The sequence below is a fragment of the Zonotrichia leucophrys genome, chromosome 14 (genome assembly GCF_028769735.1).
Source record: "Zonotrichia leucophrys gambelii isolate GWCS_2022_RI chromosome 14, RI_Zleu_2.0, whole genome shotgun sequence".
NCBI lineage: Eukaryota > Metazoa > Chordata > Aves > Passeriformes > Passerellidae > Zonotrichia > Zonotrichia leucophrys.
This window is the reverse complement of record NC_088184.1, coordinates 7,335,771-7,910,815: the sequence shown is the minus strand read 5'-3', so window position 1 is coordinate 7,910,815 and position 575,045 is coordinate 7,335,771. Positions and strand designations below refer to the sequence as shown.

At 41.3% G+C, this 575,045-nt stretch overlaps 16 protein-coding genes and 2 long non-coding RNA genes across 40 annotated transcripts; 7 read left to right on the top strand and 11 right to left on the bottom strand.

The window, feature by feature from the left end:
• Positions 1–53,266: 53,266 nt before the first annotated feature.
• Positions 53,267–86,086, bottom strand: LOC135454236 (uncharacterized). Of its 3 annotated transcripts, none has more exons than XR_010442046.1 (3): positions 85,954–86,057; positions 85,381–85,548; positions 53,267–53,345 (listed from the first exon to the last, which is right to left on the bottom strand). It is a non-coding gene; the product is annotated as an uncharacterized LOC135454236 (long non-coding RNA). The 3 variants fall into 3 exon arrangements; XR_010442045.1 differs by lacking the exon at positions 53,267–53,345 and adding an exon at positions 82,841–83,605 and having other exon boundaries at positions 85,954–86,086; XR_010442047.1 differs by lacking the exon at positions 53,267–53,345 and adding an exon at positions 82,917–83,412.
• Positions 86,087–91,281: 5,195 nt separating this feature from the next.
• Positions 91,282–115,334, bottom strand: NOMO2 (NODAL modulator 2). The gene is made up of 31 exons (XM_064725835.1): positions 115,166–115,334; positions 114,813–114,902; positions 113,502–113,547; positions 112,966–113,066; positions 112,736–112,842; positions 112,470–112,542; positions 111,813–111,965; positions 111,006–111,143; positions 110,387–110,476; positions 109,704–109,809; positions 109,147–109,297; positions 107,854–108,031; positions 107,491–107,632; positions 106,516–106,647; positions 105,631–105,767; positions 105,271–105,358; positions 104,786–104,849; positions 103,909–104,004; positions 101,659–101,868; positions 101,297–101,379; positions 100,549–100,708; positions 100,315–100,441; positions 99,632–99,745; positions 98,864–98,991; positions 98,119–98,260; positions 97,224–97,307; positions 96,213–96,323; positions 94,811–94,912; positions 94,479–94,598; positions 93,825–93,917; positions 91,282–93,084 (listed from the first exon to the last, which is right to left on the bottom strand). Exons 1-31 carry the CDS (start codon positions 115,295–115,297, stop codon positions 92,953–92,955), a joined length of 3,630 nt encoding a protein of 1,209 aa, XP_064581905.1. The 5' UTR covers positions 115,298–115,334; the 3' UTR covers positions 91,282–92,952.
• Positions 115,335–115,816: 482 nt separating this feature from the next.
• ABCC6 (ATP binding cassette subfamily C member 6) lies at positions 115,817–137,697 on the top strand. The gene is made up of 31 exons (XM_064725645.1): positions 115,817–116,023; positions 116,469–116,645; positions 116,984–117,109; positions 117,698–117,835; positions 118,078–118,203; positions 118,768–118,829; positions 119,498–119,629; positions 119,948–120,160; positions 120,993–121,170; positions 121,611–121,772; positions 123,255–123,347; positions 123,743–123,946; positions 124,276–124,422; positions 125,118–125,205; positions 125,503–125,572; positions 126,214–126,340; positions 126,781–126,957; positions 127,416–127,583; positions 128,546–128,729; positions 129,090–129,153; positions 129,631–129,748; positions 130,284–130,491; positions 131,189–131,499; positions 132,196–132,395; positions 132,493–132,619; positions 133,179–133,280; positions 134,077–134,223; positions 134,675–134,833; positions 135,069–135,235; positions 135,703–135,897; positions 136,435–137,697. Exons 1-31 carry the CDS (start codon positions 115,970–115,972, stop codon positions 136,541–136,543), a joined length of 4,533 nt encoding a protein of 1,510 aa, XP_064581715.1. The 5' UTR covers positions 115,817–115,969; the 3' UTR covers positions 136,544–137,697.
• A 1,842-nt stretch (positions 137,698–139,539) lies between these two features.
• ABCC1 (ATP binding cassette subfamily C member 1 (ABCC1 blood group)) lies at positions 139,540–186,044 on the bottom strand. The gene is made up of 31 exons (XM_064725800.1): positions 185,900–186,044; positions 174,928–175,104; positions 174,069–174,194; positions 172,696–172,833; positions 171,476–171,592; positions 170,053–170,114; positions 169,112–169,243; positions 167,871–168,098; positions 167,036–167,213; positions 166,144–166,305; positions 165,391–165,483; positions 164,379–164,582; positions 161,862–162,008; positions 161,404–161,491; positions 160,861–160,930; positions 159,883–160,009; positions 158,633–158,809; positions 157,472–157,639; positions 156,935–157,112; positions 153,362–153,446; positions 151,770–151,902; positions 150,640–150,847; positions 149,445–149,755; positions 147,967–148,166; positions 146,846–146,972; positions 146,387–146,488; positions 145,278–145,424; positions 144,236–144,394; positions 142,892–143,058; positions 142,138–142,332; positions 139,540–141,031 (listed from the first exon to the last, which is right to left on the bottom strand). The coding sequence occupies exons 1-31, from the start codon at positions 185,945–185,947 to the stop codon at positions 140,923–140,925; spliced, it is 4,563 nt and encodes a 1,520-aa protein (XP_064581870.1). The 5' UTR covers positions 185,948–186,044; the 3' UTR covers positions 139,540–140,922.
• A 3,096-nt stretch (positions 186,045–189,140) lies between these two features.
• On the top strand, positions 189,141–193,546 carry CEP20 (centrosomal protein 20). 3 transcript variants are annotated; one of them, XM_064725824.1, is made up of 5 exons: positions 189,141–189,283; positions 189,728–189,925; positions 190,530–190,614; positions 191,436–191,575; positions 193,112–193,546. In XM_064725824.1, exons 1-5 carry the CDS (start codon positions 189,256–189,258, stop codon positions 193,186–193,188), a joined length of 528 nt encoding a protein of 175 aa, XP_064581894.1. In that variant the 5' UTR covers positions 189,141–189,255; the 3' UTR covers positions 193,189–193,546. The 3 variants fall into 3 exon arrangements, with proteins under 3 accessions (XP_064581894.1, XP_064581893.1, XP_064581895.1); XM_064725823.1 differs by having other exon boundaries at positions 191,433–191,575; XM_064725825.1 differs by lacking the exons at positions 191,436–191,575; positions 193,112–193,546 and having other exon boundaries at positions 190,530–190,618.
• A 5,363-nt stretch (positions 193,547–198,909) lies between these two features.
• On the top strand, positions 198,910–253,175 carry MYH11 (myosin heavy chain 11). 3 transcript variants are annotated; one of them, XM_064725654.1, is made up of 43 exons: positions 198,910–198,961; positions 204,773–205,131; positions 210,067–210,223; positions 216,819–216,846; positions 223,518–223,620; positions 225,254–225,274; positions 227,181–227,273; positions 227,674–227,737; positions 228,961–229,059; positions 230,039–230,182; positions 231,586–231,681; positions 232,044–232,162; positions 232,334–232,486; positions 232,648–232,821; positions 232,993–233,166; positions 233,594–233,708; positions 234,324–234,520; positions 234,703–234,824; positions 234,938–235,007; positions 235,150–235,310; positions 236,117–236,225; positions 237,090–237,221; positions 237,493–237,699; positions 238,084–238,221; positions 238,920–239,043; positions 239,446–239,617; positions 240,210–240,422; positions 240,542–240,686; positions 240,783–240,989; positions 241,797–241,901; positions 242,004–242,156; positions 242,585–242,833; positions 243,074–243,286; positions 243,952–244,164; positions 244,840–245,001; positions 245,705–245,833; positions 246,371–246,459; positions 246,687–246,810; positions 246,962–247,170; positions 247,737–247,845; positions 248,415–248,587; positions 249,695–249,726; positions 252,557–252,691. In XM_064725654.1, exons 2-42 carry the CDS (start codon positions 204,790–204,792, stop codon positions 249,720–249,722), a joined length of 5,835 nt encoding a protein of 1,944 aa, XP_064581724.1. In that variant the 5' UTR covers positions 198,910–198,961; positions 204,773–204,789; the 3' UTR covers positions 249,723–249,726; positions 252,557–252,691. The 3 variants fall into 3 exon arrangements, with proteins under 3 accessions (XP_064581724.1, XP_064581721.1, XP_064581722.1); XM_064725651.1 differs by lacking the exon at positions 249,695–249,726 and having other exon boundaries at positions 252,557–253,175; XM_064725652.1 differs by lacking the exons at positions 225,254–225,274; positions 249,695–249,726 and having other exon boundaries at positions 252,557–253,175.
• A 1,386-nt stretch (positions 253,176–254,561) lies between these two features.
• Positions 254,562–268,345, bottom strand: NDE1 (nudE neurodevelopment protein 1). Of its 2 annotated transcripts, none has more exons than XM_064725833.1 (9): positions 268,312–268,345; positions 263,861–263,988; positions 263,176–263,329; positions 259,945–260,093; positions 259,470–259,606; positions 258,467–258,643; positions 257,958–258,049; positions 256,820–256,956; positions 254,562–255,716 (listed from the first exon to the last, which is right to left on the bottom strand). In XM_064725833.1, the coding sequence occupies exons 2-9, from the start codon at positions 263,944–263,946 to the stop codon at positions 255,623–255,625; spliced, it is 1,026 nt and encodes a 341-aa protein (XP_064581903.1). In that variant the 5' UTR covers positions 263,947–263,988; positions 268,312–268,345; the 3' UTR covers positions 254,562–255,622. The 2 variants fall into 2 exon arrangements, with proteins under 2 accessions (XP_064581903.1, XP_064581902.1); XM_064725832.1 differs by lacking the exon at positions 268,312–268,345 and adding an exon at positions 268,048–268,263.
• A 3,429-nt stretch (positions 268,346–271,774) lies between these two features.
• Positions 271,775–296,537, top strand: MARF1 (meiosis regulator and mRNA stability factor 1). Of its 3 annotated transcripts, none has more exons than XM_064725692.1 (27): positions 271,775–271,883; positions 273,032–273,236; positions 274,709–275,380; positions 276,313–276,487; positions 277,826–278,052; positions 278,843–278,960; positions 279,629–279,801; positions 280,596–281,030; positions 281,548–281,717; positions 281,822–281,983; positions 282,219–282,408; positions 283,110–283,288; positions 284,188–284,268; positions 284,926–285,162; positions 285,885–286,004; positions 286,270–286,445; positions 286,678–286,898; positions 287,554–287,696; positions 288,933–289,066; positions 289,577–289,779; positions 290,255–290,482; positions 291,689–291,919; positions 292,029–292,241; positions 292,959–293,019; positions 293,117–293,257; positions 293,783–293,953; positions 294,085–296,537. In XM_064725692.1, the coding sequence occupies exons 2-27, from the start codon at positions 273,090–273,092 to the stop codon at positions 294,315–294,317; spliced, it is 5,241 nt and encodes a 1,746-aa protein (XP_064581762.1). In that variant the 5' UTR covers positions 271,775–271,883; positions 273,032–273,089; the 3' UTR covers positions 294,318–296,537. The 3 variants fall into 3 exon arrangements, with proteins under 3 accessions (XP_064581762.1, XP_064581763.1, XP_064581760.1); XM_064725693.1 differs by having other exon boundaries at positions 271,812–271,883; positions 273,029–273,236; positions 274,709–274,855; XM_064725690.1 differs by having other exon boundaries at positions 271,812–271,883; positions 273,029–273,236.
• Positions 296,538–297,995: 1,458 nt separating this feature from the next.
• BMERB1 (bMERB domain containing 1) lies at positions 297,996–357,566 on the bottom strand. Of its 4 annotated transcripts, none has more exons than XM_064725736.1 (6): positions 343,873–344,123; positions 321,471–321,594; positions 306,715–306,788; positions 303,804–303,918; positions 302,708–302,790; positions 297,996–301,372 (listed from the first exon to the last, which is right to left on the bottom strand). In XM_064725736.1, exons 1-6 carry the CDS (start codon positions 343,976–343,978, stop codon positions 301,260–301,262), a joined length of 615 nt encoding a protein of 204 aa, XP_064581806.1. In that variant the 5' UTR covers positions 343,979–344,123; the 3' UTR covers positions 297,996–301,259. The 4 variants fall into 4 exon arrangements, with proteins under 4 accessions (XP_064581806.1, XP_064581805.1, XP_064581808.1 ...); XM_064725735.1 differs by lacking the exon at positions 343,873–344,123 and adding an exon at positions 344,358–344,648 and having other exon boundaries at positions 300,003–301,372; XM_064725738.1 differs by lacking the exon at positions 343,873–344,123 and adding an exon at positions 357,218–357,554 and having other exon boundaries at positions 301,117–301,372.
• A 1,535-nt stretch (positions 357,567–359,101) lies between these two features.
• PDXDC1 (pyridoxal dependent decarboxylase domain containing 1) lies at positions 359,102–382,387 on the top strand. Of its 4 annotated transcripts, none has more exons than XM_064725730.1 (23): positions 359,102–359,229; positions 364,867–364,940; positions 365,454–365,519; positions 366,777–366,860; positions 367,814–367,960; positions 368,487–368,676; positions 369,235–369,303; positions 369,792–369,870; positions 370,404–370,488; positions 371,330–371,378; positions 371,466–371,567; positions 371,729–371,854; positions 372,539–372,589; positions 373,483–373,546; positions 374,382–374,470; positions 375,120–375,225; positions 376,214–376,385; positions 377,036–377,154; positions 377,983–378,104; positions 379,970–380,062; positions 380,144–380,240; positions 380,413–380,517; positions 381,274–382,387. In XM_064725730.1, exons 1-23 carry the CDS (start codon positions 359,209–359,211, stop codon positions 381,531–381,533), a joined length of 2,370 nt encoding a protein of 789 aa, XP_064581800.1. In that variant the 5' UTR covers positions 359,102–359,208; the 3' UTR covers positions 381,534–382,387. The 4 variants fall into 4 exon arrangements, with proteins under 4 accessions (XP_064581800.1, XP_064581801.1, XP_064581799.1 ...); XM_064725731.1 differs by having other exon boundaries at positions 359,104–359,120; XM_064725729.1 differs by lacking the exon at positions 359,102–359,229 and adding an exon at positions 359,604–359,620.
• Positions 382,388–383,413: 1,026 nt separating this feature from the next.
• Positions 383,414–389,647, bottom strand: NTAN1 (N-terminal asparagine amidase). Of its 2 annotated transcripts, XM_064725732.1 has the most exons (10): positions 389,464–389,647; positions 388,404–388,506; positions 388,251–388,316; positions 387,630–387,738; positions 386,616–386,689; positions 385,353–385,406; positions 384,841–384,894; positions 384,224–384,321; positions 383,917–384,030; positions 383,414–383,724 (listed from the first exon to the last, which is right to left on the bottom strand). In XM_064725732.1, the coding sequence occupies exons 1-10, from the start codon at positions 389,542–389,544 to the stop codon at positions 383,545–383,547; spliced, it is 933 nt and encodes a 310-aa protein (XP_064581802.1). In that variant the 5' UTR covers positions 389,545–389,647; the 3' UTR covers positions 383,414–383,544. The 2 variants fall into 2 exon arrangements, with proteins under 2 accessions (XP_064581802.1, XP_064581803.1); XM_064725733.1 differs by lacking the exons at positions 386,616–386,689; positions 387,630–387,738.
• Positions 389,648–391,172: 1,525 nt separating this feature from the next.
• Positions 391,173–402,473, bottom strand: RRN3 (RRN3 homolog, RNA polymerase I transcription factor). The gene is made up of 18 exons (XM_064726167.1): positions 402,351–402,473; positions 402,119–402,222; positions 401,588–401,644; positions 400,674–400,763; positions 400,453–400,582; positions 399,950–400,009; positions 399,427–399,490; positions 398,886–398,955; positions 398,302–398,400; positions 397,615–397,710; positions 397,044–397,179; positions 396,144–396,274; positions 395,398–395,528; positions 394,436–394,620; positions 394,041–394,149; positions 393,474–393,626; positions 393,173–393,260; positions 391,173–392,775 (listed from the first exon to the last, which is right to left on the bottom strand). Exons 2-18 carry the CDS (start codon positions 402,209–402,211, stop codon positions 392,617–392,619), a joined length of 1,851 nt encoding a protein of 616 aa, XP_064582237.1. The 5' UTR covers positions 402,212–402,222; positions 402,351–402,473; the 3' UTR covers positions 391,173–392,616.
• A 2,831-nt stretch (positions 402,474–405,304) lies between these two features.
• Positions 405,305–409,283, bottom strand: LOC135454235 (transmembrane protein 238-like). Its single transcript, XM_064726172.1, has 2 exons — positions 408,790–409,283; positions 405,305–406,245 (listed from the first exon to the last, which is right to left on the bottom strand). Exons 1-2 carry the CDS (start codon positions 409,173–409,175, stop codon positions 406,236–406,238), a joined length of 396 nt encoding a protein of 131 aa, XP_064582242.1. The 5' UTR covers positions 409,176–409,283; the 3' UTR covers positions 405,305–406,235.
• A 1,624-nt stretch (positions 409,284–410,907) lies between these two features.
• Positions 410,908–415,685, bottom strand: RSL1D1 (ribosomal L1 domain containing 1). The gene is made up of 9 exons (XM_064725799.1): positions 415,528–415,685; positions 415,284–415,423; positions 414,400–414,538; positions 413,672–413,820; positions 413,433–413,534; positions 412,738–412,831; positions 412,524–412,652; positions 411,569–411,775; positions 410,908–411,332 (listed from the first exon to the last, which is right to left on the bottom strand). The coding sequence occupies exons 1-9, from the start codon at positions 415,561–415,563 to the stop codon at positions 410,988–410,990; spliced, it is 1,341 nt and encodes a 446-aa protein (XP_064581869.1). The 5' UTR covers positions 415,564–415,685; the 3' UTR covers positions 410,908–410,987.
• A 6,726-nt stretch (positions 415,686–422,411) lies between these two features.
• GSPT1 (G1 to S phase transition 1) lies at positions 422,412–442,976 on the bottom strand. Its single transcript, XM_064726334.1, has 15 exons — positions 442,526–442,976; positions 432,577–432,624; positions 432,163–432,204; positions 431,188–431,415; positions 430,159–430,192; positions 429,609–429,686; positions 428,212–428,392; positions 427,690–427,844; positions 426,605–426,745; positions 425,785–425,878; positions 425,371–425,451; positions 424,622–424,795; positions 424,099–424,188; positions 423,599–423,767; positions 422,412–422,904 (listed from the first exon to the last, which is right to left on the bottom strand). The coding sequence occupies exons 1-15, from the start codon at positions 442,824–442,826 to the stop codon at positions 422,852–422,854; spliced, it is 1,869 nt and encodes a 622-aa protein (XP_064582404.1). The 5' UTR covers positions 442,827–442,976; the 3' UTR covers positions 422,412–422,851.
• A 2,965-nt stretch (positions 442,977–445,941) lies between these two features.
• Positions 445,942–559,350, top strand: SNX29 (sorting nexin 29). Of its 6 annotated transcripts, XM_064726331.1 has the most exons (23): positions 445,947–446,167; positions 447,578–447,668; positions 452,828–452,894; positions 463,337–463,401; positions 464,289–464,341; positions 464,775–464,899; positions 465,967–466,147; positions 467,478–467,548; positions 468,418–468,666; positions 470,625–470,994; positions 471,708–471,826; positions 474,952–475,033; positions 475,527–475,609; positions 482,543–482,606; positions 483,801–483,929; positions 490,846–490,928; positions 493,803–493,909; positions 499,455–499,571; positions 500,382–500,437; positions 501,379–501,460; positions 512,828–512,968; positions 527,614–527,753; positions 553,994–559,350. In XM_064726331.1, the coding sequence occupies exons 3-23, from the start codon at positions 452,885–452,887 to the stop codon at positions 554,121–554,123; spliced, it is 2,457 nt and encodes an 818-aa protein (XP_064582401.1). In that variant the 5' UTR covers positions 445,947–446,167; positions 447,578–447,668; positions 452,828–452,884; the 3' UTR covers positions 554,124–559,350. The 6 variants fall into 6 exon arrangements, 5 of the variants coding, with proteins under 5 accessions (XP_064582398.1, XP_064582403.1, XP_064582402.1 ...); XM_064726328.1 differs by lacking the exons at positions 527,614–527,753; positions 553,994–559,350 and adding an exon at positions 516,065–518,098 and having other exon boundaries at positions 445,942–446,167; XM_064726332.1 differs by lacking the exons at positions 527,614–527,753; positions 553,994–559,350 and adding an exon at positions 516,078–516,197 and having other exon boundaries at positions 445,945–446,167.
• TNFRSF17 (TNF receptor superfamily member 17) lies at positions 454,967–456,378 on the top strand (the record flags this gene model as incomplete). The annotated part of the gene is made up of 3 exons (XM_064725724.1): positions 454,967–455,087; positions 455,231–455,356; positions 456,122–456,378. Coding segments are annotated over 3 exons (504 nt in total), but the record flags the coding sequence as incomplete, so codon positions are not given.
• A 9,163-nt stretch (positions 559,351–568,513) lies between the features above and the next one.
• Positions 568,514–574,775, bottom strand: LOC135454337 (uncharacterized). Of its 2 annotated transcripts, none has more exons than XR_010442086.1 (3): positions 574,430–574,775; positions 573,735–573,930; positions 568,514–570,001 (listed from the first exon to the last, which is right to left on the bottom strand). It is a non-coding gene; the product is annotated as an uncharacterized LOC135454337 (long non-coding RNA). The 2 variants fall into 2 exon arrangements; XR_010442087.1 differs by lacking the exon at positions 574,430–574,775 and having other exon boundaries at positions 568,514–569,635; positions 569,864–570,001; positions 573,735–574,144.
• Between the last annotated feature and the right edge of the window lie 270 nt (positions 574,776–575,045).

Sequence of the window (575,045 nt, the reverse complement as noted above, 5' to 3'; positions counted from 1 at the left end):
GAGCTGCTGCCACCACTGCCGTGGGGCTGGGGCCCTCTGCAGGCCCCTCACATGCTGAGGGCTGACAGGAAACTAATTTCTAAACCTTAGCTCAGTATCTATTACACAAATGCCTGGGGAAAAGGCCTGAATTTTGGGTTTTTGGGGTTCAGTGACTCAGGTATGCAAAGCTGGGTGTTGATTGCAGATGTGGGTGAGTGACCCCATCTGCCTCCTGCAGTAAATGTCACTCCTTGCAGGGTGATATTTAGCTTTAGCACAGGAGGCTGTGCCTGGAGCAGTGTCTGCAGATGGGCAGCAGGAGCCCAGCCCCTCTCTCCCCTCCTGGCAATCCATTGCTGAATTTGCTGCTGCTGAGGGCAGGGGAGCACCAATGCCAAGGTGTTCCCATCCTGCTGTGCCACGAGGGTGGGAGCAGTTCCCTGGCACAATAGTCCCAATAAATCCCTTATGTGGAGAAGGGGAAAGCATCTCCAAAGATTTGCTTAATGCTTCTCCAAATTCCTGAGCTGGCTCTAGTAAATTGGATATATGGAAGTCATTGCTCTGTCTCAAAAATGAGGTTGCAATCACTTTTTACAAAAGATCACTTTCAATTTCAATGGCCTTAAGCTCCTCATGCCTCTGGGCATGTGCTAACTAATGCCACTGTTTAGCAGTCCTGTTTGCAATATATATTTTGTGAATTATTTCTGCCTAAATTTCCCCAAACAAATTTAGCTTGCTGTTTAAATGAGTCTCAGATACAGTCCCAGGCTTTGCTTTCAACAAGCAGTTGTCTGAACAAAACATAGTGCTCATAAATATTTGCTGAAAGCAAACAGCTGGGGCAAAATTCTGGGCTTTAAGTGGCTGAAATGGCTCTGAATATATTTGTTCTCTGCTTATTGTGATTATTCATCACTCTTCATCTTGAAAGGAGAATGAAGCTGAAATTATACACAGTGCTGCTAAGAAAAACAGAGGCTTTGTTAGAGAAACTGGGTGTTACATGTCTTTAGGTCAGACCCCTTCACTGCTTGTATTTATTTTTTCACTGAAACAGTAATTTCAGGAAGTACTCTTGCTCAATCTGTGTGCAAGCTCATGGGTTTGTTGGGTTTTTTTCTAGTGTCACTGTCATAACAATTTACTGATGAGCTAATATCAGAATCCACGGGCTTTTGACCTTTTATGTCAATCTAAGATAAATTGGTGCATTATCAGAGCCCCCTGTCACTGATGTCAGAATCCAGCAGTTGCCAATCACTAAAGGTTGGCTGACATTTGCTCTGGAGTTTCCACAGCTGTTCAAGTGCTGTGTCATCAGAAAGGGGACTTTGCTGAGGTGACAGCTGCTCTCTGCTACCTGCAGCTGATCCCATCCTGATTTCCAGCTTATTCTGACCCCGCCTACAAGACAAGAATTGCCTGGATAATGCAATGGGTAAATGTACAGTGAGAGAACATATTTAGCATTTGATTTTAGGATAGTAAGGATTTGATTTTAGCCAGCTGCTTTATTCCCCATATGCCAAAGAATAAGGTTTGCCTTAATTAATGAATTTATAAATTGCTCTAACAATTTATTTTTAAAACATTGTCTGGTTTCTAGAAGGGAATAGACTATTAACAAGGAGAAATCTAGAGTTTCATCAAAACCTCTGTGAAAGCAATCATCTGATGATAAAGTCTGGCCACTAAATTGCAGAGGGTAGGTTTTTAAAAAATAGTCGTACCCTCGTCAAGAGGAATTTCTCAAATATCAAACCCTTCCAGTGTGTAGCAGGTACAGGTATGGATGTGTGTGGATGAGTTTCCCAGTGTGCTGGAGGAGGTGTGAAGATCCCTGGTGTTGGAGAGCCTTGGGTTTCAAAGCCTTTACACCACAAATTGCCAGTGAGCAGCTGGCATGGATGGGGGCAGCATGCTCAGCATGAAATGTCCTGAATTGTGATGTTCTCTTGTGCTTTTCAAGAGGAAGAGATGGTCCCAGCCTTAACGTTTAGGTGTCCTGCATTCCTTGGGAGATTTAAGTAATTACAGTATCCAGTTTTAAATTACTTTTGTATCTGTAAATGCTTCCTGAGATGCTCAAATGCAAGCAAAGAGTCTACAATTAAATTAGGTAGTCAGAGTCCTTAAACTAGAATTCTTCTTTCCAATACGAAATGGCCTGGTAAGATATCTATATAGATAATATATAGATAATATATCCTAGTTATAGAACTTAAGCTCAATAGGCTTTATTAAAATACAGTAAATGATGAAGTATAAACTAAAAGAAAACGATTTTGCTGGAGTGATTGGAGCCTATATAAAAGAAGGAAGCAGGAAAGCTTAATTTCATAAGACTGGTTTGAAACAACATAAAGCAAGCTAAAATTTCTGGGTTACAAGCACATGGGGAGATCATGGGACCATGGAAAGCTGAAGATGCAACCTGGTGTGTGTAATGCAGTATTTATAATTAATGTGAAAATGGTTGGCATCCCCTTTACCTGCCCTTGTTATACAAGTAAGATAAAAATAAATTGTGCATAGCTTAAACTCTTCATTGTCAGGATAAACATTTCTTGGAGCTGTTTAAAGCTCCAATCTAAAAGCATATTGTCATGGGGCTTGAGCATAAATTGGCAAAATCTGTTCATATGATTAAATTATAAGTCTAAAACCACCTCATGAATAGAATACCTTGTGGAGGAAGCCAGTAAGAATGAACATAGTTTGTTTGATATTAAAGATAGAATAGATAAGAAGACAGATCTCTAGGCAAAGAGCTAAATCACAGTGATTGTTTTTGTATTGGAATACACACCACATGGTATTATGCTGTCCTTGTTTAAGAGCACCCTCCCTCTACAAAAAGGTGAGAATTTTAATATAGTTATGTGTAACTGGTGCTCCAAATAGAGTTCATTGTTAGCAGCTGCAAATTGGCAAAATGTGACAGTGTGCAGTGACCCTGGGATTGAACTGTGCAAGGACTTGTCCTGTGCATCTCTGGGACCTGCAGTATCCCAGGGCTGGTCCTTCATCAGCCCACAAACTGAAGTTCTGAAGAGTTCAAATCACTCTTTTGCATCAGAAAAGCTCTGACATAAAGATGTTATGGTTATTTGTAATTCTCAAGGATAAACTGTGTATCTGATCTTTTGAAGTGCTGATGTGCCTAGTCAGTGATTCCTTGAGCTAATTCTGTTGTAATTAATGAAGACTCTATCTAATCTCTTTACCAGTCTTCAGGCTGGCTCATCTCTTCTCTGCCACCCAGCCAAATCATCAGAGAGCTGGAGCCATTCCCATTGTAACCTTTTAGAGAGATAAACCTAGCCTGAGCTCAGTTCCACAATTTTAATGTAAAAATGCCCTTCTGTTGGGCACCCAGGTGCAGCAGGAGAGGCACAGGAGTTCCACAGGTGGGGTGCTGAGGGTGTTCTGAGCCCTTGCTGGGCTCCTCTGTAACCAAGAACAAAAAGGGAGGAAATTACTGATCTGCTGCTGTGATTTAATCCTGGAATAGAAGCTATACAAGAGCTTCTGTTTCAAAGATTCCTTTAGTTAATTTTGGGTGCATGCTGGGGTCAGGATTTGGGCTCTTGTCACTTATTTTTTTGAAGCATCTGCAGAGAAAAGCAACACGTGCTCACTGTGCTATTCTGAACTTGCTGCCTTTGCTGTCAGCCTAATGAGCCTGTCACATGAGGGTGCATTCCAAATGCTAAGAATTATTTGGATGAAATAATACCAGAATGTGTAAGAGAGAAAAAAATCACATTTTATTTTTAATGTAAAAGGGAAAAAATTACCCAGCAAATCCAGCAGCATCTGCTGCTCTCAGGTCATGGCACAGTCACAGGCTCTGGGATTTGTGGCACAGAAATGGAACTCAGTGCAATTAGAAGACACTTTTGGGATCTGAAAACCTGGCACTGTCTAGACCCTTTACCTGATGGACTTTGAAGCCTACACTTCCTAGGGCATTTTTTCAAGCCCATGCCAGCTGACTGGGCATGCAGCATATTCCTGGAATAACATCCATTCTGTACTGGGTGCTGCCTGGATGCTGCCAACCCTTGCTACATTTGGCTCATATTTGGGATTTATGGTACAGTTACTTTGATTTTTCATGGGCCAGACAAGGAGCCCATGTGTATTTCCTAAGTGACCACATAAATATCTCTGGAGTAGCCCAGAGTCCACAGGGGCAGGGATGATTATGCGGAGATGGTGATGCTTCCCCAGTGTCATTCCAATTGTGCACTGCAGACCCAACACTGCAAAGCCCAAGGCTGAATCATTAGCCCAGTTTCCCCCCAATTCTACTCTATAAACATGTATATAAATATATCACTTTGGGCACTATTAGAAGACCTGGACTTGACTCCCTCTTGTGCAATAAATGTACTGTGTGACCTTGGATGAGAGGCGGGCCAGGCTTTTTCCACAGCAAACTCTTATTTTTGCATGTCCAAATTATCACAGCAAATTCATTTTGTTCTCCTTAATTAATTTTTTAGGAATGCTGATAACCTTCAGCTCCTAATGGTTCAGTGGGACTTGTGTGTAATTGGTGCTTCTGGTGGATGAGCTCTGTTAGCTCCAGCTGGGCTCTCAAACATGGAAACACAGGAGCACTGCAAAAATTGGTGTTGGAAATGTTGGTCCTCAGCACTCAGTGCACTTTTTCCCAAAAAATCAGAGCTGGGATAATAATTCCTTTGGCAATGCTTTCAGAGCTGTGAGAGGAAAGTGCTGCCATGAGTGAGTGTTGTTTGTTACTGAAGCATTGTGATGGTGTCTGTGCTCACAATGCTGCTGTCACTGGTACCCCATTCCCAGGTTTGTTACCAAATCTCACCTGTGCTCCTTCTCCAAATCCCTCCTGTTCTCTCTTTGGAATCAGATCTCAGTGGACTGAAGTGGGTCATGACAAACATCTTTAGTTTGATGGAAGAAACAAAAGTTTCACTATTGTTGCAGTATTTAACAAATATTGGTGAGAGGAAAATGGGTTCAAACGCAAGAATTTCAGCACTTCATGCTGGGGCTCCTTTCTGAAAGGGTGCGCAGCACTTTGGAGTGCAGGCTCTGATACTCCCTGAAGATTCAACAGTGCTGCCCTGTGTGTGCCCTTAACTGGGTGCATAAAATGCTGAACAGTTTTCCTGCTGGCACCCAGGATCCACTAGCTGGGCATTATTTCCAGAGATCACATTTCAGAAAAGGAAAAGCATGTTTTTCACAGCACAGAGAGGTTTGGCTTCTTGCTCCCACTGTGATGGGGGGAAAAAAATCACTTTTTAATTCCCACCTGTGTCTCATCAAACTCAGGCATTTACTGGGGTAATGCAGTTGTTCAGAAATTATGCTAAAAGTATCATGAAGAAGGGCTAAGCTGTAATTGAAGTTTTGCTGTTATCTACAACAAGGGAATAGTGGTATAATTAGCTGGTTTGACACCAGATATTCTGTATATGCACCTGAAGGGGGCACAGGGCACAGGCACACTGTCATCTAATATTCCCATCAGAAATTTGCCCTGTCTTCTAATGATGTAAAAATTTTTGTTCTGTATGGCTCTGTCTCTCTTGTTTGAAACACACACAGAAATGTAGAAAGTCCTGCAAATGTAGATAATTAAAATATCTGTTGAAAGTGCCAGGGATGCAATGGAAAGCAATAGCACAACTGGGGAATGCCTATGTGAATTATAATTTTGAGTTTGGTGTTCAATATAATGTCTGGCTATGGAAGTGATCTATAGGAAAGTATCTTAGACTGACAAGCTGATTTCATTTTGTGGATTGCTGCTCTCTCCCCTCAGCTGACATTGTTTTCCTTGAGTGTTTCTGGGACACAAGGAAAAATAAAAAATACATTCACTCCTGTGTTGTTTCCAATTGATATAATTGATTTTTGAGCAGGACCTTACTGTTTAAAATGTGAAGTAATGCCAGGCTGGTGTGTTTTAGTCTCTGGTCAAGGTGGTGAGATGGAATAAAGAAGGATCTGTATTCAAAAAATCACAATAAATTAATTATTTTGGGGAACCTCTGAACAAGGCTGCCTGTCTCAGCAGCACCTGTGAATGCATATGAGCTAATGGGTGGATCCCCTAAATCAGTATTTCCTGTGGAGAACTCTTTTGTTGCTGATGACATTGAGATAGAATCATGCTGAGTTATGGTAACAATTAAGAGGTTGTAGTACTGAAGCCTGTTTACATCAGAGTCCCCTTGGATCAAAGCACTTTTATATCTTTCAGCTTCTGTATCCTAGAAGACTTTGATCATAGGGAAGGGATTACTGTGATAAATTTAGCAAAGAATGAAAAATGCTGTAAGACTTCTGAACAGCAAGTAATGACTTTAGCCAGCATCTTGTGTAATTGGAAGGATTTATCCTGCCTACAGGGTACAAAGGCCACAAAATCTTTTATTTTCCTGTTTATAGCCCCTGTCACTTACTGTCTTAAGTCCTGATGTGATGATCTGCCCCTTAAAATAGGAATATTTATGGAAGTGAAGCTTTTTCTTTCCTTTACCAGGAGTCATCTCCTGCAAGTGTGTCACCAAAGGGGTGGCTGGTCTGATGAAGAAGCTGTAGCAGGGACACAAAGGGTTGTTGTGATAATATGGAACAGGGTTTTGGTGTTTTGGGTCGGAGTTTTTTTCCCCCAGTGGAGGCAATGGAAGAGAGGAAATAAAGCCAATGCAGAATGAAGGATGCCTCATCCTTTGAAGATCTGAAGAAAAAACTGCCATTCCATGTAGTCTAACAGCAAAAACATTGATCTTCAGAAGCAGCTTGAGGTAGGAATAAAAGTCATACCAGAAGGGCTCAGCACTGTGCAGAGAATGCAGCAAACTTTCCTGGGGTGGGAAATCTGCATTATTTCAACTGCCTCAGAAATGCTTTAGAAAGATACCAACTCAGTTTGGTCCTTTGGGGTTGTCTGGAGCCTCTTGGCTGTTATCAGCCAGTTCCTATCCTATCACCAGAAATGCAGCTTTACTCTGAACACTTGTGCAAACAGAAATATCTTTACCCTGAAGTGTGGCTGCACCACTGCTGCATCTGTGGTGCATCCATGGTGTGGAGATGCCTGCTCAGTCTTTTGGTTGGTTACTGTCAGAAAACATCTTAGTTGGACAATTTTCTGTCCCATTTGGAGGAGGACACTACAGCACTACTTATGGTCTTGTCCAGCACTTGCATGCTTGGTTGTATATAATTGATGGATTAAGTACAGTAAGTGCTACTGCCTGTTCAGCTCAATCAGCCACAGTTTTAAACTGTCATTCTGCGCTCAAAGCTTGAGTTTTTCCATTTCAAAAAACACATGAATTATAAAATTAGTATTTATTATTTAAATTGATTTCTATTTTTCAGCTTAAATATTTAAAATAGATCTGAAATTTGGAGGGGTTATTTTAAACTTAAGATATAATAGAACTTTATGCCTGTAGCAATGTTGTATAGTACCAAAAGAAATACTCCAACATAGATTCTGTGCTTGTGAAGTATGTATTTTATTCTTGCAAACATGTTCCCCTCTTGTAAACACACACAATCAAAAGATACAAGACTTTTACAAGGAATACAGCAGGTCCTTTGTATTAATGCTGTGTCCTGAATTAGGACACAGCATTTTTCCATTGTTGAAACTTTACAGTCAAATAAAACAGATTTCCACCTTTCCAGCCTCCTGAAGGAGCAGTTCTGAAGAGCACAGACTGGGGTAGGTTACTGGAGAGTTCTCTGCAGCAGACTTTGTGTTTCCATTTTGTGCTCTGCTTTTTCTCAGGGTCTATCCCCCACAGAAACTCCTCACATCTATAACCAGGGTTGTCAAAATCTGACGGAGCTTTCTGGTGATTCTGGGCAACCCCCAATGTCAATGGATGGATGGATGGATGGATGGATGGATGGATGGATGGATGGATGGATGGATGGAGAGGAACTCCCTGCTAAAAATAACATGGAGGTGGATGAGCTGGTAATGTGGGCTTGCAGCCCAGAAAACCACTCATATCTTGGGCTGCATGGAAAGAAGCATGGCCAGCAGGGTGAGGGAGATGCCCCTGGATCCCTGGAAGTGTCCAAGGCCTGGCTGGACAGAGCTTTGAGCAGACTGGTCCAGTGGAAGGTGTCCCTGCCCATGGCAGAGGGCTGGCAATGGGATGATCTATGAGGTCTCTTCCACTCCATGACTTGATGAAAGCTAAATAAGATCACCTTTGTTTAAGTTTTTGACCAGACTGTCCTCAAAACATGCAATGGACACAACTGTCTGTTTCTTATTCCTGGTGAAGCTGCAGAAAGTGCCATAGGTGAACCTGACAAGTCTTGTTGAACATGAGTGCTGTGCTATCGTGTGATTTGTGTAAATCTGTGAATTTTTACCTCCAGAAATTTTCTGTGCTCTGCCTTAGACCCATTTTCTTTAAAAGTCCAAGGCTGACGTGCTGCCAGGTGCTGCTATTTCAGTTATCAGTCTCACTTCCCATCCCTCATCCAAGATATTTCCCAGAGTTGTGCCATTCACCCTGAAGAAAGAATCAAAAGACAAGGCAGTTTCCTTCCTCATTTATCATCCAGGGGACTGAGTGTCTGTTAAGTGTTAAATGAAAGTCAGTGACATCTGTGTCTTAATTATAGCAGACTTTTGGAGCTGGATATGCCCACAAGACTTTATTATAATAGAGGCAGCCTGAAGAAGGGGTATCAACAGACTCATTAGTAACCATGGAAAGAAAGTGTTAAATAGGGAATGTGTGATCCTACCTAAGAGCAATTTGGGGCAAAAAAAAACTGGGTGAATGATATGGAGATGAGCTGCCAGTGATATATTATATCAAAATTATTGTGCACATTGGACTGGCATAAATGGTAGTGGCATAGCAGAGTGGGATGCTGGTTGATTCACATTAGTGTCAAGTCAGGCAGTTAAAACTCTAAAAATGAAATGAGGAAGTCTAATTGCCTGTTCAGAATCAAATAACATGCACTTTATTACCAAATTCCACCATTAACAGCCCAGAAAACCAATTGTGGCTGTCAGGAAAAGGGACAGCTGAATGACAAATGTAAGGGGGGAGCCATCTGGCTGGGGGCTGGGTTCCAGTGCTGGTCCTGCAGCAGCAGCTCAGCCACAGGGCTCAGGAGAGCAGCTGCTCATGTTAAACACACCTGATCACATGCTGGAGACTCCAGAAACAGAAGTCATGTGCAGGTTAAGGATAAACTGCAGCTTCATGCAGTCAGTACTTGAGAGAGATTTCCAGGGAGATTTGGAACAGAAAGGGAGCAGTGAAGCTTGGCCTGAGGAGGGTGGAGATTCTGTGACTAAAATACTGACCGGCAGAGGCTGAATAATTTTGCCCAAGGAGAGATTTTTCTGCTAACCCTCAAATATTTAGAGCCTGACTTAAAAAGTGGCTTCACAGCATATGTCCAGCTGTGCTGATGGAACAAATTTTAGTTTCTACTCCTGAGAGCTGGGCCCTGCTCTGAGCCCGGCTGATTCACCCCAGGGAACTGTGCCCAGCTCAGCTCAAACTCAGCCAGCTGGGCCAAACTGTCTGTAGGTTCTTCAAAAGGAAATGGGTGTATGATCCTTTTACCCTTCACTAATCTTCTTTGCACCAGCACATTCTGTGGTGGCTTCCCTTTAATGCTGTTCAGTTCCAGGGCTCATACACTGATAGCCTCTGTGCCCAATGAAGTGCCTCAATCAAGGCAGTGCTTTTTCTAATCAGCACAGGCCTCCCAGGGTAATTCAGTGATTTCCTCCTGGGCAATGGGAAGCCATTAGCAGGTTCATACCATTTTACTCTTATTTAATTACATCCCAAGGAGAGGACTGAGCTGGCAGGGCAGCTGAAGGCTGAGGTGACCCAGTAAGGACTCCAGGCATGAAGGTTTATTTTTTAATAATTCATGCAACATACTTGCAGCAGCCTATGGCAGAAGGGCCCTTGGTTTCACTCAGTGCACACATGCAATGTTTCTGTCCATGGCCACAGAAATACCCATTGCTGAGGCTATCACACAGAACCATGCAATGGGAATTGGCTTTTTGGGGTACAGCAGCACTTCCCACGTGAGCTGATTAAATCAGAGAGGGAGAGGATGCTGAGACTTCTTTTTATTCTCTTGGGCTGACAGTGTTTGTGCCTGTCAGAGGAGCCCACAGCAGGAATGAAGTGCACTGTGCTCTGGAGAGATGTTCTGGCTCAGCCCTTGTGCACCTGGCCAGCCTCTCCTCTGAAGGAGCCTGCAGTGATGTCCTGGGGAAGGAGTGGGATTCACTGCTGATGTCCTGTAGCTGGGACTTTGATGGGAGCTCTTTTGATCAGTGCTGAGCAGCCATCAGTGGCTGTTCCACATTTCACAGGGCTGCACTCACCTCTGGAAGTGTGCTCATTAGAACACACACACAAGGAATTAGGTAAAAAGTGACAAAACAACATCCAGAAATTAGAGGTGCTTGAGATTTGTCTGGTAAAAGATAATGAAAGGTAACAAATAGAATCATACTCACAGAGTTTTAAAAAAATGCAGAGATAATTTGGACTGTTCTATTTCTATTGTACACAGAAGCTTAGGTGACTAAGGGCTTTATAAGGTAATTAACATTTTCCACTGATAAGATTCATACTGTTTTTCCCATCTTATTTTCTTGTGTCTTTTATTTTCTCAGCTTGCTTTTGATCTACCTTTCCAGCAGAGAAAAATAACTGCTTGCTGCTAAATTAACACTCATAGATGGGCAATTTTTTATAGGAATTCATTCTCCTGGTCTAATTAATGATGCCTAAATTTCCACTGGTGCCTCCAGTAATCCTTTGACAAAGGATGTCTTCAAAACCTCTGGAAGTTTTAACTTTTCAAGGAGAGAATGAAGTGAAGCAGGAACTATTTAGGATGGGATTAAGGAGGAAGCAGAATTAATAACAAATGTGCTTTGGAGTGCCTTTTTGATAAGGGAGTGAATCCTATGCTAGATTCTATGGAAAATATTTTTTACTGGATTGATTCAGAACTCACTAGGACTGATCAGAATATTTCTTTTGATTTCAGTGGCCTTTGGGTCTGGTTCAGGGATTAAGTTCTACCTTGAGTTTGCTTTAAATGGGAGGAATTTAGCATCACTTTAGCATCACTGTTAGCCACAAGGAGATGGAGAATGTACAGATCAGAACCGCGTATCTGCATTATAAAAGGGAACAAAAGGTGAGTCTGGCCAATAACCTCATAAAGAAAAAGCATAAAATGTTGCAATACCTGTAAACAGAAATGTGAACCAAATAGGAATGGAAAACTATTACAAAGTATATAGCCCATACTTTGTATTGTTCTGTTTCTGTGGTCAAGCCCCCCCACCCCTCCTGATGGTTAAACTGTGCAAACTGGAACCATCCAGGCTGGTTTATTTCATTTTGTTTTATTGTTGTTAAGGCCCAAGAATTGAATGGGAGAGAAAATTGTATTGTTTGGCATTCCTGAAAGGATCTGTTGGCACATCTTGGAGCTCTCTGGCTGCTCTGCTCTCTGGGACAGGGCCTTGAATGGCTGAGGGCTATTAGGGATGTTCCTTTTGCTGAGTGCCTGAATGGGTTCAGTCTAAACTTGTGATGAAAAAGCTGGTGCAGTGCAGTGTGAGGAGTTCAGGTGCACCAGCTCTGCAAAATGCTGCCCAGGATTAGGGAACCCCAGCTCTCTTCCCTGTAATACTGTTTTTGAGGTGCTCTGGGCTGACCTATGGGTGGACACAGCACTATTTCAGAGCCTGTCTCCTTTGCTGTCAGGGATTCACTTCCTGACTCAAAGTAGGCAATTTCACATCCCAAGAGCTGAACAGGCTGGCATTCAGAATGATAGAGAGAAACTTTATCTTGCTTTTAGCAGGGCAATAGCTCTTGGATCCATGGAGGAAAGAGTAGCAAAGAGCTCCACAGAGAGGTTAAAGTGGGAGGGGGACCGGGGGAAATTGTTGACTGAGAAAGGAAACTTGAGTAGGAAAATGAAGGGAACAAGAGAGAGTAAAGTTACTAGCAGAGGTGAAGCAGCTTGCCTGCTTCTCCCCTGACATTGCACACTGACAAGTGTTTAGTGTTATAAAGACAATTCAAAAGCACACAGAGAGACTCAGGTGCACAACTCCCACTCATTTTCATTTACTGGAAATTTGGGAGCTGCTGCTGTGGATTTTACAGGGTCTCCCACCATCTGATCAGAAATAACACCTATGACTTCATCCCCAGCCTGCTGAAAGCAAGAGTCTCCCCCACAAATTTCAGTGTGTTTTCTATGGAGCTTTAATAGGATGTCAAATGTGCTGTGGCAAATTACTCAAATGAAGCTGTCAGTCAGAGCATCAGTCTGTATTTCATGAGCTGGGAGATACACATCACCTAGAAAGTCTGAAAGCGCAGTTGGCTGAATTAGCTTCTGCTATATAATTATGTTAAACCTGTTGATCAATATTGTGTGCATTTTTAATACCTTCATATTGAGGCTTCTGATCTCTGTATGTTAATGCTGATAATAGTTCTGCTTCTCTCTGCAATCAAAGAGCTTAAGCTTGAGGTTTCTTTCTTCTTGCCTCTTGCTCCCACAGTTAATTACTCCTTTAGCTCAGTAAAGCAAATGGGGATTCTATTATTTTATTATTTTACTAACTTTGAAAGAAAAGGAAGTAAAAATGTGCCCACCAGGAGATGGGCTGCAGGAGAGTGAGCCCATGAGGACCCTATTAGCGCAGTCCATAATAAAAAGCCTTCATAAGTCCTTGAAATATTGAAGGCTAAAAGAGCAGCATTTCACCAATAACAGCTTATTATTTACCTGTCTTTAAAAAAGGAATTAAGCAGGATAATCCTGTGTTCATCCTTCCCCAGAACTTGGTTCCTGTTTTCTGTATTGTGCTGCTTGATCTCAGCTGTTTCAGCACCATCACACTGGCCCCAGCTCCAGAGCTGGACACACAGCACAGCTGCTCCTCAGGAAATTCTTCAAGTTTCTTTGGGAATCTCTGAGTCTACCTGCCTGCCATGACACCCCTTTAGAGGTCAGGGGATTTTCAAGGCTATAAATCAGAATTCAATTTGAGACTAATGTATTTGAGATCCCAAGATGATGTTGAATTCTGTTCTGTGCAAGTCAAACTTGAAGATGCCAACAGCCAAGGACCTCAGGAGCCATTTAAGTAGCTTTCATGGTCTATCCAAATATATAAAAAGCAAATTAATGGATAAAGAGAGAGGTGGGACTCTTCTCCTATAGATTCTGATTTATTGAGTCACTGATTTCCCTGCCTGTAACAGAGTGCAGATCACATCTCCACCTCACAACCTTGGTGTCATTACTGTGGTGCAACCCATGCACCTCAGTGTGAACTGTATTTCACAGAGGATTTTAGCTGAAGCTCTGATTTGGCCCTCAATGCATTTTATGAAAACCTTTGGTTACCACAGGGGTTATTTTTTACCAAGTTCTGTGCAAGGGCGCCCTGCATCACCTAAACCCCATCAGTGTCAAATGGAGCAGAGGGTGGCTGGAGTATCAGAGCTGTGCTTGGCATAGCAAACCACCAGCAATGTCAAATTCTGCAAAATGTGCAAAGCCTACAGCTGCTCCCCAGAAAAGGCAGCTCATAATTCCCCCTCTCCTATAGGACTCCCATGAACTGCACAATTTATCACATTCATGCAAATGTCAGTCTAACTTTCCTAATGAATGCAAATCCTAATAATCCAATATATGTCAGAATATAGCCACAGACTCATAATCCTCTCTGTCTGCTGTTTGATTCATTCCATTCAGACCCTAATTTGTAGTAAATCTTGTCTTTGGAAGCTGCTGTGGCTCATACCATTTGTGTCAAGGCCAAATTGGTAACAGGGCTTCTATCTGCTGATGAAATGTTGCAGTCAAACCCCTGTATGTAATGGATTCTTCAGTAAAAAGTGTCACAGGGTGATGATCTCAGCTGCTTTCAGTAGGATTGGAGTCCTAAATTCCTTTTCAAAACATTCACCAGGATGTACAATTTCTTTGCTGTGAAAAATTTCAGCCCAAATAGTTTGAAAAGGTTGAAAATTAATGGGGTTTTTTTTCCCTAATAGAACAAAAATGTTTAAAAATAAATTAGCAAATGGCACTTTTTATTTACCATTCAAGGAAAATTTTATTTTCTATTAAATGCAATTTAAATTATTCTTAAGTTAATTTAGTACAGAAATCCTGTTGCCTGGAGCACCGCATTCCCTTGTGCTCACGCAGGGCCACACTTGTTGCACTCAGTGACCTTGAATTAAGCAAATCAGTTCAGTTCAACAACAGGTCACCACCACATTAGCTTCAGGTGAAATAACTCAATTTGATTTTCCAAAGCAAGATTTTTTTCTGTTGAAAATGTTTATTTTCTGAAAAGCTGTTGATTCAATGGAAATGAAGTGTTTAGTCAAAAACCATTCAAATGAACTGGAGTGGTTTTACTGGTCCATTGTGGCAGGACCAGAGCAAAGGCAATGCTGTGATCCCAGGGTGGGCACTGCCAAGCTGCCTTTAAATAAAGCTCTTTGGATGCTGGGCACAGTGAGATTGCAGCAGCACAGGTTTGGAGTCCTGCTGAGGAGCAAAGCAAACTGCTCCATGCTGGGAAGTGACTTAGCAGTGTGGGCATAACCCATCTTGTGAGGCTGAAAATGGGAAATGACCCTGGGCTGGAGCAGGCTCTGTGCTCTGGTGGTGTTTCCTTCACTGCAGGCACATTTCTATTTCTGTAGGTGGAATGCTTGCACCTACCCTAAATACCTCCTGGAGGGAGGTCTCTGACACAGCTCCCACCAGGAAAAAGGGCAAAAGTAAAACTGGAATGATCTCTTTCTTCACAGAGGGTTTAATCACTTTATCCCTTAAGTGATGCTGCATTATTGAAGCAAACAGCCAAGTACCTAATGCATAATATAGCAACTTGCTGAAATCTTATACATTTCAGGGTGAATCATGACTGATGAGAAATGAATCAGGATTTGCATTTCACACAGTGACTCATCCTCTGCTAAAATAGTGACAGCACCTGAAACAAACCAGTAAGGATCATGTCAAGGCACAGAATACTGGTTCATTTGGGCAAGTACTTACAACATGTTTAGGTTTTAAACATCAGGAATATAAAAGTTTATTTTTGGAAATTATTCTCTGAAGGTGACTGAGAAGCAAAATATTATTTTGGAAATGTGCAGAAAAGGAAATCGCTTTCAAGCTGAAAACAGAATTTATTTTCTTGAACAATGGTTATTGATTTTCTTTTTTTAAACATAGTTCTCCTGTGGGATGAAAAAAATCCACTATTGGTAACACACTTGTGGCATAAAAATACTTCACCTAAAATATATTGACATAAAAATACCTTACTTAAGATGTATTGATATAAAAATTGTATTAAATTTTTTCCACGTTTCAGTTCTTGCCATTTTCTAAATCTGCTGCCATGTTTTTGGAGCTCAGATATGTTTGGCTCTGACACCAGAGCTTCACAAAACAGAACACTAATTTCCTTGCCCTCTGAGATAATTCACTTTTTTAATTCTAGAAAACAAATTGTGCAGCAGTTTCATGTACATTCAAGCTGTCAGGAATTCCAAATTTATTTTTTTTTCCCCAAACTCTTTGTTATGGTACTAGTGCAGTAGCTGTTGCTCCTGTCCCAGTGCTGCTGCTCCTCAGGATCCCAGCTCAAGGCAGGGCAGGGTTCCATCCTGGCCCCTCAGCAGAACTGGCATCCAGGGCAGGCAGGAGCCAGGTGTGCCTGTGCAGGAGGGAAATGTCAGGAAAATTAACCCACAAACACCAGAGGTTTGTGTCCAAAAAGGAGACAGAGGAGTCCTTTTACTTTATTGGAATAAAGGGAGAGGCCATGGGGCATTCCCCTGGAATCTGTCACATTTTTGGAGGATGCAGCCTCCCTTTTTATCCCAATTTCCCAGCCACATTTCCCTTCTCTCTTTCTCTCTTGGCTGAGGTACTTGAAAGGTTCAGACTTCCCAAATCGCCTGGTATCAGAGATTCCCCTCTAATGTATAACCCTCCCTTTTAATTTTTAATTCTTATGGAACTTAGGAGTTTTTCTCCTCCATTATTTCTTTCATCTCTCAATGTCTAATTTCATTTACCAGCAAACCTAAAGCTTATTTGTAAAAGCAAATATCTTTTTCCATTCATCGATCAGCGGAATCCTTCCCATTGTTTCTTTTATCTCCCAGTGCTCGTTTTATCTACCAGCAGACCCACAGCTTGTTTGTAAAGACAAATCCACAACTCCTCTCAGAAGCAATGCTCCAAAAACCCAAAATCCAGGGCTCTGGGTTTGCTCATTTGTCCCCAGGGGCCAAATGGGCCCTCCAAAGATGCCTCTCCTACAGGAGACATGATCAATTATTGTCACTCTGATACATCAGTGCTCCATAGCTGGCACCTCGTTTAGCTGTTGGTGGTTGCACATTGCTGCCTCATGAGTTCTGATATGTTCTTTAATGGTAAGTAGGTTAATCCCTCTTCCTGGCTGAAAAACATGAAGTTAGATGCAAAAGCCCCCAAAGCAAGAAGACTTACTTGGAAAAAATTACAGAAGTGTAAATCAAGAAAGCAATATTGAACTTTAGAAGACAGCATACAATAATATGACACTTTATTCTGCTGCTGCCTGAGGTTTATATATACTACTGTCACTTTCTTGCTGTTCTCCACCAGTAGTAATTTTCTTTCAATCTAAATTTCATTTCCCAAGGGTTTGCTAAGGTTAAAAGTGCTAGAAAACCAATGACTATTCACTTGCCAAAGGACAATAAATTAAATTAACCACTGTTGGTAGCCAAGTCAGGTCTGAACTATTTATATGTAAATAGGTGCAAAACCCTGATGGCATAGTGCATGATTATTAGCAGCTCATTGCAGACTCCATATTGAAAATTAAATACACTGGGAGAAGCAATGTGTTTCCTTTAAATTCTGCCTGCAAGAAAAACTTCTGAATTTCTGTTTTCATGGTAGCCTGTTATTACTGGCCTTACTATGCATTAGAAACCTAATTATTCAAGGTCAAACTTAATGGGATCTTTTACTAACTTGTTTTATTTTAATTATCTTAATAATCATAACCACATAACCATAGTAGTGATTTCCAATTGATAGGGTAATTTTAATAAGGGTCACATTGCTCTGCTGTTGTCCAGGAAATGACTGCTACTGTAAATGGTATTTAGTGACCACATTGGTGTGCTGAGATCAAACCTCTCAGTGACCCTTTCCCACATCCAATTTGGTGGCCAGGTAATAACAATTCATCTGTCAGTATCGCGTTTCTGTGACACTTCTTTTTCTCACAAGATCCCTGGGATTTTAGGTATGGTATAACCTGAAATATACCATTATTAGGGTGTATACTTATATAAAGATATATAAATATATATTTTATATAATTATATATTTTACATATTAAATATAAATGTATGTTTATTTATATTTATATATTTTATAAATGTATATTTATAGAAATATAAATATAGAAATATATTTATATAAAATACAAATATAAATTTGTTCTCTCTGGGATCTCTAGGATGGCAGCTGGAGCTGTACCACCCCAAGCTCAGCAGCATCATCACTGAGAACATTTGATTAATAACAAAGATCCAGCCAAAGTTGTGTTTGATAGCCCATTCATATTTAGTTATATTTACTGGTCCTTCATCAGTTTCACTTCCTTCTTCAGAAGGTCTAAGAAAAGACTTGAAAAGAATGAATCAGCCCTTGTGGGTATCAGGAATAAAAGCTGTAAAGGATGTGAAGTGCCAGTCCCACTGTCATTCAGGCAGTCTGGTGCAACAGCAGGCACAAGATTGTGAGCCCCCAGTTCTGCATTTCCAGTGCTGGCTGCACAGGAAGAGCCACAGCACCAATGCATGGTCAGAGGGGAGCTGTGACACTCAGGGACATGTCTTGGTGCTGAGCTACAGAGTTAAATAAATCCATTAATGGATAATGAACTTGTTTCTGTAATCATCCACACCCCAAGGCAGATGGGAAAAGTTAACTTCCATAAATAATTGAGACATTGGATTTTAAATTCAAGGAACTAGTCCTGGAAGAGCAAACCAGAAACATCTGATCAGAAGCTAATAAGGATTAAACAACCACTTGCTATCAGTAAACGTTCCTAACTGAGCAATTCCTGCATTCTGGAGATGAAGCCCTGATCCTGCAAAGATGCCTGCAGTTATCCATGTGTGTGTTGGCTCTGCTCACACTCCTGTGAGCTGACACAGATTCCCCCTTCTCTGTGCTGGGGCTCACCAAGAGGCAATGACTTCAGCATCAAATATCAAACTACACTGGAAGAGGTTTAGAGACAAAATCACAAGTTTGACTGCAGGAAGGCTGGTGGAACACAGATCTGACCACAGACCTTCCACCCCTGGAAATGAGTGTAAAGGAGGCCTGGTCAGTAGCTACAGTGTTAACCTGCTATCAAGCCCTCCATTTCTCCTAATAAACACAAGATCCTGTCATCATTTTCTTTTCACTTGTTGGCATTTCAAATGTGTTGCTTACAAAGGTCGTCTATGTTTGGGAAAAAACAGTTTAATTGATTTTATTATTGCAGGAAAATAGAATAACCACTTGCACCTTTGTTTGCAGATAAAAAACAAAATTAATGGTTGCATACAGCTGAATTAAGCACTTAAAGTTCAGTCTCTACAAAATGCTGACAGTGTAAGCTTAGATCAATACCAAAACAATTTACACTTTAGGAGCTCTGGCTCTGGCTATTAACTAGTAATTATGCCAAGTTTACTGTTAAACTGCTTTAACTGTTTCCAAGGTGTAACTGAATTATGGCAAAACTTGTTAACACTGTCAGAGGGGGAGCTCTCAGCACAGTCCCAAGCAGATAAACCTTGCACACCTTGACTGTCCCCAGCTGTTCACTCCATCAAATCCTCCACTCCCCTGACCCCTGCTCTGCTGCAAACTCTTACATTTCAGATTCTGATCTCTGCTCACTGCAAGTTACTCAGCAGCATGAAGAAACTTTTCCTGGGTGAGAAACTGCAGCCAGCACCAGCCCTGATAGGCCCATACTGGCCCTGAGGCAGTACAGGAGCTGCCAAAATTTTTCAGAAGTTGTAGGGAATTGCAACTAAACTTTGGACTTCATCTCCAGACTAGAATCATGATCCTTCCCAGAAAACAAAGTCTACAGCTTGGCTTTGGCCTCCTGCAGGAAAAAAAAAATGTTTTCCTCAGTTAGTAGAGGAAGTTCCCAAACAATAACATAAAGATACAAACTCTGCAAATTACTTATAAGCAAGTTACTTTAGTCTAAGTTTACTTATAAGCAAAAGCAAGGTTTAAAACCCCTTCACATTAAGTTCCTTTTGTGTCCTGCATTTATCCCACAACAGCTGCTGAAATTAATCTTCTTTGTCATGGAAGGACCAGTTTCTCCTTCACATATTACCCATGTGATGATGAAAAATGCAAAAAGAAGTTATGCCAAAGACAGCAAGCAGAGCAGTGTGTAAGGAAATCTGTTGTTAATCGAGTTGGACCAGCAAGACCAGGAAAAGGAGAACTAAATGCCCACCCCAGGGTCTGCCCTCTGTCCCCTGTGCCTGGCTTTAACAAAAATACATTGTCACACTAATTCTGAGAGTAACTGAGGAGTTTGTTTTAATAATGTTTAAATCAATGTGTACCAAAGGCTCACCTGAGTGTGCTACAGCATGTTCACACCATCACCTCCTCTAATTAATAACTCCTGCTGTGGGTTTTGCCTCCCTCTGCCTTCCATAACACTCCAACCCAAAAAACAGCCAACAATTTATCAGTAGAGCATGCACATTCAAAGCCAAAGGACATATTAGTCTCATACTTGCTGATTATCTCTATAGCTATATATTTGGATTTATTGTATGAAAAAAACCTGCCATAGCTCCCACACACGGCACTTTCCTGGCTACACAGATTGGCTTCATCCCTGCCTTTATGCATCGATGTTATTCTATCAAAACACTCATGCAGATGGGGAAATGGGAGTTATGAAGGTGTGACCTTGTCCTGCTGAAGGCCTGAGCCCTCCAGACTCCAGCAAGTTCTCAGTGATGGGAGTGGGACCTTTTCCCCTCATTTTCAGAATCTTGACACAAACATCAGAAATAATTATGAGTAAAAATGTGCTGGCATGTCTTGAAGTGAAACCATCAATTCTGATTAAATCTTTTTTTGCCACTGATTTATACCTCCCCTGAAACATATGGCATCTCCTGGCTCTTGTGAAATATTTTGACTGACAATACAGAAGCCAGAGAAATAAGAAAATTGTGTCTCACCCAGGAATTCTGAAGTCATTTACTCTGAGGAAAATTTTAGTTATAACCTTCTGATAATTGCAATACAGACTTGCCAAGAAGAAATGGCTCAGACATTCAAAAAAAAACCCCAAAAATAAGAAAAGCAAATACACTGTCAAATATGTCAATTTCTTGAGCTGGTTTTTTTTTTCCAGAAACGTGATCAGAAAGTGCAAAACCAAGATTGCAAAATTGATAAAAATCCCAAATCCTATCCACTAAATACTATAAATTGGACACTCACTTGGGCTTCAAAGATAAAAAAAAAAATGGGGTTTAGACAAGACAGATTAGCTTTGCAAACTAGAATTCTTCCTTTACATAAAATAAATTATTTGATAAAAGATCAGGTTGTTTATGAAGCAGTAAGCACTTGCCTTCAGCATTTTGTCATCTGCTGAGTGCTGTGACAGAGGAGCAGGGCAGGATGGGAAGGATGGCGAAGGATGGCGAAGATGCCATCCATGCACACAGCCCAGCCACCCCCTGAGCTGAGATTTTGTCACCCCAGGCTGCTCTGCTGGGGCTGCAAGGTCCCCACTGTGACCCTGCTCTGGTGGCACCAGGAGGGACCCAGGGACTGGGACTCCATTCAGCAGGGGCTCAGTCTGCCTCTCTTACCCAGTGCTTTATCCCTTAAGTATTTGGCTAGTAAAAATCAGCATTATTCAAAAATATCTTCCAGGGAGAGGAGGAAGGGGCAATGTGCAGAACAACTAGCTCTCACCATTCTGTCTCAGCTTCCCAAAGGCTGGGCAGGCTCTGTGATGTCCCAGACCCAAGAACCACATGACTAAATCACTTTTTTAAAAACAAAAAAAATTACAATTATATCAAGACACTTGCAAACATAAATACTATTGGGAAAATAAATGCTTTTCAGGAGTGAGGAGGGCCTTCATTGCTGACCTTTTCTTTTTGGAACTGGCAGTGACAAAATCACTTTTTGGGGGGTGTGCAAGCCTCACTGCAAAGAGCAGACAATATATGCATTTTGCTTGTTTTGCTCAACAAATGTTTCTCCTTGCTGGAGAAAGCATATTTGCCCAGGTCAGTGCCGTTCTCCTGCTTTTTATTATGCTTTTTCCTACATTTTCTTCACATTATTTTCCATCCACCTTACCAGAACGAGGCAGAGGCAGTCCCATCTCTGCATATAACGGCCATGTAACTCTGCACATCAAGGGAAAATCATCCCTAGGCAGAGATGCTCCATAAGAGCCCAGCATGAATAAGCCTCCATGATGGGCAGATATTTTTAGGTGACATTTAGGACCTTTCCTGCATGCTGCAGATTTATAAAATCAGCAAGGCAAGCTCAGGAGGAGGAAGATTGTGCCTGGATCCCCTAGAGGGAAAAATCTTGTGGAGACAGAATAATTCATTCCCACCTCTTTCTCACTCCCTACCACTGACAAGTTGCCAAAGCCACAAATCCCAGGGAGCTGCTGCCAAGTTGCTCTTTCTTGGGAACAATTTTCATGGTGGCTGTGGGACAAGCTGCCCCCCTTTCCCTGTGGCAATCCACCCAGCTGCTTGGAGAGAGTGCAGGATGTGCCAAGCAGGGTGCCACAGCCAGGGACAGCCTGGGCTTCCTCCGAGCACCTCCTGGCTCTGTCCCACCAGGTTGTCACGTGTCAGCTGTGACACTGGCACAGAGATTGGCCTGATGGCAGCGTGCAGGGTGCCATGCTGTCCCTGTGCTGTCCCTGTGCTCCAGTGTGGCAGCAGCCTCTCCTGCAGCAGCCACACCAGCCTGCAGCTCCTCTACAGGCTGTGCTCCAGCTCACTGCAACATACAGGAGCCACAAGAGGCACCAAACCACTCCTGCCCACTCAGGTATCAGCCTTTACCTGCCCCAGCCCCCAGCTGTCCCTCCCAAAATCCTTCCCAAAATCCATCTCACTCAGGTGAGCCACTCAGCAGCATCAAATGCCTCAGAAACACACCAGGGTCCTGTCGCAGACATCTTTTATGAAAATCCTTTCCTTAGGATTTTTCCTTCTGAGAAGCTGAGAGGCCTCAGGAACAAAATGTAAACAATGGTTATCTGCTGCTGTGGAATGCAACAGGTGGATGTGTGATTGGTCCATGTTGGATGTTTGTAATTAATGGCTAATCACAGTCAGCTGGCTCGGACAGAGAGCCCAAGCCACAAGCCTTTGTTATCATTCTTTCCTATTCTATACTTAGCTAGCCTTCTGATGAAATCCTTTCTTCTATTCTTTTAGTATAGTTTTAATGTAATATATATCATAAAATAATAAATCAAGCCTTCTGAAACATGGAGTCAGATCCTCATCCCTTCCCTCATCCAAGAACCCCTGTGCACACCATCACAGGGTCCATCTGCAACCCCGCTTCTGTGGGGAGCCAGGACTGCAGAGGGGTCTGCAAAGAAAGGCACTGGGAATGCTTGAGCTGCACTGGACACCACCTCTCCCTCCTGGGCAGGAGTCAGCACGACCAGCAGGAACAAACCGGAGCACCTGGAGGGCTGGCAGGGCTTAGCTGGGCTGAATTTAGGGGGCGTCTCACAAAAGGCATATAGTAAATGAGCTTCATGAGTGATGTACTGCTCCCAAAGTAATTACAAGTTACCCTCTGGGGTCAGGGTGGCTGTGCTGAGCTGATCATCTACATCTGTGCACAGTAACTGCATAACTTAGGAAGTCAAACCTATGATCAACTCGGTTCAGAGATCAGGTAAGTCAGTTCTTCCACAGAACATGTCAAATAACCAAAACCTAATTTTATTTTTTGTTGTTGTTTAGCATAAAAGGAGGTTTGACTCCAAAGAAGTATGTACATTATTCATCAAATACACTTTCTCAAAATAATAAAAGTCCTGTGCCACATGTGCATTTCTCTGCTGCTTTTCCTATGTGCTAATAGATAAGGATTGACTTTGTGAAATTGCTGCAGCAAGCTGAGAATGTTGCATGAGGAGAGGAATTCTGCCCAATGCACAGGGAATATGGATGTGTTATGTTACTTGCTGTGCATTACACAGATACACAATATTCATCTCAGTCACAGCAGCAGCCAGTAAATCCTTCAAACCCCAGACTGTTGTGCATACCTGATACAAAACCCAGCAAAGCTGATGGCTCACTCCTCATGGAGCCCTGACAGCAAAAAGGGGAGGTGGACAAATGTGTGTAAATAAACGGGAGGTGAGGGAAAGCAGAGGGTACCAGAGGGCAGCAGGGGGGAAACAAAAACCAGCATCAAGAGTATAAAAAGCTCTGCAAGGATCAAGTCTCAATCATGAGCACAATACATGTGTGGAGATGCACAGAAGGGATTAAAGTCCGAAAGGGCACAAGAGCAGCACAGCTGTGTCTGAAGATACCCCAAAGGGCATGTAGGAACACTTGTAGTGACTTTAAAACACACCTAACTCTGGGATTTCCCTCCTAAGCCAATAAATTGCTACTTATTGCTCTTAGTGCCCACCGCATATTTGGCAGTACACTAGAGAGAGCAGTAAAGGCATGAGGAGGGTAACAGCTGCATCCCATGCTTCATCAAACACTCAATCCATTTTCCCTGTGCTCCTGACTGTGAAGGCATCTGAAAAAATACCACAAGCACCTTTTTGGAACAACCTCCTCTTCCAAACACATGCTGCTACAGGGAGCCCCCTTGGCTACACTCCACATTTCTCTTTGCCACCAGAGCACAGAGCACTGAGCTACCAAGCCAGCAAATCTCCCCTTTTCCCACCAGCTCCATCTGCCCAGGAGCAGCACCTGAGGCATCCCCAGCTGGCTCCTCACTTGACCTGCACCTCCTCTTTACTGGAGAGAGAGGGGATTCTGTCTCCATCTGCACTGGGATTTCTAAAGTGCATCTACACAAGAGCTCAAAGTCAGCATTACCTTGTTTTAGGAATGATGCAGCTGCCCCTCTCTTTGGCCCTGCAGCATCCCAGGTCTCCTTTGATCACTCTTTGCCCCTCAGCCTGCTGAGGTTCTCAGTCTCCAAGGACCAGACCAGTTTACTTTGCTTTAAGAGCATATTCTGTGAATGCAAAGATCTGCTGCATGCAAAAATCAGCTTTGTATGGGAATGGAGGTATGGAAGAGCAGCCCTGAATAACAACAGCCTGGAACAAAGTCCATGCTGACCTACAGCTGACCTTCCTGCTCTCAGTCACACAAGGGAGGAGTCCCTCTGCAAACCCATGCTGAAATACCTCCTTTTCCAGGACCCCAAGAAAATATCAAATGTATAAAAAGCAAAATCACCTCCTTCCTTTTTTGTTCCTGCATATGCAGGACACATCCCTTGTGTCTTTGTGAGAGTATAACCGAGTCTCTATGTGACCCTGGGAGCTTGCTGGCCACTCAGTGATTCTGTGCTCAGTGCCATGGGCTACCTGACCTGCATTTCAAAGGAACAACACAGTTTTGTTATTCCAGAAACTCAGCTCATTTCAGAGCCCTGCACTGGCAGCAATCTGTGAGCAGCTCAGCTCCCAGGGCAGATGGGAAGTCAGTGGTGCTGTACAAGGGATATGCTGCTTGCTGGTGATGCTAAGATTCTGGTGGAAAACTAAATAGCAAGATATGCTCAGCAGAAAAAGAACAAAAAAATCCAACCTGAAAATTCAGGTGTCTGCTCTAAATAGAGCTAAAAAGAATTAAAAGCTAACAGGATGGTCTTTTTCCTTCTTTTATTGTCATTTTGCTAACAAATTGCACTGGGAATTCTCCCATACAAATTCCACCCTTCATCTCTGATAAGGATTCCCAGTCCTACAGATTTCTCATCAATATCTGGTGAGGCCTTTGCAGAAGCATTAGTGTGCAATATGGACCATTCCCTGCAGCAGCTCCTTCCCTCCCTGTCCCTGCTGCTGTCAGGACAGGATCTGCTCCAGACCCCTTGCCCTGCTGGGCACTCCCACCACAGCCTCCATCACCTGCCCAGCCTCTCCTGGCTAAAGGGGAATGGCTGCTTAACACTGCCAAAAACCACCCAAGCTGACACTGCAAGCTTCGTATCAGTGCTCCTCTGAAGGCATTTAAATACACATTTATTTATCTTTGTAAGAAAGGAAACACATCCAAACTTTTCTACACACTCTGTGCACCATCCCCTTTCCCCTGTAGCCCCACCAGATGCAATTAAGGCATTGATTAAAATTAATCCCACATTGTTTGGCTTTCAGGAAACAATTGTTGGGGATTTTTTAAACCTTAAGGTATTATTCAAAGGAATCCTTTAATATTTGCAGGATAAAAGGAATGTAGTAAGTTCAAATCCATTTCCCTTCCATTTCAACATCCTGCACATTCCCATGGTCTTTGTCACTTTTGTACAGAAGTTGCCACAAACTTCTCTGGAGGAAGAGCCCAGATAAGGGAGTTCCTTGGTAGGAGATTTAGCCTTAATTTTGCAGGCATGTTCATTCTAGGATTTGAAGACAGACTTAAAAATCTCTGGTCCAAAAGCAAAACTGAAGCTAGGCATTTAAAATATGAATGTGGGTATTAGGCAATTACTTTTCCTTCAGCTTTCAAAATGTTGCATAAATTGTTAATAACCCCACACTGAGGAAATAATTTTATCATATATGATTAGCTATTTTCTGAAGGAAATAGCAGAGTGAAAAGTACAAATTGACAGAATTCCACTATTTTTCCTCTTTAGAGTTGCAGATCAACATATTCATCTCATCTTCTTCCCTCTCTAATTATCATGCAATGGCATGTCTTGAAGAAAATAAATGGTATGTGCATTTCTGTGACAAGTGAAGCAATTCTCTGACATGTAACTACAAAATACTTGGGAATCCATAGAGGACAAAAAAAACACCCAATAAAAAATTTAGATAGCACCAGTTCTTCATGCTGACAGAGTCTAAAATTAAAAACTGAAAGTCTAGAATAACTGCACAGAATCTACACATAGAAATGAAAAGCTGAAGAGAGCAGAGCCTCATCTCATTTCATGTAATGGTTACTGCCATCCATCCACCAGCACCTGTGATAGCCACAAGTTCTTAACAGAAGTTACCCATTTTGGAATTCTCATTTTCCTTAAAGAGCTCAGAGGAAGAAGAGTAATTCAACAGTTTACAGCAAACTGGCCACATCTTGAACAAAAGCATGCAAACATCATCTTAAATAACACCACACAGTTACCTCTGCACATCTCACTTCCCAGAGCCTGATATAGCCTTGGCAGGTTTTCCTAACAATAAAATGCAATAAATGAATTTATGTCCTGAAGGACTCTAAGCTGCAGTGTCACAAAGCCATGAAAGATAAATTATGTCCTAACTAATTTTCTGATTTATTATTCCTCCAACTTTGCTCATTTTGGGATGATGAGAACTCATTTTTCTGTTTGGCAGATAGCTGTGTCAATCTTGTTAATAGCTGCTATTACCATCACATGAGCATGTTTGTGAAAACAAGTGTAGTTTCATTCTGACACTGACCTCACAGCACTTCAGTTTTATTACAAACACAAGATCTGTCAGTAACAAAAATTGATGCACTTATCCACAGATTCTGCTTGTCTCCCACTAGCACTTTATTCATTTGTCTTTTGCAGAAGTTCATCTTTAAGCAAGGGCAGATTCATAGTTTAAATTACTGTCTTGACACATCATCTGTTGCTTTGTAAATTCTCACAAAGAACATAATTCCCACAGTCTTTGGGAGATAAAGGATTACTGTTAGCCATCACTGCAGGCACTGTACTGATCTGAATCTAACTTGAACTGTGTAAACCTAAATGGGCTTAAAAGTGGCTACTGGAAACATTTCCTCATCAAACATTCAGACTGAGAAGAATCTGAACTGAGTAACCCCATTTAATGCTAATAAGATGCTTTTAGGTGTCAGGACTCAGCAGATGGATTTTAGGGTGACATTTTTCAAACCTCAACTGTCTGAAATTGAGGATTTTTTAGCATTTAATGGGAGTAGGTTTATGCCAGTGATTAGGAAAATACTGAAATTCTGTCCACTCTGCCACTTGAAGTGCCTATATTTAACTGTATTGTTTCTGAACATGATTCTCAGTCTAGGTGTCCTTGATTTGGTGCTCCTAACACATTTAAATACATATATAAACAAACAAACACATCCCTTCAAGGATTTTGTACCTGCTTGATGTCTCTCTGTTGGCTTCTCACATCCCCAAATACAATTATTTGTGGGTGATCTTGGTGATCATTCTTCAAGAATGATCTTGGTGATCATCTTCTTGCCAAGATGGTTGATTCTGGAAGAAGCCAACAGAGCTGAAGTCAAGATCTTCTGAACTTCTGAACTGAAGTCAAGACACTTCTGAGCTTCTCCCCTGGTGGAATCAATTCAGCAACCAGATTGACTCGACTACACTAGAGTAGGTCTAATTTAGCATTCTAATTTAGGACTAACATATCAATGCCTAGAAATGCCGGCAACTGCTGCAATGCCACCTTTTCATGTACTAAGAAAAAAATAAGAAGGAAATGAGCTTTTTGTGCATTTGCATTTCCTTTACATGAGGGCCATCATATCCCAAGGATATTCCCACAGCAAAGCTTTGTTGTTTTCCCTTGGCAAGAAAGAGCTACTGATTTTTCAGGACCACCAGCAGGTTGTGTGGTATAGTCAGAAGGTCTTTGGAGTAGTCAGGTGAGATTCTTAGAGTATCAGGTGTTAGAACAGACTGCATGGCAAGAGCAGGAATAATCCTGCATAATCTCTTTATGCAGGGAAACCAAATCAAATCAAAATCACCTCCCCCTGCCATCCCACCTTGTGCAACTCTGCTCAGAGCTTTGGGCTTCATTATGCATGGGAGAAAATAAAACTTTTTTACTATTATACCCTCCAGGTACAAAAAAAAAAAATAAAATAAAAAACAACAACCTGCAGTTGCTTTCTCAGGAGGCAATATGTGTTTTAAAAAGTTAGTACATTTTATCCCTCAGATAGAAGGTTTAGTACATTTTTTCCATTTAAATGAGCATAACTAAAACAGAAATTGCTACTTTTTTTTTTTCCTTAAACAATTTGCTGTTTTACAAGGTGCACTTTGCTTGGGCTGTATTTTTGAGATATAGCTATGTGGACAACTTGCTTGTTTTTTCAAAATCATTTTAAAACCTTTCTAATCTTCCACTTTGCTCAGAAGTTGGTATTAGCTGCCTACCAACAGGAGAGAGACAAGAGAAAAGAATGAAACAACAGCCAAAAGTCTCATATTCACTATCAAGAGAAAAGAATGAAACAACAGCCAAAAGTCTCATATTCACTATCATCCCTGTATGACATTCTCTAAAGCCAAGGAAAGCAGCTAATCATTGGAAGCCCTTCTTTTTCCACAAAGGTGTATTAAAATCAACATATGCACATGCAGGCCTCTGTGCTAAGTGGGTGATTAACTGCTTTGTGCTAGATTCTGAAGTTTGTACAAAGCATTTTGCCTTGCCCATCTTTGCAATCCATCCTGTTTTACTCTGTCATAAACACCTGCTGTTCAGACAACTGCATTTAAGATGAGCTTTAACACCCTAAGATGGGCTAAAACAGCGCAATATCAGTTGTAAATTAGAGCCTGAGCTGGGCCCAGGGAAAATGCCATCCCATTGGGAGGCACATCAGAGGGCTGGGGGAGCTGCAGTGAGGGCAGAGCCAGTCTGGAGTTTGGAGAAGGGAGGGAGCCTCAGGAGGTGACAGCTGAGTGCCAGCAGGGGTCAACAGAACAGTGCCTGAAGAGATGTGGGTGCATTCACGCCGGGGGAAAGCCAGGAGGAAATGGGGTGAAAAGCATGAGCTGCCTGCAGAGCAGTGAATTGCAGAGCCCTTTGATCCTGCAGGGTTTGGGGGCTCTGGAGGCAATGGGCACTGAGGCTCTGGCTCTGCACTGGGACTGCCCAGACCACTGAGGGCTGGGACAGCACAAGTGCCCAGTGCAACAATTCCTCTGAAGAAAAAGGCATTTCTCTCCTGCCAGGCTCCACAGGGGTTAGCCCCAACAGGTTTGACATCTCAGGATCACCACTTAGCTCGGACTGAGCAGCACATCTGTTCTGCCCTTCTCTTGTAGAAGATCTCGCTCAGCAGAGATCATGTTAAGCCCAGAATGACTTTTACTGCATCATCCTCTGGATGAAAACCTTTCCATCATGTACTGTATTAAAGACATTATTAACATCCATGGCAGAAACACGGGCTGGGTGACACCTCCTATGTGAGGTTGATTCATGCTTGTGCTAAACCTGGGTCTGGTCCAGCTGACACAGGCAGCTAAGTTACTGCACTGCCAGTTTAATATTTTGCCATCTGCTAACTGAGAGCTCTGCTGCCTGCTGGGTCCCATAAAGACTTTTATTTATTGCATTATACATGGCAACATCTGCCACAGGATTCAGCTCAGCTCAGCTTCCTAATTAAACAAACAAACACTACATCTCCTGTACATGATTGGGTCTAACTATTATTTATAAAATCTGAGATAGGTATTTAGAAGATATACATTATCTGTTCCAGATGAATAACTACCCCTCCCACCATTTGGAGAGGGATTGTTAGAATAAGCTCAAGGGTCTCAAACACTCCATTTTATTACAACAAAGCAACCAGAAGTTATTGCATTTGTTGTTGTTTTGCTCTTATTTTATTCCTTAAATTATTCAATTTTACACTAATTAGAAAAATCAGATTATTTCAAATTCTTGTTATCTCCTCTCCTGAGTACTGCCTGTAAAAGCAGAGGAGAAAACAAGAGACTTTCTCTGTTTGATTTCAGAGAAGAGACCCAACCTGAGCAACATCACACCATCAGCCACCACCAAAGGCTCAGTGAATGCACCGCCCAAGTCCATTTCAAACTTAATTGCAAAGGGAGGAATCCCTGAACAATATCACTGGCTACACACCTACATCGAGGCTCTCCCATCTGTTTCAGTCACCTGCAGTTAAATCAAACTGGGAGAAAACCTGGATGAAATCCAGTCCTAATGAATTCAGCAGGAATGTCCCAAGTTCTTCATGGTTTTTTTTAAATCAGTCCTAAACAAAAAGTTAAATTTTATTTAAACTTTAATCTTTCTTTAATCCATCTCTATTCTTTTAACAAATCTCTTATTTTAAAGATTAAAGGGTATCTACAGTTCCAAATACACCAGCTTCAAAAAAAAAAAAAATCCCAGGTTTAACTTTCAAAAATCAAATGGACAGTATAGCAGAACTAGAGTTACATTTTCCAGTCTTCCACTCTTTCATCTGAGTTCTTGTTTACTGCATTCAGTTGCAAAAAAAAAAAACAAAAACCACACCCAACTGATCTTGGTTTCATTTTAAAACAAGTCCAGTTGCCCCCAGTACCTCTGTCACACCAAAGCAGTACTTTCCTTGTCTTTAAAAATTTGGCCTTATTCTTCCTTCAATGAATAAATAGAAGCCATTTAATTTGCACCCCAAAAATAAGAGTGAGCTGGCTGCCAACACCCCCAGTCCCTTGGGGTCATCCCAAAGAAAATAATTGTTTTATTTATGAAAGCAACATTGATTTTTTTCAGTTAAAATCATTGCCTTTGCAGTATTTTTACAAAGTCACTGATACCCTGGGAATTTTTTATGCCTATACTTGGTCTTGAGGATTGTGGCCGCCCTCCCACCTGCTGCCAGCCAGGATGGGGATCCAGCAGTGCAGCTCCTTAGGGGGCTGATTCAAGGCCACAGCTCCTCTCTGAGGTGCCAAAATAGGCCCCTCTACAGCCACAGAAATTATCAGTAATATAACACAGTAAAATAACACTGCCAAACCTGCTGTTAAATAGCTCCACACCCTGAGCTGTTCAGGAGAGACTTCACAGACTGCACACCCACCTCCACCTCCCAGCACTACACAGTCCTTACCTAACAATATAAGGCTCCACTGTACAATTCCTTTGCCACAACACAAATAAGACAAGATCATAATAAACAACTTATCAGCTCCATAATCCATAGCATCTTTATATGTAACATTTATAAAATCCTTTTTATTTCCAAGGCTGGAAAAACTGCCAACTCTACATATTCAGATTAAACAAGATGTGCTACATGATATGTTTGATATAACTGCTTTTATTTAATTTTTGAGTGTAACATTTGGATATTTACAGGCTCAAGGAAATTATTAATCTTTTTTCTGTAGCACTGGAACTCGCACAATGAATTATTTATGATTCAATCATCACAAACAGATGACCCCCCAACAACATGTGATCTTTATTATCTCTCTTCTCCACTTCAAATATTAAGTCTGACATTGCTTTTCTTAAGACCCTGTGTTCCTTTGGCACAAAAAGGGGTGGTGATAAAGAGGCAGAAGCTTAATCACTTGCACATGAAAAGATGAGCACATCTGCCAGGTGCTGTCTGCAGCAACCAACAAAGGTCAGGCTCAAAGAGCTGGAAATTGGCCCTTGAGATGACAACTCCCATGTGCCCAAGGAGCCTATGGGCACTCTGCACACATCCCCAGGTAATTTTTAATTTAAAATGGCACTTTCCCATTTCCCCTGTCCTGTTCTGGCCTCAGCCCTGGTTGCAAGGGAACTCCAGCAGCTCATGGCCTTCAGGTGAGAATGACACCCTCCTGCCCCACTCCCCACACCAGGAGCTTTCTGGGCAGCAAATGATGCTCTGGAAAGGGGGAGAGGACAGAAGGGTCTCATCTCCTGATGAGACATCCTCTGTCCCAGGCAGGTGCATGAATCAATTCTGGAGGCTCTGTGCACTGAGCCAGCTGAGCTGATGCTTCAGGAACAAGTGCCTGCAAGTTTGCTGTGTTACACTGCCTCCACACCTCACACACTGTGGGTGAGCAGGACATTTTAAATACTTAAGGAGATGTTAACAGAATTTGACACTTTGCATCATCAAAACCGTGTCCAGCCCTCAGGAGAATCCTGAGAGGAATCTGTGACCGCTCACACAGAGTGCCTCAGCCAGTTGGGGAATTTATCTCAAGGCCTTGCCAATCAGCCATGCCCTTCAGCAGGGGAATTGCTGCTCCTGGGTGACATGAGGTGTGCAGAATGTTTGTCACTCTGATAGGGCTCCCCTCTGAGGAGCTGTGTGTGCTGTGCACATCCCAGCTGTGGCTCCCTGCAGCCTGGGCCCAGCTGAACCAAATCCCAGCCTTCCCACACAAAGCAGGAGATTTTCCCTCTGACACAGCAAATCTTTCTTTATGCCACATAATTCCTTGGGCTCCTGGGTCAGTTCCCAGTTCAGTCAGGAGCATATCCCTGAGGTTTGCTTTCCTTATTAAAGGGAACAGCTCATTTCTGTTCAGAACTGTTGTGGTTTAACCTCAGCTGGCAGCTAGGCCCCTTACAGCTGCTGGCTCATTTTACCCACATGGATTGGGATGAGAGCTAAGAACTAAAGTGAGAAAGCTCATGGGTTGTTAAAGGACAGTTTAAATGGTAAAGCAAGAGCTGCACACACAAGCAAAGCAAGAGGAAGATTTCATTCAGCACTGGCCATGGGCAGGTGTTGAGGGGAGCAGGCCTCCATCACTGCTAAGGGTGTTCTGGAAGGAGAAATGCCACCATTCCAAATGTGTGTGTGCTGCCTGTACCCCTCCTTCCCCAGCTTTATACACTGAGCAGGACATCCTGAGCTCTGGAACATCCCTTGGGTCACCTGGGCTCAGCTCTGTCCCCTCCCTGCTCCTGGTGCATCCCCAGGCTCCTCACTGTAGGGTGAGAGCAGAAAAGGCCTTGGCTCTGTGCTGAACAGAAATAAACAAAACATCTCTGAACTATCAACACCATTTCCAGCACAAATCCAGAATGCAGCCCCTTATCAGCTGCTGTGAGGAAAACCAACCCTGTGCCAGCCAAAACCAGCACAGGGATCATTGCTGGGAGATGTCCTGTTGACAGGATTATCTTCTCCTCACAGGAGGACAATTCCAAGAAGGTACATGCACAATTTATTCTAATTATCTCCTACAGAAAGCATGAGAGTTTTCTGTGTAATTGTACAAAATTCTAGTCATTGCACAAAGAATTTTCTCCATGTAATACATTCCTACTTTTTGCAGAGGGCAGGGAGGGGGTGAAGTTACATTCAGTAGGGAATTTTTCACAGAAATTCCCTCAACTGTAGCTCTACTAAATTCCTTTTGGTTCAAATAATAGAATTTAATTCCCGGACCCCTGTCTGACCCAAAGAGCCTTAAATCTGTATCATTCTGCACTTTTCATCCACAGATTTCCTTGAAAGCACTGACCTACTTCTTTCTTGCCAAAATACTAAATAAGAGTGAAAATAAAAGAAACAATCCTATCAAAAAACATATTGAAAGTAACTGGTGGGGCTTTCACTTCTGAAGTCATGCAGAATACAGCTCCAAAAAATGACTAGTGAAACTTCCGTATATTGAAGAGAAAATTGGCAAGAGTAACAAAGTTCTCCCTGAAATGGCTGATTCAGTATGCATGGAAAAGCTAGATAAACATCACATGATCTCCCTGGACCCTCTAGACATAAACAACGCAATTAAAAGGAAACATTTACTTCCACTCTTGATGGAATTACCTGAGGGATAGCAGATGCCAGATAGTTCAGTGTTTATTAGAGGCAAGTAGCAAGTTTGGCAATTGGAACTGGCTCAACCCTCTCTCACATTTTTGTAATTTTATAACACCATATGGTCACTACAGATCTCTCTGACAATCTCCTGGTTTAAGTTCAGCTGTTTCACAGAACATTGAAGCTGAAGTTAAGCATATTGAAGATATAACAGTAAGCAACAAAGATATTTCTGAGAGCGCTGCAAAATCCCTGAGAAATGCAGATTGCCATTTTAATGAGTCAATATTTATTAATAAAACACTTGGTAGCTTTGGGCTTTGGGTGTATGCTGAACCCCAGCCTCACAAGGCCACAACAAGGCTGGGCTGAAGCACAGCAGGACACTGAGGTGCTGCTGAGCTCCCTGAAGCCTGGTGGCACAGTAGGGCTGCTGAGAGCTTGGGAGATGAGCACAGGGACAGAAACCTGCTCAACATCCACTGCCTGCACTTACATTCAGTATTCCAGTATTCCAGTTTCAGTATTCCAATTTCACTGCTGCCAGGGAAATTACCCATGGGCTGATGCTTAAAGAGATTGGCCTGCTCATAGTGGAGCCCTGCTCCTAAAACCAAACATGAGCACTGATGCTGACTAGAGGACAGGCAACTCCAGTCATGGTCAATTGGCTTACTGGGTGCCAAAAAAATGCCACTGACTTCCCAGGGAATTGAGGGCAACCAGAGCTCCAGCTAATAAAGTCCTACATTTACTGCATTATCAACAAAATGTATTTTCTAAAAATGCAATGACACAAGTATGACACAGCAATTGGTTTTGCTAGCAACTTATTTAACTGTATAATTTATTGATGATATCTACAGCAAGAAGAAGTATCCACAAGTCCTTGCTCCTCCAAGGCTGAGAGCATAAATATATAAATCATATGAAACAGAAAAACTCAAGAGAGTATTTAAAGCCTGCTCTTATTTTAGCTCCACAGACTTAAACAACTTGACACTATGGTAATGCAATGGGTCTGGGCCTCATTAATTTTTAATCAACCTTTATCCACCATAGCTTTTGAAACGAACTGTTACTAATGACGAGTCATATGTCAGTCTAATGAATGGGATGCAAACTTCCATTAAAATAATGAAATTAGCATGCTTGACTTTTGTTCCAATTCCATGGCACACAGCCCCAGGTAATTACAGTTTGCACTACTTGCCCATATTAATGTCTGTTTATTTACTTAAGGTCTTTAGTCAGGACATCCCAATTTAGCTCATGTCAGCTGTTTTTTATGAGTCTGAGAGTATTTGTCTTATTAACAAAGAGATAAATACATGCAGGCAGTGCAAAGTGCTAAAACATCAATTATGCACACGTGGTGAAAACATTGTGAAAAAACAGAATACAATAAGCACACAATCCCTATTGATATAACACATCCCAGTGTTTCCCTGTGGCAGCAGCAATTACTTTTGGAAAATGGAACAAGGTCTGAAAGGCATCTTTGCTGGGTATAATTTGGCCTCTTGCAGCAACCTTTGCCCTTTAGGATCCCAAGTATAGGCTAAAAAAAGCCCAAAACTAAATTTCCAAATATTATTGTGCTCTGGAGTACAGGAGTCATGACACACTGCAGTGACCTTGTTTTTAAAAGTGTATCACTCTGCCTCTGCAATGTGCCCCCAAGGAATGAAGGCCTTTCTCACTAAATTGCAGTGAAAAGCTGTTATCAATATGTTATTACATAAGGATAGGTTACAGCATCAATAACCTGAGTAGGTCATATTCCAGCTTCACAACAGCTTCTTCCAAAGTTCCTTTGGCAAGCCCCTACATCTCATAATCACAGATAACATCTGAAAGTGATGTAGATCAGCCCTCCAGAGATGATTTTGGAGCAGCTGAGGTTTTGGTGTGAGCATGCTCCTGCGCACGGCAGATTTTACTGCTAACAGAGGAACTTCCTAAAGAGCAGCCTCTCTTTTATAAAACTAAAGTAATCTGCAATAAATAACCTCAAGTGCCAAAGCCAGACCTGTTAAAGGAAGAACCATCACTAAAGCTACCTGAGAAATGAATACAAGTCTCTGTTGTCTCAGAGAATGCATTGGAATCATTTTTATACTTTGTATGTCTCTTAGGTTTGCAGTGAACGATTCTGATCAGTCCTGTGGTTTACAAGCAATGCTGTGCGTGACTCTGCAGAGAGCCAGCAGCCACTCCTGCTCAGCCCTCCAGGCTGTGCCCCAGAAACTGAACCCTCTGCAGATACAGGGCCTGCCCTGCAATCAGGTTAAAACATTTCCCACTCACACAGAGGCACTGCCAGGGAGAGCCATGGATTCATGCTCCTGGCATGGCAGGAAGAGCCATAACTCTGTCTGCCAGACACAGAATATCTCACCTGAAGAGCAGACAATGAGGAATTTAACAGAAGAAATCTTCCTCAAAACACCAATATTACCTAAACCCAAGTTTTCCCCACACTTCCCTTTTTTCCCCAAAAGCACACAGAATATTGATCTAGAACCTCTCCCCAGTACCCAACTGAACTCTGGTCTGTGAAAGCCCAGAGAAGACAATTTCTCTCTTCTTGCTCTGATGGATCCTCACCTCTCCCTTCCCAGATCCCCCCAGAAGTCTCCAAAAGATCTTTGGTCCCATTGCTGATGGAAAAGTTCACAGCTTTCTAACAATGGGCACAAGACAAGGAGAAAAACATCTTTGCCTTTCACATGTTTATGAATTATGTGCTTGCAATGAATTGTATTCAAAAACAGAAGAATCCATCATTTTTTATACAGAAACTCCCACTTTCTAAATTCATTCTCAAATTCAGCACAATGGGAATATCTGTGAAACAAACTTTTTTTGTTGTTTTTTCTTTCCTCAGACACATCCAGCCACCTATAAACAGAGATCTGGGACAAATACAAGCCAGGAGAGAGCTTGTGATTTAACAGGAAGGACTCTGAATTACCCCAGCTGACTGCTGTAAAAATAAAGTAACCAAAGAAATGCAGGGTGAGAGCTCTGTCCAGTGCCAGTCACCAGTCAGAGCTGACATCAAAGGCTGGATCCTCCCAGCTCAGAGCTGACCCCTGTGACTGACAGTGCAAGCACCAGCTTGAAAACCCATCAAAGCCTCACTGGAGGGACATGCTGTGCTCACAGAGGACTGCCTGTCCTGCAGGAGAGATCAAGGAGCTCCTGTCCTGCTCAAAGCACATGAGATTTGATGACCCTCTGACTAATCAAAGTCACCCTTGAACACCTTGTGGGGTTTTTTTCCTGAATATATAGAGCAGACAATGTTAAAATAACATTTGTAAAAAGAAAAAAACAAAGGAAAAAATTATCAGGTCTGCTTTCCTCTCTGTTGTTATCTTCCTCCTGAAAAATAAAAACATTTGCTTTACCAGATACTGTTCCTGGGAGAGCCAGGCAGAATAAGCAAGCTCATGTTACTGCCTTGTCCCTCTCCCACAAGCCAGAGGACACATTGATCTCAGCTAACTTGATTTAGCTCAATCTGCAGTCTCTCTTGTTTTCTATTGCATTAGGCCCCAATCTGTCTTTCAAATTACCTTTGGCAATTAACTGAGGTGGCTAATTCAGGAGCTCAATTGCTCTCTGTTAGTCGTGTAATCAATACAAGCAAACCTGTGCATTAGCATACCTGGTAACTCTGGTACCATAGTTAAAGTTTCCAGGTTTGATTCAAGCCTTAGAGCCCAACAGTCCCTACTAGAGACAAGCCCAGGTGACTTTCTCACATTAATGCAAAAGCTCAGCACAGCAGAGCCAAGCTCAGACACCCAGGGACCTACACCATCACTTCTACCAAAAATTACTTCCCCTTTAATCAGGACCCTTACAGAAGGTCACACAAGTGATTCCTGACCAATTCCTGAGAGATTTGCTGTACCTCAGTCTGTCAGACAGGGTGTTCCTGTGGCTGGACTCTTACCTGATGCTTCAGGGAGGATTTAGAAACAGATAATCAGGTGTACAAGAGGTCAGTTCCCAGCTCTCATTAGGTCAAAGTCAGCTTGAACTCTGAAGCAAAAGCATTTTTTTTACTTTTTCCAAGGACTGGTAGATTAAATAACCCTGTTACTCTTGTGGATTCCCAGTTCTACCCTGAATTTTTAGACCCCAGTTAACCCTCATGGCACTGAGTCCTATGCAGTGGGTGAGAATTAATCTCTTTTGCCCTGTCAGAATTTCCTGAACACCTGGTAAAAGGTATTCAATAATACTTGAAGGTAAAAAGGAGAAACAAATATTGTAATTTAAAAAACACCCTGAAACAATTATCAATTACCTTTTCAATTACCATAAAGGAATCAGCTTTTAAAATGTCTCTTTATGTAACTATTCCCTCCTCCCCAAACCTGCCCCAGTTCTGCAACAACTTTGGAGACAGACAACTGCAGCTCACTGTGCTCTGACCTCTTCCCAGCTGGATCACCACTTGTCACACTTCTCATGCATGGAAAAATTATGCTTTCTTTATTTCAGCTGCACATGAAATACCCCACAGTGACACCTCAGTGTCAGACCTGGACAGATATTTAAATCTCTATATAGTGATTTATGTAATTTAAGTTTTTCCTCTGGTATGTACTAGCAACAGCTGCATTTAGCAAAATCCATCACTTTTCACTTGTTTCAAAAGTCCCCCTGAGTGAAACCCTCAATTCAAATTAGGTCTCAAAAAATTAATCAGTTGCATTTGCAAGAATTGCTGTATTTTTAAAATAACATAAAACTTGTAAAGAATAATGACTGCAGAAACAAATAGCTAAAATAAGGTATTTAGGAAATGTATTTGCAAAGTTCTATGAGCTTTTCTGTGGCATATGCTTGCAGTTAGAATTATAAAAGCTAAGATGAAATAGGAAAAATATTTCCTTTCTTCTGGCAATGCATAAATTGCCTTTATTTAGAATTACTGCCATAAATTTTCAGCACTGTCAAACAAGCCTGTACTGTTAACAGCATTCAGTGATTACTGTGAAGAGTAAGACTGAGTTATAACATACCATAAATACATAAGGAAGATGAATTTTTAAATGTCATTAAGCATTATTCCACAGCTTTCTGAAAAAAAAACAAAAAAAAACAAAAAACAAACAAACAAAAAAAAAAACACCCAAAAACCAAATATTCATTTCGTTGAAAAGTATTTGTAACATTAGATCTGAGCTAGCAAAATACAAAAGATCCAGATCTGAAGTCAGCAAGATGACTGAAAAGGGCTTCACACCAGGCTCCAGCATTCCAAATCCTGGATTCAGATATCTCTGAACTAGCAATGCCTCAGTTCAAGGGACACACAATCACAAATGTACATTTTTCACAGAAACACAGAACCAGCCAGGCTGGAAAAGACCTCTGAGATCAAATCCAACCTGTAACCAAACATGACTTTGTCAACTAAACCTCCTTCTGCCTTTGTTGTACAGGTAATTTCTCTTTTATAAATGAGCAGTGACATGACAAAGTTAACTGCAAATTCAACACAATATATTGCCAGGTATTTTATGGTTTGCAACTGTTCCTGTACCTTCCTGCTTCAGAGGGAGCTCATTTCTCTATAAAACTTTGATTTACCTTTCTGTCAAAGAGGCAAAATTCAGGAACACCCTTCTATAATCCAAGCAGTAGGGGGTTACAGACATTATGTACACAGATATAAGTAATTAACATACACAGGTATAAGTAATTAACCTTCAGCATTTAATTCAGCCAGTGTGCTGGACTGGGCAGACAGCTACAACTGCAGATTCCTTCAACAATTATACAGAAAAATAATTTTATGTGAAAAGTTGCTTAATTTATTCTTTTAAGTAGAACACAGTAATAATTTTTGCATGTCCCTGTTCCATATTTACATGGGTTCCCATGTCAGTTTTAGGAGCCCCATCAGAGCAGTAAGGCCAGAGTAGGTTCACAGACACCCATGGGGCAAAGCCCAGCCTATCCCTTGGGTACAGGGAAACTGGGAAATGGGGAAATTCCCCCTGAAACAGGGAAATGGGGAAAATCCACAAGCCTGAGTTTGCAGGGCTGGCATAGACCTGCCTTGGGATTTCTGCCTCACCTTTCCTGCTAGCACTAACTCCCTAAATGCCAACCATAAATTTACTTAACAGGTTGCAAATGCCATGTTCATATTTGCTCAGTCTTCCAGCAGTTCCTGGGGATGCAGACAGCATCATTTTTATCGCTGCAACAAATAACAGTGAATTTTCGTAGTGCCAAGGTTCTGCCTACAAGTGCTGCAGGCAGGCAGGCAGGTGTGTGTTCCACAGGCTGCCATCCTAAAGCTCCCAGCTCTTCCCAGCTGCTGTCAGCCCAGCCAGTGATTTCCAAAAGGTATTAGAATATTCATAGCCACTTCCAAGCAGATTAGGCATAGGCAGTAAATCATATGAGATTAATTTGGCAAAACATTTTTATCCTTTCATGTGCAGCTGTTCAAATGTCTGTAGCAAAAGAGATTGTTTCATTCAGCTCTAATATTTGGATTTACCTTTGCAACACAGAGGTGTAGAAGGAGTGAAGAGAGATCAAGAAACTCAAGTTTTACCCAGTATGCAAAACAATGGGTTTGTTCTAAATCTCTAAAGCACACAGACATACCCATATTACAGACATCCTCCCTGAAAAAGGAGTGGGGAACTCCAGGATAAAAACAGATCAATAAACACAAATTAACAGCAAGAAGCAATTAAAAATAAACCCAAAAGTGTTTGTTGTTTTTTTTTTTTAATTTTAAAGCCTAAAAAAAATGAAAAAAATGAAAAGACATATGTAAAGCAGAGATGGATTCCACCTGCCACATAAACACCAAACAGCAAATAGCAAGCACACTTAAAACTTGGATTCTTCAGTTATTTGCTCACCTGAGTTGAATTGAAGTAAATTCAATTCAGATTCAAATTCCAATTTTTGTGAGACTGTTTTTTCGTAATTGAATTATGTTTTCACTCTTCAAGCTTTTAAAATTTAAATCTAATATTCTTTGGACATGGGATTCCAGCTCTGCAGCTGGACTGACTTGCACTTGTGTACTCTCATACAATACAAGCCAATAAATATCTTCTCAGACATCAACAGAAAAAGAGAATTCTTGCTCATTGATCATCCTATGCTTCCTATTGCACCCCACATAAAATGGATATGAATCTCTAATAACACATCTCATGACAGGTTAAGCAAATTAAATTAACTCTGCTCTGACAATGAGCTTGGATCAGGCTCCCTGCTGGTCCCCAGCATTTACAGGTGCTGGCAAAAGGTGCCTCCTGCCAAGCTTCTGAATTTTGAAAATACCTGCACAGCCCAACCTTCATGAGAGTTTGCAAGGGTAATTCCTGCCCTTCTCACCTTTATGTGAAAGGAGTAATGAGGGACATTAAGACAACACAAGAGCAGGTATTTTAATTGGAAAGAACAAAATATACTTTCAGGTTGGACAATGCCAGGCAATACTTTCAGCTCAGCCACCTCAGTTCTCCCCAGACTTCCTGTCTCCATGCATTAGGCAGTCTCTGTTTGAAGAGTGTCACATACCCCATGGTTTATTTCAGGGCACTCAGATACATTACATTAGAGCAGACTGACAACACTCCTGAAGAACGCAGCTGTTTCATGGTAACATATGAAATTATCATCCTAAAGGCCATTAACACTTCAGCAAGAGCTTTTCCATTGGCATCAAACATACTCTGGGTCAGGTTCAACAAGGGGATAGTAATTACCAAGATTTCACTAAAATAAAATCATTTCTTACCCTATCATCTCCCTCCAAATTCTCTTCCTTCTACTCCCTGCTGTCCTGCAGCTATCAGGATTGAAATGTGGCAGCAAACTCTTCCTCCTTGACAGAGCCAAACCCATAAAACAAGTACTTAAATGGAGAACAAAGCTGCATTATGATAATTTTCAGCAGCAAGATACCATATTTCAAATGCAAAAGTGTGCACAAAGGTTAGAAAGCTGCTGGCTTTTCTCTAGAGAAAAAACAAGACCATTTGCTCAGGCAATTTTTAAGGCAGAGAAACCAATACTCTTGAGCTCCTGGTTCACGTCCTCAAATATAATTACCCAGCTTTGTGAGCACAAACAAGGTTTGTGCCTGTGAGCAGAAGAGCTCTTGAAGCCTCTCTGATTCAGGAGCCAAAGACTAACAGGGTTAATGAACTTGAACTTTGAGTCCAGCCAACATAAAATGCAGCAGAAAAGCAACCTGTCTTGTAATGTTCCTGTCCAAACAAATCAATACTGTCCCTGTCACACTCTACATCAGCCCAAGGCCTCTTGTTTGGCTCCCCTGGGAAAGGCTGAGCAGGTTTGGGCTCACCCAGCTGCCTGGACAGGGAGAGCCTGCACACAAGTTCTGTGCTCAGTCTTTGTGAGCCTGGCTATTGAATTTATCCAAGGAAAAGGAGCTGCTTCCACTTTGTTTCCATGACAACAACCCTGAGAATTTTGTCTTCATATAAGTGAGTTATTGCTTTTTGTGCTTCCATAGTCTAGGCAGAAAAATTAACATAATATGGTCTCAAGGAACACAATCAAATCTTCCTATCCTCCCAACACTCCTACAGGCAGCAAATTCTTAGATTTCATTACTAGAGGTATAAATGGGTTGAAGAACAATCCTCATATTTATTATGGAGAGATTTAATTTCAACTAAAACCTTCAATTAAAGAGGATTATTTTGCTGACCATGTTTGTGTACACATTAACAGAAGAGAACAGCCTAGTATATTATTGCCTATCTACAGCCTTTTGAAAGCAGCTTTGGGATGTTTATCCATAAATTGTGGTCTCTATTCCTCTCCATAAATGATTTTAACTTTTATTTATTGGTGATGCAGTCAAAATATTTTCAGTGCTACAAAATAAGTAAATTTTTCCAGAACACAAAGATCAAAATCTATACAAGACAGACATTTAAACATAAAACCACTTGTATATATCTTTGAATTATTCAGGCTAAAACTGTAGTGTATGCACCAAAACCCCACAGAATAAGTACAAGGCTACAGGTTTCATTTCCATTGAACCAGCAGTGAAACTGCTCTCCTGTGAAAACTGAGGATTTGAGAGATCCTCATCACAAAAGGAGGACACTTCAGAAGAGTCTTGAACTGAACAGCTTGGTGACTGACTTGGTTGAGAAAATATTTCAGGATATCTGTGAGAAATTCTAAGCAGTCCCACCAGAGAGAGGTCAAATGTTTTAGATTTGTTTCACATCATTCAGTCCACAATTAAATACTTAAGAGATGTGAAATGAACATAGAAAACAGCTTTTCAGCGGGGAAAAATAAAAAGGGCATTCTCTTTCCATCTCATTCAGTATTGTCTCCCAAGTTACAAGAACCACCAGATCAGAACCCCACATCAGACTGCCCCTAGCAAAGGACACAGATCATGATTAAAAGTAGCACTACAGGAATTTCACAGCACAGCCTAGCTGGGACACTTTTCTCAAAAACAAGTGACAAGGCGAGACAGATCTCATTGTGTGCTACAAATTGTTGCAATTCCACTGCCTTCACTGAAAGGCTTATTACACCAGCTGAAAATTTGGACCCAGCACCAGACATTTTTATGATTGTGGCTATCCTGGAGTTGACTCACAAGGAGCAGCTCTGATGGATCCTGGGTTCAGCACTTGAAGGGTTCACAAGCATGGCATTTGTGCTGGTGTCAAACATGTAAGTGAGCATGCTAAATCACCAAAGAACGAGGAATGTTTTAAGGTCAGCTGAGCAGGGGAATCCAACTCTGGAAACAGCAAGGACACAGAGGTTTTTCTTCAATGAGAAAAGAGGGGAAGGTAGGAGAAAAAAACAAAGCACCTATTGACTAAAATATAATGAAAATATTGAAGAACCAGGAGAAGACACAAAGGGAGGGAAGCTCCACAGGTGCAGTGCTGGCAGTCAGTGCCTGTAAAGCACACAGCTGCTTGCACATCTGGGCTGGCAGCCAGGAGCTGCTCTGGGACTAACCCCAAACCGGGCTGAACCACCAGGGTATCAGGATTATCAGCCCTGAGGAACCACCAAATCTGACCCCGATTCCTACAAGGGAGGGGCATAAGGGTCACTGAGGCAGTTGAGCCAGTCAGACCCAATTTATAAAGCTACACTTTCAAACCCAATGGCTGAATATTCCTGGTTAGCATGGGGAGAAAAAAGATTGCTTCCATTTAACCCTCAACGTGTAGTTCAGCCCAATCTGAAACCTTAAAACACTGACAAATTCTGAATTATAGCAATAAATTTAAAATGCAGTGTGTTCTTAAAAGAAATAGGGGAATAGCAGGAATTGGTTGGTAATTTACACAGGAATAATAAATGCAAAAGTCAAGCGGATTTTTATTAGGAATCATTCTAGTCAGAAATGCAAGTGAACAAAGCTGTGCAAACCATCACTCTGAAGAGCAAGAGCTGATGATGTCTGTGGGGATTTAAAAGATTAGGAAACCATGAAGTGGCAGGAACAGATGGGGTTTTTTGAACTGAACTTCACTTAGTTCTAATCTCTCTAATTCCCATTATTATTTTTAGGCAGAAAAAGGTTTCATTTTCCAAACATAATTGCCTTGCTATTTTCTGTGGTATTGCAAGTCTCACATTGTATCCTCCATATATTATTTTTGCTCCTACATTATTTTCTTTTTTATATAATTCACCAAGGCTGATTCTTCTTTCTAATCTCTCTGCAATCTCCTCTTTCATTGCTAAAATGTTGCCTTGAGATGACTGATGACATGTTTGACATTTACATTCTATTGGAAAGAATATAGATTGCATCTTTCTTATCTGTTCCTAAAATATTTCCTCCATTCTCTCACAACACATTTTTGGGGACAATAGTTGCATCCCCATCAATTTTCTCCAATTCATTACAAACTTCTTCGAACACTGACTTTTCAAAGTTTAATATTTGTGTGCCATTACTCTTTGTACATATTGTATGCTCATGAATATTTCAAATCCAATAGCAGTATGATCACTCAACCTTATAAAAGCTCACCAGCATCTTATTTATCATACAGGTCCTGCTTCAGTTCCTGGGATTATGTCCAAAATATCCTCTGAGATTGTTTTCTCTTATAATTTGGATAAGCAAGTGAAAAGCCCTTACACTAACACATGTATCATTTCCCAAGCATTAAGCAATTATTATTCCAGTCAAACTTGAAGTAATTGAAATCCTCTGTGATCAGTGCACCATCCCTTTAATGAGTCTCCACAAGTGTTTCTTGATCTTCCTGCTTAGGATCATACCTTTAACCACTTGTGGAATTAATTTTAACTCTAGCATCTCAAGTTTTTTCTTACCAACTGAAGACCAAACATGATACAGCCCCCCTACTTGTTCTACTATTTTTTCTGTGCACCTCGCTGCTGAGCTCCAGCTGTAAAATTCTACAACATTTCACTGACTAGTTTTCCTTAAAAACTTCTCAGACCCCTAATTTACACAAGATTTAACTCCACCCTGCAGACTGAGAACCCCACCACAGCCATGGATCTTCTGCAGGAATGAACTTGCTGCAGCAAGATCAAGCAGTACATGAGTCATTTCCAAATGATGATATTGTTGTATCCATCTGCCAAAATTATGTCTGCTCACCAGAGAGTGCTGGCAAGAACAGATGAAGAACTGGCCAATTAATGAACTCTGCACACATCTGTTGGAAAAATACTGAATATTTTACCACCTGCATAGCAGAGAAGCAGCTCCACTGAGGAGCCAACTCCAGCCATGTGAGCAGCAGCTCCCAAAAGACAAATCAATGGATGGGTGCAAAGCCCCTCTTGGTTTGAAAATATTTTTCACAAATTCATTTCTTAAAAAACTCAGCCTTTTTGTAAGATCCACAAGCTGCCATAGGTTTAAATGTAATTGTACCATAATAGATTCAAAAAACAATTTCCCAGACAAGTAACAGGTGCCCAGGTCTATACTTGCTACAAAAAGCTGCTCTCAAGCCAAGAGAGACAAAAAGAAATACAGAATTTCAGACTACATTGCTTTTCTATGCCTGCCTGAAAAAACAGCTCAATGGACTATGACAGAACAGAGTTCTCACCTTCCAGATGAACAAGGCCATGAAAAGCCTGAAACTTCCCATTGCAGGGAGCTAATGAAACAAGGCAAGAAACCTTTTCTCCCTACACACTTTCTTTCAGATGAAGAAGATCCTTTACCCTGAACAGACACACAGTAAAACTCAAAACAACTGTGATCCTAGCAAAAAAAGTCAGCTGCCAAATAGTACAAACTGAGGACAAATAAAAACTCTTTGGTTAGAGAATTCCACAGCTTCCAATAGCTTTCTTTAGAATTTTAATCCCTCTAGGCTTCTCTAATTAAAATCAGATGAATTTCCAAGTGATGCCAACATCCCCACCAGCTCATATTCCCTGGGATCTCCATCATTTCCCTGAACTGCCAGTCACCTCTTGGTACCAATCACAAAAACTCTTCATCAAGATCCATCTCTCCAGGTTCACCTACAAAAATTAAGGTCATTTACTCTCAAAGCTCTTGGCTGCTATCCTATATTATCCAAAGTTCCTCTTCCACAATATTTCTCTGCTCTGGGATTGAAGAAAATAGGAACAGGGAGTAATAGGGGATTACATGCAAGGTTTTCATTTTTACACCACAGCCTTTTCAAAGCCAGGGTGAATCCTTTCCTGCAGCACCTGGAAATGCTCAAATACACAGAATGCACAAGGAAACAGTCACCCAGATGTCCACTTCCATGACCCCCACAGTTCAAAACTTCTCTTTAAGATGCTCAGCAGATTAAACTGTCTTTCATTTGGTTTCTTCTCTTAAACACAAGGGAGCCCCAGACTGCCTGATGCACTTTTTTTTCTCCTTAAGGAGGCAGCTCCATTTCAGCAGCATGAAAATCTTCACTGCACATTGTTTGTGAGCTGTTTTCTGATCCTCCAGCATGAAAGTCACTACATGGTAAACTATTAATAATAACAATGGGGTGGCTATTTTGTGTTTAAGTATCCCTCCCTTACACTGTTCTTCTTTAAAAAACTATGACTCAATCATTTCAGTTGTTAAGGTAAGATAAAAAAATCAAAATAATATTTGGGTAAAGCCAAACTTAGCTACAACAGTCTCACAGACAAAGGTGGGTATTATCTGGGCTTTAAAGAAAAAGTAAAGCCCATCCCAGCTCTGGGAATTCACATTTAACCCAATCTCAGGGTGGAGCAGCCACAAAGCTTTGAGCACCCTTTGGCCTGCAGCCTCTGAAGAGCAGCACAAGAGCACAGAGCCTGCAGTCCCTGTACCACCTGTGCCCTACCAGGTAAAACTGATGGTGGTGCAGCAGAGGCAGTACCTCAATGAAGCTCTCTAATGTAATTTTTATTAATAGGATTTCAATGACTGGGGTCTTGAGCTTGCTCCATGGACAGAAGTCGATTTCTCCATAAGAAAACAAGCAGCATTAAAAAAAAAAAGGCAGCAAGACTGCAAAAAGGTGACTTGCACCCAGCTGAAACCAACAACATTCACCTTTTGCAAGCTACTCAGATAAACAATTACCTTACTCATCCATTCCAGTTCAGGTGTCTTTTCTGTGAATGTTTGGTTTCGAGGCTCCATGAAGAATGTTATTGATCCTTTTAATGGGTAAGGACCTCACTAAGTGATGAACTGTCCACCCACTTTCCCTAATTAAGAAAAATCCAATTACCACACAGAAGTGCAGATTGTGAGACTGTAAATGCCACCCATCAGTCTTCAGGATCTGGTACCACTGGCAATGTGTTCCCAAACCATCTGCACAGCAAAGGACTCATTACAAATTAAAAATGACAACTTCTGCACTTGCAGAAGTTGAAGGACACCAACTTGACTGAAAACATCAGCCCTTGGAAATGGTTACAAAGCACCTCCAAATTACCACAATCTCATCAGGAGAGTGATGAGCTCAGAGAGGGTTTCCAGAGCCTGAAGCAGAGAGTTCTGCTCTAAGTTCTGTGGAACAGCCATACAGATTGATCTGAAATGCAGAAAAGCTCTGCAGAACACACTGAACCCATGGAGCTGCCAGAGGGCAACAGAGCAAACAAGGGCTCATCCGGGAGGTGATGAGATGCCACACCTTGGAAACCAGGCTTCCAAAATGACACTTAGAGGGGCAGAAGCCATGGGGAGGAACAGATCTGCAACATAAAATTTGGATGAAAAGGCAGGGATTGCCATTGCAATGAGTAACATACAAAGAGTCTTGAAAAGAAAAAAATACCAATGAAAAAAAAAGATCCTCTTGAATAATTAAAGCAACCCTCAACTCCTTGCTACAATGCAAATCAAATTCAGGGCTTAGAGCAGAACAGGGCTTTATTTCCTCCCTTACTTCCATTCCTGAAGTTTAAGAACATTGCAATATGATAGTAAAATTATTCTGCATTGATGAAAAGACTCTTTGGAAGGAGAACTACAGAAATTTAGATCATCCTCCCCTAGGATACAGTGAATATGTGCTGCCATGTCTGTCATTGATTAATCTAGGAAAAATAAGAAAATAATTCAAGTCTGCTTCATTAAATAGCCAGACTTAAAATTTCTTTTTAATTTTTTCTTTAACCATTAAAAACAGCATAAAGGAGGAAAATTACACCAAAAGGTAAAACATCTAGTAAGGCAGACAGAGACAGTAATAGCAAGACTGAAAGCAAATTTATAAATGTGAAAGATGATACCAAAGAGACCATAGGAGTCTTAAGTAGTCAAAAAGATTCAGAAGAGTGGATAGTAATAGAAAAAAAGGGGTGAGCATATGAAAAAAAAAAAAGAAGAAAATGGGAAAATAACTGCAAATGCCAGGCCTAAAAGCAAAGGGTAGGGAAAAGGATACATCACAAGGGAATTACAGGTAGAGCTGGGATGTGGCCTAGAGAACTGCATTGTACTTGTACCAAAGTCGGAAACCAGGGTGCCAGGAGGGAGATCAGCCCTTAGGGAGGAGGAGCTCCACCAGACAGGGGCAGTGTAAGGCTGGTACTCAAATCAAGGCTACCACAAGTGCTGTTACAGTCACACTGTGTGCATTCATACAGAGCAGGGAAGGTCTGGGCAAAGGAATGCAAAATAGAAATAAAACTCATCTCCTTGTTCTGGCCATCTGAAGTAATCAATTAAAGTCAGAGAAGAAACCTATCAACTTCCATGCAAATTTCACATTATAACCCTTTTTTGAACATGAATAAGTGTTATCTATAATAACAATCTGTTATTATAGAGAGATATATAACCCAAACTGTTTTCCAGTGGTGTGTGAACACACCATGGGGGCGGGTCAGACCTTGTGGAAACTTGTGGCACACAGAGAGAGGACCCTGTTGACACATACCACTTTGTGATCCTCCTAGAAACATTCACATCATGCCAATTACAATTGTGTTCTGCCTGGTGTTCATCAACTAGACCAGGAATTAGGTGTGCTCTACACACCATGTATACCTAGCAGGGGAAAACACAAAGTTAAGAAGAGGCAAGAGAAATATGCTTCAAACTCCAAATATTCACGTCTTTATTTATTGATTTATGTAGTGAACAAAAAGTCATTCATCAGTACTCTCTATTCCTTTCTCTACATAATTCAGTTCTAGTAAAAAATACCAATCAAGGTGATTTAAGTTAATCTATATCTTGCAATGTTGATGGTGAATGCCATGCTTGTCTTACAAGGGTTTGCTTCACTTTTTTTAGAACACAATTCACTTCCTTTGAATTTCCTTGGAGGGCTGAATTCTAACCAACTGAAAAAATACCTATTTAAAAATTACTTGTCCTGTGATGCCTTGGGTTTTCGTTTTCATATTTTTTGCATTTTGCACTGCTTTGGTGTGTAGCTCTGAGCTTCTTGCTAGGTGTAAGTTCTCTTCCCAGGGCAGGTAGACAAAACAATCCTTTTCCAGTTTAAGACTGAGGACAAACATTACAAGTTTCAGGCCCAAAAGGTAAAAAACACAGAGAAATGAAGTGAGCAACAAGGAGGATGGAACTGCATAACCTGAAGCTGGAATTGGACAATTAACTCCAATATGCAAATGGACCAGAACTCATAAAAGTGAGAGACCCTGTGACTGGCCATCCATTTTGTGACCATTTTGGGTTTACCTTGGGTGTAGCCCTGGCTGGGCTCTTGTGCTGCCCAAGGTGTATCATTGAGGCCTCCTAATTAATCCCTACTTTATTATTTAGCTCTGCCCAGCCTCTGTCTCAGGTAAGCCTCTCAAGGCATCACCTGCACTCAGCACCCAAAACCTCCCCAGGACAGGGGTGAGTGAGGACCTCAGACACAGAGAGGGTCTGGCAGGGTGCAAGCAGTGGATCCCTGTGTGTTCCATCCCCAAGCTCCTGCACTCCTCAGGGCACTCAGGATAACATATAAAACTGATAATTAATAATCAGCTTGCCCTGCCCGTGTGTGCCTGCCAGGGATGAGCTCGGGAGCGTGGCTGGAGGTCAGGGAGACAGGACTGGGAATTGATGGCTGCACCAGGCAGCCTGGAGAGAATTTATTTCCTCTGCTGGCAAGCAATGACTGTTCCTTCTGCTGGAGAAAAGAGTCACTAATGGAAATCCTGCCACCACCTTAATTATAACATCTCCAGCTCGGTGCCAGATTAATGAGTAGCTGTGGAATAACATTTTTAAAGTTTGACTAATGGTGATGTAGGTAATGCTGAAGCATGAAGGCATCTGCACCCAGAAATGCTCTAGGTTTGGACAAAATTGTCCTATTACACCTGAAAATATGACAAAAAACAAAACAAAATTGGGAATTGGGAAAAGGATTTAAGGCATTTCCTTATGAGGATCAGATATGGGAAACCACCAACACTTAGAAGAGAAGATTTTTAACTTGAAAATGCTAAATATCACATCTTTCTAAGAAAATGCAAAATACCAATATGCATGCATAAATGTTCTCCATTTCTGTGCAGACAGTGAAACAAGGAGGAAGCTTTTGACACAACATTATAATTCCATTTCACTTTTTTTTCAGCAGCACCAGCTTCCACCAAAAAATGAAAACTGAACAGGAAAAAAGACTTCTGCATAAAGTCTTGAAGCATGAAGATACACACACGTCTCTGAAGTAAAAACCAGAGAAAAATGACATTAAAAGCTTTCCTGTGTTCAAGGGACAAGTCCAGCAAAACTAAGGAAGATTAACTGCTCCAAATACATCTGTGGTCAAGAACCAGGAAAGGAAATAAACAAATACTTCCAGCTCATCTCTATGCATCATAAAACAAATTAAATTAGGTTTTTGTTCACTGTGTTGTGCAAAAAAGTAATTTCATCAAGAGTCAGTGTGATAAAGTCAGGGTGCTTCTCAATCACTGCACAAACAACTTTTTCCTCAAAGGTTATCTTCCAAGGACATTTTAAATACAAATACATGTACATGAAGTTTGTGCCTTTCATACCTGGAATGTTTACTTCAAATGTGTCCTGGGATACTAAACCTACCAATATTGTTGATATTGTTCTAGTTTATACATTTTATTAAAACTAAAGCTGCAAGAATTCTCACTGGCATAAGGGAAAATACACCTTTTATGACCACCTACTGGCAGGATTAAAAGACATCTTGGAAAACAAGCAATAAAGCTACAAATAGGAACTTTGTGTATGAGCCCACAGTTTCATAAATATGATAGAAGAGTGGATATTAAACTGATATTTACAGCTCTTCAATAAAGCCAGAATGGCAGAAGTAGAGGTACTCTGACAGTGCCTAAAAAACTTAATTACAAGTTTTGCCACTGACTGACAGACTCAAATTCAAATAATGAAGATGTAAAGTTTTGCCTTTTCTCCAGAGAATACAATTTTCAAATGTTTGCTTTATTCTCTATGTAGATATATTTCATATTTATAAAGTCCACACCTTACCTGACAAGCTTTAAGTGCTTTTTTAGGTGTAGTAAACAGGTTAAATAGTTGCCACATTTTCAAAAGAAATTCAACAGTAGATGCAGAAATACAGGAGCAATTTCCAAGATGAAAGTTGTGCTGCTAGAAATGAGTTGGCATACATAGATATAGAGATATATAGAGATATATATATTTATGACTGTAGACAAGTAAGATTGATAGATCTGTACTAAGTTTTTGCTTTTGACAGTAGGATAGAAACATGCCAAATGATTTAGAGATCATAGCAAAAATGTATTTCCAATAGAAGCTTGCAATGAAAACTTCCCTCCAAAAGAAAATCCTACCAAGCAAGGATGTCTGGGAAAATTTTCAATTACAAAGTTGAGGAGGGGGGGGAAAGAAATTTAAAAGCATGGAAGTGATTACTGACTTCAGCACAGGCAATTAATTAACAGAAAGCAAGCTTTCCACCTCCTTCAAGCTTCACTTTCAAAAGGATACAAAGTCCTATGGCAAATATTTCTTCTGATCCTGTCACCTTGCAAAGCTGGGCCCAGGTGCACACACTCCCACTGCAGAACTCCTTCGGAACCATTAAATTGTTCTTATAGTTTGTTTCAATTATTAAATTGTTCTTATCTCCACCCATGAGTTTTACTTCTTCCACACCCAGTGCTCCTCCCTAGTGGGTGACAGGAAGCAAAAGAGGAGTGAGTGGCTGCATGGTGTTTGCCATCTGAGGTTAATCTACAACAAGATGGATGCTTAAAAATTTTTTAAGTAAGAGGTGCACTTTTTGTATTTTTTTCTGGGCGGATGGATGGCACAGACTTAGCCAAACAGAACAAAGAGTGAATAAATAGATAAGATTATAAATATAATAATAAATATTGTTTTTAAATTATTATTTTATATATATTACATATTAATTATGTAGTTGTCTATTATTGTTTAATATATTATTATGTAATATATAAATATAATAATAAATATTATAACTCTAATAAATATTACATTATATTATATTGTATTGTATTGTATCAAACACTCCTAACTAGAATATTGAAATTGTCAATGGGATACTATGGAGATGTTTGAGGACACAACATGTTTACCCTAATGAGACAAAAATGGACTGACACACATCTATGCCAGCGAGAGACAGAGCTGCCTTTGGTTCAGTTTGTGTAACTCAGCCCAGCTCAAGCTCTCATCCATCCTGGGCAAACCCTGGCTGCAGCTCCCTCCTGTTAGATGGGCACTGGGAGTGAAGACAAAGCTGCTCCCAAGTCCATAGAAGTTCCAACATATTACAGGTTCCCATTTCCAAGGTCTGCACACACCTTACACTTCTGCTTTCACCTTCTACGTCCTATTATGGTGCAAACATATCTTCTCCTTGTTTGCAAACAAACCTTCTCCTAAAAATATTAAATTAAATAAATAAATGAATGAAAAATGTCAAAGGGCAGCCTTGTATGTTTTCCTTCAATCAGCTTCTTCACAGACTGGGGTGAGGTCAGTGGGGGATCACACTGATTATCCTGCAGGGCACCTGTCACACAAACAGAGTTCCTGAAGCCACAGCCCTTCCCCTGGCAGGCATTCCTTGAGGACAATCCTCCAGCACAGCTGCACAGCTCAGGGTGAGCTCCTGGCAGCAGCACCTGAAATATTCACCAGCAAACAAGTGGGCTTGGTGAGGAGCAACATCCTTCCTTCACTGCCTCCTCTCCTCCAGTTAGAGATGACAATGAGAGGATTGGCTCTCACAATCATTTAAGTTATCAGTTATCAATCACATCAGTTAAGAGATAGCTGTTGTGTGAATATTAATAAGAGGTTTAGTGATGTACAGTTAGGTTATTGTAGTTTAGATGCCCTCTGTTCTCCCCAAGTTCCCTTTCCCCCTGTATTGTTGCCATCACACAGCCTGGGCTGTGCAGGACAGGTACAAAGAAGCTGCACAGGCGTCCCTTGCATGGGGCAGCTGGGAATGGAAAAGCTTGGGGGTGCTCAGGGGGTGGGCATGGCAACACCTGAACTCCAATCCAGTTACAAGAAAGCAATTTCCACTGAGAAATGGCAAGGAAGAGCTGCCTGACAGACTCTGGAGGGGCCAGGGCTGGCTGATGCACGCCCCAGAGGTATAAAATACTGAGCATCCATCTTGAAGATGGACCAGGCCTGTGGTATCCAAGAGGAGCAGTTCCCAGCACTGCAAATTTTCCCTTATGTAGTCCTTTTGTTGTATTTTTGTCAAGGTTTAATAAACCTTTTTAAATTTTCCAAGTGAGCAGTTGTTTCTCACACCTCCCCAGCCTTATCAGTGGATCCAGCCCCAGCTCAGGGTGTGAGCCACAATAATTAATGGATCTGGTGTGAGTGACAATAATTAATGGATATGACAGAGATTCCTTCTGTGACCTCTCCAAGACCCCTTGGGCACATTGGGAGGGGCTGTGGCTGCCTGGCACCACCACCCTGGGGCAAAGGATGTTTAAAACGCCCACCAAGCTAGAAACAAGCATTGCCATCCTGCTTTTGCCAGGCTCAGGCACTCAGGAGAAGGACAAGCAGGGTGGGAGGTGTTCAGGGCAGGAGCCAAGAGCTCTCATCAGCAGTCAAAGCAAACACATAAATACATGAGAACCAGGACTGCAGGATTTTCTTCTCTGGAGTTTTACAAGAATAATTCAGTTGTAATTGGAGAAGCTGGGATTCATGGAACATTTTCCTTTCCACCAGGCAGATGAATCTATGATTTGTATTCTGATTTTAAATGAGATTCTCACCCATCTTCAGTGGATTTGATTGATACAGCACATGAGGCCACTCAGTGAAATGATACAGTGTAGATCAAAGCATGAAAGATAATTTTCCCTGAAATGTATGTAGCTAAGGGTAAGTTATGACTCTTTGTTTCACAGTTTATGGAACACAATTTCATTTAAAGCCTAAATCTGTCATTTCAGCATTGTTTATCAAAATGCATCCAATACCCTCTCCCCCAGAAGAATGGGACCAAGTCAAAGGCAGAAAATCAAAGCCATACAAAGACGTTATTTCAAATATTTAACCAGCTTGTGATTTGCATAAATATTATCCACATATGATGCATTTGATGCAAGCAAAAGTAATTCATCTGCAAGTTAAATATCCAGAGTGGCAAAAGGTGTTGTGAAATTTATGACAGAAAGACTGCCTGATGTATACCTAAAGATGCTGTGAACTGCCTTCAGCTGCTTGGATATCTATATTTCATCACTTTGGTTTTTGTCATGCAGGAGCTGAAGAATATTCCCAACAATGTTCATTTTTAATCTTCTTTCCTCATTACCTGATTTTTTGGCTCACTGGCACTCTGGGAGTAGATTTTTCCTCAAAATTACTTTCCTGCCAAATTACTATGTGCAACATAATTAAAACCACTCCATTTTGGATTTTATTTTTGTTTGGTTGGGGTTTATTTATTACAGAAACACGAGGCTGGTTGGTTCAAAAACAACCTTGCAAACAACACTGGCACTTCCCTTCCTCCCAGTAAAGCTGCATCATCCCTTTGAGTAAATGTTTACAAACTTAATAGGCTAAAGTGAATTTGGGAGAAAGAAAAGAATAGTCATAAGAAAACACATGGAAAGAGGAAGAAGAAGAGAGATGACAAAGATAAAATTCAAACTATTCTATGCTTATACTTTTTTTTTTTCTTTTGTAAAATTTTCAGTGTAAATTCAATTAAGACACCTTTCTGGAGAGCAATAGGTTTATGTCAGTCACTGCAGCCCTGGTATCACTGAAAGGGAAATCATATGCCAAGTCTGTCTCCTGTTATCCCTGTGGATCCTTGAATCCCTCAGACCTGTGGATCCCTTGCTTCCACTAAACCATACACAGGTTAGGGATGATTAAATCACTCCTGTTTGATCCTTCCTAAAGAGCAGCCCAGGGGATGCCTTGGCTGTGGTCAGGATGTTTCCAGGGCTGCTGGATTTGTTGTGCTCTCACACCTGCAGGGCTGGGAGAATATCTGATGTTGTTACAGGTGCACACAACACCACAATGACAAGGTATTGTCAGAGATGTGCTGGTGTTATTAGATTATTATCAGATCTGATCCTGTCCTGCCAACAATTAAAAAAGAAATCTCTCACTGGATCAATCAGTTCCAGTGGACAACAGCTAAGGGAGCAGCATCCAGCAGCCTTTCCCTCCATGGGAAATCTGTGCTTGCACAACCCAGCTACACTCACAAATGTAACATATTCAATTAAAGCATATTCAAACACACTCATCTTAAAACATACTCACTTAAAACACTCACTCCTTGAGAGGCAGACCTTGGAGATGACATTAAGCCATTAAGTTGTCCTGCAGGAGCAGCATTCAGGATCTAATGGGCTAAGGACAGATGCTGTGAGAAGTGCAGGGCACAGTTCAGTGCACTCACATTGTTACAGCTCTCAGACATTCAAGGAGTGTACAGAACATTCTTGAAGCACAATGTTTGGCTGCCAGCCTCAGGGGAGATGGAAGGCAGAGGCTCTCAGGGCTCTGAACCAGGGCATTCCCTCTCCTCAGGCAGAGGTGCCCAGCCCTGGAGCTGCAGGAGGGAGAGCCAGGGGTGGAGACGTGTCCAGGTGAGAGCATCTCCCACAGCTTCAGCTCCACCACTGCCTCCATCCCCCTGAGGGCTTCCACTGGGGCCTCCATGAGGGGGAGGAGGCATTTCAGAAAGTTTAGGCTGAGGTCCCAGAGGAGATGCAGTGCAGAGAGAAGCTCAGCCTGCTCTTTACCCATTGCTGCTCCTTACCCGTTCCCAGCAGTGGGCAGTGCTCTGGAAGAGCAAAGCAGGGTGAGGGATGCACTGAGGCTCTTTGTGCAGCAGCTGCCCAGGAGCTCTGACCCTGCACAGTGAAATTCTCACATCCAACAGCAGGGTCTGGGCAGGAGCAGAGTGTGCTGCTCTCAGAAGGAAGCACAGACACACAGACACCTGGGTGTGTGTGCCAGTCAGACAGGTAACACTGCCTTAGCTGGGACGCGTGCTGTTCTATTTAATTAAGCTTCAGGAAGGATAGAGATAAATAAAGGAACTCAGGCACCAGCCTCTGTCCTTTCCCTCTGCTTCAGCACCAGGGCTCTTTCTCCTTTCTATAAAGAACATGCAATTCCCTGGCTGAAGCATGAAAAGGCTGAACAAACCCTGCAGAGAGCCACAAGAAATACACTGACTGCCTTTGCAAGAAACTTTTGAGAGGGGAAAAGAAAGGAAAATAAATAATTTTAAATTCACTCAAATACTGCGATTTGTCTATTTACAGACTCTCTTGCCCTACGAGGCAGCCTGCAGGGCAGTCAGCCAGCCAAGGTATTTAGGCAAGATATACCAGAAAACAGGATTTTTCTTCTGACATAATTCATCAATGGAAACAAATTCCTGTTATTACCAGGCATAAAACCCTGCACAAAGCTATAAAAACAGAGCTTTTGTTCTGCTGCACAGGAGGAGAATCAGGGTTGCTTATTACCCTGTGAGAAATGCCTACAAGAATCCTGCAGGAGATTTTGTTAACAATATTTCAACTATCATCAGAGGGATTTCATTTTAAATTTCCTCTTAATAGGTTTGTCAGATTTTATAATCAGCTAAAAAAAAAAAAAAAGTCATAAATGGCCATAGCTCATTCAGCTACTTAAACTAGACTGAAAATTTTCCCTTCTCATAGTTTAATAGCAATGCATAAGTAATTGAATCCAAGTCAAACCAAAATTAAAGCAAGGTAAGAGATGCACAGGTTTTCACCCTTCTGCCCTATGTCTGTTGATGGAAACATCACAAGGATGATTCTGTGGACAGAAAAGGCAGCCATACTTCCAGACATCACTTATTTTTGGTGTGGAGCCACATCAGCTGGGAGGCTGAAGTGTTGGATAACATTTGAGTCCCTCCCCCATCATTTCAGCTAAATTTCAGTTCTCACCTGCAGCCCTGAACCCCCACATGGTGCTGGGATCAGGGAGCTGCCCAGGAACACAAAACCTCTGCAAAGCCCTGGAGGAAATGCCTGGTGGGATGAGCTCCTCAAGGCAGCCCAGTCCTGCAATGGAACCACAACCCCTCACAGCTCTATTAATGCATCTCCAGTTCTCTCTATTATCTACATCCTAATTCAATTTTGTTATTTGAACCTCAAAACATTTCTCCTTTCCTCGTTCCTTTAAATATGTAAAAAAAAAAAAAAAGTTGAAGCTTTTTAGGGTCTATATAAAGACTTTGAGAAAGTCCTTTCTTTTACAGCTGGAAAAGTGTTATGAATGCTTTTGGTTCCTGACAATTTTAAATATAGGATTATTCCTATCCACTGAAATTATTGTTGTAGTGCTAAAAACTAAAAAACAAAAACAAAAAATCCCCAACAAACAAACAAAAAACCAACCAAAAACAAAACAAAACAAAAAAAAACCTCTGAGTTTATTCATCTTCAACACTACCAGAGGCTCAGGTCCAAGCTGCCTTGTACAAAGGGTAACACTGTTCAGCTGGAGATTCCACCCATACTTGGTCCAAAATCCCTGCTCTATTTCACGTCCTACACCACACAACGTACATGTAATGGCCAGCATCAACCCATAAAACCTTCATTCCCTGTCCCACAGTGTCCCTTGATGCTCAGGCAAAGCCATTCACCTTTTCCTCTCCCTGCCAGCGCGAGCACCCACATCGCACCTGGCAATGAATGCGAGCCACTGTGGGACATGCAATGAGCTAATTGAAACAAGCAGGCTGTCCTGAAATGCATTTATTATTCATCGTGGTGCATTAATAGTGCATGGCACAGGAGTGATCACACTGGAAAGGCGACTGCCAGAGGAGGAGGGAATCTCTGTGTCACTACAGGAAGGTCGACATCTCAGGCTAGGGCTGAGCAAGCATTTACACACAGCACGGTGAAAAATGACAGAGCTGGGGACAGACCCACCACCAGAGCTCCACTCTGAATTATTCAGCAATCCTTCTGTTCTTCTCCACGGAACCTGACAATAGTTTGCATATTTTTAAATTGCCCTGATAAGGCCATGAGAAATGTTCTACTGATAAAAGTGCAGAATACAAATTGGTGCTGGATTTCCTTAACTGCCCACAATAGATCATCTTGGCATGCTTTTCCCCTTAAGCAACCAAATGGGGGAAAAAAGCAAGCAATGTTTCACTTCCAAGTGTGTATCAGACGAATGTTGTGTTTCAAGATAAAACATGAGACATAAGAGAATAAGGACAGCCCTAACTGGAAACCTTTTTCATATGTGCAAATGCATGAATTTAAAAAAAAAAATTAAAATCAAAGTAATTTAATTTCTTACAGTAATTCTTACAATACTTAAGAGATTACATCACACCCTAACAAATAGTGGATGGAACAGTTTAAGAGGGGGAGATAAGAACATGGAAGGAGGATAACTATACCTTCCTTCCCCAAATTCCACCTGGATCCAAATAAATTTTGAGGTCTCTACACAAAATATTTCCTTCCAGACAGGGTATGGCACAGGATGAGAAGGATCCATTCCAGCTCCCACTCCTTTCCAGCAGCCAGGATTGCTGCAGGAGGGAGCCCACATGAAGGGGTGGGTTTTAGCATGGTGATGTTCCCTCTCCCTCACATTCCAGTTCCCCAAAGCTGCCCTCAGGTGAGCAGGCACCACCCGCACAAACTGCACAAGGCAGATCCAAGCTGGGGATTCACTGCTTTCACCCTTACCAAATGTGTGAAAATGTTGTAATGCCCAGGAAAGATCAATTTCCCCAGATTAACCTGTGAAAGTAGGGAGCAGAGGGATGGGAACCTAACATCCTTGGAAGGGATAACACCTAATCAAATGACTTTCTGATAATTAATTAAAGCATTACCAGTTCTCTAATTGAAAAATGCTGAACATATTCCCTAGAACCTTCCATTATTTTTTTTCCATTACATCAATCATTAATGAAACCTGCTCCAGATCACCCCTCTCAAACACAATCTTCCTGACAGAGAAAGCCAGGAATGCTGGCAAGGTCAAATGCCCAGCTAAACCCCAGTGAGAGCAGGCAACCAGTGATTAGAGTGCTTGGTAAGAGTCAGAAAATGTCAAACTGATAAATGATGGCTTTCCAGATTTAAGGCAGAGCACAGGCAGTGGAGTGCACAAGTCAATACCGAACAATGAATAATGGATTTGTCTGGTGAGGTGGTCCACATGCAGCCTGTTCTCCCCCACCTCACAGGAATTAACTTGAGCAAACAAGCTTTAGGTAGGCTCAATTTATACAAAAAAAGGGGGGGGGTTATCTTCTTTAGGTGACAGATGTTCCACAATACCTCGATCCCCTCCTTTCTTTTTTCCTGGTGAGTTACAAAGATTTTATTGCTTGTTATTAATAGTGGCTTTAAATATACACTTAATATCAGTGTACTTCAACTCCTTCTCAGATGCATAGAATCCATCACAACACAAATTCATAATCACCAGAACAGTGAGTAAATATTTCTCACAATATATGTGAAAGTTATATATGCATAAGTTATTTCTGTAGATGGTGCAGTGCAGGAGCTGCCTGTGATTTGTCTCTTAATTGATGCCTTTGGAGACCAGGGAGAGGGAAGAGCTCTGAAGTGTGTTCCATCACACCCAGGAGACAGCTGGCATCTCTGAGATCTCTTTCTCTCCTTCTTCCTCCCTGCTCCATCATTTTGTCCAATCAGTCTGAGTGCTCACACACTGGCAGCACAGTGGGCACGGGGTATTTCAGTGACACAGAGACAGAACAGCTCTGCAGCCACAGCCCAGGGCATGCAGCACATGGCAGGGGTGCTCATGGTGGAGGATCCTCGTGTAGAGATGCAGCCTGGAAAACAGATCTAAGGGAGGAGGGCTGGGGCCCTGGAGGAGACAGAGACTGATGTCACTCTCACCTCCTTATAAAGGAAATTAGGCAGGCTGGCAATGAGAAGGTGCCTGCTGCAAAATAACATTTAACACTAATACTTTCCCAAGGCAGAGCTTGGTGGGGAAAGCAATAATTAATATCACCCTATGCACAAAGGCAAAGGAATAGCACAGGGCTGAGAGGCTGATGGCAAACAGAGCTTGTCCAGGGCAGAGCTGGGCTGGGAGCTCACCTGAGAGCTCTTGTGGCCAAGCTAATCATGAACTTCAGCCTCTTGCTACAGCAGAGCCTTATTATTCTTTATCTGGTATTCCCTGCTTGGGTGAGCATAACTAGGCTGTGTCTTCCAAGCACATTATTGCCCATCTTCATTGTTTTAAAATAATCCTTACCCACAGAGAGATTATTCCAGTGAGTCAGAAATTAATAAACAGAAAGAAGTGACAAGCAGTGTTTGCTAATGGCACATCTCCAGTCACAATAGGGTTCAACCCTTGCTGGCACCTGCAGCTGTTAAACCACATCCATCAAAGAAAAACAACTAAAAATCAGGAAACCAGAGGAAGATTCATACTGAATAAACAAGTTACACTACCTATAAATTTTCTCCAAAATGGGTAAAAACTTCTGCTACAAGGTGCACAGGAATGGGAAATATTTCCTCAACCGACATTCCATTTTGAAGTTACAACAAAACAGAATGTAGATACACATCTTTACATCACCAGGTTTATCCACTGCCTGGGTGCTGGGGATCTGCTCTGGTTTAGCAGTTTGACCCCCCTAAACCCAATGAACATTCCCCCTGAACGGGAGACAGCAGCTCATGGGCCCAGCCTGAGTGGTGCTCAAGGAGGGAAAAGCACCTGCAACTTGATTGCCATGGGCAGTTCCAAAGGAGTTCAGGTCTTCAGCTCACTGCCATTCCAAATTAAAACATTAAACTTGCTATTTCAAGGAACTGTGCATGCAGCTTCACTGAACCAATATTAATTCAATGAACTAAAAAGAAAAACAAACAAACAAATATTCCACAGTTGTTTCCTTTCCCAGACTTTAGGGAAATAAGTTTCCCAGCTGTGTGTGTACTGAATATGCTTGCTCAGCAATGGTTTAATGGGCAAACCTGTACAGACTCCTGAACTGTGATTATGGTGGCACATTAAGGTTTTCAGTCACTGGTGGAGTTTATGGTCCCTGCACATGTCCCATAATATATGGCTTGTCTTACACACACAAAGCACACACCAGAACTGCAAACACTTGCCCGTGGGACAGGCTGCTTTATGGCTTAATATGCTTATGGTTGTAATAAAATTTATTTTAGGAGAAAGCAGTAAAACAAAATTTAGAGAGTAGAATAATGAGATAATTATGCTCTAAAACCAAATGGGCTTTCTTTATGTCACCATTTCATAAAGTCAAAACAATTTATTATAGCAGTACCTCAATAACCTCACTACCTATTGGTCAGTTGCCACTTCCATTATAAATTCTGCTTTTCAAGACCTTCATAGAGCACAGCAATTCCACCTTGTATTAAACTAAAACTTGCCATATCGACAAGTCATCAGCACAAATGCAGTTCTCCACACCTCAGATGCCTAAAATCCATTTTTAGGATCAGGAAATATTTGGGGAGAGGGAGTCTGGGGTAGAAGGTTTGCTTCCAGGAACACAAGTGAACAATTAGATAATATTGGCTATAGAAATATAACAGCCTTTCCGGGTTCTCAGTGTTTCTGGCATTGCAGGGATAAGGAATGGAACACATCCTTAGGCTGGTTAAACTAAAGCCCATGGAGTGAAGAGTAGGGGCAGTGGGGAAGAAAGAGGAAGCCCAGATATTTATGTGCTAGGAAAAATTCTGTACCATCCATTTTACAGCTTAGACAGGGAGGCCATGCCCTGAATTTCCCATATGTGCAAAATTTTAATTCACTAGAAGTTGAGGAATTGAGAACAGTTTCTTAAGCAAAAGAGGAAACAAATGAAGCAGAAAAAAGAATACTTAAAAGCACCAATAGGCTCTCAGCTCTATATCAGAATCCTCATATAAACAGTAATCTCATAAAAATTAATAACAGGCATTTTTTCAAGGGAAAGTTAGGAGCATTCTGTAACACTTAGCATGCAAATGAGACGGTAGTAACACATGCATTCAGGCTGAACACTTGATAAGTTCCAAGTTTTTGAAACAGATGCTGTCATTTCTCATTCCTCCAATTGTTCCTTGCTCCTGCTTCCTTCAGGAGCAGCTGGAGGTTCAGAGTCAGCTCTGGGATGCCTCCCTCAGCACAACCTTTCCCTTTGCTCCTCTCCTTGGGGCAGCAGCAGCCCAGCCCCAGACCATCAGCCTTGGCATGGCAAAACCCAAAGTTTTTCCCCAGCTGCAGGGAAGGGGCCCTGGGGACCTCAGCAGGGCCAGCCAGGGCCCAGCCACCACCTGAGCTGCACATCTGAGAGCCAGGAGCATCCTACAGCCGATGCTTGGGAAGGCTGACCTAGAACAGGGACTAGACAGAGCTAAAGAATAAAGTTGGATTTGGTAAGATGCCTCAAATAGATCTGCCTTGGGCAGCACACCCCAAAATGCACAACCAGTCATGGGGTCTCTCACTTTTGTAAGTTCTCGTCCATTTGCATATTGGAGTTAATTGTCCAATTCCAGCTTTAGCCCATGAAATCCCATCCTTCTTGTTTTCTCTCTTCAGCCCACGTTGTTTGTGCTCTTGGCCTGAGATTTGGATCATTTGTCCTTGTTCCCCAGCTACAGAAGGAAATGTTTTGTCTCCCTGCTCTGTGAAGAGAGCTCACCATCCCCTCGTATGAAACCTAGACTTACACACTAAAGCAGAACAGAATCTGAAAAATATAAAAGCTAAAACCTAAGGCAGCACAGTCAGGGGAAGAACTCCTTCCCAGGATCCAGCAACAAAGCAAATCTTTCAGCCAAGAGTCTTCATTATTCCATTTCAGCAAAACAATTTGCAAGTCTATTCCCCACATTATCTGTAACCCTGTGCAAGCTTCTTTTGTGTCTGGCTATTAAAGCTGAGTTGGCACTCAGCATCTCCAGTATTAATCAGAAATCAGTAACATTGCCCTGCTGGAGACATTCTACAGAGAATAATGGCACTACAGGGTCATCTAGAAAATCACTGCTTCCTTCCCCATACTGGGGCAAGGCTGCAGGGGAGTCCACACAGTCTAAACTTCCATATTAATTCTGAAGCTTTCCAATTTACCACTTCTTCACATCAAATATAGATTAGTTTCTTTAATTGCCCTGTATAAATTCATAGCTGAAATGTTTGACTTGCCCAGAACAAATTGTCTGTCAGGATGATGTTTTGCAGCCAAGCAGATAGCTTAATTGGATATTTAACTTAACTGCAGGCTTTGTTTCTTCATATTTCAAGTCTTATTCCTTAGTGTTTGCTGAATTATGCATTCTGAACACATCTCTAGATTGTCTGACTTTGAGTGTTCTGTTATTCTTTGAAAATAAACGTTTCACTATTAGCTTCCAGCTCCCTGCCATTCCTACATGATTTTCCCATTTTCCCAAAGACCCATGGCAGGCAGGTCCCTCCAGGACATGAAACAAAAAGCAACTCTGCTGTCCCCAGTTAGCATTTGGAGAATTACAATCTGGAAATATTTATTTGCAGATAGAAACCTCCCTGGCAGTGCAGCAGGGCACATCTGGATGGAGCACAGATTGCAGAGGTCTGGGGAGTGCAGCTGGCAGAACAGGATACAAAACTCCTGCTACTTCCATGACTCCAGACTTCTTATGTCAAGAATGTTCATTTATGGCCACAAACTTCCCCCCAGAGCTCAGTGGGTGCACCAGCTCTGCCACCTCCCCAGCCCAGCCCCACAGAGCCAGAACCACACACACAGGCAAGCCCAGGGCAAAACACTGCAGCCAAGATTTCTGTGACCTCCCCATAGAGCTTTCACCAGAAAAACCAAATTCTCACTTCAGATCCCAGCCTCCTTTCCCTTTGCTGCTCTCAGGGTCACAAGAGTGCAGCTTTCTGGCAGATCACTGAGCACTCCCAGTCCAGAGAGGAGCACACCACCCACCCCAGCTGCCCAACCCACACTCAGTGGGAGTGTTACAGCCATGCTACAACCAAAGGAGGAGCCCCTGCAATGTCCTTGCCCCCACCAGATCCTCAACATTCTCCTGGTGATTTTTTTTCATAATTTTCTGTAATGATAAGCACATAAGAGAAAACAGAACATATACTCAAAATTTATATCCCATAGCATATGGCAAATTGGATCAAGAGCTTACCAAAGTGAATAAATTATATAGATTGGGATGCTTCTGATTTTATTATCAACTTTGTCTTTGGGCATCTGTTCTCTTTGAAGGCTGCACAACTTTTGCTGATAATGGCCTCCCCTCCTCCTGCTTAGCACAGTGCATGATTCCATTGTCTCACTGATTGGATTTTTGATAGTTTTTCAACATCACTCATTCAGATATTTTTGATTTTCAATTGAATCTAATTGCATGACACTCAGAACCCACAGGTAAGAAGCTTTATATTCTGTGAGATGAGGTCAAAACAATAATGCTGTAAGTCCAGCAAGAGTCAGAAAACTCACTTCCATAAGTCCCATATGCACTTGTAAGTACATAATACTTTTAGTGCCCCAAGGAATGCCAACCAGCTGACAAAGATTCCCACAATGACATCCCAGCATTAGATCTCACACATGGATTTACAGTCAAAGCAACACTGGTTCTGCCTAGGACAGTCTACTGAAACCCATCCAGGAGTTGAAAGCCATTTGCTGTGCTGATTTTTTCATTTTTATACCTTATTATCAGTAATGACAGGATAACCTTCACGACTCTTTCATAATTTGCTTTTAAACAAGTTCTACTTCATAGTTTTCTTTCACTTCATTACATGAGAGAACTTGGCCTTTTTGAAGAAGTTCATTGCAATGCAATTTTTAATCTCTTCTTCAGGGTTGGAATACAGATTTCTGAGAATATAAATCAATGTGGAATGAAACAAATCTGCTCTACAGAACAGGGTGCACAAGATGAGCTGAATGTTCAGTTTAAGTATGAAGGAAACTTAAATTTAGCTGTAAAGCTGTGTCGCATCCTGCTTTGATGAAAGGCTTGCACTGCACACAATACATCACTCAAAATGCCCATGTGGTTGGAACAGGAGCAGCAATGATTTTATCAGCTCAAAAGCATCTGATGAAGGGAACCAGAGTATTTTGGCTATGTTATGATAAAAATTAATAATGAACACCTACTGAAACCAAGACAGAGAACATTATACAGAGTAGATGGTGAATGACACTATATATATATATATATATATATACAAACAGAGCTGAGATGCTGCTTTTCAAACAGTTAATGAATAATTAATGGTTCACTTGATGAAATGAATTTGCTTATTTTCATAATTTCCATACTGTCAAACCCTTTGCACCTACATCAAAAAAAGGGACAGGAGAAGGAGAAGAAAATGGCAATTTGTTTGAAAGCCTGCTTCATTAATATTCAAGATCATCCATTTTAAAGCAGCCATTTACAAATCAAACATTCAGTGTGTGCCATTTTGCATACCAACGACATTATAATATGAACAACATCAAATTTCAATTACAAGCACATGAAACCAAAATCAGCTCTCAAGCAAAAGTAGGATAGATGAACAAGAATGCTCTAAATTCTTAGTGCAGGACTTGCTAGAACTTTAGAGCTTTCTCTCTGCATAAAGAAAATAATTCCTTTGTCCCACAGACCAACATGAAGAATATATTTGCTTTCGATAAATGGATGTGATTCTTTTCCACTGGGCACCACTTTCATATCAAATTAAAGGAAGCAAACTAACAGAAAATTACATTTAACTTAACCTGGCAAATGCTTTTGCTCATGTTCTCCCACATACCCTTCACAGATTTAACCCTATCTACTTTAGCAATAAAATGAGACAACTTGAATATATTTATAATACCAATTTCTATAAAATCCTAACATTCAATGTGGGACACAAAGGCCAACCTGTAGAGAAGCTGGTAGATGCTATTATTACATAATTTCAGCAGACAGGCTTGTGAGCATATCCTGTCTCTCAATCTGGCCACAGAAATACCCATCACAAGTGTTTTGTAGAAATATTGGCAATTAGTAAACAAAGAATCACCATAATAAGCTAAGCCTAAGTACTGGTAGCTCTTCATTTAGTTTAACCTGTTTTCCAGCATTGACAGTATTTGTTAGTGAACCAGTAAAGACAGAGAAGCATTCTTACATAGGAGAGTAAGACCAAAGATCTCTCTTTAAATTCAGGTAAAAAACCACACACTGTAAATAGAAGTGAGCTTTCCCTCCCAGCAAGGTTCTGCCAGAGTTTGGTAGGAGTTCCAAGTCAGTTATAGCCTTCTCTAAAACTAGAAAAAACTTACTTGAAACAATTGCAAACTATCAGAAAATAATCTAGATTTCAATTGCATAACAAAAAAATCCCTAGGGCTCAAGCATGTTTACTGAAGACATTAAGTCAAAGTTTCTTCATTCAGAACTCCTGGATTCAGCCTGACTGCCATTGTTGAAAGTGTTGCCAAAGCACCACAGACAGAATCAAAAAAAAACCAAAAACCAAAACCAACAACAAAACCAAGTCATCCAATCTACCTGGTGACATAAGAAACCTTCTTTCCATGGGGTTTTGCCCAAAATGCACATGGCCAGCAGCAATATTACAATTACAAATAACAAATAATTAATGTGTTGCAGTGATCAGTAAACTTGCAAATTATCCAATAATTTTCCATCCAGTCTCTGCCATTAGTGAAGTAAATTGAAACCAGAATGAGCAAAGGAACTTATTAATTCCAGCAGCAAACCAGTCAGAGCTGGGAAGAAGTTTGGTGCCTCAGTTTGCAGCTTTGCCCATGTGTCCCTCCTCAGGACTGCTTTAATACATGCAGTCCTTTAATACAAAATTACACAGAGCAATCCATCACTACAGGGTAAAATACACCAATTTCTGAGCTGGGGCTTCAGGACCTGACTCAGTTCATGCACTTAGGATCCCCATTCACACCCATAATTAGGAATTACAAGGCTGCAGCCAAATGAACCTGAAGAATGAGGAGCTCTGGATACAGCAGAAAGTTTCGTGCCTAAAATGTTTAGAGAAGAGGATGGATTAAAACATGCACCCTGTTGGTAAAGGGCAAAAGGAATCTCAGTGCCTTTGTGGTGCAGCTGGGATTTGTGTTTATGTAGGTTCAAGCAGCTCCTGAGAGGTTTGGTGTGGACAAGAGGCTCTGTAATACTGATGATGCACAAAATAATTGACTCACACAGCAGTTACAGACCAGGAGCAGCAGGACAGAAATGCTAGCAGGTAAATCAGAGGGTTATTAGGAGGGGAAAAAAAAAAACCACCCTAAATACCTTCTAACCCAAACACTTGATTGCTGGCAGGAGGGAGATGCCTGGATATCACAACAAAGGATTTTGCTGTAGCTGCTCAGCAAAGGCACCCACAGAGGCCACTGAGCAGGAGCAAACTGATGAGCTGGAAGAGCAAAAGGGCAAAACAGAGCAGATCTGAGGCACAGAGAGCAGGCACCCAGCTGGGAAGGCTGAGGGATCACAGGTGCAATTAAAAGTCTGCAGACAGGAATAGAAATATTGACCAGCAAGGTTACACAGCTCCAAATGTAGAACAGCAGGTAACTCCACAGAGAGTGGGAGATGCATTAAGGTCAGGATTTCAATCAAGAGGAGCAAGGTAACACCTGGTCAGAGGCTGAGAGGGCATGGAAATGAATCTCTGGATGCTGCAGAGGATCTAAGCTGCTGGAAGAGGAAAATTCTGGTCCAAACTGGACAAATATAACAGAGCAGACTAGCAGGTACTGCAGACACTCTGCATCAATAGACTTGGCCAACCCTGGGTGAATGTTTTTATTAGCTCAACACCTGATTGCTATTTACTACTTCAGCTAAACACCAGAACATTATGAGAAGGGTAAAACAGCTTTATTCACTCAACAAGCCCTGCTGACCTGGAGAGCACATGGCCATCATTTGTGTACCTGAACCTGGTGTGGGTTTTGCTTACAACTCCTCCTTTCCTAGAAACAAAAATTGTTGCTTGTACCACCCACCACTGAAGGACTCTCCCCTTTTGCTTCTATTTTCCCTTCCACATTCTCCCTTAAATATTTTAACAGCTTTTTCACCCTTTAATTCACATTTATCAGCTTGAATCTGGTGTACCTAAGAACATTCAGGTCTTATCCGTAGTTTCAATAACAAAATCTGAGAGTGGACCTACAAAGGCAGCTTTTTCTGGAAGAACAGGAATTTCCTTTTTCAACCAAGTTCACTTACGACAGTTTCTTCTTTGGTCATGCAAGCCCTTCCTAGGGTACCATTCTGCACAGGCTGAAACATGAGGAGCTTTCCTTGCTGCATGAGTCACTTCCCTGCACCAGCATAGAAACCTCTGATGTTACTCAGGATGTTCCTTGTAATTATCTGGAGATGCAGATCTGCATGAATAATGTATGTATTGGGCTGGTAACAGAACCAAAATGTGTATTAGAAGTTCATTTGACTCATGCAAAAAGTAAAATGTTAAGGCTTTTTAAAGGACTACAAATGTAAATTCCTTTTGCAGATCAACTTCTGAAGGATTTTTGAGGACCAGAAGTTTAAGAACAGCCTAATTGCAAATACCCACTTCAAAAGTTTAACAACCAACGTTCCTGAAAAGTTTTCTGCCACTTATGGAATACTGGATTAGGTCTGAAAAAGATGCAACTCAAGTTTAAGTAATCTGTCTTCTCAAAATTTCAGCAAATTCCTTCTCTTGAAAAAAATCCCCCAGTCCTAATTGCACATAGATCTGCTTGAGTCCCTGCTTTTAAATGTCAGGGCAGAGCTAAAAGGTGAAATAGGTTCATCAGTAATGAAAGGTGTGGGCAGGAGCTGTGGGTCTGCCCTTGGGCAGTGCCCTGTGGGGATGGATGGGAAGCAGAGATCCAGCCTGGAGCATCCCTGCAGCCAGCCAGGCAACAGCCCTGCAGCTTCTCATGGGCTTTGATAAATCAAGATAAAGCTGAATCAATGCCAGACTGTTTACACAGAGCATTAAAACCATTTCCAGCACAGGGACACCCAAACTCTGCCTGTGCACCCACGTTACAAAGCTCCCCCTTATTGTCAGCACCATCCAGTCCTACACAAATCTGGTTCTCAGCAGATCCTTCACTGCCACCCTGCTTCAGTCCATGCAATTTTACTTTTGGATATTTGGATTTTCTAAGGTGTGTGTTAAGAAAAATGCTTAGGACAAGTGTTAGCTTTCAAAGGTATTTAACCAGACAAGGCAGCTGCATTTGCATCATGTAAAGAATTAGGTACCCAGTGGGAAAACCCAGTTCAGATTTCATAAACAGAAATAAATTTTTTACAAATGGCAGGGAACTATGAAAATGCACTGCTTTATGTCACCAGGTGTATTTCAGGGATGAGACCTGAAACTCTGCCTCCTTCTGCAGCTTCAGCATTAATGCACCAAACTGCCAATGAACATTCTCGATACACTCTTTAGATCTTAAGTGTATTTTTATTTATAAATAAAATAAATTATAACACATAAAACTTAAGAGATGTGGTTCGTTACACAGGAGAATAGTTAAATCTGACTGGGCTCCTATGAGCTTCATAAAAGCCAGGATAAAATCTCCTTGGAATAAAAACAAATAACTGAGCAAATTAGATTTCCTGGTGTTTTATCCAATTAATCCACCTCTCAACTCAAATTTGTTAGCTTTTTAATTACCAGTTAATCTCATCCATACAATTAGGAGCTTTCCTGCTCATACTTTTTCTTTAAAGTTTACCATGAATTCAGTGGGGTCTTTGAGTGTGTGGTGTTCTGGGTTATTGTTTGGCTTCTATTTAAAAAATGGTCTGGCTTATTTACCTTCATGGGCATAATATTGGAACCAATAACAATACACCCTCCCTGCTTAAAGGTATTACTGTCTAAAACAGCTAGATCAGACTGCATTTCTATTGCTTTGTCCCTGGTATAAAAGAACAGCACAGAAATCTTCCAGGTGATCTATTGACCAACCCTGCTGTAATGCAGAGGAGTCTTCATAAAGCTTTCCTTGGGATGAATTACAGAACATCATTGTTGGATACTATGTAAGGAATTGTAAAAGCAAACACAACATTTTTCAATCACTTCCAATATTTAAGCCAGAGATTTTAAATAGTATATTTAAATTGACCAAAATTTAATTTTAAAAAGAAAAAAAAAGCCACAAAGCTGTTTGAATATGATGTATACCATCTACCTCTAAACACTCAGATTCCAAAACACTGCTCTCTTGATGTCTTGCCAATACAAATCACAATACTATTTTTTGTTATTTATGAACAAAGGAAGACTGCAAAGCTAGTACTTTTAGCAGCCTTCATTCATTTTTAAGCATCTCACTCTTGCAAGGAAATTGCATTTTGCCAACAGAAACATAACTCACAATGCTGTCCTCCAAATCAACTGCCACCTCGTTTGGTTTACAATGCTTCAGCCAAAAGCTAAAAAAATACAGCTTCAAAATTGAAATTTAAATAGTATAGGGAGTTTTCTTGGTCAGCCAAGAAGGTTTCCCAACATGAATTGCCCAGTATTTACACATCCATATTTCTGCAAGTACAGCTTACACCTCCCTTTCACTGTACAGCTATATCTGTCAAAGTCAGTCAAACACAGAATAATCATACTTCCTGAGCTTTCCTAGCAACACAAATCACAAATTCTGCAGACAAATTGAATCTATTAAGGAGTTTATGCTGCTCTCAAGGAGCTCCCTGTACAACCTCCTCTGTCCTACTTGGCTGCAGGTAGGGAAGCAAAGCAAATTAACTGCTGTGGGTAGAGTACATTTATTGGGTAACCCAAACAACACAAAGATCTCACATGGGTTTTCATTTAGAGAAAAGAAGAGTATTAAACTGGTTTTCCACAAAAGGAAAAAATATCATAAATAAATGGGACAACAAGGTAATTGCTTGAGGCATTTAAGTGCCATTGAATTATGTCATTGATGGCTGAACACCCTCTGAGGTGCCACTGCAGACAGCACAGCTCCCTCCTGGCCACACTGCACACCCTGCTCCTCCAAGGCAGCCACAGGAATCCTGAGCATCTGACATCTCTTAATTTATCTCAGTCCAGACTGCATCCAGAGCAAGCCTGGGTTTACACTCAGGGAGGGGCAGCAGGGGATGGTGCAAGGGGAGTATTCAGACTTCAGGCTCTTTAATCTCCATCCAGGACAATCATGAGGCAGGGCTAGGAGGCTAAGCATTATTTATTCTAAACATCTCCTGGCAGGAGACACGGCCTTTGAAGTGTAATTAATTTTTTTTTTTTTAAGGCACAATTTAATATAACCTCAAGATTTCTTCTAGCATCAAAAATTTAGAAGGAGGCATCATTTATCACAGTCTGGAGGCTGGGAAACTTCACTGCAGGTGCATTTATCCTGGCAGTATCTCTGATATCTTACAGTTCACCTCTTGAAGGGCTAGAGTTATTCCATACACATAAGCACTTGCCAGTAAGATCTGACATCAAAATTAAAATGCAGTTGTGTAAGTGTAAACAACATCTCTGAGTCAAAAAACAGATGGGGTAGATGTTAGCTCAAGAGCTGTACAAAAAGGGAAGGAGAGCTTAAAGAGGGAGAAACTGACATCAAAAAAATCACTTTTACTACATTCCTACTTTACCTTAGGAGGCATTTTGACAGGATTATGTAAAATAATCAAGTTTTCCTGGGAAACCATCCCAGCAGATTACAGCAATATGCTCCATCTGATCTCCCCATCTTTTCTGGGCATTTATGTCAATCTCCAGAGAGCCATGAGGTGGCAGCAAGATAGATGCAGACATTTCATATATTTTCATGAATTTATTGTAGGCAAAGATTAATCCAATCATGTACAGTCACCAAAGTCTGACACTGCACAGTCTGCATCAGAGGCTGCAATTTTATGCACAGTATTTCCATTTAAGTAAAACCTTCACAAAACCTGAGGTGTCCCTGCCCAAAACAGGGCTTTGGAACAAGGTGTTCTCTGAGCATCACCTTCCAACCCAGATCTTTCCAGAACTCTTCAGCTGTCTCACATTTCAAGCCAAATCACTCAGATGGGTTTTACATATTCCCTCCCAATTCCCTTCCTCATCGCAAACCTCTGAGCCTCTGACATCTGCATTCAGTATGATGTCTGCATTCAGCAGATTCACCCAGGCTCAAATTGCTCAAACAGAAAGATCTTCACTCTGAAACTCCCATGTATGAGATTTGCCATCAGGCCCCTCCACACTTAAAATACTCCACCAGTCCCTGTGTAGCAGTGGTCTCACTAGAATGACACAGAATTTTGTAATCTCTGCTGAACAGGAATAACATTTGTGTTCACACTCTGCAATATTTCATTTGTCATAAAAATCAATAGAAATTTTCAGAAAGGGCATTTTGTGCTCTGAATGTGCTAATATGACATTCACCAGGCCAAATTAATTCTGCAAGCAACAACTGGAGTTCTGATTCAAACCAAGAGCCCAGTCTAGTCCTCTCCTCCCCCACCATCTGCATTAGGGAGACCCCACCCTTGGTGAGGGGCAGCAGACGGCAAAGGAGCTGTGAGAGCTCCACTGATGGCAGGGATTTGCCATCTCTGTCCCAGTTGATCACTCTCTCACCCCTGAGTAACACACAAGTTTTGTCTCCTGTGATTCACTCCCACCCTCCTCTCCTTGCACTGCCCCTCCCAGCTCCTGGTGGAGTTTCACACCCTTGGGCTGTTGTGGCCACAATCCCATTCAATTCCATGCTGGAAACTCCATCCTGGACAGAACCTCAGCCACCCAGCAGGGTTCCAGGAGTCCCAACCATTGATGGGATCAAGAGCAGAAAAAGACTTTGATTTGGTGAATGCAAACAATTAAGAGAAAGGGTTTATCACAAACCAAATGGCCTCAGATCTTCAGGAGAAATGTCTTGGCTTCAGAGCCCTGGCCTTCTGCCAGTGGGCAGTGGTAAGTGAAAACCTGAACTCAGAAGATCTTTAGGTTTCCACTGTGTCAGATCTGAAAACAAATACCTTTCAAAAGGCTCAAAGGATGCATTGGCAAGTTAGTGATCACTTGCAGGGCTCTGCTAAGGATTTTTCAATAAAAACACAATAAAGAGCACAAGTGACCCCTGGACTAACACCTATAAAAGCCTTTTAGATCTCCTTTGCAAACCATTCTGCCCCTTTGGTGGGGCCGTGTGCTGTCCCCATTCTGAGCCCTCAGAGGGGCTCTGGCTGGTCTCCAAGCTGTGCCAGGCTCCAGGCAGGACCAGCTGGCAGCTCCTGCTGCCCAGCTCAGCCCAGCAGTTGGGTGTTCTGCAAAAGCACAAGGAGAGGGGCAGCTCTCCCCCAGTCAGCCCTGGGCTGGTCTCTGCAGCCACCATCAGGTCCAGAACCAGGGGCTGGCAGGGACCCCAGCAATCCCCTTCACTGCAGTGCCCCACAGAGCAGCTCCAGGGAAAATACATCCCAAAAAGCAAATATCCCCTGGCAGCAACATTTGCTGCAAATCATCCCTGCTCTGCTTCCCATCTCCAAATGGACCTGGCCTTCTCTGGGTATGCTCCTTCCTACACACCAAAATCACGAGCACTGCCTGGGAGGATCAGTTACCTGAGGGACAGACAGACTGAAGTGAGGATCAGAGATCACCCTCTGCCAGGGGACAGGGCAAAGCCTCAGCTAGGTGTCCCCAGAGCAGGGTCCTGGGGTGGCCAGAGAGGATAAACATCCTCCATGCAGCCTGTCCTCAGCCACCAGTATGGGAAAGCAAGGCCACCCCTGTGGCAGGGAGAAATGATGAGGAGCACTCCATCAGAAGGCTAATTAATTACTTTATTATACCATATTATTCTATACTATATTACATTAAATCTAAACTGAATCTGCACAAGCACTCAACTGAACAAAATCTCATGACTGCTGACCAACACTCTGCACACACACTTGGCCCTGATGGGCCAAGGACACAAAACACCATCATTGTGGGTAAACAATCTCCATATTGCATTCTGCTTTTGTACAAACACAGGCACAGCAAATGAGATAAGAATTGTTTTTTTTCTTTCTCTGAGGTTCCTCACTGCGATTCCCAGAAAATATCCTTGGGAAGTTGTGCCTTGCTTTTCTCTGTAAATGTTGCCACACACCAGAGCAGGGCTGGGACACCAGGGACACCAGCCAGGCAGCAAGGGAGAGGGAACAGCCCTAAACCAGAGTTCAAGGAACAAGAACAGCTCATTCCATCCCTCCAAAAGGCACAAAACCCTGTGTAATCCTGGTGCCTTCCTGTTGACCATGGTTTACTGAAAAAGCACAAGGATTTTGATCTCGAGCTACATCGTTGTTAGAAAAAGTGAAAGGCTTTGGTTTAGTGTTGAAAAGCTTTTAGAGACTAAATACACAATTCATCTAAACAGTATCTGCTCCATCAGGCACAGTTCTGGACAGGTTAATGCCAGCCTGTCACACTTTTCAATGAGCAGCATCCTTATCTTGCCCATATAATTCAACTATTGTACATAAAAAGCAGTGAGGAAAAACCCTGGAAGACAGAAGAATGTTAAAATAAAAGAATTAAAATGCATTCCCACCAAGAATGCAAGTGCTCAAAAAAGGGCACACCACTCCACAGCAAAGCTGTAAAAGCAAATTGATTATTTTGGTTCACTGTCAGAACAAAAAACCCAGCTTTTACTAACAGCAGAGGGTTACTTTACTCTTCTTTAAATAAAGGTAGACCCAAACAGATATTATTTAATTTCAGCATCAGCTTAGAGGTTTTCTCTTCCATAATTTGGAAGTGTATGGCAGAGCAGGTATTTCACATAGACCCCACCCTGCATCTTTCCTAAGATACTATAAATAAAACACTCCAAAACATCTCTACTCCAGTGATTTCCTGTTTTCCATCACAATTTGCCTGCAGTGTTATTAAAAAAAGTAATCTATCACACAACAAAACCTAAGTGGAGCTCATGTGTTCTATCAGCTCTCCCACCTCACAGGAACAAATTCTATTTTCAATAATGTTAATTACTTTTCTTAACAGTCCTCCTCTTCTGCATTCACAGCTCCCATTTTAAGCCATTGTATAAACTTCTGCCAGGGTAACCCCTGTTTGAGACAGATTAACACAATCAAAGTATTTTAAATTGATTGGTTTATGATTTATGGAGGATCAGAGCATTGCTGGCAGTCAATAAGTGGAAGAAATCTAATTATTTGGTATGCTTCCAGTTAAAACTGTGAATAGTCTGTGTTCATGCAGTGGTTTGGGACTCCTTTTCCTCAGTAAAATGCTCAGATTTTTGGAGGGGGTGTTGTTGCCCTGCAGCAGCAGCTCCTCTCACCCTGGCACTGGGATGGCACCTGGCCCCTGCCCCACTGCTGCTGATGCCAAGGCAGCCTGGGGTTTGTGCATCCTCCGCTATCAGGGGAAACTTCCACGTGGATTTCTGGAATACTGAAGCTGTTTTCAGAGCTCCAGCCCTGCTCCTCAGCACACAGGCTCAACACTGAGCCCCCTCCCAAAATGGGAAAGCTGAGACCGCTGTGACAGGGACCCAGGATCTGGGGAGCAGCCAGGCTTCATCAGGTCTGTCCCCACTGCCACAGTGCTCTGGGCTGCAAACAGAGGAAAAACTACATGGGTAGACTAAAAAAATTAATATGAAAAGCCACGATCTAAGAATCTTATGTAATTTTTCCCACTGAAATATCCAAATTGTTCTTTCCTTCACTCCAGTTTCTCACAAATCCAGTGCAATCAGGAATTTCAGGGTATAGAACAAGTGAATCTTCCTCCCACAATGGTGAGTGGGTAGCCAGAATGGGGTAAGATGACCCTGCTTACATTATCCAGTAAACACCAAGAGCTTTTTGAGGACCAGAGGGTTTTTTATTCTCAACTCTGCCAATGAGTACCCTAAAAAGAAATCATGGCCCCCTTTTTACTGTCACTGTGTTGAGAGTGACACTACAATGATCAATTAATTAGGGAGATCTTATCTCTCCCTGCCTTTACACACTGAATAGTTACTAATGACTCCTTTTAATTCCCATAACAGATTTAACTGGGAACAGTGAATAGTTAATCCATACCTTTTAAAGTCCCCCATAAAAACTGCAATGCAATCCATAGGGACTATTTATATGCTAAGAGAAGAGTTTGACATCTAAATGCATTAAAGATGAGAAAAGAGGATATTAATGCTTATTTTATAAGTGTCAAGTTACTTTTCTAGCTTTTAGAACAAAGGAAAAATTGGTAGATGTGAAGACTGAGCCAACCTGGTCTATTTATTTAGTAGGAAGAATATCTATTCTTTATCAAACTTGTGCACAGAAAACAATGTTGCTTTTTTTTTTGCACAATTAGCCTCCTAGCTCCAGAAAACTGCCCAGGTGAAACATCCTCCCCATCATGGCAAGCAGCTAAAAGGGTAACTAAGCAGAATTCCAAGCCATCAGCAAAGCTCTCCTTTCACACCATCCCATGTCCAGAGACACTGCGCACATTTTGTTGAGTTCCCTTTACACCATCCCATAGGCAGCAGCAGGAGTGGATTTAAGGCTGCGCAGCCAGGAAAGGCTCTGTTATACTCCTCTTCATTATATCTCATTATATCCTGTCTTTTGCTTTTATTGACAGACTTAGATGCCTTACTCCATTTTGTGGTCAATATCATTTCCAGCTGAAGACAGCAAAATGCTGCAGTTTTTAATAAAAAAACCCAGATATGAGGTATTGATGTACACTTCTAACTCTAATTCAGCAGATTAGCAAGGGTGTAATTCTCATTTCCATATGCATTCTTTGTAATGTGCTCCAAGTACAGTTACACAAACTGCTTAATATTTCTGAATTAGTACTATGAGACTCTTGTGGCTGGAGATATTTGTTATTCTAACTATTTTAGGTTGTTAAGCTAATTTCATTTAGATTACTATCCACTGCTTTACACCCTTCATATTCTCCATTGAGAAGCCACCTTGGTGCATCAGCCAAGGAGTTCCTCCCATCAGGGCTCTGCCAGGAGCCCCTGCACTACAGAAATAACTCCTTTAACTCTTGTGCTGCATGCTCTCACAACTTGTGCTAATAAACATCTGTCACTAAAAAGGTGGCTGGGGAAATCACACCTTATTAGCAAAGCAAGCTCCTTGCTCTGCACTCAGAAAAGCATCATGTCTAATTATGAATTTTACAGGAACTGTGTGATGCAGTAATTGGGATGAATTAGAAGTGCCTTCAGCAAGCTGCATTTAAAGAAAATTAAGACAGTCAAAAGTAATATTCATTATATTTAGCCATTAGTAAATATTTTCAACTAACACAGCAATGGGAAAAAAAACAATTCCTAGAAGAAACATTTCTGTGTTTTCTGTAATTATTGAAAATCAAAATATATTTGGTAGAAAGCAAAGTAATAATTTGCTTGCACTGGCAAACTTTGCAGCTATGCAGGGTTAGGTTTTCCCCCAGTTAATGAAATATTGCTTCAGGAACCAAACTCATTGCTCATTTCTTTTCTCCACTCCTATTCACTCCACAGATTAACAAGCCATTATTCTAGAACCAAAACATTATTCTATCAGTGTGCAGCTCTTACCCTTACTGAAATGATAAACAGGCATTTGTAGAGCTGCACACTTTCAAAGGCATTTATTGCTAATAACTGCTTGAAATTCTCTGCTCCTGCATCAACAACCAAGAAGGACAAAAAAAAACCACCAGGAAGGCACCAGCTGCCACCAGGCTACAGTGTTCACTACTCTGATTTGGCCCTTACTGTTTTCATTCAAGAAAAGAAGAAAGCCCACAGCAAAATTAATTCCCACAAGCTCCCTTGATTTGATTTGGAATTTTTTTTAATTGTCACATCTAGTCTGAGTATTAGATGCAAGATAAAGTAGCTACAGCACCTTGTGATAACATCACATGCAGCAAACAGCATCATCAGAAACCTGAGCATTTCTTTATCTCTGGTGTGATTTGTACATTTTGTCCTTGCAAGTGTAAATTACCTTCTTTGCCCCTTGGTTTTTTCCTTTGCAACTCTTATCACTGGAAGGTCATCACATCGTTATCATCCACCATTCAGAGCATGCCCGGCTGCTGATAACAGCCTCAGTGAAGCTTCCATCTCAGGGCTGGGGGGCAGAGAGGGGCTGGAAAAGGAATTGTGCCATTTGAAAACATAATTCAATGGCAGCCTGGCCTGTATGCCACAGATCTGAGCCCTTTAGCTCAGGTATTTACTGTACCACCACTGCAGCCCTGAGACAATCACAGCTTTCATCAGGTGCTGAGAATCCTTTCATTCCATCACACGAATTTAATCAAGTGTGTTGTTGGGAACACCAAATCTGGCTACAAACAACCAGAGGCAGATTTCCCAGTGGGATTTTCAAGAGCTCCAAGGAGTCAGGCACACACCTTCACACAGGATTTGGTTTCATTAGGAAGCACTGGGCTCCCTCCCCAGCTCCAAATCCATACCTGCACTCTGAAGCTCCCCAGGGATGGATTCTGTGCTGCCATCCCTTCACAGCAGCTCCTTCTGAGAGGAGTGCTTGCAGGCTGAGCTGCAGGCTGGAAATCTGGAGCTCAGCTTTGTTCCTGAGCTTTAGCTTATCTCTGTTGGGAAGGAAATGATAGAGCCTGAGAGTGCTAAATGTGCTAGGAAAACATGTACCCAAATAATTATAATAAGTCATTAATAAGGATTAAACATTAATAAAATTACTTGCAGAGGGTTCAGTCAATTGCTGGTATCTTTCATGTTAATTAATACTTGGCACTGTATAAATACTCAGAACATACTTTATTACATTTGCACAAGACAGCTTCCAGAGCAATTTTAGGTACCTGCTAATGAGAAATAATGGTTGCCTGAGCAAAGCATTGGGCTGAGCTGAAATCCAAAGCTTTGTTCCAGAATTCAAGAGCTGCCTATGATTCCCAGGGGTGTTTTTCACTCCAACCCATGCCTGGTGCAGATTGTCAAGGTTCTCGAGATACAAGAGCTCTGCCATACACACATGCTGGTGGTTTTTTAGGACAATATCCTGTCTTGGGACTAGCCCCACAAACACATCAGTGCCCTGTGTATGGATAGATCCATCTCTCTGGTCCACCTTTTCCACTCACCAGGAACAGACAGGCTTAATTCATTTTTCCATACAAATTTGTGCCTTCTCTCCAGACTAAATGCTAGAATGGTTTTGTCTGGCATCCTCATCTCTCCATGACCACCACAGCAGCCCTCATTTCAGCACAAATCCTTTCCAGAAGGGACAACTGGGGCCTATTTAGCTTCAGTCTGGCTGTGTGGAATAATTCATTTGGACAGTTGGTAATGCTACTCTCTAAATGCCAGCCAAACACTCTCAGAGACAGAGGAAAGGCCTTCAGCCCAGACCAAAACACCGATTTCTTCACTGCTGGGCACTTCAGGTGCTCCTTTAGACAGCAACTGGGCACCTGCAGTGGGCTCATGGGGAAATGCTGTCCCTGCTGTGTCTCCAGAGCTCCAGATCTCCCTGTCACTGGGGAGCACTGCCTGCCTCTGGAAATCATGGAAAATCATGGAAAATTATTCCCTGACATTTAGTATTTCATCTATTCTTCTCCCAGTTCCACTGCAGGTCACCTACCCACTTTACCAAGCTGAAAAAGCTGCTGAAATCACTCAATAAATGGGAGGGGGACAACACCCACTCCATCCCCTTCAAGGGAAAAGGTGTTTGCTGCAGCAATAAGGAAAGAAACTTGATGCTCAAACTCATTTTTATTTTCCCACTAAAAATGGAACTGTAAAACTTAGGTCAGGTGGGCCTTAGAGGCCAGTTAAGATGCTCCAGCTTTATTTCTGCAAATGCTAAAACAATCCTTCATGCTGTAAAAAAACAACCACTCCTTGATAAAACAGAAAAAACTCACAGCTTTTCCATATCCCCCCTAGAGCATCAGGATTTTTTCTGGTCCTGCTGAGCTCAGATGATGACAGTACTAGACAGGTTATCATCACACTGTCAGGGATTCTTCAAGCTGCCAGCTGCTGCCACTTCAGCCTGTTTTTCACTAACCACAGCTCGCCCTGCTGCCTGCCAAAGCCTCCCATTGCTGAGCAGCCCCTGCCAGCTGGCAGGGCTCCTTCAGGGACGAGAAAGGCTTTGTTAATCTCTGCCTTTCCCCTCCCCAGAGGAAGTGTCACTCAGTGACAGGGCGCTGTCAGCCTGGCAGGTGACTTGCATTCCTCTTGAGAGCACATTTTGTTAAAATGTGCTTAAAACTTCTAAAAGCCCAAGGGTCAGAAAAGCTTAACAGCAGCTCTCTCCAAATAGGAGGACAACTTAAGGTTAACTGCTTCCTTAATGTGCAATAGTAAAATAGATTTACATAGGTGCAGTCCTTGGGTTTTGAGCAGCATTTCTTTCTAGGAGAGCTCCACCACGAAGGAGGATGACCTTGTTCAAGCACCCTTTGAACTACCAGCACAGGAAACCTTTCAGGAACAAGATTCCCAGGTTCAGCTCACTGAAGGAGCTTTCTCCCTGCAGCAGGGAGGAAAATCAAACATTTTGTTACAGGGTTTTGCTCAATAATGAATAGGTTTGGTGGGCAAGCACAGAAAACCTGGCTGGGACCAGATTGCACTGGGAAGGAATGGAAGGAAAAACACCACAAACTTGCAGCAAGCAGGACAGCCCATCCTAAGCAAAAATCCATGTGATAGAAACACTTGGAGGGATGTGGGTTACCCAGGAGCACCGACACTCACCAGGCAAAGCAATACCTGAGGTAAATGTTTACAGAATGGCAGGAGCCACTGGATGCTGAAGAATAAATGTCAGGATAAAACAGGAATTCCCCAACCAATTTAAATATTCTTAGCAATAAAAGCATAGTTTTGGGAATGGGTTAAGGAAAATATCACACAAATATATAACTAGCTGTATTTGCAAAGCCTGAAGGGTCACCAAATGCCTCAACAGGGGTGTACACTGTGCAGGGGGGTGGCAGCCACACCTCCCCAAGGACAGCAGGAGACACATCCCAGCATCTCATGGGAAGCAGCAGCCCCCACACTGGGGAAGGTGCAAACCTGAGGAAAATGTGCTTGGGGATGTTCTCTGGAGGGCTGAGAGCTCTGTGCTCCCTGTGGGTCCCCTCCAGCTCAGAATATTCTGTGTTTTCATGAGGGAAAAGCTCACACACCCTGCAGCTTGCTGCCTCTCCCAGCTTCACCTGTTGGTCCAGTGAGAGGTTTCACCTCTCCCTGCAAACCTCACATGGAGCCAGACCAGGCTGTCCTTCTGCTCATCCTGCTCTGTGGGTCCCCACAGTCCCCACCCTGCTGCCACCCCCAGTGTGTGACATTCCACTGGGACATTCACACCCTCCAAGGGCTTTAGATTGAACCATTCATTATTACAGTCATTAAGATCCCACTTCAAGATTTATCCTCTTCCCATGTTCCCATTAAACAAATTGGATGTTAGTTTCCAGTTATTCATTCTGCAGAAGCAAATCCATCAGTGAACTAATACAGTAATTTTGCACATTAGCTCCACTCCTGCAAGAAAGATTTATATTTTTTTCCCCCCAGTTTTCACAGAGAGGGGCTGCTCAGCCATGCAGAGGCACTGCAGCCCAGGCCCTGCCATGGAAACCAGATCCTCACCAGCAGCTGAACATAAAAGTGACCTAGAGCCAAAAGATCAAAAGCAGGGACTTCTGAAGGAGTTCTCACACTCTGAGCCAGAATATGTCTTAGCAAAACCTGATCCACACAGCATTCCTCATCCTCAAAATGGTTCAAACTTTATTTCCAGCTGATTATGAAGGTCATGATGAGTGGGGGAATAGAATGGACATCCACATTTCCAGGTTTCTCATAAATTTTCCATACAATTAATAACTTGTTTTTAATAAACTGAAGACATTTTTGTTTATGCTTTTGATGAAAGACTGCAATATTCAAGTGCCTCAGAGCAGTAAAAAAAATAAATAAGGCAAAGGAACATTATCCAGTATACTGACACAAAACTCATAGAAGGTAAAGCACAAGGGAAAACAGCAGACAGAAGTGAAGATGCCAATTCAGGCTATATGGAAGAGCAGAAGTATAAGCAAAGATCTTTTCAAAAATCTGTGTCCCTATTCTGAACTCTTAATGAACTGCCTCCCTTTTTTCAAGCCAACTCCTTCCTCTGCTTCTAGGAGAGGAGGAAAACACCACCAGCTGGCAGTTCTGAACTCTTCCTGCTTGTTTCCATTATTTAAAAGGAGGCATTCCAGTAATTCTTCATTATTTCTGGATGCACTATTTGCCTCTGTTGAAAAGTGCATGAGTAAGAAATTCTAACAGCTCTGAAAAAAAAAAAAAAAGAAGCCACATTTATCATCCTGTAAAGGTTCAGAGCTTTCAGTCAACATCCAGAGTAATGAGGTCTTGGTGTTTCACTCCTTTAAAAGTTCTGCAGCAGAATCAGGGAGGGGAGAGCCAGGGCCTCCCGTGTCAATGCTCCTCCTGAGCTGATGCTGTACCCAAGGGACTCCACTCCTCAAGAGAAAGAGAATTGTATCTCCATTAGGATGAATGTCCAGACTAAAGGATGTGTCTAATTTTAATTTGCTATGCATAGATAATTGAATTTATACTGAAATTGCTGTCATTTTATGTTTATCATATTCAGATCTGATGAGCCACTTGAGGAGTAGGAATTACTCCTCTCAGGTTTGATTTATTTATGATATCTTTTCTCCTTACTACAAAGGAAAGAGAAAAATCTTTGGCCCGTGCCCAGGACACACACTGAATCTGCTTTGTGTGTGACATACCAGGGAGTCACATTTGTACATCTCACTTCCAGAGCTATCTCCAGAGATGTTACTGCTGCAGTGGATGCCTCAAACAGGAATTTGGTGATGCACCTTTGGTTTTGCCTCCAAATTAATCCATTCTCTGCTTTTTCACTGTAGCTCATTACATGATCTACAGCTCTGCACACATAACACCCTCCAAAGTCTGCACAGCAGCAATGTGTGCTCCAGCACAGTCCCACTCCAATATCCCACAGCTCCTCCTCCTGCTTCAGGAAGGTTCAGATGTGTTCTAATACTTCAGTTCCCATTCTATCAGCAAGGCTTTACTCTCCCTCCTTGCAAGCATGCAACCCCAAATATCGTGCTTGGCTCACACCTTCTCAGACTGCAGTCCTGAGAGGGAGCATGGACACACTGAGGATCATCCAAGGCAACAGCAGAGGCAAAAGATGCTCTGGATCACACATGACACACAGGAGATGATCTTCCTTAGATCACAGCAGGTCAAGTTGAAATATTAACTTTCATTTCAAAGTTACATTTCAATTCTTGAGTGCTGCCTGGGATCCATAATTATCTCCTGCTAAGAGTCCTCTAAACTACCAAGTAGACCTAATTTTGTTTTCTGCTTGGGGTGCCTATTAAAACATCTCTTCTGTTTCGAGACCAAGAGAAGAGGGAGGAGGTAGAAGGCAGAAAACCTGAGAGATGTCACTAAAAATCTTCAAGTTACTCCATAGTAATTTTGAACAGCAATATTTACAAAGGTCTAGGGAGCACCAGGTTATACATACTGCAGAAAACACACTGATTTTTGGGAATGGCAGTATGGCTCAATGCAAATTAAGAACCACTTGTTAGTACTTCCTGCTGGAGGGCATATGTCATCACCACATGGCAACTTATGGAAGTGTGAAACAGGATCATTATCCACTCCTGCCCCCCATTCTGAAATAACGATAATAAAAACAATCTATTCCTCAGTCATCCCAAGAGCAGAAAAACTTGGAGAGGAACAAGAATATTAAAATTAAAAAAATATCAGGGGAGAAAAGTGATTTTTCAAACTCCAAAGCAGTCTTCAAGCTCAAACACTTCCCTTGCAAGTGCATTTTCAGTTTAGCAATAATTAGATCCCCAGTCAGAAGCAGCAGTGGTCAGAGCAGCACTCATTTACAGCACCTGTAACGCAGTGCCAAACAGCACCAGAAGAGCCCAGGCTGAGCAGAGGAGCCCTCAGAACACATCTGAGCAAGCACTGAGCAAGCTTCCCCAGGCTCACAAAGCCCAGGAGGTTGCTGCAGGCTCTTCCCTGCTTTCCAACAAACCTCCAGGCAGACCCAGCACACTCCTGGAACAGGGCAAGACATGCAAGGCTGCAAGTCTGTAACTCCCTGTCCACAGCAAGCAGAACCAACACCAGTGAACACTTCCAGCAGCTGGAAGCCACACAGGAGCACTGAGGCTCAGGGCTACCCCAAAAATGAGCAAGCTCCTCATGGGAGAACTTACCTGGTAGTGCTGGAGAAAGGTTTGTAGGTTGTGTCCTCACTGCAAACTCAGGGTGCACTGCAGCCCTCCAGGGTGAAGACACACATGGAAAACATCTCATCTCATCTCACAAGATTTAGCAGCTGGGCTGTCATAGCTTTATATTCCTGGGAGTTTAAATGCAATCTCCTGCCATAACAGGGGAATTTCTCAGCACCTCTTTCTGCAGGGATTTTGGTCATAGCCTGGTCCCTCCACTCCTGCAAGCCTCAGACACCTCTCATCAGCCCTTGCCCTGCAGGCTCCTCTCAGCAGCTGACCCTTTTATCCCAACACTCCATCCCACTGATGAGCCAGGCCTGGGAGCTCCTGCTCAAACCTCAGCAGTCCAGCAAAGCTGCTGCCAGCATCAGTTTAAGCTGTGAAGCCATGTAAACCAGCTTATTTTAAGAGTGAGGAAGAGGAGAGTACAGGTGATGGCTCTCTGGGATATTAATCAATAATCAGGGAAACTTTCCTGCAGCAGGGAAGGTGCATTGTCCTTGCAATGCCTGTCACAGTTTCTCAGGAGCAGCCTGGCAGGTACTTACTTACATGTTCTGAAATGCAATAAATCTGTCTGGCCACTGATTTCCTTCCCCGGTTAAGACATCCTTGTGGCCCCAGCTAGCTGAGCTGTTCAGAGATTTGGGTTTTGCTGGTCCCACCCCCAGGGGCAAGTAGTGCTGGGATTGTTGTTACCCGCAGGAGATGTTATTGCTGTCAGCTGGGGAGGATCACAGCCACCTGAGCTCCCTAAAACCGCTTCCCTTCAGTGCTGGCAGCTTTTTAGCAGGGTGTTTGGAAGTTTTGCCCCCCTCAGTTTATTTATTCAGGTTTCTCTGTGCTGAGTTAAACTCTGCAGCAGCTGATTCACAGCCCAGATCTCCTATCTCTATGTTTAAAACACCTTCTTGAGATGCTGAGATCCCTTCACCCAGTCTAGCAAGGAGGAGTGACTGGAATCTGAATGATGTCCTACTCTCCAAATGAGGGCTTCAAGTGACAAAGGTGACATTGAGTGTAAAGAAGTGAAAAAGATTTCAGGAAAAACTGAGAAAGGTCTCATTTATTTCCTAACCTAAAAAAGGAGGAAAAAATTCTAAGCTTCAAACCGCTCTAGAGATTTAGAAAATTCCAGGGATGGGGCAGCCACAGCTTCTCTGAGCAACCTGTGCCAGGGCCTCTCCAAGGTCACAGGGAAGAAATATTTTTCCTAATATTTAATCTAAATCTACCCTTTGTGTGTTTAAAGTCATTCCCTGGCCTGTCACTACATGCCCCTGCCAGAAGTCCCTCTCCAGGATTCCTGTAGCCCCTTTAGGCCGTGGAAGATGCCACAAGCTCAGCCCAGAGCCTTCTCTTCTCCAGGCTGAGCCCCCAGCTCTCAGGCTGTCCTCAAAAGGGAGGTGCTCCAGCCCTGGCATCAGCTCAGTGATTTCCTCTGACTCATTTCAACAGATCCCTGTCTTTCCTGCTTATTTTTTATTTTTTTAATGTCACCAAATTAAATGAAATAACTATAAAAATCAATTAAAATAGTTTAGATCAGCAATTTACAGACTTTTTTTATTAAATTGGAACTTCTTATTCCTTTTAAAACATTATAGTATTAAATTTACTTATTTAATATTATTTATATCAGTGTATATTAATTTATAAATATAATTATCTATAAATATATAAATACAAATAATATATATACAGTAATATAAATTATATATAGATAAATATAATATAATTGGCTTATAAATATAAATTAATTTCTATTAATATATAAATTAAATTATTACATTAATAAATATATAATCAAAACAAAATTATATATAAGAAAAATTCTATCAATATGTCTATTTCTAATATTTTAAAATGTGCTTTTATTGAAGTCAACACTTCTTTATTAATTTAATTCATCACCATTTTTGGGGTTATTATTCCCAGGGCTAACCAGACTACTCAGCTTCTGTAGGAAAAAATGTGATTACATGCAATAAAGTCACCAAGTATTTTCATCTGGAATATAAATGGAAGTAACCTTTCCAACAGAATATATTAACATATGCCTGAGAATCCATTGGTTATTCTGAGACTTCTTTCTCTCAGTCTTTAATCACTAATGCTATCATTTTAAAGTCACTTTTACAAATGACAAAAGGGCCAATAGCTCTCCTGAGAATGTGGGATTTTTCTCAGTCCCGACAAGGACTCACAACTGAGTTATGTCCTAGTAATTAATTTTTAAGCAGAACTGTTGTCCCATTCCCTAAAATGATAAACAAAGCTGACTCTTCAGAATTCTCTTAAGCTCCTTGCAAATGAAATAATCCTCATCTGAGAAGTACAAATATGCAGATGGCCTATTACGTCTTATTCTTTCAAGCAGAAGGAAATGAGAAGGAACCAGAAACTAACAAATATCCCCAGGCAAGGTTTGCAAGACCCTGAAGAAAATGGAGAAGCACATCTGTTGCTCTTCTTCTGGAAGATGTACTGGAATGGTGTGCCCAGGGAGGTGGTGGAGTCACCATCCCTGGACGTGTTTAAATAAAGAGTGGACGTGGCACAAAACTGGATGTGGCACTGGGTGCCAGGGTTTAGTTGTGGTGTCAGGGAACAGGTTGGACTCAATGATCTTGAAGGTCTCTTCCAACCTTGTGATTCTGTGATCTCTTGTGGTGTGAACAAAACTGATCCAATACACCTAAAAAGGGTCATGAGAGGGGAGAGGAAACTGAGAAAGTTGTCAGGTGCTCAGGAGCTGCATTGCCACAGTGTCTCAAAGACCAAACCTCTCTGATCCATCTTCAGTCAATAAAGCTCGTGCTCCTGGCTTTAGGAGAAGATCCAGAACTGAGGATTTCAGTGCTGGAAATGCTTTCTGTCAGTCCCTTTTTCCAAGGAGCACCAGGCTGTATCCTTGAAGGAGCATGCAGAGCCTTTGTCCAGCAATATCTCTGGCCAGGGTCTCTGTACAAATCCCAGACGGGATGGGACTGCTGGGAATGTGCCTTGAGCTGGTTTATTCTCCACCATCACTCTCATTCCATGGTTATGACAATGGGAAGGCTTGAGGTGGGGATTGCTGTGTTTTACCACAACCCTATCCTCAAAAAAAGTAGTTGGGCTCGTTGTGGTGAGAGAGCTGTGAGTAAACTGGTCTTACTGATGGGGGTTTAATTATTCTGGTATTGACAAAGATGAGAATTAAAGGAGGAATCAACCTGGCGACTTCCACAGGCAGTAAAAAACAAGTTTATCTTTCACTGTGTATTGAGCTGGTAGCTATGATAAATTCAATAATGGTCTGTGGGTGTTTAGTGCTTTATGATAACATATCATTTGGCTTCAAGCCACCACAGTCTTAGGCTATGAAGCTAACAAATTAGACTTCAGACAGCATTATGTTGCTAAGCTCAAATATTCCCAGAAAGATGGTGGGAGAGGAGGGGGGAGAACAAGGAAGAAGTGATATTTAAAGCAAACAGAGTAAATAATGCAATCAGGTTGATCCCAGCAACAGCAAAGCTGAAAGTGATAATGGAAGTTACTGGAGTAAAGCAACAACATATCAAATATAGACAGAAAGCAATTACAAAAGGTATAATAGAAAATTGAAAGGACAAGCTAACTGATGTAAAAAGCTCACAAAAGCTCTGTAAACATTCAAGGGGGAAAAGTTGTTAATAATAATCCATGAAAGCTCAGGGAATACTAATCATCCTTGAGCTGTTCTTCATTTGTACAAGGACATATGGGCCAATTCCAGGTTTAAATAAATGACTGAATGACAGAGATTAAACTCATTGAGGTTCTTTTCAAAGAAAAAAACAAAAAAGAATTCTGGCATCAGTCAATAATGCACCAGAAATAGATTTACTGGAGTTTCAGAGATTTTCTAAAGCCACTAATCTATCTGCAAGGAAAACATGACTTACCACACATAAAGTGAACCCACCACTGGGTGTGATGTGGGCCAGTGCTGTTGTGCTCAGCTCAGAAAATTTGCTGCCTTTCAGGCCTTTTCTACATCACTCATTTTACTGCATTTACCTTTGCAAGAAGCCAAATTTAAATTACTTTCAGAGTGGACAAAAATAGAACTACAGATGCTGTACAAAGCAAGGAATACTGAATAGCAGGAAAATCAGACACCAGTAATCTCAGGGTTCAATTCCACACTCAGCTTTTCTGGACAAGTCAGTTACTCAGATTTCTGGCAGAGTTTCTAAAGCCATCTCACCTTCAAAGCCTCACTGCTTAGTGCACGTTTCCTCAGCACAGGGATACTCATTATTTAATAGAATTGCTAATTCTACAATTGCACTTCAAGTGTCTTTGTCTGAGGAACAAAATTCACAGGAAGATGAACAGCAGCAGGAACCAAAGTGCTGTCTCAGATGGGCAATGCTGAAGGCTCACAGATTATTTTCCCAGTATGGACATTTTCTGATAACAAAGGAAAATACAAAAGGGTAACACCACAATGCTGAAGATGGCCTATTTGCTGAAATTTCATCTCTTTCCTTCCTGAGTAAAAAGTAACCTGGGAGGGGTGGGGGGGGAGCCTTGGTCATTTTATCAGCACATAAAGAAGCAACATACATTTGAGATATTTCCTCCTGAAATTCTGCCCTCAGTGGGAAGAGAAGCACTGAGCTCTATTTTAAGTATTTGTTTTCTTGCTTTTAAAGCACATTGTTGTTTTTTTTTAATTGCTGTATCTTTAACACTGGCAATGCTCATGCTAATCAAAAACACTTGTTCTTGGAGTGTGACAGACATCTAATAAAGAAATATAGAAATTAGGCTGAACCATCTATAAAGAAATTCTATAAAAATTCAATATTAATGATGCATTTCAATCTTAAACAATAGATTTTTATGCATCACTGATGAATCAGTCAAATACATGTAATATTCATTGTTACTTCTGACAGAAATAAACAAGTAATATGCAATCTCTATCCAGAGGGCCTTTCTCTCATTTCCCACAGAATTCAGCCATTTGACCATATTTAGCTCACCAAGCAAATAAATTAATCATTTTTTCACTACTGTTCCTGCAAAAAAGAATAATAAACACCAAGTCTTGAAAGATTTCCAGTAAGTCAACATACTGTGTTAGTCCCAGCCTGCATTTATTCTTTGCATTCACATAAATTAATGAAAGATGCAACAAGCAGCTTTAACTGATGTTTTCAATAATTTGAAAAGGGCCAGTCCAGCCAAGTAGTGGAGTCTTAAGAGCACAAACTGGAACCTTGATGTGCAGAGTGAGTCAAACCTGGGCATTGCAGGCAGCAGAGGACAGCAGGCAGTGCTGACCCCAATCCCCCTTTGCTGCTCTCAGTGATCTGCCCACAGCAGATCCCGTCTGTGCTCCAGAGCTCTCCCCAGGGCTTGCTGAGGGGCTGGGGCACTGCAGAGGGGCCAGGTACAGCCCCTGCACCCCCAGTGTCTGCACAAACCTCTGGCCCTGCCCACGGACACAGACCTGTCTGTCTGTCTGTCTGTCCTGCTTCACGCTCCTGCCTCTGGGCATCGCAGAGACCACACTCATTCTTCTGTTTGGGCCTATGTATCTGGTTATTGGTTTCTATAAATAATTGAAGATACTGATTCCTTGGCATTTAGTTTTGTTTTAGAAAATTATCTCATATTTTAGTTTTCCCTGTTTTCGCAGAGCACAACTTCTCTGCCAAATGAGGAAATTCAAGATACAGTTTTTGTAGGAATTAACATTTCAACAGCAGATTAAACCCCAAAACACAGGACTCATAGTCAGCCACAAGTGTGATGCAGAAGGCAAAGAACAGACAATTTTGAGAAGAGACACTGGGCAAATTGTACATTTAGAATCAAACATTAAATTAGCAAGAACTGTCACTTTTCTTATTTTCTTTTTATTAACAGCAGTTCCAATGTTTAAGTTCAATCATCAGTCAGTCTCACAGTTCAGAGATCAGAATACTTGGAACTCCTTTGAGGCACATGGATATGTGCATTTCTTCCTCATACATTCCCCAAAGTAGCAATAACTTTCTTAACATTCACCAGCTCAAAATAGAAATATACTGAAAATGTACAATTTATCATAAGTCTTAGAACACCTTGTCTTTTCCCCATATATTTCATCACAGCAATATGAAATTCAAAGTCTTTAAGTAGAGCATGATAATTTATTAGAGCTTCATCTCAAGCTCTATACATAATGCTTTTTCAACCTTCTACATTCTTGTTATGGTCCTGACAAATTTCCCTCTGAGAGACAGAATCATCACCAAATGAAGTTTTAATTGTTTAGGCCCAAACTCTCACAAAGTGCAAAAAAAATCAGGGTAAAACCTTCAGCATCCAAATTTCTAAGAAAGGTAGGGTTTGTAAGCTTAAACATTTAAATGTAAGGGGACTTTTATTTCAAGTAAAAAGAGAAACATTGCCACTTACTGGCAGTACCAATGCCTTTGCACTATTTGTAGGCATTTATGTGCATCTTCAAATGCTCTGTTAACCTTTATAGTATTTGTCAATAAAAAGCCCCATTAACATTTAAACTGTGTATGTCTTCAAGCAGGAATCAAAAGAGAACCTGTAAGAAACAGGTTATTACAGACTACATTACTGGGACTGTACACATTGGAGATTTCAAAGAAAGTCACATTCCTTACAGTTAAAAAACCCAAAAGGTAAAAAAAGGTTAAAAAAAATATCAATCATTAATTGGGAAAAGGCTGAGCATGGCCTGAGCAGGAGATGTGACCACCAAGGGTGAATGGCAACACAGAGAACACAGTACAGCTTCGGGAAGGGTAGTGCAGCTTTGGCACCTGCTGGAGCCACCTCAGGAACACCGGAGGAGTAAAGAGATCACACTGAACAGGAAACTAAAACTGAAACACTGCTTTTGCAGTAGGAACATCAGAACTTACCTGATATTAACAACTAACCATACCTGACATGGAGAATTTGTCTTCATTGGGCAAAAACTTAATCAAAGATAACATAATCACTGGACAAGAACTGAAATCAGACAGACTCTTCAATCAAGCTGCTGAACTGGAAGTGACAATGACATAAGTCACCAGCCCACCTATGTCCCCTAAAATTCTGTTTCAAGCAACACTGATTTAGCAGAATCCCTGTGTGCTGCTTCTGTAAAGTGAGTATTTCAAAAGGTAAGGAAAAATCATTCCAAAACCTAGAGACTGAAATTGAAATCAAGTATTATCTATTACCACTGTTTTTATAAATCATTAATAAGGACAGCATGACCTGTTCCAATGAAAAGAAAAAAAACAACATTAATTGTCTTCAAGTATGAGAGATGCACTCACAGTGACAGCAGAGGCATTCATTTAATCACTTTACAACACAGAAATCTATAGACTCCATAGAAAATTTACAGCCAAAATGGAGCTAATGTGACAAATGGTGCTCATGTAGCAAAACCAGAAAATGTCAAGTCTGCAAATTCAACAAAGATGTGTTTTAGTGGCTTTGCCTCCTCAGGCTGCAGTCTGACAGAGCACCATTCAGCCAGTCCCTCCTTTCAGCTCACGTCCGTCTCATTTTCTGTTTCTTGGTTTGTCTCTTTGCGTCCTCGGAGCCGCCGGTGTCAGAGCCTGCCTGGCCCAGGGCACGCACCCCCTGCAGCCTGGCTGTCAGCTGCAGCAGCAAGGGAATCAGCTGGGGGGGAAAAAAGGCAAGCAAGTTGTGGTTACAATGGTATGTAAGGGCTGAATGGTACGGTTCTCTAGACTTGTAGCCCCAACCAGACTCTATTGCATCAATGGCACATCTATGGCAGCAAATCTTGGGGAGGAATCAAACCAAACTTCTGGGAATTTCTGATAAACAATCACTTTAGGTTCTGAGTGAGAGGAAATCAAACTGCACAGACAAATTTAATTTCTCTTTTTGGTAAAACAGAAATCCAATCATATTAGAAAAAACTAGACAACCATAGCTTGATAACAAAGACAGAGGAAGTGGTGTAGCAGATATTTGTATTCCTCTTGAGAGCTTTTGAACCAGGGAGGGTATAAAGCTAAAGAGACCAGACCTGAAGACTTGCAAGACTTTTTCCAGTCCAATTGTGCCTGAAGTTAATAAAACAATTATTTAAATTCCTATTATCACTGAGTCTGGTTATCTGAATTTTAATGATGCTGTATTGTTTTTTTCTCAAAGCAAACAAGTGAGAAACCAAAATTCAGCCACAGCACAGGAAGTCACCTCCACACTAACCTTTTTTAAAGGAAGGTAATTGTCCAAAAATATGGACAAAATCTACATTGCGGCATTTCTTATATCACATAAGGGGGATGTGACTGCACTTCTGTCTGGATAACAAACCCTCACTGAGCACATGTATCCATGGACAGGACAGTAACATTTGGGCAGGAGCAGGAGCAGCCCTGACCCACCTTATCGTGGTTGTACCCAGCCAGCAGCAGCAGCAGCGTCAGCGGTAACGCGATGTAAGACCCTTGGGCGATGTCTTGTTCAGGCAGCTTTCTCTGCAAACAGTGCAGATCATGGATTTTATTTTTTTTTTCAAGTTGACTGTGAAATCCCTCAGCTCTAAGAAACATCAGCAATAGGATCATGAAGCACATCCAGCCCTTATCTCACCTCCTTCCAAGTGCTGTTCCAAGATTTGCTTTACTTCCCACTTCAAAGCCACCTCTGGATCAGTCACTCATGTATTACCCCTTCTGAGGTGTCTGCTTTGTGAAGCCAATTCACTGATGGCCAGTCTCCACTGGCAGTCAGCCTGGTGTGTGCTTTGGTTTACCTGTCCCATGCTGCCCACACCTCTGTGACCCCACTACAGCAGCCATGCCAGCACAGAACCTTTCAGGCACATCTGCACCCTTCATTTCCTGCTGCTGTTTCACATCCCTCTCCCATTCCACTGGCAACTGAACACACAGCAAATCTAAATTACTGCCACTCATAAACCTCTTTATAGTTACACTAACACTAAGCTTGGCCAAGAGCACCAAATACATGCAGGTTATAACACCAAATACTGCTCCCAAGGTGAACATTGGAACATGAAAATATTGAGTACTTACAGTGGGACTGAAGACCAGTGTAATGTGTTTATGATATCCAATGGCAGTGAAAGAAACCTGAGGCAGGGTGTAGTCATACTGTGATTTAGACAATGTAGAATCCAGGAGCACCACATAATTCTGTGGGTAAAAAATACACTCAGGCTACAGCATCAGGAGCAGTCCAAGATAAAAACCACATTTAAAGGCAAAGAACAGTTAAACAGGCTTCAAATCTTCCAAGACACTGGTTAGTGCAGCATGAATACAGCTCTGCAGGCACAAATTACACTTCAGTGTCCTTAGGGAAAAGAATGAATTGATCTAAGCTAATTTTCCAGCAACATTCTTACCTCTCCATCTCGGAGTAGTGGTGGGAAATGAAAAAACAGGGATAGGCCTAAGTTGACTGTATGAATTGGGTTGTCAAGATTTTCACTTTTGTAGAGCTTCACCTGTAAGTGAAGGAAGAAGCACAAACAAAGCATTTCCAAATTTATCATGTGTTTTTATTAACAGAAAGTTGTCAAGTAAGAACACCTGGAAATGTTCTAATCTGGGATGTGAAAAGTCACAAAAGAGTCTTTTTATAGAACTTGAAATAATTTCGGAACAGCTGCTGTCTGACATTTTCACACAGCCAGTGTATGAGAAGCAGTCTGTGCTGTGGAGCACAAAACTGCTCTCACTTGTGTCTGGATCCAGGCTTAGCACAACTTTCAGAGACAAGAATGGCTGCACTGGAGGCCAGGGTGATGACATGGACCCCTCAACAGCTCACATGCAGTACATGCAACACAAGACCCCACCTAATATGAAGAAGGCACAGGCTTGGACAGCTTCCATATAATCAAATTTTAACATCAATTCCTATTGGCTTAGGCTGAACTGCAAGGGTTTAAATTTCCCCAGGAAGATGGGACACAAGCTCAGGGGGCTTTCAGTAAGGTGACACATTTTCCCTTCACACCTGCTCTGAGTGTTGGATCCTTTGGATGTCTCCCAAAAAACCCAACAGCTTAGCAATGAGATCTTGGCAGGTGAGATGCCAAGATCTCAAGAGATAACAAACTAGTGTGAAAGAAATCCAAGCACTGAATTTATATTGGTAGGTAACATTTTATGGAGCTTTTAAACCTGAGAAATGATACTGTAACTCCTACCCCACTAACACCTCTTGCAGACACTTCCAGCATTTGTGCCCTAAGCCAAAAGGATCAGAGGTGTTAGCAAGCTTTTTCAGACCACAGTACAGTGTCCTGAATTTTGAAAATTTCAGTTTTCATCTCTGTCTCATACTGTCCATTATAATGTACTTTTAAATTCACATGTCTTGTGGTATCACTGAATTCACATGGTATCTTCAGGTTTTGACATACAGGTCAAAAATACCAGGTGTTTCAGGAATTAATGCAGTTCTCTGATACAAAGGACTCATTTAACCCTTGTTGTTTTGATGCCCCTACAGACAGAGCATCCCTAATCAGGGAAATATATCCCAAAATGTACAAGCCAACCAGAGAAGGTATTTCTTAAATATATTCCCATGAAAAATGGAAACATTAAAGCAAAACATCAGAAACACTGCAATCTTCATTCAATCTGGAATTCAAATTCACCTTCATTAAACTATTAGTTCTAATTTGAATTAAATGTGTGCTCTGGCTACTGAACCATTTCCAGTGACCCTGCAAAAAAAATCATTGTGAAAGCAGTAACAAATACACTTGACAAAGATGAAAGGCCTGAACTTACACATAAAGTGGAGAGATATTCAGAGGCTGTAATTACATTTCCACTTAAATCAAACTGATTAATTTGCCGGAACGCGATAATATTAACGTCATCGATGTCACTGTTCCCAACCTGCAACAGAAAACACACTCAGGTTTTCACCAACAGAGGGACAGTTAGCAAAGGACAGCAACACAACTGTTAACACAGCACAAACACTGCTGATCATTTTAAATAAAAAGTGGATTTTGTTCTATACTAACCACAGGGAAGCTCAAAGCTTTCCCACTGCAAGTCCCTGCTCTCCAGAGTGCACAGCTTGCAACTGCAGACTTGGGTATTAGCAGCATGAGGCTCATGACATTAAGCTAAACTAAAAATGGAAGTCTCAAAAGCACAAACTATTCTGGAAAAGGCTGAGGTACATCCACAGGACTGCCTGATCTCAGAACATTGGTCTCAGGATTTGCACGTGTGCTGAGAAATGCACAGAGATGTTTATATAGTTGATTCATGTGGAGTATTTAACAAGATTCCAACAGTTTTCAATGCAAAGTTATTACTACATTTTATAAAGATAAAAGTGATAGTCCAAATTACAATTTCACCTACATCAAGACTGCATGATTTGGACCCAATAAAACATAACAAAATCTCTCTGTCCACAACTAAATACAACTGTAGGACAATATGACAATTTATGACATCCTCAAGCTACCACTGCTTTGTTCCACATTAAAAAGAAATGTTGAAAGGTATTCCATACATTTATTCTCTGTTTCTGGATGCACAGCTTTCATGACTGTGAAAGAATCCTTTCCACTTGTTTACTGTTTGGGCTTTATCTCACTTCAGTTTTGAGCTATGGTGCTGACACACAATATGGGGTCTGTTTTTAGGCAGCTAACTTGCTGAAAAGCACTTGTCTAAACAGAATGCTTTCACTACACTGCTGCTGACAGAACAGACAGAATGCCTTAGACAGACCCATTTCATATTTAAGTGATGCTACAAAAAAAGAGAAAAAATTACCTCAATTGCTCGATGCTGTGGTAAAGCTCTTTCAATGTGATCATTGCCTTCAGCTTTGAGTTGGACATGATACACACAGCCAGGCTGAAAGCAACATTCAGATGATAAATCCCCACACTGAATAATACATACTTTAATTTTAGAGAGCAGTAAAGAGGATTTTCTGACACTCCATTTAAGATACACCACCCAAACAGATTTAACTCTATGCAGTTAAAGTTTTCCTTATCTTAAATAGAAAATTCAGCTCAGTAACACTATTAGGAGTGTTTACTGTCAGAAAATAAGAAAAGGCTATATAGAACTTTCATTACTTTGTTGCATCAGTGTTAAATCATCTGCTGTGATGAAGGAAAACACAGGATTAAAATCTGATCAAACATTGCCTTTTACTTTCGGAAATTGTTGGTTCTTTCCATAATAGTGCCATAAATTCAGCTTCCCCATTCCCTGAAGAACAGCTTACTTCACATACATGCTGTGCAACCACATCACACACACACAAAGTCCTGCTAAAAACAGGCTGTTGGTATCTTCACAGGAGAAACTAAACACTTCCCCACATTCTTTTGCCTATGAAAATTCCCTGCAGGTCACCCAAGCATTGACCAGGGGATTGTGTCCTGTCACACCAACAGCTCAGTGTTTGTGGAGGCCAGCACAGTATGCTGCCAGTAAATTCACAGACTTACACCACAAGCTTTTCTCTTCCCCTTTTCTCAGGCTCAATGTTCACTACTTGACAGTGTTTCTTCACACAGAGAGACTCAGGGCAGTCTGAGTTAGCAAACATGATGGGAAAACAGAACCCAGTGGGTACTGAACAGAACCCATTTCACTGGTCCATTGTCACAGTGACAAAGAAATGACAGAGCCTCCTCCTCCTCCTCCTTACCCGAAGGCCACGGAGCCTGAATTTGCCCTCCTCATCAGTTATTGTGTCCTCTCCATAGATGCTGCAATCCTTCTGTCCCACAGCTTCCACTGACACTCCCTGCTCAGGCTCTCCATTTAAAGAGGAAACTGTGCCATAACAGCTGGAGGTATAAAGAGAACAGTTGCTACAGATATGCAGATGTTGTTTAAATGAATATTTTAAAGGCTTTTTAGTGTTATAATTGATGGTAAAAGTACTTAATGTATTTACCATAGCATGAAGAAGAAAAGGGGTATTTACAATGTATGTGTAAAACAGTTTAAAACATCAGAATCCGCTGCAGTTCAGAACACAACTTTAAGAATCCAAGTTTCCTAGACTCCATCAACAGCAGTTGTTTCTTACCCCTGAGGGTAAGGAAAGCAAGGATCCTGATTCAGATCTCTGAATTGGTCTACCATACCCAGAATAGTCCTCTCCTTTCCCTCTGGAGGCAGCACAAACCACTCCCAGTGCCACTGAGACAATGCTTTCATAGCCATGGTTCCTCCTATAGCTCTTGCTATCTGGGCTGAGCAATATATCCAGAACCACGAAAAATGGCCAAAAAAAGTACTTATACAAAGCATAATTAAGATAAATTGAGACTTGGAAAGTCTCCTCCAAACCTGCAAGAACAGAGGTGTGCTGGGAGGAAACACATTTGGCATAACACATCCTGATACAGCCCATAGGATTTTCCATGGATTCCAGCTCCACTGACCTGTAAGCTGTTCTGTAACCAGTTATCTGGATTTTGAGATTTTGTCCTTCCTGCACTTCAATCATTTGTGATGATGGTTCAAACCGAAATTCTTTCATCATGGGTTTAAAGTAATATTGCCCTGGGCTCTGCAAAGAGGCACAAAACAATCTGTTTACTCACAGTGATGCAAAAACTCACCAACTCCAAACAAATATGCTTTGCAAGAGCTCTCTGGAGAGCTGAGGTGCTCTGTTCCAACCACAGGTGAAACCTGTCACAAACTGTGAGCAGTGAAAAACAGGGAGCACATTGGACAATAAACTGATGGAATTCCACCTGGTGACAAAGTGTAAAGAGAGAAACTACAGCCCTAAAACGTTACCACAAGACCTCAAGGACAGGAAAGTGACCACAAAAGAAGGATGCCTGCAAAGAAACCATTCAAGCATGTCTATGCACATATAGATCAATAATGTAATTAGATTTCCTTCCCCCTAAAGACTATCCAATGAGTATCAGCAAATTGGCTTGTTTCATGTTTACAGACTGCAAATTAGTAACTGAGATCAATCAACATCATCTATGACCTGTTGGGGAGAAACCTCCCGCCATGTTAGATTTCACATCTTTCACTTGCTAAGATTTTAAGTGCTGTTTATTCTCAGGGATCTGCACCTCTCATGGTGGGTTAGGGTTTCAAAGGACACCTGGCACTCAGGAGAGTCCTGTTTGAGAGGGCAGAGTGACACAGCCCCACACACAGCCATGGTCATCATTTCAACTCACCAGATTGGAAAATGTCAGCATGCCATCGTCCTGTGTGAGGAGGTTGGAGCGGAACACCCCTCCACTGAGGGACAGGAGAACTCCAGCAAGAGCCTGGTCATCCTCTGATTTGATCTGTTTTTGAAAAACCAGTAATTTTAAGTGAAAAGCCCCTTGCAGGGTGCACAGGTGGGCTGGCTCTGAGCACTCAGCTGTGAGCAGAACTCACCACATGTGTGCTGCCCCTCCTGCCAGACCACAGGGCTGCAGAGCCCCCTGCTCCCAAGCCCTGGGCACTCACAGCCCATGGCACACCATGTGCCACCACAGCAGCCATTCTCTACCACAGAACACACAGGGAGGCCAGAACAAAGCACCCCAAAGACTGGAGCCAAGCCCTAGCTGGACCAGACTACACCTACACCTTGGATAAAACTCATTAAAACAAGGTGATCCAACTCTATAAAAGCAATTTGGAATCTATAAACCTTGTAAAGTATCTTCTGCATGGCAACTCATGGTCTACAACTGAGCTCATCCACTGAGATTTGTCTCCTCATGACAAAAATCATTATCCAAATAATAATAAATTATCCCAAAATCCCATACCCATTTGTCTTTGGAAGACATGGATTGACTTTTTGCCTGTCCAGCTCCAACTGCACATACTATTCATTTAGAACCCAAAATGTTCATAACATTACCTCAAATGTCACCCCAGCAAGAGCAAAAGCTTTGAAGTCTCCAACTGTTCCCTCTACTGCAGTCAAAACAAAACCTTCCTTCTGAGCAGTGATTGTGTATTCCAGGTCACTGTGGAGTGGCCCAACACTTCAAATAAAAGAACAGAACTTGTTTCAGAAAGAACACTTGGATATCAAACACACATTGTCAAGTAACACTGCATTTTAACTAATCAAAACCAATCTGTTCATTACCTGTAAGTGCCTTTGTCATCAGTGAAAACTGTGATAAGTGCAGAAGTTGCTCCCTTCTCACTAATGACAATCTCAACACCTTCCAATTCAGGATGAATTTGCCCTTCCAGAAATAGGCCTGCTTTTCCATGAATCTCTATCAGCTTCCCAGGACAACTCTCTTGGTCATTGTGAAGGGGATTTCAGACAAAAAAAAAAGGTCAAGTCACATGAAAAGAGGCACTTAACATTTCCTTGTGATTTCAAACAAAATATGTTCACTTAAGAACCTGAGGACATGATGGACACTGACCTAAGAAGCAGCATTAACAACTGATGATAACCCTGACGATTTTGAAGTTTATCTTTTTTTGTGAATATTTTTATTACTGTAATTTAGTGAGGGAAAAAAAAAAAAACTTTAAGAGAAACTTGAATTTGCCAACAAATTCAAAATAGGAAGCTTGTTTTTGCACAACTCTTAGTGGCAGTATTATGAACAATTCTGAGAATCTGGTGTAATACCCAGAATCCTGGCCTTCCTCTTGTGCTAGGTGGTTTTTCAGCACTTGGAAGAATATTCTGCTGATAAAAACTGTACTTGCATCCTCTATTAAATAACTTCCAAATTCCAGAATTAAACTGGCCCAAAGAAACAGCTACAACTGAAACTTCCCTAACATTACTTTTCGAGTTATTCATATGTTTATCTACATACATTTCAATAATAAAAATCCAATCCTTTCAAACATAAATTATTCATATTTACCTCCACTAACAACTGCTTCCACATAAGGTGGGTAGAAGAGCAGCTCTTTTGATGATGGTGTTACAGTAATTTTCTCTCCAGACCTGTAAAACACAAATAAGATATAATTAGGAAATTGAATTAGCAGCACTCATGTAGAGCAGAGTGCAAGAATGCATCTAAATACTCCAAAAAAAAAGTATTAACAACAATCTAAGCAAAATTCTTACAGTGGTGCTAAGATTCCTTGTAGCTCAGAGTGACCAAAGGCACCCAGCCAGTAGCTCTGTCCTACCTGGAATTGTGTCACTGTCCTGTTTGACAGAAACACCACACAACAGTACGAAGAACACACCTTGTCCATTATTGGAGCTTGGTATTACCTTGCCCAATATGAAAATTCATATAAGAAAGGTCCTTGGAGCTCCTCCACCATCTCTTGCACTGGTGGCTTTGTTCCTTCCTCCTCCTGCCCCTTCTTTTCCCTCTCCTGCCGGCGGCTCTCGATTTCCGCCAGCTGCTGCTCCCGGCGCAGCTCCTGGACAGACCTCAGGGGCCCCAGCACCAAGGCAGGCTCACTGTCAATGGAGGACCTGAAAATATGGAGAAAACAAAATCATCTCCTGCCCTACATGAGAAAAGAGCTTGTTGTATCTATTAATTACTGCCTTTATACCACCACAGACAAGTCCCAGGATATTTTTTTAACCCATCCCTCTTTAACTGCCCTGTTTATTCTGAGCACAGGAGTGGTAAATTTTTAGGCAAAAGGATCAGTTTGCAAGAGTGTCTTTAACCAAGACTTACACTAAAAGAAAGGCTGGAATATCAAACCTAAGAACAAGCTTAATACAGAAAGTACAAAATAAATAAAAATACTACTAAGCCTGCTTTTTTTCCAGAACTAGGAACTTCTGTCTCAGAACCTACCTCTCAGGAGCAGAGAATACAAGGAGACAATAACTTCTATCACACATAAATACTTCCAAGAGCCAGAAATTCCCAGGAAAATCACCTATCTGCCCTATTCATTTGAACTACCCAGCTATTTTGTCACTGTCCACTGAACAGATTACTAGATAAATTCAACTAAGCTTTCAGAATCAGCTCAGAATAATGCATTTTATTTCACTCTCTCTGATCTTGCATCCTCTCTTTTCTGGCACTTTCTTCTAGACTCCAATCATCCTTTGTATCTTATCAACACTCTTCAACAGTCTGAATTCTCAGTGAGGACTGAACCTAAATGACCACAATCACTTTTCCTACAGCCACTTTAGATTACCAGGATAGTTCTGTCTCCTGCTTCAGCCTCCACCCATATTCCAGTGTTTCTTTTTAAGAGACATAGTTATTATTGCTCTATCACACTAAGTTTCATCAAGGCTTTATATTCTTTCTCTGCAGTCCAGACACAATACAGAAAGATGTAATTTTTTTTGTCTGAAAGCCTATTAAAAATTTGTACAGGCACACACAATCTCAAGATACACATAATACATTACTATAGTCTTATTTTTAAAACATACCAAGCCATTATCAAGAACTGATGAGAATCAGCTTTGCTTTTGGTTGAGGTTGTTTGGAGTTTTTTGTTAACTCAAAGTTAAAGGGTCACAGCCATGGATCTGGTACACAGACTTGTAAAAACACATGGCTTGCTTTTAAACCCAGAGCTGTTCCCTTTATGTTGATGGCACTTCACAAACTGGAATTCAGCTGAAAAGCTTGAGGCAGGATTGATCAGAGATACCTGTGGCAACTAAGCTGCCTTCAAAGCACTGGCCAATAGTCTCCAAAAAGCCAACAAGCTGAGAAGGTTGGTACTATATTCACCTCCTCACTGAGTTGTTTTTACAATCCTAATGGCTCTCTGCTGTCTCACTGTCTCCTTTGCAGCTGCTGGAGTTGCCCAGCAGTTGCAGTGATGGGGTCATTAATGTTGGAGAACTCGAGGCTCTGCAGGTAATGTTCTCTGAAAAGATGTTTTCTGCACTCAAAAAGTTTGAGAATCCATAGCCTAGAACAAGTAGACACCAGCAGAGTATCAATAAAAACACTCATCATTACCAGACACTTTCAGGCAGATTTGGCACCTCATACAATTAAAGCTGTTCACAAATCAGTGCTCCCTAGTGAGTTGTCTGTTCAGCTAAACATAAATTGGTGCATTAGTGTGCAATCACTCTGCATGTTTTTCCTTTTATAACCCTCCTCACACCAGTTACAATGCTCTAAAGCAGCAGACTCTCATTCTGAGGAAAGAAAAAAGGGAACAAATATATGCCAGTGTCTTAAAGAGCTCAGACCTAAGTAAAAACAATACCCTCTGAATTCTGAAACATCAGTTCATTAAAGTACATAAACACTCAAAAAATCATTCCTTTTAACCAAGACACAGAAGTAGGGAGGGGCAATGTTCAAATGATGAGAAAATGCTCAAAATGAGGCTGGACTTATCTCTCTCCAAAGAACTCAAAGCACATCTTAGCATTAAAAACCTCTTGCAGCCTAAGCTAGGATGACATCCCCTTAGAAAGCAGCCACTGCAGCACTAAAACTGGAGTAAAGCTTTATGAGAGAAATGTCTTTTTCTTCCACTTTTTATAGCCCCATGATTTCTTTGTCCTTACTTAATGGTGACAGTCACATCCATCAGTTTATCAGTTACAATCGTGCCAAGGACATGGTGGCGAACTGCAGTGAGCGTCAGGATACTGGGAGAGGACCTGCACATGGAAGGAACAAAGACATGAATTCAAAATCCCCTTCCCAAATAAACAAATCTTATTTAGCAGAGTCTGTGCTCTCACCCCCGAGATTGAAATGCTTTATAAAAGATGATACAGAAATTACACAGCAAAGCTGTAGTGCTGGGATGGTCATGTCTTGGAAAGGGAGCATTTCCTAATTTGAGCCCCAAAGCAATTCTTCCCTTTGAGCCTTCTGCTTCCTCTCAAGCTGAAGCTGATTAGATTGATTTAATATGTCAAAGTGTCATTAAACACATCACCAGACCATAATCTATAAATAACTAATAAATTTGCCTGACCATGGAAGATCAGCACTGCTTACTTGTGATAAGGGTGAACATTTGTTTAGCTTGCAAAATATGGGGTGAGCAGAATTCCACCAACAGAAGGTCATGGTACCAGTGACATGCAAGAGTGCAAGGGCCTCTCAGCAATCTTACTGTGCTATCTCTTGCCTTTCAGTTCTCAGAAGTGAGCATCAGTTTTCACTGAAATAACTCTTCTCTGCTACAAAGCAAACCCAACACTAAACAGACAGAAAGCTGACAAAAACACCCATCTAAAATAACTAAAGCATCTTTAAACCCTCTCATTAGTTGATTTTTATTACTTTTAAGATAGGAAGGGTAAGAAAACACGTGTGCTACACCTTGCCAGAGCTTCCCTCTACACATCCTGTCCTGCTGAAAGCAAGCAGGAGAAGGGAGCTTTATGGAGAATCATGCTGTAGGTGAAGGGGAGGAACAGTCACACTCACGTGTCATAGGTGTAATACTCGTGCTCAAACTGGTGGCAGGAGCGTGGGGTCACCTCATACACACCTACAAACAGCAAGGCAAAGAATCACCCACTGAAAAAGTCAATTTTTAGAGCAGTGGTATAGAAACAACTGCAAAATTTGACTGTGTATCTGCTGCCTTTCACACAGACACCTTCTAATGTGTCTGACAAACAGAACCTATATGAATGAGATTATTTTAACATGATCCTCATTCATCAAAGATGAAATACTTCCATCACCATGGAAAAAATAGTAATATTTTATTTCTGGAATCTAGATTTGGTGAAGGATTAAACAGCAGAAGAAATGGAGAATTCTAAAAACTTAGAACAGATTATTTATATACAGATGTAATTAAAACAATGCCTTTCAGAAACCACAACAAATTTTTTGTTTAGTTCCCAGCAGTATTAGCTAACTGGTTATTTTTCATTTTAAAACTAATATTTTTAAGCTTTTACCTGGCTTTGAAAGACAGAATCTATTAACTCCTTTTGACAGGTTATAAACACCAACATTCTCTGGTCCATTTCCATCCTGATAAAATTCCTGTGAAGCCACAGCACAATACACTATTAACAACTACCAAACAACAAAATGAAAACAGTATTTGCCTAAAGATACATCAATGCCATCTCTTTTGTAACATCTAACATCACAAGATTGTTTTACTTAAAAGACAAATCTTGAAGCACCCTAAACATCAATGTTCCATGCTCTGTGACCCTCCAGAGACAGGAGAAAGCCTTGATTCCAAACATAACCCAACCTGCCTTCAGGAGGTCATTAAAGACATACAAGAACATTTGTTTCCTACGTACCAGTGTGATTGCATGAGAAAGAGAACACCTCAGCATATATCCAGTCTGCCTGAATTCTACTCCTGACACATCTTCCTCCAACACTTCCAGTTCCAAAGATTTATTCTTCCAGCACCAGTCTTCATGTGCAATGCTTACTGGAATATACACCACACAAAGCATTTCAGAAATGTAAAACCGAGTAAATACGGGCAGGTTTTGGGATATGAGAAATTTGTGTCTCTCTAGCTTCCCTGGCAATAATCTGCAAAGGTAAATACACAACAATGCCTGTAGTAACAGACCTGGCTCTCAGCACTGCAGCATCACCAGGAACCCAACACATTTATCAGGAAAGCTGTGCTATGAAAAGGAATAATGAAGCCTGGCCACCCTGGAAAGTCCCCAATGGGCACCACCATTGTGACAGGCAAAGCAGCCTAGAGGACATCACAACCTATCCCAAATTTAATCTTGTGTTCCCACTGCAGTACAAAGAGTGAGGTCTATATACTCCTTTCCCTGGAACACAATTTATTTTCACAGGCCAAGGCAGCCTGGCCCAAAATACAGATTGTTCTTAGGAGCAGCACTCTGGAAGCAGAACTAGAGTCTGTCCCTGTTCTTAGGCTTGGGACAAGCTAGTTCATGATAAAGCCCACTTCCCCCTCACCAGCCATGCAGACCCTAAAACTCAGGGGAGCAGTAACCTTTGGGCTGACACAGGGTTAAACATCTAACATTTAGAAAACCTGATGCACTGTTGTAAGGTATTTTTCCAGATTCTCTCAAGTTTCACAGCTGTGTTGGGCATGCTGCAAAAGGTATCCATGATAACAGAAGAGCTCACATTAGGTCACAAATTGAGCTGCCAAGGTGCCCCCCAAGCCGTTCCCCTGCTCCTACCTTTGTACTTGCCCGGGAGCACCCCCTCGAAGGTGAAGGGCACCGAGTCCTTGCTCCCCTGCAGCTGCAGGCTGCGCTTCTCCCCCGGGCGGCTCACGGCCTGCAGTGTCACCGTCAGGTCCCCACACGCGTCTGCCAGGGAACACAGCCCGTCAGGCGCACCCCAAACACTGCCAGCCACACCTAAATTAAATGTTAGCCCCCTCCCAGCACAGGATGCTTCCTGTTAAAACTTGTTTCTTAGGCATATATCATGGGTTTTTGCATTCTGTAGATTTTGAGAGTGTTAATCATATTCTTTTATCTAATGACAAGAAAAAACTTGAGATCAACATGGAATCCCTGGATTCACCTCACTCTGCAGAGACTTAAGAGATGAGTAAACACCTGAGAGGCAGAACACAAAGTGCAGGAGGATTCAGAGAGGAAAAAGGAAGGGTAAAAATAACAAAAATCAGGCTCAAATCATCATCTGCTAAAATCAGTGGGTAATCAAGGAAAATAGCAGGAGAGAGGAACCTTAGACTAAAATAAGACAAAAAGCTTATGAAAGAAACAGAGGTTGAAAGCTTCTACCAACAGCTTCAGCATCTATCCTACAGTTTTTACGTGCACTGCTTTTTTCTTTTTCTTGTAAACTTCTTTTTCCCCTCCAGTATTTCCCTGATTGATGCATCCCAAGCAGCAGTCAGGACCATTTCCTTCCAGAAAGGTCCTTCCATTTCCTTCCATCCATCCTTCTGAGGAAGGAAGACTTGTTTATCCCTAGCAAGTATCAAAAGGAAGTACATAACTTTACTCCAAACTTACTTGGCCACAACATCTCCCAAGGAGAGCTGCTTTTTCCATGTGCTGCAAGTTACATTTACTTATCTGCTGATGGGACCAACCACAGTAAGGGTCTTGATGTCAACAACACTCACACATGCAGTGCTGAAGTTCTCCATTCCATTGCCATTTCCCTTTCACACTTACCTAAACAAGAGATCTTCCCTGAGACAGATGCCAAAAACTGAGAGAAGGTCACATCCATCACTGGTCTGTCAGTAACAGTGACAGGGAACATTTTGGGTTTCAAAGCCAAACCTGCTCTGGTCTCAGCCTCTGGAATAATTACCTGCGGAGTACATGACATCAAGGCATCACCACCTTGCAGACACCAGTCCAAAAACACCCACTCTGCTGTCTTCAATGCATTTATCAGAAATTAAAAAATGGAAATCTACTGTAAATCCCAGGCAAAGCAAAACCAGCCTCTACAACATGCTTTCCAAAATTTAAAAATCTTCTAAAACACCATGACAGTCCTACAATGAAGAAATGAAAGCTCATTCTCACCTGAACATTGTATGCACCCGATTTTGCCTTGAAACAAAATGCTCCATGAGAGTCAGTTTCTGTTGTAGCCAGTGATGCTTTGTCTTTGTCTTCAGGTATCATGGTCACCTTGTATTTACTGATCTGTTTGACTGTGTCAGGGAATCGAGTAACTGAGATGTGGCCACACACACTGAACCTGTTACATAAAAGCCACTCATCAGAACAAGTACCTTGATTTGACAAAGATGATAAAAACCCCCTTGTTTTAGAACTTCCTTAAAAGTAAACCTCACTATGTTGAGGTAATAACACCTGAATTGGAAAGGATTTATCCTAAAAGAGAGATTTGCAAGCAACTTGCTTCAATCTTCCCTGCCCCCAACCCAAGCCCTTTTTCCTTTCTTTTTTGTTTTGTGCTAAGCAGGCAACAGATTTAGGATTTTGTGTTAGGCAGGCAACAGATTTCTCCCCTCAGGTTTTAAATAGTTTCAAATGTTCTGTGACAAAAACTTAAAATATGATAGGTAATCCACTGGAACACAACCTTGGTACACCTACACTTGTGAAAGCACAAGACAAGAAGACAAATTAGAAGCTGGTAAGTTTTGTTCATTGCCTTCAACAGCACAATATACTTAGTTACTGAATAAATCGTACCCCATCATTGGGCAGCACACAGAGTTCTTCCTAACTGGCTGGCTATGTCTGTATGAGCTGACAGCTATTTGACTCAGTCAATTCCAAGTTTTCCCTTCTCCAGAACACTGCCACTATTTCCTCCTCTGTGTCCTGGACACAGAACCACAGCCCTTTAATCTTCCTCAGCTCAGGCTGTATCTCTCACCACTGCACAGCCTTAGACACACAGTCAAGGCATCAAACAAGAAAAAAAAACAATTCAGATAAGGCAACAATGACCTTGAGAGTGAGCAGTAAAACGCAGAGGTTTGGTACAGCACTGCACCAGACAGCTGTGTGACTCCAGATACCCTCCTTCTGTGCAAGAGTCAAGTGGCAGAAATCTTCTCTGTTGCTTTCTTGGTTCACATAACATTCTAAAATTCCTAATTTACCCATGCCTTAGTGTCTTCACTTGCAAGGAAGAGCTTATTAAGAGGATGCTCTAAACCTGACCTATTATTGAGCAAAATACTATGCACAAAGCATGCACTCATGCTGCCCTATTTACCTTTAATTTCTTCAGCAACATTTGGCTCCTGACAACACAATTCTGGGCATGGCATGGAAATGATCACCCATTTTCCTCATCCACACATCAAACTGCATTTTCATCCTGACACCAGTCCTTACCCTGTTGCAATGATGTTTGCCAGCTGAGGTGTATTTGGTGCAATCTTCACAGTAATGGTATCAAAAAACAGGTGTTCTTTCCTGGCATGAATTGTGTATGTACCTGTTGTGATGTTCTCAAGGCGGAAAGAGCCATCAGCTTTTGTCTTCACTGTAACAAATAACAAGAGTTAAAAACCAGAGCATATGTTAACCTTATGTATCAACAGATCCAGAGGACATGCACTGCTTTAGGCTATTTTTAATTCACATTACACATAAAATAGTTTTATGCTTTTTTACTAGATGAACCTTCATTTCTGTATTTCAAAGTACAATCTGGCATATGGTTGAAAGCAATTAAGAAATTTTCAACTGCCAAACAAATGAATATTTAATGCTCTCATCTAAACCAGAAAATGCAAAATTTATCAACTGCATGAAATGCACTTCAATATTTCAAATAAATTGCAAGAAAAAGCAGTGTATTGTCTTGAAGGGTTAATTCCACATCATACACTAGTCCTGTACTTGAGTCTTATAAAGGCTTCCCTGTAGCAACAAAGAGCATTGCATACCTTTAATCTGATTGTTCAGAGTGACAGTGGCATCAGCAACTCCTTCTCCTTCAGGACCATTCAACACCCTGCCTGTGACAGAGAAACCCATCACATGGAAAACAGGCTGAAATGGGAAAAAATCAACATCATTCTTTACTCAGGAAATGCAAACACACACCTACAGCAATCAACACCGTTTTCTCCCCACGCACATATAAAGCAAATTTATTTACAGCTCTAGGAAAAAAATGTACCAGGATAATCACAGTGAAAGTACAAAGTGATCTCCAGGCAAACTGTTCCCCTAAGTACAAAACACACATTCTCAATTTATCTGCACTGGCACAGCCCAGAGGGCCACAGTCACAGACCATAATGCCATTACACAAGGCACTCTGGAAACCAGGAAAACCTACAGGCCCCTCTCCAGAGATGTGACAATCTCAATAAGGAAATACAGGCAGCCTGGAAGATTACTGCCTGTTTGCAACACTGACATGAAAGTGAACACAGCAGACAGCTCTGCCCTATTTTGTTTCTTCCTATAAAAGGGACCAAAGTACAGAAACACAGCTGTGCATAAACAAGTGCCTTCAACTTCTTACAAAGTTTTTCCACAATTCAGCTGCTTTCTGCTAAAATCAGTTAGGCTTTTACAGGAATGAGTGGCACAAAAGGATTATTCCCTCTGCAGGCCTTACCTCAATCTGTAAACTGTCATGCTCTACAAGGAAGTCCAATCTAGATGGAGCAACATCAAAGGTGATTCTCTCTCCTCTGTAGAATGGGATCTGAAAGAAGACACATGGCTTTGACTCCCAAGCTGTGATGACAGAATGGTTTTCCTCTATAATTTTTCCTGTTCTTACTGACATCAGGCACCTCTACCAAGGGTCAAATGAGCTGCAAACCTCTTGGAAAAAAACTACTCAGAGGCATGGAGACACAACTATGGGCAATATTTCAAGACTGATGGAAACCATGAAATTATCAGAAAAGAAGAAAAAGTAACTCTCTAGTCAGAATGCAGCATACTTGGATGTGCAAGAGCTAATGGATAGGAGACTGTATGATTGCTAGAAGGATTAAAGGAATGAGAGAAGCCTGAATCCCATTGGCAGAGCACAGACTGAGAATACAGGACCATCACTCCAGGCAGTGCACAGAGAACATGCTCCCACAACATCCAGATGTAAGAAAGAGAATGGGAACAAAAGGAAACAGCTTAAAGGAGAGGAGGTGGCAATAGCTCACTCCGGTTTAGAAAATGAAAGTTAACAACCCACTCAATAGAAAAGCAGTGAATTTCTAGTCACTTACCACAGTGTATTTCCCACTCGGCAGAGAAAGGAAGCTGAAAGATCCATCTTCTTTTGATACAACATTGCACAAATAGGATAAAGACTCATCTCTTGATTGGAACCCATCCACAGGAGAAATACTGCAGCCCACAATATCCTGTAGTAATAAATGCAATACAACTTTCTGTCTCAAAGAAGAATACAGAAAGTAATTGGGGAGGAAGAGGGATACAGGAGGGTTCAAAACACTCAACTCTGAAAGACTGATGGGAAGTATAAAACCATTTCAGAGGCAAAGTTTGATGAGATGGCTTAAAATTCATGTATAGGTAAAACAGGAAAAACAGCAAATAATCAACTTTATGGTAACAAGGACAGACCACTGGAAAACTCAACATCCCCAAAACTGTACTATGTGTCTTAAGTGACTTCAGTTCTGTGGACAGGGTTAACATTGCAGAACAGAGCTCAGCTCTACATGACCAGATGTTTTGCACTCATTTCTTAATGCATTTGTAAGGTGGCAGTAGAAGCTGTGGAACTTTGTCTTCCCATCAAAAGGGCAAAGAGTAATAAAGATGTCATTGTACAGCTACTGTACAATGAATTATGAAATAATTCCATGGAGGTCATGTTGGATTACAAGGGCCTTGCTAGGGGAAAAAAAAGAAATCACACAAAAGAACCAAACACAAAAATACAGTTTAAGGAACTGTACAAGCCAGTGAAGGACAGATGAGTATCAGGGCAATATGAATCTAAAAGCTATTTGATTCTTCTTATTTATAGCCATACTCATATTGAAAAGGTACTGATCAAGCATTACCTCTTTGGAGACTGAAGAGGAGAAAAGGAGAAACATGACCCCTTTCATGGGTTCTCCATCACTCCTCACAGACCCAGAGACGTTGTAGCCTGCAACAATCAGGGGGCTGGCAGCGTAGGCATTGGAACTTGTCACCCGCACCACTGTCTTAGCCTGAAATACAGAAACAAACATTTCAAAAGCAGCACCTAAAACCAGTCAGAGACTGCACATTCAACAACAGGAACAGAAGCCAGAGCAGCAGAACTCAAAGAGGGTCTCCAGGCTACTCAAGACACTAAGACACTAAAGCAAAGATACTTTCTAAAACATAATTTTTCCTGCTTCATTGATTTAGGAAATGGTCAGGATATCAGAGCTCCTCAAAAAGCAAGCTGTGTGGGAGGGAAGGATTTGAGCTACAATATTCTGGCAAAATGTATGGGATAGAAGATGGAAAGCAAAAGCAAAAGCTCATTTTGTCCTTCCCTGGCTGGCTTCACTGTCTCCAAACTGGGTCTGTACGAGGCAGTTTCTTGACTACCTGAATTAGATGTAGAGAAACTTCAGTAACCCTGTCCACCCACAAAGCCCCTTCCTCACTCTAACTGATCCAGACAAGGTCTAGCAGATCCATCCTCTCTATCCAGGCAAACCAGAACTTGTGTAGGTTCTCACCTCTTTCAACATCCAGGTAGGATGTGATGCAAAGATTTCATATTCACCAGGAAGCACTTTAAAGAAAGCAAACCTGCAAGGAAAGAAAGGGATTATGTCTCTTCAGAAACAGCCACAAACATCTGTTCACAGAAAAACAATTCAGACTCTATTCACATGCTAGAAAAAATACTTCAGAACTCTTACAGTCCCAGCCAGTATGGCAGAATTGAAAGGATCTTGTGCAAAATGAACAGATGAATTAAGTATGCACCACCCACACTCACTTTCCTCCAGGTTGTGTAATAGTTGTTTGTATGTTTATGTCACTGCCAGCATTTCTCAGTACAACCTGAACTCCAGCAGGACCTAATGTCTGACCTTTGCTGAGAACCTGTCAAAATAAAAAGAAACAGAAGTATAAATGAATGAAAATAACATGTAGAACTGAATTTGAATGTGTTTATGAAGGTTGAATTAGCATAAAGTGGAATAAATGAAGATAAAGGAGTCTAACCTTTCCATTCACAGAAAATCCTGTGAACACAAAGTTAATATCACCTCCCTTTGTGCAAATGTCATTAATGCCATCCACATGGATGTCTACACTGGTTGGTTCTGGAAGAGAAGAACAATGAAACAGCATGAGAGTTAGTGAGAGAGCAACCACAAAGAAACTCTGCTTCAGCTTTCCACAACTGCCACAGAAATGTGTTCATTCCAGCATGGCAAGTGTTCCTCTGGAAGCCTTTCTTCAGCAAAGGTAAAGCAACCCCAAATCCTGACTCTGAAAATCTTCCTTCCCTCCTCCCACTGCAGCCATTTCTGTCAAAAGCCCACATTCCTTCAAATCAGTTCAAGGGTTATTCTGTCAGTGTCTACCACCCAGCTTTACCTTCCCCAGGTACAGTAAGCACATGTCAGTTATTAAACCATGCAATATGGTTTATAGGTTTGGAAAAGTGCTCCATTTTTCCCGCCAGCTGCACGTTAGAGATAAGTCCCACACTGCAGATACAGTGTCCTATTGTAAGAAGACATACAGCCACTCACCAAAACTCCACCCTAGGGGAGGCTCAATTTTAAGAATGAAATCCCCCTGAAAAAATAAAAAGCAATAACTGTCTTTATTGATCTAAATTTAATTTAGCTTACAAATGAGAAAGAAAGTCAGAACACAAGCATCATGCTGCAGAGAGGAACACAAGACTCAGGTGCACCAATATCCACCATTCTCCTTTCCTCCTGCTTATGTTCAAAGCAGCTGCCATATCTACCCAGACAGGCTGGGATGCTGGGCTCACATCCAGCCAAGAGCAGAAATTAAGTATCACCGTGTTTATCCTGCTTCCAGCACAAACCTGGCTTACAGTCAAGCAGCTCAGGGCTAGAAAGTGTTCAAATCTACCTCCACCTGCCCCAACAGATGGGCTCTAAATCAGCCTTTGATATTTCCACTGGGTCATCCTCGACCATTCTGCCCAAACACGGGATATCAACATTCCAATCCTCTTAAAAGCTCTGATCCAAAAGGGTATTAATCAATACAGGGATCCTATTCATATCACAGAGCACCACATGTGTTCTGCCACACGTATTCTGAAGTTCATCCTTGGAAAGGCTCAAAGACCCAAGAATGAAATCACCAGGATCAGAAAGCGTGTTACATTCTTAGACTGGGAAGGGATTATTTGTTGGCTGGACTACATAACCTTCAAAGGTGCCTTCCAACCCAAACTGTTTTGTGTTTCTATCTCTGAAGCCTAAGTTAACTATCTCCTTAAAAGAGCAAAAACACCTTGGCTTGTATTTTATTTAATTTGAATGTAAATACCTTTCCAATCTAAGCAGACATCAAATTACTGACACATTCTGAGTCTCCTGGATCACTATTTCCATTAAACATTTTTAATATTTGCAATTAACCATTCAGGTTATTTTCAATTCAGTCATACCAAAACACCTTCTCATATACATTTATTTCCATTTCTATAGGTATAAAATCTGAAAGCTTTATCTGTACTGTATAGGAGCCTGTACTTTTTGTACAGCATTTGTACAGCTGCTGTCAGGAACTCAGGCCCCCAGTGCTGCAGTCATACCAATAAACAGCAAAAACCCAATACCACAGCCACAGTTAGCTGGCTTTTCTCTTCTTAATTAGCACTGGGAAATGAAGTTGGTGCTTTACAAAAAGAAACAGCTGAAACTTTGATCCAAACCAAACTAAGTGATGTCCTGATTCAAATGTTTCATGGTGGGTGTTGCTCTGAGATTGAATCTGCCGGCAGATCGAGGTGGAGGCAGCTGCTGCCTCCAGCACACAGGGGACAGCGCAATATTTGTGGGGTATTTCTGTCTTACCTTGTCATAGAGGGGAATCATGAAATACCCATTGTTCGGAGCACAGTCTGTCTGGTATTTCAGAGTACCATGTTTTGTATATAACTTAATCTAAAAGAAACAAACAAAACAGACACAAAGATATTTTTTTTAAAGGCGAGGAGCGCTGGAACCAGGCACCTTCTAACCCAGTGCTGTAACACAGCAGCAGCAGCCGTGCCAGGGGGCAGCAGGACACGGTTTATGACACGCAGGCTGCAGAGTGCCAGGGTGAGGAAGAGCCGCAGCTCCACCGCCACCGGTGACCGCGGCCCGGGCGGCAGCGCCCAGCACGCCCGGCAGGCAGCCGGGACAAGCGGGGCGGCGGCGCCCACCTCGATCAGCGAGTAGTTGATCTCCACGTCGGACTTGACGAAGCCGCCGCAGCCCACGACGATGTCCTCGGAGCCCCGCGCCAGGGCGCAGCACAGCGCGCAAAGCAGCGCGGCCGCCACCCGCGGCCGCATCCCCTCAGCGCCGCCACAGCCCGCAGCCAGCGCTGCCGGAAAGGCCGGGCCGGGCCGGGCTGGGCCGCCACAGCGCCTCCTGCCGGCCCGGAGGGCTCCGGGCGCTGCCCGGGGCCGCCCCGCTGGACCCGCCCCGGCCCGGCCTCGATCCCGGCCCCATCCCGGTCGCGGCCCGGTGATGCCTCCAACCGGGATTATCCGTCCCCAGCTGCCCCTTCGCACCCTTTGTAGGCGTAGCTGGTGCCAGGTCACTTCGACAAAATAAATTCTTTTCAATAAAGAAAATAATTTGTGTTTCAAGCACTGCGTAAAGTTGTATCTCATTAATATATAAATATGCATCAGGTAGGAGGAGAATATGTCTTAGGTGGGCGTGTTCATGTAAATTTTACTGTGTTAAAAAATGTTTGTGCTACCCCCTAGGCGTGTTGAATTTGTGGAAAGAATAAACAAAATCCTTTCTAAAATTCACGTTGTGTCTGTGCTTAGAAAATTCCTATAAGCGGCGATCCCGGGGGCTCCGGGAGCGCGCCGCTGCTACTGCTGCCGCGGCCGGACTTTGGCCGCAGCGGGACGGGGCAAACGCGGCCGGACGGGGCTCTGAGCAGCCGCTCCCACGCCCGCCGGGACCGGAGCTCTGCCCAGCGAGGGAACGCCGCCGGGCACCGGCCCATGGGTGCGGACACTGCGCTGTGCGGGCCCCGAGACGGCCCCGCCGCGCCTCGGGTGAGTGAGCGGTAGGGGATAAGGGGATGAAGGAGTGAAGGGATGAGGCCGCGGCACCGGGCAGCCCCGCGGGGCCGGAGCGGGTGCGGCGCTGGGGGAACGCGGCCCGCACTCCGCCATGAGGGCAGCGCTGTCTCCGCCAGGGGCGGCCGCGGAGCGAACTTTGCCTCCCCAGGACGGTGTTCACCCGGACAGACCGCACAGACCGCTCGGCTGCAGTAAATGTGCGGAGCTGCGAGTGAGGACCAGCCCGGACCCACTACAGACATACCTTTAAAACGGCTCTAGTGAGTCCATCAGTCCGGACTCGCGTAGATTTCCATCCCCAAAGTTGATAAACTCCCCTAATAGTTTGCGAGTCATTATCTGCTTCCTCTTTCCGTCATGGGATTCCTGTCCCCAGCCTTCCATCACGTCCTTCACTTCTGCACTGTTTCTGTTTCAGGACTGGAACCAGACATGGCATACAAACATCCCAGGACTGCCCTGGTGCTTCCAGAGCTCCATCATTGCCTGGATCCCTTGTGCCTATCTTTGGATCTGTTTTCCTTTCTACTACTGGTACCTTCGACACAGAAACAAAGGCTATATCAGGATGTCCCACATCTTCAAAGCCAAAATGGTGAGGGGTAAACCACGGGGTTTGGTCCTAAAATTATTTCAACTTTGTTGCAGAGCTTAACTTTCCTAAATTAATTATTTGGTCCTGATGATACATCTCTGCTGGGGTTTTTGACATTTACCAGCTCAGGTCAGTATAAATCAAGTTAAGTTTTAGGAAGATATGTCATAAGATCTTCTCCCCTGTATTTACATGTGATTCCCTGACACTTCCATAACATTCTCCATTCCAAACTTGATTTTCCACCCCTCCAGTCTTACTTCCTTGGATCAGTCAGTTTGGTAGATTGTCCCAGCATTTCAGTTCATTCCAGTGTATGTTTTCTGTCTCTGCCCCAGGTCCTTGGATTCATCCTGGTAATACTGTGTTTTTCTAATGTCTTCTTCATGGTGTGGGAGAAAAGCCAAGGAATCCCACAGACGCCAGCACTCTTCATTAGCCCTGCTGTGGTGGGAATCACAACGGTAATTCCTCCCTTGTTTGTCTGCAGATGGCCAAGCTTAGCCCTCCTGGGACAGAGCTTGTGTTTCCCATGGTTGTTGCTGTCTCTGAGCACAAATTTGGCTGGTGGGATGCACTTGGTTCCCCTCTGCTGTGTGACACATCAGGGTGTTGGAGTTGGGGCAGGGCACACCTGGCAGGAGCTGAGGTTTCAGTAGGGTTTACAAAGAGGTCTCACAACAATCAGGCAAGATTTCATTTCTCATAACCACAGTATGTGATTTACTATGGTTTAGAATGAAATGTGATTTCTGTTCAATAAATCAGTGCCTATTCTCCCCTTCTGTTATTGCATCCTTATAGCCTCAGTCCTTCCAGTGTGTTGGCCCAATTGTAATTTTATTACTTGCCTTCTCTGTAGACATTCTTGAGTACAAAATTGCACACAAAGCTTTTCAGTGTTAGCCTCTTAGGAACAATACTGCAGCGGTGAACATCTTGAAATGTTTGGGCAAGATGTGATTTTTCACTATTGTATTCATTAATTTGATAACAATGTTTGGCATTCCATTACCAGGTATTTATTTGGACAAATTTGTACTTCCTCACAGGTCCTTGCCTTGTTCCTTACCCAAGCAGAAAGAATGATGGGCATCCAGTCTTCAGGGGTCCTATTGATTTACTGGCTGCTCTCATTTGTGGCTGCACTTGTGATGTTTAGCTCCAAAATTCAACATGCCCTTGAAAGAGTAAGTGAGATCACACACCTTTAATGTGCAGACTGCAAAGTCACTTAACAACAGGGCTGGGTTTGTCTCATTGACTGCAAGGGGGAGAATAGAATAAAATTCTTCTTTTAAAATATGTGCTGAGAAAAATGTTCATATTTGTGGTGGATGTTTATTTGCATGAGTAGAACATGAGAAGCTCTTTCTCTGCTGGTTAGACATGAAGGTTCTTACCTCATTTTCACCAGTGCTCTGTTCCTTAGGGCTTCCTGGAAGACCATTTCCACCATGTTACCACTTACCTTTATGCTGGCCTGGTGCTAGGAGAACTTGTGTTATTCTGCTTAATTGATCACCCTCCCTTCTTCTCTAAAGCTGACAACAATCCTGTAAGTACAAGGAGGCTTTTCCTAATGCTTTGCTTCATTGCTGGAACAGGATCTTAAATATATGGGGATACACAGGCACATGAGTATCTGGGTGATGTAAGATGCATCATTCTGTAAAAAAGCTGACAGTTTTAAAAAGTAACTGGCAGAATTTGGGATAACATTGCTCTGTCTCTCTATGTAAGCTTTTCAAAACTAAAAGCCCATCCATACTCATGTTTCTTGTCACTGAAACCAGTGGATAGGGCTTCTATTGCTTCCCCTGGTGCTGCAGTACTCTGCTGGTGATATTGAGTATGGAAAAGGTCTGTGCTTAAGAAAATAAATGTCTTTGTGTATGAGGAATTATATTCTTTGTTCTTCCATCTGAGACATTATGCAAACTCAAATTCTCAAAAATCTTCCAATCCCATTGAGCCTCCACAATAACTTACTCTGGTTCAATGGACAGGGAGGGGGATAACTCTGCTTGCTTTTCCTGGGGAAGCACAGAAGGGAACTGCATTCATCTGACACATGCCCTTTTCTACATATAAACATCACACGTGTTTTCTCTCCCATCAGAATCAGTGCCCAGAAGCCAGCAGCTCTTTTCTTTCCAAAATCACATACTGGTGGTTCTCTGGGTAAGAAAACAAAAGATGTGCTTTTGCTACAATAGCAGAAAAAAGCAGCAGCATCAGAGATCAGAGAGGGTGTAGATGGCAGCCAGTAAGAAATATCTCAGCCCCTGAGTTAGCTCATGGAGTGAGGATTTAAATTATTTCTTTAAATTATTTCTCTTGTGAGGTATTCCCACAAGATCAAATTATAAAAATTTAATTTACTTTTCTCCAAATAGTTTAAAACACAAATTTGTGATTCTAGATAATTCTCTTCTGCCTCCCAACTACCCCTCCAGTGCCCTCCCAATCTTGAAATAGATCTCATCAATCTCAAAAGATCACTGTACACCAACCACAGCCCTCTCTGCCTGCCAGACCTTGGTCTCATTTGCCTTTCATGGAGCCCAGAGAAAGTTAAATGAACTTTCTACTCCACTACCCAAGACTCTGAGTATGGATTAGAAATTAGGGCTGACTTGCAAATGCCCATTGTGCTGACAGAAGATAGCCTAGGGATTAAAGCAAAGCTGCTGCTCCTGGGCATTCATTGTGGGACAGGACAGTCCTGAGTGGTGGTGTGATGTCCAGTGCTCTCTGTGGTGCCCTGCCTTGCTGCCCCTGTGTTCTGAAGGAGTCACACACAGCACAGATGCTGCTGTGCTCCCCTGACTGCACTCTGTGTCCTCCAGGCTCCTCTGGAAGGGCTCTCAGCAGGCCCTGGGGGTGGATGACTTGTGGCCAGTGAGGAAACAGGACTGCTCTGAAGAAATTGTTGCCTGGGCAGAAAGAGAGTGGAAGAAGTGTCACAGCAGAAGCCAGCAGTGAGTATCTGATCTGGAGAGCACATCATGGGCTCAGCTGGGCAGTTCAGGATGATCTAAGCAAATACACTCACAGGTACTGCTGTGTGAGTCCCTTTGTGCAAAATCTGATTTTAAATGTTAAAATCTGCTGGAGAACATCCTTGCCCTCCTGGAAGCACAAAACTAACTTTCTGTGAGAGGGGTCAGTTTTTGATGAGCTTTTAAACTGGACATGGTGTGAGACCCAGTGTGAGATATTTAGTGATTTTTTTGAAGATAGAAAATTCCCAAGCTTTCTCCACTTGTAAGTAACTTTCTTATGGTTTCTTCCTTCAGGAAAATGGAGTCTGCCACATTTAAAAAGGGTCAGAAAACTAAAACTGGTATAGCAGAAGCTGAAGAGACAGAGGCTCTACTACAATCCAAGCAAAGTCAGAGTGGGCCCTTACTGAGAATGTTTTGGAACATGTTTGGAACTTATTTCCTTCTCAGCACTGTCTGCTTAGTTATCTGTGATGTCTTCTTGTTCTCCACCCCAAAGGTACTGAGGTATGTGCACATTTAAGATGTATTTCTGTCACATGAACAAGATTGCTGTGTGCATGACTCAGAGATGTGTACGTCAGCACCCACAAACATACAAACAATGACGGTTTGAAATTCTCTCTTGCTGATGAAGGGAGCTCAGGTGTCATTTCTGCCAAACCCACTGTCAAGTCAGGAGGAAAAGACACAAAGCCACTGTGTGAAGCTGTGCTGTCTGCACACTGTCTGCACTGCTGTGCTCCAGCAGTGGGAAGGACAGGATGCACCAAACCATTTGACAACATCATTAGAACAAGAGATATTTGATGGTTCTATATTTCACATCACTTGCCACTTGCTGTAGTCTTAAGGCTCCGTGTTCCCTGGCTAACAAAGAGCACACCTGTGCATCCTACACATCTTAAATAACTTTGTTACTTGATGAAATGCTTTGTGGGTTCTGTTGGTACAACACCAGCCTGCATTATGTTATATTTTCATGGGCACAATCCTTTCTTAGTCCAGATTAGAAGTTCTGGAAATGTCAATGACTCCCTTAGGTTACTGCTATCACTTGGCATATTTCTGACAAATTCATGAAAATCAGGAGCCATCCTTAACACTGAAAATGAGGTCTACCCAGAGAGGATGCTGAGATCAGAGATTGCTTCAAAACCATGAGTGGCTAGATTTCAAAAATCAGAATGTTATATGTTCCAATTCTTCTGCTATTCACTGATAAACCTCAGCCAGAGAGAATACAGAAAAATCACCAGCATTTCTGCCAGTTTATTTTTGTGTCTGATATTTCATCAGTACTGTGTGGATTCAGCAACATTTGGCTCCTGTCTTGCAGCCTTTTCCTGAAGTTCATTGAAGATGAGGCAGCCCCAGGCTGGCTTGGCTACCTCTATGCCTTCAGCATGTTCCTGCTGGGCTGTCTGCAGACTCTGTTTGAGCAGCGCTACATGTACATGTGCCTTGTGCTGGGGCTGAGGCTCAGAACTGCCCTGACAGGCCTTGTGTACAGGAAGGTGAGCCTGCAGCTCCTTCTGTAGCTTTGCTTTTTTCTAGCCCTACCTTAGCAGTAATGATGTGCATTGTCCATAGCAGTATCAGGGAGTTGTCATTAGAAACTCATTTTAGGATGTAGATTCATCTCTGAGCAGTACATGGCAGGTGCATTGTTCAGAGCTTCCCTATGAAGGAAAAGCCAAGAAAAGGAAAGAGCAAAAATCAACATGGATTTTCTTATGCTGTATGTACATGTATAAACAACATGTATTTCTTGTGATGCCTGGGGAAGAGGAGTAAATGCTTCATCTTGAAGTGAAATCACATGGCCCAGGCAGCAGCATGGTTTCGATACCTGGGATTTGACACTTTGTTCTCTGTGAGGAAAAGAATGTTGTTTGACTTTTGGACCAAAGCTGTTGTTTGATAATGCCTTTTCTTTCTTCTCTGCCCTGTCTAGATCCTGGTTATGTCAAATGCCTCAAGGAAAGCAGCAACCACAGGTGAAATTGTTAATCTGGTATCTGTTGATGTGCAAAAACTAATGGATCTGATTATCTATTTTAATGGGACCTGGCTGGCTCCTATTCGGATTATCATCTGCTTTGTCTTCTTGTGGCAGGTAAAATATGACAGTATTTATTAATCCCTTTCTATTCTAAATATCAAAGGAAAATGAGGTTTCAAAATTATACTTACTAGTTTGAATTACATGAAATTGCCATATTTTTCTTAGCTCTGTAGCACGTTGCATTCACTTTTCTTTCTGAAAGATATTTCCATTGATACAGAATCCTTGTCTGATCCTTCAGTTCATCTTCTCCCCTGTGTATTCAGCATTCAGTCCCTTTTAGGAGTCTGTGAGTATGGTTACTGTGAGCTGACAAACTTCTGCTTCAGATTTTCCTGTCACTTCTCTTTACAACCACTGGGTGGTGGCCCAGTGTAGGCTGAAAGTCCAGTTCCAGCCCCTTGGCACAGTCCCAGAACATAATGAGAAATGGTCTGAAATAGCAACTTGTCATACTTCATCCTGAAGCCTGGTTACCGCAGGATGAGTAAAACAGCTTGAAGCAAAGTTACATGACATTCAGAGAGACTACTGGATATTTTGAATTTCATAGGTATCAAGTTCAGCAAGGACAGAGCAAAACCTGAATTAGAAATATTGGATGGTAATCTAAAAGATCCATTTTTAATCAATGTACAGTGTTTTCTCAGCAGTACAGAGCCCTGTTGTTTAGTCCCTGTTCTTGGCCGATAGAAGCATGAGCAGTACAGAGACAGGTGATTCACAGGAGATTTCCAGAGGCCTTTGAGGCCTTCCTTTACTACCCAGGCTGGATTGTGCCTCGTGCCTGGCAGGATGCTGTGACTGTGAAAATCAGTAGCCCTGGTACAGACTGTGGTGAAGTCATCATCTCTTTTCTAATGCCAAGCTGAATGTGGTTGGAGCATAATTACACTTTCTTTGCTGGTGTTCACAGATCATTGGTGCAGACAATACCTGTAACTCTGTGTGTTACTCCCCTCTCTAGCCATCCCTAGGGAGATGTAACTAACCCATAAAAAACAAGTGCTGATACACAATTGTTATGAACCCTGGGATCCAAGAGCTGTCCCAAGATAATGGCACAAAATGCCACCATTTCATCTCATGCAGACAAGCTGGGCTATTTATGCTGCAGGAATACTTGGCTGAGGGTTTGTTTTTAAGGAGAACCGGGTGTTGTCCGGGGTCACTTACTCAGGGCAGCCACAAGATGTCCTTCTGAGCGCATCCAGGGATGGACGAGAAGAGCCGGGCATGGCTGGAATTGCCAGCGTGCCTCTGGATCGCCTTCAGCAGCGATCCAGCTCCTAACAAGGGAGCGAATAAATTCAGCACAGCCTGATGACAGGAGTTATCCGCCTTGGAGAGTTAACAATCCACAGTGCTTAGGAGCACAACTCCCTGGAAAGGCAAAGGCAAGGTTACAGTCAAGGCTTAGCCAGAGGGATGTTATGCACAAGTTCAAATAAGAGGGAAGGTAAGCAAGGGAACAAAAAGCAATCTTGCCTAGTCATCACCAGAAGTTCCTTCTCTTTTTTTCTCTCCTGGCAGCTTCTAGGGCCATCTGCTTTGACTGCAATTGCTGTATTTCTTTTTCTTTTGCCTCTGAATTTTGTGATCACCAAGAAGAGGAGTCAGTTTCAGGTACATTTTGCTTCATAAGAATGAAGTGGTTTACTGAGTTATGTGATTACTTATATTTATTCACACTTACCACAACTGTCTGAAGTAACATAGGAGGATTTGAAGCCTGCAAAATTTCTTGAGATTTAGAATAATCTCTTCCATGTTCAGCCCTTTTACTATGTTTGGCCTACTTTTCTGTTGTTTTTATGTACTGCCAGTAAAAACAAAGCTCTGAAGATGATAAGTAAAATATTTCCCAGCCTAGAAGAGTCATAAGCAAAACAGCATACACAACTCAACTGCAGGGAAATTTATTCAGGACTTGGAGGCAGGAATAAGGTATTTTTCTTCAGAATAATTGCACCATTAAACATTCAACCTATTAAATGATAAAACTCAAACATTTATTACAGGAAATCCAGATGAAACATAAGGATGAGAGGGCCAAACTCACCACTGAAATTCTCAGCAACATTAAAGTAATCAAACTGTATGGCTGGGAGAAAACCTTCATGGAGAAATTATTTGGAATCCGAAAGCAAGAACTTCAGGCCTTAAAAAGATCTCAGATTCTCTTCTCAGCATCCCTGGTTTCTTTCCATTCATCAACTTTCCTGGTGAGTGGATCACCTTCCTACATAAAACATGTGCTGTTACTTCCCTTTTCCTTTGTACTCCTGTCTGGAGAGATTTTTCTTATGGATGGCTAAAGATTATATCTGCCTGGGGGTCACAGGAGTTGCTGTGGCTGCTGCACCAAAACCTCCTTGAAGCAGAACAAACATCCAGTGATCCAACTTGGCTCTGTCACCAACACACCAGACCACACCTTATCCCTCGAGGGGATAACCTGGATTTAACCAGATGGGTCCCAGAGTCTTGAAGGGCCTGTCACCCCTGAACCATTCTGAAGCAAGTGCTTTGCTTGTCCTTTGCTCCCTTTCAGATCACCTTTGTCATGTTTGCTGTCTACACCCTGGTGGACAACACACACGTGCTGGATGCTGAGAAGGCCTTTGTGTCCTTGACACTGATCAACATCCTCAACACTGCCCACTCCTTCCTGCCCTTCTCCATCAACGCTGCTGTCCAGGTTAACTGCAGGCCCTGTTCCTCTTCCTTTGGCCATAAGGGGTTTTTACATATCCCCATTATCAGGTAAAGGTAGGGATTTCTTAGGGCTCTGCACATCAGCTGTGTAATTGCCACTGTGAAACAGTGATGTGCAAGGGCTTGCAGCTAAAGGTACTTTGTAGCATTGCTTTTCAGAAAGGCTCCTTTATATTGACAAAATAGTCAACAAAAATTGCTCCTAAGTCTTTTATAGTTCAGCACAAGCACCATTAGATCTCAGAGGGGCTTCCAGTTCTGTTTTTAATCACAGAAATCAGAACAGGTGGAACAAAATCTCCATAGGGGAGACCCTGCTAGTCCAGGCCAGAGAGAAAAGCAATTCACTGTTCAGTAAGAAATTAGGAAATTAATTTCCCTCTTACACTCTAAGACTGTCACAGATTTTCATGTACAAAAGCAATCACTGGAAAGATTGCAGGAAGAATTGGATGAAAAAGTGCCAATTTCACTGAACCAGAAGCACAGGGAAGGATATGGAGGTTTTGCTAAGCTAAGTGGAAATAAAGGCGGGTAACAGGAAGAGCTGCCTTTGGCCATCTGCAGCATAGCACTAGTCAATATTCTAAGTGGGTCTTCAAACTGAGTCTTTACTTTGGGGTTTTGCTCCCTTTCTACTCTAAATCTTATTTTCTTCTGTGTGCTGCTTCATTTCAGGCCAAAGTTTCCTTAAACCGTTTAGCAGCTTTTCTGAATCTGGAAGAACTGAATCCTGAGAGCTCAAGCAGAAACACTTCTGGCTGTGGTGAGCTTTTATGTTAGCACTTTTGTCTTATAAGAGGAGTAATTTCCGTTATTCAGCTTCTACTCAGGGTGTCTACCATAGTCAAGAGAAAAATGTTTGCCCTTTACTGTCACTTTATCTCTCTGGCCTCATTATTTCTAACAATGAAATCGAATCTGGTGATTTACCCCTTCTTTTCATAATAAAAGTTGATTTTATGTAACATAAATACGTACTGAAACATAAAATCACATAAATTGGGACATTTCTGTAGCTATCTCTGCATTTACAAGTGGTCTATCTCTCTTCATGTTTTAGTACAGGCAAGTATCACCATAAGAAATGGGACTTTTTCCTGGAGCAAAGAAACTTCTCCTTGTCTTAGAAGGTACAGACTTACCCTTAGTCATCCCTCAATACTGTAAGTCAGGGTGGATCCTGGATGAACTAATTCCTCAGGGCCTAAGTGAAACCAGGGTGGAATATCCAGAGGCTTCTGAGTTTGCTTCACACTCAGTGTTGAATTCTGAAAATTATAAAATCAGATAAAACATAATTTTGCTTTTATGTTGAGGAGCACATAAATGGGAGGGTGCCTGTATCTGGATTTTGCGTTATTATATGGGGATTGTTTTCTTTATGCAGTTTTCTTGCCTAAATATGAAATTACAGTGATTTAAGGTAAAAAAATTAGAACAGATGGAATGCAGATATTATATATGACATCACTACATGCTTATTTCAAAAGGCATTGACATTTTGGAAAAGAAAAGCTTTGAAAAGTTCTGGTGTTCAGGAGTGTTCTACATCCAGGGCTTTGGGCTAGCCTGTCTCCAGAGTGAGGATCTGGGTATGAAACTCAGATGGGGATGTGGGTGAAGACTTTGTGGTTGGAGGTGTCTGAAGGGATGAAATCAGGGAATTTACTCGGTACATACCTGACAATAGCACGAATTTTGATAATAAGCACAATTATTTGCTTTCAGAAAGTGTATCTAAAATGTGGTAAGAGATGATCCTTTTCCCCAGCATAGAGCTGAGTGTGCCCCAGGGCTCTCTGCTGGCTGTGGTTGGCCAGGTGGGTGCAGGCAAATCCTCCCTGCTGGCAGCGCTGCTGGGCGAGCTGGAGGCCACCGAGGGCTGTGTGACCATCAAGGTGAGTTTTCCCCTCAGCATTTGCTTCTAATCAGGCTGTTTTCAGGAACTGGAAGCATCACTTACCTCAGGAAAACCCATTTACTGCTGAATTTTAACACAGGCTCTATGTATCAGTCCACATATAGTCTGAAGGCACTTCAGACTTCTCAGATGAGCCTGAACTTTGTGAATAGGAACTGGAACAACACTTCAAAGATCCAGTTCTATTTCTCCCTCTGACAGTGAGTTGAAGTGTCACCCTGGTAAATTGCATCCTGTACTTGCACCTCTGTTCACTCCCCTGTAATGCAGACTCATATTTTGCAAAGCCTTCTCAGAATTGTCAGTGCTGATGATCATTCCAGATTTCCACTGAGAGAGCTTTTCTTCAAAGATGGGTTCTCACAGTGTCAAGTTGAGCTTATGGAAAAGTTTGCTAACATTCTTCCACTTTTATAGGACACTGCAGCTTATGTGCCCCAGCAAGCTTGGGTTCTAAATGCTTCAGTGGAAGATAACATTCTGTTTGGGAAAGAGATGGATGAAACCTGGTTCAACAGAGTGACAGAGGCTTGTGCACTGCACCCTGATTTGGAGACCTTCCCTGCAGGGCAGAAGAGTGAAATAGGAGAAAAGGTACTGCCTTGGCTTTATGTTTTGGCCAACTTTTCCCTGAGTAGCTACAACTTCAGGTGTCCTGCTTAAAACATCTACCCCTGAGTAACCACAACTTTGGGAGCTGTGATGAAAACACAGAAAAAGCTAAACTCACAAGAAGCAGGTGCCCAGGAATTTCTGGAAAATTAGGCCATGATTTAATTTAATTTAAGCCCACTATCTGACGTCCTAGGAGGAGACATAAGAGATGTTTAAGAGAAAAATCAACACATCCAGGTCATTCTTGGGTGCTCTTTTGCAGGAAAGAGTTGTTCAAGAGACTCTGCCTCTGCAAGAGCCCTGTTGGGAGGGAAGGAGGGAGAGAGGGAGGGAGGTGCACTGATTTAAAAATGTCATAAAACATCAGTGTAAAAGGAAGTCAGCAGCTGGGAAATATGCTGTAGCTTTGAAATGAGCAGAGTCAATGTATTTTCCAGGGAATCAATCTGTCTGGGGGGCAGAAGCAGAGAGTGAGCCTTGCTCGGGCCGTGTACCAGCGGGCTGCCATTTACCTGCTCGATGACCCCCTGGCAGCTGTGGATGCCCACGTTGGGCAGCACATTTTTGAACATGTTCTTGGACCCAGTGGTTTACTGAAGGACAAGGTGTGTATGAACCTGAACTGTAAACACTTGCACAATGTCTCTCATGAAACGTTTCCAGTAGGGTGGGTTGCTCAGGTTATCAAGGCTCACCAACACTGTTTTGTGAGGGGATTGGGGAACCTCTCTGCAGGCAATCTCATTTAGGAGGAGGAAGGCTGTCTTTATCCTCATGCAAACCACATGCCTAGTGCCAGCCTTACTTTCACTGCAGGTTTACAGTTCTTTGGTCTTCTGTCCACATCCTTCCCTCCTTTTGAGATTTACCTCTAGCACAGTTCAGAGGAGCTGCCTGATCTCTTCCAAGTTCTATCACCATCATGTCTAATCCCATTACTTTTGAATAGTTCAGTGGCACCTTTACAGTTCTCATCACTTAAACACTCCTCCTCCATTCTTTTTGCACTGGTTGTGTTTTGTTTTTCCTTGGTATTCCTCTGCTGTCAAGCTATCTGGAAAACAAAACATGGTTACATGAGAAAGAATGCTAGGGCAGCTCTTTTGGATTCACACTATAAATTGCCTAGAAACACTCTATTTAGTTTCCCATTATGGAAGGGAAACAGGAAGAAGGCAGTTTCTTGTATTACAAAGTCCAATTAAAACAAACATATATAACTATAAATACCTTTCTCTCCATGAGATTAGTTGCAAGTATCAGAAAATAATTATTGTATTGAAACAGAATGACTTTCTAAGAACAATGTACCAGACATAAGGTGTACTCAAAGGGCTTGACTGTATATTAGAAATGCAGAATATGCCAATTTATCTAGGAAAAATTACTTTTCTTATATCCTTTCCTCCAATTACGTGTGCAAATATGCTCAGAAATGTAAAGAAAAGGAAATACCCTTTAAATCCATTCAGGCTGATGAATTTTTGAGGCCTAAATTTGATCCTGAAATACTGATACCAGTACTGACAGCAGAACAATTGTGACTGCTTCCTCTTTATCCAAGCAGACTCGTGTGCTGGTGACTCACACAATTAACATTTTGCCTCAAGTGGACAATATTGTTTTTCTGGTGGATGGAATGATCTCAGAATCTGGTTCCTACCAGGAACTTCTACAGAGAAATGGAGCCTTTGCAGATTTTCTTCGTTCACACATTACTGCAGAAGAGAAGGCACCTGCTGGTTTTCCAGGTAACCCAGATGGGTTGCAATCATTCTTCCTAGGTCTATCAATCAATTGTTCCCTTCATATCACATCTGTTTTATTATGGACATTTAAAACAGAGATCCAATCACAGTAAGGTGTTGCTTTGTGTGGGGAAAAACATGCCTGTCAAATCAGCTGACTCATCACCTCAAAATTGATTCTTGAATTCATATTAGTAGAAAATAATCAAGCAGTAAACTATTACTCTTTGAGCCTCACCTTGATATTTCTACCTTTAGAAACAATTTTTAAATGAATCTTTCCTCCATATATTACGAGTCTTTCAAAGGCTGTATAGGACAAAACAGGATTATAAAGCCTTTAGAAATACGTTTATTTCACAGCTATGGGAGACATCAAAGGCACTGTCACCACTGGGAATGGTCCATCTCAGCAGAAACCCCTCAGGTAAGCTTAAAGCAATGTCAGATACTGAAGAGTTTACTCCAAAAGCCCATATAAGCCTAGATAGAGGCTCTTACTGAGTATGATAGAGGTTTGGGGTTGATCTATAAATAAATAACAAGAGCAAACAAGCAAAACTCAAGAATAGCTAAAAACCTGCTCTTGAGTGTAAAAGTTGACTGACATTTCTTCTGTATTTCACAAGGAGGCACAGCAGAGCTCAGGTACAGGCTCCTTAATACATTTGGTTGCTGGTCACTTCCCTGTGGGGCTGTAAGGCCAGACTGATCCCAAACCAGCCTCAGTGAATGCTTTTTTCTGCTCCTCAGTGACTTGACAGAGCCCAGTCCTTGTGACAAACATGGACAGTGGCTGGGGACACTCTGGAGGAGCCTGAAAACTGCAGCCCTCAAAATAGGCATGGATTTAAAGGTAGATGGGTGGCTAAAATTTGAAAGGATTTTTGTTTTCTTCATCAAGTGGTGACTCAGTAAAATCTGCTGTGGGAAGGGAGAGCACTCCTGTGAGCCCAGCCTGCACCAGTGCTGCAGCCAGCAGTGGAGGATTAACCAAGGCAGAGAGAACTCAGCGCGGCAGGGTAAGCACAGCAGCACCTTCCTGCAGAGGCAAGGACACATTCCATGGGGAAAACACACCCATGGCAGGCAGGCCAGCTCCCTGCCTCAGCTAAACACAGCCAGGGCAGGCAGCTGGGCTGTTCCAGTGTGCCCTGTAACTGAGAAGAAATGAGAGCAAGAAGTCAGCAACCCCAAAAGACGCAGCTTTTTCTTTAGGGAACCAGCACTAGCCAGACTGGGATCTCCTCTCCCCAGTTCTGTCTCACACCAGCACACAGGAAAACCACTGCCTGACATAAAGAAAGCCTTACATGTATTCCAGAAGTAACATGAGCCTATTGCATAACATTGATCAGTTGATAATAATCATTCATCAGTGATTTCTTTATGCCTTCATACTCATCCATGAGGAAAACAAAACAAGAATCAACACGGTTGCTGTGACTGTGACATATCACTGAGAAATCCCATTATAAATCACTCCTTGCTTCAGAGCTGCTTTTTTTAGCTAACAGCCTCCTCTCCTCTCCTCTTTCTGCCCACGTGTCTCTGCAGGTCAGGGCTGGGGTGTATGGAGCCTACCTGCAGGCAGCAGGCCGCGTGCTGTGTGTGTATGTGCTGCTGTCCTTCACCTGCCAGCAGGCTGTGGCCTTCTCCAGGGGCTACTGGCTCAGCCTCTGGGCAGATGACCCCGTGCACAATGGGACACAGCAGCTCACAGAGCTCAGACTTGGAGTCTTTGGTGCTTTAGGAGTGGTTCAAGGTGTGTTGAAGTTGCTTGGCTAATTCTGTGTATTCCCAGCTCTCTGTCCCATATCCAGGATGTGTTCTCAGAATATAAACAAGTGCATACCCTTGGGCTTTCATCTTCCTGGGCTTTTAGTCCCAACCCTAAAGGTTTTTCCTTTTTATCTCTTTTCATCCTTCCAGCATAAATTAATAATATCAAAGTTCAAGTCAGGCTCTTCTTCATGCTGAATTGTTGCCCCCCACACTGCTAAGCTGAATAAAATCTTGGCTTAGGTCACATAAAAGAGAGAGAAGAGAAACTTCTGGACTTCTACATTTATCTTTTTCTTTTTAAATAGCCACCATTCTTTTGGTCACTCTATTTAAAAAGAAAAAAATATCACTGAGTAATTTAAAGTAATCCCAGTCAAGCTTATTTTGTGATGAATGAATAATTTGTCCTGCATGTTTTAAGTTCCTGAATCCATGCCCCCCATCAAGCTGGCTTAGAAGATCTGAAGGTCTTAGAAGGCCACTCTGTAACTACCCTACAGAAAGGGCAGCTTACCCTGCAACTCTGAGGCTTGGTTTAATTCCTGCTAAAGAGAGGTTTCATTCCTGAAACCTTCCTGAATGCACACTCACAGGAGTAATGGGAAATCACCATCCTTCTAAGAACTCCAAGGTGGGTTTGTTCAGACCTAGTAATAATAATTTCTTTTCTCTTACAGCCCTTGGCAGGTTTGCCTGCACAGCAGCAGTGCTGCTGGGGGGTGTGTTGGCCTCACACCAGCTCTTCCTGCAGCTGCTGAGCAATGTCATGAGATCCCCAATGCTCTTCTTTGAGCAAACACCCACTGGACACCTGCTGAACCGCTTCTCCAGAGACATGGATGCTGTTGATTCTGTCATCCCTGACAAGCTCAAGTCTGTGCTGGGATTCTTGTTCAACTTACTGGAGATCTACCTGGTGATTGTGGTGGCTACACCATGGGCAGCAATGGCCATAGTAGCCTTGACTGTTCTTTATGCAGCATTCCAGGTAGGAGCTCACAGGTGCACACACAGGAGAGGCTGAAGCAGCACAGCCCTGCAGAAAGCCTCCTTCCAGTTCTTAGGAGGGAAGGCATGCAGAAATCAGTTTCATCATCTCAGGTCACATCTGAACAAGACTAATGTCAGTCCCTTTCCCACATCACCTCAGCCTTCCAAAGCACCCCAGGGTCCTCACAAAGAGGCTTATGCTTTTCTGATATCTAAAACAAATCTTATCTAGGCTATATCCCTCATATCCATTAGTGGGAACCACATGAAGACCAAAAGCATTTTTCCTTTCCTGCAGAATTCCTACATTACTTTTTAATATATCCAGGTTTGCCAGCCAAGACTGAGCATTAGGGGAGGGCAAGTACATCTCTGTTCTCCATGGGGCAAAGGGCTCAGCAGGAGAAACTGAGTGTAGAGGTTTTGTGGGTTCACAGCAGCCTGGGACTCCTTTACCCCAACCAGATTAGAAATATCAGGAATTAGAAATAGGATTATTCCTAATAAAGACAGGACATAACAGAGATAGGAACACTGGCTCATCTTTTAGGGCCACATCCTGCATACACATAAGGTTTTGTAACACAAGGACAGTACTATTGCACTTGTTGAGGCCTTCCCAAATTTCCTCTGGAGTACCTCCACAGAGGTACAAGCCATCTAATAACTGTCCCTTCCTTTCCCCTTGTCCCAGCACTTCTATGTCAGCACCTCCTGCCAGCTGAGGCGCTTGGAGGCTGCCAGCAGGTCACCCATCTACTCCCACATCTCAGAAACCTTCCAAGGCAGCAGTGTGATCCGTGCTCACAGAGACCAGCAGAGGTTTATTTCAAAGAGCAATTTCCTAGTGGATGAGAACCAGCGAATTTGCTTCCCTGGAGCTGTTGCTGACAGGTACAAATCTGCTCCATGAGTGTTCTGTAAAGAAATCCTGGTTTGGGAGAAAGGGAGAGGGCACTCAGCAACAGCTCTGTGCTCCCTCCTCCTGCAGGTGGCTTGCTACAAACCTGGAGTTCCTGGGCAATGGCATCGTGCTGTTTGCAGCCCTGTTTGCAGCCATGGGCAGGACACAGCTCAGCCCTGGAACTGCTGGCTTCTCCCTTTCCTCTGCTCTCCAGGTAACCCAGTGGGGAAATAATACCCTGCTTGCCTTTATCAAAAGCAACTGCATTTTAATTTCTGTTTTGAACTACTTCTGTGCCTTTTTAGATGCCTTTTCCTACCAAATCCTGCTGTCATAGCTGAAATCCAGAGCATCTGGAGCACATGGCCCCTTAGGGAAAGAACCTCATACACACATATATGGGCCATCTTCCTCCTCCTACACCTGAACTCACAATATAAGTCAAAGCAAACCCTGGGCAGCTGAAGCAAGGTCTTCAGAACCTGTCTTACCTGCTTGTAGACTAGTTGCACAAGAACCTAAGAAATAGCTACACCATCTCTGAGCATCCAACTCAGTAGCATTTCATTCTCTATAAACATGCCAAAAGGGCTATGGCAGGACCTGGCTTTCACTTTAAGCATCTTAAGGTTTTCTTATGTAATCTAATTTCTGATATAATTATCTGATGAGGAGATCTTTAGAAATAAACACTAAGACAAAGTGCCAGGTATCTCCTGGGCACAGGTCAGGGCTCATTTTGTCTTCCTAATGCTTGTGTTCCACTGTGGCAGATAACTGGTGTTCTGAACTGGATGGTTCGCTCCTGGACAGAAGTAGAGAACAACTCTGTTGCTGTGGAGAGAGTGAGGGAATACCTAAAGACTCCTAAGGAGGTAGCTAATCCACTGCTGACCTTACCAGAAGGGGCTGAACATCTCTGCAAACTCAATGAGTAACTTTCCTGTTCCACCTGAAAAACCTCCAGTTTTCCCCTTCTAAAAGGCCAGTCATGTTTCCTTTAGAGAACTGCAGCATTTGGGGTTTATCCAACTGACTGGACTTGTTTTATAACCTCAGATCATTATTTCCTTAAGACAGTTACGCACTGGATTGCCATTAAAATAGCTTCACTTGTTAACACTCATGGAATGAGACATTTCCTGCCCATATTTGGAGTATTTATTGACTTCAGATGCAACTCACTGATAAGTAATGGCTCCTAGATAGCCTTTTAACTGCTAAAAGTCTCCAGTACAGTAATTTTTTTCTGTAATCATTAAAATTATATCTCCATATGCTGCCCTGAGATAGGAGGCTTTCACAGCCCTGTTTATAGGGGCATATAAATTTTTTTTATTGAACCACTCAGTTTCAGAACTCTGACATGCAAGCAAACGTTCATCCCCATTTTCAGTAAAGAAAATCCAACCAGCAACTTGGGATAAAGTAAAAACAACATCTCCACTATGAAAGATAGAGGCCTTTTTTGGTTTGGAAACTGCAAAGAGATTGGGGGGCAGTTGGCATAGGTGTTTTCATGAACTTCCCATTCCAATATTGACACTTGATTGGCAATGCTGGAATGGGAAGCTCATGAAGACACCTGTGGGTGAATTAAGTTCATGAAGACACCTTGATTGGGTAATTTAAATCAGCCTTCAACACTGCTGTTTTCTTCAATCTCTTCAGGCACCCTGGACTCTGAATGGCAAACTTCAAGGGCAAGTTTGGCCCACTGAGGGGAGGATTGAATTTAGGAACTACAGCCTGTGCTACAGGCCAGGTTTGGATTTAGCACTGAGGCGTGTCAGTGTGACCATCAACGGGCACGAGAAGGTAAAAACCACTCCTGGAGCAGTGTGAGCAGAGCTGGGCTCTGACCAGACCCGGGCATCCAGCCCCTGCCTGCACCCAGCTACAGCAGCCTGGCAGCTGCAGGGAAGTAGGAGCCCATCTCCCACACTGCACACCTGGTCCAGCTTACTATAGCAAAGGAATCCTACTTTTTCAGTCTAGTTCCACATCAAGGCCCTGTTCAAACTGCTAAATCTTGTAATTATTCTTCCCTTCAAAGGCTTTTGTGATTCCTTTTCTTACAAAACAATTGTGAGCTATAAATGCTTCCATGTAAAGAAAGTATTGCCAGACAGTGTGAATCACAAACAACCCTAAAGATCTGATCTGTGCAAAGCTGTCTCCCATCAGAAGGCCAAGAGGAACTACACGTTTGTCCATCTGTGAGACAGCAATCAACATCCAAACCAAAGTCCTCCCACTGCATTTTCAGATTGGTATCACTGGCAGAACAGGAGCAGGGAAATCCAGCCTTGCTGTGGGCTTGCTGAGATTGGTGGAAGCTGCAGAAGGAGCCATCCTCATTGATGGACAGGACATTGCCCAGCTAGGTCTGCATGACCTCAGAACCAACATCACTGTCATTCCCCAGGTATGAAACTCATTTCCAAAATATTTGAGCAGTGTCTTGAACACCTGGGGAGGGTTTATAAAGATTCTGTGAGAGGAGGGACACTGAGCAATTTCCAAGCTGGAAATAACCTCTATGGCATGTTCATCTGCCATTCAATATAACATCAGCCACAGATTCCTACCCAGCAGGCAGGACCCGAGAGCTCATTTTTATAATTCATTTCAGGAGTTTTTTGTACTGTCTCTGTGCTCAGGATCCAGTTTTGTTTTCTGGCTCCCTAAGAATGAATCTCGACCCATTAAACCAATACACTGATGCAGACATCTGGACAGCTTTGGAACTGACCCAGCTCAAGAACTTTGTTGCAGATTTGCCAGAGCAGCTGGAATATAAGTGCACGGACCAAGGGGAAAACCTAAGGTACCTTTCTCTGCAGAAGGACAGTGGCAGGGCAGTGCCAGCCCTTGGGCTAGAACAGAGCTGGTTGGATAAGGAGGCTAATTCCTAAAAAAAAAAAATAATCATTAATGATGTCCAGACTGAAAATTGCTGCTTTACTGTCCTGTTTAGCAGCATGAAATCAAATCCTAAGACACTCAGGAAGACCTTTCAGACTCAATAATTGTGCTGGTTTCTATTTGTGCAGTACCTAAAACCTTACAATCTGTTCCAAGTGCAGCTCTTCTGGGTGCCATAGCAATACCTTCCCCTCCCTCCCTTAGGCTGTTTCATGCTGTTGCCTACCTGCAGTGCCACCAGCCTCAATCACCCTTTCAGAGAAAGGGAACAATCACCTTTTCATTACTGATTTCAAATGAATCATCTGTTCTGACCCCAAGGAAAAGTGATTACTGGCCTTAGTTTACCATCTCTCTTCCTACTTGCAGCACTGGTCAGAAACAGCTGCTTTGCCTGGCCAGAGCACTCCTGCAGAAAGCCAAAATCCTGGTTCTGGATGAGGCCACAGCAGCAGTGGATGTAGAGACTGATGCCCAGATTCAGTCCATGCTGAGGGCTCAGCTCAGGGACAGCACCGTGCTGACAGTGGCTCACAGGGTGAACACGGTCCTGGACTGTGACAGGTAAGGACACCTCTGAGCAGGGGAGCACTCGGGCAGCTGCTGTGACTGACACCCCACTGTGCTGCTGAACAGCAACTCCATTTCTGTCCTCTTCATGTTTAAACCTCCAAGCTTTGCTTTGGCATTTGGAGAATCTCTGTTAAACCAGCAGGGCAGCAGCAGGTCAATCAGAGATCCTTTACTCCCACACAGAGCCCTTCCTGCTGTGTCACAGCCCTCACCCCCCCACTGACAGCAAAACCATGACTACAGCTCCTTGATCACCTGAAAGATGTGACACTAAAACACCCAATACCCCTTCACAAATCTCACTCCAGTCTCAGCTGCAAAAACCCCTCCTCCCAAACTCCGCACTTGAACAGTCACTCATCAGAAATCCTTTCCATCCCAGCACTGCTTCCCAGCTGAAAAGCTGTTGGAAGGCTTAGCTGAATAACCAGCAAGTACTGGAATTTATTTTAAAACTAACTAGAAATTAGTAAATTTATTATAGGTGCTGGTGTAATCCCAAATTTACACTTCTTTTAATGTTCACAGGATTTTAGTCTTGGAAAATGGCCGGATAGCAGAATTTGATACTCCAGAACACTTAATGGCTCAGAAGGGACTGTTCTACAGACTGATGGAAGAATCAGGCCTTGCATGACTCACCCATAGCACCACCACCAGCAGGAATAATTGACCTCATAATTGAGTTATTTTGGTTTCTCTCAAAAATGCCTGACACTCAACCAGAGCTTGTTTGAGCCAGAACTGCAGTGAGTAGATGGAAAGGGGTAACTTGGGATACATATTATTTCCATAGGAAACTCAGCAATTCCACTTCCATTATGTTTCCAGATACCAAAACCTCACTTGATTGCTGAAAACAAGCCAGTCAGGACTTAAATACTTTTCTGGTATAAAAGCAAACAAGTCAAAAGAGAAAGACCACAGCATTCCTAATTTATACTGTAAATGGAGCCCAAATATCTATCATACTTCAAGATTACACAGATTATTTTTAAAAGCCAAAAAGATTTTACGGACAGCAAGGAAGAATTTAACTGGTAGCAAGGAAACTTAACTGTTTGCAGTTGATGCTAAGCTCCAGGCAGAACTAATGTTGTGTTTTGTCAATGTCTTAAGGACTGCTCAGCCAGGCACTGTTCCTACACAGCTGTGGACTCCAAAGAGCAGCTGGAGCTCATCATCCAAAGTGCACAAACACTGGGGCAGGAGAGCACAGGCTGCCTTTGTCACCCTGGGGATCAGATCCACCCCTCCCTCTGCAGAGCAGAGCCAGCTCCAGCAGGGGCTCAGCAGGGCAGGACAGCAGGACAGCACGGGGAGTGCCAGCAGAGCATCCATCACTCCTGCCCAGGGCTTGGAGCATCCCCACTGCCAGGTGCTCACAGCAGGGCATGTCCAAACATTGACACCAACATTTCCAAACTGAATTTGGCCATGAGGAATTTGCAAGGTTGGAAGTGCTCACCTCTCTGATCCCTGCAGCACGCGAGGAAAGCAGCAGGATCTCACCTGTTGACCTGATGGTTCGTTCCTGGTTTTCCTCTTGAGTGCAAGTTGACTCCTGCATGTTCCACCCTGGTGCTGCAGAGGCTCTGGCATGGTCACCTGTCAGGTGTTGCTTTAACAAACCAAAACAGAAGCAAAAGCTTCCTGGGCTTCCCACAGTGTCTGTGGCAGAGCTGTGCCCAGGTCTCTCCTCAGGAATCACAGCATGACAATGTGACAGTCCAATAAACACTGGTCTTTACTGTGACTTTTGTTAAAGCACCCATTTTCTAGAGAGCTGAAATAAAAACAGAATCAAGTATTTAAATGGGTCTCTTCAGTAAACTACAGCAAATATAACACAGAAAGGGGCAGTGGGGAGGGGATGGGAGAGTTCCAGCTGCAAGAATCAACCCAGACTGGCAAAACCCAGCAGTTCCTTCTCCAGCAGCTGCTCAGTGGCTTCTGCACCCAAGTCAAGAACAGTTTAGAGTTTCTGCTGGACAAGTGCCTGAGATCTGGAGGTCCAGTGCCTGCTGCTGCTCAGGTACCAGGAGAAAATTATTTTCCTCTACTGTCTCCAGCTCTCATACTTGAGGACACAAACAAAACAATTCCAAACCCAGATACAAGAGCACTCCAAAGGGTTATCAATGGATCTCAAAATCAGGAGCATTTAGAAATACTGAGATAAAAGTCAGGTATTTTTCCTTTTTAACTAAGGCAAAGAGGAACAGAATTGCCCATGTTGCTGGGTAATTCTGAATCAGACACCTTTTAACGTTCCATAATCTCCAATATAAACATCTTTAAATGCTCATTTTCTGTTCCTAAGGTAAAGAGGGAAGGCAACAGGAGACAATAATCAAAACATCCTTTCACACTGGTAACCTTTGAAAGGGCACAGTTTTGCTGTCAGCTAACCCAAAGTAAGAGCAAGCAAAAATATCATCAGCTTTCACACATCAAGTTGTGCTGCAAAGACAGAAGAAAAGCAACTCCCCAAATTACATATGAAAAATCCATCATGTTTCAGGTGTGCTGGAGTCCCCAGGGCTCTGTCCAAGTACTGTGATGAATCTGGAGCTCAAGTCTCACAGAAGTTATCTGGAAGTTGGTTAAAGCAAAATATATAAAGGAGTTAACACTTGGAGATGCCATGTAGGAGAGAAATGCTACCTTAGAAAATCCTTGTCCCACGATTCCAAGTTTAAGCAATACTGAAACTGCTAAAGCCAGAAAACAAATCAAAATGTCATGCATTGATTTACACCAAGTTCAGGCCGTACATGTACTGTGCAAGTCACACTCCCAGTGCCCCAGATGGTCACAAGACACACAAGGAATGCCAAAATGTTAAAGGTGTCAGTGACCCCAAGCACAGTTGTTGCTGTGCCACATCACTGTCACACTGCAAAAGGATCTGTGTGTGGGTCAGCACTGGGAGCACTTACAGAAGGAGCTCTGCTCACACACACCAATTAGGGTGGTTTCTGCAGGTCTTCTGAAAATTCTGAGCTGTTTCTTTGGCAGAATCAGCTTTTCCAGATGTGAGAAATCTTCCATGTTGCAGTAAATGTCAGCCCAGAGACATCAAAATCAGATACAGTAAATTCAACTGTACAGCAGCTCCTCTCCCTCTCCCCTGCCAGGACTGGGGTGGAAGGGGAGGATGACCAAGTGTTCCTGGAGGATGACTGTTCCCAAGCAGGGAAGGTGTCTCAGTGGCATTGGCAGTTCCTCCCTGGGTCTCTGCAGGGAGCTCCATCTCCACCTGAATGTGCCACACCAGCCCAGCCCTCAGCACAGAGCCCCTGTGCTCTGCTCCTATAATCCCACCCTTCTGCCCACCACAGTGCCCAAGTGTCTGGGGATTTAAAAACTGTAACTCACAGCTCATCCCCACACTCCCCAGTCAGCCCCTGCTCCTTCCATTTCCACAGAGAAAACTCACACCAAGCTCAGGAGCTGTGGCAGCCACAGCCCACGGACACCATGGGGGTGACAAAGGTCCTCAGCACTGGGGCTCCTGCTCTGCTCAGCCTTCATTATCACCTGATCAGTACCACTAATTTCTACTTGCAAGGCAAAAAGCTGAACTGACAAAGCAAACCCTTTGTCAAACACAAGGCAAGAAATAACACATTTTCTTTCAAACAATTTTTTACTGCAAGTTCTTTGCAAATATTTGCATTGTCATTACAAAAAATACCAAACAAATTTTCAGTCTATTCAATTTCAGAGTGTCATAATTTACAAAAAAATAAATAGCTTTACTCTAAGGACAATTGTCTAGTATTAAGGTCAGCAATATCAATCACAGAAGTCCACATTCTCAGTGCTGAGTATCTGGATCCATCTGACTTAGTTTGCTTTCTTCCAGCATTTTCCTTTAAAATAAGACTAATCAGAACATTAGAAAAGTAACTTTTTTCTTACCACAAAAAGCTGAAAATTCAACATAGATCTTGAAAACCAGACTCCGTTGCCATTTTAATTGTTAGACCCTTCCGACACAAAACTTTAAAAATGCTTTTTTTTTTTTTAAACAACTGCAACAGAACATTTTCCCACAAAAATTTAAGAGTCAACAGCAGCAGCATGAAGGGCATGTTTCTTTGATATAAGGCTAATGGTCCTTGATGTGGCAGAGCTGCTGTGAAAGCACACAACTACCAAAGGCAAGGGTGTTACAATCAAGGTCAGGCAAATCCTCCCTGCTCAGCCCTGTCCCCACAGGTGTCACCAGCACTGGGCACCCCAGTGGGAGTTCTGAGGGAGCTGGGGGTGACATCAGCACACAGCAACACACCAGCTGCTGCACAGTTTGGTTTGGAGTGATTGTCATCCCAGACATGCTGGAACACTGCTCTGAAGTTGACTGTGCTTTTCCACATCAGCACTGCTGACATGACAGTGAACTTGCTGCTCTATGCTGTAAACACATGAAACCTTTAGGACAATGCATAAAGCATTAACCATGTACAGTAAATGCCATCAGGAGAAAGTCTGGCACATGTTTTATTTCACAAGAAGAAAAATCTTTGGACTATAGTACTTTATGTCACAAAATGTTCCAAGTGCATCCCACAATAGATGGCTCATGAAATGAGAAATCCACAAACAAGCAAATAACTAGCATTTGCAAAAATGTTTTCAACAAAAAAAAAAAAAGGAGGGAGCTTCAGAACATAAAAGATATGAGAAGAAAAAGCTTTTCTGAATTTCTCTGATGAATCACTCGGCTGTACATCTGAGTGTATAATGACAGATTTCAGGCAAAAAATAGGAGTCTCTGAAGTGTTTTCCACAGTGTAAGAGCTTCTCCTAAAGGTGGCTAAAATCAATACTAAGGAGAAGTAAAAAATAAGGAAAAATTGCATCTTTATGTTGCTTCCACTGCCACGCTCTGGCTAACTTCACTGTGCCTGAAACTCAGCTCTGTGGTTCAGTCCAGCTCAGGGGAAGTTACAGTTCTCCAAATGTATCACCTCCCTCTTCCCCACAGTAAATAGCCAAGTCCAAGTGCTACACCAAGCCTGAATCTTTGGCCATGCTATAGAAAATGCCTTTTTCCTGAAGTAGTTGGTCTGGGGTACCACACTCCACCACTTCTCCTCTCTCCAGGACTAAAACTCTGTAAAACAAGAAGAGGGGGAAAAAGAAAAAGGGAAAGATAGTCACAAGAAGATCCAGAAAGCCAGTGAACATGGATATATGTGTACAGAGACTGCAGCATAGCCATTATCTGCAAGTGCTGACAGTGTGAACAGGCTGAGGTGCTCACTGTCCCTCCCCAGCTCTCTGCAGATGGTCTGTGTGGTGCCTTGTTTATAGAGCACATGGTTACCCAGCCATCTGCAGACACAGCACATGGTCACTTATCTCCTCCTGCTCAGGAGGCTCTGGACTGTGCTCTGAGCCAACCAGAAGCGAGCTGGCAGCACCTCTTGTCCAGGTGTGTGAGGGCCTGCAAGACCTGGGGTAACCTTCCCTTAACACCCCTCCACACCAACTGCAGCTGCACAGCTTCTGTGACAAGCAAAACCACCCAACTGGCACAAGGAAGTGCACCAGGTCAGCTGGAGTGTTCCAGCTCCCCCATGGATGGAAGCACTGCAGAGATGGTCACCAAGCCCTGGCAGGGGCTGTGGCCTGGTGCCACCACTGTCACTGCTGAGCTGGGTGTTCCCTGCTGGCAGTGCTCCTCTCTCTGATCTGTCACTACTGACAGCACAGAGGGCTACAAAGGCACACTGAAATCCTAGCAGTGCTCACTTTGCCATTCTGTGATAAAAGGGACAAGAGCTGAAAACTGAAATGTGAGACAACTTGGCCCTCAAGCCCACCTCAGCAAGGCAGCCAGCACGAGGGAGGCTCTATGAACTGTAACCAGAAGTGAGGGAAAGTGGAACACCAAATGAACTTCAGAGGGCAGGATCTGCCCCTTGGACTCCCTATGCTCTCTGTGCCTAAATTAGGGCAAGACCCAGGAACAAACTCCTGTCCTTGCCTTCTCCCCAGTTTGCCCAGGCAGGAACAGCACATAGCAGTGTGACAGAGGGACCAGAGGAGCTCCCCAGGGCAAGCACAGCCACCACGAGGCAGAACACACACACATCCTAGCCCTCAAAACAGGGAGCTAAAAAGGAACCAGTAACCACCCAACAAACACAGATTGCCATTTAAGTGGAGCACAGGGCAGGGCACACAGTCTGCAAGGTAAGAGCAGCACCAGCTCACCTGGTGTAGTCCATGATTGTGTTCAGACGATGTGCTATAGTCAACACAGTACATTCTTCAAACTGAGACTTTATAGTGGACTGTATGAGCTTATCTGTCTCAAGATCAACAGCAGCTGTGGCTTCATCCAGAACCAGGATTTTGGACTTCCTGAGCAGAGCTCGTGCCAGGCACACCAGCTGGCGCTGCCCCACGCTGCACAGAGGGGATGGAGCAGGGGAGAAAAGTCAGGACAAGTTCAGAGCATTCACTGGTGCTCATTTTGAAACCTGGCAATTCCTTGTTCTGAAGATAAGTTGAGTCTTAGTATTTCCCTGCAGAATATCTAACAGCATCTGAAACTACACCCCCTCAAAGGAGGTCCTGGCAATGCAGAAGGAGCACACAAGTGGTTTCAGCACAACTGCATCAGGGCAGTGCTGAGGACTGCACTTTAAATGGTTTCTACAAACTGAACATATAAAACCCTGATAAGGTGCAAATAGCAAGTGAACAGCTTACTTTGAATAATGCTGCTGCTTAAATGTTTTCCAAGGCTGCCCAAGCTGCCTTGCACTCAAAGTATTTCTTAAAATTATTTGAAATTCTCAAACTCAAGAGCAGAAAACATGCTGAATAAAACCTAGTTGTCTGATTGCCTGGTCACATTAAGAATTCTCCAGCTGCCTCCCCAGATTGTGACACAGGGCTGGGGCATTACAGCTTGCCCAAGCACACCCATGATTCAGTTCAGCACACATTTCCTTTGACCCACCTGAGGTTCTCACCACCCTCAGCACACTCATGATTCAGTTTATCAGGAAGGGATGATACAAAGTTCTTCAGGTGAGCCAATTCCAAAGACCTCCAAATGTCCTCATCAGAGTGTCGGTCAAAAGGATCGAGATTCATGCGCAGAGAGCCAGAAAACAATACTGGATCCTGCCCATGGAGAGAGGAGACTGACAATGGACACAGAACATGGCAAGGGCTCCACAAATATTTCTTAGATAACAAAAGGAAACAACATGTACAGATGCAGTTGCAAGCAAGCTAATATACTGAATTGAGGAGTGAGGACTCATTTTTTTCCAATAAAAAGTTACTCTCCCTCACTCTTATTCTTCTTGGGGGCTTGACCTCTTCCCTTTGCAGATTCTTGCAGTCCAGACCTTTCCATTAGTCAATAACTCATGAATTCAGAAAAAAACCCCAACAAAACAAACAAACCAAAACACCCAAACCCCAGACAACTTTGTTTTTACTGGACCTCTAGGCTAAAATAGAGGCCCTCCCTGCTCAGCCTTCTGTCAGCAGGGACTGCCAGGTCAACTTTTCACTTCTTAGGGAATTAACCATCTGTAAATATTTCAAAACTCTTCAGCTGCAGCATGAATGAAATTACTCCTTTTTTTTCCTCAGACAGGAAAAAATACTACTCTGGAAATATTGATGCAAAACAATCAAAAGAAGAGAGCAAAGTCCACCCCCAGATTTCCAAAAGAGGTGGTACAGAAAACCTTTCACAGTGAGCTCACTTGTTTTTGCCAGTGTGCTGCAATGGTAATTGAAAACATCACATTTTATGGTCTTTTAATCAGAACAGGCAATAAAGGCTACAGAGTAAGAACAAAACCACTTGAGACTAAATCCAATGCTCATAAAGCTGTATTTCCAAATGTTTAGGACTATCCAACCCACAGCTGGCCGGGCCAGACTGGGATGGTTTCTGTGCAAGAACAGCACTGATAGCACACACTCTGCCCAGTGCACAAGGGGATCCCAAGCAGGTGCTGAGCTGGGATCAGCCCTTCCCACTCAGGCTGAGCTGTCTGTAGTCTCTAAGTGATCAGCTCCTGAATCCACAGGCCAAGGTTTTGCTTCACAACAAGGCTCAGCCAAGTTCCTACTTGTTACCTGGCACAGGCAAACTGAAACCAGCCTAGGGAAAGAAGCCTGGTTTCAAGTCCATGAAAGGGCAAGCTGAAGTGACTGAATTTCATAGCACACATCAGAGGAGGAATAACAATTTGGAATAACAGTTTTCTCCTCAGTGCTTTATGAAAGGAGCACTGCAAAGAGCAAAGAAGTTTAGGTAGTGACAGGATTTTGCACCTACCTGAGGGATAATGGTGATCTTGAACCTCAAGTCATGGAGCCCTATCTTGGCAATATTAACCCCATCAATGATAATTTCACCTTCAGCTGCTTCATTAATCCGAAACAAACCCAAAGTAAGTGAGGATTTTCCAGCTCCTGTTCTTCCAACTATTCCAATCTGTTGGGAAGAAATACAAGGACAACTTACTCTGGGAAAGAGTTAAAGCATTTCCAAGCATTTCCACCTGAGACCAACACATTGTCATACTTCTGGGGTTATCCACACACCAAAGGCATTCAGTTTCACACTGTATGTTTTACTTCCCAGTCAGACTGAAGTCTTGATCGATTCTTTTCAAATATAAAAGAGTGCTACTTTAGCTGGCTGATGCACCTCTGGCCATCTGTCCATTCTAACCACTTGAGGTAGCATTCTGCCCATATTTGTAGGTACAAAGTGTGCACTCAGGAGAAAACAAATGCCCAGTTGGCTACCACAAATAAGGAAGCTGGGTAGTAGATCTCTCATAGCTACCTTTTATGCTGCTGTGCAAGGCCACACTATTAATAGACATCAGAGAATCCACACAGGACTGGGCAAGGAAGCAGGAGGAGAAACACACAGATTCAGAGAATCTGCTCTCAAGTCCCATTTTTTCCTGCAGTCTCACCTTGCAACTGCTGCCTTACTGGATCAGGCTTCCCTCCTTGACTGTAGGCTATTTTCCTGAGATTATAATTAACTTAATCTCTCTGCAACCTACTCCTCTTTGCTTATGGCAAACAAATTAGCAAAATTCCCTGGGAAGGGGAGACAAGACAGGATAAATTCCACCTCCCAATGAAACCAGGCCAAATGATACTTGGCAGCCCCACATAACAGTGTCTCCTTATCTCTGATGCAGAACACACCCTGCAAAGGCTGAGAGCCCACAACATCTGCAGGGCTGATTCCAGAGAAGCTTTTCTAGTACTTAAGAGCCCCAGACACAGAACAGAACAAGGGTAAGCCTCTCATGCAGACCTGTGAGCTCAGCAGCCTGCCATGGATCAGGCATTACCTTTTCCCCCCCGTTGATGGTAACGTTGATGTTTTTCAGGACCAGGTCCAAGTCCTCGCGGTAGCGCAATCCGTAGCCCCGGAACTCCACCTTCCCCTCGTGGGGCCAGCTGCTGCCTGGGGCTGTCTGCTCAATGCTCCACTCAGCCTGCAAGAGCCACACAGACACCCCTGATCAGCTGCTGCAACCAGCACAGGCTCAGAGGACTCACATTGCAATTAACAAAAATCCTTCTTAGGGGATAATTTGCAAAAGAAACTGTGATAAGGAGAAGAGAGAAGTCTCAGGACAGATGAAATGGTGTGAGTAGCCAAGGGCTTGGCTATCTCAAGTCCCACTTGCTGGATAAACTTCCCTCTTGCCAATGGCAGAATCATGCAGGCAGCACACCTCCAGACTACCTGTCTGCACACCACACCATGGCAAGGACGCCTCTGGGGCAGCCACAGGTGCAACTAGAAGCAGTTAGGCTGAGACTGCACTAAAACATCCATGAGCTGGTAAAAAGCAGCTGCCTCAGCCTCCCACAGAGGTGAGAAAGCAAAGAATACACTGCATTCACTGCCACTACCAAATAAAAAGGCTTTTACATGTATAAACACTGGTCTGCCACCAGAACTTAAGGAAAATAATCTAGGAAGGGTCTTCATACTCAGGTCAGGTTCAAATGCAGGCAAGGCAAAGAGAAGATCCAGCGAACTCCATAACCATAAAGGGAACAACTGCACATTAAATGAACAATGTGATTTGAATATTAAAAAAAAAAACAAAAACAAACAAAAAAAAAGTAAAACTTGTTTATTCCCCACACTGAGTGCAAAAAGAGAAACACATAAAAACATGATGTTTGAAGTTTTAGGAAACCAAAACATTTATGCTACCCTACTGCTTAGCCTTGAACATAAGAGCACATTTCCTAAACAGCACTGTGTAAATACCGGTGCGAACACCATAAAAGCACCAACAGGAACTTCCCAGTGGGACCCAGCCCGTCCCTGGCAGGCACCCACAGCCCTGAGCTCTGTCCCACCCTCCAACCACTCAGGGGGCAGCTGAGACCTCAGAACAGGGCACTGGCTCCCACAAGGGTGGTGGAGAGCTCACTGTACCTCCTTCTCCATTTCAGAGTATTCTTTGACTCTTTCCACAGCAACAATGTTGGTTTCCAGCTCGGAGGACATGCGAACCAGCCAGTTCAGGTACGCTGTGATCTGCAAGGGGGAAAGCAGGCAGAGAGCAGGTTACACTGAACAGGTTACCTGCAATAAATGAAAAATGTGGAACAACTAAAGCACTGCAATTTCAGGCGAGATCTTAGCTAATCAGTGCTGGACAGGAGGAAAGCCTAAATGCCTTTAAGATGCACAGGATGAGACACCCTGGCCACATCCCCTCACACAGGGAAAGCAAAGAAGAAACTTCCCAGCATCTCCTCAGATATTATTTGTAATTATTATTTTCTATGTTCTTTATATTAGTTTTCCATCCAAAGCCCTCTCAAGGCTCTGACTTCCTGATGCAGTCTAAGGATTCAGAGGTTTTGCTGTTTTCAGGAGAGGCAAAATTACCTGCAGTGAGTAGGACACCGAGAGGCCAACCAGGCCTGCACTGAGTTTGTTGCGTGCAATCACTGCAAACAGCGCTGCAAACAGGACAATGCAGTTCCCCACGTACTCCAGACGGACTGCCAGCCACCTGCAAGGCACAAACACATCCCTCCAGTGCTTCACCCACAGAGATCAGACATGTGGACAACAAATTACACAGCTTTTTTTTGTCAGATTAATGACATGGCATGTGTGTCCTGCTAGTGACACAAGCACTGCAAGATGTCTGAGGTTCTGCTTCAGCAGTGTGTGAATCTAGAGGCATCCAAAATTAATTAGTCTTTCAGGTGCATAAATTCCTTTCTATTGATCCCTATGTTCACAAAGCAGTAGTAGTAGTTAAAATTACTACTGCTTTATGAACATTGGGATCAATGGAACAAAACTTTTAAAATAATATAAACCAAAAGCAAGGCAGGAACTCTGTGAAAGGTGAGAGATTCAGAAGTCATTTTAATTGTTACACAACTTTTTCTGTAAGATTAATAATACAGCATGTGTGTCTGGCTAGTGACACTGCAAGATGTTTGACGTTCTCCTTCAGCAGTGTCAATCTAGAAGCATCCAAAATTAATGAGTCTTTCAAGTGCATCAACTCCTGTCTTAACGACAACTACTTTCTGAACATAGGGATCAATAAAACAAAACTTAAACCCAGAAGCAAGGTGGGAACTGTCAGAAAGGTGAGAGATTCAAAAGTAGTTTTAATTGTTACACATCTTTATTTTGTAAGATTAATCATAAGGCACGTGTGTCCTGCTAGTGACATTGCAAGATATTTGAGGTTCTGCTTCAGCAGTGTGTGAATCTAGAGGCATCCAAATTAATGAGTCTTTCAGATGCATAAATTCCTCTCTTAACTACAACTATTTCTGAACATAGGGATCGATAAAACAAAACTTTTAAAATAATATAACCCAGAAGCAAGGCAGGAACTCTCAGAAAGGTGAGAGATTCAGAAGTAATTTTAATTTCATCACAGAAGTTCGAACAAAACATCTCTGAAACAGAGCCAAGCATGCCAAGAGCCATGACAGATAAGGAGCATGTCCTCCCCAGTAACTGTGCAGCCCCAGTGGTACCTGTTGGCCACAATGCTGGGGTAATAAGCCTTCTGGTTCTCGTCCACCTTGATGTCGTTCTGGCGGATGAAGCGCTTCTGCTCCTGGAAGGCGCGGATGACGCTGACGCCCAGCAGGGTCTCGTTGAAGTGCGAGTACACGGGCGAGCGGCTCACCGACTCCAGGCGCTTCAGCTGCCGCGACGTGGCCACGTAAAACCTCTGCCAGCGAGAGCACCAGAGCCACGGTCACTGCGGGAATGTGCCCCCTCCTGAGGGAGTGACAAAACTGTCCTCTGTCCCTCAGAAAGGAAAGAAGCCCAGAAGTTTCTCTCCTGGATTAGGTGAAAAAGCCACCTCATAGGACCAGGGGGATTTCACCTCAAACTTAAGGATAGCTAATTGGACAGGAGCCAGAAAGTCCCACCTGGGCAATTTACTAGAAAAAGAAGAGAGCAAAGAAACTAACGCCTTTACCAGGGGCAGGAGAGCCTCTTGCACCTGGATCGGTTTTTCTCTGTAAAGAGTTTGTTATTGCGCCTTTTATTAAATCTTTTTGCATCCAACACTGCCACAGAAGCCATCCTGCTGATTTTACTCCTTCTAAGGTAGCTGAGCTATCTTGGGTGTGAAATACATCTCCAAGAGCTTATGAGACCTGCCTCAAGGAGACTCCTATTTCAGGTTACATCCAGATTGTGTCTGGAAAGACAAGGGGAATCATAAACAGTTCCCTGCCATCTGGGCTGTTAGTGACAGAGATTCAACTTACACGTGGGAATACAGACCTTCTCCAGCACTTTCAGGGCTGAAGGACCATGACATACTGTGCTGCCTTTAACCAACTGCCAACCAACCCATCTCATGCCACAGCCATTTTCTCCTCTTTCTTTTATCAGCAAATTTAATTCAACAACATAAAACACACATATCACCACTAATGGAGCCAAAAGGATTTACAAATTCAAGAGCCAAAGTCAAACCCCAGCTGCTTCTCTTTGAACTGTGCTGGCTCTTCCAGTTTCTAGGAGTGAAGGCAGAGTGAAGCAAGCACCCCCTGCCCACACAGGGTGAGAATGAATAAAAGGCTGACACCCACTCTATTGCTCTGCAAACAATATTCTGATGAAACAGGCACATGAGCAATACACACACACACCCCTCTAAAGGCTACTCTCAGGTTTGGAAAGAAGTCTTGGAAAAGACTTTCCATATTTGGGCTCTGAGCAACAAGCTGTGCAAAATTTGCCACAAAATCTAATGGCATTTTTATCAAGTAGGTATTAAAGGATTACCCTCTGCACAGAAGTCATTTTACACTTGACAAAGGAAGGAAATGCTGTGCTAACATCAGATTATCAGTAAACCATGCAAAGTACAGTCAGTCAAGCATGACTCAAAGCCAGCACATTAAAATCCTTCCTCATGCAGGGTAAGAACAGCCTCAAATAGTAGAGCATGTGCCTGCTGGTCCTGGCTCCCCCAGGGAACACCCTTTACCTGCACGAAAAAGTAGACAAGTCCCAGGGGTGGAATGGTGACAGCAGCTATAGGCGTGGCCAGCAGGATGATGATACAAGCCCCAATGACATTGAAAGTGGAGCCCATGAACATCTTGATGATGGGTGGGATGGTGGAGTCGATGGTGTCGATCTCCTTGGAGAAACGGTTCACCAGGTTCCCGCTGGGCGTGCGCTCAAAGAAGCTCATGGGGGACCGGAGCACGTTGTGCAGCAGGTTGAGGTGCAGGTGCCGTGATGCAAAGATTCCTCCTATTGACACAACCATGGAGTAGCCAAACACAGCAATACCTGGCAAAGGAGACTCATTATTAACTGCTGCCGTCTCTCAGATAAATAATTTTCCTCATTCTGCCATCATTTAGCATTAGCATGTTGTCACTATAGGACATGGAACAACACACTGCTGTTCTCAAGGTGAAAAAAGGGAAGTTTGTTTTCTGACTCTTAACGTTTATAGATTTCTAAAAGTGACACTGGATTGGAGGGTGAAAGTGCCACCTCTCCAATCACACTGGACAAACCAACAGTCTATCAGATTTCTCTTCTCCTATAAATAATGCAAAACAATAAGTTATTTACAGAAAGTGTGTGAGAAAGTTCATTACAAGAATGTAAACATCAGAAGGCTTAGAAAATCTTTAAAAAATCAGGGTGACAGTATGTCTGTAGTGCAAGAATCCTGAGAACCTGCGTACACTTCAGGTAGACTCAGCAAATACGTCACGTACTTAGCCACAAAGAGGACACAAAACAAAACATCACTGCAGCAGCCTCCCCAGAGTGCCCTAGGTGGAGGCACAGGCAGCTGAGCCAGGCTGGGCTGCAGGGAGGCAGCACAGCCACAGCCTCCTGAGACAAACTGCCCTGCGGGGGCAGCCAGGCTGCTGACAGGCCAGGGAGGCTCTCCTCAGATCAGACATTCTGTCAACAGTTCTGACTCATCAGCCAGCAAACACTTCTCACTTTGAGAAATTTCAGTTACAAATGAAAGGAAAAACACATTTTGTAACTGAATATCTGTACAGGTTGGTTTGCTTGCTTTTTTTAAATTCAAGTTTTTCATTTTTCTATGAAAACACACACTCAAATCCTTAGCAAAATGCTGCTGCAGAGACCAAGAGCATTAGAAACACTGAACCAGCAAATCTTAAAATACACAAAACCAGGCAAACCTTGAGAAATTCCCAATGCTCCATAGACTCCCAGTCTGAGAGTTGTGTTCTGCTGTGTGCCATTGATAACAGGATCATCTGTCCATAAACTCAGCCAGTAGTTGGAAGACAAGGAGGCTATGTGATTGCACATAAAGAGGAAAATGGCCAAGAAAGACATACAGAGTCCAATTGCTTTCATGTACTCCCAGTACACTGATGCCTTTACCTGAAGAAAGAAGACAAAAAGAAATACTCATTTTGCAGCTAGGTTTCAAAAGCAGCAACTCCCCCTTGTCCAACACCTATTTAAAGCCAGTATCCCTCCATGAGGCCATGAAAACACAGCAGCTGCACTCCAGAGAGGCACAGCCTGGGAACACAGGCTGCAAAGCATTCAGTGGAGACATGCCAAACCCAACACTGCCCCAGGGCAGGCACACATCATCCCTGCCCTGTCATCCAAGGGAAGGGAGGAGTAGGGAGGGACCTGCCTGAAGTACCACAGAGCATCAGCAGCAGAGCCAAAAACTTCACTGAGCAGTTCCAGCTTCTGGCTCTCTGTACCACAAGATTATAAAGCCTTCAAACCAACCCTTGCTCCACATGGCTTCTAGCCTGTGATCTATCTTTAACCAACAGCAAGCAACCCAAGCTTGGATTCAAGCAACATTGCTAGGAGCTGTAGCTGCCACTTTCCCAGGAACCTCAGTCTCAGGTTTCTCAAAAAGCCCTGGGTATCCTGGGATTAGACACTTATGTCTACAGTGGAAACTTGGCTTAAATTCATCTGAGTCAATGCAGCTCCTCACTGAAGGGCAGTTTTCATTAGGTCACCTAATTTGTCACAACCTCTCTCCAAGAAATAGCTGCAAGGTTTTCATTCCTCCTCCTACACTTTGATGTGGTCAGGCCCATCATCTCACACAAGTTGTGTGTTGGCATTCTTCCTGCAGGCAAACGTGGGGCTCTGGTTTGGGAGCAGAGGGCACAGCAACACTTCCCTCAAGCATTACACAACAAGCAGCAAGCTCAAGAACTCACTCCACCCGTTCTCACAACAGTTATGTGGTCTTCAGAAGTTACTTTCTTCTGAAATAGATTTTTCCAAAACTGAAGAAGGGCACAGGAAGTGGGAACTGGAGCCTTACCCTCCCAGTCTTTGCTGTGTCAGCCTCTGTCAGTTTCCAGGAATTCTTCTCAGCAAGTGGCTTCTGCAGATCTGCTGTGCTGCTCTGTGGCTTCCCAGTGTCTCTGCTGTATGTTGAAGAGTTACTGAGCTGCCTGTTTGAAGACATTTAATTTTTAATCTTAGCTTGGCACAGGACAGGTGTTACCTCACATCTAGGCTTTGACATTCCACAGCTCCAAGCCAGTGGTTTACATTCCTATGGAGATGTCCTAACCCCACCACAGGGCCAGAGGTTCCTTGAGACCCCCTTGTCCCTCAGGGCCCTCTCCCACCCCTCCCTGACAGCACTCAGGTCCCAAATACCCATGTCCAGATGCAAGTAACAGTCACCAGATAAACAAGTCTTGGTTGCACAATCACTCCAGAATGAAAAACGCTTTGTGACCATCAAGACCAGCCTTTCCAAACCCCATCATCAGCTCAGCAGCTGCTGGAGAGTGAAAAGGGTATCCACAGTCCCCTCAAAACAGGCCATTTAACCAGGCACTCATCAGCTTCCAGAAATAGAGTCTCTAGGGCACCATAAGAACAGAGGCACTATTAGAGCACAGTGAGAATGAGGCATAGGCCAGGAGATGGTTTTGGAAAGGTGTAATCAGAGTGATTGCAAGCAGAATAGCAGCTGCATTAGGTCAGACTAAAGGTCCCCTTGGCACTTCATCCCATCTGACAGCAGTAAAATGCAGAAGCCTTAGGAGCACACACCAAAGCTGCACCAGCCAATAAAACACTCCCCCTTTTAGGCAAGCCAAACCCACAATATCTTGCTACAACACAGGAGTTTCTTCCCATGGAAAGAACATCACAAGAGCTGTGTGTGTGTGTGTGTGTGTGCACATGAGTGTGCATCAGTGTGTGCAGCTGCAGGGGGGCTGCAGCCCCAGGGTGTGTGTGCACATGAGTGTGCATCGGTGTGTGCAGCTGCAGCCCCAGGGGGTGTGTGTGCACATGAGTGTGCATCGGTGTGTGCAGCTGCAGGGGGGCTGCAGCCCCAGGGTGTGTGTGCACATGAGTGTGCATCGGTGTGTGCAGCTGCAGGGGGGCTGCAGCCCCAGGGTGTGTGTGTGCACACATGAGTGTGCATCGGTGTGTGCAGCTGCAGGGGGCTGCAGCCCCAGGGTGTGTGTGCACACATGAGTGTGCATCGGTGTGTGCAGCTGCAGGGGGGCTGCAGCCCCAGGGTGTGTGTGTGCACACATGAGTGTGCATCAGTGTGTGCAGCTGCAGGGGGCTGCAATGCCACAGGAGCCAGGGGCAGCTCCCAGGCACAGCAGGGACTGAGCCCAGCCCCTGCAGAGCCGCACCTTGCATGGACACACTGAATGGATCCCAGAGCAGACCTGGTCCTGCCCAGGCAGAGAGGTGGTGCTGGGTTTGTGGGGTGTCAGGTGCCTGCTGGACCTGGAACCACAGAGCAGCACAGCTTTGCCTTCCTCAGGCTTCCTTTCCCTCTAACAGACACCATCACCATCAAATTATTGTTCATCCACATCTGAGTGACTGGATTGAATGGATGGGGGGCAAGAGGAAAAGCAAAAATAAACCACACACCTATGTATCAGCTTTCCAGGGGCTTCATTCACAAGGCCTCCATTTTCTATAGGTTTGCCTTCCTTTGCAGATGGACTGTCTGTATCTGAGAGGGTGAAAAAGTAAACATGGAAATGGGTTAGGCAAAGAGACACAAGCATTTCATTTCAATCCTGATGGCCAGTTACAGTCTTAACGTGCAAACAAAGCAGGGAGCACAAGTTATTTACAGATAATAACAGAAAATTGACCAGGTGAACAAATCAGTTTAGTTAAACTCCCAACAGGGTTAATTGCCAAGACAGGGAACATTTATTTTTCTAGCAAATGTAGGTCAGTAATAATGTAACATAATTATGAGGACATATTTTATGTTCAAACATGCAATACCAAGTCACATGTGACCCACTCCATGGAAACAAACCCAACACTCCAGCCACTCCTTTTCAAACCACAGCTTCTACACAGTTATAAATTATTTTTATTTTAAAAAGCAATGAGAAGACATTCTATAAATGATGGAGTGAAGCTGTACGAACAGCAGCCATGTGCTAGTAACTTTGAGTCTTCCTGCAAAGTTGAACAAGAAGAAATGTGCAAAATCCTGGCGTTTTAGGCAAAATCCTGGTGTTTCAGGCAACTGCAGGAATCAGATGACTTTGAGCAAGAAATCTTTCCATGAGTTGCTATCCCACAACATCTTGCTTGTACCAAGATGCAGCACACACGAGACCAGAGCCTAAAACACTCCAGAAAATGTCAGCTTGAAACAGGAACCTTTTCTGAGCAATTTAATTCAGTGTAGTAGAGTGCCATGTGTAAAACTAGGTTCAGCTTATGTCAATTTTCCCTGTAAAAACCAAATGCCTGCCTCCTATAAAGTTATCTGTCAGTAAATGGAACTCTATTTTCATGTATGGAAGTTAATTTGGAATTTGCAACAAAGAGTTCTGTGTTTTTGAAGGATCTGTGTATTGTTCATGCAAAGGTATTGACCTGAATATACTCAAAAGATATTCAGGAAAATTTGTGCAAATCTAGAGTCTGACATTTGCATGTCTTTATACAAAAGCAAAATATATGCCTAAAACAGAATCATCCACACATTAAGTGTGGACCGCTTTCCTTTCTGTGTCTGGAAACTGAATATTAGTTCATTACTTTAACAACCCAAAAATAAATTGTTCAGCGTGGTCTTAAAAAGACAAAAAGCAGAACACATGAAAAAGTTCAATTATTTAGTTCTTATTTATGTGAATAAGATCAAACCTAGATGGGACTGCTGGTTATTTTAAGCCCTTGACAGCACTTGTTTTGAAAGGTTCCCATATGAAAACCAGCAAGCATTCCAGCAACATACTGCTTTAGAACATTGCTGAAGAAAACAAAACCACAAATAAACCATCCTCCCCCTAAAAGCTCAAATCTGATTTCATGTTGTAGGCTATGAAGATTTCTTGCTTATACTGAATTTAGCTCTGAGAACAAAAAAATGCTCAAGACTGCCACAGTAAATCTGACATACACACTCAGGTACAAGCCCAGTAGTGAGGGTTCTCCCAGATAGCCAGAAATGATGAAAGGGAACAGCAGTGAGCAGTGAATACACATTTGAGAACAAAAGGACCCTCAGGGCTCAATCCTGACTGATGCTTCCCTTGGTACACTCACTACATTTCTAAGTCCAGGGTGTACCTATAAAACTAATTTAAAGTTTCCTCATGGAAGCCTGAGACACAGAATTGCTGCTGCTGAGTTACCGACAAGCTGCCACACAACCAAGGGCAGGCAAACCATGCAGATACCTCCTATGCACTGATAAAATTCCTCTAAGAATGACTCAGGCTCTTGTAAATAAACTGCAGTACTCATGTTACTCCAAGGCAAGCACTAATGCAAAGGCCACATGGCAAACAGTTACCTGTTTCCAGAGGTTGAATCGTTCCTTCTAATGAAGGATCTGACTCTAAAAGCACATATAATTAACTTTTTAACACACTCTACCATTTTCAATCTTTACAACCTCACATCCAAGCAGAATAACCTAAACCACAGAACCCAAGGCTGAAGCAAATTTGCTGAAATGGATCTATTTTTAATCCCAAGCCACAAGCACAGTTTTCCCACACAGAGGAGCCCCATGAAGGTGAGGATGGCAAGGCAGCACACAGACAGGGGGAACCCTCAGGAAGCCCAAAGGGAGAGGGAGGCTGGGAGGGACCAGAGCTGCAGCCAGACCCAGGGGCTGGCTGGGACAAGAGGCTTTCCCAGGCCTGGAGCAGCCAGAAAGCACCAACCCACGGTGTTCCCAGGCTGCCAACAGAGCTGCAGACACCAGGGAGCCTCTCTCGGACAGTGGGAGTGCAGATACCCTCCAGCCAGCTCAGCCTGGCTCCATCTCACACTGCTGGGCTCCTCCAAGAGCCTGGGACTCCCAGCAGCAGTGACCTTTCACACATTCAGTAAACATGGATGTTATCCCTATGAATCACACAAACAATGCCTCTCCTTTTCACTTTCTACCACTGGCAGAAGATCACTTGACTAGAACTGATGAACAAATTCACTGCAAAGAGGCCAGCCCTGTGATAATCCCCTCCAGATCACCACAGTGGCAATGAAGTTAGAAGTGCCTCTTATGAGAAAACTGCAGAGAACCCGGGCAAAAGTTAAAGCACTGGCTCACTTTCCAAAAGAAGGTTCAGTAATTAAATGGAAAAATAAAGTAATTTAGTTTAATGAAAAGGATTTCAAAACCTACTTTTCCACATTTGAAAATGGGAGGAGACAAAGACTAAGAGAACAAGGCTATTACATGAGGCAAATCTTCACATTAAAGTGAAGTTGTTAACTGCCTAGGGAAGCACAGAGAAAGTTAATTTGCCTATGAATTTCACACAGGCTGAAGACTGCAACAAGTCTGACTGTGCCCCAGGCAGCTACAGAGGCACCTACAGAAAACACCCAGAAGTTAAGCTGCCCCCAAACTCGTGTCACACTTCACCCCAGCCAGCAGAGTGCAGGCACCCCTGGCACATCTCAGTGTCAGGAAATCACCACAGGCCATGAAGAAAACAGGCTGGAGGCAAAGACTCAGTTCCCCTATTAAAATCCAATACTGTAACTGTCTGTAGATAAAAGAAAAATAAATCTGAAGTGTATTCCTGTACCAGTGCAGCTCTACAGCTGTTCTGTAAAGCAGAAGCAGGAGTCAAGGACAGCAGCTAGAACACTGAGCTGCTTCCTCCTCCTCCCCATCCCCAAAGGAATCAGTTGCATAGAGAAGACACATGTTATCAGAGACAGGAAGGGTGTATAATAAACCCCAGCTGGCCTTTTGCAGTCTCACTACCATCTGAATTTTGCACTGAGAGGAAATTTTACTACAGGTCTGTTACACATTTTCCTGATTTTAAGAAAGAAGGTGTGTTTAACCTCACAACCTTCAACATCCTCAAGAAATAAGCACCTCTACCTACATAAGCAATGACAAGAAACAGGAATTCAACTTTCCTATCAGTACTGCTCTTTTTCCTGTAACAGGACTCCCTTACTAACATGACAGACAGCAAGAGAGTTTATTTGTGAGCTTACCACTGTTCTCCATGGTTTGTTCAGCATTAGCATATGTACGGAGAAACTCAGCAAAGGCCCCATCCTGCTCCAGCAGCTCCTGGTAAGAGCCCATCTCAGAGATTTCTCCATCAGTCATTACCAGAATTGTGTCCATCTGAGGCAGGTAGTTGATTGCATGGGTTACCAAAACCCGGGTCTGAAAGGCAAAGGAAAAATAAAGGGTTTCTGTAATCTCAGATTAGTGAATACCATGGTTGGACTACTGCTGTTTACTGCTTGAATTCTGTGTATAACAGAACAGCAATGAGGGATGGGCATGCAGAATTTTAAGAGAAAATTGTCTTGATTTTTCCATCAAATATTTTTGAATTACAGAAACCAAAGCACCTTTCACTACAAAAATGTCAGTGCTTTATAAAAGTCCTCTAAAAATTGCAGAAGAATCCTTTCATTTTTCAGCTGTTAGAAACAGAAATCTAAATATGCAACTTGACAAACTTGGAATCATTTGAACTCAGCCAAGAAAAAGCATTCTCTAGAGACATTATAACATACTTTATTTTTCAGGAGTCCTTTTGGTCCAATAACTTTTTCAAAAATATGTTTCCCAACATGAGCATCAACAGCTGATAAAGGATCATCCAGTAAATAGACATCTGCATTGCAGTAAACTGCCCGAGCCAGACTGACTCGCTGCTTCTGTCCTCCAGACAAATTCACTCCCTGAGGAAACAAGAAAACAGGAGCCTTTATTTACAGCTGAAAGCAGATGTCTTGCTACAGTTCATAAAAGACACAAGTCACAGGTGGTTTATTTAAATCAGAGGAAATTCAACATTGCATGAAACAGATCTTCATAAATAATTTCAATACCACAATAGCATAAGCAACCAGTCACAATCCTCTTGCAGAGAAGCACATCTCTTCTGCTCTCACTGTCAGTGAAGGGCTGGCCAAACCAAAAAATAGTGTTTGCTAGTCCTGAAAAGCAATTAACCCTGACTGGCCTGCCTAGCTCTGTACATTCAGAGCTGCTTTTCTTCTCAGCTGTATTTCTGCAGTGCTGCCTCTGATTTAAGAAACAAACTCTGCTCCCACTGCACACTGTGACTGGCCTGCTGACCACCAAGGTAAAGCTGCACCTTTGCTGCAGGTGGGGCTGTCAGCTCTGTGCCCAGCTGGGAGAACTGAGCAGGAGAGCAGCAGCTCAGAGCCCCCAGCAGCCACAGCCCCTGGCACAGGGACAGCAGCTCCTGCTCCACAGCTCTGCACCATCCATGGATGCTCCCAAAGCCCACACCAGGCTTGCTTTGGTAACCAAGGGCCAGATTTGGGGTAACGGTGTTCTTGTGGACTGGGATTTGGATTTTTTGGAAGGGCTGGGGTTGGAGAACTGTTTGCTTCTTTTGAACAAAACTGAAATGTTCAGAAGACTTTTGTCTTTTTGTTTCTGTATATTTTTTCTGCTCTATAACCGTGGCAACTTAGAAACTGTCACTACAAGATGGTTTTATATTTGTAACTGAGCACAGGATTCCGCCCCTTTCAGGCTTAAGGAGAAGGAAAACACCGTGTTCAAATCTGCCTCTTATTCTAGAGGATTCCTGCTCTGAAAATTTTAAAATTCAATACAACTTTGAGATAAAGTAAAATAAGAGTCACACAGCCTTAACTACAAGCAACAGTACTGTTATGGTGGAGTGGGCACTGAAATACCTTTTCTCCAATTTCTGTTTTGTCTCCTGAAGGAAGAATCTCTATATCAGGCAGCAGGGCACAAGCCTCAATCACACGCTTGTAGCGGCTCTCACTCAGCTCCCTCCCAAAGATAATGTTATCTTCCAGAGTTGCATTTTGGACCCAGGCTTGCTGGGGAACGTAGGCTACAGAGCCCTGCAAGAAAAATAAAAGTTCAGTATACTTTAGACTAAGAGTCTGCACAGAGAGTCAAGGCACAGCAGGGCTTTGTGAGGCAGGCAGCGCTAATCACCCCACAAATTAACTACGGTCATTTCCAAACAAAGCCTTTCTTGGGCTCCAGCCTCCTCCAAAATGTTATTTTTATAATCCTCTCTACAAGTGAATGTAACAAAGTGCACTGGTGGAAAATAAAGGGCTTCAAACAAAATACGATTAACATAAACCTGGAGGAAACATTTGTTTAGAGGACGTTTGCACAATCACTGCATGTCAAAAGTCATTACTTCTTTCATATAATTATAAATTATGTTGTGCACAAAAGAGTTTAATCTGGAATGCAAGTGTTTAACAAATGTACCCCGGCCAAGAGATTTCTGTAGAAAGCAGAGGAAGTGGTTTCCATATAAAAGTCACTTCAAAGGAGGAGACTGAGATAAAGCAGAGTATTTTGCTTTGTGTATCAGCTGTCTTCTCTTTCTGCACTCATAATTAGTGACTCAGATCGCAACTAGTTTATTTTTCCACAATAATTCTGAAGGTGGCCAAACCTACAGACTTTTAAATGCAGCAGATTTGTTTTGTTCTTAAAAGTAATTTTATTTCCAGGTCATTTTTTCTCTGTTAGCTCTGTGCAGCACTGATGTCTAGGAAAGAACAAACTGCAGCAGCAGCTTTTCCACGTTCAGGTGTCTGGGTGCACCCTCTCCTTGCAATTCTCTGATGTCTGAGAAGGCAGAACCCAACACTGCTCTTCCTCAGAGAATATTTAACAGGGTCTCCCCATCTCATACCCAGACTCACCAGAGCACTCACCTTTGAGTGCTCCAGTGTTTTATTTGGCTAAATCTGACACCAACAGATTTGGAAGCTATTGGATAAATGACACAGAGTGCAGGCTAATGGATATACATGGTTTGCCAGGAAAGCAGGCTAAGAAGTGCGTTTATTTGCAAGTCTGTCTCTTCCCTCCTCACACTTTCTTGGAAATCTAGAATCCCTCTGGCAATACCCACAAACAGCTGAACAACTCTGCAGACGTGTCACACCTTGACCACCACGTAGCCTTCCTTCTTGTCCATCTCCCCCAGCAATGCAGACAGCAGTGAGGACTTTCCACAGCCAACTTGACCAACAACAGCCACCAAGGAGCCTTCAGGAACAGTGAAATTAATGCTGAAATAAAGTGCACACAGTTCAGCCTTGCTTGCTGGCACTCCCCAGTAGTTAAACAGTCAGTTGAACAGCCCATCTACAGCACGAACCATCCGGTGCAATGTGAACACCCTCTGCAAACACTGACTCAGCACTGAAACCGTAACTGCCTCAAAACCCAAACCCCTCACTCAGAAAGCACCAAGCTCTCCTCAAACTTAGAATACAGAACATAATATGCAATTAGTCTGAAGGGGAAGAAAACAGAAAGAAATAAAGCACTGTGACCCAATCTCACCAGGATTTCTCTCAAGTGTTCTATGAACACAAATGTAAATACAGCAAATTTTTGTCCCAAAGAATTTGCCATTTAAGGCCCAAGTGAAAGCAACCAAAGTTAAGGAAGGGAGCAGGGCCAGGGCAGACACAGCCTGTGGCTGCATCACTGTTTGCTTTCTGCAGCCCGGGATCAGGGACAGCAGAGTGCACTGAGAATCAGCTGTGGAATGGAGCCTGAGGACACAAACAGGAGGGAGCAGAGCTGGCTGAGAGGGGCTGAGCTGGCTGCACCCTCTAGATGGAGCTCAGCCCATCTGCAGCAACAGCCACTGCTGAAATCCCCTGCAGCTCTCTCTGCCCTCATCCCTACCTCTCCTGCGACCTCCCCTCGTGCATTCCATAAACGCAATAAACTGTAAATCCCTCCAGTTCATAAAGCTCTAATTTTAAAAATATTTATATATAGAACTGATGTTATTTGTTCTCTTTCTTCATGGCAACAAATTCTTCTCCATATGTACTTTATAATTCAAGTATAGATCATCTATGGTGCAGCAGGATTATGGAATGGAATAAAGAGCACCAATCTTTACCTGTTCAGCAAAGGGGGATCAGTTTTGGCCCAGCTAAATGTTGCATTCTTCACAACAATGCATCCTTCAGCTGCAAAGATAAAACTCATATTTATAAAAGTACCAATGCAAACAGCTAAACTGAGTGCTCACAATTCAAAGTCAATCCAAACACACATGGGCAGAGGTATAAAGTTACTTTTTCAAAAGAACAACAACCCGCTGCTTGCCAAAAACTAGTGTTCTGCTTTTACTGAATTTGGCAAGACAGCAGAGGTCCCAAGATTACCCTTTGAGCAATCAGGAGGTACATGAACATCAGCTACACACACAGATATCAACTAATTCAGCTGCATCTCCAGCCCTGCCAAATCAGTTGTGGAGGGGAAAGAAACTATCTGAGAAGGAAGAAGAACCTGTACATAATTTTCACTTTACAAACTCTCTTCTCTGTTTTCTGTCTCAAATTTATCAGCAAAACCCACCAAAAATGCAGTAAATTTGTTTTAGCAAGCAAAAGAAACCACCCAGAACCTGCACACACTGATTTGCATAGAAACTCACCCTGTTTGATGGGACCCCTGACTATGCTGTCTGGATCCAACTCCTCATGGGACAGGAACACCCTGAGGCGCTTCAGGGAGACACTGGCCTGCGTGGAAAAGGGTGCAAAACACTTTATACTCTGCTCATTACCTTTATGTGCTCACTGTTTTGTGCCACATACACATTATACCATTATTATGCACTCCCAATCCCTCCTTAAATCCACTGCATAGTTGGTTGGATAGCCAAACTTTCACTGCCCAACCCCCAAGAAATTTGTGGGTGATGGAAGGAACACCTTTCCACCACAACTGGGATTATTTCACCAGCACAGCACTTAACACACAGGAACTGCAAGGTCCCTTCCAGAGGTGCCCACATTTCCCCTGTGCTCATTCTCCAAGCAGGGGGATGTTATCTTTCCACCCAGGGCCTCCTCCTGCACACAGAACACCTGTTAACGACTGAAATCTTACTTCTACAATGTTGCTGATGACCATAGGGAGCATGTTCAGTGGGAACCTGAGGATGTTGAATAACGCCAGGGAAACAAAGGCCTTCTGAGCATCCAAGATGTTGTTCTCGTCTATGGTGACATACACAGCAAACGTGGACAGGGCCACCTGAAACCAAGGGCAAAGGCTGCAGTGAGGGTCATGTCTTAAAGCCACCAGGTCAGGAGCACAGTGTGACAACTGCAATCATACTATAAATCAAAGAAAGAGCAATGTTCTGATAACTTTCTGGTCCTGACAACACTTTTTGCAAAACAAACATATGATTAAAGTCTGCTGTCGTAAGAAGTTGATGGCTCCTCTTTAAAAAGAGCCAAGTGCTCACCTTCCTCACACAGCAGAAGTGAAACCACAAACATTCCAGGCTATTTGAGGTCACACAGCAGCAGAAGGGAAGTAGAGAAATTATCTTTTTTCCTGATCTCTTTCAGTTTTAAGACACTCCTCAAAGTATCAGATATTGGATCAGTAACATATATTGGCAGAAAAGTTAGAAGCACCCCAATACTAACCTGTTTATAGTTTGTATAGACTACTACAACCCTAGATTTCCAAATACAGCCCACTTTATCATGGACAAGAAACTTGCAATGTTATTGCACTACAAAGATGAAGCCTTTTCTGTTTTGAACTGTTTCAGTTTCATACTGAACAAGGAAATTACACTGAACCACTGTTATCATGAATCATAAGCTATAAAAATAACACAAAAAATCCATACACTTTTTTTTTAAAATGTATTGAATATATTACAGTAAAATAAAGCAAACTAAGTAAAACCAGATGTTTGTTTTCACAACTATTCCCTTCATAGTTTTATCTTTCATGATAATACCCTCACACCTCAGGATATCACAAGATCCAGCTGTTTTTTCCCACAGACTGCCAATTAAAATAAGAAATCAAAGTAGATAAACTTCTGGCATCCTCCCTCCTGAAAGACTTGAAATAATGAGCTCCCCAGGTAAGTCTCATCTAAGCACAGCATCCACTGAAGACATCAGAGTTTCTGTTAACAAATCTGGCTGCTGTGAAGACATGGATTGCTCTGGGTGCAGCAGCTGACTCAGCTGTGCCTTGTACAGTAGCTTGTTTGTACAGCCCTTAGTTTGGACAGCCCTGTCCCAGGGAGAAAGCCCTCCCATGGAGATCAAAAACAAGACAGGGCCAAAGAATAACCTCCCAAGCAGCATGTCTGCACTCTTGTGTTAGCAGCAATGAGTCTGAAATTCACCCTCAGCAGCACACAGGGCAGCAGGGGAGGCACTGCAAACCCAGCGGGTCCTGTTGACTAAAACAATGACTAAAAACTCTGGCCTTGGAAATGGGAAGAAGTAGAGGAAATAAAAGTTTTCAAGGTCAAAAGTGCTTCCAAACAGACAATAATTTTTTTTTTTAGCAAAATATTAAAAAAAAAAACCCAAAAATCCAAGCAACAAGATGCTGAAGAGCAGCCTTGCCCTCCGGGTTGTGCCCCAGCAGACCCAGTGCCACACACCCACCCCTGTGTGTATTGGGACATCCCACCAGTCTGCCCCCCCAGGCTCCACCATCAGCACTGGGGAGTCCACCTGCAGGGTTTTATTTAGAAATTTCATTTAATAATGTATTTATATTCAGATAATCCCAGACTTCTTTTAGAAAAGCATTCACTCAAGAATGCGGCTGATGCTTCTCTGCCTTTCATCACGCCCCGAGCATAATGTAAACACTAAAAATGTTTGCAGGGAAGGAATCTGAGACTGGAAAGTACACTTAAACACCTCCAACTGGAACAGCACATATTTTATCCTAATGTAGTCATGGCTTTTAATTGTTCCTGCAGACAAGAGCAATGGCCCCTCATTCTAATAGGGCCTGAAGCAAATTTGATGTGATCTCACTCTTCTCTCCCTTGCATTAGGTGAAATGTAAGCTAACCACAAACACAGGAGGGATGTTTGGCATATCATGGATTTTTATTTTTTTTTAAGTAAGAATTTGAAGCCATCTCAGGCCACACAATGGTTTTTCCTTTTGCACATGGTTCTTACACAGATGCTGGGAGAATCCCAGCCAGAGGCACTCCTGGAGCCCAACACCCCATTCAGTCAGGAGCTCTTGTAGAAGGACCTGCTGCTGCTCAGAAACACACTGAAATAAGGGATTTTTTTTATTCTCCTATATCTGACCATACATTTCATCTGAGATTCCTCAAGTACACTACTAAAAATAGGAGGGGATGCAGAGGAGGTTTTTATTTCCAATACTTGGACATTAACTTCTAGAACACATCCAACCTGGCTGTTAGTGAATTTCAAAGAAAACAGTCATGCCTTTCCACAGAGAAATGGACCCCTAAGTGTCCAAGGACCCCCCCTTCTGGAGGGCATTTTGGCTTAACTCAATAAAAAACAAAATCAAAAGAAGTTCTCAAGTGCTGCCTTGGAAAGCACAATCCCAAAAAGGAGAGAAGACTTCTAGATTTGTTTCACTTACCAAAAACGGAGCACAAACCCAAGTGAAGGTTGCCATTGCAGCAAGGTAAGCAGATTTTTTTAGGACTTTGAGTTCTTTCTGTCTGATCTCTAATACCTTCTCTTTAAAGGCTAATTCCCAAGCATAAAGTTTCAGAACTTTAATCCCATTGAGAATTTCATTCATCAGCTTAATTCTGTTGTCTTTGCTCTTCATTTGAGCCACCTAAAAACAACATTGCAAAAAATAATTAACAGAGCACAATACTTGGCAGAACCTCAAAGTTCTGAGCTTTCTATTTTGCAATGGCAAATTTACCTCATTATCATCAAAAGCTTACTTGCTTCCCAAGCAGGAAATCTGAGATACTATCTGAACAAACAAATATGCAGAATTAACAAGATGTTTTAAACCAATTAAAAGAATGCTTCATGTAACTACAAATCCAAAGCAAGATCAAAACAAGTGTGGCACTGGTTTAAATGTGATTAACCGTGCAACAGGGAGCCCTGGGACTCAGGTACAATATGCAGTTAAAAAATAAACCAGTGTAAGATGTGCAGCTTGCTTCTAACCTTAGACCAAACTTTATTTTGCTTTATTTTCAGCACTATCAATGGCTTTTTTCTTCTTCATCTCTCCAGGAAACAAACACATCCTGGAAACATGAATATTTCATTCATGGCCATTAGGTTCATTAGGCAGACAGCAGTTTACTTTTGCACTTTAGTTTTAAGGCAAGTTAAAAACTGAACTAATTCCTAATAATTCAATCACTGGACATCTCATGAAGCTGTCTGAAGTGCTACCTTGGCCTTCACTACTGCAGGTTTTTAGACCATTACATACAGATAAGCTGTAAGGCTGAAAAATACACAAGTTTGTTTATTCTGAATACACAACCCCTCTGACCTTTCTTTCCCTTCCATTTTTTAAGGGCTAGTTAGAGGGATGGGAAAAAAAATAAGAAAAACCCTCCAGGAACAAGTCAAAGAATAGATGTATCTTAAAAGCACTCTATAGAGATGCTAACCTGATAGGTTTTTGTCTTCATTGCCATCACAGCATTTATTGGAACCAGAAGGATCATGACAGCCACACCTGCCAGCACTGAAGGACCTAAATTCTGAAAAGCACATCATTGTAAGCATTTATTCAAACTAATTTTTTAAAATATTAGCTCAAATCACTGCATACATTACAGAAAATCATTCTGAATTAGGCTTTCAGCTTGGGAGAAGAAGAGAAGGATCACGTGGAGGCTTAGGTTAATATCTATATATTTTGACTCTTGAAAGAAACATATATTTTTATATATATATATAGCCCTCATGTAGGAGTACATATAGATCAATCTCTCAAATGTATCTCTACACACACACAAATATGTTTTAACAGTTTGCACTTTTTGCTGATTTGTCTTCTCTTCTGAAGAAGAGTCAGCCCAGTGCTTTGTGAACCAGAAACAGCAACATCTCAAATGTTACTCTGAGCACAGAGCCAAGACCACTTTTATTTAAATCAAGGGACAAGTGAGATCCTCCAGGTGCTGCAGTCCCCCCAAAGATAATAGTTCCTCTCTGCATTCTCCCCATATGAACTCAGAAGTGCAAATTCAGAACCTCCTGACAGCAGCGACAACAGCAGCTCTGAATGGCTTCTTAATAAACAGCATTTTCTCCTCACTGCTGCACACAAAGGTCTGAACAACAGGTGTGTGTGGGCACAGAATCAGGGAAGCAGCACAGTGCCAAAGCCAACACAAGGAACAACACACAGTGCTCACCCTCCACAGCAGGTACAGCGCCAGTATCACCTGCAGAGGGGCAGACCAGATCATGTTGATGTAGGTAGCCAAGTCCATGAATCTCTGAGCATCCACAGACATCAGATTCACAATCTCACCCACAGTAGAAGTCTTCCTAGCAGAATTTGTGATAACAAGAGCCTACATGAAGGTAAAAAAGCAAAAAACAATTAAAACAACATGAGGACAGACTTAGTCATTTGTATTTTATCCACAGAAGTCAAATGCTTTACACAACTGCATCTTTTAAATCACAAGTAATAATTTTCCTCCTTCATATTCTGTTCACCCTGTACATCCTGCAAAATGCAAGTTGAACAGTTTGAATCAATCAGCTGGGTTTAAGTTAATATAGAATTAAAGTCAACAAGCAAACTTGGGGGTATGGGCTGGTGGGTTTATTGCTTGGGGGTATTGTTTACCTGGTTTGTTACTTATTTTTGTTTTAGTCTAAGTGGAATCTCCACTTCTTGTGACACATTTTCCTCACACACAGCTATCAGTTCACAGTTTTCTAAAATGTTCCAGCTTATTCTAAGATGGCACTGCTGGTAAATCCCAAAGGAAGCTGTATATGTAGATGCATCTTTAATTTTTGCACCAACTGAAGCAATGCACACCCCAAGTCTAAATGAGGAAAGTTTTCTTACTTGGCAGTGAGAAGAAGAATGTTAAGCAGTGAATTAGAAAACTGCCCTGGCTTAAAGGCTTTTATTTATAAATTAGACATGCTCTTATTTCTATTAAGAGTTAGGAATCAGCATACCAGAGTCTCCTATCTTATTACTCAGACTTAAGTGATGCATTCTCACAGTCACAGATATTGCATACTTGTAGTCACAGTATTGTTACATATTTAAAGAACACCTACCTTTCTATAAATTACACCAACAATGGCTGTTTTGAGCCTCATTCCAGTTACAAAGCAAATATGAAAATACTGGTGAAGGATCAGAGTCTGAAGACAGGCACAGACAAACAGCAGTACTGTATAAAAGTAGCCCTGCCAGTTTGGGGCAGCCTTGTTGTTTACAAAGTTGAGCAGCAATCTGTGGAGAGAGAAATGAGGTCTCTTGATAGATGGAAAACAAAACCAAATGTCATGGTTGCAGCCTTGGGTTATCCCAAACATTGCACAGGTCATGCAAGCACCTGAAGTACCAAACTTCAACAAAACACTTCAGCAAACTTCTTAGAAACTGGAGATCACTTGGTATGAGCATAGATCACTCCCTCCTCAAGGTACCAGTGTGAAACCTCAATATCACATAGCTCACATGTACAGCATTCTCTTGGGTACACTGAGAAGCCTCATAGCCCCTGCAGCAGAAACACAACCACCTGCAGCTCCTTTACTTCTCAGCTCAAAGCAACACAACCCTCCCAGCTCCTCAGCTCTCTGTGGAACCACACACTCTGATGTGTAGGCACAGAATAATTACAGGTTAGCACTGAGCAAACTCTCCTGCTACAGCTGATTGTGTTCCTGCTCTGCCTTCCCGGTGCTGAAAAGGAAAAGAAGTTAAACATTTATTGCATGATGTTGTAATTTGAAAACCAATGGACTGAAATCATGTTTGCTCCCTTTTATGACATCTCTTCCTCATTGTATCAGCTGAAGGCAAAGCAGTTTGGGGAGTGAAATACCAGCATGTCTTAAAACCTGTTCCCAGACATTTAATACAATAAAAAATATAAGGTCTTACTTCAGAATTTCCGGGCCTGCAAACATCAAGAGATCATGTGCAGCTTTAAAAAGGAAGCTCATGAGAAAATATGGTCCAAAGGTTTTATATAACACCTTGAATAAAGATGCTTCAGGGCTCTTCTGAGATGGTTTTATAATCAAAGCTTCAACCTCTTCTGTCACATCACCATTTGAGTCCCCTGATTTTTGCTGCTTTTTGGGAGCATATAACATGTTTGGTGGTTGCCTGAAAAAAGATCAGGTAGAGAATGTAGCCTTTATTCAAGCATAAAGCCAACTGGAAAAAGGTTCCCTGTACAAATGACATGTAAATGAGCTGCTTATTTTGATTCTTAACAGCTGAACTGAGTTTTACTGTCAAATGTATTTAATCATACAACAACTAAATGAACTGGCTGCTCAGAAATGGTTCTTTGCTTGGATAGGTAACATTCCTGGAAATCTCTCCCTTAAGCCTGCCCTGGGGAATGAGGAATAGAGCTGTAACTCATAAGCTTGAAGAGCAGAGGACATTATTATCCTAGAACCCAGTGTACTGAACTTTCATCAAAACCAACACTTCACTGTCCCACCAGAGTTAACAGACTGAAGCCAGGTTAATGCCAAGACATCCCCAATGGACTGAACACATTCTTTTATTACATCTGGCTTATACTAAACTGCATGCTCTGAACTTCTGAGGACAAGCTGGATGTAAAATACACTGTGTGAGCAAGCACACCATTTCCCTTCAATGAAAAGGTGCTCCTATTTGCTGCAGCCAAGGATGATGAAAGTAGGATGGGGACCACAGGCATGCAGGCTTTCTAATTTTAGTCATCTGGCTGAGATGCTCAGACTCCCTATATAGTCAAAAGAAGGGAATAAGCTGCTCACTTTGACACCCTGAACTACCCTCCCGAGGCTTTGCCAACTACAGAGGGAGCCCAAGCTCCCAAATCACACCGCAGAAGTTTGTGTGCAAACACTCCCTGCCCAGGGGAAAACCACACATCAAAAGTCACAGTAACGAGTTTTGGATCATGAAAGATGAAGAGAAAGTCGATGCAGCTCTTCATAAAGAAGAAATAAATGCCCCACTTGGTTCCAGCTCTCTGAGCACCCAAGGACAAACAGGGGCAGCCTTACAAAAGCAGGTTTGGTAACAAACAACTAACACCTCTAAGCAGAGGCTGAGTCACTTGAGCTCTTAAACCTCTGTGTCTTGGCAGAACTGAAAGCCAGGATAACTGAACTTACCTCTTGGTCTTTGACCACTCTTTTGCCCAGTTTCTAGCCAAACCTGGCACTATTTCCTCTGATTTGTCCTCTTTATTTAATGACCACAAATCCTTGGCTTCCAAAGGGCTCCGATAACCCTGAATCATCAGCCTGCATGAGAAGGAATCAGCAATATAAATTTAACAGTACCATCAATGTTTGTGCATATATAGAGATAGATCTATAGATACAGCCCCAGAACAGAGCCAGCTCTCCACAAAGATGCAAGCAAGCATTAGTGCCTGCAGCAACACAGGTCCAGATGCTAAAACATACATCCTCCTTTCTTTACTGGGAGAACTAGACACCAAAACAGCTAAGGAGCCAGGATATGCCACTGAATTCAAATTCCAGGGAAAATAAAAGAAAGGATGAAGTGATCTCATTTGAAAATCAGCCAGGCAATAAATATTCCCATGCCTAGCAAGTTTCAAAATCTTTATTAGCCTTTAATTTCATAAAGCAACTTCTTTCATCTAGCTTTCTGTTGGAACTCTGGCCAAGTACCAGCCACAACTACACACCAATATTATTTTACATGCTTCTGTGATTTAACTCACAAATCATACAGCATAAGTAGAATTAAGTTAATGGGAAAAAAAGAGCCTATTGGACAAAAAGATGTAATAGTTTCCAATGCCTTAGTTTCTAAATACAGCCGACAATTTCTCCTTTCTTATATTTCCCAAGGATTTTTTTTCATTATATTCCTTCAAACATATTAAATACAGACTAGCAAGATTTAAATTACAAAGACCTTACAAAGGAAGTTTAAAAATATTAATCAAGCTTTCTAAAAATTTAAGCTATCTACAAAACAACCAAGCAAAATTATTGTTGCATGATTATTGCTAATTTAGCTCTGAAAGCAAAGTGTCATCTGTCTTTAACTGGTGATTTATGCAACAGCTTGATCTTACCCAGTGATCCACCAGAATGTGATTCTGGAGAGGAAAGAAGCACTGAACTCTGGACATGGATTCTAAAGGAGAGAAAAAGAAATCAATCCACATACAAAATGACTGCAGGGCCAAAAGAAACAAGCAAAGCAGAAAAGATGTTTTTGAAATTCCTTTTGTTTACAGTATTTTTTTCACATGACTAAAACTTGCCATTCATGCTGTTGAGAGCAAACACAAGCCCAACCTCAGCAGGCTCCACCAGGGACACAGAACAGCAGTGCTCAACCAAGAGTGCTCCACATCAACAACACAACAAACAGCTGGAGGAATTTCTGGTTTGGAAATATTTGGTAAAAGGGCATAAAGCAGAATTTAAAGCTAACTAACATGACTTCTTTGCTCTTTTTCCCAACAAAATGAAAGGTTAAAATTTGAAGTCTGCCCTATTTCCTGAAGACATTCTAAATTCCTAGAAATACTCAGGACAGAAAAACAAATCACTGAGGTCTCAAAGCACCTTGTAATTATTCCAACCATGATCAAACAAAAGGTTTCCTCACACCCACAGTAACCTGTCACATGTATTTAACCCCTGAATGAGAGGAAAGGAACCAAAAGATGAAGAAGATCCAAAGACTCAGCAATCTGCTCCCCCTCCCAGGCACACAGACTGCCATGGCCAGGCAGAGCACCCTGGCACCAGGACACTGCTGGGGAAGGTACCTGTGGCACTCAGGATGTGCCCAAGGACCCTTTCCCCAGTTACAAAGGCAGTATTTATTCCCCCCTCAGACATTTCACACCTTCCTTCATCAGTCAGTGTTGCTGAACTGCCATCAAACCAGAATCAGACCTTGTATAAAACTGGAATTTCATGCCATAAAGCTCATACATACAGTTAAGAACACAAGCCAAACAGATCATGTCTAGGTAAAATTAAATATCTACATCCAATGCACCCTCTAGCATTAGCTGCTCTTGTGTCTGAGCTGGTTAAATCTTTACTTGACACAAGAGTGATAAACACAGAAATCAAACACATCTGCCCAAGTTGAAAAATCTTTCCAGGTCTAAATTCTTCCCTGTGTTCAAATGAAAGTGAATCCACATGCTACTGCCTGCTGAACATATCAGATAACCAGGAGCACAGCATTTCAAATCACCATTTCCCACTGACTGCCAGCAGCACTACTGAATATAAATACGTAGAACTTATCCTTCAGGAATTCTATTCAGCAACAAGGGTAACTGTATTTTTGTGCTTTTTCTCACATACAGCCCCTCCCTTCCTCCAGTTTTGCATGTTATGGGCTTGTTTTGCATCACCAAATAAAAAGCAGAATTTTAATTATTTATCATGTTGGAGACTATGGCCCTGTAGCTCAAGAATACACAGAATATTGCACATATGATACTTGGCACTCTGTACAGACTCACTCACAGGATCATTTACTGTTTCAGAAAACAAAGGTGGTTGCTCTGGAAAACAACACAGGATGAGCTCTACTAATACCAGGAGAAAGTAGATACAGAAGGTGGCATAACGAAATGGATCCTCCTGCAAAGGAAGGACATATTCCAGTTAGAAGGCTTGAGGAATTTATTTTAATTACCATGTTATGATTAAACAGAAAACAGCTCCTTACTGTAAGTTCAGCAAACTAAGTGCTACACTACTCATCCCCATGCAAATTAAAGTCAATGTCTATTTTGGTAAAGGGAAGGTAATGAAAGAGGAGAGGATGTCAAAGACACATTTATTTTTATTCAGTCATTACCATTAAAATACAAGCATTATTTCTTATGTAAAAAGTTCTCTTTAACACATGGTTTGTGCCAACACAGCCCCAATTTGAAGTCAGTGTATTCCTTAAAGGAGCAAAACATTTATGCACTGGGTAGCAAGGAGTACTGAAAGCCAATTTTTTAATTCTCAGAATTGAAAAAATTACAGAGAGCAGAATTTACATTACACTTTGTTCCACTGAGTGCAAACTTTAGAGGTTCTTTCAGTTTCTAAGACTGGGACTGATGCATACACATAAACCACAGAAATCAAAGCACAGGTATAGATGGGGACACACCCCAGTAAAATCCCATTCCCAGCAGCTAAAGACAACAGCTGCGTGAAAGTTCTCAAAATTGCCAATGCAGCTTAAAGGTTTCAAGAAATAAAAATGTCATTTTCAGGCAGCTCCACAATTAGTCTGATACTTGAGGTGGTCTTACTACAGGGGCAAACTGTCATAAAAATATTTCACTTTGATTTTGTCCAAGCAGGTGAGACCACAGCAGCACTGAACAAAGTGTTTCAGGAAATCCACTGCTCAGTCAACAGGAAGGTGACAAACACCCAGCCCGAGCAGCTTGATAGCAAAGATTACAGAGAATTTGAGAGCCCTCGAGCAGACACATCCGCTTTCCCCAACAGCCAGCCCAGTTCTCTTGGCAACTGCTGCTACAGTTAAAATCACTCTGAATTTCGTGAGCATTTCAAAACAGAAGACATTAATTCCTGCTTCTCTTGCAGTTGCAACCCAAGGAAGGCAGGTACACTAAATGAATCATTAACTGATTTGACTGGTGTAATTGCCAAGCAACTATTCCATCGTTGCAGCATTGGGGATCATTTTCAACTGAATGAGGCTAAAAGTCACTTACCAAACTTAAGGCATGTTTTATTTTGGATATAAAAATCACTGTGGCACATAACAATGAGATGAACCAGAAAATTGTCATTACACCAGAAGACTGGACTCCTTTTATTCTTTCATATTGTATTAAAAATGTGGCCAGCAACTGCAGACAAATAAAATGAAAATATATTCACAAATTAGGTTTTACAGTGTTATGCACATGTAAAAGGTACTGTGCTAAAATCTGCTTATTTAACATTTCTAACCCAGTATCTCCCAGACCTTCTAAACTCCTGAAATTTAAAGTGTAATTCAAAAATACATTTAAATAGGAAATTCTCTGTATCAGTAAACATAAGGAGTAGACAAAAAAGGAAAAAGGAATATGCATTAAATAGAAATAAACAATCACATATACATAAGTACTGCCAACCTTTACTTCTTTACTTTTCTGGTTCTATATCTCAAATCAACATGGAATTAAGGCATTTCCTGACTAGCTCTTCTTAAAATAAATGGATTTTTTCCAAACAAGTTATAACACCACACAACACCAACCAAGTATTAGTCTACTTCTGTATTTTGTGTGTTTTCAGAGTCCTTTAGGAAGCTCTACATCTCACTTATCTACTGCAACATGCATTTTCAATCAGCCTGACAAAAGCTTGGCAGCTGCATTATTAAATGATCACAAACTACTTAACAGCTCTTGCATTTGTCAGTATGTTTGAGGTCTGTTTGGGGATTTTGTTGTTGTTGGGGTTGTGGTGTCCCCGTGAGCATCATGTTTAATCATTCCAACTCTGTAATAAACCTAAGGCAACTGACAGCAAATGAAGAGCAAGGCATCTGCCTTGAAATGCAGAGATGTTGGTGTGAAAGCAGAAAACCCCAGCACACCCAGGTCAAAGGAGGCAGCTGGGGACACCTGTCAGACTTGTGGCTTTCAACGCTTCCCACTGTGCCCTCAAGAGTAACAAAGACAACACACTCATGAATGTTATGTGACAGTTTGTATGGAGATACTTCCACAATGTCCCCCAAGTTCAGGGGTGTGTATTATCCAGGTTGAATCAGCTCTCTTGAGCTGATTCCTCTACCCAATGCCTGAGCCAAACTATTCAATGGATGCTAGCTCAGACCTACCAAAATAAGACAACTGAAACTGCCTTGTGTGCTGATGTGCAACACACTGAGCACAGATAGACTGTTCAGTGAGAGTCTGATTTTTCTCTTTTTTTATTAAGAGTATTTCAGAGTCAATATTTCACAGTTCAGCTACAGAGTAAGTCTGTAAATAAAGGCTGCAGCTCAAAGGGTTACAGCACTGTGAATAGCACAGAGATTGTGTTATTGCTTACAGCTTTGCATGGACAGGGGCTGTGCAGGAGAACTTACCATTGTTATACCCAATACTGTAGGGCTAATGAGAAAAAATGGAGCTCGAAAAATATTTTGACTTCTTTCCCAGAAAGAGTAGAAAAGGTCTGCCCAGCAGACTATCCACAGTATTAAGCCCAAAGCCTGCAATAAAAAAGTGCCTTTAATACATCAGTTCACAAAGATAATGCAGCACAATATATACATGAACACTAGATCTTATGTATTAGCAGGAGTCATAATCAGATCATATCATTTGGGCAACTCTACCACATGCACCAAAAAAAAGCAATTTGGCTTTAATTATTGAACTCCTACTAGAAGAAAAAAGTTTACTGGTTTTTAATTCCATGTAATTCAGTCTATTATGAAGAAGAAAGCTGGTCTCCTGAATAACAGATTGCAGAGAAAAAAAAACCTCTCCAATATACCATGTTATTACAGCCCTTCTTAAAACTTTGCACTTACTCTACAGGGAAGAAAAAACCAAAACCATTAAGTACCTATTTCACAATAGAAGTGGAATGGAACACCTGCAGCAGCTCTAGAAATGTATGGTGTGTAACTTCAGAAGCTGACAGGATAATAAATTCTTTCTATGATAGAAATAAGGGCTTTGAGATTGAGTTGCCTTAAAACAGTCTTCTCCAACTGCTCTTTAAAAGGATTTGCATGTTATTTGCTATGCCAGGGTAACTTTCAGAAAGTCTGATAAAAGGGCAAAGGAAACAGGAAAGGCTGGGAAATCAAACACAAGCAGAACAAATAAGTTACCCCTGAAGCGTGCACACAGGTCAAGACTGATGCTAGAACAGGGCTGAAAAGAGGCTGCACTTTGCAGAGCAGGCTGCTGAGCTAAGGTTTCAGGGGCACTCACCGTTTTGGCTTTGTTCAGGTTGGACACCTGGATGTAGCCCCTGTCATGCCAGCGAAGGTACAGCGAGTACACTGGGAAGCAGAGCCACAGGTAAATGCAAGGGATCCACACCAGGACTGTGTTCTGAAAGCACAGGGTGAAGTCTGGATCTTCTGTGTGCCATGTCAGATTCCAATCCTGGGGAAAGAAAACAGGCTAAGTTGCAGAGAAAGCCAACACTGAACTTCAGTATTTGACAATCAGAAACAGGAACTCAGCATAAAAAATCCACAACAACAAGGCACAGACTCAAGTAAAAGGCTCACCCTTGTAGCTTGCTTCCTCCTCAATAAGAAGAGGAGGGAAATTGACATAATACAATGTTTTCTTACTTCTCTCAACATAATTTTCAAGCCCAAGGTAAATCACCATACAATCAAACCAAAACTGATGCTCACAGTAATAAAACCATGACATTTTAATTACTGGCACAAGGACTATTCACAATGACAGACTATTTAGTAGTAACATGAGCTTTCATACCATATTTAAGATTGTTCTAAGTTAGGAAAATCTCTTGCAGCAAATTTTACCTTTAAGTCATTGACCTTGCTGAGAACTTACCACATGCAACACCTTCTCTCAAGCGCTGTAGATTTTTGACTCTCCAACAGAATAATGCAATGCACAACATTGCAGCTGTAGATGGACTGCAACAGTCAACAGCCAAAGCATTGCTCCCAGACTTCTGTTTAAAAGTCACTGAGCCAAGAGCAGCAGTCCCATGCCCAAAGGCTTGTTGACTGTAGTGTTAACTTTTCAGTGGCAAAGCACTTTTTCAGGCAGTTGCACAGCTTACACTACACAAAACACCAGTACCACTACTGGGACATAATGTCAGTAATCCTACTCCTTTATAAAAGCCTGAGCTGGCCACTGAAACAGGTGCCATCATCCATATTTTATAGATGAGGAAACAGACCCAAAAGGAGCTGTAGTGCCTGTTCCCTCTATTCCAACATCAAAGCTGAAAGCAGATCCCACTGCCCAGAATCACCACACTTTGATCCTTGTTTGTCCCCATGTTCCACTGAATAAACAGCTTCAAACACAATTACAAAGAGAACATAGATCTAAAGAGAGAGGGAAGATACATTTTCCTTCCCCATTTCCCTCAATTTCTATCAGAATCTAGGACCTGATACAACAGACAGCATACACAGGACACTCAGTGTTATTTTTCTCCACAGCACTCTAAAAATCCTTCGCACTATGTATCATTTTTAGTTTTTAATTTTTAGAAAATCTCTGAGGCAATTCCAGGGCATTAACACTGGCAGAACACAAGAATGCCCAGTTATGTTTGACTGTGCCTGTGGAGGGGTCACAAGCTGTTCGTGACAAGGCGGTGGCTGTGAGATCTGTGGCCAGCCACAGCTTACTGAGTTTCCTGACTGCTTAACTCATCAGGAATTTCAGCTGAGTCATCCTTACATTTAGCCACCACACAAATGCTTTTGGCTTTCTAAGTCTCAGCGGCACTACTCCAGCACAACAGCCAAGAAAGGCTCATGACTCTGCAGAACAGTTTACAATCCACAAATTAAGATAGCTATAAGATTATACAAGTAAACCAACCAGATGCAATCAGCTTTACAAGGAACAAACAAAAGCACTGACATCTTTTTATTGAATAAACTTCAGGAGATCTACACACCCTTTAGAAAGCTGTTAACTTCTTTTTCCCTGTTTGTAAATGCTTTCTATAAAATTAATCTGGCAAATACCAGCAAGGTCAGGGCAGGTAACACATGTCACTGCCACGTGGCAAAATAAGAGCAAGAAGTGCTGTATGCATGACTGCTATGCACACTGGCTGGAGGATATTCTAAAAACATGCAACCTTCCATTTGACTTTCATTTTACAAGTTATCTGGAGGTGTTTGTTTCTGCATAAAAGGCAAGAGTGCACAATGCAATGGTACTTCAGTGTTCAGAACAGAAAGATGGGACAAGTGGGCAATTTTGGGCAAGACTACTGCTATAATTTACAGCAACATCAGCTCTCTCTTTCATATGTTTCCAGGATTTCATCCAGAAGCTGTTGCTATCAAGTAGAAACACGCTCAGCTTTAAAAACACTTCTCTGTACAAAAGAAACGGCAACACACAGGCGAGATGCAGAAGCCACTTCCATTTTACATTCATTTCAGGTGGCAAAAGGAAAGGAACACGTGAAGAGAGACACAGCAGCATTTTCCTGCTGATCCCCTCAGCTGTGTAGCACAGACAGGAGCAGAGGGGCAGACCCACCCTTGCTCTGGGCACCCCATGTGCTCACAGAGCCACATGTGAGGGGTCACAGCTCCCACAGTGACAGCAGCCACGGGAGGGTCCCCGTTGACCCCAGCCCAGAGGCGCTGGGGCACTGCAGGGACACAGCGAGCAGGGACACACACGCCGAGCAGGGACACGCACGCCGAGCAGGGACACACACACCGAGCAGGGACACACACAGCGAGCAGGGACACACACGCCGAGCAGGGACACGCACACCGAGCAGGGAGATGTCTCAGGACACAGCAGCAGCAGCTCTCAGCCTGAGCCCAGCTGGGATCACCATCAAGAGGAACCCAATCCATTACAAAAGGATGGGTTCTGCATGGAGGACACCACAGCCTCAGGAGGTTCCACTGCAGCTGGAAAACATGTCACTCTCATCATGAAACCAGCATGAATTCACATTTAAATGATAGGTTCAGTTACACAAGTCTAGACTAGTTGTGCCAGTGGAAAGTACATGCTTCTCTCCTTTGCTTTATATAAATCCAGATTCAGTTTTGGCTTTTTTCATCACAAACAAAATGCAGAAACACTCACTGAAGCAGACCTTTGTATTTAACAGACATTAAATAGCAAATTAATGACATTTTTTCTGACTCAAGTTTTAGAAACATTGTTTTAGCAAGTCGTACTAAAACATGAAATTACTCCATTTTTCTCAGCTCAAAGATTAACCATTTTCATTCTGACCCATTGCAAAGTCACATCAAATGGCAGAGATACAACCACTGAAAGCCTACACAAACTAGCAGCCTCCTGCCATAAAGGAAGAGGAGGAAAAAACAGGGTAAAGTCTACAGCTATTAAACTGTATAATCTGGAAGCAGCCTTCATTTTAAGCTGTGACTGCAGGAACCCACTGGAGAAGAATCATTCTGATCCTTGTTCCTTTCTTGCTAGATGTTGGGAGAGATACACTGTTGGCTTAGTGTAAATATAGTCCAGAAGAACCATAACTCAGATGTTAAATAGTTTCAGGTTGGTTTTTCTTTTCTTTTCAAAAATTCCTCAACAATTTTAAAGTTTCCCAGAACAGCAGATGGGTATTTTTAATTTTACCTGACCTATTTCTCAGTTTTCATTTCTATCATAAGCACTATGGTTCAAAAACACCAGTCCACAGTTCCAGTTCCCTGTAGCATTTTTTCTCTCATGGCACAAAAAAGCTTCCTATCACATCTGAAATGAAACCCTCTGCCTACAAGAGGGGCACAAAAATGCTTGGCATTCCCCAGAATCAAACTGATCCATTCACAGGTAAACTGCTTACTTAACAGTGCATAAAACCTAGGAAAATGAAGAACTATACTAACTCCTGTCTAAAATTTCAGGAACAGGCAAGATAAAAGCATTGGCAGTAGAACTGTAAGACAAAGTTGCAACACAAAAGCCAGTTATTGTGACTTTGCTGGGGGAAGACAGGCCAAGGACAGTTGTATGCCTCCTGGAAGGCTAATCTGAGGAATAACAGCATTTGGTGCTGGCTGCCTCTCCTGGCAGCAGGAAAGGCTGGAAAATGAACAGCCAGGGGTTGCTTGTTCTCACACCAATAATCCCACTTGACCCACAGCACATTTCAGAATTCTCACTGGCAGAAATGGAGAGACCCAAATTGGTTGGTTTCATCCTGCTGTGTGCAAGTGTGCTAGAGATGCAGGCTGTCAGCCACAGTGTTAAATCCACCTGCATGGACCAAACTGTGACTGAAAAGTGACTTAAAACTTTAGCACACAGCTATATAAAAAATGAAATTACAAAACCACATTGGAATCTTAACATCATGGTAAACACTTACTCCCTCAAACGGAGCTTGACACTGACACTGTGTACCCACTTCTTCAATATCACCCACAGAAGAACCACTTCCCCTGTAATACCAAGATAAAGTTTCTCAATCTTATCTCCCCAACAATAAAAAAGACTCTGTTTAATGCAATGTTTACATTTAGCTGACTGAAAGTAATTAGCTCTCTCACGCACTATCACTGTAATTGCAGCTGACAACTTTCATTATAATAGGATCATCACTTTCCCACTGAAATTGGAAGTCTTACAATCTGCCAGCTCTAGATACAGGATTGAAAAATGTCCCAGTGTAGCACCTATAAAACCATGAGCTGACTGAACCACTCTCTCTCTCAGCATAGGCTAAAAGGCAGTGGCCTCATGGCACCTATCTAGGACAGCAAATTTCCTGCCTCTCCCCAGAGAGGAGATTTGGCAGATCTGGCTCAGCCTTCATCTTCAGAGAGGCTGCATCAGTGCACAAGGGGGAGGGGGTAAGGGAAGTGCAGAACAGGACCTCTCTCTTTAAGGCTGCTTTAAAGGAGCTCTGACCTTGCTTTAAAAAAGTCCCTGATACCTGATATGCCATCTTTGTTCTGCCATTCATGTTTTGGAGTCGGGTCTGAAACCTGCGCTGAGGCTCGGGTTTAGAATGGAGCCTGAACAAGCACAATGATCATGGCACAATCCTCACGAGCACCAGATCTGCTCTGCTGTGCTCAGCCCACATCACAGGGAGTGACAAGCTGGTAAGACAAGCAACAGATATCTGTACAAGAAAAGTACTCCAGAATCCCTGCAAAAGTTTTCTAGCCCAGCTTCCCAAAATACCATGTGCAGACTGAGACCTCAGAAAAGGGAAGACACCATGCCTCTCCTTCACTTCCAATTCTGAAACCTAAACTTTACTCTTGAAGCATCTTAATGTTGTCAAAGACAAGATTGTTAGAGCAAGAGGTGAAAAAGTTACAAAATATAATAATTACATAAAAAACAAGGGTCCTAAATTTTTTATCATGTATATAAAGAATATTGGGGGGGGGGGGAACCAGTGTTTCTAGTGATGAAAAAATGCCCTTCATTTCTCATATGTTTTCTATTAGAAATGGTTTTAGCAAGTTATAAATGGTTTTAATGGTTTAAGTTCTCAACAGTAATTACTTACATAATGCAGATTTGACTTGTTAACACAGACAAAGAAAAGCCTCTATCTTCCAATAACTGGTCCTGAAGTTAAATCAGGTGTCTGTACCTCTTTGTCCCAAACCCACACATGAGTCTTTCCTAATATTTACAAAAAGTTGAGATCCTTTATTATAGAAACCACTGCATCAGCTAGAACTGTGTTAAATTCCGAGGAAAAAAAAGCACATTTTGCCTTTTTATACCCTTTAGCCTAAAATAAAAAAGCACATTTTGCCTTTTTATACCCTTTAGCCTAAAATAAGAAGCAGATGCTAACAAATTGCCAAAGAAAGGAGCACCTGCAGCTGTGGCATTTACAGGAGCTGAGCTTTGAAAACAAAGAAGCTAAAAGCCACTAAACTATGGCTATTTTTTGTGTTAGAGAAACATATAACAGATTATATTAGAACTTGCAAAATTAAAATTTAGCCTCTCTCTACAGACACTGCATTTCCATACCCTGCCATATCTGCAAGTACCAAAACAAAACATTTGGCCACTTGACAACAAAATATTTACCACTTCTAGTTTCAGAACCTATGGATTTTTACTTTTCTGCAAAGTTTTTCACTGAAATCACTGTTACCTAAAAGGATACAAGATTCCTGCTCTCATCTCCTTCTTGCACCAAACACAGCAGCTTCTGCTCAATAATGCAACAGCTTGTACCTTGAGTTCAGACCACTGAGAAGTCTGAACACACCTGGGAAATAATCCTACCAAGGGACTAAGGTAACAGCTTAAGTTGGGATAAACTGTATGTGAAGGTAGCACAGGTGCAAAGAGTGAGAAAACAGTAATGCAAGGAATTCTGACTCTATTAAAAGTAAAGGTCAGTACCCGGCAGGAGGCTTTTTAGAGATGTGACCCAGAGCGACTCCAGCCAACCCCAGCTGACCTTCACTCGCTCCCAGTATAGCTCAGTGTTCAATGTAAACTGCATTGTGATTGCATGAAATGGCACAAGTCACTCAGGCATTTTGCCACCTTTTTTCCCTCATTTAACATTTCTGAGCAATTCTGAATTGCCAGCTGTAGAAAGGCAGGTGATCTGTTCAGAAAATCCCCATCAACAACAGATTATCAGGCTTAATTTCCCTGGTTTTCCTTTAAATTGATCTATTCTGGATCAAGGGATATCAGTTTCATTTCTAATCTAAGTTTAATTTTTCTATGCACATTTCTATGCACCCTTGTTTATAAATGGAAGAAAGCTGACAAATAAGCCTCTGGCTTTCATTGCTAAAAAACACAACAGCCAAGGCATGAGAATCATGCAATGTGCTGTTAATCACATAAAGCACCATTTTGTGTAAAGGCTTCCTTGTTTATCACTCTGCTCCTCCTCTGTTCCAAATGCTGTGCACATATGACCTTCCTGTGTCAGTGAATACAAGCATTTCGTGACCTGCACACTCTTCAGCAGAGACCAAACTCATGGCTTTTATCAGGCTCACCCAGGACCCTCCCACAGCACCTCCAAGTCCCTCCCAGCTTGCCACAAACACTGAAAAGCACTAAAGACATATCTTGCAGAGCAAAGAGCTGCGGGGCTCTGAGAGCTGTGCCAATTTACTGCCTATCTGATGTGTGACAGCCACGGATCTTCAGAACTTCATGAAATTGCTCCTTACATAAGAAGGCTGGTTTTTATTCAGATGTCTATTTTGGTAAAACTGCCAGTGTCTTCATAAATAACATAAGCACAGCAGGTGTTTGTGTCACACAGTATCACTTCACAAATGTCAGTTAATAATTGCAATGCATTAAAGAATATTAATACTTTTCTTTTCTTATTAAAAGTCTATCGAGCTGCATTACGGATCTCTCCCACTACAACAATGTCAACCAAATACAAAACCTCTTTGACAAACACTAAGAAAATACATTGATTTAGGCAGACAAACATGCCCAAAAGCCTCAGCCAGAACTCTGCACAATGGCAAAGGAAGCAAAGCCCATTCCAGGCTGGTCCCTGGATTTTGTGTATGAGGCTCTGCCTCACCTTCACTCACCCAGTCTGTTCTTCTGTAGTTTGTTTTCACACAAAAAGAGCTAAACCTGGCACAGTGTGTGGATACCACTTCTTTACTAACAGTGAAGAAGCTTCACAAAAGCTTCTGAACAAACAGGGAAGAAATAGGCCAGGGTTTACAGCTCGAATCATTACAGGATTTTCAAAACAAAACAGAGAATCTCAAAACTTGCTTTTCTCCTAGGAGTGAATGCAATGACTCACTTTCAATCATTTCTCAACAACAAAAAGCCCAACTAAAAAACTGGAAAAAAACTGAAATTAAGAACTTCTATTGAAATTAACTTTAAAAAACAAAATGTCTGCCTGTGAACAACACGATAGGAACTTATATGTATATAAACCATTTATGTCACAATCCCTTAAGCATTAGCAAGAAACTCTAAAGTTTCAGATGCATATTTCACACTTCTTTTTCATAAAACCCTACTGTGAGCTTTGAAATCCCAAAGTATCACAAAAAACTGTTAACCTCTTCCTTTAGCAATTTCAAACATGAAAAGACTTCTCTAAGCATGATACCACAGAGTTTAAAAGCTCTGAAAAAAACTGAAACCAAGATTTTATTCAAAGAAAAACCAGCAGATTATTTCAAAATGCACATGCACTGAGACGATGCATGTGCTGCTATCTCCAGACAGGCAGGTCAGGAGGCCAGAGTGTACAGTGAGTTCTACATTTATCCTGCTTACCTGGAACCAGTGCTCCTCACCTGGCTTCACCTCTGCCTCTCTGTGTGCTGCTATTGAAACAAGGTAGGCTGTGCTCAGACAGCACTGATACTCCAGCCAAAGCTATCTCAGTGTGTCAGGTCACAAAGTTTTACAGCTTGAACGGGCCCTTAAATTCACTGAACTGGAATGCTAGTAGTGCACTACTTTTTTCAAGCTTTTATTGCCATCAACAACTATCAGTAAAGAGTAACTTCATCTTGCACAGCTGTACCTTTCTTTATATGATGGATGGAATACTCATTCCAAGACACTCAGTGATGGTAGAGCGAGCAAGGATTAACTGTACTTGTCCAAAAAGGGAGTCTAAAGGAAGCAAGATGCAGTAAAGTTCTATAAAAGAACTATATACAGTAAAATCTGATTGCAAGTTAACACACTGAGTAGTGTGGGAATCCTTAAATTCAGAAGGCTTTGGGAAAGTTGTAAAAGGTAGGTCTTAGAAACAGCAGAACTGCAATTAGAGTTAAGCAGTAGCTTCAAGATTTGTTAGTACCCATCCTTCCCAACAGGAATCCCAGGACAACTTGTTGCTGTGTTGCAACAAGTAGGGCCACAGAGGTGAGACAGTGAGAAAGGAAAAAACATCATGAAGATGGCAGTCTTCCTTGGGTTCCTGACCTTGCAGAGTAAGTATTAAATAAAACCAATCTGTTTAATTCTCAGACAAGAACTTTCAACAATAACATTCCTTGGGCGTGCAAACAAGAAAAATCCTGGCCAGCAAAGCCTAAGAAGATTAGCACACAGTTTTAAGGGTCCATTAGGTCCTTTCAGCCACAGTCTCCCCCACAATTTAAAACTGACCTGCCCTCAACTCAGGATCACCTTTGACAGAAAACACATCATCTCCTTGAAGCAGAGTTTGCCACAAATCCCTCAGCTCCACCAGAAGGCTCCAGGACCAAAACAGCTGATGCAGCCACCACAAGAATGCACTAACATGAGCCACTGTGTATCCAGCTATCACCCAGCTCTGAGAAGCACAAGAGTGCTGTTCAGAAGCCAGGAAGAACAGCAGCTCAACCACAGGACATACCTAAAAGCCCAGTAAACTCTGCATATACATAGACAATTTCTGAAAATCCACTACAGCTTCAGCTTTAAAGAGCAGCAATAATGGAAATGTCAGAAAAAGCAGCAGCCAGAGTACCCAAAGGCACCCAAACTGACATTTCTACTCTCCCCTACTGGGAATGATGCAACAAAGAGGAAACAGAGTGTTACTTGTGAAGACAAGGTCAGCATGAAGAAGTTTTTTCCAGGCACATCTAACCCTCACTCAAATGCACAATTATTCTTCTGCAGAATCAGAAGAGCCCAGAAATCAAACAACCACACCCACAGGATCTTTAGCTGCAAGAAATGAAAGGCAGACTCCATGTGATTTGGAGAAGGATGTCAAATCCCAAACACCGTGAATCAATGCAATTAGTGGAAAAAAATGTACGGAGTAGTTTTTTACAAAAATACCAGAAATGGCTATAATACACATGAGAACAGTTTTAATAATAAAAGAATCTGCTGTGAAAAATCCTATATAAACTGGTTGCTTCCAACTTCCTATGTGTGGCACAACTTCTCTTGTGCCTACCTGATGTTACAATTTCACAGCTCAAAGAATGAGCTGGCAGCTCTTTGTCACAATCCTACTACTCTCTCCAGTCAATTTCTCCATAAACTCATTCTGAAACATGCATTCTCCTAAGCCCTTCAAATGAAAAGTCTCATTCTAGGGAAGAGAAAAAAAATATGTATAATGACAACTCATAATTAAGGCAGTTCTGAGAAACCTGAGAAATAGCAGAAAAGAGATATTAGTATAAGCAATATAAAAGCAAGTTAGCAGAGTCACTTTTGATCAGCTGGAAAAAACTAATTATCTTAGTCATGATGATTTTAATATGATGATATGTACTCAGTAATATCCTAATTGTTCTTGAGATAAATAGTACAATGGTATTTATTGAGACATCTGATTCTGTTTATTTTTTCACTACTAAGGCAACTCAATAGCTCAAAACTCTCTGGCAAACATCTGATGACTACACAAGTAGTTCTTATGTTGACTTCAGTAGCTCTCACTCCGGATTTATTTTCCTAACTTCCAGCTCTTTCCTTCCTCCACGCAACCTCCTTCTACACACAACCAGTTTGCTCCTGCGATGAATTTTCCCTCCGGTGCTGCTCCAGGACCGGCGTGTCCCCGCACAGGAACCCGAGTCTCAGCTGAGCGAGAGCCACCGCAACGTGCCCGCACCGCTCACCTGTGCCCAGGTCACGCACAGCACAGCACCTGCGCTCACCACTCTTCGCTAAAGAAGAGCCAAAATACTGCTGTAAAAGGTGCGATAGAACTGCTGGAAGCGCTGCTCCGTGGCCTCCTCCAGCCGCTCTCAAGTGCGGCCGGCCGTCAGACACCGTTACTGTTGTTACCCGCACGCCCCGAGGAACGCAGCGAGCGGCCAAACGCGTGGGCAGAGCCCTGTCCCGGCACTCGGAGCTCGTTCCCAGCGCCGGGCAGGCACCCCCTGGCCAGTTCCCCTCCAAGCATCTCCCCGCCGGAAGCCCCGCACACGAGGCGCGCCCGCTCCGCGACCCGGCCGTGGGGACACCGCGCCCAGGCGGAGACCACGAGCGGCCGGCACAGCACGGCCCGGCCCAGCCCGGCCCCGCCGGCCCGCGGCCGCTCCGCGCCGGAGCAACACACCCCGCACAGCCGGGGCGCACCGCAGCACCCGCGCTCTGCCGGAGAGCGCCTGCACCGCCGGCTCCCGCTCCCCCGCTGCCGGGCGCAGCCCCTCGGGCTCCGTCACCACCCAAGCCCCACCCGGCTCCCCGCCATCCCTCCGTGCCGACACCGGCAGCCGCCACCGCCGAGCCAAGCCGCACCCGGCCCCATGGCACCGCTCACCCAAAAGGGCTCGGAAGCGTCCGCGCTGCAGAAGCTCTCGATCCCCATGGAGCGCGGCGAGGCAACCGCGGGTTCCCGCGGCAGAGCTTTCCCGTCCTCAGCTCTCCGGCCGAGCGGCGGCGGGCGGGGCCGGGCCGGCACCGGCAGCTCGGGGCCCTGATTGGCTCCGCGTCACGGGGATGCCGAGCCCCGGCCGCCGCCGCCGCCCGCGCTGCGCGGCCCCGCCTGGGCGGGCAGGGCCGGCCGGTCAGCGCCGCGTGCGGCACCGCGGGTGCGCCCGCTACGCCGGCCTGGGCGCGGCCCGCGGGGTCACCAACGCCTCCGCATCAGGGTGGGCGTCGGGCCCGGGAGCCTCGGCCGGAGCCCGACGCGTGCCTTTGTCCAACGCAGAAATGCCCCGCGGCAGCGGGGCGGAATCGCTGCCCCTGGGGAGCACCGTGGGTTCGCCCGCCTGCCCGGGTCTGCTGCCCCAGCAGCCTCCAGGGCCCTGTGCCTCGCATCCGCACCTGCCCGCCGGGCTGGGCCGGAGCCAGCGGTGGGCATGACGGTATCGCCCTCTCCGAGGCGCTGCTCCGGCCCCTGGGAACAGGGTCCCCACGTGTCCCCCGGGGAGAGGCACCGCAATGCCCCGCTGGCACCCGGGCCCCGCAGGGCCCATGGGGAACGCCCCAGGGAAAGCCTAAGCTCACCTTCAAATAGCTCACTTCTCAGCGTGAACCAGCTGTACTGGTTTCAATGCCCTTGACTAGTTCAAGTTGACTAGCACGAACAGAACCAAAACAACTTCATCCACAACCAGGTTTGCATCAAAATACGCAGTAGTTGAGCTGACTGCACAGCCCTGTGGTTGCATTGGGTTGTGTCTCACGGTGTCTTCACATCCTATTTAAAATGCACCAGTTACATCCGCAGTCAGCTCGCCTGACTACTGTACCAGAATAGCCCAGCTAGAGTATGGAGGTACATATGTAGGAATGGCATTACATGCTGCAGGAAATAGCAGGGTGGTTACATAGTACTCTTCAGTAATATCTGAAATCTTCAATCACACAAACCTCAATTTAAAATGCTCTTGTCCATCCACAGCAATCACGATAACAGACAAAATTGTTAAAAAGAGACAGGTCTTGTTTGTTTAATGTGTAACTTGAAAGCAGAATCGCACACACAAAACTATATCACAGGCTGCTTCTTTATTCACCTGCCCTTGCAGAGCTGCAGTTTCAGAGCTGCGCTAGTGGTGGCCAGATTGTCCATCTGGCTGCAATATTTCTGCTCTGTCCCCCTGGATCCGGCATTCTCAGGGTGTCAGGTCGAAGAGCAGCAGCAGCTGAGTCCAGCCCGCCCAGCTCCCGTCTGCCCTGATGAACGGAGCAGAATCTTCACAGAAAGATCAAACCACACACTGGGTGCCAGAACTCCTACGAGTTTGTCAGTTTAACCCATACCTTAATTCATAATGTTAAAATCTTTTGTATTGCAAGAGAACAGCTAAATGTTCAAGTATGATTCCCTTTATTTTTATATCCAAAAGTAAATAAGCATGAAGTGAGGAGTGTCTAGAAAGATACATTTTTTACCCACATGTTTACTGTAAGTTAAAAAACTAACAAAATTTAAGTTTCACATTCCAAATACTTTTCTTTCAGCCCCAGACTGTCCCAATGTCACAACTGCCATGCTTCACGTCAATGATGTTTCTCCTCAAAAAATTATTCTTGGATTTCCACATCAAACTAGTTCTCTTCTAATTAATTCTATTTCCTTGTATACCAAAACACAGTGAAAATACAGAGTAAATAATTAATGTGAGAGGAAGCCAAAGAGTTCAGAAGAAAAATGTAACAGATCCAAAATATTTTTTGTGGAGGAGAAAAACTAGAGCTGACATGAGGCCAAACTTGCAGAAATACGGAATCAAATCTCAGAGTACCAGAAAGTCACTGAACGTGGATTTCACAAACCATTGTTGTAAACAGCATCTTTTAACACACAGATTAATACAACAAATAGAAACTGAAATCTTGTCTAAAAGGGAGATTCCCTTGTAAGCAGAAAAAAGAACTACACAAAATTCTGTATTATTTTTTTGGTAGAATACAAATTGAAGCAGCACACAAAACTGAAGCAGTGTGGAAAATTGCAACTCTTTATTAACGGGAAATCAGGTGTGATCAAGAGTGACTCATAAGGTCATGGAGAAGTTTGGAAGGATGCAGAGAAACATGTTTAGACTGAAAATGCCGTAACATTAAACATGTTGTAACATTAAAGCTGTTTGTCCCTGGAGTCACCCTGGGGATCCGGGCAGCAGGCTCAGGGTGGCCATGGGGCAAGCACTGCTCTGACTCACTGCCAGCGACTGGTGGGCTAAGGAAACACAATGACTTCACCACCACTTCTGATTTTCCTAAATTTTATTTATTGACGTCTACCAGAGAGGCTTTGGAAGACTGTCATATAAATATTTGCTTTGAGAGGAAATGTAAAAACAAACAAAACAAAACAATCCTAACAAACTCCCCAACTCCCAGACATAAGCCTTGTCTTAGCCTTTACTGCCTAAGACAACTCACATTTTCCTTCAAGCCCCAGCAGACAATAGCAAATCCAGTTTGTTCACCCACCCCGGCTGCATTTCCTTTGGGAAATACTTCATGCATTGACAGAATAAACACTCTTGACTCATCCCAGCAACACGGAGCACACACACAAGCCTCCAGTCACGCCAGGGATCCTCAGGCTTGCAAAACACCCCGTATACAGTTACATTTTGGCAAGTCCTTCTCATTAGAAGCTCAGCTTTGGCGAGTCCTTTTAATCAACAGTACATCTGTCTAGGCCTCCGTGCAGAACTCCCCCGCTGCACACATGGAAGAAATTCTCGCTCATTTTCCATGCTTCCTTCCCCGATTTTTGCCAACCTCTGAAATTACAGAAGGAGAAAGCGTGGCACCCCTGACACTCCGCCCAGCTGACGGGGCTGGACAGCAGGAGACACCGAGCGGTAGCTCCACGGGTAGCACGGAGGCGCTGCTGATGCTGGTTATTCTATCCCGGCACGACCCGGCCCGGGGGCCGCTGGCAGCAGAGGGATCCCCCGGGGCTCCGCTCCCTGAGGGGCCGGACGGGAGCTGCGCTGTCCCGTCAGGGAGCTCCCGGTCCCGTGCTGTCCCCTCAGGGCGCTACCGGCACTCGGCCCCGCTCTGTTCCCTCAGGGAACCCCTGCCGCCTGCGCCCGGCCCCGCTGTGTCCCCTCAGTGATCTCTCGGCCCCGCGCTGCTCCCTCAGGGAGCTCCCGCCGCCCGGCTCCGCGCCTGCGCAGTGCGCACGGCGCCATTCGGGTGCCGGCGGCCATGGCGACGGTGGCGGAGCTCAAAGCAGGTCGGGGCCGGGGTCGGGGATGTCTCGGGCCGCCGGGAGGGCAGGAGCGTGGATCGGCCTTTCGCGGCCACCCGGATGGGTCTCAGAGCTGCCGCGGGCGCTCATGGGGGCCCCCGTCCCTTGGCGCCGCCTCCCCGTCATGTACTGCGGGCTGTATATTTCCGTATATTTCAGTATTGGTGCAGTAACATCCTGTTTCTTAAGTTGCCAGAATGTATGCTTGCGACTAAAAAAATAAAAAACTGTATTTGTGACTTTTCTGAAGGCTGAATTTTATCTGGGACGTGCCTGGCTGGTGGGTCCTGGCACGTGCGCAGGTGCCGATACCTTATCGCTGTGGCGCTGGCACACGCCAGAGCTCTGTTTGTATCGGGGCTAATTAATGCTGCTGCTGCTCCTTGAATGCGTTTGGCTTTAAATTAACACGCCTTTTTATGGTGGTAGTTCTAAAGGACACACTGGAAAAAAGAGGAGCTCTTGCCCAAATCAAAGCGAGGATCAGAGCTGAGGTGTTCAATGCCCTGGATGACCAGAGCGAGCCGCGGCCCACGCTGTCCCGGGAGAACCTGCTGATCAATGAGCTCATTCGGGAATACCTGGAGTACAACAAGTATAAATACTCAGCATCTGTTCTGACGGCAGGTATTGGCCATGAATTTGTCTTATCGCTGTAATAATAATCAGTGATTGTTTGGTTAAATAATTCCATTGATATTATGGAATCAGTAAGTGTGACAAGCTGCATAATCTTGTCTTCCCTTGGGAATTAACGGGGTACAACCAACCTCTCCACAGCTCTACTTGCAGCATTTAGCCAAATCACTCCATTCGTTTTCAAGAAAACTTACTCTCCTCTCCTTTACACTTGAGGTAAATTGTTTGACACAGTAGTTGATGCAAAGGCAAGAAAACTTGATAACAGCCTGCAAACTCAAATTTCTTGACATGCTTGAGAGTAGTAGTTTAGAGAAAGAGTTGTTTGCCTGATGAATTTATCTTTATACTGTAAAATTTCTTTAATATTTTTCTTAGATTCTTTAGGAGTGAAGATAAAAACTGTAATGTGCTATTGTAAATTATACCTGTATGAATCGCTAATGCTTAAGTGAGTTCCCTGAATTACAATACACTGTTACTTATTAATAGTCTAAAAGAGAGGTGTGTGTTCTCATGATCTTTTCAAGTCTTCTATTCATTGGTGACATTTTTCTTACCAGTCTTAAGATCCAGGGATTTTGTTTTCCAGAATCCGGCCAGCCTGAAGTGCCCTTGGATAGACAATTTCTTGCCAAAGAGCTGAATATAGTTGAAGATGCAAGCGGAAAATCAGTGTAAGGAGGAATTTTGGAATCACAGTTATATTCTGTATGCCACTACATTTTTCTCTTTAGTGTAATTGTAAAACAGATATAGATGTTCTCACCAATTAAAATGTAGCTGATCCCACGCATGTTCTCAAATGCTGGATTCAGCTTCAGGATGCCAAACATGGGGCCGTGTTCAGGCATACTCCAAACTAACACTGCATTCTGCCAACACTGTGGCATTCTCCAGAGAGTGCCCTTGTGCACCAAAACACAACTCTCTTACCAGTACAGTCTACAGAAAGCAGATCTGCTCTTTGCATATCTGAGTTGCTGTGTGGAGCAATAGAAAGATCAGATATAAAATCGGAGTGCTGCAATGAAACTGCATTAATGACCTGAGGCTGAGGCAGGTTCAGACACGTTCAGCATTCTCTGTGCTTGTGCTGTCTGAACCTGTCAGTGCTTGGGAAGAGCCAGGTTTGAGATGTGCCATGGTAGACTGGCACACCAAAGTCTGATCTGTTGTGAGCGTGTGGATCCTTCTGATGCATGGGTGAGAATGTGGATCTGTGCTGAACACACTCCAGTTCTTCACCTGCCGGGGGAGCTGAAGTTCAGTCGGAAGTGTCCCTTAGTCTGAGCTTTTTCGGGCAGTGTTGGTGCTCAGGGGGAGCTTAGGTCTGTGCTTACTTATATAATGATACCTGGATATGTTTTAAGTTATTAAAGACATGTACATATTTTATAAATATTAAGATCTAAGAAGTCCTGGGGGAAGGGTGTATTTTTAATGCTCAGTATTTCATAGACTTTACAGACTACTTTTGAATTTCTCCCTTAAGCAGACCTCTCCTGTATGGAATTCTCTCTCATTTCTTACATGCTGGTAAAGAAGAAAGTACCCAGAATATCCTTCCAAAAGCATCCTTGCTGAATTATCCAAAGCAGAACCTTGGCAAACCACTTGCTGAGAGAAATCAAAAAGGTGTGTGCAATGTTATTTTTGCAGAACTTTTATCTGTGACCAGATTTCCTATACCATGGATATGTCTATAATAGCATAACCATGCAGCTGGACACTGTGTGCCTCCTTCTCTGTGCAAGGAGTGCTTTCATCTGACACCAAATGCCTTTTCCCTAAAAGTTCAGCTGGCCAAATTGTGCTCCCTTATATTATTACAAACCTGAAAAGGGTCAGCTAGAGACAGTTTCACTATACTGGGAATTCAACACAATATTTTAACCAAAAATCTCAATAAAATGTATTAAACAGTGGGCATATCTTTGTTTCTTATCTGGTCTAACCCAATTTCTATAGAAAGTTCTTAACTCTTCAGCTGTCAGTTCTTTACATGGCCATAAACCTTTTCTGAGAACATAATTCAGATCCTATTTGCCACAAGAGCTTAAGCCCAAAGTTCATTGCTCTACAGTACACGCTGCTAAATCTTACTTGCCTTTTCTGGTCTGCTTTTGGACTGGTTACAATGAATACCACCTAAGCTAGAGAATGAAGAGGTTGATTGGCCCAGCTTTTTCCTTCAAAGAGACTGCTGGGCATATTGCTTCATTTTTTACTGTGCAGATTTATTACTCTCCTGTTAATACTGTGAACTGTTTGGTTTGTATCCAAAAATTTCAAAAGTATAAAGCCTGAGATATACTGATATCTAAAAAGGGTGAGAAGTACTCACAGTTTTTAAACAGTTAATTCATTGAGACAATGATGTTTTTCTTCTGCCAGAAGAGGGGGCTGAAGAAACAAAATTTCCTTTGCAAAACTACTATAAATTACCTCTTTGTTAGAAAACAATTATTCCTATCAGAAATTCTTCATTTTTAAAACAAACTGAGTGTATAGGAGAATTGTTTTTAAAATAACTTTTGTTTCTGCTGACTCTGCAGCGTCACCCTGCCCTGTTGACTCCAATATAACTTCACATGGAGATTTAATTGGTTACTGTTAGTTACAGAACTCAGGATCAATCATGAGACACAACAGCACATTGCTTTTTTCAGAACTAAACAAAAACATAAATTTTTAAGGCTTTGGACCTTTAAGTAGATATATTCTGAAATTACTTCTGCATGTGCTTGTGGAGTATGTTAGTAGAGACCTAAAGGCAGTGGGTTTAAAATACTAATTATCCTACTCTTTTCATTAGGCTCCATATTTAGAAACTCAACCTGCCAAGTCTCTTATTTAACATCTAGCTTGCTTTTCACTTTAGAAATTATCTTGTTTATTTAGATGTATGAGTATCCCAGCAGGCTGGGGATCCTGAGCAAAGGTGTGAAATGTGGTGTTTCTTTACCTCATTCGTACAGCTGAGTTGGACATTGTCTGAAATCTACTCTCAGTAATACAAAGCTTTTATATCCTACAGCTGCGTGGGAACATTAATCTGTAAAATTTCCTAAATCCCCTATGATGATACTGTGCATCAAAGTTGGTAATAGTAGAAAAGAGACCTTGGAGCTCCAGATCATGAGAATATTTTTGTCTGTGTTTCATTTTCAGACAGAATTCCAGAACCAGGAAGGATGGCTGGCACGAGCATTGAAGAGCCTCTTATTTTACAAAGCATAAAGAGATGATATCTTTCATTTTATAATTTCTCATTTCAAGGTCTGCCAGATTTAATTTAGGACATTCTTCATTGCATACATTTCTCCAGTAACTCCAGTGGGACCATTTTAGCTTGTAACATCTTCTCATGAGACAGGATGACAAGGTCATGCTTACTGACAATGTAAAAATGTTAGCAAAGCTCTCTTTCCCCAGTGCTGATAGAAGGAAGACTGTATAGGAACTCGCATTAGTGAATCCTGTGTCCAGAATTGCACCTGAATATACTGAGTTTATACAATAAATTTTTATATAATAACTTATAATTCTTACATTTATATCTTTGTGTGTTTTTCCTGTGTTTCTGAATAAAATTTTTCAATTTTATTCTGTGTGGTCTTTTGAGAGTGTTCAAACTAAACATTTTAATCATTCTTTTTAAAAAGAAGCTGCAACTTTCAGATAAGTAAGGGAAAAGAAATTCTAATAGAAGAATTGAAGTGATTTAGAGTGATAGTTGTTTTTAGTTCTCCAGAAATGGGGACTATATTTATCTTCATTCCAGCAAACAAACAAGGGTAAGTTTTTTCCATCTGGAGTTGCTATAAATTGTGCAGTGTAACACTGGGTATATGGGAGGCAAAGGAACTTCTGGGGTTTTTTCCCAAACAGCATGAAACTCTAAGTTGGGCAAAGCTAAAAATAAACTTGATAGTAGATAACTGATTCCCAGAACTCTTTTTTAGCTGAGATATTTACATGTTTTGAAATGGTAATTTATTTTAAAAGCCAAACTTGCGGGAATACATAAAAAATAATATCTGGTTTTTTTTCTTCTCATTTTACCAAAATGCATAAATTTTAAATATATCCAGTGGTACTGAGAGGAGTTTTGTATAAATAAATCTCCTTTATTGTTAGATAAATGGTACTGTGGAGGGGGGAAGAGAGGAGAAGAACCTGCAGTTTGTGAAGGACCCCAAGTTGTGAATTCACACTGTGAAATATTGCCTTTATCTTGATTTGAGCCAGTTAGCATTGCAGGGCTACTTTTTATTTCTCCCAGCAGCCCGTACTGTGATGTGGGATTGCAGAGAGGCTGCAGTTCCATCTGAAGCCTCAGCAGTGAGCTCATCTCCTCCGTGTGACTGGCAGTGCTGGCAGCTCCTCCTTGGCTGATGTGTGAGTGTCTCAGCAGTGCTGCCAGGAGGGGAGGACGTGTGTTTGCAAATAAACCTCAATCAAATCCGTCTGTAAGTCCCCTGCAGCAGTGGCAGTGACCACTGGATCAGGCAAGGCAATCTCTGTGTGCTCTGTGCTCACACCTCTGTCACCTTCAGCTGCTGGGCTGAAGAGCCATCCCTGAATTTTTCCTTTGATTTTCTGGAAGTTCAGTGCTAGACCTGTGTTTTCCATGAAGCAATGGATCAAATTGTTATGTGTATTTGGATTCTGAATTGTCTTTTCAAGGGTAAAGAAAGGCTCTGAAAACACAAAAGCTCAATCCTTCTCTGCTATGCAAATGTTTCAGTGTAAGCAAAGCCACTGCTTCTGCTTTCTGTCTTCCCACCATAGATCATTCAGATGCTGCCCAGGTGCCATGGAGCTCCCTGGGAAATTCATTTTTGGGATAGAAATTTTAAAAAGTTGCCCAGGCTGAAGAAGACAAAAGGATGTTTGGTACCTGCCCTTTCCCAGGCACACAGCTCAGCAGGCTCCTCTCTCTCCACAGTCAGGAAAGCAGAGGCTGCTACAAGGGCATCCTTCACTGAGCTTTGAGGTGAAGATGTATGTCTGAAATCAGAGACAAAACACATTTGAAACAAAGGGAATCCTTGGACTGTTCTCTCTGGGGATTCACCCATTGTAGACACTGTGTTGGACACTGGGTGAATTTGGTCTGTTTGCTCTGGGTGTAACTTGAATTTCATCTAATTCTCCAATACCCTCACAGCCCACATCTGGGGGTTAGAAACAATCTCTTGTTTCAAAGTATAATCATTGTACAAGCAAACTAAAGGCAAATTAAAATGTATTTCCAGTGATGTTTATTTACAACAAAGCTTTGAAATATGTCTATGAAAATACACTGGTCTAATAATATTATTAATCATCTAGCATTTATCTTGTCAGTACATGAAATATGAGAGTATCTTTCAAGACGCTGACATACAGCAAATCCTCTGAATGTCACACTGCCTGCCTTGTTACTGGGTGAAGAGGAATTGCAAATCTTTCCCACATGGATGCACTTAGCATTCCTTAAACTTTTAAGGTGAGATCAATATTTAGATCAAAATATTTCGCAGGCCTAGAGTCACAGGTTCAGGTTTTAGAAGAAATTGCCACCTAGGTGAGCATACACAAAAATTATTTTCTTAATTTCAGAAGTTGCATAATTGCAGCCTGGGATGTCTTGTATTAACTGCCCTTATTCTTTCTACTGACAACAGAAAATTAAAAAAAAAAATACAAGCATAAAGAAGTTTAGGGTCTTTAAACAGCAAAATGCATTTGTGAGTTTTGTTGGAGATTGAACATTAACCAAGAGCGTTATGGAGGGAATGCCATTAAAAGAGGCTGTTTGTTGTCTCAGCACATTATCACAAGTGAAGGTGACAAGGAGCCAGTGAAGTCTGGTGTGGATATCAGATCTGGAAAGCATTTTGGAAGAACTTAACCTACAAGTTTTAAAAATAAAAAATTCTTCAAGACCAAATTTTTGCTCTCCCCTTGTAGGAGAGCAAACTGTGTCTCTCAAATGCAGGGCAGCCGTGCTGTTTGAGAGGTTTTAGTTTCTGTCCTGCACAGAGGAGATTTTTTGAAGCTTTATCAGCTCCCCCTGAGGAGTCAGTTACATTTTCCTTCCTGAGCACCCCCATGTCAGGCTCCCGATCTCGGTGTCACTGGATCAGTTTTCCGGAGGACTGATTAGCCCTGGGTAATCACCTTTAGGAAAAGAAACCCCAAAAGCTTTGTTCACACTTGCAAACACACCCTTTCAGCAGCAGCTGATTCTGACCTGCTCTGTGCACCTCGCACACTTCACCTGACACCTGCAGCAGCGAGAAGCACAAACACCAAGCAGTTGGTGAGTGCTTTCCCTCATTGGGCTGTTCTCAAGATTGATTGTCCTGGCTGGGACACAGACTGTCCCTCCTGCTGCAAGGGCACAGCTTGACACAGGGGATAATCCACCAGTACAATTACCTGTTCTAATTACATTGTCATCTTGGAGAAATATGGTTGGTAAAACTTGAGTAAAAACATTTTTAAACAAAACAAAAATTGCTTACCTGATGCTTTATTTAACAAACTAACATCACCATCTGTGCTTTTCTTTTTTCCCCTCTTGTGTTCAGGTTACATCATGGTAAGGCAGCTAAAAGTTCACTTCTTTCCTTCTTGGGTCCTCTTTTCTTTTCCCCAAGTACAATATTTACAGTGCAAATTCAGTAAGGAGATATTTAAGGGTAGGCTTCTTAATGCTTTATTTCTTTCTAGAAAAGTAATTAAAACAAATAAATAAACAAATCAAGGGGGTTTAAACAAAGCTTATTTTCTTGTAACAAACTCATCATTCTCATCATGAAATCCACAGTTTTCATTTAGAGGCAAGTTTGGTTTAAAGCAAACACCACAACTTTCAGGAACCCCCAGGCAGGCTGTCAGATTAGTATTCTCTTACATGAGTTTTAAGTGAAGGGTGGAGGCCATGCTTATACTCATCAATTCCTACCCCACATGGCTTGACAGTGCAACTCTTTCAGTCCCAGCAGTAAGCAGTAATATTTTTTTGGACTTTCCAGCTCCGTTTAATGTCACATCATATATCACCCTCCAGCAGTGCTGCTGTTAAACTCCCTCCTCGGGCAGCAAGCCTGCGTGTGCAGGGGTTTGCAGAGCAGCCAGAATAATTTCCACTCCTTTTTAAGCTACTATTATAATGTGTCTGCTTTTGTGAAACAGCTGCATGTGTTTAAAAGGAACTTCTTAGAATAACTTTGATGAATGTTAAAATGATCATACTTTTCAGAGGATTCCCTTGCATTTCATTGTGTTTCTAACTAAAAGCTAAGTTTGCAATCAAGAAACTGCAGGGGAAAAAAGTAAGATGGGGGAACTACCCTGCCCTGTGAGGAACATTCATTCAGCCAACAAGGACAAGTTCCTTGGATTTATGTGGTGGTGATCATTTCCCTGGCTTTGCTCCAACAGAGTCACACATGCACAGGTCTGATATGGCGCTGCTGGGTCCTGGAAGGCTCTGCCTGGCTCCGTGGCAGCCCCACACCTCTGCAGACACCAACCCTTCCTCTGGCAGGACAGTCTGTGACCTCTGGGACTGTGTCACTGCCCTGGCAAATCTGGTCTTCTCCAGCTGAGGCATAAACTTGACCCTGCATCTGATATTTCTGAAATGTTGCAGAGCAGAAACCCCAGGGCTCTTTCCCTCTCTCCTCTTTGCCCAGATTTTTTCACCTCTGGCCAGAACTAGAAGGGGCTACAGGTCTATCACACCTGCAAGTTCCTGACCCAGTGACAGCAGAGGGTTTCAGCCCAGCCTCCCCTCACAGGTATTTTTTAAGATGATGAGACCAATATGAGCCCCATCCATCTTCCCCAGGAGGGTTTATTTTCCAGAGAAGACAGAGCTGTTGATGTTAAGAGAAATAATTTCACTCAGGCCTGTGCTCTGATCCTTTGGGTATACACCATATTTAGTCTGTTGCTGAGAGGGGGTTGTTTCGGTATTTTGTATTTGGCACGTCCATGGGAATTCCTAGAGGATCCTAGCTTTCCCTTTTTGGGATATCTCCATCCACAGGTCCTACTGCACAAGGCTGTTGGCTACTAGGGGAGGAAGGAGGGGGGACAGCTGGGACTGAAGGTTTGGGGGGTGTGAGGAAGGTTTGATGAGGACCAGAGCAGTCCCTAACCCCTGCAGCTCTGGCTCCCAGCAGCCTGTCCTGCTCCTGCTGCCAGCACACGGTGCTGCTCCCTGTTCTGTGTGTGCCCCCCCAGCTCTCCACCACTTCTCTTCTACATTTACGGGCACAGGGAGGTATTTCTAGGTATTTCTTAAATATGAACAAGTATTTACAGTCTTTCTCAAGAACTGAGCTGCACACTGGATTGCAAAAAAAACTTTGGCAAATCTGCTGGGAAGGTGGCAAACAACCCTCTCGTTTCCCAGGGGCAAAGGAGGCTTAAACCAGCCCCAGGCTCCAAATGTCACATAAACACAGAGAGACCCAGAGCCACAGTCCTGCTGTGTTAGGAATAACCCTCTTTGCCCAAGCAACCCCTAAACCCAGAGACTTGGCTCCAACAAAATACACTGACAGTGGGTAGGAAACATCCTGTGCCACACAGGCCATGACCTGTCCTTTGCCCTTCTAGGCACAGGGCCGTGAGGGACAGGGATACTGCCAAGGCAGGAAGGAGTTAAAGGTCCATCTGCTTTGTCAAACAGCAGGGAAAAGGGTGAAACCCTGAACTTGTGACTGAGGGGCACCCCTTTCATACATCTTTTTGAAAGCCAGAACCAGCTTGCTTCCCTAAAAAGTGGTTTGGGGCAGGGGCCACAGCCCAGGGTTAGGCCCCGAGCTCCTTGGCTCAGGCTGTACTTTTCAAGCCAGGTACCAAAAGGATTTTCCAGCAGGACGTGGTTTCCAGGGCCCCTCCCCACTGACAAGATTCTCCTCCTCTATATAGGGAGGCTGCAAAGGCAGCAAGGACTGGGCTGTCCCGGCTGCTGGCTGTGTCTGCAACTCACTCTGCTCCCCCCATTGGACACCTGTGAGTACCAGGGGGCCAGGTCCCTGCTGGGGACAGGGCTGGGGGCTCACACGCTTTGGGAGGGGGATTCTGCCAAGTTAACTCTTACTCTGCTCTGCAAACACATCCAGAGCACTAACCTGGGCATAGGAACAGACCTCTCAGATGTGCTCGGGCGATTCGTCCTGGGTTGTGTTACTGCTTGGGTTCTGCTTGCAATGCATAGGGACTGTGCATGCTGACAGTGGGCACAGGTGTTCTAGCCTGCCCCAGGTCACTGCTGGCACTGCCATTGCTGGGTCCAGCCTGAAAGACACCAGAAAGGCTGCAGAAGAGCCCACAAGGCGCAGGGCAGTGCAGGTGGTCCCGGCAGCTGCTGCAGGTAACCATCACTTGTGCATTTGGGAATGAAAAACCTGAGCTGCTGAGGTTCCTAACCTCTCAGTCCTAATAAAGCACTGCTGAAAGAAATTGCAACCAAATAAAATAATCAGTAACTTGTTCTTTAAAGAGGAAAAATGCTTAAAAATTAGAATCACTTTTACTTAAATGCCTCAGCATTACATATGTATGTTTTTGATACGCTGCGAACAAATTTGAAGCAAAACTAATCCGACAATTTATTGAACTAATTTCAAAGGTGACATGCCTTTTTTTAAAATGGAAAATAAAGCAACAAACTTCTAAGAAAATCCCGTTAGTAAATTAAAGCGACAGTAGATGGCAGTGCAGAAAGCAGCTTCAGCACCATCCCACAGGTTCACAGGCTTCTTTCACCTATATGTGCGTGTGTGTGTGTTTGAGTGCATGCACACCTATAAAAATGCTGGTATTTATGTGAAAGGCATATATGTTTGCATAATTAAGAAGCATGATGAGATATTTTCAATATAAGAGAATTCAGAAGGCTTTGCATTATCTCATACATCCATATCAGTAAAACCTTTTCTAAACTACACTTGTTGAAAGACAATCCCACCTTGTCCTTCACTCCCAGCCTTGCCCTGGCAGGCAGTTTGCAGCAGGACTGTGTGGATGGACTGACTGGCTCAACTCCCCAAGTCCCCCCTTCCCTCCAGCCTCTCAGGCAGGGCTGAGCTGATGAAGCCGCCGAGAGCAAAGCTCTGATTAAATTGTCACTTCAGTTTAGTGCCCAATTCTGCCCTGGCCGTGTTCACTTGGATGTAAACAATGAATTTTATTATCTCATTTGCAATTGACACACTAGTCCCTAAAAGGTATTTGTTTTGAATTTGTTATCATTACATTTTTGTGGAACGGGGAGTATTGAGCAGAACATCTCCATAAAAGGCAGCATGGGGATGTATGCAGAGATCCCAATGCTCTGGAAATCACAGAGACTTATTAGTTGCAAATCTGATGGTTTTTAAGTATGTTAATGTCAGGAGAAGGCAATAGCTAGAGACAGCTTTCCAGCGTGTGCAAAATCCAGTTAAAATTATGGATTATTTGCGAATTATAATCAATATACAGAATTTTATTTAGTTAATAGAATGACATTACAAGAATTTGAAATAGCTGGTATTTTCCAGATAAAGGGAATCTAGCCTTTTTTTTTTCTTCTTCTTTTCTGATTTTTACAGTTTATAACACTGGCAATAACTAGGGCCAATTTCTTTTGAAAATTAGAAAATTAATCAAGTGTTTAGTCAGAGTTATGTAGTAAATCACATTTAAAAGGTGAGATGATTTTATTATAAAATGAGGCACTTACAGTGAATTTGATTGAAGTATATGGAGAATGCATTACCAAAAAAAAAGGTGAAAGGCCAGGAGGGATTGATAGCAGTGCTCATGATAAAGCTGTCAGTGCTGGGCAATTCCAGTTCCTAAATGAAAGTCACAAGGTTAGGATTCACCCCTAGATTATCTTTTGATTATCTTTTTTTCCAAGCAGTGCTCAGTTGGATGATTCAGTTAAGCACTGGAAAAGTAAAAGATAAGGAAACTGAAAAGATCATAGGCAAGAATTACTGTAGCCCAAGAAATGCAGTTTGTGTCAAGAGCAGGTTACTGCTACACTCTTCCATCAGAAACTACTCCTGAGAGCAGGACTTTGTTTTTTTAAATAATAGGTTCTATGTTCCTCTGTTGCAATAATTATTCCCTGAACAGATGTGATAAGGCTTTTTATTGACATGCACATCCTGCAGAGGAAGGGAGAAGTGCCCTTTATCTTTTCCTTAGGGGAAAAGCAGTCCCTCCAAGCTCTGACTCAGGAGGCAATTCTGCTTGGCCAATAACCTTTTAATTAAAGTGAACTTCCTGGGAATATTTATATTTCATTCTTGAAATAATATACTCAGGACAAACTAGTTATAGAGACAGCATTCAGCTTCTGTCATTAACATGGAAAGAGAAAGGACAGTGAAGGTCAGGCAGATATCTCCATAGTGGGACAGCAGACAGAGGAATAGCTGTGGAAGCATCCGTGTGTGTTTGTGTGTTCAACAAGTACAACAAATGGATCAGGTTAGGTGTAATTTGGCACAATTCTAAGGCAAGAAACTTCACATCAATGGTATTTTTGTGATTGCTTTTCCTCCTCCCACCCTTGGGATAACTCACCTCCGGGTATAAAGTGTACACTCTTGTCCATGATTTGGGCTAAATGGATGAGAACTTCCAACCACCTCTTGCACATGGACTGGGGTCTCCATTTCTCTCAGCCAGCCCTATGGGTGAAACCCAGGAACTGGCTAAAGGGTCAATTGTGCCTTCCCAGGGAATGTTCTCAGCAAGCTGCAAGGATTCTCTCCCCTTGGCCCATACTCCCAGTATCAGTCAGTGCTGTCTTGATCAGAGATGGACCAGAAGATATAGTGCCAATTATTAATCACCTTCAGCATCTCATTAGCAGTTCATTAGTCCTCACCAGGACAAATTTAGTTGAGTTTGTGGAGCTTATATTCTACCCCTTTCATTCAGAAGGAAGACTTTCCTTTATAATGAAAATGAATAGTGCACATTAATAAATAAATTCAATTATTAATAGCCATTAATCCACATTTCATAACTGCATTTCCTTTTTTTCTGCAGTGATAGTCAGAAGCTGCTAAAACTTTATCCTTAGATTCCAGAGGTTCAGTCATGAAAAGTTCTTTTCACATAAATCCATGTTTTCTCCTCACTGTGTTTCAGAGTAGTTCTGGGATCCAGTTCAGACTGTCTATTCACTAGTTCTTGTAGGGGATCTATTCTTACCATATTCAAACTAATCCTAGTGTTTGGATCTAGGGAATAAGAACCTGTATTTCCAAGTTCTGCAGTTCTTTCCACCTTATATACCTTCCAAATGGATCTTGCTTTGAAAAAGATTGAATTTAAGATTTTCTGCACCTGTACATACAGGAAGAAGTAGGAGAACAAAGTCAAATGTTCTAGCATGAAACTCAGACCAGCTCTGAGTTTCATGGTAGAATCTGTGGAAGATGCTTTTGAACTTAGCCTGTAATAAAGAGAGGAACTTTTCCTTGGTCCTTGGGCAACAGAACAGACAAACCTCTGGGATGTCCCACTAACAGGCCAAGAGTTTTAGCTATGGTTGGGTTTTTGAGGTGGATGGTCAGGATGATTTGGCAGTTTGATTTCCATCATCATTCTCTGTGAGCAGCCTCAGAACAGCAGGATTTCACCCCATGAAGCTCAGCTCTGCAGTTCAGTCTCACTATTGCTGTTTCTGAGAGCAGTACCTAATTCCTATTGATATAAAAGTGCTGTCACCTGGCATTTAGCCTCAGGCAGCACTCTCCAACCTTTCTGCTGCTTCAGCATGGCCATGGAGCTCTCTCCTGGCCATGGGATGGGCTGAAATCCCTGTCTCCACTGCTGCAGCAGTTCCTGCCACGCTGCTGGGGCAGTGGGGTGGAGAACATGCCTTGCCTGCTGCCACAGCAGTGGGAGAGGCCAGGGCAGCCCCTGCTGCTCCCTGAGCCCTGTGAGCTGCAGCTCTGGGACGGGCAGAGCTTCCATGGCTCCCCTGTGAGCAGCTTCCCCCCGCAGCCGCCAGCTGGAGGGCTCAGCAGGAGAGAATACCATCTCCATTATTGGAACTGTGCAGCTCTACCAGCCCTCTTGGCAGCCAGGGAGCATTTTCTGCCTTAATCCACACAGAGGTCAAATAGTTTCCTCTTGCTCTCTTCCAAGAATCTCCTGGGAGTGAGCAGAGGGACACATCCTACAGATGCTCCCTCGCAGAGCCTCGACAGTGGGGAGCACTGCTCAGGGGCCAGTGGCAGAGAGCAGGGTCTCCCTCACACATTGACTGCACCTTCATGGATTATCTGGGCAAATTTTCCTCTTTGGGATTTCCAGGCAAGGTTCTAGAGCAAGCACTTTTTTTTTTTTTTTTTTTTTTTTTTTTTTTTTTTTTTTTAAGACAACTGTTGTTGCAGGACTTTAAAGAGCTGGGGCATCTAATTTCCGCTGGATTTCAGTGGGATATCACCTAACCTTCTTAGGCACCTCTAAAAATCCTAGTTTTGTTTTTAAGCTTTATGTCACCTTCCACATGATACATGTTTCCTTCTCAGACCCCTCATACAGTGTGGCCTTGTAAAAAAACTTTAATCTGTGGGAAGGCTTCAGGGAGAAATATTTGGAAAGCAAGCTCTGGTACTCCCAGAGCACAGTGTGTCCATTTGGCTACATACCACAGAGCTTGGTCCTTACAAATATTGTCCTGCTTATGGGTTGACTGCTGACATCTTTAGCAGTCAGTTCTCCAAACTCCCTCCAGATTCATGTTTTTTTGAATGCTGTAAATATTAAACTCATTCTCAATAAGGAAATGAAACAGCCTCTGTCTCCTAGAGATGTTTTTCTTGGGCACACACTATTTGTAGCTCCTCCCCAGCTCTCCTCTCTGCTCCACTGCACAGCAGGTTTCCCAACCAGCACACTCTTTTTGCCCTGGAGCAAACCACAAATCCTCTGTGTACTCCTTGCTGCATTTAGACCTGTGCTCCCAAGGGACAGAGCAGAGCACTTGCAAAGCTCCAGCACTATCAGCACATGTAAATTTCAGTGGCAGAGCAGGAGAGCAGCTCCCTGCTGTCTCAGCACCATGCAAAGCAGCCTAAAGTCCCCCCTGGCTCTCACCTATGGGCAGATACATTCCGCTGCTTTATCCCTGTGCAACTGCATGGCATAGCTGCATCATCCTTCCAGTCAGAGTTCAAAGTATCTTTTAGCTGAGGCAATTCCAGGCTTGTTTCATTTCTTCTCTCTCTCATGTGATAGATATTTACCCTTCAGAATTGATCAGCTCCTACTGTCTGACCCATGGGAAGGGGCTACCTCTAAATTACTTCTCCTTCACCAGCAGTATTGACAACAACATAATTTTTCGGCTTTTTCTGTTTACCTTGTCTTAATCTTACTCTTCTCCAAATTAAACATTATTAAGTGTTTGGAAATAGCCCTTTGCAAGTAAGGTTCATTTCTGTCCTTGCTGGAACACAGCCTGGGAACCATCCTTCTACAGCTTATTTCATTATTGCACTGATATTTCAGTATGTGCCCAACAGCATTTGGGTGATTGGAAATTTTGTGTTTGTCTGAATTCAATTAACTTTGTGATGGGCAAGAGCTGAGGCTGCAGGAAGGAGTTCAGCTGGTGGCCCTGGTGCAGTTCTGAGTGTCTCACTGCACAGGGACTAAGTATCCACGTGGAAATGTCAGATATGACAGAGGACCTATAGTGCTTTGGACCTACTGCATGGCAGATTTGACAAATGTGTTTTGTCTGAAACACCTCCACATTTGCCTTCCTTTATCCCTTTAAAGTAGAATATTTTGCTTTCTCAACAGGTGTCTGCTGAGTCAAAATGGCTCAAAAACCTCTCAGCGATGATGAGAAATTCCTCTTTGTGGACAAAAACTTCATCAACAACCCACTTGCCCAGGCTGACTGGTCAGCAAAGAAACTGGTTTGGATTCCATCAGAGAAACATGGATTTGAAGCAGCAAGTATCAAGGAAGAGAAAGGGGATGAGGTGGTGGTTGAACTGGCTGAAAATGGAAAGAAAGTGACACTGAGCAAGGATGACGTCCAGAAGATGAACCCTCCAAAGTTCTCCAAAGTGGAGGACATGGCAGAGCTGACTTGCCTCAATGAAGCTTCAGTGCTGCACAATCTAAGGGAGAGATACTTCTCAGGTCTAATTTATGTGAGTAGACCCAAACCCACACAGAGCATTCCCCATTGCATGTGACCACATCCCATGGACAGCGAGGTGGATCCCAGCCCCTGTCTGGGATAAAGGCCTTGTGTAACACTGTCTTGTAAGTACTAACCCCCAGCAATGGCATCCTAACCCAAAAATGTTCCAAATTCACTTTATTCCCCATTATTCTCCTGCTTCTTTGATAATTGCTTAATTACTTAACTAAATTAAAACATATTAAGGTTTCTTCACAAAATTTACAGATTCTGAAAGAATATTCTTGGCTTGGAAGGTACTGTCTGATAGGGGAACAAAATCTGAGTCCTACTGTTTGGGGGGAAAAAATTGAGAGGGACTTTTAAATTAATTCAATGTAAACCTGAACAATTTTACAGCAACTTGCAAAAAGAGCATACAGAAAAGGTAAATCATGCAGTTTTACTCAGGCAAAACTCAGTCAAAACTGAAAGGCAGCTGAAGAGTTCTGGTTTGGTGGTGCTGGAGTTAAACCTGATGTGTGGATAAAGGGACAAACCCACTGGAATTCAGGCAAGAGTACTTGCATGTACCAGTGTGTCACTGAAGCAAAGTCAGGCATCCACTAAACCTTATTGTCCCTCATGTTGATCAAATTACAGATCAGACAAGCCTGGACAAATTATAATCAGTCTATGTTCATGTTATGACAAATTATATTATATTATTCTGTCTTTCAGTCTTCACACGTACATTAACACAACAATATTTTGATATTGATAACCCTGTAATCTATCCACATCAACAGTTAGCAAACAGCATAGTAACAAAGCCCAAAACTTTTCCAAGGAATTTAGCTGTTATCTTTGATTTTACATGAAGGATCCCTCTGCTGTGCTGCAGAAGTTATCAACAGTTACAATCTATGAAAATTTTACTTGCATGACAGACCACTGATGAGTGAAAGAAAGTACAGAGCTTAAGCCCAAATGATAGTCAGGTTCTTATTATGAGAAATGCTAAATTAGAAAGTAGGAAATTAAGCAAAAAGTAAGATAGTTATATGGACTACAACAAAGAAACTGCTTACTTGTTATGTGCAACTTCAAAGAGCTAAGCTCAAGATCTTTCATTCAGGAATGTACTAAAGTGCACATTATCAAGTTCCTGAAAGAAGCTAGAGTTCCTATCTTTTTATTATTTGAATTTATTGGATTTTAGGTTTGCAGGTGAACATGTGGACCCATGTGCTATTATATCAGAATATGCAGCCTTAATGATTAAAATAGACTTTTTCTGAAAGTGTTCTGCATTGTTGCAAGAATTAAAATTAGTAGAAGGTTAGTGGGATAAAATGGGGGATTGGGTTATTTGTTGTTGTTCTCAGCAACACTGCATAGCTGTTCTAGGGTTTCCATTATGTTTACTTTATGGAATTTTAATTTTCTACAGAAAGAGGAAATTAATTTCTAAGAGTGGATAATGCAATTAGAAATCAAAGAGTTCTTTATGGAGGCAAAAATGGAAGCATATCTGAAATTAAGGTTTCTTTCTCAAGAGACTAAATTTTAAGATGGTAAAGTTTCAAAGACAATAATTTGACTTGTAGTGCAACAAGTTATTTGTATTTTCAGTATGCAAAACCTGCTTGAAAGTGCCCAGCTTTACACAGTTCTGCCCTACTAGATGCTGCCATGCCTTTTTAAAAACAGAGGGGGCCTCTAAAGAGAATCTGAGTCTCTCCCACTTGCAAGACTAACTGTAAACAACCATCTCCTGGCTTTGCCATGTGTTGCCTAACTTGCATCTCTTGGAGTCCCACATATTCAAAGAAAACATGACCTCAACATTTTTCTCTCCAGAGCATCAGTGATGCAAATGGGGATTCCCAAATCTAAAGAAAAATAATAAATCCAGCTGGAAAAAAAATCATCTCCCCCTTGCATTTACATTAAATAATATTAAATAAAAGGATTCAGGGCAGAAATTCACAGGGTGAAGAAAAACACCCCGGCCTTTTGCTTCATCATAGATAATTAAGATAGAAGGGCAAGAAGAAACACGAGCCACTAACTCATGTTTCACATTGCTCAGAACAAAAAGAATCTGCTTTATCCACATACAAATTACACCAAAAATTATTATATAAGCATGAAGAACACATCAATGCAACTTCAGTGGATTTGAGAGTAAAATCAAATTCCTTGTATTCATAGGAACTACTTGTTCAGTTTTCACTTAAGAGTTAAAAATGCTGTCTTTAGTGCCCAAAGCTAAATATGCATGTTGGAACTGAGGTGGGCTCTTCTGCCCAAACCTAGATATTTACAATGCAGATGTATATTTGTGTGCCAGTCCCTTGTAAATAGCCAGCAGCAGCAATCTGAGGAATACCCAAGCTCAGCACTCCCATGGAAGTATCCCTAAGATATTTCAGATTATGTTTTTCCTCCAGACCCTCTGGGGAGAGATGCAGCCCCTCTCTAGACAGGCTGTGCCCCAGGGAGAAGGATTTAAGGCATGGAAGCTTCAGTGCCCCACTTTCCGTCACACACTTGGCCATGTCAAAACATCTTTATATTAATCCAGCTCCCCCAAATCCTTGCAAAGCATACACCTAGAGCTACAATCAGCCAAAATAAGAGGCCTTCATTAAATTTCCTGAGATGAAGAGGGATTCATTTAATGAAGAGGGCTTCATTAAATCTGCTGAGGAGATCACAGTCCAGTTAGAAATGAGGATTCTTGAACTTCATCAGCTCCAGCTTTTGCTCTGCCTTAACACCCTGCTTCTTGTGCCTCAAAATTAGCTCTTTAAAGCTGTGTTACTGTGTGCCTGGGTGTGCAAACAGCCTTGCATGTGGCAAGGCAGGAAATGCCTCGAAATCTCAGGGAAGGGAGGCCTAAATAATTTCCTTCATTTCCTCTTCTAATTTTTTACTTGGGTGGGGACAATTAGTTAAGTGTGTACAGTAAATCTATTTTTACTACTAAAAAATGCCTTGCTGTCCTTTCCCTAAGGGCCTTGGTGGCCATTCTAGGATAAAACTGTCACTTTTCAGGTGTGTTACCCTGGCAACACTAAAACTCATTTGGACATGAGCAGCAGACTTCCCAATGAAAATCCAGCCCAGCCATTCCCCACCGAGGGGCTCAGCCTGGGGATTCTGAGACCCAGAGGGGATTTGAGCTGGGTTTTCCTGGGCTCAGCCTGGGGATGCTGAGACCTGGCAGGAATTTGAGCTGGGTTTTCCTGGGCCAGGCTGACGATGCTGAGACCCAGAGGGGATTTGAGACAGGTTTTCCTGGGCCAGCCTCGGCATGCTGAGATCCAGAGGGGGGGATTTGAGCTGGGTTTTCCTGGGCCAGCCTGGGCATGCTGACACCCTGAGCTGGGTTTTCCTAGGCCAGCCTGGCGATGCTGAGATCCAGAGGGGGGGATTTGAGCCGGGTTTTCCTGGGCCAGCCTGGGGGTGCTGACACCCTGAGCTAGGTTTTCCTAGGCCAGCCTGGCAATGCTGAGATCCAGAGGGGGGGATTTGAGCTGGGTATTCCTAGGCCAGCCTGGCAATGCTGAGATCCAGAGGGGGGATTTGAGCTGGGTTTTCCTGGGCCAGGCTCCCACAGGCCCAGGCCGCGCTGTTGCTCCCCGCAGCCCCCGGAGCAGCCAGACTGTGCCGTGCCAGGCTCAGGCCCTGGGTGCTGATACCATATAAAGTGCTGGCTGTGCCGGGCCGTGCCGGGCCGTGCCCTATTATGGTCAGGACAGGGAAATCCCTGTGCCCCGGGAGCAGCGACAGCTCTGGCCATGATGGGACACAGCCCCGGGCTCAGCGTGGCACCCCCAGGGCTCTGCTTCTCACACACGGCAACAAAATCACATTAATAACAATAAATATTTTTTTAAAAAACGAACAAACGAACAAAAAAACTTCTGCATATATCAGAAACAGCACAGTTCCATTATTTTTTTTCCATAGGCCAGTTTAAATATTGCAGTACTCCTGCCTAATGTAAGAGACTCTCTCCTAATATGAGTATTATGTTCTCATAACTTGGGTGTTTGTTGGTTTGGTTTTTTTTGTTTTATTTTCTTATTTTGTGGGTTTAAATTTTATTAAATTAAATACCCTTAGAAATTTCTTTTAGCAACTGTTTGTGAAATACGGCTCCTTATCTAGTATCGTATGGTATTGCTTCTGGTCCAGGTCAAGAGCTGGAATATTACGAAATAAAGAAAAATTTAAAATATATAAATAAAAACCCAAGACAGAATGGATGAACACCTATCAGCTGTCAGCCACTATTCTTGTTTATGTATTTATTTTTATATTAATACCTCCATTAAATTCTAAACAAACCACATTTTTCCTGACGTTTTCTGCAGAAATAGTCATGCAGAGAAGGCATGGTTAGTCTCTCAAGGCATCTATTTGGAACTTGAGCAATTTTATTTAAGTACTCTCATCAATCATCAGTGTTACATGGTGTTCATGGAAGCTTTTTCTAAAAAAACCCTTTAATCTTCTTACCTAGGATTTCACTTTACAAAATTTGATGCCTACCTGAGCAGTTATTTATATCATATTCTGATAAGAAAATACACATATAAATATTAATTATTACAGTTATCACCATACCCTTACATGTGATAAGGGCATGGATTATGTACTGAAAATAACTGAAGCTAAGGAGCTCTAACATCAGGTCATGGTGTTTGTGCAGATTGTGGAATTCACCTGCTTCCAGCAGCTCACTTTTTAGCAATAATGATTTGTGCTCTTTGAAACCACGCATACACATACATTCAGAAAACCTGCTTCCTTTGTTACCCTGGGCAGAACACAAAGGAGCACTGCTGCTGAAATCCCATTAATTCCTTGCAGCCCCTGCCTGTGTTTCCCAGCCTGGACATGGCACATGGTGATGTTAAACCCAGCTTTTATTTGAATTCCCTTGCAGACTTATTCGGGTCTCTTCTGCGTTGTGATCAACCCCTACAAGCAGCTGCCCATCTACTCAGAGAAGATCATTGACATGTACAAGGGCAAGAAGAGGCACGAGATGCCCCCCCACATCTATGCCATTGCTGACAATGCCTACAGGAGCATGCTGCAAGGTAGGACAGCCCTGCCACCCTGCCTGGGTGCCACAAACACCTGGCAGCTCCACGTGGGCTCCTGCCAGCAGCCAGCCAGGAGAGAGCTCTCACAGACAGCAGAGCTGCCTTTCTAGAAGTTTCAGAGGAATTCTTTGGCAGGAGCAGCAGTCCACAAACGCTGTGACTCAAAAAGGAAAAACAATCCTTTCACCCATCTGTGTGGAGGCATGTGGGAAGGTTTCAAAGTCAAGCAAATAGTTTTGGCAAATACGGGCATGGAAAATGCTCCCTCTCCACTAGTGGAGACTATTCCAAAGTTAGCTGTGAGCGCTGCTGGATCTGTCAGCATTGCTGCAAAGCAAATTCAAACAGGGTTTTGGGGCTACTTTCCCTACAGCCTGATGTCTTGAACCCTGAGTTGAGATGTGGTGTTTCCCAACAGGGATGGCAATGGGCAGTGGGAAAGCAGTCGGGCCCCAAAGGGTGCAAACAAACCCCCAAAATTTACAGAGCTCTCCTTCTCCTGCAGTCACTTCTGACAGACTAAGGAAAAACTTCCATTCAGGGATCAAAAAGCTAAAGTGATGGATAAAGGAGGCTGCAACACCTCCAGAATATAGGGTATGACCAGGTGCCATCTCACATTGACCTTGGGTGCTACAGGAAACCAGGAGCTCTACAAAATATTTTTAAGTTTATATGCCTTCATAAGGACCCTGACCCTAACAGAAATTCTGGCTGACAACTATGCCTCAGCAAGATTCACAGGCTTGGCCCTAAAGTTTAGGGCTTCCCAGGATTAGGACTTTTTCCCTTCCTATGGCTTGTATGACATTTCTTTCCTGGAGCTACTTCAATCTTTTTATTTAAGTGGATCCCAGAAGGCAGACCTACAATGCAGCAGAGGAGGACCAATAAAGCAATAAAAATATCCTGAAAACAGACCTTCCTACACACTATGTGATATAATCATAGTTATAAAAAACTTACTTGGCAGAAGGTCATCCCACTAAGCCACAGTGGCATCTCTGCACTCCAGCTTCCCTCCTGAGCCCTGTGCTCTGCTTCCAGCACTTTCCAGGGCTCCTGAAGCCATTCCTCCCTCTGATCCTTTATTTAAGCAGCAAGCCTTGAGGGGAGCTCTGGAAGAAGCTCCTGGCTCCTGCAGACCATCAGTTGTGCAGGGTCCTGTACTTGTCTCTAGAAATGAGGTGGGGGAAAAAATAGAAAAGGGATATAAGCTATCTGTAGGAAAGGGAGAAAAAACTGACTGCAGCCTATGCTGAAACAGAATTGTCTTGTCCTGACAATACATGAGTTTCCTGCCTAAAGTGAAACTAATTCAGCACAGATGAGCCTGACCCAAGCAGCACAGGGATGTCTCCCAGACTGTCTCCTGTCCCTCCCAACAGTTCTCCTGAGCAGTGGGAAGCCACTGGATCTGGTTTGCCCTCACTGTGGCCATTAACTGCACTTAGAACAGCATGGGTTCAGCCGTGCTTCCCAGGATGGCTGGAGGGAGGACACAGCAAGAGTGCAGGTTTTTATCAATTCACTTCTTTTGGGGCTCAGAATAATTTCCTGGCCCTACGAGCTTTTGGGAAGTTACTTCTCGTTATTCATGTGCCCCCACTGCAATTCTTCCTGGCAGCAGAGAGGGGGAGAGCAAGTGGAAAGGAACAAGGAGGGAGTAGGTGATGAGCTGAACCTTTAAGAGGATGCTCTTTCACTGCTTCCCACCCCAACCACGCACAGCTGGCACGGCAGCCGGCAGTGGAACCAGCAGAGCTCCCAGCACAAGCCCAGGACACCCACGTTTCACTTGCACATGTCATCTTGGAGTCTCTCCATCTCTGAACAGGGCCCCAGTTGCTTTTAAAGCTGTGCTTTTGTTTGTAAAAACCTACTCGTGTTTTGTGCATGAAACTAATCCAACCCTCAAAATAACTCTGGTTATTCAGCCAAAATTCTGTTCATGTTGGGGTGGTGAAAGTGGGCGTCAGCACAGTTCTGAGTGAGCCCTGCTGCACATATAGGCACAGAGAGCTTCAGGGGGTTGTGAGCATATTTCCTAATGGAATATAAACAAAAGTTCTTACCCATAAACATGGATCAGAGCACTAAAAGTTTTCCCTCTGAAAAGTCAGTACTGCTCCTTATCTGGAAACTTGCATAGTTTCTGCTTGCCAAAGTAAAATATGTCGTAGATTCATAAGACTGAGGAAATATATTCTGGTATTTCATGACCAGGGCCACTTGGCCCAGAGCAATCAGCTTGTTCAGATGTCTCAGGGATCCTTTATCTCTTGGTGAACCAAGCCTCTGTGTCTGCAGATCCCTGGTCCTACTGCAGGTTCATCAGCTGGGAATCACAGCCCTCTGCATTCTCACCCTCCCCTGTGTTGGCACAAACATCCAGCAGAAAACATGAGCTGTGCACACTGCATTCCTCCTCTGCTTCAGAGACTTACTTGGTTAATGTATTCATTAGGGATGATGTTTAACTCCCATCAAAGCTCTTCTGATGAAAACACTTAGCCACAGCTATCAGCAATCAGATAATCAGACTTTCTTCCAAATATGCAGAAAAGCTGACATCTCACAGGACACAGGAACTATCAAAGATGTTGGCCGGGCAAAGATAAAATTTCCACTTGTTTCAAGTGGTTCTGAGCACCTAAAACCCTTTTGCAAATCACAGTCATGCTGTCTCATGCTCAGCCAGGATTGCTGGGTGTCTTGTTGAATCTGCTGATTTCCATGTCACTAATGCAGTTTGATCAGTGCCCAGGCACAGCCATGGATGCTCATTTCCAGCTAGAATGAGAATAAACTGTCATTTTCTTTAATCTCAAAGGCTGAGAATTCTACAAGAGCATTTGTGTGTGTGTTACCACACTGAGTTACCACACTGAACTGAGCTCTCCTGGCTGAGTTTACAGACTAGCTATGGGTGATTACTGCTACACTTGGAGACTGCAATCACAAAACATTTCCCCCTGCTCCTGCACCCTCTGCTCTCTCCTGTTTGGGATGAAGTAGCTCCATACAGAGGGCTTGATCCCCATCCCAACTCTTGCACTGCCAGCAGGATTCTTCATGCAGCCAAGATGCGAAAGTGCTCCAGGTGAAAGCCACCCCTGGGTTTTGCTGTGCTGAAGTGGGTCCCCCCTCCTGGGGCACAGTGGGGTCTGTGAGTGCTGGTCACAGCAGCAAGGAAGAGGCCGTTCCAGGGAAGAGGAGCTGGAGGTGGCTGGATGTCCCTTCCTGCAGCACTGCCAGCCTCCAGGGACAGTGAAGCTGAGACACTGCTCTGTAAGGAGGAGCAATTCTGCTGCCTTCTGTCATCTTCCCTGCAGAAACAAAAAATAAGTGGTAGACAATACAAATGTGAAAAGTCATGTTATGCAGAAGTAGACACAAAGTTTTTGTGTAGGTGGTTAGGCCTTCGTTAAGTTTTCTGGCAGTAAATCATCATGGAGAAGATATATTACAGCTTTCTGCAGATTCAAGGAGATTATTTTCTGTGGAGCCACTTTTATGCAAGCTTGAGTTAAAAATGGAAAAACAAACAACCTGGTAGTTACTCAGAGGTATGGGAGGGAAACACAGTTCCCAAGGTCTTAGAAAAGGAGGCTGCTGTGAGAAGCCATCTGTTTACTGTGTCCTCAGCAGGACTGTGCAGAAATGTCCCCTTTAGGCAGTGCAGTTATTAACAAATGTAAAGAAGCAGTAAGTGAGTGGGGGAACGTGGTTTCAGTATTTTTTTCCTTTTATGGTAAAGCTGCCAACTTGCTGCTTCATTGTGATAAACCATCTGATTTTGTTTGTGATTAAGCAGAGCTAACTGGTCTATCAAGAACAGAGGGGCAGGAAATCTTACAGGCAAACTGGAGGTGTTTGGTGAAAAAGTAAGCAGATTCCAGAAAGAAAAAAAACAACTCTGCTGCATGTTTAGGAAAGCTGGTGAGGTTTATAATGTAAGTGAAGATCTCTATTAAAAATGGAGGAGAAAATTAAAAATAAATGTTTCAACATCTAATAGAGACATATAGGAGGTGGATGATACTCTTCCAGGTAGGGTCAAATTTTCTTAAAAGGCATTAACCAAAAAGATATTAGAATCTAGAAAACCTATTCTGTTGCTTTTTAAGCCCCAGGAATTATATTTAAGAAGTTTTATTTCCAAAGCTCTTTCTCTTCTGATAGACAGACCACATAAAGTTGCAGACTCACAAGTAGGTCACAGTCTTTTCTATACAGAATGAAATATTCCAGAACAGAAATAGGATTAAATGAGTGGAAGAGCCTTTGAAAGTAAATGAGGCCAGTATCTGCAGCTCAGGCCATTACAGAATAGGACTGCACTTCCTGATACCTTTCATCCTTAGGGGTGCAGTTAGAACTGATGCAGGAGACAGAAGAACGTCTGGAATTCCCCGTGTGAGTGTGCACAGCACAGTTTGCCAGCACGGCGTTTCTCCCATGATTAACCTATCCCTGAGGACATTTGGTGCCACTTCTGACCTTCCTCATCCTTCCTCTGCTCTTACACATCCCCAGGCTGCCCCTGCACACAAACCCCTGTGTGGGCCAGTGTGTGAGACACCTGCGGGAGCCTTCCCCTACTGAGGAGCAAAAGAAGGGCAGCAATGGGCAGCAAAGAGTAGTGAGAAAATACTTAGCTTGGAGACCAGCTTTTTCTGATGTTCCCTGAGCTCAGAAATTCCATTGGCAACTCAGTATCAAGAGTCACTTTTATTTTCTTTATGATATTTATGGGTTAGTGATGCAATATCAATATATGCCCATGGTTTCTATTTACCCAACAATGTATTTTAGCAGAAGTTCTTCCATGCTTTCACTTTTTTAACTTAAAAGAAAGCCTAGCTGATACCCTGCAGTGAAAAACAAACATAGCTCACAGCTCCTCTCCCCCCAAATGTTTATGTGGAAGAGTCCTGCAGTGCTGATTGCTGACAAATACCTCCAATAAAAATGAGCAATGAGTCATTTTGTACCAATTTACCAAACAAAGCAGTTAAGTGGCACCATTTTTTGTGTGGTGATCAATAAAGCAGTTAATGTTATAGCTATTGAGGAACTGGGAGTAAAACAGTTGTTTAATATCAATCCAGGCCATTGCAGAATCCTCTAAGGCTTTTCCCAGACTGGCTGTGGGCCAGGCAGCAGTTACAACTTGAGAGCTTAATCAATTGGTTTAAATAGGTTTAAATAATCTCATGGTATTTATGACATTCAGGGTCAGCAATAGGGGTGAACAACAAGACAGGTATTCCTGCAAGTGACCCCACACACTGAGCAAGAGGAGCTCATGTCTGAACCTCTGAGCAAAGCTTGGTGCTGGCTCTGCTTTGGGTAAATAATGCCAGACCATATAGAAGCACTGGATTCTGCCTAATTATCTGCCTCAAGCCTCAGATGTGTAAACTGAGCACACTTTTCAAAAATGCATTTGACCTGCCTGGGAATTATTTTCCTAAGTCAGAATATTTTTTTTACAGTCTGTAAAGGCAAACTGACAGTCTCAGTCAAAGAAGGACAAACTTCAGGGCTGGGGCTGATTGCTCAAGGCCTTGTTTAAGTCTGCTTCCAAGTATTTCCAGGGCTGGAAACACCACACCTCTCGGAAAGTTGCCCTGGTGTTTGTCAAGTGAAGGAAACAGGTGTGCTTTAGAATGGATCTCAGCAAACATGCTCATCATGCCTTTTGGCAGAAAAATCTGTTTAAAAGTTCTGAAGGTAGAGAGAAACTCCAACTCCAAATGAATAAGCAGGGAGGATTGCTCCAAGAGCAGGTCATGGAGATGGGCTGCAATCCTGACCCTTCCTGCAGCGTTACAGAACTCTGGACACTGGTGTGCTGAAACCTCTCACACGCCTCACCTAGCAGAAATGGAAATTTTGCTCCTCCTTTTTATAAATCTTGATCCAAAATGTGTTTGATGGTCTGTTCATCGTAAAAAAACATGAAGAATACTTACATATTGTTGACATGCTCTTGCATAATCTAAAGTATCTTGTTTTGTCTTACTCTTTGGAAGATCTCCCAAAGAAATTACTTGTTCTCTTGATAAAAGTTGTCTCTCAGTCTGAAATGAAAAACAGGCTAAATTATTCAGGTATTTGAACTGCTTTGCTTTCAAAAGTCAAAGCTTTGCATGACCAGCTTAAAACATTTTAGTTGTTGATGCCTTATCTGTCCAGACTTTGTTTCGAGTGGGCTGCTGGCCATAGTTCATAAGCATAGTAAAAACTTGAGTTTCAGGTTTGAAATTTTGTTATAATCTTCTTACAGAGAGCCTGATCTTTTTGCTGTCCTCATTACAGTTCATCTCTGATGGAATTTACAAAAAATATTTTTGACCTCTTAACCTTTTGTTCATTTTTTGTACAAAATATTTCCATTAGAGATGGTTATTTAAATTCAAGGGCAAATTAAATAAGATGTGAACCCAGTACTTTTTACTAATCATGGTTGGCCAGATTTTAGAAGGTCTAGGCTGTTCAATGTAAATCCTTATAAATATAAGTGCTTCTGTCAGAAAAGCCATTCTCCCTAATTAATGGATTCTTTTTTCTTTATTCACAGATAGAGAAGACCAGTCTATCCTGTGCACGTAAGTAAACTCATCTATTTTTGTACATCTCAATGTCACAATATCTTTATTCAAAATTGATTCAAATTCTGATGGAATGGACACATTCTCCTCACCTTCAGTAAGCTTGAACTCCAGTCCCAAACCTACTTCATTAGATAGACCTGTTCATAAGATAAAGAACAGGTATCAGTGTCACAGGAAATCTTTCATGCATAAAATTATTTCTTTAAATTGACTTTCTGAACTTGGAGATTTAACAGTTTACAGTGAACTACTAGGGAGTGTGGTTAGTGCTCCACAAAATCCTACTGGTTTTTCATTCCTGACTGTTTTGAAAAATCACTCAAAATGTTGAACTGAACAAGGATGTCCTGCTTGACCCTCAGTTTTAACTCTCTTTCCATCCTTCTGTTGCTTATTAGTTGATTTTATTTGCTTGAATGTCATCAAGAATGCTTTTGACAAAATTTTGTCTTTGTTAAATTTGGCGTTTTCCAGTTTTCCTGATAAAAAATTGGATCTGATTCTATGTAAATGCTAATACATTGGCAGAGCTGGCATGTGTATTATGTATAGCAGGTTCATGCAATGATGCTGTAATCTGTCAGGTTTAGGTTATCTGAGAAGATGTGGCTACTGGCTGAATGTAATATTTACCCTCAAAAAAGCACTGTAACTGATCACCAGCCATAACATTACTTTTGACGGCCACTGCTGACTGGAAAAAAATTATCACCAAATAAAAATTGTACCCTGTGTCTGGTACCACAAGGGCTACCATAGCTCTAACCTCTATTACAACAAGACTTCAATATTTGTAAGTATACCAATCAAAAATCTGCCCCCAAATGCATTAATACTAAAAGAAATCTAAAATTCTTGCAATGATGAAGTGAAAATTGACCATCACATTCTTCCCAGGATGAAACATGTCATGGTTATTAAGACTAATTTACAATATGCATTTCCTTCTTCTATTTTTATACTTTAGTTTATTTTTCCACTAGTAAATCTTCTTTTAACTTTGGAAAATTGGTACTTTCAAGAAAGGGACTTTCTTTTGCAAATCTATGTCTTTTAGTTAATGAAAATCCATTAAAGGATCCACTTCTTGCAGCTACCATTTATTGAAACTACCTGGCCTTCTCGGAAACCTAAAGTGTTTCACACCAGAAATACATAAAATAGAGAAAATTAAATGCCTTTTCCATCCAGTAATATATAAAGCAGAGAGAATGAAATGCCTTTCCCATTTTGAAAACAGCACAGCAAGTGGTTCCCCGAGATGGTTGGAGTAATTTCTGTGTGTTGGATGTGCATCATAACCCATAGCTTAAAACTGTCCTAACACATCTTCTAAAGCAAAAAGACTGGCCAAGCTAAAGCCAATGTACACAACTTCAACCACTACTGGTTTAACATTCTTGATTGCCTTATTTGTGCAGAAAGAAGAAAGTTCACTTGGCTTGCAGCTTGGCAGCTGTCAAGTGGAAGCAATTTGCAGTATTTTATAGAATTGTTAGAAATTATAAGAAATTATCTTCTGGCCTAAAATATGTAACAATAACTGAAGACCTTATGGCATTGATCTGCCAGGATTTTTTCTTGAAATAGCTACAGGCTTGAGCTTTCCAAGGCCTGGTACCTAAATTGTAAAAGAATAGCTGTAAGGATTCATATGCATCCCCTGAAATGCTCCTGGGACAAAGGCAGGGGAGCAGATCTGAGAACTGAGCCTGATTCTGTGTTTCTGACTATAAATATACCCATTCTCAGGACTTTACCCTCATTAAACCTATCCTCATGTGGTTAAGTACTGTTTGCATTCTTTTACAGTCCCTACATTTGTGTGACTAACCACGGTATGTTTAAAATCTCCATCCGTCTTCAATGCTCATGGGTTCCAGTGCTTCCTCAGAACTCCCTGTCTTTCCAGATTTCATTATTTTCTCTGCATTTCATTAATGCAGAATGCATTATGAACCACACTCATACTGCCTTTGGCCTCCTCTCCTCTGTGCACACACATCCTTTTGCTGTTAGCTCTTTCCCATGGGTAGCATCACTGAACATCCTCTGGTGTCATTCCCTGCCTGTTGCTCTCTGGCCCTTTACACTCAGCCTCAAAATCCCACATCTTATCATGCACATTTACAGCACAAAAAACTTTATACCGTGGCTATGTTTACTAATATATCTGTGGTTGCATTATCGTACCATAACACAACGTAGTATAACATATATAATATATACACAATACATAATATTTTACTAAAGGGATGAAACATGAAATCTTACTCTTTTATGTGTCTGAAACTTAGGACAAGTAAGAGTTTTCCACCCTTGTGTCTTGGTCTGTACTGTTCTGAGCAGCCTTCACTGCTCTGTCTGGCTGTAGGGATTTCCTGAATTCCTGCCTGTGCTTAGGCCTCCCCACTGTGCTCTCTCTCCTGTTTCACCTCTGAGCTGGCCACAGAATAGTCTGTACTCACTCTTAGTCCATACTGACCAGCACACAGATGTTGTTGAAGGAAAAGTCCCAAGAAATCTGACCAGGTACTCAGAGACCTGAGCAAGCTCAGTGCATCAGCAATGACTTGACCTAGGCCATGGCCAGTGACCAGACTTGGGACTTTTTAAGCTTCTTCCATGATAGTAGAGGCACAAACCCTCAAATGAGACTTCTGGCCTCTTGTTTGATTTCTAGAGACACAAGTGGATTCTCCTGGAGTTTTCAAAATGTTTTTTACTAAAAATTAACCATGAGAGTTTCAACAATTTCCTCATAAACCTGTCTGATCTTGGGGTTATCATATTTTAGCCATTTTCTGGAAAGAGAAGGTAGAGTATTTTCTGGAAAGCAAATGTGGCTTAGAGGACTGTACACACCTTTCAGTTTTTTAAAAAAGCTACCTTAAATGAAAGAGAAAATCTGATCAAAGTTCTGTGTGTTTGGGGTATTATGAAGCCCATGGAAACAAGTAATTGTGAAACACCTGTACCTATAATCAAGTACTTTTTCATTGCCTTTCTGGTTTTTAAAACACGCATTCAGTTTGAGTAGCTTCTAAAAAAACATGGAAGTAGCAAGGTCATAATTTGATATGGGAACAGACAAAATATTGAGTGGGGCAGTGCCCTTCCCTTTTCCCCTTCTTCCCCTCTCTCTCTCTGGACAAACCCTCCAGAGCCTCCCCCAGCCACGGGATTCCAGCCCATTTCCTTCCCTGACGCGCGTCAAGAAGCAAAATCACCCAGAACATCTCCAAACTGCAAAGCCCCATTAGTCAAGAGACTCCTCCACGAGAGAGCTGAACTCCTCTTTCCCAGCTCAGTAAATCTCCAAGGCTGGAGCTGGCAGTGGCTGCTGCTTGGCCCCTGTCCCACACAGATATCTGTGGAGCTCCAGCCCCAGGCAGAGCTGCTGACCCCGCTCCGAGTCCTTGGGGAATTGTTTTGTAAGTAAACCCATAGGATCAGTGGGCTGGCTTCTGAGAGAAGTCTCCAGTGGGGTACAGCTGATCTGGGACAAAGCTTTTCATGATGTTTGCACATCTCATACTGCAGGACAAAGGCTGCCAAGCCCTAATGTGATTTAGAGCACCTCGTTGAGTGCCCTGCGCACAGGGGCTTCCCACAGTGCCAGCACATTGGGATTAAGGGATGTGTGAACGGGCAATTCTTGTGGTTCATTGCTTACTGAACAAACGCTGAAAATAAATTCTGCTGTTGCTTTGCAGATGTTTCCAAAAGTGGAATTAAGCTAAGTCTCATATCATAATACTAACATGGAAAGCTTTCAAATTTTCAACAACAACAACAAAAGAAAATACACTTTTAAAACTCATTTTTCTCAGTTGTTCTCAAATGTACAAGTGTCCTAGTTACATTGCAGGCTCAACTCCAACAGTGGAGCCAACCTGCTAGTGTCACCTTGTTCTTCTTAGGAAACTTATTCTAGCTGGGATAATTTTCATTTAGGTGAAGGTAATGGAGTCATGGAGGATTTTGTAGCTCAAGAGGTACAAAAACTCTGTTATAGCTGAGCACTGTATATGTGAGTTTATGTGCTTCAAATCCCGTGCTGAGGTCCTAAAACAATGACTGGCAAGCAACAAGGGAAGGATAAATTGAAGTTATACCCCACATTGTGAGAGTGGTATTTTTGAGAGAGCAAGCCTGTTAGTCTAGTGGAGCCCTTTGGTCTGGGAAAGCCAAAGAGTTTCTTAGGAGGAAAACTTGCATAGGAAGTAGCTGAAGTACTACTGTTGGGCTGCTCAGAACTGTGCAACTTGCTTTTGATCTTCTTTTTTGCATTGGCCATCTGAGCTAGGTGCAAAGAACTGCAGGAAGAAAGACCCATCTTTAAAAATTCAGTCACTGAGTTCAAGAGAGAAAGCAGATTTTAAAACAGGTGGGATCTCTCATACCATCTCACAATGGAAGTTATTTCTACCCCCTCAGAAATGATAGTACTTCAAGGCAGATGCAGAGGGAAAACCTGTTCTGGATGACCAATTCTGTTACAACTCAATAGCTCTAGGAAGCTGTCCACCTGTGAACTAACATATTCACATGCTCTCCTCCTCTGGGTCTCCCTGGGTAAACTTATTGCTATTTAGAGGCATTGACCTGACCTAGCCATTCCTCCCCATTGGTACATTTACAAACATGGCATTTCATCACTGAGGGGAAATCAGACACCATATGGCTGTGATACATCCTTCAGAGTTTCAGGGCTACTAATGTTAAATGGATACTTGTTTGTCAGACCTGTCGTCATGCACGTTTATGACTGATCTGATATGTTGAAAATATCAGCTAGAGACATTATTCTTCATTACTTATTGACCTTGGAGACTTTCCTCCTAATTAACCTAAAGCAGAGTTCTGTGTGTTTTCTATTTCACACTGAGGAACTTTTTTATTGTCTATTTCAAAAGAAAGTTAAAGCCTCAAAATCTGTCTGCAGAAAACAAGAAAGCCCTCAGCCTGTGCCGAAGCAAAGAGTTAAGGAGCATTACAGTTTGATGGGATAATTACAAGTAAAATGATGCCATATATGGTAATACTCACAGGGATTTAGGGAAAAGCCAAAAGATGGGCACTGTTGCCCTGGGAGAAAGGAAATGCAATGATGATGTGATGAACTACAAATAACCCTTAATAAAATGGAATAGTTCAAAGCCCAGGGTTTGTTTGAAGAAAGTTGTTTTGGTTGTTTTTTTTCCAAAGAAACAAAGATGTAAGGTAGATTTATTTGAAAAGTTTGTATGCATAGGTCTTCAAATTGGTGTGCTTGGTTTGGAATTGTTCCCAGGACACTTAATTCTTATCAATAAAACATAGAAATGTTTTAGCACTGAACCCAGACAGAGATGAATCCAATCTCTAAACTGTGCAAATTAACTCAGGTCTTGTGAAAAGGAATCTATTAATCTCACTTATTTGTGGTTGAAATGCTAAAAGCCAGAAGAAACAGTTCTTATCATGTTGTACCTCAGGCAGGAATTGGTTCTGGTCTTCTAAGGTTTATATCAATGTCATTCTGTATTGAAAGTTCTGTCCAACACTTCTCCATATTTTTATGTCCATTTATCACTGGTCCTTTAGTAGGGAAAATTAATTCCTGCATTTCCTAATTAGGAAAAGAAGCAGAACTGCAGTGGATTCAGCTAAACAGTTTCAGACTCAAAAAAGCTGATAAATATCTCTGGGATTTTTGAATGTATTCTTCTTTTATTATTCTAAAATACATTTTATTATAGATCCAAAGAAAAAGAGGTCCAACTTAGATTGTTGCCCTCCTAACAGCACCAGCTCAGTTGAAAGACCTCATTTGTTACATCCACACCCACTTTGACTGCAAAGCAGGACAGTATAATAATATTTTTGTGCATGTAATCATCAGAACCAGAGGTATCTGAAAGGCATAAGATGATGCAATGTAGAGGAAATTGGCTGGAAATTTCTATTGAGAAAAGACTCTGTCAACCTGTAGTTTGAAAACCATTCTTACTTTAGGAGAGGGTTTAAGGGTTGTTAATAAACTTAATCTGGAAGTCTTCCAAGAGAGAAAAAGTTACCACTGCCTTCCTGCTTAGCAAGGGACACTGCATGGCAGAGCTGGGGTGCCAGTTCTGCTGCTCAGACAAATCCCCACCATGTCCTCAGGGACACCTCAGGCAGTTCCATTCCTGGTCCCACTGAATTCAAGGAGCATCTCAATACAAAATTCAGATGAGGCAGGATCAAGTCAGAGACTTTAATGCCAGAGTTTCAGAAGAGAAAACCATTGTATTACTGCTGATGTTTTCTTTTACTGCTGTATCACATCATAGTTAATGTTGTATTTTTCATCTTAAAATATAAGCAGACTCCCTGCCAACTCCACTTCTCATAAGTGTTCAGATGCTGCCAAAGCAAGATGAACTGCTCTTCAAAAATGCATCATGTTTTAGAATTCCCTTAAATGGCGCAATATGCACTCAAAATACTACGAGGACAGAGATATAACTCTGATAATGCATTCTTTGCAGGCTGAAGTCAGGTGCATTTGGGAGGTGCTGCTCTGGGATACATAAGAACCAAGCTGGGCAGGTTCCAGCCCTGTTTTTATACTCTATGTACATGGCAGAAGGACTCCACTGGTTACCTACCTTCTTTTGTGTTATTTTCTCTCCCCTCAGAGGTGAATCTGGTGCTGGCAAGACAGAGAACACCAAGAAGGTCATTCAGTACCTGGCTGTTGTCGCCTCATCACACAAGGGCAAGAAGGACACCAGTGTCACTGTAAGTGAGCTCCCCCATCCCCAGCTCTCCCCAGGCCTCTGGGGCTGTGCCTGGGTCACTCTGCAGCTCAGGGACTGGGGCTTGTCAAGCACTGGCATATTAAGTGTACACAATTACGTCACAGCCCTATGTTTATGGAAGAAAAAAATTGTTTGACACCATCTTAGGCATCAAATCAGAATGTACTGAGGGAGAACAGAAATATTCATAGTTTTCCATAGGCATAGCACCTATTTATATCCCAGTATGAAGGCCCTGAAGTCTGCAAGGGCTCAAGTCCTTGTTTTACCCTTGACCTCTGCCAGCTGAGAAGTTTGGGAAAGCCTGTAACAAACACATTGTCCAGCTGCATCACAAAAATGGATGCCAGCATTTAAACTTCCAAAGTTTTGATTGGATTTGTTAGTAAGTTTTCTTACCAACTAGCAAAGAGTCCCAGTATAAAACTTGTCTTTTTTTTTTACTGCTCTGTCAGAGGTAACAATTCTGAAAGGCACAATTTTTTCTAAGTGCTTTGTTCCTTCAAAATGTGAATAGTCTTGCCTGAGAGACTAAAGTTCATTTTCTTACTTTGAACCATATACCTGCCCAGTTCCTGGAGATCATTACCATGGCTGAGGCTCTCAGCTGTCTTTGCTCTTCTCAGTGATACAGCTCCAGGTCCTACATCATTTCCAGCCTTTCGATTGTAACTCAAAATTTCTGCAAAAAAAAAAAAGAAGCAATTCACTTTCATCACAAAACAGGCTTAATTCAGGACAACATTTCATTGTGTCACAAATACAAGATTGGGTACAAGATAAGTAATTAGTAGAGAAGTGGGAAATAATGTAAAATTCTCACAGCTGCCCCTGCCCATGTGTCAACAGAGCACAAGGTGCGCAGTGCTCCCTCTTCCACCACAGATAATTGGGTTTTTATGTACAGTGGATTCTAATTAGGAGTAGGGGAGGGAGTAGATGTCCTTTGAGTAGTATTATTTTCTAGAAATCTGTGATTTAATTTAGTGGAAACAGTACAAGACTAATGTTTAATATTTAAAGTTTATGCAAAAAAAAAAAAATCTTCCTATTGAGTCCCTGCTCAGTAGCTGAGGAAAATGAACTTGGGGTGCCAAGGCCATCCCTAACTGCAGACTGCTCTGGGGAATTATGTAAGCCTCAGGACCAAATGTGCTCTGAGACAGACCTGAAGGCAAATACCCATCAGAGAAGAGCTGAGAAAAAGTCTAATTTGTTCTATATCATGCTGACAAATAGTAATTCAGTGACTGGGACTACTGACACTGCAATTTCAGTCATTAAAATATAATGAATAACAAAATGCACCAGAGAAGAACTAGAGATATGTCATAAAAATATTTGCCCTTGTCTGGTCCTGAGAGACTCACCTGGGACTGGGTCCAAATCCCATCTCTTTACTTCAGGATTTTTATTTTCTTCAGTTAATGTGCTCCAAGTATGTTAATAGTATTTGTACCCTTGGTATGTCTGCAAAAAATTGTTCATATCTGTATTCCTGGTTTATTTGCATGGAAACTGTACTGGTTATTTTAATACAGGAAAAACAATAAAAATATCCGTCTAATGGAAATTATACTGACACTTGTTTTATACCATGTTATTCAACACAGCAAGGTCCATCTTTTGCCTACGTGAGTAACTTAGACTGTTTGGTGTGTGTTTAAGGCACTGAGTGTAGATCTGCATGCTATTGTTGCACCCCAAAAATTTAAGAGAGATTTTGTTGAAATATGTTGTATGATATGATAAAAAGCAACAATAGCACCAAATGCTCTCACGAATCAACCCTAACTGTGTCAGGCCCCATGGTAAAGAATGCGGTCTGACACAGGCAGGGTCATCTTTCAAATATCACTCTCTTCTATATCTCTGTGTGTGTTCAAATTGCCATAGTTTGAATTCAATTTCCCACAATCCTGGAAGAGCCACTCAGCCTGAAATTTAACAGTGTGTTTTCTCAATGAAATACCCAAACGCTTTCTGTGCTTCAGGTTGAAGTTTTTAGGACTGTTGTGAAATAATTGCTAAACCTCACGGTGTTTGATTTGTTTGGCTGCATGCTTTCCATTTGTTATTGCTTGGAATTTTCCATTTCCATGTAACTGTTGAGAATTGTTCACCACCACAAGAGTTAGCATGTTCTCAGCTTGCTGCTGTGGCGTGTGCCAGAGCCATTCCCACTGCAGCACCTGTCTGCAGGTGTGTTACAGGGCCCCCTCTCTGTGTGCCATACACATAGCAATGCTTTGGGAATACAGGCAGCTTTGCTGGCACATTCTTGGTGTTCCTGTGCCAGGCAAATGAGATTTATTTTCTTTCATGCAGTCTTTTTTGCCCCGTTCTGACTGCTGCCTCTCAGACTTCAGCTGTGACAGTGTAGGCCCCTTAGTTAATTTGGTACTTCCTTTGACAATCTCTCTGAAAATAAAAATTATTTCATGGTTGGCATGGGCAGCTCTGTAGAGTCTGGTGGACTTACAGCTGCACGAAGTGCTGGAGCCAAAGTTTTATCCCCAGCTCTATGGCATAGTTCAGTTCTCAGCAGAAGCAGGTGGTGTCTGTCTCATTTTAACAGACAAGGTTCTATTGTAGATGCCATAGATTCAAATGAAATACTGCCTTAATTTCTATTTAAAATTATTTAAATAATATCTTATTATCTATCAAGGACTTTTTCCTTTTCAGGGTAAGTTATTTGAAATAATTCATATTACTACAGAGTAATACTCAAAGAATAGTGTGGCAAAGTAAATGTGAATGTAAGTGATCTCATAGGATAGAGTTGAATGAAAAGTTTTGACAAGCTGTACACATATTCAAAGTATTTTTTCAACTTCATTGGTTTGCTTAGAAATAGGATTAGGTAAATATATAGAACTAAATGCATGCTTGTTTCATTGCATGATTTGTTTCCTTAGCAATTACTAACCACAATTAACAATATAATATGAAGATTGTGTGTTTGCATGAGAATTCATTATCCTAATTTGAAATAAATCAATGCAAACCCATATTTAACCTACATAGCCTTGCATGGATCATTATTAATAGACCTGATAAAATCTGCTTTGTAGCTTTGTGCTGCATTACATTAAAATTATTCTCAGCAAGTTATTCTAATTACATTGTCATTTGCTAGCAAAGGGTCTCAATAAACTAACTTGGAAAAGACATGCTAGAGGTTCCTTTAAGAATATCCCTCCAAAAAATTACATTAAACTGGAAAAAATAATTGACATTGAATGACCCTTTTTTAAGGAAGGCCAGTCGTGATGCTAAACAGATTAATAGAGTTTGATCTGTCATAGGCAACAAGGCTGGAAAAGGGTCATGTATACAGGGAAGCAGTTAATTACACAAATAGATAAATACAAAGTTTAATATATAATGAAAACAAATCCACATTAAATGCAGTATTCAACAAAAAAAAAAATTAGAGACTTAAATTAGATTTCACCTTTCTCTGCCATGTGCAAGTGTTAGTTTCAACTAAGTAATTACAAATTTTAGTGTTAACTGCTTCTGAATGAATTTTAGGGTGAGCTGGAAAAACAGCTTCTCCAGGCTAACCCTATTCTGGAAGCTTTTGGAAATGCCAAAACTGTGAAGAATGACAACTCCTCCAGATTTGTAAGTAGGAGAAATGCTGTGGTCTGTGGGTCCATGTGGGTCAACTTTAGCAGAGAGAGTTTCACAGATCCAACCCTGTTCCCTCACTGACCTTGTGGAAATCAAAGTGGAACAAAGATGTTGTCCTACCCCTGCTTCCAAAGCCTAGTCCAGTAGGGAGAGCCCCTTTCCCTCTAAGTGCCTGAACAGAATGTGGGGGGAATCTGTACAGAGGGAATATCAGAGAAGGTCACTTCCTTTCAGGCTGTTCCACAGGTCACCCCAGCAGGAGGGAGCCAAGCATGTTATTCCAGGGAGGGTGATGTACACATCTTATGCAACAGGCTAAATACTGGCTAATACTGGAAAACCTGGCACTTCCTGAGAGAACAGCCCAATTAAATCTTCTTTTCATTCACAGGGCAAATTCATCCGCATCAACTTCGACGTGACGGGCTACATTGTGGGAGCAAACATAGAGACTTGTATCCTTTGCAGTGACTGCCCAGGCTGCGAGGAAGGCACATAAACAAGCTCACTGCATGTCTAAGAAAGGCAAACACTGCTGAGGCTGCTCTAAACAAAGACGGAGGGAAGTGGCCCTGTTTGTGCTGATATCAGCTTCTGTCCTGCTCTCAGTTTTGTTTCCAGGGCTGTTTTCTCAGCTATAGGAAAGGGAGCTATTCCCCAAATACAGCTTCAGGAACTGGACAGCCCATACCTAAGGCAGTGACAAGGGATGTTTTTGTGCCCAGAGGACTCGTCTTGCCAGGATGCTAAATACTAACTGCTCTGTCAAATGACACACCCAGAGCAGTGAGCTGTGTATCAATAATAACCTCAATGTATTTTTTCAGGGAAAGTGGACTGAGAAATTCAGCTCAGTCTGACCTCACTTGTCAGGCATGTTGCCTGTTCCCTTGGTATGTTTATGAGCTAGTATATTCTAATGAACACTTGAATTTGCAGGTGGTTTCCTCAGTGTTGCACTGCTCATCTTTGCATATAGAAAGAGCTTCTTGCTCCAATAAATGAGAAAAAATGATGCAGCTATAAAGAAGTACCTTATCCCTTAAGTGTAGCATCAAGCAACAAACAGTTTATCATTCTGTTCTTATTTTGACAACTGATCTTTAGAGAAAATCATTAACATTTTAACATTTTTGGTCTTAACGGAAGTTTTATCTACAGCACTTTAGCTTTTAAAGAATGAATCCCTGACTGGTATCGAAATACTTACATTATTGATAACTTCATTTTTATTAGCTTATAGTCACAAAAATGGTCCATAAATATAACTTGATTTTATTACTTTTATACCTACAAAACTCACCCCAAGAACTCTTTTTTTTGAGCAGCCCCCACCATATGTTGGAAGAATTATATTGGTCCTTCACTTTCGAAGTGGTATGAGTTATATTGTGACTATTAGTTTTAGATCTTGGATTTTAGAATAATTTAGGTCTGTTTTGCTTACTGCCATGATTACCAGCATTTACCCTGCAACAGCAAGTAGGAGATTGATCTGCTTATTATGGTAAGCATTATCCCAATACCAGAGCTCCTGCCACAGAATTAGACACATATTCATGTTAGACAAGTACATGGCAAATATTTCAGCAATGCTATTGATGGTTCTGAGGCTAATGGCACAATTAAGAAAGGACTGAATCACGTTATTGATTTCTTTAACACACTTTACAAACAGATTTACTTGAAAAATCCCGTGCAATTCGTCAGGCTAAAGATGAAAGAACATTTCACATCTTTTACTATTTGATTGCTGGAGCTTCTGAACAGATGAGAAGTAAGTTCCTTACTAATGATTCTCTTATCTCATTGAATAGTCTGAGCAATGGCTTGCCTAAGTATTTATCTTAATTTCTGTAATTACATGTCATTCAATCCTTACTATAAATAAATGCAATATAAATAGCTATGTATTTTAGCTAGAGAAAATTTTCTCAAGTGAATTATAAGAAAGCCTCAATTCATGTCCACCTGTTTGAGGCAGGTTGTTTGTAGTTTACAAGATATTTTAATTTACAGGAGATGTAGACCCATTCAGATCCCATCCTGAATAATATCAAGAAGATAAATTGGGAAGAGTTATTAATTCCTTTAGAAAAAAAGAGATTGGGGGTTCCAACAAGAATATCAGCTCATAGTTTTAATATAAATTAAGAGAATGTTTTTGCCACAGCATGTTATTACATTGTGAAAGCCACAGCTTCAGATGTATTGGAACCTGGTTCAAATATTACATATTTCCCTAAATCACTCTTTGCTAAAGAATGTACAAAGCAATGGGTTACTCTGTATTTCCCCTGGCTTTTATGTTCCTTACCTAAGAATCTGTTGTTGGCCATAGAATAGGGTTGAACAGTCTGTTAGTTTGGCCCACTTTGGTTGTTACCTTTTTCCATTTTTATTATTACAGGATATGAATCCCCACAGGGAGAGGCACAATTCTGAGTAGGTTACATATGGCACTCAATAAAAGCATTTTGGGAAGAATGGCTCAGATTTGAGTCCATAGGAAAAAAAATTGCCCCAAAGTGCAGAGATGTTCTCCAGTCACTAATGGAAACTAGAAAATTAATGCCATCAAAACAGTTGTTAAATAGTTATTTTGAAAATATTTGACAAAACCCTAAACTCCTCATACAAGCAGATTTTTCCTTTGGTGATAATTTTGGGATTTTTTCTGTTGTTCCTTAGGAGAATTCATGAACCAAGAGCATTAAGTAAATGCTCTTAAATAAAGCTTTTCTTCTTCTTTTTAGATGATTTGTTGCTGGAAAACTTCAACAATTACACCTTTCTATCCAGTGGCTATGTGCCTATTCCTTCTCAACAAGATGATGAAATGTTCCAGGAGACCTTGGAAGCCATGAAAATTATGGGCTTTACTGATGAGGAGCAGACAGGTGAGAATTGTTGTCAACACTGTATTCAACATTTACATCTGCAAGTGACACCACATAGAGATGCAAATGCAGAGGTTAATTCTGCCCAGAATAATCACTTTGCAAAGCTAATTTGTGTTTCTGAAAGGGAATATTCCCCATTGGAACCCCCTACATATCCAAAAAGAGATTACTGAGACTAAGCCAGCTCAACAGTAATGACCATTTAAAGCCATTTTTCAGAACTTTCCAACTAGCAAGAAAAAGTTGCAAAATAATCTGATTTGTTTTTGAACGAAACAGAACAGGCTCAAATGGCTCATATGTACTCCATGATTCAGAAAAAAGAGAAATAAAAACAAAGAGGATGAAACAACAGCTGAAGAGTCCTGAAAATGTGGAGACATTCCACAGAGACATCCACCTGCCCAGCTTTTACCTCTCAGTGCTGCTGGGAGTGTGCAGGGCTCTCAGATGCACATTGCCATGTCCCAAGTGACACCTGGTGGCAAAAGCAGCGTCCTCCCATTGCTGAGCCTTGCAGCAGCTGCAGCAGCAGAGCACACCCCTCAGCTGCATCAGTGGCCCAGGGGTGCTGGGCAGAACCCCAGCCCTGCTCAGCCTGGACGATGGTGCTGGGGCACTCTGCTCTGCTCTCCTGCAGTACTGCCATGGACAGCAGCGTTCTCCACTGCAGCAACAGGAGCCATTACTTTGCTGTCTGAGCCCCTCTGATTTCGTGTCTAAAAAAGAAGCCCATTAGGCTTCTTTTATTGTCCATTAGGACAATATTCTTCTCCTGTATAAATTAGATAAATTTACAGATAAACAAATGGAACTCCTCAAATTGATACAACCTCATCTGGAACATATCAGTAGATTTTACTACCTGAGATTAGGTGGTATCATATTTATGTATGTTTTAGTTGTCAAACATTAATAAATACATTTTCTGGATTTTGACATTAATCCTTTTAAAGATATGTATACATTTGATTTTAGTTGCACAACTAAATATCCCCATGTCCCTGAATAACTGGAAACACATTTTTGAAGCTGCTGGTAATTCAGATTTATTTTTTATTTTAAAGACTCTTGAGTGACTGAGCAGGGAGGATGCTACAGGCACTGTGAGTGGGAGACAAATTCCTGGGATGTGGGGATCTGCCTGGGGAGCCAGCATAACTTACTTGAGGTGTTGGTGTTCCCAGAGTGGCCCATTTGCTCCTCTGCAAAGATTGTGGAGATTTTTGCTCAATCATTTCTCAAACTCCTGCAGTTTTAAGGCACAGGCCTTTGAAACAAGCCTTACTCTTTCCAGAGAGGTACAGACTATCAGAGGCACTAGAATGTTATTGCAGAGGACAGAGTTTTCAAAACATGGCCAATCTGTTCCTCATTTATGTTATCTGTTTCTCTTACAGCTATTCTGAGAGTTGTTTCATCTGTCCTCCAACTGGGTAATATTGTCTTCAAGAAGGAGAGAAATACTGATCAAGCTTCTATGCCAGACGATACTGGTATGATTTTCCACTTCAAAATTTAGTTAAAATTTAAAACAGTAACTGAATAAGCACTCTTTATCAATATTTTTTATTTAATTGCTATTATCTGTGTAGCTCTCAGGCTTTAAAATATAAACCATGCTTAAAATCAGCTCAGTTATCATTACCTTTTCTAGTAATCTTGAATACATAAATTGATGAATGGTGAATTTGTTGCTTGGATCACAAATGTTGATTTTATGGTGTCATCTCTTGTACATACAATAGAGAAGCTTTTAAGGAAGATAAATAATTCTGCATACTTGCTGAGCTACTCTTATTAGTGATCAGCTAAGAGGCAATTCAGTCTGAAATAAAATCTCACTTTTTTATTCTAGCTGCACAAAAAGTGTGCCACCTGATGGGAATTAATGTGACAGATTTCACAAGATCTATTCTGACCCCAAGGATCAAGGTCGGACGAGATGTTGTCCAGAAAGCTCAGACCAAAGAGCAGGTACCACATGCACTCTGCTCTGCTCTCCTGAAGCTCTTCTCCCTTTTCCCATTTCTATTTCTCCTTACATCTTGTCTAAAGGGAAATATCTGTTTTCTCTCTCATTTCTACAGAAATTACCAGTTAAGTGGGTTTCTTCTTTCACTTACAATCTCCTCTGACCTTTTCCAGGCAGACTTTGCCATAGAAGCTCTGGCCAAGGCAAAATTTGAGCGTCTGTTCCGTTGGATCCTGGCTCGCGTGAACAAAGCTCTCGACAAAACAAAAAGACAAGGAGCTTCTTTCTTGGGGATCCTTGACATTGCTGGATTTGAGATTTTTGAGGTATGTACTGTGGAAGACAAGCTGATTAAACTCTTACACATCCTTACATTTTAATTATTTTAATATGCAAAAATACAAAATAGCAAATACCATTTTGTCATTAAGTTCACTCTTGAAGGTCTCTTTCTAGCGTTACGAATTCACTTCTTTCTTCTTCACAGATCAATTCCTTTGAGCAGCTGTGCATCAACTACACTAATGAGAAACTTCAGCAGCTTTTCAACCACACAATGTTTATATTGGAGCAAGAGGAATACCAGCGAGAGGGCATTGAATGGAATTTCATTGACTTTGGCCTGGACCTGCAACCTTGCATTGAGCTGATCGAAAGACCAGTAAGATTCTCTCTCTGTGGGTGGGATACTCCAGAGGTATCAGTTATGTGTCAGTGCAACAAGAGATCCTTTATTTCCTGGAAGGATCTGTAACCTCAGGGGTGAGGAAGGTGGTGCTCTGTCTGTGCCTGTGCTTGTGATGATTCTGATCTGACACCACTGCCATTGCAGACCAACCCTCCCGGTGTCCTGGCTCTGCTGGATGAAGAGTGCTGGTTCCCCAAGGCTACTGACACGTCCTTTGTGGAGAAACTAATCGCAGAACAAGGCAACCATCCCAAATTCCAGAAGCCCAAGCAACTCAAGGACAAAACAGAATTCTGTATAATGCACTATGCAGGAAAGGTACTGGACAGATTGAGCTGTTTTGACTTAGGGACCTTTTGTTCTTTGATACCCAAAGGATCAAAGAGAAACATTCTGGTACCTGCATTGATGAGACATGGCTTTAATGATAAAATGTGCTTATTAAGTGTTTTAATTACACAACACATGAAATAAGATTTGCAAATCATGGTTGTGCTAAGCTCACAAGAAAACAAAAATTACCATCACTGAGGTTATTGAAAATTCAAGTAATTTGCAACATTTTCAAGCAAGCAGACTTTTTAAAGACATCAGTACATGTGGAATAAATACTCAGCCCTCAACCCTAGAAACCTTTGCACATTATTTGTCTGATTTTGTGTTAATAGAGTGCCCTGTGTTCTTGGACACTCCAGATTTCTTATCAAGAACAAATTCTTGATGTAGCACTCACTGTTCCCTGCAGGTTACCTACAATGCAACTGCCTGGCTGACAAAGAACATGGATCCACTAAACGACAATGTGACTTCTCTGCTGAACCAGTCTTCAGACAAATTTGTAGCAGACCTTTGGAAGGATGGTATGAATCACAAATCTAATTCACTGATGGGGTTTAAAGGGAGAAACTTCTACCAGAACTTTTTGACAGCCATCCCTTGCTGGTAGCACACAAGTGTGAACGTGATAAGCATAGAAGAGACTGAGCTAAGAAATAAGAATAATGTGTTCTAAAGACATCATTAATGAAAAAATTCATTAGAAAGTTTTAAGCACTATCAAAAAATTTCCTTAATATTATTCAGCAACAAAATAAAAATTATTCATTACACTGTTAAAATGTTGCTGAACATGTAAAATTGTAGACCTCACTTAGTAGAGGTTATTGTTAGGTTTTATGAAGGATTTCATATAAGATCTGTGGAGTTCTATTTAATTCATGGACATAATAAAATATATTCTAGGTATTCAGTTGCTCCATTCTGTCACTACTTAACAAAATCCACATTTTCATCTTTGACAGAAGTAGACTATTTACCCAGAAGGACCCAGAAGTACATTTGTCAGAATGCTTCTATTGCATAAAAAACATACCTGTCCTCTTTGGCAAGCTGCAGTGTAACCATGGCAGTGACGAGTGTGATGTGAGGCAAGGAGAATTTATTTAAACTGTTCCATTCTTCTTTTTCTATTTCAGTGGACCGTATTGTTGGGCTGGACCAAATGGCCAAGATGAGTAGTGAAAGCTCACTCCCCAGTGCCTCAAAAACCAAGAAAGGCATGTTCCGTACTGTTGGACAGCTCTACAAGGAGCAGCTGACCAAACTGATGACCACCCTAAGGAACACCAACCCCAACTTTGTCCGCTGCATCATTCCAAATCACGAAAAAAGGGTAAGTTCCAAATCATGAAAAAAGGTAAGTTTCAGATGCTCGGTTTTCAGACTCCTGCCACGTTACTCCTGCCGAGCCGCTCGCTGCACGTGGCACAGCTGAACAATGTCTTCAAACACAGACACGTGGATGGTAACATTTTTGTAAATCTGTGTTAAAAATACCTTCTGTTCCCTTTTCAGTCTGGCAAGCTGGATGCCCATTTAGTGCTGGAGCAGCTGCGCTGCAATGGTGTCCTGGAAGGGATCCGCATCTGCCGCCAGGGATTCCCCAACAGGATCGTCTTCCAGGAGTTCCGCCAGCGGTACGAGCCCTCAGCCCCAGCTTTGCCCTTAGCAGGGCTGTGCTCCTGTCTGTCTGTCTGTACCAAACCACCCAGTGTGTTTCAGTCTCCCTAACATAGGCATCTTTTGGCAGATATGAAATTCTCGCTGCAAATGCCATTCCTAAAGGATTCATGGATGGGAAGCAGGCTTGCATACTCATGGTGAGGAAAACCTTTTTGATCCTATTATAATCAGGCCTATGCTTTTTATATAAAAGTGTTGAGACTGAACAGAAACGAGAAGTGATTTTTAGTACCCTAAACCTCAGAACTGGAGTTTAAAAATATCCCTGTTTTCCTCCAGATAAAAGCACTAGAGCTTGATCCCAACTTGTACAGAATTGGACAGAGTAAAATCTTCTTCAGAACTGGTGTTCTGGCTCACCTGGAAGAAGAGAGAGACCTGAAGATCACAGATGTCATTATCGCCTTCCAGGCTATGTCCCGAGGCTACCTAGCAAGAAAGTAAGAAAATGTGCTGACAGACAGAATGTTTTCTGCAGCAGAGAATCTGCAGGGGCTTTTAGTGTTCCATAGAACAAACTGAAGCTACTGAGACATTTCAATATTATATTGCATTAGAACTTGTGGCCAATGAAGGTTTCACCTCTAGCTCGGAAAAGGCTGATCAGTGTAATGACAGGGAAGCAGTTACACTGTGAGGCTGCTCACACCCTTCTGTGCAATAAGCTGAGACAATGACCCCTCATTTAAACATCTACCAGCAAGAAAGGAGCATTCCAAGCTGTTACTGAAGTCATATCCACTACAAGTAGCAGCACCCTTGGCATATATAAAACATAAAATAATTTCTTCCATGGCTTTAGTGTGGTGCATTGATCATCTAGCATGATCTGAGTTAATGTACACCACAAAACTATCAACAATAATGCCTTTTTTATCTGCATACTATCAAGGCTTTCAAATTGCCAGACAAAGAAATATGTCTCAAGAATGATAATCAGTGCAAGATCCGAGTGCCTGTGTACTCTGGAAAGGTGTTCACACCCAGAACTACTAGATCTATACATCTGTGCCTCCCCATGGAATGCAAACAGCCAAAAAACTAAAATAAAATATCAGACAGCTAACCAGAGTTATCACCCTTCCTCAGGAAAGCACAGGCACTGTTAAAGCAACAGAAGAATTTGTGCCAGACTCCCCAAACCATGTGGCTCATCAGCAGAGTCTCATGCCAGAGTTTGCTTTGTACCTTGCAAGCACCTTCTATTCTCAGACTGAACCAATTTGCTTTGTGTTTTTAATCACAGAGCCTTTGCCAAGAGACAGCAACAGTTGACTGCAATGAAGGTTATCCAAAGAAATTGTGCTGCCTACCTGAAGCTGAGGAACTGGCAGTGGTGGAGACTGTTTACTAAAGTGAGTAACTGCTATTTCTCCTCAGTTTTCCAAAAGAAATGCTCATGATACCAAGATACACCTTGTCAGGAACACTCCTTGTTCCAAAGCCCATTGCAGCTGGTGTCAAAAGCCTCATTAGTTTCACAAAATCTGGGGTTAGAGACACCCTGGATAGTTCTATAATACCATTAACATTAAAGCTGGTTCTAACTTGAGAAGAAAACAACCTAGTTAGGCAGAAATTCATAAAAAGGCAGAAATTCATTTGCATGCTTGGAGACTTTTTTAATTGCCACAACATGAAATAATTTCATGGGGGTGGATAATGAGAACACCAAGTAAAATGGAATTTTCCAAACATCCAGTGATGTATCTATGGGGAACCAAGTAGCTTGGAATTCCTAACTGGGACACTAAACATCCTCCTGCTGGGAACCCATGCAAATTAAGTCTATTTTCCTATTAAAGAGGCTTGGGTGTCTCAAGAATGGCCTTCAGTTTGGATTCAGAAAACTTTTTCTACTTGGATTGATAACAGTCTCCTCTGCAACCAGAAACAGGCAGTAACACACAGCTGTGTGTGCACATTGCCTTCCCATGCAGATGTAACTTTTGTACATTGTCAAGGGATGAAAATAAGCCTGGACACATTTCAGAAGTGACTCTATCAGAGGCAGAGGTGCTCACAAGGCCCCAGGAATTAACACAGAGACAGCCAAGAGGCTTGGGGCTTTAAAGATGTTCCCATCAAGCTTGGCTGGACAATATCTGCCCAGTCTTGAGCAATAGCAGCACTGCCATTAGTGCCAGTCAGTCCTTGAGTCCATGCTCAGCAACACAAATGCTGACAGGAAACATTCTAAAAAACCTTTCCATTTCCAGGTGAAACCACTGCTGCAAGTCACCCGCCAAGAGGAAGAAATGCAGGCCAAGGATGAAGAGTTACAAAAAACTAAGGAAAAACAACAAAAAGCAGAGAGTGAATTGAAGGAGCTGGAACAGAAACACTCACAGGTGATTTACAGCTCTGAGCCACTAGCTGTTCTTTGACCATGTCTAGAAGCTGTTATAATAAAGGTATCTCTCTCCTTTGCACTTGTGATTGTCTTCATAGCAATGGTCCAGAGCAAAAGGTCAGTGCAGACAAGCTCCCAGTCCCTTCAGTAAAGGCCCAACATCCACACAAGAATGTGTGGTGGAGCTGCCTGCCTGCACCCCAGCAATGTCCAGGAAAACAACCAACTTGCACTCCAAGCTTAACTTCCTCTCCATTTTATTTATGCAGCTTGTTGAAGAGAAGAACCTCCTGGCAGAGAAGCTTCAGGCAGAAACTGAGCTGTATGCTGAGGCTGAGGAGATGAGAGTCCGTTTAGCTGCTAAGAAACAAGAGCTGGAAGAGGTCCTGCATGAGATGGAAGCCAGGATCGAGGAGGAGGAGGAACGCAGCCAGCAGCTGCAGGCAGAGAAGAAAAAGATGCAACAACAAATGCTGGTAAGGAGAGATAAGTGACAAATACAAACAGTAGCTTGGATCTCACTGGGACACAACAGAGACAGAAAAACCTCAGATCCTAGGACAGTGCTTGCTGCACAACCCTCTGCAGGATGTATGTCTGTGCTACTGAAGGAAGGACAATCAATTGATGCTCTTTCCTCCAGAGCGCTCTTCTTCCTCATCTCAACCCTAACATTTTCTCTAAAACATTAACAAATCTTTCCTTCTATGTTGTCAAGTATTACAGATTGTCTAGTTCTTTATAAAAACAACAAAGTTTACAACATGCAGTAATAAGCATTAAGCATTTTTTAAGAACTGTAGAAGTAGTATTTGATTTCTAGAATTCATGTTTTGTGGGTTTCTTTTCCCCCCCTAAAGGACCTTGAGGAACAGCTGGAACAAGAAGAAGAAGCAAGGCAGAAACTGCAACTTGAAAAAGTAGCAGCAGATAGCAAGATAAAGAAAATGGAAGATGATATTCTGGTAATGGAAGATCAGAATAACAAGCTAAGCAAGGTGAGTTCTAGGTCCACTTTCTTACTCTGAAAATAGTGGAAGTTGAGAGAAAACCTTCTTTTCCACTGGAACGCTAGGAACACTCTTGACTATCTAATCTCATGGAAAATAAGGTTTTCTAGTGGAAAAGAAGGTTTTCTCTCAACTTTATAGTTGAGAGAAATAGTTACACTAGACCATCAGTCCTGCCTGTATCAAATGCATTTCTGATTATTTCTCTGTGCCCATTTAAACAATCCAAAATTGTGTAAAACTACTCTGTTGTAGCAACAATATTTTTGAGCAAAATATTTACAGCAGTCATGCACAATCAGTGGAAGACATATCTTCTATCCAAGAGCAGACTAAATAATTCTCTTGGTTTTCAACTAATTTCAATAAAACTTCATTATTAAAACTGGAAAATAAGAATGTCTTCCAGTACTTTTTAAAAGGGATTGCTCCTGTAGGCTGGGCCCTGTACTTAGCAGGCATCAGAGAGAGCCCAAGATTTTAAGAACAGAAGCTTAGAGAACATAAAAGTCATAGACACCCCTCCATAGCTCATCTGTAACTGAAAAATTGAAATGTATCACTTCAGTCTCAAGAAGTACAGCATAAAAGGACAATCTCTTGGACATTTTTGGTTGGCAAAGAGTTGATTTATAATCACCAATGACAGACACGTTTGCTAACAGAAATATTTTATTTTTCTTAAGGAAAGAAAACAACTTGAGGAAAGAATAAGTGATCTAACAACAAATCTTGCAGAAGAAGAAGAAAAAGCCAAAAATCTTACAAAGCTCAAGAACAAACATGAATCCATGATTTCTGAACTTGAAGGTAATATGAACAATAGTCTATTAGGGTTTGTAGAATTTCTTCTTTTTCCTTGGCACAGAACAAAAAAACCTCAACAATCTTTGGTATTTCCAAATTTTTTATGCTGAACCCAGTTTGGTGATAATCACCAAATCTTCACGCTGCCAAACAACAGAAATCTTTTATTCCTTATATATAAAAGAGTAGAGAGAAAAATGAGGGGAAAAAATGCTTATGTTGGAGAAAGATAAAGAAATTATTCTTCAGGATGGCTAGAAATAAGGCATTACACGTCGCTCCAAAAACACAGTGACCTTTAGTTAAATGCATGGCCACACTGGAGACCAGAACCACTTGTTTGAGTTTAGATTAAGGACTCCTGGCACTACCACAGTCTGGTGACCAAAATCCCTCCTTTTCCAGTGCGGCTGAAGAAGGAAGAGAAGAGCAGACAAGAACTGGACAAAGCTAAGAGGAAGCTGGAAGGGGAGGCAAATGATCTGCATGAGCAGATTGCAGAGCTCCAGGCACAAATTGCTGACCTGAAGGCACAACTGGCCAAGAAGGAGGAAGAGCTGCAGGCTGCTCTGGCCAGGTACTCACTCCTGGGTCTGCACACGGTGGAAAGCCCAGGCTGGAACTTATCTTGCCCCTCCCCAGACAGTGAGAAGCTCCAGCCATGAATCTCATCTCTCAGTTCATCCCCTCCATGTGCCTCCCCATTTTCCAAATGTCCTTTTGTGAAAAGTAATTATGCTATTGCTTGTTCCATAGACAAATAATCTATTTTATTGAATTACCTCCAGGTATCAATGAAAACTGCTCTTCCCACAGGCAAGGGCAGTGCTGTCAAGTATGATGAAATGTAACAATTTAATTCATAGGCAATAGGCAAAAATTAATTAAGAGCCTGATCTTGAACCACTCCAGAATCTCTGTGGATTTTTAAAATAAATTTAAGAGGGAAAACACTCCACCAAAACTTGCTGAATCAACTGATCAGCATCTCCAGACACTGCATCCGGCTAAAGTACAGCTGTCTGATCTTTTTTGCATCAGTCTCCCTTTCTTTGGCACTTTCTTGCACAGAACTTATAAATCTTCAGTGTATACTGACTTCCTCAAAGTGAAATAGTTTGTTATTACTTTTTTACATTTCTAAAATGAAATGTTCTTTTTTCAAAAAGGCTTGAAGATGAAACTACTCACAAGAACAACGCCCTGAAGAAGATCCGTGAATTGGAATCTGTAATTTCTGATCTCCAGGAAGACTTGGAGTCTGAAAAAGCTGCAAGAAACAAAGCAGAAAAGCAAAAGAGAGACCTCGGTGAAGAGCTGGAGGCTCTTAAGACAGAGCTTGAGGACACTTTGGATACCACAGCCGCCCAGCAGGAGCTCAGGTATGGATGTGTAGCACAAGGGACAAAAAGGAACGTCCCCAAGCTCAGTTCACGGGCATTGCAGTAGGGCTGGAACGCTCTTTGCTGCTGCTGCTCCACTGATGTGTGTCACCTTCCAGAGCAAAGCGTGAGCAGGAGGTCACAGTGCTGAAGAGAGCCCTGGAGGAGGAGACCCGAACCCATGAAGCCCAGGTCCAGGAGATGAGGCAAAAACACACTCAGGCTGTGGAAGAGCTCACAGACCAGCTGGAACAATTTAAACGGGTAAACAGAAATCCATCTCATTGAAAACCACTCCTAGATAACACAATTTACTCTTATAAATCATCTTTATTTATTCACTTCTTCACATGCTTGTAGGCTAAAGCAAACTTGGATAAGGCCAAACAGTCACTGGAGAAAGACAATGCTGATCTGGCTAATGAAGTCAGGAGCCTGAATCAGGCCAAACAAGATGTGGAGCACAAGAAGAAGAAGCTGGAAGTACAGCTGCAGGATTTACAGTCCAAATACACTGAGGGAGAGCGTGTTCGGACAGAACTCAATGAAAAAGTCCATAAATTACAGGTAGGAATGAGTTTGATGCTTTGCTGCGACACCATGGGACTGAGAAGCCCAGTTTATCTAGAGGAATTACAGCCCTGCAAAAAATGAGCCAAATGCTCATTTTTTGTCAACTTAAACTCCTACCTCAATTACCACACAATTAATCAACTACAACCACTCCATCTCATGGAACAGGGAGCTTTTAGTCTCACCACCCCTCTGTACGTGCTGCAGTCTGTAATGCCATCACTGATTCAGTGACCATGATGCAGATCTGACAGTTTCTTTCTGTTTGTTCATTTCTGGCTGGTGGGGAAGATTAACAGGTGTGTGGCTTTTGGAAATATATTAGACAGCTATTAAACACATGTGCTCAGAAAAGATGACAATGAAAGGAGAATGCTCACTTAGCTACAGTTTAAGAAATAACTGAAGATCATTTTAAATGGTTCTCTGGTAGATGTTCAATGTCCAGATATACTAATCAAGCTTATTGTTACATCTTGTTCATAGCTGCAGTAAGCTTTGCTTTATTATTTTAAGCTGGTGGATAAATAAGAAAATATAATCAAATGCATCAACTTCTGTCAAACTTGGGAAGAGGAAGGAAATCCACCAAAAATCCCCATTCTCCTTTGCAGTTCATTGAAAGGAACATACTACTATTGCTTTATGAATATGACTAGATATAGAATAATAAATACTATGGTAAACTAGGCAAAAAATGGCATTAGATAAGATTTCAGACAAACCCAAGGAAACTAAAGATTAAGGAAGATTTTGAAGCTTTGCAAAATAACTGAGTTTATTCTCTGTGGCATCTCACAGGTGGAGGTTGAAAATGTCACCAGTTTGCTCAATGAAGCAGAAGGCAAAAATATCAAGTTGACCAAAGATGTTGCAGCCTTAGGATCTCAGCTACAAGATACACAGGTAAACTTGCATCCAAGATCAGCTCACCTACAATATTCATAAAATGCACAATAAAAAGACCTAAACTAATGACTGTCTTGCCAATTGCTGTGGTGACTGCAGGAGCTGCTTCAGGAAGAAACGCGGCAGAAGCTCAATGTGTCCACCAAGCTCCGCCAGTTGGAGGATGAAAAGAACAGCTTGCAGGAGCAGTTGGATGAAGAAACAGAAGCAAAACAAAATGTGGAGAGACATATTTCAACACTGACAATACAGGTATCAGTGCCATAATGAAATCATTAGCTCCATCACTGAGAGCTGTGTTGGCAGTTGCAGAGGATCTGTAGAATTATCCTGGCACAGCACACGGACCTTCAGGGAATTTGTGCTGTTAGCCCAGATGGCACCAGTGGTGCTCCAAAATGCAGGCAGCAGTCTCCCTGTCCTTTAAAATGTCATCCCTAGGACAGGTACAAATGCAAGGTAGCTCCACACATAGTCTTGCACACAAGGCCTCTATGTGCATCCTAGGTCTGTGCTCTGCCTCATTTTATGGAGGCTGGTGATGGGTACCTGTCACCAACTTCACACAGGTCAGACTAGGAAAGCTCCAGGTCTTGGCCGTCTCCTGGCCAAGTTTTTGTATCTCTGCCAAGTTTTGTTGTCACAGCTACAAAGATTTGTCCTCTGAATTCAAATTTCAGCTCTCTGACTCTAAGAAGAAGATACAGGAATTTACCACCACAGTAGAGTTCATGGAAGAAGGCAAAAAGAAACTTCAGAAAGAAATTGAAAGTCTCACACAACAGTTTGAGGAAAAGGCTGCTTCTTACGACAAACTGGAAAAAACCAAGAACAGACTCCAGCAGGAGCTGGATGACCTGGTGGTGGACTTGGACAACCAGCGTCAGTTGGTCTCTAACCTGGAGAAGAAACAGAAGAAGTTTGACCAGGTATGGACTTCAGATTTTCCCTTGCTCTGTTATCACCTGTCTGGAACTCACAGAGTGTCCACTGGGACACAGGGACAAAAGAATTAACTAAAATTTAATTATACAAGAAATGTTTAATTTTGTATTTATGTGCCTTTATCAAAAGCAGAGACTTTTCTCTGTCATTAACAACTGACAAAACAGCTGCAATAGAAAAGCCTGTTATTAATGACCTCCTGAATTCACACTACCTTTTCACAGATGCTAGCTGAAGAGAAGAACATCTCCTCCAAATATGCAGATGAAAGGGACAGAGCAGAAGCTGAAGCTAGAGAAAAGGAAACAAAGGCTCTGTCCTTGGCTCGAGCACTTGAAGAGGCTTTGGAAGCCAAAGAAGAACTGGAGAGAACAAACAAAATGTTGAAAGCTGAAATGGAAGATCTCGTTAGCTCCAAAGATGACGTTGGCAAGAATGTAAGTTTTGGCCTTAGAACAATCTCCACAACAATAACTTAAAATAGCAGCTAAAAGAATATATAATTGTTTCCAGTGTGGGAAATTCTCTGCAGCACACAAATCCATTCAGCAAGATCAGATATTTCATAAAAAATTCAAAGGTTTTTCCATTTGTGTCCAAACTTTCAAGGGACTTGGCAAAGTAACTGTAGGCTATGTTTATTTTTAACATAACTTCAAGCATGAAGATTCTAACTGATATGTATTAGTTTATTACACTTCTTTGAAATGGTAAACTCTGCAAATCTTATTTTATTAGTTATATTTGACTTTGCCACCTGGCTTATATTTACGTACATAACTGCAGCAAATTTCCACTTCTGCATTGCCAATCACTTCTTTTATTACAGATATATGATTGTATTATTTCTAATATTAAATGAATTAAATTGTGATATTTGACTAGATGAAAACCGAAAGATTGGGATAAAGAGAATCTCATTGTTTTAAGATGGTTTTGCAAGTACAAAATAAAACTAATTTAGCATTTTCAGTGTAAATTAGATGGTTCATTGTCTACAACTGATAGTTTCAAATGTGGCCTACACTGCAGGTATACTGTGTATAACTAGAATTATTCTCATTTGTCATAACAAATCTATTAAATTCTCATTGCCTTAAAGGTCCATGAATTGGAGAAATCTAAACGGACCCTGGAACAGCAAGTAGAAGAGATGAAGACACAATTAGAAGAGCTGGAGGATGAGCTACAGGCTGCAGAAGATGCCAAACTCAGGTTGGAAGTTAACATGCAGGCTCTGAAAGGCCAGTTTGAAAGAGATTTACAAGCCAGAGATGAACAGAATGAGGAGAAGAAAAGACAACTCCTCAGACAGGTACCATTCCCAACTACTGTCTTAAATATATAACCAAGCCAGTTGAAAGGCCCCAACCTAGTGCCATTATTAAAGTACCTCACTAACTATAATGAAAAAATCATTACATTGCCTTGAACTTGGTGATTAAAACAAAAAAGAAGAAGAAAAAAAGGGTTATTGTACTAAAGAAGGCAGGGAGGGTTCTCTGTTTCAGTAGTAGATGCACAGTTACCAACAAATGTAGCTATTTAACTCTACAATCAATATAGTATAAAACATATGAATTGCTATTTCTGGCAGTCAGAACCACATTCTCTGTATTCTCAGTGCAAGTAAAAAAAGACAACTTCTAATAGATCTGCCTTCCCAAGGTACACTGGATGCATACAAAAGCATTGGAGATAAAACTTATTTGGATAAAACTTATTGGATAAAACTTATTCGTACAGAAGTGTTGTGACAGCAAGGACAACTGCTGTAGTCATCATCTTATAATACACACATTTCCATGAATACAGGACCCAAAATGCTGAGTCCTTTCAAAAGCTTTTAATTTTGGGACAAAATGGGAATCTGTTTAAACTGCCAGGGAAGTCACAGTTAACAGAGATATGGGGTCTGTACCCACTATTCAGAGTGTTTAAGAGTCCCCAAGGACTTTGCTAAACTGAACTTGTTTTCCTTAATGATCAGCTCCATGAATATGAAACTGAACTGGAAGATGAGCGGAAGCAACGTGCCCTGGCAGCTGCTGCCAAGAAGAAGCTGGAGATGGATGTTAAAGACCTGGAGAGCCAGGCTGACTCTGCCAACAAAGGTCGGGAAGAAGCCATCAAACAGCTTCGCAAATTACAGGTAAGTAACACCAAAAAGACAGTTTTTCCCACTGCTGTGTCTTATACAGTCACAATACAGAAGTTAGGTGACATCTGTGAGCTTGATGCCCATTACAGATGATTGGTCAGAAGGGGAATTTTAACTAGACTGCCACATTCAAATATCAGTATTTGAATGCTCAGTTTGAATGACAGTGGAAAAATTCTCAGGGCAAATGATTAAAATCTTGAATTTCATGCTTCTGACTTACCCATATGGAGGAAAACAAAGACTCACGTGAAAAGAAAGGACTGTAAGATAAAATCTATTACAAGGCTTCAATCTGGGTTCTAACACTTGACTCTTGAGCATAAAAGACTGTTCGGAAATCAGGTTGTCTCTGAATTATCATGTTCCTGTTTATATTTTAAACCTCCATATCAACTGTTCTGTCACATGCTGACAACTAAACAACAAAAATTTTCTTAATCAGAAACATTAAGACTCTACATGTACTCAAATATTCAGAGGACCATAGGCATTACAAAAGATGCAGTGTTCAAGTGGAAGCATTGCCCACCTTGGAATAGCATTTCAGATCTTTCCAATATGTGCTAACAGATCTCTGCAAAAAAAAAAAAAACTTCAGCAGCATTATGACAATGTAACTGTGTATGTGTTCTGTTCCATCCACATTTCTTTCAACTGAAATTGTAACAAATTTGTTATTCTTTTCAACAAGGCTCAGATGAAGGACTACCAGCGAGAGCTGGATGATGCACGGGCTGCCAGAGAAGAAATATTTTCTACAGCCAGAGAAAATGAGAAGAAAGCAAAGAGTCTGGAAGCAGAACTCCTGCAGCTTCAGGAGGTAAAGTGGGAAACCTACAGCAGAATGAAGGAGATTACACATGGCCTTCAGTAGCAAAACAGAACTGGCAGTGAAGCAATCTAACAGCTCTTAGGGACCGAACTTGTAACAAGTTCCATGTGCTCCACACACTCCACTAAAGCTGCTGGATTTACATCTGAGCACAGTCAGATTGAGCTGAAAAAAATCACCTTGGAAGAAGGTACAGATCCCCAGCCTTAAAGGGAAATGAACTGTATGATCCAACACAAATTGTTTTCAATAGCAATAAATTCTTGAGGGCTTAGTGCTATTATTCCTACCTGTATTAAATGGCCATCTTGTGACTAAAACAAATAAAACAGAAACCCGCTGACAGGCTGGATAAAGTGTATTTCATGGTACTTCCCTAGGATTTATGACATGACAAGAATTTATTCTGTTACAAGACAATCCATCTCATACCAGCTTTAGAAAATTTACAGTCCTCTGAATCATGCTATAACTACTTGAACATTTACTCATTTCCTTACTATGCTGCTTTTTCCATTTCTCTAGGACCTGGCTGCTGCAGAAAGAGCTCGCAAACAAGCAGACCAGGAGAAAGATGAGATGGCAGAGGAACTTGCAAGCGCTGCCTCTGGAAGGTAGAACACACCAAATTACACACAAGGCTCTGAATGTGCTACTAATGCTGCCAAGAAAAGTTTTGCTCTGTTCCCAACAGCCATCTGCCCTTGACAAGACAACATGCACACATATGACTACTTCCATTGAAATATCTAGTTCTTTCCTGAATTATTGGCAGTTCATAATACAATCATAACATATGGTCAGAGCCAGAACTACTCACTTTTCAAATTTACATTTCCAGGACAAGCCTTCAGGATGAGAAACGGCGCCTGGAGGCAAGAATTGCTCAGCTGGAGGAAGAGCTGGAAGAGGAGCAAGGCAACATAGAGGCAATGAATGACCGCATGAGGAAAGCAGTACAGCAGGTACAGCTCGTTCCAGCACATAGTTCTGTTCATATTCCAGCAAAAGCTGCTTGTGGTTCTCAGTATCTGGAGGATTGCCTTCCCAAATTGCCACCTGTCATTTGTCTGAAAGCATGCTGCACTTGTGACAGCATCCCTTCCCTCCTTGCAGGCAGAGCAGCTGAACAATGAGCTGGCAACAGAGCGCTCAACTGCACAGAAGAACGAAAACGCTCGGCAGCAACTGGAGAGGCAGAACAAAGAGCTAAAGAGCAAGCTGCAGGAGATGGAGGGAGCTGTGAAGAACAAATTCAAAGCCACAATTGCTGCTCTGGAGGCCAAAATTTCTTCTCTCGAAGAGCAATTGGAACAGGAAGCCAGGTACTGGTCTCCAGAGGGCACTGCTGTCCATTTATTGTTCCAGTTAATGAGACAGAAAATAAACAAAGGCAAGCAGGATTTGTGTCAGCAGGTTCTCAGTGCCACTAAACTTGGTAAAGTCTCTCACTTAACATTCCTGAGACATATGGCAACCAACTGGAGCTGCTACAGTTTCTGATTATGATTCATTTTATTGCTGAAAAGTTCTACTGGTACCATAGGCAAGGATCTGCTCCTCTACATTTTAGAGTAACTGCCCTATGACTCTGCCAGGTTAATTGCCATAACAAATTGTGCCACTTGTTGGATTATTCCTTCAGGAAATCACCTTGTGTTTCAGAACACATCTCCTGGAGCACCTCTAGCATACAGCAGGGACATATATTTGGTTTTGTTTTGCTCAGAAGAATATGCCTTAAAATTTTCCTTAGAATTCAAATTCACCTGTTAAATTCAGTAGGACCTTTAACACAGGGGCCCTTGGTGCTGATTTCATGAACCACAAGCCCAAGGCAGGTGGAGAGTCCAGAGCTTCCACATCACCAAACACTGCCCTGTCATTGCAGAGAAAAGCAGACAGTGGCCAAGACGATGCGCCAGAAGGACAAGAAGCTGAAGGATGCACTGCTGCAGGTGGAGGACGAGAGGAAGCAAGCAGAGCAGTACAAAGATCAGGTACAGACCATGTCACAAGGGCACAGGAGGTTTTAGGTTTTGCCCTAAGAAAGGAAGATTCCATGTTATGCCTCAAGCAAATGCCCTTCTGGAAAGCAGACTGTGTGCTTGCATTCTATGCTGGGAGAGCCATACAGTCCTTTACTAAAAGATGGGACAATATAATTCTTCCATGCTCCATCAAGTGCCAAAGCACAAGTCCTGGTAATCAGCCAGATACAACGGTCTAACTGCACAGCAAACAGGACTGTGCACAACACCCTTGGTGCAACACAAATAGAGAGGCTGAACATATTTTACATTAAAATTTTAGCTTTCTCTAATGCAAATCCATCTGCAAGCCAGAAAATCAGAGGCAGGACTATGCAGAGAAAGAAACAATGAGGTTGTGTCTGAATACAGTAGCTATCAGCAAAATGAACTCCCACAAAGCCAAGTTATTTTCAGGCTCTAAGCTTCTATCTTTGATTTGGGTCATGCTTCAGTACAACTCCCAATGGAAGCATGAAATTAAAACAAGGAATATAAAGTATTACAAATTAAAGCATTACTCTGAAATCTCCCTTTAGGCCGAGAAGGGCAACGTACGGCTCAAGCAGCTGAAAAGGCAGCTGGAGGAGGCTGAGGAGGAGTCCCAGCGCATCAACGCCAACCGCAGGAAGCTGCAGAGGGAGCTGGACGAAGCCAATGAGAGCAATGAAGCCCTGGGCAGGGAGGTTGCAGCACTAAAGAGCAAGCTCAGGTAGAGTACCCTTGTTTGGGATAGCCCTTCCCACTCACTGAGAGCCTTGACATTTAGAGCTGAACTACAAAAGTGGGAAAAAATCCGTCAGGTGAGGAACAGGCACTGCTAATGCTGCGAAGTTACTCACTCCTCGTGCTAGCTTGGCACTCAGAACAAAAGGCCCAAGTCAGGAGTGAAGTGCATTCCATAGACTGCAGCAGCATCAGGATTTCAGCTGAGATGAACTGTGATAACATGGCCAGGCCTTACTCTGCTCTAATCAAAATCCTTTTGGCTTCAATTGGAAAAGAATTAGGCTTGGTTGCTTTTGAAAACACCCCTTATATAACGGCTGTATCTATTTGTACAGAAGCAGTCACAAAAGTGTAGAAATGCTTGTGCTTTTCACACTTTCACACATGCACAACTCACACATAATGACTGTGAACAGTCTTGGACATCACAGGCAGTAAAAAGCAAAGCAGATTAAATTATTCTTATTCCAAAGTCTCTTTGGACTTCACCACTATGGGGTTCAGTGTCATCAGACCAAGGAAAAGATTAAAACATCCCTTTGCATTTTCTTGTTAAAACTGCATGGCAAAAAGATAAAGCTGTGATCAGTCAGCTACATCCCTGAGTTCTGCACTCACTGGGTTTGAAAACATGAGCTCACTGAAATAGAGGCTGACTTGAGTTATAAAGAAATTGCTCTATCTGCATCACTACACGATAAAATTTTGCCTTCTACCTAAGACCAACAGTACATCACATGAAAAACAAGAACCTGTTTACCTGTGTTCTCAAAGTAGTTTGCCAGACTACTTACCAGTAACGTGCTTCAGTGTTCCTGGATGTGGATTCCCTTCCAAGTGAAGGGTTATGGATGTAGCAGCCTTTTCCACTAGCACCACCTTGGGTAGTTACATGCTCCTGGCTGCTTTATGAAGCAGTGGCTGTGTCCAGCCCTTTTACATAGAACACTATATAGTTCATTTTTGTTTTATCTAAATGTAATGTAATTGGCTGTAATGTACTTTGTTTAATTATTTAAAAGTAATTACCTACCTCTGATCATGACCATGTGCCTAGTTTAACTGCCAGGACTCTTTATCTCTGTTTCAGAGGGACACAGGAACCTTCGCATGACTAAGCAGGTACCATGCCTTCAACTTTGCAGCTAGCTTGTATTGCACAAATTTCCATTTTCTTTGGCCCTGGTTAAAATTATGTGAGGTTTCTGCAAACTGTGAAGGCTTGGATATCTTGGCATTAATCTGTTTTATCAAAAAAGACAAATATTACAATAATTTAGCTACCATCAGCTGTTCATCAGTGATACATCTTTCTTACAAGTAGGTTATGTACTGACATAGACTTACCAACGTTGCATTCTCACAAGCTCTACCACCAGAGTACCTAAGCAAGTACTCTGATTTTTTTTGCATGAATGGTTTTTTTGCACATCATCTTTGTGCACTGCCATGAAAAGTAAGATTTTTTCAAATAAAATACACCACTGATTAGTAAAATTGATTAAAAGGACTAATGAATATGGAGTGTCACAGCATGTCATTAGAATTTCACAGTATTTCTTGTGCCTACTGTAATGCTGACCTAAGGTAAGAGCCCATCTAATGCACCTGAGATTTGGGAAGACCATACTTGCATGTGATTTATCACACACCACACAATCACAGACAAAAGAGAAAGCCTTGCCTTTCATTACATAGCACTCTGTGCCTGTATTGCTTACAGAGAGTTATTACTGAGGCCTTTAGAGCTGTTTTACAGACATTGAATTGCTTGTTTACTGTATTAAAACACAGAGCACGGACACAGACATTAAAGCTGACACTGTAACCTAGCACAGCATTATGTTATACTTATTAGCACATTCTTTGGACACAGGAATAGTACCTGCACTGCAAAAATTAAAGAGCTATTGCCTTGTAATATTTGTATACTTTCTATTTTACATATGCTGGATTTTTGCTGTGAATACACAAATATTTAAAGATGATGTCTTGTCCTTGCATGTGCCTTTTAGTTAGCCTAATATTTCCAGTCAGAATGTTACTCAAGCACCACTCCAGCAGCACCAGTTCAAAGGCAGACTAAATACAGAGGTGCTGAGCAAACACTGGTGCTGAAGGCTCATCCCAGATCCACACACTGTTCTAAAGGTACTAATACCAATGACCACCTGAATGTTATCAAACACATAAACTTCTTGAAGAGGAACAGATATAAACAAAATGGTTTATCCACAGGGCCAATACCAGTTTAAAGAACTGGTAAGTTTATGCATACTGCAACAGTTTAATAAGTAGTCAGTGTATGATAAGGAGTTCACTTTGTAGCTAAAATTGTTGTGCACAATTTGGTGAGACTCTTGCTGTCATTCCCTCCAGTCCCATGTTCTCTCACAGCACTTCAGTGAATTACTGAAGCACAAATGACTTGTGGGTAACCAAGTCCACAGACAACACAAGTCCAAGGGGGTGGAGAGCTCTTCCTTTATTAACAAGAATTAACAAATCTATTAACCTAATTAGAACCTATTTGCTAAATAATGACAAATCTCTGGTGCTGTAAAATAAGAGACCCTGCTGTTAGACCATGCCAAGCACACACCAGGACAGAAATGACACACCCCTGCGCTCAACACATGCCATCAGCACCAGAACACAACCATGGTTAATTATCAGCAGGTCTTACATGAAGTTTTATTAGCTAGCTAATTGCCTGCTCACACTGAAGTAAGTTTAAGGGCAGAATTATGGAAAACAGACTACATGTCACATTTCCATCTTGGAAATGCAGATGCATGCCTCTGAACTAAGTTAGTCCAGCCAATGTTCCTACCCTCTTCCCTCATATGGAAGACTGAACTTTGGACTTGAATATTCAGCTGCTTCAGAGAGGGCACTGGCTTAGTCTTCTGCAAGGACAAGACAAGCCTTTAAATATTTAGGCATGATTGCTGTACCCAAAAGTGCAGTCTCGGATCTATTTAACACCAAATTAGTATTTTTGGCACAATATCCAGTAATCATGAATTGATTTTATTGCTTATATCTGTGGTCTCAAGCCTTTACAAAGGTTTGCTTAATGAGGGGCAAGTGAGAGGCCATGTCACAAAACTGAAATGCTTTACAGCACATTAGCAATGGAGGCCATGGGACAAACCCATTGTCTGTCTCACTTGCTCACACCTCCCCAAAAATTAACCTTGAGGACCAAAGTGTCCCTGCCTTGGGATGTGCCTGTGAAATATATGGGGATGGGAGGGAGATGGGAGAGGAAAAGGGGATAAAGTGGGAAAAGCATTTCCTGTAGGACACTTGCACTGCTAAGCATCAGTCCCTGGGGTACAACAGTTCCAAAGCAATGACTGTTTCCTCCCTCTGCTGGGAAAGATTGGAGTGACTGAGAGCCTGGGTGTCACTCCTGTCACAGCACCTGTGGTGCTCTGACCAGTGCAGCCTGTGCACTGTGGGCTCAGAAATGTCTGCTGCCATCCACAGCACTGCCCCAGGCCCTGCAGGAACCGGGGGGCAGAAATTCTGTACAAATTGCTCTGTCTGCTTGCTCCTCCAGAGGGACAGGAGGGACACTCCTCTGCTGTGGTGTGTGAGCACTCCCTTCTTCACTCCTTTCAAGTACCTTCAGTTGCAGTTCCCTTAGGGGAAAACAATGAAATGAGGGGAAGAGTGGGGGTGATTTGGGGCTGATGTTTAGAGGAGGAAAAAGACACAAGCACAAGAAACCAATCTAATTTCCAAGCAATTGGAAGTCTCAACCTGTTCACAAATTACAAGTTACGGGACAGAAAGTGGAATTAGATGCTCGCAGCTCTTGGCTTTTCTGCATTTAGAACCATCAGCCCCACAGGTCCTGTTACAAAATTCTACTTATTTGTGAGGATTCCAAATGACCTAGCACCTGATTTTCTTTTTCTATTTTTCTCCCCTCTTACTGCAGGAGGGGAAATGAGCCAACATCTTTTGCCCCACCCCGTAGATCTGGAGGCAGAAGAGTAATTGAGAATGCAACAGATGGAATCGATAACGAAATGGATGCAAGAGATGCAGATTTCAATGGAACAAAAGCCAGTGAATAAACACGCTTTAAAAATTGCACTGCAGCAAGGGGAGGGAGGGAGGATGATATTTAGCACTGTATAAGTCTACTCTTAGTGTCAAGGTCACATACACCCACTCCTCTGACAGATAAAAGCACAACTGCCTTGTCTCCAATGTATAGATTGACACTAAAAGTACTCCAAAACTTTTCGTACCATGAAGCATTTGAAAAGGTGGGGATTTTTAACAGTCTACAGAGGATTTGTGAGATTGTTGCAGGGGAAAAAAAGGCATTGGTCAGTTAATCTTTTCTTAAACTTTCATTTTGTTTTGAGTATTCAATTAATATAGGGTTTTCTCCTGGTTACTACACCCCTGATGCACAATTCACAAGGTGGAAGTGCCTTTTTAATCACTTACTGAAAAATATCATTTGTTCAAATTAAGTCAACTGTTACAGTTTTATATGCACCATGGATGTGCTTACACACTAATAAAAGGCTATAAAAATGACTTCACTATTCTCGTGTACAGGTGTCACTTGAAGGGAAGGGGGGATGCAGCAGAGCTTCTCTAAAACTGAAATACTTCTTACAAAAGTTTGTCTGTAATCATTAGAACAAAACCCTGATTTTCTTCAAAGTAATGCTTTCGAAGAAATACAAAAAAGTCTGAGCTGGAAGTAAAATGGCATAGCCACAGGGAACAGGTTTGATTCCCTCAGGGACACACAGTGCTGAGGTCCCTGGGATGCATCCAAGGGCTGACAGGCACGGGACCTGCAGAGACTCACAGCACTCAGGAGCTGGAAAGCAGTGGGGGCCCTACCTGTCTGTCTGTGGCAATGAACCCAGCCTTTGATGTCTGTTACATGCAGAAATATTTCCAGCCAAGCCTCTAGAGCAGGCTGAAACCATTAGAAACAGCAGCCCACACTGAATGCAGGGATCCAAGCCAAGCTATTCTGCACTAAGGGATCAGCATGCAGTTACTTTTTATTTTTGGAGCACTCCAGCAAGACCACAACCTACTCTTGGGAGCTACCAGGACCTACCACAAGCCCTTGCAGCTCAAGCACTTTCAGACAGCAGCAGCTCTGTGGTCACACCGGGGCAGTAGGGAGCCATGCACAGCAAAGCAGGATGCTAAATCACTCTAAATCCAGTGCAGAGAGCTTACCTGATGCCTTTGATTGAACAGCAAGTGAACCTTAAGCAGTGTGACTACAGGGAGAGCAAATCATGCACAAACATCCACCTTGACAGCTAAAGCCATCATCTTCTAAACCTAAGCATTGTTTCACAAGTGCAGAGATCAAGAACTGGGGATTCAGACTTGGCACCATTCAGCCAGCAGAACCAGAGCCCAGAGAATTCTCTCTCCTCATGAAAGAGTAAAGGAAGAACCATTTAGAGCAATAAAGATGACAAGCTGAGCAGAGAGGGGTCAGGAGTTACTGGATAAGATTTGATCATGGCTTGATCAGGCACAGAGCTGTAAAGATGCTCAAGAGCTGCTTGTCAACACACTCTGTGAGCCTGCATGGGTGGGAACAAGAAGACAAGCAAGTCAGACCATATTAAATGGTTTTAAGCACCAATGCTTGGAGCAGAACCAGCAAATTGAACATGTATAAACCACAGTAATAACTTGCCAAAAAACTCAAAATGCATCAACAACTCGAATTCAAAATAAGCTTTATTCTGCTCCCCAGTTTAACCAACTTCAGAGGTGGACTGAGAAATGAAAATCATCTGTGATTTACATATTCTAGAGAAATAGATGCCTCAGTGACTGTTTTCACAGCATTTCCTTAAAAACAAACAAACAAAAAAAAAAAGAAAAAAAAGACCAAAAAACATCAAACCCATTTATGTATTCTTTTGTCAAGTAAGCTCTCCCCATCCACTGCCACAAAAAAAAAAAAAAAAGAAATCCATAAAAATTGTTCAGTCATGATTACTTTTGCAAGTAAAGGCTCCCATAAAATACATTAACACTGGGAATGAATCTCCTCCATTTAAAAAACAAATGCAGTAATATTCTACAGGGGGTAAAATTATTTAAAAAAACATTCTCTACTCATATACAGTTCTCTAGCATAAAGGGCTTTTCAGGTTAAAAAAGCATTTCTAAATTAGTAACAGCTGACATATTCATATAGAAAAATAAAAAATCACTAACACCCAAGGCACCTTAGTGAAGGGAGGTTTATAAAGCAGTAAAACCCACCTATCAAGATGTTAGAACTAGAAACTTGATCTAGTTTGGACTCCTACAACCACCAGGCTTTATAAGCCACTATGGGGTTAAAAAAAAAAAAAAGTCTACATGCTATTAGCTCTGGGATCTCCTGAGCACTCTCAGCACTAGACATGTCTCACCTTTAACTATGACCTGTTCTGAATGAGAAATCATTGCTTACAGAAACATCTTGCCACTACAGGCAGGTTTTCGTGCAGCAACATTCTGGTCAGCAAGCACCCCATGGGGAGCTGAGCAGCTTCCCTGCAGAAATACACCTTTCACCACATAAAAACATCTCTCTAATTTGGGTGACTGCAGCACACAACACCCATGGTAGAAAGCAGAATTCCAGCCAGAACTGGTGGTGTATTAACACCAAAAGCCAAAGCCTGAGGAGCTGCATAGTGAATATTGCTGTGTTGTAGGCAGGACAATTGCTTTGGTAGTGTCAAAAGAAGCAACCTTCAAGGAGCTATTTACAGCAGCTGATGCAGGAAGGAATTCCCAGTCCTGCACTCACACAGTCAGCATTGCTTTGTCACACCTTGTCACCCACAGAACTTGCCCAGAGGCCACACTGGAAGCCACTGCCAATTGTGACTGCATGTTCAGCTCTCACCTACCCTGACACTGCTGTCTGCTTGCTCACTGATATTCTCTTTAAAACTAAAGTTTGAAATACACATTTCTTCTCCTTTCCCAAAGCCAGCCAGGCTTTTCACAGCAGCATCTTGACAACGCTTTGTGAGGGATGGCTCACGGCTCCTGGAACGTGTGACGGCCGCGTTCCAAACTCCAGGCGTTTCACCAACCTGCAAGTGCAAAACTGAAGTCAGGGCATTTCTCACTCAGTGTAACATGCTCAGAATAACTGCTCACCAGTTATCCAGAACAAACCACTCAGCTGAGATGAGTGAACAGCACTCTGAGCACTGCAAGAACTCATTCCTTAACTGGGCTGAGCTTTCACTGTAACAAAGGGCTCTATTTCACTCTGAGTAATGAACACTATCTTTTACAGGTGCTGGAATTTCAGTTTAGCAATGCAGCAGCAGACAGATAATCAGCTCATGCATATGGAAATATATGGCCCCTGAGGCTTTCTTGCAGGAGCTTTCCTGAAGTTTCTAGGAGAGCAAGTACAACATGGAACATTCCTTCTAAACAACACCACTGGGCACTGGGTACCAGCAAAAACCAGCACAAGGGTCTGGCTAAATAATTACATCTGAAACAAAGTGTACTATGGGCACTTCACTTACCTAAACACAGAACCTAAAAAATGTGCAGTGCAGGATTGGCAGAGTTTAAGCCAACACCGAATGGCAATTTGCAATAACCTTGCTGATTTTTCTTCATTCAATTACAAAAAGACAGCTGGTTCAAACATTCAGAGAAATGTGTACGTTGAGTAAGGTAACTTCTTGTCAACAGCTATTTAAAAACACATCTTAGCAACTCTAAAGCATTCTTAGCAACTCTCATTCTCAGTGGACTCACTATTCACCTTTTTTTCCAGTTCTCCCACAAGTGAGAATCTTAACTATGATAAGCGAGTCTCCCTACATGCCATAACACTCCTGAGACATCTCTTGTACAAGAACATAAAGCATAAAACAAATTGAACCAATAAGCAAAAACTGTTGTACTTTGTCCCAGTTAAACTGATTCATAATAAAATACATCTTGCACTTGCTCCAGATTTGAGGTATTCAAAATTTGACTGAAGCTAGTCTTCGAATTTCAGCAGCTAGTGACTCCAAATTTTAAACTGACCTGAAACATTCAAATCATAATCCTGAATAACTGAATTTCACATACTTTGAAAATGTGTCTACCAAAACAAATAAATATCAGTCCCCAAGCTCCAACACCAACAGCTGTCACTAAGACACCAGCAGAGCCCAGCACTCACCCTGTGTCACACAGAGGCTGATGAGGACTCAGACGTGTTTCCAGGACATCTCTGTTCATGTACATGGACACTGAAGGTCTGCTTGGAGACTGGTCATACACAAAGTTTCGGCAAGATGCAAGCTTGGACTCCAAAGCCTGAAGTAAACAGACGAGGTGAATGTCAGACTGACCATTCGCTTTCAGAAGATGGCAGTGCCACACCAAAATGGCACTGAAGTGTGTGGGTTTGGGGTATTTTTCTTTTTTTAAGAGTGAGCTGTCCAGTATAGGAACATGCTAGACCCCAGGGCCACATGAGCTCTGAATTTGTGAAGAGATGAACAGTCATCTCTCTAAAGATGAATCTCTGTTTCTCTAGAGAGCTGATGCTCTTCACCAGGAGGAACACAAAATTTTCACTTTGCTCAGAAAAATTTTTACATCTTTCTTACAGGCATAAATTTTTAGATTTCTAAAGATTCATATGAGCTATCAGCTTCCCTAGACATGTATGAGGTGGTACACCAGAGGGAATGAGCCACAGATATCTTACTCTCCATCACATGCTCCCATTCTAAATCACTGCATCTTTACTGAGTTGCTTTCTGGCTGTATCAGTTCTGCAGCTCTCCCATCAAAGCCTCATACAAATGTTTGTAACAACACAGCACCAAGGCATAAGGAGGGTAACACAAGTCACGAGATAACTTTCCCATCATCAGCACTACCTTAAATGTCAAACTACAGCTTAGCAGGACATCAGGCCTTGCTCAAAAGACCACTGGACTCTTAAGGCAAACTTCACCAGAAGCCTTTTGGACAGCAGGTACCACCCTGCTAACTTCTCTGCCCTTCATGGGAACAGATCCTATCTCAATTTACTCATGCTGACATATTTTTTCTGCACATGCACTTCCAGAAATTCATAGAGGGAGATCTTATCCCCATCTGGATTAGAACTTAAAAAACAAGCATGGTCCATTTTTATCTGGGAGTTGGTCAGAAATGTTTGAAGTCCAGACCAAGCCCAATGCCACACTTAGCTAACCTATGGGCAAGAGATTCTTTGCAGTCTCCTCAGAACAGTAGTGCTGGCTGCAGTTTCCAAGAGCTCCAGCTTTCCAAAAGCATTGCCTGGCTTTTGGAAAATCACTCACCCCCACTTTTCGCAGCAAGTCTCCCACAATATTAAGTGCAGATATTCTTGCAGCTGGTGTGAGAGGGGTTGCACCATAACTGTCCTCAAGACCTGCAGGGCAGGTTAAAAAAGGATATGTTACTCATGGAAAGGAAAAAATAAAATTGACCCTACTGTCTTAGAGAAAATGATTCAAGGAACACGACTAAAGATCACACGGGTTTTTAAAGCCTTTTCCCTAAATCAGACCAACATCACTGGGACAGTTGTGAACTAATAAAAAGCCCCAACTGCTCATCTTATCCCTCATTATTACCAAACAGTTCAAGTCAATTGGAAATGAACACACTATGAATAAACTCAAGAAAATCCCAGTCTGTGAATATTGAGACCATGGTGACTTAATTTAGGTGACACTACACTACACACTGGATTCTGTGGCTAAAGGAGGAATGAAAAGAAGGGAGCAAACTGTAGCAAAAACAAGAGCATCAAATGGTATTTGTGGGCTGGTTCCCTGCCAGTCACCTCTCCTAAAGGTCCCAGGGGTGGGAATGCTGATGGGTGTCCGGCGCATTGCGGGTGTTGAGGGCACAGATAAGGAGGCCTGAACTGCAGTGTCTGTTCTTTCTGCTTCCAGGGGAGCTCTCATTGGTGTTTTGGGCTTCTCCTGTTTCTGCTGCACTGCAAGCTCTTGTCGTAGATCTGCGAAGGAAGCAACAAAAAACAAGTGTTGGAGTAAGCAGCCACCAAGATAAAAACAGGAGGTAATCTTCTGTCAAAAGATTTTTCTCTTTATGGAAGCGAGGTAAAGTCACTTATCCTTGTAAAAGCTCACTCCAGGCATATCTGAACTTGGCACACCTTGGCTGCATTCTGGCTCTCTGCAAGGTTGAGATCCTACCTGTTCTATCCTTTTCTATCCTGGTTTCCACATGAAGGAAATTGAGCTGAGGCCAGGTGGAAGCCACACCATTATCTACCCCAGGGACAGAGCACTTTTGTCCCACAGCCTGGCTGTAGCTTATGGATACCACTCAAGGGCACAGAATCCAAGATCTGAAAACAGATATTCATCCAGCTCCAGGGTCTCTCTCTTCTCACCCAGCCTTGTTGACAGATAGCAAAAAGCCAGTGCATTCCAAGGCAACCACAAGTCAGTCACAGCCCACCTGTTTTACTTCCCCATTAGTGCTTCACTGGCTGCATTTCCCACAGCCCAGGAAACAATGAGGTTAATGTGTATTAGAGCTGACCTTCGTGGACACCAGCACATGCCCCAGCTGGACTGGCTCAATTCCCTGAAGCCCTGATTAGGAAAAGGCTGGAACAGACTTTTATTTCTGTGAGTGCTCTGGAATCATGTCAGGAGTTCAAGGAGGGGGCAGAATGTTCTTCAGTTTCCTTACTTGTTTCTACATTTCAGATACCAAGTTTTAAAGAAGCACAGTTAAAAGCCCAGCTCTAGAGGACTGAACAGCTACAAGGCAGTGGGAGAGAAAGGAAAAGATACAAATAACTTCTGTCTAACCTCTAGCTTCATCTTTCAGGCGCTGCACAGACTCCAGAAGGTTTTCTTTCTCATCCAGCTCACTCTCCAGAAAAGCATTTCTTTCAATAGCCTGGTTTAAACGCTGCTCAAAATCCTCCAGGGACATTATAGTGGCTCTGAAAAAGAGTGCATTAGGTGTCACTACCAGAGGACTCGAGGTAGAAGGACTCCCTCTCTCACAAAAAAATAGACACTTGCATTTTTGTTTCATTTGCTTTGTTTCATTATTTTTTTTAGCTTGTAATATATGAAAGAGTGCAGTCAGAGGAGTGGAAGAGGTAAACAAAAAGTTATCACATCGCCCATCTGCAACAAATCTCTTCAACACAATAATCATCAGACAAGTGATAGTTCAGAATGGCAATGCTAACAAGTAATGTCACAAACAGCTCAGTGCCACCATGCTTGCAGGATAGAATAGAGGTGGGAAAAAACCCCACAAAAAGCAGATTACCTTTTTGCTCTTTCCAAATCATCATTTTCTTGCTCGAGTTCTCGAATGTATTTCTGAAGCTGCTCTTTAATAGCTCTTGTCTGTGCCAAGTCATCTTCCAGTGCAGAGATCTGCCTGTATCCTTCTGAATGCTGCATTTCAATCTTTTCCTACTCAAAGGCAAATCAAACAGCACATCAGGTACTTAGCAACACATGTTCTCTTTTTGCAGCATTGTCTGAGCTCCTTGAAAGGCAGAGACAGACACTCTGAAAATTTTTGAGAAACATCATTTTCTGTATAGTAAAATGCCAATAAATTCAATTGCTCACACATCTCTGGGCTGCCAGCAGATAAGAGTTCTTCCTGTCACTCCTTATCAAACAAAAGTGCTGGGGAACAGTTCCCAACATTCACAGCACAAGGCCATTCCTTGCCTCTACCAGACAGCCTGGCTCAGCACAGTTTCTAAGCAATACACAAAGCACACAAGAGAAGCCACTTATTTTCAACCCTAATATGAAGTCAGGCAATATTTAGGAGCCAAAGTAAGAAGAATAAAATAAAAATTCCAGGTGTGGCCCTGTTACATGCTGCTGTGGAATCAGCAAGATTCTGCACTGCCCATGCGGCTTTACTAGCCCAAAGCAGGTTCAGAATTCCAGAACATTTCAGGTACAGGTACACTTTTGGGAACCTGAACCCAACTCTGTCTCCCTCTACACCACATATACAAGGGTACATTTAAGACAGACATAGGCAGGGAGGAAATCTTAGCTGCCACATCAGATCTCTTCTCCTGCACTGCCACTAAATGTGCAGTTAGTTCCACAGTATGTGACGTGGGAAAGCTTTCCCATGTGACAGGGAAAGCTCCAGAGCACACTACTACAATGCCTTACACTCAACCACCTTGCTATCAGACCACTTCAACATGCCACAGGTTTTTTTGGAAACTCTGAGACTGCTGGGTAAGCAACATTCCTGAAGTGCTCTCCAGACAGAATTCAAGTACAAAACACTTGAAGTCACTGGAAACAAATCCATGCACTGGAATTTCAAAACCATGGCAAGTAGTCTAGTGTGAATGATCATGTGAAGACAGCTATTTTAGCACATGAAATGCATAGACAAGGAGAAGGGGAAGAGATATCCATCCTGAACTAAGAAATCCTCATTTGACTGCAGTGTGTTGACACTGCTGTAATTCCAAATCTCTGAAACACAGTTAAGAGCCTCTAAGCTCCAAGAGGCAGATTACTTTCAGTTAGTTTCTCAGGACTCACTAACCCTGCAAAGCACCATTCCCATCAGTTTTAGGCAGTGTGAGCTCTGGTTTCTGAGGGGAGCAGGCACACACACTGGGCTGGGCAGCTCAGAGCCACAAGCTGTGTGGGCCTGGCAAAGTTCACTGGTGCTGACCTAGATGCAGATCCCAACCCTTGATGGGCTCAGTTAACACTGCTGCTCAATAGCTTCATGAGATTAATGCTTTGCTCTTGAATTGATTCAGATAAAAGACCAGAACTGCAAGGTCTGAGTCTTTGTTTTTAGCCAATTGTAATAAACTATCAGCTGATCTGGCCCTCAATGGTGGCTCTGTTCCTTCACTGCAGGCTGTTGCTGCAGTTTTCAGGCTGCATGAATAGCCAATTGTTGAATGGTTTATTTCAAGCAGAATTTATTTTAAGAAAGTTATCTACTGTGAAGAATCATTTCAGATTTTCTAAAATATGGCTACCCTCCACTTTTTCAGGCTCTGTATTGCTTCCTACTATTTTCATTCCTCAGTTTTGCCTGGTTCACTGTCCTTTCCTCTCATCCCAGCTACTCTAGAGAAAGTAAATCATCTACACACTCCTCAGTTAAATGAACTATGGGTTTTATTTTTAAAATTTTTGTCTTCTCCCCAAACCCGTCAGCTTCCATGGGTTTATGTGGCTACCTGGAACAGCAGACCAATACTGCATACAACATGTACTACCCCTAATAATTCTAAGGTGCTACAACAAGAACAGGGATTAAAGCAACATAAATACAATAAAACAAGTCTTGGAAGTCTTGCTATCAAAAAGCAGGGAGTGGAGGAAATGGCTAAGCTAGTGCTAGAGTGACAGGACATCTGCCTGGAACAGAAGAATATTTCCTTAAGACAGTAATTTGGACAACAGTTTAAACAAAAGGCATTGCAAATCTGGATTCATCCAGTGATTAATCACTTATACAAACACCTTCACTCCCATTAGCTCATTATTGCATCCAATTGAATAGAAGAAGTGTAATTACATTAACCTCTGCTTCCACAGAGATTGAGCTAGCCCTACAAAACACAGTGTAGTATTTCTTGGGTGACTGTAACTCATCTGTAAATAAAAGGCTAAATTAAAACTTTAAAAAGTCACACCAATTTCAGAGATGATTTTTTTCCAAACTTAAGAGAACTTACGAGTATTTCCTGAACCTGTCAATCAGCACAGTACCATCTCATCACTCTTCATACTCTAGATAGCTTCATTGTTTCTTAAGCTGCTATGTTAAGAAGCCCCATCTCAATAAGTTCATATTCTTTGTTTTATAGTCCTGGAAGTTAATGCCTTTCTGCTGGTTCTTATTTTCACAGAATGCTAACCAAGTGCAAAAAGAAAAACTCATTTTTCCCTAAGGACAGACAGATTCAATAACAAAACCAGGACTGGAACTGTTTTATGACTCTCGATTATATGTGTTACCCACCAGCTGCTGCTTCCCAGCTTATCTGAAATGTCAGATAATAAATACACAACTATGTAAAAAGGGTTTTAAACTGAGTTTCCTTACGTAATGCAAAGACACAGCTGCAGTGTTTGTACTTGGATTGTTCTGCAATATTATCTGTGACTGCATGATGCAGACAGCAGAAAGCTATGAACAAAAGCACTAAATAGATGGAAGAAGGAATAGAACAGCAGCTCTCTTGTGTTCACACTCACTCTCCACTCCACTGTGGACAATTCTCTCCCATCTGAAATCTATCCTGACACAGAGCCACAACCTGTGAACAGGGCTCCAGGAACGCTACCAAGGAACACAGAATCCTCAGAGCACAGAACAGGCTGACATTTCTGTACTTTTCAAGACTTTCCTCTCTGCAGTCTTCTGGTCCATTTTTCTGTAAAGCTGAGGTGACAGCACGGGGCAGAGTCTGCAAACACCTGCCCTGCTCCCCCCTGCCCTGAGGATGTGCCCCCCAGGTGCACCAGCAGCAGCTCTGACCTTCACTGACTCCAGCTCCATCCTCAGGCGGTTGTTCTCAGACAGGAGGTCTCTGTTCCTGGACTCTGTTTGCTGCAGCTGAGCCTCCAGCTCAGCTTCGTACTCTCGGCTCCCCTCCTGGAACTCACGCAGCTCCTCCTGGGTATTCTCAGCACTGGAGAGAAATTCAGCAACAGAACTCATCATCATGAACCATGGAAACAACATCTCTTGTACACTCAAGGTAAAAACGACACTGCTGTTGAGTACAGAAGGTTGTATGCCCTTCTCTGTATTCAACAGGAAGAGAGAAACATGCAAATGTTCCCCTGCCATGCATGGGAAGTCACCCCATAGCAAAATAATAAGTCCAAATAAACAGAAAAACCCCAGAGTCTGTGTTCACACTGTAGATGTTGAGGATATGTGGCATCTCTTTAGTTTGTCAATTGTCCACTGCCATCTCACATTTATTCCATTATTCAATTCTATTATTTATTTGGAAATATAAAGAAAACTGTTATTGATTAATAACAAAAAGTGAGGAACAGAGAGAAAGATGAAAGGAAGTGTTTTATTTTCTTGAACAATTCTATTGAAACAATCCTCCAACAAACAAAACAAGCAGCAATGAAAGAACTGTGTCTTTGCATGAAGTGTTATGAAGCTTATCCAATCACTTGGAGGAATGAAGCCACTGCCTTACCACTGCTTGTATTTCATTGCCAACTCTTTCCAGTATTTGGTTTCCTCTTCCACTGAGCTGAAGTGATGTCCTTCTGAGTCTTCCATAATGAGTCCTCAAAGTCTAAAACTCCTGTTTCATTTTCCCCCCTGAAAAATAACAGGGTCAAGTGTGAGAACTCAGGCAGTGAGCAGCCTCATCCTCCTTGCTGCAGAGCAGAACACCCCTCCTCCCACACGGTTACTCCTGGAGACTAAACTAAAACCCAGCCTTGATAGCACTCTGTCACACAGACCATAAATGTGACAGAATTCCTGCTAAGTCTCCCCAGTTCTCCCAAAGCTGCTGCAGGCTTACACCACATTCCCAGCACTGAGCACCTTTGGCACCTCTGGGTACCCAAACCCCAAACCTGAGCTGCAGCTGTGCCCGTGCACAGAGAACACGAGGGAAGGAAGGCTCAGGCACAACTTCAGCTCCAAACACGCTGCAATTCAACAACCCTAAAGACACCTAGCATGAAATTAAAGAGAAACTTCAAAGAGACAGAGATTAGATACTCAAGATTCTGATTTCTTGAGTTAACATTTAAAGGAACACATAGTTTTTTATGGACTTCACTGCTGGACAGATGAAAAATTTCTTCCTAGGTCAACGCAGACAAAACTACACAACTTTAAACCTGAACTATCAAAATCCATGTATAGCTACAAGATATCTGGATACCTCAGAGAGCCATGGGAGAAGGGAGGGTAAAAGCTACCCAGAGGTTTTAGCAGGATACCACTGGCTGGGATAGGTATGCAGTTAAGATAGCAGCAATCCAGACAATCCAGCTGTCCCTGTGCCAGCACAAACCCAGTCACAGGACACAGTCCCAAATGGGAATGACACACTAAAGAGCCACAGGGGAATCAAGTCCCTTAAGCTGGTCACTCCCACTTGAGGACTTAAGTATCTAAACACTGCAATTAAATGAAATAAATGCTCTGCGAAGTGCATGACACTCTCTGTTAAAGGGTCAGTAACAAATATAATTTCATACTAGTTAGTCTTGACAATGGAGAAACATCAAACCTAATGTTCTGCATAATCTGCCCATGTCCAGCCCTGGGTGAGGCAAAGATTCCACTCAGACATTATCAATTTAACCAAAGTGATACCAAATAAGAAACCAAATAAGATCATGAAGAGCAAATAGAGGTGGAATTGAACAATTCAGAAATTCAGGACAGTGACAGTTGTCACAAAACTGCATCACAGAAATCTAGTGACTGAAGAAACACCAAGTTCCAAAGTTCTACCAAATTTCAATTCCAGTTCTGCTGAGCAAAACATTTCCTAGAGGTAATTCTAATGGAACAAAGAAGAAGGGATGGCTGAAGACATCACTTAGATGCCAGCCCTGTCTTCTACTCTTATTTATGATAGTCATAAAATGCTAGAGTAGACCCACTGAGCAGCATATCTCAGTTAAAGAAAATGTGCACACACTGCACATCTATTGAACTCTATGAAAGAAAATATCTTTAACCTCCATCAAGACTTTGCTCTCCAAAAAATGATCAGGTATAAATAGGATTGAGTAACAGCCACCTACTTAGTAACTACTGAGACAACCCCAAGTAGCTCTTACCTCTTCTATGGACAAAAGCACTCAAAGCAGTCTGGCAATCTAAAGCCCAATTCCTACATACCCCAGCAATGCCACAAAGCCCAGTTCCTCTTCACAGCCCAAGTAATTATCAGATTATTGAGCAAGGAGTAAGCAGCGTCACAGCTGAGTGGGCTGTGCCTGCATACCTCAGTGCACACTATCAGCAACACAAGCACAGAAATTACTGTGTTATTTAAAAGGGGAGTTGCCAGGTCAGGAGAAAAGTTACTAAACCTTAGTTTTTATAACTGAGTTTGACACAAAATGTTCATTAGCCAAAGCTGTGTGTTCCTTCAAACAAACAAAAGCATTGTATAATGTATTGATACATTTCCAGCATAAGGTCTCAAGGCTGAAGAACACACTGAACAAAAAAAGAGGAAAAGGAGTGTGAGTAAGGAGTGATTTTCCAAATAGCACTCTTGCCCATTAAAAAGAAAATCATGACCAAGCATAATTAACATTCTTGACCTAGGATAGTTTATGTCACATCTCCTCTGTTATTTCTAAGTGAACTGAAAGTGCCTTTGATGTTAATAAGCATGTCCTTCTGCTCAAGGCACTGTGTACACACATACTGATCCTTGCAGCACACTCGTGAAGAAAAAAAAAAATCCAAAAAGGATTTTTTTCTCACACAAGCATTATAATAAATCAAATATCTGTGTTTGGACAAACAACAAAAATAATTCAGGAAAGATTAAGATGAACTGCAAGACATCTTGCTCTGAAAAGCTCTCAAAAAACCCTTTGGAACAAAAAGACAGTTTCCATCACCTTCAAAATCTTGAATATGCAGATCTGGCTCCTGTGTTTTTGCATTACACTTTGGAAGAACTAAAATACTGTAGTAATTGGCATTTTTTGAAATTGTAGGGGTGTATAGAGAACAACTTTCCTTAACTGATCCACACAAACCAAGAGAACCCTGTGAACATTCCCAGAGCACAAAGGGGCTGCACCCCTCAGTGCCAGGGATGTCTCTATGGACACGAGATTATGGTGTGGGCCCACTGAGGATTCATCCATTAAGAGCTTGCTCTCCATCGTGGTCACCATTACTAAATAGTACTTATAATTTCAAATTAATTGTTCAACTGCAAATACATGGAAGGACAGTGGACCTGTACTTATTCCACAGACATGACTACTGTCCTGTGCCACAGGCACATGTTTTTTGCTGCAACATTCAAGGAAAACTTGTTACTTTCCTTCCCTGCGCTACACCTTAGCTCAAACTAAGCTGGGATTTCAAACTAACCAAAGACGAAAAATACAAACTGAAAAGAAAACTTCCAAGTTTGAGACAAAGTATTAAAGCTTTTTCAAACTTTTTTTTCTGAAATTTGTCTAAGAAGAGTGCAAATAAAAATCATGTAAGTCTTGTTAAACTGCCTTAGAAAGGGTAGGGCTATGAGTGGTTTTCCCCTGCTGCCTTCTCCCCTTGATTTTTAACAACTTGGAGACAACATGCAAAATGCCTGAAGAGAAATTAATCAGGAACTCCTCGTTGTCTGGGCTCACTACAAAAGCAGGGAGAGCAAGTGGGGGTAAAGGAAGTTTTAGCAATGCTTTTTTAAACACTGGAAAAAGTGGAAAAAACGAGGAGAGAAAGTCGGAGTCTGTAAGAGGCACACGCTGGCTGCACCTTGCTGTTTCCGCACACACGAAGCCAGAGCAGACATCTGGCCAGGCCTCCTGCCCGGTCACAGGCATTACTGAGCTCCACATCATGCAGGAAGGGGAAGCGATCATGGGTGGGGACGGGAATTTTGCAATAAAACACGGCAGCATAAACGTTACAGAAAACAATTTCATACCAGCGACAGCAGAATTGCAAAACTCCTCAGGAAAAAGCAAACATCAAGAAAAACAACACACAAAATTATCGAAGGAACTTCAGTTTGGGAATCAGTCTGAATTCACCCAAACTCATGAGTGGCCCCTAGATTGTTTCAGTCCTAGAACAAAGGACTCAAAACGACCCCGATTCTGAACTTTTTTCTTCACAAAACATTTAGTTCGGTGAACAAGGCTGGCCTACTTTTGTAGCAATGCCTAATGGTCCAAGTCAAGGAAATTCGTATTGTAATAAAAAAGTGAAACAGTACCACAAATACTACTGAATTATCCATGACAGAGACGATGAAGCTCCTATTAGACATTATTTTCCTAAATGTAAACCAAAACAAACCAGCTCTTTGCTCCCGAAAAGTAGCTTTCCCATCCTTTCAAATTCAGATTTGCTTAAAATATTCCCCTTGAAAGGGTCCTCCTGTAACACATGGGCCTGTTTTCTTTTGTTTAAGCCATACAAAAGAAAATCACCACAAAAGAGAAAGAAAAGGGAGAGGTCACGGGAGCACCAGGATTACCACAGAATCCCACAGCCAGCACTGAAAAGAGTTATCGGTTTCTCCGGGGCTTCTCCACCAAAAGGGTGAATTCAGCAAAACCCTCCTCTCCTCAGTAACCAGCCCAACTCCCAAACTTCCAACTTTCCAGTGACTCCTGAGGAAACCCCACACGGTTCTGCGCTGGAACGCCTGACCTTGGTGCTTCCAGCTGCAAGCCAAGAGCTCAGCGGGGCAGCGCTCCCCAGTCCCATTCCCGGGCGGGGGCTCAACCAGCGGGCACGGCTCCTACGCTCTGCTCCCCGCCCCACCTGCGCCCGCACGAGCAACTCCCGAAGCAGGAGGAGGTTCGGGTCCGCGCGGGGCCGCAGCCGGCCAGGTTCCCGTGTCCCTGATCTCTTGTCCCGTGTCCCCCCGGTCCCGTCCCGGTCCCGCTGCCCCGGGCCGTGCCGGGCTCTCACCGCGCTCCCGCCGCGCCCGCACCGCCGCTCCCGGCCCGGCCGGTGCCGCCGCCCCATTGGCTGCCGGTCACGTGCCACGGGGCGCTCGGCCAATCAGCGCCGCCGGAACGCGCTTCGGAAACTTTGGTGACTTTCAAAAGGCGCCGGGGGGCGGCGGCCGCGGCCGGTCCCGGTCTGGTTCTTATTGCCAGTCCTGATCTCATTCTTATTCCCGTTCCCAGTCCTGTTCCCAGTCCGCTTTGCTAAATACCCCCCGTCCATGTTCAAGGACCTACAGTCACATGCACAAGGCTCCGCATCTTCTGAGGTGTTAAGCGTGTAAACCAGCACGCTCCTTAATTTTAAAGGCGTGATTGACCTTAAAATTGTCTAAAAGAGGAAAAGTTTTACATTCATCCTTTTTTTTTTTTTTCTCAATTCAAAAGACCTCTGCTGCAAAAGCAAGCAGCGAGACAGCGCAGGTATCTATTTTTAACGCCGCCCAACATCTTTAGCCCAAAGTGCTTTTCCCGGCCAAGGACAGGTTTCTGTGTCGCAGTCTATGAAATATTAGACACTTCCACTCATCCCCTTCCCGGCATGATGTCACCATTGCAGGAAACTGCGGCATGGGGCAGAGCTGGCTGCAGCCCGGGAATCCCGGGCAGGATCGATAGCAAGGGACCCGGGACAAGCAGGGACTTTCTCAAGCGCCCCAGGTGTGTTCCTACCGACCGAGCACACAAACACTCGCTCATTTGTTTGCGGAGCCAAAACAAAAACACAAATTATGGCACGTGTGTCTCTGCGGCCCGCACAGGCGGGGCCATGTGTCACCGGGTGTCACCGGGTGCCAGCTCAGCCCCACACAGCAGAGGGATGGGCACCCACGTGCGGAGCCCGCCCCAGCTCCACTCACCTCTGATGTAACACCGGGCCGGGAGCACGGCCTGGTCAGAATAGACTTGTCTGAACTGGAAATGCACCTCTCCCAAAGGCTCTGTAACTGAGAGGATGGGTGCTTTTCTATAAATATTGCACCAGAAGGAATCTGTCTGTAACTCAGATAACTTTAACTGAGAAAGGTGACAAAAACTATTCTATTTTCTTGTCAGGCATTCAGCAAAATAACTATATTCTCAGTTCAGATGTTCAACAGAAGTAAATGGAAACAAACTATCATAAAACTATGAAGAGGAAACTAAATAAGGCATTTTAAAATTGGGTTAATAGCATTTGCAGTTCTGTCATTACCCAAGAATGTTTTTATTATCAGATAAGTTGCAAAAAATAAACCACATGCTATTGCAGTATGTTGCCAGTAATTAAAACAAATTATACATTGTTCACAAGTTTGGGACAAAGGACATTTTACTTCAACACTTTAAGCGAATTTTTGAGGATAGTATGACTACACAGATTATGACAAAGGTACAGCTGAGGTTTTTAACATTTCTCATCTTGAAATATTTGTAAAACACAGCAAAATTTCTCAGATTTCAGAGGAAGCTGAGAGCCTCTCATCCAATTCTGATACAGTGAAACAGCACCCTAACAAATGCCAGGGGCTCAGCGGCACTACTGTACAAAAGCAATAAATATTCTTAAAAAAGGTTACTGTAATCACTCTGTCTTGTTTGCAAGAAGAACAAGAATACTTGTCTATTTCAAAATTAGCAGAGGAGGAGAAATTATTTTATGCATTTATTTTTAGTTTACTGATTAATAATTAATAACTGGCAGATCTTTGTGGTGCTAGGATTCATATGCTGGTTATTTTAATGAAAAGGCCACACTGATTCTTCTATGAAAACTAAGTGGACAAAAATTTATCCACTGTAAGTTCTGGTAAGGTTGTAACACCTTATCTTTTGGCAATTAACTTCTGTTGGAAAAAGATACTTGCTTTTCTTAGAGAATTAAATAACTCACCACACCACCCACTCTATGGATGGACCAGAAACTGCTCACCAATTGTCATTACAAACTCCTGAACTGCTTTTTTTTTGTTCAAACGAATTACTGACACCCATAATATGTGACAAACATTTTAGAATATCATATAGAAATATTGCTGTCACTGAAGAGCAAGTATTTAACAGCAATAAAACAAATTTTTGTCTCCTTAAAGATGTTATATAATTCTCTGTAATCTGTATATGCAGAATCAGATTTTCACAGGCTTAAGCAAGAAACAGATTCTCACTACTTTAAAAACCTTCTGATATCTCAAACTGACACTTTTTTATGAAACTGTCAAATGCTCATTAACAGCACTGTTTTTTTAAAGCAGAGCAGAACGCAGCAGCTCTCTCAGCCTTGGCACACAGCAGTGACACTCCCAGTGACCCTGGCAAGCCTGGCTGTGGCTCTCAGTTTTGTCACCAGGGCTTCTCCTTGCTGCTGCCTGCAGTCTCTTAGGTTAAGGTGCAAGTAAATTCCAGCTTAGCCTAATACCACAATTATAATCAAAAGACACTGAGGCAGCAAAAAGCAGATGCCAGCCTGTGCTGTCACTAACCTCCCTCCTTGAGGGGCTCGGCCACCAGCTGAGGAGCAAGCCCAGCCTGGACACCAGGACTGGCTGCATCACTTTGGCCCAGCCTTCCGAGGGAGCTGTCAAACCGTGAGACAGAGCCACGTCTGTGGAAAGACAAGAACAGGAAAATTAGGAATAGAGGTAGGGTTCTTGAGACAAGCACTATTAGCAACACAAGGATTCAAGAGGAAATATACCACAGTGGAAATTTACACAATCCTGAAATGAGCAAAGCCCAGTGACCTCTAGTGAGTTGGCAGTGCCACCACATCAACAGAGCAGTGACCCTGAGCGGATGCTCAAAGCTTTCTTGATGTTTCTTTGGGCGCCAGACTTCAGGCGCTTTGTCAAGGGGTGGGGTCACACTAATGCCTAACCCAGTGGGTTCTTAGAAGGTTGTTCTTTTTTTTGTTAGCCAGTTATTGCTTTGCTTTGTATTTTCAAGCTGTATACATCTGACTTGGGGAATAGCTAATGATGCCCAAGGCACCCAGAGAAAGCACAGAGATGTCAGACATGTCTCTTAAAATAAGCAAACAGCAGATTTCTGAAATATCTGCAGCAAGGGAGACTCCACAGCCTCTCTGGACAATCTGTCCCAGGGCTCGGGCACTCTCAGGGAAGAAGTTCTTCCTCGTGCTCAGGTGGAACTGTCCGGCATCCATCAATTCCTGAGCAGAGCCCGGTCCCTGCTCTGAGGCCTCCCTGAAGGCACCTTCACGCTTTGTGCGTGTTTTAACCCAGCTTGTGGGCGTTTTATCCGGGTTTCTGTGTGTTTTACCCGGCTTCGAGCGTGTTTCACCCCGGTTTCTGTGTGTTTTACCCGGGTTTCAGTGCTTGTTTGACCCCCTGGCAGCGCTCCGGACCCGCCTCACGGCCGCTGCTTTAAAGGAGGCGGGCGCGGGGCGTTACGACAGCCGGCTTTGCGGCAGCGCGTTGCTTTGCGGCGCGCGGCGGTGCCTGACGGCAGAAGGAGCGGAGCGGGAGGAGGGAGGACAACAAAGGCCGGAGGGGCCGCGGCGGCGGCGGGCGCGGGGCGGCGGGGCCGGCGCAGGTGAGGCGGCCCGGGGGGCACGGCCGGGCCCCCGCCAGCGCGGGGCTGCTGCGGCAGCCAAGGGCCGGCCCCGCGCGGCACGGCCCGTCCCGCGGCCGGAGCTGCGGCCGCCTCGGCCCGGGACGGCCGGAGCCCCGCAGCGCTCCGGGTCCGGGGGGCGGCCTGCGGAGGGAAGGGGAGGGTCGGGCTGGAAGCGGCCCGGGAGCCTCGGAACAGGGAAGGCAAAGCGCGGGCACGTGGGGATAATGTCACCCTTACTGTTTTCAGTTATTGTGTTAGTTCCGAATAAACCGCTGCTATCAACCACATGCGAAAGTAACGAACTCTAGAGTTGTAAAACTTGATGAACTTGATGTTGTAGGCAGCATAAATTTTGGGTAGCTAGAATTCGTGTGAATAAATATTTCTGCTTAAAGGAAAAAGTAAAACTTCTTTCGAGGTTAAAAACAATGCAGAGGTAAATGTAGTGCCATGTAATGTGTTCTATATTATTGTGTTTAATATTAAGTACAAAAGAACTCAAAGGAGTGGAGTGTAATGAATGCAGCACGGAGTTGGAGAGTAAAACGCTTCATTGCTAACTATTGTTTTTCTGGTACTGAGCTTTATGTTTCTTTCTGTTTCTGTAAAGCTATATTGAGGATTAGCAGAAGTGCTTGTAAGTTCTTTTAATAATCAAAGCTCTGTTTAAATGCTAAATACTGTGTGCTTAATACAGGTGTGTCGTGTATAGATTTTCTTAACCAATGGAAAAACAGTGAATATGCAGCTCAGTTGTCACAGCCAAGTTCAGTTGCACCTGCTGTGTATTTACAGTTGAGCTGTTCTTGCCCCCTGGATTTGCTTTCTAGGAGAGTGCACTGAAAGTTTGGGGGTACTGTTTTATGTGAGCAGCTGTGTGACTTCAGCTAATGCCATGGACTTCAAGGTGTTTCTCCTCAGACTGTTTCTTCTGTGCTGTGGGTCATAAGGAGCATTCCTGTGTTAAAAAGGAGTTAAGGCCTTGGCCATAGGCAAAATTAAATTTAACATAATTAATGCAAGTTCACTAATAGAGCAGTAGTGGAATTCTTAAGACCACCCTGATTTTTATCTGTTTTGCTTTAAAGATTATTTAAAGCATGCTTTTTGTTTTTTCCTCTTAGCAGGTGGGAAGAATGAAAGGAAGGGGGGATGAAAGGATGTTGAACCTTTTTGTTTGGCTGTATGATGGAAGGAAACAGGACAGAGAACCTCTGCAATAGATCCTTGGGATGGCTTCAGAGACAAGAGAATGATGCTAAGCCATGGCTCTGGAAGCTTTCTGATTGCTTTTCTGCTGCTGAGAAGGCTTTGCCTTGTAGTGCAAAAACGGTAATTTCTGCCTGCCCTGAGGGAGTGCTGGGCCTGGGGACTGACTCCAGGGGTGTTAATGACTGAGGGGGTGGGAGGGGAGGCGGAGGAGGAGGGGGCAGCAGCTGCCAAGGTGAGTACAAAACCTGCCTGGGGGTTTGGGGCCTTGGGTTGTGTTCACAGCTCACAGCTGTGGTGGTGAGAAGGGACAAGCTGCTTTGCTTGTCAGGCTTTCCTCTCCACAGCTGTTTGGGGCCATGCAGCTGGCTGCCCAAAAGGTGCGTGAGGAGCTTCTGGGGAGCTCTGCCAAGTTATTGCTGAAGAGCAGAGTGGGGAGGTCATGCTTCCAATTCATCTGGTTAGTTTGGAGGCAAATTTAGCTCTCTGAATTATTATTATTATGTAGTAGCTGCAGCAATTGTGGATACTGTTCTTCACAAGGTCCTACTTTTCCCTTGTTTCCATTTCTTTAAATGTTCCTTTAATGTACATAATTCTATGCATTTAAGAGGCAAAGGGCTGTGGATTAGAAGGAGTAGTACAACACAATTAGGTACTTGAGCAAGTGAGCTCTAACTGCTAAGAAACACTCTTCAGACTCATTTAATCTGCCTAAGTAAAGACATAAGAGAAATGGATGAGCATTTGCTGTTTTCATGTGTTGAGGATTAGGAAGGAAGCTGCCATAAAATCTGGAATTTGGAATATAAATCAGTTCCAGACAGATTTTTGGCTGAGTTTATCTTCATGAGATGTAGCATCAAGTAGAGAGTAATGAGTAATTAATTATTCATTCATGTATGGTAGGAAATGCATTAAATTCAATTTGAAAAATAGAAGTTGTTCAGAAGTTTTGTAGCAATGTTCTGTCCAGGTTACCTCTGCTGACCTTGGCTATTCTGTGCTTCTTTTAACCTTGCTTGGTTTTCACTGCTGGCATTTTAAAAAACTTTCTCTTTTAGTTTGTGCCTTTGTGTTTACATCTTGATATCTTAAATCAGAGTAGACAAGAACCACTTAGTTGTTGTGAGACTGTAGCCTTCTTTGCCCTCTGCTGTATTACCTGCTTGATGTAATTTCTAATTTTTTAAGTCATATTCTTTTAATACATTACTTTCACAATTTGAATAACATTTTTACATCTTTATTCGAGCTAAAATATGACAACTTACGGATCTGCAACTTGTGAAGTGGTTCTCTTAGCCTAAGCCTAACAGTTTTCTGCTTTTTTGATAGTGTTTTGTGGACTCCTTGCTGTTTGGTTTATAGCTCTCTGGGTTTGTTGCTTCCAAAGTCTACTGATATCAGTATTCCTAGGGCTGGCACATGTAACTGGCATGGTTCTCTTTAACATTTTACACGTTCAGTCAGTAAGGTGATAGTAGTCATAAAGATAGCACTTTAAAATCATAATAGTCTAAAAATACATGCTTCTTACCCTATAAAATTGTTTTATTCATGTACCTGAATGTAACTGAGCTTTCATTTTCCAGAAAGATTACATGGAGAACAAGAAAGCTGCTGTAGAATTGAAGGATGCTCCATCTCCTCATGCCGGCTCTAAATTGTTTCCAGCAGTGCCGCTTCCTGATGTTCATCCTCTTCAGCAACAGCAACTTCAGCTTTCCCCTGGCCCCAAAGTAAGCTGCTGTGCTCATGGCTCTGACTCTTCTTGCACTCCACAAATGCATTGTGGTGGTGGTGGAGGTGGGAACCTGATTCACCCTGGCACACTATTAGACTCAAAAAGCACTGGGACGATAACTTGTCAAGTAGGGTCGGGATTTGCTTATCAGTCTGCATCTTCACTGAAGAACCCTCCAGCTAGAAGCAATTTGGCAGGAATTCCCAGTGAGTTCTCTGGTATGTGTGTAGAAAACAGTGTATCTTCCTGTCAGCACCTGGCCTGTTGTGGAAAACTCCATTTCCAGCCGTGTCACGGTAACGTGCACAAGCTGCATCAGTTCCCAGCCCTGCCGAGCTGCCCATCCTCCTCTGGCTATTTCCCCTGTCCCGAGTTCACCGCGGGGGCTGCGGGGCACTTGGACGAGCACGGGTCACAGCCGGAGCTGCCGCCACGCGTGTGCGCCAACCCTCTGCACCTAAACGTGGTGCCCCCCGTGTGTCTGAAGGGCTCTCACTACTGCACTGACTGCTTGAGCAAGGTTTGTACACCCCTCCTTTCTCCTTCCTTACTCTGCTGCGTGGTTCGTGTCAAGAGTGTGTAGCTTGAGTGAAACAACAGCTCCTGTGGGTGCAGCTTGCACCCCCCCCTTGGTTGTGGAGACAGCCTTTTGGAAGCTGAGCTCTTTCCTGAGATGACATTCAGTGCAATGGGAAGACAAAAGAACTATCACAATGTTCTTGTAATGTACTTGAGTGGAGTTTTAACTTCTTTCAGTCATCTCCTCTTTACAGCTCCAATTAAACTGTTCCATGGTAGGGACTCTGGGAAGAGGCTAACAGCAGTTAAGATGTACCCTTGGGCAGCTGATCAATAAAGAGCCATTTGTAAGTCAGGCAATTCATCTTATGCCTCAAGGATATTCTAGTCTTGGTTTGGTGTGATAGATGTTAGTTCAGTCTTCCCAAATTTGTACTTTATACTTTAGTATTAATTTAGTAAAATTGAGAACTATTACTAGGAATTTCTAGTGAAATAAACTCAACTTTGCAATATCTGTTACTTAAACTTCTAAGTTTAAGTTTCCAATATAAAAATGAGTTATATTTAGTTCATTTTAATGAACTAATTGGTCAATTCAATATATTTGGAATTATCACACCCTCTACTCTCCATGTGCAGGTTTTGTATACTAGGTCTCTGGTTTTTGTTGGTTTTTTTAAAGGATACATATTAGTACTACTTAAAGGTGGCATGTTGAGTTTATGTTGAGTTTAGTAGAACCTTTCCTTGCATTTGGAAATCTGGGATAGAAGCTTCCTTCATGCCATCATACTGTTGTTAATCAGCATTGCAAAGGAAATCTGAACTGGCATTTGTTGCAGAAAGGAAGCAGAGTGTTTGTAGCATGGAATAGCATGTGTTAATATTGTATACTAAATAAACAAGTGTTCTGAAAAATTGTCCCAACAGCCAACCAGGAACAGCCTAGTTGATGCTGCTAAAATCTGGCCAAATATTCCTCCTCCAAGTGCACAGACTGCACCTGTTCCTATCCCAATCTGTAATGGCTGTGGAACCAAAGGAGCAGGAAATGAGAAGAGTTTGATACTGGCAAGCAGCCTTGGCAAATCACCACAGAAATATGGTAAACCACATTTGTTTGAAACTTCCATTTAGTAGATGTTCTCCTTTTAGCTACTGTTACACAGCAAGAGTTCTCTTAAATTGTATTATTATCTGGAAACTTCTATAAAGTCACAGAAGACTAAGCAGTAAAAAAATACCTTGTGTCTGTTTTGAAAATTCGTTACTTGGTTTTACATGTTTTGACTACTTATCTAATTTACTGTATTGTTTACGTAGAGTTTTGCTTTTACTATTTTTGTTTTTACTGTTTTAAGATCTAGAAAAAGAAATTCTGCTGACTTGGAAGCTGTTTTGTTTTGGTGATATGTAAAGAAATTATCTTCAGCCATATTTGTAAAGTATTTTCGTAGTCTAGTGTCCATTGTCACTCCATATGCTGTAAAGGTGTAACATTTATTCTCAAGTGCTCCTAAGAGGAAAATACTGTGTGAAATAATTGCTTGGTCTTTCTGCAATGCTAGTACTGCTTCAACTACAAAATCATAGTCATCAATACCTAGTATAAAAGTTATAAATTTTAAAGTCACAGAATATTAAGAAATTGAGAGTTTTACTGCTGCTTTAAAACTGCCTGCATTTTAAGGTGAGACACATCAATCAAGTGTCTTTTACCAAATGCCATTGCAGTGAATCTTTTTGGTAACCAACCAACATACTCACAAACAAATATGATTGTCAGGTGTGCCTTATTTTAAATTCTCTAATTTGTAGCTTGTTTTTGAACTGTGAGGATTCTGTGTTGTTCCTCATGTTTCTTATCAAGTTGTTTTGTGGGGATGGAATGGTTATATAATGTTAGTTCAAATTTAAATCTATTTTCAGAGTGCTGAAACACCAGCTTAGCCTACAGTAGCAAAAATTCCATAGCTCACTCTCCTGAGCTGTAAGATACTTTTTTAGTTCTGTATTGCCTCGATTTTCTCTAATCCCCATCATGGTACTGGTCATGTCATCCATTTGGATTTCTTATCTAATCCACAATGTAAATTTGAACAGCTTCCATGTTTTGCTTCTGTTACTGATACAGCACCAAGTATTGCACAACTTCAGACAGTTTTTTTGTGACATTTGGTAATTTTTTTAAAATACATTATTTGATTGTTTGAGAGCTCAAAAGTGAAGTCAGAGTTGTCGTGCATCTTTATCCTAATCTGACAGTGACTACATTTTTGTTTAAGACTGATTGTTTGTTGGATTCCTTAAGAGAGTAAAACTGAACTTGCATTCCTGGGAATGTTGTTCATAAAACTTCTCATGTGCAAAGATCATACTGTGCTAAGTACAATATTTTCAGTATTTGGAAATAAAAATGAGCTGTGTTCTTACACCTGCACAGGGTCCCCAGAAGTTGCAGTAACAGGCCAGGTTCTGGAAAATTTGCCCCCCATTGGAGTCTTCTGGGACATTGAGAACTGCTCAGTTCCCAGTGGCCGTTCAGCTGTGGCAGTTGTGCAGAGGATTCGGGAGAAGTTTTTTAAAGGTCACAGAGAGGCAGAATTCATCTGTGTGTGTGACATCAGTAAAGAAAATAAAGAAGTCATTGAGGAGCTAAACAACTGCCAGGTATCCAACCAGCACCAGCTTGGTGTTCTTGCTTGAGAGTTTGTGTACTTTGAGTGCGCCAAGATTGATTCACATTCATTAAAGCTTTATTTGCTTCTGTGGGTTTAGTGCATCTTCAGTTTATGGATGGGCTCTCTAATACTGATTTCTCTTCTTTTTGCTGCTGTGATAGTTTTTCAAAGTGAATCGGCATTCTGTTTTCTGTAGATAACTGGTTTAGCTTTAGTTTTCACTAGAGTGTGTTTATCTCATCCAGTAAAATGTGGTGGTGTTTTTGTTATCCTTCAAATCTGTGATTAAATTATTAACCTAAAAGAGCTATGGTTCCGTGAAATTAACTTTTTTACTTTGTTGGTGAGTACTCTGCTGATTGGTAAGGACACCTGTATTGTTTGGAGTACCTTTACAGTACATATATTTTCCATTGATACCTTCTGTTTCTTGGTATTTTTTTATAACTTTTTGTGTTGATTTCTATGTCAGAAATTTCCGCCCTCTAAATTACAGATATGTTAACAGGTTGACAATTTTTTGGAATGTTTTTGAGGTGTATGAGTTGTGATCCTTAATGCAGAGCAGGAGAAGTCACCCCAAAGACATTGCTGAACACTTAGGGTTGAAGTTTAGTGCTTACATCTCTATGTATTCTATTCTGTGCATGTGTGCATTAATTTACCTAAATTAAGAGTGCATGCAAGAGCTTGTATTTTAACTTTTTTTAAAATTCCATTGAAGTAAGCACAGTTCATATTGAAGCTTTTTTTCAGAGTGTATTTATGTATTTCCACAGGTGACTGTTGCACACATCAATGCTACAGCCAAGAATGCTGCTGATGACAAACTCAGACAGAGTCTGAGGAGATTTGCTGATACACACATTGCACCTGCCACTGTGGTTCTTGTGTCAAGTAAGTGTTTGTGGTACTCAGCTGCAGTGCTGGCTTCAGGTCCTCTCTTCCATGGTATTTTTACATATGGCACTATTTTGATTTCCAAGGGTGGTGTTTCAGCCTTAACTGACCTGTTGAAGAATTCTTAATGTCAGTGGCATCAAAGGAAGAGCAGGGACAGTAAGATGAGAACTTGGCTCAGTTCAGTCACTGTTATGATTTGCTGCCTTTTTGAATATCAGTAGGTGTGTGTGTGACTACTGTCTAAACTTAGCTTCAGCAGGAAGCTCATAAATTAAAACTCATGGAGTTGTATATATGGTCTGAGCAAAATGTCTGTTTTTAATTCTCATAGCAGCATATTCTATATTATATATCAGTTAAATCTGGAATCCATTCAGCTGTTGAAGCTAAACAAATGTTTGCTATAGAAATACCCAGTATCAGTCCAGTGCCCTGCTGATGAATTGCTACAAGCTGCTGTTCAGAGGAAGCCCTTGTCTTTAGACTGAATGTGAACTGCTGATTTAAATATTGGCTGAGAAGCCTTGTAGCTGTTGGTGCTTTTTCCTTGGAAATTTCCAATGAGAAATAGAACTGTTGAGTGAGATTTATGGGATTTTCCTCCAATTATATGTTTTAGATTTTTCAAGTGTTTCCTTGCCTGTTTCCTTTCCCCCCTCCAGCGGATGTGAACTTTGCTTTGGAGCTGAGTGACCTGAGACATCGCCATGGTTTCCGAATCATTTTGGTACATAAAAACCAAGCTTCAGAAGCACTCTTACATCATGCCCATGAACTTATTTGTTTTGAAGAATTTATTTCAGACTTGCCACCGAGGTTACCACTGAAAATGCCGGTAAATATTTTAGTTCTTGGTGCAGCAGACATTTTCAAGTGTCAAACTGCAGTTTTGTTGTAATTTAGGAGGAGAGCAGGCTGAAATTACATGTGTGTTAATTAGGATGGGGAATGTCTCCTGTGTATTTGGCCACTGTCTGTATGTCAGTTGCTACCATGTGAATGTTTGCTTTCTGCTTTCAAGCAGGAAGAGTGAAATACTAAATGTGAAAGTAGTTAACTAAAAAGTGAAATAATAGAGGCACATTCTTACACTACCTGGTAAAATATTTATTAATATCTTGCTTACTTTTCTTTACCTTGCAGAAAGTTTGGGTAAGAACTTAGTTGTGCACTAAGACATCTTAGTAATGCATTCTTAAGTTTTTAGTGATTGTGCCTTTTCTTGGATTTTTGCCTTCCTTGGTGATTCCCTCTGGATCTGTTGTGGTGTCTTTGTACAGCACTTATGACTTTTTCTTTCTTGAAATAATTTCCTGACCTATATATGCTTTCACGTGCATGTATAGAATATATAGGTTATTGGATAGTTAACAATGGTGCTTTCTCATCTAGAGAATTGATAGGGACTCTGTAATCTATTCTGAGTTTATATTGGAGATGGAATTTTGAGGATCTATCCTGGTATGAGAGTTTTTCAAACAAATTGAGTGCTGCAAAAGGGATGACTTGGTGATGGGATGGGGGTGGTGGGAGGAGGGCACAGTCACCAGAACCAGTGTTAGAACTATTGCTTTTGAACCAGAGGGTGTTCTGGCATCATCAAATTTAAACCTTCCTCCCTTTTGACAGGCCTGTCATACACTGTTATATGTCTATAATCTGCCAACAAACAGAGACAGCAAAAGTGTCAGCAATCGCCTGCGGCGTCTGTCAGACAACTGTGGGGGGAAGGTGCTGAGCATCTCGGGCAGCAGCGCCATTCTGCGCTTCCTGAACCAGGAGAGCGCGGAGCGGGCGCGGAAGCGAATGGAAAATGAGGATGTTTTTGGAAACAGGATTGTAGTGTCTTTCACTCCCAAAAACAAAGAACTCAATGAAACAAAAAGCTCCAGCTTTGTGGGAACTGACAAGGTCAAGTCTCCCAAAAAAGTTAACAAGAACACGAAGTTGTGCCTCCTCAACAAAGATTCAAATGATCAGTCTGCTGGTACCAAAGGCTCTGCTGGGAGGGGATTCCAGATTCATGGATCTGTCATCAAACCTGCAAATGTCAAAAGTTTACAGGTATTGTTGTTCTGCCTTGTTCCCTATTCTTGCTTTTCCTTGTGTTCTGAGGATTGTTTCTCTTACTGCTTTAACTTGTCAGTCCTAATAAATGAACAACTGTAACGTGTGGTGACATTCCTGAATGAGGGCTGTGTTCATCTGCTTGGGAAACAGGCAGTTAATGTTGTGGTTGTTGTTCCCCGTCCCTGCCACGTTTTTGTCAGTTTGGAAATACTGCTGGTACTTGCTCTCAAATTCTAACCACTTTTGACTTCTGCACTGGTGATAGGTAACATCTAGGGTGATCCATTTTGCTTGTTTTAAGAGAGGTAGGGTTAGACTTATAGTGTAGCGAACATTCCAGCACTTAGCACTTTACTATCTTCTGCCACAGAAAATCAAAAATTCCTTGTTATGAAATACCAGTGAAAAGAAAGAAAAAATGGTCAGTCATCTAGCCTTCCATCAGAAAGAAGGCCTCTGGCAAGGGATGAGTGGTGCTTTGATGCTGACCTTTTTTATCTGTTTCACATAGGAGCTGTGCCGCCTCGAATCAAAGAACGTCAGTAGAAATACTGAAAACCAGCAAGAACGTTTAAGAGAACAAATTCCTTCTCCTCAGAGTAACTCGAATGCAGCAATTTCTGTGTCTCTGGCAACCAAAAAAATGGGAGCAGGAGAATCATCCTCCAAAAACAGTCAGAAGTATGTTTAAGAATAAAAAAATATGTAGATGTTAGTTACATATTTTTTAATGCAAATTCTGCAACATGATGTTTTTTCTTTTTCTTATGTATATTTGTAAATAGAAAAGAGACCTCTGCTTCCAGGAGCATTACCAATTCCCCTGTAGATAAAAAAGATAAAGATGAAACTGTATTTCAGGTCAGCTATCCTTCTGCTTTCAGTAAGTTGACGGCCTCAAGACAACTCAGTCCTTTACTCATGTCTCAGAGTTGCTGGTCATCTCGGTAAGTGTCTGTCTGTCTGTCTTGGGAGGGAAAGTGAGACTTCATCAGTGTATACATTGATTATTCACAGCTTATTTGCTTGTGCTGGAATTTGTTTTGCCTTCACATGTGTACTGGGAAAATCCCTTTTAGGTTAAGTGCATAAATAAGCATTTGTGCCTATTATCTGATTTTGACATGTATATATTGGAGTTGTGCAGTTCCTTCAGCTCATAAATATTTTTATTTTACCCAGGAGTATGTCTCCCAACCTTTCAAATAGATCATCTCCACTCACATTCAATGTAGTGAATCACACCAGTGGTACAGACTGCCCTGATCCCTTTGCAAATGGTGCAGACATTCAGATCAGCAACATAGATTACAGATTGTCCAGAAAAGAGTTGCAGCAAAACTTACAAGAAATCTTTTCAAGACATGGCAAGGTAAAGGCTCAAATTCTTTTATTAAATCTGTTTTTATATAGTTCCTGTATATGTATTTAGGGATGTGGTTTTAGGTTCAGGTGAGCAGAAAGAGAGAGGTTTTGGAGCAGGACTTTTAAACTTTGTTAAAAGGATGGATTGTGGTTTTGGTTTTTGTTTCATTAAAAAGACAGATAACCACTTGTACTAGGTTTTTAATTGTGTGGTCTTCATAGATCTGATATTCTGAAGTTTTTAATATAAAATTCTTACTAAGTGGCACATTAGTATGTAGGGATGAGACTTAAGCTTTAACAGGATAACCTTTTTAAGCTGTAGAGCTGAATTCCTAATGTCAGCTTACAAATCACAGTAAAAACTGTTTTGAGGCAGAAGCGATCAAAAGCAGGGCAAGTGTGAATTGATAAAAAGCAATTATGGAAGGTGAGGTCAGCGGTCCTATTTCTGTCAGATCTGTGGATGGCATTTTTCTGGCATAATCTTTACATTGAAAGATGATGCTTGTGTTAATGAAATACCATGAGTTTGCTTTAGTCCAGGATCACTGCCTGGCCGTTGTTTGCATTGCCCTCATGGCTGTGGTTCATCACACTCCTTTCCCTTGTGGTGTTGGCTCTTGGCCAGAGCAAGACTGCTCTGGTGGTGATTTGCCTTGGGTTGATGTTTTGGTGTAAATGTATGAGGTATTTTCTTCCTCTCAGGTAAAAAGTGTGGAGCTCAGTCCCCACACAGACTACCAGCTGAAGGCTATGGTTCAGATGGAGAATCTGCAAGAAGCCATCAGTGCTGTCAACAGTCTGCACAGATACAAAATTGGCAGTAAGAGGATCCAGGTCTCATTAGCAACGGGAGCTGCTAGTAAATCACTCTCTCTGCTTAGGTAATAAGCACTTTGGCATCTTCTTAATTGTCCTAGCATGTATTAGTAGCTGAGAGATTATTTAAAATACTCCTTAAAGGGATAATAGGGAAGTAAAGGAAAATCTGTTGTGTGACCTGATGAATGTGTTAAATACAGCTAGGCTGGTTTTTAGTTTAGCATTTCTACACTGCTTATATTCTAAGTTCCATCTGAAGACTCTGGATCCCTATTTAAGAGGGTTTAATAGCTATGCTACTATTCCTGCATAATACTCATACACCTTTAACTTAATTGGTGCAGCTGAGTTAAGATTACACTGAGCATCTTTATTTCTTCTTTCTTCTGAGAAAGTGTGTATGAATTTAGTTTTTGAGGTGGGTCCACAGTTGGAAACACCAACAGCATTTCATTTGCTGCCTGGAACATGATACAACTTGAGTGCTGATGCTTGTGAGAATACAAGTATTTATTTTTTTCTTACTGAAAGAAAGCATTAGGAAAGAAGTTGTTGTCATTTATTCACAGAATGTGAAACCATTCTACAATTATGTAGTACTTGTCATTGTATAATTTGCAGCTTTATTTAATTCTTGCCTGTTCAAAGTTTGTAATGTAATGACCAGGCTGGCAACTGCTAATGCTGCAGCTTTGTTGAATTCTGTAGATGCTCAGATTTTGGCACCACCTATGAAAGCTGCAACTCCTTCAGAGACACGACCTGATGAATTAGCAGAAATGTTACTACTTGTGCTCACTGATCTAAAATGACAACTTTTGTACTGCTGGAATGGAAAGGAACACACTTTGTCCTGTTTTATGTATAGTTCATAAACTGCTTCTGTAAATATCTTGCTTATTTAGGCTGGAGTCTAATAACAGATTAATTTTATGCTAATGAGGCAAAACTTCTCTTACAGCTCAGAAGCAATGTCCATTCTGCAGGATGCACCTGCTTGTTGCTTGCCTGTGTTCAAATTCATAGAAATCTATGAAAAAAAGTAAGTTCCTGGTGGCTTCCTCTTTAGTGCTTCTAAAAAAAGAATCTGATCATGTATCATTGTTTGCAGTGACTTAGATTAGCAGAGTGGAGAATTATGAATTTTTGTTCTTAGGTGCTGCAGCATATTTTGTACCCAGAGGCAATCATGGCAAAACTGTGTTGCCATCTTATTGCAGGGGTTCCACACTGTTGTCTCCTTATCACAAAAGTTTCACACCTTCTTGGTGTTTCTCATGGGCAGCTCCTCTGAGCACTGACTCTTCTTCTAAAAGCAGCCACTGACTCCAGTGCCCTTCTGAACCTCCCACCCCACTCTTTTCTAGCACTCTGCTTCTCATTGCTTACAGCTGTGGCCTGGTAAAGTCAGGCCTGTTCCTAATCTTTGATAATTGGCCCAGCTGCAACTCCTTAGAGGTGAGATTACTTTCCATGCTATCTTTATTTTCTTATATTCTATCCTCCTACAAAACTGGCCTTTTTTAGGGGGGTTTACTTTCAGTGTTTTGCTCAGTTCTTCTGCACTGATTGAATAGGTTAGTTACCTTAACATTCTGCATTTAATTGTTTCTAGCACATTCCTGTTTATTAAAAGGCAGATGACAGCATTGCCTTAGCTGCCTTTATAAATGCCTTTCTTTCCATGTCTCCGTGTCAGGTTTGGCCGTAAGCTGATTGTGTCAGACCTGTACAGACTGACGGACACCGTGGCCATCCGTGACCAGGGCAGTGGCAGGCTCGTGTGCCTCCTGCCCAGCAGCCAGGCCAGGCAGAGCCCCCTGGGATCCTCCCAGTCACACGATGGCTCCTCAGCAAACTGTAGCCCAATAATATTTGAAGAGTTGGAATATCACGAGCCTGTTTGTAAGCAGCATTGCCTGAATAAAGACTTTATGTAAGCTGTGTATAAAATATTATAAATATTTCAAATAGTTGAACAGCATTTATAGTGAGCCTGTATATTAAAATCGAGGTGTGTGTTCTCAAAATGTGCTCTAATCACTCCTCATATGTTCACAAGTATAAGGCAGAAAGTAGTGAGATGGGTCAGGGGATTTTCTAGGCAGTTCTCTTGGGTTGGTGTGTCCAGGTAAGATGATTGTGTTCTAGCACTGCTGCCAGGATTGAGCACATCTTTAATGGAAGCTGGAAGGTTCCCTGCATTCCTCGGTTATACATACTAGAGACTTCTATTACCTGAATTTCATTATGTAATTATTGCTGATTTTGTCCTCCAGCTATATTTAGTAAGTGATTCATAGGGAGTTGCAGGTTTCTTAAAGCCATGTATTAAGTTTTTTGTTTAATTCAACAGCTGCCAGGTTGTGCTAGTAGAGCAGTTATTAGGTGATTATTGTTAACTGCCTGGTATGTGCTGCTAAAATATAATGTGAAAGTTTTATTAGGTAATAAAAATATGGTCTTCTAAATGTTACTTCTGGAAGTTTGCTGTAGGTGTATTCTTTTGGGGAAAAATTATGAAATTTGCTTGTACTGTACTACAAGTGCTATTGTTACTAGTAACAGTATATTATGTGCATACAGTATTATGTTTAATATCTGTGCTCACACAGATATATGTTAAAGCATATAAACCTGAACCTCTTATTCTTGCAGTGAACATGAGTTTGATCCAGATTCTTATAGAATTCCTTTTGTGGTTTTGTCTCTGAAGACATTTGCTCCCCAAGTTCACAGTCTTCTACAGACACATGAGGGTACTGTGCCTTTACTAAGGTAAAGTATTTTAATTTCTCTTTTAAATCTTCAACCCATCAGACCATACTAAAAACTTGTTAGGAATTACCTGTTGTATATAAACTCAGTTCTTACATAAAATGGCACTCTTTAGAGCAAATGAATACACTATGAAGTGATTACTTAAAAAAATCTTGTTTAGCAAAAACAGCACTTATTTTAACTAAGTATTTTATGAAGTTTTTATGACAATTATTATAGTGATATTTTAGTGTATAATGGAAGCTTTTTTTTGCCTCCATAGTTTTCCTGATTGTTATATGTCAGAGTTCAATGATCTTGAAATGGTGCCAGAAGGCCAAGGTGGTGTTCCCTTAGAACATCTGATTACCTGTGTTCCTGGAGTTAACATTGCCACTGCCCAAAATGGCATTAAAGTTATCAAATGGATACATAACAAACCACCACCTCCTACTGCAGGTAAATATTCCTGCTTAAAGCTTTTTCTCTTAACTGATTTTATGCTTAAAAATTGAGCTGATAAGTTCTGCTAATAAAATAAATATGTATAATTGTTTGAACTTTTAATGAGGAGAAACTTTCACCTTGAATGTTCATACTTTCCTCCTGTGCTGTAGCTTCAATCCATGAGTAAAGTGTTTAGTGGAAGAGTATTTGTGGAAGGTACAATAATGACTTTTTTTGTTTGTAGATCCTTGGCTCCTGCGTTCCAAGAGCCCTGTAGGTAATCCCCAGCTCATTCAGTTCAGTCGAGAAGTGATAGATCTGCTCAAAAACCAACCGTCCTGTGTCATCCCTGTCAGCAAGTTCATCCCAACCTACCATCACCACTTTGCCAAGCAATGCAGAGTGTCTGACTATGGCTATTCCAAATTAATGGAGCTGCTGGAAGCCGTGCCTCATGTGCTGCAGGTGGGTGATGTGGTGCTGGCCACTCTGGCCTGGGCAATTTTGGCTGCAGCCATCTCAATTCCTGGCTGCTGTTGTAGAATAGGTGCTGGGCAATACCTAGTGCCCCTTGAAGGAGCTGGTTGACTCAACCTTGGTGGGTGTATTCTTTTTTGAGATGCTGTTTCTGTGCCCACCCTTTCAAAACAACTTCTGGGAAAACCTCAGGAATAAAGTTTGAAGCTGCTTTTGACCTATGGCTGGTGCTTGGGTAAAAGTTTTCAATTGTGCTGTGTGCAGCATAAGAACACTGCAAATGCTGAGTGCTCTTGATTTAGGCTGAGATTTGTAGCCTGTGGCTTGAAGGGATTTCTGTGAGAAATAAGTCATGTAACCTTATTACAAAACCCCTGTGGTCACACTCACTTGCACCTTTGAACAGTAGCTGGTTGTAGGATTTTTGAATAACCAGCACAAATGTGCATAAGTTGCAGTAGCACTCATGGATGAATTTTTGGATTTCTCAAAGTAGTTCTTGGCACAGAAAGTGAGGGGCCTTATGAGGCTCCATTCCAGATGCTGTCTCTATTACATTCTTTTTCTAGCCTACCTATACTAATACTGGCTTTTAAATGCTGAGGGTGCTGGATGTCAGTGACCAAATCTGGTTTTCTTTCAGATTCTGGGCATGGGTTCCAAGCGCTTGTTAACGCTGACACACAGAGCTCAGGTGAAACGCTTCACTCAAGATTTACTGAAGCTGCTCAAGTCCCAGGCCAGCAAGCAAGTTATTGTGAGGGAATTCTTGCAGGCTTACCACTGGTAAGTTACCCTAATGAAACTGTGCAGGGCCTGCCTGTTAATGGTGATTTTAATACCTAGTGCAAGAGGAGTCAGCACATAAAATCTCAAAACTGTGGCCATAACATTGCCTTTTCATTGCAATATGGAAGGTCACACTTCCAATGAAAACAGAAATTAAAAGCTCTCTGCCATATTTTATTTCTTCCTTTGGTACTTAAGGTTCATTTAACTTCATTGGGGTTGGAAATGGGTTATTGTATTTCATTAGTTCTCTTCAAAGCCATGACTGCAGCATTGAATTTAAGCAAGTAGGTCATGGCACATTAACATGAACAGTAAAGGGAAAACTTAGCTTAGGCTTTTTTCAGAAGGAGATATTAAATGAATAGATTAACTGCCAGGAGTTACTTTTACTGCTTTAACGGGATCTAGCAGTGGCAAAAATTAGGAGTGATACCTGTCTGGAACCCTCTGTGCTAGCATCCTAAAAAGTAGGGGTTTATTTGGGTTTTTTAAACAACCAAGATGGGTATTTTCTTTAATAGGAAGATAGAACTTAATAGTTGTGTGCTTTAAACAAACCATGGCATCTTGGAGCTACCTGTGAATCTACCTTCACATGTGTGCTGTAAATCATGTGCCATGGAAATTTTGCCATTTCCACTCTTGGCAAAAATACATTATTGGTTTTTTATAAATCTACTTAATGTAGAGTCAGCACTGGCCACTTGTTGAATAAGAGTGTTTGTAAAGTGTTCTGGCTCCTGAGAGGTTTTGATTGGAAAAGTGGGAAGAGTAAAACACATTTGAATACGTTATACGGTATTGGCAAGCTTAATATGATGTTTTCCAGGAGATGGTCTCTGCTTTCTCTTGAGACCTATTCTTGTTTAAAAGAGATAGTTACAGCCATATAACATATTGAGCAAATACAGAGCATACTCTGTAGAAGTGCAGCCAGCTGGAGCTGTATACACAGCACAATGACATGTTCCTAAAGCACTTAAAACCACTGGCTGATATGTACAGCTCTTTGTTACACTGATTGTTCATCTGACAGCAAATCTTACCTCTCTGGCTGGAATGGATTTCAAAGTTTCCCTTTGTTTCCCAGGATAGTATTGCCAATGTGGAAATTGTCTTTATGTTTTTTAGGATTTGAAGCTTACTTTCCCAGCTTACCAAAAAATGTATTTTTTGCCTCCACAGCATGCATTAATACTTATATTACACACAATTTTTTGAAACTTTCAGGTGTTTCTCTAAGGATTGGGATGTTACTGAGTATGGAGTGTGTGAACTGGCTGATATTATATCAGAAATTCCAGATACAACCATCTGTTTGTCACAGCAAGACAATGAAATGGTGATTTGTATTCCTAAAAGAGGTATGTCCATGAAAGTTTCTTGTGCAGTTTCTAAGTAGATTGTTCTTTGACTGTTCTAAAGCTTTAGTAACTCAAATGTGTAGGAGTGACTTGGATTTTTGTATAATGGTGTTTCTACTTTTATAACTTAGCAACTAAGTTCTAGCAAATCAAGATTGTCATTCTTTGAACACTTAAAATAGAGCAGGAAAGCAGGTGGCAGAAAACATAAAATGATGTTACTACTTCTGCAGGTAGTTGTGCTTTCTGTGGAATGATTAGGCAGTGGATTGTTTTCATACAGGAAAAAGTACCAACATATTTGGCCATTTAAAAATCTTCTAAAGGCCTGATAACCTGACTATTTTGGACTTTTAAACATGTAAGCCTAATAAAGGTCTCAGTGGTAAAGAAAAGTGACTTGGCATAATACACGATCATGCTGAAAACCAGCCACTGTTTGCTTATTGTATTCTGTTACATTTCATAAGCATGTTGGAATGTAGCTCTTGCTTTATTTTTTAATTTTAGAGCGTACCCAGGAGGAAATTGAAAGAACCAAGCAGTTTTCCAAGGAGGTGGTGGATCTGCTGCGGCACCAGCCCCATTTCCGAATGCCCTTCAATAAATTTATTCCTTGTTACCACCACCACTTTGGGCGCCAGTGCAAACTCGCTTACTATGGGTTTACAAAACTACTTGAACTCTTTGAAGCCATACCAGATGTCTTACTTGTAAGTTCCAAATCATAAGGTGGTCTAAAGCATTTTTCTGGAGTATACACAACTGTTTCAGCTGGGGTTATATTTCTCATAAACTTTAGTGTGAGTTATAAACTCTGCACCTGTAATGTTAAGACAGCTGTTTTTAAGAAAATCTTAATGCTATTTTGGTAAAATGGTCCGTGGTTTTGAGCACATTCAGGAGGCTGTTTGTTAAGAAATTCAGACAAAACTTGGTGTCTCAAAATCAGAGCTAAGTTTTATTATAATTGTGCTCAATTTGCTTTAAAAAAGTAAACAGTTTTGCTGCTTGTTTTATTATTTCAGACAATACAGTTTTGCTTGCTGTACAAACAGCTTTTGAGGTGGCTGAGTCCTGATGCACATCAAATCCCTGCCTGCAGGCCCTGAGTTTGAGCTGCAGCTTACACTTTGCTCATCCAAACTGCATCAGTCACCTCAGCCAAGTGTCTCTTGTGTTGTGTAGGTGCTGGAGTGTGGGGAGGAGAAGATCCTGGCGCTGACAGAGGTGGAGCAGGTGAAGGCAGTGGCTGCCCAGCTGGTGAAGCTGCTGCGGGCACAGAAGGACAATGCGCTGCTGCTGGCTGAGCTGCTGCCCGAGTACAGCCGCACCTTCGGCTACGCCCTGCGCCTGCACGACTTCGACGTCAGCTCCGTGCCAGCCCTCATGCAGAAACTCTGCCACGTGGTGAAGGTAACCCTTGGCCCTGGCTGTTATCCCTCTGGAACATGGAGGGTTGTGTTGTCACTGTTGTATTTTCTGAGAAATCCCTTTGCCAGGATTTATTCTCCTGGGAAGATGAGAAGCCTCAGAGAAAAAACAAACCAATATTATCTCATTTGCTGTTCCTGTATTTGCTGCTTTGGAATGTGGTCTGGAGATTGTTTACCAACTGGTCATTGCTTGATTGGTGTCATGTGAATTGTTTTTACTTAATGACCAATCCCCATCAGCTGTGTCAGACTCTGAGGAGTCAGGCACGAGTTTTTCATCATCATTCTTTGTTGCCTTCTGTCTGTATCCTTTCTGTATTCTTTAGTATAGTTTTAGTATAGTGTTCTTATATATAATATCATAAAATAATAAATTAGCCTTCTAAGAACATGTAGTCAGATTCTGTCATCTCTCACCTTGTCCTGGGAACAACTACAAATATCACAGTTGTGGTAAGGGGTTCTCACAGGATGTGGCTCAGTACCTGTAATGAAATGTTTCTTCTGGAGTACAGCATTACATCAGGAAGGGGAAATTCTAAAAGGGTTTTAAATGAAATTTCTGTATTCTTATGATATTATCTTTGCTCCTTTGTAACCTTGCAGCATTCTCTGGGAATACTTATGTTTATTTAACAAATGATAAGTGAAAGATTCTATTCTAGTACTTATTTTAAGAGTACAAATTGTTTTTTTCTCCCCACCTGACTTCTACCTGTGAAAAGATTTTCTGATAACTGTAGTAGTTTTCAGTCTTCTAATGCTTTCAGTTCCTTTACTTTTTTCTTTTTTAGCTGTGGTTTAAGACTTTGAATATAAATACATAGGTGGTCTTCTGTGCCAGTGGAAAAGAGGGGTTGCAGTTCCATGGATGTGGGCACATTGCTTTAGTTGCTCCAGTTTTGTTGACTTAGCAGCTGGTGGTAGGCTGGAGCTCAGTCAGGACCAGCTGGCTTGTAACAAAGAGTAAAATCATACCTGCCAGTGGACAGAAACTGCTGCACAGCTGTACAGGTTTTGTATATTTAGAGTTAATATTTACATGTAATAGGGTGCTTGATTTTGTGTGTCTTTTGCTAGAGGAATATCAGGTAACAGCTATGCTCAAATAAACCCCAGCTATACATCTTACTTTTAATTCAGTCACTTCTGTGTCCTTAACTTCTTTCCCAATTAATTTTTCCAGGTGGTTGACACAGAATCTGGCAAGCAAATTCAGCTGATAAACAGAAAATCTCTGCGGACTCTGACTGCCCAGCTGCTGGTCTTGCTGATGTCCTGGGATGGAACATCCTTGCTCTCAGTTGAGCAGCTTAAGCAACATTATGAAACAGTCCACAGTACTTCACTTAATCCATGTGAATATGGATTTATGACCTTAACTGAACTCCTGAAGAGTCTGCCTTACTTGGTTGAGGTGTGTAAGCTTTTGCTTTTCTGAAATGTTTGAAAAGCCATTGTGCCTGGAAGCTATGGGAGTGTGTGCTCTAATTCTTTCTCCTTTTTTTTTTTTCTTTTTCTGCTAGGTTTTTACCAATGGTGCAGCAGAAGAATATGTCAAGCTTACAAATCTGTATGTTTTCGCAAAGAATGTGAGGTCCTTACTTCACACCTACCATTATCAGCAAATTTTTCTTCATGAGTTCCCAGTAGCATACAGCAAATACACAGGAGAAGTGCTGCAGCCTAAAGCATATGGATGCAATAATTTAGAAGAGCTCTTGGGAGCAATTCCACAGGTGTGAAGAACTCAGTTTTGCACAATTACATTGAGATTTCTGTATGAATTAAAAGCAGTTACACAACCACAGTTTCTTTTAGTTGGGGTGACTTACTGGAATAATTACCTTCTTCAGAGAGGCTTATACCACTTGTATTTTTAATACACTGCTGAGAAATCAGGAGAAGAAAATCAACCAGCACACGTGTTTTGGTGAAATTGTGCTTAAGAACTGTTCCTAGTAAGACTGTAAACATCCCTGGCATCTCTGAGTGAGAGAATTGATTTTCTGTCTGTGTGAAAGAGTGGTTGTACAGTACTGAACCTTCATTTTTATCAGAGTGCATTATTGGGTTGGGAGTGAATTCTGGGACCTTGTCACAAGTGCCATGTTCTTGTCATGCACATATCCTAAGTGCTCTGGGATAATTCTGTGACATAGTTTGTGACTAGAGTATTTCCTTCAAGTAGGCCAATCTTTCTGAAGAGTGACAAAGAATTTTTCAGTTCCATGTTTAAACATTTAGTTTCATTTATGTTTATTTAGTGTACTTTCTGGCACTATAGTTTGCCTTTGGTATCAGTTACTTTGAGCCTTTACTTGACTAGTGTAGTGCAGATTAGCAATGTGCTTTAGGTTACTGTTGGAAATCATGTCAGTGCAAAGCTGGGTGAAAGGCAGTGAGCAAATGAGCTTAGCATGGGCTGATGTTCAACTCTGCTTCCTTCTTAACAGGTGGTCTGGATTAAAGGACATGGCCATAAGAGAATTGTAGTCCTGAAGAATGATATGAAAAGTAAGCCATTGCCATTTTGAGCAATATCTTGGTTTTCTTTTATATTTTTTAAGAGGCAGCTTGAGTTAACTAACCAAATGAATTTGCCTTTTTGTAGCTCGTTTTAGCTCACCTAGCTTTCCCCCTGCTGATCATGTAGATGATCATGGAAATCAACTTGCTGACAATAATGGACATATTATGGAGACCCAAGGATCCACTTCCTCAATGGAACTAAATCTAGGAGGGCCTAGCAATGGTAATGCAAAGTTGGTTTATATAAGGAATTTATTATCTTAGGGGAAATAAGCAGAATAATTGAAGCAGCACAGGGAAAGGTGAGTTAGTAAATCTGAACTTGTGTAAATATGCAATTTGGCTTGAAAGTTTGTTGAACTTCCCTGAGTTTGTGGTTGGGCTTGTGTTCTGAGGTGCTGGTCTGTAAATGTGTGTGTATAAGGAGAGAGCTTCTGGGTTCTGCTTCCCAGGGATTGGGTGGAAATTGAAGTGTACGGACATGAAGCTAATGAGGGATGAGGGTCAGCAGCAGCTTCTGCTAGCATTGTTTCCTGTATTCTGATGAGAATTTACTTAGATGCTCTTGATGGAGCAAATGAATCTGTGATTAATTAGCATTAATTAAATTAGGTTGGTGTTAGTATTTCAAACAGAGCATAGTTCTGAAATCCTCGGGTTTGCATCTGGAGACTTTACATTTACCTGTGACAGCAGTGACACCTTCACAGCTTACAGATGCTCTGAAAATGTTCCCTTATCTTTGTAGTTTCTAATCAAACCGAGCAGGAACTTCTTTGCCTCACAAACACATCTCCTGTTGATCTCCTGTGTGAGCCAGTCCCTTCCTGCCTGCCATCCCCCCAGCTGAGACCTGACCCCGTGGTTCTTGAGTCTGCAGACCTCATCCAGTTTGAGGAACGCCCTGCACCCCTCCCAGGTAAGACTTTGCCTCCCTTTGTTGCTTCAAATCAGGCTGATGAATTCTCTCTATTTTATTGTCTAACGGCAGAGAAATTGTATTTTTTTAAAAAACAGCATCAGTAAATTGAGTTGTCTTATTTCTTTTAGAGATAATGATTTTAACAGAAGAAGAAAAACAGACAATTGTTACCACAGCTCAAGAAAAGCTGATCTCTGGTTCTGTGGTGTCTGACACCACAGAGAATGCTTCAGTGCCTCCCTGTCAGTCCTCTGAAACCCAAGTAAACAAAGAAGCAACGGACAGCCCAGCCAAAAAGCAACACAAAAACAAGGTCAAATTGGCAGCAAACTTCTCACTTGCACCTGTAACCAAGCTTTAACTCTTTCTTTTTAGTGTGAAGGACAAACACCTATGGACTGTGCACAAAGTAAAGCTGTTTTGCTAGCCCATGTGTATTTTAATGGAAAACCTAGAGGAATTAATTTGTATTTAATGTATTCTGTGAAAATTTTGTTCCTTTTACACTGAACACAGCTGTTAGCAGAGCAGATTTTTTTCTATTATTTTGAAAAAAAATCTGGCATTTGTTAAATTATTCTTAAATTTTACAGTTTTTCATAAACGTGTTCAGTAAAAGCAAAATATTAATCCAACAAACATGGAACAGATTTTATTTTCTTTAAGCCTTGTTGGTGATGTAATCATACATGTAGCATATTGTATTCTATAGGCTGTTGCTTACTGGTATTGTTTCAGACAGTATTAATGAAATGCATGATTTGTCTTTCAAAAGCCTGTTGAGAAATTTTAACTCGCTGACTGGGGATGACAAGAGTGAGGGGAGCTGATTGTCCTCCCGAGGGGAAACTTGTTCTCTGACCTCTCAGGTGACTTGTAGCTGCATGGGAAATGCTTGTTAAAGATGTCTGTAGGAGGCTGTGGGTCTGGTGTAAAACTTGTTTTAAATGTGTTTTTGCTGTAGCTTTCAGTTCATTTTGGAGCTTTCTAGGACACTGATGCTTTACCCTTCCCTCATATTGGGTTTGTCTGGCATGGGTTTGGTTAAGGGAAAGACTGTCTTGATGTCATGAGTGTAAGATACAGACACACACATTTTCATTGTGTCTAGAAATGAAGTGAGGAAGATTCTGAAATATGCATCTAATGCATAAATTACAGATAATGGAGCAGGTCTTATTAAAATGGCTGGTGATGGAAGGCATTGATGCTATTTCCACCTGTAAGGAAAGTTCTAGCTACATGTGGAAATGCTAAGGTTGTTCTGCTTAACCTTGTTTTCTCTTTTTAAGCATGTTCAGGAAATGGGAAGCTCCTTGGATGATGTGCTGTCTTTTAGCTGTGTCTGTTTTTATTCTGAGACTTACTCCTAGTGTTGGCAGCTTTTTGAATTTGTGGTATCTTGTGTTGGCTTTTGCCAGGGCCAGCTTTGGGAGGGAGGCTGAGTCAGTGGATGCCCTTAACTCTAGTGAGCAGAACTGTCCAGGTGTGAGACTTTCTACCCATTCTGGGTAACCATGGCATTTACAATGGGTTGTATTTGCCAGGCAGCAAATAAATGCTTGTAGTATTGAAAGAACCTATACTAGAAGTTTTCCACTGGCCAACTGAGGTTTTTTTTTTTTTAGAGGGATTCTATTGTAATATGCAAGAGATGGAACACAGGCTCTAATTTTTCAGCCAGCAGCAGGAAATGCCACTGAACAATGGCTATGGACAGAATTTTACTAGTCAGATTTTGTTATAAAATCTTTTATATTCAGGCAAGTATTACCAGTAGTGAGTTTATAGCCATTGTGAGTGCAAAGAAACACTGGGAAGTTTTTCTGAGCATTATGGCACAGTATTTTTGAGTCCACAGTAAACCTCTACAGACATACTGCTATGGAAGAAGAAATTTAGAAGTAAGTTTTCTTGGAATGTTTTTAGTGAGTTAAATGCAAGAAAATCTGCTTTCACCTTACCTTTGATAAGGTTGACAGTGGTCAGTCTATAGATCTTTGTTTCAGGAGAGCATGCATTGGAGAAGAGACCTGCCTGGAATGGTATTTTCATGAGATGCAGCTACAAGTCATTTGGAGCACTAAAGAAAACCAGGTTTTTGCTTCTGAGGAAAATATGGTGTTTATCCAAGTAATGTGGTGGTTATACCACCTGTGGAGGTCAGCATATCTTATCTGGATTCATGTGTGATTCTGCTGAAATTGCTGTTTGAAAGTAATAGAATAATACTTTTGAGAAGTTGTGTTCATAGTGTAACAAAATAGCTAATTGAATTGCAATATATTTTTTTATCCAAAGGGTTAAATGAATGATGTGACTTACAGATTTAAAAGCATTGCAACCATGAAATTCTTTAATTTAGCAAATAAATGTACTACTTCAGATTCATGTTTGTTTAAAAGAAAAAATGTCACTGAAGCCCTCAATTTATGCACTATTTTTTCCTTGGAATGGGAGAGATAAGAAAGACTTCTTTTCTTAGCTGTCTACTTTGTTTGGACACTTTCTTTTGTGGCTCAAGTGCTGTTTTGTGTGTTGGGACCAAACAGTTGTCAATAAAATTTTCAAGCAAGCATAACTCTTGTCCTTGTCTCAAAACCTGTGGGGGGGGAAAAAACCAAACAAAAACCAAACCAACCTCTAGAATACTTAACCTGCTGTGTCATGGTAAATTTAATTATTGAGACAGAACAGAGCTGGGGTTTAGTGAGGACTAAAGAAACATAAATTGTGGAGGTTGAAGCTTTTCCCAGATTTTGCAATTGAGCTGTTTGCAGATGCAGTCAGTGCCTCTTACTGCTCTCCATGCAAGGTCATGTGTAGGGTTTATTTTGAAAAGGAGCTGTGCTATTTATCATGCTAAAGAGAAAAAATGGAGAAAGGGATGTAAATCCAGCAGGTGGATGTCAGGTGTTCCTCCTCAGTGTCCCTTTGAGATGTTAAAACTGTTGCAAATAAGGTCATGTGAACAGTAATAAATTTAATGAGTCTCTTGAGTTATAATGGCTTTTTCCAGCTTGAAGATGGTAATTATCCAGGAACTACAAATATGGCAAATTTCTTTCACTGGAGTGTTTTGAAATTTAGAATCTTAACAAAAATTCAACTAAAGTGAAGTGTTTTGTCATCTCACAGCTTCATGGACAAAAGTGAAGACCTGGATGAGCTGTTCCTGACTTTCTCTTTTTTTGGGGGCTTTTTGGGTTTTGTTTTGTGATATATTCTTACTCAACAGAACTGTTAAGTGGAGTCTGCTGGAATAAATGTCAGGCCTGTTGCAGATAAGCAACCACTTGACCTTACAGGGTACCTGTTCACTAAACAATTTTAAAGTAACTACCTAAAAAACTTACTGGGAGATTCTTCATAAACAATGTAATAAATATCCCTCTTGGAAATAATGAATTCTCCTCTCTGAAAGGAGGAACAGCTGGTTTATAAAACCTTCCTAGAGCAGCACCACAAACCCTATAATCACCACTGTGTAATTTCATTTTTCAGTAGTTGTGAATGTTTTTAAGTAAATGAATGAGTAAAATCCCTCATAGCACCTGGTATGTGATTACCTTCAAAAGATGAGTTTGATTTTAAATGCTGCTTTGGTTCTGTGCTGCAAACATTCCCACTTCTTTTATTCTCACTCATTTTATGTTAAGCCATCTGTTTTAAGTTAGTAAAAAAGTGGTGATGGAAGTAGGTTCCATTTTTTTTTTCTAAAATTAATACGGCTTATTTTGCTTGCCATAATGTAACAGGACAGACTAGTTGCATGGTGAGCTATGGTTTAACTCCTATTAATAGCATTTTCCTAGCAAGCATCACTTCAAATGCTGTATTCCTTCCTGTATGACTATTTTTGTTTAGTATTACTTAGGTGGATAAAGACAGAAACAAATCCTAATTCAAGTTATTATCAAAGTGGCTTGTAGTGCAGAGTAGTAACGTTGTTTTTGACAAGTGTAGCAACACAGGAACTGCATCCCATTCCACTCCACAACCAACTTTTCCTCAGTAACAGGAAGAAACAAAGGCTTAGTATAACACAGCAGCTTAGTTTATTTGGAAATATGTTTAACTTGGAAGAGATTCAGTAGGCCTGGGGAAGGTACAAGGGAACCATTTGCTGGTGGAATTGGTGATTTGTACAAACAGCACTTCAGCACTTTTGTTTTTCTCAGTAGACCAAGATCCTTTCCTGAACACAGTCATGTTTACCAGAGTGTGTAAAATCCACCTTACACATTATTCCACACACTCTTCCACTGCCTGGCCTTCTTTCTGAAGTGATAAATAGCCAGGATTTCCAGAAGAGATACTGGGTGCTTCCATCAATGTCTCTCTGCTGACAGTGACTGATAGCTGAAAATCAACTCTGAAATGATGCCAGTTACTCCATATAATCACCCAAAGATACTTGTCTGATACTCTGCTGATTTATATACGGGGATTGTACAATGTGTTGTGCTCACAGGATCATGGAAGTTACAAAGCCCCTAGTTGTTCTTGGGATATTCAGTGATTTAGTCTGGTTTTTAAAAATAAGGGTCAAGAGTTTTACACTTAATTCCTTCCTAAATTTAATTTATTTAATTGCAGCCATTAGCTTTGCCATCAGCCATAAGGGCTCTGCTGTGTTCTAGATAGGCAACACTAAAGAAGTGTTGAACACAGTTGAGAATGGGACCTTACAGTCTTAAAATTCCAGGACTTTATTGCTAAGCAGCATCACTGACCCACTTCTGAAGGAACCACTTGTGCACTGCAGGCAAGCTCTTCAAACCCACCCAAATAAACAAAGAAATTTGCTAATTAAAAACAAAAACTGGCATACAGAAAACCTTCCAGCTGAGCCAAGCTAGAACTTCTGAAAATGAAGTTCACTCTCAATAACACTGCTGGAGTTCAAGTCCCTCTGGGGCACTGGCTGCCAGTGCTCAGCTGTGAGAATATTGCACATTCCTACTTGCTGTGTTTCTCCTTGTTTTTAATTAAAGGAGATTGCTCTGTAGCCTGGTCATGAGTGTTGCTTCACAGGAATGTCTGTTTCTTGCTAATGAAATTTTTCATGGAAGCCAACATTGCACTCACTTCACTTCATCCCCAGGTGGATTCTGTGCAGCCTGTAGGGATCACCCCTCTCATCAGCACAGCCTGGGTTAAACACTCATGTGCAGGAGTCACCTCGGGCCTTAAAAACCATGTGCAAAGTCCTTCTGGACCCTTTATTGGTGCCATTCACAGCTGATCCCCCTAAGGTTTAAAGTGGGTGCTTCACTACAGCTTTTTCCTTGACTCACATTTGCCTTTATTAGTGACACTGAGCATCTGCCTCTTGCCCTTAGACACTGACAATTCCTGATGTCTTCACTGGGTACCAGCAAGAGCCTGTGGAATTTTACAGGAGCCAGTGGGTGTTTCTTTCCCTCCAGTGTGTATTTTCTGCCCTAAAAGCAGTTTTCCCCATAGCTGTAAATGCACACAGGTGCCCTGCAGAGCCCAGCCCACACCAGGTACAGACTGTGAAGCTACAGGGTGGTGTGTGTCTCAACAAGGACACAATAATCATACATGAGACTCAGCCTTTGTTCTCCTTCCTGCATCTTTGGTCAAAATAATTAAAGTGCTTCATGTCTCAGTGGAAACCTTTTGTGTTTTTCCCTCTTTGATCCTTAAAACTGAAGGTACTTAGTGATGTTGGTTCTTTGTCTCAAGTGAGTCTGCAACACTGAAATTATCCTGGAAATGCAAATGGTTTTCATCAAATCAGTCAGTGCTAGGGATTAGGTTTTATAAGGATAGTCTGAGTTACTTTAGATGGTGTCTATTGCCTTCAACCTTAATTAGATACTTTTTCTCTCTAAAAAAATAACTGTTTATCCTTTTGGGGTAACTGCTGTTGATTTTTTCTCCTTTCCTACACTGTGGTTCCTTGGTATATAAGCACACACTTCACTTAGCTGGCTTCACAAAATGGAAGTTCCTTTTGCAAAATGTTACTTTAGGAACTTGTTGCTATCTTTTGTTATTTCTAAGCCTGAGATTGTCACACTAGATCCATGTACGTTTATTTTACTATTTACACCTATCACAGTACATTTATATGGAATACCATCACACAGACAAACCAGCTACTGACAGCTAATATAAAGATATTAGATTCCACAAGCTTAATCTGCATAGAGACCAGAAACACACTTAATGGTGAAACACAGACAAGTATTTCTGTATTTCCCTTAATTTTAAACCCATTTTACACAGAATGTGATCTTCCTGCCACAAATACCTACTTCTGTACTTGTATATTTGTCTTGTGGCCAATTTGTATTGGGTGTCTTGTGTCTTCCTATGCTTTTTCAATGGATAGTTGCTATTTCTTGTGGTCACAAAATATACAATTAATACTTGTTTTAAGCATGGTTTCAGTATTAGTTAAATTTTGTCTTCTGTTCTTCTCCCAGCAATCTCTCAGTGATGTGTAATCTCCTGCTGCATGTAGCTTATAAAAATGGGCAAAACCCTGGGTGAATATTTCTCTCACTTCTTGGGAGTTGGAGATCTAAAACAGAAGTGACACAACCTTGGACTGCATCATCAGCTTGCAGATTACTGTAGCTGTGCTTTGCTAAAGCTTTGCCAGGGATTTATTTCCCCTGCTGGAAGCAATATTAATTTGACTTGAGTAACTCAGATATCATATGGGATATAAAATTCTGTAGCTACTTGCAGCATCCTTGTCACTGATCTCATTCTTTAGGAAGAATTTGAAATGAAACTCCACAGCAAAGTAGTTGAACATCACACAAGTTTGGGGTTTTGTATGCAACATCAGTTATCCTACAGTTGCTTCCTCTATCAGTTGTGCCATATATAGCATTGCTACTTGTGGCTTTTGTTTTGAAAAGAGCCAAAATAGGAGAATTTGGCAATTTTTGAGTGCAGTTTGTCACGGGGAGGAAAGTGTACAACATATTCTTCTAAAGTTATAGCCCATTAAAATTGCTGTTTTACACCATTCTGGATTAAACATAGCCCCTTTTCATTCACCTGTATCACAGGGGTGGTTTTTGTTGACTCTACTGCTGATCTCTTCTGGTCCCTGGACAGCCACTAAATAGATTTCTTTGTTTTAGGCATGCGTGTAGAGTGATCCATGCAACAGTGAGGAACCTGCCGTGGTGCAGTCCATGGGTGGCACCTGGGCAGCTGCTCTCAGCAGGACGCTGCTGGTTCCCCTCACCATCCACTTCCACTCAATGGAAACACTGAAAAGACAAGCAGGCTGGGAAGCCCAGGGCTCTCTCTACATGATGTTGCACTGCGTGGCCCCACAACAATCTTTGATAATTGCCAGCCCTGCCTTGGCGATGGTGGGCTTGCTTGGAGGAGGTTCTGCCTTCTTTTCTGCTGGGCTGCCTGCAATGTTCAAAACAGGACACCATTAGAAACAAGAGCTGCTCAAACCCTTCCTTCTACTTCTGCCCTAAAGGGTGCAAACCTTTCCTGCCCTCTCTCCACCCACCATGAATTTTTTAGGTCCTGTTTGAGCAACACTTTGCTGGTTTGAAACTGCTCAGAAAGTCTCCTCTCTTCAGGGAAGAGTGTTTAGAGGAGCTAAACAATCCATACATCTCAAAGGGAGGGGAAACTTTTATCTGGCTCAAGGCAGGTGTCCCTTTCACAGCCATGGGTCCTTTCACAAAGTCATTTCACTTTTTAATTTCCAGCAAGGAAAGGAGCTGAAGGACAAAAGTATTGCTAGGATTTATTCTCTCGTTGGCTTGGATGTTGTAATTAAGGGAACAAGATAAAGGTAGGTTTTCATTTTTCAGGGTGAAAAGAATCTTTTCATCTTTAAAACTGCATTTAAAAGCAATGAGAAAGTAAACAAACAAGGGAGATGAGTCATGCTCCCTGTGACTAAGGGGGTATAAATAATTAGTGATGCATCTTAAAATGTCTCTTCTCAACTTCAAGGTCATCCCAGTCCCTCTGGAACTCTTGAGCAAGATCTTGATCTGTGCAAAATGGCACAATGTTTGATTCAAACCTCTTCAGCTGCTGGACCTCTCCAAGAAGGGCACTGCTCTCACTTGACTCTGCCTGAGAGCTCATCTCGAGACAGGGCAAAATCAATCCGTGAGCTGCTACAGCTCCTGCTGTGGCTGTGACTGTTCTGTTTGAAAGCTGCACTAAAAGCTTCTGAGGCACCATGAAATCCACTTTGTCTCTCAGAAACCAGTGTGTTTCCATTCTGCCTACAAGTGGTTTGGTTGGGGTGGTTCAAAAGCCTATTTCTGATGGTAATATGTAAGAAATTTGGGTCAGCTGTAGAACTTTGCAGTTTTTTCTCTAGTTTCCATCTTGACTGCAGTAAATCAGGTGAACTTTGCTTCAGATGGACCTGAAGAGGTTTTTTTCCATTATTTTTGCAGAAACAGATAGGAAAATTATTAATAAAAATCAAACTGCTTAGAAAAGCAGATTGTGGCACTGTGTACACAAATATAATTTGCATATTTAAAACATACAGAGCAATCTGAAGTGGCCATAGATGACTGAAATTCAGTTTTAAGGGGTAATTTGCTATCTCAAGTCTAAGTGGCCAGCAGCTGCTGACACCCTGAGTTGTTCCTAGGTGATCTAGCTAGCTTCACCTAGCTTTTGCCAGAGTGAAAATGCTCTTATAATCAGTTGTCTTTGGAGTTTTTTCTTTTGCTCTTGTTTTTTTCTTAATGGTTAGGAACTCACTGGTAGGAGACTGTGTTGCTTTGTCGATGGGTTTTAACTTGGTGCGAAGGAACTCAGCCATCTCCCTGTCTTCTTCCTTTTCCCTGGTGGAAAAAAGGAAAATAGAGGAATGAGTTTTCTCTGTAAACGGGACAGCAAAAGCTAGAGCAGCTAGGATCAAGTCACTAGTAAACAATTAATTTCTTTACTATTTTTAGAAACATTTAATTTTGTCGCTTATTAAAAAGCAAAATATTTGCATAAATGAAAACTGCTGCTGAGGCTTTGGTGATGTGCACACAGGGCTCAGTGAGAGCTCTGGTTCAGCTCTAGCTCAGGCTCCTTGTCAGCTGCTGCCTCTGGCCAGCTCTCTTTGATCAGCTTTGCCAAATCCTCTCCTTGCCTGCTCAGAATGTCAATGTGTTGGAGGAGATATTGTCACTTTGGATAAATGGATTGAGTCTCTGCTGCTGAATGAGGGGGAAGTAGGAGCAAAACTGACTCTGTAGAGTGCTGATCTCAAACCAAAGATTGGATTTGGATGCTGGAAGTGAACTTCTGAGGAAGCCTACAACTTTGGGCTAATACTTTGGGAGATGAAACCCTTCAGAACCTGCCCATGTCTTAGGTAGGGTTGTACTGCTGGGTCCTTTTTAGTTGGTTTAGGTTGTTTTTCCATGACAAAATGGGAATAGGAGTAAACCTGACAACATGAATAATTTAAAAAGGAGGATTTTAGATGTCTACAAATATGCCCCTTGTAGAATTCCATTTCATGTCTGCTTCTTATCCCAAGAGAATTCCCTGGTAGCAGCATAAATCCCTTTCTTTTCAATGGTAAATGCCCAGGTTGTTTCTGGTAGGAAAATAAAGAGACCAAAGCTCACTGTTATTCATGAGATGACCGAATCATTAATGGGATAAAGAGCCACAGAATTAGAGTAATCTAATTTTAATGGTTTTCCTATGGAATGGAGAGTAGGCTTTTAACTTGGTAAGTTGTTTTGAAGGACCAATTCTCTCCCATTAATGTTGATTTAAATTTTGTCACTTAATCTATTGTATTATTAGGCTTGTGGAATGCCACTAAATAAGTTCAGTTGCTCTTGGTTCTTACCTTAATCTCTCCACCTCTGCATCATCTACAAGAAAATCTCTTTTTTGTACCAGTCGATGAATCTTCTGAATCAGCTCATCCTCTCTCTGCTTCTCCATCTTTGTTTTTTCTTTTTCTGGTCAAAAGGAGAGAAGAGTGTGTTACTTTGGGCTCTGGGGAGCGTGAGGGGGTGGTGTGGGAGGGTGCAGATGTCTGAGGATCAGCTGCTGATTGAAGTCAATGGTTTTCCAGCCTGAGTCACCAAAGCCCAGCAAGCTGGGTCACTGCCTCTGCTCTCCTCTCTCGCTGCTCTGGGCTCTGATCAGCTTAATGGGCTGAGGCTCCGTGGGGTTTGCTCAGCCTGCTTTTAATTTGCAATGACTCTTCAAGACATTGCTTGGGAAATTTTTAAGAGCTTTGGCAAGAAAATAGTTCCAGATGCTTTGTTAAAATCCAATGTGCAAACTCCATCTGACCTCAGGGGAAAGGAGATCACACCAAAAGGAACTATTTCTCTGTATTTCTCTGTGTTTCAAGACAGTTTTGGCTGTTGAAAACAACACCTTTTTTTCTATTCTGACAAGGCAGGTGAGCTGCAAATCCACACCAACAGCATCAAATGTAAAATGTGGAAAAATAAATGCAAGTTTATTTCCCCTGTACTTCAAAAATCTGAGTAATTAATATATGTCCTTGTTAATTGGCCAGCCTGGAATGGCTAGGTTGTCTGTAAACAACAATTTTTGTGGCATGTAAGATGTGCCTGTTGCAAACTAAAAGTCATAAATGTTAGGGATTACAGAGCTGTCGTTTCAGGCTATAAAGCAAATGTATTTAAGACAGAACTCTTCAAACCTTGCAAGTGCAGCAGAGATGAGAAAGCCAGAGGCAAATCCAGGCTCATGTATTTCTCTGAGAAGCTGAAAATTTTGAACAGCTATGAAGATGCTTTGTATTAAATCAAGATTTTGGGCTTTGGGCAGCAGAACTGCCCAGTTCAGTACAGTGGGAGTGGGGGAGGCAGAGCGAGCTCTGCAGTCTGATCATCTGAGCTGTGTTGTGGCTGCTGATTAAGTTATAAGACACTTTAAATAGCCAAACTAATCAGACACTTGAAAACTATTGTTTTTAGTAGATTTAAGAAAAAAAATAGTGCTTAGAAGTGGCTGCTTTTTTCTGCTTTATCTGTTATGGCTAAGGAGCAAGGACTCCCCTCACTTCTGAAGATAGAAGATCCTTTCTACTTCCTCTCAATCTATCCCTTTCCTAAACTGAGATGTGCTCTCCCATTATATCCTTCAGGAAACTGTCTACTAAAAATGTTAGTATATGTGGCAAAATATTTCATATTCTATGTACTAAAAGACTGATTCCACATCTACTGAAACTGGCTAGACTGTGTCCACTGAAACCAAAGAGCAGCTCTCCATACAAACCTGTATTCTTACAGGAAAATGATGGTGGAGATCCTGTGAATGAATCCATTTCTGGAAAGCGTTTTTCCAGGTCAGGCACATGCTGTGTCAGCACAAAGTCACTGCCAGCAGCTGCTTTGTCTTTGTCAGGACCAAGCTCCTGTGACCCTGCCTGCAGACGCTGCTGCTGGAGCTGCACCTCTTGGACTCCTAAATGAGCTGAGATTTGTGAAGTTCTAAGGAGAAACTGCTCTCTGTGGGTCTCTGCTTGAGGCCTTGAGACTGGAAAATCACTTATAAAAGATAAAAAAAACCCAAACAGCAGGAACACCAAAAGAGTGAAAGCTGATTAACCCTATCTGTTAGCTCCAAGTACAGGAAAGCTGCAGATCAGGAAAGTGAGGCAAGGGGCAGCATTCACAGATATTTTCCAGGATTTGTAATCCTTTCCATTAGAACAAATAATGAACCAGCAGCGTTGTTGTTAAAAATTAAATGTGACCTCTACTAAGAAGTATAAGGAAAGAAAAAGTGAGAAATATTATTAATCTATTTCTGTTAGGTGCAAAATGTGGCAAAGTTTTCGCACAGCTAAAAGTGATGGTTTCAGAATAGATCTCTTTCCTATGTCACAAATGCCCCTCTCTCTCCTTTCTAAGGACAAAGTTGTCCTTCAAAGTTGCACAAAAAAATAAAAGGAGGAAAAATGAGGATAACCAAAGGATAGACAAAACTTGGACTTTATAGTTAAGCAGGAGCAGGTAAGCAAATTATTTCTGCAGGGTGCTGGAGGCTGGGCAGTAACATGTGGCGTATTGGCCTGCTGCAGTTGCTGAGTGTTTTGCAGGATCTATTTTTTCCTTGAATAGAGTGGGGCTGTTGTGGATCATCTGAAATGGGAAGGCTGTAGAGAAATGGAATTCCTCACTGATAGCAGTTGGAGTTCTGAGCCACAAACTGCAGAACTGCCCACAGCTCTGTCCCTCCTTCAAACACTGAATTTGCAGAGATTTATGGCAAAACAAAAAACAGAGTTTTGGGCCTTGCTTTTCATAGAAACCTGTTCTTCTTGATCCTAGAAGGTAAATTTAACTACAGGTGTGATAATGGATTGGTGTAGCAAGGAAAAAATCAATCACATTCACAGTGATGGTTATAAATCCTTCTCCTTTCCCTCTTTTATCTCTGGTATCTCAGCACTTGTCTTTTTTACCTGACAATCTCTGTGCCACTTGGTTCCCTTGAGATTGCCAGGGGAGTGCAAGAAATAAGGAATGTGCTCCTTGTTTGAGTGATGTCTGCAGGGTTGCTGCCATGGGAGCAGGGAAATACAGCATGAAAAGAAATTTAGAGACAGAGATTAGAGATGGGCAGGAAAATGGGAATTAAAAATGAGGACTGGAGGAGAAAGATATTGAAACTGCACCTTGTGGGGAGGAGGTTGTTGGGGCATGGGTGGGGATGGTGCCAGGAGCACATCAGGTGTTATCCTGACACTGGGGGGAGACAGCCATTACCTGGGATTGCTACCAAAGCCTGCAGCTCCTGCTTAAGGTTCATAATGTCTTTGCACAGCTGGATGTCATCCATCCTGCAGAAACAGAAAAAGCATGGTCAGACATGCAAACCCCACTCTGTGCTGATGGGATTGGCCAGGTCTGATCTGAGTACCTGGCCCTGGCCTTACCTGGGAGCTGCCAGCCTCAAAGGGATCCTGACACTCTTGGCTCACCAAGTTTCACAGAAAGCAAAGGGTATTTAATACTAAATGCCCATTGAGCCCTTTGTTACTTGTCTTACTACTAATTTGTGTGTAGGTTCATACCTGTCACTGTGGATAATTTCAAATTTTACTTTCTTGAGCACCAAAAAACATTCTGTATCCATAATGGTCCTGGGAAAAGACAGGTGAGCTTTATTGCACTTACTGCAGCAAGAGTTTTCACCAGGGAAAGAGCAAGAACAGCAGAGAGCCTGGGAAGGGGCAGCAGAGGGTGACAGATTATTTGGCACAGCCAGGGCAAGGTTCATATTCTACCAGCAGCTTTCCTTGTGACCCTACTAATAATTCAGCTCTAACAACAGAGATCTGGAAACTGACATAATTTGGCATTTATCTGAGGTTCTGTGCCTTGGGTGAATGTCCTCCATGGTTATTGTTAAATGCTTCAAATCCTTGATATGCTCAGAAAGCCCATTAATATTAAGACACAGCAGACAGCTTTAAAAAGAAAAATAACATTAGCAGAAACTGCACCTTCAGCTCTCATTGAAACTGCTGCTTCTCCTGAGAGCTGCCACTGAATCACTGCCCTGGAAGGCAGCAGCATCAGCATCATCCTCCTGGCACAGGTTTTATCCCAGTGCCACAGGGGCAGCCAGGGCTCAGGTGTTGGCTCCAAGGGCACATCTGGGGCTTTCATTTGGAGATCACCCCCTGAAGAGCACAAACCCAGCCTGTGTGATTAATTGTACATTCTCAGCTTGGATCTCACCAACACCCTCCCTGCCCACGGATCTCTGGGCTCTGTTTTGCACAATCCTGTGCCTGAGGAGGGGATTTGCTGCTGCCTGGGCCCCTGGAGCAGCTGAAGTGCCATCAGAGCAGGGCTGGCACTGTGTGTGTGTGTGAGAGAGCCCCCAAAGGACAATGCAGCCAAATCATTGAATTAAGTGAGGAGTGGGAAAAGTAGGTGTTTCTGGCACAAATAAGACTTTAATCACACCCCAGGAGCTTTTATTCTCCATGCTGCCTCTGCCAGGATTGCAGGTCTCTGCAGGGAGCTGTCCTTCAGCTGCTTTGCTCTTGTTAGTAAAACATGTTGATCCCTGTTATTTGCTGCTTGGGTTAACTCCATCTTGCCTGTTCTGCTACTTTCCCTGTGCTATGACAGCTATTCCTGCTGCCTTTTCACCCTCTCCTCCCAAAATACAACCATGAAATACCTCTCCTAATAATCTTTATTGCTGACCTCTTTTCCTTCTTTGTGTACCCCTGTCACTTCCACTGGGAACTGCTCTTCCACTGCCCATCTGTCTTGTAAGACTTGGTTTTGTTGGGAAGAGCAGCATGTTTGCCTCAGGACTGGAGCAAGGTCCTTTGCTCTGTGTGTTTAGGACACTTGAAGGCAGAGATGCTTTTACTGATGAATATTCTGACTTAGGTTCCCCATATTATTCACTCTCATCCCAAGCAAAGCCTGCTTTACTCTTGAGATCCATCACACTAAATGGTGCTGGAATTACTTTTATCAATTAATCTTAAACTGTCCTCCCAGGAGAGTGAGAATTCAAAATGTGCTGGGATATGAGCAAGGCTCACAGCTCTTTATCTATTCAGTGCTCAAGCACTTTGGGTGGCATGTTGGTACATCTGACTAAGATGACCATGCCTAGCAAAGATGACATTTTCTTGGCAAGAAATGTTCAATATTGAACTGCTGTAATCAAATTATATCAGGCCACACTCTCAACTAGTAAAGAGAACAGTGAGTTTCTACAAAAGAGATCTCTGTGATAGACAGAGAGGATTTTTTTCCAATTCAAAAGATTTGGCTTCATTCTGAGAAGCTCTGAAATACACTAATTAAATACTTTATTATATCACTTTGGCTCCCTGCCCTCACTTAGAAACTCCAAAAAGCTAATGGCACTGCTCTTCTCTGAGGATTTTCAGGAATTTAAAATACCACCAGCAGTATTTTCCAATTGAGCAAGATCATTCATGTTCAGCACTCCCTACAGTCCCTAACTTGTGGCTAAGGTACTGGCCACATGGTGCAACTTCAGTTGCACTTTCTCCCCATTATTTTGGCTGGTTTTCAGTCTGACTACAGAGCATGTAGCTGGTACTCCACGTATATTCTCAGCATGTCTTTCTCCTGAGACCTAAACATTGTAAACTTTTGTTTGCCTTGTAACACACAGCAGAGAAGTAAATCCGTGGCCAAAGCACTTTAGGTCTGTAACAGCTCTGTGACCACATGAATTCCAAAAAGGCAGATGACCTCTCCCGAGTCCCAGTTCTGCAGGCTGGTGCATTGTGCTGATGGGCAAAACCTGAACCTACCATCTGCACCAATCCCCTCAAGCACATGGAACATCTTTCTTCCCATCTGTGTCCAACAGCCTTTGTGCTTCATCCACTCCACAGTGCTGATTAGCAAAAAGTAATAAAAAAAGAGGTTACATGATGAAAGAGAGGGCTGAAGGACATATGAGACCATGCCAAACTTCATCCATCTGATTTAATGAAAGCAGGATCTATGGTTCCTTGTAACGATAAACCATATCCCACATCTGCCAGAAAATAATACTGAATGTGAATGGTCAGCAGGGTTTGACTGAGAGCATCTTGGTATTACTGTCAGACCTCTTTAGGAAGTAAACAGTGCTTTTGGAAATGTTAAGGAATGCAGCAATCGGCAGGGTAGAGAAGAAAATATTCTTTGGGTCCCTTAACCTACAGAAGTTCTTTCTCTTCTCTGGAAGAGTTGGTACATTCTCTTCAGTCCCTGTGAAGACACTTTTCACATTGTACAAAAACCACCAGTGAAGCAAACAGCAGTTACATATGGCAGTTTCTCCTCCAGAGCTGAGCTTTAAATGTCTGCCCAGGAACCCTAAACACATGAGTTATGAGAATGATAAAACATTTCTCTGGTTAGGAGCCCAGACCCATTCCTGGAGTAATTGCAACAGTATTGAACTAGGGATGGATTCTCAGTGTGCTTTGTGGATTCCTGACACGCTGCCTGCACTTCTGCTCTTCCCTTTCTTGATGGCTCATTGCAGAACCCCCTCTGCATGCTTGGAGACAGCACACAAGCACATATTAGTCTTTTCTCTCAGGGTATTTCAGGCTATATCATCACAACCTACAAGCAGATTCTCTGTTTGCCAGAAAGAAACAACAAAAAAACCAAACCTCATAATGAAGAAACAGCGGGAGCAGAAGATTTTCTAAACATGGCACCAAATGACAGGAAAATAAGTGGGTTGGGGAGCCTGCAGAGCCCTGGCACAGTGACTCAGCCCCATGACATGTTTCTGTGTCCAGCCAGCAGGGGAGAGTGCCCTGGGCACTGCCACTGCCATGCTGCAGGGAGGTGACAATGAGTCACCTCTGCTGGCACCATCGGCACCAGGGCAGCAGGGCAAGAGAGCCCTCCCTTCCAGCTGGGCCTGGCAAGCCCCTGGGGCTCTGCAAGAAAATGGGAGGCAGGACTTTCAAAAAAGAGATATTCTGTACCAGACACAAAAGAATTGTTTTGTTTTGTTTCAGTAGAAATTATTCTTCAGCAGCTGAATTTTTCTATCTTCTTCTCAGCCAAGGAAGAAATCTGAATTCCCCAGTGTACGACCTAGGTGCCATCTAGAGACATTCATACGAATAAAGGAAAAATTATAGTGGAAGCTCAGAGAAAAATCACTTAACACCCCCCTTAATGGTCAGCCAAAAAAAAGACATGGCCAACAAGACTGACAAATACTTCATACTTGAGTGTAAGAACTATTAGTAACACCAACATAAGCATCAAATATCATTTCCATTGATTTCAGGATGAGCAGAGCAGTTCAGTGTGTCTGGAGAGCTTCTGCCTTTGCTGAATGACTTTCAAAGCTAGAAATAGATCTGTGCTCCCTCCAGCATGTCTGTAAGAGGAGGTCTGAGATTTCCTTTGTTTTCTGTTATTGGATTAAAGTGCTTGAAGTTAAAAATGGAATGTAGACCAGGTTTGCTGGTTTCCTTCCCTCCTTCCAGGAGGGTTTGCAGGCACTAAGATTATTTTTAGTTCTGTTTTAATACATTCCTGCCCCAGGAGTAAAATGCTTGTAATTGTTGGAGTTTCTGAAGATTTGATAGTGCCAGTCCAGGAGCTGGCCAGAGAATCAGGTGTCATGCTAAGTCACAGCTGACATGATTATGTAACCAAAGGTCTCCATGCAGGGATAAAAAGTCATCTCCTTGGTGGTGAGCAGGCTGAAACCAGCCAAGAACCATCAGCAGTGATGGAGAAATTTGGGGGATTGAAGGAAAGAGATGTGTAGAAATAAAGAGAATTGCTTTAGGGATGGGGATGATGTCAAGCTGCAGACTGGAGGGCCTTGAGGGGAGGCTGCCCTTGGGTACTGCAGGTGCTCATGGCTCTGCCAGAGCTGTGGGGGATCTGCAATGGTGGAAGTGTCCTTGGGACTACCAGAGCACTATAAATGTACAGAATCACTGAACTCTTAGAGGCTGGAAAATGCCTCTAAGACAATGGAGTTCAGCAGTTACCTCAGCATGGCACCACATCCCCAGGTGCCACATGCAGATGCCTTTTGAACAATTCCAGGGATGGTGACTCCCCCACTGCCCTGGGCAGCCTGTTCCAATGCCTGATCACCCTTTCAGTCAAAACATTTTTCCTTATATCCAATCTAATCCTTCCCTATGCAATTTGAGTCCATTTCCTCCTGCCTTGTTGCTTGTTACGTGGGAGAAGAGACCAACCTCCACCTGATGCTACATTTGACTCCTTTTTGTCCCTGTCAGCTTGGCTTAGTTCCTTAAATCTGCTAATTATAAATCTGTGAGATCACAGGCAACATTTAATGAATCCAGAACAGGTTGTTTGAGTCATTTTGGTGTGTGTTTGTCACTGATATTGAGCTCAGCACCTGGTGCTGCTGGTGCTGCAGGACACAGAGCTGGCAGTGAAGGGAACAGATTGCTGGCCAGCCTTGGCAGGGCAGCTCCCAATCCACAGCTCCTGCTCTGCCAAAGGAAATGGGTCTGACTCTCACAGCTCCTGGTTTGAGCTCTACTAAAGGAAATGGGTCTGACTTTCCTTGCTGGAAGTGCTCTCTGCTGGAGGAACACTGCACAGAAGCTGCTGAACCACAGCTTGTATGTACTGAATAACACAGTAATGTAATTCAGCTATTGTTTCAGAGAATTGAAGATGGCATTTGAAATTCCCAGTCCCAGAAGGGTCATATTTAAGGTATATTTCACATAAATTCAGAACAGTGTCTAGAGGGAATGTCTGTTTTTCATTTTCACTGGGGCATTGCTCAGTTCTCTTGAGCTTGGCCATCTCCTGTGCCAGTTACAAAGTTCTGCCATGGATCAATAGTAACAAGAGGAATTTTCCTGAAATTGCCCCACTGTGGAGGGGAATATTTCTCTGTGTGGCTAAAATTGACTAAGTTAATTTGTCTAAAAACGTATAGACAGTAGAGAAGTCAGATTTCAATTCACAAGTATCAGCCCTTTGCAGCAGCATACAGAAGATTCTATACAAAAAAATAGAGCCTGGTTCATTTGACCTGCTCTGGTAGTTCTATTTTTGGATATTAGGCACAGGAAGGAGGAAACTCTAGGTCTGGCTGTGCATTGTCATTGTCTCCAGCAGAATCAATGATACATTTCCTTCTTCATTTGCCTTCATGTTTGACCTTTTCTTATTTTTAAAACCAGAAAAGCAACTATTTGTTATCCCAGCTGAAAATAATATAAAGGTTTCTGGTATAAAATTAAACACTCACAGTCCCTTCCAGGGCTTTTCAATTCACTGGTTACTCTCCTATTTATAGCAGCAGACCAGTGACAAGGACCAGTGAAATACCACAGGGCAAGGGGCATTTTACTGCAGAACATCCTGGCCTGGAGGAAGCTCAGCTGCCCAAAAGGGGGGCCAGGCTCTGTGAGTGCCTGATGGGCTGGGGGGTCCCAGGGGACAACCCCTGCCCCTTCCACTCCTGCAAACCACAGCACAGGTAGAGCTGGGAAGTGAAGAACAATTTGGGATAAAAGGTTACATCTGGAAATACAGTGCTAAATTTCTGCATGACAAGGTCGAAGATCAAAGCTGCTGCTTCTTCTATTACCAACATTTTGTGACAACCACAACACATATTCAATGTAGAAAATGCTGTTTAAAGAAAGTTCTCTATTAAAGAACTGTTTTTCTAGCTATTCAACAGAGACAATAATGAAAATCTTTTCTAAGACAAAAGCATTTCAACTACCAAGTTTACAATTAATTAAATACTTTCCGAATGATAAGTTTATCATTATGCACCACTAAAAAATTGCTTTTCCTTTCAGAGTATTTTAATGCACCATTTTTACAACCTCACATTGAAAGTATAATGTTGTGTTTTCCTCTGGGGTTGATGGCTTGCTGTCAAACAGGGCAAAGGAGATGGGGCTGCAGAGATCCAACTGAACTAAGGCATTTTCCTTCCTCTGGCAGAGCTATCTCTGCACTTTAGCTTAAAGTGCACAGTGCAGAACTTTGCAATTCTGTCCTGAACTCTTGTTCTTGAGGGTTCCAGGCATGTGAGGAGCTGGGAGGCTTGGCAGAGCTGGACCTCAGCAGGCACAGTGACATCCCTGGGGCTCCCACACCCTTGGCAGTGCCCTGGAAATGCTGTTCCTAATCCCAGAGACCTCGAGCTTTGACCATCTGACATTACAAAAGCACCTTGTGCCATTTCATAGCTTGCAGTTCCCTGGTTATTTCCTCAAGGGCTCTGGTTGTTTCCAGTGTGCTTGGGAGGCAAAGCTCAGTGTGACACAGCCACAACCTCCCCCTGTCATGCAGGAGAGCCTGGGCCACACCAGGCTGCACCAGTACCTTACAGCTGGGCTGGGTGTTTCTCCTCCTGGTGCCTTATCTCCTGAAGCTGACAACCTGACATTTCTATTTATTGAATAATATGTATCATCACACAGCTGCCTCCTCCTCTACAGCCTCCCCAAGTCCATCCTATGTTCTGAGAGCAAGATACAATCAGGAAGAAAAAAAAAAAAAGGTAGGAAATCACAATAAGTGAAGCTGTATTGTTAAGATTTCAGAACTGTGAAGGAGAGAAGATTTATTGCTCCTTTCCATGAAAAGACAGATCTTATCAGAAAACACTGACAACAACAGCTCTATTCCTGAGCAAAAACCTGGTTTTGCTGGTGTTACTTATTTACACTGCAGTAACAGCAAGGTGCAAAACTCAGAGAAAAGTACCAGGTATGAACACAGAAGTAAACAATCCTAAGGGAATTCCTGCTTAGCCTGAGATGACAGAAAACAGATAACATCCAGTACAAAGGAAAAAAGGAAAAGCAAAAGAATCAAAAGTACCCAAGAAAGCAAAAGTCAGAATGCCTGCTTAGCAATAATATAAGCAGTGAGTTAGCACTGCTCCTCACACTTCTGCCAGCCTGTTTCATCTCCTTCCTCTCACTGTCCCTTCCCAGGGTGATGCTCAGTGTGGGGCTCTGTTGCCACACAAGGCATGAAGCCACCGAGAAATCAGAGTTGATGTCACATTAGTGAGACACTTTTAGGAGTGTTAAAGTATTTAGTTCAGAAAAGAATTAAAATTTGAAATGAACTTGGTTCATACAGAGACAGCAATTACTGCTGCCTTTTCTCACCTGAGAATGGAACCCCCCATGAACACATTTTTCTGTTACTTTGCAGCATTGCTTTCTGAGCTCAGCCAGTTATAAGACTGTTTGTTTCGTATTCCCACTTTGTGTCTACTAGATTTACTGCACTCATTTTAAATTAAAACATGGGATTTCTCAGTTGGTTTATTTAAGGTTGCCATCACCAAGGGAATTAAGCTCTCACTTCAGCAGTTCTTGTGTACTTTGGGGTTGTTTCCCTTTGCAGGGGTTGCATTAAGGCAGGCAATCAGCAGAGAGGCCTTTCTGTATTTAAAGTACCTGTATATTTAAATAATATACCTGTATAAATAATATACCTGTATATATCTGTTAAATAATATACCTGTATATTTAAATAATATACCTGTATAAAATAATTCTGTATTTAAAATAAAATGTGCTGTGCATACTGAACTGACACAAAGGTGAGACTTCATCTGACCTCTGTGGATGTCCTGTTGTTATTCAAAGGAACACAGAGTTTACATTTTCCCCATGAATTTGCCCTAAGTTTGAGATTCTACCATTCTACCCAATACCCTCCAGAATGATCATTACTGACTGTCCCACCTCAGCTGCTTCCAGCAATGGATACATCAATACCACAGCAGGACAACTGAGATTCATGGAGTTTGCAAACCAAGAGAAGGATAAAGGTTATAAAGGCAAGTAAAGAAAAAGTAAGCCTGATTTGAAGCAAGAAAAAAATACCAAACTGGGGATAAACGATGTACTCTGGACAGCTAATGAAGGAACAGCAAAGTCAAGTTGCAGCAAACTTTTCTACACAAAAGGTCTGGGATTTCAAGTAAACAAACATAATAGTGTAAAATGGTCCAAAATCCTGACTAGAACTATGCAGAATTTGGATGATGTAGATGTTATGAGTACTCTGGAGAAAAGGCAGTCATCTACTAATGTGTACTGAGAGTGTACAAAGGCAATGACCAACTTTAGTTCTGAGCCAGTGTGGAGGTGAATTTGGCCTCTTCACAGTATTAGTTTAGAGATGTTATAATCACACAGACATTAAGCAAATACACAACTGCATTTATAGCATTTTTACACATTTAAAAAAAAAAAGTTTAACAAATAAAATGTTTTCAGTAATTGCCTAAAGCAATCTAATAGGGCTTTATGTTTAATATCTTCTATTCCCTACACATTAAAAAACTGCCATTCAGTAGCACCTACATGGCAGAAATAACCATCCCAAGACAGCTATCACAGGTGGAAGCAACTTGCACAGTTTTAGTTCAAGGTCATCCAATAAAGCTGGCTTCAGGCTTTGCTTTCCATCTGGAAAGCCAGCAGTGGCAGGCACAGGCAGATCTCCCACAGGCTGTGTTTCATGAGGACAGTGGAGGCTGTTTTATAAGAATTGCATCTCTTTCCAGAGGAATTGCTGGTGAGATGATCTCACCTTTGCTAATAATATTTACTGGGTCCAAACATGTTAATGTGCTTTAAAATGCATGAATTTTGCACTACAAATTATTTTGAAGTTCAGTAGAGGTTTGGGGGTTTTCTGCCTGTCCCTGTCAGCTAAACTGAGCTAACACATGCATCATCCATTTTTACAACCATGTCTTTCAGCACAGCAGATTTCCATGCCCCCAGCAGTCCTAAACTGCTTCTGAAGCCAAACACATCCACAGCAGCAACACATTAAATGTGTGACACACAGGATGCTGCCCCAGCAGCTCCCTCAGCTCCTGGGTCTGTCATCTCACCAGGAAAGAAGAAAATAAAGGAAGTGGGACAGGAGCACTGGAAAGGAAGAGAGAGTGTGCATGTTCTGACGTGGTGTGTTTGCTTTCCTCAACAGCACAGACAGATTGAACATTCACAGCTTGACCCAAAACTCTTTTTATCCAGAATGTTTTCAGGAAGGAGCTGAGAGAAGCCTGAGAAGTGAAGGAGGGGGATGCTGGCAGGCTGTAAACTGATGCTTGTCTGTACATATTGTCTCCTTCAGATCTATATACGCTGAGCTCTCAGCTATTCCAAAAACAAACCAGGAAGAGCTGGAGATAGCATCTGATGGCTTCAAGGTATATTTTCATTTCCTGGGCTGGCTGGAGACAGTCACAACAGCTCCTGGCATAATTTTATGAAATTTGATAGTATCAGTATCATTGAAGGAGAGATGCTACAAACAGCCACAATTCCTACATAACCTGGCCATATCCTGAGGAGGTGCATCCTGGGCACCAAGCAAGGCAGGGTCCTGAGACAAAAATAGCATTTGATAATGTAATTACAGACCAAAGCACAGTGCATCTGCTCCGCTGTGACTGAGGTTGCCTGAGCTAAAATATGATTGTACAATATAAATTGTGGCATTACCTAATTGAGGAAGGCTTGATTTTATAATCTGAAAATTGTCTCCTTGTAAACTTCAGGTAATTCTTCATAGCAAGCAGGTATTCAGCTAGAAGTGATCTGGATTTCCTGGGTATGAAGAGCACAGCTGCTTTCAGCTGCCCTCCTTTTGTTTTCAATGAGGAAACAAAAATAAGGAGCAAAGCAAAGGACACATTTACAAAGGTTAATACCTGACTTGCAATTGGCACAAGGGTTTGGGAAACATCATGACCTGTTAATCCATTGCTTCAGCTCATTTTGCTTTCTTTGTTTCTTTTTATTGATAAAAAGAAAAGGATTATCAGAAAACTGGCCTCTTATAAAGTATACACTACAGGATGAACTATTTCACTGTAGTATATAGCAAATAGGTAAGAGTTCATCTGCTTTCCTTGCTTTTCAAATCAAAAAATTTCTGGGCTCAGGCTAAGAATAAGCTGTCACATATTTAATTTTATTGAATTTCATGCAGGAGAATTTAAAAAGCTGTGTTTTGCAATAAAAATTATTACATTTTGAAAAACAGAGATGTCAGTTAGAGTTTCTGTCGTGTATATTTTTGCTTCACTTCAGAGTTCCAGAAAGTCACACTGTTTAAATGTATCTTTGTGTGACAACACTTCATCTTTAAATGCTTTAGTTTTAATTACTGAAATGAGGGTTACATTATGTTTAGTGCACCAATAAGGAACTTCCACTTCTCTCTGCAAGGCAGAGGAAAGAGAGTGTACAAAGACTGCAAAGTAGCACAAAAGAGTGGAAAATCACATGTATTGAAACTGTACAGATATTTATGGTCTTCACTTAAAATTGTTAGCTGTTTCATTTTTAAACAGGGTAAAACCTGTTCCCACTGCTCTCACAGATGGTTTTTTCTCTATTTTGGTGAAGTTTTTTTTTTTTTTAATACAGTGATAGGCAGGCTACAGAAATATCTGTGCTTGTCTGAGAGTGAATCCTTGGTCTGTCACTAAAAACCAGGATGTGCTGCTCTGTGGGACTGGGGACAGCATTTGTGGGCCTGGCATGGAGAGGCAGTGAAACTGCAGCAAGTTCATAAATGTATCTTCTGAATTTTAAAGTAATTGTGATGGGTACTAGTACATGTCCAGTCTGTGGGTCCCCTCCAAGCCAAGCTGCTCTGTGATTCCATGAACAGCCAAGGACTCCTCCTGCAGAGTTTGGGTTGTGTGAAGAGACAGGTGCTGTACAAAGCACAGCTGAGGAACTGCCAGAAACAGCCTCACCTTCCTGATGGCCTCACACAGGAACAGCTTTCCCTTGGTCACACACAGAAGTGTGAAATATGCAACCCAACTCCATGTCCATGAGCATCCAGAGCCTGCTGGGTTCTTTATCAGTTGGGTTGGTTGGGGGTTTTTAATGGCTGATAAACTAACCTGGAGCAGTTCTCTGCCTAATGTCCTTATTTCATGGCCACATTTGCATCTTCTTCAAGGAAAATAGCAAATTCCATTAGCAGCCTTAGAGCCTCTTCCCTCCATGGTTAAACCTGACAGAGGAAGAGCTTGCTGTGGTTTCCACCAGCAGCAGGCCCAGCTTGCAGCGTGTTGTTGTCTTATTCTTGGGTGAGTATTTCAAACACAGGGTGGGGTATTTTTTAGCAGTGTTTTCTTGTCTTATTCTTGAGTATTTCAAACACAGGTTGGGGTATTTTTTAGCAGTGTTTTGTTGTCTTATTCTTGAGTGAGTATTTTTAAATGCAGGGAAGAGCTGTGGCACCTGCTGGCGTGTGCAAGCAGAGCTGACAGGCTGTGTGTGCTGTGACCCTGAGGGCTGGGGACACTGAGCACAGCTTTAGAGCCCTGCTTTCTTTGCACAGCTACAGTCTACTCTTCCTGCTTTAGGATCTGGCTGCATGTGAATAAAAAGATCAGACAGACAGCGAGAAGAAAGAACCATTATTTTAAAAAAATGTAGCTGGAAATGTGAGCTGTGCCTGGATGTGCAAGTGCTACAGAATCCTTTCACTGTGTTCATGCTTTCATAAGAACTATTAAAAAAATACCAATTTAACCCAAGAGAATTTCTATTCTGTTGCTAACAGCATGAAAGGCAAAGAAGGGAATACAAACATACCGCACAGTTTCCCTAATGCTAAGTGTGTGTTTTATCCTTTTGCTCTAATTAAAGGAAAGGCTAAAGCAGATGCAAAAGCTAAAGAGCTGTGGCTCTCATTAAAGCTGCCCTGGCACTCTGTGCTCTGAGTGTAGGTGTAGAGCTGCTCGTTAGCAGTGTTCAAAGCTGAGCCTGCCTAAACCTGGCTGAGGAGGCTCAGCTGCATTTGGTTGGTTGGACAGGTCATTCCCAGGGGAATCCAGTCCTGTCAGAAGAAATCAGTTACTAAAATTCATGACCTACATACAGACTTCTGGTCTTTGGATGTTGGCAATTCATTGCTTCAGAAATCAAATGAAAAAAAGAATACGGCTACATATAAAGTCTTCCACAATATGTCTATGAATTAGTTTATGTAATTTGCTTAGTGAAACAGATACAAAACTTGGACCACTGAGGTAACCATGACATGTGCTGTTAATCTCAGCAACAGGTCATTAAAACACATTTGTCATTGAAGACAAATGTAGCCAAGCCCTTCTGTCAGTGCAAACCCCCAGCATGAGAGGCAGTAAAGAGCAGGTGCTGCTGTATTATTTGGGTATCACTAGCTTGGGTACCACTGCTTCTCTCTGGCCATTCCATTCAGTGGCGTTCACAAACTGAATTTAACTGCCTCAAGGATTAATGAGCAGTGTCAGAACACTTTGCCACACTGCAGGGAGCAGCTGGGCTGGAAGCTGTGTGAATATCCCTGGAAAAGTGGTCATTAGGTCTGTGCAGCTGAAGGAATGAAAGGGTCTGTGGCTCTCCATGGCTCAGAAAAGACAGAAACTGGGGTCCCCTCTGTCCCCTGCCTGCTGTGCCAGGACCTTGGGCCAACCTCCTGCAGGCTGGAGCTCAGAGGAGCTTCCCTGCCTGTGCCAGGGAGAGGCTGGCAGTGCTCTGGGCAGCTCCAGGCAGGGTGAGAGGGTGGGATCTGGCCCAGGAGAAGAGCAGCTGCACAGTGTGAACACCAGCTCTGTTCCCTTTTCAATAAGCAAGCTCTCCTGTGTTAAATCCCTTACTCAAACACCTGCCAGGCAATACAGAGCAAAGAGTGTGAGCATGGGGGAAATGAAAAGAGCAGACTGGATACCAGAACAAACAGAACAATTGCTCTCATTCACTGGGGCAGTTTATTTCAGTGCTTTGTTTGATATAGAAAATGTCAAGAGAAGTGCAGGGTTCAATGATGAGGCTTCTTCCAGATTAAATTTATGTACAAACCAATAACCAAGTAGTGATTTGACTACCAGGAGCAGGAGTGACAAAACCTTTCCTGTTCACTTTATTTGTACCACAAAGGCATTACTAAAGGTCAGTGCCACTATAACCAGTCCTTACTCCAAAGGTGTCTAAGCAGTGATTCTGGCAGAAGTCTCTGGGATAACACTCAAAGATGTGCTGTTTGCAGAGGGGTGAGGCTTCCAGCTTCTGGCAATGCAATCAGGGCACTAAAATTAACCTCCAGTGTAAGAGTCAAAGTACCAGCCCCCTGTACTTGAACATAAGCGGAAAGCCAGTGAGTTTTTTCAGGCTACTGAAGCTTCATTAATGCCAAGGGTCTGAGCTCAGCAGGTTTTAGAGCTACTGAAGTTCTTGGCCTGTCAGCAAAGGCATTTGTTTCTGACCTCAGATACTCACAGACTGAGGATACTTCAAAATAATACATTTCTAAATTTGATGACTTAGGAATATTAACCCTATTGCCTTCACCATCAGAATTGAATTAATATTAACAAACCTACAGTGACGCTCCTATGCCTGACCTTTTTGGAAATCCCTCTTGGAATATTGATATTTAATTTGATATATCAGAAAGTGTTTTGTGTTCATAACTTAATGGCTTCCATTTAACAAATGTCAAGTCTTGGCTGCTATTAGTGCAAAGCACAGTGTGCTGCTCTCTTGTGACATGAGCTGTCTAAGACCACTAATGAAGCAGGAATAAAGCCTGAATTAGGTTAGACTGTGGAAGCTTCAAATCCCCTACCTGTTGATATTTTGTTCAGACAAATATCCTTGCCACAAAGGACTGAAATCAGGTAGGAAAAGATGCTGCAGAGACAGGCACTTTGCTAAAGTTTCCTTTTGTAAGTAAGAGATCCATTTTATGTATTCTGCAAATCGTGCTGAATAAAAAAAGGTGCTGAATAAAAAAGCAGTAATTTCCTTTGCAACTACAAAAATCATTTCCCAACGGCATTTTGTAAGTGCTCACCTAACTGGGATGCTCTTTATCTTTCTCCCTTTTAAAATGTCAAGCAGATAAAAGTCTTCTAAATACCATTCTTTCCTATTTTGATTAATTTTGCATAGTGTTTTCCCAGAGGGATTGATACTTACATAAACCTGAGTTCTGATTCTCTTCTGACTAAGACTTCCCGAAGTCTCTGGATCTTTGCCATCTCAAGCTCAATTTCCTCAGGCATCATTGTTGTTTCAGCCATTGAAATGATGTCAAGTTGATCTGTGTGTGGAAGCAGAGAAAATGAATTAAGCCAGTCAGACTGTCTTAATGGTGTTTTTCAGGAATGTAAATTAAATCACAGAGCTACCTAACTATGGAGTAATTAATTCAAGCAGCAAAAAATACTCTAGCTGAATGCTGTGCTGACTGCTTTCTCTATTGTTTTTTCTGATTACTTGCAATGTAACAGTTTAGAAGGGAAATACTCCCTAAGCCAAAGTGACAATCATTTTGTTAGTCAGGCTCAGTCATCCCTCTGAGGAATCCCAACCCCATCCACAGCCACAGCCACCATTCCTGAACTGATACCACTGCCACAAAACCCTCTCAGAGCAATTACCTGCAGCTCTGCAGAGTCCTACCTTGGTGCAGGCAACATAAACCCATGAATATTCCCCACATTTAACCCCTCTAACTCTCCCTGCTGCTCACCCTGGAGCTAAAGCCCAGCCCCACCAAGAGGAGCCAAGGATGGGCTCAGAAATGATGCAGGAGCTCATCCTGCAAGGGCATTAAAATGGGAAAAAGCACTTTGCAGTAATAACTTGGCAGCTGGTAAGGCCAGGGTGCTTCTGTGATTATTTCTCCATAATTGATGTGTTATCTCTGTAACCCAGAGAGAAACAGGGCTATGGACAGAACCTAAAGCAACCAATTTATATGAGATGGGTTTGGAAAAGAAACTGCTTGGCCTCTGGAAAACCCCATTCCAAGGGTTCATCATACTTGGCCTTCACGTTAAACAAAAATTTAGACACTGAAAAATAGGTTGGCTGCATATCTTGGTACCCAAATGTTGAGATATTCCTGAAAAAAAAACCTGTTTCAGTTGTATTGATTTGAAAAGGGAAATATAGAGAGGTCAAATTATACTCAGCATAATTATGCAGAAAACAGCAGACAAAAAGCACCAGAAAATAAGCTGTCCAATTAATTAAGAGAAGACAAATTCTGAAGTCCCTCATGACAGACTAAGCACAGCTGAGAAGAATTTCTGACAAAAACTTGGAGTAGCAATGAAACTACAAAATCTCAGCAAACAGCCCCTGTATGAGCTTAGTTCATGGTTCTCCCAAAATGGAGGCAAAGGAAAAACATTCTATACTATATAAACAAAATCTATTTCCCTTGTATTTAAATATAGATTAAATATTTTTTAAAGTTACCCTGCTAGTATTATCTGCAAATTTTGACTTCCTTTCTTAATTAAGAAAGTGGAGAAACAAAAATAAAATATCTTTTTTTTTCCAAGATAACAGAATCTTGAGAAAAAAAAGTGAGACAGATTTTGAAATGCCTGTCATGAGAGAACAGCCATGTTTCAGAAGTTGTTTTTAAACTCAAATTGTAAAACTGGTCTGTGAATAAGGCTGTCTTGTGTGTCTGAACACACAAATGCTGCCTGTACAAGATGGATTTCCCTATTAGAAATCATTGTGTTTGTTGGAGTATATTTAGTTGATGTGTAGTCTAAATGTCATGAGGTTCTCACAGGCCCCCTCTCATTTTCACTGCTTGCCAGAAATACAAGCAGGAGATGGGAAGTTATTCTGATGCTACCATGAATTAAAGCCAATCATACTGGTAAAGAGGAATATAAACCATAAATAAATTACACATACATATCATAAAATTAGCTCTCAAGAGCTCAGAAAACAGAAAAAAAAAAAGGTAACTAATTTACTTGCACTCTGCAGCTCTAGCTGTAAGTGCCCTGGTGTCACTGCTTGTGTGAGGTCAGCCTCCACCCTCTGATTTCAACAATTCAGGAACAAACAAGCTTTTTGTGATGTGCTTAAAGCAGCACAGGAATTAGTGTGACAGGCAGAAGTCTGCTCTGACCCCTTGCAGAACAGAGATTCTCCTTCACATCCCACTCAACGTGTCCTTGAACCAGAGAAAAGATTTTTGAAACCGACCCAAAATTCTGCAGTGTTTCCAAAAGACTCAAAAATGCAAGCAAGGCAGCAGAAGTTCGAAAGTGGGGGAAATAAACACAGAAACCATCAGACATCAGTTCACAGCTTGTGTGCAAGGCTGGAGATGTGGCTGAACCCTGGAATGGAGCACAGGTGAGGACACCTGGAGAGGCCAGGGCAGGAATTGCCACCCCAGCCCTCAGCACTCCCCACAGACACCAACCTCTGGCTCTCAGCTCCTCTTCTAACATCAGGGATAACTGGCTCACCTGGGAGCAGCTGTGCTGAAGGATAATTAATTATTTTTCATAAAATGGTTTGAGCTCCTGGGATGTGAACCACTGGGGAAGATTATGTTAACATTATTGAGCCTTTAAGTAAAGCTCTGACTCTGTCCCAGTGAGCAATGACACCTCTGAGACATGGTTCAGAACAGCTTCACACAGAAGTTTCTTACATTTTCAAAAAAGAAAGAATGAACATTTTATTTTATTTAAAGCAGGTATGTAGTAGTCAACTATTTTTTTAGCATATAGTGAGCTTCTTCCTGGTAATGACACAAAATTCATAAAGTAAAAGTGGAGACAACAATGAGATTAGTCACAGCCAGTGACAGGATTAAACTATTTTGTCTGTTCTGCAATCTCCAGGATAATTTTCAGTGACAAAGAAACAAGTAAAATGATATTACTGTGTGCACAAAAAGATAGCATGAAAATAATTACTATAGGGAAATAAAATTATCAAGCAATTACACACAGTGAGAGGGACTGAAGAAGAAAGCCTGAAGTTATTAATGCATAACTTTGGTTCAATTTAGACACAGACTGGTATAGTTAAACTGGGTATTAACTTAATGATCACACTTCATCCTCAGTGTGGCAGCCAGAAATAGAACAGTGGCCAGCTGTGTTTAAAAGCAACAAAAATCCAAATTGCCTATTAAGTCAATAAGTGCAAAGAAAACGTTAAAAGAAGCCTGAATTGACACAATGAGAAATGGGAGGACACCTCACACCTGGTGCCAATAGTTTAGAGCCATTGGGAAGGGATGCTGTGATTAATTACCAGCCCAGCTCCTGCTGCTGTCACTGGTGGTGGTCCCATGGGACAGGCCCCCTGTGTTCTGCAGCCATTAGTGCTTTACTAATTGTCACCTGGGGCTGTCATTGTCACTGTGAACCAGAGGTGAGGCCTGGCAGTGACACAGAGGGTTCCAAATCTCTGCTGTGGAACCAAACGATGTCATTGTCACTGCTGAGCTCCAGAACAGCTCAGGCACTGGCAGGGGACATGCAGGGAGAAGCTGCAAGGGTGGGATCCACACCAAGTGCAGGGTCTGCTCCAGCTGGGCCCTCTGGATCCTCCTCTTTATGGCCCTGCTGCTGCTGGAACCCAGTCACACCTTCCAGAGCCTCTTCTTTATGGCTCTGCTGCTCTGGAACCCAGTCACACCTTCCAGAGCCTTCTCTTTATGGCTCTGCTGTTCTGGAACCCAGTCACACCTTCCAGAGCCACCCCAGTGACCCAGCAGGAGGAGAGCTCCAGCACAGGGCAATGGCCCAGCTCTCCAGCACTGCTCTTCTCCATCCTGGCCATGGCTGAGCCATCCTAAATGAGACTGTCCAGCCCATGGCTGCTGAAGCTCCTCAGAGGATGGTGGCACAGACCAGCTGAGAGACTTCTCTGATGTGGAAACCACCCAGCAGCAAACCTGCTCTTCAGCCCACCCAATGATGGTGCTCCAGCTAAAAATTATTTTAAGTCATTGTTCTGAACTGGACTTAAATTGAGCACTTTGAAGCCTACTTCTCCTCCCTTAAATTGTATAAGACAATAATAAGACAATCCATGTTAAGAAGATGTTCATGGATAAGTTTTGCTCCAAATCTGGGTCAGAACTTTTGGGGCTTTTTCAAAGAATTCAATTAAATTCTCAAGCTAATCCTGTTTCACTGAAGTATATTAAGTGCTAATAGAGCAGAGTGCAGCAAGTAAACTCCTAATGCTACTTCACATATCAAAATCAAGACTCTCAAGACCACTATTAGTTGATGAGACAAAGCAGAAGTAAGCAGGAGGCACAGGTCAGAAATGGATGAACAGAGAATCAGCTAGTGCCACTTCAAAGGAGCATACTTGGAAATTTAAATAGTTGCATAATGCAAAAAAATTAATTTATTATATTTGAAAATATTCCAGATAAAAATATTCATGTGAAAAGAATCAGATTATTCTCATAGTTGGTCACTAACATGTCACCTGGAGGCATGAATGGAGGCTAGCCTTGCAGCCAGCCTTTTACTGTACCTTCTGTTGTTGCCTCACAGTTGATTTTTTTCTGTTTGATTTAATCCTTCTGGTGCAGGATGCAGTGGCTAATAACTAACCTGTACAGGAAAAACTACATTTAATTCCTTATTTCTAATCTAGCCTGCTGCAGCATTCTATTGCTGTGAATCCTAACAATTACTGAATTTGGCATGTGTGTGGCACATTGTATTTATTCAATCCTTTGTGATGGAATTACCATATAAATACAATACAAACAGCTGCAATGTGTTTTGTTCCTGGATTGCCTGAGAGGCTGCAGCCTTGTGCAATTTCAGATGGGTAGCTTGGGGAAAGGGGAAAAAGGAGCAGTGAGCTGGTTGTAGTGGCAGTGGGCACATCCCACACCCCTTTCACTGCCTGCCTCTCTTGGTTTGGACACTGGCAGCAGTCTGGCTTTGGGAAACATCCCAGGAATGTCCTCATCCTGCTGCAGAATACAGCTCACAGCCATTTCAGGGGTTCTTTCAGAAATGCTGTAATCTTCTCTTTCCCCTCAAGGCAATCTCTTCCCTCTGCTTATCAATTTGTTCTCCTATTTCTTCTCTAGCACCAAGAACAGGCTGGTGATGGCACAAATTCAGTAAATTTGGGATGGTGCTGCTGGTTCATCTGGCCTCAGTGGGCAGCACAAATACCTGGTGAGTTTTAGCACTGTGGAAAAGCAATCTCCAAAGGCAACAGGAGTGTGCAGAGGCTGTTACTGGAGGAGTAAAAAGCTGATGTACTGCTCCAGTCACACTCTGATGGCAAAAGTTCTCAGAATTCCTTTGCTTGCACTGCTGTCAATGGCACTGAATGCAGGAGATAACACAGCTGAATTTTGCTTCTAGCAGGAAGCTGATTTGGTTTTTCTTCTTCTTATTGTGCCTGTTATCATTTTTGAGTCCTTATTGATACTTCTCCATGAATGGAGCAACACATTTAAATTTTGGGCGTCTAGCATGTAGAGCCATGAACTGCACTCTGGGCTGACAAAGGAGCACAGCTCCTTCACAGCTGGCCAGATGTGCTTTGTCCCTGCAAGCAGTGGTAGCCCAAACTTTCTGACAAAATTGTTTCTGCTGGAAAATGCCAGAGAAGTGGCATTCAGGGATAACACACTGCATTCAGTACAGAAAGAATTCTGTGCAAAGACCCTTGTTTCCTTTCAGTGTATGAGAATCCAGAACAGCCTTGCACTTCTAGAAATGCTAAATTTCAAAAAAACCCAGAAGTTTCAACTGCAATGCAGCTTCCAGATGCACAGGGGGTAACCTTAGAGCCCTGAGATGTTGGCTTAAACCAGGCATCAAGGCTTCAAATATTTTTGCCAGACAGCAGGGCACCCAGAAATCCCAAAGGGGTTTTTTTTAATGCTCCATGTCTCAGCATAAACCTCTGGGCTGGCTGAGTCCCCTTAGAGCTTGGCTTTGCAACAGGCAGCTGTGAAAGCTGGCAGCTCCAGGGATCCTCTTTGGCAGGAAGGGTCCAGAGATGCCTCCTGAAAGCTGATTAAACACCAGGATCTCTGGGAGTGCCATGGTCACCCAACATCCCTGCTTCACAATAATTTGGAGAAGAGGAAAAAGAAGTGGGGGGGTTTATCTGATTTGTGGGGAATTGTGGTGCATCTTTGCTTCCAGCAGACCTGACGCACAAAGCACTGGCCAGCTCAGCCCTGTGCTGTGCTGTGTAAAGATCATTTATGTTCTGGGACAAACTGCTGGACTCAGGCAGTTCTTTGCATCTGCAGCTCCTCAGGCAAGAGATCAGAATTTCATGTCTGTAGAGAGACACATATGATTAATTCTTTTCTCTATTCATCCATCTCTGCTCATTCAAAACCCAGCACAGATCATTCTGTTTGCCATATAATCTCCTCCCCAAGAACTATTAAATCATCTGCTGTGACTGGTGATGGCTCTGTCCATCAGCCAGCTCTGGTCTGGGTGTAATAGCACAATTATAACATTGGGATTTATTTTGTCCAGTTCATTAATACTTTTTTATTCTTTAATTATCACAGATTTACAGCATAGACATCTTCACACATAAGTTTCTACTTCCAAAGTATTTCACTCATACTCTAGCATATGACCCCATTTTAAAATTAGGTGAGCAGAGAACATAAAAAGCACTGTGTGCAATTGCCCACTGCACTTCCAGAATCACGGCCCTGTCTGTTCCACATCTAAGAGCCTCTGGTTATAAAAAGATTCTTTCAGTTGCTTATCCTGTATGTTCTTGTTCTTACCTCCAAGCTTTGACCTTTTATTTTTTATTATTTACCTTTGCAAGAAAGCCTGTTGGCAGCAGTCTATTCTTCCCCATTTCAGCCTTTTGTATGCTTGGTCTCACTGAGCTTTCTCTCGAAATACAAATGCCAGATTCACAGAGTTGAATGTTAACTCCTTCCTCTAACTCTGAAAGCCCTTTTGGTTCCTTTCCTGTGCTATTATCCTCAAAGACCTGCACACAATGTCTCCTGTCACATCTGATGGAGGTGCCTGCAGTTGTCCCCTGCCCAGACAAGATTCTCAGCTGCTCTCCATCTTTTAGGCTGTGCTTCTGTAGAACAAGTTGCACTGCACTGAATACAGCTGGTTTAAAAACTGAACCTGAAAGAGACCCTGCTTTGAGTTTTCCCACTGAACTACAAATCCCCCAGCAGAAATAGACAGTCAGTGATAAAAGTGATTGCTAATTAAGGATGGTCTTCAGTACTTTGCTAACTAGAAGTTTTACAGTTAAATGATGGTTCCAACTTTCTAATTTAGGGACAATTTTCTGCCCTTGCTCCCTATTAAAATATATATATCAGCACAAATCCATAGTGATAAGATCTATAAAGATCTTGCCTCTTAAAAAAAGTATCAATTAAAGTCTTGTTTGTTATCCTGCAAAATTTATAAGCAGTAATTATTCTTGGCTTTGTTTTTTGTCAGTTTATGACAGTTTCAGTTTCCTAAGTGGGTAATTATGCAACCCTTTAATCTTACACTTCCCCCAGGAAAAAGATATCTCTAGTCTTAAGGAACTGCTCTGTGCATAGAAAGCCTCATCTTGGTTGTAATGATATCCTGAAAAAACAGCTCATCTGGCAATAGTTGTTCTTCCTGCCCTGACAATGGGATCCTGTGAATCATCACCAGGCTGGAGTTCTTGTAGAAATTTAATGTCAGGCATAGGTCTCAATGTGATATTCAGACTTAATGAACCTCAAAACCTATACTGCTATCCTATACTTGGATTATAAATTCCATTTGTTCTATCTTGCACTTCAGCTTTCAGATTTCAGCCCTCTCCTGGCTTCTGATGCTGTCAGCCTTGTGGTGTCACCTGCTCGTGGTGATGGGGACAGGTCCTGTGAACCAACTCAGGTATCTGCAGGCACAGCAGGGCAGGCTCAGGAAGAAGAGAAGATTAATTTGACTATTATCTGGGGATTTACTCATTAAGGTAGGATTTAGCTGTCTGAGGTCCAGTGTCCACTGCAGTCATTCACTGCCCCTACAAAGATTGCAGACTCTCTCCATGCAGGAAGCCATAAAGATCCATCCTGTCAAATTAAACCCTCCCTTCACCAGAGAGCTCCATCTCTGCTTTCATGTTCCTCCCTCCTAAGGGTGCTTGTGTGTGCAAGGAACTGACTCAGTACAGTGGGACAATTTGCTCCTTAATTATCTGTAACTAGAGTCAGTTCTAGCTGTAAATCTGTGTTTGATTTGGTGCTGGTTTGTAGCAATATCAGTATGATTTTCATGGTGGTGTTTTCTACTCCTGGGAGTTCTGCTAGCTTTCTCTATTTTTACATTCTTTGATTTGTGACTCACAATACTCCGGACACTCTGGGAGGACTTTCCTCAGTAGTACCTTTTCTTGCAGTAGTTTAAGAGCTAATGCAAAACCACATTTACAGACTAGGAAACAGGATTTCAGTACTCACAGCAATAAATGACCAAGAAGTCAGAACTTAACATTGAACTAAAGTTTCTTACAAAAGATAAGGAAAAAGCAGGTTCCTAATAAAATCTGTGCATAAACAATGAATAAAAGCCCCAGGCCTGATTTGATTATGCCATAATATTGTCATAAATACAGATTTTTATTTGTGTGATAGAAATTTGCAGGATGTAAATAAATTCAGGATATGCAGAAGGATGTCCACTGAGATAAATTACCTAATGGCACTTACAGGTTGGATCTTGAAAACCCTCAGGGGCCTTGACACTCCAATTACAGGGCTCAACTTTGCTACTTTGAAGTCGATTCCAAGACTCTGTCTGGGCAATTTGCATGCCCCAGCCAATTTCCATTCACTCAGTGATAACAAGGGTGCACACATCTCTCCAGCTGGTTAGAGGGCAAACGCATAAAAATGAGGAAAACATAACCATGAAAACAGCAAAGGGAGTTGGAATTAATATCTCTTTATAAAAACCTTTTTAAACTCAAGTCCTATCGAATTAACAATCCCCAGACACATTATTCATGGATTCACACACAATTCTCCACTCAGCTGAAACCAAATCCTCTGTATTAATACCAGCTGCATCTCTGAGTTGAGGCAGTTTTCAAATATCCAGATTCTAAATTTGGCAGATTTAACTTATTTTCCCTTCTGGTGGCTGTGATAAGGTCACACCAGCTCATGCCTTCAGCTGCAAGCTGGCCTGCAAATGTCTGCTCAGAGGCCAGCTCACGATCATCTCAGCACAGTCCTTTCACACATTAAACACAAATACTGAGCAGCACAGTGGGTCTGTCCTGGAGCCTCAGAAACCCTGACAGAGTGCAACAAGGATTTGCTCACACACAGAAATTTTCAGAGCAATTCCAGGACACTGGAGGGGCATTGTCACCCTTGATTGGTGCCTCCACTGCAGAGCCCAGCTTCCAGGGCCTGAACTGAGCCACAAACTCTCCAAGACAACTTCAGTCCATTTGCAAAATAGCCTGTGGTATCTCATCCAACCAATTTTGTTGGGCATAAAGAAGGATTAAGTGGGTTTGAGTGGGATTTAAAGAAAAGCTGTCCACATAATTAGGTCTGCAGAGATTTATGACAGACTTCACAAAGTACTATAATTGAATTGTGCAAGGACATTTTCTAGACTTCCTACTGTTGTTTCCAATTTTAAATAAACTCTAGTTGGGGTACCAGTACCACATTCCTTGTTACCAGCTGCTCTGACAACAGGACTTCTTACACATTTGGCTGGTGATTTCAGGTGAGGTGTGAAAGCAATTTCCCCCAGACCACTTTCCATGTCAGCCTGGAACTAAGCAACCTAATTTGTCTTGCTGGAACTGAAATAACAGAGTGGCATTTTCTCACCTCTTTCTAGGAGATGTACCACTGTGTTTTCATCAGGGATTGTCCTACTGACCTAACCACATGGAAGGGTGCCCTCATTATCCCAGCAGGACTAAAACCAGAACCTTCCCCTAATGTTCTCTTCTTCTGGTTCCTCACTCTTCTCTCTGCCCCTACACACAAATAAACAAATAAACAAATCTCTGCATGTGAGACAAACCAGCTGAGTTCTCAAGATACTGTTTCATATACCACATATCACAGACTTAGAGAAGATTTTCTTAATTACACACCCAATCTGGAATGCGTTCCATTTAAAATGCTGCTCAGAGAAATTCTCAGTACCAAGGCAATGTGTGACCTCATAACTCATGTATGAACTCACTCTGTTCTGAGAAAATCAATACAAACACAAATACTTGGTGCAAAGTTTGAGGTCTCCTCTATGAGAAGTCACCTTTCTAATGAGGCAGGTGTTAGAAAAATGATTTTTTTTTCATCTGAGCCACAAATTTCGTCTCAGTGCACCTCCACATTACAAAGGGTGAGATCAAGATTTTTTACATATGCTGAACATACACTTCCCTAAGAATTAGCCATCACAAACCCAACAGATCAGAATCCTGTTTCTTAAGTTGAAATCCCCTATTTATGAATTAAATATAAGCCTAAGAAGAGCTAGAAACAAATTTGTCTTTCAGTGAAATATTGGGATACCACCAGCATAAAATCTGTTGGTTTTCAAAATGAATTAAGCTAAATTGTTTCCTTTTTCCTTCTTCTTTTACCCTCAGGTAACCTTTCCTATTTGATTTTCTGGCTTTACAATGAGATTTTCCTATTTCATTAGGTGTTTATCTCCCCTGTTGCTATATGAAAACTTGCAACCAGCAAAGAAAATAATATTGGCTTTTTCAGGAAGTGTTATCAGACAGAATGAATAGACAAAACTCACTCACTATAACCTGCCTGAGACCACTGTTCATACAGTAAATTCCACAGGATTAAATAATGAATTCACCTTTTGCTTGCAGTTTTAAGCTCTGTGCACTAATTCTTACATTTAATGGGAAATTATTTGTAAAAAGGAAAATACAAGCTCTATTTAATTATTTCCTCAGAACTGATTATGCAAAGTTAATGACCTTCTGGATTAAGTAAGCCTTTTGTGATGAATCTCATTTTTACAAACATTTATCTGAATTGATTATCTTTGACCTAATTTGTGCTGGTGCAGACTGGGGTATAAAACAATGCTCAAGTACTGCTATAAACAGTTCATGCTATTTTATTTGCACCTGTTTGCACATTTTTCAGTTTGTTTGCAATATTGATTCATTTAGAAAGATACACATCTCAAAACAGCCATCTCCCATGCTGCCTGTTTCTTTATTTGACTCACCAGCAAACACCCATTTATCCTAACCAGCATCTGATAATGCCCTGGGTTAGCCCACAAAAATGTCATTGTAAGAATGCTGTCCATTCTTCTTGGAGAGCAAACAAAAACCTCCCCACTGTTATTAGGGAAGGATGTTCCACAGGACCTGGAAACTGATGAGAATCCTGATCATTTGTCTAGCAGGCAGAAAATGGTTTCTAGCTTGGATATTTTGTCTTTCTACCACTCCAGAAAGGGGAAATCTGGGGAAATTATTGAAAGGATATTCCATGAGATGGGATCCTGTTTTTCCTGCTCCTTGTATATTTTACTCCACTGCAAAGGGCACTGGATGACCCCCTTATAAACACACAGAGAAGTCTCTTCTCTCTTGTGCAGAGTGAATGCAAACATGCCACAAGGACAATATTTTCTTTGCTGTAAATACCTACATATGTGGAGGACTCATAAGAGACAGTTTTTTCTTGCTTGCAACACAGTGATGTAACACCTTCCCAGCATGAGAACAGTTACATCAGATTTACTCTGTTGTGGCTAACCACATAATTTCAAAACAATAAAATTAAGTGCTATGATTTTCTCCACTACAAGAATGCTTTTACAAAGATATTTTAGACTCTTCTACATAAAAGGTAAACTACATAAAAAAATAACCTACTGAGGAAAAAGCTCACATCAGCTACTATGAAATGACTGCAACTAAATAAAACTAGAAAGATGCTTGAAAAAATGCTTTGCCTGGGTAAGAGTGATGTTGGAAGAGTTCTTATACATGTTCTTTGTTTCGGATAGGGAATTACCCTGAAATTTCAGCTCTCTTGCAGGATATCTCTGCTGAACAGACACAACTTGGACCACACAGGCTGAGAATGTTTTTGTGCATTAGGTGTGTCCAGCCTCAGATCCTGCAGCTCTGCATAAACAAGCCCTGGAGCAGGGTTTGAACCCTGTCCTTCTTTCTCTGAATGAACACAGGAGCTGAGGCAGAAAGCTGCAGTAAAGCCAGGAGGAATCAAGGTGGGATGAATTAAGCTCATTTATTCCAGCACACTGTGTCTGTATATCAAAGACAAGACTGAGCACAGGGGAAAATGCTGCTGGAGCCAGTGCAGGAGCTGGCACCCACCCTGATCAGGGAGTATATGGAAATAGTTCCATAACATGTAAACCTTGAAATAGGCCTTAATATTCCCCTCCTCACCAGATGATTGTCCTAGTACCACTGTTACATCGCTCTTGAATACTTTTTTTCACTTTATCAGCAAATAAATAAAGGACCACAGTGGTCACTGGCTGCCTGCAGGCACCTCAGTGCTTCTCACACACAAGAACCAGTCACTTGTCCTCGCTCCAGTGACCTCCAGTGCCTCAGAGGCAGAGAAAACAACAGCCAGAAATCAAACTGCATTAGTTACCTCCTTCTAGAGGTCTGATTTGTGAGAACAGGCACTAGCTTTCCTAGTAGCTCTCCAATTATTTGAAGAGAATGCAAAAGAGTCAGGAGTTGCAAGTCCCAGAGTAGCCAGCCCTTGGTATCTGCTCATTGATACCTTCACACAGGGTGGGGGCTGTGCAGGACAGATCAAGTGCTCAAAACAATATTTTATTTTTATTTTATTTTTCAAAATAACCTGTGTGAGACGAAAACTTGCTTGACATTTAAATAAACCATGATGCTGACAATGCAGCTGCTATTGGATTTCCATACTCCTTTCACCTTTTCCCATGATGCTATGAATTGAAAATACAACCTTGTGCACTTTAAACAGCAGTTTGTCCTTCAGAGAACGAGGAGAACATACAGCTGTGTGCAGCCTGGTGGGGAGCTTTGCACAGTGGATGTGATCTGACAGCTCTTTCTATGAAAAAATGGATCCAAAGCAGGACACAAAAAATGAGGGAAAATTGCCTTTGAAGGTCGAGCCAGGAGCCCTCATTGTCAGTTTTATTCAGTGGCACTGGGTTAGAGCTTTATCTGTGAGGAGCTATTTCAGAGTGGCTCAGGGAAGCTGCCAGGAAGGCTCTGGAAGGGGTTTCTGTGCCCAGCCCTGCATGAGGCTGGAAATAGAAACTGGAGCAGTTCCTCGCTGTGGCAGGTACCTTCCCTCGTGTGGATCTCCACTGAAACCATTGCACATTCCCATCTGCAGCAAGGCTGAGCTGAAGCCACGCTCCAAGGAAAGCAATTCATGCTACATCACTTCATTTTACGTCATGGAGATTTAAAAAGCAGTATTAAGAAACACAGATTACTTGTTCATTTACTTCTGTCATTTTGCTCAGTGGTCAAAGGAAATAGCCTGTGGATTTCCATTTTATTCCTCACCAGAGTCAGATTCTGATCCTGTAATACTAACAAAAAGCTTCAGCACTTATGTTTCAAATGCTGTGACAGTGCCAGCTACAGTTAATGTTCAGGGATTCAAAACTTATTTAGTTTGGTATTCTTAAAAGACTTTTTCTATCCTTACTAATTTTTTTTTAATTCCAAAACACTAAGTCAACAAAATGTTCACTCTCAAAGAGTCTTGTAAAACCTCTTTAGGAATAAATATATGAGCATCAGTTGATAAAGAGCAGCATATGTGCAAGTGAAATAATAGTAAAATGGCCACAGGCATTTCAAGATTTCACACCTTCAAGACATTCTCCTATGAAATTATCTGACTGCATACCAGAGAGTTTGCTTTTCTGTCTCTCCCCACCATGTGATGTGATTCTCTAACACAGTTTTCTAACAGTGATCTAAACAGCTTAGCTGGTAGGTAATTTTAGGTAGCCTTAGAACCACTGGGTAATTATTATAGACATACAAGTCCAATCCAGTAAAGACCAAAACTGATTCTGGTGTAGAGAGCTGCTTCAGACAGCAAAGAAACTGGTTCACATAACAGATCCCACTTCAGCAAGTAAATAAATATTGAGAAAATGCTCTTCAGAAGCCAAGGAAAAAAAGGTGTTTCTCATTTGATGGGACAAGTAATTTCTCAGAGGGATGAATGTTGCTATTCTTGAGGCCATGGGCATACAATGTGTACAGTCTGACAGCAGAGAATCTTACTGGGATCTTGTTCCTCAGTGTATGAGGCACACAATATCTGCAGGGAGCCACAGGCAGAAGCTGTGTCCTTTCTTAAAGATCAAATAGCCAGAGCAGAAAAGCCAAAACCATCTGGTTCTTTCTCACTGAATTCTGAGGTGAAACAGCCCAGGGCTCTTCAACTCACACAAATGATGACAGCTGGCAAAAAAATGTTTTGTACTTGCCTTTCATCTGTGGATGTGGAGTCATTCTCTAGCAAGCTCTGTCTGCACCAAGTAAATTGCTTTTGCATACTGACTTTTGATTCACTTTTCTTATACACTAATACTTTCTTCCTCACAACTGGCACTGGGCAGCTACGAGTTTGAGCTGCTTGAGGTCTCGGAGGCAAAGAAATGAAGGAATTCAAGCAGAGCTTATCTATACCTGAGACAAATCGATAGCTGGCTGTCACCTTCTCTTTGCATACCAGAAAGAAAGAAATGTCATAATCACAGGATGTTTCACCCCTTGCCAAGGCAGAGACAAATGGATCCTGATTTTACTGGCTTTCAAATCACCATGGCTTGCCCTTCACTATCACATCCCACACACTGTCTATGCCACAGACAACATCAGCCTGAAGGAAAATGTGTGCTCAGAACCTGCCAAACTGCAGAACTTCAATCCCCTCCCAGGCACCGTGCCCAGAGGAAGCTGTTTGGGAATCCATGCTAGAGGATGAGGAGAGAAACTACAGATTGGATAAGGAAGGTGGGGACAGAAATGCATAACTGAATTTCTGTGACTTTCTCTGGTGTGAAAAAGGATAATTTGAGGAGCAGCGCTCGCTGTAGGGGCTCCAATGTGTTTCCTAATGATTCACTGTTCAGCCAGGGAGGCTGAAGTGCCACTACCCTGCCAGTGCAAATGGTTCTCCAGGGAGCAAATGCTCATCCCTGCTTGCCACAGGGACAAGTGAGGGCAGAGACACCAAGCCCGTGGGGCAGCCTGACACAGATTCCCAGGAGAGCCCTCCTGGCAGTGACACAGCCCCAGATTCCCTCCCCAGAGCTTTCTGAAGAGAATCACAGTGAGCAGGGCTCTAGGAGATGATGGTCCAGTTTTGCTTTTACTGAGATCAGTGAGGAAATTTCCATTCATGCCAATGGAGCCAGCATTGTGTTTTCTATTTTCAACCAAGAAAGTGTCAATCAGGCTCTTCCATCCCTTCCCAGGGAGGTCAGGTCACTGTCCTGCTCTCTTGGCTTCAACTCCATTACTCTAAAACTCACTTTGGCCTCCTGGACTGCAAGGACAGAAGTGGTAGGTATTGACTGTTGATTCCTTCCTTGGTTTGAGTTGTTTTCTACAAAAGATGAACTAATCTGTTAAATCACTTCATAGTGAGATCTTTTGTTCTAATTTTACCAGCATATGAGAAAACCCAAATGTGGGTGTAAAAAAACTACTAAAAACCCTAATCAATGAAGGTTTGGGTGGTGGAAGGATTCAGGGCAATAAAAAGATCTTTAAACACTGCTGATATTTTTACAATGACAAATTCCCTCTTGCATTTTGGTAGTGTTTGCAGTCATTAGGCTTTTGCAATGAGCAGTTTGTGCCACTGGAAATCATTCATCCTCATTTAGTAACAAGCTCTCTTAAAATTATTTTATCAGATATTTTGCCCTTTATGAGCTGACAGAATGTTGATAATTCATGTTTCATTTCTGGTCCTGTAGGGCAACTAACATAATTTATCCAAGGGTGCTCCCCCTGATTTCTCATAGTTTGCCCTCCAAGCATGCATTTTTCATCTCTGAGTTTTGAATCCATTTATACTGTGCCTTTTAAGTAGGCAGACAGCAGAACATGTTTCATGGAAATAAATCAGCATTATTTATTGTCTCTGGGTCTATTTTATTAAGTAAGATTTTTATGAAAATGGAACATATTTGGCTACAGAAGAAAAACCCTCTGGGAATAAGGATTAAAGAGTGCTGAGTTCCAAACTTTCCTGTACTCAGTAACTACAAGAAAATAAAGAGTGCTGAGTTCCAAACTTTCTTGTGCTCAGTAACGACAAGAAAACTCTAGAAACCTCACCCAGGATACACAGTACTGTGCAGTGCATGCCCAATCCCAAATGTAAGTTTTGATTCTTGTTTTATAACCACCCTTGAGGCAGACATACACACATTCTCACAAGTGGTTTCTCTGATGAAAACATGCCATGCAACTAAGACATCAGTTATCAAACACAGTAAAAAAAAATTACACAGACTGAGTCCATAATCCCACAGGCTACCAACAGCAAGGATGATTTGTGTAGTTCAAAGTGTCCTACTTTCCAAATCTAACACATTTTTTTCTGTAAAAAATTTTTAAAGGAAATGAGAAAATTCATGAGCAACAGTCTCAAATAAGACACTTTAGATTCATCTATGACTCTTTCAGCAATTATTGTTGACACTGGTTTGCCTATAAACACTGCATTACACGTTAAGTGTTGATTTCCTGCTTGGGCACAGAGTTTTGGATGCCATTAACCCCCAGATTTACGAGTGCCTCAGGTGAGAGAAATGTCTTTGCTGAGACATGTGAGTGGATGTGCAGCAGTAAGATCTAGATCCATAATAACCACCGTGTTTTGGCAAAGCAGCCCCTATCCAGGATTACACAGAAGGGGTCAGGCTGGCAGGGACCATCTCTCATGCTCACATCTCCTTCCCTGCTCAGGCAGGGTCATTCCAGAGCACACAGCACAGGATTGTGTCCAGATGGGTCTGGAATATCTGCAGCGAGGGAGCCTCCCCAGCCTCTCTGGACAATCTGTCCCAGGGCTCGGGCACTCTCAGGGAAGAAGTTCTTCCTGGTGCTCAGGTGGAACTGCCCGGCCATCAGTTCCTGCCCGTTCCTGCTGTGCCATTGCTGGGCCAGGGAGCAGAGCCCGCTCCCTGCTCTGAGCCCTCCCCGCTCACACTGACAGGCACTGCTGACGTCTCCTCTGAGCCATCTCCTCTGGAGGCTGAGCAGCCCCAGCTCCTTCAGCCTCTTCTTGTTCCTCCCAGCCCCTCTGGCTTTGGTTACATCAGGATGGATTTGGTTGTGCAGAACCTTGGGACAAGTTAGGCAGTAAATAAGCTGCATTTTTTTGTTGAGAAACCCTGGACACACATAGCCAGACAAAAAAAGTGAAGGAAGGGCAAAACTCATGAAATGTGTTAGGGGGACTATGGGAGCAAGGGTAGCCATTAACTGATATATTTCTGTTCTGTGGCCCTGAGAAACCCACATAAAGCATCACCTGGAAGAAGCTGCTTTAAGAGTCCCAGTTTCCCCCACTGTTGACCAATATTTTAGTAGAAATTCACTCTGAGGCAATGAAATATTTCCAGTTCTCCCTTTTCTTTCTTTCTCAGTAGCTGCCTGGAGCAACCAGCTGTGGGAGGGGGAATTAGAAAAATGAGACAATGTGTATAATAGCATAAACTGGATTAGTCTCACTCTGTCAATCATTCTCTGGGCTCTTTGTGAAGCAAATGAAAACCCAAGTTACAGCTTTCCTTCATGAGCTACAGGGGATGCAGCAATGACCTGGTGGAGGTTATTAAATGGAACATTTTAGGTACACACTGCCAGCCAAAATCACCATTGACTTAGAAAAACACTAAGCTGTGTAGGGGAATTTTAGAGCCACCTGACTGCCATCAAAGCAGGTGAGCTTTACAACTGTTCTACAGAAAACAGCCTCCATCCTTTCTAGAAAACCCTTTCTGATTTTCAGTGTGGGAGTTCTGTCTTGGTTCCACAGATCAGACACAGCTGCTTTTCCTCTTGAAGTACAATACAAATATGTTAACATTAAAAATAATGAACAAGATAAGAATCTAGAAGTGGCAGCATCCTTCCAATCAGCTGTCTTCATTGATGACAATGTTTTGCCTGATATTTTCTAAAAAGGTCTAGGGTTCACTATTAATGTTTTATTGCCACTCTCCACTTTTTGGTCACTTTCTTTTCAAAAATTTTACACAGTCGTGGGTTAGGGTTTTTTTAAATGGAGACATGGAAAGAATATTAATTACATTCTCTGTTGGAAGCCCATGTTCAGACCTTCAGAAAGCCAGCATTCTTGCTGTTTCTATAAAAAGCAGCATAACTGTGTGTATCCTTCAGTTAGCCTCTTTCCCACCTATTTAATAGATGGCCTGAATAAGCCTAATTTGTTTTGTGTCTTTTATTGCCTGTAATAGATACAATTAACAATTATGGGGAATTTACAGTGACACAAGGGCATGACTGTTCACTGCATGAACAGCAGTGGTGGTTGGGTCATATAAATTGTTTTTGTGCCTCTGAAGCTTACTTTTTCTTTCTTTTTTTTTTTTTTCCTATTTTAAATCAGAGTGGAAACATGATGAGCTTGGGTTATGAGAGTATGATGGGCAGGGTCCTACTGCATCCCTGACTGACTGGGGAGGGGTTGAAGCAACAGGAAGTTTTTATGCAAAGCACCAACATGGGTTTGTGGATGTCTGTGCAATATGTGGGGTGTAATGAACGAAGGCCCAAAGGTATTTGTTTGAATATTTAACTATCAGAGGAGAGAAACAAAATATTAAATAGTCTGTGTTTTCAGTGCTCAGCAGCAGAGCACGTAAATACAAACAAGAGTCTTTCTGCCTTACAAATTTAGAAAGATTTTGAAGACAAACTAAGTGAATGTGGTGAAATAGGTTTTCACATGTGTAAGCCCAGGATGTCAGTGAACCTGGAGCCTGTTCTGTCTTCCTGCTGTTGGAAGAAATCACAGTGATCTCAGAACTAGATTCACCCCACTGGTGCTGTTCTGGAGTGCTCTCACAGCTGCTTGCCTGGACAGAACCTGTGCTACAGCACCCACAGCAAGAAGGGAGAGCAAGAAAAGCCACCTGTGAAGGGTTCATGCTACTGCTGGGAATCTCCAGCTTCTGCATTACTGATCTGTAACAGAGTCCCTTTGCTCTATTCTCCACATCATATCCCAGAACAGTCAAAAAGGTGGATCTCTGCAATACAGGAGTTGGCAGCTCACCTTTCAAATGAAAACAATAAGCAAGTTTCATGGTGCACTAAACTGCATCCAAACATAACCTTTGCAGTTTTCTGGCATTTCTGCTTCCTTATGCTGATTCGAGCTGGAGGATTCCTGGCGAATTTTGCATTTAGCTCCAGCCCTCATATAAATTGCAAGAGGACAGAAAAGCTCAGCAGAAATGTATCTGAGAAGTGCAGTGTCCAAAAGGACGGTGAAAAACTGCTTTGTTTCTCTGTGGCTCTTTGCCTGGTGTGCATGCAGTTATTTAATCAGGGCTTTATGAGCCTCTGCCAGCAGCAAGACAGATGATTCTAAATGAAGCTGTGCACTCAGTAATAAGGACTGACCAAAGTGCTCCAGTGCTCTGCCTCAGAGCAGGCTCCCAAAGTCTATGTTGTAAAAATCATTTACTGGGAAGGCTGTAACCACATTATTATTATACAAACCTGACAATTCCTAAGCTTGTATTCTATGTGCATGCACTAGAAAACAGATGAGTTGCCCTGTACATAGTAAACCACCATTTTTAATGTTCTCTAGTCCTTGGAAATTTCCTCTTGTATGTGAAGAGAAAGGCTTCAGGGACTTGTTAAAGAGACACCTTTAAGCAATTTAAGCTTGCACAGATCCTGACACAGTCAGGTCACAGGGCATCAGATCCTCAGCTACTCTGAACCAGCTTAACTCCACAGATGACCTGGCTGAAAGAGGCCATGGTAGGGTAGAAATATACATGATGTACGTTCCATTGCTGTGAAGAAACTCATCTTCGTTCATAACCAACCCCCAGCAATGCTTTCAGCACCACGGACAGAGAAGCCAGCACAGAGCTCCCATCCCTCTGACAAATCGAGGAGCAGCTGCCTGACTTCCATGACGTTCATTCTCCCTGCAAGGGACATAATCACGATGTACATTCCCGTGTGATAAGGCTGCCCTCCCATCACAGGCACTGACAGGGAGCAGCGCTCTGCTGTGCAGTGCTGCACAGATACACAAGTTCTGCCTCCAAAGACATCCTGGTTTAATACCACAAATTCTCAGAGTAAAAAGGGCAAATTCATGTGCAGTAATAAACTTCTGCTTTTGTTAATACTCTTAACGGGCATTTCATATTTCAAACAATATGCAAATACCAAAGGCTAATTGTTAACATCGGAAAAAAAGGGGATGACAGTTTTTCAGCTCCTTCACAGACAGTCTGGCGACTACTGTCATCATGCCATGCAATTTAGAATGACTGTAAGGAAGCATTACAGTAAATAGTAAGATCTATTTATTTTAAATCAATGCAAAAGTGTGACCAGAAGTCAGTGTTAGCATTTAAATAGGAAAGATAGGCAGGAATCATCTAAACCAGTTACTATAAATAGCATTTTCCACAGTATTTTTAAAGAGCTGAAGCCTAAGAGCAAACAAAAGAAATCAATTATTCAAATATATAATATAATAATTTTCTCCTTTTCAAAGACCAGATTGTACTCTCTAGATTAATTCCTATTCCTATCTAAATTGTTATACACAGAGAAATACTCTCACATTAAACAGAAAGTAATGTGCAGAATAGCAGCTCAGAGCAGAGCCAGGGTGCACACCTGGACACTGGGTCCTAGTCCTGCCAACAGCACACTCTGGTGCTGGTACCAAGCTGTGGTTTGGGTGGCAGCTCAGGGCTGAGCACATATTTTTAAGCAGATCAGATCTCCCTCTCAGCCTGTATATTGCTCTCTTCCAAACAGACCACCTTTTGTTCAAAACTTACAAGACATAACCTTTCCTGGCACCTCAGGATAGCAGTTTTTATTATTGTTATTACGAGTGCTGCACTGCACTCAGCTCCTGAGTGCTGGAACAAAACCAGACCCAGTTATGAGAACAAGAAAAGCACGTCTGTATCGTGCCAGGGAACCTGCAAAACTGTTGCATGTGTCTGACTCAACCAACTCAGTCAACAGAGATTTCAGTCTTTGAGTCCATTTTAGAAAGTGTGGAGTTTCTCACTGCTGAATCTGTGCCAGGCACTGCAACAAAACCAACACTGCAACTGAAGCACCAGTCGGAGAATTACACCCTGTCATCAGCATATGGTAGACAATAACATAGCCATGGAAAACTGAAGCTAGAGGTGAAGCATCATTCCAGAACACAGCACTCTCTGAAAAGTAAACATAGCAGATGCACTGGCTAAAATGTGCTACCAAGGTGCTGCAAAGCCATGCCATGTTTAAAAGCATCCAGGTGAGACTTCACAATTCACATCAAAAGATGGGTGGGGAACCAAAGATATCAGCAACCCCAGTACCAGCCAAGTTTAAGGTGTCACAACAAACAGCACACAAAGATTAAATTTCTGTGGCCAAACCAAACACTTGATGAAACTTAGAAAATATTTTTCTTGATACTGCCTAGTACAGTTTTAGTGACTAGCTTTTCAAGATCTTTTGTCTCAGTGGTTACCTGGAAAATTATAAAGGGTTTGCAAGCTTATTAGGTTGTAAAGAAGACAGTTCTGCCAGTAGAAGAATAATAGCTGGTACCTTACAGAAAACGAGGTCCCATGGATAATGTGAATTGGCAGTGATGTATGTTTCAACTACTCTTTCCATCAGCACTTTGGACAGGTTATGTCAATTGCTGCTTCCTGGTAAATTACGATTTCAAGAAAGCTTTCCCAGCACACAACATTTGTTGAGCTCATCAACACAGTGCAGCCACTGAAGGTGTGAATTAAGTGCTGTATTGCTGCACCCTCTGCCCGAGATAACGAGGGAATAAAGTGATCGTCATCTGCGCTTCCAAACTTGAAACACGTTAAAGACTACCAACCTTTATGAAAATCTCTATGTTAAATCCCACCTGCTAAGCAAAGGTCCCGGTGATCCCGGCTCGGGCACCCGCTCCCCGCCGGGCTCCGCGCCGCCCGTGCCGCAGGGAGGGAAGGCTGGAGCCCGAGCGGGGCTGGAGCGCCCGGCGGGGCTGGAGCCCGAGCGGGGCGAGAGCCCGAGCCGGCCCGGCGGGGCTGGAGCGCCCGGCACAGCCGAGCCGTGAGCCCCACACAGCCCCCGGCCAAGCCCCCGCTCAGAGGGCAAAGCGGTCACACGGACCCCGCTCCCCGAGCGGCCCGGGCTGGGCTCGCCCCGCCAGCAGCCCCCGGGACCGCCCGGCCCCGCCGCAGCCGGGGCTCCCCGGCCGGCCGGACCCGCACCCGCGGCCCCCACTCACTTCTGCCCAGCGCCTCCGCCTTCCACTCCGTCTCCTCCACCGCTCCGTAGCGCCGCGTGGGTCTCTCGGCCTCGGCGCTGGCCGAGATGGACCTGCGGAGCTCCATGGCCGGCACCCTCAGCCCATGCGGCGGCGCGGGCGCTGCTGCGCGGGGCTCGGCGCTCGGTGCGCGGCGCGGGGCCCGCGGGCGGGGGGCGGGCAGGGGCTCCGGCACATGCTCAGTGCGGGGCCGGGGCGGGGGAGCCGCCGCACAAAGCCGTGTCACACCTCGCACATGCTGCACACACGCCCCGCCCGCCCGGCCCTGCCTCCGCTCGGTGGGCACTGCCCGCTCCGGCTGCTGCCCGGAGCCCCGCGCCCGCGGCTCGCTGCTGCGGCTCTGCCCAGCCTTGCCCAGCCCTGCCTTACCCTGCTCAGCCTTGCCCAACCTTGCCCAGCCCAGCCCTGCCCTGCCCTGCTCCCCTTACACGGCCAGGTTCACAAACCCGCTCGCTGCCGGGGCACAGCAGAGCTGTCCATCTTTTGGCCGGCGCAGCGCTGAGCACATTTCTGACCCGAGCAGCTGGGGAATAATGGTGACATCCACGGCCACTCACGGCTTTTGCAGTCTAACACGTCTCAGGCTCCTGTACATGCAGCCTTTGGCTTTCCTAAAAGTCCTGCACTGACTGGAATGACACTCATTCCAGCATCACGTTGCTAGAAGCCAGAGAACAGCATTCAAACAAGTGATGCAATTTTGTGTCTCTCATTTTTCATCAGCACGCAGCTTTGCTGTTTATGCAGCCTGCTGGGAATAAAGGAAATGACTTTGCAGGAAGCACAAATGCGGTGATTATTACTGTTATTACTAAGTTTTTTCTTTTGTTGTAGGGGAGGTTATATGGATGAAATCCCTGAACAGCATTTTACAGTTGGAACCTGCCTTTCCTAGTGAGATCACATTGCACTTTACTGTGAGTGGCACAACTTCTCACATAAAGACAATGGAGCAGGAGTTAGACAGGCTGTCCAGCGCCCCACTGCAAATCAGGGGTTTAACACTTTTTGCCTCACCTATAAAGAATCATGGGATACTCTGGGTGAATACTGGGAAAGCTCACTTGTTTGTCACCTCCTTTTGCCTGCAAAGTCTTGTCCTTAATCATCAACACTTCAGAAATACCTCTGGATTCAGTGGTACACTTACTAATTGGACTGGCACACAGTGATGCTATTGTGTGAGCAATTTTGTTTGAGGAGTGCTTCACATGCCAGAGGCAAGAACACCTCCACATTGCTTTTAAAACTGTAACTGAAAATTTCTCTACTTGTCTTCCTGAGAATTGGAATTAGCCAACAAGATGAGCTAGACAGTTTTAGGACATCTTCAGGGCACTCTGATTTCTCTCTGTCAGCTGAGCTCCCCGGAGATGTGCCGTGAATTGAGCACCAGACGTGCTGGAGCAGCTCTTGCTGGCTGTGCAGTGCCTCAGCCTCGCTGGCTTGGCCTTTGGAGCCAGAGCCCAAACAGAGCTGTGAGTCAAGCAGAAGAGCTTGGCAGGACTCTGCACAGCTGATTTGGGTGACGGTGCAGCTGCCTGCTGGGGTGGGCTGGACTGACTCACTGGTAGAAGTGAGGAACACAAGTGTGGGAGGAATAAGAGTCCATCTGGGATCTGGATGAGAGTGGGATTAAGGGAAACAGGCTGATCAAGGAGAAAGGCCAATTTTCGGACTATTTAATTTCAAACCATCCTTTCAAGTTTTTTAGGTAATTACAACCCAACTGCATTGTTTAGGAGATGGGGGAGTTATCCTAGAAATAGTTGAATATTTAAAGCTCTGCTTTTGTTAGTATGGCTGAAAAACACCCACTAGGCAGAAACTCATGTACAAAGAATTTACTTACATAAAGCAAAGAATATATAAGGTGATTTGTTGTAATTAGGAAGTTTTCACCTGCCCATTTTGAGAAGTCCCAAAATCCAGTAACAGTCCAGTTCTACAGAGGTTCTGCACAAATATTTTTGGAAGAGTAGGACCCAAGTATGTATCAATTATTTGCTAATGTAATATCAGCATTTTTGTTAATGTGACTCTGGAGCATTGCTGCTGCTGCATTTGCCAATGGAATTAAATTTCTCTCCTAAGATGATGTTTTTCAGTGGACCTAGCAATAGAAATTATAAATGCATTTCCTTACTCATGAAGGCTGGTTTTCTTCTGCTGAAAGCACTGTTAATGCAGAAAATACAAACATTTGGGTATTTTCTCACTGCTTATAACATAATGCCTGGTAGAGAAACAGAGGTGCACTTTGCCCTTGCAATCATTTCCCTGGCAGCTTCAGTTCCCATTTCTCACTAAATCCTGCCACCAGGAGCTAGAGCTGGGCAGGAACAGTTGGCAAATCCACTCTCCTATCTCTTGCTCTCTGGCCTCTCTCAGACATCACAGATTCCCCATGGCAGACATGACTTACTTAGATTTATCTCATCTTTTTTTAGTGTGTATAGAAGGTCAGAATACACAGCACAAATCTGGGAGATGCAGCAGCAAAGAGGCAGGGCATAAATGTCTGGTAGAAAGAATGGAAAAATCTGTGCACTTCAAAAGCTGCAGTTCTGACCAAAACAGAAATTTCAGGAGCATACTTCACTAAACTCTTTTCTTTCCCATTTTACTTTTGTCTTAGTGACTTCTTTCTACGTTCACTGTCTTTTTAAGGTACAAATTTCACAGAAAAAGCTGCTAGAGCATTTATCAGATACATTACTAATACCACGAGTAGTGAAGCTGCCTATGTAAGAGCCTTATTTTTGGCAATGGGAGCCAAGTCCAGTGGTATGACTGAAGTGACTGCTGTGCAGGTGAGTCACTGTGCAGGTGGCTTTTGCATCAGTGATGGGTGTCCATAGCTACTAAGGAAAAACAGATGTTTGAGTTCAGTAAATATAGAGGTTGACATAAATTGGTCTGGGCTATTTTAGACTTGCAAACACAGCAGGCAACAAGTAATATTTCAGCCTGTATGTGGGCACGTCCATTTTGAAGTAATAAACATCCTGTGTAAATTTTGCAAACACAGCAGAACACAGCTCCAGGCACAGCTCTCTCAGGGCCTGAGCCTTTTCTCATTTCACACGGTCCAAAATGTAAAGGTGACTTTCTGTAAGCTCCCATTTTACTTACACAAGTTGGTGTCTTACAGAGAGAGCTCAAAACTGCCTGCAAGCTGTGAGGCACCCAAAGGGACTGTGCCATTGTCTTGCTGATTCATGTCCCTACGCAGAGTCCTTGCTCCATTACCCTAACAGGCAAGTTCACTTCTGTGGGCCATTTCACTACTCCCCTCACTGGAGCTGTAAGCCATAAAGTCACTGCCCTGACTTCTGAAGGGGTTTCTTTACAATTTTAATTTCTCTGTATATTGGTACCTGTGTTCCATTGGAATTTTTTTGCCAATTTCTGCCCCAAAACAGTAAGTAAAACATTGTATGGGTAATTGCTGTGATGTATCAGGTGTAGTTATGAACATATAATAATTCATTACTGTCTGATGACCATTAGATATGGAACTAATACAAAATCCTTCAGTGTCATTGGCATGTCATGGCTAATCAGCTGCAGTTAACAGTCTTGTTACATTTTGGATGTAAAAGTATGTGATGCATGAAATGGAAGCAGCTGGACACCCTTAGTAGGTGAGTGAAGGTGGGTTTTAATTCCCAGAGAGGTGTAAGCAATGGCAAAACAAGAATACCACAGGGCACCAGTCTCTCAGAGGTAGATTTCTCCAGGCCAGCATAGAACAGGAAAAAACAAACAACTAGAGGTGGAAAATTGAATCATCGAAATTCATGTTTTCTTTCCCAAATATTTCAGCAATGAGAGGAAAGATGTTATCCTGGCAAATAAAAAAAAAAGAATAATGAGAGTTTGTTCTTATGTATGCACACACTATGGGCATGTTAGCTACAGCAAGATACTAATTCCAGGGAAGAGTTATAACTTAAATTTCTCTGCCACCAAGTTACACCCTGTAAAAGGACACACAATTCAGAATGAAGCTGACACTTCCTCCACAGCTAAAGGATCTCATGTGCTGCAGAACTTTGTGTGCATGGTTTGAGCCCATATGGGCCAAACCCTGTATTTATCACAGCCATCTGGGTGCTTGTGCATTTGGGTTCTGTTGTAACTGGATAAAGCACAGTGACAGAAATGGGGAACAGTTCTCATTCCCAGCCAGTTCCCATTGTCCCAGTATCTCTGGTGACTGAACTACTTGCCAGGGGACACATCCATGCTCTCTCTTGGTCCCTCTGATTCTGTCAGGCTTGAGGGTGTAAAATGGAAAGGGGCTTCTCAATATCCCATTTTTAAGGTCTTCTGGCAGAGGGGAGCATTAGCATAGGTGTCCCTGTTCCATCTTTTACACAACCCCCAAGTGTGTGCACACTCCTCACCTGCTGTCATTTTTCCCTGTTGTTTTACAGCCCCACTTCATGACTGGCTTTCCCTGAACACAGCAAACAAAACCACCCATTCTTCAGCTCCTGAAGCTCTCCTGTACCTGCTGCTACAGCACAGCTGTCCTTGAAAATGTCTTTTCTGACCCTACTTCACACCTCATTAGACTTTTCCAGGCCCAAGGTTTCTTTCAGCACCTTGGTGTAATTGCTACTGGTGTTGCATAGCAGGGAGTGATACATTCTGCTCTATTCTTTGCACTAAACTGTTCTTCTACCTGGATACAAGGTGCAAGATTTTTAGGCATGACCACAATAAATTAATAAATTGCAAAAAGGCAGTGTTTATTAGGGTGGATGATGTTGGTAAGTGTATGCAACACATGCAGACACGTAATCTGCATTCTTTGTTCTTGTTTAACATGGATTACAGTAACTTCAGACATGGTGGGCTTAGCAAGTGCATGTGAGTTCTCAGTGCAGCTTGGGCATTAAGAGAGAGCAGACATCCTTGGCTGGTTTAGAACAGGAATATTAGGCAGAGATAGAAAAAATATTATCTGAGGCATATGTGAAAGGCACTGGGATTAATACAGCATTGCTGTCCACATCTCAAATTAGAGGTTGCACAGCAAAAAAGGGTTTGCAAATGAGATTCAAGAGTGATATAGCAAAGGGCTAACAGAGCTAAAGTTATTCCAGTTTACTCAAGGAGTAAACAAAAACTCTGCTTACCACTACATGCACACAGAAGGCTTTGCCTGCTGTACCTAGTCTTTAAATCTTGTCAGAAAGGAAGTAACATTTTATTAGAATGTTAAGGCTAGATTGATGTGGGTAGGTAATAAGATTTCATAAGAACACATAAATAATTTCTTTGAGACACAGAATCCTCTGTCATTTGAAGTGTTTGGCTTAGTTCCTAGAAGATGGCATTGGAGTCAACATCACTGGTTTGATTCAGGAAGAACTCTTTGCTTTGCACTACCCAAGGATTCAGACTGAGTGATGTTTTTTCTCCCTGTTGGCCTTGAAGTCTGTGAAACAGAATTTTTCAACTTGAACTCTTTCCATAAAGCTTCCTCCTCATTCTAAATATACAAGAAGTTACAGCAGGGAATGGAGGTGGTGTCTCTCTTCCAGTTGTGGAATATATTACTCCCTTCAGCCTCAAATCTTCTGAACCATTTCCTTCCCAAGAGTATCCCACACAAACTTGACTGAATTCAGTCAGTAAGGACCCCATTTCTAACCTCTGTTCTCTAGAAAATTTGTTTATATCTTATTCCTACCTGAAATCCTCCATTCCTTCTGCAAATATATTAATTATCTAAAGAAATATTTATATCAAAATTTTGAATCTTTTTAATAAAAGTCCGCTAGCTTCAGCATAAGACTTTGGAGATGGGAGCTCTGTTCTGAATTTATTCAGAAATGGCAGATGATTTAATGTATGTAACTAACCTCTAAATGCAGTGAATAATCCCTCCTTAGTTTTTACTCTGCTGCTGTGTTAAGGTCTGTAACATCAAATTGAGCTTTTAGCTGTATGTGCTCCACGAAGATCCCATAAGAACTTTACAAATTATCTGGCTTTGTTTATACACATATGAGTTAAAGACAGACAGAGCCAAAGAACAGCATTTAATATTTATTAAGCCTTTGCAAAAACATAGACAATTTCAGTCAACTCGAAATTCATTATTTTAGTAAAATTCAAGTGTCCCTTGCACATCTCACTGGATTGGCACTAGCAGTAGAGGCAGCAGCACAGGCAGGAAGCACTGGCACTTACAGCAGAGGATTGGAAGGCTGAAGCTGCATAGATTTCAAAGGTTGTTCTATAAAGAGAACTCAGCACATCAGATATGGTAACAGACTAGAGGCAGTTTCACCTTTGCTGCAGCAGGAACTGGTTATTTTATGCCGTGTTACTGGGTGGGTGCTTCTGGTGTGAAAAAGACAGAGGCCTTCTGGTGAATTTTCCAAGGATGTGTTTAGCATACTAGTAAGCACAGAAGGTTCATTTACATAAAAGATTTGCAGTAGAAAAATAAATTTTGAAATTCTCATTTTATCAAATTCAAATCTCCACAGCCATCCAGAATAACATGGAGCTGGAACTGATATAAATGTCTGCTCATCCCATTTGCTCTTAGAGAGGATCCATGACTAAAAATATCACCTGACTGCATGCCTAATAGCTGCTGGCAGTGTGTTGCTCCTTCCCGAGCACCTCTGTGATGTAAAATTCTGTTCATCCTGCTGGTTGTGGAAATCTGCATGTTCAGCTGGCAGTAAGATCAGTGCAATTCCTGGAAATAGTCATAAAGCCCTCATGACTGTTTTTGAAAGGGTAGCAGAGACACATTAGGATAAATCTTGCCCATCTTTTTTCTTATTTCTTTTTTTATTCCCCCAGGAAATTACTGAGTTGTTAGAAGAGGCAAACAGAAGTTTACACATGTGTCAAATAGGGTTGGACTAGTTGACCTGGGTTGGAAATACAGATGTCCTTTCCAACCTCAGCCACTCTGTTATCCTGTGAAATTAATCTTCTAAGCCAAAAAGGTATCAAGGAGTAATGAAGGCTCTAACAACTAAGGGATTAAATCCTCAGACTAAACTGTCAGAGGAAGAAAATCTTTAGAAGGCCCATTAATTTATGCATACTGAGAAATTGTCCCAATGCAGCTTCATTATTTTGCATTTTGTGGGTCTGAAATGTTTGTCAGACCAATCAGTGCTCACAATTAAAAGGGAAAAAACAAAATTTTTTTAATGTGAAAAGGGATTTGTGTTACTTAGCTGTCAAATGCCTTAAGAGAAATGGAGAAATTGAAAGGATTATGCAGGATCTAAAGTCTACTGAAATATAATAGCCACAAGCTTCCATTACATGAGAGAACTGTACTTCAAGTAATAAAAGATGGAGAGAAATCCTGAACTCCCCAGCCAGAGAAACTTGAAGACAAAACAGGATTTAGCTCAAATTCCCAAGCAAAAATCTGGTAGCACAAAAGCAAGAGCAATAAAGCACAGCTTGTATAAGCTTCTAAGCCATTTAAAATAAAAGATGGATCTTTCATTTATTAGTTTTTCCTGATGAAAAAAGGCATCAGCATTATACAGATTATGAGTTATAAATTCTTGATTCATCTGGAAATTCAGTTTCACCTACTATACCCATGAAGAAAGATTTTTTGCTCTGAGTTACAGCAAAATATCACATACTGCTTACAGCAAACCAACAGCATTTCACTCCTTGTAATGACATTATTTTCCAGGTCCCTTCTCCAAGTGAATGCTATTAATCATTAAACACATAAGGCACAAGCAGAAATAAAAATAAATAGCATCCGTAAAAAAAAGTTAAATACTTAATTAGCACACCTTACCAGAAACTTTTAGCTCTTACTAAATAGAACAGACTTTAGAATACCAGTCTGATCCCAAAAATATCAACAGGAATAAAACACTACTGGAATTGCTTCTTTATCCTGAGGACTTTATACACACAAGAACAGTAGAACAGCTATAGCTGTCTGAAGCATCTGTTCACTCATTTTTTAAATAGACAGACAAAATTCAGTCAGTTCCTCTGTGCATTCCTACTCCTCCTGGGATGTCCAGCATCAGGACTGCTCAATTCACACTTGGTGATTCATGCAGCAGGGGAATACAACTCACCAAGGAAGAATACAACTACAAGGAATCTATTGACACAGCAGCCACTCCTCTGAGCCTCCATGTCCCAGAGGGACAGAAATGAGCTTTCAGTGCACATTTCAACGTCCACAGTTAAGCCAACCAGCCAAGCTGGAGATGTCCATGGCAAAGCTGTCAAAAGCCAATTAAAACTAATTCCACCTTGAGGCTGTAGGCAGGTGTGCTCTCCCACACCTGCCTGTGCAGTGCAGATGGAATTGCAGTGACTGGTGCTGAGGGAAGGCACCTCCTCCCCTGGCTGCCAGCAGAGCAGGCTGTGCAAGGCAAGCCCCTGCCCTCTGCCCTCCTCTCACGGCTGCAGTCCTCTGCCCAAAGCCATGTGGGCACTCTGCATCACTCTTGAGCACTGGGTTATGCCAAACAAGTTCATTTCACCTGAAATAGATGCTTTCATGAACCCTTTTCCTTCCTCAGTTAAGCAGCACTGGGCTCCTACAGTGACAAATAATTGTTAGTAATATATTAAGTAGTACAGCTGCTGGCCAAAAGAATGGATATTTATAGCCTAAGCAGGCTTTGGTACACTATTTAGACAAGGCTGAGGAATTCAGACATTCCTCAAAGGGGTTTATTATTGTTGTAACAGAGGGATTCAGAGTCTTCTCTTTAGAATCAGACCCATTAAATCAGATACTCTTTCAAGCTTACAATTTAGTAACTTCAAGGCATAAAATCCCATTCTAATATAGCAAGGGCTCCTTTACTGGTCTGATTTCAACTCACTGCAACCACAGAAATTTGCACAGAGATACAAATGCACATTTTAAAAATACCCGTATCCAGACCTGATCCTCAAGCTGACAAAGCAAATCCATGATTAATTTTTTACCTTCTCCTAGTCTCCTATGTATAATTACCCAGTGTCTTCTATGAATAGGAACGTTTAAAAGCCATTTGAGGAAAAAATGGAAGTTCCTGACATACAATATAGCTGGATTCTGCCATTCATGCTACCTTCCTTCCTATGTTCTTTTTCATCAAAATTTTAATTATATCTTCAGCATGATGAAACAGCTGAAAGGAGTAAGGAGTCAAGACTCCCATGGCCCTTGAGGAGCAGAGGAAGCTGGGGCTGCACACAGAACCAGAGCTCCCTGCAGTGCTTGGGGGGTTCCACCATGCAGGAGCTGCTTGACTGGCCCCAAGGGTCAATGGCAGCACCCACCCCAAAGGGCTCTGACCAGAGTAATCTTTATTCTCCCAGGTGAGATAAAACATGTACAAATATAGCCCAGGTTTGTATATTCTATGAAAGAATTAATTTCCTATATAAATTTTCATGTAGAATAAAACAAGTTGGCCCCATAGAAATGTGGGCTTTACAAACACAGCACTTTTGTTTCCTCTCAATGAAACAAATTCAATGCCACTTTTTAGATATGGAATCCATTAAATTTTGTTCTGCAAAGCAATCTTGCATTGATAACAATTGTCAAATCTGACAACTGATGATTTAATGTTCTATTCTCCTTTTTCTAGCAATTACAAGTTGTTTGAAAATTAAATTACAGTTAATATTTCTCCCCAGTGAGGCAGTCTGACAGGATGTACAAATGCTTGCATTGCCCTGTAAGTCAGTTGTTTCCAGATGAGATGCGCTGACAGCATGAAAATAATTAAATGTCAATATACAACTGGCCTCTTTTATGAAAAATAAACAGGCACAAAGACAAACTGTTCCACTGCTTATACTAACCACCAAATGTTGAAATAACTGCTTATTTTAAACACAACATGAGGCTGCAGTGTAATTTACTGACTTTCACAAACCCAGTTTAGCAATTTAGAATGTGTTCAGAACTAAAGTTCTTATTTGTCTGATGATTCTTCATCTGCATTGACCTTCTCTCCTTGGAGCCACATGAACGCTGACTTTGCTGTGCCATCTCCACTCTGCTGGGAAAAGCAAATGAAGGAAGCCCAGACAAAGCCACAGAGGCCAGTGTAAGCTGTTCTCAGGTGAACTGGGATCAGAATGAAGTTTGACAGCTGTGGGGGAAGGAGAGAGAGCTCAGTTAGTGCTCCAGGCACTGTGACCCACCCAACAACTGCACTGCTCCTCCTGGGGCCAGACACAGTGGGGATGGGATGGGATAGGATATAGAATAGGATAGGATATAGGATAGGATATAGGATAGGACAGGATAGGATAGGATATAGGATAGGATCTCCAGGCACTGTTAGGCACCCAACAACTGCACTGCTCCTCCTGGGGCCAGACACAGTGGGGATGGGATGGGATGGGATAGGATATAGGATAGGATAGGATATAGGATAGGACAGGATAGGATAGGATAGGATATAGGATAGGATATAGGATAGGATAGGATAGGATAGGATAGGATAGGATAGGATAGGATAGGATAGGATAGGATAGGATAGGATAGGATAGGATAGGATAGGATAGGATAGGATAGGATCTCCAGGCACTGTTAGCCACCCAACAACCCCACTGCTCCTCCTGGGGCCAGACACAGTGGGGATGGGAGAAGATCCCAGGTTCTATGGCAGGGAAAGGCTCACAGAGCCACCCTGAGAACTCACCTGCACAAAAGGCCAGTACATCAGTCCTGTCTGAAAGGAAAATTAATAATTTGTTATTCTTATGGATTTCAACCACCAAGATTCATTTTTTCCACATTCAGTGATGACTGAAATGCATTTGAGTAAAATTACTAAAAGGTGTTCAATTACAAATGGAGTTGCTTAACCTAGGGTTTGCCATATCAAACTTCTCATCATCTTCATGAATCTCTATGCTCTGAGTTTTTCAAACACATTATTCCAACTCATTTTAGATACAAAACCCTAAGCACAGTTAATTCTTCACAGGCATCTGACACCAGACACAATAAACGCATTTACCAGATGGGTGAACAAATGTTTAAACATGTGAACATTTGTTTCAGCCATTAATGAAAAATACCACTGAACACTATTTATTTCACACTTGCAATGCTCCTTGTACTTACTCATACACGTAAGGCATATTTAGAAAAATCAATGGATAATTTACTCATAGAACATAAGGCTGATAGAAACCTTATGTTTTGATAGGCTATAGTGGGCACTGCTTTTAGAATCATCTTCCATAGGAATAAAAATAATCCTTTTCCATCCTACCTATATAGTTCTACAATATGAAGAGAAATTCACATTGCAATCACATCTTCCTCTGTTACTTTTTTTTCCCTGCTAATCCATCCATCATTCTTCTTGCATCTGAGAAGCCTTTAACATTCTCAGCTTGCTCAGCTCTGAGGTAGCACGGATAATTTTGTCTTGTGTATGCAGAAATGCAAATCAAAGCCAGCTGTTTATAGCAAAGCCTTCTTAAAACAAGGGGGCTTGTTTCTGAAAGTGAGAAGATTGTCACTGAAAAGCACAGCCTAAAAATGATTCTCAAAGAAAGTGTCCCTATAATTAATTATTTTAATAGGTCTACAAGCATTGTCAATAGTATCACTAACTAAACACTGGTGCGTGGGTAGTTCTTAAGACAAAAGATAAAAAACCCCTGAATCAATGTTGTATTGTAAGGCTGTCATTCAAGCAGAGCTGGGTGTAAGTGTTATGTATATAAACACTGTACATTTCATTTTTTTAAATGGCATAATTTCACCCATCTGGTAGCACTGCCTGACCCAAACTGCCTTCACTTCATGTGACTGCTGGTACTTAAAGCTTCCTACACATAATCAAATAATGGAGTGAAAGAAAGAAAGAGCTAAAAAAGAGTCCTTTTTTATTGTTGTTTAGCTGTGAAATAAGCAAATTGCTTGTCTCACCTTATATGTATTCCAAAATTTCTTTTTACAGTCTGAAAAGATGTCCTCTTTCTTCTGAAGGACACTCATACCTAGTGGTAAAATATTTACAACAATCAGAAAAAATGCAAAAAATGAAATGTTCACATTTTCCAGTGACATCCCAGACCCTTCTCAAAATACATTATAATATCTTTGAAAGAAAAGCTGATATTGTTACACAAATACCATTCTGACTATGTAATAGTGTTACATCAAATCTCCTCATCTATTGACTCCCAGCACTGATACCCAGGATCAGCTGGGATTTATGGGGTGTACAGCTGTTGTGGCATCTGTTTCTCTGCCATACCACACACCTCTGGTGGTGCGCCGGCACAGAGAGGATAAAAGCACCTTTTGCACCCATGAGAGGAGAATAAGGCATTTTGCACATAAGCAGGGGCTCCTCAGGCCGACTCTGGGACCTTCCATGCCTCGGGGTTATCAGTATCTCTCAATGGATACATTGTTTTACTGCTGCCCAATTCAGGGACTTTTACTGGACCTTTTCTGGTCCTTCAGATCTTTCTGGTACTTGGGCAATTCTAAGTTGTGCTATAGTTAAGATCTTGAGCAGAAGTATCTGGTGTTTGACTTCTTTTTTTACTTCATTTCACTTCAATCACAAATTGAGTATTTTCCCTGTTGGAGTGATAGAATGCACATCTCCCAGTCCCAAACAAAAGAAGGACCTTTCTTACTGGCTAACACATTAAGTGAGAGCATTTAAGTACATTAGTTTCACCTATTAATTTTCTTATTCCCTCATGTTTATTTCTGAAATAGATACTAGACATCTTTAAAGTATCTTGTTACTTGCTAGCTTTTGAGATTAGCCTTTAGTAGCATGCTTTATTTCATAGACTCTCACAGCAGAAGCTGGTTCCCTGAACAATGGCATTTCCTGACATCTACACCTGTGTTTTGGAAAACGAGACAGCTGCTGCTGAGAACTGAGCACAGCGATTCAAGCAGCCATGGATGCTGCAATCCGCACGAGGTGCTCTGCATTCTTTGCTGCGAATTAAATCTACGCGCCCGACCGAGCTCAGGGCAGGCCTCCTTCGGTCCAGCACCGCTCCAGGAGAGCTCTGCAGTGCCACAGGCGGTTCAGCGCCCGCGGGCATCCTCGGGGGGATCTGCCGGGCTCTGCAGAGCCCCCCGGCCGCGGCCCCTCTCCCCGAGCGGCGCTTTGGGGTGCGGGAGCGGCGCGGAGAGGGCAGGGATCCCCATTCCCCGGGCCCTTGGGGTGGCTGTCGGTCCCGCTGTGCGCGGGTCGCGGTGCGGGGCCGCTGCCGGGGATGCGGGGCCGGCGGACGCGCGGGGCTCTGCGGGGCAGCCCCCGGCACTCACCCGTGTAGAAGGCGAGGACGGCGACGGGCGCGCCCAGGAGCTGATCGCAGAGCACCTTGCCCAGCACGGCGGGCGGGCGGCGGCCGGGCAGCGCCCGCTCCAGCGCCCGCAGCCACACGTAGCTGAAGTTGCCGTGGAAGGCCAGGGCCACCAGCGCCACGCGGCGCGTCTGCGCCCAGTCGGGCGGCTGTCCCCGCAGCAGCTGCTGCGCCGCGTCCCCCGCCGCGAACAGCCCCCCGTAGAGCAGCACGTTGCACAGCCACGGGAAGCGCCGCACCCCGCGCAGCAGCGCCCCGGCCATCGCCGGCCGCCGCTTCCGCCTCTCCTTCCTCCTCCTCCTTCTCCTTCTCCTCCTTCCCACGGGCCCGCCCGCCGCCGCCCGGCCCCGCCATCCCCGCGGCCCTGGAGCGCTCCCTGTGCCGGGCTCCGCACGCCGGGCCCCGGTGCGGGTGGATGACCCACGGGTGACGGCAGGGCAGCCGGGTGTCAGCTCCGGGCTCGCTTCCCAAGTGCTGTGCACTCACCCCAGGATGTAGGTGACCGTGTCGCCTGGGTTCGGTCTAAGCAGCACTGTGGGGTCACTGTGCATTAGTGCCACAACTATTGAGTGACACATGAACACCAGGCACTGTTTCCTTATTATCTTTGTAGCTATTTCCTTGTTGCGTGCTTACGTGAGCAGACAATGGCTTTTTCTTTTCAGTTTTTGCCCTTGTTTTGCAGTCTGAGCAGGCCTGGTGCACACCTGCTGAGCAGCAGCAGCCCGTGGGGCTCCCCTGCTTTGCCCTCTGCTGCTGAGACAGCTTGAGGAGAAAGGCAAATGGTGTGAGGTTATTGAAGAGACTCGTGTACACAGCTTTGTACACACAGAACCAGTGCCACAAAGCGGATCTGAAGTCCACCTAGTGAGGTGACACTGAGCAGTGACACCACGTAGTGAGGGGACACTGAACAGTGACACCACGTAGTGAGGTGCCCTGCAAGACCTTGCCCACGGAAGGAAAGGAGCGCGTCCGGGAGCGCCGGGAGCTCCCCTTGCTCCTGGCAATGGGCTCAGGCTTGACTGAGGGAACCATCTCCAGGCAGGAGGTGGTAGTTCGCTCTGTGACCTGGATTAGTGTCTTTGAAACTATCATGAATTCTTCCACGAACAACTGAAAATAGGCATGGATGGCTTGTAGATCTAAGTAAAATTTAATAAGCGTTAGAGCGCGCTGCCGGGCGCTCGGCGGACACGCTGTGTCAGGGCCCGGGCCGGCCCTTCCCAGCCCTCATCCCAACACATCCCTGCGCAAACAACGCCAGCTGCAAACAGTGCTACTGAATAACAGCAGTGGCACTAACAGGACCAGGGATATGTACCGAAAAGTAACTCCAGCTTAGGAGAACAGAAATAAGGTTGAGGAAAAGTCCAGGGTTTGGATCTCCGGGGGCTGCTTGTGGGACGGGAGCCCACGGGCAGGTGCGCGCTGTCCGCTGTGCTTGTGCAGCGCTCCGGCGCGGGATCCGTACGCGGAGGAAAGGCTTTGGTGCACCCGTAGGCGACAGTGATGTGGCAACCGAGAGGTTCGTGAAGGCTGGAGCCATGCAGAGCCCTGCCGGGGTCGGCCTGCCAAAACCCGCCGCGGCCGGGACTCGAACCCGCGAACTACAGCTCCACTTCAGAACCAGCGTCCATCGCCGCTCGGACCGCGCTCCCTGCGCATGCGCTAAGAGCAGTCACTGACTCTGGCTCTCTCAGGGACTGTTCCACCAGCTGGCGTGGGGGGGAACGACCTCAGGCGGTGCGCGGAGAGAAGGGCCGGCCCCGGCCCCGCCGCGCCGTGCGCAGTGTGCCCGCCGCGCATCCCCCCGCCCCTGCGGCGCGGTGGTGCGTGCGGCGAGGGGCGGGCCGGTTGCCCAGGTGAGCGCGCGAGCGCGGCCCGCCCCGCGCGGCCCCGTCAGCGCTGCCAGCGTGGAGCGGCCGGGGCGGCAGCGCCGGGCCCGTGGCCATGGACGGCTCGCTCGAGAAGGTCTGCGGGGCAGCGCCGCCGGGCTGGGGATAGGGACAGTGACAGTGATAGTGACGGGGACAGTGACGGGGCCGCGCCGTGAGCAACGGCCGCGGCGGGTGCGGTGGGGCCGGGGCCGCGGGGAGGGGCGCGGGCCGGCGGCGGCCGGGTCTCGGTGCGCGGCGCTGGCCCCGGGCTGAGGCGGCTTTGCCTGCCGGAGCTTTGGGGCATCAGCGGAGCCCCCGGGCGTGTCCCCCTCGGCCCCCACAGCCGCCGGTGTGACCGGCATCCGTGTCCCGGATCCGGACCTAGGCAGGACAACTACCAGGAAATGCTTCAGGAGCGGGGTTTTCTGCTTTCTTTAAAAAAAAAAGATGGAGCTTGTTTCCTGTCAGTGTCAGCCTTCAGCAGGGTAGGAGAGGAAATATTACTAAATACATTATTATTTTACCAATTTTTTTTAATTGGCATGGAGACGTTCGCTGCCCCGTGTTTGCTCTGCTGCCCGTGCAGAGCACAGAGCAAATATCGGCTGTGCCGTGCTCGGCCCGTGAGCCCGAGGCTGCTCCGGAGGCTCCTGCCCGGCCCGGGCTCCTCCTGCCCTCCCGGGGCTGTCCCGGCCCTCGGTGGCCGTGGGGACCCCGAGCCTCGGCAATGCCCAGCGCTTGCTGTGCTGGAGGCTTTGGGTGCGCACGCCCCTCCTTGCGTCATTACTATGTGCTGCATGCTCGGTTTGTGCCATCCTTGGGGTGGTCCGGAGAAACATGAATGGGATGTGCTCCAGTGAAATGGTCAGGAAATTCAGGACTATCTTTCTGACGTGGCAAAAAAAGTTTGATGTATTACAAGCTTCCTGAAGAATACAGTGTTACGGAGTATTAGTGTGTGAAAGCTTAGGTTCTTTACTATTGCTGGCAGAAGTGGCTCCTGCTTGTTCTGAAAAATTTTATATAAGTAAAATTTCATTGAAATAGTTTGGAGTATGCAGTCTATGAACTGGACTCAAAGAGAACCCTGGTGTGATACAGGGCAATTTAAAGAGGTGCATTAATATAGGGCAAGTGTAGTACTGACCAAGCTCTTTGCTTGACCAGTTCATAATAAGAAGCAATAAACACACTGTAAGAATGATGAAGATGACCATGTTTTAGTTATTCTTGATGTGAGGAATAGTCTGTAATGGCCTGCAAAAACTTGCCTGTCTGATTTTTCCATATATGCAGATAGATATGTGTCAAAAGTTATCATTTTATTTACTTCCTCTCTTGTTTATCACGGCTTTTTTCCACATGTGTGATAAAAGCTGTAGTTCTCTGTATAATAAAATGCCATAATACAATTATGGTCTTCTAGATATTTAGCAGTAAGTGCCCTCGTGGAATAGTCTTTGGTTAAGATTGTGGTAAATCTGTACAATTTGCAGTTTATCAAGTCTTGACATGACATGTCAGAATTCTTCTCCCTAAATATATTTAAAATTCCTCGAGCCTGGGATACATTTTCCTGCAGATAATGTCTGTCCACTTATCTCATGGACATTATTTAAGCATTATCAAAGTAGATTTGAGACTTTTATTTGAACCATGGATTCTCTCCCTGCTGTGTATTTGTGCAGGGTGCCAGTGGTGTGATTAAGTACTTTTAAACTTGTATTAACATTTGTTGCAACTTTGTATTTTTCATAACCATTTTGGTACAGTCACCTAATGAGCTGTGATGCAGTGATGTTGGGTGACTGCAAGCTTTAGGGTCTTGCAAATGGAAAAAAGATTTTTTTAGCAGATGAGAAACTTCCTGAGAATAGAAAACATTGCACAGTAGGACTGCAGTGAAAATCATTGCAGAATCTGACTCACAGGTGTGCACACCAAACATCTCTTGGTTTGAGTTTGCAAATTACTTTGTTTCAGCAGCTTTTTTTTTTTTTGCATTATTTTTTAAGGTATTGTGTGTCATAAATGATATAATTATGACTGATTTTATCTGAAATTCAGTAATCTTTTGTTGGGTTGAACTTGTTTAAATAATTCTGGCAGCCTGTGTTAGATTTCAGAAGTTTGCCTTAACAGAACTATTCTATTTTTTTTCCCCCATTTGGATTTTGATAGAAGTGACCAATCTTCTGAAGGATTTTAAATTTCAAGTTAGGTGACTTTGTCAGTGGTAAAACAGTGCAAATTCTTTCCTTGTAACTCCTTGCTATCTCTACAGCAGTATTTTCCCTAAACATGAAAAAAACTGTTTTGGTTTCTTGCTCAGCCTGTGGCTCCTGCCTTTTGTTACTGAGCTATTTACCACAACATCCTGGTAAGTTTACAGAAAACTCAGGCAGCAGAGCTGCATTAAGGTTCTGGCACGTGTCAGGGGAATAAATCAAGATTAAAAGAGTGAATATCTGTAAGCAGAAGCCTTGTGATGACACAGTGCCGTTTTTATTCAAGCCAAACAGTCATGAAGTGTCTGCTTTTTTTTGTTATCTTAAACTTTTCCTACCCTGGAGAATAAAAACAATATTCTTTTGGCTGAAGAATACTGACATTGTTTGGGATTAATTTACCATTGAGAACAGATTTTGTGTTTTTATGGTAAAATTTTCTTTTAAGGTGTTACAGTAATGTAGTGGGAAAATGAGTTCTCATGAAACAGGGAATGAGCTACACCTGTGAGTTGCTTCTCACAACATGAGCTTATGTAAACTGTTTAAAATTCATCCCTTTATTTCATTAGGAGTACAGCCTGCAGAAATGCAAAACCAGGACTAGAAAACATTGGTGTAGAAGCAGCATTCTTCCTTTTGAACTTCCAATTAATTTTCAGTCTTATCACAGTAGGAGAATGGCCCCTTATCCTCTCTGCCCAGTTGCCAAGTGAGTCCAAGGTGTGACATTCTGCCTGTAAAATCATAAACAGTTCACAGTTCAAAGTACTTAATAAAATAGTCCCAGGTTGGTTACAGAATGGGGAAGGGGCTGAAATCAAAGCTGTTGCTGGATTAGCACATTGGGAGGCCATGGGTGATAACAGCTGAGGCAGGCTGAGTGAGGGGTGCCAGGGGCTGAAGGAGAAGGAGGTGCTGGATGTGAGTGGACCCCAGCAAGGAGAAAGTCATGGCTGGTGCCTCTTGGAGCTTGGAAGGATTTGTGGAAGTGCCCTGGCCAAAGGCTGCCTGTGAGCCGGGGGAAGGACTGAGAGCAGAAACTTCCTGCAGCTCCTTTAACCCCTCCCCACCTGTGCTGGGAGTGTTCAAGAACTCCTCTCACAGCCGTTTCCAAAACCTGTTCAAGACCATGAAAAAATACTGTTTATTACTGCTCTTGTTATTCAAGTGTGTTCAGAAACCTTTCTTAACTTAATGGTTTGTTGCTGCAACTTTGCCACACCTATTTTTCTTGCTGCTCAAAAGCAGCAGAAAGTCTCCTGCTTCCCAGCTCCATGGCCTGACCAATGTGAGCAGAGCAGGAACATTCAGAAGGTTCAGCAGGTAAAGGTGAGCTTCTTCTCCTTCCAGAATTCAGAGGAGAAAATAAGCTGCTGCATATCCACTTAGCAATTGGAAAAATCAGAAGAGATTAATTTTCTAATTCAGCCCGTGTCAGCATTCAAAGACTTTGTGGATTTTGTAGCATTTTTTGGAGCTTAGTGTAACTTAGGAGTTTAAAGGTGTATTTTATGTCGTTTTTCTGGCAGCTTATTGGCAGCAGGGTTTCATGTGTGTAATTAGTGAGTGAGACAGGATGAGTCACAAGGTAGGGATGTGCAGTTTTAAACATCTGATGTCATTTCAGCTGGTGAATTTTATGTTAGCTGCAAACAAAAGCAGCTCAGAGCCCTTTTTATAATGTCTCTACATCTCAAGTCCTTATTTAGAACAGATATGAATGTTTGCATGTGATGCTAAGGAAGGTTCAAACAAGTAACTGCCTTCCAGCCATTGATGATGTTTTATGGCAGTCTGAATTAAATTATGTGAGATAATCACAATCAGTAGATTGTGATAATTTACTCTTTTAAAGGCTTGCAGGAACCAAACTGTTTTTGTTTTTTTTTCCTGGACTTCTTTCCAGACTTTCTTTGACATGGTGCAACTCTGGAAACCACTCAAAATGTATGAACATATTGCCAAATATCAAATTTATATTTTTCCTTTGGCTATGTCTGTTTTCTTCTGAGTATTGAATGCTTGCAGTGTGTGTTGGGTTTTTGAAATCTGTGATGAGGTCTGGAACTTTTTGTATTTGTACTGCTTTGTCACTCAGTGCTTAGGTTGTGATCCTCATACCCAGTGGTTGTACAAGTCAGCGTAGAAGTGTAAAATCCTATTTATTCCTGAATGCTGGGATTTCTGATGGTAAAATATTACTCAGTACTTGCTCTATTATTTTGTTCTTCCCCCAAACATTTGTTTCTGGCCACTTCCAAAGCCAGGGAATAGAGAATTGTCAGTCTTGGTCTGATCACTGTGCCCATGCCCAGCTACTGATTCCTTCAGCCACCTACCACTTACTGTAATGTGAGTTAAATCTCAAAATATTTGGTTAAAAATAGTCTTTGAACATATGGTAACTCTCAACTTAATTTTTTTTTTCCTTTCTTGATCAGTCCTCCGGATGAAAATAGTGTAAAATCCTCATGTAAATGAATCCCACTACCTTCTGTGATTAAATTTGCTTTTGTGTCTGCATCTGCCTGAGTGAATGTGTTTGCCTGTGGGATTTCTTTCCTTTAAATAACCCCTGTCCTTTCCCCTGTCCCCCCAGCCTTAGCAGCAGCCTGCAGGGGTAACCACCAGTCTGTCTTTGGTACGTGGGTGCTGAATTTATGGAGGTTATGGGAGGCAGGGACTCTGTAATGGTACCTGAGTACCTCAAGGGGTTTTGCCATTTAATGTGCTGGGGCTTAGCAGTGGTGTTGCCTTCTCCCCTCACACTGGGGTATATTTATTTTTCAAATATAGGTAAATCAGGCTCTGCCAAATGACACCTTCCACTTTCTCTGGAAGCTTCAAATGGCATCAAATCCTTAAATGGATAAATGCTCCTGTCCAGGTGTCTGGTGTCAGTGTCACAGGCTTCTGTCAGGCCTCTTGGGTTAAGGTTTATGAAAGAGACTTCATTCAGCCAGAGCAGTTCTTTGGGAAATACTTTGAGCTTGTCATCAGTTCAGGGCAAATAAGTTCCATGATTTTTAAACTCTTCCATCTGGCAATATCTGTGGTTACCTGAGTTCAGCTGTGAGATCAGGGTTTTGGCCTGTTCTGTGCAGCTGGAGGATAATTGCTGCATGTCAGCCTGTCTTACCTGCCTGCTGCAGGTTAGTTCCACTCTTCTGTCTACATGAAAGGAATTTCTCCAATTAGTTAAGATTAAAAACTGGTTTAGAGGTACAAGAAATAGGAAAAAATAGATTGCCAAGGGTATTTATGTTGGGTGTTTTCTCATCTGTTTTGAAAACTACCGTTGTAAAAGTGTGCTGGGGAAATGGCAGGGACCGATGCCATTTTATTTCTCATCCTGGGCAGTCTCAAAGGATACTTTCCTGTCTTTCTAGATCCAAATGTTGAAGTTTTAACCCCTTCTAGGATTTATTAGATTGTAGAGACAGTAGTAAGACAAATGAGTTTTGATCTTTTCTTGAAAGTTGCTTTCTTTTTCCTAACAGATGGTGGACCCTACTCTGGCAGAAATGGGGAAGAATCTGAATGAAGCAATGAAGATGCTGGAAGACAATCAGAGGTACAATAAAAAACAATGGCTGTTTGTGCTAAGGGGAGGATTATTTGTGTCATTGGCATGAAGCAGAGAAACCCCTCATTTTCCTATAGTTTAAGGTCACGTTGTCATTCTGAAGCTTACACCTATACAAATCATCTTTGTTTCTCAAATGCTGGGATTTTAAAAGTAAATGTATACATATTTATGCGTGTTCTCTAATACCCAAAACAGGTCTGTTTTTCAAAGTTAGGATTTTTTTTATTTATTATTGCAGTGCCAGCAATTTTTGATTCCTGTATATATGAGATTCTTCTCTAAGCTTTCTGTTACAGAACTGAAAACCCCAACAACTTGGGAACTCTTTAATTCAGTCTGAATGAAACTTTTGTGTTGATCTCATCTGGTTAATTTCTAAACTATTGTCAGTGAAATAGATACATGTCAGTAAGCATTTCTACAAGTCAAAGTCAATTACATATTTGATGTTATCAAACACAAGCTAAATACAGAGTTTATTCTGTGTCTTTAACTTAGGAAAGTGGAGGAGGAAAATGAAAAGAAATATGCACGGAAGGATATTCCTGGACCACTCCAAGGCAGGTAGGCAGCAGCATTTTTTAGATAATGCTCTTTTCAAAGTCTTAAACTACACATAGCATGTTTGTCTTCCAAGCAACTTGCATTAATGGAAAAGTTAACATTTTTCAGGCATCATCATAAACTTCTTCCCATACTCCCATAGGGGGGAAAAAAGTAATACTATAATCATACCAACTATTTTTATTCTCATGTAGAAAAGAGAAAAAAAGATTACTTGTCCACAGTGACTGAAAGTTTGAACTCTTGGAATCTGATGAAGTAGTGGTGCCTACAGCTGTGATTGAGACTCAAAGTAAACATAAACTTCTATTGAATTAAAGCACCCAGATTAAAAAAAAAAAAACTGACACTGATAAAGTAGAAAATAGTAAAAAAAAACAAACCAAAAAAACCCACAAACAAACAAAAAACCCAAAACAAAAGAAAAAAAAGAACCAAACCCCAGGAACCTCCCACCTTTTCAGCACAGCTGTCTTTATAAATTAAACAGCTCTTGTCCATAAGGCAGGTAAGACCATTGTACCTGAAAATGAAGATTTATCTTGGTTTTGTTCTCTGTGGGAGATGATCCTGCAGGAGCTCAGGTTAGCACTTCAGAAAGTTTTGCAAAAGCTATTTAAGTCTCTGCTGTGCAGGAACTAACCCTGGTTTGGAGTGGAGACACTGAGTTATCTTTTCTATGAACAAAAAGCAATTTCAGCTATCAGTGTAGCTGAAATACTGTAGCTGAATAATAATGCATGGGGCTTGGCTTTCTTAAAGTTCTTACACTTAATGTTAATTTCAGTTGGAGTTAGAAAAGTTGAGGTGGATCTTTTCCACTTTTACCATGTCATGTAAGAAATCTGACACAGCTTGTGTCTGCCACAAACTGAGATTTGTAGGGAGTTGTTTAATAGGTGTGCTGAGTTATGAGCTGAGAGCTGAGGCTGGTTCAGGTGAAGTGAAATGTGGATCCTTAGCTACTGCCTTGCTTGGCTGTGTAGCAAAAAGAATTCAATGTTGGCAAGTCAGGCTTTTCAGACCAAATTTTCAGGTATCAGTAGATTTGTTTTTCTGAGTCTCCTACTATAAACAAGTAAGATTTTTAATTGATTCAGCATCTTCATCTTTGTGGTCAGTTTTCCTGAGACCAAGGAACCATTTCTCTTGCTGTACTCAGCATTCAGTAAAGGTGGAGTGTCCCAGATGGCCTCTTTTAGATGCTGGAATTTTCCTGTCTGTGTCTCTTTAATGTGGTTTTGTTTCCCCTCCCAGTGGCCAGGATATGGTGAGCATACTCCAGTTAGTTCAGAACCTAATGCATGGAGAGGAGGAGGAGGAAACTTCACAGTCCTACAGGTGAGGCCACTATCAGTTACTGGATGTGGAAGACACCTGATTTTTTAATATTCTGGTCACTATAGAACTTAACCACTTAAGCTCTGTATGTGTTTCAGTATATATAATTTCTCTATATATTTCAGTATATATACTGAAATATATGTATGCATAAGTATATATATTATGTATTTTAAAGTGTAAAATATTGTGCAACCAGGTAACTTTTTTAAGGCACCTTACATTTTACAGAGAAGCAGAATAATGCATGAGGCTTGGCTTTCTTAAAATTACAAGGCTTGCATTACTAATTGCTAAATGGAGTTATACAAGGGAAATGTTTCTCATGTGACAGCTCATTTCCTCCACTTCCTGAAAATTGTTTAATTGTTTTAAGTCTTAAAGATTTGAATACCAATAGATTTTTATCATGTATCTCTGTAGATGTTAAAATGAAAGGAAATAAAATTTGTTTCCATTTTTCAGTAAAATGGAAATAGTACTAACTGATCTGCAGAGGATTATTGAAAACTGACATTCAAAAAATATGTTCATGATTAAAAAAAACCCCTAAACAAATAAAAAAATAACCACCAAGCAAAAAAACCCTAATAAAGAAAAGCCGTGCCTCTAAAAATAGAAATGTAGGTGTCCTGAGTTTTCTGTGCATAGGAGAGGAGGGTATTAATGCACTCTCAGTCCCAGTGCAGATAAGGTGCTGAGTTCCAGCTCATGTTGGCTGTTTCAAAAGCAGGAGCTGTTCCTGTGAGCAGCTGGGCCAAGTGAGGTGCTCTGGTGCACTGGCAGCTTAGTGTGTCATACAGGAGGGTGGCTGTGATCTGCTGCACTTCTCTCTGCTAAATATTTAAATTGCAATCAACCAATTCTGCCAGTGTGCATTAAAAATCCATGAAGCCCATATTGCTGGAATGCCCATGCCTTGGGTTTGACACTTCCTCTGTTCTGCCTTGCAGACTGCAGAACGTTGGTGAGCAGGGTCACATGGCTCTACTGGGACATAGTTTGGCTGCTTATATATCTGTGCTGGACAGAGAAAGACTGAGAAAACTCACAACCAGGATCCTTTCTGACACTACTCTCTGGCTCTGCAGGCTTTTCAGGTGAGGCCCTGGGAATCACTGGTGTCACAAGGTAGTGATAGTGTTTAAAAATAGATGTGATTTGACTGAGGATGTCAACTAAAGAAACCACCAAACTTAGAAATCCTTGGAAGGTCTGAACACAACCTTAACCTAGCCTAAAGAATATAGGTTGCATTATCTTTAAAATTAGCAATCCAGAATTTAAATCTATATTAAAACCAGAATGAAGCCTTTTGTGTGTTTCCTCCCACACTCCACTTTTAATAAGCAAGGTTTTGAACTCTCTAAAGGCAATCTTAAAGGAACACAGATGTTTCTTTCTTTCTTACTCTAAGTCTAAATGAAAATATATACTAGGCTTCTCTCATTGTTAATCTCAGCCTGTTTCATAAAGGCTTTCTTTTAATCTACTTTAACCTGGGAAAAGAGAAGGTTTTTTATTATCTTCTCTGTCCTGTATCAAGCTTTTTTGTTGGTCAGTGTTATTTTAGTCCTTCACTGACTGTTGGTTTTGTTGCTCATATTTACTTGGCTTTTCTGGCAGGTATGAAAATGGATCAGCCTATTATCATGAAGATGATCGTGAAGGTCTCCTGAAAATCTGTCGGCTTGTAATTCACACCCGCTATGAGGATTACACCCTGGAGGGCTTTAACGTGCTCTACACCAAGCAGCCTGTCATATACATCAGTTCTGCAGCCAGAACTGGCCTGGGCCAAGCTCTCTGCAACCAGGTAAAGTCAGTCAGGGGGTTTAGCTGCAATTAGAACCTTCCTGGTTCATATTGTCTGCATAGCTTTGGGGATTTTGGCAACTTATTTTTCCTCAGGGTGGGAATAGCAGCAAAGGAAGCAGAGTCCATACTGGGCATATCCTCAGCTGTAGTAGACCATACATTTAAAATAAAAGCATTTGTCTGGGAAAAACACTTTGAGTTTTTATTTACAGCCTATGTTTTGCAGCAGTGTTACAGTGGGAGGATGAGAAGTTTTCTGAATATTTCCACTGAAAGCATCCTGCGTGCTAACTTTGTAAAAAATGAGTGATTGTTTCTAGGTTGCAGTGTGGTTTACATAAGCTGTTGGTCATGTGAGATAGACCTGAGCCCAAACATACATCATTTGTCCTGTGCTTTTTCCTTTTAATTTGATTATAAGTTTTAGCAGAAAACTTACTTTATAATATAATATTAAGGTTTCTATTGTCAGACTGGTTTTTGTGTCACTCTGTATTTGTGAACACATGAAAGGAGTATTTATTTCTCAGCTGAAATTCCATCTTTTCTGTTGCAGTTAGGGTTGCCCCTTTCCTGCATGTGCCGTGTGCCTTGTAACACCATGTTTGGATCTCAGCACCAAATGGTAAGTTTGTTTTCCCTAAGAGCTTTTTCTGTGCTTTGGTTGCTTTTTAAGCCTCATTAAATGAATATCAAGTATGCTGTTAGAAAAATCTGTTAAGACATTTACTTTTTTGACTTCTAAGTCTTCTGTGTTAAGGCTGTGTGAATCATAGATGGAAATTTTCTAAAAGCAGTTTGTATCTTGGTCTTGTCATTTGTAAAATATTTTAATGTCTTTGAAGTAAAGTGCTTTTTAGTGCAAGATTTCTAGAATAGGAGTAGTTGGAGTACTTTCACAAGCTGCATGGTGAATTTGTGTTGTATTTTTCACAAATGCTTTATTCAGATTATTTCGGCTTTGAGAAGAAGAAAGTGCAAGCCAAAACCAAGGACATTGAGAATTTCTTTTCAGAACTTCAGAATGCTGTTTATTTTCAATCTTAATGCATTTTCCCAGTTCAGCAGAAATAATTCCATGTTTGACAGACATTGTTTTCTTACTGATACCAGGATGTTGCTTTGTTGGACAGACTGATTAAAGATGATGTTGAGTGTGGAAAACTGCCTTTGTTGCTTGTGGCCAATGCTGGTAAGTGCTGTGGACAAACAATTGCAAAACCCCCCATACTACTTCATGAATACATATTCAATAAAAAACCAAAAACATATAAAATTAAAAAATAAAAATTTTCCTAAACAGCTCAGTGGTTGCATATCAAGAAATATCAGGAAATATCTTAATGACCACACAATAATTATCTGTCCACAGGGGATTTTATTTAACTAGTTCAAATTTGGATTGTGCTGTTACAGTTCTGCATATGCCAGTTGATGTATTAGTATGACTGTAACTTCCTTTAATGAGTGCAAATCTCTTGTTAAAAATTAGTTTGACATTAACACTTCAGAATTTTTTGATGGATGTGCTATCAACTTTAGCTTGAAAAATATATTTTTCTTCTAGTTAATTAAACACATGTACAAAATTTGCTTTAAGTATGAATGAGGGAGGTGACTGTTACTTGCTTGGGACTTGGAAAGTGATCTGAATAGAAGAGGCTGATTTGGTAGGGCCTCAGTGCAGGCTGATCCTCTGTCACTGCCTTCTCCCTGTTCAACCAGGGACTCCAGGAGCTGGGCACACGGACAAGCTGGGCCGCCTGAAGGAGCTCTGTGAGCAGCACAAGATGTGGCTCCATGTGGAAGGGTATGGAACTGCACACTTGCTGCTCTGCAGCTGTGTTCATTACAAAGTCTGACTCATAGACACCATCTAATTTACCAGCTCACACAGAGCCATAGGGCCAGCTTTAGTTGGTCATAGTAAGCATTTTATATGGTTATAATTTTGTTATTGTGAGATAGAAATTGATTTACGTACTCAAGATGAATTAATTGGAGAGGTAATTTCAGCGCAGATTAGTGATCACTTTTATTCAGATGGTAATCTTATCTGCCCTTGCTTTGAAGAGCTTGAAATATTAATAAAAAGACCTTCTAGGCCAGAGAGGCCTAAAAAGACCTTCTAAGTTAGGGAGGACATTATACAGTAGTTATTGAGAATGAAATGGCACTTCAATGAAGATGGTCAAGAAGGCTTCAGCAAGAGCCAGGAGAACTGGGAGGAGGAATTAAACCAAGAGAAAAATAAATTCCAGGAACTTGGACAATGTCAACGACGACTCCAGTGCTCTAAGATTATATTTTTTGAAGCTGAAATGAGGACAGTATCTCCTGGTATTTTGTAGAATAGCTGTATTTGCATACTATTTATTTCTGATACCACATTGATGCTAAATTATGAATATGACCTTGGGTGATGATTTCACCAAATGTTGGACTGAAAATTTTTAGAACGACACAGGTTTTTACTTTTGAGTTTTCAATCTCAGAATACCAAGTAGCAACATCTCCTGCATTGTTAATGAAATATATATGAACAAAATTTACCTCCCTTTGCACATGAATATGAAATATTTAAACTGAGATTAAAATTCTGTCTCTTAATACATATTTAATATATGCTAAACCCACTTTTTTTTTTCCAGTGTAAATCTGGCAACTTTGGCTTTAGGTTATGTCTCCTCTTCTGTACTGGTACGTTTCACTGTATCTAGAAACTTTAAAATGGGCTTATGTAAGGTTATATATGGCTTATATTGTGCTTATTGTAATAAATTTCAGGCTGCTACAAAATGTGACAGCATGACTCTGACTCTGGGCTCCTGGCTGGGGCTCCCTGCAGTGCCTGCAGTGACGCTCTACAGACACGAGGATCCATCCTTGGTATGTTCAGATTCTCACTCACCATCCTCCAGATCCTGGCATTCTGATTCTGAGCAATGTGCTGCCATGTTCTTCATAGGCATCTAAATAATAATTTCCAAAGCTGGCAAAGTGGCAGCATTGAGGAGAGGTTGACAGTGCTTTGTTTGTTTGTTCCTCAGTCCTTGGCAGCGGGGCTGACGTCGAGCCAGCCCGTGGAGAAGCTCCGTGCGCTGCCCCTGTGGCTGTCCCTGCAGTACCTGGGCCATGATGGCATTGTGGAGAGGATAAAACATGCCTCACAACTGGTGAGCAACAGCCCAGCAGGGATTTGTGACAGCTCTTGACACATCTTTCTGGTTATTGTGATGTGTTGTAGAAGACTCAATTAAAATACTGCAGTTGTTGATAGTATAACATTGGGCTTCACCCATGATGAAAGCACAGGAAAATGTTTGAGGCAGGGTTTGTGCTTTTACTATTAGATTGTATGTATATTTTTATAAGTGAGGAAAAAAAAGTCTTTGTTCTTCCTAGACAGTGAAGTAACATAATAATTTCCTTTTTTGTCACTTCTCTTAACTATTTTTGCTTGAAAGCTCTTCAGAGAGACTTTATTTTCCTACTCAGCATTGTGTTGATTTAAGTACTGGTAAATTACTTTTAGTAAAAAGGACCTCAAAATATTTCTTGAGGTACAAGTGCACTATGTTTGGAGTCCTTACTTTAGTAAAAGTTAAGGTCAAATATAATGTGTTAGTTACAAAATGCAGTGCTTATATGCAAAATTATTATTTCTTAAAGGTCACACTTTGTAGTCAGTGATCTTTTTCTGTTGCAGTCCAAATTGACAGAGGAAAACTGGATGAGTCTGACATGTTGGAGGGGTTTGCACAAAAATTGCAACTGTTTAATGTTTTTCAGAATAATTTTTAACTTCTAAAACTGCATTTCTCTCCTCCATTTGTTCTCCTTCTGCTCTGGTCTTCTAGAGTCAAAGGCTGCTGGAAAACTTGAAAAACCTGGATTTCATTAAAACTTCGGTACAGTCTGTTTTTAATACTTTGGTTGTATATCTTAGTTTCTGCCTGTTATGATAAGAATAACTTTAACTAGAATAAATTATTTAAAAATATTATGTTAATCATAACCATTGTTTTGAAGATGTTTGGGATCTTTCTAATTAAGTCCTGGTGTTCAGTGAAAGCTCATGGCTTGGTTGTGTGACCTCTGGATTGTGTTTGTTCCATTGCTCTGTACTGGTGCACCCATGGGAGTGCAGAAGAGCATCCAGAAGTTGTGTTCAAAGCTTGATTTAATTCCATTTAGAACATGGCTTTGCTCAGTAATACATCTATGAAACCAGTTTCCCTAAGTGTCTCTAATCTATTCTGGCTGCATCTCACCCTGCTGTTGAAATCATATTGTGAACCCTCTGATACTGTACACAAAAATTATCCCAGCTGAGGTTTCTACACCAGAAGAAGGTTTGGAAATCACAGCTAATGTATTCATTCCAAATTCAGTTTCTGTGAGATGTCCTGTCCAACAGAGTTTGGTTATTTTACTGACCCTCACCCCTGAATTTTAGTTGATATTTGATGGATAGAAAATTTAGTCAGCTTACTGAGTAAGCTGCAGAGTATTAATGGCCTTGGGAGTTCAAGTTACTGCATCACTTACTCTCCTACTCAAATAAATCTTGGCATTTTTAGGATTATGAAATAGCCTCAGACTGTCTCCAGAAGTGGCACAGTCCATCTCTCTAAAGCAGGAGTAATTACAGTCTTACTTTTCCTGCTGGAACTTTCTTGATGTTTCCCAGTGATTCTGGGCTGATTTCCAAGAGAGCTCAAGCTTTGCTCAGCAGTGTAAGGAATTGTATGTGGTGTTAAATCTTTAAAAAAGCAGGGGAAAATATTTTTTTTCTTTTAAGGTTGAAGATGAACTGAGTTCACCAGTGGTGGTTTTCAAGTTTTTCCAGGAATATTCAAATAGAGGTAGGTGATTTATTTAAAACCAAACAACAATCAAAAAAACACCCCTCTCTATACAGTACTTTAAACTACTAATTCAATAAAATGAATTTGAGAAAAATGCAATGTAGTGCAGTTCTCTCATGTAACATGCTTTTAAAAGGTTGTGAATGCTGGTCATAATCTGTGACAAATCATCCACGTGATAGCTTCTTTTTTTAGACAGACTGCAGTGTTTTAAATTTTCATAACAAGTAATTTTCTGCCTTATTGAGTGAGAAGATTTGCATATGATTTTGATCTTGGGAGCAGATGATGGAAGTCTCTTACAAGCTGCAGGCTGAGTATGAGTGTACTGGTGGGGAGAGATTTTGGTTTGTTCAGGTTTTCTGTTCCTTTCAAACATTTCATAGCTTGTGGCAAGCACTACATTGCTGTGGTTTACTGATTACAGTTCCTGTTGCAATTTTAAAAGCAGCAGAACACATTGGGAACAGCTCTGGAAATGCTGTCACAGGTATTAAATATGTGCAGCCTCCTGTGACAGGACTTTGCTTTGTGAAAACACTGGTTGTATTTCCATTGGGGCATTTTAACTTCAAAACTCAGAAGTATTTTACTGCTTTGTTGGTTTTTTTTTTAGCTATTGCATTCAACTCTGTTTTACTTCCAGTATTTATTGTGTTCAACATATTTTTACAAAAACATCCATGTTTATCTGCTCCAGGCCAGGTATATGGTGTAGATGTGTTACATTAGCTGGGAAAAGTAATTGTTTTTTATCTAAATTTTAGGTTGTCTTTTATTTAATTAAGTAAATAAAAATCCACTTCTGTGATTCTTGTGTCTTTGGATTCAGATCAGACCTCACATGCTGCACAGGCCTCAACTATTCAGCACCCCATAATAAGCAATGAAGGGCACATTTATGACACCTTCAATCAGTGGGTAAGAATGAAGGGGAGTGACAGGGGAGTAGTGCAGAGGGTCATCAGGAGCTATAAACCCTTTGTTAGAGTAGTTTGAAAGATTTTCTTGATCTGATTTCCTTTGCAAAACTTGTGGCTGTTTAAAAGATTAATTTGCTCTGAAGCAAAGTTGCTCTCACATTTCTGATCATTTTACACATAATTAGTAATGAAATCATTCCTGAATCTTAAGCTCTTGGTTGTTCCCTTGATCTTGTGAATATGTGTAAACTTCAGAATTCTTTTAAATCGGCCAAATTCTCTATGTCTGTGTATGTCAGTGTATTGTTGAACAGACAGCTGCCTTTTCCAGCTCTTGAGTTAATTCTAGAAGCCTGTGCTGGCAGAGCTGAGCACGTGGCTGGTTTGGATCCCTTGTGCAGTAATCATGGCACACCTAATGGCAGTGACAATTTTGTGGAAAATTCTGACTTGTAACACTTGCAGCTTGTCCCAGATTTCCATGGTTTTAAGGATCTGTTGAACTCAGTCATCTCACCACAGGGTGAAGTATTTTGGTGCAAGAACTGATTTTGAGGGAAAACTGTGTCTGTGTTATTCCCTGAGCTGAGGCAGGGCCTGCAGGAGTCATCCCTGCCCATTTCCCTGACTGTGCCTTGTCCCTGCAGCTGGGAGAGCAGCTGGCACAGCTGGTTCCTGCCAGCGGGGTGGACGTGGTGGAGCTGGAGGATGAGGGCACCTGCGTGCGCTTCAGCCCGCTCATGACTTCTGCAGGTAATGTTCACCCCACCCTGTAAATGCTGCCCTGTGCTGTGAATGGCACAACAATCTCCTGGGGTAAAAGCAGGTGTGCTCAAGAAGCTCCTCAGGATATTCTCTTGTGGGGAGGGTTTTCCTATAAACAAATCAAAACCACCTCAGCTTTATCATTTTGCTGCACCCCAGCCCTGGGTGCATGAGTGGGAGCCCAGTTGTTGTGTGTCACATTGCCTCACTATCTCTGCAGAGAAACACTTCCTGGTTACTTTTTAAACTCATTAGGAAAAGCAGTTAAATTCCTTCTCTCAGCTGCTCAACACCAGATGCCTTTCTACGCAGGTGTAGAAACACTGCAATGGTGCTTGTGTTCAAAACACAGCTACTCAGCTGGAATAATTATTTACCAAGCCTCCAGGGTTTTCTATAACTATTGATGGAGGGGGGGATACAAAAAAAAAACTCTGTGTTTTGGAAAGCAGAAGCACAGAGCAGTGTGCAGGGCTCAGGGGGTGCACAGTATCTCCTGTTGGCTTGTGTGGGCTGAGGGGCTTGGGCTGTAACAGCTGACACTCGTGAGACAAGGTTCTGGTGTACACAGAACAGCAGATTTTAGAGTAAAATTGCTTGGTGGTGCTGTGATGTTTTGTTTTAACCACCATGGAAGCTAATTCATGTCCAGCTGGGCTACAGGAAGAGGATGTTTGAGGGGTTTTTTTAATGCTAGCTACTGATGTAATGTAAAAGGGTATTGTAACATATCCTTATTAATTTGTAACATGAAAAAATCCTTTTTATTAGTTTTTATGAAATCCTTACTTTCATTTTGATGTCTCAGTGCGTAGATAACTGAACCAAAAACCCACTTACATAGACCAAGATATTCAATGCTATCTGTAAATTATATTTGTGATTAACTTGCAGAGCAGCTCCTTTACAAATCCTTCATTCAGACATCTGTGTCACATCCCTCACACTTACCACACACTAACGCTTTGCTCTGCAGTTTTAGGAACTGAAATACAAGACATTGATCACTTGGTAGACTGCTTAAAAATGAAGATTCCAGTGTTGACAAGCACTCTGCAGCTGAGAGAGGAGTTTGAGCAAGAAGTGAGAAGAACAGTTAGCCTGTTGTATATTGAAGATCTTGGCTGGCCAGGGTTAGGTGTTGTGAGGTAAATTATTTTCTTCATGCTGTGTTTGCAAACTCTGTGCTTGAGCAGACAGGACCACGTGGTCTCTTCAGTGGTCATTTGGATGTTTGTTTTGTTTACTGATTGTTTCTGGCTTTGCACCCAGCTGAAGCTTTTGAGTGCTTTTTAGGAAATTGCCTTTATAAAGTAATTTTCTTTTATTATTTCTTAAAGAAAAGCTGAAGAGCTGCTTTGGGCACCAGTTATAACGCTGGAAGCAGTGTGTGTGTGTGGGATATGTAATGAGCAAGTGCATTGCACTGTCTTTAGCCAAGCATAACTTCTATTTCTGTCTATAATGGCACTCACTGATATGCTGAATAGACTTAAAAAACCCTCCAGGTGTCTGTTCTGATCATTTGATGCAGCCCTCTGGGAAGGGTTCTGTGTAGTCAAAACAGTTCAGGTGTAATCAATATAGCAACCAGAAATCTATTGTGTTGAGTTTGCAGCAGCAAGCTCAGCCCACCCCCAGTCCCTGATGACAAATGCCACTAAACTTGCTGGTAGGAGCTGTAATGTTCTGAGGGTTTTGTCTGTAAAATACAGGAGTTTGTAGAAATGTGCTAAATGTGTAGGTCCTTCTGTATGTACTGTAAAGTGAAATTGCTATCTCTTGGCTTGGTTTGAAGGTACAACTATCACAGTGATGAGAAGAATGATGACAAACAAGAAAAAGAACTAGAAAAAATCAATACAGAACTTCTGAAAAAGTTAAATGAGCTGGAGTCAGATCTCACCTTTTCTTTGGGTAACTGCACTATTTAAAGAATTTCTTTTCAAGCTCGTAGTCATTCTCCTAGCTGTGCTAGAATGATTTGATAGGTCGTTATAATGCAGAATGAGCTGCTGCCCATGTGATTATTGCAGAACGAACACCTGTGACTGTTCCCTCCTCCCCCCTGTTTCAGTTCAGGAGTGCTCACCAGGTGAGCTGTTCTCAGAAATCCTTGTGAAAACTGATGTGTGGGGAGCTAGACCAAGAAGGGTTCCTTGCCAGAAAGAACAAAAGCTGCAGCATTCCTGGGTGGAGATGGAGCCTCCTCAAGTGCTGCTGATCTAGTGAAGGCAGATCTCATTCCAGACTGGCACTGATGGCTTCACTGCTCTCTGTGGCTCAATTATAAGCTTTAGATGACTTTTGTGATAATTAGCAACACTTTCACATTTACACAGTGCCACATGACAGCTGAAAGTATTAATTTGCTTCTTCAGAACTCTGATCTTTTTCTAATCAGCTGTCAAAAATTAAGTGCCCTATGGTTGTGGAACCAAGTAATCTGTAAATGGCTGAAAGTTAAGGAGCTTAAAGCATATTCAGCACTAGTATTTACAACACAACTCCTTGACTGTATAAAATATCCACTGTTTTTCTTACTCAGATGATGTTTTCTGTCTTTGAAAACCCCCAGGGCTGAACTTTCTTGGTCTGCATAATTTATACCCACACAGATGCAGCCCTTAGGTACTGCAGGGGGGTGTGTACTGGCATTTCCAGATTTACAAGCATGAGGGTTGCAGCCCTTGCAGGATTGCAGATGTGTTCAGCACAAAGCCTGACTCTTCCCTGTGCCCCCAGGTCCGGAATTCGGAGGGCAGAAGAATTGTGTTTACATTGGCATGGTCACAGAGGATCTGGATGTGTCAGAGCTGGTGGAAACTATTGCAGCAACAGGCAGAGAAATTGAAGAAAATTCAAGAGTATGTATTAATAACTCAAAAAATTTTGAAACACCTTTTTTCCTCCCCTTTCATATTGGCTTCAGGACATGGTTTTGTTCATTGTGAAAGTAAAAGTTGTGCTTGCCCACAAGAGTTTTAATGACTGTGGAAGGAATAATGTGTGTCTGCATACAGAGAGTTATGGATTATGATATTGTGAGGATGTCTGGATTTGTGTTCATGGTCCTGTGTGCAGTAGTTCTAATGAAAACCTTCATTCAGTAGTACTCAAGTAGCCTCATTTTATCATTCAGATTTGAAGCTGTCAAAAACAAAAGTGAAGGTGTAAGTTGATTGTGAGCTGGTGTTTCTCTTCACTGCTGGATGTGGTGGGATTGAGATTCTTTATATACCAGCTTTAAGATGAGACTATGCTCTAAAATATATCAAAAACTTTAAATTGGTGTCTTAAACCCAGAAATTTTAAGTTACCTATTGAAGTAATAAAGCTGATGATGCAACTTCTGTTTGTCAAAGCATTTACCTGAATGTAGTTCTCCAGATGTTCTCTAAAATAGAATTCCTAAGTGTCCTACATTACATCTGTCCTTTCATTCTGCTAGTGTTGGGCATTTAATCTTCTCACCTCAAAAATAAATAGAACTTCAGAAATCCTTTGCCTATTTCTGCTCATGGGAATGTGTTGATTATGGCAATGAATTTTTTCTAGCAGTGACTTCCTGCCCACTCTTGACTCCCTGTGCTGCTTGGAGGGTCACATGAGGAAAGTTCTGTCTGTAGAGCACCTTCAGGTTTTTAACTGTTGTAGTGAAGAGGTTGGAACTGAATGGGCCCCTCAGATTCTGAAGGTTCCAGGGAGAACAGAGTATTGGAAGAGTCAGAAGGGTGCAGTCCTTGGGACCAGCTGCAGTAAATCTGTGGATCTTCACCATCTGATCCAAAGCTGGGATGTTGTGAATGCCCCTTGCCCTGCTCAGATGAGGAGGGTTGGTACAAGGAGGAGGATTTTACAAGAAGCCCACGTCAGTCCAGCTGCCTGAGACATGCAGCAAAGGCACTGACAGACAGGACCAAAGCTGGGGATGACTGGGCCAGAAACACAGAGGTTCTCCTTGGTACTCTGAATTCCACCCCACTGCCCTCCCTGCTGCAGCCAGGGACTGCCAGGGGTCCTGAGCTGCCATGGGGGTCAGCTCCTGGCTGAGGGAAAAGGAGCAGCTTCCTCTCTGTCCTTTTATTAGCTGACAGGAACACAAATTTTTGGCATTTTGGAGGAAGTGCCTGTCCTTGTGCAGTGTTAAAGCCAATATCAATATATGGAAGTTGGCATTTGTCTCACACAAACAAAGATGGAGTTTTGTTCATTCCTTGTTCCTGCAGCTGTCCCAGTTAGCTGCCTGCCCTTTGCAGTGTAAAACCCTGCTGCTGCTGGCAGTGGCAGCTCTTTATGAGAGCAGAAAAACAACATTACCCTATAGGCTGACACATAGCTTGTTACTGTGAGGCTGATTTAAGTCCTGGGTGTTTCTAGGAACCAAAATGTATTCTATAAACATAAACATTCTTCCCAGACATTCATCTGAGGAACATTTATATGCTAAGCAGGTTTTCAAAGAATTTGGGTCATAGGCTCATTTCTAAGTGGAAAAAAAAAAGTACCATTCCTGTTTAAAATTACATTATTTCCTCTGGGTTTATGTGTTAAAAAGTCCTGCAGTCAGCATATACATTCTTTAATTTATAGTCATAATGAAATAGAGATTGTCACATACTGTCTTAAATTAGAAAAATATCTGGCTACCCTGTCTCCATCCTGAAAACCTGAACTAAAAAGACAGTTTCAAATCCAAGTAATACATATCCTTATTTCTGGGTTTCATTAGCTCTTGGAAAACATGACTGAAGTTGTTAGAAAAGGGATACAGGAAGCACAGCTTCAGCTTCAGAAAGCAAACGAAGAACGACTGCTGGAAGAGGTGAGGCCCCACACAGCCCTGTGGTACCCTGAGGTAACTCATCCCTGGGGCTCTCTCACCATCTTGGGTTGTGCTTTGCAGGGGCTGCTGCGACAGATCCCAGTGGTGGGCTCTGTGCTCAACTGGTTCTCTCCCTTCCAAGCCTCACCCAAGGGAAGGACATTCAACCTGACAGCAGGTAGGGCTTGGGGCACCTGCAGCACTGGGGCTGCTCAGTTCTGTGCTGAGCCTGCAGCACAGCTCCTGTGCTGGCTGATCATGAGGGACATCATCCACCCTCAGCATGGACAAGAACATGCTTTGCACTATTCCTCTAACACCCAGTAAGAATCTCCTGCTCTCTTGTACAGGCTCTCTAGAATCCACAGAATCCATGTATGTATCAAAGGCCCAAGGAACAGGCACCACTCCACCACCAACTCCCACCTCCAGCCTTGCAAAACAAAGACTTCCTGGTAAGTTTCTCTGTCTAATTTCTAAAACTTCCCTGACACAGGAAGACCCACTTTCCATCTTTTGTAACATCTGGAACTAGAGCTCATCTTCTACCACCTTAAAAACCTTAATGTACCCATGGCACAGAACACTGCCCCAAGCTGTTCTCTCTCCACATATTCTTCCTGGGACTACAGGAAGTTGTCCAATTAACTGACAACTGCCCAGGAGGTCTGAAATCTTCCTGTGGAATATTATGAGGTTATTGAGCTTTAAAAATGAACAGGTAAACAAGCCAAAAGTTTTATTTGAAATAAAAGCATGATAACATGTAGTCATGTACTTCAGCATCTGCATTTCTGTTGTTAACAAACATTTTGTGGCCCAAGGCCTTCTGAGGTGAAGATGTGTTAAAACTATGGCACTCTCTGCATAGTTGTATCAGTAATTAATGCTGATTTGCCTGGCCAGAAGCCCAGTTTTAACTCACCTTGTGGGCTGATGGCTTCCAGCCTATGACTTCCAGTTCAGTTGTTTAACCTGGAATGATTTCAGTTTGTAAGCAGGCAGCTTGGCTTCAGCTCAGATACAGTAACAGGGGCTCTTGCTTTGCAGAGCTGTCTGGGTCTGTGTTCAGGGTCCAAAGTAGCAGGCAAACAAAACCAACTTCTCTGCTGTTACAAAATTCCAATACTTCCTTTGGAAACTGAACTTGTGCACACCACTGTTTGTATTTGCTGCCTCCACGGGTACTGAATGCTTCAAACACTTCACAGGTCAGAAAGCTTTCAAAAGGTCTCTGAGAAGCTCTGATGGGTTCAGTGAGACCAGCTCCATCAGCCACTGTGATGACCTGGACAAGCTGGACCAGAGACCCCCAAATCTCTCCCCTGGCCAAGAGCAAGGACCTTTGGAGATGGAAAGAGCAGAGGAGCAGAAGGAGGTGGTGCAGGCAAAGACAGACACTGAGGACATTGACAGTGACCAGTCACCACCAGACTGCACCAAGGCAGAGGAGCAAGCAAGTCAAAGATGAAATCCAGAGTGTGGATTTCAGACTGTGCTGAGGAGGGCCCTGCCCAGGGAGGCAGCTGGTACCGGTGCGTTGAAGATGTGAGCAGTGCCACACAGTACAGTAATAACTACTGTAACTTACTCACTGGGATTTTGCACAAATATACATTCCCTCCCCCAGGACAGAGATTTGTCTTATTGTACACTTGTTACAGTTGCTTTAATCCTCTCCATGTTGGTGTCACCAAAGCTGTAGTGAAATTTATTGAGTGCTCATGAACGTTTGTAAACACACGTGGCAGTTATCCTTCCTGCAGGAGCCCAGGCATGACAAATTGCTAACTAACCACTCAGCCATGCACATGCTGAAAAATACAGTTGCACCCAAGAATTATAAAATATCTTATGTTACTCTACTTTATAAAAAACAACTGCCAGTTGTTCACCTTTTTAGTATTTAAAATTCGGTTTAGGCTCTCCTGCAAAACTTCTCCTGAAGTCACCCTGGTTCTGTGTTGCTTTTTTCTGTTCCCTTCCCCACAGCCTGCCCAGAGCTGTGCCTGGGGGCCCTGAGGATGGAGTCACTGAGGGGCACTGGGCCATCACCCCTTGTTCCTGCTCCTGTACCACTGCACCCCCAGCCACAGCCCACGTGGGACTGAGTTAGTGAATTTTCAGCCTTCTAGAAAGCAATAGTGCCTCTGCATGCCTGGCCAGCTTCCTGCCCCTGCCCTGGGAAGGAGCACAAGGCACTGTTACTTTCCTTTGCACGCCATTTACACACCAAATACTGAACATGTTCATGCAGTGTAACTGGAGTTCTTTCTGTTGTGTATTTTTAAAGATAGCTGTAGTAAAGCTTGGAAAACCAATACATTTGTGATGGTTTCAACACTTATTTTTTGAATAACAGTAACTTACTTATAGTAGGAATTGTACAGAGTCAGAAGAAATTATTTAGGTTATTTACATACAGCACAACTTCAGAGTGTTTGGGACTACTTAATGCACAAGCAAAGCTTTGAATAAATCAAAATCCAAAGTGTAAAACTCTTCTCCCAAACAATCTTAATCACTTCACTGCAAGTTTTCAGTGTGTCTTGTGGAAAAGCCATCTTTGGCAACAACATTTGCTTTCCCCAAGTAACCTGATGGTGATACAAACCCTCCCCTCCCTCTAAACTGGATACAAGTACTGCAGTTTGCTGCATTTGGGATTTCTCCTCCCTCCCTTTTTCCCCCTTAATACCATAATGACAGTAGTGGTAGTGGGACTTACTTTGATAATCTACAAATTTGAGGGTTTTGAATTGTACTGGCACCTGATTTGACTCTCAGCTTCTGAAGCCTGCAGTGCTGGGATGCCATGAACAAGGTTAACTTTGCTTGGGTAATTTTGGGGTAATTTATGTAAATCAGTGCAATTTTTTCTAAAGTGCAAAAGCAATTAAATTGACTAGTCTTCCTCCTTGGTTTCTCTAGTGCAATGAAGTATGTTAATAACAGTAATTTGTTGGGGATAAAAGTTATCCCCAGAGAGATTAATTTTTAATGTTTTTATACTTGGAAATGTTAAATCGGTAGTTTTGTTGGAATGAGCTTCATTCTTTAAATAATTACCTGAATGTTTCAATAAAGATACTTCAAATTATTACTCTGGAATTAAGTTATTGTTGAAGGACACTTTGCTACATTCCAGCAAACTCTTTCTTTCCTTGTGTGTGCCAGATCATTTAATGAGGTGCATACCAGTGCAGTGACTCACCTTGTCAGTCTCCAGCATTGCCACCTCTACCTGCCCATCAAATTACTGCACTGGAGCAACAGAACCTAAACAAAGCCAAATTCTTACTTCAAAGAAACCCTGATTTCTACATAAGTAATGCAGAAAAAGCAAGTTACTTCTATCAAAATATTTTATTTTGAAAAGCACAGGAACATTGGTATTTGTGAGCAGCAATATGCTATTTGCAACAAATTGCTCTTCCTGCAAGTTTTATTTCCTTAATGCAATTGTGGGGGTGGGTTCCAGGTTAGATTTTGTCAGAGCAAACCTGTTCCCACAACCCTTCTTCATTTTTTTTGTAGATTCGAGGCTTCCTGTCAGGAAACAGGGACCGAGATGGAAATGGATGTTCTTTCAGAAATGTTAATGTAGATCTAATGTGGGAAACAAAGTGGGGGGGCTCAGCCAGGGGTGACGTGGAAAGATTCTGAAAAAGAAGATGGGAGCAAGAGCTGCTTGACATTCAGGATACAATGTTCTCATTATCCTCTCCTCTAGAAGGATACTCCCCACCCTCCCAGGGACAGCAGTGCACTGGGAAAAGTTTTGACATACTGTAACACACCTCTCTCTACTCAGCTAGAAGGCAAAAAAACCCAAACCAGTTCGTTTCAGGTACCTGTAAAATCTGTGCATCATCTTGTTCCAGCCAGAAATCCACATGTGGGAAAGGCCCCCAGAAATAAGGCCCAATCCGGAGCTGCTCTGTCTTGGCATCGTAGATGTTGGTCAGCTGCAAGAACAGAGGGGGCTGCAGAGGCTGCCCCAGACAGGGAGGGCTCCCCTCAGCCTGAGTCCCCCCCAGCTGCTCCAACAAACAGAGTGAAATGGTGACCACAAACCCAAATACCAAAGGATATTCTCCTCAGCTCTGGATGTCTCATTGCCCCTGACTGCTCTCCCCATCTTCACCATCTCTTACTCACTGGTGCTCCTGTTAACGTGTGGGCTGAACGCAGATCCTCATCTGGCCCTTTTACTGGGAAGGTTGCAGGGAAAATCTCTGCTGTTTTAACATTCACAGCTGGTAGGAAATAGAGATTAAATACTGTAAGAATTAATTATTTTGAGGCACTTCTTTACAATGACCATGTACCTAACAAAACTGTGTTGCAGAACTGCAGAACCCATCACACATTTTTATTTCTCAGACCCCAAGCCTGTGACAGGATGTTTCTACTTCATTTCCTTTGGCAGCATTTCAGTATTCCAGAGATGAGTGAACTAATTAGAAAAAACGCTGAGTAATCAAAGAGAAGAAGATTAAATTCTAAGTACAAATTTAGTGCAATAGCTCGATGCTGATAAACTCTTAAGTGCAGTTAAAGGAAAAAATCTGTTTGTACTTGTATACAGCTTCTTCATGTGTGCATCTTCCAGCTGTGGCACCACAAGAAAAGCATTTTTGCCTATGTCTCTAACAGCAGTGTGCAACTTTTAGAGTGGACTTTTCTCATCCATTAAAAGCAGTCCATTTACTATTGGAATCTAAAAAGCAATCCAGTGACCAAAAGAAAATTCAATTCTAATTTAACTGACTCACCTATTCCATAAATTATTGGAAAGTGAATATCCTGTTCTTCTCTGTCATTTAGTTCTGTAATGAAGAAAAATAAGTCAGACCTGTAGGGCTTTGGATTTTAGTCTGAGCAGCATTTATTTAATTGTATATTATTGGAGAGCAAGAGATCTGATGTTGCATAAGACAGAAAAAGCCAAGGAAAACTAAATGAAATATGGAAAAGAAGGCAGAGGACAGTAACAACACATGTAGGACTTGCAGCTGTCTCCTAAGAGAACAGCAGCTCCAGCCAACTGCTTCTGCCAGGACAATTTACAGGGAAAAAGCCCTGTTTCTTGGGATATATGTGCCAAAATAACCTGGCCATGACTATGAGCTGGGTGCAGTGCAGCAGCAAAACTGAAAATTACACATCTGTATGCAGGATTTGTGCTGTTCTTTCTGACAGGACAGAGAAAAAGCCATGTCTGAGAAGTTCCCTGCCCTTTTATTTCAGGACAGGTACTTCCAAAGCCAAGGGAACATTTCCTTACCTGTTACACAGAAAGTTACTAAATGAACATCCTCTGGCTGGAGGTCGAACGCTCCTGTGATGACAAGGACAGCAAAAATGTCAGTGAGGGGGGGCAGTGCACTGCTGTCTGGGGTGAGGGGCACACACTGAACCCCTGCCCCAGGCAGGGCAACACTGCAAACTGGGCTCTGCACATTTGCTTCAGAATAACAGGAATTTACAGAGACAGGCCATTTGTAACAGCAAAAATCTGCTAAGAAAGTGCTCTGCCACTTACTCCTTCTACTGACACTGGTTTAGCTCTGGCATCACATCAGCTCTGCTCTAGTCTGCTCTACATTTAGCAGGTTATATTTAAATGTTTTTTTCCTAAAATGTTAAACAGATAGTGAACAAACCCAGTCTTTCATCAACTGTAAATTAGTTCTGCATTTCGTCATTCCAAACACCAAAAAAACCCCTCTTTTAAGTTCTGATAGCAATACAGCATTACTGATTCAAATTGTACCTTGATGCATGAAAATCAGAAGGTTCAAGTAAGTTAACCAAAATACTTTGTTCTGCACAGAACTCTCACATTACACAAAACACCCATCAGGTGCTGTAGCCACAAGGCTCATCCCAGGGTTTTATTCCTTTTTTGTTTACCCCCTCAAACACCTCCCTCCAATCCTGACACCTGCCCCATCCCTGCCCCTCCCCATTCCAGTGGGGCAGAGGCCTCTCCAGAAGTGACAGAGTGACAAAAGCACAACCCAGAGCACTCCCAGGTAATCAGGTACTTTACACTTCCAATTGTGAGTGAAGCACTGCCATCACTCCTCTGGACTATGGATTTTATATAAGACCTGACATTTTTCATCAGACAACGCCAAACAATAATTAAATTTCACCTCATCACATTAAGGTATGAACTGAACGGTAACTGATGAATCATCCACAGGTACAGATTGGGGGAGTGACAACACTTGCCCATGATCCCAAGAAGATGAGCAGGGATCAAAGCCCAGCTGAACTGCACCCAACTCCCCAGAGGCAGCTGTGAGCCAGGGAGCAGTGACAGGACCAGAGCCTGTGCCAGGCACTGGGCATGGGCAAGCCCCAGCAGCCCAGCCCCTCTCCACACCAGTTCTCAGGCAGAGAAAAAGACCCTTCATGTGAATCCACACTTCTTTCCAGTAAATGACTGGGGACTCAGACTGCAAACAAACTCCACCCAAATCCAGCCAGAACTTTTTTTTTTTTTTTTTTGGACATGAGAGTGCAAAAAACGTGAACTTACTAAGAAGCTGATTAGTAAGTTTTTGTGATAACTGCCTATCATCATTGAAACCTCCAACTAGGTGCACTTCCAGCCTAACAGAGATGGAATAACAGGAAACAGCAATTAAAAAGACATCTCAAAATGAATAGCTTTATAAAATAATCCCCAGCCCAAACTGCAAAGCAATCATTAGAGAAGCCTCACTGATTACAATCACATGCACCAAGCTGGTTTGCATTACACAACAAATTATGATAATTCCATTCTGAAAACTTCAGGGATCACCCAGGAAGTGGCACAGGAACAAGCCTGAAGAGGCATTAAATACATGCAATTCTATCCCAGGGGTATCTCTGGTTTGGACTGAACTTTGTAACCATCTTTCAGTTAATTAAACTTGAAGGTTTTTGATCTCATGACCTCCTCACAACTATTCTGGACCATGCAGCAGGGTTCTTCTCTAAGCAGTGTCTATGTAAAGTCCTTACAAATCATGAATCTAAGTTCACAAGCTAGCTTTTGTTCTTACCAAACCACAGGGGCAAAACCCTCCACATCCAGAAAGAAGCTTGGCTGCTAAATTCTGTTTCAGAGCTTTTTACCCACTGTCCTATCCTCCACAGCTTTTTTTTTTAATAATGTGGACTTACAAAATTCCCTGATAGATTGTCAGATGCTGAAAAGAATTTACAAACACTGTGAAGGGAAAAATATAATATAAACCAAAAACCAGTTATATGGAAAATTTTGCAAATCTGGAACAAAGTTAAATGGGAAACAATAAACACAAACCTCATGGTGGCATTTTACAGAGACACTCTTCAGAACAGAACCATGCTTTAAACCACTGCTAAAAACACCCCCAAAATCATCACCACGGAAGTGATTTTCACTTTGCATGCGGCTGCTGATCAAGAGGTGTTTCCTGCACAATTCCCTTGCCTGAACCCAGCACAATCCCCTCTCAATTCCCCTCCACCCTAGCTGCAGCAACCCTTGAGAGCAGCAGAACAGCAAGGGAGCAGAGCTGACCTGCCACAGCCCGTGGAGCTGGAGAAGGATTTCACGGAGCTCATGATGAGCGACACCTCGGCCTCGGTGTCCGAGCCGTCACAGTGGGTCAGGCACGTGGCTCCGCTGCCTGGGGAGGGCACACAGACAGGGACTCGGGGACAGCACACGACAGGGCCTCGGGGACAGTGCCACCAACCGGGGCAGCCCCAGGGATGTGACTGGGGCGAGGCACCACCCTCTGCAGGGGCCCTTACAAAACCAGCACGGCTCCTGCGAGGGCACGTCTTAGCAGGCAACATCTCTAATGTCAGAAATCCAGGCACACAAATTCCACCAATTCTACCCCTGAAACACCCAAACCCTGCTCTGCCAGACTGCTGGACACAGCCCAGGGCTGCAATGCCCCTGGCCACAGGAGCAGAGCAAGTTAAAATCTGCTCAGGGAGTGAGGAGAGCACAGAACCTCTCACACTGAACACACCAACTCTGAGTGAGTCTTCAGTTACCACATTATGTGACTTTTGGAAATTCAGGTTTGTAGTAATGTAACTGCAGTCTATTTTATTAATGCCACATAAACCAGCACTAATTCCTTATTTCAGGGGTACAGGCTTTGCTCTGAAGGTCCTCTAGAGATACCTGTGTGTCGGAGCACAACTATGTGGCAGGTAGTGGCATCATCTGATCCAAGAATGGAAACAGAACCTATTTTAAAGGAGGAAAACACTATAAGAACTCAGCTCTCACAATCACTGCTTCAGTACAAGAAGAAATGTTTATGTTCCTACACACCATCTTTAGGGGTAGTCACTGCAAACTCTCTCTGCTGGACATAGAGAAGGCCTTTGGGTTCCACGATCTGAGCTGGCTGACTTCTCAGAAGTTTTGCCTTTTCCTAAAAAAAAATGATAACAAATACTACAAATGATAGCAGATACTACAGTGGCTGAATTCTCAGGTGTATCCATTACTTCACAGAAACATCACCTCTGAAAAGCAAAGGGACCCAGCTCAGAGAGAAACGCATGTGTTTTGTATTATTACAGAGTATTCTGAATTTTGAAAGTTTTATGCTTTCCTAACAGTGGCCAAGTTAATAGTTAAATCTCATAATTCCAGAGAGCTACAAAACACCTTTCCCCCGTCATATGGACCATAAAATGGAGGCACTATAAACAGCTTTTGAACTGGGAAAAGATTACATTAGATAATACCAGAACTGATCTTGGAAGTTAAATCAGAACAGGAAACTTGAAATATAGAAGTTTCGGACTTCTGGTGCCATATTTCAGAACATTTATTTTGCACTTATCAAAATACTATTGTTTATTAGCTCGACTGGTGTGTGGAAAACGTGGATTCCTGGGCTATGACTACTGCAGTGCTTCCTCACAGAGCTGCTAAGGACAAAGTGAATTTCCATTCTGGGCTCAAAAAACACTTCACAGCTTTATCAAATTTGCCCTGGTTTTCTGCATAATCTCAGGGTCTGTAAAGGAACACCTCCCTAAGCAGCTCTGCTCACAGTCCTGGCTCGCACTCGCCGTTAGGATTATAACATTTACACCCAGGCAGCAAGCTCAGCACCTTCCTCACAGTGCCCACCTTCCTTTTTATCGCCAGTTTTTGTCATTTCACGCAGAAAGAGCCCGCTCGGCCCCGGGGGGCACCCGCACCGGCACGGCTGAGCCCCTCCGCCGACACCGATTTATTTATTTTCCATCACCCCGCGGCTCTCCGCTGTCAGAGCGCGGGGAACGCGCGGGGTCGGGGTCGCCCCTGCCCCGCTCCACCACCCGCCCCGCCGGCCGCGACCGCGGCTCCCCCCAGGGGCCCTTCCCGCTTCCCTCACCTCGAGGTGTGGGTGGGCGCGGATCATGTCCCCCGTGGGCCGGGCCAGGTCCACCCGCGCTCCGTTAACCAGCAGCGGCATCTCGGCGAGCGGCGGGCCCGGACCCGGGCCCGGAGGCGGCTCCGCGCTCCCTCCGCAGGCCGCGCCGGGCCGGGCCGGGCGGCGCCGCGCGGGGCGCTGGGAAAGCGCGGCCGCCGCTCCGCCCGCGGCACGGCCCGCGGCTGGGCCCGGGCACGGCGGGACCGCCCCGGGGCTGGGCTGGGCCCGGCCCGGGCACCACGGAACCGCCCCAGGGCTGAGGCCGCCCCGGGCGCCGCGGGACCGCCCCGGGGCTTGGCCCGACCCGGCACGGCGGGACGGCCGGGGGCTGACGGAAACGCGCCCGGCCTCGGCGGCCGCGCCTGACGACTTTAACTCTGAAGGGTTACCCTGAAGAGATTCCCCGGCCGCTGCGGGGCATCCTTAAGTTGTGGTATGAAATAATAAGAGTTACAAAGCCACAAATTTACAAATCGCTGAATTATTGAGGTTGGAAAACACCTCAGATCATGGAATCCAACCTCTATCGGAACACTAGTGTGTCACTCTACCATGGCACTGAGGACCACATCCAGCCTGTCGTTAAATTCCTCCAGGGTTGGTGATTCCACCATCCAATGGACAGCCCGTTCCAATGTCTCGTTCCACCCTCTCTGTGAAGAAATCATTCCCAACGTCCAACATAAACTAACCCCAGCACAGTTTAAGGTTACATCCCCTTGTCTTACTACTGGGCACTTGGGAGAAGAAGCCAGTCTCCACACCACCATCCTCTGGCCCAACAACCACAAGCTGGATTTTCAGACAATCCCAAAGAAAACTGGTTTTCCTCAAAGATCAGGGTTTGTTTCCTCCAGTTGTCTGTGGAAGATACTACAAGGAGTAACGATGGCAGCAGCACAGTTAATTCACCCTGCAGGGATTGTGGTCCTGCCCACAGCCCAGCGACAGTAACTGCCCAGGACCCCAGCTCGGCCTTTCCATCCAATTTCACAGGAATAAACTGTCCCTGAAGTGTTCCAGGCCCAGTTGCAGTGGGCTCTGAGCAAACTGGTCTGGTAGAGGGTGACCCTGCCACTGACAGGATGGTTGGAACTAGGTGATCTTTAAGGTCCCTTCCAACCCAGGCCACTCTATGACTTAATGTTTCTATAGTAGAATAAGTGCTTTCTTCAAAAGATGCATTTCTCATGTGAGACAAAATGCACCTCAGGATGAACACTCCTCTCACAGCTGTTGGTATTTACAAAGTCTCTTTAGCAAACCACCAGCACCTGCCAGCACACCTGCCTGCCATTACATGGAGAAAACCAGAGCTGTCACAGCAAAGGTGAAACACACTCCAGAAACACTTAAAACTGTGTAACTTGAGTACAGACTGTTCAATGTCTGCACATTACGTTTACTGTTTTTTTGTTTTGTTTTGTTTTTCATGATATGTGGAAGCTCCTGAATCACATATCTAGTATTACAACTGGGCAAGTTTTCCACACCCTCATTTTGGAAGTAGTGTCTGAAAGTGTTGCGATGTGAAAGGCATCTTTCAAACATTCAAAGGATGTTTTCCCTGCTGCTGCTCTGAGGGTTCTTCTGTGCCAGGAGAAAATACAATTATTTCAGATGGAAATCTATTGTTTATTACTGAGGACTGACAATAAAGAGGACTACAATTAAAACCAAAACTTCTCAGTTTATACAATTTTGCGGTGTCATCCCCAAACTCATTTCTGCAATCTGTCAGAATGAACACCCCAACTTTGAGAAGTCAGGCTCCAGAGAGGGCACCTCAGTTACATACAGACATGTGGTTTTCTCAAGGATGTTAAGAACTGCACTCTTTGCATCAAACTTTATTGGCTCCAAATAAAAACGTTGTCCTGAACGCCTCCAAGTTCTAATGCAGGGCAACTGGAGTTTAGTCTTAAATACATAAAATTTTCAACTAAATGTTACACGAATAACATTTATTTTTTTCCCATTGTTTATATTCTTACTCAAATCTAAAAGCCAGCAACCATGAAAAGAAGACAAGAAACCTCTGTAGAGAAACTCTACACTGACTGACAGACACATGGACAACACAAGGACAAGGACACCACTGACACCATCACGTCCTTTCCATAAGGGAAGATTTTTTTTTCTATTTTCAGCATTCACATATAAAGTTCAAATATGGCAAATAAATACCTGTCTTGGAGTGCTTCCCAAGCACCCCAAAGAAAACTATCTACAAATAATACATTCAGCTACTCCCTCATTTTCAACACTTCCAACAACCACCACTTTCACATGTCTGAACTTTCCTGGCTGGGAAAGGTGTGTCAGCTACAGATTTCAGGAGGGATAGTGTTTCTGTCTGAGCACACTTCCCACTAGCAAGTGGCTTCACCAAGCATGGTTCTACTGAAATAAAAGCTGAAGAGATGTGTGTGGAAGAACCACTGCCAGACTGGATTCATGCCCTGCCTACTGAGGGATCTCCTGGTTTAGGGCATATTTAAGAGGAAATTTCCATAGAGGTCCCTCTAAAAAGCAGCTTCAAGCAATGTGGCTACTGACTGCTTTACCCAGTACAGAGTAAGTGAAACCCAATTAAATCAGGACAGGTTTTTTCTTTCCACTTTCTCAAGCCTCACATTGGGTGCCAAAAAATGGCACCCTAGGACAAGAGATTACACCATTACTGTGAAACCAGCTCCAAAAGTCATCAGAGTTGGAACACTGACAGTGGAATTCTGGCCCCCACACAAATCTGCAGGAAGAAACACCAGAATTTCACCCCTGATACATAAAACCTTGTAGAGAAACATTAGTAAAAGAAGTTTTGAAGAGTTGGAAAAAACTATTTAAAAAAATCCTTCTAAGTCATAAAAACCATTTCAATGTGAAATTTGTAAAATATCACCCTATTTATTCTCTAAGCTTTTCTAGCAACATATAGCTTTACTTAAACATATCTGTAGAAATCTGATGACTAAGAAACAGTAATTTTTCTTGAATGTAGTTACTTAAAACATTTGCCAGTTTGGAAAGTTGAGCTCAAGTCTCTTTCCAGAGCAAAACATTGCACACAATTTTCAACCTATTCCACACTTTCCCTTCTGATTGCCCATGTCACAGTGGGTATGGCACGTAACAGTCTGCAGGGGAGCCAATGCTGCTCACAGGGCTCCGTGTGTTGGACTCATAAGAATGTGGTGCAATTTCCACCACACCATCATTTTGAGGAGTTTCTCCTTTCAAAAAGTCATCGTCTTCATCTTCAGAAGTACCCTGCAAAAATGTAAAAGGATCAGTGAGAGTAGGAAGATACTGTCAAATCTTAATAGAGACCTGGATTTACACTGTGACTGCCACAACCACTTGGAATGGTAAGAGAATTAGATGTACACTGATTATGTAATATGGGAACTGAACGACATCTACAGGGTGGATTTCCCACTGACATAACTATGTCCATTTTCTGAGCACATTTATAAAGCTTTCAGATGGCTCCTGTGCTGCAGGAGAGGGAAAAGTGCTCCCACGGCAAGAATGGATCAATTCCTAAAGCTTCCAAATTTCAGCCCAGTTTCCCCTAAATGTATAGTGTACTCTTATCTACTTAAAAAATATATTCTGCAATAAAAGCAGCTGATAGCTGAACTGTGTTTGGATCAGGGAAGATTACCTTTTTAATGGGTTTCTTCAGATCCTCAAGATCTTCAGCACTCAGCTCTTCCCAGAACTGATACATAGGATCAATGGTCTTCTTTGATCTGAGAGAGGAAACAAAGCACAGAATGAGTTATTGTATTCACAGTAGGGGCACATTTTAATTTAAACCTTTGACAATCTGGTTAAAATGCAGAATATGAAAGGTACAAAGGATCAGGGAGGAAAGTGAATGGCAGAAACACTGTCAGTTTCCTACAGGCTGTATTCATTATTTTCTAGAAGGCACAAAGGAGTTGTTCACTTTTCAGTTCTACCTTTTGAGTATGTAGGGGTCAAAGGGGAAGAAGCTGTCGAGGGGGTTGGTGCAGGTCTGCACAAGGTCGCCCCCGGTGCCGCTCCGCACCACGGGGATGAACTGCCTGTTGTTCCTCTCAATAATGGTGTAGCAGAACACCAACTGGTATTTCCTTTAAAAAAGGGAATAAAGGAAAGATAAGCATTCCAGCACACCCAAAACAAGATTTTCAGATGGATGGTATGAAAACACAAAGTTATTTTTTAACAAATATTACTTCTGTCTTCCATTTTCCAGCTGATATTAGGAGCTTGCAAGATAGTCATAAGGTAAGGGGTCTGTTCTCTTCCTCTAAGCCCCTATACTTTATTCCAAGTACAACCACAATGGCTTAACACAGAGCAATCCATGTCATAGGACTGCAGGATTCCATTGAAACTGACCTAGGAATAAACTTTTCCCACCTGGAATATGGGCAGTGTTATGTCTCAGGTAATATTGAAGACTGTGCCTAACAAAACCCTGTGCTGGTTTTAGATACACACAAAACCTGTACCAAGCTCTACTGAAGTAAATGAGCAGGTACCTGGTAATGGCAGCAAACAAGTTGACAACAGAAGGGATACAAATCTTCAGGGGGTTTAGCTGACACATGACAATGCGCTCAAAGTTTAAACTCTGCAGATATGACAGACCTTCAAAACAAGAACAATTAGCAAATATAAGTTAGACAGCATATAAACTGAACTCAGTTGCTAAGAATTTCCAGTGTGACATGTCTGCACTCTGCATATCACCACAGAAGCACATCCTGGGGCACCCTCACAGTAGAGGTCTGACCCCAACATGTGTGCAAACCATGTCATCTTATTTAGAGCACAACAAGATAAACTTGCCATCAGATACCTGACTGAATTTACCACTATTAAACACAGTAACAGTAAAACTTCTAATGAATCCTTTCAAACCTAATATGCTCACCTTTCCTTAAATTTCCATCCAGAAGTTGTTTGTGACGGAAAATAAGTGTATAGAACACTGCCTGACACGTGGAATAGAATGGCCCATGGAGAGCTACATCACAGTAGGCATTAGCTCCTTTATCCTGATTGTCAATGTATTTATGCAGCCAGTTCACCAGAAGATCCAGACATGCTTTTACTGTACTGTAGTGCAGGGAGAAAAAAGAAGTGTAAAAATAACACCTGAAATGGTGTAGAAAAGATGTTCAACAAATATTCAAGAATCTCAGTGGTTATAAGAACATCAGTAAGAAAATCTCTTTGTAGAAAAACGATTCTGAGTTTTTTTCCTTTATCTCAGCATTAAAATGAATCAATCAGCACTGAAAACCCCAAAGGTGAAAGGACAGGATGCCAGAAGAGATGAATCCATGAACACACAGTAAACAACCAGAATCCTTGGTTACAGGTAATAGAGAGCAATGCCTCCCATGTCCACCAGGTAATTCCAGCATCCAACTAACTCCGATGTTAAAGTCACCACACCCACCCTGAACAGCACAAAAATACAGAATGTGTACTTAAAAAGGAAGACACTTTAACCATTCTCTATCAAAACAGTAGAACAAATGACCTCCCTGTTCCAGTGCCTGCAGAAAGTGCCTAACACTGGGTACTGAAAACATCAGATACTGGGAATCCATGACTGCCTGAAGTCAGCACAACCTACCCCTGCTCAGCACTTCTTGGTTAGTGAAGCCCTAAACAGCAAGCCATGAAGCTCAGCAATCATCAGTCTGCATCCTGGATGTGTTTTCCTGGAAGCTTCAAGACAATACTGAACCAGTATTGTTGAAGGGACAAACAAGACCCTTGATTCAGGCTTACTGACAAAGCAGTGGGAATAGAACCCCAATTCTCTACTTAAGCTCCACAATAACATGAATTGTTTGGTTCTGCTCATGTATGAAAACAACTTACATAATGGGAATAAATTTAGCTCTTGCCAAGAAGCTGCCAATATAACTCCCAGCAGTCTGCCTGATTACTGAAGGATTGTTTGGATCCTGCAGTTTCTTCCAAAGATGGTCTAAAAATGCTTCAGCCAACCCCTGGAAAAAAAGATACACAGACATTGTGAGATGACATTGTTTAATCAAGAGATTCCTAATACTCAATTCCCATAATTTCCACATTCAAACCATTACAAAAATCTACCTATAACTGCAGTAAATAACCACACCTACACATGATGGAAGAGCACTCATTTCTGTGTCTTTTTCTATACTCAGTTGTAAAAGAAAGAACAGTTTGTTGAGAGAGATGGGATAATGGAGGGGTGGGGGAACAACTAACAGCAGACACAATTTTCAAATCAAAGAGCTAACAGACAGCATCTCTGCAATAGTTTGGGATGCTGAAGAAATTTGCATCCATGTCCTGGGTGCAAGAGTCCAACTGATTCTTGTCAAAGAGATCAGTTTTAACCAAGTTTGTTCCTTCACGCTTGCTAAGATTCCATCTGTAAGTGGTTTATGAACAACATGGGAAGAGCAACCATAAAGAAAAAGAAAGGAAACAGAGAAGGAAAAGAAAGTGAACATACTAATGTACTTGCTATCTTCAGAGTAGAATTGCAGCAGAGAAAACTGTTTTGTAAAAGAAAACCAAAACAAAGATGCAGAAATGACAGAGGACACTGCATTTTAAAACCAGCTTTTACTCACCAATTTAAAGCTACAGATGTAAAACATGAAATACTGTACATGACACGAAGCATGGGTTGGTAAAATGAGCTTGTCAAAAACAGAAACCAGATCCCGATACAAATCCTTCGTGTTGTTGATGTCCAGCTTGCCTACACAACAAAGAAACAGAAGAAAATGAGCCATTTCAGGGGTTTTTTCCTGCCCTCATGCTGCAGAAGTGGTATTTATATCTTTCTACACCAGTAAGAATATGTAAAGAAAAACTGTCAGCCTGACTTCTCAGTTTATCTGACATCTAAAAATCCAGGTGTACAATTCTACTGCTTTTTATGGTGGTGTAAATGAAGAATCTCTCTGTGTGAGTGTGCACATATATAAAGCTGCTAGACATGCAAACTTTGCAATAATGTGTTAGCTTAGAAGAGCAAGAAAAAAACCCCACAAATAAATCACCTGACTTATGTGAAGAAGATACAGCATAATGGTTTCTAAATACATAAATCTGAAGAATTCAAACCCTTAGTACATAACAGTGAAAGATATTTCTTTATTCTTCTTTCTCCTGCAACAAAGGCAATTGATTGATGTGTCTGGTTGTTCTGATCTACTTCCAAATCTTGTGATGTTGAAAGGATCCATAATTCTAACACTCAAGTAGAGCAAATGATAAAAACATTTACACCCTACTACAGTTTGGATACAGTATCATGTTAATGGAATCAGAATGTCTCCAAGCGAAGACTAAACCTCTGAAGTCCTCACTGTACCTCTCCCAGCACTGGGCAGAGGCTGGAATGTGAACTACAGCCTGCTGATGGACAGTTCTGCTTTATCTCACAGTACACAGAGAAAGAACTCCTCTTATGTGTTTACTTGTTAGCAAAACAACAAATTGGTTTAGAGAGCAAGTGTTCTCACCATCCACATGGCAAACATCTCTGATGTAGGAGAACAGGATGGTCATCAGGATGTCCAGGCGCTCTGCAAGAGGATGGGCCATTCTCTCAATGTTGGGAGAGACAGCTTTGTTTCCTTTTCTGTCTTCATCTTCCTCCTGGTAGATAAAATGGCACATGCAGCTTTTAAATACACAAATCACAGAGACAGTAATTACAGGAAAAGTCAAGCTAAGTTTATCTTTCAGCAATATGCTAAATTTCATCTTTTTTTTAACAAGCAGTATCTCATTATACAGTATAAGCACATTTTTGCACACTAAGCCAAGTATCATGAATTCTTTAACTAGCTTTATTGCACAGCTGCTTGTGTTTTCACATAATGAAATTGATTTGCTGGATGTAGCACTGGGTGTTTACATGAATAAAGCCAATACCTGAGAACACATTAATCATTTGTTGGCTGTTCAGGTTTCAAGAGCAGTGTGCAGTGCAGTAACAGCAAACTAATAATGAATTTCTACACTTAGTTCATTGCCACTTCAGCAGTGATAATTTTACTAAAAAAAAATTAATAGGACAAGATAACCAACCATGTCAAAAAGTCCCTCCTCTGTAGATTTTTCCTCACTAGCACAGTTATTGGCAGTTTCTTCAGCATCTTCAATATCTTGCTGTGGAGTGCTAACCTACAGATCCAAACAAGAAATTAATTTCTATAAAACCATGACAATAATATGAAATCAGGTATTTTATTATTTCTATAAAATACATGACCACATGAGTAAGTTCTTGAGTGGATTTTGTCTTGAACTAAATAAACATTTTATAAAGGAATGATGTGCTATACACAAATGTACACTCCAAACTTTCTGAAACTTTACCCTGCAGCATCTGCTTGGCCCAGACTGTTACACAGTGAGGCAAAAAGCCAGGATTGTTTACAGTGATCCTGCCTTTTTTTAGGACAATTTACTTCAAAGAGATGACAAAACCAATCAAGCACACAAAGGGAAGCACATTCACATTAGCACTGATCACCACATGACAGTTATTTGGATTCCAGCAGAGACACCAGGCAGGCTGTAACAGCACACACCACAGTTACCCTCAGCTGTGGGAACACCTTTATCCTGGGAATGAAGTGTAAATTTGCCTGGGTTTATACCCATGATCACAAGGGCATTTTTTGTAGAGTCTAATAATGAAGTGTATTTCATTTCCTACTCTGTGTATTTTAATGCCAATCTTCCATAAAATATAACACAGAATAAACTTACATCCAACTTCAGCAGCTTTTCAATAATAAGCTCCAGAATCTGAAGCCTCAGAGTTGGGAGGTACACAGTAACTCGCAGCAGGTTATGGACATAACATTCCTATAACACAAAATTAATTGGTATCAATAATAGCGTTAACAGAAAGTCACATTCTGCAAAGGACTTCTAGAAAACAAAGTGTTTTAATTTGTTACCTAAAGACCCAGAAATAGGTTTAAACGGATTGTGTTCAATCAAGAGAAAGTTAATGTATTAACTAATAAACAAGACAACCTGAGACTCCTCATCAAGGAGGTCCATGGAGTGCACTGATTAAGAAAGCAATCCAGTGAAAACAAATATGTGGTGATGTCATTAAAGATGAGCACAATGCTTGTGCACAAGGAACTCAGAATGCTTGGACAGCCTTACAATAAACAGACATGACCCCATACATGGATATTATATATGTAATTATCATATATATAACAAATTCTTGAAAAATCTGCATGGACTGCCATCAAATCAGTTGTAATACTATACAGAACATTTATATATTTAGATAAACAGATGAACAAATCAACAAAAATAATCACAGCTCTTACCAGAGTTCTTTCTGATTTATTAATGAAAGGAAAGAATTCCACAAGTATCGGCATGAGAAACTGTGGTGTCCTATAAATAATTAAAAACCAAAAATCAGACCTAAAAGTTATAGGTTGGCAAATATTTATCTCCAGCACTCTAAAGATGTACTGGAACAAGCTTATTTCAAAGGAACTTTATTTTAAGGTAAGCAATTGTATAAAATGTGGTTTGGCAAGGATCACTGGACAGATAAAAAGTGGCAAACTTTCACAATGCACTTGTTAGAAGCCACTTCAAATATCACTACAGAATATAGAATACAGAAGCCACTATCAACACTTCTCCTACTTCCCATTTCTGTTAACAGGATTTTCAGCTGCTGATGCCTGACAGAAACTTCATAATGTTTGTATAAAGCATTCTACCAGCTAGTGAATACTGGGAAAATCATGCAATGAAATGAAGTGTTATACTTCCAATTAAGAGGAAAAAACCCAAGCTCCCAAGCTTGAAATCTGCAAGGGAAGGGCACACAAGCCCAAGGGATTCTGTACTTACGAAGGAACGTATCTGGCAACAGTTTGCAATGCTCTGTGGCATGTATCGAAGTTTGCAGAAATGTCTAGAGAAAGAAAAACAATTCTCATGCACTTGGTTACAGAAAACTAAATCAGGAACCAGTAAAAACAGTTCATATCAACTACACAATGGAAAGATTCCCAAGGAAACTGCATTTGCCAAAATGTTCTTTTGCAGGGGTGTATCTTGAGGTAAATAAATTAGAAACCAAACAGCTCCTGACTTTTCTGTGGCTTTGAAACAATCTAGGACTACAAATGTTTCCCTATGCATTCTATTCCTACAGATACTGCACCAACAGGAATGGTTTCAAAGTAATAAGGAGTGGGTCAGCACACCATTGATTCGAGTACAAGAAAGTCTTTGACCTGGGAATTTAAGGATGTTTCTTCATGGTTTACTTGAACTCAGCTCAATTAATTTTGGAAAAAATTGCATGCACTGGATACTTTTTTAGTAAAGGCACTACAGCAGCATATATATCTATATCCTTTGTACTCACTTTCATCATCATCATCAGAATCTGAAATATCCACATCATCTTCTCTGATGGTTATTCGAGCTAGCAAAAAAATGAGATTATTATATGAAAATCGTATAAATCTTATAGGTAACAAATTCAATAGCAAACACACTGAATAACAGTCTCCACCAGGACTCAAACATCAAAATTAGCCACAAGACTTTCTTAAAGAGTGTTTTATTTACAAAACCAGGAGGTTCTTGAGAACATCTGACATGATCCTCACACTTCAGCTTTTGGTTTTTAGTAGTAAAAATATTATACAGTTCATTCATTTCCATGACATCTTCAGAACAGGATCTGTATTAGAACCTAGAATATGTCTTCTAAAATCTAGGTACAGAAAACTGTCTGTATGACAACCAACATGCAAAAAACTCAATAACCCAATAATTAATTGTGTTAGGGCTGTATTTATACAGAACTTCTCTACCAGGGATGTTGATGAGCAAACAAAGCTGAGTAAGAGAGCAGTAACTTACGGGGCACAAACTGTGCCACGATCATCCGGAGGCAGGGCCTGAGATGGACAGTTTGTGCTGACACAAGGTTGCCAAGAAAACCCAGATATTCTTCCACTACCTCTCGGCTCCTTCTCAACCATGGCAGCTTCTAAAAGTAAACAAAGATCAAGATGTCAAAGAAGGATATTTTGAGTACTAAACTCTTAATCTTCCCATGTAGCAAACAAACAGATACTTACCAGCAAAATGTTGACCAGTTGTCCAAGCTCTTTGGTCAAATATGCAACAGAAGCTCGAAATTCATGCAGCCAGTTAATGATCTGGGCATCCTTAGAATAAGCAGAAAAAATAGGTAACTATTTCAATAAACAGTACTACCTAGTAGCAGAAAATAGCAAAATCCTTAGAAGTCAAAGATTAAGACTGTAAACAGAAATTGCTTTCACACTTAACATGAAGGGAATTTCGGTTTGTGCCCTCACCAATGGAAGTTCTTGAATGCAGAATCTATTCATGCCAACTCCTCAACCAACAGCCTGCCATGAAGGCTTCAGTCAGACTGAGGAAGGCATGAAACCTCCCTCACACAGAACTTAAAACAAATGGTATTCCATCATCATTTTCTTTTCTCTTTTGCTGTAGTTTAAGCAGAAGGGAAACTCAAGTCTTGAAACAGCAAATGTGGCAGGTACTCACAGCTATACAGAAGAGCTGTGAAACAATACTTCTGTACTAAATGCATATGTATGTTACTGCCTAATGAAACCAGATTTAGTGAGAACAGAGGGTAAAATTCAATGCAACTTTAATGCTATGAAAGTCAGAAACCACAGTCTGATCTACAGAAGTGTCTCTATAATCAAGCATCAGTGACCTAAAAAGATGGTATCTGGAACAAAGACAGACTCAAAGGGTAGAGCAGAGTCACTAAGTATGAGACACCATTTATAAAGATCCTGCATATACAGATATGTATAAATAGACTTTTTTTTCCCATTTAGGGTTTTAATTCTGATGGTTTCTGCAAAGAAAAAAAGCTGTTAAATACAATTTAAAGCAAAGGATTAGTGTAAGCACCAGAATGACTTGTCTGGTGATTACACTCAGACAGACGAACTTTAAATCATCAGACCCCTGACTATGGAAGTCTTACCTTTATGTCTGGATCTGACAGCTGATGTTTTAACAACTCAAAATCTGTGGTGTCACCCTAGCACGGGAAGCAAAAATAAACCAATTACTTTCTTTTTTTTTTTTCTTTTTCAGTAAAAACTAACAATTTCATCAATGTATCTGAACAACCAAGTACTGAACAGGTACATCAAGAATACAAGACAGCCAGCTCAGGAAAGCCGAAGCAGCAGTAACAGGGTGTTGTCCAGAAGACAGCCGAGGCTGCTGGCTCATTTTCAGCTGCTCTCCTGCAGACACAGCTGGATCCCGGGCACACTTAGCATAAGCCAGGCTTTACACGCACCCAGCCACCCAGGTTGACTCACGGGGGAAATCTTTTCGCTCGCACAGCAATACCGCCTGGCACAAGCCTACCACGCTCAGCCACCCTCAATTTTTTCCTCTAAGCCTTCAGGCACGGTCCTGCGTAAGGCGAAACGAGGCTTCCCACGGAACGACCCCAGGAACAGCAGCCCGGACACGGCGCAGCGCCCCGAGAAGCCGCAGTCACCTTTTCGTACTTAAGCAGGATCTCGGTCAGGGTCCCCCCGAACCGCACCGTCTTCCTGGGCGGGGAGCTGATGAACTCGTCCGCTCCCAGCATGGTCACGGCGCCTGCGGGAGGGGAAGCCGCGTGAGCACCGCTCGGAGGCCCGGGGCACCTCTCGGGCCCCTCCTCGGCAGCGAGAGCCGCGGGAGCTGCTGCTCCCCTCCCGACGGTCCCTCCCGCTGCCCCCTCTTGCCTTGCGGCGGCGGCCGCGCCCCCGCTACCGGGGCCAGCGGCGCCTTGCCCCGCGCCCGGCGCGTCCCGGCTGCCCGCGCCGCCACATGCCGCTCCGGCGGAAACTGCGCGGCCGGGCGGAAACCGCGCCGGGCGGCACCGCCCCTCGCACCGCCGGGCTGCACCGCCGGGCGGCTCCACTGAGCGGGCACGGAGCGGCGCCGCCGGGCGGCTCCACTGAGCGGGCACGGAGTGGCACCGCCGAGCGGGCACGGAGCAGCTCCCCTGAGCGGGCACGGAGCGGCGCCGCCGGGCGGCTCCACTGAGTGGGCACGGAGCGGGCGCGGAGCCGGGCGGCTCCACTGAGCGGGCACGGAGTGGGCACCGAGCGGGCACGGAGCGGCTCCACTGAGCGGGCACGGAGCGGCGCCGCCGGGCGGCTCCACTGAGCGGGCACGGAGTGGGCACGGAGCGGGCCCGGAGGAGCAGGGCGGCTCCACTGAGCGCCGGGAGGGAGCAGCCGCGGCGCTGCCCCTGCCCGCCGTGGTGCGGCCTGACCGAGGCAGCCGGACAGGGACGCGGAGAGATCGTTTCTCTCCCCGTACGCGGGGGTGAAGCCGGGCAGAAAGAGCGGGAAGCTTTACGTTCGTCACCGTTCTGGCTTTAACACTGACTCCCAGCGTGCCGGGGTGCGTGAGCAGAAATCCAGATTTATTCCCATCCCGGGATGGTTCACAAGCGAGCGCTCCCCAGCCCCTTGGGCAGCTCGCCGTGAGCGGCGGGAGTCGCTGGCAGCCCCTCACAGCACAGGTGACACCAAGGGCACGGCCAGCCTGCGTTATCAACTAAAAACTGCAATCCGAAGGAGTAAACTAAATGGTCCGAACAACTTAATTGAGATTAAAGAGGGCCAAGAATCTGCCCTCAAAAAAGCGGAGTTTGACCTTGGGAAGTAATAATGGATTTGCTAGAACAGAGGCACAGGAACTTCAGGTGAGATTTCTGGATGTCTTCATCCTCCCTGTGCAGACTAGGTCTATATTAAAGCACCAGTCATTGAACAAAATATGTTACGGACTTTTCTGTCTCAAGCTAGTAATTGGTTTTGCTCCCAAAGATTGTATACATACACAAATTCTACTGCTAGAGCAACCCAGGTAAGTATGAACAGAGACTTGTATTTCCTGTGTAGTTCTTCAGTAACTTCCATTCTGCTCAAAGCTTACTTTGGCTGAATATGTAAAATTTACTTCACCTACTCACACAAACTAGCAACACGTGCCAGGATTTGACCTTAGCCCTCTCTACTTGGTATACACTTATACTTCTTTTCTACACAAACTCCTACTGTAATAATTACATCGCTCCCAGCAACTCTCGCAAGTCACACCAAACAGATTTTTGTAGGTGTTACAAATAATTTAATCTTTCCCTGATGAAGATGTTCCCATTTAAGCAGACACTATACACCACAAGAAAACTTCCATTAGAAGCAGTCCACGTTTTAAGTCTAACGAGCATTTAATCCATCGACATAGTTGGAAGCTGGGGATTGGCATTTTTCCTTTAGTGGAATGTAGGATGACATTTTGAGCTAGTTTTAAGACTTAACTAGATGGAAAAGACTCCTGTAGCCACGCTTCTGGAACTAGTTTGGTTCTTTGTGATTTTGGCTAAGATTTTAAAAAGCATGCATGGCGCTTTCCTCAATGGCTAGAGGAATTATTTTAGCTGTACAACTCTGGTCACATAACAGCAAGCAGTCCTAAACATGTCCAAGAGCTTCCTTCCAGTCAACAATGTAGAAGTTCTTTGAATGGACTTTGTGCTGCATTGAGCAGAGCTGATAAGGATATCATGAAACTAAAAGAGTGTTAAAATATTTGTTAATGTGTAACTGCAGATGATTCCAGTTTGTGTTTAGTATTAGCCTTCCTGGTTTAGAAGGCAAATTGATTGCATGAAACAGTAACTGGATGCATTTTCAAAAAGAAAATAGTTACAATACTTACAACAGGTATCACTGCTCCACAGCAAGTACAGTGTGTCTCCTTGCTTGGACTCACCATCTCAGCAACCTTCTACTGCTTTGGTGCTTTTCTGTGCTTAACAAGCTCCTTAACTGATGGATCAGCTCCTACATTGCATTTTTAAAACTCATCCTATTCATACTAGTAAACTAGTTGGAATTCCACATAACTTCTGAGTGAAATTGCACTCTAGCTACCATCTTATGCAACAATCATTAAGTACTGATATTAGATTTAGGATTAATTACACTGTAATATACAAGGAATGCAAAAGCCTGCTCAATTCACTCTAGTAATTATTATTGCAACACCTGAATAGAAAATTTTGGTTTTCACAGAATAAGTATGTGAACTACATATATGAGTTTTAGCTTAATTTATAGCTACTAGTAATCATTCCACTTATTAAATAGCATATTTCATAATTCACTTTGAAAGTGAAACTATGGAGAATCAGAAAAAGCATTCCTTTCTGTTCAGAAAAATGAAATGAAAAAAATTATAGCAAATGAAATCTGATCTACAGGTTTTAAGGGAGGAGCTTGTTTGGTTTTTTTAATCAGGCCATTGTAACACTGCAGTGGTGTCACATTGCAGTTCCATTAAAAGGAGGGAACAAATTGCATACACCTCCTAAAAACTGCAGATAGTAAAGGAGAAATCACACTGCAGACCTTCAAGTTCAGTGTTCTTCTGAATTTGTTAAAAGATAGAGCATTTGGAAAACATTTAAAAATGAGAACATGCCATAAAAAAGAAGTTACTCCAGTAATTTTACAAGAAAATACTAAAAGACATTTCAAGAGTTCATAAGGAAGTACAGCCACAGCGTTCTTAGTAAATATTTCCTTAATTCCACCTCTAGTATTCAATGAGGTGTGGCATAGAACAATTGTGCATTGAAATTTTAAGACCTATCAGTATTTGCTGATGGTGGCACCAAACTCTTAGTGTTAATTCAAAACCAGAAGAACTCCTGAGGAAATTCTCCACACAATTTTATCATTAACTCAATTTTAGGTATCACTAGCATTAATATAAATGATTTTCCAGGTACTGTTTGTTAATGTTTAATAATGCCTTGGAGTACTTGTTAATCAAGAGAGTTTCTTTTGGTCATGTTTCCTCTCTCAAATGCTTCAGCATTAGGAAAATAATTTCCAACATCACTGGACTAAAAATGCCTCTTGCAAGTCATCATATTACATCATTTGTAACTACAAAGAATGTACTTGTATGCTCACACCACTGGTGTTATTTGTCTATTTATAAAATCTCAGATTCCAGGTTATTTCAGAATAACAATGAAACTTTTTAAAAGAGACACTGTAAATTGTGTATTTACACTATAAACAACTTCTACTACATTTGCAGCTTTGCATCCACAGTTTAATATACACATTTTAAAAGCACCCTTACAAACAAAGGTATTGCACTGGCATTATAAAAATTCACAGTAAGTTTAACTTCCAGACCTTGGTAAAAAACAGTGCAAGAGCTTTTCGTCGTGCAAGAGCTTTTTATCCAAACCTTTCAGGTTATTAAAAATAATAATAATAATTACAACAATAAAACCAACTATATGACAAGCTGCACTGATTTTTCAGTGAATCAGGTTCAATTCTCTTTTAGCTCTCACTTCTTAAAGTGATTTTGTGAGATCTTTTTTCATAATTTCAAAGCATATCCAGTCCAACACTGAAACAGGTGCTTTTGGCAGAGACATGGTTCCACGTGTCCATTTCATGGAGAGTCCACAATGCTTGCAGAGGTTATTCCACAATGACAGAATCCTACTGTTTGGGGTAGGGAATCTCCTTCCATAATTTGCAGCATTTCCCCCACTTTTTGGGGCAGTAACTTCATTAGTCGTGTCTTCAACAGATCCTGAAGGTAACACATGAAGAAAAGGTTACTCCAAAATAGGCTTAGAACAAGTGGCCATATAACTCTAAACTGTTACTTAACTTCAATCTTAAAAGTACTTTTCCTCATGTTTAACAGCCAATTGGGACCCAAAGAAAAGATCAAGTCACCAGCCCATCTCCAATAGTGGCCAAGTGTGATGTCCCACTGAAATACACAACATTTTCTCAGGATATCAAATACACAATATTTCCTCAGGATATCAACTGCCCCAGGTCTGCCTGAGCCAAACATATTCTCTTTATATTATCATATATCTTCTGGTTTGTCCTCTGGATTTTTGAATCAGTCAATTTTTATCTGTCCCACATCAAGTAATCCCACATTTCAGTCACATAGCACAGGACAGTTTGTTCCTGCCTTGCCTTGGGAGGGAAGCACTTCATACCTGCCCCATAGTGACTGCATAGACCCCTGGAACACTTTAGATTCTGCATCTCTTTTCAGGCTTGAGGATCCTAATCTATTTGTTATTCCTTCAATAAAAGCATTGCATATAATGAGAATTCTCTCCTTTCTCTAGAAAATAATTTTCAAGACAGGAGATCAGAACAACGTGTAGTGTTTGGTTGTTTTTGTTTGGTTTGGGGTTTTTTTTATGTTTCTTTGGGGTTTTTTTGAGGGGAGAAATTTTTTGTGCATGTGGTGGTTTTGGGGTTTGTTTGTTTGGGTTTTTTGGTTGTTTTTTCCTTTCTGAATGTGTGTGTGTGGTGGTGGCTTTTTCCTCCTCGTGCAGACAATATCTGCCCAAACATGTTTAACCCGTTTGGTTAAGTTCATAAATATCTCCTGATGGGGAGAGGATTTGGTCTATCAGCAAGGAATGATCTGAATCAGACAGTTGTTTACGAGAAGTTCTAAGATACTTTAGGTGAACTTACTTCAAAAGGGAACTCTAAATTATCTTTCAAGGTGAAACCATTTGTTATCCTTTGTTTCACCTTGCAAGTAAAATCAAAGAGTTTATGTTCCAATCCATAACGTAACTGCTGTACACCTCCTGTTTGGTTCCTTCTGAATTACCATTACTGAAGTTTGTTTACTGTAGCAACAGAAGCTGCTGGGATATTTTATATTAAATCACTATTTATTTATTTATACATCCCTATAGGACATATAAATCTAATTACAATCAGGAATAAGATTTGAAATATTTCAAAATAGTGGATAACTTTCACTACTAGGAGTTCATTAAAACAGAAAACATATCCATGTACACACATTGCATCTACAGAGATAGCAGGTTATCCACTGAGCTCAATACCTGCAATTGCCATGGAATGGTTCTGCACAGTCATTTATAAATGCAAATCTTTCCCTGCAAATAGGGACCTGCCAATTTTAGACCCATTTCAGAAAAAAAAAGAGAAAATAGAATGGCTCATTTTCAACAGCCTGTTTGGTAATTGCAGGTGTAGTTAATAATCAACTAAAGAGCAAGTAACAATCTTTGAAAGTTGTGTTGCTGCTATTATTTCCTGCCTCTTACAAGTTTTCTATTAAGGAATAATTATCTATACTCAATCTCCCTACTGTTAAAACTTTCTCCCAATAAAAAATTTCATAGCTTTCATGAAAGAAGACGATTTTCACATGAACTTTTCTGTAAATCAACACTGTCTTCAGAATTTAGTTTCAAAGAGGAGCAGGAAAAGTTGATCTTGTACATAGTGAATCAGAACAGCGAGATGTTTAGAATCCTTGAACAGTTCAAACAGTACAAAACTGTTTACAGTTCCTTCAACAGAGGATTTTACATAGGGAAGTGAAGGCTTGACTTTTTTCCCCACACACATTTTTAAGGCATTAAGCATGCCTTCTTCCTAAATGAATATACTAGGGTGTATTGAAGAGCTTCATGTTCTTCAACCATTCTTTGAAATAGGATCAAGACACTTCCTTTACACATCAGGTATTATCACATCTTTTCTAGATGACTGAGGTTCAAGACAAACAGTTTAACTGATGATTGCATTTGTGAGTTTCAACCTCTTACCTACAGCTCTGTCCCCAAGTTAAATCCAAGTCAGCATTTCACCTTTCTTGTTCTCCAGTAAAGCAACATTTCATGGTGCTAACGAGGGGGCTTCCCCTCGCAAGAGCTCGTGTGGGGCGGTGGTTAATGGCCATTTCTGGCAGCGTTTGGCTGCTGTGAGAACAGTCCAGAGCCCCACGGTTCCTGTGCTGCTCCCTGGCAGCAGCTCCGCACGCAGCCCCACCGCCCTGCCCGGGCTCCGCTCCTGCTCGCCCGCTCCGTTCTTAGACGGCGACAGGAAGTGTCTTCCCGCCCTAATCCCACTTGTGCAATCTTTCCCACTCGTTTTTTTACCACCCGAGCTGAGAAAGATTCCCCACTACTTTTATTTTAAGAACTCAGCTGCGTGCAGGTGGTTTAACCTAGCAGGTGTTCCACCGAATCTGGGGCAGGACAGCCCTCCCGAGCTCTGGCCGAAGCCGGCGCTCGCCGCCGCTCTCCCCTCGCTGTCCCGTCCCGCTCTCTCTCACCTGCCGGGCTCGGCGTGGCGGCCGCGGGGGCCCCGGGCGCGCTGCAGCTCCATCTCGGCGGGGCGGGCGGGGGCGAGCGCGGCCGTGAGGCGGAGGCTGACGCCGTTCACGAGCCGCCGCAGCAGCGTGTCCCCGCGGCCCTTGGGCGCCGGCAGCCCCACGTCGTCCCGCAGCTCCTCAAGCGGCACCTCCAGGTTGCCCGCGTACCAGAACACCCACCAGACCAGGCTGAGGAAGATGCCGATGCCGCCCGCGTAGATGAGCAGGTCGGAGAAGAACACGTCGGCGAACACGCCCGCCAGCAGCACCGCCAGCCCCACCGCGTCGAAGGCCAGCGCCAGCCAGAAGGCGGCCACGCAGCGGCCCAGCCCGCCCGGGGCCGCCATCGGGAGCGGCGCCACCGCCGCCTCGGGCCGCGCGCACCTGAGGGGAGGCGAGGGCGGCGCCCACCTGAGGGCAGGGCCGGGCCGCGCCCTCCCACCCGGGCAGGTGCGGCCACGCCTCCCGCGCTGAGGGGCCGCCCCCACGCACCTGAGGGCTCGGCCGGGCCGCGCCTCCGCAGCTGCCCGCAGAGAGGGCGAAGGCGGGCACACACCGCCCTCAGCGGCCCCCCGAGCCCCCAGCCCGCCGCGGTGCGGCTCCAAGGCTGAACCGCAGCGACCGATGGCATTTGGGAGCTGAGGCCTCTCTGCGAGTAGTGCTCGCTGCCGTACCCAGGTGAGCCGGACACGGCTGGGCCCGCCTGAGGCAGTGCCCCCTCAGGCACCTCAGAAGGGAGGCACTTCAGAAAAGGGGTCTGCGGATGAACAGCCAGTTCGTTGATCTCAGCACTTGCAAGGGAGGCAAGCTGGTCACAGACAGCAGAGATTTGCAGGACAGTTACAATGTGCATCTGCAAATGCACACAGACTCCTTAAACTGTGTTTGAGGAGGCTTAAAAAGAGCAGCTGGAATACAAGTTCAGGTTGACAAACAGGAAGCAAGTTGTCAAGGCAGGATGTAAAATTCAGTAAGTAAAACATATATTTTAAAGGCAAGACACATATTTCAGTTTGTCTTTGTATTAATGACCTGATACATATCTTTTTACACTCCCAAGTCCTCAAGCACAAGAACTGTATTTAGATGTAGGATCTCCTGTGCCTGCTCTCACAAGGGCCTTATATCTAACACCTTATTTAATGATGCATAAACCGCTGTTCCAGCAACTAGAAATATCAAGCCAACAGGAACTGTGACCAGGCTTAATAGAATGGGTACTTTCCACATTTTAGTGGAAATAGTGTGCATTAAATGATACTGCTGCGACTCTTCCAGGGACAGTGAGTGCTATTGGTTTACTGGGATTACTATCACAGCTTTTAGTTCACAAAATAGTTGAAAAGTTACAAAAAGGTCAAAAAAATTTGACACCACAGATCAAGCAGAATATTTTCATATTCTTATTTAGCACCCACTTTCTTCCTAGGTAGCCAATATCTTGATATGAGGATAAAAAGGAGACATGGTAGTTTTTTGAAGGAAAAAGTAGGCTGGTTACTTCCTGTTGATTAATCTTGTCTCTTACTCCTATTTGGAGTTTTTACCACTTTTTCCTATTTGGATTTTTTACCGCTAGGATTTTCCAACACAAATCTGCCTCATATTCTCACTCTGCAAAGGACAGACAAGTTATCATACAGGGAACAACTGGGCAGTTGTGTAAAATTTCCAATATATCACCTTTCAGTCCTGAAGTATGTATCTTTCATGCCTTAACAGGACAAGTTCACTTGGCTGGCACAACTGGAATTCACACGGACTTTGGCTTTCAGATGGAAGAACAACAGTTCTGTGATCATCATGCAGGAGTACTCTCAACTGTTCTGGTAGCAGAAATAAAGCCCAAAACTGAAGGTAAGATTTTGCTCGATGTTGTAAAATATATGTATATGGTTAAAGCAAAACCTCTCTCTTCCCTTTGACACCTGAAAAATTTGAGTGTTTTCGGTTTGGGCCAGCAAAAGATAAAAGGTGATGGGACCATTAAGACAGGGAGTTTATTTGTGCCAACTTGGAAATTGAAGGAAAGCAATGAATCATTACAGACCTTGGTGAAAAAAAGCTCTTGGGATCAGATTTCCTAAGAAGGTATTTTACTTCATCAATAAATGTGTTTACTGAAAAAGATGATACAAAATATGTCACACAGACAACGTTCATGCTGACTGCGGCACGCGCGCCTTTCTGGGTGTCTGCTTCTGGGGTCTTGAAGATTTCCTGGCTGACTGTGGTGACTTGCCAGCTTTGGGTGTTGCAAAAGACTTTGCTTCAGGTTTTTTTGGAGACTTTTTCATGTCTTTTTCTTTTATTGCTTCCTTTGGCTTACTGACCTGCTTGGCTTTTTTCTCTTTCGATGGTGTCTCCAAGTCTGCACTCTCTTCTGCAACCTCAGGTTTTGATTTTGGAGTATCCACCACTAGAGATGTTTTCTTTCTCTTACCAAGGGGTGTTTTGGTTTTCTTGCCCAACTTGTCACCTTCTTCTGAATTTGGTCCCATTTTCTGTATTTAACATAAACAAAAAAATTACCATTCCACCCAAGAAACATATTTCCTGTTTTTAAGGAAAAAGATCAATGAAAAGCATTACAAATGACAAATACTTTCAACTGAACTGTACCCTAGTCTTGAAATGTGCTAACACATACTGTTCCCTAAGGAACAATGAACAATTGAAACAGTTCCAAATCTTTAGCTTTAACTGAAATGCAAGTTTCTTAATATTATTCAACAATTACCTTCAGGTCAGCTGAGCTCGTTGTTTGTATAGGCACCAGCTGTGGAATTTCTTCGTCATCACAATCACCTGGTTCTTGGACCACTTCTGTCTTTTCTTTTATCACAGGCTCCTGGGTACCAGCAGCAGCTTTACTTTCTTTTGTCACAGTGACTTGACTTGATTTCAGTTTTTTAGCTGTCTTCTTCACTTTCTTGGGTTTTACCTTCTAGAATTAAAAAGAAGTACATCTCAGACATATCCCCATGCCATTTCTAAATGTATAATAACTGTTTTAATGTGGTTAAAAATTAAATGGTGTACCAACATTAAAGAGTTTTATTCAATAGACCTGGACTCATTTAGCCATATGTAAAATATGAAAAAATGCATTACATGCAGAAGTTTATTATAAGTAGCTCACAACTACAGTAATGTCAAGCTTACAGTCTCTAAGTTGAATATTCATGGTCCCAATTTAATTTCAGACATATGAATATAAACAGAAGTCAGTACAAAGGAATAGCCAATTATTATTTTTTAACAAGTCTGAGGTCCCCCTATACACACAAATATATGAGATTGAGAATTATTCAGATGCCACTGATTAACCAACAAAAAACAGATGCATAATCTGAATCCACATATATATTAATGAGTGTATTTTCAGAAGGTAAATACGGATAAACAATAGAAGCAAAGCTCTAAGAGTGAATCTCAGGTCCCTTGAGTTTAGGTCTAGAAATAATTTATTTACAGTTTGCTTTAAAACCTGTAAGGGAGTTGCCATAATTTCATTATTATTGCTGAGTATTTGAAGCACTGAGGTAGGAGTGTCTGACCAGTTTTAGCCATAAAAACCTGGGGTCAGTTCTAATGCATTTAAACCCAAAATAACAATGCATAGAAGGAAAACAGAGAACTACAACTAAATGTACAGACTGAATTTATGCAAAGTTTGAAGAAATTTTGGTTACCTTTACTTCACTTTTCTTGAGGGATGGCTGTTTGTCAAGCTCATCCAGGTTGGAGATATTTGCAGTGAATATTGGGAGTGCAACCGATTTAAGTGTTTTGAGGTGAAGAATTTTTACATTTTTCCATTTCTGCAAAAACAAAGCCCAGCATATTATGTAAAAAAAAGGCTGAAGTGTGAACCTATTTGTCTGTAATGCAGTCAATCAGCAGTACCTTTGGTAACTTGTCACCAATCACTTTTGCTGCTGCAATGATATTCTCAAGTATCTCATCCACTTTCATCCCAGTGTGACCTATGCGCATTGTACTGGAAGGAAAAACAAATAATAATTATATATGGGCAAACAAACTTATTTCAAGTCACTTGTTTAGTTCAGGCATACCCAGAAAGGCAAAAAGCCCACTTATCTGCAATTATCATAAAGGAGGGATGGCCATTGCAGAAATCTTTTGTGATAACACTTAGAAGGGATTCACCTGTATTCATCTTTCCAATATTTAGGCATGCAACTTCTGCCTTACATTACAAAGCATTACTACCAATTTGGATCCTTTCAGATACACAATACATGAAAAAAAATCTTATTAGACTAGAATATTTTGGAAATAGAAAAATATTATTAAATTAGATTAAAACTAAGATTGTACATGCACTTTGACAGTGACAGGTGCCTAGAAATTCCTTAGCTAAAAGGAAAAAGAAACAAAACCCCTCAACTTCACAGTAAAACTTAAGCAGAACTATTAATTTAGCTATACAAGTAAAAGTTCAAAATGCCCTCCATTTGGAATGGTAACCCTTAATATCTTTTTTTCACATACTAAAGGAATAAAAATAACTCACTTAAAATTCCTACAGTTAAGATAGAACCATCCTTCAAGTGATGTATTAACCTATTTGTACTTACTAACAGCACCCTTTGTTGTTAACTGGGAGTGTAGTCCCTTGGATGTGTTTTTCCAGTTCCTTGGCAAGATCTTTGGCTTTCAGGTTTACAGATAAAGGTGCCCTAAAACAGAAAGGGAGAGGGGTAAAAAATGGAAACAATTAGAAATCCCAAAAGAAAACCAATTCCTCCATTACTAAGAAGAATCTGATCTTAAAAAAGATAATGCAAGAATGGATTTCCAAAGTTTAAAGACCTACTTTTTCTTTTCATAGAAGTGTTTGCCCAGATGTGAGGGCAAAAGCCTTCGAATTCGGTCATCAGACAGAAAGAGATCAAAACTGTTCAGGAGGCGCCGCTTGGCTTCAAACATTTTATATTCCTTTTTGAGGGTTTTGTAGGAGATGATCTGCAACACAAGCACCAGTTTAGCCCCTGCTGCTGAAAATGCAACCTGAAATGCTTCTCAGAACTGCACAGATTAAAGCTGCATAACTGAGAGTCCATCACCCTGCATTCTTTCAGAACGCTGAAGACAATCACAAAGTATCCATTTCCTATTGCCTTAAAGTATCAAAAAATACAGATCTCTTGCATAGTAACTGCACATCACAAAACAGAACTTGCATACATGAATAGCATCCAAATCAAGGTTAAAAATAACATGTTGTTATACAGTTTTATTGCTGGTGGCATAAATAATCAAACGTGAATTCTCACAGTTGGTTACTCAAACTAAATATTGAACATTTATCTAGAAATTGTATTTTATTATTAAAAATCCTGTTTCAAACTGAAGAAATTATTCTGAGTAAACTTTGCCTTTTAGAAACATCATAGTTTGAGTAGTCAGAAAAATCTTACTGGACTATGTGAATGAGAATTAGAATATTAAACAGCAGAAAAGAACAACTACTTGTATTCTTTATGGTGATATAACACAAAATAAATGACAGTACTGTATTATACCAACAAGGACCACCCTTACCCGGCTAATACTTCTGATCCCATTCCTGAGTAAAAGTTTCTTGTACAGATTTTCAGTCTGTTCTGCTGATAAGTTTGGTTCATCCTTTGTGAACAGGCAAACATCAGCAGTTTCTGGTCGAATGCCATGGGGCAGTGGTCTACAAGGAGAATATGAGATGCATTAAAAATGTCTAATAAGAGAAGTTTTCCCCAGAACTAGGACTACACTGGAGATGAGTCCCCTTTAACAACCTGCCTGTACATACACTTTGTTAACTATTAAATATTCTCACTGGAACCTACAGTTGATAAGCATGCAGAACTCTAAAGGTGAAACCATAAAACACCACGGCTCCAGTCAGATCCAAGGTGGAACCCTCGATCCTGCCAGCAGCCCATTCCACACAGGTCCGAGGAGGATCCTTCATGCTCCTCCCTTCATGCCATGGCTGTATCCAGGCATTAGAAAAATAAGTTATAGCAGCCCTGATAAACGGATGTAAACTTTCTCAATGTAGTGCAGCTACAGTCTAAAAAGAGACTTCTAATTCATATTCAGGTTTGGTTATCAAAACAAAGAAGTATTACTAATGATTTGGTGGTGGTGGGTCAAGACAAAGAAGGTGATTCTAGATATAGACATAGGTAATATCTAGATATTTTCTGTACCTTAAGCACTGAAAGGCATTGTAAATGGCAACCCACAGAACCAGCATCCTGCATGCAAAAAGCTGCAGTTATACCCAAAGCAGGATATAAAAGCAGCTTCTGAGCCGGCAGTTCTTAGCCACGGCATAGAAGCTCCCAGGACAAGGCCCTGGCAGTCAGACCCCTTAAGCTCAGAATCTGCAAAGTGTTCTTTTCCAAGCCCTGTAAACATGCGGCCGGATATCAATGTCTTACATTCTGATGAGCTTTGCCGCCTGCGGGACCTTCCACACCGTCACGAGGAGATGAACGCTCTCGCCCTCGTTGAGGAGCAGCGCGTCTCCCTTTGCCTTGCTTCTGGAGAAAGCCAAGAGAGCCTCCACCGCCTTCTTCACCTGCAACGGCACCACAGCGGCGCCGGCCGCGGGTCAAGCCCGGCCCGGCCGCGCTCCCGCCGGCCCTGCTCCCCGCAGCCCCCGGGCGCGCCGGTCCCACATACCTGGGCGCGGTCCAGCGGGCTCCTCCCGCTCGCCATGGCGTTACCGCTCCGGGCACCGGGACACCGGGACAGCGCTCCCGCCACGTGCGGCCTCCGCGCCTGCGTGCGCGCCGCTTTCCGGGGCGGTGCACCCGAACGCTCTGCTTCCGGGGCAGGGCTCGCTAGGTTGGGGCTGGCCGTGCGCTCCGTGCTTCCCTCCCCTGGCGCCCTCCCCGGGGTGCGGCGGGCCCGTCCTGAGCTTGCAGGCAGCTTTGCCCGGCAGGGTCACCGGCTAACCGGAGCAGAGTGCCGGAGGCCGTCAGTCCATCTCGCTTCGGCACCACGGCCAGCCGGATGTTAAGCCGAATTGCTCGCAGTTGTAGCCACCGTGTCTTCACGGTGAAAAACGTTTAGTCGGGCTCGCCTTGTTTTATGGATGGTGCTCTCGTAGTCCAGCCCCGGTTGCTGCTGGCCCCCTTTGCTTCCCGGGGTGGCTCGTGTTTAGCCTGCTGTGCTCCTGGCGCTTTCCAGAGCTTCCCCAGCCAGTCATTTCCCAGCCTGTGTTGCCGCAAGGGGCTGCTCCTTCCCGAATGCAGATTTGCATTTGGCTTTTTTGAACATTGACGGGTTTGTGTTGCCGAGTCTTTCCAGCCTACCTAGGTCTCTCTGTTCATGCGGGTAATTGTTGGTCCCAAGTTTGATGCCCCCTGCAAACTTGATATGACCATACTTCAGGTCACTGTTGGAGATACTAAACAGAACATAGTCCTGGATAAATATCAGCAGCGCTCCATTTGTTACTGGCCTTCAGGTGGAGTACAAGCCATAATCTCTGCCCTCAAGTCCTGTTATCTGAACAGTGGTTACCCATCTAGCTGGCCCCCCAGCACACCATCGTGTTTATGAAAAATTGAGCGTGTTCTCCAGATTACTTCTTTGCTTTTACTTCCCATATTTCTGTCCTTTTGCACTGGAGTTCTGTAATAAGTTCCCTGTTTAGCCAGGCCAGTCTCCTGATAGATCTACTTGTTTTACTGAGTATTCAGGAGGAACTGTTTGTATGATTGGAGGAGGTTGTCCTTAAAGACCTGCTGCCAGATTTCCTGAGCTCCTTTGCCTTCAGAGCTGCCTCCCATGGGATCCTGCCCACTGGTTCTCTGAATAAATCAGAGTCTGTCTCATGGAGTCAGGGACTGTATTCTGCTGCTCATTTTCCTCATCCTCTGTCTTGAACATGGCTATTTCCAGCAAACCACCGATTATCACATCAAACCACTTCTTTCTTGTGTGTGACTAATAAAGGCAGAACTGCTGCATCTCCTGTTCAGTTTAGAAATGCATTGACTGACTGCATGGAAATAGCTTAATTGCAGAATGCTTATTCCATTGATTTCCATGCTGGATAAGTAGATTGTTCTGAGATAAAATTTAGCCTGGAATTATTTTGGTCTCATTCTCACAGTGCTGTGTGTGCCCTGGCAGCCCTGGGTTGTCTGCATTCATCACACAGGTAAGCTGCTCTTTGGATAACACAGCTATGCATAACCAGGGCTTAAATATGTATGAAATTAGGAGTCTTAGTCATTCACTCTTCTTTAGATTTTTTTCCTGCTCTTTGTCTTTCTATGTATGGTTTTATTCCTTCTCATCAGATGTCTTCCAACAAAATTTGTTGCTCCATCAGTGTGGCCAGTGCAAAGAGAAACTAAAATACCCTTGTTTCTTGGCAAGCTGCTTTATGTAGTGGTTTATATTTTCTTTCTGCTGTTTGTGCCCTTGAGCAATAGTAGAGTAGTTGATGACATCAAGACTTATCCAGACAGGAAAGAACTATACAGACATATACTGATTTTAAAGAGTGAAAAAAACATCCTGGAAAATGGAAGTTTTCCTTTCCTATTGTGTTATTTGAACAAAACCAAATCAAAACAAAAAAGAAGCTGGCTAAAAAAATGTCCTTTGTTGCCATGTCATATGAAGTACTGATTAGAGAAAATAGGAACACACAGGGTAGCCAAGGAGGGCAGGCTCATTAAAACCTTTTCAGTACTGCTGGAATTTCTGCATGTGATACTGGCTGTGGTGCTCTATATTCTGTCTAGTAGCCTTGCTTCTATCTTTGCACATTTTAGGGCAGCTGTATTTTAATAAAATATCGACATTAATGTGACATGGTAAAACAAAATAGAAAAAGTCAGATGACTGGAACATCTCTCTGAAAATGAGCCAGGCTAGTCCTGTAAGATGTGATTGAACAGCATGTTTGAAGACTGACTTTACTGGGTCAGTATAGCATAAATAGGATAAAACTGCAGGGACTATTATTAGTGACTCAAATTTGAATTTTTCACATATCAGTCTCACCCAAGTATATTTTTCTGAAAAAGTTTTGTTCTGACATGATTAAATTTTACCAGATGTGGTTGAATGACTTAGTCTAATCATTTTCTCTTGAAAGGTACTTGGCATAGCTAATAGAGCTGTCTTGGAAAAGTTAAGTTAATCTGTGAATAAGAAATATTTCAGCTTAATACAGCATGCAATGAATATAAACTATAAAAGAGCACACTTTTAATTTAGCAATGTCATAAATTTACAGTTACTCCTACAAGGAAGTCAGGTTTGTTACTTTTATTGGTCTTATTGCTGTAGCTCTCAATTTAACTTTTTGGATCATGAAAGTATGTATTTTCTTTAAAAAAATTTGTATAGTTTATTTAAATGCTAAGATGGAAAATTATTTCAAGACGTTCTACCTCATTACTTAAGATGTTTTTTATATGTCTCATTTTATACTTTCACACAGCAAAAGGTGCAGCTGTTTCTGCTGTAAAGAGGTCTTTTGGGTTTAAGGTTACTCAAGTTTCAGTTCCCAGCTTGTGTTCCTCCAGACCGTTTGATGGCAATGCCAACATCCCAGATCTCTGTGAGTGTAGTTCTTGCAAGAACACCAGCACAGAGAGTATGCAGAGATTCAGACAGGGCTAAGAAGTGCCTTACAGGAGAGCTCAGAAGGAATCTCCCCACCAGAGCAGAGCTGAAGCTCTGTTTTCTCTCCCCCGTGCTCCTTTGCAGTGCTGGAGGCAGCCTCAGCTGTACCTGACTCACACACGGCTCTGGTGCCTCCACAGCCACCAAGGGGCTGCTCCAAAGGACAGTCCCTGGCACTGGACAGGGCTGCAAAGCTCTCTGGTTATTATCTTTGCCTCACATCCCTTGCAGGGGCTTCACAGATGACAGGAACGCTGCCTCAAGTACCTTTTGTCACCCAGCAGTGAATCTGTTGTGTCTCTTATTACTCTTATTGAGAAATAGGTGGGATTTTTTAGATGTATGGAACTGACAGGAGATGTAGAAAAATTTACATTGGAAAGAAAGCCAATGAAAGCACGTGGATTATCAAGTTATATATACACAGACAACAGATTTTGGGTTGTTAGCATAAATTTCTATTTTATATTAGGACTAGAATCCTTTCTAGTATTTCTTCAGAGGAAAAGTAATATCTTGTCAGGTTTATAGTGTGATAAAATAAACACAAGGAAATAAACATCTTCACAATATAAAATCTTCAGTAGTAACTCCAGTTTTGTTGGTATATTTTTTTGTACCAAATCCTCTCTAGAGTATACAAAAAGAGCAGAATAAGTAAGAGCCTTTAAGTAGCAGTTCAGGAAGAAAACAGTCTTGTCTGGAGCACAGGTCATCTGCTTTAACAGCATCATTCCAACAGTCTGCAGTACCAAAACAGCCAGAGTAATACAGATCCAATACCTGGGCATTGAAACAATCTTTTCTTCTTAGGTAATAGTCAGTAATAAACACTTATAAAAACACATTTCTCATCATTAACATGATTTTTAGTGTATAGACTGGTGCCATAAGTAGTCTAAAATACAGGTTCTTCATTGAGTCATTTTCACTGGGCTTTTTATGCCACTGAAGAAAGTCTGTAAGGGGGCATAAAAATTGTGACCAGCAAATATCCCCATGGATAAATCTCCTTAAAACAGCTGTTTTTCTTACACTATTACACCATCATCAATAGCTTGCTGTTCAGGAATACAATTTACTGCCAGAATAAGTGTTTCAGGAATGTGGATCAGTTCCTGATTGTCTGCTAAGGTGACCAAGGTAGCTGGAATGGTTTCATACACACAGCTGATGGCAATGCTACTCAACTGATCACTGCACCCATTCCTCCAGCTACTGTGCTTTACTTCCTGGAGTCTGCAGAAACAAGGAATTATTTTCCTGTTGCCAAATAATTAGTACTGCTGCACATTCAGATTTTTGTTTTGTATTTAGTATTTGTTACATATATCAAAGTTTTTGGTTCAAGAACATACAAGTTCTTAACTTATAGAATAACTACTTATGTTTTTGTAAGTTACATCATGGCTAAGCACTCAAGCCATACCTACACTGCACACTTTGGCCAACAGTCAGAGAGAAAGGTGTGATCCTCATCAGTAGCACACTGCAAATGCCATTATACTGAGGGAAAAACCCCAAACTCTGCACTCAGAGTTTTGCTGATATGAATTAAAGCTACACCATGGAATACCCTGCCAGTAGCCCATGCAAGCCCAGTTACCCTGGCAGTGCTCCCCTAGGGGTTCTGCACCTTCAATCCAACTTCTATTTCCTTTTTTCCCCTCCTTCCTTTCAACTGCTGTTGCACAGCTCCTTGGTTTTTGTATCATCTTCAAAGCAGCATATCACATTTTCACAAAAGGAAATATTCAAAATGGTAATTTAAAAAAGTTTATTACATCAGTGAATCAGCAAATAGTGTTTATTTCCAACAAAGCCACATTATCTTTTTTTCTTCTTTCATCTAGATTTAGCTGTATTTAATAGTAGCAAAAATGGGACTATAAAATGTAGAATGGAGATGAAATGAAAAAGTTGAGATGTAATCTGAGGACTACTCAAATACAATGTACTTCCAGCTCTTCTACCCGAAATGCAGCCAATTTGTGTACATTTATGCCTTACATTTTCATGTATTTGCTGTAGAATGAAAAAAAATTAGACCCAAATAGAAACCTCCTACAGGATAGGAATATCTTTAATTGCATAAGGTGGATTCTGTTAATGAATTTATAATAATACAACCTGTCAGTTTACAGACCAGGTGACATTAACTGGAATTATGGAAATGGTAATCAAATGCACTAGATGGGATGAATAATGGAAATACTGACTTTCTATCTATTGATACTCCAACCCACCAGATGATTATTCAGTTTAATATTAAATACTCAGTCCAGCCTCAAAATAATGAAGTTTTAAAATCCCACATTAAGTTTACTCAACAGTGGAAAACTGATGCTGGAGCATTATTTCGTTTTCAGATACACTTCAATGCCTTAAGAAAAAAAGTTTTAAAGGACCTAGCAATTTAGGGATTTAACTGTAAGTATTCTCCAATAATGGTCACTGCAAATTTCAAATCCATGAGCTTACTTCAAGAAGTCAGTCAGATATGTGGAAATCTTGTCAGTCCAGAATATGAACAAGACAGTAAGTTTCCCTGGCTTTTAATTTCTTCATTAGTTTAAGATCCAAGGAACTGTGGGTTTTGTTCACTTGGTAAAAACAACAACAAAAAAGTTACTTTTAAACCCTGATTTACCAAAAAAATAAAAGCCCAGAGATTTGCAGACATAATAAAATTTATTTAAATTCCATGCATTACGGTAGCTACAAGTGTCGTCATATGAAACTGAAGGACAATAACTTCTTCTGTCCATACAATGTAGCTGTAAGTGAAATGAATGGGAGTTCCACAGTTACAAAGAAACAAACAAAACAAAAAAAAAATCCCAAAAAAGGTAAATCTGTTTCAGTTTTGAGTTTCAATTCAGATACAGTCACTAGACTGCAAATCTTTGGGGGAGAAGAGGGGCTCACCAATTTTACAGCTGAGAATGTTTATTTAAGATATTCCGAAGAAGCTCAGAAGATAACTTTTAATAATTACTACTAATACTCTGGAAAATGAAAAAAATCCCTTAGCCTTCATCCTAATTGTTAGAATCAGGACAGCAATTGCAGACAGTCCATTTTCAAAGTGCAGCTAAATAGGGTTTTATTATGCAGCTCCTTCAAGTTGTACTGAGTAAGCTTTACTTTGAACCAGTTTTGCTTTAATTTCTCAAGAAAAACTTCACTGGTCCGCATAAGCTTACATTGCTTTTTGATATGCAAAAATTTACAGACTGTGCTTGATTCTGACCCTCCCATATTTCGGTATGTGCAAACTCTTAGGGATTTAAATCGTCTCTCTCCCTCTCAGTTCAGACTGATCTTTAAAACAGCAAGGATTATCCAGCCCTCTAAATTAAAGACAGGGTGAACTGAGTAATTTATGTAACTGGCACTTTTTAATTGGCCCAGTTCTCCCACAAAATGTAGCTCTTATAAATACTAATAGGCACTATTGCCACAGATTCTCTTATTTTTGCAAGTTTCGCTGATTTACTGGTTGTTAGCATTTTCTGCAGTTAAGAATTTAATAATGCTGAATTTTTATAAAGACACAATATGTAGTTCTAGCCTTCAAAATTGACTTCCTGTGTCTAGTAATGATGTTAGGTCAACCTAAATTTGCTGAAGATATTAACAAATGTAAAGCTAATGAAGGTGCCACATTTGCATGAATGTTTTTTAATTTTCAGAATGCATTCAAGAAAGGGAAGGGGCAAACCTAATTATTTTAATACAAACTTGGTTGAGTGCCCAATTGCCTCATTTAAAACTGTGTGTGTGGGGAGAGGCTGAGGAGTTTAGAAAAGTCCAAGTAACCAAATATCTGGGTTACTGGGAAGTTAAAAAGCTAATGCAACTGCGTTACATCGGATAAAAAACGTTATTCAAAAGCAATTCCAATACCGAAAAAGATTTCAAATTGAATAGTTTATTAACATGGTAGTCATCTTTGTAACATGTGCACACACACTCGCACACTCTGAATGATCTGCCTGGAAAAAAGAGGTCTTAATAGAGATGCTGGGGGAAATTAAACATTAAAAATCCTTTAGATTTTCATAATTATAGGCAATTATGTCCACATCACTTACAAAGCTATTGCCGAATCTTTCCAAGGAAGCAGAATTTGGGAGAAAAAAAAAATTGTTTTTGGGAAAATTCAACAGTGGCATAGCAGAGCTCTCAATATGAGAAAGCTGACATAATGTGGACCTTTGCTGTGAAATTTGTCTTTGCAAAATATGGGGAGAAGTTTATCAATGGGCAGAAAATAAGACGGCGGTGTGAAGTAGGCTTTTGCTGAGTCGATTTTCCTCACAGTATTGTGCGGGGTCTTTGAGAAAAATGCTTAGTCCTTCTCTGGAACCAGTTTCAGAACTTTTCCAATTGCAATGGTCTTACCTAAACCAAGGAGACAAACAGCAGTGTTATATTTACTGTGAAAGGAATGCAGACATCTCCAAGAACATAAAAACCTGCCCCAAAGTACAGGCTCTTAAGCATTACAAATCACAGAGAATAAATTATTATGTTGTAGCATCAGTGTATTTTAAAAGCACGATAAAGATTTTTAAATAGCAAGCCTGCTATTCTGACAGCAAAGAACACAATGTGGATTGTGGAGAGCCTGCTTCTACACTCTCCTCAGGAGAAAGCAAGGCAGAATCACTACCAGATCTGTTTACTATTCTCCAAATACTTTATTTTAAACGCATCCCACAAATCTGAGTTTTACCAGGGTGTGCATGTGAAAACCTAACATACAACTCCCCTGATATTTTTCAACTTTAAAAAGTGAAACTATGGTATTCACATTGTAGGTGGACATTCCAGGGCACATTAAAAAAGCACTGCTGGTTATTTTTCAAATCCAGTCTTTTGTTTCACAATGCATCTTTCTGTACATTACTCAAATAAAACTCTGTTACTAGCAAGGACTCTGCACAATGACAACAATTTGCCTACATTAACTCTTCCATTGTTACCCAGAGAGTGATTTCCACTAGATAAGAGCATTTTAAAACCTCACTGCCTGTGGCTCTGAGTCCAAGTAAGCCTTTGCAGCAGCCAGTACCTGCTGCTGAAGCAGCCTTACCCTCATCCCTTAGGGTGAAGCGACCCATCTGAGGGAAATCTTTGAATGTCTCAAGGCAGATCGTTCCTGCTGTCCTTAAACGGGCAATGCAGACTTGATCTTGTTTCACAAAACGGGGCCGTGTCTTACTTTTTTCTCCTGTTTTTTTGTCTACCAAGCAGATTAAGGCCTGGGTAAGAAAAAAATAACAGTTGTAAGTGCTAAAATAAGGGTTATTTTTCTGTTTTATAGAAACAGAATTGGTCTAAGAAAGAATATCGTTACAAACAAATACAAGGAAAAGTCTGCATGGTTTATTCAGTCACGACGTACACCACTTTGCAGAATGCTCATGCTAACAGTTACAGCCCTTCTTGTTTGTGTTAGGGCACAACCAAGAATTGCATTCAAGGCTGGAGCTTTGTTGCTTTAGATCCTCTACAAATTTATGACACGACAGAACTCTTCATCCCAACAACTGGACTGTTTATATTCACATCACAACTTAAAGTGACACTTACTGTTATCTCAACTTCTTCAATACAGGTGTGGATGTGCAGCACTGCATTATAACCTGGGCAGATAATGGATTTGTGCTCAATTATCACTATCTGTAAAACAATTCAAAATAAAAAAGTGCATTTTTCCTGATTTCAATTATAAAAGAACAGAATAATCAATGCAGAAGTATATTAAATAAAGTCTATTGAACAATATACACACAAATTTTTATCAGAGTTAAAATTTTAAACTTTATAATATGAAAGTAGAAAACTGAAGAACTAGCCTCATGAGGTCTTGCTTTCACCATTTTAAGTATCTAAAACTTCATAGAGAAGTTACATTCAAAACAACTTATATTTTAAAATCTCTAATTAATGATGTCAGTGTTAAGTATATATGTTATTGCCCATGTAGAGATATGGCAATGAATAAGAAATCTGAACTGAAACTTCAAATTACTGAAGTTTTAGATTTGGCAAAACATAAAATATTTCCATGGTTTTTACCCCTCCATACAGCAATTAAAAGTTGTTATTCTACCTGGGCATCAAATGTGCGTCCAGAATGACAAAGGTTGTTGAGATCACAGAGAATAAATCCTGGCAGGATCTCTTCCTCTTCAATTCCCTTCAGTCTGATCTTTAGATTTTCACCTGGGGCTACTGAGTCAGTTTCTACATCATCAGAAAGAATTCCAAGAACTTCCACATTGTGCTTAAAGAAAACAAAACCACAGTTTTTCATTGTGAATATTTTAGTCAGATACAAAATAATTGTAATATAACAGTATTTCAAGAAATAATTCTATTACAGTTTAAGTTAATTATATTTGGGTCTGTCAAGCTTTAGAACATTTAAAATATTTGAATGATGAATTACTAATAACTGAATTTTTTAAAAGAAGAGTTTTCTTTTTCAAGTTTTTTTTGGTTCTGTTTCCCTTTGGGGGAAAGAAAAAAAAAGGAAAGGGGGAAAGAAAGAAACTCTTGAACAATATTAAACCACAACAGGTAAAAGTGGCCAACAAACATGAAATAAAATCCAGTTCAAGTGAGATAATTTGTAGTCCAGCATCTGAGTTTACCAAGGCAGGAGAACCCAAGTTCTGACTGCTGAGGAGCTACACAACAGCCCCTGGCCCCAGAAACATCACCCATGGAAAATGTGAGAGCTTAGCTGGGCTCAACAGAGCAACAGAACATCTTCTGATTTAAAGTAATGAGGATCTTTAAGAACAAAGCTCTTTTTTTATGGTAGTAAATTTTTAAAATATCTAAACCATACCATACCTTGTTTGGCATCATCACAAGCTGTTGTCCTTTGCAAATAGAGCCCGACTCCAGCTTCCCAAGGACCACAGTGCCCATGTCCTTCACAAAGAGAAATCATTACATAGCAATTAAAACCATTTTCCTAAAGAGTTCTCTATTTATGATTTACCTCTGGGTTTGATTACTTAACTCTGTGAATATCTAGCACTGCTAGACTTAGTATTTTGGAAATTGTTGTCATGGAAGATTACAGATTTTAGGAGTTTCATATAATGCCAAAATTATTTACTTCTCTTCCCTCCTCTATTCTACAGTTGGAAATGTAACATTAACAAAGAAAAAGATACCCTCTAAAAGTACAGTAAATAGTCCATTTACTGCTTTCTGAAAACAGCCTCTTTATACTTTCTGTATTATTATTTTAATCTGTACCTTATATTTATCCACAATTGGCAGCCTGATTGGTCCATCAACTGAACGGTTGAAGTTTGGCAAATTATCCAGGTATGGAATAAATGGTAATCCACTAAAAAAGCAGAAGGCATTTGTTTCAATTCCATGAGCATGCTTCCATTTAAAAAAATTGTTCAAAATGGATAAATGCAGTCCAACAAAAACAATCATATTAATCTTATCATTTAGAAAAACGACCTCTAAGACAGCTGAATCTATTATAGCATCCCATCAGTAGTGTCCACTTTACTTCAACCAACATATTAATACTCAGGAAATGCAAGTTTTTAAGTTACACTACAGGCATATTTCACACAAATTATTCTTTTGAGACTCACAACAGATGTGTAATATATTTCAGCCATAAGCTAGGTCCAAATGTGATTTCCATTAATTCTTTTTAAAGTACACTGAACAATATTGAAAAACATGACATCCACTGAGAGGCATGGCTTGTCCCTAATTACAACACAGCTTCAAGCAAACTGCTCCCATCACACCATTACTCATTCCAGCAACGTCAGCTGCAGCATCACTGGCAAATTCCAGTGCTCGTCAGGCACTGAACTCACACAGCCAGAGAACACTGCTAATATTTTACTGATAATCTTCTGCAGCTTGCAAATGCTTTTCCTTGGCACGTTGCATGGCTGTGTTCTTGTTGCTCTGGCTGTATTTCCTCAAGCACTTTGGCACACAACTACAACATACCACGCTCTGCTACCTCCCAGCTTCACTGAAGCATTTACTTTTATTGAAATATAGCAAATATTCAAGTTGCTCAATTTAAGATACATACATATACCAAGGACAGAATTCTGACTGTTCTTTAAGGTTTGCTCCAGTCAGTCCTGAGCAGGGCATGAAATGAATGTCCTTTTTGGGATTGAAGCCAACTTTCTTCAAAAATGGCACCAGTTTCTCTTTACATTCCTCATATCTATTAAAATGACAAGCAGATCAAGGTAAATTCCACTTATTCCAGCATAACATAATCCTGTGCTTTAAAAAACATGCAGACATTTCAGTTCCATCAGTTAAGTTACTGTGTGAGCAGCAAGCAAGCCTAGTTAAGGTCTGGAGGTCCATTTGCATTTCTCCCCAGCCTTCCAGCACAGCTCAGAATTGTGTGTTCCCCTATTCCCCCTCATTGCTCTGCCCCATAAAGCATCATCAGTGCCCTGCCCACAGTGCAGTGACAGGGCTGGGGAGCAGCAGCACCAGCTGCCACTGCTTAAAGCAAGAGATCCAGGCCAGGACAGCAGGACAGACCACAGACACCTCCTGAGCTCAGGCTCCAGGCTGGCACTGCAGCTCTGCCTCAGTCTCCTACAACTAGGTTTAATCCAGTTATTTCTGTCACACTGCCTGCTCTCAGTTTGGGGTGAATTCAGGAATGTCAGAAGGTTGGGGCAGGACTAAGACAGAGAATGGGGTGTGCCTTTGTCTCTTAGTGCAGCAGGTTGACATTCCAAGGTTGAACAGGCCCTCATGGCTTCCCACTAAACTTCCACAATTCTGGGCAGAACACACAGCAGCTTCTCTGACAACTCTGGCAAACTCAAACAATCACTTCCTTCTTTAGACTCAGTATAAAGTTTCCAAGTCAACAATTAAACAATGCTAGAATGCATGAGGGTTTGTTAGATATGTCTGCATGGATCCAAGCAGTTGATAGTGAATGTTTGAGTGTAGAACTTCCAGCTTTATTGAGAAGCACTGTCCTGGGCACTGAGCTTCTGGTTTTCCTGCCAGTTTTATAACCTCTGCCTTCAGTCCACCAGTCAACCATCCTTTCAGCAATAATGCAATACAAAAATTACCTAGGAATTATTCCATTGTAGTATCTGTCAGTGAAGATTAGGTTTTTAATATTAAACTCACCTTTCATTACTCCAGTTTACAGTTGGATCATCCATTTTATTAATAAGAACTATTAAATGCTTTACACCTGCTGTTTTTGCTAACATGGCATGTTCTCTTGTTTGTCCACCTTTCTCAAATCCAGTTTCAAACTCTCCTTTTCTTGCAGAAATAACCTAATTAAAGATACATATTTTAATAGAAGTTCTACAATTCTCTCAACAGAACAATCAATAATACTGCCTTATTCAAAAAACTCTGGGTAGTCAGACCTAGTAAAAGCTTCCAAAATGCACTGGTATATTCTCAGTATTGCCCATTAGTTTCTGCACTGACATGTAAAAAATTCACACGACACCTGTGGATAGCTTTAAGAAGCAGTTAAATTACTCCAAAACTCACTCAACTCAGTAAATGTAACATTTGAAAATTCTGCCTGCTGAAAGTTACCAAAAGAATAAAGAAGTAAACAAAACAAACAAACAACCCCAGAAACTTCATTCCACATCATATGCAAAGTAAAAGTATCTGATTTCTCCTTACCAGCACAGCAAGATCAGCTTGAGAAGCCCCACCAATCATATTTGGAACAAAGCTCTTGTGTCCAGGAGCATCTAAAATAGTGAAGTGTTTCTTCTCCGTTTCAAAATAGGCACGACCCACTTCTACTGTTTTACCTTTGTCTCGTTCTTCTTGGTTTGTGTCTAAGGCCCATGAAAGGTACCTAAAAAATCCCAACCCAAACACTCTGTTGTTGTATCAATTTTTATTACATTTATATATAATTTCTTAGTCATAAGGGACATTTTCTCTTGCTTATTTTAACCACCTCAGCGTTGCTAAATGTAAAGTCACTACTGGTCTTGGAAATACTGAACTGACTGATTTGTGTGTACAGTGAGCTGCAGAGCCCATTGCCAGCTCTCCTTCACACAACTATAAGGATTAATTTCTAAAAATTCTAATAAACATGTTTCACTTTCTAAGTTCTTCAGCTCTGATCTAACCTCATATAATTTAAACTTTGCCTCAGTCTCAGAAACACCTCAGGATCAAATACAAAACAATTTTTCCTTCTCAGCATAATTAACTAAAACATTAGTTCTGACTTGCACATATCATTATTGAGAATTATAATTACTAGTTCTCATTTATTTGCACATATTAAGCAGAAGTTGGCTATGAAATAGACACCATCTTTATTCACACTATCTTTGATCGATTTTCATTATACAGACTCTTGTCCCCTCCTAATAATTTTTCCCACTGGCCAACAACAAGTAGCTTTCAGTTAGGTCAAGTGAAATTTAAAAAAAAAGCTACTTAGATCCTTCAGGTTTTGTGAAAACTGGTGACTATAAAGAAAAAAATGAATGATAAAAAGTGGTAATAACTCAACTGAACTGGTTTAACACAGTAATATTTTTTGCCATTACCAGCAGCCTGTAACCATCCTTAGCTTTGGTTTTGTAGTGACTGGGGTGTCAGGGGATGCTGCTTGCACAGCAGTTCTTGCTGAAAAGAACCCTGTCACCCTTTCTGCTGCCTTCCCACAGGATTCAGTGAGCTCAGGTCAGTGCCCATCCCCTGAGGATGCTCTGCCCTAGGGAAGTCTTTCACTGCTCCTTTTCCACAGCCCTTTGAACCCCTTTTATCCTCCTGCCAAAAGGAGAAAGCTTTCAAAAGGGAAATCAATTTTGCAGGAGTTGTTTGAAGCAGAAATGAGGCTGCTACATGTGCTGTATATACTCACTGCCCTCACAAAACCAACCAACCAAAAAACAACAACAAAACCCAAACCAAACAAGAGGCCACAAAAAATCCACCCAGGACAAGAGCATCACCAGCCTGGAGGAAGCCAAGGCTGCTGGGACAGAGACTAAACCCAGTTTCATTGCAGTAAAGGGCAAAGGGTGCCACTATCTTCACAAAGTTCATACCATGTTTCTCTGTTTTTTTCTTTAGCTTCTCTTTCATATTTTTCAAGTGTTCTTTTGTCAACCATTCCTGTCAAATACCTAAGGAGAGGGAAAATAGAAGTGCAATTTTACACAAAGCAGAAAGGTATTTCCAAATAGTTACTTATACAATCCCCACAGATTATTGTGATTGGGAAATGAAGATATGAATTTTTTAAAAAATTTTCACAGAAAGGACAAAGTTTAACCAATGGTATAAAGCTGTTTCAAATTTCATTTTAAAATACAAAGAAAAACAGCCATGCTCTAAGAAAGTGATTAATTAAAAAAAATTGATAATGTTTGCTTTTGCATAGTTGCTTCTATTAAATGAAAATCCGATAGCAATAACATTAATGTGCTGGAATTAAGAAATTCCAAAGACAGTAAGTACCTCAATTGACAGGGACAGAAACATTGTTATAAAAGTATTAACATATGCTGATTAAAGCCACAAAGAAAATATTACTCATTCTAATTGAAGTTTTTTAATTCACAAGAACAGGAAATCTAAAAATTAAAGTTTCCTTACATTATTTGTCCTCCAATAGTTGACTTGCCAGCATCTAAAATAAAATTAATTCAAGTCATCAACAATGTAAAATTCTAGAAACAGCAGACCATTATGAACTAAGTAATCTAGTTTGTTTCCAAAGGATTTCTTTTTTGAACCACAATCTAAGTTTTTGGAAGCATCTTGCACTTTCCCTTGTTCCTATTATAATTTGTTGTCAATTAAATTACACCAAATTTTGAACATGCTGTTTTCATATATATAAATTCAGCATTATCCATAACAAAACCCCCTCAGCAAGCAGTGGTGCAGCTAAAGCCAGGGTCAGGGGTGGGAAGCTCTTGCAAAATCCCTTTCCCTGCTTCCTTTATCCCTTGTCCCTAACTTGTGTGGGCTGCTCTTCTGTACCTCTGCCCACAGCCCCTTTACTTTATGTGACTCTATTCTGAATTTGCCCAAGGACCCAAATTACAGTACCTTTAAGGTGGCAAATAACTACAGAAATGAAAAGACGGAATTTACTGTATAACTTGTGATTCAACAATTCTGCTCTACTTCTGACACCACCCAAGTTTTTATGAAGCTTGTTGAAACTATTAAATGAAAATATTTTGCTATAAATGCTTCTTTTAACCATGAATTATATTAACACATTGCTCTAATTCTACTAATTTTAGTATTCAGAATAATAATTTTTGAATCTAATAGCAAGAACCCTAAAATAAGCAGAAAAGAAGCACCATTTTCTGATTTTGTTCTTCAGATCATAAATACACACATATCACTTGAGCACTCAACAGGAGCAGTTACTTGAGAAATCATGAACACAGGCACTGCTGTGTCCAAGAGAACACACTCTACCCTTGGCCCTCCACCCCTGAAAGACCTTTCAATTTGTCCTTTTCCAGAGCAGCTTCATTAGAACGAATGCTCCTGTGAGCCTCCAGACACGGACAATACAAAGAACAGCATTAATTTCTAATCCTCTGAGTTCTAGACAGTACACAACAGACAGATCCAAGTACTTCACCTTCCCTTCAAACTCACCTACGTGTCCAATGAATACTACATTGACGTGCTCTTTTTTAGGAGCACCTGGAGGTGCCACCACAGATTTGGGTTTTGGTATCTCCTCCTCCTCCTCCATCATTTCCTGAGCGCTCTCTTCAGAAGGCCCCGCATCCCCTGCAGGGCCACCTCCAAGCTCTGCTTCACTGGGCTCTTCTTTGTGGTCCCATGACTCTTCTGGGGACATTTCTGTCTCTCCATTTTCCACTAAAAATGAACCAATTAGATATATTCAAATAGATAAAGAAATTAAAAAGAATTAAAAGGGGAAAAGCCCCTGCCCCAAAGGCACAATCACAAAGCTACCAGGTCTGTTAACATCTTCCTATAGGAAAAGGGAGAACTGCTGCTTGCTTCTGAAATGATTAGTACCAGGAGCTTCCAATCCAGCTTGTATGCTGACACAAGAAATCTAGGATATAGAAACTTCTGTTTTAACAAGGCAACAATTTTACAAAGCAAAAGCAAATCTGAAGATCTACTCAGAGCAGCACAGTAGTCTGAATCCACAGACACACTACCATATGTTTAGAAAGCAAAGGAGAGGGATTATAGTTTAAGTTCACTCATAAGCCTTATAAAAACAATAAAAACCATACAATTTCTATGTTCTGATTGTTCACATTGCTGACCACTTTAAAGTTTTTTGCTAATCACCATTCCACACATGTTAATGGGGCTATTTGGTAATATGAAATGATTTTTTAATAAAGCACTCATCATTTTACAGTGTCCAAGCAATCCAGTTGCAGCTCTCAATGCACACTAATGTTCAATTACCTCTTTCCTCACCCAAGTATAAAGATACAAATAGTCATCCAAGTATAAAGTACAAATAGTGTACTTTGTTGGAAGTGTAAAGGCTCTACTATTTTGTTTGCAGTGATTCAGCAAAAGCACTGTGGTAGTACATTATAGTATTATCACAGTAAAAAGGAACAATTCTCATCTTACCAACAGACTCTGAAATTTCCATGTTAACAGCAGCATTTGAACCTAGAAGAAAAAAAAAGGGGGGAAAATGAATCATTAGACACATACTTAGCATGACAGTAATCAAGAACAAAGAAAAATGAGTGACTAAATGAATAAAAGGATAGCTCAGATGTTTTGGCACTTGCCAAAGCTTTCTAATATACAGGTTCATTTCAAAAATTTTGCTTCATACTAGCTTTATGATCTTCCATAAGCCACTTTATGAGCCTTTCCCAACTGCCTATGAAACTGTAAATAAATACAGATAATCACATTGCCTTACAAGAGCAGTATGAGGATAATGAAGATTGGAAAAGGTTCATAAAGATTAAAAAGAGATTATTTGCAATAATTTAAAAAAAATCATGTAATGAAGATCACAAAAACAACTACCTTCACAAGAGGCTGTCTGCTCCTCTGGAGAAGGCTCTACAGGTGCACCTGCAGAGAAAAAAAGTTTATCTTTTAAAGTACAATGATGTGACCAATTTCCAAACTTTGCCATAAAAGACCATCTCCCAACTTTATTGCAAGAATTGTGTGGAAAGAATAATGACCCCTCCCTGCCAGGTGGTACTAAACACAGCCTCCAAGCACAAATACTGCTAAAGAACACTGCCTAGACATGGTGAAAATAAGATACCACTTCTAAAAACAAGCCATTTCCCCCCTGAACGGAAAGATACACTTAAAGCAAGCAATTTTCTATACACAGTATTTTACTTGCCCATCCTTTTTGAGCATGCTGGCTGTTGGTAAGTGTTAGTGTCTAACTGGTGTTCAAAAACAGCAGAGCAGTTTCATTGTATCCAAAGACACAATGTGGTGTCACAACTGCAGGGAAAGGGTCTTACAGCCATGTCTACACTGTCTACACTATTCTTGTGCCTCATTTCCATTAAATGTTGAGTAGAAAATAGAAACCAATTATTAAAAACGAATTCTTAACCTCTTCTGTAGTTATTAAGGTCAGGAGATGATAAATTCATTCAAGATGTCTGGTAAGTTTGCCAGTCCTCTTAAACACAAGAGCACAGTTCCATTACGTGGAGGGCAATCCCACTGGTCATGTGCCTCTGTCAAAGCCACAAGGATGGTTTGTCTGACAAACTACTCAACCCTCTCATGCACTAAACCACACCACTACATTTTATGCTGAGGTGTAACAATTATTAAACCCACTAGGAGTGATACATTGCAATTAACACAGCACTCAATGTTTTGGGACGTTATATCACATGATCAAGGGGCCTTCTATAACTATACATAAAACCTTAACCTATTTAGTTTTCTCTTGGTATAAGTTCAACTTCAGCATGCTTTGAAACAAGTTATCTTTTTTTTCAACCACATACAAAATTCATACCCTCTGTTTAGCTGTACTCCAGCTCTCCTTCAACTGAAATCTGAACCCAGATCTTAGAGCATCACTTGCTCTATACGCATGATGGGACCTAAAGATGAAACAAATCCCCTGAAAAGAACAAAGGCACCCAGAGAAGGAGCTGCTCCTAAGCCTCTTTGCTTTCGCACTGTTTGCGTATTTGCTGCAGACTCCTCTAAAGTGGAGCAGCGCCGGGAGAGCTGGCAGGGGGCCAGAGGACAGGGCTTTGCAGGCAGGGTGAATGTGGGTCACAGCACAACAGCCAGTGGGCAGCAGCACGGCAGGGAGGGGGCACAGCAATGCCCAAAGGAGAGCACTGCCTGCACTCCTGTCCTGGATCCCACATGAGCAGCAATGCCCAAAGGAAAGCACTGCCTGCACTCCTGTCCTGGATCCCACATGAGCAGCAATGCCCAAAGGAAAGCACTGCCTGCACTCCTGTCCTGGATCACACATGAGCAGCAGTGCCCAAAGGAAAGCACTGCCTGCACTCCTGTCCTGGATCCCACATGAGCAGCAATGCCCAAAGGAAAGCACTGCCTGCACTCCTGCCTCAGATCACACATGAGCTACAACTCCCCAAAACAAACCAACCAGGCTTGAAGAGAATGAATTGATACAGTCAGTAAAAGCATAAGAATAGAATACCCCTAGATCCTTTTAAAGAAATGGTCTATCACTCCCATTTGGCAGCTGGAAAAGACTCCCAGCAGCCCATTTCTGAGTGTGGTAAGCAGGTGGTACAAAATCTAGGTATGAACCTAGAGCCTCCATTTTGTAGCACATCAGAAGACTGTTGGCTATTTCACACATACTGTGGTTGGGATGCATAAATATTTTAATTACAAGATCATTTCAACAAGCTTTTGATTTCACTCCAGAAGTTTGTCTGTAATGAAAAATGTATCAAATGGCAATATTAATGCACTTGCCTTGGAACAGACGTTCTGTGAGTAGTTGGAGAGCTAGTTAATTTCTGAGAAATATACTGTCAGTAAAAACCATTCATAGAAACTCAGTTTTTACTTTCTGGTCTGCAATACAGCAGGTATGCAGACAGGAAAAACGTTTCTTCACAACTAACAGAGAAGAAGTAGAATAAAAATTTCCTCTGTAGATTTTGTACAGGACACAAGAGTCAGTAAGAGAGTTTGGGCATGGATGCTAAAGAGTAGCAGTGCCACACAACCAGGGGGAGCAGACAGTCAGCTAAAACCACAGCCTTTTATTGAACTCTGGTCACCTTGGCACACAAGAGGCAGACATGCTTTGGAAGAGGACACTGAATTGTATCAAACATATACTGTTTCTTCAAAGCAGAAAGAAACATAAACCACTCACTAAAAAAATTATTGTTAAGAAACGAAGTAAATAAAGAAACTTAATTTCAAAACTAACATGCTTTAAGTGACAAAAACTCCCACTCTCCACAGTAAATGTTTACTTCTGATAAACAATTTCAGGTTATGTCAGGTTATTTCAGACAAAGGCTCAGATTTACCATCCTCTGTGTGGAAGTGAACAGATTGCCTGAAATGCCTTAAGACCATCATGTGAAAAGAAGGATGCAATCCTACTGCTTCCCTAGAGCACAGGGCTGGAGCATTTTGGTCTGTCACCTCTTCTCCTCTGTGAAGATCATCCAGACAGGAATCTTTCATATGAGAGGGACTCAAAATGTACTTTGTAGGAAATCTGGTTTTAAAGTCAGGACATGCCTTAAGTGATGCCAATTTTTAAATGCCTCAAATTGCTGGATTTATGCACGACAAGCAGTTGCAGGATTTTACACCTAACCATCTCCATGTCTCCTTCAAGTGCTAAGTCAAGAACTGCTGTTGCAACCTTATCCATGGTATTACAGGCACTGAGTGGCTTATCTTTAGTCCTGCTCAACATCAGAGCCTTAGGACATTTTTTGGAATATCTCTGTTGTCAATGCCAAGGGCAAAAATGGATACAGATGCTGCATTTATCTACTGGCGCCATCAGACAATGACATTATGTAATTCAGAGTCTTGTCTAGAAAAGGTAATTGTGGGGATTTTTTAAATGTAAAATTCACTGGAAGAGTATGTACACTACCAATATAGAGTCCAAAATTGCACAACTTGTAAAACACAGTGACTGATGTCTTTAAAATACATCTCATGTCCTAAAGAATCCACTCTGCCTACTTCATTCACACAACATTCTACTACTGATAAGTTTGTTGCATATCACACCAAGTTTTGTACTTGTTTGCATTTCTGTTGTACAATAACCAAAGCTGCACAAGGACAACAAATTTGAAGTTATCATCCAACCTCTGAAAATACTGTTTTAAAAGACTATAAGCTAGGAACTTTGCAGCACTAACATATTAGAATGCTTGTAGATAAACAATAGAAAATTGCTTTTTAAATTTATATTAGAATGTAGCAAGTTTTTCATACCTAGAATAGGTACAGCTGATAGGAATCAATATTAGAATAGTGGCTATTAAAGTCAAACTCGATTGCAATAGTGACAACCTCCATCTTTACACAAAACTCAGTGTTTACCAGATGCCCAGAAAAAGCTGATAAAGGTCTCCACAAAAGTAAGAACTGCCCAGTGGTTAACTGATAATTCCTGAACATCAGTTACCTGAACCACAATGCAAATGAATTCACAGAATTAATGAGAGGCATAAATTTGGTGCAATACACAGCAGCACTCAGATCCAGCCTGCTCTGCTGCTGGAGTGATAAGAACCCAGACAGGACTGGAACCTGACAGCTGGGGTAGGATACAGAGTTAGAGAAACTGCACCACACAGCAGAGAGATTAAAAAAAAAGGTAAAAAATAAAAAAGACAAATTCAGCCTGAAATATCTTCTCTACAAAACTTAGATGCCTGTATATTGAATTGGTTACTGCTTCTCTAATACAGGCATCAAGTTCCTTCACAGGAATTCCTGGAGAGGGAAGAAACACATGACACCCACCTTAGGATTCTCATCACCTTTTTGTGTGTGTAATTCCAATGCCTGAGTTCAGCACATCTTTACACAATAGTCATACAGTCTCACCAGTTTTCATGCATTACATAACAGATGTTTGCCCCCCTTTTTAAAAATGAAAGTATAAAGGGAATTACAGCAGAGTAAAAAAATAAAAGTCTGCATCAAACACACACAGCATGAAAAGTACAATTAAAAAAGCCCCAAGAGATTCTTAGATAACAAAACCACACAAAAATTATGTCAAGCACAGATAAAGCTAAACAAAATGCTTTACATTCAATACTTAAAATTGTGCAGAAAGAAAAGGTTTTCAGGAGTTCACTGTAAGGCAGTTGTTTTCAAAGTTATACCCAAAATTATGTTCTTCTCTTTGTTCTACTTTATAGCCCCAGCTTCACCAGTGGACACACCATTTTTTAAAATGCACCAATGCAAAAGCAGCTTTAATAGTTTAACCTGACTCTGTAAAATTCACAAAAGAAATTAGCACTTGTTTCATATTCATAGGCTTTAATGAGGTGCTAGCTTAGTAAAAGACCCACCTTCTTCCTTCCCCACTGAGGACACACCTTAAGCTTATCTTATCTAAACCTGACATGCTCCTTAACAACTAAGTTTAAGAAAGCTTATGGGGATTTTCAGGGAATATACTGAAGTCCTCTTCTGCTTAAGGCCAAGTATTTGTGCTCAGTTGATAACTTGATTTTTAAGACAGATAATCAAGAAACCAAGCTCAATACTTCCACTCTGACAAAAATCTCTCATAACCCAGTATCTTTAGCATGACTCATATTTTTAGTATTGCATCTTCTGTCCCAAACTAACTTTTGTAATGAAATACAATCACTGTCATTTTCCCATAGACCTCTTCAAAACATAGTCATTAATTTAATGGATTAAATTACAACTGCTTTATTCCTTCATAATAAAAACCACAAAATAAAACCATCTTTCTATCTTAGCTTCATACAATCAGCTGCTTCTTTTCCTTGCATATCTCTCATCACAAAACAGGAGAAAAATGCCAAAATTCCTCAAGTAGAACTGTAAAACCTGATTATAAATAGAATCCAAGAATTATCCCAAATTATTTCTGTGTTCATTTTGATAGAGCAAGCAAGTTTTAAGATGACACCGTGCTTTCAAACACATTGAGCAGCAGCCCAGAGCAGAGTGCCACACACTGGGCCAGCAGGCTGCCTCAGCCCCCAGGGCAGTGCATGCAGGGCACAGCTGCCTCCCAGGGCTTTCTGTGTCTTTTACTGGAGTCATGCAAGGCCACGAGGGTGATGAATTATTCTGACAGGAGCAACACAATCCTGGCCACCTTCCTGGGGGCACTTTAGATGTAGACAAAGGACATCTGTGTAACACACTGGCACCCTGAGTGCACCACACAGGTATGTTCTACCTGCCCACCCAGCAGTGCCAAGACATCCAGCCTTTCTCTGCACTCAGTTTCACAAGTGGCTGCACAGCTCACCTGTCTAGAGAAGCTGATACAGAAGACAGCTCTAGATAGACAAGTGCCAACTCAAATCAAGATTTTCAGATAAGAATTTATCCCATATGCTGGCACTGACAATACAACCCTGATTTGCTGCCATGTGAGCAGTTGAAGTTTGCAGTTCTGAAGCATTAACAGTAACACTACCAGCACGGTGAGGAAATCATCAGCACAGGGCTGTTCCAAGGCTGACATGGAAAACCACATAACCCTTAAACCCAACAGCTTCTTGAACTGTGGGCTGCTGTCTTAGACAAGCCTTTCTCAGCAAGTTCATATGCAAAGTGAAGTTCTTGAGGACTGAGACGTTGAAGCCTCCCAGTGTAAAATGAGATACCAGGCTTCAGAGAGCACAGTGGTACAGATAACTCATCCTGCTCTGGAAACTACAGGTTTCAGAACTGAAGTAGATACTGAAACTCCACCTCTTGTGTCTGACTGACACATGGATGTCCCAGCTGCTACAAGGTCAGAAAAAATGAGGGCAGGGAAAAGCAGGAAGAAAAATGTTATACCCATTTATTTACAGCACTTGAAGGCAGAGGATGTCCAGCTGCTCGAATTGAACTGCTTCAGGAGTGACTACTGCAGGCAAGTGAGGATATTTCGGGAGTGAAGCAAACAGGGGCACTGGATCTTAAGCCAGATGTTTGCTTGGCTCAGGACTGTAGGGGCAAGTTGTTTAAACTGTAGTCATCAGCAAAGATGTTTAGACATTAATTTGAAGTGGTCAAGAGAACTACCAAACTAAACAGTAGCCCTAATACCACAAACAGGACAAATGCTTTCCTTACACCCACTGCTGCATGTCACACTTTTTATTCTTATTACTTTATACTAAAGATGCTTTTTCTCTTGCTACTACCACTGCATTCTTCAAATCAGTGAACAATTCAGGTTGGAAGGGATCCCAGGAGTTAGCTAGTTTAGTCTCCTGCTCCAAGCAGGGTCAACAGTGAATACTTAAAAATTATTTCTGAAAAGAAGAACTAACACAAAATATAATAAAGACCATACAAGGAAGCTGTGATAAATGTTACCAAGAATCCTGTGAGTATTCAAGAACTATGACAAAAACTGAACCACAAAAATGCAAATTGATGCTGCATTTTTAAAAACATTTTGATTCTCTCATACCCAATTAAAAAGAAAAATAGAAATCTTATTAATTGGAAGTTGGTGGTAACTATTCCCTCTGAACCATGCTTTGATACAGAAACAAAGAAAAATATAATTTTCTGCTACATATATCTACAAAATTAATGAAACATAGTACAAAAAGAAGTCATAGAAGCTGAAGAAGAGTGAGGTTGCAAGGCACAGATGTGAGTATGAAGGTTTAGAGGCCCTAACCCAATCCACAGTCATTTCATTATCACACATGGCCTTAACTGAGCTGAGTTTGCTGGTCCAGCAACTGCCGGAGAGTCTCCCCAGAAGTACAAAGTGTCTGTGACACCCTCCCAGTCCACCTGGCACAGAACTGTGCTGCAGCCTTGGTTTTCTGTCTGTGACAGCCATAAAGTCTTCATTTCACATTTCCAACAGAATTCAACAAAGAGAGATTTTACAAATGAGTTTGACTTGGACACAATTGGATAAATGCAAGTCCTCATAGCTACAACATTTAGAACATCCTGGTTTTAGTATATTCCTTAGGTTCAAAATTGTAAATAATATGCTTTTCCCATATAATCAAATGATAATTTAATTCCAAAATAATTCTGAAACTATCTCTGAGCATAAGTTATATTGGTGGTACACATCAGTCAGCTTTCTTCCTAATACACAATTTTCAATCAAAAGAAAGCATGTGTAAACCAGTTTGAAAGTAAGCTATTAGGAATGCAGGTCTCAGGAGTTTCCCAGTTTTAGAAAGTTAACATCTTATTCCATAAATGGCTTCTGAGAGTGCTCCTTCTGTGCTCTAAACATAAATGACAGGAATCTTTTTCAAATTACTAGAAACATTAAGTTAGTGTGCATGAAAGGAAACACTATTACACACTGCAGCCACACAATGGAATCAGTCCTGTGGAATTTTTATATACCATGCTGCTACCACACATTTGTCCTGATCTATAATGGCCTTTGAATTACTAAGGAATTATGACTTGAGCAAAACCTCACCAAGAGAAAGTTCCAAGAAGAAAAGCACTACCAGAACTTAACTTTAGGCCACTGAAATTCCTCAAGTGACACCCAACTTTTTAGATTTCTTAAGGTTTACATGTATCAAGACTAATTTAGGTTGTTCCCACTACAAACTCTGTAATGAAGAATGAGTGTCACAGAGCACCTAATTCCCTATGGGAACAAAAGCCAACTGGGCTGCTGAAAAGTAACTTATTCAGCACCACTGTCTAATCACATGTTGTTCTGACTTATTTCCAGAGCAAGCTCCACCTAGTTCTTCCAGCCAGGAAAGTAGTTGTCACCTTATACAAACATCTGCAAGGAGAAGATGTCAATTATCTTCTGCAACCAAGCAAGCAGACCTGGAGCAGCACCTAGTAAGTACAGTATTCCAGTTAGGAAAGAAATAGAATTTTTTAACCTAAAGTTTTTTTCTGCCTAGTCTTAGGGATATTGAAGCTACTTAGAAAAACTGAAAATCCTAAACCTTAAAGAAGATATAGCAATCAAGGTAAATTCAAGTCAGGTAGATTCTAGCACTATGTAGGAAATGTACTCAGCAATGAAGACACAAAGCAAAGCTATTCTGATCACTCCAGATCATCAGACAGTTTTCAAGCCATCCCTGATTTCTGGAAAGAAGAAGCTCATCACAGGTTGTAGAAGTAGCAAAAGAGTGGAGAAAAGGAAAGTGAAGAAAAAATGAGGAGATGTAGTTTGAATTCCTACACAAAAAAAATAACTATAGAACACCTTAGATGAAACCTTAAAGAAGCAGCCAGGAAAAAAAAAATCTAAATAATTCTAATAATATTCAAAACACTAAAAAAACCTTTCAGTATTGATTACATAGCTAAAACCCCCAAACTTTTGATTCAGATTGCAATATCTGAAAAATACAGGAATGGTTTTTGAAGACCACATGTTCATCACAGCCCCAAGCTACCCAGTCTACATCTGTGAACTTTAACATGTACCTTTATTCTAAATGGAATTCAAGAGCCTGCCCATGGCTCCTCTGAAGTTTATTTTAATGCACTTAGACACTACTTGCCTGCACAGTAAATGAGCTATAACTTCTGCTAAAAATCAGGAGTGCTGAACAGCTGTAGAGAACATATAATCTAAGATAAGGAACAGGTTAATATTCTGTTACAAAAATATTAAAATGTCATATATAAAAGTTACAGATTTTAGTTGTTAACAACTATTAACTTTAGATACTAGGGAGATCAAGACCAATTAAGGAAAAACACAATAAATAATAAGCCACAAACAACAGGAAATCAGGCCAACATAATGTAACAAGTAGTGTCTATAGTGAAATAAAATTACTAGATAAATACCTGAAACAATAGCTTGTTTCATATTATACCAATAGGGATACAGAAAATTATAGGAAAATTAGGAAAATCTCAAACTCCTTAGCAGCAGGAGTGACATTAAAATACTACCACAAAGTTAAGCAGCATGTCTGATGTTTGGAAGAACCTTCAGTTTGGAGCTGAAAATGAAAAAGTAGGTCTCCTTTAATTTCCCATATGCAAAGTAAATCTAGTATAAATATTGGTTGGGCACACAAAGATCCTTTGAAATTAAAAGCAGGGTAAATTTCAGGTTATTCCATTAGCTAAGGCCAGCTGGACAAAACTCCCTACCCTACTAATCCTTTATCGGCATTATGTTAAGAAAAAAATAAATTACTTGATATAATCTTCAAAAAGACATTTAAGATACATCTGAGGCACTGATGGCTGAAGCAGTGCTTTTCTCCCCAGCAACACTAAATTTATTACCTCCGAAATCTTCGACAACTCCTAGAGTGTTACAAGTTATATTATTAAATATATTACATATATTATATTGATTTTATGTATTATAGGAAGAGCAGAGCTATGTAGTTTTTTCCCATCGCGGGCCGCCCTTTGCGAGCAAAGGTCCCCGCGAAACGCAGCCAGGACCCGCAGGGAGCCAGAGCCCCCCGGTTCCTGCTGCTCCCCGGGCAGAGCCCCGCGCCCGCGGCCTCCCCCCGCCGGGCCCCCCGACCCCGGGGCTGCCTCGGCTCCGGCAGCGAATCCCCCGCGGTGCCGCCGCCGCCCCCTGCCCAGCCCCTGCCCGTGCCCCGGCCGCGCCCCTCCCTCCCGGGGACCCTCCCGCGGCCGGACCCGCACCACCCCCGGCCCGGCCCGGCTCCTCGCCCGCCCCGCGTGGCCCTTTCCCGGCCGCCGCGGGCCCGGCACCCCCGCCCCGCTGGCCCCGCGCCCTCCCAACATGGCCCCCATCCCTCCCTGCCTCCCTCGCCCTCCGCGGTGCCGGCCCCGCGGTTACCGAGCGGCGGCGGCGGCGGGAGGCCGGGCGGGGGCGAGGGCGGCGGCAGGCCGGGCGCCGGGCCGCTCCGCAGGAAGGACGGCACGAACTCGGCGGCGTGGACGTTGGGCACGAAGGGCTTGGCGTTGACGTTCAGCTGCCGGCTGAAGGCCGCCCCGAGCAGCTCCTGCTGCGCCTCGGCCTCCGCGGCCGGCGGGGCGCAGCCCGGGCCGGCGCCGCTGCCCGGCTCGATGTCCGCCTGGTCCCAGCAGTCGGGAGCCGAGTCGCTGCTGCTCCCGCTACCGCTCCCGTTCGCCTCCATTTTGTGGCGGCCCCACAAGGCTCCGCGGCCCCGAAGCGTCTCCCGGGTGAGGGGGGAGCCGGCGGCGGCACCGACTCAGCACTCGCTCCGCCGATTCCGCGTGTGCTCCGCCGCCCCGACGCGAGCGCAGTGTGGCCTCTCGGGCCGCCGTACCCCCTCCCGGCAGCCTCTGCTACCGCCATCGTAGTAGTTTTAATCTCCCCCGGCCCTCCTCCTGCCGCACGTCCGAGGCTCGGCGCAAGAACTACAATACCCGTCATACCACGCGCGCGCACTCGCGCCCCCTCTCCCGAGGACAGACGGGAAATGGAGTTGCCTGCGTTACTTGCGCGCTCAGGAACTGCAACTCCCGGCGGTCCCCGCGCGTGCCGTGGGTCCCTGCCGGCCCCGCCCCCTTTTCCAGGGGGATGCGGAACGCGGAGTTGGCGCGAACGCCTCAGGCGGGACCGGATCCGTCCGGGTCAGCTCCCAGAACACACCGAACCCGTCCTGGGGAGCTGAGGGGCACAGGGACAGGACAGGCGGGACCGGAACCGCCCGGGTCAGCTCCCAACTCTTCCCACCGAACCCGTCCCGGAGAGCTGAGGCGGCTGCAGAGCTCCCGGGGAAGCTGGGGGAGCACACGGCGTCCTACGGGATGCAAGAGGGAACGGTGTCCTACCTGTCCAGCCAGAAGTGGACAGGATGCAGGGAAAGTTCCAATTTTGGTCATTCTATAGGACACTTTCACTTGGTTGTTATCATGTAAAAAACCCATCCAGTTAAGCCAGTCAGTAGGACTTTGCAAATACTGAGGCCCTCCCTCCACTGGTATGACTCTTTAGAAGTGTTTAAAACAAAATCTCAACAAACAAACCCAAAAAACATGGCTTGAAGTTAAGTATATTTGGAGGCAACGGCGTAGAACAGAGGGGAAACAAGTAGATTTTGGTTGTGGCAGCATTTTGTCTCATAAGGTACAGTGTGTTTAAAACTACACAAAGCAAATACTTGGGAGTTTCTGTAGTGCCAACATGTGAGGAGTGAGTCATCTTCAACATTATTCATATCAGAACACTGTAGGACAGATTACAGGGTTGTTTTAAAGCAGGTGGTCTTAGAACTAAAAATGCAAGATGTCCCTTTGGTACAGAGTCCTGGGCAGTTTTGGTTGGAGAACAAAAGCTCTCCTGAAGGGGCGTTTGTGTAATGCAATCCTGACATGAGAACCAGAGGCCTTCTGGCTGCACACCAGCAGCAACATGTGGAGCATGGACAAACAAAAACTTCTACAGATGTTAATGGAAATCTGGGCTTCCAACAGATCATAACCAGGGAAAACATTAGTGTGCAGGGTAGCACTTACAAAAGAAAAAAAAAAAAAAAAAAAGAAAAGAAAAAACCCCAAAAACCAACAAAACCAAAGCCCCACTAACACCGCAGAAAGTTCATTTTGTAAGAAAGACTATCACTTATAATGAGAGACTAAAAATCTGTGCCTAAGTGGAAGCCTTTCCTTCAAGCACCACCAAGAGTCTGACCCTAACCCTATTCTCTGGCACAGAGTTACTCTCCAGTTTTCAGACATTGTCAGTGTCTATTTTTCAAATCGAGTGTAATTAAGGAATAGTCTCACCTGTGCTACTGTTGTAATATTTGGAATTTTGTCAAGCTGCCAGTAAGTCCCAGCTGTGCATGGCCATCACTTTTCTGTTTAACAAAAGGAAAAGTAGTACACAGTCCATTGTTTGGGTTTGTTTTCTTTTAGTTCTAACCTTTTTAGGTGACATTTATTAGCCAGGAGGTGTCTGATACATTTCACATAGTACAGAAACAAGGTAGCAGCATTTCAGCACTCAGGGATTACTGGTGTTGAATAATAGCTAGAGCTGCACTGGAGAGCAAGCTGCATGCATTCTGCTGACAGAGTGACTTGTTCCTGAACACTTTTTACTGTCACTGTGAGCATGGAACAGGTTTATAATGAGTGCAATGCTGTATTGCAAGCTGGTGTTTGGTTTGAGCCCTGCCCCAACTGGAGGCAGGAGCTGCCTTTTCTGAGCAGTTGAGATGTACCTTAAGATGATCAGCACAGACACAGCAATTCTTGCACACTTTTTGACATTCATTAAAAAAAATTTCTTGAAGGTTTTTGAAATTTGCTTTCTTTGTGATGGCTCATGAAGTGGTGAGTTTTGATAATTTTTTATCATTTTCTGAGTTGTGATAATTTTTTTTTGTTAGTGTAGGGGGAGTAGGGCCAAATATGTGTTTGATCTGAGGTGCAGAAGTGCATATTACCCTGATTTCAGGGGAAAAAAATTAGTTGTGTTTCACAACTTTTCTTCCTTCCTTGACAGGTACTTATTCCCTAGGTTCTTGCTAGGATATAAACAATTAGTCCACAGAATTTCAAAAGATGCCAGATGTCCTTCAGAGTGTACCAACCTGTTTTGCAGGCTGTCACACATGGAATTGTGTAAACTCAAACACTACATTTTTAACAGGGCTAGTAGTTTGTTTTTCCACTTTGGAACAGCTGGTACTCAAAACAAAAGTGGAATTATGATAATTTTACTGGCAAAATATCCACTGGAGTGTAAATGGTCCTGTTTGCTTGAGGTTTTAAAGCATTATTAAAGCTTTTCTTGTTTAAATCTCTTCTGCATCAAAATGTTCAGAATAAATATACCAGCTCTTCATTTAATAAATGCTAAAATGCTTTTCTTATTGAGAACCACCCACATAAATCCATTCCCATGTCATGAATGACTTAAGTGATCAAGATTGCTTAGAAAAGAGGAGTCTGGCCCAACTTAGGGTTAACCTATGATGACTGAGGGGCAAAGAAATTGTTCCCCCACAACTGCAGTTCTTCCATCCTTGTGCTGCCTCTGAGCTCTGAGAGCCTGTGCTGAGTCTGTCCAGCTCATTACATTTAGTGACAGAATCATCCACTTTCTTTTTCCTCCTGGGCTACTCAGCTGAATCAAATAAGATGCATTTGACAAATGCCAGGGCTGGTATGAAGTAAGATTGGGGAACAGGACTTATTTTTTGGTGAGAGCAAGTTATTAATGCAATAAACTATCCCAAGGCAGCTTCAGCACTCATTTGCAGTGTGTGGTGAGTCAGTCCTGCAGCAGTGAAGTGGAGGGCTCTGCTCACATGGTCTGAGAAACAATGGTCTGTACTGTGGCAGTAACTCCCACCCAAGCTCCCACAAGCACTTGGCAGCCTGGCAAGGACACCTATGAAGTACCAATGCTTTAGCCATGTGAAGCAGAAGAGAAAGATGGATTTCACTAGAAAGCTCCAAACAGGTGAACAGCTTCAAGAAGTTACTTGCTCACCACCAACAGGTAAGTTTTTAAAATTCCATGAACTACCAACAGCCATAAAATGGAAAGAGAGTTGTTTTAGGTTTGAGTTATGATTTAATTGACTCAGTTTACCTTGACATCAACTTCCTGAGCTACTGCAACATGGGAAGAAACATTTTGGCTGAGACTGGGAGGAGCAGGAAACGAATACAACTTCCCTTTCTGGTGTGGCAGCAAGCTGGGATTGGGTGACACACTGTGAGCCATACCCTGATATTTAAAGGTATTCAAATATGTACAGTAGCTATGCACCTAAATGAGTAGCCTGATATTTAGAATTGCTTTGAAGTCAGAAAGAGCCTTTAGAAACAAAGCCAAAGCAACAAGTTATTTACTTAGGAAAAAGAAAGGACAGGAGGCAAGAGGTAAATTACTAGAAGTTTGACTAGGTGCCAGAAATGTATAAACTAATGTTCTTAAAGCCTGGCAGATTCTCTCTCCAGGTAGTCTGTGCAGGTGCAGCTGAGAACTAGAGAATAGAAAACACAACTGTTTCAGCATGTTGGCCTCATTAAGAGCCAAGTCTCTCCTAAGCTTTACTGGTGCTTGTGGAAGTGTCAGTGAATAAAGAGGCTTTTATATTTACACAAGACCATGTCTAATCCAAACTAAGACATCTTGCCCTGGAAACATCTTTTTACTGATTTGTTGTTCCAACACTGCTATTTAACAAATGCTCTTTCTGGCCTGTTCCTCTCCCTGTGCTGGGCACTGGCAGAACTGCAGTCCATGAATTCCCTCATGGAAATGTATTTGAAGCTAGTTCATTGGAAGAATTTCAAATAAAAGTCTTCTTTGGTTTTCCAAATGTAGCACTAGAGCATAAGCTCTGTTTCACTGTCCAATCATAGAATTAGTCCACATCTGCCAAGGAATTTAGAATTTGTCTCACATTTCATTGTGGGTTGGCAATGAGTACTTTGGAGCTGGGTTCTTCTATTTGAGGGCTCCAATCTAGTTAAAGCCTTTTTTGATGGCTCCTTTTGGAGCAATTAAACACAGGCTTCAAAAATGGCATAAAGTTAATTGGTCTTCTTTTAGATAGCAAAAGAAATACTTGAATTGCTACACCAAAATGCCAGTTTGTTATTTTGTGTCCATCTTCTCAGCTCTCAAACACCTCACATGCCCAGCTCATTATTTTTAAAAATAGTCATGTGTGTCTCTCACTTCTATGTGTATACACAACCTTTATTCTCTAAAAAGAAAGACTGAAAGGTCTTTTTTTGCAAGTGCAGTCACCTTTTTTCAGGTGACTCTAACTGGAGGCTCAGAGTTCTCAGCTGTGTGATCTATTGCTTAGTTACCCTGTATTGTTTAGGTCTCAGAGATGTGTAAGGTGGGTTCTTGTTGGATCTTTGCTCACAGTGCCTCTCTTTGAATGCACAGGCAGTGCAGCTCCTCCTTAGACAGGATTTCTTCTGTGGTTTTGATACTGTGAGACTCCAGACTGAAAAATAGGAGTGGGAGAGTAGTTTAGGTAAGTAGTTTTTCTGTCAAAACTGTTGTGTGTGTGGGTTTCTTGCTATGAAAGCTCAAAAGAAACAAAGATGGGGATTTAGGTGTGCACATTGTGAAGAACCTATGTGTATTTATAAACCTGTGACAGTTAAAATGTTGTAAATAGCAGAGGGATTGCTTAATGTGGAAGGAATGTGCTGAGCAAAGAACGCACATCCAAGGAAGGGAAGAGTGAGATCACTTCAGTGATGTAAACAGCGACTGACCTGGGGCTGGGAAGGTTACAGACAGGAATCTATTTGGAAGAAAGGCAGAGATTGTGGTTTCAGAGATCTGAAAGCCAGGTGAAGGATTGGTGGGATTGGCATCGTGTCAATCAAAATACTGAAGCAGCTGAAAAGAAATCTTGTGAATCACAATCCAGACCTCTGCTTATCAGCAATGTTTTGATTAGAAAATTCACCTTTTGCTTCCTTAGAAGCAGCATGGCCAGCAGGACCAGCACAGTCACTGCTGAGGCCACACCTTGAGTGCTGTGTCCAGCTCTCATGACAAGAACTGCACATGGAGGTGCTGGGTCATGTCAGAGAAAGGAGCAGAGCTGGGGAAGGGGCTGGAGCACGGTGTGCTGAGGAGTGGCTGGGATTAACACACTCTTTATTCCCAGCCTTTCTGACATGCAGGGACTCCCTGACATGGGGGAGCTGCTGGGTGCTGTCATAACTCCAGGCCAGATCTCCTGCTTTATAAATATGGTTAAAGTTTTGTAACACTTCAGTTTTATATGGACAGTTTTACACGCTGTCTGTCTCAAGGGAGGGGGAAATAGAGAACTGGTTCCATGTGGGATTTTCATGTGCTTTCTTTTCAACTTTCTAATTCTCTGGAATTCCAGTTGAGGGAGCATGTTGTCCATTAGAGATCCCTTAAGATTTTAGTTTCAGAAATGACTAAAGCAGAATGGCATTATTGTTATGAAGGAAGAATAACAGCATCATGGGATTTTTAAAGCTGCTCTTCTATGGCTAGTTAACATGTTAACATTGTTGCAGAAAATAATTACTTCATTATGGAATTGTGAGAATGAAATAGTGAGCTTGTTTCTAAATAGGCTTAATTACTCTAGAAGTATTCTGTGCCAGTATTCTTATTCCAGAGACAGCAATTTGCATGGGGAATTATTCTGGACTAGTGGTGGCTGAATCAATTACAATTTCCCTCCTGTCTTGAGAGAGAGCACACATTGACACTGTGATGCTGTACATGAGACTTTGAAAAAAATGAATGTGTGTTACTCAAACCCCTGAATAGCTAGAGAATTTGGCTAAAATTACCAGAACAAATATTTATGTTAGATTTTAGTGTATGCCAAACACTTCACATAATTCATAATTGTTCCTGCACATTTATTTTTGTTGTAACTCCAGTACTCCTGTTGGCATTATACTGCTGATGATTTTCAGTTTATTTTGTCCACCTGCAAAATCACTAAAATAGTAGCACATAAGAAATTATTTTTCCAACACAAAATGTGTTTACATGAAGTAATAAATTATATTTGCATTTTGTAAAAACTATTGTACCAACACAAAAATGTCACTGGCATTCTAACAAGCATTGGCTTAATCCAAACTTGCTTGCACAATTCCTTTTTTATGCATTGTCCTTAGAGGTTACATAACTATTCTGGCACATGTGGGATGTCAGAAAAATGAAAAGGTGTCCTCTTTGCCCCAAGGTTTTGCAGGCTATTAGGGCTGCTTTCCTGGGCTGTGCACTTCCTCTGTTCCATGAGCTGGTTCTTAGCTAAGTCAGCTTTGAACACAGTGGGGGACACAGAAGCTGTCTGTGATTTAATTGACTGTGTTTATACTATTGTTATTTTAATCACTATTTTAAAGGAACATTTTCTCTTCTGTTGTTTTGCTCTTTAATCCATTTTGGAAATACTCGGTGTAGCACCAGCAACATCACTCTTTTCAAAGCTGTGGTCTAATTAAAATGTGCTGAACCAAACAGGCAAAATCCACATTGTTCTTGTTTTTGCTCTGTGTGCAAATGACATTAAACAATATTTTGTCTAAAAGCAGCATTGTTCTGTGCAGCTTGTAAAAGTTAATGAGCATGATGAACCCTTTAATAGCTCCATCCTTTTATTTATTTACTAGCAGTGTGTACGCCATTCCTAGAACAGCTTATCTCCTCCCAGCCACACAGTCAAAGCATGCACTTCACAAAGATGGATTTCTGAAAAGAACTGTTTCAGAAAGTTTTAACACTGTTTGAGGAGATGACTGTCTATAAGACTGCTGTTCCTTGAAGTGCAATAACTTTTGAGAAGAAAAAGTGTTGTTTTTTGGTATGTACATTGGTCTTACAGATTTTTAGGATTGTTGAGGTGAGGTGATTTATAAGAGACTTTTTGGGGGGATTTATTCTGTAAATAGCTTTAGAGAATTGGAGAGGATCAGAGCAAGCCTGTAGTATAAGATTTGACAGTGTAGGTCAGTGGCCTTAGTGAGTGGGAAAAAAAGAGCTGTGCCAGCACAAAGCCATCAATGTAGAAGCAACTATACAACCAGAAGAATTCCTTTGTCAGCCTAGCTAATGCTGTTTGTGAAGGGAATGTTATAGTCCTAGCAGAAAACCCTCTTTCTCTTGGTAAGTGCTATGTAATTGTGCCAGCAGAATTTCTGAAGTACAGTCAGGCAAAAAAGTTGGCACAAGCTTCAACAGAGAAACCCCGAAGCAGTGCCAGAACAAAACTGTTGTTTAAGTTATGTGTGGTAAACAGATCTCAAGTTATTGTTCCGTGAAAGATGAATTTCAATCTTTAATCATTGACAGGATGATATTACTTACTTTGATTTTCCATCCAAAGTTCTCATTTTATTATTTTGGCTTAGACACAATAGCTTTTTTCAAATTAAATAGTGAAAGATAAAATTTTTCTTGACTGATCTCTGTCATGTAATATCAATTTAAATGTCACAAATAAGAACTGACAAAGATTTCTGGAACTCTTGAGTTTCTCCAGATGTTTAACAAAACTAACAGTCAAGTTTGGGTTCATGGCAGGAAATGCTCTGGCTGGATGTTCAGTGCTTGGTGTGCCCATTTCTGCCAGAGCAACATGGAACTGGAGGTGTCCTGCTGAAACGTTTGTGCATGTCTGTGTACAACTGCAATGGGAATTTCAGCTCCAAAGCTCCTGCTCTGCTGGGCTCCCTTCACCTGTACTCTCTTCACCAGTAAAAGTGATTTGATATTTTGAAATCCTGTTCAGCAATTTGATATCCTACTAGAACTGTCAGTACTAAAACCATTCTTCTAAACAACAATCAGAAAATATAATTTATACTGGTCTTTATAAATTGTCCCCAGATGTCACTCCTGAGTCAGACAGAAACATTTTAGTAACAAATCTGAGAATTGGTTTTCCTTTTCTCTTTTTTCTTCCTGTTGTTTCTGCAGTTGATACTTCTCTTTTTGCATTTTTTCCCATTGCTCTCTGTAAGGATGCCAGCTCCAGCAGGCCAATTTAACTTGTCTGAATTATTCTTAGAGGATGTCTTGGGGAGTCTTTGAATTTCAGTCACAGTAATACTTCCCTGGCAATACTTTGTGATTTATGGTTAAATGATTATTGTAGTTGATAAATCCTTTATTATTTTGTCCAACTCTGCTAATTTCTGCCATCCTTTTGAAGCAAAATCAAATTAAAAGAAGAGAGCATTTATTAGCATTAATGTGTAATTGTTTGGAAAGCCAGTGCAAACTCTGTCAATGCCATAACTGAACAAGAGCTGAAATGTAACTTTACTGGTAAGTAAGGCATATATTTATTATTCCCTAAAGGTAAATATCACTGTAGGAGAACCATCATTCCATACCATCATCTCATTTTTATGTGTGTTTGCATAGTCTACATATAGCAAATTAAGGTTCTGCTTAGAGGATTTAATGTGTATTGTACAAGGCAGTGGAACAATTATTAACATAACATAACTACAGTTTCTAAGTAACAATATCCTTAATGTCACTTAATGAATTTATTCTTAATGCTTCTGGTTTTTGTTTCATTTGTTGGCTGAATCCAATATTTTACTTTATAAACAGCTTCTCCATGCAGGTACAAAGCATCTTATATTAAAGCACACTTCTCCCAAAAAAATGCTTAAAGGGTTGTTTGTCTGGCTTTTTTTTTAATATTAGCTCCTTGCTATCAAAATTACTCAAAACTGAAAGTTGCACAAAAACCCTGTTAAGGTAGAAAATGTCTTTCTTACTCCTGGACTTAGGTTTTGAAATAATGTGTGCTTTAGATGTGTAGTGGGATCTGTCAGTGGGATCTATTGCTTATCAAGATCAATTGATTACATGCTTGCTTTATGCCCTTGAGGAGAGGAACTTCTGAATGTTAGCATGTGCAGAAAACAAGGGCAGCAGGCCATGACAACCATAATTCCTCACAGTTTTTTGAACCATTTGTTGCCTGTGTTTTGTCATTGCATACACCACTGGCACTGTGTACAGCTAAGGGAAAAGGGCTGGGACTTGAGTGGTGGCTGCTTAAAGGAATGACACAGTAGAGACCCTTTACTGTCATTGCTCCCCAGTTTCCAATGTGTGAAAAATGTATTGCTTAATTAGCAAGGATTTGTGGGTTGGGGCACAACTGTCAAAAAAATTAGTTTATCCTTAGAGGCTGTAAGCTTTGGGAAATAGTGGTCCAACTGTAGAGGGAGAATGATTGCTGTAAGAGACAGCATCATTCTCCAGAGCTCTGATGAAATGAGCTGTACTGTGCTTTTTACTTGGGGGGAAGTTTCCTAGAGTTTGACTGAAAACATGAGACTACTTTGTATTTACTTTGTGTCTTACAAGAAATATGTTTGAACTCTAACCAGCCATATAGGAAAACTTTCTGGCCAACTGGGAGAGAAAACATTTCTGCCACAATATCTTATTATCCTATATATACAATCTCAAATAATTAGGCATAAATGAATTTCTACTGTACTTAGAGTTTGACAGGACTTTTCAAATAAAGACATTGGTGCATTAGTTCACCAAATGTGGATTTCTCTGGTGGACCGAGTTGCATGTCACCAGTAGGTGATCAGCTGTTTATATATATAAATTTTTTTTCTGTGTTGTTTCTGGCCTTTTTTCCAGGCCCTAGGATGTAAAACTCCATGAACTGACTGGATTAATGAATTCAAGCTGTTTGCCATGTGGTCAGGTAAGCCCTCCAGCCCTTCCTCACATTTCAGAGTATACAGAGTGAAGAGCAGGACCATCCCTTTCACTAACACCAAGACAATTAATCAGCTTATCTGTATATAATCTAACCACATCTTTGGTGGCCTCCAGACACAGGCTCATTTTGTTATTTCTTTCCTTGCTTTTAGATCAACATTTCTCTTGCAAAGTCCCTTTACAGTTTTTATGAATAGTACCAATATCATATCAAGTAGATATCAGTTGTAGGATACATCACAGCAACACGTGGATTAGGAGTGCATCACAAAGTCCAACAGACAAATGCAAGGTGTTGCACCCCTGAAACAGCCACCCAGGAGTGCAGCAAAGGCTGGCATCTTTCACAGAATCAGTGGATCAAAGCTTAAAGAATTGGATCAGCGTGTCTGTCCTGAAATTCACTTACTGTACCTGTGGGTACCATCAAGAGGTGTCATGAGTATCATGAATTGGTATCATGAGTACCTGCTTTCTTGAGATCACTCTTGGGAATGTGATTGTCCTCTCCATGGCTGAAAAGGCTAAACAGCATCTTAAAAGCAAAACCTGAAATTACTCTGTGCATAAAGTACCAAATGGTGCTTCATCAGAAACAAGGATGGTATTGCAGCCATAACTGAGGTTTCTTCCCCCACAGTGTGATTGTATGGAGCAAGGCAGAACCAGTTTTATGACTTCAGCACCAGCACTGACTTCCTAGAGAAAGTTTTGGCATAACCCACAGTCTCTACCCTTATTTTCTTCTGTCACACCTAAATCAGAGTTCATCAATTCCTGTTTATCCACTAATCTTGAAGAGGGAGAAAAGCCTGTGATAGAAAGCCCTGAGCTGTGCACCTGGCCCATGGAAACAAGTGCAGAAGCCACACTAAGCATTTCCATCTGCCAGAGACCAGAATACAGATCTGTTAGACTGCTCCACTAAAAACAGTTTGTGTATTTCCACATGGTGCATTTTGTGGGAAAATGAGTCTCATAGTAATGTGGTTTGAAATTACAACTCCTTATACAATGCTTTTCTTTTATATTTCTGTAGTGAAAAAGGCAATTAACTTAAATATGATAAAGAAAGAGAGCCTGTAATTCTGATCTGTCTGTGGCAGTGATACTGGATAGAGGCAGTTATTGCTACTTGCTAGAAACTAACTAATTTCTAACACTGCTAATTGCTAGAAATTAGTTAACTTTGTATTTAAAATAAATTCTATTAGAATAAAATATCAAGATACAAATTATCTGTGTAAACTACTTTCATTGTGACAGTCTTTAGTCAAAGCTTTTTATTTTTTCTGTGAGGAGACCAAATACATTTTCAGAAATGTTACATTCACTGTATATACCTCTACCTGGCTGGGAAGAAGGCATCCTATAAACTTACTTTTCTGTGTTGGGTACTCCAGTTTTAGCCCAATGACAGTTCTGTATTATGGAAAAAGAAGTGAAAAATGCAGATGATGTTTTGAATCAAAATTGTAAAATATTAATATAGCACTTCTTTCATGATTAGAATGTAATCATATTAAATTTTTCATAGAAATATGGTTATAAGCAAAAAAAAAAAAAGCTAAAACCCCCAAAATGAACTAAGCAAAAATGCCAACCAAGCCCTAATAGGTGATAAATGAGGCTAATTCAGAATTGAGAAGCAATCACCATGGAAAAAAACCCCAGTTTTAGAGACAAGAACAATTATTATGAACTCCTGCTTGGAGATCTTTCTTCTCTACAGTTTGTAGTACTTAGCACCTGCTCTAGAAACATCTATAAATAACCATTTTCTGTTTCAGACAAAATTTACATTGAAAACTATCTTGGTGCAGCTGCTCAGTTTTTCTAAGATTGTGAATTGCCAAAAAAGGAGCAGTCATTCCTTGGGGACCTCAGAGTTAAATCCTTTTACTGTAACATGATCCCATGTAGTGGAGCTGTGATGGAAGTCCATTATTACAGCTAGCTGTTCTTAGAGTTGCTCAAACTGAGAACTCAGAAGCTTTCTGTAGATGGTCCTTGCTCTTTTACAATTTCTGTGGCTTTGTAGTTCCATAATTACTGCTCCTGATGGCACAGTGCCCCAAAAATGAATACTTTGATAATTTGCTGCTCTCTTGTACTCCTTGTCACCTGCGGTGTTCCAGCGCACCCCCGCCCTCCTGTGAAAACTACTGTGAGAAGAGTAAGTAAACTTCTGCAATCCTCTGTGCCCATGCTGGGCATCTTCATCTTGTGTTTTACACTCAGGTTTGATGTGTTGGACATGTTTACTGCACATGAGTTGTTGTTTGTGATTAATGTAATGCATCTCTTTTGTTTCACAAGGAACCGATTCGAGTGGAATCCTTTGGATTTGTTTGGGCATAGGGTTGATTTTAATATTCACTCTGTTTACCTTAATGGTCTTGTTTAAATGGAAGCACCTAAAGCAACAAAAACTGCAAAACACAGGTGAATAAATTCTTCATCAAATAATTTTAGATCATTGTACATTTTAGCTACTCTTAACATGTAAAACCATTGTATATATTCCAGATTCTCAGGACTGTCTTTGTTGGATTGTTTGGTCTTTGTTGGATTGTTTGGTATTCCTCAAACAGTCTCCATGAAATTATCATAGTTATTAGGGAATAAATATCCAGATGTTGACTTGCAAAAGCAGCAATTTCTCTTTGTTGTTTCTGGATCCTGTGAGGATTGTGTTGTTGTATATTCATACCTGGCTTACTTGCTGCTGTTTGAGAAATCATTTATGAAAACTTAAAAGCAAAAAACTTCATAAGGGTTTCACCCTCACTGAATGCAAAAGGAGTTGTTCCCAGGCAGACGATACACATTCAATATTAGCTTTTCATTTTATAAGACTTTAAATAATTTTATTTAATATTGTAGTCTGTGAGAAGCATATGTGGTATATTTTGTGAAGGTGAAAAAAGGTTTTTTCCATTTTGCAAATCCTGTATTTGTGAGGTTTCAGACAATAAATAATAACTGATTAGAAAATGTGTTGAATTATTTCAATGTTTATTCTGAAGTAGAAGGTTGTGTTGTCATAGAACAAAAGATTATCATATGTACATCTTAAAACTTTCACTATGTCTTAAAATTTTCACTGAGGTTGGAACATAGTTGGACCATAATGAAATCTGGACCTTTAACAGCTCTTTGTTCAGTATAGCATGATGTATGTACTAAATTAACTTCTGTATATTACAGACTCCTCTGTGGAGCCAAACAACATTCTCAAGGCTAATACTGAAAGCAGTGTGAACACAGAAGAAATCAGACACACACCTCCCAGAGAAACATTAATGTATTCAGTGGAAGAATGCACTTGCAGTGACTGTGGCTTGGTGAAACCTCAGACTGGCTGTGAAACTTCATTTCCATTACCAGCTACTGAAGAACGAGCTACTGTTCTAGTTACCACCAAATCTTTTGATTATTGCAACTATGTTCTGGGTGTTGGATGACTGGGAGGGAAGTGTTTTTGTACTGAGTAATAATAAATGAGTTATTCCAGTATAGCCGTAAACCTTAATACTTGCAGTCAGTGGAGAATGAAGAATACTTGCATCATCCTTGGAGATCTCCCATTGTGCTTGCATTAATATTGCCATTATTTCTAATTCTAGTATTTCATTAGTCAAGTATTTCTACAGTAACTTCAGACACTCAACTAGTTATTGGAATTTTCAATTTCAGAAAGTCCTTACATAGGACAGCTTTTTCTGCCTTTAGAGATTATACCTACTTACAGCACATATATACAAAATAAACAGTTTGCAAATATGTATGTTCATGTTAGACTCAGATCTTGTGCCAAAAACTACTTGATGGTACACAGGACTCTTCCAATAGGCAGAAATGAAGACCTACAGTACATCCCCACTCTTGAGTAATTTCAGCACTTGAAACAGGAATGTTCTAAAGATGGATAACCTGTAGAGTATGGAGGCCCCTGGGTTCAGAAGATGTCCCTGGGTCACCCTAAGGGATGCTGGTGGTGCTGGGGAGCACAGACCACAGAATCACAGAATGTCCTGAGTCAGAAGGAACCCACAAGGGTCACTGATATCCAACTCCTGGCCTTCGCTGCAATCCCTGCAATCCCATGTATTTCCTGGTGTGCAGGCTTTCCTTTCAGAGCCAAGTGTTTTCAGACTGAGATTTATTTCTCTTTTATTTATTTTTTTTTTTACTTACCCTTGTTAAATTTATAAGGATGCGTGATTAGTCATGCTAGACCACTCTGTGACCTAAAATTAGGAATATATATCTGTCACCTTGCCTTGCAAGCATTAATGTTACTTTCCCAATATTAGGCCACAATTTTATTCCTGGAAAAGTGCAACAGAAGCAACAACCACAACAACAATCATCTTTATTTGTAGCTAACATTCTACTTCAGGTTCCTGCATGAATGAGGAACTGAAGTATTTCATTGCATGAAATTTACAAATGATCAGCTACAGCATCATGAGGAGGCTGACACAAGGTTTGGGGTGAGTTGGGAGTTAGGCGCTCTGTGTCGCTTTGGCCACACAGGGCCAACACCTCTCAAATAGGCCTAGAGACTTAAGAAATTTGTTATTATCATCTTTTTGGTTTTATTTAACATGCCTTTCCGAGCTTCCACCCCGCACAGCACATGCGGGGTTATCTCCACTTTTCTCACCGTTCCTTTGGCGGTGCCGCGTTCCTGCCCCTCAGGACGGCTTTGCCCGCCTGGGGCCGGGCGGCTCCGGGGCCGGGCGGCTCCGGGGCCGGGGCGCGCTGAGGGCGCAGGGCCGCGCTGAGGAGCCCCGGGTCGGACGCGCTCCGCGGCGCTCCCGGGGCCGTGTTTACCTTCCGGGGCGCCGGGCGGGTTCCGGGGCGGGCGGTGGCTGCCGGCCCGGCCGTGGCTGTGCGGGAGAGCGGCGGCTCCGGCGGACGGAGCCCCGCGGGCACCATGAGCGGTGAGTGCGGCCGGGCCGGCCCCTCCGCCCGGGCCCGCCGGGCGCTGTGGGGGCTGGCGCGGGCAGAGGTGCCCGGGGGGCCCGGGCGGGAGTGGCACTGCCCTCGTTTTCCCCCGGTGCTCCCTGGTGCCGTGCTGAGGCACAGGACACTTGGGTCTCTTATCTCCACACCCCGTTCCTTGTTCTGGCTCCCCGAAGTGATGTTTTACCCCGTTTTAAATACTAAGTCTTGTCCTTGAGCGTGACACTGGCTCACAGCCTCACAGCACAAGTGATGCTGGGCTCGGGCATCTGTGTTGCCTCAGCTGTGCAAACTCATAGGAAATACTCCTGAGGAAATAAATGACCAAGAGAAAATAGGAGTTTAAAAAAATTAAAAATATGAGCTCAGGAGCATGCAGTCGGTGGGAGAGGTGAGAACCACGGCTTGTGGAGAAAGGGCCCTGTTGCTGTGTCCCTGTCTGAGTCCCGGTGAGGATGTGTCTGTCTGGATGCGGTAATTTCTGTGGTAGAGGGGAGCGGTGCCGGGGGTGTGTTAAATCTTGAGGGTAAAAGTGTGCTAAATCCTGAGCTTTTTGACGTGTTTGTCAAGGAAATACTCGAAGCTTTGCATGAGAATTATGACCCATAAACTACAGGACTGGGGGAAGCAGATCTGCTTGAATGAGCAAGCATGGAGATATTTGTTAGGATAGACATAAAATTTCTTATACACTTGTAGATGTAAAGGATAAGTGGTATTTATTTAATATGTATTAAAATACATTGGCAAGGACTTGTTTGGGGCTTTTTGAGAAGGGAGGTGCTTTAGTAAAACTTTGATGGGTTTGTTTGTCCATCGTCAGCAATGGAAGTTGCAGACAGCACTCTGCACCTGAGGACTGGATCACACATTGATCTCCCACCCTGGTCTAATGCATGGTGGTCTTTGTTGCCAAAGGCAGTGAGAAATAAACTGAGGAGTTAACTGGAGTAACTAAATGCTATCTGTTTTGTGGGGAGCAGACATTTCTGAAAGGGAACTGAAAAATAAAACCTCTTCACTTGTGTTTTTCTCTGTTTTGTTCTGACCTTTATGGTAGGAAGAAAGTTGAAGATTTTTGTGGGAGAGATGAGGCAAAAAAAGACATTAAAATGGGGAAGCCTCTTGTGGAAAATGCAAGTAACAGTGAAATCTTTCAAAGCATGGGAAAAGAAAGTTTCTCAAATGTTTCAGATCTTGACACAATATAGACTAAATCCTAATTACAAAATTTGTAAGAGTCATCGTTTTCATATGGAAAACCTCAGCCCTTCAAATTCAAACTGGGAATAGCCTTGTGCAAATTTATGCTAATTGGAGCCTAAATCTTCCTAGGAGAATAATCTTTGAGAGCTCTATTTGGATTCTGTGACTTAAAAGGCAAGGTAACACCTCATGTGGCCTAAAGCTTCATCGGGTAGTTATTTCTGTTACCTTTAATATTTTTTTAAGACAACAAAGAGATACATGTTTATGAGAAAAGAAACATTTCATTACTTAAAATAGAGTAATGCCTAGGGTGACAGTAACAGTAGTGGTTCAATTGCATAGTAACCGCTCATGTATAGCCCCTGCCAAGAATTGTGGGGGTTTTCCAACAATTTCAATTAGCAAGGTAACAAAAACCCCCCTAATGTTGCACTTTGACAAACATTACTGTTACACAGTGCTGTACAGTACTTTTCTAGAATAATATAAGTCAAACTGATCAAAACAGAAATATCTGAGATATCATTATCATGCTTGTTTCAGATAAGGGAGATGGCTGATGTTAACCTCTCATCAATTTTAACCATATCCTTCTTTTAGTGCCTGTAACAGCACTGCCTCTATGTACTTCTATGCCCAGTTTTAGGCCTTTTAACTAACAGAGGTGTTCCTAAAATATAGATGGAAGAACTTCTTAGTGACTATAATTATGGTTAATGTTTATTTTCTTTAGCTACAGTGTATTTCTAGTGGATGTGGTGGTAAATTCCTGTTGATGTAAGCCTCACCTTAATATTATTAATGCTGCTTACTAATTACATACTCATATTTTATTCTACAGTGCTGACAAGGCTGAACTATAAAGACAAATAACACAAGGATACAAGATTTATGTGCTTGTCAAGAATTGGGGGTGTTGTCATTTGTTTAATGACAGTTTCAAAATACTTAAAAATACAGCTTGTGGTGGGGGGAGTAAAGCAGTAGAATCATAATAATGTAGTATAAGGTAGCATTTAAATTAGGTCTGTGTTTGCTTTATTTTAAACTTGTGCCATCAGAACCTGCATTAGAGCAAGCAAGAGAGATTGCAGTCTGAAATGTTGCATTCAGGACATAAATGCAAGTTATATAAGAGCAATATGAGATTTATTTATTTTACTTATATGCTGCATGTGGTGCTGCAGAGGGCTTTACTGGATGAAAATCCTGCTTTCCTTTCCTTAGATGCAGTTTGCTGCTGCTGTAGGTGTGGATGTTTGTGTCAGAGCGTGGAGAGCAATTTGTTTGAAAAATAGGAAAGCATGACCTTGAACAACAGAAAATGAAGAGGGTCACAGAGGCAGGTGCAGCACCTGAGCCTATTTTAAACCCTTTTTGACCGAGTAGATGTTGGTAGGAGAAGTCTCTTGAAGTTTCTTAGTTTTTCAACCTTATGTTTTCACAATTATTTTTAGAGTCCAGTATGAACTTCCTTTTTTATGGCAATAGTCTAAATACAGCCTTTTTCCGAGTAATGCTGTTTTTATACATTCTGTGTTTTGTATTTGTATGTGTGTTGCTGTAGGTTTTACTGCTGTTCTGAATAAAGAGAAGGGTATTTTAGTCAGTTTGTAATACACTCTTGGACTTAGTCAGCTGGAGTTGATCACACTTAATTGGTGCTCTTGTCTAAAAAGATGCCCTTTTTTTTTTTTCCCCTGAAAACTTAGTTTAGAAAATGAAAATGTGGAAGAACTAAATCTTCAACAGAGTTAGTGGAAATGTATTTTTACCTTCCACCTACTGGAAACAAAACCATCACGAAATAGTACCATATTTAAATAGTACCATATTTTCTAGACTTGTTAGAAAGAAAAATATACCCTTAGCATGAAAAGAGACACAACCTAATCTTTCAGTTTTTTTTTTTTTTTAAACAGATGTAATGAGTATTCTTTTCCTTATACCTGTAAAATTTCTGTTAAGCAAAGGAATTTAGGATGTGCATTGAAGAGAAACCCCAGCTAAGCCCTCAGCAGAGACATTACATGGCCTTACAGCCCTGCTGATGGTGAGGGTGATCTGAACTTCAGGAATTACTGGTTGCAATCTCCTGCAGTCATGATTGTTAGTAGTGAAAATTTGCAAGTAAAATAAGGAGAAAATACACATTGCACTCAGTTTTGTGAAGTTGAGGTTGTTGGGTATCACATGCTTTAGTGGTTTAGAACATTAATTAGTATAATGAACATCAGTATGTATTCTGTATTTATGGATTTTTATATTGTCATAGTTTGGAATCTAGTTGCAAACCATTTCTGTTATCAGATAGACACAAAGAGTCCCAAGAGATGTGAATTTAAAAACTATCATGTATTGCATTTGGAAGACAAGCTTGACCCACCTACTAATATTTTCATTTGATAGATGTTTTTCTGGTCATGCAATTATTCATTGCATGCATTTGTTCTGATGTTGTCTCAGGCTATTAATATAAAGAGAAATATTGTGTTGTGCCTCTTCTTGCAGGTGTGTGGGTAGTGTAAGACTAAGAGTAATGAGTTTTGAAACAACAGAGAAAATCTGCAGAGTTGTGTATATTCAGTGTTACTGAATGTGAGAGGCTGCTCGGAAAGTTGAGATTTCTTCCTTATTTTATGGTGATGTGATTTATTATAAAACAAATGGATACAGAGGCATGTATACATCTCCATTTTGGCAATGGATGTCTGGTAGGAACATTGAATATTGTTTAATAGACTGTAACCCCTGCAGGAGCACAGAGGGGAATGGTAGGGATTGTATGAATTTAGCTTTATCTTCCCACTGGCATAGCTGGCATAGCTGTTAGGAAGTGAAACCCATTTGGTGTGGGGTTTGAACTGGAGTCCTGGACTGGCACTGGGCATTGTCTGTGGGCACTGGAGTGCTTGACTGAGAGCCCCAGAGCTCACACATCACATGTCTGCACACTCTGAGTCACAGTTCAAAAGGGGAAGCACTTCTTGAAAATGCCCTGTAATCAGCAAAAGCAGCATTGAGAAGCTTGCTTAGCAGCTATGTTTGCTTGTTTTTCCTGTTGTTTTCATTATTCTGGCAAACTGTGGGGGTTTTCTTCTGTTTAATGACTATATGAAACTATATGGAATATAAATTCTATTAATATAGATTAATATGAATACATATAAAACATTATATCAGTATAATGGATATTTCTATGTTGTGTGAATATACATATTTAAAGGCAGAGTCATTTCAACAAATTCTGTTATGTCCTGCTGGTTTAAAAGCAAACTGTTTTGAATGGGATTATGAAGAGAGGAAATTCTGGGGTTTGGACCTCTCACTGTTGGATAGCAAGAGGAAGCACATATCTGTGATGTCATCTCTGTTTGCTAGTGTGTGGTGTTTGATTTTCAGTGTTGGGAGGAATTTGCTCCTGCAGAGTTTGGGTAATTGGCTTTCAGTCCATATGTACATTAGTTGAATGTTCTTTGAGAGAGAAAGGAGAACAGAATGACTTAAACCCAAGAGAGGTCACAGAGATGAATGCTTTGAACTCAAACTGAGAATAAAGAAATTACAGGGGCAATGTAGGTTATCTTAAAGAATAAATTTTACCATATTCATGGGAGTTTATAAAGGATATTCCAAAAAGCAAAGTATTGTGTTATTGTTGAAATAGCTTGAGAAGTTAAAGATTGTCTTGCATAGTTCCTTATATAGTAACAAAATAGATTTTATAGGTGTTAATCAGAAGAACTATGCTAGTAGTTACATTTTAAGGGATTTACTGTAACAGTTGCTCTCTGCTCACCTGACTTAAAGCTCTTTCTGCACTAAGGTTTGACAGCAAGAAGATACTCCTGGTGTCTCACTCTTGTTTTCCATTCTTTTCTAGTGCTGTGATGCTGTGCTACACTGGTAGTAGTGCTAAGAAGCTCAGGGCAAGCTGTGCATCAGCTTGAATAATTATTCTGTATTTGGTACTGGTGAAATGTATCTTCAAAATGTTACTAACATAAGAATCAAGATGGTATTTGAAACATTATTGCTGCCTGTTAGAAAAAGGCTACTTGAAACCTCAAAGCATAGTTCATACTGCATCATTTTACTTAGAGAAAATACATTAGTTAATTTAGTGGAATAATTGGCTTGGGAAGAAAGTTTTCTGGGCCCAAAAGAAAGACATTTGTGTTGGCCCAAATGTATTTTAAAAACCAGTTTCTTTTAAAATGATATGATTTTGTTGGATTTCAGGTTCACAGACCAACGACACTAAAAGACAATTTCTTCTAGAACGGCTGCTGGATGCAGTTAAACAGGTGAGAAATCCAACAGACATTTCTGCACTGCCTTACTCAGAGTTGTCACTACTAGCAGGGACTGTCTTTGCTTTCTCTTTAACAAAGGGAAGGAAAGAGAAGAAAAGAAACAAAGAAGAAATTGTGGCTTTCATAGTACAGCTGAGTTTTTGTCTGCTAGCGAACAACTACTGTGCAGTATTTATTTAAAATTCTTGTTCTGGACAGGTTATATTTGTAATAGATTTATTTTAAATATATATAATACTATACAATATATATTAGGAATATATGTTCTTGTAATCCTGATATGACTGAACTAAATTGCAGTGTACTGCAAAGTCTAGCTAAGTTAACATTTTAGAATAGCAGTTTGTTTTCTTTGCACTAGATTTTTAGTGAATGGTTAGAATACATGTAAAGATGTGATTTATGTATGTCTATGTTTGTGTCAATGTGAAGTTCAGCAAGTAGAATTTCATAGACTGGAGTCAGTTTGGGAGAGCTTGGGAGGCAAAAGAATTCCTCACGAGTAAGCCAGTGAAATGCTTTTTAAAGAGTGGTTCTGTAATTGTAGCACTGAGCTGGGTAAGAGCAGTGTCTGGTTTTGTGGGTGCACATTTAAAACTCAAAAGTAGTAATTTCCACTCAGTTTTCAGTTTACTGAGGGAGCTGCAGGTGTGTTGCTCTGGCTAGCAAGGATCTATTTGAACTACAGGGGCAGCCCATTAGTGTAACATGATGCTCTAGAGCACTTTTTGGATGCAGGCTGTATTTTGCAATGCTCTATTTTGTGCTGCTTCCTTTTTTGATATGACTTTTTTTCATGTGTACAAATAGTGCAGAATACTGAATTTATTTAGTGTAACAAAAAGCTTTTAAATTGTTTTAAAATCTGTTTATTGCAGTGTCAAATACGATTTGGAGGAAGAAAAGAAATTGCTTCAGACTCAGATAGCAGGTAAAATAGTGTAAGAATTACATGCCTAGATTGTGCATCATAATGACATAAAACATATGGCACAAAATATTTGACATGCTCAAAAAATTACATTGCATGGAAGGTAGGTGATCTGAAGCTGAAATAACATGATTAACAGCCCCTCTAGCAGGTGAGGGTGATTTCTCAAATTGATTGCCAATTCTTCTGAATGTAACCTGAGCCTCAGCTTTCAGTCATTATGATGAGGCTGTGGGTATAAGTAGATTATACTGCTGGCAAATAATGAGATTACTGCATAGGAGGGAATCTTTCACTGCTTACAAGATAATGGTTCACTTGATATTTCCTATTTAGAGATCTGCAATAAAGTTGCTGTGTAGATACATAGTTGATTTTTACTAGGATTTTTTCATAGTTCCTTTTACATGAGTTCATTAAATTTCTGTTGCAGAGTGACCTGTTTGTGTGCTCAGTTTGAAGCTGTGTTCCAGCATGGCCTGAGGAGGAGCCGGGGGTTGGCACTGACAGCAGCTGCAATCAAACAGGCAGCAGGTTTCTCCAGCAAAACTGAAACAGGTAGGGTGCTCATTGTAGCTATCTTGTTTTAATTAGTTCTTATGTTCAGTCAAGTGATAGAATTTCTAAAAGAAGTTTGAAGCATGGCACCAAACTGCAGATTGTTGGTAGTTGTGGAAGTGGCAGTGAAAATGACTGTTGCTTCTGTCTAGTTTAACTTGCATTCCAAGTTTCTCTAGAAATGTTGCTCTTGGGAAATCTGCACTTCCTACTGCTGCATCATGTATAGTGCCAAATTTATTTTGAATTCTGGCAGAGATCAGGGTTGTGTAATTTTGGTGTTTTTAAAACAACGTTTTTATTCTTGATGTTGTCTTAGTTCTTTAAGTGCCATGTTCTATATAGGTCAGATAGGTTTAACTTCTAATTATGGCTGTGATTTTGGAAAGAAAAATTATATTGCTTGTATTGGTTGGGTTGGTTTTTATTATATTCAAAGAAAAGATTCCTTTATTTTTCTCTTCAACTGTTTCTCTTTTCTTTAATCAGAACTATGTAAAGATACTGATCAGTTTTTAACAATATTTGGGAAAAACACACAGAAAGTGTATAGTGGAGAAAGATATTTTTGCTGTTAAATCCCACACTTCTGTTTTCTAAAGTAACATGAATTTGTTATTTGCATGTCTGCAAATTCTGAAGCTACCTGTTCCTTTGGACCTGCCTTCCAACATTTCACATCAGCAGTAACATAGAGTTCTAAAGAAATCTTTTCCCTTCCATAATATGTTTCCAGTTGGACATATAAACCTGTGGATAAAATACTAGCTTAAATATGCTTTTAAATGTGAATTCTGTGTAAAAGTGTCAGATCAAATCCTTTAATTTGTGTGGCTTTTTCAATGAAGTGCAAAGTTCTAGTGCTTAAATAGCCCAAGTTCTGTAGGAATAAATAACTTATTTAACTGGTGAGTTGCACGAGGAGAGTAAATGATTCACCTTTGTTCAAAGTTATATTGTTACCTGTTTGTTTTATAAATTTACCTGTAAATGTATTCAGGTGTGAACTGAGTGGTTTTCTCGGCAGGGTGGTTGTCATTATTGTCATTCCTAATGCTCAATTGCAGAGCCGGTGTTCTGGTACTACGTGAAGGAGGTGCTGAACCGGCACGAGCTGCAGCGCTTCTACTCCCTGAGGGCCATCACGAGCGACACCGGCCGGGGGCGGGCCTGGCTGCGCTGTGCTCTGAACGAGCATTCCCTGGAGAGATACGTGCACATGCTGCTGGCAGACAAGGGCCGCCTCAGGTACTGCCTCTGACACCTTTCTAGGGCAGGAAATGCTGACAGTGGCTGAAACCCAGGCAACAACCAAAAGCTGTAGTAGTACCCCATATTCGTTGCTGTGCCTGTCAAGTCACTTAAAATAACTTTTTAAAATTTTTGTCGGCCATTAAGGTAGTAACTTGTGCCTATATCAACATTTGACCTCTTCTCTAAATCCCCTCCCTGTTCTTTCAGCAGTTTTCCTCACTGCAGCCTGGACACCACACTTTAGGTGCCTCTCTCATTCCACTAAAATAGTGCACAACTGCAGCCATGTCTGATCTCAATTCATCAGTGGTAATTGCCTGTTGCCTTTTGGAGATCCTGTAATTGCAGAGCTCCAGCAGTGCAGCAGTGGGGAGCTGCAGCTGCAGAAGTGGTTAGGTAGCAGCTTGTGAACCTTTTGTTACAGTTACTGAGAATAACTTACTACACCTTGTGAAATCCTAAAGTACTTTGGAAGTGCAAAATGCACTTAGGTTCATTACTGAGTCCTGCCTTTTTCTCATTTGGCTTCAGCTTCTTTTCTTTATGAAAACTTGAGGCATTTTCCTCTTTTAATCAATAACTGTTGAGCTTGCTCAAATGACTTGATCAAGTCCAGTGGATTCAGCAGAAAGGCATTTTATTCATTTGCATTGATTAATGGATGAAGTGAATAAGAGTATTGCCTGAACTGAGTTCATTAGTATCTCCTTTTCATTTCTAGTTTGTTCCAGTCATCTGTAGCTTTTTTGCAAAACAGATTTTGGAGAAATCAAATAAAGACAAACGAAATAACAAATGAAATGAAAGAGGTCTGAAAAGCATTAGGAAATTAGTGACTTGGATTGCTGTGCCACTAATTATTCTCATGCTTGTAGCAATACTTGCACAGTATCAGGATTATCAACACACTGCATTGTAATGCTATTTATAAAAAGGTTTATTCCAGAATGTTTAAGACTTAAATGTTACCCGAATTCTGATGGAATTTACAGAATCAGTTTACATCCCCAGTTATGTGTTTTGGAAACTTTTCAATGAATCTGTTAGATTTGTTTAACATATGCAGTGTAAATCCCCAGACCTTGAGTGGCTTTTTTTCCCCTAAAAAAGTGCAGAGCTAAAACTAAAGAAAAAAAATACTCTTTAGCATGTCTTTTTAGAACCATCTGAACAATTATCAATTTGAGAGCTACAGGGAGTTACTGTGACATAAAATTGCATCCTTTGGGGAGCTCCTGCTTATTCTTCAGAGGGTTTTTGTCTTTCAGAAGTGAAGTATATATTACTATAGACTGCATGTCCTTTTTTCCCCTTTAAATTACAGTGTCTTCTATGAAGACTGGTCTTTTATGATGGATGAAGAACGTTCTAGCATGATCCCTACAATGGCAGCTGGTAATGCTTTCTCTTCAGTATTATTGCTCTTGGAAAACTGATGCATTTTGGGATGTTGCATCTGCTCTGGCTGTGAGGAATTTCTCTAATACACTGTATTTTCTCTAATACACTCTGTTTATGTGGAGAATGTGTGTCAGAAGCACAGCCAGGGTGAGCAGTCAAGGTATTTTGCCAATTTATGCTGTGAATTGGTGGATTATTAAAATCCTGGATCTGGCCTTCTTACAATTCAAAAATTTTCCACGTAAATTTTTGAACTCTTCAGCAGTCAAGGCTAACTTAAAACCAGTGCAGTTTAGAGAAGCAAAGTGGGTTATTCCTGATTAGAAAAGAGTAATGATGGAATTTATAGTAACATCAAAATTACAGGTAAATACAGATAAGGAGAGTAAGGAATGATAACAAATAATTTACTTTTCTAGAGTTCATCCACAGAAGTGATGCATTGTTACCTTTTATACCCCTTTTTTCAGATACATGATCACATGCTTCATTCTGCCAGACAAGGTTCTTGGGTGTTTTTGCTAATAGAATATAGGAACCCACAAACAGTAAAGTTGCAGTGAATTGGTTTAAATAAAAGGTTATAAATAAATGAGTTCACAGTACTTTTTGATTATTTAATGTGCAGCTGAACAGCCATCCAGAAGAATTCAGAACTGATTGCATCAGCATGAATATAATCTAGAAAGGAATGAATGGTACATGAAAGAATAAGAATTCATGCATTGGGAACTGTGGGAAATTTTTGGAAAAAATGTTTTGCATGTCACAATTTCATTAATCCTTAGCTTCTGTGTTCATAACCTGCATGTGCAGTATATGGTGCATTTGTGGTCTCTTTTTTTCCTTTCTTTTTTCTGAAGGTCTGAACTCCATTCTTTTTGCTATCAACATTGATAATAAGGATTTAAATGGACAGAGCAAATGCACACCCACTGTGTCAGATTTGTTGAAGGAATCCACACAAAATGTGACTTCCTTGCTGAAGGAGTCCACCCAGGGCGTCAGCAGCCTCCTGCGGGAGATCACTGCCTCCTCTGCCGTCTCCATTCTCATCAAACCCGAGCAGGACTCTGACCCACTGCCTGTTCTGCCCAGGAGTGTCAGTGCTGGTAAGCCTCTGGCAATGTTAGTGCCATTCAGAAACTTAGGAACTATTCAGGTGTGTTTAAATAACTTTTTAATTTACTTTTAATGTGCTGTTGTAGAGCAGAAGTCTTAAAATAAGTGCGCTGTGCATACAAACCACTTGAGAGGGTAATTAAAAAGCATGAAATTGGAAATATTGGGTGTGAATACTGGATGGTAACTGTATTTCAGTATTCTTGTATCATTGTGAGAGGGAAGCTAAACTGTTTTATTGGTAGAGCTTTGCTTGTGACCTGAGTTTTAGTTTCTTGTTCACAAAATTATGCTTTGAAGTTTGTGATGTCATGATTTGTCACTTTTAATGTTGTCTTTTGCCACCTTGCCAGTCAGACATACAGTGACTTATATATTTTGTTAAATATCAGATGCAAATTTTAGCTTATAATCTGCTTCAAGTAGTGACTGTGTTTACAGTCTGAATTCCTATGCAAAGCAGATAATTGCCTAAATGAAGATTTACTCATACACTCTTTACCTTTAGAGTTCTTAGTGTTACAACCAGCTTGTATGATGTTAGTTACTAACAAAGACCCAAAGTCTTCATCTCTTATTATTTGAAATCAGTCAAGGAAAATGTGATTTTCGTTATATATTTTTTGTTCCAAAATTAACAAAGTAATATTTTATTATCTCTGTTTCTGGAAGTTGAACTAAAAGTTTGTTTTGCTTTGTAAAAGTACAAAACAGCAGGAAGATTTATGTGCTTTTCAATTAAGAAACAAAGTTTGAATTTGGGCAGTAAATTGTTTTGGTTATGAGAAAAAGGCACAAACCCCACATGAGAATCTGGTAGGAACAGAAGTTGAGATAAAATCTGGTTTTTATTGGCATTCAAAATAGATTTTGTCTTAAAACACAGTTTTTAGAGCAAACTTGTGGTAAAGCTTTTGTTGTGTAGCACTTAAATGAGATTAAAATTGTATGTGAGACTTGACTTGGGCTAACTTTGTTGTACAGAATAGCCTTGCAAGATGAAAGGCAGTAATTGGCCATATGGTGCCTGTGACTCCACAACATGATGTACCTGGTGTGTGCAGCACATGTGCATACAGAACCTGAAAGGTACAGCTTCCAGTGAAATGCCACTTAAAAAAATTGAGTTTGTTTAAATGCAATTACATGTGGAACATTAGAGCAAGTCAGATGTTTCCATTGAAGTCTCTGTTCTTGGTTGTAATTCTGTTTGCAACCAGAATGGGTTTTAACATCCTTTTAAAAGTATGTTAGTGTGCTTTGTGGATATATAACAGCTGGACTTGAATTAAACAGAGCAATTTGGTCCCAGTGTGAGTGTCTTGGTGAGGGATTTCTGATATTTCTTGGAGTGCTTCAGCTTTGCATTTAGCTCCATGTGCACATCAGATTCAGTGAGAATAGGTAATAGTGTAAAAATAAGTGCTGGCACTGAATACATCTGGTGTAATCAGAGAGAATTTCAGTGTATTTCTAGACCAAGAGCTAATTAGCTGAAAGCTGACTATTCAGTTTTTAGAGTATAGACAAAACTATTTGATTGCAGGTTGTGGTTTGTTCTTTTCAGTGCTCCATGCTTTCTCTGTTGTGCAGACCTGCTCTGCATTGTATACTAGGTGTAATAGGAGAAAATGACAGGAAGGCTAACTTACTATTTTAAATTTAATTTCATGGGTTTGTAGAACTTTTTTTCCAGTTTCAATTGAATCATGTTATGAATGCATCTCCAGAATATCTTTTAAAATCTGAACTATGTAAGACTTATAAAATAAAGCTGTTAATTAGAGATTTAAAAGCTCATGTGTATGGAAAGATAATGAATGCCATGTAGATCTAAGTGGTTTTTTCTTTATTAAGTAAGTTAGTATATGAGCTCTTTTAAGAAAAAAAAAGTTTCATATATTATTTCTCTTTTCTAAACTATGTAAAAACTTTGTATTGCTACTAGATTTGAAATACAAAAAAGATCGAAAAAAGAAGAAGAGGGTGACTAATATTATCTCATTTGATGAAGAGGAAGATGAGCAAAATCTGGGGGATTGCACAAAGACTCTGATGACAGGAGAAAGTTCAGAGGAGAGTGTAGACAGATCTTCAGTTCTTGCATTGTCTTCATCTGAAAGCACTCTGGGAAAAAACCTGAATGGGAGTGAAAGTAACCATTCGTGGAAGAACAATTCAGTATTCATGAATGGAGAGTATGAATACCAGAAACTGGATGTGAAGAGCATTGATGATGAAGATGTAGATGAGGATGAGCTGTATGGAAAATCATTAGGAAATAAAGGCACAGAAGGTGGAACTGAAGCTTCTGAAAAGTAAGTATTGGTGCAGGAGATAGTGGTAAACTTTCCATGCTTCCCCTCCACCCCTTCCCTTTTTTTTATGGAAATTCATGTGTTGAACTGAACTGTAGATTTTCTCTTTTTTTTTCTCTCCCTATTTTTCTCCTCCCCTACGTTTTTTCCCCCTCTTTTTTTTTTTCTTTTTACTGTTTAAACAATATATGCCACTGCAGTGATATTTTGCTTCTAAGTTTCACTGAAGCCCCAAATTTTGAGATATCAGAGTTCTTGTTCTCCTTGAAGTTCTCAGTTGTTAAAACTCTGGCATGATATAACCAGGATATAGTTCTGGCCTACTTGATGTTTCCTCATTCTTAGTATGATAGCAATTCTATTTTGGCTTCACAATAAAAATGTGTATTTTAAACAGAGTAAGCTTGTTACATCAGAGCGTAGACAGTTCAAAAAGGCAGGACAAAACTGAGAGAGAAAGAGTAATTTTAGATACTGATATTTTTTCTTTATTTCTGACAGAAATTTGTTTAGAGAAAAAGGCAAGTGCTGCTTATCTCCTCTGCTTTGGAATGTCTGGTCTTTAATCAATTAATGTAAGGCTGACCAAGAAATTGGCAGGCAGATTGAAATGAAGATTTTTCTTGCAGTGGTATCTCTGAAAGAAACATAAGCATTATGAACAGTAATACTGGCTGTGTAAATAGATTGGTTTGTTTGTTTGTTCTAAATAGGCCTCGTGAAATAGTCCCGTGCAATTCTCAGATATGCAGTTGGAGTCCTCTGCAGGTCCTGAATGATGACTCAGATGTTCTATTTCCTGTCAGTGCTGTTGGCTCTTACTCCCAAACAGGTGGGCATTTCAATTCACAGAATTCCAGCAACCATTACTCTAACATGGGACAATGGTAAGAATAACAGGATTGTACAGACACAGCAGGTACTGCACAACTGGGATAAAAAGTTCAATTCAAGTTTATTCTAGTTCTGAATCAGAGTTCTCCATTTGAGTAGTTACTTAGTTAAGGGGGAGTTATCAATGTCAAAATAAACCAGAGTTTCGTTGGGATTAAGCTGTGGTCTCTTATTTTATTGAAGTTTAGGATAGTTGTATAAAAAGTGTCCATATCCATTTTCTAGATACCTCTAAGCTGCAAGAGGCTCCAAGTGTATTTAAGAAGTTGAATTCAAATTAATCTTGACATACCAGAGAGCAGCTGGAAGCAGTTCAGTGGAAGCTGTTAATTGTTGAAACACAGTGTGAGGAATGATGGACTAGGAAATACTTGCTCAGAAAAATATGTGGGAATTGTAGAATGGTTTGGGTTGGAGGGAATCTGCAGAGATCATTTATTCTAAGCCTGGCTTTCTGAGCTGTGAGCACCTCTTGCCAGCTCACATCTAATTTTTCCTGTGCCAGTATCCTCAAATGGTTTTCTGCAGGTTACAGGCTGATAGTGAATGAACAGAGCTGTGCATGAGTGGCATTTGTAAGTGTGAGCTCCATTGGCTCTGCTGGGGCCTCAGCTGCAGCTGTGTGCAGTGAGGGGCACTTCCAGAATGATGTGGACCATTTGAAGCAAGCAACAAAAATTGTCAAAGGAACAGAAAAGAAGACCTGGTGCTTTTACAATATTTGTATTAGAACCAAAAACAAACAAAACAAGTCCACCAGCCCTCCCCTTCACCCTGTTGATATTTTTCTAGCTGTTCATAAAACACTGAGCTTTGGGTATACACATTTCAGTGACCATTTAAAAACTTGTCAGTGGTATTCAAATAATGTTTTAATTGTAGTATATTTCTCATTTTTTGCATACACATTATATGTCCAAGAGTTTAAATGGATTGTTGATTGAAGGCCTGTGAAAAAGTGGAATTCAGTTGTGTAAGTTCAGTGACAAAACTGTGAATCATAAAATAATGCTGCACTGCCCTCTACTGTATTTTAAAATATGTACCTCATAAGAAATGCCAGTAGTTAAAAGAAAAAAGGACATTTAAAATTATTTCTTGTGCTGCCATATTTTTCAATTTACAAAGGAATGGATTTAGAAAACATTGGGTAGTTTGTGGCATTGTGATCTCTTCAATACAAACCAGAAACTGTTGGGGAACATCCACAGGTTGGAATCTGGAATACAAAAATCCATTCCTGTCTGTGGGGGGGGTGTGGATTGGGAACTCACAGTCACTGTCAGTGGATGCCATGAGGCATCAGGGGCATGAGCTGGGTTTTGAGCTGAAATCCAAAATCAGGAGTGCAAGCCAACACTTGGTTCTGGAGGCAGATGAGGAATATCTGTTTATATCTGTGTGCATCTTATGCATAGCTGTCCCAGGGAGGGGCTTACCCTTACTGAGAAGACACCAAAGCCCCTTGTTTTGTGTTGCTTATCTCAGAACTGCTTTGAATGCAATGCTCAGCCTGCTGGAGATGATCAACAGATCCCATTCAGATCCCTTCTGGGCACAGGACAGATATTTAATCCTCCTTCTGTCCCTCTTTGTGACCTGTCATGCAAGTGAGAGTGATCCAGCATTGGGCTGGTGAAGGGCCTCAGTTGATCAGAGCTGGGAAAGCCCCCAGACCCCACTGTGTGCTCTCCTGCTCTCACCTGTGACCAGGAGGAGCTGATGGAGGGTGCAGGCTGGGCTGCACTGAGTGCCCATTGCACACCCAGTGCCAGCAGTCAGGGACACAGGGAGCCAGGCACCCTCTCCTCAGGCACACTGAGTTTGCTGAGATTGAAAGCTGCCTTAGGCACTTGTTTGCTTGGCTCTGGGAGCTGCACTTGTGCTGGGTGAATGGTGTCAGAAGGAAATGCATTGGCTTATTCTGAGGGCAGTCCAGCCCACTAACTGCCGAGCTCATTATTATCCTGATATTTTTCGTTAAAATATGCTTAATGAGCTATTGTAAAATATATAGTTTAACCCAATATTTTGGTTTAGAGGTTTTAATACCAATAAATAACACATACACATATATATATATTGGAGATAGCATTATCTATAGTGTTGTATGTTAATATGTGTTTTCAGTATTAATCTGTTGCAGTGCTCCAGGGATGTGTCAGGGCATATCATATCTCTGGGTAGCTAGAAATGAGAAAGCCTCCATCAAAATGCAGTTGCTTGGAACAAAAATGGATTATGTATTTTAGGAACTGAGCCTCAGTAATCTCTATGGCTTCAAAAATAATTTTCTCCATAATAACTTTATTTCCCATTAACTTATTTTCTAGAATTTCTGCTTCTATTCTATCAGAATGGAATCTGCTCTGTTTAGGATTGTTTTGTAGTATCTTCATAGCCCTTACATAGTGAGATGCAGAGCACATCAATAAAATATGATTTTTGTTTGTTTCCACCTGAGCTTCCTCCATGACAGGCTCAGTGATGTGGATGTTTTGGTGCCGACAGCTGTGGATCTGTGGACAGATGCACATTATTCATGCTTTTTAAACAAAATCTCATCTGTCTGATTCCTGATGGTTGGTACAGGGACGTAAGGAGCCAGGGAAAGCCATGGTGCTCTGTTGGGAATACAGAAAGCACTGATGTCCTTGCAAGGTTTCACGTGCTGGGGACTAGCCACAAATTCTTCTCCTGCAAGTCACAACCAGATTTGTAGTGAGCATGAGGTGTCATGAGGTGCTCCAACTCTGGGGGCTGGCACAGTAACTTCAGGAAGAAATCTTCTCATGGCTGTGTAACTCTGTGCATATCAAGTATAATTTAGGGATTGTGCTATGCTTTGATTTTTTTCCCCTAAGAGTCTTGACAATCCTGCTGGCATTCAGGGTCAATCTGCAGAACCAGCTTTGGAGACAGAATTAAAAGTGTTTAAAAGCTATAGTAAGTTGAGTGTTTCTGTTTAGAAAGGTAACTATCTAGCTTCTGGATTTATGTTTTTATTTTATTTTTTGAGTAGTGTAACCCAAAGGAAGCTAATGCTTGTGCATTCTGCTTTAGATAACTTGGAGAATGGAGAGGGGCATGAACATGCTGTTCATCCGGTAGAACTGGTTCCAAGGAGGTCTGATCTTCCTTACAGGTATGTGCCAAATATGTTTGTCCTGAAAGAAAAAAACCTTCCCCCTGTAGCTGCCAACTTATTGTTAACTAATGCACTTAGTACTGCAAAAGCAACTGCTCATCAGGGTACTTCTGCATCTGTTTGGAAAGACAAATGCAAAAAACCTACAGTTGCCTTTTTTACATAGTTTCATACACTGAACTTTGCTAATTATCTTGAGAAAGTCACTTACTCATGTCAAATAACAGACCTGGCTTCCTGGTTTTGAAAATAGGTTTTATCTTGGTTTTTATGTTATTTTTTTACTATATTCTCTGTGGCCTTTTAATTTGGAATTTTTCTGTGCCTGCTTAAATCAGACTCCCAGGAGATACATTAAAAGATTGTTCAACATATTTTTATTAAATATGAGTGAATAGGACAACAATTCTAGTTTCTGGAATATTTTTTTAAAGTTTTGAATTCAAGATTTTGTTTTCATATATTGATTTTACTGTGGTTTTCTGACTAGAGTGGAAGTCAGTCCTCCAGCTCAAGTGAATACTTTGAGCAGTATGTTGCCTTCAGCCACTGTGCCAGAATCCATGACAATTAGTAAGTACTTCCTTGATGTCTCTAGATTGATAGAAATACCTTTGAAAGTCCTGTAATTCTTTCTATTTTTGATTCAATAAAATCTGCTTAGAGAGTCTTGGAGCACTTAATTTCTGATGTTCTGCTCTTGTTATAATAACTGCTCTAAAATGATGTTTGTATTGGCAGGTTATGCTTCATTGCAGCTGATATGTCCTTATATCAAATGTGGCTTCAGTAGTTAAATGAAAAATAATGATTTGATTAACATCTTTAAATTTCTTCAAGTTCTGAGGGTTAGTTCTGATGTACTCTTGCTTATTTTGCCTGTTGTCATCAATGGCTAGTCAGAAACAAACAAACAAACCCCACTCTGTCTGTGGTTTTGATGTGAAAATCTGCTCCAAATAAATGTGAACTTTCACAAAAACTTGAGGTAAGATTAAGGGGGAGGACAGTCATGTTTCAGTGGCATTAAGAGCAAAGCTAGGCAGGATGAAATAGTCTTTGCTGCAGAGGTAGATTAATGGAAGCACAGGCAGTTTGTTTATCACATATTTGATCTTTTTTCTTTGCATACACTTGTAGAACAAAGATTTAGTTCTTAAACTGAATGTCTAAGCTTGTAACCCAGTATGTGTTTATGTTCCTCAGTGTACAGACTGTTCTGTAACTGAACAGGCTTTGTTCCTAAAGCTCTTGGGTGTGTGTTTGTTTCTTCTTATAAATTTCAATATGTACAAGTTTTAAATTATGACATTTGGGAAGTTAGAAGTGATGCAGCCAAGATTCTTTTCTGCAATTGATTAATGCAATCATCAAAATGAATGAAATCTTAAGATATTCTAATCTCATTTTCTAAAGTTACATTCAAATGCTGTATCAACCTGTGTTAAAGGAGAGAAAACAAACATTTTCACTGGGCAGTGTTTCAGGCTCTGGCACTGTCTGCTGACTGAGCTTTACAAAGCTGAAAAATCCTTTCTTACAAAGTATGTCCAAGTGGCAAACTAGTTTGGGACTTCTAGGAGCCATAATTGAATTGTAGAATGGAATTACAGTTATTAGCTACAGTGATCTTTGGTCACTTGATATTCTCTGTTAATGTTATCCCTACAACATCCTTTTGTTCCTGTTTATTTCTCAGAGAATTGCTCAGGGCCGTTTTCTGGTGCCCCTGCACTGTTACTCTGCTGTTTGTAGGGGAGTCAGGAGCCAGCAGGGGCCGCAGTTGGTCTCCTTCAGCTGCTCAGTTATTTCCCAGTGTAGGTAAGAGCTATAAAATAGAAAGAAAATCTGGAGGCTTTCAATTCTCAATACTTAGCAATTTGTAAATGAAATGAAAACACAGGATCAACAGAAGTGTGCACACTATCATTAGTTTCCCAGTTCAGAGAAGGCTTTGGTGAAAGGAAGGGTGGGAAGCATGTCAAACCCATCTATAAAACCAGTAGAACACCGAGTAAATAATCATAATTATAATTAAAATTCAGCTGACTATACATTTATAGAATTAGTGATTACCTTTATAATAGATGATCCTGGGTATGTTGAATAAAAATGCTTTTTTCAAGTTTGCTGTTATTGGTCGTAGATTCTCTACAGGAGGAATTCAGTGCTATGACAAAGTCAGACACTGAAGCTCTTTCTCTCTGTTGCAATTAGCAGAAGAATTATTAAATGCTGAGGCTTATAGCTTGGTTGCATAGCAACTGATTCTAACACATCAGGCAAGAAAAATGGAATGCAGTAGTGCAGTGAGAAAAGCTGTAAGGTCTCCAGTGACTGGATCTCTGTGTTTCTTACTTTTGGAGACAAAACCTGAAATGGATTTCAAAAAAATTATATTATTTTTCTGCTTTTGTTCTAACCTATTAGGATAGTACTAAACTTTTCTTACTTTTTTTGATATGCAACTAGTAAGTTAGGAGAAGCTGTAATTTCAAATTTCTGCCATTTAAAATTATTTTCCTGAATTATGTCCTGTGCATTTGTATGGTATAGGTTAACCTAGCCACAGAGACATCTCAAAAATACTAATACCACTTAAGAGAAATCCACAGAGCTTTGCTGTTTATGTCAGGCATAATTTGAGAACTGGCCCAGCTGTGCAGATTGTTTTGTCATAACCAAGTTTATAAAGAGTTAAGCTGGTCAGAAATTTTCTATTTATGCATCTACTCTGCTATATAATTTCAGTTTTTAAAAAAGTTGTCTTTCTCCTATTGTACTTGAATCACAAACAACACTGTTTCAGGAGTTGCTATGGGAGGATTGTATTTTCAGCCTTGTTTTTCACCAGAACAATCTCTTCTACCAGCACAAGTCTCTCCATTTTGCTTTTCAGTAGAAAAAAGAATAAGCTACAAAACTTTCTTTTTAGAAGGACACTACTTCTCCTCTTCTTGATAAGGTTCTTTTATTATAGTACTATTTTTAGGAAGTAATTGGTAATTTAGTCTTTTCACTATCATTTTCTTCAGTTTTTAAAATTGAGCTTCACCACAAAGGTTAGGAAAGGTTGTAACATTGTACATCATTCCATACTTTTTCATATATTCTTGAGAAATCCCTGAGCTTTTTGTGATCACTGAAGAGCTTTACTGAGTAATCAAACCTCCATGTTATATTTTTATCCTGGTTGTGTAAGTGAATAAGGTGTTTTTGTACTTTGTGTCCTCTGAATAGCTGCTGACCTGTTCTGTGGCCCAGTTGCCCCAGGTCACTGGCAGGTACTAAATTCCTGGTTTTCTTTGGAAGCACAGCTGTGAAGGGAGGGTGCTGGTATTTTATCAGGGAGAGGAAAGCTGCAGTTTACTTTACAGGCTTGGTTTTCTCCAGGACTCTTCTATGCAGTAGAAGGGCAACACAATTTGTTTCCTACTAAAATTTGCCCTGTGAATAGTGACATGACAGGATAATATTTACAAGGTTTTTGAGCACTAAATTAAGCCTTAAAACACAGTGTTCATGTAGGCAGCTTAGGGAGCATCAAGCTCCTTAAGTCTTTAAAGGTCACACTTCTGATTTAAGATGTAACTAGTCTGCTGGAAGTCTTATTTGTCTCTGAAAATATCTGTGTAAATTTTCACTCATGAAAATAAAAAAAATAAAAATTCCTGTAAACTGTTCCCAGCCCACCCTGATACTCTATCTGCAGGATTGCAGAGGAGGCTGCATGACCTTGTGTACTCTGAGGGATGATTTCACTTACAGCTCATTCTTCACAACAGGTGATTGCAAATCATACTGCTCCAGTCTTTGGCTAAATAGCACAAGAGTTGTGAAACTTATGAATTTTCTGGAGGTTGCTGGAAACTGGCAGGTGTTTGTCAAAGCATTATATATTTTGTGCTCTGTGACCCTCTGAAAGCTTTCTAGAAGCTAGATTTTTGCATGAGGTATGGAATGGAATTAAAAATGGTTTAGAGCAAATACTCACTTCATAAGTAATTAGGCACCACAGATTAATTTCAGCAATGAAAGAATATTGCTAGTGTTCAAAAAAGTGAGGTTTAATATGAAAAAATTATTTAGTACATTCCTTGATTTTTTAATATTATATTTTCTTTTTTTGCTGATAAAGAAGGGTTTGGAATTCTTTGTTTGTACATGGGTATTCTTTTTTTAAGAAGTCATTGCAAAACTACTTCTTAGGAAAAACTTCACTAGTTATCATCTCTGTCTTTATGGAACTCAGGTTATCACTTCACTTTTAGATATATTGTTGTTGAATGCTGATCCTTAATAACAGTTGTGTATTGCCTTTCATTAATGTTACTTTACAGAACATAAATGTTATCAAGCACAAAACAGCTCAGAAGTAGGACATAAAGTCTAATATCAAACACTTTTGTGAAGTAGGAATACTTGGCCATCCTCCCACTGTTTTATTAAAAAAAAGAAAAGAAAAAAGGGGAGGGGAGAAAGATTGAGGTTGCACAGTTCAGAAGTCAGAAAATGCCAAATTTATGGTTGCTGCTACAACCCTGACATTTTTTAAAATTTATTCCCTTTTCTAACCCACACAATGTATGAGACATAAGACTGCTGGAAAAATTAGGTTATGATCATACACTCATCTTGGAGGCAAGTGTAGCAGACAGACAAAAGCTCATGAACTGGGGATGTTCTGGCAGGTTTGAAGGGAACCTGCTGCAGTGTGTGATCCTGGATTTCCTTTGCATCCAGCTGACTGCTCTGACATGCTGCTGAAATTTTTCAGGAAGCGCAAGTGAAAGTAAGAAATTAAAATTTTTGAAAGTTTTAAATATTATATCTGAATTAAGTAGGATGGTTTCCTTTTAGTTCTCCTCTGTTCCTTGCTTCAAAAGATCATGACATTTAGGTTTCTGATTTTTTTTCTTGGTAATTTTTTGCTCATTTAATTACACTAATAATATTTTACTTTTTTGTGTTTGCTATGGATAGAGAGGCTAAAGAAGTGTTGATTATAAACTGTATAGTTATTTTGTTTGTTTTGAGTAATTTATAGAAAATATGGCTTCTTAATACTCATCAATTCAAGAAGGAACAGCAGAGCTATAGCCATGGAGCAATCTTGCTGGGCTGGAATTCTGGTCTCTTATCCCTCACTGGTGGTTTGTGTTGATGCTTTTATCCACACCTACACTGGTACCTGTAATTGAGATAAATTAGCAAGAAATACTGAGGATGAAATGTGTTTGCATTTGTGGTCCTGAATTAAGCATCGATTTTTGCCCTATATGTGATAATGAAATTTGGAATTTCTGCTTTGTTGTGTCTCTGTAGTATTATCAATTCCATGACTCTCAGAAAAAAGAGGCAAATGGAAATAAATAAGCAATTTAAAGTCTTCTATTTCAAGAGGCTTTTTTTCCTTCCTCTTCTGTGCAAACCATGGTCTTTAGCAGGATCTTGCTTTTGTGCTCTGCTTGTGTGTGTGTGGGAGAGGGGAGTGAGAAAAGATGGAATTTCAGGTCTCAACTCATGCAGAAGATTCTGGATGGAATAAGGAAAAGAAGATTAAGTTATTATGCAAGTTAAGGTTACAGTTTGAATAGGCTGGCAAATTGAAATAATGAAGCCAATTTATAATAGTTTAGCTGTACAAATGTTAATAAATCAGTACACATTAAAAGACTGAGTACACAGAGAGGGTGCCCTGTGCAAGTGCAGAGCCGTGTCTGAGCAGCAACAGCTTTAATTTATTCAGAGTTAGAGACATAACAACAACTACTTGTTGATCATGCACTATCATATTTTAATGGCACACTTCAAATATTTAAAATGCCATCAGCTTGATGTGTCCTTGAGGATTCTGAATTCAACATTATGGTTCAAGGTTGTTGTTTTGTTATGGAGTGATACTGTACAGAAAGCTTGCTGTGGATCCTTTTGCTTCTGTTGTTTACTTGTATGATGCTCTAACACTGGATTATTGCATTTTCCTCATCCCTAGAGCAATTGTTTGTTTATTTCACAGGTAGGCTGATGGATTGTGGTCCCTTGTGCTATTTAATACCCAGAAATTCCACTGTTTCACTTTCGGTTTTTCTACAAGATTTGGATTTTTTTTTTTTAGGGTTGCATAAAATATGCTAAGTTACTGTAGAAAAATAATTATCCTTTTTATGCTGAATTAATGAAGTACAAACTCCCTCTAATGACCTACTGAAATGTGTCTTGCTAATGTCATTTAGCTCTTAAAGTGTAATATGGGTATTATGGAGTGGGCAGAAAACTGATCATCTGCTTTCTCCCTGGCCACAATCTCAGGAATGTTTTGGAAAAAAATCTAGCATGAAGAAATTTTGGTTGGCTGATTTCAAATGACACAAGAACTCTGCTGAACTCTGCAGTCCTGCAAGGGTGGGATTGATCTGCAGATTACCAAGGCCAGACTGGAATCAGAATGTCTGCAGCACTGACTGTCAACATTTGGTTGATATAATAAAATCTTTTGCATTTTATCCACTACTAGAGTTTGTCAGACTCCATCTGGCCATAGGAAAATGCTATTTTTTTTTAAATGGGCAAAAACTTCTGTAACTATAGAAATATTAAGAAAGATACAGGTGAAAGATACTGTGTACTGAATGTAAAGGGGAAAAAGTTGTCCAGTGGCTTTGCTTGCTTGAAGAATTCAAGTAATACCAGTTCTGTTAGTATGTTTTCAGTAAAAGCACACTGAAATTTACTGGCATCTGCATTGAATACTTGCAGAACAGAATTGGCTGATTTATTTTATATAAACATTTCACTTAAGTGTTGGGAGGGATGGTTTAATATAATTGTGTCCTTGTAGCACTTATAAAATTATTGATTAACATATGTGAAATTGTTAATGAAATTGTTGGAGCTGACACTTTTCAGAATGGTATTTGGCTGTTCTGGTATCATTGTTGTTAAAAAAAAATATTCTTGATTTAATGACAGAAAGTATTTTTATGGTATTTGTAAAAAGATAGAAAGGATTTAATAGGAAATGATGAGGTTCAGAAGTCTCATCATCTTTAGGGCTGAACTTGAGGAAGCAATGCCATTATCTCTGCTCCCATCTCCCTGGAGCAGTTATTTCCTGTGGCAGGATTTACAGGCAGGAGAAGCAGCAATTTGGAGAAGCTGAGCAAGTAGCAGTGTGTCTCATTAATAGGCATGTGCTGAAAAGGTGCTTCTGCCCTACATCTGTGAAAACAAAACAGCTGCAGCCACAGGCACACTTGTAAACATTTGTATTAAAGCCAGATGCAGACTAATTTGATTTGATCAATACTTCTGATGTGGTGTTAAATAACTCTGCTTTTGAAAGATTGCTCAAATTAGTGATGAGATTAAGAGCATTTTTATGTGCTTTCCTGAATAGCAAATGGTGTTGGCATCATCTTAAGTGTGCTGCCTGTGTACATGACTTCTAGATCTGAAATGAGCAAAAATGGACACAGACATTAATCCTTTTTGTTCCTTTTTTAGATGAACTTCGTCAAGCTATCGTGGCCATGATGAATAGAAAGGATGAGCTGGAAGAACAGAATAGGTAGTTTGTGGTTTTTAGTCAAGAGGGACTGTAATTAAAAAAAACCCAAACTGTTCTCTAATACAAGCTGTTCTTTCTGTAAAGCTATGCATAATATTTCTGTCACCTTTTTGATGTATATATGATTTTTTCCTTGAAAGGTTAACTTAATAATTCACTTTTTAAATGTTGATACTGAAGAATAGTGTTTTGAAGGTAACTTTTTGCTTTTAGTTTGAATCAGGTAACTCTTTGTACCTTGGGAGCTTTGCAGTTTTAATTTTTTCAAAACCAAACCTTGTAGCCAGGGGATTCTGAAGCTCTGTTAAGATAGCTTTCCAAATAAGCAAAAGTTTCTCCTAATGCAAATATTCAGAAAATTTCTGGTTTTTCCCTTCTGGTGAAGAAGTGATGTAGGATGGCTCACAATGTAATGCTGAAAGTGACTTTCATTTCTGACTGTCTTTGTGTTCACTTGGGGCACAATGATGATGTAAATGTAGAAATGATCAGTTGCTTATATAAAATGCCATCAAACATACTTTGTATTTATTTAGTTTATTGAAACACATAGTTAGATGAATGAAAATACAAATGCACTCAATGCTTTAGTAAGGGTATTTTGGGTTTTATAATGCTGAGCTTACCAACAGATCCCATTTTCCTTCCTCCTATTCTTCCCACTCCCATAATTGCAAGTTATTGCCTCATTCAGCTTTGTGGGCTTTTTTTGGCAGAAGGACCAGGGTGCTTTGGGTTTTACCATTATGCATCATGCTGACCTTTGCTATCTCATCAAGGGTTTTTACACAGAGGTCTGTGGCAGTGACAAGAGCCCTGCCTGGCTTGCTATAAATATATTGCTTCTAGATTATTCCCAAGATGTATGGACTTGCCCTGAAGTACTGAAAACAGCTTACCAGCTTTTTAAAAGACCAGATTTTTTCTGCATTCTGATACAGTCAATCCCACAATAAGTTGTGCTTTGGGCTTGTTGACAGGATAGTAATACAAATTAATAATAAACATTTGCAACCTTTTTTTCCTTTTAGCTTTTAATATCTCTGTATAATCAAATCAGGTGAATTTATTAAATTGACTAATGAAATTTTTGGATGACATCAGTGGTATCACTCCTCTGTGATTCTTGGAGTATACTCTAATTAGCAGGTAGTGTGTGCAGTGTCCTAAAGAGAGGCTGCTGCCCTCTTGCAGATCCCTGAGGAACCTGCTGGATGCAGAGATGGAGCATTCTGCAGCTCTGAGGCAGGAGGTGGAGAACTGCAGGAGGAAGGTGGCAGAGCAGGAGGAGCGACATGCCACCAAGGTCCAGGCCTTGGCACGGTAAGAACTGCTGCAAATGTCTTGGGAAATACCTGCAGGGGAACAAGGGAATAACAGTCTGCATAGAAGGGAAATAGTATTCAGGTAGCTAAGTTTGCAGGAGAACAGAAGTGATTTAGGACTAAAAGTCCCATGGTAAGCAGTAGCTCCTGCTAAACATTATAAACAAGTACCAAGTTCTGAAGTGGTGCAGCTGTTTTTCCCACAGCTCCAGGAAGGTCAGCTGGAACAGGTTTCTCAGGACCATTTCCAGTCAGGCTTTGAATATCTGCACAGATGGAGACTCCTGAGCCCCTTTGGGCAGCACTGTTGGCAGTGACTTGTTGGCAGTGCTGTTCCTGTGGGGCCCAGGCTGCTCTTGGCTGGCTTTGCCATGGAGGGGATATTGCAGGCTCGTGCTCAGCTCCTGTCCCCCAGGGCTCCCAGACCCTCCTCCACAGAGCTGTTTGCCAGCCCTCCAGCACTGCCTGGCTGTCCTGAGCTATTTCTCCCCAGATGCAGGACTGCATTTACTCTTGTAGAATTTCACAGACATTTTCTGAGTCCAGTTCTCCAGCCTGTCCCTGTCCCCCTGGGTGGCAGCACAGCCACACAGTGTCTCTGCTCCTCAGTTTTGTATTTGTGAACCTTGCTGTGTGGGTGTGCACCTGGGTGTGCTCTGGCCCAGGTGATGTTAAGGTGTTAAACAGCATTGGCCCCAGTATTGAGTTGCCTCCAGCTACAGTGAAATAAAGAATTTTAACCCTCTCCTTGTCTAAATGGGATTCAGCTTCAGAAAGACTTTTGAAGGTAAATGCTGCTGTAATAGTGTGATTTGTTTCTTACAATTCAAAATAAACTCTAGAGTAACCATGATGTGTAAGATCTTGGGGGTGATTCATGTGTATAGTAAACAACAAACAATCCAAGAGTTAAATAATTTGCTTTACCCAGAGAGAGGTGTTTGTTTGCTGCATGCACGAGCAGAGTGTGTTTAGTGTCAATCACAAAGTACCACAGCTGAGATTCCTTTAAGCTTTTTACTGCCTATTTGAAAATGATAAATATAAAGCTTTCTTAAAAATAAAGGTATTTAGGACACTACTAATTCTGCTTTTGATGACACATCAAACCAAACGACTTGCTTTGAGGAAGGGAGAGATATGAATAAGTGGGTTTGACATGCATGTGCTGTAAGGCAGTAGAGACAATGCAAATACTTCATCATTTAATATTCATATTTCAGGTTATAGGAGTTGTATATTCATATTTCTTTGACTCACTTCCCCCACAATTTTAGAATTTGCAGTGACATATGGGTGAATCAGATATTTGTCATGCACATACCTCTTTAAAGAATAGATAAGGAGCTTTTATAACCAGACCTGAAGAGATGCTCACTTAGACTAATGAGGTATTTTTAAATAAGTCTGTGTAATTCCTCTTATTGCTATATGGATGTGTTGTGTTGATTGCTCTTCTGAAAGTCAGTTTGCCTTGTCATGTGATAAAAACAGTGTTGGGAGCTGCTGAGGCATGATAAATTCATGTGTCACCAGTTACTTTGGATTTGGGAGGCATTTCTTTAATGATTCATAGCAACTCATTTTCTAACATCCTAACACAAGAAACTTTGCATGTAGTTTCTTTGGAATATAAGCTTTTCTTCTAAATTTTAGTTGGTTCACTTTGTATGCTGTAGGTGATGCTGCTGCAGTAATAAGAGTAGTAAATTTTTAAAATAAATAGTACTTTAAACCAAGAAGTTGAGCAAGCTGAATAATCTAAAGAATTGAAGTAACAGAAAGTTTGGGATTGCTTTTTGAGTGCTGCATAATATGTTAGGTGAGTAATAGGAAACCAAGTTTTAGATATTTTGAAGTAGTGAAATCTCACTATTTCCCTTGAAAACAATTGATCACATGACCAGAGTAGAAAATTTTCCTCTCTTGTGATGTTCTGAATATTTTAAGGCAAGGGAAATCATTCAGTAACAATCTGACTGTTGTGATTTGATGAATGACTATTTTTCAGATTATGAGAGCTGATATTTATGTGTGTCCCCAAAGCTCTTTTGAAGAATTTGACATAAATAGCTTCCTGAAGGCTTTGAGAACACAAATTTCAGTGACACATCAGTCAGTGCTGAAATGATGGCTCCTGGAAATCTGCAGTGATTCAGCTGTTCTCCTGGACCCTCCCAAGAGCCCCTGGCCTCCCAGACAAAATGCTAGTTTACTGAGAGACATTTTCCCAAGTTTCCCACTTTCTCTTTGAGAAATGGAAGAAGTCTTAGGTGAGCTTAGTTTCAAGTAGAAGTAATCTCATTGTTCCATGTGAAATACTTGAATAACTCTTCATAGCAGTTGCTATATTGTTCCAAAAGGAGCAGGCTCAGGTTCAATCTGTTTGCTGGTCTTCTGCTAGAATACACTCAGTAGTCTCTCTAGTATAAGCTTTTTTGCTTTTTGGGGTCTCCTCCCCTTTTTTTTTTTTGTTTGTTTGGTTTTGATTTTTTTTGTTCTTATCAATGAACCTTTCTCAAATTGCATGGACATATTGTGCCAGTGGCTTCTTGGCAATACTAAAGTTTTTAAATTGAGATTCTTCTTTTCTGTGTGGAATACTATTACATCCCTTTGCAAGGCAAAGGAATTTATTGAAGTTGACTGTGAAATTGGATAATCTCAGATTGCATATTCTTAGACTATATTCAGCAATGTTGGAGGAAAGCATATTACAAAGGACAGGCTTTGTAGCAAGAAAAGCAGATAGAGAAGATGAAAATGCACTGTGTGGGGAAATGGGGGCTGAGAATTTGTCTCTACTTCATCTTACACTTCTCCATACCTCCTGTTTGCTGTAGGTTCTTTAACCTGATATGCCTCCTCTACCTACTGTCTGTGTTACTTAAACCACATTGCTTTTGGATTTGGCATTTTCTGTTATTCTGTTTTGCAGCACTTCTTTCACAGCCATAGCCCTTCAGTGATGGGTGAACTCATGTGTGGTGCATCTTGAAATGGTTCCATCACTTCCCTTTAGCAGCTCTTAGAGAGAGGAAAAATATCTCTTGTTCCTGCTTGTGAAAACTAATTTGAATATTCCTATATTAAATGACTTTTTCTTCCTGCTTGGCTAGTTGGTGACATGTCACAAGTCATCAGTGGCTCCTGGACATGGAAAAACCCACTGGAAGTCAGCCCATAGTGAGGGACAAAGGAGCTTCCCAGAGGGAGCAGGAGGAAGAATGTTTGGCAGCAGGGCATCAGTGGGGGCAGGAGGAGGAGAAGCAGCTGTAGCATGAGGAGGAGGAAGGAGAAGAACTGAGCAAGGTGAAAAGCACCCAGCCTCCATCTCTGAGGGAGCCCCCAGCCAGGGCAGCTTTCAGTGATGGCCCATGAGCAGCCCAGGCCAGGACCAGCAGTTAAGTTTAGCACATCATTCCTCATGAAAGTTTTTTCTGGAGATTGGTTTTATTATATAATCTCATTATATTGTATATAGTTCATCTTCTATTTCCATCAGCAACAGTTCTCATTTTCCTTATTTAATTGTGTTTGATGACAACTGACTGTGATCTTGCATCTCCTCATAGTAGAACCATTCAGGTTAGAAGGCATCTCTGGAAGTCCTCTGGCAGCCTCTGCTTCAGACTCTACATAATGTTGCAGGACATTGTTTATTTAAATTCATTCTTAATTCCTGCAGGTTCTTTTATTGTTTGGATATTTAGCACCTTTATAGTATTTCCTTAAACCCATAACTTTTTTAGCAAAACATAGACATCTGTTGGATTCTTGTAGTTTGTTTGGTTTACCTCGTTTTTCCCAGTGCTGAATTTAGGAATGAGACACCTTTCTGGAGTAAGCTTCACAGAAAGCATTTGCTAGAGTCTGATATTTGTGCCAAAAATCAATTACATTCAGGCCACTATACTGAGATACAAGAGAAATTACTCTTTTTCAAATTCTTTTCTTACCATGCTCATTTTACAGAAGCCCTAGAGATTTTTTATATCGTTTTCAAGATGTGTGGTGGAGTTTTGTTTGGGTTTGTTTCTTTCTTTTTTTCTATTAAGGTATAAGAAAATAAATCCTGTAAGGCTTCTTTGTCTGCAACAAAAACTGTATACTCTGTGTTCATTCACTGGATGCAAAACAGGCAAGTCTGTGCTTCTTAAACACAAGCTTGTTTTTTGCTGCTAAAAAAATTTACCATTCTGGCTGAAGTTTTGATTTTCTTTCAGACAGGGTTTCCTCGAATGCTAATTTTAAAATAATAAAATAGAGAGGAATTATTTTTCATTCCAAATTAGGCAGGGAATTGAAGGTATTTGACAACTAACACTCATTATATAATTGATCATTCCTATATATGTGCTATGAAGCCTAAACAATAACACTCACTAGAGCTTTGCTATTTGAGCAAATGAGTAATTTGTAGGAATACTACAATGTCATCTTCTATCATTGTCATTTTCCCCTATATCAGCACATAATACCATCTGTCTTTCAGCTTATGAAATGGAAGAAGTGATCAGGCAGGGAGGTTTGGTACAATTGAACTTTTGGAGAAAGGGAAGATGGGTACAATTGAGGTTTTGGAGAAGGATGTGCTTTTAGTGATGCAGTTCTGCCCTGGTTTTGTTGGCTATTTCAGCCTTATTTTTAAATTTTTTTTTTCCTCTCTATCCCTTTCAACTTGTACTTACAGTCCTGCTGCTCATTCTTCAGCACTAAATGTGGAACTGTTTGGAGCACTTTAAAGATACTGAAAATATTGTGTTGAGCTCTGGGCTCACAACAGGTGAACAGTTCTGCCTCAGGTTGGGTGTTGCAGTTTGGATACATTGCAGTGCAGCAGGGCCTGCATGAAGAAGTATTTAACATCCTTCAGTCTGCAGATCTGACCCTAACTCCTGGACAGGAATTTGTCTTCTTGTGAAATGCTTGTTAGGAATATATCTGATAAAATACCTCTTGAAGTCATTAAAGACTTTTCAACATGTGCTTACTAAATGTTTTTTAAATATGCTCTGTTTAAAAGAATATAAATTCCTATGCATCAGGATGGGCCCTCTTTGGAATCAGCTAAATCATAATAATGAGTCAGAGATGGCAAAGAATAAGTAATAACCTGATAGAGGCATATTAGAAAATTGTGACTGGGCCATAGTATCCTGCTTTGAATTTCAGTCTTGTATCAAAAACCTTGAATGAATTAAAGTATTTTTCAACTTCATCTGTACTGTATCAACTTTAAGTCAATTTTAGAAGGCACTGAGTCTATTCTCTTATGTAGAATTGAGGTGATATAGAGTTATTTCATGAGACTCCTTAATATATTGTAACTGTACACAGTTATTTTAATGCAGACATTCTTACAATTCTCGTGAGAAACCTTTTTGTTTAGTTGTCATAGAAATTTTTTTTGTGAATCAGTTATTTAAGTTTGTTTTAATACTGTATATCGGATTAAACTGTTTTTTTATGCTTTTTACCCTTACTCTGAATATCAGTGTCTGTCTCTGGTGGAGAAAATTATTTGTTCTTTGTAGTCTCAGAAATGAAAAATATCATCAAATGCATAAAATCATCAAGGACTCTTAAAATTCGATTGCCAAGCAATCAATAGCTTCTCAATTATTTAGCAACCTCCTACTAAAATGCTGAATAAAATTGAGGTTACAAAGTTCAGCAAGCTGACTGAAGTCCATAGGAATGGGAATATTGTGCCAGTCAAGGCTCCTTACAGGAGCAGTGTAGCATTGCTCACAGCAGCAGTTTGAGTGTGTATATATATAAAATATGTGTATTTTATATGTGTGTGTATATCTAGGATGATAAGGACCATCAAACATGTGTGTTTTTTTGAATATTTCTAAATCTTAAATAAATTTCCATGAATAAAATGCCTTTTCTTTGGTATGTCATCTATTTGCAGCTTTCTGTGCTGTGTTCCATGTCCAGGTTTTGTTGTGCCTGGAGCACAATTTGGCCTTGCCAGCCCAAATTCCCTCCTCTCTCTAACACTTGTGGGGTTCTTGTGTGTTGTGCTGCATTTGTGGCACCTACATACTTCTACCTCAGGATTATCTTAAAGAAAAATAAAAGTAGTTTGAATTCACAGTCTAGCAACACATTTTAGTTATGCTTCTTTGGTATATAAACTTTTCTGTTGCACTCACTTAACTGAATGGGCTTAGACAGATAATTGAATTTTCAGACATGTGATTTGTCAGCTTTGTTTAAAATCAATCGGTTGGAGCCCTTTTTATTTCCCCCCAAATATGAACTAAGGTGCTTAATGTTGTTAAGTGGAGCCATGGTGGTACCTGCTTTGAATGAGAGAAATGAGACAGGCACAGGCACTGCAGTGTGACAGCTGAAGGGATTACCTCAATTTCATGTCTTATGCTTTTCATTTAGCAATGGTTTGTGGAAACTTCTGCCTTGAATATGGTTGCTGGAGTGCTGCCATTTTCTTACAATGATAAAGCCTTTTTCTAGAGCTGAATTATTATTTGCTTGCAATTAGATGCATATTAGCAAAATAATGATTTCATTTTACATTGGCCATTCTGAATTTCCTTGTGTAGCATCCCATCCTTATGTTTTAGTTGATTGTTGATTTAGATAGACTCTGTAGTTTGTTTGCCATCAGTGTAGCATAGTACACAAAATCTAAATTAAACAATTAATGGAAAAGCTTTGATTATGAGATAATCTGTTTCACTGAGGTGTTTATGAGGTCCTGGAAAACTAATTTTCCTGCTACTCTGCTATTGATGCACTATTTAATTTTTTCCTTGCATCATGGTGACACAACTTAGGTAAAGCTTATTATAACAGAGAGTCTGTTTGTTTCCACTGAAAAGGACTTTTCATCTATTTTGGGGAAAAAATATTTATTTACTGTTTTTCTTTATCTACAGAGAAAATGAGGTGCTAAAAGTGCAGCTTAAGAAGTATGTGGGAGCTGTCCAGATGCTCAGAAGAGAAGGTCAAACAGTGGAAGGTAAGGATAAAATGAAGGGGGGGAAAGAATCCATGCACAGGATTTGTTTTTCTGTGTGCTGCCATTCAGGGAGTAATACCTTCCAATAGTGAAAATAACATATTTGATTTGTTTCTTTTTGAGAAAAATACAGATGTAGATTCTTGTACTCATTTTTACAGAGCGTTTTCTGGTGGATGAGGTGGTCTTACTTTTTTTCTATAAGAAATTTTCCAGAAAAGGCTGATTTAGCTTAAATAAAAATCTGTGTGATATTGGAACATAAAAATAAAAGTATTATCTCTAGATTATACTGTTGTTTTGGAAATCAGTATTTGCAGACTCTTTGAAATAGACACTGTGCTGAGTAGTAATGAGCAGATTTTATAACTGAAAGAGCATGAGTGAAGTTATCAGCAGTTTTACCTGTTGGTTTTCTGTGATCTGTGATAGAAGCATCCATGAGGGGCTGAATTGATGTCTTGATTCTGAATCTTCTGGTGGGATCTGGATTTCCACTGGCTGCAGAAGCTGTTCAGAGAGCTGAGATGGGTTTTCAGAAATTGGCACCATCTAATTTTTAAAAATTGTGAATATTTTGGTCATATAAGTGGCTTTATGAATGAATACTACTGTTCTTCAGGGTTAGCCACTGTACTTATCTGGAGTTTCAGAGCTTCATTCATGCCTGAAAGGATATTTGTTAGTGAGAACACATGTTTTTACTTCCGACTTTGCTGGAGTGTAGTGATTCATATTAAGAATTATTCACGAAAACCATGGCTGAGGCTTCCTATAATAGCAGAAATTATCCTTCATTAGGTAGTGACAGTTTCCATGATGAGTATAATTATAGGAAAAGAAAAAAAATATTCCTAGGCTAGCTATATTCCACCATGTTAAAATTATGCAGATTAGTGAGTGATAAGAATAGAAACTGAGTAGGATGGTCAGATTTTATGGATGAAAAAGGGGGATGGAACAGTACCAACATTTCTAAAACCGAACACGTGTGCTTTATGCTGGAAAGATACTTAATCAATCCACAGTAATTATCTATAATATTTATCACTAGTGACCAGAATATATTTCATACAATATTTGTAATAAATTTTTCTTACAGTGTAACTTTACATGTTGAATTTTTGTAAAACTATTTTTTTTTCCTTAGCTGCCATTGAAAATTTAGGTGAAATTTTAGTAGTACTGTTGTCTCTGACTCAAAGTACATAAGCATGTAAATATTCCCTGAGAACTAGCTGCAAAAATGAAGAGAAACAAAAGGGAGTTTTTTCTTTTACCAGATTTATAAAACAATTGCACCCATGGTTTGTTTATGCAATGAGTAATTTTAATTATAATTAATCTTCTGAATGGTATGAAAAAAGTCTTAAATGTGTTGTAGATTTTAGAATACAGATTTTCTGTGACTCGGTTTTGAAAGTGTCAATAAATTGGGCTTCTGCTGTTATTTTTATCACTATAAATAATGAAGACTCTATATGTTTTCTACAATAATCAGATCAAATGCTATTGAATATGGCTTTTAAATAGTTTCCTAAAATAATAAATGAAACTCAGCTTGATATTTTGCCTTCTGGAGACTTAAAAAGGCCAAAAACCTCACTCAGCAAATGTGATAATAAATAAATTACCCAAAAGTCAGAACTATCAGCTTTCAAAATGAGTGATCACTGCTGTAGCCTGAGCAGTTGGATATTGGTATTTAAATATTTAATAAATGAGCATCTTCATTTCTCAGTCATCAGCAGGAGTTGGCTCTGTACCATTTTTTAAACCTGCTTAGATAGAATATTTATATAAAAATGCTGATCTTAGAAGTCTGGCTGAAGAACTTGAAGCAACATTTACAAGAAAAAGATCTTAAAATAACTTTCAAATTCACTTAAATAATAATAAACTTCTAAATTCTTCCTCAAAACAAAAATCAGTTCCCAGGCTCAAAAATATTTAGCCAGATAAATTATGGTCTCTTCTATCTACCTAATAGTGTTTGTATATATAGTTCAGATTTTGAAGAATGTTGAAAGCATTTGTTCAACTCCTCTTCTATTAGGGCTTTATTTTTATGTGTTAACTTGTTTTCTTAGAAATTCATGAGCAATGAGGAAAAGTGGAATTGGATTCTGTGTAACTTGGAGGAGATTTACTTAGAATAGGCCTTAATGTGATCTTCAAATACTGAAATGATAGCTGGGAACAGGAATAGAATAATCTGTAATTTTCATTCACTACAGATAAAAGAAGTAATGGGCTGCCATGGCAGGTGAAGGAAGTTTGATTAGCTATCAGGAAAACCTTTGTGAGAAGAACACTTACATTTAAATAGGTTATACAGGGAAGCTGATATCTCCCTTCTTGGAAGGTTTTAGGAAGAAATTAGACAATTACTGTCAGGAATGGAATAACTCCAGCTGATTCTGCTTGCTGCAAAATCATGAACTACTGGGTGAAGTATGGAATGTTCATTCTCAGCCCTGTTTGCTGTAATTCCTCTGATATGTAAGCAGTCTGTACAAGTAATATAAACTGATGTTTTGGAAGCCCAGTAAAAAAAAAGGCTTAAAAGAGAAACAGAAGTTTTAGAAGGCTTGGGGCAGGAACTGCAGGTGTTACATATATTAGACAGCTGTATCACACAACAGCCAAATGCTTTTGGTTTACATTCTTCTCTGTTAAAATCTCAGTCTAAATATTTCTTACCAAAAAAGGTCCCTGCAGAATCTGTATTTTAGTACTTGTAATAGTGCTTAATATTATGGTCTGTTCTCATGTTTTTAATGACTGTTTCTTGTGGAGATGTTCTTTCTAAACAGGTTATCCTGGATGTTTATGGAATTTTACTTTTTAATCGGAGGTATCTCTTTGTTATAGTTCTGCCAAACATTTGGAGCACTGATGGTGAATTTACAATTCCAGAGCAAAAGCAAGCAGAAAACAATGAGGAACTGGCCAGCTCTTATGAGAGGAAATTGATTGAGGTAAAGTTTGTACTGCACAGATTTTATGGAATCCTAATCGTAGAACAAGGTCTGAAGCTTAAATAGGTTTTTTACTTAGCTGATATCTTTTTGCCTCAGGAATGTAAAATATAAATCTGATTTTTTTCTTCAGAAATAAAAAACCTCAGATAATTAAAAGTACTTTTCCTAACAAGGATACACTTTTATATGCTGATATTAAAATGAAGGTTTTAATAAATAAGCAAGTTCCTTCAGGTCTTAACTGCTGGTGAAGTTGAAATCACCACAGACAATGCATTTGAGGTTTTGTGTAAGTGACAGTACATAATTACAGGCATGGCTGTGTTGGCAGTTGAGCTTTATGTAAGATCATTGTGAAATTTGTAGCTTTTTCTGTGCTGGTTTCTGATTGCAAACCATGTTTCATTTTTGTATTGCTTATTGAATACTGCAGTAAGGAAATGGCTGATAGAAGCTACTACTTCTGTTGATATGACCATGTTAGAAAAAGTTCCTAAGGCAAGATTTACTTTTAAGATTAATATAAGATTCATTAAAGGAAGAAAAAATTATAGATTAGGGTTTCATCCTAAATTTGAATACAAATTATTTTAAAGAAAAAAATGTAATGAAATTTAGTATCGAATACCCATATCTGCTATTAAATATTAAAAGAACATTTTTATAAGAAGTAAAAGAATTCTGTATGTCTTTCTCTTTCCCAAAATACCCTGAAATTGGCTACCCATATTAACTGATTAACATGAAGATGACTAAAAATGCAGGTCATGGATCAAAGAGCTTCATACAGTTCTTCTAAACCATGCATACTTGGTTCTCCTTTTCTCATAGGACCATGTGCAACTGTAGGGGGATAGAATATAAGAAACTAAAGCTAGTGTAGAAAGGAATCTCACCCCTAAGGAGCTGCAGCTGGGCCAATTAGCAAAGATCAGGAGCAGGCCTGACTTTACCAGGCCACAGCTGTAAGCAATGAGAAGCAGAGTGCTAGAAAAGAGTGGGGTGGCTGGGTGAGAAGGGAACTGGAGTCAGTGGCTGCTTTGGGAAGAAGAAAGAGTCAGTGCTGTGAGGAGCTGCCCATGAGAAACACCAAGAAGGTGTGGAACTGTTGTGGTAAGGAGACAGCAGTGTGGAACCCCTGCAATAAGATGACAACATGAAACTAATTCTCTCCCTAATGCTTACCTTTGCTTGAGTTCTTCTGGCTCCTTTCCTCTGTTCTGTACCTATCAAGAGAATATCTTAATTAAGAACCCAAGTGAAACCTCCCTGTGCTGTGGAAGCCTCCTCAGTTGTTCCACCTTTGTTCTGTGTGCTCAGGAGTTTGGTGCTGGCACTTCTGAGTTTGTGGCAGTGGTGACACAGCTCTGGGTGTAACCACAGAAAAGCTTTTTTACCAGTGATATTGGGAAGAGGGAGGCTGCATCTCTTTCGCTTACTAGTCTCCAGCAGGATCCTCACATACTCCAAACAGGACATAACCCCTGTGACAGCCCTTCTCCAAGGCTCTGAGCATGGCAAGCAGTGTCAGTCTCAGTAAGCGCTGGTGGGACTGGACACAACTGACCAAGACTGGGAATTATTGCAAACATGATGTCATGGTTTGAGCCTGGCACAGAGCCAGTGCCCCCCATGAAAATGCCTCACCCTGGTGTCTGCTGTGAGATGTGACCAGGAATAAGCAAAACAGGCTCTAACTTAAACATAAAGACCACTTTATTACTTAAACTACAGGGAAATAGGGAGAGACTATAAGGAAAAAGAAGAAAAAGAATTGAAAACCTTACAAAAAAAAAACCATTTTCCTCCTCCCCACCACCTGACTTTCCCAATCCAATACATTCTCTCAAAACAACTGCCCAGCCCGGCACGACACTTTAGTATACTCAAACATCAGTTCATGAAGAGGAAAAGGAGTCCTTCTTGTTCCATAGGCTTCTGGAAACACACTGAAAACCTCGGATGCTTCCTTGTCACTTCGGCACCGCCCGGAAAGTCCATTTGCCGCTTGTGACATGTTCCTTCCATGCTCAGTGCTCTCACCACCGAGACATGGCCAGAGCTGCTTTTAGGGTTGTCTTTCAAGGATGCCTTGTCTCACTCCAAAAAGGCACAGTCTCTGCTTTTGGGACAACTGTCCCCCCCATATTTTTCCAACCCCCTGGGGCCGGGGGGTCCTCACAAATGAACCCTCCTGGTTTTGAGGCACTGCCTCCCCCTAAATGCAGTCTGTGTCACAGGAACAACTGAGTCCATAGCTACAAGAAAAAGTCCAGTCAAAAGGCCACTCTAAATCATCTCTCCTCATCCAATCATCTCTACAATCTCTGGGCCAAGTCATCTCATCTCTCATCTCCCTTCTTATTCAGCTTCGAAGAAGATTAACATTTTTGTAAAGCCCCAATCATGAAAAGAAAGAGTTAAAAGTTTCAGTCTCTGTCTATCTTAGAACGATAATACTCTTACACCTGCTGCCGCTGCGGCCGGGCAGTCTCCCTCCTTCTCCTCCCAGCTGGCTGCTCTCCTGGAGGGGAGAGGGAGCTGGCTGCCCGAGAGCTCGATGTCTCTTGGGGCTCCTCCACCCTTCCATCCTTGGAGCCCCCCCGAAGCCCCCTCTGTCCAGGCCCCAGGCCTCACCGCATGGCTGTCCCCTCCCCCCGCCCAGCAGCAGCGGGCCGGGGGGGGGAGAGATCTGAACTCCTCGCCCGACGATGTCCAAAGAGGAAGTGCCAGGGCAGTGCCCTGCTTTTAACCCCTGTGTATTCTCGGAGGTGTGTCCAAACCCCACTGGCTACACCAGGTGTCAGTATGAAACCCAAAACCTTCATTGGTTTGACCACAGCTTCCCAGAATTCCCACTTCTTCCTGGTCAAACCATGACACATGAGTAAGAATTTCATTGAATGTGCACAGTTCCCAGTTTATTTTGAGATGAAAGCTTCAGCTTATTTTCTGCTAATTGGTTTTGAAGCATATCTTTCCAAGATAGATTGTGTTGTTAGATGCTTAGTGAAACATTCCTGGCCTGTTTTTAGTGAACTGCTTGGTCCTTTGCTGTGAAACATGAGGTGATACCTTTGTCCTTTCTCTGGAGGCTGCTCTGAACTGTGGCCCTGCTGGGCAGTGTAACTGCAGTGCTCTCAGGCACTTGGGTTTTCTTTTGACAACTCCAAGGAGCTGAGTTAGTGTGGAGCCTCAAGTGTTTACTTTATCCTCACTTCACCTTCCTGAGAAGGGTTTGGGTTCTTTAAACTGTTTTCTCATATAGGAAGGAGCAAATCTAAATGATCCTCTGTCCAAGGAAAACTGAGCTTATTTATTCTTTATTTTTTTGCTTTGAGCATATTGTTATGAAGAAAAACAACTGTGAAGATGATTGAAGTCCCAGCAGGGAAATTTATTGCTTAAGCTTCAATGTGGATTGAGTAAAGGAAGATGTGACTCTATGAAAACGTAACTGAAAGGATATAATTATAAGGAGGCCTCTTTGTTGTTTTAGCAGACTTTGATGCAGGAAAAATTAAAGGAATTTAAATTAATATTGTTATTCATTGCTCCTTTTGATTTGCTGTGATGGTAATGCATTTTTCTTTGACAAGGGAAAGTATTGAAGTCAGTTAATTGCTAATAAGTGACACCTGCCAGTTGTCCTTTTGATAATATAGAACAAGTGATTTGGTGTTTTATTTGCTGTTAAATTTCCTTTTTATTATTTAACTTTGCTAGGGATGCTTACAGATTTTTGCATTACTTGTGGTGTTTTGAGAGAGTTGTTGAATTTACATGTTAATTGAGTCTGCAAGTAGAAAGTTATTTCAAGGACATCCAAATCAGAGAGACAAAATAGTCACAAATCAGTCTGGATTTTGTTCTTCTGATAGACAGGCCCTGAAAAACCAAACATGTTTTCAAATATGCAAACTACTGAGATCCACTTGTAAATTTTTATGTTGCTTTTGATAACCAGCAGTATTGCAGCTTTTCTCTGTGAATTTGTAACTAGTCATTGCTGTATCTCTGTACTTGAAATGCAAGGAAGTTCTGCCTTACAGCCCAGGCTCTGTGGAATTAACAGTGACCTGTTAATATTAACCTGGTATTCTTAAATGTTACACCACCCACTTTAAATTGGAATTAGTGGTTAAGCTAGTATGGAAAATCATTTATGTAGAATTAATAATACTATATTATTGCTTTCTCTAGTATATTGTTCATGTAGTTTAGCTCTTTTTTGCATATATGTTTCAGTGATGAATTACTGGGTTTGAAGGACTCCCTTTAATACAAAAAGAAATTGGAAAAGAATGCTTGAAGTTCACCTCATGAAAATTATTTTTGTTTTTTATTTATAATCAATGATGTGAGATTCTGGCTTGTCAAATTGAGGCTTTTTTTGTTTGCTTTGATTCTGTGAAGGATGCAGATTTGTATGGAACAAAGCACAAAATTAAAAGCAGACACTAAATTAAACTACTTTATTTTGGGGAAGTTCCCTGGGGAAGAGGGAGAAGGCAGAGTAATTCAGAAAAAGGAAATAGTGAAATTCACAGATAGTAACAAGCTGCTTCTAGGAGGGAAACTATGAACTCTTGAGAGATTTGGCAGTAGTTCAAGTCTGCGTGCTATTGTTGAGGTGACTGGATTGAAATTCATGTTGTTCAGCTGTGCTCTCGTGCTGTTACCCTGCTGCCTTTGCTGTTCTCCAGCTCTGGGTGGGGGATGAGGAGGAGGAGGAGGCATTCCAAGAGGTGCTGGAGCCAGGGGCGGGTTTAGCCATGGAGCAGGAGCGGGTTTGGCCCCGGAGCAGGAGCAGGTTTAACCTTGCTGCTGGGGCAGCCCAGGGGAGGGCCCAGCAGTGCCCACATCTGACTGCTGGAACTTTCCATCGCCCTCGCTGCCCCAGCCCCTGGCACTCTCACAACATCCTGCATCTCTTCTTGCTCTCTTGACTTAAAATGCAGAGCACAGCCCCAGCCACACTCAGTGTCCAAAGAGGCCACTCTGTTTACCTGTGAGAGCAACCTGTGCCACAGCCTGACTCTGGTATTTAGACTCTGACCTCTCACAGATTTGCCTGGAGCGATTGACTTCTAGGTCCATTCCTATAAAAACTCCAACTAAGGGTGAAGAATACATCACTTATGAATTATTGACAAAGTTTAATGCAGTTTGTGCATTTTACAGTACTGCCTGTTCAAAATATTGTGATTAGTTTGTACCTGTTGAGTGCTGCATTTATCAAAGAATTAAACTGAGAACAGAAGTCAATGGGTGTTTTATTAGAATCAGTTGTCAGATGATTTAGAGTGATAAGAATAAAATTTGTCATGAAGTTGCATTTTGTCCTATTCAATATCAAAACTACATTTCAAGGCATGAATCAAAATTATAGCAATGTCTGTTCTTAATGATCAGTTCAGACTACCACATTAGCAGTACTTGGAGAGTAAAAAGAAATTGATATACATGTAAGAAATTACATAGTGGGATTTTTTTTTTTCCTCAATTCAGATCACAATTATCCCTTGGCTTTGCTTTTCAGGTGGCTGAAATGCATGGGGAGCTGATTGAATTCAATGAGAGGCTGCACCGTGCTCTGATGGCCAAGGAAGCTCTGGTGTTCCAGATGAGACAAGAGCTCATTGATCTGAGAGGGCCAGTGAGTATTTGTTTATTGCACTGCAGAATATCCCTCTGGAATAGCTCAGACATGCTCCTCATGGTGAAATATCCATTAGCTTGTAAGAAATAACAGATCTGAAAAGAATTGGCTTTGAACAATTCCTTTCCTCTTAACTATTCCAGATTATGCTTTACATTTTACATTTTCCTTTTAAAGGAAAGAAGATACCCTTTTATGTTTATTCTAGTTGTAAATTAAGGTAAAAAGCTATTTCTGTTTTGTTCTTAATGCTCCTGCAATCTGGTTTTCTAACAGCTGCTACTTCCTTTGATTCTGCAGGTATTAGTCCATCATTGCATCATTATGAACTTTTGTACTTATGTCCTGTTTTGTGGGAGCACAGCTGAAATAAAATGTTCTTGTGTCCTTCCCTTGGTAGAATATTGGTTGTAAAAGAAAGTGATCAGTAGGTTTTATGTGCTTCATATTTTCCCATAAACGGCTTATACACACAAAGTACTTTGTTTTAGCATCCTTTGCACATAAAGCCCTAATAATGGTACTCTTGCCTGCATTTTCTATATCTTTCAAAATTACATGCTTTTACAAACCCCAATTTGTTTCTTTACAAAACTGTAGCAAATGTTAACATAAAGGACTCACAAGGGTGACATGTTCACAATCTTCTTGCAGGATTTTGTTTTTCTTTTATTGATTGTCAGGAATAGTTTTTAGTGGCTTTTATAGAATTGAATGTTGAATTGTAATTTCCTTATAATATTATGCTTTCTTAATTGAAAACATAATAGCCACTGTTTGGAAATTATTTCTGTTTTGTAAATAAAGGTCCCTGGAGATTTAAGTCAAACATCTGAAGATCAGAGTTTATCAGATTTTGAAATGTAAGTTTCATAATTCACAAATTTTTTTCTCTTCATACCATCTCTGGGAAAGGAGAATAAGCAAAGAGATTCAATAATTTGCTTTTCCTCTATTATTTCTAATAGCTGCATTCTTAGCTGTGGTATTCCATTGTTAAAAAGCATGGAGAGCTGCACAGTCCATGCCCCAGTGTAGTTAATCATGCTGAACTCAAGGAGTTTAGATTTAGCAAGATTCCCTTGGAGTGCTTTTTAAATGCCCTAGGTCTTGGTATTCTGCCAAAGCACCAAGAAGTTTCTGGTTTGGGTGCTCTGGGTTTGAAGGGTGCTGGTTGCTATTCATCATGTGATGGACTTCCTCATTTACAGAAGAGCTCCTAATCAATGCTTCAAAAAACCCCAAACCCCCACTAGGAGCCCTCCCCAGATCATTTGAGAGTGTTGTGATTTGGAATTTTGCCTTTAGTAGTCAAACTAATGAATCTTGCTTTTGTGGATGAGGGGTTGAAAATGTGGCTGATGTGTTTGAATCATAGAAATTTAGAGATGGATGACAAAGAGTGGATGGAAATGGCTTCTGCAGAATTGTGCATTGCTCTTCTGTTATTTAATGAACTTTACCTGAGATTTGTCGCTCAAAATGTTGAATTTGTTGAAGTGAATAATTTTTGCTTCATGTGTATAATCAAATGTTGTCAAATGCATGCTGTGAAAAAAAGCCCCAAACCCCAGAAAACCTGCAGAAAGAATTGTTTCAGTTGGGTTAATTTTAGGGAATGTTTTTAGATTCAGAACATAAAAAAAATTCAGGCAGAACTCTAATGTTTCTGTTTCTTCATTTGAAATTTTAAGTTGCTTTACTGATTACTTTGATCATTATTTAAATCATTGCATGTAGTTTCTTTGCCATTCTTATACATAAATATGATTCCCTTTTTGAAGTTTTTCTCTCTCCTCCTCAGATCCAATCGTGCTCTCATTAATGTTTGGATTCCCTCAGTCTTCCTGCGTGGCAAAGCTGCCAATGCATTCCATGTTTACCAGGTGAGTGAGGCAGCTGAGCAGGGATTTTGTCTAGAAGTTTCTGACTGAAGTAGCACATTTTAATAATTTAAATCTCTGTGTATAATTTCATTAGAGATCAACTAATGAGCAGCAGCAGTAACTTCATATATATTCATCCATAGGATTGTGTTGATTATTCAAATAGCATATTTTGAGGCTTGACTTGTAGTAGTTTAATACTTTAAAAGCATGCTAATAAGATGACTCCATTGGTCAGGGAGTTTAACAATTCAATATTAATCAGTAAAGCCTTCTTCAGTATGCATGTACATGTTTTACTTCAGTTTTGGGGATAACAATGACCAGCAACATTGCTTGACAGACAGATGTGGTTTACTGTAGTAGCTCACTTGAAAACATCTTGAATAATGAAACAATTCTACACTGTGTGTTATTGAACATGTTCACATTGTGTTCTGCCTCAGGCAGGTCAGAATTTAGGGGTTTGTGCTCCAGCCTGACTTGGAGCTGAAGCATTGCAATTTTATACTGTTCCTTGATTGCTGGATTCCTGGTTTCAGAGCAGTGACCCCTCCATGGATAGAATGACAGGGTGAACTTCAAGCACTCTCATGTGCTGTCCTAGGCTATTTACATTTCTTTATGTGTGGATTGTTAGCAGCTGCAAAATTTCTCCACTTTTGTTTCAGCCACACGTACTTAGTTCTGAACAAGATTGCTGAAGCTTGTTAACATTCCTCTCACTCTGAATGATGTTTTTTTTTTGTAGAATTTTGAATCATTTATGAAGTGTTGGCAGGTAGTTGAAAAATACAGGAAAACACCCACCCTTTGGCCAGTAAAAGACAATGAAAAATAAGACTTGAGGTAATGGAAAGAAAAGCCACCAGGATGGGAACAGTTAGTAATTTGTTCAAAAGCACTGAATAATCAATCAAATAGAGATGCACAGGTGTGTGAAAACCCAACTTGTTGACAAGTGTAATATTTTTGTCTTTCTGGCTTTCACATATTTCTGCTGTCACTGGCTACAGATTCTCAAACCCAGACACAAGTCTGCCAACACAGAAATTCTTAAAAGCATCGAGATCTCACCCCACCTGTTACACTAATGATGATGCAGCTCCATGGCCACCAGAAGAGCTCTGGTTTCTACTGCTCCTTTCCTAAGTTGCTCTGTGTTGTTTTTCATCCTGCTTGAGCAGGTGGGGTAGACCAGATGGTCCACTGTGGTCCCTTCCAACCTTACCTATTCTGTGAATTTTGTGAAGAATTTAATGAGTTTGTAATTTTACTTGTAACTCTATCAAATTAGGTTACTGAAGAGTTCAGTATTTGTCATGAAGTTTGACTGGATGTAACTGTACAAGTGGGTGAATGCAAGAGGAGGGTGGATACAATTGCAGAGCATCTCAATTAGTTTGGAAAATTATCAACTTATCAGTTCCACAGTGTCTGTTACCTGTTTTCATGGACTTCAAAAAGCTTCTGAAGAATGTAAGAACTAGGAGAAGTAAATATGGGTTGCTGTGCCTCTTCAAAATCAATGTCAGTTTTGCACTTGTGCTTCTTAAACCTGAAAAAGAAATTAATGACCTGTTAATTTGCATATCAAGAAGGCCTGACCTGGACAGGATAAGAATAGACTACTGCAGGAGTTTGCTTATTGTGCTTGCTTTTTAAAATTTAATTTTATGTTTTTAAATTGAATGTGGATTTGTAGTGCTGTTTTGAAGGGCATTTCAAAGCATTTCTTTTTGTGTCATGTTAACATCTGTTTTGGATGTTCAAAATCAGTGCATTTTTCATCCTTAAAAAAACCCAGATGTTGCTCTTCAGTAAACATAGCAGGAAAAGTTTCCAGCACCAGCATACTTGTCACATAGTTTCAGCCATCAAATAGTTTCTTTAATTTCTGTTGAGGATTAAGGATTCTGGACAAGCTCAGAAATAAAACTGTGGACTCTGAAAGCAAGCAGCATTTTATAATTAATCCTATTAGATGTGGAAATTTCAATCAGACCTCTGTATTTGTAGAGTTACACTGCACTCTTGCAGTAATATTTAACTGGCAGAATTAACTGGTTATGAATCTTGAGGATTTCAGAACAAGCTCTGGAAACGTGGCCCAATCTTATGCTCAGTTTGAATGGCTGAGTTCAGGGGGACAGTTGTGAGCAGCAGATAATTCAGTGCCCCAGTTTAGCACTATCTGTTACTGTCTTAAAAATTAACAGAGCTGGGGATCTGTAGCATTCAACTGTGGATGTTAGAACAATTAGAGGGGGTATAAATTTTAGGGGGAAAGCAATTTAGAATTGCATGTGCAGTTATTGAGTTCAATTAAAAATATTTTTTCACTTGCTTTCTCAGAATATAAAATAGTAACAGAAAAATGCATATTTTATAATCTCTGTTCACCATGGAGTTGTTATGGGTTATTCTCATTCTGGATTTTTCCTTGTGGAGAATAGCAGATTGTCTGTTTTAAATGAAATGCCAGTAGCAGATCTTCTTGAATAAATAAAGCATAAATCTCCACATGCAGTGCACCAGGAATTCAAAGGTGAAATAGCTGAAAAGTGACTGATAAATAGCTTCTGGCTTGCATACCCCAGATTTTAAAGTAGCTAATCTGACATAATTTTAAAAAGGATTTAAAGAGGTCTAAAAAACCAAGTTGTTACAAATTATTAGGAAAGGGATAGACAAATGGAAATGCTGTTATGCTATGTATAATCTCTGGTTTATCTGTGTGCAGTTCTACTCCTCTCCAAAGAAATATATCAACTCCAAATAATATGGGTGGAAAAAAAAGATTTTTCACTGGCAGAGCATATTAGAAATTCTTAGCCTGCAAGAAAGGCAACTGAGAGGAGAATACAATGGCAATCTTTCAAATCATGAAGGAAATGGAGACGTTTTTGACTGTTCAAAATGCAAATTGAAGCATTCATTGAAACTATTGCTTTGCAATTTCAAAACAAGTGCATGGCAGTGGTCTTCACAATGTGTAAAATGGGGTAATACTGGAAGTTTATGGGGTAATACTAGAAAATAATTGAGCTAATTAAACTGAAGAAAAATCAATCCAAATGCAAAGATGTGACTTCTTTCTAAGGAAATCCCTAGATAGTGATATTTTGGAATAATAAATACTACTATACCTTATGTTTATATTTAAGTGTTCTGGATAAAATACATTTCATAATTCTCTAAGGAGTTTTCTGAACTGTTGAGATCAGTGTGCCTTGCTGTAAGAGCAGGGTGCAAGAAACTTGGAGGTGATTTTAATTAAACATGAGTTGCCTTTGGAATGTCATGCTAATAATGACTAATTTAGTCCTAAAATGGAGATATATTAGGTATGATGACAAAATATCTTTCCTTCCAACTAAGGCTTATCTTTTGTGCATGGCAAGCTCGTTCTAAATGTTTTCAGAGCACATCCTCTCTATTTGTACTTGCTCAAGTTTGTTTTGCTTCAGGTTTAGTTCTTGACTCCTGTCTTGCCATTCATTAGCACTGACAGATTACTAGTGCAATTAATTTTGCACCTGAGTAGAAAAAATAATTAGACGACCAGTTGATGTCTTTATTACCAAGCAACAAATCATAAGGGTTGTTTGGACTTTGGTGGATGAAATGATCCAGGCTGTGACAGGAGCTCAGACACCCATAACCATCTCTGCAGCAGGAACATGAGGCAGTTACCCAAGGGCAGCTTCAGAGGTTCATTCTCTTACAAAGTTTCTGATGGCTGTTACTGGCTGGCAGAGTGATTAGTTATAAACATTACAGCACACAGCCGTATATGGAGAAATTCATTTGTTTTGTACCAATCACACTTAAGGAAGCCCAGTCTGGGCTTTAAACAGACAATTTAACTACTATAACTATTTAACACCAGGGTCATGGTGGCAAAAGTCTTCTCTTCCAAACAAACAATTTTCTCTAGTTAGATAGAAACAATTTAGTTTCTCTACATTGCTTTCTGATGACGGCTGTATGTCATCTCTGCAGTCTGATGCCCGTGTCTTTTGTGTGCAGACATTGCTCACCATTAGAAAATAATTTCTTGTCTAATATATTCATGGACATACAGACAGAATCCAAATCAGAATTTAAAAAAAAAAAAGCCATTTTCATTTTACCTCTAGATGGTGATAGTTAGATGCAATTTCTTGAGTGTGTAAAGCAAGTTGAATATTGCAGTAATATTATTTTGTCATATTTCTCAACTGTAGAGTATCTTGTTTTCATATACATGTGGATTCCACTTTCCTGTGAAGTGTACAGCAAATGCCATTAGTCATGCCTTTTGTTGCTATAATTATCAATGCCTGACACTTAAGATAATGAAACTGAGATTTTATGATTCCTAAAGTGATATCAATATTTAAATGGCTTCTTGCAAATCCGCCTTGTTTGCAGAGCAGTGAACACTTTACATTATAAACCAAATAAGTTCAAAGATTAATATGCTAATCAGACAAGACTGCTACTATTTGCATATGAATAGGACACCCTAAGACTATAATCAATAAACATTTCTTACCATTTTTTTATTCCTTTGACTATCTTCAGTCTTGCTGTTTAGTATTGGCTGACATATTTGCTTATAATTTTTCTTTTTATTTTACTCTAATTGATGTTTTAAGATCTGTTATTTTTCTCTGCACTTCCCTATGAAAGGGCTTTTATCACAGCATTATTTAGGTTGGAAAACACCTCTAAGATCATTGAGTCCAACTGCTCCCCAGCACTGCTAAGGCCACCACTAACCCATGTCCCCAGAAGCCACATCCTCATGGCTTTTGAATTCCTGCAGGTGTGGTGGCTCCCCTGCTGCTGGGGCAGCCTGTGCTGGGCAGCATTTCCATGGAGAAGTTTCCCCATCATTCCGTGTAAACCTCCCCTGGCACGGCCTCGTCCTGTCCCTGTTCCCTGGGGGCAGAGCCTGCCCCTGCCTGCTCCAGGCTCCTGTCAGGGAGCTGTGCAGGGTGGGGAGGTTCCCCTGAGCCTCCAGGTGAGCCCCCCCAGCTGCTCCCCACTGGAGTTCTGCTCCAGCCCCTTCCCCAGCTCCGTTCCCTGCTCTGGACACGCTCCAGCCTCAGAGGGAAGGATTTTCACAGAAACACAACATCAAAGAGATGGAGGAGAACAGTGTCTGATACCCAAAAGGGTTTGAGGAGGACAGTGCCCAGAAAATACTTTGAGTGAGAGATGAAACAGGGAAAGCACAGTCCAGGATGTGCCAGCTGGGCCTGTTGACCTTGAATTTAATCACAAGGCAGCACGGCCTGGGTATTTCCTCGAAGGCTGAAAATGGAAGGCAATGGACTGGCAATTAGGAGTTGAAAGGTAAGCAACAAACTAAACCCAAAAAATTCAACCCAAAGTTGCATTTTATTTTTTCTGATACACGATGAATTGGATGACTTCAGCAGCTGCAGAGCTAAGCAGGCAAAAAGGAGAAATAAATAGTCTTCTAATCATATTCCATTTCAGTGCAGCTCAGGGCAAGTAGAGAAGAAAATGAACTGGAATGATTGGGAGAATTTGAAAGAAAGATGTTGTTCATGGCATCTCAGAGTAATTTGAGAGTGTGTGAGCCAAAAAGGTTGAATATCTCACTTTTTCTGCAGTGGGACCCAAGGATGCATCAAAGAAGCATAAGAGGAAGCATAAAGCAGAAAAACTTTTAAATAACTGGGTATATGGAGGGGGTATAGAAAGATGAGATCAGTCCTTGGAGACTTCTGTAATTATTTCTTTTTCTAAAGGAAACAGAATTACAGCTTACTACATTGATTTGTTTAAAGTGCTGGATGCAAAAAATCCTAGGAAAGTAAAAGTAGAATTTCTATTTTCAGATTATTTTGTAACTACTTCAGAAAGAAGCAAGTAATTTATATTCAATAAATATCTAAACTAAATACTAGTGATGTTATGTATTTTAGAATCTGATGGATGAAATAGCCTCCTTTCCCTTGCCTGAGCACCCCCAATATTCTGTTTGGAGAAAAAGGCAGCACTAGTGTCATTTTACCTATTTTCTCTTCTGCAGAAACTTCTTTCCCTGCAGTGGTTGTCATGCATTGCAATGACTGTGTGGTTCAAAGTGCATGTTTGTGAAATGACGTTAATTATCTTGGGTAATTATAAGTCATACTTCACTGTCAAAATCAGCTTATTATCTGTTGAGTGATTTTTTTTTTTTTTTTTGGTGCTGATTTGATTTGTATATAAAAAGACAGAAAATACTGATTCCATGTAGCGAAAGTGGAGGCAGTGTTGCCTTTGTTCTCTAGTGGCCGGTCACTTGGGTGCTGCTGTGGTGAATAAAGCAGGGCTGTGACTGCAGGAGCAGTGACCATCACTCTGCTGTCTGTAATTGAGTGCATAAGCCTAAAATGTGTGACATGTTTCTCTTTAGTGGAACAATATTGGCTGTTTTTAAGGTCTGTGCTTTGATATTGATGTGTCATATATTTGACACTATATTGTTCAGTTTTATGACCTGAATAACAGAAAGTTGAAGATTTAACATAAATTATATTGAAGTATTTGTAGTCTTTGACCATTTTATCCACTTGCACATACTGAAATAAAAGCTTATTCACTCTAATTCCTGTTATGTCTCTATGGCACACAAAAAGCTGCTCCTATCACAGCTGAAAAGTTTCATTGTTCCATTTGTTTTTCATTATGCAGAAAATTCTTAAATTGGATCATTTTCAAAGGGGGAACTTAACCATAAATGCAGGCCTGCAGCTGTCTCAAAATATAACTTGCATTTGTATTCATTTCTCACACTTCAGAGGTAACTTTGGAGAATTGAGCTTGAATTTGTATTCTTAACAGAATCCCATTGTCCAGAAGTGAAGTAAAATGAAACTGGTTCTTACTTTTTTTTATGAATACTTTTTACTTCTTCTATATGCTTTGAGTACAGAAATACATAATTTTGATAAACTTTTGATAAACAAGTAGGTTGAAATACATTACTCCCATTTCATAGTTGCTTTTCTAACAGGAAAAAAGATAATTTCAATCCCCTGAGAACAATTATTTATTAAATGGTAAACTTTGATCAAAATCTCTCTTCATGCTCCTGAATAATTGAGATGTGCATTAAAGTTGAACCAGAGTTTTAAGAATTTATTATCCAAAGTGCACAACTGTGGACTAATGATACTCCAAGATTTGTAGTGTTATTTAAAAGCAAATGTAAGGGAAACATTCACCAGTCAAGATTACCTGAGTTAACATCAAAAATGAATGGTGCCAATTAGCTTGTTCTGGTTTGGTGTTCATGCTGATTGGGTTGTCCCTACCAAACCAGTTGCTAATTTTCCTTCTTTCCACATGCTTGGGCATTGATTTGAAAGTATGTAACAAACAAGAGGATTTTGTGAGGGAAGGAAGATAGAAATACATCAATGCAGTAGAATTACAGTAATACAGAAGTAATAGTTTTTCTATCATCCTTTTTCCCCCCCTTCTTTTAATGCTTACTTAACTGGTAAATGTCACAGGATCTTCCTTAGTGTAGCTTCTTTTTGCAGTCCTTTTGCTCTCCATCATTTTTTTCCATGCTCAAAACTTTGACCTTATCCAGCCTAGGATTGATTCTTTACAGACATTCTCAGTATTCTCTGTGTCCTTTGAAGTGTTCTGCTGCTGAAATGTCCTGAGTTCTCTTGTATCTTGTGCCATTTTATATGTGGTTTAGTAGAGTTTTCACTGCTCACCTTCCTTTAATATTATTCCATTCCCTTTGGAATGGGACAAGGACTCACAAGGACTTTGACTTCAGCACTTTTGTATTTGTGGAGCTCCCATCAATAGAGTTCTCCGTCTTAGAATTCATTTTTCATTATGTATTCAGTCCATCCTGCCAGGAGATGGGAGCCACATTTGCAGGCAAGATTCAGGAGTAACTTTGTGTAGGGAATATTCTTCCTGATGTTTAATCTGGAATTTTACATCGTGGATGTCATTGCAACAGGAAAAGGGTCTGTAATATCTCAGTCAGTATCTCTTGCTGCCAGCTGTACTGGAGAGAGAAAAAAGTGAATCCTCAACATACCAAACAATATTTTGCATCAGAAAAGAGAAGCACCCACATGGGACTATTGCAGATCAGAAGGATGAGTGTTGATTACAGCATTTGGTCTGTGTACACTGGAGCTGGAGCAAGTTAGAATTTTGGCTTTTGTCCTTTATTTTCCTCAGGCTTTTATATGTAAGAGGTGATGAACTGTGTCAGTTGTACCAGGCTGTTACCAGAACTTGATAACAGCATTTTGGACTCAGAACTGCTTGAAGATGCTTAACCTGTTAAGAAACTTCTGGCTCAAACCCCAGTGCCATGGGAGCAGGATTTTTCATTTAAGGATGCAATCATTGAACTTGTGCTTTTACGTTGATTCTCTGAAGATGTTTGGCATTTCAGTAATATTATGTGAGCAGGTAGTTGACTGACAAACACTGTTAAATTACACCTGTTATTGCTATTGCTCTCCAATCTCTGACTTCAGACGTGTTTGTGATGAGAAAATAACAGACTAATTCATTAAACATACTTATTAACTGAAATTTTTCTTAGAGCTGCCCTAGCTCATAGCTACAGAAAGGTTACCAATCAATCTTTGCGCAGGAGACCCAAGCAGAAAGTGCTCTTAACTAACAAACAGAAACTACTTAACTTTTTATATTCAAGATGGTATTAAAGTGAAATCCTTTGTCTACAAGTAAATATTCTAGCAGTGATTTTGATTTAGTCTGTACATTTTCATTACCCTGAAAATTATTTAAGTAGGTTAGGAATTGGATGATATCAGGAAAACAGGGGAATCAGAAAGGAAATAAAATGATTTAATATTAAACTTTTAAATTGATCTGAGAATAAACTTGAAAGTAGTCATTTCAACTTTCTAGAACATGGCCCTAGGATAACTATATGCCTTCAGTGACTAGACTAGGATAAGTTTATCCAAATAATTCTACATTTAGTGTTTACTTAGTTTGATTTCCCAAGTGAATGTGCATTAAGAGTGTAGCAATCCCATGGCTTGGGAATAGTATTCCCCTCTGAGAATATTATTAGAATACTAAAAGTTTAAATGTGTGCTGCATCATGAGCTTTAATGTACCTTTCACAGTCTATTAGTTGATTGTCAATAAATTCAATAAGGCACGGGGCTCCAAATGTTGCATTTTTGTTTCTTGCTGTTGAAATGAAATCAATATCTATGTACATAGAGCAGTAAGAAATTTTCCAATAGTTGTATCTAAGAAATCAATCTATGTTTTTGCAGTCCTGAAAAATTTCAATTACAGTGTACAGATTCCTTAGTTAACTGTGGGTTACAGCTTAGCAGGTAATGTTAAACTGCATGATTCATCAAGTCACATGTGCAAAGATAAGTGCTTAGTTAAATTAGGATTTCCATATTAAATAACTTAGTTTAAAATAATTTAACCTTTTTTTTGTCATTCCTGCCCCCAACAGGGAGATTGAGACATGAATCTTGGGAATGTATACAGAATTACAAATAATATACAGGTTGAAGTGAGAATAGGCAGGGAGAGGCCTTAGAGCCGGGTGAATAAAGATTTTAATATAATTTTTACTACATTAAATAGATTTGATTAGAATTATGTAAAATAGTTGCATTTCATGTATTCCTTTATTTGCCTTCAAAGATGTACTCAATTGTTAAAACAGATAGTCCTGTAGGTGTTTTAATTATTCTGGCTTTGTTTTCAAAGTGAAAAAGAATTCTGAATAGTTCTTGCAGACTTACTATTGTGGTTCCTTCATTACAGTATCTGAATTCTTGTTACCAAAACTAGTTGAATTTTTGTTTACATATGCATTTGTAATTCACAATACTCTGGATCTTTTCAATTTAGATGTGCTAATTTTGGAATTATAGCATTCCTTTTTTGGAATGATAGTCTTCCTGTAGTAAATGTATTAGTGTTTTCTACACTGAAATATTCTAATTTGACAAAATTTGCGTGGTATCTGCATAATACAGTGTATTTGCAGTGTTGCAAAGAAGCCTCCTATAAATTTGAGAAACTAGGTGTCTGAAGAGAGAGCTTCAGAACGACCAAAGCATGGGCAGTGTTTGTGGGAAAACACAGTCACTTAATCTCTGAAATACTTCCAGTCCTTAGAAAAATTGAATTTTTTCTCTGGAGGACTTGCAATATCTCAGAGAGAAGGACCATACCTCAGTCACCAGGAAAGGCTGCAATTCAGTGTTGAAATTGGGCACATCAAAATCCAAATTTTATTTTTATCTAGTTTCCACAAAAATACAGTTGTTACTGCCCACTCTGTGTGACCGTGGTTGGTGTTGCTTTTTTACATAAGTGTTCTCCTGATATTTGCCTTGCAATTTACTACTAAATTACTGGGGGATTTTGGAACTGCAAGGCAGCGTCATCAGTACTGTTCCAGTTTAATTCCTGATGTAAAATACTGAGATTATTAACATACACACACACATGCATGAATGAATAAACTACAGATTGCATTGAAGGAGCAGAGGGAAAGGTCACTCTGGATCTTAAGTTCTGATGCTTGGTTTAGAGTTTCTGACTTGTGCTGCTTCAGCATTCTTTTAAACTGTGCCATTCCCTAGGAAAGAGCGAAATCTCAGTTTTCTGTAAGTATATTTCACTTCTGCATGACATTTTCCTAGAGAAAGCGAATATTTAGCATGTAATTGGTAATAAGCTCATGAAATAATGAGCAGCAAACAAAAACAGAATCACAAAAACTACAGCTGTGTTAAATTATACTTAATGTCCTATACAAGCTGAAAGAATGAACTGTGTTTATTTTCCAAACAATAAAATTTCTAGTTTAATTTTCAATGTAATTTTGTTAGGAAGTAAATTAAGTTTCATACTTTGGATAAAATTAGGTTTTGCAATTCTGATGCTACAAAGCTAATTTACAAAGTTGAAAAACTCTGTTGAGGACATAGAAATCAATTTCATGGTGGTATTAAATTATTTTTTCCCTTTGGTCACTGTGTAGTAGAATATGCTGGAAACCATGGTAACAAGAAGTGCTGCCATGGTTGCCCCAGAGTCATGTTAAAATGAGCAAGCTGTGTTTGTCTTGATTAAAATAGGAGAAAGAGAGAAAAAGGAGGAAAAGGGAGAAGGGATAGAATGAGGTTAATGACGTGTGCAACAGCACCAGCAAATGCAGTCAGCCGTGGATCTGGGGCCGTGGGTCCTGGAGCTTGTGGTGTCTCACATGAAGGTGCTGAGCCAGGAGGCTTTGGGGAGTGAAGGACACACACCAGCCCTGCTTTTCTTTACATGATTCCCTTCCCTGTCTGTGTTTTGCAGGTTTATATCAGGATAAAGGATGATGAGTGGAATGTCTATCGAAGGTATGCAGAGTTCAGAAGCTTGCATCAGAAGTTACAGAATAAGTACCAGCAAGTGAGGACTTTTAACTTCCCACCAAAAAAGGCCATTGGAAACAAGGTACTTGAACTCACAGTATCAGTAGAAGTTGGGGGAAAACCTCTCTTATCCATACACAAAAAATGAGGTGACTCGAATATTTTCATACCTGCTAGTAGCTGCTATTTTCATAGACTTTCCCCCTGCCAGCTGGAGATTCACTGATGGAGGTAATGCATTGGTTTTTCCACTTACTGAGAAGTTGTATTGAATGGAATATTGGTGTAGTACACAAATGCACAAACCCTCAAAAACTCTGCTAGACAGCCTTGTATGTAAAATGAAGTCTCTTCTCCATTTCTCTCCAAAAAAGTGCCAGCAATTAACACTGGTGAGTAATTAATCAAATCTTTCTCTAAATTTCAAAAAATATGAATCTAAATTCCTTGAATTCCTGCACTCTTCACCAACACTTTTAAGTTCTTTAAACCAGCTTTTTAAAGACATATAGGTACTTAATTCCTGTAATCTGTATCTTTGTGTCTTAGCCCTGCCATTTTAAAATGGGAATTTGTGTTCTTCTGTCATATAGGGATTTTGAAATGAAACAGTAAATATTGTAGTATGTATGTAGTAAATATGTAGTGCCATGTAATTAAAGTCTCTAATCATCAAAACTTCCAACTGATCAAGAGCATAAATACATACACTGCAAGTCCAGTAAGGATTGAGAAGTAATTGAAGTAATTTTTCCTTTGCAATGTAGGAATTATCTAAAAGTTTTTTTAGCTATCACAAGTAAAATCTCCAATATATTGGAGATTTAAATTGTGTTTATGACTGAAACATCTTTACTAAACTGCTGGGTTCTTAAATTAGAGTTTTTAAGGTTAAGCAAATTTTTTAGCTTTTACAAAGGACTTTGTCTTTTTACTATTTTTTTACCTTTGTGTCACTGAGTTCTTATATAAAATATTTTAGAAACTCCAGCCATAGTGATCCTTGTAGTCATCAAAAGACAGCTGACATAATGACTGCAAAACTCAGATCTTCATGGCACTGTGTTTGGTTTATGATCGCAGTACAAGGTATATTATTAAAATGCCACAATTGTCCTTTGTCTGTGTTAGAAAAACAATCTTTGCTAATTTGTATGAAGTAATATGAATTTTAAAAAAGAAATAGAAAAAAGTTAGAAATTCCTTACTGACATTCAGATGTCAGTGAATGTGGATTATGAATGTTTAAAGATAGTAACTTTGACTTCCAATGATTTCCCAGGTATTTTGTAAAAATGAGTAGGTAAGTTTGGCACATGTGAAATGGCAGTGATGCACATAATGTGGTGGTGGTGATACAGATATATAGGAAATGTATCAATAAAATCCATGTGTCTGTTTGCTTGGCATAAGGTCCAGTTAATATGGTTCATTGCCTGCTGACTGAGGAAATGGAAGTACTTATAGGAGCTTTCCTGTTTTTTTTTCATCTACTAGAAGATCATGCATTTTTCATTTAATTTTTAGTGGAAGGGTTTGTAATGGAAACCAGGCATTTTCTTCTTTGTTACATAACTAATTCTCCTTTTTTTGAAGTGATGGAGTATCAGCCACTTCAGTAAATTACAAAAGACGCCTTTTAAGCTTTTTTGGATACTCTTTCATCTTTAATTACTTTAAATACTAATTGAGTTACAACTTCAGTTGCACAGTTGATGCATACAAAATTATCAGTTGAGCAACTCATTAAAAAATTTGCATTGCTTATTCTTACGGTGCTTTAGCTTTGAGCCAAAATTCTACCTTAATCTTGCATAAACCCACAACCACTTATCAGATCTCAGAGAAAAAGTTCTTTCTTTACAGTAAGAAGTGGGTGCCATCCCTTGCACTCCTGAAAGTCTCCTGTTATGAGATGTGAGGCAGTGCTGTGGTTGTGACCCGGCAAGTCACAGGGTGACATTGTCACCTCAGCTGTGCAAGGCTCAGTCTGTCACACTGGAGTTGTTTTATACAGCACATTGTGCAGGCAGATTTTTGTCCTTTTAGTGGGGCTATTTTCTATGTGTCACAGAATGTGTTCCCCTTTGGAAATTGTACCATTTGGAAAATAACTGTGCTGACTGAGATGGGTTAAAGGCTCTGAGATGGCCCTGTTTTCCATGGCCAGTTGAAGGTTTAAAATGAAGGTTTAAAAATTTAGTATAAAATTAATTAATTCATGTGGGAATGTGTAGGGGAATAGAATATAAGAAACTAAAGAGAGTGTAGAAAGTAATCTCACCCCTAAGGAGTTGCAGCTGGGCCAATTAGCAAAGATCAGGTACAGGCCTGACTTTACCAGGCCACAGCTGTAAGCAATGAGAAGCAGAGTGCTAGAAAAGAGTGGGGTGGCTGGGTGAGAAGGGAACTGGAGTCAGTGGCTGCTTTGGGAAGAGGAAAGAGTCAGTGCTGTGAGGAGCTGCCCATGAGAAACACCAAGAAGGTGTGGAACTGTTGTGGTAAGGAGACAGCAGTGTGGAACCCCTGCAATAAGATGACAGCAGGAATGTCTGTCTTGGAATTGTGCAGAACTTTCAGTTTAGGATGAGGATTTGTGCAGGGTGTTACACATGGAAGTGTTTGGTAATGAACATTAGAAGAGATATTGCCAATACTACTTTTTTCAATGCTGCTTTTTAAATGTAGTGGCTACCACAGCCCATTTACCTTTAAATATGCAGTTAGATTTCAGTAGATATTTTTTGTCATGATATTACTTTTGCTGGTTTTGATAGAATTAGAGCAGGCTTTCCATTTCTAGATTAATCAACACAATCTTAAATCAATGCCTAAAGAAGTGGTTCAGTAGCTGAATTCTGCTAACAAAAGTATCTCTTATATCAGTCTATGGTTTTCAAATCCATTGCAACTTCTCAGTGTTATTAGATGCCCAAATAACATATTGGTAAAAACCAGTCCTCCATGTGTAAATGGCTAAAAATGATAATTTTACAGCTTTTGGAAAATGGCATTGATGCTTTTATATCCTTGAGGTATCCTTTTATATCCTGAATGAGTTTATTCACTGCATCCCTTCTGTTCTGTGGGGTTAATGAAGGTGATTTGCTTCTTGTATATGTCAGATGCATCCAAAGGTCTTGCTGTAATTGAAACCAGCCCTGAATTTCATGTTCAGTTGTGTGTCCCAGGTTTAGGAACCCCCAGGACCACAAGAGGACACCATATTCTTCAGAATGACCTGGAATCACTCCTGCAGATGGATACAATACTGTCCAGTGCTTTGCTGTGCAAAATATTGGAGCTCAGAGGAAGGAACTTAACTAGAAGAGAGCAATGTAGAATAAAATACAGAGAAGTTTTAATTTTCATGCATATTTTCCCTGTTTACTGCAGTAGAACTCAGGGAGGTCAGATTCAAATGCAAAGTTGCAGAGTTTCACATTGGGAAAATGCAAAAAGAAAGCAGAATTTCAGCTGAATGAGTATTTTAAAAAAGTTGAAAAATCAAAGATTATATATCTTCATCAAGTAGCAGTGGAATTTGAAAATATTTAACAATTATAACTAATTATTAATAATAATATGAATCTTGATAATTTGTAATGTGTTTTTGCCTTTCATTTGTTTTCCTTCAGTTGAGACAATTTATCTTAAAAGTTCATGTTCATGGTATTTCAACAAATTATGTGTGTAATATTAAAAACTAGCTTTAATGCTTGAGGAAACCTACATTTAATAACAGAAAACCAATTAGTTGAAAAATAGCTGAAAAGAGGAAAGAAGACTGCTTTGGACAAGTAACCTTTTTGCAATTACAAAGAAGAGTGTGTATTTGCCTTTCAGCTTGGTAACCTCATTTTCAGCATATTAGTTTAACATTTGAATTTAGTTTGAACTAAAGTTTGAACTAAAATAAAGCAGGGATGAGAGTAATTTCTTTTATAAATGTTGCTTTGAATCAAGTTAGATATTTACTGAAGGAAAATAATAATGCTGGCAAGAGTCCATGTATTAATTTTCATATATACTAGTGCCCATGCTGTGTATCTTCAACTAAAGATCTTTCAGTGCTGGTAGCAAATAGTTGTCAACATTTTTATGAGTATCCTGACAAGAATAAGGGTTCTTTTTTCAATTCATTGCCATGTTTGAGTAAAACAAGAAATACATTTGTTCCCTTGTGTTGTGTGTATAAGAGAAATGTCATATACTCAGCATATATTTTAATTATTTTTAACATGCAGATCAATTTCTTTAAAACTTACAAATTTCAGCTGTATTGTTAACATTTGAACTGTTCAGGTTTTGTAATTTTAAAACATGTTCCCCATGTATCAGCCTGGTTTGTGATTTGCTCAGTATTTTCTATGTAGCTGTATATACCAAGGTTTGTAATTTCAAACTGATTTTTCTTACATGAGATAGATTTTTTTTCCTTTTAGCAAGTCTTCAGGTACCTTGGATCTTTTGAACTCATCTGTCCATTCTCACTGATTGTCCCTGCTGCCTTCCTGGCAGGAGTGCCCAGGACGGGCTGGGTTCCCTGGGGCAGCCCTGCAGTGTGCCTGCTGCTGGGGAGCCCGTCAGGAGGAGCTCTGTACAGTCACCACTTGATTGGAAAGGCTTCCCTGTAGGTTTTTGCAATACAAATACAATTTAAATTTTTTTATTTAAGATAACATTTAGCTTACATTTGGCTTCTGAACCTTTGCTGGTGTTGTAGTTGGTGTCTCTCAAAATAATAATGAAATATTAATACATGAATATTTACTGGACTGACTAGTCTAATTTTTTAAATATTGCAGCAGCCTTAAAATCCCAGTTGCTGCTTCTACATTGGGCAGATTGTAGTAATTGAGTAAAGATCTAATTAAGAATCCTCTTGCAAGAGTGTTGTCCCAGTAGAGGGCATATCAAAATAGAAATTGTTCTTTGGTTCCACTGAAGACCTGAATTCACTGATTGTCTAAGTGAGGAGAAATTGAATCAGGTAGCTTTGCCCTGAGTGCTGACTTGACTGCATGATATCCCCTGCTTTCCTTTAAAATACTGGATACCCCACATGGAAAGGATACACAGCACTTTGAGATCAGAAGAATGACTTTGCTGTGACTTCTCAGTTGCATTGGGGGAACAATACAGAACTCTAAAATAAATGTTTCAAATGTTACTTTAATAAAATTAATAGCTACTTTTCACCCATCAGTGGCTACCCTAATATGTAGATTAATTTGTATATGTCCCTATTTTAAAAAGTTAAAAAATATCATGTGCATGTATTGAAAAAGATTCTGTTGGTATATACACATACATGAGCATACATGTGGCAACATCAGACCCCATTTGGGATCTATATGAAGTTGCCTTCAGGAATGTGTGTTGTGATCCTGCAAGTTCTGCTCCCAGGAGCTCTTTCTCCCATTTATGTCAGTGAAACTTGCCTTTGCCCGCAGAGTGCAGATGGATTCCTTTTCTTTTGTTCCCAACAGCAAAGCTGCCTTTTATCAGAGTTTGTTTGCCTGTTGCTGAAGATAGTGAAGAGTTTAAGATAGGCTGCAGGATAACTATTTTAGGATTAAAAAGCAGAGAAGATAAAGATTTTATTGCAAGTAAAAGAAAACAATAGAGCTTGCTGTTGTGCTTACAGTGTTTATTGATTTTTAAGGAAGTTGGTCAAGTAGAGTTGTCTGGCTCTATGTGTGTGTATATATATATGAAGAAATATATAAATATGAAGTTTATATATATAAAAAGAAATTTGAAGCCATTCAAATTAGAGTTTGAGTGTTAGCATTTTTGCTGTTAAGGGTTTCATATGGTGTTATTGCTGTGTAACCTCTGTCATGCATTTCTCTCCTGCAAAAGCTGATTGCCATTTTTGGTGAGCAGGACCTGTCTATTCACAGACAGCATGCCCTTAAAGCTGCTTTTAGACCAGATGATGGAGGAACTGAAGTCCCTTTGGAAAGGGAAGCAGCATGATAGGAACAAGGTTTTTTAAGAAACACACACACCCCTCCCACATAAAATATGTATTTGAAAATGGGAAGTATAACAATTCCTGTTTAACTAGTACATAAACAACAACAGAAGACATATGGAATGTTTGAAATAGGATGGTGCAGGAAGAATCTTAGAGGAGGAAGTAATTTCATTTTAGATTTGGCTGTTTTTCTGTCAAAATTCAGCAAAACAATTCAGGGCATCCTAAAATTTAAGTATGTGTTTGGCTTGCATTGAATCAGAAGTACAGATATATCTGCTTTTGTCCTCTATGAGATTTAGGAGCTCACAGGAACCATCTTTCATCAGATTAGTTTGTCAAAGTCAGACTGGCAGGGGGAGCTGAGAAGAAAGCAAAACTTGTTGTTAATGCACGTGGGACAGGGGGCTAAATAATGTTTCTTGGTACTAAGCTTTGATATCCAATGTCTTCTAGTAGAATTGGTAGAAAATTATGACTCTCTGATGTTTCAAAATTGGGATACATTTATTAAAGGAGAAAAGCCTTGAAAATATAAATCCTCAAGTTAGATGTTAAAAATTTGAAGTTAAATATTGCTTTCACTAATGCTGCTTAGCTATGATGTAATATAGAAGCTTAAATTCTGTATTATTCTTGACTTTCAAAGTAAGTAGATTTTAGTTTTCAACCTTCTTAGTGGGCTTAACTAGTGTATTGACTTATTTTCATACAGTCTTTTGCCTTGTGGGTTACAGGAGAAACTGTAGCTAATATATATTTGACAGATATGCTTGTGCTATAGTGTGGGTAAAAGGGAAAGAAATGGACCCATTTGTATTGTGCTCAGACCAGGAAAGGAACTCAAATTAATCTCATATATGGTTGTATGTGATAATTCTATAACATACCACAGTTTTTTTCCCATTCTAAAGCCACAAAAGAAACTTTGTGCTGTAAGTTCACTGTGTTACTTTGTAGCTGAAAAGTTCGATTCTCAAAGAAGCTTTAAAATAGCAATTGGGATTAAATGAATACAAATTGGTTTTCAAATATGTAACTTAGTTGTGGTACCATACAAATGGAAATAAAAATAATGTGACTCTTGGCATAGTCATTAAGATTTCTAGTCACAGCCCACCTGTTTCCTAACACTGTCACCTGCACACTAAGGGGGAATGCAGAGTATTTCAGATTTTGAATCCAGATCCTCTGGGTTTTCTACTGCATAAGACTGCAGTTGATATTTTATGTATACAGCACTTAGAAAAGAGCACTCAGTTCTTCTTCATTTCCATTTTTTTGTCATATCAGTATCCAAGAGAAGAGAAATAAGTCAGCAGGAAATGGTTGGCTTTTATATGACAAATACTTTATAGTAAATGCTTGCCATTGTGTGGCATGAAATGTCTGGGTTACCTGAAACTCGGCATGAAGGTTAAATTGAGCAGAGTGCAGAGCAGCACATTTCATTTTCAGGGCTTTAATTTAAAAGGTAAACAGTTCTCCAGCTCGTGCTTCTCCATCTCCATCAGAATGTCTCACTGAATTAATCTGTTCATTTGGTGCTCAAGGGCACCATTTCAATGAAATAGTGAATTGAGTCATTTTCTTTTCAAGTTAGAAAAATTTCCTGCTAATTGCTGTTGAAGTTTAGGAAGAAGGAATGCAGACTATTTAGGGTCTACAAAACAAAACTTTGCCCGTCAAGAGATGTTTTTATTCTTGCTGTCTTGTAATGCTATAATCAAGAGAAGCAATTTATTCTAACAAATTATTGAATATAGAGCCCATAGAAACAGTTCAGATGGTGTTGCTTTGCATCATGACATTATGGGGAAAAAAAGGAAAGTAATTTACATGCTGCTTGGACAACTGCTAGATAAAAATATGGCAGTTTTATAACAACTCATGCGTCATTTAGATATTCTAGTAGCCTCCTGGTATAAAATGAAAATATAAAAATAAATTTTCTATATTTATTTCTTATTGTGGTGGTGATGCTAAATTACCAAGTTACTTGGATTAATAAACTTCCTTTCAGAGAAATCTTAACAGGGACACCTAATTACAAAAATAAAAGTAATACTTTCTTTTTTTGAATTTGAGATTTTACCCACATTTTTCCCTTTCCTTACATATCGTTGGGCTTGATTTCACCTCTCTTCTCCTTCCCAAAATGTATTGTTTTATAAATATTGGGAAATTTTAATCTTAGTTGCTATACAGCTTTTTGGGTAGTTGCTAGTACTAAAGATATTTATTGTTAATTTTTTAATAAGAACACAAACTATTAAATACTTCAGATCATGTGAAGTAGGCACTTCCTGCATGAAAAAATTGGCTTTTTTCATTGTATCATGTAAAATATCTTTGCATGAAGGCACAATAAATTATGGGCACTTAATATCAATATTCCTCATTAATTCAACTTGTATTTTAGGAAACAGAATCATCCCATCTGAATGTATATGAATGAAAGTTTTGTTAAAGAAGAATCTAGAATTTTATATGAGAGTTAAGTTTTTGTTTCATTATTGATTTTTTTATCAATTTATTGATTTTTTTCATCACTGTAAGCTTACTGTGTATAGAAGTTTATACATTGTAAGCAGTGTATGTACCATGTTTCTAAAGGATTTTGAGGTGGGTTATTTTGTTGTTATTTTAAATTCAGAGTCTGTCTTTATTGGTCTTCAGGGCATTTTCAACCAGATTAAAGAATGAAATTAGGAAAGAAAACTGCAGTGTTGGAGAGAAGCACTGAACTGAGACACATTTTAACTAATATTGTTGATAGTTATTACTGTAATATAGGCTAGTGAAAAAATGGATCTCAATTTCATGAACTGTTGTGTTGTAGTTTGCAGAATCTCCTGAATAAAATTATAGGGTAGACTGCTAATACTTTATCTGAGGAGAAAACAGAGAATGTTTCCCTATTCAATAGCTGAGCAAGGGATGAGCCCTAGGGGTCTTGCTGCAGTTTTTTATTGATGCATTTTAATTAACAGTTGATTCCTGACCAGTTGACAAATTAACACGTGGTTGGCATATGTCTTTAAATAACAAAATATTTAGATGACACTGGATTTTATTAGCATAGCATTACCAAGTTCTTTGCCTGACAGTGGCATTAACAATAACAGTAAAAGGAGATCAGTTTTAGATTTATTCTCAAGCTTTCTTTTTTCTGTTGGCATATTTACTGATTAAAATGCTGCTTTGAATAAATTGTGCTTGACTGAGGGCATTGCAGGACTGCAGCTCACACTCAGCATGTCTGCTGCTGGCTGGGTTTGCAGCAATGCCTTTTTCAAACTCCTTTATCTAAAAGCACTTTTCTGGTACCATTGAAATGAACCCAGAGCTGGAGATGGAAATGCATCAGCTATTTTAGTAGAGAAACACAGAGTAATAATTACAATTATGTACTAAATCTCTGTTTAAAGGAAAATAGATTTCTTTTCAAAACTGACAGTTCCTTGATTTCTTCTTTGTATCTCATCCTCTTAAATTGCTGTTTGTTCCACTGAACAGTAAATGGACAAAAAAATCTCACACTGGGATGGGGAAAATGACAATTTCATGTATTGTATCCCTTTGTTATGTTGTATAATGCTGGTCTGGTTCTGCCATACAGAATCTGGCAATACAAGTAAGATGGAAATTTAAAGTTTATGTAGTTTCAATAATTTTGAGATTATTTTTGTGTAATATTGTGGCATCTGGTATATTTAGGTTTGGAAACTGTACCTTCCTAAAAGTTTTATGATGCTATGTTTAATAGCTACTTAAGGACAGATGTACTGAAGTTTTATTTTACTGTGATCTGTGTAAAGGTGTCAGTCTGTAAAGTGAATATTTGCTATATAACTTTTAATTACAACTAGTGAGAATGACTCAGCAATTGAATATTTAATTAGCTCCCATCTCAGCTTCTGATTGCCAGCTTCATTTTGAGGTTAGCATTTGGTGCCTCATAAATAGATAAAAACTGATATGATAATTTTGCTAAGACTAGTTGGCCAAAATGATGGAAAAGATTAGGCTACATTAGAATAACCTGAGTTTATTCCTGCATTTGCAGGTTCAATTTTGAATAGCATTATTGTCAGCTTCATTTAGGATGGGATGCATTGTGTGGTATCAGAGGCTGATTAAAGTCCTAAAGCCATATTTCCTTTTATTTCATATTTCCTTTTATCTTAATGGAGTTGGGTTGAGCCCTCAGCTGTTTTGTTGTTTGGTTTTGTTTGGGTTATCTTTTCCCCTGTGCTACCAGCAGGAGGTTGGTAAAATGCTAAGTGTTGGTTAGAACCTCAGGAGCAGTGAGTTTGATGTTGATTGCAGCAGCACCAAGCCCAGAATCTAAAAGTGTTTTATCTGTCCCTAAATCATGGCAGGTAACCATGGCAATCATAGCATTTCCAAAAGCTCCTGGAAAATATTTGAAACATCTTAAGCGAGCTGTCCCATTAATAATGAAGAATATCAGTGTTTCACCATCTGTTCCATACTAGCAGTGTGTATAAAAGACCAGCAGTTGTGTGAAACAATTTCAACTGCAAGTGGGAATGAACTTGGCTTGTAATGAAAAACTGCAAAAGAACATGAAATATGGTGCATCAAGACTCTGCTTCTTTGTTTTACACCTTAACAGCATCTTCTAATATATGTTGAGACTTTATAACTTTTCCATTATCTATTACAATATTTAGATATTTGTAATTTGATACTAGCATTTTGCTATGGGCAGAAGAGACGTGGCAAATTATCAGTCAAAAGAAAGCTCATACAACATTTTGGGAGACATGAATTGCAGATTAAAAATATTTTACCAGATGTGTTTTGATGCTTCTGTAATCTGAAGAAGTTTTTTGCTTGTTAACTGAAATTTTGTGGTCTCTTAATCAAAACTATGTGCTCTTGAACTGTAGGTTAGTAAATTACTTTCACTCTAGTTAGTGCAGAAACAGTAGCACCTTTATTTTTTTAGAAAATATGCCTAAAAAACTTCAGTGAAAAAGTGGGTCTTTATTTAAGTACTGCTGCTTTATCTTTCTGTGTATGTATTTGTTTCCCTAAAAATGAAACTATGAAATCTAACCTTTAATAATGTGAAAATGCAAAGGTTTCTTGCAAATATATTGATAATTCCAACAAAATTACTTTGTCCTCAAAATACATTCACATCAAGTGTATGTAAATGTGTGTATTGAACCCTAGGGGAAGATCTTTGCTGTTTTCTGTGTGAGTACAAATGCAAATGTAGGCTTCTATCAACTCATACAATCACCAAAGATGTATACTAAAAGTAGGAGGTGGGAGTCACTGATACAAACCCACAGCAAAAAATTTCCCTGTATTTTTTGCTTGTAAATAAAAGTAGGTGTTTGTTTACGAGTTGGAATGTATAAAGTACTATCTAGATTTCTGCTGGGGATAATTGGGCCCAATGAAAAGAAGGTTATAGGTACCTTTTTGTAATTTAAGACTGAAAAAATTGGCCGGGCTTTGAGCCAGTTGTGTTTTTCTGTTACCAGTTGTTCTGTTTACTATATTGTGACAAAAACTCTTTATTACTGCAACAGCTTGGCAGTAACAGCTCTGTGCTAAAATCATTGCTCTGAGTAGCCAACCTGCTGTTGCAAAATGCACGTTTAATGATAAAGTGCAGACCTGGAGCTGAATCATTTTGACCTTGCTTTACATTGCTTCTGGTGAGGACAACGAGCCTTGGTACATGGTACAGAATTTCATGGTAGATTGCTTGGTGTTTGTTTTACAGATCAAATTCATGTCAGAGTAAAAGAACATATTTAACTGTTTTCAGGCTGGGTTTTTATTTCTGGGGCGTTCTGCCTTTTTCTTGGACAAATGGCTGAAAAATAGCCATGTTATGAGCATTAATTTGTTCAGCTGTAAACAGCAAAAAGTGCCTTCCCTAAGCATGTCCTGACAGTCTTAATTAGAAAAGTCCTTTGTTTTCTGTAGTCAAGGAGACTCTTTGGAGTAACATAAGGGATGGAAAGTACCTACATTCAGCATTTGGCTCCTGTGTCTATAGCAAAGTCCTTCCTGTGAAAGATGTTTTTTGTTAAACACATTTGCAGTACAGAAATAATACTAAAGGAATGCAACTTCTGCTTAAGAGAAAACTTAAACATAATTGAAGTAATTTCAGAATTGAAAATACTGTTGTGGAAGATTTGTGACCAAAAGAACTTCAGAACTGAAAAAGCTGTGGAATGTGGTATTTAACAATGGAGGTTTTATGAATCTGTGAAAATATGAGTTTGTGAAAACATAACTGACAGCAGCTATGGAATAGAATGAAGAAGCGCAGTGAGGGTGAGGCAGCTCTGGGAGGGCTCTGAGCTGGGAGTGGCTCCTGGAGCAAGGCAGGATTGTCCTGCCCATGGCACAGCCTGGCAGCACCTGGGGCAGGGGGGCTCCATCTGAAAGGGGCTCAGGTGCCAAATGTCCCCTCTGCTCATGTGGTTAAAGCTTCCAGAACCAAAGCTCTTCCACAAACTTTGTCTTCTTCCCAGACATCTCCCACGAGTTCCTGTCTTGTCTTCATGCCCATGCAGCTGGTGGCAGCAAAGGAGTGTCCCTCCAGTGGGGTGATGTGGGGCTTTAAATCCTCAGAGAGGAGAGAGGGGAACACAAGGGTTCCTTGAGCCTCACCAAAAAATCCAGTGGGAACAAAACTCTTAGTGAAAAGAAAAATAGTAGTTACATAGGTGCTATTCAATGCTAATTGTTTTATTAGCATTGAACACGTTTATTTATTATTATAGTTCCATTTTTTGGTAATATAATGAATTAAAACGTTTGCTTTAATGTTCCCAGCAGCTTGTCTAGGCTTCAGTTGCACAGATGTGTCCTCCTGCAGCAGGGCAGGGAGCAGGCTCTGCTCTGCCCTGTCCCAGCAGCTGCTCTCAGCCCTGGGAGCTGGGCAGGTGACCCTGCAGAGGGGCCTGGGGGGATTTTCAGCACCACAGCTTTGTTGGTTTAATAAAGGATGAGTTTCAAATCACCTGCAACACAGCTGGCATGTATGTTGCTGAAAGAATATGTGACTGATAAAAATGAAATAGCAATGTATATAATATATAATTTTTTTAAATTCTCACTTAGATCTCCATTGAATTAATTTATTTGATTAATGAATACATTAATTAATTTTTCATTACATTAATACATTAAATGAATGTATTAATGTAGAACTGGAATGTTAAAACAGGACTGGACATCTGTGTAAGTTGATATGTAGAAAACAAAATTAAAATTAATCTGTATATATTTTGGAATTTCATCAATTTAATTAAACATCCTAAGCACTGCTTAAGTTTTTGAAGTCTGTAAGTATGGATGTCTTCAGCAGTTTCTTACATCTTACTCTGTTATGTCCCTACAATTATGTGTGATTTGTTATTCCTAAAAATATGCCTGTTCCTGGTAACTTCTAATGAGAGGGAAGAACAGAACAGAATGTCAGTGAAGGTTCTAGGAATGCTACAGCAAATTCCTCCTGAACTTGAAGGAGGATCCCTGCTTTGATGGTGTTGTTCTGTTCTATCTAGGGAAGCAATAACCTTCAGATTTGCATCCCCTGCATGGCAGCATGGGCTGAACCTTTTCCATACAATGAATTTATTCAGTGTTGTCAAATGTATTTATGGTGTTTTGTTGGTGGCTTGGTTCATTCCCCCCCCCCCCCCGAGAAACAAGAATTAATTTAAATTCCTTTTCTTACGGACATAAATAATACAGGTTGAATAGACCCATCTTTCAGATAATGGTTGTTTTTTGAGAGCTGTTGCTGTCTAATAATAGGTTTGGCTTTGTGCCTGAAGAACATCCTGTGCCATTTAACCAGGTGAGCTGTGCCAGCCTGCCTGAGACAGAGCATAAAGCATCCAGCACCTGGTGGCAGTGTGAACCTGGGAGAGCTCCCTGTTCCTGGGAAATGTGGCACCTTTAGATTATAGTCCATGTCATTGTCATCCCTCACAGGGAAAAGGTTTCAATGACATGGAACTTATGGGATGCCTGGCATCTTGCTGGTTCTGATAAACTTTTCACTTCCAGCTCCATCAGCAGAATGTGGAGTTTATAGAACTATTCTATTTATTTGGGCCAACAGAGTATAAAATCCTGGATGTAAAATGCTACAGAAACTTCAGTAAAGCATTTTAATGAGAGTTGTGATATAATATTTTAAAAAATCTACTATATGAAGACATCATCACAAAATTATAATTTAGTAACATAAAAATGCTGGACAAATACTTGTCCATTCTGGAGTTTGTGAACCCAACATCTGAAAAGTGTGAATTGGGGTGACATTGTGGGAGTAAGTCAGCATTTCCTCCTGCAAAGACTGGTGATTCTGGATCTCAAAAAACATGGCATAAATTTTTATGCCACAGCCTCTGTGCTGCTGTGCTGCTCTGCCTCTCTAAGATTGCAGTGGTTTATGGTCCAGAGAAGACAGATTCTGCCAGGGAGAGGATCTGACATCCTGTCAGTGGATGTTTTTGTGACACAGGTTTTATTAGGATTCATGATTTTCCTTTATCTCTAAGGACAGAGTCAAGGGGTTTTTGCATATTGCCAACATATTTATATAGCCATAATAACAGAGATCTTAAAAATACTGATTTTTATGCTTACCAGGGCTGTTTAGTTACATGATGAAGTTGAGAAACATGTTCTTTGTGCCATTTATATTTTTTCCTCTCTATTTTTAGGATGCAAAGTTTGTGGAAGAGCGACGCAAGCAGCTACAAAATTACCTAAGGAATGTAATGAACAAAATTATTCAAACTGTGCCAGAATTCACAGCCAATCCCAAAAAAGAGACACTTATTCAGCTGATGCCCTTTTTTCTGTAAGTATCTGTCAAGTACTCAAGAAAATATTAAGTTTTTTTTCATCACAGATTAATTTAAAATATAATGCCAGCATCTCCCAAATCTTAAAATCAGTGCTTTTTTAAAAATAGAAGGCTCCTGTTCAGATTGCAGGTGCTTTTTTTATATTTAAAGAAATATGAGAAATAGTATTTTTTTTGTTTATTTAAATGGGGATTTTGAATGAAAATCACAGTGTAAAGCGTTCAGAAATATCTAATGACTTTAAAATCTACATCCATACATGCTCTTTAAACATTAGGTATTTTCAATTTCTTTTATTTGGTCTTCCTTAGTTTTTTTTTGGTTTTTTTTTTGCTTCTGTGGGGTTTCTATTATTTTTTAATCTTTGTTTTGGATGGGGGTAGAGCACTATTAGGGTCCTTACTAACCAAATAAAAAAGTCAAGCTGTTGAGCTCTTTTTAGCTGAATTTTGCAGTCTGCTGATGCATGTTTGATTTCATTAATGTTCAAGTTGAATATGTCCAGAAATAACAGTTGTCTGTTAAACTTTGATATACCATCACACAAGAGGTATAATCTGGTAAAGCTGTCCCTTTTCCCTTTAAACTCATTTCTTCATGTATTTGTAAATATTTAAAACTATTTAGGAAAAAATACTAATGAAAATTTGTTTTTGAAAATCGTGTTCTTTCACTAGTAATTTTTCAGTGTAATGGTTTGTCAGCCCTACACCTGTACAAATTATGTATAGGTTGAACACTCATTTACAGTAAGTCCTCATGTGAAATTTGCTGTCCAGGAGCCTCTGCACAGGGATTGTGCATCCATGCCTGTGAACCCATGGGTGGATTCATTTGCAGCTTCAAGACCAATTTCAAATGAATATGTTTCATCACAGCACACATATTTAGTTGTATTATTGCCTGGTCTTTTGTAGAGTGTGTCAGATTTTCAAGTTGAAATTGCATTTCAAGAAAGCTCTATTTATTAGAAAATGTAATAGATGAATGGAAGAATGCCAAGATACATTTTGTGGCATTCATGAGTTTCCAATCTTTCTGTGGATTTGAAATCAATTTGATGAGACATCTTGCTGATGGTGTTATAAATGGTGAAGTGATGTTTGTGGGGAAAACTTCTTAAGAGACTTGCCTTTTGCTCCCTAAGAACTTATTGTCTAGAATTTGACTAAGAGCTGAGAGATGGAGATGGTTTAAAGTTCCAGTTGAGGTGCCCATGTGTAGCTTTTTTTTGAGCAATTTAAAATAAATTATCTTTTATGTTGTAATTGATTTTGTTTTTTAAAGAAGAGAGGGGCAAATATCAAATACATTTGCAATTGTAAAGTGTAATTGTAAATGCCATTATACTCATCTTTTTGTGGGTTTTTAAAAATCTTAGTACACTATTGTTACAGAAGTAATTTATTACACTATTTTTTGGTTCTGAGAAATTCCATTTCCAGAACAGATTATTTATAATCTCTTGGCCACTTACGTCTAAAGCGGGAGGGGAGAGAAGTGTCCTCTTACTCCTCAGCCCTAAACAATTGCTTTTTGATACTTAGTTTTATCTCTTTTCTAAGTGTGTAAGTAGAATTTAGATCTCACATTTCTGTTCATGAAAAGAAGTGCCAGGTGTGGGGACCTGCACGGGACCAGATTAAAATCACGATCCCTGTAATGGTTCTGCCACTGCTGCACAAGTCTGAGTGAGCACCATGTCCCTGTTATAAAACCCTCCAACTCTATTTCTTCTAATAAATGAAATGTGGGAGAGAGTCAATCAATTTCACAGAAAGAGCAAAGTTTTATTGAGAGCACATTTAAGTTCCAACATTCTATGGGTACAATTTAGTTAGTGAAGCATTGTGTTACAAAATGATGCAGTTATCTCTAAAGAGAGAGATTTGCTGAAAGAAATTGGCCAACACCATTTATCACCCATTCCTAAACACCTCTGTGATGCACTGCGCTGCTGCTAACCCTGGTGTGGGTGTTCCACAGGTGGCAAAAAACCTTTATTTTTGGAAGTTTTTTTTTAAATTTGGCAATTTCATAATTCTTAACACATTGCATGAGACAATGGACTGGAATGTTCTGTGATATCTGGACATTATGGCAGAGATTCTGTTCCTACATGTATCTGTGAATTATTTCCTGAGAACTTTTTCTTATATAACATGTGTATCAGCATTCTCTCTTGGCTAGAGTAGATAGTTTTCTCAGGGAATACTAGTGGGATTCTGGAAAAATTCAGCTGTTGAGCAAAATAACTACATTCTTCATCTACAGCAGCAGACAAAATGGCTTTTTAATGCATTTTACTACTGAGATATCAGACTCTTCTGCAGCTACAGCAGCAGCATTAAATTAATAAAAAGAACCTTTCTAAAATGTGCTCCTTCTATCAGTGTCTGAAAGTGCCATCATTTCTAGACTATTTGAACTCTCCATGGCCTTTATTATCTGAGAGTCATGACCTGGCACTTCTGGGGGTTTAAAAAGCATCTGAAAGAAAATGCATTTCAGTTCCACTTCAGATTGCCAACTTCTCCAGTATTGTCTTTCCATAATGGATTTTGAGCTTCATCAACAGGAGATCTGAAATATCTTGGAGTCTGTGAATTGTTTATTACTTTAATCAATTGTAACCTTTGTACTGTACTTGCAATTACTATATCCTGTTAGGTTTAATAATATTTTACGATAAAACACTGTAAATACATACAGAAATTATGATATATTTAATTTTTCTCTGTAGCACAAATGTATGTACAGTTAGTTGCATCTTTATCAGTGAAGGAGTAATTACAAAACATTGAGTTATTAGTCCTAGGACTGTGCTGTAGGCAGTAGTGGTACCTCAGTCTGGGGGAAAAAATTACAGTCTTGATATGCATAAAAAAATCTCCAGAGCATTAGATCTGTCTGTTAGGATGTGGGGAGATAGAATGGAAGAAAATGAAGATAGTGCAGAAGGTGATCTCACCCCTGAGGAGTTGCAGCTGTGCTAATCACCAAAGATTAGGAGCAGGCCTGCCCTTAACAGGCCCCAGCTGTGTCCAATGAGGCTGAGTGCTATAAAGAGTGGGTGAGCAGGGAGTTGGAGTTTGTTGGCTGGGCTGTGAGGAAGGAGGAGTCAGTGCTGTGAGGAGATGCCCGTGAGAAGTCACCAAAAGGTATGGCAGCTTTGCAATAAGATGACATTAGGAAGCAATGAAATGTAAAATAAAAATAATTATTTGGTCTTATAGAGTTTCTTCTCACTCCAAAATTACGTGACCAGGCTTCAGCGTGCAAATGAAAAATCCCATTAAGTTTATGTCTCATTAGGCATCCTATGGATAGAAATTATAGGATCAGTTTTAATTAATCACTTTTAAGACCTGATTGTGATCTTAAAATATGATTTTGGTGAGCAGACCATAAGATTAATATCTCTAAGACTGAATCCACTGTTAATGAATATTGCCTAAAATTTTTATTGTTTGTTCCTTTTGGAATTCCTCCCTTTCAAGGGCAGTGGTTCCATACAGTCAGGCACAGATCTGACAAGGAAGAACATTTACATTGATCTGTATGAAACAGCCTGGCACTCTTACAGAGGAAAGAGATTTTTTTTTTTTTATTTTGAAACTCAGCTAACAGTTTGCAGTACAATGATGTGATGGGTTTGCTACATTTCTTCCCATCATGGTATCAAATGCTCCTTGTGACTCGTGGAAGTGTCTCTTGTTCTGAATCCTTGTGCTGTGAACTGTCATTGATGTATTTTTTCTTTTGTCAGTCTCTACCACTTGTAATCTCAGTTTGTATCTTTTTCAGTTTTGATTCTGTGTTGGCTCAGTCACAGGATTGGTCAAAGAGTTTCCCTTAGAGTCCACTTTTATGTCTTAATATAAAAAATAGATTCTGACTCTGCTAATTTGTCAGTTTACATGCTGAGTAAGAAATTCTTTGCAGTAATAAAATTGACATCAGAAGATAAATTTTCAGTCCACGTGGAGCAGTACCTAAATCAAGAATTGGCACTGCTGAGTTAGATTGCTACATCTGCTGGCTGGTGAAGGCCTTCCTGCTAATACTTACTAAATGAACATTTATTTCCACTTATTGGTTCACTATGGATAAACAAAGCTGGTTACAACAAGTGCAGTTGTGTTTTAACCACATTTTTATCAACATGAAAAATTATCACACACTCTTAGCTTTCTGTAAATATATATAAAACCAGGAGGGATCTTTGGCAACAAGAATCACATTTCTTTGGACTGTATTATTGAGTCTTTCAATTTCAACCTTTATATAGATTATATGTTTCCAATCTGTAAGAAGCTGAAAGCTTTAAAAGGTTGGGAAAAAGAATTCTGAAGTTCTGTGATGGTTCAATTTTCTATATCTCTGGTTTCTGTATCAGTTGTCCTAATTTTGTAGAAGAGATTTTCTTTCCAATGTCTTCATAATGGGCACAAACTGAAATGCAAGGAAAGTAATAAAATCCTTTTTTCCCCACTGTGAAGGAGATGGAGCCCTCCAGCAGTTTGCCCAGAGCTTGCTGACACTCCATGCTTGCATTTGGCAGGACCCAGCCCTGGGCAGCCCTGTGGGATTGGCTCAGTGATCCCCAGGGGTGCCTTCCAACCTCAAACCTTCTGTAAATCTGGAATATAATCTTAATCTTAACCTGAGCTGTGTTTTACATCCACCCTGCACAAAGAAGTGTTGGCTAGATTCCAGCTGCCCACACAATGTTTGTTACCTGTGAGCAAAGTCTGGACATGGGAAGCTCCTAAACACAGACCCCACTTGATAGCTGTGCAGAGAATTATCCCACTTTGCTGGTTCTTTTGCATTGGCAGTGCAAATGTTTGGATAAAAATGCATGCAAGAATGGTATAAACACAACTTGGTGAATGTTTTCAGGAATTGCTGTGCTAAGTACTTTTTTATCTCATACTGTAGGCCACAGGTACATGCTACAGTGGTTTCTAAATAACAATTTTATGTTCTGCTGAGCTGCAAAGCTGGACATTTATTCCCTTGTGGGAGCTGCTCAGATGCTTTCTCAAAAGCAGAGAATCTGCTCAGTAAATCACCAGCAGGTTCTGTTGTCTGCAGGGTGTTTTTGAACACCAAAGGAGTCATAAGTTCTTTGTGATGATTAGAGGATTGTAATTTTCAAAAAATATGTTGTCTCCATGTCCCCTGGGTGACATTACTAGGAGCATATTTGATAGCAGAAGTTGTGTTCTTAGGTGTTCTGTGTGAGTTGTCTTTGAGTCACCAAGTTAATGGTAGTGAAAAAAAATACTATTTCTCCCTCTTTCTCATTTTGTAAAATGTTTCCACTCTCTTAGAAGGTAAAGTTATGAGAAATGTGATGGAGAGAGACTGATAGGCAAATTTCAGTGCCAGCCAATCAGCAACTCAAACAAGACTGTCATCCTGGGAATACTCCTCTCAGATTTATTTAGCACTAAACTGTGTTAAAAGGCAAGTATCTGCTTTTGGTCTTGCAGACAATGAAGTTAAAATACTGTAGACGAATAGATGTTTGTTCTCAAAGAATTGAAGAATTTTAGTTTGGTTTGGATTTGGCAGTTTTCTCATTTCTGTTTCAGTTGCACCTGTCAGTGTGTCATTGAGAACATTTAAATGTATATATTAGAGGTATTATGGGAGATAAAAAGAACATTAACTTCTCTACAATACCATTGCAAGTATTAAAATGTTGCTGCCAAGTAAAAATGAAATAAATCTTCTAGGAAAGTTACTGTGAGGCACCTGTAAATGTTGTATTTCTGGGTTCATTTTAAAGAAATTGACAATTGACCCTTTCAAAGTTAGGTTTGAGATGCTTTAGAGGGATAAAACATTTGCTCAGACTCAAAGTTAACTACAGATTAGTGTAACAATTATATTTCATTCAATGACTTCATCCCCACAAGGGATAGGTCATGTACAGCAGATGTGGCACAGTTTTAGTGTGAAGAATCAACCTAAACCTTTTCACAGAAACATGAATATTAGTTAAAATAAGATTTTTGAATACACAGACATGAATGTATTTGCATATGAAGATAGAGGTGTGACTGTTGTGCTGTTATTGCATCTTCAGATATACAGTAAGATGAAAGGCAAACAAGCAATGCCTGAAATTCTGTAAAACAATATTGAAGCAAAGTAAGGAAGTTTTAAATACAATTTTGAGTTGGTTGATTTCTCAAAAACTGAGTGGGTGATGGCATGACACTTCTTAAACAGAACAAGAGGACACAGTCTCAAGCTACGTCAGGGAAGGTACAGGTTGGATATTAGGAAAAAGTTTTTCACTGAAAGAAGAATAAAGTACTGGAATGCTCTTCCCAGGGAGGTGGTACAATCACCATCTCTGGATGTGTTTAAAAAAGGACTGGACAGGGCACTTGGTGCTATAGGCTACTTGAGGTGTTGGGACATAGGTTGGACTCTGATCTTAGAAGTCTCTTCCAACCTCATTGTTCTGTGATTCTGTGAACCCTCAGGGTGCACATCTGTGCCCTTACTGGCACGAGTGGCAGCGCCCAGCTGGGTCACCCTGCAGTGCAGGGCCAGGCTGGTGCTGGGGGGCAGCCCTGGGGGGCAGCCTGTGCCACACCTGGGCACTGCCCGGCTCCAGGGCCCCTCAGCACACCCAGCTCTGCTGTGTAACAGCAATCACCTCTCTGATAGAATAGGCACTCTGGAATAAAATTTACATGAACAAACTGGAAATAGCATTTGCTTAAATATGGGACTTTTAATTAGTAAAGCACCTTCTAATGCCTGAAACATGCTAATGAAACTAATTTATTGCTACGTTAATTGATTGATCTAATGTAGAGACATTACACAATATTTATCTTTCAGTTGAGCTGTGTTGCCAAGCACTGATGATTGTTGAAGTAAAAATATCTTTAGATATCTAAAGTTTGATGATCATGTTCAGATAATGCAGGAAGTTTCAGTGCAAAAATGTGATATTCTTTTGTGGAATTCTTGTTGGTGGTAGAATTAAAATACTTGAATTTGAGTGAATTGTTTTTAACAAACATAGAGTTGTCTCACTGTTATTCTTGGGTTCTGCATTCCTCACTCGGTAACTGACAGTTTTGGTTTTAGTCTTTCATAACCTATGATGCTTGACATCAGACTTAAAAAAAGCATCATGCATGTTTTGATCTAAGTGAAATGTGAAGAAGTAGGGCAAAAATTGTTTGGTCAAAGTATATGAAAATTCAAACTTTCATCTCTTTCCCTTCTGCAAGAATTGCCTGTTGTGTTCTGTGGTTTTGCACATATTGAAGATGTGTATTACATGACATTCTTCAAATGTCTTAGATTTTTCCTTTCCCTGCTCTGGATAGCTGAGAGGGAAAAGAGGAAAGAAACAAATATATCAGGAGGAATAGAAAGAGTGATAAAGTGGGTAAGAAAATGCAGGAATAAAGAGACATGGGATGCCTGATGTTAAAAGCAAGAGAGGTTGAATACACTGAGTACCTGTGGATAAGCACTGGTACTTCAGGCTTACTGGAGTCATTTGGCTTTATACAGCTGGTTTTATCCAAACATATGGAGATATGATTGTAGGTTTTCATTTTACAATGGATCTGTCTGGGCTTTGACAGGTGATTTGTGAAATAATTAAAGCTTTGTATAGGACTTGAAAAACTGAAACATATTCCCATTGATTATTCAAATGTGTCAGGGAGCATTTACTGCAGCTCTGCTGCTGCTTTGCACAGGGTAAAGAGCTGTCCTGCATCCTCTGATTTTGTTCTTACCAGTGGTTTGTCTTTTTAAATGGTTGGAACAGGTTCTAAAATCTTTGACCTGAGCTGGGGAAGGGTAGTTATCATGTCAATACCATTAATAGCAGTCCCAATCTTCAGACAGTTGCTGCAGTTGGAAATATATTCCAAATACCCATCAGCACTTAAGACATTTGCTGACTTCAACTTGGTTCTGCTGTTGGTAGTTTTACAGAGGTTACCAGTCAAGTAACTGCTCCCTGGAATTTAAATGACATTTTTTGATCAGGAAGAATATTTTGCATAGTCCCTATTGATTTGCATGAGGCATGTAGAATAACCAAGATATGCCTTTTTTGTCAAAACATTGTAATCCTTTACATGTCAGATAAAAACTAAAGTCAAAATTTGGAGTCAGAATATATGTTTTGATATCTTTAAAACTATTTTTTAGTTGCTGATTTTCTTCTCTATTGTTAAAGTAAAAAGGACTAGAAAATCTGGTTTTCTTAGTTCTTTATTTCTCTCAGCTGCATTTCTATAGGTTGTTTCTTTTCCAGCATGTGGTCTTATTAAATTTGCCAGCAGTGCCCAATGCAAGTAATTATTCAGGTGAAAGAATCTGTTTGTCTCTTGAAGTTTTTCTTCCTTTTGCTACCATTTCTTGCTCTCACTTGCATTTTCTCAGTCTTGCACCACTGAGTCAGAAGTGTTCAGAAGTACAATTGCAAGGACTTAGTCCTGCAGGGGTGGGTAACAGTGAGAGTATTACAGAGACACATCCCTCCAAGCTCACCCTAATGAAACACCTCAGTGTTGCAGTGTTCCAGGACTGAGACACCTCAAAGGAAGGTGTTGGGAATTTTTGTCTTGGTGTGATGCTCAGTAAAGCTGGGGTGCCCTTCAGCAGCTCCATAACACTGAAGGGGTTTATGTATTGTATTTATTGCCCCAGTGTTGAGCCTTACCATAAACAAAGGAAAAAAGAACCACTTCACCTTGAAATAGTGTGACTTACACCAATTACCATCTCAATAAAGACAGTGAGACTTGCTTTGCTGAGTTAATTACTATGAATTGTTCAACAGGCCTCACAAATAGGTGTTTATGAGCATATTTCCATCAATTAGATTTTTATCATGCTTCTTTATATTCAGAGTGACCTTTACAGTGCTTATAAGAAGAATAATTTAGTGCATACTGTACAAGGATTGAATAGTCTCCAGTCACCATTGGAAACATTTGAGGGCTTGTGATCTTTACGGTCACCTTGGAATAAACTTTTGTTTAATGCTGCCTGAGAAAATAAGAATTATGTTTAAAATTACTGAAAAAAATGACAGAGAGGCTATGCTATGATATTTCTTTTCCATGTGTAGGAATGTACTTGAAATGCTCTCCATTGCATTGGTTGAAAAAATGGGACAAAAATAGAAAGCAAGTAGATTGACAGCAACAGTTCTAAAGCACTTTGTGTGTTGCTAACTGGTGAATATTGGTTTCCTTTATAATCACACAATTTATAAAGCTCTGGAACAAACAGAGTATGTTGAAAACAGCCATGGTCAATGTAAGAGCAAACTTCAGTGCTCTACAAAAGGAGCTTTTAACTGTGCTGTGCATTTTGTGATGTTCAATTCCCATCTGCCTTTTGCAAGGAACTGGCTGGGTCAGGGCGTTTTAGAATGTTTTTCTTATTTTTTTTTCATTGGGCCCCATGAATTCTATCATTACTTTCTACCCTATTTGCTCAGAGTTAACAACAGGCTTTGTAATGAAGGATCATTCTGAGGGATGAGTTGTGATTCTCAGCAGCACATCCTCCTTCCTTTCTCCTTTGCTGCTTGCCAACAAACTCAGCAAGTCCTTAGCAAAAGACAGGGTTTCTAAATTCTGAGGTTTGTGAACTTGTAGCAGTGCAAGAAGATAGTAAGATTTTTCTGATAAAAGAACACAGAGCCAGTTAAATTTTGTGTCATTACAGCAGTGATCCTGTTTCCTTGGTTACAAGTCACATGCACTCCCCTGTTAAAAAGTGAATTCTTTATACATTCAAGCATTTCTGCTCTGAGCAGGTGTTTCTGAAGTTGGTAGCAAAAAATGGGCTCTGGAGCCAGGAAAGAAAGTTTCACTTCGGAGGTTGGGCACACCATTCCTGTCAGCATATTTACTGCACACTCGTGTCTGGCAGGGAGTTGCCAAGGTGGATTTGGTGAGCTAAATCAGAAACTGTTTCTAATTTTAAACACACAGAAAAATCCTGCTTCTATTTTGTTCCCACCTAACTCATAAACAATGGATCCGATATTTTTTAAAGCTCCTTATGCCATTTTTGGATCTGGAACAAATTTTTGCATCTGGGCTATGAAAAGTGGAATGCTGGAAATGCTAATATAGTTACGTGTGCAGAACTTCAAAGTCCTGCCCTCATTCTTGATAGCATGAAAGCACTTTACTCTGAGATAAAGTATGGAACAATCAGTTTACTTTTTTCTTTGCTTTCAGCTATGTTGACAGCCATCTTTAGACCTTTTCTTTTAGTGTGGTGTGGCTGTCCTAAGTGAGTAAAAGAATAAAGATGGTCTTGTCAGATGAGCCATATGACAGCTGCACCTGACATTCAAACATAGAATTGCTGCACCTTTCTTGTAAGCATGTGGTTTCTACCAATATTCTTACTTTATTCCCTTCTGATTATCAGCACTGGTTAATATATTGAATTAATGACATACAGGAATACAATTTAACCCAAGAAAATGTCATTATCATAACATGTTAAAGGGCAGAGCACAGTGTCAAGATGTTAGTTTAAATTAATTTAACAGCAGTGCATAAAACAGGAAAAGTCCAGACTGCAGCAGTGCAGTTGTTCACCAGTAATTCTTTTAACTGGAGTGACTTGATCAGTAGGAACTTTCAAGGGAGGTTTTCACCCTGGAGGAGTGTACTGAAAATACTGGAATTTTTCACAAAATATATTTGGGAAGGTAGAGCAACAGAATAAAAATTTGTCAAATACTGAGTAGGATTTGCTCAGGGTTTTCTGGGCTTGGGCAGTGTCACACTGTGATTGAGGTCTGGGTGGCTGAAAACCAGAGTGAGTCAACAGGGACTTGAGGCCTATATTGTAATAAAGGAAATGTGAAACAAGGGCAGACTGAAACATGAGCAGGTGAATTGATTGGAAAGAGATGACTTGATGTTGTTAATGCAGGAGGGAATTGGTTTCCATGGGGAGCTGTGGGAATGATGATTTCTGGACAGCAGAGGTTTGACTCACCAACACAGAAACAACTTAGCTCAGGAGTTTGTTGAGAGAATAATTTGGCATAAACAGGAGCAAACCATGGCTGGGTTTTAGTGGGTGACAGTCTTGTGGCTGTCAGTGTGAATTATTATAGAAAGAAAACTGGAGAAAGGAGGGAATACAAGAGTAAACGAGTTGAATAAGAGTAGAGGAGTGCTGTAAAATGTAATAGGAGCGAGAGACTGAGTGAGACCATTTGGACTGATTGAAGAGAATGTATGTTAAAATGAGGTGAAAAAGGGAAAATGGTGGAAAAGAATGTAGAAATAGAGAGCACTTACACAGGATTTATTTTACTTTACTGTATTTTATGCGCGCATAGAAGAAGCCATTTCATTAGAAGGGTATTGGGATTTTTTTCTTTTCTTGAAATAGCAATGGTAGCTGAGCTAGCAACCAAAAGTGTTCACCATAGGCACTGAATTTTTATTTAAACACTACTGTAGGAAGGTATTTTGTCTTCTGAAAAAAAGCTTTGAAAAAATATACATAGGTGATTCTGGTATTTGAGAATATTCTCCCAGTGTATAAAGGTGCAGCTCCATGCAGGATGCTGGGGTGGGAAGGTCTGGTGCAGTGAGCATTCTGCATTCAGAGCTGCTCCCTGTACAGAGCAGTGTCAGTGCCTGGCAAGGGGAGATCCCTCTGCTTGGGTGATCTGACCAGCTGGGTGGGCATTCAGTGCTGTTCTCTGTGTTGGGGCAAAACTGCCTCTCATCCTTTAATCCTCAGCTCTGCAAGCTTCCATTCTCTGTTTCATAGCCTGAATATATTCTTGTGAAGTGCCTTCAGCATAATTCAGGGTGATTTTTTTTTTTTTTTAAGTACTGGAAACCTGGAAAATGCACAGGGTCTTTTATCTTCAACTTCATGAAGTCTGCATACTTTAAAATAAAATTTTTGCTCATGTAAACATTTAGTAGATTCTGAGGTAATTTATATGTTGATCCTCTCCATTCAGCAGTATATATACTCTACTCATCCGGAAACCCTAGAATCTGGATTTCCTCAGTAGGAAACCATTTCTTTGTGCAATTCTCAAACTTTGCTACAACTGTTCATTGGTATCATGAGAGTGTTAGCAGATATGTGAAATTATGAAATGTTCATGTGTGGGGCACACACAAACACAAAATCAAATCCAGGTGGCAATTTTAATAATGCTTACAATGCAGATATTTGTGATATTGTCTGTGTCAGTTTACTATGCTCATTGTCCAGGCCTAAGGCATAAACTCTGTGGGAGGATGAAGGCAGGAGGTCCATGTGATATTTGCAGCTCTGTGCTGGGTTAAAGAGCTCTTGGTGCTGTGTTTGTCTCCAAAAGCAGTGCCACAGTGTTGTACTCAAATCTGGGATAAAGCAAATGCACGTTTTAGTTCTCATGCAAAATAATGAGTCAAGAGTTGCAAAGCATAACCATGAAAACAGTCAACACAAACCAATGTGTGTAAACCTGCTCTCCATTACTCTCTTAGTCTGCACCTGATTACTGACAACTGTAGAACATTGACATCAAAATTTTCGTGTTTGAAGGAGTTTGACATCTCTACAAGATTGATACAAACTTTCCTGGTGAAAGTTTGAACATATTTCTACTTGAATAGCTAGGAAATATAACAGAAATATAGAAAGAAATATGTAATTTTGTTTCTTCTTCCCTTCAAATAATAGTAATTATTAAAGATTCAGATTCTGTTTTGTTCATTAACAAGTAGGCATAATTTGTAAAGGAAGCTAGCTAGTAAAAGTAAGCTTTTAATATCTTTGCAATTGTCTAGTTATTTCCTTTTACTATGTAAACCAGTTTCTAGCATGATTGAGTAGGATTCTTGTTAAAAATTGCTTCAATGATACACCTAATTTAATGAAAAAGCTTTTTTTGATATGTGTTATCCTTATTCTTCTAGTAAATAGGGCTAGACATGTCTGGACAGTTTATTTCCCAGTTATCCTCTTTGTCTGTAACAATTTGCTCCATTATTCTGCTGGAATTGACTTTTTCAGAGCAGGAGAGCACAGAGGAGTTTGCAACTTGTTCAATCAATAGCTGAGAATGTGCTAAAATGCTGGGAGTGGAAGCCAGTGCAGATGCCTCTGTGTCCTTGCTGCATGACAGGGTCTGCCTTCCAGCATGTGGGACCTCTCACACTTTGAATACTAAAACGGTGTCTTTTTGTCCCTTTTCAATCAAACCCCCCAAAATTAATACAGTGTTTTAAAATAGGCACTGAATTTGCAATATAAAAACCCACAAACATATAGAATTATGTTGCATCATAATGCATATTTTGATGTGGCATCCAGGTCATCAAAGACCCAAAAAAAAATCAAAGTGAATATTTTAATTTGGTGTGAAGATAAATTTTTTCTCAGTATATTTTTTTAGCTGCTGAGCAGGTGAGAGTACACTAAATTGCTTCTGTATGACTGCATAATGGGACATGTGGATGGTAGGAGCCATTTACTGCACAGTTGTTCAGGGCTGGCTCAGGTGCCTCACTGTGTCACATGCACACCCCACAGACACCTCTGGTGGAGCTGTGTAATGTTCTTTTCACAATATTTGCCCTTCTTGAGCCAATTTCCTGGCCTTACCCAAATCTGCATGAGTTCCCTGTAATGAATTTGTAATTTTTAAAGCTTACTTTTTGGCCTACTAAATCCTGCAAAACAGTTTGTAATATTTATTCTACAGCTGCATTTAAACTAGCTGATCTATAATTGCTTGTTAAGTTTCTCTTTCTGGAGCTTATTTTAAGAAAATTGCCAGCTTTAGATATTCACAGTCAAATCTCAGCATATGAAGATTGCATAACAGCCAGTTCAGGAGACGTATTTTGGAGAACTTACAGGTAGGGGAAGGGAACCATCTGCAGGTCCCTGACAGAAAACAAGTTTCCAGCAGAAAGTGTTTTGAACACTGTTGATGTGAACATGTTGTTTTGTGAGAAGCCATCTGGCCAGCCAGAGCAGTCTGTGTGCAAGTGCAGATGGATCTGGGATCCAGAACCCTGAGCTGCCTCTGCTGCTCCTCGGGACCAGGCCCTGGGGGCTGCCCTGGGAGGATGTGCTGAGCCCCTGCACCCAGCCAGCCTGGATCCCCAGCTGAGCCCTCTGTGCCAATGGCACGGGGCTGCAAGGAGGAGAAATTCCTCAAGTTCCATTCCCCATGCAGCTGGAAGCAGGGTGCAGGTAGGTGTGATGGCAGGAGGGCTCGGGGCACATGGGATGCTGAGCCTCCCTTATGGGTAAGTTCTCATAGCCCACTGCTATTCTAGTGCTGGTTTTTGAAATTAGAATTTGAAATATACAGCTGAAGGGGGAATTATTTCTTTAAATATATGTTCACAGAATGAATAGAAACTGATTAATGGAACTGAAAGAAACCAAACCAAATAATACTGTATTTATCATATATATTGTATTTATAATATATTTAGAAGTTGCATAGCATGAAATTGTGGCACTTAGATGTTTTTGAAGCCATGCTATTCTCACAAAACTGAGGTTATTTCTACTCCTGTTTTTCTCTAAAGTGTTGAAAGGAACTTAGGGGCTTCTTACTCACTTCAACCAGTCTGCATGGCAAAATATATTACTTAAACTATGCTAGTGTGACCTGCACAAACCCCAGACTGGAGATTTGTGAGTTTAATTCCCTACTTAGTAAAATCTTACATGGAGTCATGAAAGTGATAGACACAGTCTATAACATATGACTCCTGGTACAGACCAGTTGTGGAAATTCAGAGTGTATGATCAAGAGAGACTTTAATTTCACATTTTCAGCTTGAATTCTGTTAACAGGGGAAGCTTGATAGAGATGCTTGCCAACAACACAGACCATTGAAAAATCACTTTTCTTGTGGGAGTTTCTGAAATGTGGGAGAGTAGAAGAACTCCCAGACCAGCATTGGATCACCAAGGCAGCACGTGCAGGGAGAGCAGATTTGGGGGATTTGTTGTTTGGAAGCAGGGTCTGAGCTCTGTGCCCTGCCAGCTTGGCTCTGTCTCCTTGTGGTCAGGCCACAGCTCTGTTCTCTCTTCAGTTCCCAGCCAGCCTTTGCTGTGTCACCAAGCTGCCTTTCTGACACTCTGAAATGCAAAATGGCATTTCCAGGGTTTCTGGTGCAGAAAACCAATGAATGGTCCCTGGAAGTCCCTGCCTGGTGACCGTCCCAGGGCACTGCTGGTGTTTGTCCCCTGCACACCAGGCCTTGGGGCACCAGGAGCTGCTCTGCATTCAGCCAAGGGCCTTTTCCACGTTGGGTGCTTCTCTGTGACATCTGCAAGCACTTTTGGCACAGGATGGCATTTGCAAACAGTGCTGGCATGGTGGATTTCTGTAATGCATTGTCAGAGGTATTGCCAGCTGAGCTCTCAGACATGAGTTTATGATGTTTGCTCCAGATCCCCTGAAATGTCAATATCTGAGAGCAATTGCCCTTGAGAAATCTGTTATGCAGGGGAAAAAAGGGGAATAATTATTGAAAATGCACTGTTCTTTAAATCAGAATGAGTGTGTGCAAATGTATTCCCATATGTAAATTTTACATAATTGCTTGAATGGCAGAATTAGTAGAATGATTTTAAAAAAATAATTTGCTAATGAAACAACATGACTTTTTTTTCCTCTTCATGTAACTGTTAGATTTGGAGTATTGCAAGAAAAAATATTCTGTAATGCTTATTTCACTGGGAATAAAACCAAAGATTAAGTTTAATTACTTTTCCACAGTGGAAGAGATTTTGAGGAATGAAAGAGGCTATGCAGAGGATGGAAAATTAACTTTATTCCTTTCTCTTAGCATATGAAGCAGTAAGGAATAGTCATGAAACTGTGGTTTAGAGCAATCTGTTTATACATCTTATATTGCAGTTTTCCAGTGCTTATTCAAACTCCTTTCTGTGCACCACTGACAGTAATGGATAAATGGATGCATCCCTTCAAATAATAAAACAAATAATCTTCATAAGGGAGGTATCTTTGTACTTTGCATGTATTTGGCTTTAATCCAGACCATAACAAGCTTGTTTATGCCCAACTGCACAGTTTTTCAAAAGGAGGTGGGTTATTTCTTTTCCTTATTTGAACTTGTATTGAAAAATATTGCAGCAGCCATCAGTTTTTCCTGTGAAAACAGCAGGAATTAGCTACAGGCCATCACTGAAATTCAAAACATCCTACAGAAGCTTTGTTCCCTGGTTTTGCTTATCTGCCAGCTGTAAACATAATCCATTCAATTCTGTTGTATTACAGATCCTATTTTTGTGGTATATTTTTAATATGTTTGGTACTTGTGTGGTGGGAGCAGAATTCATGAGCAGTTAGCTGAAATGTCCTAGAATAACTCGATGTAATTAGAGGTACTTGTCTATTAATAACAAAAAATTCATAGTATGCAGCCTTCCTTCCCTGCCATAGCCCTTCACATCATTACCCAGTGGGTAAAGAAGGTGATTTTGGCTGGTTTGTTTTTACTTTAGACTGTTTCAGAGGTCTCCAAATACCTGCTCTGTAGATACAAATGAGGCCACATGTCAGTTCAGAAAGGCCAAATGACCTGAACTCCTGAGGTCTGTGCAGAACAGCAGTGGCAGCATCCCGAGCCAGTGCTGTCCGTGTGCAGCAGCAGGGACGGCTCAGGTTCCACCCTGACCCTGCAGGGCCCAGGGACAGCACCCAGAGGGAACTCTGTGGATTCACTGCCTCAGTCTGACACCAGGCTGAGCTGCTCATTTCCTAATGCACATCTGCTGTCCAGGTTTCTTCAGTTTCCTCTTGCAAATAACCTGGTTTAAACAAATTCCAGGAAGGATTTGTACTGGGATGGGGGGGATCACCATCTCCAAGAGCAGACCAAAGTAATTTTTCTTCAATCTTCACATATTAATTACACAGTGCTTCACAGTTTGATTACCAACAGCAGTATGAAGGTTTATTTTTAGTTTAAGATTTTAGAAGTGTAACACAATTACACTTAAGAGTTTAGTAAAACTCGTGTGTTAAAAAGAGAACTGCTAATCTTTGGGTCTAAAAGTCAGAAATATGGGCCTTGCAAACAGCCAAGTCCATTTCTTACTATTCTGTGTCTATCTGACCTCTGAAATCTTGTTTCTCAAATTTTATTCTTATCTTTAAGGACTCATAAGTTAATTCTTTATAAGAGATTTAATTTATTAGTTTTAATACAGTAAATCTGGTAAATCATATATATACACTGAACAGCCCTAAATGTCTGTCTCTGTTAGAAATCTTTCAGTAGAAGGCTCCTGCATAATAAAAGAGATAAATCCTAAAGCATCAGCTGTTGAGAATAGCCAGGTATGACCAAAGGGAAAGAAAATGGTGTTGGTTTGCAGACTGAGTATTGTATCATATTTTCACTGTTAGGGCTGCAGCTGAGTCAAAATGCATCTAAATCCTAAAGACTCCAAGAAAATCCAGTGCCCAGCATTGCTGAGCACAGGGCAGGGATAAGGTGAGAAGGGTTCCTGTCTGCCTGTGGAGCTGTCACTGCACTCAGGTTCTGTCACCTGAGCCGGGCACAGGGAGCCTCTCTCTGCTGTTCGGGCCAGCACAGGGGAGCTGCAGGCACACAGCTCCCCTCCTGACTGCTGGGGCTGTTCTCCTGCTGGCAAAGCAGAGCTTCCCCAACAGAGAGAAAATTCTGCTCCATCTCACAGCCTGGTGCTGGGCATGAGCACCTGTGACACTGCCCAGTGACCAGGGGCTCCACTGAGCTGCCAAGGCAGGGAAAGGGAGGCACTGGTTACTTCAAAATGGACTTGGAGCATTAAGGTGTCCTCTGTCAAAGCTGGCTGTTCTTCCTAACAGCAAAATCTTCATGTGGCCAAAAGCCACAAAACTCAAAGAAACAAGAGGGGGATTTCATAGGTAATGAGGGAAGTGCCTGTCATCCTGTGATCCTTTGCTAGCTTCCTTCTGGACAAAACTCAGCTGGCCTCCAGAAGCAGATTCTCTGGGCAGCAGCAGCCATTCCCAGGCTTCTCCAGGAGCTGGAACTGGGAAGGTTCAGCAGCTCCCAGCTGCAGCCATGTCACTGCAGCCCTGGAGCTGCACTGCAGTGGCTGCCAGCAGTGACACAGCCATGGCTGCTCACTGCTGTCCTAAATTGATTCTTCTCTAATATTCTGGCAAATATTATTGCAAATCTGATTTATCTTTATTTTGAGCTCTGGCAAAGTTCTGAGTTATAGAAGGACCAAGATGATACACATTTTAAAGGCTGTGAACCTAATGATACCTGGAGAGCTGACCTCAAATTCCAGGAGCTCCTGGCCAGCAATGCACTGTGCATTGAACTCCCACTGGAGTCAGTAGCAAATTTTGCTGCCTGTTAACCTAATTTGGAGTCAAGATGAAAAAAAGGATGAGCTTCATTTATCACAGACATTTTCATTTTACAGAGAAAATAATTAAAACATGATTAAACAGAAAATGTGATTTTGGTTGCTGATTACTGTGGTCACCTTTTTGCTGGCCAGCCTGATGCTTGTTTAGTTTCTGTCTAATCCATCAGGATTGTTGCATCCCAAGCTGGCTCCTGTAGTCATTTACTAGGCAGTGTCATTCTTCCATGAGCTTCCTTTTCTGTCTTGGATTAAATGTAAACATTAGTTCCTGTCTTCATTACCAAGAACAAAGTCAGCATTTCCCTTGTTATTCTGTTGATGGTACTCATTTATTTACATATTTCCCCATCCTGATTACTTTTGTTTATTTAGAGAGCACAGATCTAATTCCACTATACCAAGTCTCAACCCTGTGATTATGTTGCCAGGTGCAGATGTACTTTTTTCTATGGGCTTATCCAAGTCAGTGGGAATTTCTTTTTTTATCTTAGGAATACTGAATAATAGGCTAAAATGAAGAATAATTTAAAAGCTCCCAGGGGCTGAGATTATGGCCTATATTTTTGAGGTTTTTAGGTCATGGATCACTATAAGTATCAAGCTTATGGCTGGAATGCAGTAACATGCCCTTAGTATTTAAAAAATAAAACCCAGGAGGAGTGATTGCTGTAGAGCAGTGCTCTTCACATTACTGTTGTCACCATATTTTCCAGAAAAGTTATGATTATGATTCCTGGAGCAGTTTCTAAGTTTGTTCATTTTTTTATATTCATAGCTGTTATTGTGACATTGATATAAATCGGTCTCTGAGAATGGTCAGAACAGCTCTCTCCTGCCTTTGCACATGTTAATGTCATGTGTAATCTTCATGAGAAATGAAGATACTTCAGAGAAGCAGCTGATACCTCTCAACTTGATGGAGCAATTAAAACTGAAGCACTTCCTTGGAAGATCAAAACAACATGTTTTGATCACAACTTTTCTCCATCATTCCATTTGCTTCCATGGTAATTTTAAAAGAAAGGTCTTATCCTTAAAAATAAAAGAGTGATGGTAATTGTGCAGGTTTTTATGATGGGCAGTTTACTGGCAAAACCCAAGCAAAGAGCACATTATTCCTTTGGAGACTGTTTAAACTCACTGAAAGCTGCACCTGCCAGTGCTTTGGGGCAGATATTCCTGCCTGGCTGAATTGGAATCAGGAAAGAGTTGGGGACAGTGGAGGGACAGAGCCCCTGAGCAGGGACACAGCAGCCAGCTGGCTCCAGCAGGGCCATGGCCCAGGCAGAGCTCAAGCACCAGGAGCTGTTTGCTCCTGAGCCCATGGAAAAACTGGAGCCTGGGAACTGCTGCCCTTCCAGACTGGGGAACTGCTGCCCTTCCAGACTGGGAACTGCTGCTTTTCCAGACTGGGGAACTGCTGCCCTTCCAGACTGGGGAACTGCTGCTCTTCCAGACTGGGAACTGCTGCTCCTCCAGACTGGGGAACTGCTGCTCCTCCAGACTGGGAACTGCTGCAGTTCCAGACTGGGAACTGCTGCTCTTCCCAGGTGCTGAAATCAGGGGGTGCTGAAGGCTGAAGGTCTGATGTGGTAAAGTAAGGCAGGAATATGCACCAAGTTTTTTACTGCCATTAATCTAGTACATTAGTGAGCTCAGGATCAGGTAAATGATAGGGATGAACAGATATGAAGAAATATTTTAAGCTTTCAGATTTTTCCTCTCTGTGCTCTGTGATACTAGCAAAATTAAGCAAATTGGAGTAGACTATAAACCTTTTTTTTTCTTTTTTCCTTTTTTTTTTCCTCCCCAATGCTTGGCATGGAACATGATTAATTATTTACATTTTGTGTGCTGTGTAAGCTAGGTGTGGAGAGCTCGGGGTGTTAATACTTAACTCCTTTTACTGGCTCCACTGGCTTTACTGGTGTCCTGGTGTCTGAGAAGGCATTTGCTGTAAACCTTGTTGTTATGCCCAATGCCAATTGTATTGATTATATGCTGGTTAAAAGCTCATTTGGTAATTAAATTTGTCTGCCCTCCATGTCAAAACCATTGTGTGCAAACAGTTTGTGACTATAGGGAGGAAGTGCCTGCCTGGTAATGCACTGCTGCCTCAGCGTGTGGAAATTGCTACTTGCCAAACAGAAGTTTTAGTTTATTTTCATGTATGATGCATTGTGAATCCTAATGCACATCTTCTGTCTTCCGTTTCCTCAATATTTTCAATAACAATGTATTATAGCTGTCTGTGCTTTCCTTAAAGATAATTATTAGCAGGAAAACCCAAATCCAGGAACTGAACACTGTTCTGAGAGCAAATCTCACCTTTTGTTATTACATGAACAACCCTGGATCATGTTCTGCTTCTGAGCCTCTTGTTCATGAAATCCCCTTTTGAGGATTTCAAAATGGGGGTGGTGGATGTGCTGCTCACACAGAGCAGGAGAATGAGTAGAGCTGAATGTTGGTGATTTCCAGATGGAAATGGATGGAACAGCCAAACTTCCTGCCTTTCAACTAAGCACAGGAGTGCAAAAACCAAATATTTAAGTTATAAATGAATGTAAATATGTGAGTAGTGGTCTCTGGCTTCCTAGTTAGCTGGGCAGGGGTCGTTTGTCAGAGCAGTGTCCATGCATTGCCTTATTCTGTCTGGGGCATCACAAAACCTGGGGAGTCACCATTCCCACTGTGCACTGGAAAGCCCAGGAATGAGAGTATTGAGTACTGCTTAGATGGAAAGTGATGAAAGGTCACCTTTGCAGGGTTCTGAGCCTTTCCTGAGTGAAAGAGTAGAACACAGATATTATTCAGTCATAGAACTATTAGACACAGTAACCATCTCAGTATGCCAACTTCAAAATGAAGTTAGCAGGGAAAAATGTTGTGTTGTGAGAGTCAAGTACAGTGTCATGGTTTACAGGAAAATTCAAATGACAGTGAAGATGTTGATGAAGAAAGTCTTCATGCTTTATGGAAACTGAATTGTAGCATGTGAATGTTCAAGTCAGGGTAATTTGAATTGTAACAAACAGAAACATGATTATGTGTCATTATTTCACTGCAAGAAGAGATCAAATACACCATGAGTGTAGAAGTGTGTATGTGGAAGTAAAGGAGCTGTACATTAACCAAATGGTTGGACAGAGTATTAGAATTAATGCTTTTCATTTCTTGAAATTTCATTTCAGATCTAATCTTGATGGGAAATGATTATTCAGTTTGTAACCTGACAACTTTGCTCTAATAGTGTCTTCAGGATTTTCAGTGTTGAAGTGTGCTATAGAGGGATTGTCTTTCTATCTCTTCTGTTAATAACTGACTCTTTAAACATCCAAATCAGACATTTATATTAATAAATGGAGATCACAGTTTCTCATTAATAATTATATTTAATTTCTACAAAATTGGGAGCGGTGGCAGAAAATGTGTCTCCAATTATTTTTACACTTCACCAACTGGCACTAGGATTTTACCCAGTTGGCTGCAAAGCAGGAGTTAATACAGTATCTGAAATGATTTGATGAATTCAGAATCTTACTTAATAATGCCACTAAACAGGTGTCTTATCTGATTTTAATTGGCAGAAGGTGCTGAGATATGTTGCATTGGCAAGTCAGAATTAGTTCTCAATTGTCTAATAAGGATCTCCTGATATGGGTGTTGCTGACAGGACCTTTTTGAGGAGCTGCCTGCCTGAGCACCACATTAAGTGTTGAGGTTATTACCAGAATTAGATTATTATAATGACTAACAAAGAATTAATAACACAAGAAGCTGGCAAAAGTCACCAACTTTACCTGGCAGTGAATGCCTTTTTTCATGAAGTGTTTAACATAACTGAAGTAAAACTAGAATTATGAATGTCTCCAGAGAGGCATTTACGTGTGAGATAGATCTATAGATAGATACATGAAATGCCTGATCCTGAGCTTTGCTACACTCCCAAGATGTGCTTATTCTGTTCTCTGATCTCTGGCTGATACAGAAGTATCTCCAATTGCAGATATGTTACACTATTTTTATCAGAAACTTCTCTCTCTAATTTTATCCTGAAGAATAGGCATTGAGATGGGAAATAAATTTCTTCATGTAAGCGCTCACAACATCAGCCAAGAGAATGCTGCAGTTCCATGTACTGAGTATGTAAAGAAACCCCACAAAATACAGTTTGCATTTGGATACAGGGAGAGCAATAAATCAAAGGTATGAATAAACCAGCAGCTGATGAAAAGGACCGGTTATTTTAAGCTATTTTCTATAGATGCACCTCAGGCAGAACTTGACACCAAGACAAAATCAATGAAACTGAATCGTTTGCCAAACAAACGCTGGGCAGATCAATCAGGAATGCTTAAAAGCTAAACAATGACCCCGTGGGAAGGAGGAATTGATTGCCTCGGCAAGTTGCTGTTTTCTTCAGAATGGGCCAAGGTGAGAATGTAGAAAAGAACTTGAGCCTTTAATATGTGGACATTCCACTGCTGAAGAGGGCAGTGCCTGGCAAGCCTCTCTGCCTGGACCCTGCTGAGGCTTCTGTGGCGCAGAAGGAACAGAATGAAAAGCAGAATGTTTGTTAAAGCCAAACAGGTGTAGCTGGGACAGGTGTAGGCTTAGATAAATTGTGAACTTACCTCAGGGACTTGGGGAGCAGGGCTGGGAGAGTTACTGCAGCACAGCTACTCCCTGGTTTAGATTTAGGTATTTTGAATTTGTATTTTAATGTGAGTAAAACAATCAACTAGAGGCTAACTCAGACCCCCAGACTAACCTAGGGACTGTTTTTACTGAGTGTGACAAACAAGGATCTGCAAACCTTGTAGGTAATGGCTTATTCATCCTTCCTCATCCCAAACAGTGGGTGGCAAAAAGATTTGTCTCAATTCCATCTTCATGTGCATTTGCCAGAAATACAGACAGAATCACATTAAGGTCTTCATGCTTCTGCCCAAGAGTCTGTGGGATATTTGACCCCTTGAACTGTCAATGCATTTAGAAAGTGTCTTGGTTAGTGCCAGAGACTGTGAAGGTATTGTTCTACTTCTAGGCCAGAACGAAATTATTAAATCTAATAACAGAAGACACAATAGAGGGGAGATGACTCTTTGCCTCCTACTTGCTTACCTTGTGTTTTGGGTTGGTCATTTTGGCAAGAAAGCCAGAGCTGAAGCAGGAAAGTGAGATGGGTGGTTCTCCCATCAGGTTTGGAAAAAGGGAGGATGAAAAGGGGGCTGAAAGGCCCTTAAATTTATGGCTCTTTTAATACTTGAAAGTTTTTACCCATAGAACATCTGTTTCCATGGAAGTTGATCAATTCAATTTCAGCTCCAGTTTTCTTTTCATGCTGGATGCATGAAGCTGTAATTCCTCAGCTATACATTGATTTCTGTAAACCTACATTAGATAATGATGTGTCTTAGATTGTCATTATAAAAATTAGCTAAGAGATTTAAGATAAATTAATCTCTAATTTAGTTATTAGATATATCATGTTGTGGAGTAGCATCATTTAAATTAGCAGAATTACTTGCAATTTCTGTCCTTTGCTCACAGACATTGGTGTTCATGTAATTACCCCGAAATGACCTGATTACCTCAGCCCTGCCAGACTGAAATTAATTCATCTCTCTTCATTTTAGGGGAGCTCCTTCTGCCCCTTTTGCCCTTTTCCCTCTGAGTAGCTTTGCTCCATTGGGCTGGCACTGATGTCGTTTTGGGGACATGCCAGCAGGAGGAGCTTGTGCATTAGAATGTGCTTTCCATAAAGCAATCACCAAATTACAGTAATTGCACTCCACTCGTGCTCTGTGCTGCCAGGTAAACCCCTTGTACCTGCCAGGGATCCCCTGTGCCTCACACAGCCAAAGCTCTGCCAGCAGTGCCCACTGTGCTGGGAATTAACCTACTTTAGATGAGCAAAGCCCAATGAGGTGAACATTTCATTTTATTCCATTATATGTTTGATGTTTAGATTATTTTACATTTACATGTTCTGAAAAATACATGTGTTAAAACAAAATCACAACCCTCTGAAGTCAATGTCACATGCTCTCTTTTACAAGAATTACAGTATCAACACTGCATTGCTCAATTTTATAAATAGTATAAAAATTATGAGTAATAATATTCATGTTACTAAAAGAAATCCATGGTAATGAGCACAGCTGAAATTGGATTCACATGATCAGAATTCTCTACAGCAACTTAGATAGCATTGCTGAGTTTCAGAGTAAGAAACTGTAGGGTCACAGTTGGAAGTCCAATTATCCTTGGCTACCAAGAATTAATAACATAGGCTAAATTAATTTTTAGCCTTTTTATTTTAGTGACAAGGAAAATAAGGAATTAAAGATCTAACATATTAATCAGGTTATTGAAGAGGAGGAGGAGGTATGTCACAGGTATTTTATGAATTTTTTCACACAAAGAACTTCTAAGTTACCTTGGAAGACTAAATACTATAATAGGAATGTGGTGAATCTTGCTTTAGGAAAATCCTTTATTATTTTAACTAAAGCTATTTCAGAGTTTTCTGCTTAGAAATTTGACCAGCTAAATACTCTGCCATTAATAAACCCTCAAAACTTTATTTTCTGTTGCTTAGCATCTGAACTGAACATAACTTTTCCATACTGTGTTTTTCTCTTCCCTTTGTGGGGGCAGCTGTGTGTGCACTGTAGTTCTGAAGCCAAAGGCAGGGCAGGACAGCTGCCCTTCTTGCAGGAGTGCTCTGTGAGTGAATTTTCCAGCCAATCCCAGGACTTGGTAAAGGCTTTTGCTTTGCTGACATCTCTCCCATGTGGGTGCTCCAAATGCCTCAGTGGGGCCTGAGTGTGCCTGTGGCTCTGGCAGGAGGGACTGGCCTGTCTGTGAGAAAGGTCACTCTGCAGGAAAAGAAACTGCACAGAGAACTTTGGGGATTGTTTTAAAATATGTCTGTGTTTGTTTAATATGGCTGGAAGTGCAGATGAGCAATTTCTCCTTTCTGGACTTGTTATCACAGTCTGAAGATAGATATTATAAAGTTGGGGTTTTTCACTTAGGAAAATAAGCTTGGCTTTGTTTGCTGTGTAATTTTATTGCTTGGCTGAGTTGCTAAATCCAAAACTTAGTTTTATTTATTGATGTGTGTGTAAGTAGTTTAATTAAAAACCATGTGGAGTCGTGTAAAAGAATGGCAAAAGTACAATGCTATCCCTTTATACTGTAGTTTTCCGAGGAGTCTATAGCCTGAATGTCACCTAGGTAAGCTGGAATTTTCTGTTACTGCTTGTTTTTGAACTTAATGTACTTCTCAGAGTCTTTTGCAAAAGGCTCATTCATGTAAGACTGTAGTCTGTTGTGGGTCAGGAGAGACTGAAGAATTCAGGGATGTATTACCAATGTACTTCATCATGTAATGATACATCCATCCATGATTAGAGGATCGTTAATTGAGCATCATCCAAGCTCGTCTATTTTGCTTGTACTTTTATCACTTCAGAATGCTTTTCCCACCATTTCTGATCTGCAACTCATGGAGATCCGCTTTTATCCTGTAACTTGCAATCTTCCATAAAATATTGAAAGTTCTACTAGTTCTCATTTCTGAAAGAGCCCATTCTGTAATTCACACTTGAGACACCAGTAGAAAGAATGCAATTCCGTGGTGTTGAAGATGTGTGCTGTACTTCGCAGTCATGTGCCAGGCTCTCATAACACATCTGCTTTTTTCATGTTGGAAGTAACTACACAACAACTTCCATAGAACATAAATGAGCTGTTCTGTGTTTGTTTTTTGTCTCCCTAGTGATATCCCAGCCTCTGGAGAAGCAGTGAGCAAAAGCAATCGCTCCAGAGTGAGCACGCGCTTCCCCAAACTGTCGCGCAGCCACCCCCGGGAGCCGCGGAGCCTGGAGCCTCAGAGCGGGGACCTGTGACCCTGCTGCCCTTGGCACCGTGGGCAGCACTTCTGGCAGTGCTTCTGTCATCCCTTCCCAGCCTGTATTTATAATTTAAGCTCCTGAAGAGACTACAGCTGCATCAACTTAAATCCTGAAAAGAGACATTCATTACCAAGGGTCATATCCTGATTAACTACTTTGGAAGGCAGCAATCACTTTCTCAAAGAATACGAGGGCTCTTCACGAGAGCTCAGCAAACTGCTCGGCGTTTCCTTTGTTTTGTAAAGCTGCACTGCACAAATTCTCCTTTGTTCCTCTGAAGTCCTTCTGTCACAATGAATTCCTTGTTTGTATTATGTTGTCCCTTTTCCGTGTACAGTTTTCTGTTCCAGAGAGATGTGGGCTTCATGTCAAGACAATTTTTTTTCTCCTTAGAAGAACCTTTATGATTATCACTACTTAATATGTCAGAAGGATGTACTTAAAAGAACCTCACTAATTTATTACCTTTTGTAAATAGAAAGACTGGGTTGTTTTGGTTTTTTTATTGTCAACCTCTGACACATAAAGGTTTTTAAAAAAACTTCACCATGTAGATGATGAGAAAAACATTACAGGTGGAAAAATAGCTTTTGTACATTTCTAGATAGATAGTCTCAATAGCATTCATCTGAGGGAAGTAATTCTTTAAAATCAGAGAATGTAATTATTTTTAGTGAAATTTCACTCTTGCTGTAAGGCAGGTGCAATATTATTCATTTCTACAAACCACCACAAGGATACACAAAAGTAATGTGGTACAAAACAGTGCTTTTAAGTCTTGGATTATATTTTGTTATTAATTTGTGGTTTATGTTACAGAACAGTCCATCATTAACAGGGCAGGGTGGAATTCTCAGTCGGATTTTGTAATACCCTTCACATGGTGATACTTAAAAATTGCCTGTAATGAAAGTGCCTGTTACCCATCACCTCTTTCTGAAAAGTAATTTGTAATGCTACTACTGTAAGAGTAACTAAAAAATTGACAAGGATTGTTACAAGTGATGGAAGTCCTGAAATGGATTAACTGGAATCCAGTTCAGCATCCATTAGCTGCACTGCCATAGGCAGTTAATTATGTTTTAGCTATCTTCTTCTCTTCATTAAGTTGAAGCAGTGTATGTTCAAATTTTCTATTAATTGTGTTCTAGTTTTCCTTTATGTAAGAACATCATTCCTCTCAGAAGTTTTTTTGGATAACGTTACTTAAATTGATGTATCTTGTCATTTTACTATCCATTCATTATATTAAATTTTCACATCTTATATTATTCTCCAGGAAAAAAACAAGCTGATGATTAATAACAGATTTTGTACCTCGGTGCTTTATAAAGTTCCAGCAAACTGGAATTTGTGTTCTGCAGTGCTGTGAGCAGTGAGTGCTGTTTGGGCAGGTCAGTGCTCAGTTGTTTCCAGTGGCTCCTCTCAGGTGAGAAAGGCTTTGTTACCCACAGGGAGCGGCCTGAGCAGGGTTCCCAGCACTGGAATGTGGAACTGCCAGACTGCACTCAACAGCAAAATGTGGCAGAGAGGAGTGGGATTCACTCTCCAGGTCAGAAATTTCAGTAGGTGAAATACCACTAAGTAAAACCACATCACAGAAATGAACCAGTATTTCCCAGTCAGTAAGGGATGTCAGGTACCACACAGACACAGAGAAAAGCCCAAAGGCCAGCCTGGGAGCTCCCTGCTGTGTGTTCATTAACAAATTAATTACCCTTGGTGTTTTGTGTTAGTTACAGTGGGACACTCAAGAAGAAAGCAAAGTGAGTAGATTGGCAGTTAAGTATCTTCTCCAAACTCTTCAGCCTGATGCACTGCTGATGATTTAACTTGTCTTTGTTGGAAAGAGAAGTAGCTGTAATGATGGTCCCACTTTGATACAATTTTAACTCATTTTTCAGAAAGTGGAGACTTGGTTAGTAGAAATATGGCACATATACTAACACTGAATTGCAAGTAAATTTGAAAGAAAACACTGTGTGGAAACCTTTGTGGTGTATCTGTTACATGAAGCTGTATTCATTTTCAAAAAATAATTCACAGATTCAAGTACTTATTCAGCAAACTGCAAATGGTAAGGAATTTCATTTACTGCAGACTGAATTTCTTTTTAGTTGTTTAAAAGGACTTTTTTGTATCTGCATTTGGCTCTTAAAATTATTTCATTCCTGATTATCTTTCTTCTTGTAATTTTTAAAGTATGTATGTAGATCACATAAAGATACTAAACTTGTTTACCATGTACAAATTGCTCTTTGTTAACTTTAGCTGAATTGTGTATCAGCTGCTAAGATGACAGCCTGCAAACAATGTTCACTTGGTGATACAAGATACCATCATGGGTGCATTAGTAATCCTTTCAAAAGCTCTGCTAAAATCCCAGCAAATAATCAAATGAAAGCCTTTCTTCACAAGGTGGCATTCCCACTTTATACCCCTGGTTCTGTAGAAGACTGCAGAGGTACCTGTAAGAGTGTCAGTAAGTGCCTACTGACAGGAATGCCCAAATTTTTACCACCTCAAGGCATTCTGAGAGTCCTGTATATCTGTTACAAATCCCACTTCTGTTCCTTCACCAGAACCAGCAAAGCCTCTTGAGGAAAGTTGACCAGTTGGTATTAGGAACCCCAAGTAAGTGCATTATTCATCTGAAATCGCTGTAACAATGATTCTGCCAGTTGGAGTGATTTTATCAGCTTATCCTGTTCACCCAATTCCATCCAGTTACAATTTTTGTACAGCTCTAAACTTCCTTTGGCTGACTCACAGCTCTTCAGCCCCTGTCTGTGCTCAGTGGGCAGCTCACAATGAGCTGCTGGGTTCATTACTAATGAATTATTAATTAATTCATTACTGACCCTTCCTGCTGGCACCAGTGGCCAGTGCTGTAATCCCAGGATGAGGATTGGGACAGGCTGGGCCCTGGAGCTGTTCCTGGCTGGTAGAGCCAGCCTAGAGCAATTTGTGGTCTTGTTAGCATTTCATTCCTGCTTTGTCTTTGGATCAGGGCTTTTCCTCTGCATCCTTTAGTGACTGTTCAAAATAAACTGTAAAAAAGTGGCACAATTTCTGCTGTAGTGCTGCTGTCCAGTCACCTCCACCATGAACCCTTCCCTAAGAAACAGAGCAGGCAGAGCTCTTCCAGCTTTTGCAGATGTCTCCATCAGTATTCACAGACTGACTGTGGTTTTTCAGAATCTCATTTATTTAGAGATTCTCTCATTCATTATAGAGAATGCAATGTGTCGACTTGGCTTTTGCAAATTAAATCAAAGTTTTCAATAATAATAATAATAGTAATAAATCTGCAAGGTTCATATGAGGCAGGATATTGACGTAGCTATAAAGGCTTAAATTGATATGTCCATTAAGTCACATATTCTTAGGAAGATAATAATTTCAAAGCCAGTCTTTTAAATGGAATATATTGTTGATGTGATAGTTGTAATCAAATTATGCTACCTTACAGAATCTACTGCAAGTCATAAACCATTGTGATTGAATTAATACAAGCATTTAGAGAAAGAACAGAATGGTATTAAAGATTACTGGCTCAAAATTGTGACCTATTGCTAAGGTGGGGTGTTTCTTTGTAGCACTCATGTTTTATTGTACAGGATAATATCTACATGGTAGCTGTCAAATTAATTAATACAAACCCTCTAACAATGGGGTTGACTGACTCAGAGCAGCAAGCTAATAATAAATGAGACTTGGTGAATCCCCAGTGAACTAATGATGCTTCTGCCAGGACATATTAATGATTAGGAACCTGGTATTTTATTACCAGAATCAGTAATTGGTGCTTTCTGATATTGATGTCATTATTTTTCCTTCAAAGAATGCAGGGATCTCAGATCTGCTAGAAGTTTTGTGCCATTGCAAAGGTTCAAACCTCCCACCCCAAGAGGTTTTCCATCCAATGTCCTAGAACTGTGGGAACAGATAATATATACCTGTGGATAGAAATACAGTTACCTGCTTGAAATTACAGTGAGAAACCTGTGGAACATCTGTTTAAAAGGAAAAAATCCCACTTTTTGACCAAATCCTGCTGCTATACACCCTTGCAAATCTCAGAAGCAGCCTTAGGCTCCTCCAGCTGGAACTCTAGGGTATATGAAAATAAACCTGTTCCACACACAAACACATTTTTCTCCTTGGAAACAACAGTAATGCTTCTGAATTGGATCTTGAGTCACTTCTGGAAAAGTGATTAAACAATTCAAGAAAGTAAAGGATTTCCCTCCTTCATTTTCTATAGGTTAGGGTATTTCAGTCAGCACCCTGCATCACATGGAATATTAACTTGATTATTGTTTTGGAAGTTTGGTAGTTTCACAGCATTCTGTATTCAAAGAAACACTTTACTATAGGAAAATATCTATATGAAATACAAAATTAAACTATTGATTAACCTGCTTGTGTTTCACATTTTGAATGGAAGGTAAACCACTTGTTCTACAGTGGTGTGACACTGTACATTTCAATTTATTTCTCACTCTACACTAACTGTATTTTTATGATCCAGTTATAGAGAACTTAGATTATTTATGAATTCCTTCTACAAAAATTATGAGGGCATAGTTCTAATCAATATTGATGGCTTAGTTTTTCATTCATAGTGGCATGAATTTATTCTAGACAATAGCACTGAAATGTTTAGAAAGGAGTGACTTTTCCAAATTTACAAATTGCTGCAAATAACCAGACTTAAAAAAAACAAACCTGTTTTTTATCACATCAAAACAGAATTTATTGCACTTCCCTGTAGAGGAATGAGTTCCTTTAACAAGATTTCAGAAACCATCTCCATGCTATGACAGTAGTTAAACTGTGGGAAGTGGGTTTTTTGAGTGTTAATCATTTAAGACACTAAACATTATAAAAATGTAAGTGTGGTTGAAAATACAGTTCTGAAAGGCTGTGCTTTACCTTCTTAGTTAGCACTGAGATGAAGAACTCAGTGTCTTGGAGTTGGGACCAAACCTGTTGGCAACTGAAGAAGCTGAATTTCCTTCTTGACCTAGGGGAGTTATTTTTTTTTTTTTTGTTGTTACTATTAAACTGTAGAAAAGGTATTATTAATTAAGCATATATATGTACAATATTCACATAAGTATTAATAAACTGTAATATTATTTTAACTTGCTATGCTAATGTTTATATATAGAATTTTTAAGCAAATGTGTATATATATAAAATTTTCTAAATACTTTCTTGGTTTTTTTTTAATATCCTGTGGTAATTTTATTGTAACCAGGTAAAAATATGCTACTTTACCAAGAAGAAAATAAAAAATAACATCTTTTCTTTGAAGCAGAGTGTTTGTTTCTACATCCTATTTGTCCTATTCAGTTGTTTTGTAATTTCATCTTTGATTTATGTTCATTTTTTCAGTGTATTTCTAGAATGATGTATGCTCATAACAGACTTTGTTCAAATCTTATTTCTTCACATGAGAAGTAATATTTATTGAAAATCATCTCAAACACTTCAGTTTATAATCACATTGGATAAATCACTCAAACAGGAAGGCAAACAATGCCAGGCAATGCCACCACATTTGTGAGGTTTGGCATTTTTACATTCAGAGTCCACATCTGAATGTTTGATTTCCTTTTATTGCACCATGATACAGCTGGCAATTCACATCCAGTTCATCACTGTGTCGTAACTGGCACTTTCATATCCACTCCATAACTGGATGCTTCCATATCAGGTGAAAAAAGAAGATTAAATGCATATAATGCTTCCTTTAGAAAGGAAGCATTAAGTGCATTTAATCAATTTCCAGCAGACAAAGCTGTAGGTTAACAAAAATAAAGTGTTGCTAGATTCCTCATACTCACAGAATAACCTGCTGCTTAATTAAATTACAATTCTTCAAGCCACTGCCATTCTGGAGTGATCTAATTAGCTGAACTCTTCATGTTAAAAAAAGACAGACATTATTGTAAAATTCACAGTGATGTTTATCTCCATCTTTTAAAACCTGTAGCAGGTTAGATGTCACTATGGAAGTTAGATGACAGAACTTTTAATTAGTCTTGGCAGTCCTTAGGATTTTGTTTTTGCTTTTCATATCTGTTACTTAAGAGCATAAAGCAAAATTATGCTGTCAACTTTATATAATAGTTTCAGGCAAGGGTTTTTTGTTGTTTTTTTTTCCTTTTCTGTCTGCTTGAGGTAGTGGAGCACAAACAGCCCCAGGCTGCTGATGGGACTGTGTGGACTGGAGGTGCCCAGGGTGGAGTTTCAGCCCTGCAGAAGTTTCTGGTCCCGGGGCAGCTCCTCGGCCCCTTGAGCTTCATCTCCTGCCCAGGCTGAGCCTTGGAACTGCCTGGGAAGGGGAAAATCTGATCGTGAGGGGAGACACAAGCAGATGGCCAGCCTGGGCTGGAGAGGGCTGGAAAGCAGAGGGGTGAGGCTGTAACCCTTCATGTGCTGGGTTCCACTGCCTTGTCCAGCTGCTGCTAAGTTGCCACCTCTGAAATCCTGGGAAGAACAAGGTCGCTGGAAGGGACTGCTGATCTTTCTGTGCATCCAGGCAAAGCTCCAGGCTGTGTTTGGAAAATTGTAACAGCTTGGCATTTCTATGTGGGCCTAGAGAGCTTAAAGTTTTTCTTTTCAGGAAAGGACCTGTGGAGGGTTTTCTGCTTTTATTTATATTTTTTTTTTATTTCCCTAAAAAATTTAAGGATATAAGGAAAATTCTTCATACAAACGATCTGTCAGAAGAAAGAGCAAAGATATTTTTAAGATAATGTTTAGAGTAAGATTTTTGCTACTGCACTTCAGTCTTTCTGAATGACCTTTTAAGTATTGTAGTGAACTTACTGTATTCCCAAAATTAAAATAGATAGCTGACATTTTGATATATTGCAAGTCGTGCTTGATTTTGTTCTAGAAAATCATCATGCAGATTGTGTCTGTGTGTGTGTGATGCCTATTTTCTGAATTATTCTTGCCATTTTTTGACCTGCACTGGGACAGCAGGCTTTTATTATGGGAGATGTTTAAGAACCATGGTGATAACTTACTTTTCTTTATTTCCAATTCAACAATATCCATGCCATTGCCAACATTTCTTAATTTCCCAGTATTTTAAAGATGCTCAGCAAGTGCATTTACCTTATGCCTACACTGTCACTGCTGAATGTCTTTATTTTTAATGTCACCTTCTAGCCTTACTCAAATGCAGCTTGTAATTGGTTCGGTCACGTGGGCCCCTCATTAACAGATGTCCTGCCTTCAGAGCTGGGTGCTGAGCAAACTGATGTGCTCTGGGTGAGCCTCTGCACTTGCACTGTTAAAAATACTGAGCTGTGGCACCTCAGCCTTGGTCTGTCTGTGGGAAGCTTTTTGTATGCTTGGAGATTCACTTTTGACACCTGCTTGTGTTGAGTTAGTGATATTTTTGGATTCTCCATTGCATCACTAAGATCTGCCCTTCCCCAGTTTTCTAGAATTCGTGTCTGACAAATTCCCTTGCATAGGGCTCAGCTCTGATTTTAACTAGTCAATTTTCCTATTAAGAATATTTTCATGATTAATTTTATTCCTGGTGCTGTGTGTTGTTCAGAGTCAGCTGAGGTAGATCAAGGGTTTGTTTTACTCAGAGTGAGTTCTACACTTTTTGTGGCCTTGATCCCTGTATGGGCCATTCACTTCAGACTCCATGATCCCTGTGGGTTCCCTCCAACTCTGAATATTCTGTGATTCTGTGGAACTTTGCATGAAAAAAGCCTGGTTTTAATAATTCCAACTAACATCTGCCAGAGCTGTCAGAAACAATGCCTTTCTTTGGGAGTTATTGTATTATAAAATAGATTTCATATTGCTATTACATAGCTTTGATCTCTGAAAAATATTTACAGGTTAAGTGAATATAGCAAGAAAAGATTTAATCAGGTTAATACTACTTTTAAATGCCTAATTTTTGTAAGTAATTTGCTTTTTCTTAATTTTATTCCCTATTTTTTCAAGTGCTAAATCATCCATGAAGGAAGACGCTTCAACATGTGCCAATTACACTGACAGTTTCTATGTTTCAGTTTCTAGTTGGAAATTAAATTATGTTTATTAACATTCCCAATTTTATATAGAATCATTGAATCATTCAGGTTGAAAAACACCTCTAAGATCATCAAATCCAACTGTTCCCCCAGCACTGCCAAGTCCTTCATTACCCCATGTCCCTAAGTGCCATATGTGATGCCTTAACTTTTAGCTTTTATATTTTCCAGATTCTTTAGTGCTGCTTTAGTGTGTAGTTCTGAACTTCATATTAAATGTTGGTGAGCTCTCTTCACAGAGCAGGGAGACAAAACAATTCCTTCTCTAGCTTGGGACCAAGGACAACCAATCCAAATCTCAGGCCCAAGAGCATGAACAACATGGACTGAAGAGAGAAAAGCAAGGATGGGACTCCATGGGCTAAAGCTGGAATTGGACAATTAACTCCAATATGCAAATGGACCAGAACTTACAAAAGTGAGAGACCCTGTGACTGGCCATCCATTTTGTGACCATTTTGGGTTTACCTTGGGTGTAGCCCTGGCTGGGCCTGGTGCTGCCCAAGGTGTATCATTGAGGCCTCCTAACTAATCCCTGCTTTATTCTTTAGCTCTGCCCAGCCTCTGTTCTAGAGCAGCCTTCTCAAGGCACCACCTGCACACAACTTTGAAATCCCTCCAGGGATGTGAATCTGCCCCTTCCCTGGGCAGCTGTGCCAGGACTTGACAACCCTTTTGGTGAGGCAATTATTCCTGATATCCAATCTAAATCTTCCTTGAGACAACTTGAGGCCATTTCCCCTCCTTCTGTTCCTGGGGAGGCCAATCCCCCCCGGCTGCACCCTCCTCCCATTTAGCTGGGGAGAGTGAGAAGGTCCCTCCTGAGCCTCCTCTTCTGCAGCCTGAGCTCCCCCAGCTCCCTCAGCTGCCCCTGGTGCTCCAGCTCCTCCCCAGCTCTGTTTCTTTCCCTGGACATGACCCAGCACCTCCATGCCCAGTTCTTGTCATGAGGGGCCCAGAACTGGACACAGCAGTGCTGGGACAGGGGGACAGTCACTGCCCTGGTCCTGCTGGCCGTGCTGTTCCTAGGAAAATGTTCAGGTGCCTTCCAAAGAGAGAAGATAGGTTATAGAGAAGTAGAAAATCAAATACAATTTATATAGTTAAGTAACATTCTAGCTACAAATCAAAGCAGGTAACACCTCAGATGTCTGTCATTGGAAATATACCTTGTTCCCACTGGAGTACACAAGCAAGTGTATTTCTTAACTGTAAGCCTAAATAAAAAAATAATGTCCTTTATATTTGAGCTGCTGAGCAGTTTGATGGATCGGCTTTTCAGATCTGAGCTTTAGATACACACTAATACTTTGTAGCATACAATTTAGCTACTCCACTCAGTTTTATCTTGAAGCAGCTCAAATTCTCAGTGGGCTTTTGTCTAATGCAGTGATGGAACACACAGTTCTTTGTGCACCCAAAGTGATACATGTATGGCTTCAAGCAGTTAAAAACATGAGAGCTGTTTTTGCCGTGGTACTTTAATTTCAAACAATGCATTAGATATAATTGTCATTTTTGGAAACCATCTGGTTGATATTTTTCAAAGGTGAAAAAAAAGTGAATTGGCGGATGAGATACATCAGTACCTCTGAGCAGTTGAAAACACAAGGTAATTGGATACTAGAAGAAAGGAAAATAAAAGAAAGCACATGTTCTGACCCATCAAAAAGAAATGGAAAAAGTGAGTGAGGAATTCAAGGTAGGAATACATTAAAAAATGTTTTAAATTGTACTACATCAAACTGCCACCATATGTTTCATAATGAGATAAAACAAAGTGGGTAATGGATCTGTTACCAAGGCTGTCAAGCCATAGGACCCTTTGGATGTGTCAGTAATTAACAAATAACATCTGCTGTCAACTGCTGTACTTAATCAGCACGGGCAGGGCTCTCTTCCCTGTGTGACCGAGGGTACACTGTGAGTCTGCTTCTCCTCAGGGACTGAAAATGTCTTTGACCACACTGCTGTATGCAGAACTCCTGCTGAGGTGTAATTAATGGGAAATCTGGACATGCAGAAACAGCAGAACACAGCTAGATTGGCACTATCAGTGCAGACTAAGAGCTCCGACTACCTTTGATAATTTTTCTGTCAGATAATTCCTGATGGCTTTAATGCCCTACTGTGTTTACACATTGCACCTTCAGAGTGGCTGAGCAGCCTTTGCAGATATGCAGAGACACTAATAACCCTCTACCTCATTTAAAGATGCAGAACAGGTATGATCTTGTTTTTGCTGATAATAGGGACATGAAAATGTGTTAAGGCTTGTTAATTGAGTCCTTGGTTACAGAGAAACTGTCAAATGCAATGCACCAATGCACCTTGGGAACCACCATCAATATATGGGAAATTAAAAGATGCTGAAGGTCTCAAAAGAAGCGAGTTTCAAAACTTCTCTGAGTTGCAGCAGTACTGGAAATCTGCAGGAGTTGATCTATTTATCCCACCCATTTCTGAATTTGTCCTGTCCTGAGAATTCACTCAGTTCCTCCAGACCAGAGGGACACTGGATGCACTGAAGCAGCTCTGTGCCCTTTAAGTAGAGCTGGTACAGAGAAATGGGGATTTGCAAAGAAAAGAGCTGACCTTTCATTCATATCCACATGTTCAAGAACAGATTTAAATACAAATCTTAGAATTCTTGTGCCAGAACAACAATTTGAAATAATGAGATTTTCCTTTAATCTTCATCAAGGCTAATTAGACAGATAATATACATTTTATTACATAAATAATGGATATCTAATTAGCTAAGATAACACAAAGCTATCTGAAAGAAAGTGCTTAAGTTGGTAAACTTAAGTAAATTTATTTAATCACAATTGGTTGCTGATACAGGTGTTACTGTGCTGATGCAATGTGAGTTTTAAGCGTCCCCTCTGGTCTGATCAGACTGGTCTGGGTTGCACAGAATAATTCAGTTTCTGTGATTATTCCTTTGCTTTCCCATGAATTTTGATAACAAAACATCAACCTTAAATAATAATTGTTTTAACTAAGACAATGCAGTATCAAGACAATCATGGGGCTGGACAGTGTGCACAGTCCATTGAGAGGAGCAGTGTTCCTGTGTCCCTGATTGCCCAACAGGCAGCCATGTCCCTTCTCTGTCCCATAGCAGACAGAGTCAAACACCTCCTTCTTAACTCCCCACTGAGAGTAAGTTAAGGCTGAGAATCCTCACTCCAGTTTCTCTTTGCACAAGGACTGTTCTGAGAGCATTTAAAGACCAGAGACCCCTTACGAGTTGCACTTCGGTTGCTCAAAAAGAAGGCATCTAAAATACAAAAACTATTGTTTGACCTGACAATGTAGTTCTATTTAAGAAACAGAAAGTGTGCTGGATAATATATGCAGACACCTCTGTCATGAGGCCTCATGGGGTTTCACACCCAATTATCTGTGACCACCTCTGGTTACCATAGCAATTCTCTCTTAATTAGAAATTGACTCTGCTCATGGCCTATCTGTGCTAAAGCAGGAAATTCAGTTACACACTTGGGCATTTTATTTATTTGTTTATACATTGACTGTAATTTACTGTGTCAAATGACATCTATATTCAGTAGTGCTCTGGATTTTTGACTCAAACATTGATTAGAATTGTAATTCTTCAATGTGTCCTTGACCCACTTTCAGTCTGTGTATGAGGGGCAGGCCACCAGGAGAGAGGGCAGTGACGTTGGACACGTTAACACTTGACATCATATGGTCAGTAAAGGGGAAGCAGCTCTCTGACTGCTGCTCAAGAGGAAGGACTCTGTGAAACCTTCCACCTGCATTCAGGCTTGAGTTGGTTTTATAACATTTCCAAAAGGAAGGGCTGTCTGCCCATATAAGAACTATTTGATAATGTGCAAAGTTGTTCATAAGGTGGACAAAAACCACCACAGGGTGTTTTAGTGACAGATGTAAGACATTTATTCCTTCTCTTAGAAAAAAATAAGAGGAATGAGAATACCTTTAAGAAGGCAAGTCTAAAAGTCAGGCATCATACCAATGCTCAGGGCACAAGCTCAGAAGCAGAGAGTATGATCCTAAACACTCCTTCCTGTAATCCTGGGGAGAGCAGAGACTGACAATTCTTGGAGTTCAGACCAAAACTGTAGTGTCAAAAGTCTCTGTGGTTTCTGATGTAAGTATAGAACCTCAAAGTACAAACAAGTCTTTCTAAGACAAACCAAAGCCCCAAACAAAAAGCTACAGCATGGATCAGTTATTTTGAGGGAACAGGGCAAAAATAGAACATGATTCAGAAATGTACTCAGATGGTGCGTTTATAAGACCAATTTAAGAACTTCCTAAGCAGAATAGAATAGAAAAGTGGAAGACAAACTAGAATGAACTCATGCATTGCAAAGTCCAGAGGTTGGTTTGGAATGTTTGATCCACTTGATGCAACATCCAAGGGCTACAGGCTTTCAGGCTTTAATCTGGAGTGCCTGGGCTGCAAGGGGTTTAGGACTGTACTTTGATATGAGAGAAAGAACATGAAACATTCAGCTTAAAACAGAAAGTTACCCTGTCTGCTGTCTTTCACAAAGATCTCTACTGACACAATGAGAGAGGCTTTAGCATTTGTGTAAACTCACCAGCCAGGCTGGAGTGCAATGCCACATGGAGAAATTGTCATGTACTGTGTGTTATGAAGCTCACATAAATTCTGTTATATCTTACTAATCTGTTACATGCTGAAGAGCACGAGCAGAAGCAGTTTTACCTTCTGCCATATACTGCACCATGTCTCCAGATTCTCATGTAATACAGTTTTTTGGTTATTGCTCAGAAATGCCACTGTTACATCTGAGCAGGACCAGACAATAAACAGCAGAAGAAATCCAAACCAATTTCAGCTTTGTGGTCATGATGTGGACAGGAGATGTCAGCCAGGTGACAGCTGAGCCCTGTCAACTTTTATTTTTTAATTTAGTGCTTCTCCCAGCTTATTCAAATGCTGAATTCAGAACTAAAATGCAGGGAGTTGTTTTCTGAACATGCCTGGCATAGAAAGAAATGGTGTTTTTAATTTAATCTGTCTGAAAACATTTTTTAAATGAGTAATAAATAGTTCTTAAGAAGTACAAGTAAATTAGGCAGTTGGCATGTATCTTTAATTTCCATTTCAGCCTTAATAATTATTCTTGAGTCAGCTGCACAGCATTATTACCATAGGCAAACCCGCCTATTTTAAAATCTCATGTCACAGTGCAATTGATTAAGGTAAAATGAGATTATCCAGCAGTAAAAGCTTCAGTGACTGCTCAGGGGAGCAGTCAGCATGTATACATATACATTTGCCAGCATTCTCAGTATAAACTAAATGACTTGTTATATGGTATCTTTGTTGTGCCTGGATTCTGATTTTCTATGAGTCATCCCTTGATTTACTGAAATAGAATAAGATGAGTAAGAGAGTCAATTTATAGGGAAAAAAGTCCTCAAGCTGCATAAGGTCCAACACAGTTACAGAGGGATTATTCAACTTCTCTGTGCTCTTTATTGGCTCTGAATTTTAGAACTCTCCTGCCATTGGATATCTTCTGCAGGGAGGAGTCTATAAAAAACCTCATGAAGAACCAGGGTCAGTCTTTATTACTGCATAGACCATAAAAGTTTTCTTTCTTATTTACATTTTCTATTGAATTTGGATTCATCTGTAGCTGCAGAATTGCATCACATGTAACACTGTGAAGGCACAAAGCATGTTTATGTGATGAGGAGAATAACAGCCGTTTTCTATTACCACCACATTAAGTTGGGATTGGATTTTGCATTATGAGTTATCATCTTATTTTACATATTGCTAAACAGAATGCAATGCTCCATTTAGATGTAACTGAGCTGGAATGTGAGGGAATTTTAAGCATTTGTAAAAGGACAAGAGGAGGGAGTACATCTGACATGTTGAGATTTTTAGGTTGTCTTCAATATATAGCATCCTACAATTATCATACTGATGTTTTTCACTCAGAGAGGTAAAAAAACCTTTGCAGTATATTTGACTATGCTATCAGGAATAGTTTGAAAAATCTTTAATTGCAGCATTAAGAAAATGAAATAGCAACAGCATCCTGCAGAGAAGTGTCAAACCTGAGAATTCTCTGGCTGTACAAGGGGCACATACTGACAGTTTTACAAAGTATAGAGCCACACTACAGGGATGTGTTCTTAAGGCTGCAGCTTTTCCTCAAGACTCATTCTTTTTAAATTATTTAGAATAAAAGGATACTAAAGAAGTTGTCTCCTCAGTATCAGAACTAATGGATTAATGGTAATGCTAAAGTTGTGGTTTTATAGTATTTAGTTCAAGATAAGCTACTGACAAAAGGAATTTTTAAAAAATAACAGTTAACAATTTACCTTTGCTTTGATTTGTAAAGTCTTTGTCTGTTTGTGTTTCAACTGTTCATTGTTATGTAACTGTTCCCATGGCCCATGGAAATCAGGTTCAGGCTGAGGTTAAATGGTATCTTGTTGAAGCAGGGATGTGACCCAGGATGAAGGACTCGGATGCCTCCCTTTGTTTTCCTGCCTTGAAAATCTTCTGCCTCTGCATCCATGGGCGCGTAGGAGGAGGAGAGCAGGTGTGAGGGAAAGGTCAGGGATGCTGTGAAGTCTGTGAGGCTTTCCTTTTACTTTGTATGAGATTTAGATGACTCCTTTGTGCAGATTTATGAAAACATTCCTCAGTGAATGTTAGTGTTGTTTATTTTTAGTGAAGTATAAACCAGGAAAGAAAGGAAAGCCCAGAGCAGGTAGCATGCACAGACCAAATGCCATCCAAATCCAGTGTTGACCCACAGTCAGTGTAATACTCAACTCATAAGAAGATTCCCTCACATATAAACATATTTTCTATATCCATATCAAAGAACTGGATATCTGAAATTGCTAAACTGAAACAATTTGTGCCTCTGTGTGTGTATGCAGTTTTAGTAAATCCAAATTACAAAGTTTGCCAGCGCACTGGAGAACAGAGAACTGCTTCTTTGTGGCTGTACATCTTTTTTTAGATTTTAGTGTAGTAAATGGTTCTGAGTTTGACATTATAACAAAGGATAATCCTATGAACAGTTCAAGTTATTATGTTCTATTAGCTATAAGCAAGGGATAAACTGTGATCATTTTCCCATTAAGGTGGGTTAGTTGAGGCTGTAATGGAGTACACAGGGTTTTAAAATCAATGCCACCATAGATTAACGGTTCCTTCCATTGAGAGGCATTGGAAGGATTCCCAGTACTTGGTTTCTCCAGATATGCCACATTCTGATGACAAATACCCAGGAAACTCAATCCATGGGCTGAGCTCCTTCCCACAGGTAAAGGAAACCAGCCAGAGTTGCTTTGTCTAAAGGTGACTCTGGCTGCTGTGACTCTTGATCTCCAAGTTCTCATTGTTTCCTATTTGTTATCTTCCTGTAGGTTAGAGTTTTACAAGGACATCCAATTAGAGGGGGGGAAAAAAAAAGCAGCTGTGCAATTGGTTTATTCTGATGTTCAAAATGTTTCCCAAAGTTTATTTTCCTATTTCCATGTGTGTTTGTCTATGTCTGGCAAACAGAGGTGCCACCTGATCATTTTGGAACTGGCTACTGTCTAATGCTTTTCTTGCTCTGCTGTCAGGTTTGTACGTACTGTACTCACATTTTCCTCTGTTTCAGCCTGGTGTTACACAGCTTGGAAAGCAATTTGTCTGGGCTGCTGGCTGGCTGAGCAGGGTTACACACAGCGCACACGGTGCTGCTGGCTGGCAGCTGGCAAGTCATCTCAAGGATACCTGTTCTGCAAGGAACCAGAAAAGGTTGTTGTTACTGTGTTGGAACAGAAGGCTGGTAGCAGACAGATGTTTGCATGGTGCTCTCTTGCTTTCCAAGAACTCAAAAATGGACTTCCACCTGTAAAGTGAGTAGAAGAGACACTGCCATGGGCTACAGCTGCACATAGGCAGTTGGGCAGCCACTGTTTTGGAAGGAGGGAAAGGATATTGGGTGGGTAAGTCATGGAAAATATGACATAGAGCTTAAAATTTGTGAAATAATGTAATTCCAGCTCCATCCCTTTGAGGGTATGTTCATTTTGGACTTACATGACAATTTTCCTTCTTACTGTCACAGAAACAGCAAATTTTTATGGATGGTAAGGAGTCCAGTTTTGACCTAATGCATTCTGAAACAGAAGTGAGAGTAAGTTTGAACAATGCAGGAACATTTAACTGGAAATGGTTAATTGGGGAAGAGCCACAGTTGTTGCTTAGGTGATGTTCCCCTGTTTGCAGATCAGAGCTCTCATTACAGTCAATTAGTAGAAGGGTGGAAATGAAAACAAGCAACTTTCACTATTCTTTTTTGTAAAAAGTTGTGCCTGAGAAAAAGGCATTGACTTCCACTGCTGAAATTTGTGCAAACATATTTCTCCTTCATTAGGTCACTGGTGTAAAGGAATTCCAAGCTATTTCCAAGGAGTTTTTAAGAATCAGTTCATGCTCTGAAGATAAGCACACCTCACTTTGAGTGGGTACATACACTCTCTGCTGTCTGACAGCAGACATGAATGGCATGAAAAAAACTAATTCAGGGAGAAAAGTTGTTTATTCAGCAGTCATACATGGAAGCCACTGGCATAAACAAATGAAAGCGATTTATGTATGTACATAAAGAACATAGTGTGAAATTCCCATTTGTAAAGTGGTATAATGTACTACAGAGGCTTTTTAGTGTGAAAGAAAGGCATCAAGAGCAATTCTGAAACATATAAAGCTGACTGATTGTCTATAATGCTCCTCAAAAAGAGCCATGTGAGAAAACAAGGCATCAATAAAGGGTATTGTAAAATATATTAAAGCAGCACACCAACAGAAAACCTGTTGTGTGTTTAGGCCAGTATTTACAAAAGGACTCATGCTCCAGAATTAATCAAGCAGTAAAACTTCGGGACTTTGTTGTTTCCCACTATTCTTAAAGAAGTAATATTTCTAATTTAAGACACATTAAACCCCTTCAAAAATACCTTATTCAGGCAGTGAATTCAGATATTATTCAGATAGTGAGTAATACTCAAAAGCATTCATAAGCAATTGCTCACTGTGTGAAGCAAATAGACTTTCATTCAGCATGAGAAGGGGATGCTTTCCCTCAAGAACTACATAGAGACAAAATCAGGAAGTGCCACCTACCTTTCATCTATTTTTTGTATTCCCTAGGTCACCTTATTGACACAAATAACACAGGACCAGTTCTTGGTGGAGATTTATAATAGTAAGTGTCATTATTTATCTTTTCAGGATTTGGTGAAAAGCACATATAATGTTTCTGCTTGAGATTCTTGCATTTTCATCTTCATATTAAACATTTAGAGATAAGTTTTCAGCAGGTAAAATAAATGCATTCAACCATTGTGCAAATTCTGTAAGATTTAAACTTTTCACAAAATAGAAGTCCCTATTGTAAAAATACAAAATAGATAAATATTAGAAGTAACATGGCTTAAAGCATTTTTAATGTATTATGAAATACAAATCCGATATACATTGCCCAGTATGCAAGATTTTGTAGCTGTATTAAGAACTCTAGCTTTGTGCCAATAAAGCCTCCATCTATAATTCATTTTTAGTAAAGCAACATAATCTGTATATTAATATTTTAATATAGTAAATGCTTGGAGAGACAAAGGAATGAAATTTTGGTAGGCAAAGATGTGGAGACACTACATTTGCTGGCCAGATCTTAGCTCCCCTTGGGGTTCTGATTTTGTGGCCCATTAAGCACATTCTTGGTTTTTACTTTTCCTAAAGAGCACGGCACAAAAACTCAGCCTGAACTTTGAGATAACACTTTTGTGGTTTGTTCCTCTTGAAAATTGTTGAGTCATTTCAGTATGGGCTTATCTGGATCTGTTTTCAGGCAGGAAGAGAGGAGCTCATGAGTCAAGTTCACCCAGACCCATGTTAGTGCAGTGCTGCCTGTCCTTCCTCACCCCAAACTGATTTCACTCCACACTGTGTGGAGTGAAAGTTGGTCATAGCTGAAATCTAATCACCTACCAGACACTGAGCCAAGACAAGATGCCAGATTTGATGGCTTTTGTACTGTCAAAAAGACTCCTGCAAGGGTCTGGAAGTAGCAGGAGTAGCCAAAGTAGAGAAGCTACATCCCTGCCATTTATATTTGAGTTACAACTTGAGTGACAAACTCAGAAAATGCCATGGTTGAGAGTCTGAAAAGCAAGCAAGGAATGCACAGGACAAGAGAAGCATGAAATAATTATGGCTGGTCTGCATAAAAACTGAAAAAACTACACTGTAGAATTCAATCAGTCTGTTGTGTAAACCACAAATTGCCTTCAGCAAAAAAAAAAAAAGGAGTAACTTCCACATTAGGGAGCTTAAGCTATAATTTAGCAAAGTTAAAATTCATGTAATCCTATCATCCTTTATAAAACACTGGAATTAATATTGTTTGAGAAAATAAAATGTTAATCAATATTGCACCTACGAAAATTAATACTGTTCACACAAATAAGATCAGCCAAAGGCAGCATGTACATCTTAATCAGGGAATACAAAAGCAAGAGCTCTGGGGGAACCTGGAGTGGTTGTCTAGGAAACAGCAACAAAAACCCCAGGATATGAATTCTGCTGCTAACAAGCAGTCAAGGTTCATGAAGACAGTACAACTTTTCAAGGGGCAAATTCTGAGAATTAGAATATCTTCTGAGAATTCCCAGATAACATAAAGTTTCAGAAATGTCACATAATTTAGACAAATAGGTGTGATGCAATAGAAAAAATAGCCCTGCAGCATTGTAGATAGCCTGAGCCAGTGGCCACACCTGGCACCCAAATGTTGCATTTTTATGAGTGGTTGGTTTTCCTGAAACCATCTTCACATCCACATGTAAATAAGCACTGATAAGAGTTTGACAGTGACATATTTACTGTAGGTGTTAAATCTGGACATAGTACATGTAAGACAATGTTGAGAGCCAGCACAGAGTATTGTACTTTCCCAGTTGTAACAGGTTGGTGGGATGAGGTACTGGCAAAACATTATTAAAATGTATATATTTGCTTGTTTTTTAATGTCATGCACATCTTCTCATTCTGCAGATCAATCTGGAATGCCAAACAACTGCAACACATCATATCCTTTCATATCAGATGCCCTTGGGTTTTGTTCCAATCAATTATCGGTTTCACTTGTGAAAAGCAAATTGAGAGTTCATAAACAAAAAATGAATCTTCAAATTATGTTACTGTCCTGGATATCTGCAGTGTTCAGGGGTCAGCATTAAAGGATGAACTTTGTAAATTGTCTGGTCTAATAGTAAAAAAAGCAAAGTGTCTGGGTTTTTTTTCTTCCCCTCCAATTTGCAGCCAGGCAGTATTACAGCAAGTTGAGAAATTTCAAGTGTTATTGATTGCAACATTATTTTCCTGTCATCTTCTTTGACAGATATTTTGGAGCAAGGATATTGGTACCTGAAAAGAGTCTTTTAACTGCAGTTATAGAACAGTTACCTGGTAATATTACAGCCCCTGAGTGGCCTCCTCTCTGAGCAGCAGGTGTGTGTGTTATCTCCGTGGCACAGGAAGAAAGGCTGATATGATAAGCAGAAAGGCAAGTTTCCCTGACACATTTTGTGTCGACCTCCTAAATTTCACCTCCTCTTGGACACCTGTCAGCCACCTCACCTCACGGAGACAGGGCTGAAACCTGAACAGAAGAGACGCGAATCAGTCCAGCGGCCGGGGAGGGCCCACGGTGTGTTCAGTCCCGTTACCAGGCACTCGATGAGCTCGGAGGCGGCGGCACAGGTGGCACAGGTGGCATTTGGCTGCAGTGCAGTGACAGAGCACAGACGGATGAGCGCTTCCAGCGCCGCTCCGCAGGGAGCCCAGCCCTCCCTCAGGTGCCTGGAGCAGCCTCGTTTGCCCTTCAGCCGCTCTCTGTGCCAGCTGAAATCCAAGTTTCAGGCTTTGCCACAAGCTTCCCTCCCCGCACAAAGCATCTGCCCCCTTTTTGGCTGCGGAGGGGTTTTCTCCTCCAAAAGGTCACCTCAGCTCCCAGCAGCCGCTGCTGGCTGCCGATCAGGGCTGCTGCGGAAACTTTTCCCTATTCATCAATCTAAAGTTTTCCCATACTCTTTTCCTGCGGGGTGCCCTCCTCCAGCAACCTCCTGTAAATTAAAACCGGGATGATTTTCCCGGCTCACCGTGCCGCAGTTAACAGTGAAGGGCAGCGGCTGTCCCGGGCCACCCCCCGCCTCAGCCACCACAGCGCGAGCTGAGGGAGCCGGCGGCCTCCGCAGGGCTGGAACTGCGGCGTCTGCTGTGCCAGCACCTCCAGAAAACATGGTTTAGAGCAGATCCCCAGGCTCCCTCCTCGCAGCGCCTCACAGGCGTCGTGGGAGTGTGCTCGCCTTTCCCTCAAACCGGCTGGGTGCCATGCCCGGGTTTCTCTCACAGGCGGCCCGGCCTTGTCCCGAGGTGCCCGGGTTTGTCCCGAGGTGCCCGGGTTTCCCTCAGGAAGGTGTTCCCAGCCCCGGTGGCGGCCGGCTGGGGGCGGACCCCCGGGGGGAATCGCCTGGGCAATTTCTAGAACCGTCTGAGGACACTGCCCTGCCCTGCCCTGCCCTGCGGGCCCTTCCCTTCCCTGCCCGCCTCCCCTGCCCTCCCCCGGCATGGAGAACTTTAACAGGAATAATATGTTAAAACAGAGCTTTTAGCCCTGACGTTTGTGTTGCCCGCGGTGACCCGCCAAGGTTCCGGAGCTCTGCGGGGAGAAGGCGCTGTGGGAAGCCCGGAGCCGCCGTGTCCCCGGCGTGCCGC

Coding starts and splice junctions, on each gene's coding strand:
- NOMO2 (XM_064725835.1), bottom strand. CDS start 115,297: ATGCGGCCGCGGGTGGCGGCCGCGCTGCTTTGCGCGCTGTGCTGCGCC. Junction 113,548..114,812: donor TGATTCCCCTCTATGACAAG/GTAAGACAGAAA, acceptor TTATTTTTTCAG/GGGGATTTCATTCTTAAAAT. Junction 113,067..113,501: donor TCCCCTAGGGTGGAGTTTTG/GTGAGTGGCTGT, acceptor CTTCTCTTCCAG/AACCAACCAGTGTAGACATC.
- ABCC6 (XM_064725645.1), top strand. CDS start 115,970: ATGGGTGCGGACACTGCGCTGTGCGGGCCCCGAGACGGCCCCGCCGCG. Junction 118,204..118,767: donor CTAAAGCTGACAACAATCCT/GTAAGTACAAGG, acceptor CTCTCCCATCAG/AATCAGTGCCCAGAAGCCAG. Junction 124,423..125,117: donor CCATCAACGCTGCTGTCCAG/GTTAACTGCAGG, acceptor GCTTCATTTCAG/GCCAAAGTTTCCTTAAACCG.
- ABCC1 (XM_064725800.1), bottom strand. CDS start 185,947: ATGGGGATCGAGAGCTTCTGCAGCGCGGACGCTTCCGAGCCCTTTTGG. Junction 157,640..158,632: donor AAACAGAAATTGGAGAAAAG/GTATTTCAGTGC, acceptor TTGTTTCCTCAG/GGAGTGAATTTGTCTGGAGG. Junction 141,032..142,137: donor ACAATCATGGACTACACCAG/GTGAGCTGGTGC, acceptor CTTGTTTTACAG/AGTTTTAGTCCTGGAGAGAG.
- CEP20 (XM_064725823.1), top strand. CDS start 189,256: ATGGCGACGGTGGCGGAGCTCAAAGCAG. Junction 189,926..190,529: donor AGCATCTGTTCTGACGGCAG/GTATTGGCCATG, acceptor TTTGTTTTCCAG/AATCCGGCCAGCCTGAAGTG. Junction 191,576..193,111: donor TGCTGAGAGAAATCAAAAAG/GTGTGTGCAATG, acceptor TTTCATTTTCAG/ACAGAATTCCAGAACCAGGA.
- MYH11 (XM_064725651.1), top strand. CDS start 204,790: ATGGCTCAAAAACCTCTCAGCGATGATGAGAAATTCCTCTTTGTGGAC. Junction 223,621..225,253: donor AGAAGGACACCAGTGTCACT/GTAAGTGAGCTC, acceptor TATTCAACACAG/CAAGGTCCATCTTTTGCCTA. Junction 246,811..246,961: donor TGAGGAAAGCAGTACAGCAG/GTACAGCTCGTT, acceptor CCCTCCTTGCAG/GCAGAGCAGCTGAACAATGA.
- NDE1 (XM_064725833.1), bottom strand. CDS start 263,946: ATGGAAGACTCAGAAGGACATCACTTCAGCTCAGTGGAAGAGGAAACC. Junction 263,330..263,860: donor GCAATGAAATACAAGCAGTG/GTAAGGCAGTGG, acceptor ATTTCTCTCCAG/TGCTGAGAATACCCAGGAGG. Junction 260,094..263,175: donor TGGAGCTGGAGTCAGTGAAG/GTCAGAGCTGCT, acceptor GCCTTTGAGTAG/GAAAAGATTGAAATGCAGCA.
- MARF1 (XM_064725692.1), top strand. CDS start 273,090: ATGATGGAAGGAAACAGGACAGAGAACCTCTGCAATAGATCCTTGGGA. Junction 275,381..276,312: donor GCACTGACTGCTTGAGCAAG/GTTTGTACACCC, acceptor TTGTCCCAACAG/CCAACCAGGAACAGCCTAGT. Junction 289,780..290,254: donor CCATACCAGATGTCTTACTT/GTAAGTTCCAAA, acceptor TGTGTTGTGTAG/GTGCTGGAGTGTGGGGAGGA.
- BMERB1 (XM_064725738.1), bottom strand. CDS start 357,518: ATGGCCGGGGCGCTGCTGCGCGGGGTGCGGCGCTTCCCGTGGCTGTGC. Junction 306,789..321,470: donor GAATCAGAACTCAGGTTTAT/GTAAGTATCAAT, acceptor CTGTTTCTGCAG/GATGGATGACATCCAGCTGT. Junction 301,373..302,707: donor AGCAACACAGTCTCCTACCA/GTGAGTTCCTAA, acceptor TGAACATTGCAG/GCAGCCCAGCAGAAAAGAAG.
- PDXDC1 (XM_064725730.1), top strand. CDS start 359,209: ATGGACGGCTCGCTCGAGAAG. Junction 376,386..377,035: donor CCAGGGTTAGGTGTTGTGAG/GTAAATTATTTT, acceptor CTTGGTTTGAAG/GTACAACTATCACAGTGATG. Junction 377,155..377,982: donor AGATCTCACCTTTTCTTTGG/GTAACTGCACTA, acceptor CTGTGCCCCCAG/GTCCGGAATTCGGAGGGCAG.
- NTAN1 (XM_064725732.1), bottom strand. CDS start 389,544: ATGCCGCTGCTGGTTAACGGAGCGCGGGTGGACCTGGCCCGGCCCACG. Junction 388,317..388,403: donor AGTGACTACCCCTAAAGATG/GTGTGTAGGAAC, acceptor CCTTTAAAATAG/GTTCTGTTTCCATTCTTGGA. Junction 384,322..384,840: donor TCCAATAATTTATGGAATAG/GTGAGTCAGTTA, acceptor ATTTCCTACCAG/CTGTGAATGTTAAAACAGCA.
- RRN3 (XM_064726167.1), bottom strand. CDS start 402,211: ATGCTGGGAGCGGACGAGTTCATCAGCTCCCCGCCCAGGAAGACGGTG. Junction 398,956..399,426: donor GTTGCCAGATACGTTCCTTC/GTAAGTACAGAA, acceptor AATTATTTATAG/GACACCACAGTTTCTCATGC. Junction 394,621..395,397: donor GCTAAATTTATTCCCATTAT/GTAAGTTGTTTT, acceptor CCTGCACTACAG/TACAGTAAAAGCATGTCTGG.
- LOC135454235 (XM_064726172.1), bottom strand. CDS start 409,175: ATGGCGGCCCCGGGCGGGCTGGGCCGCTGCGTGGCCGCCTTCTGGCTG.
- RSL1D1 (XM_064725799.1), bottom strand. CDS start 415,563: ATGGCGAGCGGGAGGAGCCCGCTGGACCGCGCCCAG. Junction 412,653..412,737: donor TTGGTGACAAGTTACCAAAG/GTACTGCTGATT, acceptor TTGTTTTTGCAG/AAATGGAAAAATGTAAAAAT. Junction 411,776..412,523: donor TCAAGAAAAGTGAAGTAAAG/GTAACCAAAATT, acceptor TTTTAATTCTAG/AAGGTAAAACCCAAGAAAGT.
- GSPT1 (XM_064726334.1), bottom strand. CDS start 442,826: ATGGAGGCGAACGGGAGCGGTAGCGGGAGCAGCAGCGACTCGGCTCCC. Junction 431,416..432,162: donor GGAAATTTCAGAGTCTGTTG/GTAAGATGAGAA, acceptor GTTCATTTTTAG/TGGAAAATGGAGAGACAGAA. Junction 426,746..427,689: donor GTAAACTGGAGTAATGAAAG/GTGAGTTTAATA, acceptor TCATTTTAATAG/ATATGAGGAATGTAAAGAGA.
- SNX29 (XM_064726328.1), top strand. Junction 493,910..499,454: donor ATGAGAGGAAATTGATTGAG/GTAAAGTTTGTA, acceptor TTTGCTTTTCAG/GTGGCTGAAATGCATGGGGA. Junction 512,969..516,064: donor AAAAGGCCATTGGAAACAAG/GTACTTGAACTC, acceptor TTTCATGTTCAG/TTGTGTGTCCCAGGTTTAGG.